The sequence below is a fragment of the Scyliorhinus canicula genome, chromosome 3, assembly GCF_902713615.1.
Source record: "Scyliorhinus canicula chromosome 3, sScyCan1.1, whole genome shotgun sequence".
Classification (NCBI taxonomy): Eukaryota; Metazoa; Chordata; class Chondrichthyes; order Carcharhiniformes; family Scyliorhinidae; genus Scyliorhinus; species Scyliorhinus canicula.
This window is the reverse complement of record NC_052148.1, coordinates 48,303,385-48,800,208: the sequence shown is the minus strand read 5'-3', so window position 1 is coordinate 48,800,208 and position 496,824 is coordinate 48,303,385. Positions and strand designations below refer to the sequence as shown.

Here is a 496,824-nt window from a genome sequence, read left to right as displayed (position 1 = left end):
CTGGTCGCAATCTTACAATAATTCTTACATTCTGGAAAAGTCCCAGTGGATTGGAAAACTGTCAATGTAATACCCTTATTCAAAAATGGAGGGAGACAAAATACAGGTAACTATTGGCCAGTTAGCTTAACATCTGTCATTGGGAAAATGTTATAAAGAATGCAATAGCAGAGCATTTAGAATTACATAATATAATCAAACAGAGTCAGCATGGCTTCATGAAGGGGAAATGACACCTGACAAACTTATTCAAATTCTTTGTGGTGGTAATGAGCAGGATAGATGGAGGGGAATGAGTAGATATAACAGGGGAACATAGGAACAGGAGTAGGCCATTCAGCCCCTTGAGCCTGTCCCGTCATTGAATGAGATCATGGCTGACCTATGACCTAACTCTATGGGCCTTTGGCATATATCCCTTAACACCTTTGCTCAACAAAAATCTATCAATCGCGAAAAAATTAGCAACTGATCTAGCTTCATCTGCTGTTTGTGGCCGAGAGTTCCAAGCCTCTACCACCCTTCGAGTGAAGACATTTTTCCTAATGTCTCTCCTGAACACTTTAGCCCTAATTTTTCGACTATGCCCCCTAGTTTTAGAATCTTCAACCAATGGAAATAGTTCATATACACTGTCTTCCCCTATTAATATATTGAATACTTTGATCAGATCACCCCTTAACCTTCAAAATTCTAGGGAAAACAGGTCTAATTTGAGAAATCTTACTTCGCAACCCAATACCTGTCATCTAGGTTTCATTTTTGAAAACCTACGCTGCACGCCGTCCAATGGCAAAATATCATTCCTAAGGGATGGTGCCTTGAACTCCAAGTGGGGTCTAACCAGGGTTTTTTTTACAGCTGCAGCATAACCTCTCTGTCTTTATATTCTAATCCTCTAGATGCAATGACCAGCATCCCTAGAGGACATGGCACAGTTGTCGCATTGTCTCCTTCTTGAAGCGGAGCCTCCTGCAGCATGCGCTATCTGTCATATGTTCGCATGACCAGCAGCACCTGTATACCCTGGGACATCGTGGGACTCCCCCTCTAGGTCCCCCCCCCGGCCTGATGGGTGGCCGGGTCCTCAAGATGTGGGGCGGGGTCTGGCATGTGGGCCACCGCCACGAGCATTTGCTGACTCTGATGCTGTCGCCGTCTCCAGCGCCTAGCCGCCCGACCTAGCAACAGCACACTGGGCAACTTCTGCGTCCAAAATGCTTGCCATAGCATTCAATATCTGTAAGGCATTGAGGGAGGATGTTATACTGACAAACAGTGGTGGCTCCCACCCTAGGACCCTCTATTCCCCCATTGTTCCCCCCCACTCGGAACGCCCTGCCACACACTCCTGGCCACAAGGGCTCCCCTCACCGGACCCCAGACCCTGTACCCTGGACATCCCCTCATAATTTCACCTAGATCAGGCGCTGGTCCCCTCCCCACAAACAGCAGTGGAACTTACCCACCCTCCGGCCGTGGACATGTCCCTGGAGCTGTGGCCTATCTCCTGGGTATTTGGATCTCCGCTGTTGCGTATATGGCATTGCCTCCCGCTGTGTTCAAGCACAGTGTCCAGGCATAATGGTCTGATTGGGATGCTAAACAATGACTCCCACATGCTATATGGCCCACCCACCCACGGGAATCCACTTGTGTTGTGTGAAGTGCTCACTTAACCACAATTGCCAATTCTCTATTAGAAATAGCCTTCAGCTGCACGACCAGAGGCCTCAGCAGTCGGTGGGGGGTTATGGGTGTTTGGTGTGGTAGACGGGCAGGGACAAAGGTTACCCCATAATGGATACACACATTCTGGAGTTGGCATGGTGGTGCCATGTGCAGTTGCCCCCCGGATGCATCCCCAGCACCTCCCATCTCCCCCACCCTCCGCAGGGTTGGGTTGCCATGGCGGCCCACCCCCAGTCGAGTGTCCTCCATCCTCCGCCGAGCACAGGGGCAGCAAGCCCAGTGGTCTTTGCCTGTGAGCAAAGATGGCTACTCACCTCCTTGGCTCCCCACAGAAGCCCTTCCGCCAGGTTCACGTTTTTCAAAAGGAGTACTAATCTGCGCCAGCTGGGGAGGCCGCTGAATGACAGGAGGCCATTGGATATGGAGTGACTCTTGTTATTTGTATGGAAATAGGGCTTAAGTGGTGATAATTGGTTTCTCTCCACCCTATGGCAAGATCCCAATTTCGCCTATGGGAGCGGGCCGGTTGCTTTTCAAACTGTTTGGCTCACTCAGACATTAGTCAGGGAGTCAGCGTGCTGTGATCAGACAGACAGGTGTCAGGCATAAGCAGTAGCTAAAGAGCTTCACAGACCATTCCTCACCGCGAGTCATCATCACCCGCCTGCATTGACAGGTGAGCAGGCATTCAAGGACTCCCCATTCCTAGCTTTCTGATTAGAGAGTGATCAGCCTCTCCACTCATTGGTTGTAGAGGGCTGACTCCATCCTGGGGGGACACCCAGTTGTTCATCAAATTAGTCATCCTCCATGAATCAGGAGGTGATGAGGACATCTCTAGCCCTTCTGTCCATGTGCATCATGTCCCCCCCTTGGCATCCACACTCGACCTCCTCAACAGGTTTGTCCTCAGCACCGTCCTGCAAGTCCGAAGACATGTGCCATTCCTCCAGAACCATTACAGAACCATAGAATCATTGCAATGCAGAAGGAGGCAATTCGGCCCATTGAGTCTGCACCAACCCTCTGACCCAGTAACCCCACCTAATCTTTTAGACACTAAGGGGCAATTTAGCATTGCCAATCCACCCAAACTGCACGGGCGCGATTCTCCGCTCCACACACCGGGTGGGAGAATCGCAGGAGGGCCCCCCGACAAATTTCACGCCCCCATGGCGCCCCTCGCGATTCTCCCCCCCCCCCCCCCCCCCCCGGCTCCCGAGCGGCCTGCCGTTCGCGACCTTTTCACGACGATGGCAAACACTCCTGGTCGCTGCCATCGTGAAACGGGAGTGAGAAGCCCGTTTGGGGCTTGTAGGTGGCCTAGCAAGGAAAGAGCACCACGACTGTGCTCGGGAGGGGACAGGCCCGCGATCGGTGCCCACCGATCGTCGGGCCGGCGTCCAAATCGACGCACTATTTCCCCTCCGCCGCCCCGCAAGATCAAGCTGCCACGTCTTGCGGGGCAGCTGAGGGGAAAGATGGCCACCGCCCATGCGCGGGTTCGTGCCGTCAGCGTCATGACGTCTGCCGCGCATGCGTGGGTTGGAGCCGGCCAACCTGCGCATGCGCGGCTGACGCCATTAGGCGCGCCGGCCATGTCATTCTTGGCTCGACGCCCCCGCAGCCGAGAGTTACGGAGCGCCGCTCCTAGCCCCGCCAGGAGGGGAGAATAGGGGGCGAGGAGCGGCCTCTGAGGCAGTCGTGAAACTCGGCCGAGTTCACAACGGCCCTCCCGATTTTTCACGGGAGCGGAGAATTCCGCCCCACATCTTTGGACTATGGGAGGAAACTGGAGCACCCAGAGGAAACTTATGCAGACACAGGGAGAACGTACAAACTCCACACAGACAGTGACCCAAGGCTGCAATTGAGCCCGGATCGTTGGTGCTGTGAGGCAACAGTGCTAACCCCTGTGCCACCGTGCTGCTCCCTGGTCATCTGGAAGCTTTCCACCCACTGCAGAGCCAGAATGTGGAGAGCACAGCAAACAACTGCAATGCGGAAGACCCTCTGGGGCTATACTGTAGGGCTCCACTGGCTCTATCAAGGCAGCAGGAACACATCTTTAAATGTCCGATGCATGGCTCGATGACTGAGCGAGTTGCGTTGCAGCCTTGGGTCACTGTCTGTGTAGAGTTCGTACGTTCTCCCTGTGTCTGCATAGGTTTCCTCTGGGTGCTCCAGTTTCCTCCCATAGTCTAAAGATGTGCAGTTATGTGCACACTGGCTTCATCAGCCATGACCTGAGGGGATAACCTTTGTTTCCAAGGAGCCATCCTTGTAGCCTGGGGTGTCCCTCAAAGAGTCACGGGATCTGGAACTGGGCAAGAATGAAGCTATCAAATACATCTGCTGGTTGTAGACATTTAGGGAATGCAACACCTTCCTGTTTATGAAAGGGACTTCCTAGTGCCATGCATGGGGCATGGAGAGCCTCATGGATGCAGTCTATTGCTCCCTGCACCTGTGGCAGACACGGTTTCAGCCCGAACACCATTGATCTCTTGTCCTGTCTTGCCTGGCCTAGGTTGAAGTGAATGTATTCACTGGCCCTTACATATTGTACATCCGTGGACGCCAGGGAAGATCCTGAGGCAAAGATGTTCAAGGCTGCTGTGACCTTGATAGCCACAGGTAGCAGGTGTCCTCCAGCTCTACATGGCACCAAGTCTGCCAGGACATGGCAGAGGTGGTGCACCATCTCCTTTGTGAGCTGGAGACTCCCTCAACAGCTGATATCTGGGAGCTCCATGAAGGAGATTTGATATTGGGTTAAGCTGGGTCACTTTCCCTGTGATATAGGAAGCTAAAATTCTCCCAACCTTTGTGAAAGCTGTGGCTCAGTTGTCAGCATGTTTGCTTCGGAATCCTTCTGACTCACCAGGTCAAAGTCCCAATTCCTGAACTTGAACACCAAAATAAAATCAAAGCTCATGGTCCAGATGAGACATTAAACTGGATCAAAGCAAATTATTGCGGACGCTGGAATCTGAAACAAAAGGAAAAATGCTGGAAAATCTCAGCAGGTCTGGCAGCATCTGTTTTGAGTCCAGGTGACCCTTTGACAAAGTCATCGGAGTCATAGATATAGAATTTACAGTGCAGAAGGAGGCCATTCAGCCCATCGAGTCTGCACCGGCTCCTGGAAAGAGCACCCCACCCAAGGTCAGCACCTCCACCCTATCCCCATAACCCAGTAACCCCACCCAACACTAAGGGCAATTTTGGACACTATCATGGCCAATCCAACTAACCTGCACATCTTTGGACTGTGGGAGGAAACCGGAGCACCCGGAGGAAACCCACGCACACACGGGGAGAACGTGCAGAGTCCGCACAGACAGTGACCCAAGCCGGGAATCGAACCTGGGATCCTGGAGCTGTGAAGCAATTGTGCTTCCCCCAAAACATCAAAACGTTAGCTCTTTTCTCTCCCTACAGGTGCTGCCAGACCTGCTGAGATTTTCCAGCATTTTCTCTTTCGAGACATTAAACTGATTGGGCCCATCAGCCTACACAGATATATGTATACAACATCCCATTGTAGTATTCCCATCCCCATGCCTTGGCCAATATTCATTCCTCAGTGAACATTACAAGATATAGATGATTTGTTCATTAATACATTGCGCTCTGCTATGTGTAAATGAGCTGCCATGTTTCCTTCCATCACTTTGAGATGTCAAGTGCTCAAGAAAAGTGCTATGTAGATGCAAGTTTTGCTTGCTTTAACCAAATGGTCTGAAACAGAGAATCCAAATATATATCTGGAGTAGGAAACCAAAATACATAACATCTAATTTGCCAAGAGATTAGACAAATAAAGAAGGAATGATCTAACAATGTCAAGTTTGGCTTATAAAAGCCTTTTGATTGTAAAAAGAAATGAGGTAAGTAAAGAATTTCAATGTCCGAGGGGATTGGATGGGGAGAAGATTCTCAGAGCAGGTGTGATTCAATAAGCCTAGATTTCAATACAACAAAAGTCATAGAGTCACAGGGTTTTCCAGCATAGAATAAGGCCCTTCAGCCTATCGTGTCTGCATCAGCCATCAAATACCTATCTATTCTTATGCTTGTCTGCTATGACGTTTCAAGTGCTCGTTTGAAGGCTTCTTAAATGTAGCCTCGACCCCCTTTCGGGCAGTGAGTTCCAGATTCCCATCACCTTCTGAGTGAAAAAAACTTGTACTCAAATCCCCTTTAAACCTCCTGCCCCTTACCTTAAATCTATATCCCCTGGTTATTGATCCCTCTACTAAGTGGAAACATTCCTTCCAAGCTACCCTATCTGTGCTCCTGATAATTTAAATCAGAACCTCCCTCAGCCTTCTCCGCACAGAGTGATTTCAAGTCTATTAGCTCAGCTGATCTTGCAGAATGTCATGACTGCTGTAAACTGTTTAAGCTTCATCCTTGTGCTTTATGACTGTCTTATCTTAGAGTCCATTGATCAGATCACTGTCCTTGAATCACTCCTGCAATTCCATTATTCTCCAGATAGATGTCTGATGATGGAGAAGATTAAATTTGTGTTGTATAATAGTGTGGTGAATTATAATACCTCAACAATTTATAGTGTAACATCATCCTCTTCAGTTCCAGTTAGAATTTACAGCATTGTTAATAGACAAATTGTCGCTACTGGAAGAACTGCTATTGAATACGTGTGACTAGTGCAGGAAGAAAAGGTTTTGTTTCACTTGGATATCCTAGCGTGCCCCACAACATCAAATGCCTAAGTTTCTTCAGAGACTTAATTTATGTTCCAGTATATTTATATTATTTATGGCCCTTGTCTCTGAATTCAGTGTTTTTTCAAACTATTGTTTTAACATGTAAATATACACAGTTAATTTCTGAATACAATATTTCATGATACAGCACCACAGCTTTTTATGTATGTAAATGCATTTTATCTGCCCTGATTCAGTGGTGGCACTCTTGTCTCTTAGTCAGAAAGCTGTGGGTTCAAACCCCACTCCAGAAAACGGAATGAATAATCAAGGCTGATGCCACAGTAGGGTACAAACAAAGTGTGGTACTCAGAGTCAAAGAGTCCTATGGTTTGGTTGAAGTGTTGGATTTCCGTTGATGTTTGCATATTTCTGTAATCTGTAACTGTTTACAATGCCAAAAAAACCTCAATAAAATTATTTGTTAGAGTCAAAGAGGTCTATGTAGAATCCAATGGAAGAGACACAGGAACGCACAGTAGGATAGGAAAGAACAAAGGTTAATAACGGTATACACAATAATTAGAAAGCAAACAACTCCTCTCCCCGAAGGGCCATCCTTTCTGACCTGCACCCAGGTGGGGGGCTTTTATACTGAGAGGTTCCCCCTTGTTAAGGGGAAACCCTGCCCCCAATTCCCGAGGGAGTTCATACTTTGTGGTAAAGGTGGGGGAATCTTTTTGAGCATTGTCCCTGGCCCCCGAGGGGGGCGTAACACTCTACATCAGTATTTTTCAAACATTTTTGCCTGGGACCCATTTTTACCAACTGGCCATCCTTAAGGACTCACGCTGGCCAACTTTTGCCACCAACACTGCCTGACCTTCGCGACCCACAGCGCCTGAACTTTGTGACCCACGCCACCCGAACGTGATCATCGGGCACTTCTTTTTTTTTAAATAATTTTTATTGAGAAATTTTGATTTTATACAACAATAACGCACCTTAGTAAAATACCGAAAATAACAATAATATTAACAATCATATACATTCGCCCCATCCCCATGAACAACCCAGCATTTTAACAACAACGCAAATTAACACACTATAAAGTTACAGAATAAACACTACAATAATGCACCCCCCCCGGGTTGCTGCTGCTATTGACCCAGTTACCTATCTCTGAGCCAGGAAGTCCAGAAAAGGCATCCATCGTTTATAGAACCCTTGTATTGATCCTCTCAGGGCAAATTTGACCTTTTCCAATTTTATAAATCCCGCCATGTCACTGATCCAGGTCTCCATGCTTGGGGGCCTTGCATCCTTCCATTGTAACAGAATCCTTCGACGGGCTACTAGGGACGCAAAGGCCAGGACACCGGCCTCTTTCGCCTCCTGCACTCCCGGCTCCACCCCAACCCCAAAAATCGCGAGTCCCCACCCTGGTTTGACCCTGGATCCAACCACCCTCGACACCGTCCCCGCCACCCACTTCCAGAATTCTTCCAGTGCTGGGCATGCCCAGAACATATGGGCGTGGTTCGCAGGACTCCCCGAACATCTGGTGCACCTGTCCTCACCCCCGAAGAACCTACTCATCCTAGTCCCGGACATATGGACCCGGTGCAGCACCTTAAATTGTATGAGACTAAGCCTCGCACATGAGGAGGAGGAGTTGACTCTCTCCAAGGCCTCCGCCCAAGTCCCGTCCTCTATCTGCTCCCCGAGTTCCTCCTCCCATTTAGCCTTCAGCTCCTCCACTGACGACTCCTCCACCTCCTGCATTACCTTATAGATGTCAGACACCTTCCCCTCTCCTACCCACACCCCCGAAAGCGCTCTGTCCATCGTCCCATGTGAGGGCAGCAAAAGGAATCCCTCTACCTGTCGCCTAGCAAACGCCTTTACCTGCAGGTATCTGAACATGTTCCCCTGGGGAAGGCCAAATTTATCTTCCAGTTCCCCCAGGCCCGCAAACCTCCCGCCAATAAACAGGTCCCTCAATTTGCTGATGCCCGCCCTTTGCCATCCCCTGAATCCCCCATCCGTGTTCCCCGGGATGAACCGATGGTTGCCACCCAGTGGAGCCTCCATCGAGCCCCCTGTTTCCCCCCGATGCCATCTCCACTGTCCCCAGATTCTTAGGGTCGCCGCCACCACCGGGCTCGTGGTAACCCTCTTGGGGGAGAGCGGCAACGGTGCCGTTACCATGGCACCCAGGCTTGTACCTCTACATGACACCATCTCCATTCTTTTCCACGCCGCCCCTCCCCCCTCCATCACCCATTTACGCACCATTGACACATTGGCTGCCCAATAGTACCCCAGAAGGTTGGGCAGCGCCAGCCCGCCTCTATCCCTTCCTCGCTCCAGGAATACCCTCCTCACTCTCGGAGTCCCATGTGCCCACACAAAGCTCAGAATACTGCCGGTCACTCTCCTAAAGAAGGCCCTGGGGATAAATATGGGCAGGCACTGAAAAAGGAACAAGAACCTCGGAAGCACTGTCATTTTGACGGACTGCACCCTCCCCGCCAACGACAATGGCAGCATGTCCCACCTCCTGAACTCCTCCTCCATCTGATCTACCAGTCTGGTAAAGTTATGCTTGTGGAGAGTCCCCCAGTCCCTGGCCACTTGCACCCCCAGGTACCTAAAGCTCTCCCCTGCCCGCCTAAGCGGGAGCCTACCAATTCCTTCCTCCTGGTCTCCAGGGTGCACCACAAACACCTCGCTCTTGCCTAAGTTTAATTTATAACCTGAGAAGGTCCCAAACTCGGCTAGTAACTCCATCACTCCCGGCATCCCTCCCACCGGGTCCGGATCATCGGGCACTTCTTCGCGATCAGGAACATTGCGACTGATGGTCTCGTGACCCTCCCGCCACCCGCCTGCGACCCACCGCGGGTTGTGACCCTGACTTTGAAAATGACTGCTCTACAGCATAGAAAAGGCCCTCTTTTCCATTGCACCTGTGCTGGTCAAAAACAACCACCTAACTATTCAAATCCTATTTTCTAGCACTGGGCCCATAGCCTTGTGTGTCGTGGTGTTGCAAGTGCACATTTAAATACTTTGTAAATGTTATGAGGGTCCCTGCCTCCATCCCCTTTTCAGGCAGTGATTTCCAGACTCTCTCCACCCTCTAGATGCAAAGTGTTTTCCTCACATCCCTTCTAAACCTCCTGCCCCTTAACTTAAATCTACACCCCCTGGTCATTGATGCCTCCACCAAGGGGAAAGATTTCTTCCTGTCTACTCTATCATAATTTCATACATCTCAATCATGTCACTCCTTACCCTGTTTCATTTGAGCCATTAAACCAAAACCCCATCTGCCCTCTCAGATGCATGAAAACTAACCCAGGTCACTCTTCTAAAAACTCTTCTTATGCATTTGGCTGCTGCATTTCCCTGTATTTCAAACATACTTCATTTGGCCAAAGTGCATTTAGATTCCTAGAATTCATGTGATACTCACTGTACTGTTTATATTATTTACAAGAAAAAGGGAAATAATTAATTTGGTTGAGTTTACTTCCTGTTTGTCTCACATTTTCAAAGTCATAAATTGGTCAGATCTTGTGGCACAATCGCCAACAATTTTCACGCTAGGGATAATGTTTGCTGAGTAACATTCAGGTCATACAAACGCCAAGCAGTGATCATATCCAAGAGGTGAGAAGCTTACCACCATCTCTCGACATTCAATGGCATCAACATTGCCCAATCCCCATCATGCTGGTGTTCAGCATTGACCAGAGCTGAACTAGACTAGCCATATAAATACTGTGGCCTCAAGAGCAGCTCTAAGGCTGGGAATTCTGCAGTGAGTAACTCACCTCCTGACTCCCCAAGCCTGTCCATCATCTACAAGGCACAAGTCAGGAATGTGGTGGAATATTCTCCATTGCCTGGATGAGCAGCTCCAACAACACTCAAGAAACTGGACACCATCCAGGACAAAGCAACCCTTTTGATTGGTATCACATCCATCATCTTAAACATTCACTCCCTCCGCCGCAAGAGGGCACACTCAATAGCCATGACCTCCCCACTCTCCAGAGCCAGGTTTCCCAATGCACAGCAAACCGATACAATTCGGTAGATCCTTGCTGGGATATATTGAAATGCCCCACCCAAATTTCAATCTTATATCTATGGTGTGCCTGTTGGTGCCTCGGGTTGCTAAGTGGTTTGTGTTTTATAGTTCTTCTGCCAACATTCAATGGTTCATCAGTGGTGTCAGCAGCCATCTTTTATGGGCATCCCTTGTTGGCAAGAATTCAGCCTTGAAGGTGTGAGGGGGAATGAAAGGCTGTGGCACCGTGAAGCATCCAAGGCAGTAGGCATTCTGGCTGCTCCCAGGATACTGTGCACAAACTTACAAGCTTCACAGGCAACAGTCACAGACCAGCTTCACATTTATGGAATGATATCACTTCCTGTTAACGAAGGCCACTGATTGGCCTGTGGCAGCCTCAATGGCCGCATACATGAAATCAGTGAAACTTGCATCAGGGGATTTCAGCACAGAATCCTCTGGCTATTCTCAGTCTGACTCTCTATATCAGTTCAATATTGTATGTATTGGCTAGACGTCTTGTTGAGGGTATTAGTCACCATCTTGACCCAGTGCTCTACAGTGATTGGGAGATACTGTTACATGCAACTGCATATGTGTAGAAAGTTAGGGCCATGGTGACCTTGATGGACACTGGCATCAGGTGATCAGTAATATAATGGAGTTCACCACTGCCAATATGGCACAAATTCCTGTGGCAGCCTCTTGGGCGAGGCGTAGTCTTTGGCGACACTGCCTCTCTGACATTTGCGAGTAGCGAGCACTCGTCTGTCTACCCAGGCCACAGGGCACTTTCTTCTTCTAGCTGGCACATGTTTGTAGTTCCTGTGCCTTCTGCTGCTTCCTCATCCCATGATTGTCCCTGCAGGTAGCAGGAGGTTGTCACTTGGATCTGTGCACCCCCACCTCTCTCCCTCTCATACTAGTCTGAAGGGCCACTCTTCCACATTCTGCCCACCCCTCTTACATCCTTCTCATTGATCTCCATGCCAGGAGTTTGATGGCATGATGGAGGCTGAACTCTAAACTGGCTCCTGGTTTTTGAGCTCCACATCCTTGATGCTAATCACTGTGGTGCATTGCATCAACTTCCTGGAAAGACAAAATGCTTGATCCCATGGCTGCTGAAGCCAGCAATGGCTTCTGTTGCTGCCCCATTTCTGCCCTGAAATACCTGCTGGGGCTCTGATGCCTTATGGCCCCCAAGCACTCCTTGTAAAATTTGAACAGGCTGATAAAATGCCATTCAATTGGTTCTTCAACAATCTTAACAAACTGCTTGTTTTGAGAAAGATCACCTTGTTCCCACTTGATTTCCCGTCTGCTGCGGTAAAATGCAATCCCGACAAGATGATGTCAGAGGTCCAGTCTGATGCCAGGCCACACAATTTTATGCCACCCATCACTTCCAATGCCCTCCATTACAGTCATAAAAAAAGTCCATCTTCTACCCAATTGAAATACTTCAGAATTTTAAAGACCTCTATCAGTTCACCACTCAGTCTTCTCTTGTGAAGAGAGCGCCAGTACATTCAGTCCTTCCTGAAAGTTACAACGTTTTTGGTTCTATATAATTCTTGTAAGTTTTGTTTGTACCCCTCCTGCATCTCTTTATCCCTTTCCGAAATATACCGTGGACGTTGTCCCAGGCTCTTGCAGACAGACTCAGAGGTGAATTGGGTGGGAACGTCCAGTAAAATTGACATTGGTTTGAGATTCCAATAAGATCCCACCCTCTGCCAACTTTCCCTGAGAGGTATTGAAAGAGACTTAGAAATCATATTGAATCCCTCGAGCAAGTAATTTTGAAGTTGTTAAGAAGCCAATTATTAGCTCTTTCAAAACTAAATCTTGAATTTGCAAGGCATGGAATATATTTCCTGACATATCAGCAACAGTACCAACCCTTAAAACAATTATTCATGGTTCTATGTCCCTGCTCTTTCCTCTTGATTTTTTATTTATTTGCCTTTTTCAAATATGCATCCACTTTCTTTTGTAAAATGTATTCGAGATTCAGGTTCTACCCCAGTTCTGAAAGGGAATTCTGTATCCCAAAATCCTTTGAGCTAAGAATTCTCTTCACCTTACTTCTTGTTTCTCTCGTGCTAGCCTTTGAACCACATCCTCTATTTTCTGACTTGCCAACCAGTGCAGATGGCTTCTCCCTATTTATCTTACCAAGCCACAGCCAGAACTGAGGTAACTACATTCATCACAGCTTGGAGACTGAACTTGGGGCATTCCTGGTCTGTACAGATTCCATTATTCATTGGATAAAATCAGTGAGCCATTGGCAGAACCAGTAAATGTAATTTTCAAATGATAACATTTTTGAGATAAATGATATTTAGTGAAAACTCAACCTTTTAGTTAGTGAGTGCCTACCACTGCAAGGGCACGTTAGGAACCTGCCATTGTTAAGGACTTGCACTGACAACAGGCTGCATAAAATGCATTTCAATCTCACATTAATTCACTTCCTTTGTGACACTCTACCAAGGACAAATTTCGCATATATTAATATTAGAATAAATGTATATATATAATTCTTTGCAGATGATTGGCTGCAGTAAAATAAATAACAAATAATGTACCTGGCCAAAGTAGGATATTATTAATTGTCCCTGAAACCACAAAGTCAAACAATCAACATGATTCTGGACATCATAAACCTAAATTGTCAGGAAAAGAAGAAACACTTAGAAACATTTTGAAGGTTGGCTGGGCTTAATCCAGACAATTTATATCAAAGCTAAATAGCAGGAAAGCAGTTAAAAAACATTAGACAATTGTGTGTTAAAGGAAAGTTGAACAAATAATTTTTATACAGAATAAAATGGTTATGTAATAAGTTATGTGGGAAGGCCATTAAAGTGGACAGTATAAACTTTGAGCGAACTGAATGAATCCAGAAAAAAACTGGGTTGAAGGGGGTAGTGAGTGGGGCAGAGGTGCAGCATAGGGTGTCCGTATATGTTGATGACTTGTTGGTTGTCTTTGGTGGGGAGCATAATGGGGTTGCTTCAGAGGTTTGGGACGTTTTCAGGGTACAAATTGAATTTAGGGAAAAGTGAGTATTTTATGGTCTCCGGGAGTGGTGGTGCATGTGTGTGGGGGGGGGGGGGGCCTGACATTTTGTCTGGCAGAGTCTCACAAGTATCTGGGGGTGCAGGTGGCCTGGGATTGGGCAGGTCTCTGGAAGTTTAATTTGACTAGCTTGGTGGGGAGGGTGAAGGCTGACCTGTTGAGGTGGGACAATCTTCCTCTGTCGTTGGCAGGCTGGGTACAGGTAGTAAAGATGAATATTTTGCCGCGATTCTTTTGCCTGCCGGTCTTTTTGCCCAAGGTCTTTTTCAGGAGGGAGGACAGGCTGATCTCCTCTTTTGTTTGGAAGGGGAAGGTGCCTAGGATTAGGAAGGTGATAAAGCAGAGGGGACAGCTGGGGGGGGATGCGGGGAGATTAGGCCTCCCAAATTTAATGTATTACTATTAGGTGGCGAATGCAGACAAGATTCAGGGATGGAATAGGCTTTGTGGGTGAGGATGGAGGTGGTCTCTTGTAGGGGTTGGGGTGGGGTTGCAGGCGCTGGCAACGGCACTGCAACCGATGGTTCCAGGGAAATATTCGGTGAGTCCCCTGGTGGTGGCCATGCTGAAGATCTGGAAGCAGTTTAGGCAGTATTTTAGGTTGGGAGTTGGGTTGGGGGGGGGGGCGTGCCGATTAGGGTGAATCATGGCTTCGAGCCGGAGATGATGCATGCAAAGTGCCAGGGATGAGAAGAGAGGGGAATCAAGGAAATGGAGGATTTGTTTCTGGGAGGACAATTTGTGAGTTTGGAGGAGCTGAGTGAGAAATTTAGGCTTGTGCGAGGCGAACATTTTCAGTATATGCTGGTGTGGAACTTTGCGAGGAAGGTCTTCCCGGCACATTCTCCCTGTGTTTGCGTGGGTTTCACCCCCACAGCCCAAAGATGTGCAGGCTAGGTGGATTGGCCACGCTAAATTGCCCTTATTTGGTAAAAATTAAGATAAGAGTTTATGAATGAAATGGTTATCACCACATTATTATACACACCTGAATATTAGCAATTGAGAAAGGTTGACGAACAAGGATTTAAACATTTTTTTAAAAATAGATTTAGAGTACCCAATTCATTTTTTCCAATTAAGGGGCAATTTAGCGTGGCCAATCCACCTAGCCTGCACATCTTTGGGGAGAATGTGCAAACTCCACATGGACAGTGACCCAGAGCCGGGATCGAACTTGGGACCTTGACGCCGTGAGGCTGCAGGGCTAACCCACTGTGCCGCCGAGCTGCCCATTGAACAAAGAGGTGAATTGGTTTATAGGAACACTGGGAGTGACCTGGATGCAAGAACTATATACCAAGATAATAGCTTGGATAAGAAACGATCTTTATAAAAGATCCAAGAAAAGTGACAGTGATTGTATGGGCCTATTTTGAGAATGGAAACAGCTCACATACTATAGTGCTTTTGTATGCAGTGGTATATGAAACACGAATCCGAGGAAGGCCATGGAAGTGCTGGATAAACAATGTCAAGAGTGACTTGTTATAGAACAGAATACATTGACTCAAGCAAAACTTCAATGTCGCTGGGTCAAAATCCTGGAACACTCTCCTGAACAACACTGTGGATTGGATTGGATTTGTTTATTGTCACGTGTACCGAGGTACAGTGCAAAGTATTGTTCTGCGAGCAGCTCAACAGATCATTAAGTACATGTGAAGAAAAGGGAATAAAAGAAAATACATAATAGGGCAACACAAGGTATACAATGTAACTACATAAGCATTGGCATCGGATGAAGCATACGGGGGTGTACTTACAGGGGTGTACTGTTAATGAGGTCAGTCCGTAAGAGGGTCAATGAATGTGAATGTCAGTGAATAATCTGTGAATGTACCCAACACCATGAATACAGTGATTCAAGAAGGCGGCGCACCATCACCTTCTCAACAATACTTGGGGATGGGCAATAAATGACCGGCTTAGCCAGTGACACCCACATCCCATTGACAAATAAATAAAGAAATAGCAGTCAGGCTAATTCAGAACCAACTAACTGAAGAGCTAATGGATGAGAATTTTGATGCAGCAGTATAACTCCAGAACAGTCTGAAGTATGTTGCTGCCACAAAAATACTTTTCGAAATGGAGTCAATGGTGCAGCCGATTTGCACATGACAAAGTTTGAAAAACATTAAATAATAAGATTAATAGCCAGGTCATAATTTTCAATGATGTTGATTGTGGATAAAAATGACCAAAGGAACTTGATAATTTCTTCAAATAGTAACATGGGACCTCCATGGGCCCCACAATGATACACTGTGTCACAATGTATCAAATGCCTTTTGCAAGTCAATCAACTGCATTTGTCACATTAATCCTCTCTGTTACCGCTTCAAAAATCTCCAGCAAGTTTGTTAAACATGATTTTCCTTTAACCGGTGTTTGTCATCTGACGATTAATTTTGTCCCAAATTATTAGTTCTCGAAGATTCCCCACCACCAAAGTTAAACTAATTGATCTATAGTTGCTGGGCTTATCTTAACACTGGTATTTGAACCAGGATGTAATGTTTATAATTCTCCACTCGTCTGGCACCACTCCCAAGTGGAAGACTGAAAATGTATGGCCAGTTCCTTCACTGTTTCCACTCTCATTTCCGCCAGTTCCTTGGATGCATCTCATCCAGTCATGGTGCCTTATCAACTTTAAGGGACAGTCCATCCAATACCTCCTCCTTCTGATGTTTGAAGTACCTTCTCTCTCACCACAATCTGGGCAGCATCTTCTTCCTTGGTGAAGACTGATGAAAATCTTTCATTTAATACCTCAGCTATGCCTTTAGCCTCCATGTATAAATCCCCTTGTGGGTCCCTAATCGCCCTATTCCTCCTTTTACCAACCTTTCTATTGAAGGCTTTGAGATTCTCGTTTTGTTAGTTGCCGGTCTCTGTTCATTTTCCCTTTTATATGCTGTTTAATTTCCCCTCTGGGCCTTCTGTACTTAGCCTGTTTCTCATGAATTTTCTTTCTTTTTTTTTTATTTTAATTTTTTTAGTGTGGCCAATCCACCTAACCTGCACATCTTTTGGGTTGTGGGGGCGAAACCCACGCAGACACGGGGAGAATGTGCAAACTCCACACAGACAGTGACCCAGGGGTTCTCATGTATTTTCTAACTGACATCTGCCATAAACACATTTTTTCTTCTTTATCTTAATTTCCATCCCTTTTTTTCATCCCGGGTGCTCTGGCATTGTTTGCCCTACCTCAAGTGTGTCCAAAATACTTATTTTTTGAAGTGGAGGTGCCTTTTTGAAGGTAGCCAATTGTTCAATTTGAAGTGGAGATGCCTTTTTGAAGGTAGCCAATTGTTCAATTGTTTCTGCTGTCAACCGTTGATTCCAATTTATTCATCACAGATCTGCTCTTACCCCATTGAAGTTGACTTTCTCAGAGTTAATTATTCTTATTCTAAATTCTTCTTCGTTCATTTCCATAGCCAACCTAAAACCTAATTTTTTTTAAATTAAGGGGCAATGTAGTGTGGCCAATTCACTTACCCTATATGTCTTTTGGGGTAGTGGGGGTGAGATCCACGCAGACATGGGGAGAATGTGCAAACTCCACATGAACAGTGACCCAGGGCCGGGATCGAACCTGGGCCCTCGGCGCTGTGAGGCAGCAGTGCTAACCACTGTGTCACTTCGCCGCCCCAACCTAAACCTTATAATCCAATCATCACTGTCCCCTAAATGTCTACGAACACTTGATCCACTTGGCCCTCCTCACTCCAAAGAAGCCAGCTGACGAGTCCCTCCTTTCTCGTTGGGCTGGAATAATACAGGAAAATTTCCTGAACACACTCGAGGAACACTGGCTCCTCTCTCCCCTTTTATGCTACTATCCTAGTCTAAATTTGGATAATTAATGTCCTCCATTATACCTACTCTAATTTTTGCACCGCTCTCTTAATTGTTTTGCAAATAGGTTCCTCTACATCCTTTCCACGGGTCGGTGGCATAGAGACCAGACTGAACAAAGTATTGGCACATTTTTTATTCCTTAAATCTAGCTAAATAGATTCTGTCCGTGAACCCTCTAGGACATTTTATTTCTTCAGCATTGCAATGCTCGCCTTTACCAATACCACCATCCCTCCCCTTTTCTTCCTTTCCTATATTTTCTGAGCACCTTGTACGTAGGAATATTTAACACCCAGTCCTGCCCTTTATTGAGCCTGGTCTCTGTTTTTTTATTCATTCATGGAGTGAGGGTGTCACTGAGCAGGCCAGAATAGATTGCCCATCACTAATTGGCCTTGAGAAGGTGGTGGTGAGCTGCCTTCTTGAACCGCTGAGGTCCACATGTTGTCGGTCCACCCACAGTGCTGTTAGGAAGAGAGTTCCAGGATTTTGACCCAGCAGCAGTGAAGGAACAGCGATATAGTTCCAAGGCTGAATGGTGTGTGACATGGAGGGGTATTTACAAATGGTGGTGTTCCCATGCATCTGCTGCTCTTGTCCTACTAGGTGTTTGTGGCCACACCATTATATTTCCACATGATAATCTGAGCCTGTAACTCCCCAATCTTATTTACCACACTCTGTGTATTCACATACATGTACAGTAACCTTGTTTAGACAGTACTGCTTTCTCCCTTACTTTGACCCCGTCTATTAACTTACTATCCCTTATTCTAATAATATCCATCTATCACAATATTCTGTGCACCTTGGTATTCCTATTCGATATTATCTCTTGGTTTCCACACATGTTAAGTTAGTTTAAACCTTCCCCAATAGTACCAGCAAATCATTCTGCAAGGAACTCAGTCCCAGTTCTATTTAGATGAAACCCATCTGGCCTGTACAGGTCCCAACTCCCCAAAAGCAGGTCTGAATGCCCCAGGAATCTAAAGCCTCCCCCCCCCTCCTGCACCATCTTTACAGCCACATATTCAGCTGCTTAATATTTATTTTCTACACATGCCTGCGCGTGGTATTGGGGGTGATTTGAGATTACTACTTTCCTTCACGCCGAGAGCTGCTGGCCTCAAATCAAGGAGGGATCCAGGCACATTTGAGTGATAATGGGGAGGAGGTCATGGAGTTGAGGTAGCCACAAGGGCAATAGGGTGGCTCTCAGCCAGCCCAAACCTTCCCAATGTTAGGTTCCTTGCGTGCCTTTCAAGGAGGTGCCCTCCCCAGGGAGCCCGTAAGCAAATACATCGAGGTCAAAATGATGGAAAGAGTGGATTGAGCAAGATGGAAGGATCAAGATGAGACAAGAGGGCAGAGATTTAAGGTAATTTGGCAAAAGAAGGAATGGAGACACGAGGAGAAACCATTTCACTCAATGAATAGTTAGGGTCTGGAATGCACTGCTTGAGAGTTTGGTTATCACCCTATCACAGGTAATTATCACCCTGGTGAGGAATCAATAACAGTAAACAAGTAAACAAAGTTTGAGATTCAAAATACCTACAAAGTGAAGAAAGCTTCAAAATCCAATGCTTTTTGAACAAACAAAACTAAACTTTACCACATAAGGTCAAAAAGATAAAAGTTATTTACAAGATCTATCTTGTATTCTAACATTCAGGGTAGGCATGAGGTATGTGTGAATTAACAGGCAAACTGTGGTCACACTCCCACGTCGACGCTACCACCAAGAAAGCACAACAGCGCCTATACTTCCTCAGGAAACTAAGGAAATTCGGCATGTCCACATTAACCCTTACCAACTTTTACAGATGCACCATAGAAAGCATCCTATCGGGCTGCATCACAGCCTGGTATGGCAACTGCTCGGCCAATGACTGCAAGAAACTTCAGAGTCATGAACACCACCCAGTCCATCACACGAACCTGCCTCCCAACCATTGATTCCATCTACACCTCCTGTTGCCTGGGGAAAGCGGGCAGCATAATCAAAGACTCCTCCCACCCGGTTTACTCACTTTTCCAACTTCTTCCATCGGGCAGGAGATACAGAAGTCTGAGAAAGCGCACGACCAGACTCAAAAACAGCTTCTTCCCCACTGTCACCAGACTCCTAAATGACCCTCTTGTGGAATGACCTCATTAACACTACACCCTGGGGCAGCACGGTGGCCTAGTGGTTAGCACAACCACCTCACGGCGCTGAGGTCCCAGGTTCGATCCCGGCTCTGGGTCACTGTCCGTGTGGAGTTTGCACATTCTCCCCGTGTCTGCGTGGGTTTCGCCCCCACAACCCAAAAATGTGCAGAGTAGGTGGATTGGCCACGCTAAATTGCCCCTTAATAGAAAAAAATAATTGGGTAATCTAAATTTCTAAAAAAAAACAAAAAAAAAACACTACACCCTGTATGCTTCATCCGATGCCGGTGCTTATGTAGTTACATTGTATACCTTGTGTTGCCCTATTATGTATTTTTTTTCATTTCCCTTTTCTTCCCATGTACATAATGATCTGTTGAGCTGCTCACAGAAAAATACTTCTCACAGTACCTCGGTACACGTGACAATAAACAAATCCAATCCAGTCCAATCCAATAAATGACAGATGCAACCAAAACAGATTGCACGGATTTTTCAACAACACAGCCAGATGTTGTCAGCCAATCATTCTCACTGAAACTCCATCTCTCTCACGAGGTTATTCAATCTTCACCTTCGAAGACCTCACCTTGGAATTCACTCCAAAAGTTCTTTGAACGTGGACAGCTTCAACAATGGCCCTCCTCGCAGGGTTTTCAATCTCACTTTCAGAGATTCTGTTTCCCTGGATACCCCAGAACAATCAAAGATCAATTTATAAGCATCATCTGAGTTTTTAGGCTACGCCAAGCAGAATATCACTGCTCCAAAGGGGCCCCATTAGTCCACAAAATGGAATTAGCAACCTTTGACTGTCTTCATGGATCTTCAGGACTGAACTTCACTTAAAGTCTGTAGCATTTTTTTTTAACTTGGAGCCTGTTTCTCTGCTCCTCTCTTTATCTTAACTAAATTAACTCAACTGGGACATTTTTCTGTCCCTTGTCTTTATCCCTCATCTGGGGCTTCCTTTTAGGACCTATCTTTGGATCCACCCCTCCCTTTCTTGTCCCTCTCTCTGACACACTTCTCAGACTCACTGCCTGATTCAAACTGACTGTTCACTAACCATTGAACTTGCTGACCTGTCGAAACACTCCAAGAATGTCCCGTTTTTGTTACTAGACAGGAACAAATGTAACAAGCAGTGGAACACCCTGTACCTTTCATGTTACAATCTCCATAGTGTTGATTTCTTTGTTGTAGCTACAAAGAGAAATAATCCAATGTGGCACACTATGAGGAGAGGTTGAATAAACTTGGGTTGTTTTCATTGGAAAGACGGAGGCTGAGGGGAGACCTGATTGAGGTCTACAAAATTCCAAGAGGTATAGCCAGGGTGACGAGCCAGAAGCTTATTCCCAGGGTGGAAGACTCAATTACAAGGGTGCACAGGTTATGGGTGAGAGGCGGAACGATTAGGGGAGATATGCAGGGAAAGTTGCCAGTGGAGGTGGTGGAGGCAGACACGATAGCAACGTTTAAGTTGTATTTTGATAGAGACATGGATTGGTGGGGAATGAAGGGTTCAGATTGTTTAGGCAATAGGTAGTAGGTCTAAATAAGGAATCTGGATCGGCACAGGCTTGGTGGGCTGAAGGGCCTGTTCCTGTGCTGGAATGTTCTTTGTTGAGTTCATATAACATAGTGCAAGAGGTTTATTTGCAAGATGCTGCTCAAACACGGTACAATGGTGAACTCCACAAACGCCCGTGAAAGGCTCTGGTGACGTCATTGCATAACACATGACATTACACCAGCCAATGGTGTTAGTCTGACACAACACCCCTCCCTCTTTACACCTTGATTGTCCTCGGCATTTTTACTCAATCAAACACTTTAACACAGATCCAACACATTGTGCTATAACTAACCTTGTTATGTTACAGATACATATATACGTTAGTAAGACAGTCTCTTGGGTAGATGTTTGTCTAGTTTTGGAAGAACACGATATTCAGGAATTTGGCTCTATGGGGTACTCGGAGTGTTTTCATGTAAACTGGTCAGTGTTAAATCTGGCAAAACCAACTCAGGAACTGCCCCTGGTTGTGTGAATGATCCTGTTGTATCAGATTTTGTTATTTCGGCAGTGGAAGTCCTCAAACCGGGCATGTCAATGTCCATATTCTCAGTGGTGAAAACATCTGGTACAGAATCTGTACTGTCTCTGCGTGCAGACAACAATTGGTCAGAGTGCCAACGCCAAATTCTTTCATCGTCAGATTGTACAGTATATGAATTCAGACCATTTTTCTAACACAATTGCTGAAGTCCATTTTTCGCCTGAGGTGTAATTTTTCACCAGAACACGTTCCCCACGGTCAAAGACTCTGCTTTTGGAATATTGTTCCCTTCCAGCCACTTACGTCTGATATTGTTGCCTGACTATCTCTGAAATTGAAGAGGGAGTCAAAAGGTCGACCTGTGGTCGCAGTTTCCTTTTGAACATCAGTATAGCCAGTGAGCTTTGTGTTGATGAGTGTGCAGTGCTTTTATATGTACATAGAGTACATAGAACATACAGTGCAGAAGGAGACCATTTGGCCCATCGAGTCTGCACCGACCCACTTAAGCCCTCACTTCCACCCTATCCTTGTAACCCAATAACCTCTCCTAACCTTTGTTTTGGTCACTAAGGGCAATTTATCATGGCCAATCCACCTAACCTGCACGTCTTTGGACTGTAGGAGGAAACCGGAGCACCCGGAGGAAACCCACGCGGACGTGTAGAGAACGTGCAGACTCCGCACAGACAATGACCCAGTGGGGAAGCGAACCTGGGACCCTGGCGCTGTGAAGCCACAGTGCTATCCACTTGTGCTACCGTGCTGCCCTTAAATGTCATTAGAAAACTATTGACACGTTTAGGTAGAGAGCTTTTATCCCTTGAAACCTTCACTGCATGTTTGAACGATTTTAGGAAATGTTCAGCTGAGCTGTTGGTAGCTGGATGGTAGGGTGTTGATTTGATATAGCGGATACCACACCCCTTCAGGTAGTCCTCAAATTCAGCTGATGTGAACTGAGTACCGTTATTGCTCATGAGTTGTTTCGGCCTCCCAAATCTTGTAAATATCTCATCAAGCCTGTCTATGATCTGTTCTGTAGTTGTCGATTTCATGATGGCAGTACCTGGCCACTTCCAATGCGCATCAACCATGACCAGAAATATATGTCCTTCAACTGGTCTCACATAATCGACACGGATTCTTTACCATGGCCTGGCAGGCCATTCCCATGGATGCAAAGGTTGTAATGGAGGTACAATTCTCAACACAGCGCAGGATTGGCATAACCCCACTGTCTCCTCTATTTGGGCATCCAACCCGGGCCACCAGAAGTACCTTCTCTCCAACTTAGTTCTCACTACAGCGGAATGGCCCTCTGCAGCTGTTCCAGGATTCTACTTCATACACACGGCGGAATGATTGCTCAAATACCCCACAACAATACTCTATTTTGTACTGACAACTCAAGATGCCTGGTAAATAATAATCTTTATTGTCACAAGGAGGCTCACGTTAACACTGCAATGAAGTTACTGTTATGGGAGTGGCGTTTTCAGAACCCCAAAATGTATCATGGAGTTCAACCAACCTCTCCCTTTAATATATTGTTGCTTTTGAAGCACACGGCTTGGTCTCCAGGTGTGGTATTACAATTATGGACACGTGGGTTTTTAAACACAAAATAATGTTTGTTCCATGAATTCAACTTAACCTTTTTAAATAAATATTGGATCCCTTAACACCCCTTACTTCAAAGATAACCCCAAAAATAATACAACACTAAATAATCCCTCAAAATGTTCCTTCAAACCTCCAAAAGACTTAACACCTTTAAACAGAAACACGTCAGGTTAAAGACATTACTATTATGAGTTTAAATCACCCAAATGATTCAGAGATAGTCTTTCATGGCAGCGATCACCGCAGATCCAGCTCACTGCAAACACAGACACATCCAAGCTCCTTTTCTTCATGCAGCTCCTTTCAAACAGCTCACAGCAAACCAGCCAGGCACTTTTCAGCTGCTCTCTCAAATTGAAACTAAAAGCAGAAGTGAGCTCAGCTCCCCCCACCCTCTGACATCACTTCAGTAATATGAGCGGCTCCATTTCTTAAAGGTACATTGCTTAAACATCCATTTCTTAAAGGTACTCTCACATGACATTACTGTGAAAAGCCCCTAGTCGCCACACTCCGGCGCCTGTTCGGGTACAAATGGGAGACATCAGAATGTCCAATAGGGCTTAAGAACATAAGAACTAAGAGCAAATGGAGACATTTCAGCCCCTTAAGTCTGCTCCGCCATTCAATACGATCACAGCTGATTTCATCTCCACCTCAACTCCACCTTCCATAACTCATAACTCATAACTCCACAACTCATTCTCCATAACTCTTCAAGCCATTACTAAATCAAAATCCGTCTTTCTCGTCCTTAAATTTAATTAAAGCCTGGATTCTTTCTGTGCTCTTGTGTTAGAGTACCTTTTGAATCATGTTCAACACCTTCCCCATCATCAGTTCAATTCGGGTAAATTTTCACACCTGAGAAGACATTACCGGAACATTTCCTACATGAAACAGATAGAATATGTCGCTGAAGTGTTCATCAGATTCGTGCCTATCTTTTTGCTCTTGTTGCTCTTGAAGCAGCAGTCTAGAAAAGCATCCATGTTTGTGTTCTGTCCATACCTATGCTATTCAATTACAATTGCGTGCCAACAAGATTAACGCCCAATCTAATCGACTAGCAGCAAGTGACGGAATCCCGGTAAGCAGCCCAAAGATTGTTGGTTTTAAAAAAAATTTAGAGTACCCAATTATTTTTTTTCAATTAAGGGGCAATTTAGCATAGCTGATCTACCTACCCTGCACATCTTTGGGGTGTGGGGATGAGACTCCCAGAGACACATGTAGATTGTGCAAACTCTACATGGGCAGTGACCCCTGACTACAATTGAACCCAGGTCTTTGGCGGCATGAGGCAGCAGTGCTAACCACTGCACCACCGTGCCGCCCTCCAAAAGTTGTTATTAAGGGACAATGACCATTCTGCGCACGCGCAGAAGATTGCACATGCACACTTGAAAAAAGAGCGCACTCCGGACAACAATCAATGTTGTGCACTTTGAAAAAGGACGCGATCCGGAAGTTGACCGTTCTGCGTATGCGCACTTGCAAAAAGAGTGCAGTCCGGATGACGATCGATTTGCGCATGCGCAATGGAAGTCTGCACATGACGTCACTGACGTGATGATGTGTACGCGTTGTGGCCATGCCCACCTAAAGAAAAAATGCCCTAAAAATGCCCGGTAATCGGAAAACGATGTTTAAACTGCAGCAGACTGAATCATTTTGCCTCGCAATGCACAACAGGGGTGAAATTTAAACCAACAGCTGAAGAAGAAGTTTGCAGTATAAAACAAGAGGAAAATTTTAACAAATCTGAACATGAAGAGTATAAATTCAACATCGTCAAAGTAGATTTGGAAGATATATTCTATATGGATATAATTGAAAGTGTAGACAAAGGTACACAGGAAATTACAGATGCTGAAAAAACCAACCCAATCACAATTATTCCAAATCTCAATGAATGGACAATTCCAGTGATGCTGAATGCCACATTAATCAAATGCAAGCTTGTCACCGGAACGAGTGACAATTTCCTTAGCCTCCTGGTTTGAACCGCTTGAGAGTTCAACCGACAGTTTTTGATCGACAGAAACGGCTGATCGACTACAGTGGGAATGCGATTGAAACGTTAGGGGTATGTAACCTAGAAGCATAGGTGCACAATCAAAGTCACACCGTGCACACTGTGGACATAAAGCGAGCGTCCATATTGGGAGCGAATGCATGCGTAGCCCTGAACCTCGTTAAACGATCGCATGTTCCAGACAGCGTGAAGACAGACGGTCATTGCAACTGCCCACAAGAAATGATACCGCAATCATCCGATGAGGACAATAATCTAACAAATGAACAACCAGAAAAAGAAGACAACAGTGAAGAAACAGATAATTAGCAATAAAACGACGGTCTACCCATCATCCACTTTATTTGCAACTAATGACGAATGATCACAAGTAGCATACAAGCTGTGCAGGACAAAAGCGAGACTGACAGATCTCAGCTGGACTGTACAAAGGCTGACAATCGGAGTGCAACAGTGAATAGATCAACTGAGAGCACATCAATTGTGAAGAGCCTACAACAAGATGAAGACTTCTTGGACAAGCTGACTCCAGATGGGAAGCACCGAGAGCTCAACGATACATCAGATCATCCAGAAAGGGCTGATGTCACGAAGCTCAACGGTGCATCAGATCATCCACAGGAACCTGAGATCATAAAGCCTGACGAAACATCAGATAATGCAAAGGACACGGATAATATAAAGGTTGAAAATGAATCAAACAAGCAAGAAGTAACGTATCTTGAGCACGCAAAGACCAAGTACGGAACAACAGACTGTACACAAAGGTATGGTTGTGAAACCGAAGGACACTGAACAGCACAGTCCAATGAAATGACAAGAAAGTGTTTGAACTCACAGTCACACTTGACAGACCATACTGTATGGAAAACAATCCACATGGCAACAGAGCAAGAGACTGCAGGACGGTGTGTGCAACACAGCTATCGGTCAAGGTAAAATGGACAAATGCATATGTAGACAATACAAAATTCACGCATAATGGCACCAATGTCAGGAAGAACAGGATATTGTCTGGACAAAACGAAGTCATGCCAACGAAGACTAATAATTCTTCTTGAGAAAGAAAGGGGATTGTGGTATTATCATACATGAAGGCAATGCAAGGGTTAATGAAGTGTATACAGACAGCCACTAGAGGGAGCTAGTCCTATGACTGTATAAGGGATGATGCTGAGTCTTGTGGGGCAAAATGAAGAGGACACAGACAGACAGACGAGGCATGCGAGAGAGAGCAGTTGTGTACTTCAGAGTTCTGCAGGTACAGATAGCATAGTTTAATACAGTAACCTTCTACTTTAGGAATGTGAATGAATCTTAGTTACTGGTGTAAATAAATTTATAGTTTTGTTCATTAACTAAGGTTTGTGTTCTTTATCCAACACTACGCATCCAAGCCATCCAGGTAAAGCAAAGCAGAGAACAACACGGGTTGCTGAGAAATCCATGGCCCTATCTGCTATTTATTATTTTGTGTGTTTAACTACAGTTTGCCTATTAACTCAGTTACACCTCAAACTAATTCTGAACGTTAGAGCACGAGGTAGATATTTTAAATTGTTTCATTTTTCTGACTTTGAGTGGTAAAGTTTATTTTGTTTTCAGAAACCATGGAATTTTGTGGCTTTCTTTATGTAAGTGTCTGGAATTTCAAACTTTGTCCACATTAAACAGAGGTTACTGGCCCCCAACTGGATCATTGCAGGTGTAGTTCACAGCACGATGTGGCCCAATGAAGTTAACGTTTTTCTTGCCTCAGTAAAACGTAATTATTCTGTGTTGGTACAAAGTGACCAAGAATATTACAGGGAGGACATAAAAATAAACACAATGCTATTCATTGACCTTCGAGCGCAGTCAGCCAGATGGATGATAAGCTATTATTGAACAATTGAAATTGAAAGACAGCTCGTTGTTGTTCTTGATAAGTCCCTGTCTAAATACACAGCAGAAAGAAATCAGGAAATGTAGGTGAGATTGAACGTTGAGATTTAAGTTTGCTTAAGATTAAACTTAATTAAAAGTAATTTATAAAATTGATTGTTTTAAATCCATTTGCAGCGTGAGATAAGCAACTGCAAAAATCATTTAGTTTATAAATCAGACCTTTACTTTAACTATACCCATCAGGCAGACTGGGCAAGCAAATAGTTAAAATGGCTACAATGACGTACCCCTCTGATTCTGATGCCATCCCGCAGGGTGTAACTTTTTTTCAAAAAACCATTTTATTAAGGTATTTGTTCCGGCATCACACGACACAGAACACAAGGTGCAGCCTACAAGAGGCAAGAGTGACACTGCAGTCTTCAGTGGAATCATGGCAGTATACCTTCAGTCTCACAATACATCTAGAGGAAATCCAACTGCTGCAACGGAACAGTGTCGAATGCATCACTTCTAGCCTTGGGCCAGGCTAGACTTGCGCCAAGGCATACAAGAATGTTCAATTGGTGCTAATACTTATTTAAAACACTCTGTCCTCAGAATGACCTTAAGCCAATTACATTGAGACCCACTACTTTCAGTTAGGGATGCAGAGCCGGTTAAGTTCCCCTCCAGGCTCACCATCCTGACTTGGAAATATATCACCGCTCCTTCCTGTTGCGGGGTCAAAATCCTGGACAACACTGTTGGTGTACCTACATCATATGTACTGCAATAGTTCAAGAAGGCAACTCACCACCACCTTCTCAAGAGCAATTAGGAACGGACAATAAATGCTGGCCTAACCAGTGACACCCACATCTCATGAATGAATAGAAAAACACTTACCCACAGAGGGAGTGGTCCCAGACAGTGGTGGGATGCCAGAGATCAGGGCCCCACCTACTATGAGGAGCATAGAGTATACCTGGCTAGAGAGGATGGGATTGTGCCTGCAGAAGTGGTGAGGTTGGGGGCGCATACTCAAGTGAGGACCCTGCACTAGCCGATCCTTCAGACAGCGAGACTCATTGTGCAATGTTATGTCTTGGAGGCTGTTATCATGCACTGACTATCTCTACTCGCTTTCAGAGGCATGATGGCCAAGTGCCCCAAGGACACCAGGAGCCAGTCCCACATCTCCAGCGCTCAGATGAGGATTTTGAGGTCACACTTGTGGAAGACCATCATAGTGCTCATCCACACCCTGCTTGGTGCAGAGACATATACCACGATGGGACCTCCAGCCAGAGCAGGATTGGTGTCACAATCGTGTGAGATTCTGGTCCACAGAAGGTGGAGGCAGAGACATCCAAGATCATCAACTGCTGGAGGACTGCTGGAGGCTAGGATTCTGCCCAGTCCCAATCAAGTGATGAGCCTGCGGACTTGTAAATGTTGGAGCTGCAACAACCGCTGCAGGAATATCAGGCAGGGGTTTCAGCTGCATTCCAATGATTGCAACATAGGATGGGGGAATCCATCTGCATTCAGTCTCAGGTAAATGTGCCAGCATGCCACTACACCAAGGTCAGCACTGGTAGAATGGAGGGCGGCACTGTGGCACAGTGGTTAGCACTGCTGCCTCATGGCGCTGAGGACCCGCGTATGATCCCAGCTCCAGGTCACTGTCCGTGTGGAGTTTGCATATTTTCTCCATGTCTGTGTGGGTCTCACCCCCTTAACCCAAAGATGTGCAGGGTAGGAGGATTGGCCATGATTAAATGCCCCTTAATTGGGGAAAAAAAAGAATTGGGCACTTCAAATTTATTTTTAAAATGCTGGTAGAATGGTGACCCTTCAGGAGACTAGGTTCAGGATCCAGCGCCTGTGCTGCTGTAGGAGCTTCAGCCATGGTTCTATTTAATGGCCGAGCAGGTTTGAGGGGCCAAATGGCCTACTCCCATTCCTATTTCTTCTGGTCTTATGGGAGCTGCACTCCATCGCTGCAGACATGGGTGGCATCCACTAGTGGCTTTGTAAGAGGGGGCCAGGACACCTCAACCTCATTTGAGGTGCCCCTTCTCCTCAACAGGTCAGCCATGGGCCTTAGCCACCCACAGGTATGAGGACCAGCAGTTAGACACCCCTGGGCCATTCACCTAGGCGTTATCTGACCCATCCCATTCTCAAGTCAGAAAAGAAAATACTCATGGAGTGTCTAGATGCTTGCTCACAGTGCAAGGGTCCTGGTCCACAGTAGCTGCTCGTTCTTGAGTTTTTTCCATTTGAAAAGTGATGCTGATTCAGGATTCTCTTTAAAGAATTCCCACCATGCAATCTTCTGGTGGATTTTCCAAATCGCAAACAGCTCAGCTTTAATGAGAGAAGTTTCAGAAGAGAGAACGATGGGGGTGAAGGTTATTGCCCCTGTGGCAGTCTCTATATTTTAAATCCAGAATCTATTTTACACCCATAAACTGGATCACACGTCCTCTCTCTAAGGACTCCATCGACTCTTTAACTGGGATTTTCTGCTGCCCCCACGCCTTGCAGCAGGTTTTCCAGTGGTGGAGGGCGGCTCTCCATTGGCCACTGGCAGGGTCTTCCGGTTTCACCGGAGTCAATGGCCATTTGTGTTGCCTGCTGGCCATACTGCTGGGGAACAGCTGTAGGGTGATTGCCTTCGCTGGAACAGATCCCACTGGCAGGAAGGGCAGGAAAATCCAGCCCTGTGTCTTTGCTTAGGAAAAGTGTTATTTTCAAAGAAGTTGAATGTATATGTATGCCCAGCCAATGGCATTATAAAGTAATATTTGTTCAATGATTACATTTTACATTATTATGTATAACACATCTTCACAGAATGTTTACAGTGCAGATGGAGGCCATTTAGGCCCATCGAATCTGCATTAGTTCTCAGAAAGTGCATTCTGCCAAATCCCACAAATCAGGCAGAAGGTACAGAAGTCTGAAGACCCACACATCCAGACATAGGAACAGCTTCCTCACAGCTACAAGACTCCTCAACGACTCCCCCTCAGACTGATCTGTTCCCTGTAAGAACACTATTCATGACGCCCTACGCTGCTCTTGCTCATGTATTTGATTTGTTTGCTTTTGTTTGACCCTTGTTCCGCACTGTAACCAATCACTGTTTGTCGATGTACCATTTGTCAATGTTCTCTGTTGATTATTCTTGTTGTGTCTACTATGTACGTACTGTGTACGTTCCTCGGCCGCAGAAAAATACTTTTCACTGTACTTCGGTACATGTGACAATAAATCAAAACAAATCAAAATCACTCCCCTGTCTTATCCTCGAACCTTGACATTCTTTGTTTTCAGATCGCAATCGAATTCCCTTTTGAATATCTCGATCAAACCTGCTTCCACCACCCTCTCAGGATGTTTGTTCCAGACTCCAACCACTCTCTGGGTGAAAACATTTTCCTCACATCACTTTTACTCCTTTTGCCCATTATTTCGAATCTGTGTCCTCTAGATCTTGATGCTCTCTTGAGTGGCAACAGTTTCTCAGGATCTTGAAAACCTCTATCAAGTCTCCTCTGAACCATCTTTTCTCCAAAAAAAAACAGACCCAACTCACCAATCTATCCTCATAGTTACAGTTCTGTTATAACCCTCCTGAGGGATGCAGACTGTGAGGTTCCTCGTGACCTCAGACGAATAGGAGTTTCCCCGATAGGGGGTGGGGGCTTCCCATTAACAAGGAGAGCCCAGCAGACATAAAAACCCTGACCCGGATGTGGGTGGGGAATGGGAGACCCTTCGGGAAGTGGAATTGTTGATGGTAATATTTGTAATTAAACCTTTTTGTTTTCCCTCCGTCTCTTTTTCAGATCGCAATCAAACTTTCTTTTGAATACTTCGATCAAATCTGCTTCCAGCGTCCTCTCAGGATGTTTGTTCTGGACCTAACCACTGTGAGGGTGACAACACATCACTTCTACTCCTTTTGCCCATTATTTTGAATCTACGTCCTCTAGTTCTTGATGCTCTCTTGAACGGGAACAGTTTCTCACTATTTAACATGTCCATACTGCAGGATGTTGAATACATCTATCAAGTCTCTTTTCCGCCTTCTTGTCTCCAATTAGGGAAAACAGTCCAAATCTTTCCAAGCTATCCTCATAGCTATAGTTCTTTATCTCTGGAACCATTCTTGTGAATTTGGTCTGTACTCTCGCCAATGCCTTCACATCCTTCCTCGAGCCTGGCACCCACAAATGGGCACACTGGTCCAGATGAGTCTTATACAGGTTTAACATCACCTCCTTACTCTATTAATAAAGCCAAAGATTATGGGTGGGATTCACCAGCTGTTCACGCTGGTGGGAAATTCTGATCTCAAGCCGACGCATGGGTTTCCCGTGACGAGGGATGCTGTCACCAGGAACTCCCGTGGACAACGGTGGGATTGGTAGAACCCGCTGAAATTTTAAATCATGTTTTGAACACCAAAGTCTAGGTCAGGGGTTCCTAAACCTTTTGAGTCGTAGAAGCCCTGGTGACCTCCCAAGACCCCAAGCATTCTCATGATGTTGATGCCTTTTTTGCCGTGAACACAGAAATCAAACGTAAACAAGTCTTTTCCAGCAATATCTGCGCAGATATTAGGCATTAGGAAGGTGCACACCATCATAGCTACATTCACCAGCTACTTGGCTCTCTCACATTAACCCTTGGCCAAGCCATCCTCCCCAGGCCCCCTAACATTAACTCCTGGAAGTGGTAAGCACTTCAGGAGTGGGTAATAATTTAAAAGTTATCTTTTTTAAAAATACTTAAGTTTTACCTTTTGCAATATTTAATGGGTGGACCGACGCTGGAAAGTTAATTCTCATATCGGACACATGTGGACTCTCTCGCTGATATACATATACATCCCAGCTCCTCCAGGAAGTTCTGTATCTCCTTTCTGGCAAAATCTCAAACCTGCATGTATGTAAACAATCCCCCCCCCCTGCTCCAGCCCATACTTCGCTTCCAGCTCCTTCAATCCTGCAAACCGATCCCTAAGAAACAAATCTTTCAGTGTCTTAATCCCCTTCTAAAAATTTCCATCCAACCTCCCTGGCTCAAATCTGTGGTTCCCCCAAATCGGCATTTCCCTTCACCCTGCCCCCAAACCCAAAGTGTTGGCGTAACTGCCTCCAAATTCTCAATGAAGCTATTATTACCGGACTCCCTGAGTATTTCCCCGGGGCTATCGGGAGCGGCGCTGTTGCTAGTGCTTTCAATCCCAACCCCCTGCACAAACTCTCCTCCATTCTGACCCACTGGGAATCAACCCCTCTAATCCAGCTCCGCACCTTCTCCACATTCGCCGCCCAATAGTAATACATCAGGTTCAGAAGACCCAAACTCCCTGCCTGCCTTCCCCTCTATAGTAGCACCTTTCTAATTCTGGCCATTGTCCCTCCCATATGAACGAGGTAATCCTTCCCTCAATCTCTCTGAAAAAAGCCTTTGGCAAGAAAATCGGCAGGCATTGAAAAATAAACAAAAATCGTGGCAACACGTTAATTTTAACCGCCTGTACCCGACCCGCAAGAGGGAGACCATCCCACCTGACCAGATCAGCTTTCACTCTCCCCACTAAACTAGAAATGTTGTACCTGTGGAGCCCCCCCACTCCCGGGCAACCTTCACCCCCAGGTACCTAAAGTGAGTCCCTGCCCTACGGAATGGCAGCCCCCCCACCCCTGCCCCCAACCCCGGCCGAGACACAACAAAATACTCACTCTTGTCGAGATTTAGTTTGTATCCCGAAAAATACCCTAACACCCGAAGCAGCTCCAATATTCCCCCTATCGACACACTCGGTTCCGACACGTATAACAGCAAGTCATCGGCATACAAGGACACCCTATGCTCTATCCGCCCCCCCCCCGCACTATTCCTTTCCATACCCCCAAACTTCTTAATGCGACAGCCAACGGCTCATTCACGAGTGCAAACAGAGGGGGGACGTAGGACATCCCTGCCTAGTCCCACGGTGGAGAGAAACGTACCTCGAGCTGATGTTGTTTGTGTGGATACTCGCCCTTGGCTCCTTTTAGAGTAGCTTTACCCAGTTCACAAATCTTGGCCCAATACCAAACCGCTCCAGAACTGCCAATAAGTACCCCCATTCTACCCGGTCAAACGCCTTCTCGGCGTCCAATGCCACAACCACCTCTGTTTCCTTCCCCTCTGCCGGTGCCATAACAATTTCAATACCCTTCTAATGTTTGAAAAGAGCTGGCTCTCTTTCACGAACCCCGTCTGATCTTCATCTATCACCTTCGGGAGGCACTCCTCCAGCCTACCCACCAGTACCTTCGCCAATATTTTTGCGTCCACATTCAGAAGTGATATGGGCCTATACGACCCACACTCCGTCGGATCCTTATTGTTTTTTAGCAACAGGGAAATCAATGCCTGCCCCAAAGTTTGTGGCAACAACCCCTTCCCTATCGCCTCTTCAAATATTCCCACTATCAGGGGTGCCAGCTTATCCTTGAATTTTGTATAATATTCCACAGGAAACCCATCCGGCCCTGCCACCTTCCCCGACTGCATCCTCCCAATCGCATCCTTTATCTCCTGCTCCATTATCACTCCTTCTAATGTAGCCCTGTCCCCCTCCCCTAACCTCAGGTACTCCAACCGATCTAGAAATTCCTGCATCTCACGGTCTCCCTCAGGTGGCTCTGACCTGTACAACTTCTCATAGAATTCCTCAAAAACCTTGTTAATCAGATCCGGAGCCACCACCAACTTCCCTGCCTGCACAATTTCCCTTGCCGCTGCTTCCCTCCGGAGCTGACCTGCTAACATACGCCTTATCTCCATGTTCATAAACTGCACCCCTTGCTCATCTCAGTTGGCGCACCGCCTTCCTGGTGGATAGTCGGTCAAAGCTCGCCTGTAGTTCCTTTCTCTTTTCCAGCTTTGCTGGGTCCCCATCCTCTGCATAACTCCTATCTACCTCCAATATCTCATCTATTACCCTCTGCCGCTCCAACCTCTCCTCTTTGTCCACCCTGGCCTTAAACGAAATCACCTCCCCCCTCACCACCGTCTTTAGAGCCTCCCAGACGGCCGCCTTCGACACCTCACCTGTACAGTTAAAACCTACATATTCCTTCATTACCTTTTCAATTTTGTCACAGAATAGGGGCAGCACGGTAGCATTGTGTATAGCACAATTGCTTTACAGCTCCAGGGTCCCAGGTTCGATTCCGGGTTGGGTCACTGTGCGGAGTCTGCACATCCTCCCCGTGTGTGCGTGGGTTTCCTCCGGGTGCTCCGGTTTCCTCCCACAGTCCAAAGATGTGCAGGTTAGGTGGATTGGCCATGATAAATTGCCCTTAGTGTCCAAAATTGCCCTTAGTGTTGGGTGGGGTTACTGGGTTATGGGGATAGGGTGGAGGTGTTGACCTTGGGTAAGGTGCTCTTTCCAAGAGCCGGTGCAGACTCGATGGGCCGAATGGCCTCCTTCTGCACTGTAAATTCTATGAATACTTGATCCCTCAAAAGTCCCACACCTAATTTCCGCCCTGGTTTCTGTGCTACCCACTTCTCCAGCACCATATCCACCCAATGGGGAGCATGATCTGACACTGCAATTGGCGAGTATTTCGACCCCTTAACCCCAGCCAGCAAAGCCTTCCAAGCCATGAAAAAGTCGATCCGCGAATATACCGTGTGGACTGCTGAGAAAAATGAGTACCCCCACTCCCCCGGGTGCAGAAACCTCCAAGGGTCCACCCTCCCATTTCCCTGATGGGACCAGCGAACGCGGCCATGACCTGTCCAACCGTGGCTCCTGCACCAAGTTCCAGTCCCCCCCCACTATCAATCCGTGTGTGTCCAAGTTGGGGATGGTCCCAAACATCTTCTTTGCGAATCCCACATCATCCCAATTGGGGCCGTATACACTTAACAGCGCCACTAACCTCCCCTCCAGGGCCCCTGTCACAATCACATATATACCCCTCTTATCTGCCACCACCTTCTGTACCTGGAAGCGTACTCTTTTGCTGACCATTACCGCTACCCCTCGAGCCCTTCCGTCAAGTCCAGAGTGAAACACCTGACTAACCCAGCCCTTTTTATGTCTCACCTGGTCTTTCACCCTCAAGTGAGACTCCTGCATCGGCTTTCAAACTTTTTAGATGCGCAAGCACCCTTGACCTCTTGACCGGACCTCCTAACCCCCTCATGTTTCACATGACTATTCTAACCCCCCACCCTTCTTATCCACCACCATCATACCACCGGGCCCTGCCCCATGAGCCTGACCCGCCCCTATCCATTATTAACATTGAACCCCTTCCCCCCCCAAAAAAATCCCCCCCTGCATTTCCTCTCAAAAAAACATTTCCCAGCATCAATCCCTTCCCCCGCCCCTTGCTCACCTCGTAGGCCCATCGAAACCTGCTAACCAGGCTCCAATGTCTGCAGCCCTCCTCTCACCTCACCTCCATTCACTAGCCGACTTTAGTTAGCTAGTGCGGGTAGCCCCCCCACCACGCCCCTCCCACCCAGTCCCAGAGAAAGAAAAAAACAAAAACAACAATCAAACCCAAACAATTCACTAAAATAAGATATAACCATCGCGACATAGAATGCCAATCAACCCAACCAATAACTTAAACTTTAACAATGTGAAGAGAAGTAAATTATAATACACGTCAGTAAAAAGAAAAAGTTACGACATTTATATATTTTCCAGCTCCCCAATCACAGTCCACAGTCTCTCTTTCAGCTCCGCTCCTCACGTCTGTCCCAAGCCTTCTGCCCTCACGAACGCCTCAGCCGCCTCCACTGTCTCGAAATAAAAGTCTTTGGCATTATACGTCACCCTCAGCTTCGCCGGGTGCACCATACCAAATCGCATCCCCTCGTACAGTGCTGCCTTCACTCGCCTAAACGCCATTCGTCTTTTTGCCAACTCAACCGTCAAGTTGAGCACTGTCCCACTGCACCTTGCACTTCTGCTTCGCCCAGCTTAACACCTTCTCCTTCATGCAGTACTTATGGAAGCATATAATTACTGCTCTTGGCGGCTCATTCACTTTGGGCTTCGGCCTTAATGACCTATAAGCTCGGTCCAGCTCGTACTAGGAAGAGTTCTCACCCTCCCCCATCAGCTCCGCCAACTTCTTAGCGAAGTACTCTGTTGGCCTTGGGCCCTCTGTCCCTTCGGGCAAGCCCACAATTCTCAGATTGTGCTGTCTCGAGCGGTTCTCCAAGTCCTCGAGCTTTGCTCGGAGTCCTCTGTTGACCTCCACCACTCTCCGCAGCTCGTCCACCATCGAGGTGATCTGGACGCTGTGCTGCGACACGGCTTCCTCCACTTCCTTCATCTTCTCACCCTGCTCTCTCACCTCGGCCGATGTGTTTGCCACAGCTACCCTCACCGGGGCGATTGCCTCCTCCACCAATGATTTCAATGCGACCGCCATCTCCTTCCTCAAAGCCTCCATGTGCCTCGCAAACTGCTTTTCCAGCTCCACCGCCACCGCCATCACCTCGGTCATCTTCTCCACCGTGAATACTGTGGCCCCACCATGCGGTCCGGCATCCGCCATCTTGTCCACGCTTTTTCAACGGCGAACCCGGGTTTTCTTCCTTCTTCCTAGCTGCTTTTCGCATCCTCTAACAACTTATTATTTCTTCTTTCCTTCTCTAAACCGAAAATAACTAAATAATTATTTTCACAATTTTTTCCCCAGAAATTCCAAAGTCAAGAAATCACTTCCCACGGGGCCCGGACTTCAAACTCCTCAAAGCTCCATTTTCAGTGGGTGCCACCCAGTATGCTCTAGCCCTCCTCTACATCGCGTTCTGGACTCAGGCCTGCCACCTCGATTGCCTCGCCTCGTGTCAAGCTCCGCCCACGCATCCGACCTCTGGGTCGATGCCTCCCGCTCCGGCCGCTGGACACTCCCGTGGGGCTCCTCACCGGCTCCAAACCGGACCGACCCGACACCCGTCCCTCAGGCCTCAAATGCCGAAGAAACGCGGGAAGAGTGAACCACGGGGAAACCCCCGAAAAAGTCCAAAAAAATTGCAGACCGGCGGGAGCCTCTTCTTGACGCAGCCACTCCGCTCGCGAATGCCACTGGAAGTCCTCCCGTTGATATACATAAACACACATTCACATCTCTCTCGACATCCACTCCATCCGCCCCACACACATGAACACTTGTCCCCTCCACACACACCACATACACACACACATACTCATCCCCGCACACACCCACCTCCTTCACTCACATACACACTTGCCTCCTTCTCTCACACACAATCAATCGCCCACCTTCTCTCACACCCTCCCCTCCCTCCCACATGCCACGCTGAGGCCCAAACCCCAACACGCAGTCTCACCATGCAAATCCAAGGCACAAAAAACCCCCCTCCATCTCTCATACATGCCTCTCCATGGTCTGAACCCCCCACCCCATATATCTCTCCATGCCACGTCTGCCCTTCACACACCTCTCTGAGGCCTCTAACCACTTCTTGCTGTCTCTTATTCCCACAGCTCTGTTCTCAGGATCAATCTTTGCTGTTGGCCACTGGCTTTTCTGCCCAGCAACTGTGGGATGGATTAAATCATATAGGCCAATCAGAGAAAAGCCTCTCAAATCACTGGATGCTGATAGGAGCTTATCAGCATCTAAGAGGCTTTGTTCTGATTGGCCTATTTCATTGTTGTAATGATTTTTTAAATGGGTGACTTGCTCCTTTTGAACTTGATTTTGGCAGTCACGCGATGTCCACCATTCCAGGGACCCCTTGAAGACCCTTAGAACATAGAACATAGAACAGTACAGCACAGAACAGGCCCTTCGGCCCTCGATGTTGTGCCGAGCAATGATCACCCTACTTAAACCCACGTAACCCGTATACCCGTAACCCAATAATCCCCCCATTAACCTTACACTACGGGCAATTTATCATGGCCAATCCACCTAACCCGCACATCTTTGGACTGTGGGAGGAAACCGGAGCACCCGGAGGAAACCCACGCACACACAGGGAGGACGTGCAGACTCAACACAGACAGTGACCCAGCCGGGAATCGAACCTGGGACCCTGGAGCTGTGAAGCATTGATGCTAACCACCATGCTACCGTGAGGCCCTTCATGGACCTCCCCCCCCCCCCCCCCCCCCCCCCGGGGACCTGGGTCCCCATTTTAGGAACTCCTGGTGTAGGACATTAATATATATCAAGAACAGCAAGTGTCCCAACACTGAACTCCACTACAATCTTCCTGCAATTTGAAAAACAACTATTTACCACTATCTGTTATAATAATCTATAATAATAATGATAATCTTTATTAGTGTCACAAATAGGCTTACATTAACTGTAATGAATTTACTGTGAAAATCCCCGAGTTGCCACACTCTGGCGCCTGTTTGGGTACACTGAGGGAGAATTCAGGATGTCCAATTCACTAAAAGCACATCTTTCGGAACCTTGTGGGAGGGAACCGGAGCAAACCCACACAGGCATGGGGAGAATGTGCAGACTCGCACAGACAGTGACCCAAGCTCGGAATCGAACCCAGGACCCTGGCGTTGTGAAGCAACAGTGCTAACAGTGCACTGTGCTACCTTGCCTGTCACTCATCCAATTTCTCATCCCTGTGCCTACTTTCGCTTTAATACCACAAGCTAGAATTTTACTCACAGATTTGTTGTTTGGCACTGTATCAAATTATTTTTGAAAACCCTGCGTACTGCGTGCAGTTCTCGTCACCACATTACCAAAAGGATATGGATGCTTTGGAGAAGGTGCAAAGGAGGTTCACCAGGATGTTGCCTGCTATGGAGGGCACGAGCTATGAAGAGAGGTTGAGTAGATTCGGATTATTTTCATTAGAAAGACGGAGGTTGAGGGGGGACCTCATTGAGGTCTACAAAATCATGAGAGGTATAGACAGGGTGGATAGCAACAAGCTTTTTCCCAGAGTGGGGGACTCAATTACTAGGGGTCCCGAGTTCAAGGTGAGAGGGGAAAGGTTTAAGGGAGATGTGCGTGGAAAGTTTTTTACGCAGAGGGTGGTGGCGGAGGTGGTAAAGGCAGGCACGATAGCATCATTTAAGATGTATCTAGACAGATACATGAATGGGCAGGGAGCAGAGGAGTACAGATCCTGAGAAAATAGGTGACAGTTTTAGATACAGGATCTGGATTTGCGCAGGCTTGGAGGGCCGAAGGGCCTGTTCCTGTGCAAGGCTGCATACTTAGCACCCTACTCTACTCCCTGTACACACACGGCTGCGTGGCAAAATTTGGTTCCAACTCCATCTACAGGTTTGCTGATGATATGACCACAGTGGGCCGGATCTCGAATGAAGACGAGTCAGAATACAGGAGGGAGATAGAGAACCTAGTGGAGTGGTGCAGCAACAATAATCTCTCCCTCAATGCCAGCAAAACTAAAGAGCTGGTCATTGACTTCAGGAAGCAAAGTACTGTACACACCCCTGTCAACATCAACGAGGCCGAGGTGGAGATGGTTAGCAGTTTCAAATTCCTAGGGATACACATCACCAAAAATCTGTCCGGGTCCACCCACGTCGACACTACCACCAAGAAAGCACAACGGCGCCTATACTTTCTCAGGAAACTAAGGAAATTCAGCATGTCCACATTAACTCTTACCAACTTTTACAGATGCATCTCAGGAAGCATCCTGTCTGGTTGCATCACAGCCTGGTATGGCAACTGCTTGGCCCAGGACTGCAAAAAACTTCAGAGAGTAGCCGTGAACACACCCAGTCCACCACACGAACCTGCCCCCCATCCATTGACTCAATCTACACCTCCTGCTGCCTGGGGAAAGTGGGCAGCATAATCAAAGACTCCTCCCACCCGGCTTACTCACTCTTCCAACTTCTTCCATCGGGCAGGAGATACAGAAGTCTGAGAACACGCACGAACAGACTCAAAAACATCTTCTGCCCCACTGCTATCAGACTCCTAAATGGACTCTTATGGGCTGACATCATTAAGACTACACCCCTGTATGCTTCACCCGATGCCGGTGCTTACGTAGTTACATTGTGTACCTTGTGTTGCCTTATTATGTATTTTCTTTTATGTATTTTCTTTTATTTCCTTTTCTTTTCATGTACTTAATGGTCTGTTGAGCTGCTCGCAGAAAAATACTTTTCACTGTACCTCGGTAAACGTGACAATAAACAAATCCAATCCAAACTCAATCCCCAGCACCAGGTTCAACAGTACCTGTCCTCTTGTTGGACCAGAAACATATTCTGCAGAAAATTATCTTGAACACACTCCAGGAACTCGCACCACTCTTGTAATTTTGCACTATTCCTATCCAAGTCTATATTTGAATCACTGAAGTCCCCCGTTACAATTACTTTACAATTCTTGTCCCTCTCTGTAATGTTTTGCAAAATTGTTTCTCTACATTCCTTCCATTAGTTGTTTATATGCTACACCAATCAATTCCTCACCTCTGGACAGAGATATTCTGTCCTTGACCCCTCTGGAGCATCCTCTCTCTCCAGTACTATAATGTCATCTTTTGTCAATACTGCCACAACCCCACCTATGGTGTTCTTTGTGTTGCTTAATTCAGGATGGTTGGTGTAGTGTTCACAAAGACCTCAACATAGCTTGAACTTAAATAATGCTATGAATTTATTAACACTACTAATTTGGATTCGACACGTACTCCTAAAGGATACACAGTTGATTATTAACATTTAAACTACACTCATCTGCAGCTAATCTTTGTACTGATATGAACTATGATCTGTGTTCACTCACACTATTTATACTTCTGACTCTCCAGCTAACTAAAGGGGCTGGTTTAGCTCACTCAGCTAAATCGCTGGCTTTTAAAGCAGACCAAGCAGGCTAGCAGCACGGTTCGATTCCCATACCAGCCTCCCTAGACAGGCGCCGGAATGTGGCGACTAGGGGCTTTTCACAGTAACTTCATTGAAGCCTACTCGTGACAATAAGTGATTTTTGTTTCATTTTTTTTCATTTCCTGCACACACTCCCCCCACAAGGCTTAGCATCACTGCCTTATGTACTTGTAACTGTAGCTCCCTCTAGTGGCTACTCTAGACACTTCATTAACCCTTGCAGTTCTTACAGTTATAATACCACACCACTGAGCCCCCTGCCCACCCCCACTCTACCCCCTTCCCTGTTCCTCTTGAACATCAGGTGCCAGGAATATTTAACACCCATCCTGTCCTTCTTTGAGCTAGGTCTCTGTTGTCACAATAATAGTGTAGTTCCATTTGTCAACCTGTGCCTGTAGCTCACTAATCTTATTAACCATACTGCATTCACATGAATGAAAAAATGAAAAATGAAAAATCGCTTATTGTCACGAGTAGGCCTCAATGAAGTTACTGTGAAAAGCCCCTAGTCGCCACATTCCGGCACCTGTCCGGGGAGGCTGGTACGGGAATCGAACCGTGCTGCTGGCCTGCTTTAAAAGCCAGAAATTTAGCCGAGTGAGCTAAACCAGCCCCTACACATTAACCATGATTTAGTTTTTTTTTACTTTCCGCTTTACTCTGACCCTACCTAATGACTTATTAGTAACCTGCTCTAATTCTATCAAATTCTCCAAGCGTTTTATTTACTTTGATACTATTCTCTGATATATCCTCCTTATCAGTTAATACTTCTCAACTTCCCACTTGCAGTTTTTCTCCCCTCAGGTTCCCATCCCCCTGCCAATCTAGTTTAACCCCCCCCCCCCCCCCCCAAAGCAATTTGTACAGCTAATAAATCAAGCAGATGACGGAAAACGTTTTTGTTTTTTTATGTGCCTATGATTCTTCTCCTCAAATTACTCGCAACAGTGACCAGGAGAGTAATCTTTAAATCAGTGAAACTCGATGGGACAATCTCGAACTGGACTTGACACGGACGGACAGTGGTTATGCAGAATCCCATCCTGGGGAAAGGGAAGGCGCGGGGGAGGGGTGGAAGAGAGAGCCTCACAGCAAGACCGTTCAGGTGGAATCGGCAGCAAAGACTGTCGCAGTACTGAACCAATTCCTGGTGCTGAGGCTCAAAACACGGAAGTCGCCAGCAGATGTCTCACCATCAGTTCCCAGCGCCTCTGGGGGGAGGGCAGGAGGAGGAGGAGGCTGGGTTAGGTGACACCAGAGAATCTTGCAAGCAAAGCTTTTTTTCCTCCCAACACACAAATAAACAATCACACAGAGTCAAGCCAGCATTGCACGTTTTGGGAGCAATTTGTTATCCTTTGCTGTTTTAACATTCTGTACGATTTTATTTCAGATTGTTTTTAAAAGAGAGAGAGAAAAAAAAAACCCATCCCATTACTAGGTAAGGGGAGCGGCTTACAACCTGGGCGGAGATCTCGACACCAACTTTACACCTGAGTGAAAGATTGCTGGAGAGAGGGAGGGAGGGAAAGATCGCAGGGAGCTGCTGAAAATGGCGACCAGGGAGACATCGCTTTGCCAATGTCCAGTTTAGATGGCAACTGAGGCTGTCCGAGGCAGCCACATCGACCTCTTCGTTTCTTCTTCTTCGGCGGCGGCGGGCGGAGGAAGGCGGGCAAAGTGCGGAGCGACATGTCAGCCTCGGAACTTTACAGCAAGGTGCGTTCGAGAGTGTAACCATTTTAAATGTGTCCGTCTCCTGGATACCACACTGCCAACCTGTATCAAAATGTAACGTCGAGCCCAATAATAACTAAAAGATCACACGCAATCCCATCAGCATTTTTAAAAAAATGTCTAATTTATATATTTGTCTCTTCAAAAATCGAGGTCTCTTCACCTGGCTAATGCTTTTCGCCCGTGTTGATGTTCGGAAGCTCCTGTAAACATTTGGCTTCCCAGCTCCGCTGTTGAGATTTAAAAGTCAAGGTGGTGCGGGGGTCGCTAAAGTTAATTTAATTTTCATTCTGGCGGCGGTGTTTGTGCTTTAAAAAATTTAATGTTGTGCCCTCGAAGCTTGCAGTGCGGAACAGGTGTTTAGGGCTGTTTGGATTTGGGGAATAGGGAGTTCAGCAACATAGATAACATCTGCAGAACTGAAGCTCGACTCAGTTGAATTTAAACCCACCATCCAGTTCAATCTCCCGCAGTTGTAAAATTCAGCTTTCCGCGGTTGTCCCTTTATTCCGGGAAGGCGAGAGGAAAATAAATGTTGTCGATCCCTTTTTAATTAAACTTTGATTCGATGGAATAGTTCTTCATTAATCGGGTACAGTAGGAATCTGCTCCTTTGCTGACCTTGATTTGTTTATTTTTATGGGTTTCACAAGGTCTTTGCAACTACTGACCTGTCAGAGATCATAGACTGGTGAAACTGCCTGGATTAAAGGAAACATTAAAAAAACTTTTACTTTGCAGTCTGGTTTGGGCTGTTGTTGGGGTATCTCCATGGGGAACAGCAGCACAGTGGTAATATTATTGGAGGAGTAAAACTCTGCAGACATGAGTTAAAGTCCCACCAAGGCTGGGGGAATTTTAAATTGAATTAATAGCATTTGGAATTTTAAAAAGCTGGTCTCTTAATGAGCATGAAACCACCAGATTGATGTAAAGCTCATTTGGTTCATTAATGCCCAAATGGAAGGAAATGTGCCATTCTTACCTAGTCTGACCTACATGTGACTCCAGCCCCACAGTAATATGGCTAACTCTTAACTGCCCTCTGAAATGGCTGAGCAAGACGCTTGTTACGTGAGACTGCTACTGAAAAGTTAAATATGAATAAAACAAGACCGATTCCACACCATTGAACTAAAGCATTGAATATGACAAAGGCACACCCTGCCCAGTTAATCCTGCAAAATCCTATTCATCTGCGAATTGATGCCAAATCTGAGAGCTGTTCTACCCAGCCATTATCCCAGACTCCTCCATTACTATCCCTTGGGTAAGCCCTATCCCACTGTCGCCACATTCTGGTGCCTGTTCGGGTACACCTGAGGGAGAATTCAGAATGTCCAAATTACCTAACAGCACTGGTGGGATTCTGTGATCCTGTGAATAAGTGTTGATGCCGTCAGAAACATGGCCTCAGGATCAGCAATTCTGGACCCTACAGGGGGCCAGCACGGCACTGGAGTGGTTCACGCCGCTCCTGCTGCTGATCCTGGCGTCAACTGGGTGCTGCGGGATCTGCGCATGTGCGCAGTGGCACCAGCGCCAACGCGCACATGCGCAGTGGCTCCCTTCAACGCGCCGGCCCCGACGCAACATGGCACAGGGCTAAAGAGGCCGGTGCGGAAGAAAGGAGGCCCCCAGTCAGAGAGGCGGGCCCGCCAATTGGGGAGCCCCGATCGCGGGCCAGGCCACATCATAATCTGTGACCTCATGGCTTGGTTTATGCTCATTCTTTGTGGTAACACTTTTGCCTACAAGCCAGAAAATTGTGGATTCAGGTCCCACTTCCACTGACTTGAGCACTAAATCATCACGGACACTTTCTCAGTGCTGTACAATTGAGGAATTGCTTTTTGGAGTTAATCTGTTAATCTGCCCTTTCGGGTAGATGTAAAATATATGTTGACGCAGTTTTGAAAAAGGTCAGTGAGTTCTCCCCATTGTTCTAGTCAGTACTTATTGCTGAATCAACATCACTATCTGGTCATTTATTTAATTGGTGTCGTCAGTAAGTGTGCTGATCCCTTTTTCTTAATTGTAATGTATTGAGTGAAATATCAGTAAGTACAATGGTGGGTGTGTGAAATGTCCATTTTTGAGTCTGCATTGCAATGGAAGCAGTTCTCTGGTTGCTAAATATTTCCAGCTAGTGAATGTAATTACTACTGCTACAGAGTTTGCAACTTTGTCATTCAAGCTACAGACCACCAGGTGACAGAAAAATACATTTTGTGCTTTGTGAGTTTACACTTTTGCCAACAAGTCAGAAAATTGTAGATTCCATTATTAATGTATATATTTATACTGGAATTGGTAGACAATGGGCTATTGCTAAACGCAGCATACTTGTCTTGCTAAGAAATATGAATATAGATCAGAGTTGGAGTTACATGTTGCATTTGTAATACACTAGTAGCAGTGTTATATTGACTTATGGACATTTTGGCACATGAGTTGATTTTTGACAAATATATTTTTTCCAGAAAAACTGTGTGAGATTTCGATAGGCATTACAAGCAATTCGGCTCATGTAAGACCAGGGTAGCAAGTGAGTTACATAAAAAGTTTTGATCTTGTACAGCTTATTTTGGATTGTCTAGGTAGATTCTTGGAAACCCACGGGATACAGACACTTCCCTTAATCTCTGGGACCACTAAATATATCCAGCTTAATTCAATAAAAGCATGATTTGGCTATGATGATCCTTTATGAAATTAGTTTGGAACAGTGTCAACTAGTTACATGGCCATGTAGGCATGGAACCATAAACATGATTATTTGGCACTGAATTGACAATTTCATTCGAGTGGCTGGAAAGAAAAATGGAAATGTACAGAAGAGGTGCTCTTCTTCATTGTAGCTGAAGCAAATTATTGGGACAGTGTAGAAGAAGATTTCCTGAGTACTTGAAAGTGTAATCCAAGTGAAACCTGAAGTGACTAACTTGTATTTGGCACTGCCTACCTCAGAAAATGGAGGTGGCCCGGGTTTGGATCCTGGCCCTGGGTCACTGTCCGTGTGGATGTTTTTAAATCAAGAAGCTTGGTAAAGGAACCAAGGCCCACACTATGGAATACCATCAAATTTCAAAATTCAGAAGAGAAGACAAAGTAAAGTGAGAAACAATAGCTAAATTGGGTTTTAAATGTTGAAAAAAGGTACAGAGTTTCACAGTATCAAGGCCTTAGAAAAGAACAAGTTAGTGCGAGTGAGGGTCTGTTGAATTTTAAGATGGTGCGGACACGGTGGAGAGTGAGTGCAAGTGTAGGATGATTTAAAAAAATGTTATTAAAGCAAAACATTGAATTTTTTCGTATTGTGCACCACGAGAAGAACTACTACTTTAGATAAATAAAAGAGTAAAGGATCACCTACTATAGTGACAGGGATGCGTAATGATGGCATGTGTAATAATTCTATAGTTCAACTGAGTCCAACTAGATGTTCCACTCTGTTAGCTTGGACACAATTGTCACATGATGCATAGGAAAACTTCCCTTATCAACATTGTATTACCAGACTGTTTTGAAGGTTTTTAATATATCCTTCAATGTAATAGAACATCCCAATACACTTTGCAGAGGTATTATGAAACAGAATGTGCCTCTCAGCTACCTAAGGATATTTTAGGGCAGATGTCCAAATAGTTGGCCAAAGATTTAGGTTTAAAAGGGCAGGAAAACGGTAATGTGGAGAGGTAAAGAAGCTTAAGGAAGGAATTCCAGAATTCAAGGTCTTTGGAGTTGAATGCATTGTGAGGCTGGAGAAGGTTAAAGATGGGGAAGGATGAGGTCATAGAGAGATTTGAAAATGTTTAAGTTGTGTTGTTTAACTGGGTTGCAGTGTAAGTCAGCAAGCACAAGGATGATGGACGAGTGGGATTTGTTGCGCGTTATGACTGGGAGCATAATTTTGAATGACTCCAAGTTTATGGAGGGTAGAATGTGGGAAGTCTGGCCAACAGTGCTTTGGAATATTCAAATCTACAGACAAAATGGCATGGATGAGGGTTTTGGCAGCAGAAAAGCTGAGGTAGGTACCAGATGGACAAGACTATCAAAATGAAAGCCATTTTAATTTGAAATTGGACCACAATAATTGCTTCTTCTTCACCGTTTACATTTTTGAGTTAATCAAATCACCTCATGAGAATTGCATACAATATTAAACATCAGACAGCATCTTTTGATAATACTAGGAAAGTTACATCATAGTTGTCTTGCTCAATAATTTCATTTATTTATTTTCAACTACTGTTAGCTCCAGGCTCTGGTGGAGGTTTGGATGATCAAAGGATCATCTACTGTGATGCAGTACCAAAGATCAGTCCTGCTTGCTGAAGCTGCTTGCAAATGTTCTGGGCTGTTTAGCACAGGGCTAAATCACTGGCTTTTAAAGCAGGCCAGCAGCACGGTTCGATTCCCGTAACAGCCTCCCCGAACAGGCGCCGGAATGTGGCGACCAGGGCTTTTCACAGTAACTTCATTTGAAGCCTACTCGTGACTATAAGCAATTTTCATTTCATTTTTCATTTCATTTCATTCAACCTCTTCCAGTGGAATATAAAGGGTTAACCGATGGGCTATAATAACGTATGATATAGATGACTAGCAGCATTATTTTGGTTTTGTAAGTAGTTAATGGTTTCCATTCCAAAGAGATTTGGGTGGTGATTTCTGAAAAGCTTATGGACCTCAGCTGAAGCTTGTACATTGTAGCGCTTCAAAGGTGGACACGTTCCACATTTGTTAGGTGATAAATTTTAGGATGTGCAGGGTAGTTATCCAGATGGTTAACACTTTTCAATTCTCACTCGGAATCTTCCGTCCAGAGATTAACTTTTACAATTTAGTACACTGGGCTAAATCGCTGGCTTTTAAAGCAGACCAAGGCAGGCCAGCAGCACGGTTCAATTCCCATACCAGCCTCTCCGAACAGGCACCGGAATGTGGTGACTAGGGGCTTTTCACAGTGACTTAATTGAAGCCTACTTGTGACAATAAGCGATTTTCATTTCATTTAATTTCAATTAATGTACACTCAACGCATTCAGGAATGTCAATTAAAAAGGTAAAAAATGTTACCAGGGTAGTCTGTTGGTGAAAAATGGAGCAAAAAGCAGGTGACTTCTTCTGTTCACAAAAATGGACAGATCTGAGAAGCTTCCTCTTTGAACAGCCAAGATGTTTCAAAACAATATCTTGCAGTGGCTGAAGGCACCAGTTTCCCTCCCTCCCGTACCCCCCAAGCCCCAAAGGCAAAAGCTTACAGAAACGTCCAGTTTTAATGACGTGGAACACTTCACAAGGCTGGCATTTTTGAAGTGATGCAAGCAGATTTGATGAAAGTCACCCCTTTATCATTTCTGGGGTCACTTCATCAGCTTCTCTGCCCATTACCTCACAAGTTGCAGCAAGAAACATTTTCCATCACTTGTTCAATCCCAAGGTGACTTTAAAGAAATCACTAAATGCGCCAACCTGTGTAATTCTGTTGGCTTTTTCCAGTAAAATATATTCTGAAATTTTGGGAGAATTGTGGTCAACCCTTGCAATGAGATATTTAGGAAGTACAGTTTCAATGTTGTTGACCCGGATTTTGGGTAGTAATCACAGTGAAACTCAACATTTGTCACAGTTGTTACTCTGAAACTGACAGCTTCTGGAGTAACATCTGTGCTGTTAAATACTGGGAATTCAGAAGTTGCTATCAGTTATGCTGTGTTCTCCCATACTGTTAAGTGCCTTTGAAAGCTGCAACCAATTGGAAATCACGCGCCCTTTGATGCTATTGTTCTCACTGGTTTAAAAAAAACTTTGAAAAATAGGTAAACTTGTTAGATGAGTTGCAACTCAGTTTTTAAAAATGTATTATGTTCATAACTATTGTTAAACAGCCTCAGTAGTCTCGAAGGATTAATTTTAATGATTACAGTTTTTTATTTGTGGAATGTCATATTTTCCATTCTGATAAATTCACATTGTAATCCCATGCATATGTCCCACTCATTCATTGCACTCTGTGTAACATTTTACTTCAAAGAGAACAAAAACAAAGAACAATACAGCACCGGAACAGGCCCTTCGGCCAATCATGATGCCTGTGTAAACTAAAATCTTCTGCACCTCCGTGATCTGTATCCCTCTGTTCCCAAACTATTCATGTATTTGTCAAGATGCCTCTTAAACATCGCTATTGTATCTGCTTTCACCATTCCCCGGTAGAGCGATCCAGGCACTCACCACCCTCTGTGTAATAATAAAAAAACTTGCCCTCGCACATCTCCTCTAAGCTTTCCCCCTCATAGCTTAAACCTATGTCCCCTTGTAATTTACTTTTCCACCCTGGAAGAAAAAGCATCTGACTATCCACTCTGTTCATGCCACTCGTAATTTTGTAAACCTCTATTGGGTCACCCCTCTGCCTCCATCGTTCCAGTGAAAACAATCCAAGTTTATCCAACCTCTCCTCACAGCTAATACCCTCCATCCTGGTGAACCTGTTTTGTACCCTTTACAAAGCATCTGCATCCTTCTGGTAGTGTCGCGATCAGAATTGTATGTGATATTCCAAATGTGGCCTAACTAAGGCTCTGTGCAGCTACAGCACGACTTGCCAATTTTCATAATCAATGCCCCAACTGATGAAGGCACGCATGCCTTGTGCCTTCTTGATACCTTGTCCACCTGCATTGCCACTTTCCGTGATCTGTGGACCTGTACACCCACAACTCTGCTTGTCAATACTCCTAAGGGTTCTGTATAATTCCCACTTGTATGATATCTTCCAAAATGCATTACCTCACATTTGTCCGGATTGAGCTCCATCTGCTATTTCTCCGCCCAAGTCTCCAGTCGATCTGTATCCTCCTCACTATCCGGGACTCCGCCAATCTTTGTTGTCTGCAAACTTACTAATCAGACCAGCTACATTTCCGTCCAAAACATTTATACATACTATGAACAACAACAAATCCCTGATCCCTGTGGAACACCAGTAGTCACATCCTTCCATTCAAAAAAAGCACCCTTCCACCACTATCCCCTGTCTTCTGATACCGAGCCACTTCTGAATCCATCTTGCCAGCTCACCTCTGATCCCATGTGACTTCACCTTTTGATTTGATTTGTATCAATTGAAAAATTCAGTGCAGTTGGAGTCTGTGAGAATGCTTCAATGTTACTGGCAGGTTACTCTGCCTGATCACATCATTGTTTCTTGATGCCTACCAATGCCCTTGACTTGGTGCCAGATTCAAGCTATGGTCAGGGAGGGAGAAATCCATGCCACAGCGTTGTTGGACCTTTATAGACAGCTTTCTTCAAGGTCAGCAGCGTCACAGTTGACTGTTAAATCTGGCCGTTGCATTTAGAAGTGTGCAACAATTCATGTTAATTCTGCAATCTCCACCTCCTTATCTTTCAAATCGGAATCACATTGCTGGTTGTGAATATTGCTGATGGCTGCTTGAATGATATCATATACATTTGCAACTGGGGCAAAGGCCTGTTTTAGTGCTCTATATTTTAAGTATGTAATTCAAATTTAGTCTCTAATTTTGACATCTTGTTCGGAGCAGAAATAATTTTGTTCCTGTGGCTTAAACACAAATTTATGTGCTTTTAAAAAAAAAAATTAATCAGGAAAATTACTACTGTTACAAATGTTAATATACCGTACTGTAATAATTCTGTTTAAATGAAGGCTGACGCAGGGAGAAAGTGCAAACTCCACACAGGCAGTCAGTCGAGGCCAGAATTGAACCTGGGTCCCTGGCACTGTGAGGCAGCAGTGCTAACCACTGTGCCACCATGTCGTGCCTAAAATCAAAACATTTCAACCTGTTGTTCTTGCTTGTTCTGGTCTACATGTGACTCCAGGTCCATAGCAATGTGGTTGATTCTTAACTGCACCCTGAAATGGCTTGGCAAGCCACTCCGCTGTATCACAATCACTACAAATTTGAGAAAGGATGGAACTGACCAGAAATGACAATGGCAAACTCAACCCTGTCGACCCGGCAAAGTCTTCCTTACTGATATATTTGGGCTAGTGCCAAAATTGGGTGAGCTGTCCTATTGACCAGTCAAGCAGCAGCCTGACATCATCATACTCAAGGAATCATACCTGACAGATAATGTCCCACATACTTTGTCCCACTGGCAGGGCAGAGCCTGCAAAGGTGGTGATGGTGCCACAGTGGTATACGGTTGGATGGGAATCCTCAACATCGACCATGAAGTGTCATGGTATAAGGTCGAACATGGGCAAGGAAAATGCCTGCTAATCACCATGAAGTCTATCTTCACAGTAAGGATAACCTCGATTGTGTTCTGTAGCATGGCCACTGTGCTAAATGGGATAGACTTTGTACAGATCTAGCAACTCTAGATTGGCATCCGTGTGGCACTGTGGGCCATCAGCAGAATTGTAGCCAACCATAATCTGTAACCTCATGGTCCGGCATATCCCACAGTCTACAATTGCCACCAAGACAGGGAATCGATGCAGGTTCAATAAAGAGTGCAGGACAGAGTGCCTGGAGCAAGACCAGGAACACCCAAACATTACACATGAACCTGGTGTCAGTACAATGCAGGATTTGTACCTATGTGCCAAGTAGCATAAGCAGCAAGTAATAGACAGAACTAAGCACTTCCATAACCAATGGCTCAGATTTAAGCTCTAAAATCTAGCCGTGGATGTTGGTGGCCAATTAAGGCTCCATAAATATCCCCATCCTCAAAGATGAGCGAGCTCAGCACGTCGGTGTAAAAGATAACACAACCATCTTCAGCCAGAAGTGATGAGTGGATGATCCATCTTTGCCTCTTCTGTAGGTCCCCAGCATCACAGATGTCAATCTTCAGCCAATTCTATTCACAGCTAAAGGGAATGGTTACTGCAAAAGCTATGTGTTCTGTCAATAGCACTGAAGACTTGTGCTCCAGAACTTGCCGCAGCCCTAGCCAAGCTGCTCCAGTATGGTTACAGCACTGGGATCTACTCAGCAAAGTGGAAAATTGTCCAGTTTTATCTTGTATGCACAAAGCAGGACAAATCCAACCCAGCCAATCATTGCCTCATCAGTTTATGCTCAATCATTGCCGAGCAATAAACTACTCGTTGACCCTTAATTTGGATTCCGTCAAGGTAACAGCTTCTGACGTTACAGCCTTGGTTCAAACATGGACAAAAGTGCTGAGCTCTAGCGGTGAGATGAGAGTGATTGCCCTTGACTGCAAGGCAGCAATTGACCAAATATGACATCAAGGTGCTGGACATCAATGGGAATTCGGGGGAAAAGTCTGCTGGTTGGAGTCCTGCCTCACACAAAGTAAGATAGTTGAGGTTGTTGGAAGTCAATCATCTCAGTCTTAGGACATCATTGCAGGGGCTCCTCAGGGGAGTGTCTTTGGCCCAATCATCTTCAGCTTTTACATCATTGACCTTCCTTCATCATTAGGTCAGATATGGGTTTGCTCGCTGATGGTACAATGTTCAGCACAATTCGCAACTCCTCAGATACAGGAACCTCCAAATGCAGCAAGATCTGAGAAATATCCAGGCTTGGGCTGACCAGTGACAAGTAACATTCATGCCAAACAAGTGTCAGGCAATGACCATCTCCGGCCGAAGAGTATCTAACCATTGCCCCATGACGTTCAATGGCATTACCATCGCTGAATCCCCCCATGACCAACATCCTGGAAGATATCATTGACCAGAAACTGAACTGGACCAGTCATGTAAATACTGTGGCTACTGCAAGAGCAGGTCATGGCTGAGGAATCCTGTGGTGAGTGACTCCCCTCCATGAAATACTCACCACCATTCACAGGGCACAAGTCAGAAGTGTAATGGCATACTTTCCATTTGCCTGGATGAGTGCAGCTCCAGCAACACTCAAGAAGTTCAGTACCATCCCGGACGAAGCTGCCCGCTTGCTTGGCATTCCTGCCACAAAAATATACTCCTTCCACCACTGATGGAGTGGTAGCTGTGTGTACCATCTGCAAGATACACTGCAGGAACTCAGCAAACCCCTTTTTTGTCAGCACCTTCCAAACCCACAACCGCTACGGTAGCATTGTGGATAGCACAATTGCTTCACAGCGGCAGGGTCCCAGGTTCGATTCCGGCTTGGGTCACTGTCTGTGCGGAGACTGCACATCCTCCCCGTGTCTGCGTGGGTTTCCTCCGGGTGCTCCGGTTTCCTCTCACAGTCCAAAGATGTGCAGGTTAGGTGGATTGGCCATGATAAATTGCCCTTGGTGTCCAAAATTGTCCTTAGTGTTGGGTGGGGTTACTGGGGATAGGGTGGAGGTGTGGACCTTGGGTAGGGTGGTCTTTCCAAGAGCCGGTGCAGACTTGATGGGCCAAATGGCCTCCTTCTGCACTGTAAATTCTATGAAACCATCTAGCAGCAAATACATGGGCACACCATCACCTGCAGTTTCCCTTGCAAGTCAGTCACCATCCTGACTTGGGAATATATCGCCGTAACTTCACTGTGGTTGGGTCAAAATCGTGGAACTCCCTCCCGAACAGCACTGTGGATGTACCTGCACCACAGACTGCAGTGGTTCAAGAAGGTAGCTCACCACCATCTTCTGAACGTCAATTAGGGATGGGCAATAAATGCTGTCCGAGCCAGCAATGCCCACATCCCTTGAATGAATTAAAAATACAATTATGTGTAACTATGGGTGACTTAATATTATGCAATAATAACAGCAAAATCTGGAGAACCCAGCCGGTCTGGCAGCCTTTGTGTAGAGATGCTGCCAGACGTGTTTGGGTTTTTCCAACATTTTCTGTTCTTTTAGATTTCCAGCATCTACAGTATTTTGCTTTTATTTTAATGTTCAGCAAATTTGACTGTGGCTTATTGACTGTGGTTTAGACAGTGTATCAAAAATTAAATAAACCTGTGCATGTTTCCGGAAGGCAAATATTAATTAGACTATTGTGATGCTGTGCAGTTTCTTTCTATTGTATCCTGGGGTAAGAGATCCTGGTCAGATGTTTTTGTTTGTTTGTTTCCTTCTCGATGAAAGAGAAATCCACCGAGCATCAATTATGTCCATTAAAAATATTAGTAGCATTGTAGATCAAATCTACAGTCTTTTGTATCATCACTTGCATTGTTTAGTGAGAATGATTGAGATCATTAAAGGTCCCGCCCTCTATTCTAGGTTCTGGTGAGAGCCTTGACTAATTAGTGGAGGGAGCAAGGGTAATTAAAAACCATTCCAATATCTTCACGAAAAGGGAGAAAAACAAAATACTTTCAGATCATAAACATACAAACTTTAAAAAAAAAATAGAGTACCCAATTCATTTTTTCCAATAAAGGGCCGATTTAGCATGGTCAATCCACCTACCTGCACATCTTTGGGGTGGTGGGGACGAAACCCACGCAAACACGGGGAGAATGTGCAAATTCCACACTGTCAGTGACCCAGAGCCGGGATTGAACTTGGGAACTCGGTGCCGTGAGACAGCAGTGCTAACCACAGTGCCACCGTGCTGCCTCTATAAATGTGTAAACTTACCAACAAATTTGTAGTGCAACAGTTTAAAAAAAAATACAACCTTTCTGTAAAAGGACGGCACAGTGGTTAGTATTGCTGCCTCACAGCTCCAGGGACCCTGGTTCAAATCCGGCCTCGGGTGACTGTGTGGAGTTTGCACTTTCTCCCTGTGTCTGTGTGGGTTTCCTCTGGGTGCTTCAGTTTCCTCCCACAGTTCAAAGATGTGCAGGTTAGGTGGATTGGCCCTTGGTGTCCAAAAAAAAGTTAGGTGGGGTTACAGGGATAGGGTGGAGTCGTGGTCTTAAGGTTAGGGTGCTCTTTCCAAGGGCCGGTGCAGACCCGATGGGCCGAATGGCCTCCTTCTGCTCTTTCGGGATTCTGAACAAGCATTTGAGGAAAGGAAAAATGTTATTCTATTGGCTGCTCCACTATATTGTCTTTAACTGAAAGCGGCAGCTTTGATCTTGAAGTACAAATTACTGCATTACATTTGTCAATGTTATATTAATGCAGTTATTCTGAAGTATTCGAGCATTGAAGATCCATCTTGTGAGAAACCCATGAGAAAAACAGGTTTTATAAAACTGTGTTTTTCATATGTATTTTCTTCCAAATTTTGAGGGGTGGGGATGTTGAGGAAGAAGGTATTTTAATTTGAGGTGGGTGCTGGAAATCTGTAGGTAACGTTATGAAAACTTCAATATATGTCCAGCCTACTGGATTTGTTCCTGGGAGGAGAGGGTTGCCTTTTGATGAGAGGTTGGGCAAAATGGTGCTGATTCTCTCTCTGCAGGTTGGGAGAATGAAAGGTAATTTTCATATTGAATGGTGGAGCAGGCTCAGGATGCATATCCTACTTCTTTGGCATCTAACTATAGTTGGCAATCCTATTGGGTATGTCACTTCAGGATTGGCCACACAGTAGTTAAATGGGCTAATTGGCGAGCACTATAATAAATGGGATTTTCCTTAAAAAAAAAAGCAGGGTATAATCAATTGCGTTTCGGTTCTAATTATTGCAATAATGCAATCCAAAATTGTCATTGACTTAATGTTTCAGAACTCTATATTAAAACTGTAAATCTTGGTGTATTTTAGAAAATAGTTACACCCATTTGGGATCAATGTTAGCAAAGGCACGGATGAATGGTTGTGTGACTACTTATATAGGATAACAAATATGTCAAGCTCATACAAGAGGTATAGTATCCAGTTAACCTTGGTAAAGCACTGTTTCTGTAAATCTCATGCTGTCATGTAATGTATTTATCTTTTTTGAAGAGACAGTATGTTAACTATCATTATTTTGCCTCATTTTGTTTCCGTTTCATCTGTCTTAGTCATGCACATACTGTGACAAGCGAGTAAACATAAAATTTGCTCTGGGGCCTTCCATTAAATTTGATACAAACTGACTTTGGAGGGACGAGTCTAATCCGGAATTACGGATTCTTTCTGGAAGAGGGGTGACGAGTGTTCCTTTGGCAACAGAGTTAAGGGTAGTAACTGAGGACAGCACCATGATTATAGAGGGGGACCGTTTAAACCTGCTTTCTACCACTCTGCGCAGTACATTGGAGGTAGAGTGCGCTGCACAGAACTAGGAACCAACAAAAGGAACTAGAAAATTTCCAAGTTAAGAGTCAAATTTCAAGCCCAGTAAGCTGAGGGGAAATTGGATTCTCTTGTACGAGAAAGTGAGTCCTTTTTTAAAAGCATTTGTTTTGCATTGACTCCCCTTCATGCAGCTTTGCTCATGTGTACCAGCCTTTTGAAATTTTATATTCAAATATGGTTACTCATTATGTCACCACCTTGCATATAGAGATCTCCCAGTTAACCTTCACGCAACTTTTGACTCTCGGCATACTAGCCGATCTAAACTTTTCTCTTTTTTTTCCCCTTTCGATGTCAAACTATTACCAATTTGTCAGTTTTTAAAAGAAAATCCACCTGGTTCGTTAATGTCCTTTAGGGAAGGAGATTTGTTGTCCTTGCCTTGTATGGTGTACATCTGACTTCAGACTGACAGCAATGTGGTAATTGCTCTCAGAGGACAATTGGGGATGGGCAACAAATACTGGCCGTGGCAGCAATACCCAAATCCCATGAAAGAATTAAATGAAGTCTATCACAAGAATAGGAATTATGAGTGAAAAACAGCAGGAGGAATAGTCTTTTTATTTCTAAAAAATGTTGTGTTGATTTCTTTTTTTGACAGGCAGCCAAGGTCAGTGGAACAGGGGACAAAGTCTATATTTTTTTTCAAAACTGCTGTACTGTTATCTGAACCCTAGGTTTAGAACTATCTCCGGTTTTATGAGAATATTTACCTGATTGTTCACAAATTATCCCTCGGTCACAAAAATAAAATTAGTTCAATGGAACGTATGCTACTTTAAAAAAAAGAAAAAGTTTTTTAATCAATATTTTGAGATGTGTATTTTTCTTTTTGCAAGTTGCAGCCGATATCTTCATCAGGAACTTACCATGCGTGAATCTCCCCTTTTGCTTCCCCCCCCTCCCCCCTCCACCCCTTCCTGAAAGTGGGTCTATTTATTGCCTCCAACTTAATGTTTCGAATTAGGAACCGGACCAACTGCCAACCATTTCTGCTCCTTACAGTTGTTAAGAATTGGGGCAAATTGAGATTTTTTTAAAAAATGAAATTTGCATAAAAGTAAATTTAAAAAGGGAGTTGATAAGGGCAGCTGTCTGAAGAGATTTAGATATGTGAATTAGCATATCAGTAAGAAAAACAGGTGTTTTCTTATGTGACTAGAGGAATGCAATGGGGTGCAGGAGAGGAAACTTCAAAGTGGAGAGATAAGGAAATTGACAAGTATGTGCTAAAAGCTGGATCCACAGGGTGGGTAATATCAAAGGAAAAGATTAATATATCCATAGCACACTAACTGGAGAGAGAGACATAGTAGCAGCAACTACCATCACAGCCATATCCAGTTGCTGAAACAGTCTCCCGAGTTATTGCTAAACGGGTAGCCGGTTAAAATCTTAAAACACAAACTGAGAAGATTTTGCCTTCGCTGAAACTGAAGATGGATTTCCCAAATGTGGCCAAATAACCTGTGCATGGTAATTATCTGCTGGATTTATCTCAAGAGTTAGATAATATTGGATGTTTTTGGGAACAATGGGGCATCTCAGAGTTCAGGAAATATAGGTAGTTGGGAGCCAAGGGGTAACGTCCGTGTAATACTGTGTGTGCAATAACTATTGTGTTGCAGTGTATTATACTCCTGCATGTCAGGTGTTTTTTCCCTTTTTTAAGTTAATAAATATTCTTTATTAATTGTTCACACCCGATTGGACTATTCACCCTGGTTCACACATCTTTTCTCGCAGTATAGCAAATTGAAAATGTACACCGTGAAGAACCGGGGTTCTAGGTACCCTTCTGGGTTTTGGGATACCTTCGCATTTAACATTAGCAGGGTTCTTAACACACTAATTGTGGGGCAATCGCTCATTTAGTGGCACCAGGCTTCTATGGAATCAAATAATTCTTTAGTGGGGCAGCCTTGCTGTAAGTTGGTGAAATGTGGATATTTAATGTTGAAGAGGTAAATGTGGTTACCAGCTGGAGGCTATTAGGCTGGCGATGTGCCCTGTAATTTCCAGTGATCTCTCTTTGTCTGATTTTGTTTTTGTGTGGTGCTAATCAGACACAATCTCTCCTGACTTTTCCTCATACTTTGCTTCCAATTGTCAATCTTGACTTCAACCACTCGGGGTACATATCTGGAATCCTTTCCCAAAACGTTACCCCCTCCCTTTTCTCCTTTTTTAAAAGATTCCCCTGCCCCACCTCTTTCACCAAGCCCCAAATATTTCCTTATTTTGCTTCCTGCCCATTTTTATCTGATTATACCCTGCATGAAATGCTTTGGAGAATTTTTTTATGTTTTCTATGTTATCAGTGCTTTATAAATAGATTGGACTCACGTAAAATCTGCCCATCTCTGGACAGATGCATTCAAATGAGGTGTCAATGAAGCAATGTCATTCTCTGCTCCTGTTACCACATTTAATCTCATTCTGAATAATGCCATAACTGCCCAGGGTATGGGCAATATCTAAATTTAAAGGCATGAGTTTGCACATTTACAAGTGCTGTTAAAACCTTTATTGCGACTGTATTATTTTTGTAGATCAGTTATTTGAATTTTTGCCATTTGTGGTTCTGCATTCCTCCATTCAAGTAGTCAGCTGTAGTGAGCCTTTTGATACATTCCTCATTTTATTTGTTTTCATCCAGGGAAGTCATTGATAAAGTGGCACCAGGCTCCTATGGAATAGTGGCGGGGAGAGTGATTTTTATAAAGGGGGAAAAAAGGGAGTATAGTGTTCAATTCTGGTCGCCACACTACCAGAAGGATGTGGAGGCTTTAGAGAGGGTGCAGAAGAGATTTACCAGGGTGTTGCCTGGTATGGAGGGCATTAGCTATGAGGAGAGGTTAGATAAACTCGGTCTGTTCTCACTGGAACGACGGAGGTTGAGGGGTGACCTGATAGAGGTCAACAAAATTATGAGGGGCATAGACAGAGTGGATAGTCAGAGGCTTTTCCCCAGGGTAGAGGGAACAATTACTAGGGGGCATAGGTTTGAGGGGCAAGGTTTAGAGGAGATGTACGAGGTAAGTTTTATTACACAGAGTGTGGTGGGTGCCTGGAACCCGCTGCCGGAGGAGGGACGATAGTGAGATTTAAGGGGCATCTTGACAATGCATGAATAGGATGGGAATAGAGGGATACGGACCCAGGAAGTGTAGAAGATTGTAGTTTAGTCGGGCAGCATGGTCGGCACGGGCTTGGAGGGCCTGTTCCTGTGCTGTACTTGTTTTTGTTCTTTGTTCTTTGTTTGAGGTGATTAAGTTTTGTGAAGGGATTGCAGAGTTTGGGCAGCATGGTAGCATTGGATAGCACAATTGCTTCAGAGCTCCATGGTCCCAAGTTCGATTCCGGCTCGGGTCACTATCTGTGCGGAGTCTGCACATCCTCCTCGTGTGTGTGTGGGTTTCCTCCCACAATCCAAAGATGTGCAGGTTAGGTGGATTGGCCATGATAAATTGCCTTTAGTGCCCAAAATGGCCCTTAGTGTTGAGTGGGGTTACTGGGTTATGGGGATAGGTTGGAGGTTTTGACCTTGGGTAGGGTGCCCTTTCCGGGGGCCGGTGCAGACTCGATGGGCCGAATGGCCTCGTTCTGCACTATAAATTCTATGAGTTTGTGCCCCAAGTGGCTGCAGTAAAGTTGACAATTGGAAGCAAAGTATGAGGAAACATTAGGAAAAGTTGTGTGAGGGTTCCCTGCCTGATTAGCACCAGACAAAAAATAATTACTACCCACCCTCAATTGTTCTTCAGAGGTTATATTTAAGATGCTTCAATATCACCTTGAGTGGCTTGTTAAGCCATTTTAGAGGGCAGTTTGAGAATTGCTGTGGGTCACATATTGGGAAAGATCAGTAGATTTCTTTCTCTAATCGATATTTTAATCTTTATTATTGTCACAAGTAGGCTTACATTAACACTGCAATGAAGTTACTGGGAAAGTTCCCAAGTCGCCACATTCTGGCACTTGTTCGGGTACTCTGAGGGAGAATTCAGAATGTCCAATTCACTTAACAGCACATCTTTCGGGACTTGTGGGAGGAAACCAGAGCACCCGGAGGAAACCCACGCAGACACGGGGAGAACATGCAGACTCTGCACAGACAGTGACCCAAGCGGGAATTGAATCCGGGTCCCTGGCGACTTGAAGCAACAGTGCTAATCACTGTGCTACCGTGCTGTCCTGAGGAACAGATGGGTTTTGATGTTCCCATTACTTTTATTCCAGGTTTTACATTTAATTAGTCAAACATAAATTCTCCAACTGCTATGGTAGGATTTGACTGTGTGACTTTGGGTCATTACTCCAGCAACATAACCACTGTGCTATCATAACTAATGTGTGCCCAAGTGCTTCATGCTCCTCTTTTAAACACAAGACCCATCATCAGCAGGAGGCAATCCGACCTTACCATGTGATTAACAGTTCCACAATTTCCATCCCTGGTTGTTCCTGCTTGATCTATAGATCAGACTTGCTGTGTGTGTAGCCCACTCTGCTCTAGCTCGTTCTCTCCGCTCTAACTCTTTTGCTAATTCTTTCTGGGAGGTGTGATGCTTGCACGGTCTTAATGAAATGAAAAAATGAAAATCGCTTATTGTCACAAGTAGGCTTCAATGAAGTTACTGTGAAAAGCCCCTAGTCACCACATTCCGGCGCCTGTCCAGGGAGGCTGGTACAGGAATCAAACCGTGCTGCTGGCCTGCTTGGTCTGCTTTGAAAGCCAGTGATTTAGCTGAGTGAGCTAAACCAGCTCCTAACCAGTCTTAAGTGATGTTACACACCACAAAGTCCTGGCAGAACTGATTGTTGTAGCTGTGACTCTTCCCTCCCTCTTATGCATGATCTAGTATAATTACATTCTAGAGATCTAACCTATTCAATGAAGAAGAATGCGATATTAGAATGGTTGCTGAGGTTCAAAGCAAATGTGATATTTCAATGGTAGAAGTGCCGGGAGAGTTTTTCATATAGTTACTGCATCGAAATTGAAGATGCAAAAGGATAGTAAGGAAGAAACAAAATATATCATGATAAAGCTCCCAATTCCCCACTTTCTTGCCAGCTGGTCTTTAGACCATAAGACGTATGAGCAAAAGTTGGCCATTCGGCCCATCCAGTCTGCTCTGCCATTCGTGACTCACCTGATATAATCCTCAACACCATTTTCCCACTTTATCCTCATAACCCTTGATTCCCTTACTGAGTAAAGAGAAATAGTTTTATATCTTTAATATGCCATTATCCTAATTCTGATCAGACCTGAACATTTATAAATGATCTTTTCATCAATCACTATTGGGTCATAATATCTAAGCCACTCTGCCATGGTAGCCTGCGCAGCCTAATTTAGGTTCTGACGGTGAGCTCTCAGAATGATGATTATCAGTTAGTCATTCAGAATGTGTGAACTGCCATGCTACTGCTAAATTTACAAACATGCATCAAATTGAAAGGGCAGAATAGTTTAATATTCACAATAAAGGTTCTTGCTCCAAGAATGTCACCCAGGTTTGTGATGTCTGCAGGGGGCCCCTTGAGAATGACACTTCATATAGAGTATTGGAAGCCTACACGGAGAACAACCCAGCTGCAATGACATGAGGTGGCCACTGAACACACATTCCATGATTCCACGCACAACATTCAATGTTGTTAAAAGCTTAAAAGATATTTTCAGAGAAAGCACGGCGGGAACATCCAGCTTTACCTCTCTAAGCACACTTCCGACTTGCAATGCTCTCCTCTCGCACAATAAACTAGTGTTTAAACTGTTTACTATCAGTGCCCAAAAGGCAGTACTGGACCTTTTTTACATCGTTTGGAAGAGGTCATTCCATTAATTTTGCAACAATCCCACTAATGTACTTGAGGAACCTTAATTTTCTGGTGCATGCACCCATCACCCAGCATGGTTACTGCCTAATAACCAAAGGTAACTTACTTGTTACCTATGGGTGACCATGCTGTGGAGATACCGGCGTTGGACTGGGGTGAGCACAGTAAGGACTCTTACAACACCAGGTTAAAGTCCAATAGGTTTGTTTCAAACACTAGCTTTCGTAGCACTGCTCCTTCCTCAGGTGAATGAAGAGGTATGTTCCAGAAACATATATATATATATATATAGACAAAGGCAAAGATGCCAGACAAAGTTTAGAATGCGAGCATTTGCAGGTAAGCAAGTCTTTATAGATCCAGAGATAGGGGTAATTCCAGGTTAAAGAGGTGTGAATTGTCTCAAGCCAGGACAGTTGGTAGGATTTCGTAAGCCCAGGCCAGATGGTGGGGGATGAATGTAATGCAACATGAATCCCAGGTCCTGGTTGAGACACTCATGTGTGCGGAACCTGGCTATAAGTTTCTGCTTGGTGATTCTGCGTTGTCGCGCGTCCTGAAGGCCGCCTTGGAGAACGCCTTGGAGGACTTTAACCTGGTGTTGTAAGACTACCTATGGGTGAATCTTCCGGTCTTGCTAGTAGTGGGAAGCTTGGTGGGCAGGGAAACTTAATTTGGTGGGAGGCCAAAGATCGATTTCCTGACGATAGCAGGATGAACTTTTGAACTTTTGGAATTATGTTCTTGGGTCTTTAAAGGCAGGTCAAGCTTCCCTGGGCCAGCTTGCCAGAATTGAAGTTCCCCCTTCAATTTAAGATGTGCCAGCGAGAAATTAGAACATAATTACACATAGGTGACGTGTACCTGGCAAGGTTGACTTCTTCCATGGTTAATGGTGAGTTGCTACCACTTTGTCCCCTTTCTGGCTGGTATTTACAGACATTCTGCAGTGCTTGAGACTGGGTGATGGTAGTGCAAGTTGTGTGGTGGTTGACCAAGAAAGAGAGGAAACGTTAACAGGGGATGAAAGGGATAGTGCAGGCTGTCCGGGTGCTCTTCAAATATGATGCCAGGTCCTTTAAATGCCATGAGGTAATGGCAGGGTTGGTGACTTCCTGCTTGCCCCCACTGGGAAAATCGGCAAGCTTTTTGCGGATCCACATGTAATGAGCTGAATAGTGGTGAGCTGTTCCACTCCACTGGTAGAAATTCTCCCACTTCTGCCCAACCACCAAACGTAGACCCCAGAATGGAAGATTTCTGCCTTTGTAACAGAAAAGGCTGTTTATGCTAGCAGGGAAAGAATATCAACAGATGATGGGCACCACATTTCTATCCTACCACCTCCTAAGAGAAAGGAGCTTTGCAGATCATCGTCACAATATAAATCAGGCTGCCCCAGGAGTTGCGGCAGAGTTAACCTATTTCCTGATGCATAGGTATGAATCACACTCTGCCATTTATCTGTTCAGGGTTTTAAGGAGCTCAGTGGTTAGCACTGTTGCTTCACAGCGCCAGGGAGCTGGGTCCGATTCCTGGCTTGGGCCACTGTCTGTGTGGAGTCTGCATGTTCTCCCCGTGTCTGCGTGGGTTTCCTCCGGGTGCTCAGGTTTTCTCCCACAAATCCCGAAAGACGTGCTTGTTAGGTGAATTGGACATTCTGAATTCTCCCTCTGTGTACCCGAACACGCGCCTGAGTGTGGCAACTAGGGGATTTTCATAGTAACTTCATTACAGTGTTAATGTAAGCTTATTTGTGACAGTATTATTAACAAGCCAGCGAACCAAGATCATTATGCTCCACTGTGAAGATTGTTTATGAATGGTCTGGCCCCATCTGAATTAGGATGATATTATACTACAGACCCTTTGATTGCTGCTATTTGCTTTTATTCTTGCATTCTACAATCATCTTTATGCAATATTTATCGTGTAGCTCCTGTTCAAAGGAACTTAATTGACACAACATCAATCGCAGAAAACACAGTATGCCTACTGCAAGCTTCAGATGCTTACTTGGAATGTGCATGTTTGCCCTCAGAAGCAGTAATCATATAAGGCAAAAGGAGAAACTGGAGACTAAAATAAAATTCTAAAATGTTGGATTGTTAGGTCTGTTGTCATCTTAGAAGGAAAGAGGTGTGCTCATGTAAATTAAGCTTAACTTGTGTTCCTCTAACCAGGCTACTGATGGCTTTGCTGTAAATTTCTAGGATATTTGTCTGAAATGACGTCTGTGCCTTGAAATGCACAGAGGTTAAACAATGGCAATAAGGAAAATGATCGATTTATTCAGGTCCACAATTTTCTGATCATGGATGACTGGGAAATTTGCAGAGAGCTCAATAGACTTGTGCAGCTAGGCGATGTGACATTAACACCTTTATGGATCTTTCTCCCATATTAAACACTAGCGTAATGTACATATTTTGTGCATGTGCTGGGATTTCTAATGATTTCTGAATTTGGCATGGACACAAACTGGATGAACTTAGCATAATGCAGTATCAATAGGTTATGCACGCACAGCAGTAGATGTTAAATAACTGCAGTGCCTGGCTCCTGCATTTGCGATCTACCTATCTTTGTAGGACATTTCAATTTGGCAAGCGCTTGACTACATTGACTGCTGAGAGATTTAAGGACTGTGCTGGGATTTCTAATATTTTCTGAATTTGGCATGGACACAAACTGGATTAACTTAGCATAATGCAGTATCAATGGGTTATGCATGCACAGCAGTAGATGTTAAATAACTGCAGTGCCTGGCTCCTGCATTTGCGATCTACCTAACTTTGCAAGACATTTAAATTTGGCAAGCGCTTGATTACATTGACTGCTGAGAGATTTAAAGGACTATGTCATAAAGAGACATTTTAATTAATGATTCAGTCAGCATACAGGCAGGATCATCTTTCTCCACTAATACAGTCATCAATTAGGTTCATTTACGGTGGCTATAAGGCAGATAAACCATAAGCTTTCTAGAAAGGGACACCAATGTCTGGATTGCATGACGACAAAGATGCACTTAGAGCAAAACATGGGGTAGACATGCTAATGTTCGCTGCATTATTAACCCAATGTTTAAGGTATACTTTGTGGCAACTTAGATGGGATACTGTTTATATTTTGCTATTGAATAAAATTGCAATTCTTTCAGATTAAGCAACAGAAATAAGAGATTTCAATTTATTAACAGTACAAACAGGTTGATTGTCAATACATGTAAAATTAACATTATAAGGAGTGCTATTAATTTTCTAATTCCACCCGTTTGCTGCACATAAACCTTCATGTAAAATCAAGTTACATTCATGCTGCAAAAGTAATGGGCAATGGCCATCTCTAACAAGAGAGAATCTTAACCATGCCCCCTTGACACTCAATGGCATTAACATAGCTGAATTTCCCACTGTCAACATTCTGAGGGATGCCATTGACCAGAACCTAAACTGGAACAATCACTGCAATACTGTGCCTACAAGAGCAGGCCAGAGGCTTGGGATTCTGAGGTGGTTAACTTGCCTCCTAACACCCCAGAACCTGTCCAACATCTACAAAGTGCAAATCTGGTGTGGTGGAATACTCTCCACTTGCCTGGATGTGTGCAGCTCCAATAACTCACAAGAAGCTCGACACCATCCCCGGACAAAGTGGACTGCTAGATTGGGTCGCCATCCACCAATTTAACATTCACTCCCTTCACCACTTATGGACAATAGGTAGCCATGTGTACGATGTACAATATGCACAACAGCAACTCACCAAGGCTCCAATGACAGTACCTTACAAATCTGTGACCTCTACTATCTTGAAGGACCAGGGCAGCAGACGGATGAGAACACTACCACCAAGTTTCCCTCCAAGTCACGGACCATCCTGACTTCATATTATAATCACTGTGGCTGGATCAAAATCCTGGAACTCCCTCCCTAACAGCACTGGGGGTGTACCTACTGGAGCTGTTCAAGAATGCAGCTCACTTTCAGATTCTCCAGGGCAATTAGAAATGGGCAACAAACGCTGGCCTAGCCAGTGTAGCCTGCATCCCATAAAAGATTAACAAACATGCAAGAAATTAAGAAGTAAGAAAGATGTGGAGATAGTTTCCTCTTTTGAGCTCGATAGAGAAAAGCTGGGTTCAATATGGAAACTTTAAATTTGTATTGTTTATGCACATAATGTAAGCTGATGGTGCAATACAGGAAAGAGTGCGGCGCTCAAAGTTTATTTTTATTGGTCCCTCAGCAGGCCATAGCTGATTCTGTGGAACTGTTTGAAGATGAATGGTGGACTTCCTCCAATTTTATGGCCAGATTGGTCCTTGAACAAATTATCTGGTCATTTATCTCATTATTATTTGTGGGATCTTGCTCTGCACAAATTGGCAGTCACATATCCCTGTGCTTTTGTTTAAAGAAGTAGCCACACTTCAAAAGGTATATTATTAGCTGTGAAGAGCTTTGGAACATCCTCCGGTTGTGGTGGAGAGTCAATCATTTGTTCTTTTTTTCTGACTTTTGAATTGGTGAAGCAGAAGGAAGCATGAAACACTAACCTGGGCTCCACACACCCCGTTCGGCAGAAGGTATTCTACCCCCAAATCCTTGGCCAAGTGGAAATAGTGTAGACAGCACCAAATAGTGCTGGAGGTTATAGACTTAGCTCCTGACAAGTGATAATCTTTGTTTTATTTAAGATATAAATTTAATCCAATTTCCATTCAATTCCGCTATGGAAAGTTAATGAGGGAATCTCTGCATTGGCCGGCTGTTTTAAAATGCTTTTTTTGCGGGGGGGGAAATCCTCTTTTTGGAAATAATTATTAGTTTTATCTGTGCCTAGTGGTATGGTGTCAGCCTAACCTGCAGTCAGGATAACCTAGGGTTTGGTAAGAAAAGAAAATTGGGCAGAGTTCTCAATTGAGAGACACCAGGCATCTCTGCTGAAAATTGCCTCAGTGGGACTTTGGGTAAAAGCAGGATTAGGCTTAACTGTGATGGTTTCCATGGTTGAATAGCCAGGTGGTACTCGGCAACATGAAGAATGGTCACTTTGATAGATATCAGGGTGTGCAATTGCACTTCAGGGAGAGTTTTTGACTTCTGGGCCCATGAGGAGAAAATAGAGAAACACTGAACGAAAAGTGTTTATATATCTAAAGCAAGGAGAGGGAGAAAATATTGGACAGAGCGTCCTCTTTTTTTTTTTTCTTTTGAGTAACTCCATGCAATCTCAAATGTTCACTTGAACAGCAGGCGAGGCTTGCATTTAGCGTCTTATCCAAAAGACATACAAAATGCAGGAGTTCTCAGCACTGGGTTGCGTGCTGAACCTCTCGGGTGGAGTTCAGACCTTCTCACTCAAGTGGAAATATGACAAATTGATCCAAGCTGACCATTTTGCTTTTGATTTGCAGCGTGCTAGTTGTTGGCCAGGAGATTGTGCTCGATCACCTCGTGTAGTAACCAGTACCACCCCTCATAGACACAGCTTCGTCCCACAGGAAGCTGTAGCTTCTTGGATTTCCCTTCTTGAGATCAACTCTCCCCTTTTTCTCCATTTCCTCTTGTTTCCTGCTTTTGTAATTTTTCTCTTCATGTTAACATGGAGCTTGCTTAGTGCCATCTAACCACTTCTCATCTTAATACCCTCATGCTGTGTTTGATTTGGCATTTTTCTTAGTATCTCCAGTAATTAAGTAAAAAGGAAAGATGTAAGCAAATAACTGCAAAATTTGAGAGAATGTGCCAATCACTAGCTATGCTTATTTTCTTTTTGTAGCCCAGACTCCTTTATATTAGTAAATCTGCATTGTACATTTCTCTAGGCTATCACGCACATAAAAACATGGAAAGATTTAGAACACAGAAGAGGCCAGAATGCCGTTGTGAGAAGCCGAACTGCATGCCGTACTCCAGATGCGGACTGACCTTTATTTAATACCGAGTATCATGACTTCATTCGTTTTCCATTAAATTGCTGTTGATGGAAGCAGTTGAATTGAATGTCCGGGATCTATATGGATTTCCAAACCTACACTTCTTGATCCATTTCTCTTCAACTGCATCAAGGTTTCCCCCCCACTTTAAGGCATTGTTCTTTTTTATAAGCCCAGTCTTTTCTATTAGGAAACAGCTCAACAATCCATGTACTTCATTTCAATTTAATTTTTATGGCTATCAATGCTTTTCCTTTCAGATTTTCTATGGCCCTCAAACAGCTATTTTAACTGGTTTTGTATAATTCTGTCATTGTTTGACGGTTTATCTTATTTTTTGTTTATTTTATCCTAAAAAAGTGCAACAAACCTTTCCCCTGCCTTCTCCCTATAAGATGTGCACATTCTTCATTTTCGGGTAATAATCCAGTTCCCTTGTCAATGTCTCAAGTGAACCTGTCTCCACACTGCTCTTAGGCACCGCTTCCTGATCCTAACCATTCACTGGAAAGGTTTCTCCTGGACCCTATTGCTTCTTTTGCTAATTATCTTCAACCACTGTCCTCTCATTCTTGACCCTTCGGTCATCGGGACCCCCATTGAGGGGTCTATTCTGTCCAGATCTCTTATCAGAACGTCTCTTAACCCTTGTGTTTCCAGGGAAAACTGTCCCAAATTCTACCCACATTTCCTTCCATTCCGATCAAAGGCTAATTAATTGAAGCGTTGCCTGTTTTTCTCCATTGAATGCTGCCTGACCTACTGAGTATTTCCAGCATTTTTTGTTCTTGTTGTTGATTTCCGGATTCTGCAGTATTTTGCTTTTGTATTATATATAATATAAAAGTGGTAGCTCTTAATATCAAATATACATTTTAGGAGAGGGTGATAAATTTATGTAACTTGGCCTAGAAATTTGGAGATAGCAGTGGACAAGTGCTCAACATGTTTGGATGAAATTCCTTTACTGCCAAAGTGAGCCATCGTCACTGCAAACATATTAATTATGTTACGTATTTACCCACTAATATTGGTAATGCTGATTTATGGGTTATACTGATAACTTTTCTGTTGAATGTTTTCAGTTCCTATTAAATTGCTAAATAAATATGCGTATATGGTTTATTTTTACCTGAGGTTTTTAAGTGTCTGAACTAACTGTAATCTGAAAGAAAGATTCAGCTGCATACTGAGGAGACTATTTCCCTCAATCCACACCCCTACTCAAACTCTGCTCTTGGCTCCTTTCCTGAAGCTGATGTCTCATGCCACAGTACATTCTTTCAGTGTCACTGTCCTCTGGATCGTGTATGAATGACCAGACTTCACTGGTGACTTTGGGCAACGAGTGTCTATTTGACTGTGGACAGCATTGCAGCTCAGTCCGAATCTGTCCGAACATTTGGCACACGAGTCACCAGGGGCGGCACAATGGCTAGCACTGCTGCCTCTCAGTTCCAGCGTCCCGGGTTCAATTCTGGCCTCGGGTGACTGTGTGGAGTCTATATATTCTCCCCGTGTCTGCGTGGGTTTCCTCCGGGTGCTCTGGTTTCCTCCCACAGTCCACAGATGTGCAGGTTAGGTGGATTGGTCATGATAAAATGCCCTTAGTGTCCAAAAGGTTAGGTGGGGTTACTTAGTAATGGAGATAGGGTGGAGGCGTGGGCTTAAGTGGGTTGCAGACTAGATGGACTGAATTACCTCCTTCGGCGCTGTAAATTCTATGATAGTCAGATGGCCAATTGTATTATTGATAGTCCGCCTCAGTTGACGTGAATCAACTCGGGACTAAGGAAGTCTTGTGGTGAGTGGGTAGCATCCCTGCCTCTGAGCAAGAAGCTCCGGCCTTGATTCCCACCCCAAGACTTGATGGCCAAAGAAGGTGCATTCATAATGCAGTCAAACAGTTTAAGTGTCAACCTGCAAATCCTTCCAAACACGCTAATGCTTGGAGCGAGAGAGACTCCTGGTCTGCCACGCGTGACGAGGAGTGGCGGCCCTCAAGCTATAAACCCCTGGCAGCAGATTAACCACCTGTTCCAGGAGTTACTAGCTGTGGAAACAGACAAAAGTCAGCTTCAGTGCACCACTAGCTGCGGGAAGAGAATTGGATTTGCAACTTGGTACTAAATGGGAGAGAAATAAATGGCAGAAGTGATATTATCAGGAGACAAAAGGATGAGAAAATATAAGACTTATGCCAGTCCAGAGTGGCAGAATAGTTAGCAATGGAAGCTCAAATGAAGCAGAACAGACTCCAGGGGCCTGGAATACTTGTGGAAGAATGGTAGGAAATTGACTCCCAAAGGTGGAAATTACCTCCCGTTATGGTGGGTGGTCCCAACCTCCAGTACCAACTTACACCTTCCCCTCATTCTTCCCTCCCACCACCAATACCAGGACTCTTATTGAACATTGTCAGAGAGAAAGTGGGAGCTATATTTGCAGTTTGAAGTGGAAGGCTAAGAGAAGTTGGAATTGTTCCCTTTAGGGCAGCGTGTTGAAATTGAGTGATTCTGATAGAGTAAATAGGAAGAGTTTTTTCAGTTGGCAGTTGGGTCAGTGTCAGAGAGCACAGATTATAATAATCTTTATTAGTGTCACAAATAAGCTTACATTAACACTGCAATGAAGTTACTGTGAAAATCCCCTAGTCACCACATTCCGACGTCTTTTCGGGTACACGGAGGGAGAATTCAGAATGTCCAAATCACCTCACAAACACGTCTTTTCGGGACTTGGTGGGAGGAAGCCGGCGCACCAGGAGGAAACCCACGCAGACACGGGGAGTACGTGCAGACTCCGCACAGCCAGTAACCCAAGCTGGGAATCGAACCCGGGTCCCTGGCGATGTGAAGCAACAGTGTTAACCACTGTGCTACCGTTTGAGGTAAACTTGCGAAAGAACTGGATGGGAGAGAGAAGGATATTTTTAACACTAATTTATTATGCTCTGCAACGCATTGCTCAAAAGAGTTAATGGTAACTCTCAAAATAGAATAGGGTAAAGAGTTAAAAAGTGGTAAAAATGCAAGGCAATTGTGGAAAGAGCAGGGCAGTGCACAGTTCCTTCAATAATAACCGGCATAAGCACACTGGACTCTATAGTCTCCTGTGCTAGATGACTGCAGGTTGTTAAAGTCAATGCTAAGGTTAAAATGCGTCTAGAAAGAGGAAATGCCATTCCTCAGGCCTGCATTAAGCTTTATTGGATCAAAGGGCAAAGAGGTCAGTGTATGAATGGAATGAAGGATGCTTGTGCAAACTAAATTGTTCAATAAGACAACCACCCAATCTGCATTTTGTTTCCTTGATTATCTAGCAGATAGTACCAAAGAATGGTTACCTGACCAAAGGAACTATTTGGTGGCCTAGATGGTGGCATGGCAGGAGCTAAATGAGAAGTTATTACATCTCTTTGCCTGGGATGGAGGGAAGATGGTAGGGGTGGTGGAAGAGTGAACCAGGATGTCATGAAGGAAATGCTAAATAGGAAGGGAAGGGGAAGATGTTTTTGATGTTGGGATTGCGTTTGAGGTGAATTGGTGGAAGATCTGAAAATTTCAAGGCTGGTGGAGTAAAAAGTGAGGATAAGGAGAATCCCAAACTGTAGTAAAAATGGTGAGGTCAGAGACAGAGAAACTGGGACAAACTCATTTGAGGGAGTTTGTTTCACAAATAGCACAACGTACAGATCATTTGACAGTGACTGGTGTTGCAAATATAATGAAAAGTTTATAATTTGGCAAATTAACAACTGCTCTCAATTGTCAGCCCACTCAGCAATGAAAACATCCCTGGAGAGTTCATCCCACCAGTGGTGTTTCTGCATCCATGAGAAGACGTACGTTTTGCAGAAAAACATGCCAAAATTATAGCGTTTTAAATAGACACAGCAAATAAGGAAGGCGAGTGTCAAAAGCTAGCACCATGCCTGCCCATTAACAATTCGTACTGATTTGAAAGCAGAGAAGTTTCAAGTTTGTGTGAAACAGAACCAGCAGGTTCTGTGTTTTCTCCCAGGGATGGAACTCTGCCTCCTCAGGTGATCAATTTGAAACGCATAAATACATAAGAAGACTGTAGTTTAATGAGTCATGTTAGCCCCAACCAGGTAATATATTGCTGATCAGCAGGTTATTGCAAGAATTTCATATTTTCCATTTATCGTGTGTTTCCATTTGTTTGGGAATACAGGGAAATAAAAGGAGTAAGATTGTTTGCAAGAGAAAGTGATCTCTACCTGAAGACACTCCCACATTGTGGAAGTGCTTCTAAGTCAAATTTAGCCCTTCGTCTTTGCAAACTGAAAACTATGCGAGCTAGCCTCCCAGGAAGGATGTGCTGGCCTTGGAAAGGGTCCAGATTGTGGTGATATGCATCACTGTAAATACACAAGGGGTTAATCTAAATACACGTAGACTAGCTAGACACTAGAGGGAGCACCAGAGACATGACATACAGACATTCAACCAATAGGCCAGTAAGATGGGACACGACCAATGGGCATTCACGACACACACACAGGTGACACTACCACAGGGGAGCATTACACCAACCCATATACAAGGACACGGCACACATGATCTTCCTCTTTCCAGTGGAGACACTCAGTGAGTACACAGGGTTGATTTGAAACACATCACACCCACCACCTGGATTGTAGCAGACTGGTTCTTCAGTCTGAGTAGCTGTAGCAGGATTAACAGGAGAGTCGAATCCTGGTAGGTGATGAGGGTGAAGTAAGAGAATCGTTAACAGTTTAATAAATGTGTTAAAGCTATCTCCAAGTCTGAACCTTCCTTTGTCAGAGTGCACATCAAGGAAGCAGCTAATGCTACGTTAAGAGCATAACAAAACACAGATGAGGTTCACAAGAATGATCCCTGGAATGAAGAGCTTGTTGTATGAAGAATGGTTGACGACTCTGGGTCTATGCTCATTGGAGTTTGGAAGGATGAGGGAGGATTTTATTGAAACTTACAGGATACTGCGTGGCCTGGATAGAGTAGATGTGGAGAGGATGTTTCCACTTGTAGGGAAAACTAGAACCAGAGGATGCAATCTCAGACTAAAGGGACGATCCTTTAAAACAGAGATGAGGAGGAATTTCTTGAGCCAGAGGGTGGTGAATCTGTGGAACTCTTTGCCACAGAAGGCTGTGGAGGCCAAATCACTGAGTGTCTTTAAGACAGAGATAGATAGGTTTCTGATCAATAAGGGTATAAGGAATTATGGGGAGAATGGGGATGACAAAAATATCAGTTATGATTGAATGGCGGAGTAGACCCAATGGGCCGAGTGGCCTAATTCTGCTCCCATGTCTCATGGTCTTTTGGAAGTATTCATATGCTGAGGGTATTCCATCATGGCGGAATTAAAATTCAGCTAATAAAATCTGAAATAAAAAAGCTAATTTCAGTGATGGTGAAAGTTGCACCAATTTTGTAAAGACTCATCTGGTTCACTAATTTCCTTTTACGGAAGGAAATCTGCCATTCATACCATGTCTGGCCTACATGTGACTCCAGAACCACAGCAATGTGGCTGACTCTGAACTGCCCTCTGAAATGGCCGAGCAAGCCACAAGGAGAACTAGGGATGGGCAATAAATCCTGGCCTAGCCAGCCACACCCTCATCTTGTGAATGAATAAAGGAAAAATATTATTTTTATTTGCTCTGGTTTCAAATACTTAGTTTCAAATACGAGTTGAATCTCAGATCCACAGAACTCTATAAACATACAAGTGATGGACAGGAAAAATAAGGGCCAGAATCAAGCAGGGCTACAGTGGAAAGTAGTGGCAACAGGATAAGTAATGTTATAAAGACGAGCATTAAGGCTTTGTGCCTTAACGTGCAGAGCATTCACAATAATGTGGATGAATTAATCATACAATTGGATGAATGAGTTTGATATAGTCGGGATTATGGAGACATGGCTGCAGGATAACCAGGATGGGAATTGAACATCCAGGGGAATTCCGTATTTGGGAAGGACAGGCCTAAAGGAAAAGGCAGTGGAGTTGCATTGCTGGTTAAGAGGAAATTAATGTAATAGTGAGGAAAGATATTAACTCCGACGGTGTGGAATTTGTATGGGTAGAATTAAGAAACACAAACGGATGAAACTTTAGTGGGTGTTATATACAGAGCCCCAAGCTGTAGTGTTGATTTTAGGAATGGCATTAAACAGGAATTTAGAGATAAATGCGTTAAAGGAACATCTGTAATTATGGGTGACTTGAATCTGTATATAGGGCAAATCAAATTAGTCACATACTGTAGAGGCAGGGCCGGCTCAAGGCACCGGCAACTCGGGCTGTTGCCCGGGACGCCATGTGCTAGGGGGCGCCAGACTCGGGTCCCGCGCATGCGCAGTTGGGCCGGCGCCAACCAGCGCATGCGCGGTGGCCGCACTTCCCCAGGGCGCCCCCCCCCCCCCCATCCGTCCCCTCGGTCCGCCCCCCCCGCTCGGTCCGCTCGCCCGCTCGGTCCGCTCCCCCCCCCTCGGGTCCTGCCCGCCCCGCCCCCCTCCCCCCCCTCGGGTCTGCCCGCCCCGCCCCCCTCCCCCCCTCGGGTCCGCCCCCCCCCTCGGGTCCGCCCGCCCCGCCCCCCCCCCTCGGGTCCGCCCGCCCCGCCCCCCCCTCGGGTCCCCCCGCCCCCCCCCCCCCCCCCCCTCGGTCCGCCCCCCCCGCCCCCCCCCTCGGGTCCGCCCGCCCCCCCCCCCCCCCCCCCCCCCCAAGGGCGCCGAAGTTCAGCTTGCCCGGGGCGCCAGCAACCCTAGGGCCGGCGCTGTGTAGAGGAGGAATTCCTGGAGTGTAAACAGGGTGGTTTTCTGGACCAAAAGTTGAGGAACCAACTGGAGAACAGGCCATCCTAGACTGGGTATTGTGTAATGAGAATGGAATCATTGGCAATCTAGTTGTGCGAGACCCCTTGGCAATCAACAACCATAATATACATAGTTGAGTCTGAGACTAGGGTCCTGAATCTTAACAAAGGAAAGTACGATGGTATGAGGCAGAAGTTGGCTATGATGGATTGGGAAAAATTATTTAAAGGGATGACAGTGGACAGGCAATGACAAACATTCAAGAGCGCATGGGAGAACTGCACCAATTATTTATTCCAGTCTGGCACAAAAGTAAAACTGGAAAGGTGGCCAAACCATAGCTTACAAGGGAAATTGGAGATAGTATTAGATCCAAGGATAAGGCATTACAAATTGGCCAGAAAAACAACAGACATGAGAATTGGAAGCTGTTTAATATTCAGCAAAGGAGGACCAAGGGGTTGATTTAAGAAGGGGAAAATAGAGTACAAGAGTAAGCTTGCGGGGAACATAAAAACTGACTGTCAAGATTTCTGTAGGTATGTGATGAGATAAGACTGGCAAAAACAAAAATGTAGGTTCGGGGAGCAAAGAAATGGCTGACCAACTAAATACATACTTGGTTCTGTCTTCACAAAGGAAGACACCAATAATGTACCAGAAATGTTGTGGAACACAGGGTTTAGTGAAAGGCAGGCAATGAAGAAAATTAGTATTAGTTGGGAAATGGTGTTGGGGACATTGATGGGATTGAAGGCTGATAAATCCTCATGGTCTGATTTACCAAAATCCCAGAGTACTTAAGGAAGTGGTCCTAGAAATAATGGATGCATTGGTGGTCATCTTCCAGGATTCTATGGACTCTGAAACAGTTCCTACAGATTGGAGAGTAGTAATGTAATGCCACTATTTAAAAAGAGATATAAAGAGAAAACAGTGAATTAAAGACCAGTCAGCCCGGTGTCAATACTGGGGAAACTTCTAGAGTCCATTATCAAAGATTTTATAGCACAGCATTTGGAAAACAGTGGTAGAATCGGACAGAGTCACCATGAATTTCCGAAAGAGAAATCCTGTATGACAAATATACTGAAATTCTTTGACAATGTAATTAGTAGATTTGATATGGGGATGCCATGGATGTGGTTTATTTGGATTTTCAGAAGGCTTTCAACAAATTCCCCCATACACGATTAGCGTGTAAAATTAAAGTGCACGGGATTAGGGATATCTCATCAAGATGATGAGAAAACTCATTGGCAGACAGGAAATAAAGAGTAGGAATAAATGAGTCCATTTAGGACAGCGATGAGGCAACATTTCTTCACCTGGAGAGTGGTGAGCCTATGGAATTTGTTAGCACAGAAAGTAGATGAGGCCAAACCATTGTATAATTACAAGAAGGAGTTAGATATAGCTCCCTGGGCTAAAGGGATCAAAAGATATGTGGGTGGGGGGAGAGGGGGGAGGTGGGGAGCGGGAAACAGGGTCAGGTTGCTGAGGTGGATGATCAGCCATGATCATGTTGAATGAAAGAGCAGGCTCGAAGAGCCAAATGCCCTTCTCTTATTTTCTATGTTTCTATGCGCTTGATTTGTATCTTTTTTTAATCTCTTAAATATTGCTGAGTTTTGTAGTCAATTTTTCCTTCCACTTAATCTGAGCTGTGTACACTATTGACATAGTACAGTGAACAGCTTTTTAAAAAGAAACAAATGCATGGATGGTTTGTTGGGGAAAAACTAATTTCAGCTTTTTGGGGCAGTTGCTTGCATCATGCGAGTTACCTCTGACATTTAAACTATTTGAGTTTCACTCTGTAATTTGAGATAATGCTGATTGATGTGATTTGTGATCAAATTGTTTTTTCCTTCTCCACTTTATTTTCCTTTCCCCATCTCTTCTAGTGCTTTGTTCTTGCTTTCATGGATGTGACTGATAGGTGATATTTGATTACCTTCTTTACAATAAAGCTCAAATAAACACCCAAAGGACCTGTTATCCTGGAATTACCGGTAGTCAATTATTCTGTGCAATGATCTGAACTAGAAAAGCATGTCTTCTACAAAGCTATTTTACAGACTTAATCAACTTTTGAACAGTTGTTACCATTTAATTTGTACGCCTGCCATTGTCTGAAATTAATGCTGTATCAGCATTAAAATACTCACGATTATCTTCAAGGCCATCCTCTCTTCCCCCCCCCCCCCCCCCCCCCCCCCCCAAATCTGCAACCTCTTCCAGCTTGTATCCTCCCATCATATTTGGTCCTCTGATTTTCGCATTTGATGTATTTACTCTTCTCTCTTTCTCCCCCCCCCCCCCCCCCCCCCCCCCCCCCCAAAATCTTGTGGCAGAACCTTCAGATGTTGTGTAGCCGTACAATCTGGTACACCCTGCGGCCTCCAATGTACTTCTCTCTCCGTTTAAAAAAAAAAATTGTAAACATGTTACCAACCAAGCTTTCAGCCAATTTTCTCAAATATCTCTCCAATCCATTTTAAATATATTCCCTTATCAATGGTTTCTACTGCATCATCCCTGGATATGTCCTGTTCCACAGCAGGCCCAGCAGAGATGGTGGCACAGTGGTAGACAGTCTGGAGGGAGTTGCCCTGGGAATCTTCAGCATCAACTCCTGACCCCATGAAGTCTCATGGCACCAGTTCAAATATGACGAGGTTTACCACGTACTGTCCCCCCAGTGGTAAGGGTGCAGAACGTACTCTGGGTGGGTGACGTAATGTGCATCACCAAGAGTGGCTTGGTAGCACCACTACAAATCGATCTAGCTTAGTCCTAAAGGACATAGCTGCTAGATTGGGTCTGCAGCAGGTGGTGAGGGAGCCAACAAGAGGGAAAAACATACTTGATCTCATCATCACCAACCTGCCTGCTACAGATGCATCTGCCTATGTCCTTATGGAGATTAATGATACCCTTCATTGTGTTTCGTGGCACCGCCGTGCTAAATGGGATACATTTCAAACAGATCAAGAAACCCAAGACTGGGCACCCATGAGGCGCTGTGGAACATCAGCAGCAGAATTGTACTTCACTGCAACTTCATGGCCAGGCAAATCCTTCACTCTCCCATTACTACCCAGCCAGGGAGTCGATGCTGGTGCAATGAATGAGTGCAGGAGACGCACAGCGCCAGAGACCCCACTTCGAATCCGGTCTTGTCTGCGTGGAGTTTGCATGCGCTCCCTGTGTCTTTGTGGGGTTCCTCTGGGGTGCTCTGGTTTCTTCTCAGAGTCCAAAAATGTGCAGGTTAGGTGGATTGGCCATGATAAATTGCCCCAGAGTCCAGGATGTGCAGGTTAGGTTATGGGGTTAGGGTAGGGTGGGCAGGGGAGTGGACCTTGGTAGAGTGCTCTTTTGGAGGGTCAGTGCAGACAAAATGGGTTGAATGGCCTCCTTCTTCATTGTAGTGATTCTGTAATTCCTTGATGCCTAAACAATGAGGTGTCAACCTGGTGGGACTGCAACATAGGGCTGCTTTCAGCAATCAAAAACATTCCACAGCCAATTGATCTGATCAAAGCTCTCGAGTCCTGCCACATCCAGCCATGAATGGTGGTGGGCAATTAAGTAACTCGCTGGACAAGGAGGATCTATAAATATCCCCATGTCCCATGATGGAGGTGACCAGCACATCAGTGCAAAAGATAAGGCTGCAACATTTTAACCATATTCAGTCATGAGTGTCGAGTGGATGATACATCTCCGCTTCCTCTGAAGGTCTCCAGCATCGCAGATGTCAGTCTTCAGCCAAATTGTTTAACACTACGAATGTTCAGCACCATTTGCGACTCCTCAGACGCTGAAGCAGTCTGTCACCAAATGCAGTAAGACCTGGACAATATCTAGGCTTGGGCTGAGAAGTGGCAAGTATCACTCATGCCACAGATGTGTCAGGCAATGATCATCTCCAATATGAGGCGATCTAATCATCGCTCCTTGACATTCAATGGCATTATCTTTGCTAAATCCTCCACTACCTGCATCCTGGGGTTACCATTGACCAGAAACTGAACTGGACTAGCCATATAAATACTGTGGCTACCAGAGCAGGTCATAGGCTGGGAATTCTATGGCGAGTAACTCACCATCTGACTCCCTAAAAACTGTTACGAGTGAAATGGAGTACTCTCCACTTGACTTACCTGCATGAGTGCAGCTCCAACAACACTCAAGAAGCTCAACACCATCCAGGACGAAGTAGCCTGCTTGATTGGCACTACTTCCACAAACATTCACTGCCTCCACCACTGATGCACAGTAGCAGCCGTGTGTACCATCTACAAGATGCACTGCATGAATGCTCCAAAAGTGCTTAGACAGCACCTTTCAGACCCATGGTGCTACCATTCAGAAGGACAAGGGCGGAAAGCACTTGGGAACACCACCTGGAAATTCTGCAAGCCACCCGCTATCCTGACTTGGAAATACATCACCTTTCCTTCACTGTCGCTGGGCAGAAAACCTGGAACTCCCTCCCTAACAGCACTGTGGGTGTACCTTCACCACATGGACAGGAGTAGTTCAAGATGGCAGCTCACCACCACCTTCTCATAGGCAATTAGGGGTGCGCAATAAATGTTGGCCTAGCTAGTGACACCGACGTCACATGAATGAATAAAAAAAATAGAAATGATCACTGTGTGCTTTTATGACATTGAAATTTGTATGTTATATGCTTCCATGATTTTGTTGTGTGGATTAGAGTCCAAAGTAAAAAAGGCTTTCACAGTCTCTTGAGTTCCAAGGAAAGACGATTGTAAGAATGAGAAAGTATGCAGTAAGTCCTGTTTCAACGCAGGAAAATGATTTTTTAATTCATTCATGGGATGTGGGCGTCGCTGGCCGGGCCAGCATTTGTTGCCCATCCCTGAGGGCATTTAAAGAGTCAACCACGTTGCTGTGGGTTTGGAGTCACCTGTTGGCCAGACAAGGTAAGGATGACAGCAGCGTTTCACTTGCACCTTTTAAAATCTGATCTATTGCATTCGCTGCTCCCAATGTGGTCTCCTCTGTACCGGAGAGACCAAACTCAGACTGTGTGATCGCTTTGCTGAGCACCTTCAGTCTGTGCGCATTCAGGACCCTGACCTTCCTGTTGCTTGCCATTTTAACATAAGACCCTGTTCCCATGCTCACGTGTCTGCCCTTGGCCTGCTGCAATGTTCCAGTGAAGCTCAACGCAAACTGGAGGAACAACATCTCATCTTCCGGTTACGCAGGCTGCAGCCTTCTGTTCTCAAGATCGAATTCAACAACTTCAGATGATTAGCTCAACCCCACCTCATAAGAACATAAGAACTAGGAGCAGGAGTAGGCCATCTGGCCCCTCGAGCCTGCTCCGCCATTCAATGAGATCATGGCTGATCTTTTGTGGACTCAGCTCCATTTCTCCACTTTCCGGCCCGAACACCATAACCCTTAATCCCTTTATTCTTCAAAAACTATCTATCTTTACCTTAAAAACATTTAATGAAGGAGCCTCAACTGCTTCAGTGGGCAAGGAATTCCATAGATTCACAATCCTTTGGGTGAAGAAGTTCCTCCCAAGATCAGTTCTAAATCTACTTCCCCTTATTTTGAGGCTATGCCCCCTAGTTCTGCTGTCACCCTCCAGTGGAAACAACCTGCCTGCATCTATCCTATCTATTCCTTTCATAATTTTATATGTTTCTATAAGATCCCCCCTCATCCTTCAAAATTCCAATGAGTACAGTCCCAGTCTACTCAACTGCTCCTCGTAATCCAACCCCTTCAGCTCTGGGATTAACCGAGTGAATCTCCTCTGCATACCCTCCAGCGCCAGTATGTCCTTTCTCGGGTAAGGAGACCAAAACTGAACACAATACTCCAGGTGTGGCCTCACTAACACCGTATACAATTGCAGCATAACCTCCCTAGTCTTAAACTCCATCCCTCTGGCAATGAAGGACAAAACTCCACTTGCCTTCTTAATCTCCTGTTGCAACTGTAAACCAACTTTATGCGGCCAATGCACTAGCACATCCAGGTCTCTCTGCACAGCAGCATGCTTTAATATTTTATCATTTAATAATCCCTTTTGCTGTTATTCCTACCAAAATGGATAACCTCACATTTGTCAACATTGTATTGCATCTGCCAGACCCTAGCCCATTCACTTAACCTATCCAAATCCCTCTGCAGACTTCCGGTATCCTCTGCACTTTTTGCTTGCCCACTCATCTAAGCGTCGTCTGCAAACTTGGACACATTGCACTTGATCCCCAACTCCAAATCATCTATGTAAATTGTGAACAATTGTGGGCCCAACACTGATCCCTGAAGGGCACCACTAACTACTAATTGCCAACCAGAGAAACACCCATTAATCCCCACTCTTTGCTTTCTATTAATTAACTAATCCTCTATCCATGCTACTACTTTACCCTTAATGCCATGCATCTTTATCTTATGCAGCAACCTTTTGTGTGGCACCTTGTCAAAAGCTTTCTGGAAATCAAGATATACCACATCCATTGGCTCCCCGTTATCTACTGCACTGGTAATGTCCTCAAAATATTCCATTAAATTAGTTAGGCACGACCTGCCCTTTATGATCTCATGCTACATCTGCCCAATGGGACAATTTCCATCCAGGTGCCTCGCTATTTCTTCCTTGATGATAGATTCCAGCATTTTCCCTACTATCGAAGTTGAGCTCACTGGCCTATAATTACCTGCTTTCTGCCTACCTCCCTTTTTAAACAGTGGTGTCACGTTTGCTAATTTCCAATCCGCCGGGACCACCCCAGAGTCTAGTGAATTTCGGTAAATTATCACTAGTGCATTTGCAATTTCCCTAGCCATCTCTTTTAGCACTCTGGGATGCATTCCATCCGGGCCAGGAGACCTGTCTACCTTTTAGCCCCATTAGCTTGCCCATCACTACCTCCTTATTGATAACAATCCTCTCAAGGTCCTCACCTGTCATAGCCTCATTTCTATCAGTCACTGGCATGTTATTTGTGTCTTCTACTGTGAAGACTGACCCAAAAAATCTGTTCAGCTCCTCAGCCATTTCCTCATCTCCCATTATTAAATTTCCCTTCTCATCTACTAAAGGACCAATATTTACCTTAGCCACTTTTTTTTAATGTTTTATATATTTGTAGAAACTTTTACTATCTGTTTTTATATTCTGAGCAAGTTTACTTTCCTAATCTATCTTACTCTTCTTTATAGCTTTTGCCCCCTCGACCCAGTTGTTTTCATCCCACTTCATTTTAACTGTCTTTTACCATTTCTTTCTTTTTTGCCTTTCTTAATATATATTTAACCCCACCCTATCTTATCCAGCTTTCCTTACCCCTTTTCCCCTTTGCCTCCCCTTCCCCTCCTCCCACATCTCCATCTGCCACAGTTTAGCCTCTGATGCTAGTTTCTCTGCTGTTTGGCATCTCACATGTTTTGTTCTCTCTGGGGACTGCCATTAGCTCTCTTTCCCTTGGTTTCTATGGCTATTAGCACCCCGTTTTGCTGTGTTTCTGTGGCTATGACTCATCTTTCATTCTCACTCCACAGTATAAATATTTCCCACTTTCTCTGTCTGTTAGCTTTGACAAAGAGTCATTGGACTCGGAATGTTAGCTCTTTTCTCTCCCTACAGATGCTGCTGGACCTGCTGAGATTTTCCAGCACTTTTTCTTTGGTTTCAGATTCCAGCAGTAATTTGCTTTTATAAGGATGACATATTTCCTTCCCTCAAGGACATTAATGAACCAGATGGGTTTTTACAACAAATCGACAATGGTTTTATGGTCAACATTAGACTTGTAATTCCAGATTTTTTTATTGAATTCAAATCGCATTGTCTGCCCTGGCGGGATGCAAATGCATGCCTCCAGAGCATTACCCTGCATCTCTGGATTGCTAGTCCAGTGACAATGCCATTACGCCACTGCCTCCCCATCTTCAGACATCTAAGAAGGAGTTGTGATAGATGAAATTCAGGAAGAACAAAGAAGAGTGCAATAGATACACATATTGCAGAGGTCTCAAAACTGCTATTCGCTTCCTGGGGTGGAATTTTCCAGATGTGCCCCACCACCACAGCAGGTGTGTGGCTGGGACAATGCAGCCTGAGTCAAAAAGTCATTTTCTTGTCAGTGTATAATGACATGCGAATGTGCATTCCCACCTGTTATGGGGGTCACTATTCCGTCAAGAGGCTGGCATGTAAACCATTTTGCATCTTGTTAATGGGATGCAGATGAAGGCCTGACTGAAATCATTCCCCTGCCCCACTCAGCTACGCTGTTAGTGAGTTTTCATGCTGATCCAGAACACATCTGGACCAATGTGGTGTGCAAATGTCCAACCCACCTGCAAGAAGGCATGAGGCAGCTCACTGAGATCAGACGGCAAACATGGGGGCCTGTAGTGACCTGACTCTGGAACACCAGTTGCAGCAGTGCAGCATCTATGATGTGGATCTCCTAACTTCAGGACCTTCCAGGAGATGGATCTTCTCCTTCTAAGGTGGGTAGGATGATGATTGTCTGGGCACCTTTTAAATATGGCACCTGAATATGATGCGGGGAGCACACTATCTGTGCAAAACACTGAGAAACCCTCGATTACATAATTACTTAGGCCAGCATCGTGTGATATGGTGCGAATTCCCTCTGGCCTCCGCAGCGGGAAATGCTCCCCGTTCCTACTCCGCCATGGGACTTAAACTCAGAATGTCAAGTTCCGCCCTTAGTTACTAAGTCAAAACCTTCTCAAAAGAAGAAAAGGTTGTCAATTGTATTTAAAGGGAGTGTCCGTACATTAGGGGAGGTCTGGAGTTGTTGCACTGAGCTGGTGACACTGACGCATTATGACCCTTTCAGTGAAGAACCATGTCAGACACATCAATCATTTCTGCTGATCACAGCCAAACAATTATCCTCTTTGTGACCTCAAGGTGTGTCTATTCTAAGAAATTAGATCTTGATTTTAAAAGGACCAGCCCAACTACATTACCACAGTATCTCTGCATCCGTGTATAATGCATTTTTCTGAAACGATGATACTTTTGAAAAGAATGTCAAATCTTAACAAGTCCATTGCTTTTGGAGGTTGCCTAATTGCAGTGAATATAAAGTGAAAAAGTATGAAAGTGGTACATCTGGGTAGGGGAAGAAAGGGTGGTAGGAAACAAAAAAAAAACAATATAAGCTTCCTTAACTTTATTTTAGTATTTCAGCTGGCTGCAGTGAGTTTTGTTTTGCTTTGAGGAAGATGTAACCTCCTCCGAAAATAAAAGGAGCATATTTATAGGTGCAACATTTTCACTTTCTGATCAGTGGACCTCTCCAATTGCTTTTGCAGCAGAATATGTAAGGCCTGCTTAATCAAAAGCTGCAGCATTTAACATACCAATGCTTAATGCTAATTTGCCTTATTTTCTGTATACATTTTTTTCTCAATGACCTACTCAGTTCTGTATTGTTCAGCTTCTGAAACTATGCCCCCAACAGCAAATTAGCAACTTTAGGAGGTGGCTGAGAAAGGAGAATGTGAACAGATAAAGGAATGGGGAAGAATAAAATCTTGGGGATAAAACATTATGAAACTTGGATTATTGAGAAATGAAGAATGCATAGCTTTTCCCACCCTCCATCCACCCCAAAAAGAACTACAGAGAACATGCAGGGAACATTTATTTGAATAAATTATCAAGACTTGGCGATAGCAAAACAATCAAAGCGTTTCCTTCCAGTCCTGTAGTTGTGGCTGTGAATCGGGGTATTTAGAAACTGCAATAAAAATCAAGTTATCTTATTTAATCAACGTAAAATATTAGTATTGTACTAATAGCAGCAGATTTGCAGAATAAGATAATATGCAAAGCTATTGACTGGAGGTTAAGTAATTCATATAAATGAATTAAAAGAACAATTTGGATATCTTCCTAGGTAGAGAGGGGATTGAGAAACATTATCAGAAAATGTGTAGGAGAAGTTAATTGTCAAAATGGGGAACTTGGGTCGGTGGTTCTTGTAAAGTTTATATCCTTATAATGCATGGGTACTTTAAGCAGAACCAAATTTATAGTACACTGTGAATCTATGGAATTCCTTGCACGGTGAAGCACTTGAGGCTCCTTCATTAAATGTTTTTAAGTTAAAGATAGATAGTTTTTTGAAGAATAAAGGGATTAAGGGCTATGGTGTTCGGGCCGGAAAGTGGAGCTGAGTCCACAAAAGATCAGCCATGATCTCATTGAATGGTGGAGCAGGCTCGAGGGGCCAGATGGCCTACTCCTGCTCCTAGTTCTTCTGTTCTCATGTTTGGCCAATGATGATCCATTTATTTATCTTTACTGCAATAAGTGAAAATAGTTCATATTGACCATTACCACATCGACTGATATGGAACAATAAAGATGTAGGATTTTCATGAGTTGGGATTACTTGAAAACCCTTTAAAAATGGTGGGCCAGTCCTGATCTGGAATTCCTGACTCCATTCCCAGGCTGTCTGATTTTCTGAAGTGCCTTTGAAGGATGTGGGCTGGGTCAGGTCAAAACCCTGACCTGACAGGCTGCATTGTGGGGATGGACAGGTGTGACTGCTGTAATTTTCATTGAGTTGGGCAAGGGTTTTAAAGAATTGTGGTTCACGGCCCCTCGGAGAAGTTATGAACCCTGTTCTGCATGACGGGACCTTTTAAAAAGTGAAATCAAACAGTCTTCCTCATTCCTTCTATCAGGTAAGATCCTCATCTACATCCCCCTGCCCTCTCCACAATCCCCTCATGAAACCCATGCCAAGGAATTGCAATTCCCCCATGGCCCCTCATGCCCCATGCCAAGCTATCATTTCCATGACCCACTTTATACTGTGTAAAACTAATGAATGCTATAGTGACAGTATTATAATCTTTATTAATGTCACAAGTAGGCTTACATTAACACTGCAATGAAGTTACTGTGAAAATCACCTAGTCACCACAGGTTGTGTTTTTGAAGGAAAGCTTTAAATAAAAAAAAAAAAATCATGCATGCATTATATTTCACTATGTTTAAAAAAGAAAATTATTTCACTACAGGCAATAAAAGTATCAATCCTCTAGACCCTTTCAGGTATAAATAACTTAAACCTGTGTAAATAAACATTGTGAAATTGTCCACAGCGATCAGAGAGCCAGAGTTGTCAATCAAGCTATGTTTTCTCTGGGGTTCAGGTGTTTTAGTACTCTAATGGATTTCTGGGATCTCTGCCAAGCCTCATTATGTATAATTAAAAACCGAAAATACTGGAAAATCTCAAATCTAGCCCTGAAGAGGAGTTATACTGACTTGAAACATTATCTCCTATCGCATTATGTGTACTTAGCTGAGAACCCAGAAATCTATTGCGCTTGTACATTCAGCTGATACATGCACGATTTATTCTTGTATATAGGTGTATAATAGAATGTAATTGAAGAGGTTGAGTGAAGAACTACGGTAATAAAGCATAAGGTATCCATAATTAATAAGGATGTAGAGTACAAGAGCAAAGAGGTGATGTTGAACTTGTATATGTATAGGGGATTGTATATGTGATCAGCTGGAGTATTGCGTCCAATTCTGGGCGTCACTTTTCAGGAAGGACGTAAAGACAGGAAAGATTCATTTTTTTTTTAAATTTAGATTGTCCAATTATTTTTTCCAATTAAGGGGCAATTTAGTGTGGCCAATCCACCTACTCTGCACATTTTTGGGTTGTGGGGGCGAAACCCACGCAGACACGGGGAGAATGTGCAAACTCCACACGGACAGTGACCCAGGGCCAGGATCGAACCTGGGACCATCAGCGCCGTGAGGCGGTTGTGCTAACCACAAGGCCACCGTGTTGCCCTGACAGGAAAGATTCATGAGAATGATTCCTCCGATGAGGAGTGTCAGATTGTAGTTATGAAGATAGATTGAAAAAGTTAGGACTGTTTTCCTTGGGGGAAAGAAGGCTGGGAGGAGATTTGATAGATGTATTGAAGTATTATAGAGGTCTGGACAGGATAGATGGGGAGAAACTGAAACCACTGCTGAAAGGATTGAGAATGATAAGGCACAGATTTAAAGTAATTAGTAAAAGAAGCAATGGTGATGTGAAGAAAACAATGATTTGGAACATCCTTTAGGGCTCCAACCATTCTCTCTTTATGCAGCCCTACTGGTGCAGATCATTCATTTCCACCTTCACTACGAGATTCTGCCTTTCAAGTCTGGCACGTGAGAAGTGTCAAAACCCTTGCTAACTTATATATTGATAATATTTTCATTTCTTTTGAGTCACTCAGGAATATGATCTTCCCCATAGTCTTTCGCAACTTGCAAACCAGAGGTTTTGCATGCAAACAAGTCGCTCAGCTATCGTTATTATCCCCTAAATCACTGATAGATATTTTATTGGAACTAAATCCATTTGTTGTGGGTTCATTTCCAAACTGGGACAGAGCCCGGATGCCGGGAGTGGTGCCAGGGGCAGTGCCAGGGACATTACTTGCCTGTGATCCTCTGGTGGCTTCCCTTCGTCTGACTCCCGTGTTTGAAAAGCAGCTGTAAACCTTGCCGATGGGGGATTCCAAATATGGCAGGGAAGCCCGTTAATTATATTAACATTTATTGAGATGAGGTTCCCCGCCTTCCTGGGTGGGAACTTTGTTATCCTCCGGTGAGGTGCAGGGAGAATCGGAAAACGAGATCTTTCCGGAGAGGTTCTCATTTTACAAGTCTCTTGAGATTTTACGCCCAAGTTGCCATTTGCGCTCACGGCGAATGCGGGAGCAAAATCACGGCAATTGGCTCGGGCAGTAATTTGTTTCTATGGCGTGTGGGTTAGGTGGATTGGCTTTGCTAAAATTGCCCCTTGGTGTCCACAGTTACGGGGAGTGGGCTTGGTAGGGTGCTCATTCGGAGGGTCAGTGCAGACTCGAACCGCATGGCCTCCTTCTGAACTGGAGAGATTCTATGACTAGAACAACAAATTGTTACATTTTTATGGCGCCTTTTCAAACAAAAGCACTTGATGGACTTCAGACAGCATAATCCTTGGTAGGTGAAAATGAGTTATGGAATTTGGATCTTTCTTGATAAGGAGCTAAATGGAAGGGTACCTTATACTAAGTGGTAAAAAATAGATTAATCCTAGCATTTTCTCAAGTTAACAGACCAGTAAAATGCATGTTCAGGACTGGAAATACTTCACACAAAGAATGATGAATACTTTCAATAGCTCTTCAACTGGGGCTCTGAAGAAAGAAACAAGAATCAATCAAAGGGTACTTTCAAAGGCACTCTGTGCATGGAAGTTTTTTGACATGCTTCTGCCTGAGGAAAAAAACTGTCTTGTGTCTAAATGGAAGTCTATAAATTAGTCCAATGCATTACAAATTGGAGTTCATCAAAGCATATAAAATAAATGGTTGTAGTAATCGAAAGTATGCCAATACAATAAAACTAGAGGACAGGAAGCCTATTCAGAACTGGTACGAGGTAAAACATCTTCACTCTGGTCAATGCTTGGAAAGGAATGGAGACAAAAATATTGGTTAATTAGAATGGAACTAATGCATTAATAAATGGCAGCCTTCCATCTCGTCAGACGATGTGTGGGAGCCAACTCTTATAGCACAGCAGAGGGTTGAGCGACTTAAGGCGGTGGAGCAGGATCACTGAACACTTTTAAGGCAGAAATAGTTTGTTAGATTCTTGTTTGGCAGGGGAAATCAAAGGATATTGAGGGTGGATGGGAAATGTGGAACTCCGCACAAACTGGTCAGCCACAATCTCATTGGAGGGTGGAGCAGGCTCAAGAGGCCGAATGGCCTACTTCTGCTCCTATTCCGTGTGTTTGCATCACCTAGTCTGACTCGAGCCCCACTGTGGCATGGCCCCACAATAATAATAATCTTTATTATTGTCACAAGTAGGCTTGCATTAACATTGCAATGAAGTTACTGTGAATAGCCCCTAGTCGCCACAAATGTTGCAGAGGGAGATGGCGGGCTGAGAAGGTGCAGAATTCTCTGGCTGTGCTCTCTGGGCTTTCTTCTTGGCCAGCTGAGCTTTCCATTTCCGTATCCCTCTCCAATGCCCTTCCAAACAATCAGTCTCCAAAGGTCACGGTCATTGTGACTGTCTCCCAGTTGTCAGTGTGAATGTCTGTCATTGTCATATCTCATTATATTGGGCTTTATTAAAATATAACTATTAACTTGATTCGACAATCACGGCTAATGCAATGCAGATAGTGACAGTTTTAGGCATTTCAAAACAAATGGACTTTGTGTTTTCTCTTCATGGAGGAGAGGAGGTTATACAAAATAAATGTTTTGAAAATGCATCAATTTCACTGTCAGGTTATGAATTATTCCATAAGATAATTGGACAAATGATTCTGAAGTAAAATGCTGAAATGTGCCACCACCATTTACGCATTTTGTGTCTGACCTGTTGGATAGGTTTTTAACATAACTTGCAATAATGCTGACTCAGTTAATTTGTATATTTTATTGCCTTTCATGCGTGCATTAACATTTCATCTTTTCTAATGAAATAATTGTAAGCCCTTCCATGATTGCAGTTGTAATGTTTCAGTAACAGTGGACTTTGAGAACTCCTTTATGATGCTATAATCCCAATACTGCATCAACTGAAATATTTCCGATTTTAAAACCCGTTGTCAGAAAATACCACACTTCTGTATGTGGAGCTTTATATTCCAGCACATAAGACACTAGTTCCATAGTGAATTTATTTTCATTAATCCATGAAATAATCCTGTTCACTCGAAGCACCCAAAAACAAATATGCATAAACATTTGCCGTAGTGCATTTCGGTTTCAGTGCATGTACACATGAGCGTTCTAGGTTAATGTATTTCATTGAGGGACTTTTCCCACTCGTCAGTTACTTAGGCTGTGGCAGCATCTGTGGCAAGAGAAACTGAGTTAATGGTCGCGATTTAACAGAAATGTTTCTGTGTTATTTGTGGTTTTGCTGGGGGTTTCCCACCAGCTCTGCCAGTGAGTTCCCCATCGCTATTCAATGACGCTTGATCACTATTTTGGGCCATGAGGAGTTTCTCACCGGTTTCGCCCACACTCCGAATTCATCACTGGGGAGCTGAACTCGAGTTCGGGCCGCCATATTGAAAGCATGCTCAGATTGCATGGGCAATGTCAACCCCCGCAAACATGGGCACTACCCCCCTGCACCCCAAAATGAGGGTTCTGGGGAGGCCTCTTCAGGCCCTCACCTTCCAGGGCCCCACCTTCCTGGACCCCACCTGTCACCCCCCCAGCCTCCCAGAGGCCCCTTCTTGCCTGCCATGCTTCCTCCTCGCCCTTCATTCCCCCCCCCCCCCCCTTCATGGACATGGGCCTTGAGCATGCTCAAGGTCTTGAGCATTGGCAGTGCCACCCTGACACCTGGGCACTCTTGCACTGCCATCCTGGAACCTTAGCAGTGCTCCTGTGGCGTGGCAATGCCCCCAGGCTGCTTAGTAGCGCCTGGGTGGCAGTGCCAAGATGCCAACCGGGCAGTGCTAAGATGGCCATGTTCCAGGGGGAGGGCCAGGGGACTATCCTCGGCCGCCCAGGGGCCTCTGATGGCCTGGGAGACTCCCCACCCGGATGTCGTTCCGCCTGGTCCACATTTGTATGGACCAGTACTGAACGGAGCCCAGTTGTGGCTTCCCTGGGGAGGCCGGTAGATACCGGTTAAGTAGGTTTAAGGTCTAATTACGCGAGCGTGGCTTGGCCCTACCCATTATGGGCAGGTTCCTGATACTAATGCTAGTCGAACTTGGGAAGATCCTGCGCAGCGTTGTGGCTGTCGGCAAACTTCACCCGGGATCTACCGGCCACTTCGTGCGACCATTGGGGTGCGATGTGGACGGTAGATTACACCCAATGTTTTGAGTCCATCTGACTCTTCAGAATCTTGTTCCTCTCTCTGATAGGTATGCCAGACCTGCTGAGTTTGTCCAGCATTTTCTGTTCTTAATAACAATTTCCAACATCTGCAGTATTTTGCTTTTATTTGATATATTTAATAAGATCTGTTTGTCATTTAGGTGGATTATGCCAAAATAAAGAGCGACTAAAACTTGGGGAAGGAATTCTAACTGTTTAGGACCTTGATGGTTTTATTCTGGATGCCATTGATAGGGTGAAAAGTGAGTGGCGATGTCCAAAGCCACATTTGAGCTTATCCTCAATGTCTTCACTATGAGCTAATAATTAGTATTTGGTCACTTATTTGGGGAGGCAGTGACACAGTGGTATTGCCACTTGGCTAGCAATCCAGAGACCCAAGATAATGGGCGGGATTCTCCGCCCCCCCCGCCGGGTCAGAGAATTGCCGGGGTGGGCGGCGTGAATCCCGCCCCTGCCGGCTGCCAAATTCTCCGACGCCGTGGATTTGGCGGGGGCGGGAATCGCTGTCCTCCTGACAATTCTCCGGCCTGCGATGGGCCGAGTGGCCGCCCATTTTCGGCCGGTCCACGTTGGCTGCTGTGGTTCTCAGTGATGGTCGACACGGAGATGATCCCCCCCCCCCCCCCTGCGCATGCACTGGGATGAGTTGGCATGTGCCAACTCGCGCCGGCCGGCGGAGACTCCCATATTCTCCCCGTCTCTGCGTTTCCTCCCAGTGCTCCGGTTTCCTCCCACTGCCCAAAGACATGCAGGTTAGGTGGATTGGCCATGCTAAATTGCCCTTCGATTAGGTGGGGCTACTGGTTTACGGGGATAGGGTGGAGGTGTGGGCTTAGGTAGGGTGCGCTTTCCAAAAGCCGGTGCAGAGTCGATGGGCCAAATGGCCTCCTTCTGCACTGTAAATTCTATGATTCTATTATGTCATCATAGATTCATAGAAAGAATCATAGAAACCGTATACTAGAATCAATATTAAAAGTGGAGTGGAAGCTTTGTTTAAAAGCATTATTGGAAAACCTAGTCTGGAATTTGGAATGCAAACCACAAAGGGAAAGCATAATTTAAAAGAAAATTTGAAAATATGGCTCTTGAAAGCGGAATTTGAAATCACTCGTGTGGAAGCCATGGTTCAGTGAGACAAGATGGATCATGGTATAAGAATCATCTGGGGGCATTTTGAGGAGAAATCCACAGGTATTCATTTGGGGTCAGAGAGGTGTGTGTCTTGCCACAGTCATCTTGTGTGCTCAAAAGGAGCTATGTGTATTAATGAGACCATTGTAGTTTAAAATGTGCTTTGTAATCCATGTTAATCCTAAAATCTGTTTATAATTGATGAATAAGGAGAGGAAGTAACAAAGTATTGTATCATCATCCAATGTTTAATAATTTTTTTTTCTTGCGAAAATGAATTAGCGGTCCTGTGACTCAGTTCTTCCATTTTTTATAAAAATAGTGAAAGATAATGGGCGGCACAGTGGTTAGCACTGCTGCCTTACAGCATGAGGGACCCGGGTTCAATTCCGGCCTCTGGTGACTGTGCGGCGCTTGCAATTTATCCCAGTGTCTGCGTGAGTTTCCTCCGGGTGCTGGTTTCGACCCACAGTCCAAAGATGTGCAGGTTAGGTGGATTAGCCAATTGTCCCTTGCTGTCCAAAAGATTAGTTGGGTTTACTGAATTGCGGGGTAGGATGGAGGCGTGGGCCCAGTCACGGTGCTCTTTCCAAGCATCGGTGTAGCCTCGATGGGCCGAATGGCCTCCTTCTGCACTGCAGGGATTTTACAGTCTTTTGAGTTAGGGTTCCATTCTGGGATCTTCCCATCCAGTTACAACATCAAATGGAATCGTAACACAAGATGCATTGCAGCAACTTGCCAATCCTCCTTCGACAGCACCTTCCAAACCTGCGACACCATGATCACCTGTAAAGGTTGGGGCGAGAGCTGTAATCTCTGGAGAACAAATAGATCCGAAGAGATGAGGGAAAGGTCTTGAGAAGCAAATAAACTTTGAAAACTGGACGAAGTGGAATTTAAAGGAGTCATAAGAGGTATTGAGACATTGTCTGCTTCATGTAGTAATTTGACCTTTGTTGCTGACACTCGAAAGTCTCTCGCAATCTTTTTGTGCTCTGTTATGATACTAGGGCGTGTGCAGAAACCCGATTGTAATATGATGAGTCTTCACATAACTCTGTGTGCAATTCGTTTCACTTCGTGGTTACCAAGTGTAGGAGCCGCCAGTGAAAGCTGGTGTTAAGAGGAGCGAAGCCAGAAGAAATCAATAAAATTGAAATAAACATATTTTTTGTTGGTTTCTCTTGTGACTTGAAAAGTAGGAATGCTTGGGGCCCTCTTGGGGCCCCAAAAGGAAACAGTGGACCTTCTCTTTCTCTGACGCCCTCCATTTCCCGCAATGGTGATTTCCTTGGGTCTCCACTCTAACCAACTCCAACTATCAACACTTGCCTATTCCAAGGACTTGCCACCAAGTGCAGTAGTTCCTCCCATTGTTAAAATTAGACTTTTTCTACCTGTAGCGTTGCTCTGAAAAAGATAACAGATCATTGGGGCCGCATCTGTACAGCTAATCATCGGAGTCTTTGTAAAAAATTTGAATTATGGTGTGTAAGTGACAGAAAGGAGATGGAAATCTTCAGAATAATTGTTATACAACTGGGAACGGTGAGTAGAGAGAATTTCCAGGTTGTTGCTTGTTCAGCTTTTTAAAGCGAGATGTCTGGAAAGTTTTCAGTTGAAAACTGGACACCGTAAAATCTTAAAAATCTCCAGGTGTATTCTTTTGAGAGCAAGAGAAAGGAGGAGAAAAATGTTTGTTATTCTGATGACCAGTCTGTGGTGAGAGATAGGTAAATACCGCGAAGGGAGTTGGAAAAAGTAAAACCAAGCAAGGGATTAATAGAGACTGAAGCAGGAAGAGAGAAGAACACCCTATGGTCAACAAATACAACCCACTGCTTTTAAACATGTTTGAATCTTTTGCTGGAATTGTTACCCAGGGTGTATGGCTCTCAACTGAAATCTCACATCTAAAATTTGTCCAGTGTTGACAGCTCGACAAGCCACTAAGATTTCGAGATGTAATCAAAATTTCTTGGTTCCCAATGCTTAATTTCTAACACAAGGGCCCTCGGCTGTACTTTACCCAATGAGGAACGAATAACTAGAATTCATAAATCAAGTAGAATTTATTAAGCAAGATTTAAATATACTTTGAAGACCATATAGAAGTTCCTTATCCCCAATCCTGCCCCCCCCCACCCCCCCCCCCCCCACACCCCCCCTCCAGTTCCTAGAATTCCATGAGCACAGGCGATGTCTGTCTTCGAAGTGACGGTGTGTCCAGAAGAGCCATACAGCAGATGTCATGGTAACACTGTCAGCAAAGATTCCAGTTTTTCAATTTATCCCCACTTCTCATTATTCCAGAATCCATGATTTGGAAATGGTCCAAATTCATCTCTTCCATTGGCTTAGGCTGCCAGTAATATTTTGCGTCACCCCATCTCTACAAAGTGGAGCCCTATAAGATTAAAGATAAATGTCCATCCCCTGGTTCCTGGAACCTCCGAGTTTACATTTCTAATAACGCATTTCCTTTACAGAGCAGTAACAATCATATAACTGCTCTTGTTACAGAGCAGTAACAAATCATATAACCCAAGTCCCACAGAACCAAAACCATTAAGAACATATTATAAACACTTCCTACAACAATGTCAAAATAGAATAGTTCCCTCTAATACAAATATTCTACCCGACAAATATATTTAATCAATTTAATCAATGCAAGGTCTTTGATCATCCAATATTCAAACTATTTTCCAGCCATTTCTTCAAAGCTGATTTTTATAAACGCTCTTGGTTACAACAGACTCTCAGAAACTTTGTTTTAAAACAATTAAGTGTAGATTCTCATAAACAGCCTTCTTGTAACGTACCCCAATTACCTTCACTGCCCATTACACCTGTCTCAGTAACAGAAATTCAAACTGAACCATTTAATTTAAAATGTGATTATAGAATACAATCCATAGATGTTAGCGACCAACCACAAACACTTAAAAATTAGTAGCATTATGAAAATCTTACACTGCATAGTGGGGGAATGAAGAGAGGCTGCAGTATCGGTAGTAGTCAGTAGTAATTCAGACAGATCAGAGGAACTAGACCGTGGCACTCGCTGCCGAAATAATTAAACTAAAGCCGGTGGAAACCTTCCTGTTTTTTATTCTGAACAAAATCTTTCATCGGATGTCAGCATCTCCTGGGAAGGTCAGCATTTCTTTTCCCTCCATCCTTAAATTTCCTTGAGAAAGTGGTAGCGAGCCGTGAAGTATTTGAAGCAATATTAATATTTCAAGGACTATACGGGAGGAATTTTCCGGTCTATCCCGCCCCAAAACCAGACATTTCTGCCCGAGGTCAATGGATCTTTAAATGATCTACCAATTTGTCCATCCCGCCCTCGATGATTCCTGTGGCAAGTGGAACCAGAAATTCTACCCTTGCATCATTTTAGATGCCGCAAAAACATTTTCAAATTAGCTTTTACAAAAGTTAAATATATCTCCTCACAGAAGCTTATGGAGTTTGTGTGGTACAAGCTGGCAGTTTTTCAGTAATTCATTGTTTGAGCTATACCAATGAATATAATGACCACAATGTCTGCAATCATTGCAATATTGCAGCATGGTAGTACAGCGGTTAACACAATTGCTTCACAGCTCCAGGGTCCCAGGTTCGATTCCTGGCTTGGTTCACTATCTGTGTGGATTCTGCACGTTCTCCCAGTGTCTGCGTGTGTTTCCTCCGGGTGCTCCGGTTTCCTCCCACAGTCCAAAGATGTGCAGGTTAGGTGGATTGGCTATGCTAAGTTGCCCTTAGCATCCAAAAAAGGTAAAGTGGGGGTTCGGGGATAGGGTGGATGTGTGGGGAGAGGGTGGAGCTATGGGCTTAAGTAGGGTACTCTCTGCAAGGGCCAGTGCAGACTCGATGGGCGGAATGGCCTCCTGCACTGTAAATTGTATGAAATCTAAAACTCCCAGAGTCCTAATTTTTAAATGGTGACATTTGTAACTTCATCACAGAATTGTTAAGCTCAATGTCACAAAGTATAGAATTCCACAATCTTGTCTTTTTTAAATGTTCTTTTCTTCCTCCTCTCCTGGAAGTATTGATTTCTTCTTGGGGCACAGGCCACCTACAGCTGCCTTGTCCAAGTCACCATTGATTGTGTGTGAACATGCGTGATAAATGTGGGCAGTCAGATGGAAAGGGGAAATTCTCATACATGATATGATCAAATCACGCTAATTTGAGTACAAGTTCAAACCAGTAAAAGATTATTTTAGGATTGAAATCAGGTAGTCATCTCCCAGAACGTGGCCAGTAATTGAACTGAACTCCTGGGCAAAGTGCTGGATGCAAAAACCTTAGTATCACTGAAAAAATAATTAAATGCTGAAATGAGCAGCGTTATTTTGGATGGGCTGAATGGCCTTTCTCAATAGTAATTGTCTTGAAAATGAGCACCGAGTCAGCTGCTTCATTTAGAGAACAAAAGTTGCTGTCCATGTTCTCTATTTTGTACAGTTAAATCTGAGTACATAGAACATAGAACAGAACAGGCCCTTCGGCTCTCGATGTTGTGCCGAGCAATGATCACCCTACTTAAACCCACGTAACCCGTATACCAACAATCCCCCCATTAACCTTACACTACGGGCAATTTAGCATGGCCAATCCACCTAACCCGCACATCTTTGGACTGTGGGAGGAAACCGGAGCACCCGGAGGAAACCCACGCACACACAAGGAGGACGTGCAGACTCCACACAGACAGTGACCCAGCCGGGAATCGAACCTGGGACCCTGGAGCTGTGAAGCATTGATGCTAACCACCATGCTACCGTGAGGCCCCAATACAAAACTAAAAATTCCTCTGGCCGTGAAAAGCAAAAACTAAATCCACAAAGTGCAAAACTACTCATGGATTTAAAATCCTTTATATATTGGTTTAAATTAAGAGTCTGCTCTGGAATGAATTTTGCAAAAGACAATTTCTATTTCACACAGTCCATATTTGAAGTCTGAGCAGATTGAATTTTTAATGTTTGTTAATGACCACCGAGATAGTTACAGAGCACTTGCTGCACTCCGGCACTTCAACTAAATGGTCATTATTTATTTGTGAACCTTGATGATTCATGTAAGAGGATTTTGTGTTGAGGGGCATCACTGGTATTCACACTGGCACATTTCTGGCGCACGTCAGTGAATAGTAAGCACCTGCTGAAACCTATCTCGAGTGTATTGGGAAGAATTGTACGTCTGCCAATTTACCACCCTCTCCACCATCACCATTGTTATGATTTAAGATCAGCTCTTTCGCATTCCCTCATTGCCTCCTCCATTGACTTTGGTCCTGGTTCACATCAACTAACTTGGCATGAACCACGAATCAAACCCTAGACTGTCCAAATCTGGGTAAAACATTGAGCTATCAATGGAGCGCAGATTGGCGACTGCTTCATGGCTTTTTAAGCACAGTACCGTGAATCAGCATATCCAACAGCTTAGCACTGTTAGTGAGGTGAAATATTCTAAGAAGCACAATTGGATAAAAACTGAAACTTAAAATAAAGGAAGAAGCTATTATGGCAAGTGTCATGAATGCTAAGCTTTACAAGATATCTATGTTTTAAAATATCCACATTTGAACCTAAAATGAAGCAAAATAATTTGAAAGCTGGAATGGATAGGTCACCTCTTCTGTTTGGGGACAGGCCCACGTGATCTGGTTAACACAGGGGGAAAAACTCAAACAGAAACCGTTGAAATGTCAAGTGACAGTTTTTGTGATTTAAGGGAATATGAAAATGATGTGCAAGTGTCAATAAGGAGCCAGGATGTAAATCAGCATGTGACCAGCTCTTGTGTTGTGCAGCTGAGTGTGTTGCAGTTGGTAGTGTGAATAATGCTAGTCGCTGAATTGTTGGATTAGACCTGTCTATTGACCTGTCTTTTAACATATATATCTGTGTAGGGCAGCACGGTGGCGCAGTGGTTAGAATTGCTGCCTCACAGCGCTGAGGACCTGGGTTAAATCCCCACCCTGGGTTACTGTCTATATGGAGTTTGTACCCATGTTTGTATGGGTCTCGCCCTCACAACCCAAAGATTTGAAGGCTAGGTGCATTGACCATGCTAAATTGCTCCATAATTGGAAAAAGAATTGGGTACTCTAAATTAAAAATGTGTGTATGTATGTTACCTGTAATCTTCAAATAAATTTATACCAATCCTGTACTTGTGATTTGTAAGTTTGCAGAAACGGGCCAGAAATGCAACAAGTCTTTGCAACTTTTCACAGTGCCTTTACAGAAAAAAGGACAGCTCTTTTTGAGAGGTAGAGAATCAAAGAAGACAATCTTTCCAAGAAGCAGAGAAGGATTATTTTGTGTTAACAACAAGCAGGATACTTATGAGAGTTCTGTTCAAAAGGAACAGAACAGTCGGAGCCCATGGAGATTTAAGGAACAGGCAGTTGATGAGATGTTGAAAAAGTGGATCCAGAAAACTCTGGTTGAATGGAACAATTTTTGAAGCACACTCTAAGTTTCCATCTTGCAGGGTGGAGAAGTGAGACCGCTGGAGAGCTGGGAGTTACTGTGGAACTCTTGCTGTAATACTTTTTGATCTGACAGAAGTGCAGCACACAGCAAGACGTACCTCAATTGCATCAGTTAGTTAGTTGGTGTATTAGCTGCCTGTGAAGTAATGTTTGGCATATATTGATAGTTTATTTGTTAGAGTAAATGACTTAAAACATGAAATTCTCTCCTTCGGACCTTTTCTGTCAGCTTCTAGCAAATCCAACTCCTTTTTAAAGGTTATTGGACTCAACAGAGGTTGTAACAAAAACGACTAAAAGCTTGGTAAAAGTAGGAGGTAAGGATGGAGAGGCAGAAAGGTTTGTGGAGGGAAATTCCCAAGTTTAGGGCCTAGTTCTGAGGGAATAGCCAGCAATGGTGGAGCAAAGGTGCACAAGTAGTCAAAGTTGGAGTAATGTGTGAGGGTTGCAAGCTGGAGGTGATTATAGAGATGAGGAAGAATACACATATTTTCTTTGCTCAAGAGTGTGTTAGCGCATTTATATCTGAGTCAGAAGGTTGTGTTTTCGAGCTCACAGTCGTACTTGATATGTTGACACTGGATTATGATGGAGTGCTGTTTTGCAAGCTGTGCCAACCATCAGATATTGTATCTCCCTTTACCAGGGCGCTGAAATCAATTGTAGTATTATTACCACTGACCCAGTTTATGAACAAATGGTCTGAAGATAGAACTCAGAATCATCCTTGTCTGTACGAATCAACAACTCATTAGATGAATTTGCGTAGTTATCGGGTGAGCTTGTTTCAATCTGAGTTCTTGGTTAGCTAGCTGTCTTCTTCCATTTCACAGAAACAAACTGATACGACTGACTTGTCTTTGCTGTGCATCTGTTCAATAGCTCCACCACTAAATAGCGAAGGGAAAAACATTAAATTATATTCTCAAATGGAGCTTGTTAACTCTTATATAGCTGCACGTGCTGACCGTACTTGGAGGCTGAAAGCAAATTTTACATGATGCTTTTTGAAGTTGAATTCTGAAAACTAGCCTTTGGCATTTAAACCACTAATTCATGAGAAATTGTATCTATGGATCTGCCGCTTGATTAAGGAAATTGGATTTGCCAGTCTAAATGCAGGGAGCCAGGTTATTATATATACTGATCTCCAGACATCCAACCTAAACAAATCATTGAGTTGTAAACTCAATTAGTTTGCATCCACTTTCCAAGCGGTGACAGCTTTGAAAATCATGAATCGACTCCTATCAATCATCGAGAATAATTTTTAATTTTAAAACTTGATTTTCCTAATGCTTTAACACATAAAAATATCTCTGTTGCCCGGCAGGATCTACCGACCCTTCGTGCCGGCGGGATCTTCCGGTCCCGCCAATGGCCACCTTGGCAGCAGCTTCCCCAGCGGGGAGAAATGCAGGCCATGCAAAACCTGTAGACGTTGGCGGAACCAGAAGATCCGGGATTTAGATGTTTCTGTAAGAACAGAGAAGATGGTAAAAGAGGGGGGGGTGTGGCATTGTTAATCAAGGAAAGTATTACGGCGGTAGAAAGGACGCTTGAGGACTCGTCTACTGAGGTAGTATGGGCCGAGGTTAGGAACAGGAGAGGAGAGGTCACCCTGTTGGGAGTTGTCTATAGACCTCCGAATAGTTCCAGAGATGTAGAGGAAAGGATTGCAAAGATGATTCTCGACAGGAGCGAGAGTAACGGGGTAGTTGTTATGGGGGACTTTAACTTTCCAAATATTGACTGGTTCGAGTCCTATACATGGGTCAGTTTTTGTGCAGTGTGTGCAGGAGGGTTTTCTGACACAGTATGTAGACAGGCCAACAAGGGGCGATGTCACATTGGATTTGGTACTGGGTAATGAACCCGGCCAGGTGTTAGATTTAGATGTAGGTGAGCACTTTGGTGATAGTGACAATTCGGTTATGTTTACTTTAGCAATGGGCAGGGATAGGTATATACCGCAAGGCAAGAATTATAGCTGGGGGAAAGGCAATTATGATGCTATTCGGCAAGATTTAGGATGTATACGATGGGGAAGGACACTGCAGGGGATGGGTACAATCGAAATGTGGAGCTTTTTCAAGGAACAGCTACTGCGTGTCCTTGATAAGTATGTACCTGTCAGGCAGGGAGGAAGTTGTCGAGCAAGGGAACCGTGGTTTACTAAGGAAGTTGAAGCACTTGTCAAGAGGAAGAAGAAGGCTTATGTTAGGATGAGACATGAAGGCTCAGTTAGGGCACTTGAGAGTTACAAGTTAGCCAGGAAGGACCTAAAGGGAGAGTTAAGAAGAGCGAGGAGAGGACACGGAAAGTCGTTGGCGGATAGGATCAAGGAAAACCCCAAGGCTTTCTATAGGTATATCAGGAACAAAAGAATGACTAGAGTAAGATTAGGGCCAATCAAGGATAGTAGTGGAAAGTTGTGTGTGGAATCAGAGGAGATAGGGGAAGCGTTAGATGGATATTTTTCATCAGTGTTTACACTGGAGAAAGACTATGTTGTCGAGGAGAATCCTCGGGTACAGTCGACCAGGCTAGATGGGATTGAGGTTCACAAGGAGGAGGTGTTAGCAATTTTGGAAAGTGTAAAAATAGATAAGTCCCCTGGGCCAGATGGGATTTATCCTAGGATTCTCTGGGAAGCCAGGGAGGAGATTGCAGAGCCTTTGTCCTTGATCTTTATGTCGTCTCTGTCGACAGCAATAGTGCCGGAAGACTGGAGGATAGCAAATGTTGTCCCCTTGTTCAAGAAGGGGAGTAGAGACAACCCTGGTAATTATAGACCTGTGAGCCTTACTTCGGTTGTGGGTAAAATGTTGGAAAAGGTTATAAGAGATAGGGTTTATAATCATCTTGAAATGAACAAGTTGATTAGCGATAGTCAACACGGTTTTGTGAAGGGTAGGTCATGCCTCACAAACCTTATTGAGTTTTTTGAGAAGGTGACCAAACAGGTGGATCAGGGTAAAGCAGTTGATGTGGTGTATATGGATTTCAGTAAGGCGTTTGATGAGGTTCCCCACGGTAGGCTATTGCAGAAAATAAGGAAGCATGGGATTGAAGGTGATTTAGCGGTTTGGATCAGTAATTGGCTAGCTGAAAGAAGACAGAGGGTGGTGGTTGATGGCAAATGTTCATCCTGGAGTTCAGTAACTAGTGGTGTACCGCAAGGATCTGTTTTGGGGCCACTGCTGTTTGTCATTTTTATAAATGACCTGGAAGAGGGTGTAGAAGGATAGGTTAGTAAATTTGCAGATGACACGAAGGTCGGTGGAGTTGTGGATAGTGCTGAAGGATGTTATAGGATACAGAGGGACATGGATAAGCTGCAGAGCTGGGCTGAGAGGTGGCAGATGGAGTTTAATGCGGAAAAGTGTGAGGTGGTTCACTTTGGAAGGAGTAACAGGAATGCAGAGTACTGGGCTAATGGCAAGATTCTTGGTAGTGTAGATGAACAGAGAGATCTCGGCATCCAGGTATATAAATCCCTGAAAGTTGCCACCCAGGTTAATAGGGCTGTTAAGAAGGCATATGGTGTGCTAGCCTTTATCAGTAGGGGGATTGAGTTTCGGAACCACAAGATCATGCTGCAGCTGTACAAAACTCTGGTGCGGCCGCACCTGGAGTACTGCGTGCAGTTCTGGTCACCACATTATAGGAAGGATGTGGAAGCTTTGGAAAGGGTTCAGAGGAGATTTACTAGGATGTTGCCTGGTATGGAGGGAAGGTCTTACGAGGAAAGGCTCAGGGAATTGAGGTTGTTTTCGTTAGAGAGGAGAAGGCTGAGAGGTGACTTCATAGCGACATACAAGATAGTCAGAGGGTTAGATAGGGTGGACAGTGAGAGTCTTTTTCCTCGGATGGTGATGACCAACACGAGGGGACATAGCTTTAAATTGAGGGGTGATAGATATAGGACAGATGTCAGAGGCAGTTTCTTTACTCAGAGAGTAGTAGGGGTGTGGAACGCCCTGCCTGCAACAGTAGTAGACTCGACAAATTTAAGGGCATTTAAGTGGTCACTGGATAGACATATGGATGAAAATGGAATAGTGTAGGTCAGATAGGCTTCAGATGGTTTCACGGGTCGGCGCAACATCGAGGGCCGAAGGGCCCGTACTGCGCTGTAATGTTCTATGTTCTATGTTCTATCCTGCTGATAGCAGGGACATTTCATACCAGTTTGTTTTTTTTTGTTTCCCATACTAGCATGCGTTATCTACTAACTAATCATCTACTTAGCTTTCCCAGATCCTTTTTGAGTGAAGTAATTCTTCGCTTTGGTGGGGTAGGCTGGGTTATCAGCAAATTGTATATTGTATCCTAAATTACTATCTACGAAGCCTTACCAAAAAGGGAGCTTGGGACTGATTATTGTTCATTTCATCTGTAGATCCGCTTAGGTCTATTGGTGAGCCAATCTTTCTTCCAGTATCAAAATAATACATGTTAAACCAATCTCTTTTAATCTTACTTGAGACTTGCTAACACCATAATGTTCTCTTGTTCTGCAGTCACAATGAAAGTTGATTAATCGTTTGTGATGAGATTAGCTGTGCTGGTTAGTAATTTGTGATGTAAATTATATTCCTTTGGGATCTTATCAAAGGGCGGGATTTAACTAAATGGGAACAAAGTCCCATAGCGAGCGTGTTGAGTCGCATGTTTCCCGACGCTTGCAGTGCTGAGAAACACAACGCTATAAAGCGGCACTTGGGTTAGATAGGGGGCTTCAGCGGGGCACACGTGGCCGAGGCCGCGCATAGCCCCATTTTGTGCATCAGGAGCTCTGCTCGCCCCCTGCTCCCCCCACCCAAACAGCCTCACAGGGCACCCCCGGTCTAATCGCCGCTGTGCAAAACATGGCAGCTTCTACCTTGGCAGTGTCAGGCTGGTAGTACCAGGGTGTCCGTGGGGAACCAGCAGTGCCAGGGTACCACCCTGTCCAAAGGGCATGTGCCTGGGGCCTCTAATGCCCTGGGAGGCCCCCAACAAGTGCCGTTCTGTCTGGTCCCCGTTTGTGGTGACCAGCACTAAATGGTGCTCGCCCGAGGTCTCAACGTTTCGGGTACCGCGGGCATCTGCACATGAGACTGGCTGTCTCACCTTAATAGGCAGATTTGCTAAAAAGTGATCCCGCCCATAATGGGCAGGATTTACTTCACAAATGTCTTGCGAGATCACATTGAACCTTGCAAGGTGTTGTGAGCTGGGTAGATCCTGGGAGCGGGGTCTCCTGACCTCTATTGGCCACGCTATGCTACGGTGAGCTGTTTTTCGGGCGCAGTGTGGCTGTCCGATCACGCCCCAAGTCTTTTAGATATTTATCAAAGGTTACAATGGAAATTTCTTTATCAACCAATCAGTGTGGCATCAATATCTTGTGCTATATTCGACTAGCAGAGTAAATGAGTTATCCAGTTTAAGAAGTTCAGGATCTAGAAAGTTTGCTGAGAAGATACCTATTGGGAACAGTTGGAGACTTTGGGTGGGACTTTGCGGTCCTTCCCATGGCTGGTTCCCCAGCAAATGGCTTTGACATTAGAGGGACCAGAAGATTCTACTCGCAGCCAATGAATAAATCAATCTTATGGACTTTTTCACCAAAAGTTCCTTTACGAGTTTGAAGTTTCATGCCTGATGCCACTATTTGATTCTCTAGGTACTGTATCCAGAAAGTAATGCACTCTTCTGAGCCAAAAAGCTTTGGGTTCAAGTCTCATACCAGGATTTGAGCACATAATCTATACTTTAATTTCAGTTCACGCACAAGGGAATGCCACGCTGTCAGAGGTGAGTCTTTCAGATGAGGTGATAAATTGATTGATCTCATGGTATTGTTTGAAGTAGCAGCTTCCCGACTTCCGTGGCCAGTGTTTCTCCCGCGATCAATGACCAAAACAAATTAATTGTACATTTTAACCTATTTAATATTTGTGTGACTTTGCTGTATTCACAACATTAACTGTACAAAAAAACTTGCTGTGAATCACATTGCAACATCCGAAAGTTGTGAAAGATGTCATACAAATGCATATTCATTTTCAATGTAAACATTTTATTGAATTATCAAATATAAACAGTAATATACAGATAGGCGAAGATATACACATGAATTTCATAAACAAAAAAAAACAACCAAATCAAAAAGTATGAAGGCAATTAATGAAAGCAAAGGAACAAGGGACCCCTATTACCAAATGAACCCCCACTAACTCAACCACCCTAACGTGTCCAGATCTTTAAAGAAGGAAATGAATGGCCACCATCTCTGGTGGGACCTCCCCACCGAGCCTCTGATCTTTTCCACATGCAAGATCAATATCATATCTTCCACCCATGCGGATTCCTCTGGTGGTGAGGGAGATCTTCAGTTGAGTAATATTCGCTTCCTGACTATTAAAGAAACAAAGTCAAAACCGTCCGCCCTCACTCCCGGGTAGAAAGATGGTAGTCCGAAACCCAAATATTGCGACCATCAGGCAAGGTTCTAGGGCTATCTGCAAAATCTTTTTGATATTGTTTCAAAAAAGGAAACTCCGTATCCAGCAAGCATAGGACAAGACCAAAACATATGCAGGTGGTTAGCTGGTGTAAGTGAACAGCGATCACACTTGATCTCCACATCTCAAAAGAATCCACTCATCCTTGCCTTTGTCCAATGCATTCTATGTAGCACTTGGAACTGAACCAACCTCTGATACAGGATGAAGTGTAATTCATCCTGTAGAGGGCTTCTCTCCAAACCTCCTCAATGAGCACAGAGTTCTTTCACCCATTTCTTGTATACTCTATCCAAAGGGGCAGGATCCGAAGATAGAATGAGGTTCTACAGATTAAAAATTGACCCCCTCTCCTGCCGTGCCAAGGCCAATACCTTTTCCAGCAGGGAAGGAGAGGTCAGAGGTCAGGAAGAAAAGAACTTGTGACAAATCCCGAATTTGAAAAAAACGGAAAAGGATAGGACCAGACAGATTGTATGGAGTCCAGGGGGTTTATGCAGCTCGGGTCGTCCCAGTTGGGAGCATAAATATTCACCAGAATGACCGGAGTGTTTTTCAGTGAACCATAGACAATGTTGTAATGCCCATTGGGGTCACCCATAATCCGGGAAGGAGTAAATTGTATTTTTTTTGTGGATTAGTACTGCCGTGCTTCTAGCCCTACCATTAAAGCCAAAATGAAAGACTTGTCCACCCAATTTTTGCAAAGCCTTATCTGGTCCTTCACCTGCAAGCGGGTCTCGGGTCTCCTGTAGGAACGCAATACCTGGGTCTAGACCCTTCAAAAATGCAAAGGCCCTTGCCCACTTCACTGGTCCATTCAAGCCCCTCACTTTCCAGGTTACAAGGCAGAAAGGAGAACCTCTCCCTCCTCTCCCACCAGGGTCAACAAATGCATATTCTTAAAAACAATTTTCCCATGAGAGGTTTTTCCTATTTATGTAAATAGAGATCTTTAATAGAGTGAATCATAGAATTTACAGTGCATAAGGAGGCCATTCGGCCCATCTGTCTACACTGGCATTGAAAGAACACCCTATCCCCGTAACCCAGTAATCTCATCTAACCGTTGGACATTTAGGGGCAATTTAGCACGGCAAATCCACCTATGCTGCACATCTTTGAACTCTGGGAGGAATACCTGGAGCAAACCCATACAGACACGGGCAGAAAGTGCAGACCTCAGTTACCAGAGGCCGGAATTGAACCCAGCTCCCTGGAGCTGTGAGGCAGCAGTGCTAACCACTGTGCCACCGTGCTAAGAGACCATTTTCTTTCTGGTTGGGTGCTGAGAAGGCATAAATTATAAATTGTCCTAAAAATTTAGGAGTGAGATGAGGAGAAATCTCAGATGTTTGTTTGAGCATGCAATACTTTGCCACAGGAAAAACGATAGAAAATATACAAAGCAGATAAATGTACAAGGTTATAGTTATAGAGATGGTGAAGCAGTGGGATTGGTTTTGCATCAGTCTGGCAGTGTTGACACGGATCTGAGAGACCAACTGACCTCTGCCTGCATTTTGTTTTAAACGTCTGTGTTTGTACGTTTCCATGTGAGAGATGCTAATGCATCGTGATTACTATACTTTGCCATTTGGACATGAATGCCAACTTCCAAAGTTATCAAAAGATGACACAGCTTAAGCAAAGCTGACATCTCATGAATTGCTTTGAGCATTTACATTTTAAAAAATGTATTTATTCATTCATAAGGTGTGGGCATTGCTGACGAGGCTGCATTTATTGTGCACCCCCAGACGCCCTCAAAGGTAGTGGTGAGCAGCCTTCTTGAACCACTGCAGTCTGTTATGATCTTTTATAATCTTTTTCTAAAATTTGGAGCACCCAATCATTTTTTTCCAATTAAGGGTAATTTAGTGTGGCCAAACCACCTAACCTAGAACATAGAACAGTACAGCACAGAACAGACCCTTCGGCCCTCGATGTTGTGCCGAGCAATGATCACCCTACTCAAACCCACGTATCCACCCTATACCCGTATCCCAACAACCCCCCCCCCCGAACTTGCACATCTTTGGATTGGATTCATCACTGGGATGAGCAAATTCCACACAGATAGTGACCCAGGGCCGGGATCGAACCCAGGTCCTCCGTGCCGTAGGGTGCCAACCACTGTGCCACCCTAATCTTTTATAATCTTTATTATTATTATTGTTGCAAGTAGGTTTACATTAACACTGCAATGAAGTTGCTGTGAAAAGCCTCTAGTCGCCACACTCCGGCACCTGTTCGGGTACACTGAGGGAGAATTCAGAATGTCCAATTTGCCAACAGCATGTCTTTCGGGACATGTGGGAGGAAACTGGAGCACCTGGAGGAAACCTATGCAGACACAGGGAGAAAGTGCAGACTCCGCACAGGCAGTAACCCACGCTGGGAATCTAGCTTGGAACCCTGGTGTTGTGAAGCAACTGTGCTCCTGTGAGAGGGTGCTCCCAGAGTGCTGTTCAGGAATGAGTTCCAAGGATTTGGACCTAGCAACAATGAAAGGACGAAGAAATATTTCAAATCTGAATAGTGTGAAAACGTGGCATGAGACTTTGTAACTTGAACAGTAAATGTATTCACTAGTAATCGGGAAAGAAAATACACGACAGCGTGAAGGGAAAATCTAATTTTGAAGGGACCAAATTATTGCTGTATTCCTAGCGGCTCCAGGATCTGCTGTGTTTGGAATTTGGGAACTAAAATTGATGAATTTTGGTTTGGTCAATGTAAGATTAAAAATTTGCCTTCATGAAACAAGTAAAATAAGATCATTGATTTTTGGATTGGTAACCGACTAGCCAGAGCATTACTTAGAAATTCGCTCAATAGTCACTGTCCTGCATCTTACTCCAGTTCTCAGAAGCACATTGGATGCTCTGGACCCACTTCACAGAAATGATGCACCCTATCCAATTTCCTACTTATTGCAGAGAAGGTCTTGGCAGAAGTGAATTCAACTCGGCAACAGGTTTGGAGTCGGCACTGTTTAACCTGGTGGAGGGTCTGAGTTGGGGATTCCACTGCCTTCCCATTTCTATCCGATTTTAAGTCAGGAGTGGGAAGGCTCGTGGGTGGTCTTTCTGCCCGGATGCTAATTCTGACTCTCAGGTGAGCAATTAATGACCTAATTCAGGGCCTCTTCCTCCCACCACCACTAATGTTCAACCAGAAGTGGGCTGAAATGTCACTATGCGGGGAGCTGATAAAACAAAACTCCATTGGGTTTGTTTGTGGACTTCCGGGGTGGAAAGTGGTGGGATCTCCACCCTTCCACTAGTTTTTGCAACACCCATGTCATTTTGCACACAAACCAAAGAGGTGGCTTGTTGGAGTAAAGTTGAGACCATTTTATTTTTTGTTTATGATCTCTTGAAACAAAATTGAAACTATCCCATCTGCTTCAGACAAGCAGTGAATATGGAAAAGTGAAATTATCAGGAAATATTTCACAAAGTGATCGTGTTTCATTTGGATAACTTTAGGATGGTCGAATTAGAGTGATTTAGTCCAGGCAGTGCTTTTTCTTTTAGTATGATGCAGAGGCGCAATTTTCAGAATTAGACCGGGAATAAGACAGTGAATTGGGTGGAATTCCTTCCACCTATAGGGCAATACAGTTGTGAAGTAAGTTAACCAGAAAGGCTGTTGAAGCAGATGTCATAATTTGATTCTGGAGACAATTGGGTGTGTTTTGTTTTAAGAGAGGAGATTCTGGGATATGCTGAGAAGGTGGGGTTAATCTCTGGGAGAGAGACACACTCATTTTACCTCCTTTTTTTTTTGAGGCTCTTACTATGATAAAGAGAAAATTTCATCCCATCTGTCTGAGCTGGACTTGAAACCAAGTCTCTCGATATGTTTTTCACTGAAGTGGTCTTCTACTTGACATATCTTTGACCACTATCCTCTTTTTTTTTTAAACAGATGGTATGTTAGTATCCAATTCTTCAGTAGGAGTGGAGATGATTTTGAGGGAGACATTTGCCACAAGGATGATTTGAGTAGGAGTGATGTGCTGATCAGTTAAGGGTGGAATGTATAATGATGCTGAATTGGCATCAACATGAGTCATGCTCCCATGGTGGGTCTGGTTTGTGTTGTTGCTAGTTTCAGCTTATATTTATGGCAAAGCACGAGGTTGGATTTTAGGATGCGCCCCTTTGAATAAAATAATTGAGGGTGGTGAGATGGGGGTGTTAACCTCTGTTTGCCATTGTGAACAGGGCATTATTCATGCATGTCTAATATGGTGCAAAGAGCACAATACTCCTCTCTGTGGCTGTCATGCTGTGAATAAAACCTTAACACAAAATCAGGAGATTAATTAGGAATACCAGCTGGCATTTCACATTAAAATGCTCACTGGGATGCATTTTTGGTAATAAACCGCAGGTAATTACTGCATATTCTGATTAAGCCCATGATCTTGAGCTATGATATCCTTTGAGTTCAGCATGGGTAATGAGGAGATCATGAAGGACAACTTTCTGCGTACAGATGGTGGTTCAGCTTATGTCTGCAAAGTAGCACATTTAAATATGTTTTTGACGTGAGGAGTAAGGGGCTGAAAGACAAGAATGGACCCTGGTGTGCATTTTGTTTTAAGATGGAGGATATTGTTTTTTTTTCTGCTTGTCCTGTTGTCTTTTTCTTACCACCCATCATTGATGACTTAACTATTTGTATACTGCACATTAAAAATCCATTATACATGGATACATTACTTGTTATAGTAATAAGTTTGTAATATTTCCCTCACGTCTACGACCGGCAAACCTTTGAAACCTCACATTTGGCATTACCTCATTTCTGCTTCCTGATTAACATCACTTTCTCTAATACTCATTTCAACATTTTGTGCTGTTGTGCATATGGACATTGACCCTTCACCTAGCTGTGCCACTTGGTTAGTCATTGTTAATGAATACAGAAGGTTTTATTTTGTCCAAATGGTTTAAAAAGTGCATATTTTCACAGCAAAAATAGAGTCTTAAAAGAGTCATGTTTTGAAAGTTAATAAATGAGGTCCCTCCCCCCAGATATTTGAAGAGTTGATTCCATGGGACAGGAATCGTCTGCTGGCTAAATGTCTGGGGGTGGTGGGGGACAGCCCCCTCACGATCCTGACCCCCTGCTCTAAAGCAATTTAATGCAGGGGGCAATGTAAATTGCTTTAAGGTGCTGCTTTCACCCCTTTTCTCGAGAGGAAGTCCCATGTTAAAGTGTTGCTGGTCAACCAAATGACTGGCAGCTCTGTAGTCTTTAGGGGCAGCAGGGTAGCATGGTGGTTAGCATAAATGCTTCACAGCTCCAGGGTCCCAGGTTCGATTCCCGGCTGGGTCACTGTCTGTGTGGAGTCTACACGTCCTCCCCCTGTGTGCGTGGGTTTCCTCCGGGTGCTCCGGTTTCCTCCCACAGTCCAAAGATGTGCGGGTTAGGTGGATTGGCCATGCTAAATTGCCCGTAGTGTCCTAATAAAAGTAAGGTTAAGGGGGGGGGGGGGGGGGTTGGGTTACGGGTATAGGGTGGATACGTGGGTTTGAGTAGGGTGATCATGGCTCGGCACAACATTGAGGGCCGAAGGGCCTGTTCTGTGCTGTACTGTTCTATGTTCTATGTTCTTTGCAGTGGCAGCTGATTGTAGTTGCCCCTGCTGGGATTATAGGAGGTGTTTGGGGTCTCAGCAAGCGAGTGCAAGTTGTGGGTAAAGGATTAAAGGGATTGAGATTGGGGAGGAAGAGGGTGGGTTCCGATATGGCTTCCCGCATGGCATGCGGTTCCCCCTGCTTTGGGTGAAATACAAAGCCATTGGCTGCGGTCCTCATGTGATCATTAATTTGCCATTTTAAAAGCCGCACTAGGTATCCAGGCCACCCGACGTCTCCCGTATATTTCAGAAAGGGCAGGTGGGCAGTGTTAGGAATGTGGGAGGTTAACGAGATTAACAGTGAATTTGAGATGAAAACAAAATCGCAGCATAGTAACAAGATTAGCAGGAGTCTAGAGACAATGAGGTATGAATGGCGATATCAGAAATATTGTTTACCAGAAATCAGTGGGTCTGTACAAATTATAACTTCTAAAGGCAAGGGGCGGGATTCTCCAATCCCGCGGCAGAGTGTCCACACCGTTGTGAACGCCGTTGCGTGAACGGGCCGCTCCCACGACTAATAGGAAGGGAGGCCCCCAGCCACAGAGGCCGGCCCGCCGTTCGGTGGGCCCCGATCGCGGGCCAGGCCACATCGGAGGCCCCCCACTGGGGTCGGACCCGACCCTTATACACCGAGGTCCCGCCGACCCAGAGCAGGTTAGAACGGCGCCGGCGGGACTCGGCTCTTTTCTTGCGGCCGCTCGGCCCATCTGGTCCGGTGAATGGGTGGGTCGGACGCGTAGAGCGGCCCGTGACCAGCGCTGCGCCAACCACTGCGATTCTCCGCTCTGCAGAGAATCGTGTGCCAGCGTCAGGGCAGCGTGGTCCGTTCGTGGGGATTCTCTGTCCGGCCCAGGGCTGGGCGAATCCCACCCAAGGAATTTCAAAGAGGTAGATAGCACAACCCACAGAGGGGAATATTAAAGCAACTCATCAGTATAACTGCGAGCTAGTTCCCCATTGAACAGTCAGGCAGGCCAGTTCTATTTGAGATGTGAGCCGCAGAGGCCTGTTCCATCTAATATTTAGAGCCATGGCAGATATTCTCCTCTAAAAGATGCAGTTTGATGCCTTTTCTGAATCAGGAAGAAATGTGTTCCCGGACTTGGTCACCTTTGTGGTAACTATTAACTGGATTTGACCCATAAAATTGGATGCTGCTTGGGAAAAGGGTGTCTCAATGAGTTCAGGGAACATGGGTATATTTTGGGAATAAGAGGCAACGCCAAATAAAACAAGGTGCTTCATGTACTTACAGGTCACAGTGTATAGTAGTCTTTTGTGTTTTTTTCTTTAATAAATATTGTTCATTCATTGTTTACACAATGACTGGACTGGCTCCTCACCGGGATGTACATGGTTCCTCACGTTATTCCAAACAAAAATAGACCACAAAGAACCAGTGTTTCATCATTCAGGGTTTTGAGACACTCTCGCAGGTAGCGTCAACGAGTTTCTTAACATGAGGTGGTGCCTCGCATTCGTACCCCTTAACAGGCAGCATAAAATCCATCCCAGTGGTTCTATTTATATCCATTGGAATGTATGTATGAAACTAAGTTATTCAGAGACCGAAGTTAGATATTACTTTAGAGTGGGGCTTAAATTCACAACTAGAGACACAAATAACCTGGGCCGACACCAAATGCCGATTTTTCAATTGGGTTTGGAGGTGTGTTACAGCACTGGAAAGGCCATACTTAGTTATTGTTTGGAGGAAATCCAAATTTCCTCTGTTTTGCTGACAGCACCATTTTCCTTTGGTTAGGAATGCCCAGTGTGCAAAAATGCACATCTGTTCACACCTGAGGTTGGGTTTCCCATTTTTCATGCGGGACAAATATGGGATTTCCTTCCGCGCACCATTTTTGTCTGGTGGTGCGAGGTTTTGGAACCCCATTTATAGCACACCGGATTTGACAATTCATGAAAAAGATGGGCAGCCTGCGAACAGTCTGACATGTAAGTGTCAAGTGTTTTCACACCTTCGGATGTCACTACTTGATGTTGCATTCTGATATAGATTTGTCTTTTATGCTGTGGTTCATCATGGGAATCTGATCTTTTAAAAGGTAAGTTGACCCTTGCGTTAACAAGCTTTGTGTATTTGTTCATGTGCGTTACATTGCTTATTCTGTGGAGAAAACACCAGAATGCAGTGAGAAATGTTACAAAATGTTTTGTTAGCCCGTGCTGTCATGTTTTCTCTTGTGATTTATATGGCACTGGCTGATTGTTTTTTTTTAAAAAAAAGGTCCTGGTTTTGATTCTTGAAAAAGTCTAACCACCTGAGATTGATTGATTAACGGGCACTTGCTTTGAAATTGTAATATTCCATTCCATCCTTCCGAGAGAAGTTTTATGGTTTGGACAGCTGGAGGCATTATCAATGCTTGGGTTGAGTTTAAAATGCTAACGGGTTTCAGTACAGTAGGTGCTGCATTCAACTGAGAATGATTGACTGTTTCAAGTATTTGCGATAACAGATTGTCCCTTTGATTTCTGGTTTGTTGACACAAGCTAATATAATTACAAGTATTGCAAGTTTTTTTTAAAATTCAGGTGGCAGAGTGCATTTATTCCTTAGAATCAATGAAGGCTTTTATTAGATGGCAAGATATTTATTTTTTCTCACGATAATGGAAGATATTTTCCAATGATAATGCATGGAATCTAAAGATTGCAAATAGTGCGTACCATGTGAATGGCTATAGAGGGTACATGGGTACATAGAGGTGGTGTAGGTGATCTGAGGGAGCATGGGCTTACATGGGAGGGGGTACGTGGTGGGGTGAGAAAGGTGAGGTTTAAACGGTTGTTGGGAGCTGGGATACTTTGTTGAATAACTGCCTCTCCCCACAACTGCACTCCGCCATGGCGCTCAAACTGCATTGTGAACCTCCCCACTGTGTTAAAAGACAAAAATTTCGTGAGAATTCATCTGTGGGTCAGGTATGTAGTTTGCGAACCGCAAAAGTGAGTAGATAGGACTTTGCCAAGGAAGATTCAACCCACATTCCGGTACTGAGGGTTGCTGCGTTGTCAGTGGTGATAGCGTTCTGATGAAGCATTAAGCAGGAATCCTGTCTACCCTATCAATTTGACTTACGATCCCACTTTTTGAAGAGAAGAGGAATTCTCTTCATGTTCTGACCAGCATTGAACACTCAACGCATATACGTTTTAAAAGCACAGATTATCTGATCATTTTTCATGTTTTGGGACCGTACTGTGTGAAGATTGTAATCCCCATTTCAATCAATGCTCTTTACAATAGAGAACTGCTCATGTGTCCACAGTTACTTTTAATTTTTTGAAATCCAGCTTGGTGTTCAAGAAGGGCAGCACGGTGGCACAGTGGTTTGCATTGCTGCGCCTCCACCCCAGTGACTTGGGTTCGATTCTGGCCTTGTATGACTCTCTGGAGTTTTCACATTTTCCCTGCGTCTATGAAGGGTTTCCTCCAGGTGCTACGGTTTCCATTCACGGTCCAAAGATGTGTAGGTTAGGTGGAATGGCCACAATACATTGCCCCTTCGTGTTCAAAGGTTAGCTGGGGTTACAGGGGCAGGGCGGGGCAGTGGGCCTAGGTAGAGTGCTCTTTTGGAGGGTTAGTGAAGACCTGATGGGCCAAATGGCCTCCTTCTTCTGCACTGTAGGGATTCCATAGTTCTATGAAATATACTCAAGATAAGGCCTTTATACTGAAACACTCCCTTGGTTCAGGAAGGTCTCTAGCTAGGTTCATGGAACATGCTAAGTTAATAAACCTCCTCCATTGTGAATGCTGTAACTGCCTTGATGCCAAGTGAGAGTGTCTCAATATTACAGTATGGGGAAAGGGCCATTCATCTCCACCAGTCTGTGTTGTCATTTACCTTTCGGAGAAGCTAATATTTCTAATCAGATTTTTGGACAATCATTGTAATCCCCATTTCTTCCCACCCTGGGTGAGGACATGGCCAGGCTCCGTGTTGATGGCACCCATAGTGGCATAATTTACCAATGGCCATTATCTAGCCTCGTGTGAACAATTTGGTTATTTGAATGAGGGGAAAGAGGACCGGAAATGCAAATACCAGGGACACAAAGGCCCATGAAGATGCAAATCTATTTTTGAATAGCGTGAATTTACAATGCACACTGCAGATTAAAATCATTATTGAAAATAACTTTACACAGTATCTGCATCTTGGTTCATTTACTGTCTGCATGACATCATAACATGGACACTGTAGGAGGAATCTTTGATCATTTATTGACTAAAACAAGGGTCAGTCAGCCAGTGAAGTCAAAAGACACTACAACCGCAGTAAAGAAGCTGCTGTTGCTTACCTTTTCTCTAATTCGCTCTGACACAATGAGGTTGAATAACTGGTTCAATTAAACCAGCTATTCAAGCACTTCGACCCCACCCTGTGTCGCCATACCAACATAAAACAAACAATTCTATTATCTGCTGATACTTAAATAAGTTCTACCAACCTCAAGTTCTTTAGCCCACATGGAGAAGAAGAGCAAGTGTTCAGATGTGACCAGATTCCCCATTCAAACACTTTCTCTTTTCTGTGCATCAGCTAATGAAGGGATGCAAAGTGAAATACTATGCTGGATTCTTCCGTCTCTCCCGCCGCAAGAACACTGCGGGTGAGATCCCACCAATGGAAAAATCCATTGACCTCGGACGGGATTCTCTGGTCGCTGGGCGAAGGTGGTCGGAGAATCCCGCCCACTGTTTCACCTTGTGTGAGAATCAAGATCCAGTCTAGCATAGGTTAACTCTCTTTTCACTTGTTCTGAACTAATGTGTCAAAGGGCAACATTCCTCTAGTTTCCAATCCATTTGTATCAGTAAAACAAATGAGAGATTCAGACCAGTTGGCTTTGCTTTAACTTCTAATTCCCTGTGTACACATACACCAGCAGCAACTTGCATTTATATAGTGCCTTTAACACAAAGTCTTTTGTGCTCTAGGTTCATCTTTAGGTGCTCCACAGGAGAGTTATCAAAATACATTTGACACTGAGCTACATACGGGGATATTAAGACCGGTGACAAATGCTTGTCTGCAGAGATAGGTTTTAAAGAACATCTTTAGGGAGGAAAGGGAGGGAGACACGTGGAGTGGTTTACTCTCCTCAAATAACTTATTTTCTCATATTCCCTCCTCCATGTCACATTTCTGTTGCGCCATAGCATTTTTATTTGGGGAGTCTCTGGGTAAGATTGCTCAACAATCTTGGAAGGATTCACTTCATGTTCATACTGGCAGATTGCATGAAGTCATCTCATTTAACAAATGTTGAACAGACAACAAACTTTCTGAGTCCATCTCCAGTCTGGGTTTTGGTGAAAGAATAAATACTTTGGGCTGGACACTCCGACCCCCCCCCCCCCCCCCCCCCCGGCCGGGTTGGAGAATCCCGGGGGGGGGGTGAATCCCTCCCCGGCTGGAGGGGGGAGGGGAGCATGAACCCCTCCCCGGGTTGGGGGACTGGGGGTGTGAGAATCCCTTCCCGGCTGCCGTATTCTCTGGCGCCGTTTATCGGGCGGCAGCGGGATTCCCGCCACGCTGGTCGGGGGCCGTTGACAGCCCCCCCCCCACTGGCAATTCTCCGGGCCCTGATGGGTCAAGCGGCTAGCCATTTGGGGGGGGGGGGGTAGAAATCCGACTCCGGGCCCACCTCCCCATCCCCCACGTTGGCCGGGCCCACTGATCTGTGGGCGGGCTTGTTCCGTGGGGGTACTTCTTTCTTCCGTGCTGGGCCCCTGTCGGACTCCGCCATGGCTGGCGCGGAGAAGATAACCCCCTGCGCATGCACCAAAATACGCGGCCGGTCTGCACATGCACGGAATCACGGCGGCCGTTCCGTGCATGCGCGAGATCACTTTGGCCCTTTGGCGCATGCGCGAACTTGTGCCATCCCTTCGGCGCTGGCTGGAGCGGCGCCACCCCCTCCGGTGACCACCTAGGCCCCGAAAATGTGGAGAATTCCGCACTTTAGGGGGCTGTTGACGCCGGAGTGGTTTGCGCTGGTTCTCCCTCCAGCGTGGGGACTTTGTCCCCAGAAGGGAGAATCACGGCCTTTAACTTTGAAAGCCAACCTCCTTTAAGGACTTCAGGGATTGCAGAACAAAGAACACAACACAGGAACAGGCCCTTCGGCCCTCCAAGCCTGAATCGGCGATGATACCAACCTTTGCCAAAACCCTTAGCACTTCCTTGTACCGTATCCCTCTATATCCATCCTATCCATGTGTTTGTTAAGATGCCATTTGAACTTTGTTAATGTATCTGCTTCCGCAACCTCCCCTGGCAAAGTGTTCCAGGCACTCGCCACCATCTGCGTTTATAAAAAAAAACCTGCCTCGCACGCAGTTCAAGCAGGCAGCTGACCACCATCTTCTCAAGGGCAACTCAGAATGGGCAATAAACCCTGGTTTAGCCGGCAATGTTCACATCTTGAAAATGAATTTTAAGAAGGAAATGGGATTATGTTCAGCTGCGATTACATTGGTTTATTTTAACAAGTTTGACCATTGTGCCATTCGCAGCCACTTCCCCTTCACGATTGTTGAATTGAATATTGGCAAATCCTTTAGGAAGACAAATTGTGAAAAAACCGATGGTCACACCAGAGCCATCCTGTACCATTACATTCCCAATATATTGGACAGTTGAGTTGAGTGTAGCACTGGCATCACTGCAAATTGTCTTATGTTGTTTTTCAAGGAATGATGAATTATTGGTGACTATGATGCATCAATTCACCAGTCACATTAAACGCATTGACCCGTATAATTTAAAACTTATTTTCAAAAGGTTTTCTCTCTAATCTTATACACCCCCCCCCCTCCCCCCCCCCCTACTGTATTCCAAGTGAATTGACATATTCCAATGTTGTTCCACCAATACCACAATCACTTAACCATATTTAAGCCTGGGCAGTGAGTGTTGGTGAGGTATGGAATTTTATGGACAACAGAGTTGAGCCCAGGCCATTGATCATCACTTCACCACTATTCTGTTCATTAGGACTTACTACAAATATTAATGAAGACTAGGGTTGTTGTTGTTGGAACATGTCTTTTACTGATATAGAAGCTAAGATGGCCTACCAGTGAAGTGCATCAGAACTACTCCAAGGACTGAGGAACCAAAAGAGAAAATGCTGGAAAATCTCAGCAGGTCTGGCAGCATCTGTAGGTAGAGAAGAGAGCTAACGTTTTGAATCCAGATGACCCTTTGTCAAAGCGCAACAAACATGTGGGCATGGGAGCAGGGACTTGTGTTAAAATAGCAAGCAGCGGGAAGGTCAGGGTCCTGAATGCACACAGACCGAAGGTGCTCAGCAAAGCGATCACCCAGTCTGCGTTTGGTCTCTCCAATATAGAGGAGACCACATTGGGAGCAGCGAATGCAGTAGACCAAATTGGAAGAGGTGCAAGTGAAACGCTGCTTAACCTGGAATGAGTGTTTTGGGCCTGGGATGTTAAGCATGGAAGAGGTAAATGGGCAGGTGTTACACCACCTGCGATTGCATGGGAAGGTGCCAGGGGTGATGGGAGAGGAGTTGGGTATGATGGAGGAGTGGACTAGATTATCTCGGAGGGAACGGTCTCTGCGGAATTCTGACACAGGGAGTGAAGGGAAAATGTGTTTGGTGGTAGCATCACGCTGGAGTTGGCGAAGATGGCAGAGTACATACGGAGACTGGTGGGATGAAATGTGAGAACGAGGGGGACTCTATCCTTGTTCTGGGAGGGAGGGGAAGGGGTGAAGGTAGTGGCATGGGAGATAGACCGCATGTTGTTGACGGCCCTGTCCACAACTGTAGGTGGGAAATCACAGTTGAGGAAGAAGGAACACATTTTCAAAGTACCACTTAGGAAAGTGGCATCATCGGAACAAATGTGACCGAGGTGAGGGAGCTGAGAGAAAGGGATGGAGTCCTTACAGGGTGTAGGAAATCACCACTCATTAGGACTATGAGGATGTTGTCACAAGCAGGCCAACCTGGAGCTCAATGGAAGCAAGAATAGCTGATATGTTCTCACCTGCCCCCCCCCCCCCCCCGAATAAATTGGTGAGGCCATTCTGTTTGAAATCTGTTAACTTAGCATGAACAGGTGATCAGATCTGGGGCCTGAAATGACAGTACCTCACTAGGTGGTGCATTTACTTTCAAAGCCTTCAGGGTCACAAAAATATTTTGCTCAAAACATTAAATGGAGTTTTCTGAAGAATAATTTCTCTAGTGTTCAAAAATGCTCCAGCTCTATTCCTCTCTTTCCCATCCTCCTGCTGCATCCACATTGTGGGTGCTCCAAGTCAGACTTTGCTCCCTCCTCCCACTTGGATGAAGCCCCAAGTAATGCAGCTCTGCAGTTTTGCAGTATTTCCTATTGTCAGACCATGCATCCTGTCCTTATGACTCTGCTCAACCCTACCCAGCTTAATCTCACCTTTCTGCTGTCACACTGTGCTGTTTAATATTTTGTTTCCTTCTTCCGACCTGTGCTGCTTCACAACTGACCTCTGACAGGACGAATGTGATTGCTCGGCTGTGGGTTTCTCCTGAGACTCCAGGAATTAGATTAATTTCTGAGGCACTGCTGCATCAACCCAGGAGAATAATCATAAAGGCATGTTTAATTTATTTTCTTTTGCAAGTGTTAAGAATATAGGATTGGGAAGACAATAGTTTTCTGGGCAGTTGGAGACAAGAGACCAAATGAATATGTGTAACCACCATATTTGAAATCTTCTGCTTGCTATTATTGCCACTAATCAGATGCTAGTATTATCAAGTGCTCCGCCTGTGCTCAGATTCTATATTTAAAGGCCCGGTTGTATTTCGCTAACATTTCGACTCCATTCAACCCTGCTCCCTCTACAAGTCTCAGCTTCTGAATCAGAAGTTTGAGTGTTCGAGGCTTACTGCAGAGATTTGAATGCCTAATGTAAGATGACATCTTGGTACAGTAGTGAGGGAGGTCTTGAGGGTCGTCTTTTAACGAGCAGATACTAATGAGGCTTCATCCTCCTTTAGATGGCTGTGAAAGATCCCATGCTGCTTTTTCAAAGAAGAACGGGGGAGGGGTTTCCCTGTTGTCTTGGCCAATATTGATTTGCTAAACAATGCCACAAACAAATTATTATCTGGGCATTTTTCTGATTGGTATTTTAAGGGCGGGATTTTCTGGGCAATCTGCCGTGTATTTTGCAGTGATGGAGGCAGCCCGTCATTGGCCGGCAGTGGCCCGTCATTGGCCGGTGGTGGGAACTTCAGGTTCTGTTGTTGTTAATGGGGTTTCCCGTTGAAGGTACCCCTGGCTGCAGGGTCGTGCCCTTGGCGGGACCGGAAGATCCCGTTGGCGTGAATGGCCAGAAAATTCCGGTCAGAGGATTGTATTTCTTTGCGTTGCAGCATTTGCAATGATTGCACTCCAAAAGTGTGGTCGTGTGTTGGATATGTTACTAAGGTATTTATACAAATAGACTGAGTTCAAATTCCAGTAACAATTATCTTTGAAATGAATTATCAGTTTTATTAAATTTGGAAATTAAATACTCCTATCCATAAGAAAAATGTGACCATGACGCTGTCACACTGTTGCAAAACCTCAGCTCGTCTTAAAGAGAAACCCAAACTTGCAGTCCTGTCTTGCTCTATATGTCACTCCAGACTCTCTCCAACGCCATTTGAGTCTCTACTGCCCCTGCAGTGGCCAAGCAGGAAACTCTGTTTTATCATTGCCTTGAAAGGGCAGCAAGGTGGCGCAGTGGTTAGCAGTGCAGCCTCACTGAGCTGAGGTCCCAGGTTCGATCCTGGCCCTGGGTCACTGTCCGTGTGGAGTTTGCACATTCTCCCTGTGTTTGTGTGGGTTTCACCACCACAACCCAAAGATGTGCAGGGTAGGTGGATTGAACACGCTAAACTGCCCCTTTATTGGAAATAAATGAATTGGATACTCTAAATTTAGAAAAACAAAATCATTGCCTTGAAAGCGCAATGAGAGATGAGAAACTGGCGCTCACATCCCGATAATGGGGGGAAAAAGCTATATTGGCGGTGAAGTTCTTTAAGATGTTCTGAGGTCATGAAAGGTATAAAGAGCAAGTCTTTCCTATCTTTCATCAAACCATCCATACTTTTTTTAGCCTGAGCTTTTGTTCACGTTTCTTTCATATCTACAGCTGCTTCTGTATCTCCCAGTCAGCCTTTCTCAAACAATGGAACAAAGGCAGGACATATTTGCCAGAAGTGAATCATAGTTTTATTTCTCTGTGATGACACTAGAGATCAGCCAGTCTCTCAAACAATTGATATGTTTTTCAATGAAACACTTACTTTCTGTTGGAGAGCTGAAGCTGACATGAAACTGATCCCGTTCCTTGATTAAGGTTTGCTCAATACCTTGATTTGTATAATATGTTGATACTCTGTTCCACGAACAATTCTTCAGGATTGTGTCTCAATGTGTTAGTTCCTCAGTTAATGAGTATTGGCCGGTACCAGTAATTGAGTAATGTCGAGGGTGTACTTTACTACTAATCATGTTATGCCAAACCTGGTATATAATTGGAACCCACAGGAGTCATCAAGTGTATAATCCATGCAGTTCTACATTCTTTTCTTTATGCAGTGGTATGAGATGTCCATTGAATGAGCAACCTATTTGAACATGGTTTTGACTAACTATGTTCTTTGCTGTAATTGGTGGGCAGAAACCAATTAGGGATTGTAGTGGATTGAAGAGGAACTGTGGGCTGAATGTTGAGCAATGATGGAAATCTGGTTGGGAGAGCTGGAGTTTGGAGGTGGAATCTTGTTGAGGTGTCAGGGGGTCTTGCCTGCCAGTTGCCTCTTTTTTTTGTGAAGACCCCCCCCAACCAGAAATCAATCAGGCAGTGGTGAGGCTACTGGCAGGCCCCAGTGACAGTGGTCCTGGGGTGAAGACTTTTTTTTACCAAGAGCTGCCAACCAATTGAAGGCCACAACTCTTGTGCTCAGCAGTGCCATAGGGGAGCTCATGGCTGCTGCAAGGACAGGTTTCAGTGTCCTGGCATTGGGGAACAACCCAGGTCAGAGCTGAGTGTTGGGGGGTCACATGGAGCGTGTTGGCAGCAAGAGCAGATAGATGGGTGGCTCTTGGGAGGCTCACCTCTCCCAATGTTGAGTCCCTTGATTTAGGGAACCTAAGCCCCTGGAGGCCGCATGGTTTTGGAAGCTGTGCAGACCACATGGTGACAGGTCCACCTGCAGCTGGGTTAATATTGCGGTGGTGGGATGTGACCCTTATGTGGTCACTTGGGAACGTCAGCAAGCAGTAGTGCGACAAGATCAACCATGGGCCTGCCCAGCCAAAACCTAATTCTGGTGGAGGCAGAAAGGTGGCAGGGTTCTGTTATGTTGCTATCACATCTAATTACACGCCTTTCCTGCCTTCAAACTCTCCACCTGTGAGAGAAGTAAACTCCACCCTGGGATGCAGCATGGGTGGGGCTGGTGTCTTTATCGGAAGAGAAGTCTTGAGCTGAAGTTTCTTTCAGCCGTTATATCTGCTATGTTATTCCGGAACCGTATTCATGCCCTCTTCACCTTGAGATTCAAATATCCCAGTGGCGTCCTGATTAATCTCCCATTCACCATCCACGGTAAACCAGCTGATCCAAACCTTGCTGAGTATATACCAGCTCTTGCCGACACCACTCGCCCATCTCTCTTTTCCTCCCTGTTCTACATTGGCTTCTGAACATGTATTTAAAACCTTTCATAGCCTCTGCCCTCCTTTTGTGTAACCTGCACCATTTCTACAATTGCTCAATTCACCACTTTTCCTGCCTAACCCCTGACTCCAAACTCTTGCACAATCCCCCAAACTTAATCCCATGATTAACAACCATTCCTCCAGCCTGTTTGGACTTGCCCTGTGGAAATCCCTCCCTTAAACACCTTCGCCTCTCTTTCAAATTATTTATTATAACAACCTTTCAATCTCCCCACCCCCACTATATCCTTTGGCTTGGTGTACCTTTCTTTGATCATGCCTCTGAATGGTGGAAATATTTTTACAAATTAAATGTGCTGTAAAAATGCAAGGTTGAGGGGATGGGCATGTTGCTGTCCATGCCAGCATTTGTTGCTCATCCCCAATTGCCCTTGAACTGAGTGGCGTGCTCGGCCATTTCACAGGGCAGTTAAAACGTCAACCACATTTTGAATGAGCTGGAGTCACACGTAAACCAGACCAGGTAAGGATGGCAGATTTCCTTCCTCAAAGGACATTAGTGAACCAGCTTGGTGCTTATGACAATCGATGTTAATTTTGGTGTTTCTGGTGATTGAATTTAAACTCCACCGGCTGTCATGGTTGGATTTGAACCCCAGAGGATTAGTATGATTCTTCCAGTGGTATCACATCTGTGCCATCATAGTCACAATTCTACTGCCTCTATTACAACTACATGAAGGGTGCTTTCTACTGTTTCTGTTTTCAGCAATGAGTTCGCCAATATTTAATAAAAGTACTGGCAAGTCATTTTGCAGTCCTCTTCTTGTGGTAATGTTGGGCCAACTTCCTTGAAGGGATTGAATTGAATGAGCATAACACTTTGTTTTACCACAAGTCGTCCAACGGTTTCCATTTAATGTTGTACCCTTGTTCTATTTTAGAATTACTATTGATTGACTTGCAAAATCTGCACAGGCTTGGCTCTGAATATATTGTCAACCTGTCTTTGTATGGCTCGATTGCCTGAATTGGCCGTGTCAACAGCACAGCTCAAAATATTGGTACAGCGCACTTTTAAATAGCTGAGAAGGCTGCACTGACACGTACATGCTTATTAAGGCACTAATACTTTAGACTGGTAGAGCACTTGGAGAGTGAGGAGTTTAAATCATGCAAAGTAGATGAAATTTACACCAATACTCATTGCTGCTTTTTGTTGAGGCATTGCAATTTGTGATTTAAGTGCAAAGCATAATCTTGACTGAATTACTATTCACAGGCAGGAGTTTTCAAATGGTGCTGTTTCTTGCTCTGTCTCCTGAAGAGTCAGTGGGAATCACATCCCCCACCGATACTAGCTGTCCTTCAGCCATTTAATGCTCCAAGGAGTGTTCATTGACTGGAGGTGGGTGGCCTGGAACACCTGTCAGTCTGAAAATTGATGCTGGGTGTGAAATGGCCTTGGGGCCTCAACTGGGGCAAGGCCTAGGCTTTACCCATCCCACTATAAAATTATGGACTGGTTAATGCGGGAGGGAGAGCAGTGGGAAAGTCATCCGGATAATGTTACAGGTAGAAACCAGTAAACCCAGTAGTGGGGAGTGTAAAATCTAGCCCCACCTAATCATGTTCCTGGTTACTATACCTGTCCGCGAATTGGTTTAGTTTCTTTCATTTCCACATTAAACCTCTCTGCTACTGCAATCAAATGGAGCATTTGTGAATATTCTCTCACTCCTGTTGGTCCAGATGTGTACTGAGCAGTTATCCATTAAGTGCCACAGCACATATAAATAAAATAAATAAATCTTTATTGTCAGAAGTAGGCTTACATTTAAAAAAATAATAATTATTTTTTTAAAATAAATTTGGATTACCCAATTATTTTTTCCAATTAAGTGGCAATTTAGTGTGGCCAATCCACCTACTCTGCACGTTTTTGGGTTGTGGGGGCGAAACCCACGCAGACACGGGGAGAATGTGCAAACTCCACATGGACAGTGACCCAGAGCCGGGATCGTACCTGGGACCTCAGCGCCATGAGGCAGCTGCTAATCACTAGGCCACCGTGCTGCCCTGAAGTAGGCTTACATTAACGCTGCAATGAAGTTACTGTGAAAAGTCCCTAGTCGCCACATTCCGGCACCTGTTCAGGTACACAGAGGGACAATTCAGAATTCTCAGCTGGTTCAGGAATTGAACCTACGCTGGTGGCCTTGTTCTGCATCACAAACCAGCTGTCTGAGCCAAACCAGCCCCATATCAGCTGCAGTCTGTGTGGGGTCTTGTAGGTGAAAGGTGTTTTGTGAAACAGGTCAGTTATTCTTTGTTAGATCATTTTAGAGTTTCCAAACTTTCTACCAAGAAAGCATATTGGTCGCCAGAAATGGGAAAATGGCATGTTTTGCCTCTCTCCCTTTTTTTATTGGTTGAATGTTGTAATGGATATGATTTGAGCTACAAGAAAATAAGTGACAGTCTCAACTGTACAAAATGCCTCATAAATCCTCTGGCTAGAGAGGACCATAAGTAAACTGGATCTGAGACTGCTGAGTATATGTGAAGATTCTGAATTGCATATATAAGGCTTTTAAGGAATCGGGCTTGAATAGACATTTCCCATCCCTAGGCTCATCTCTGAAGAATAACAAACAGGGCACAGATTTGAATGGTCGTTCAATTCACAGATTTAGATGGCTGTTTATATCCATTGCACGACATGCCAGCATCAGTAGTTACTTTACTAGCCTCTCCATTCCCATCCACAACAAATGCATTGCTGATTTGAGGAAAAACTACTCTCTGGTCTTTGCTGTTTTGGGCTTTTACTGGAACCAGCACGTGAGAAAACTGAAATTGCTTTTCAGTTCTACAGTGCCAATTCTAATGATGTGGCAGCATGAAGGAAGTCATGAATATAAGCTCAGACTCTGCTGCAAATACCCTATATGTCACAGCTTGCTTTTTCTTGCATAAGTAACTCATATTCTGAATGGGTAGAGAATCTACATTCAGGTATTTGCCAATCACACTGTAATTATTCATTAAACTAATTGAGTGGCTACCTCTCCACCCTTAAAGTTTCCCAGACTCAATTATATCTTGTCGCTCACCATAGTCATTTGTTTAAATGATGAAAAGCATTCAGGCACTTCGGCTTGTTTTCTTTCAAAAGGGCAAAGCTTGCAATATCTCATTTCAAATTTCCAACATTGAGAAAGGGTTTGACCAAAAAAGATTGAGACAAATTGGGTTGGATTTGTTTATTGTCACATGTACCGAGGTACAGTGAAAAGTATTTTTCTGCGAGCAGCTCAACAGATCATTAAGTACATGGGTAGAAAAGGGAATAAAGAAAATACATAATCGGGCAACGCGATATACAATGTAACTACGTAAGCACTGGCGTCGGATGAAGCATACATGGGTGTAGTGTTAATGAGGTCAGTCCATAAGAGGTTCATTTAGGAGTCTGGTATCAGCAGGGAAGAAGCTGTTTTTGAGTCTGTGCGTGCGTGTTCTCAGACTTCTGTATCTCCTGCCCGATGGAAGAAGTTGGAAGAGTGAGTAAGCTGGGTGGGAGGGATCTTTGATTATGCTGCCCGCTTTCCCCAGGCAGCGGGAGGTGTAGCTGGAGTCAATGGATGGGAGGCAGGTTTGTGTGATGGACTGGGCGGTATTCACGACTCTCTGAAGTTTCTTGCGGTCCAGGGCTGAGCAGTTGCCAATTGCTTTTTATGATGAAGCATTCAAACTTTCAGGTAGCCCAATATTGGAAAGCCAGCAGGGAAATTGGGCAGTACCTTACTTTGTAACACATTATATTAATAGTTATTCTTGTAATGGGCCTGTTCTAATCCTAATCCAAGGAGAACAGCATCAACGAGCTGACGCTCAACACATATTCTGCCAAATCCAGCTATGTTTACTGATTGGTGGATTTGTAGAGCTGGAATTTTGTTGCTCTTGGCAGTAGCTCAATAAGGTTAGGAAAGAGCAGAAGATTATTTCCTCCTGCACCACTGCAATCATCACCTTCCCCCAGCCAAACGGCTGAGTGATACAGGTTTATGACCTAAATGGAGAAGCACCTAGATCAAGTGATAGGAGTTGCCTGTAGTATAATGACGTTATAAATTAGTCATTGGGAAAATTTAAGTAGCTGTATGTGAAATAATGGGCTGTGTGGATGGTTAAAGGTTGATCTGTCTTGCAGGGACTTTGTTGGGGGGAGAGGGGGGAGAAGAGGGGTGGACTTTGAATTTAGTTCTGCTTTTTGGGAGACTATTTTTCTAAAGTGATTGTTTCTTCACTTTTTTTTCCTGTTGTTTGTTTACTGGGGAATGTGATGCTTTTAAAATGTTTATTCATGTGGTGGGGGGGGGGGGGGGGGGGAGGAAGAGAGGAGAGTACAATAGGGAGACAGACTGCTTGGTGCCAGGGGCGGGACCTATCGAGTCAGCATGGGTCAGCTGACTCTCGTAAGCGCAGTGGCGGGTGGACAGGTGTTAGGCTGAAGCTTTTCTTGGGGGATTAGGTTCTTAATGTTGTTGCTGGGGGGATGGGGAGCTGCTTTGCTGACAGGGGAGGAACTGTTACTAGGGGACAAATGGGAGGTCGGGAACGGCGACAGCCTGAGTAGGAACTCGAGGAAGCGTACGGCGTGAGCTCAAGGCTGGCCTAAAAAGGGCGATGTCTAGTTGGCAGGGGGCGTGGTTGGAAGCCCCCCCGCCCAGGCTGATCACATGGAACGTGAGAGGACTGAATGGGCTGGTCAAGAGGGCTCGCGTCTTCGCGCTTTTGAGGGAAGGCGGACGTGGCAATGCTACAAAAGACACACCTAAAGGTACTCGGCAATTGTAGTGTTGGATCATGCCCCGCACTGGATGGATCTACGGGTTAGTGTGGAGAGAGGGCAACGCCCGCTGTGGAGACTGGATGTGGGGTTGCTAGGGGACTAGGCAGTCTGTGGGCGGATTAACAAGTCTCTCCAGAACTACCTGGAAACAAATGATACGGGGGAGGTCTCTGAAGCGATGATCTGGGAAGATTTGAAGACGGTAGTCAGAGGGGAATTAATCTCGATATGGGCCCACAGAGAAAAGTTGGAACAGGCTGAGAGGGATAGATTAGTGGAGGGGATACTCCAGGTGGACAGGAGATACCCGGAGGCCCTGGACGTGGGGCTACTGAGGGAGCGGCGGAGGTTACAGGTGGAGTTTGGGCTGTTGACCACAGGGAATGCAGTGGAACAGTTGAGGAAGGGAAGGGGAGGTTGGGCGATCTATGAGGGCAAAAGGCAAGCAGAATGTTGGCTCACCAGCTCCGGAAAAGAGAAGTGGCCAGGGAGATAGGTAAAGTAAAGAGTAGAGATGGTAATACTGTCCTGGTCCCAGCGGGGGTGAACGAGGTGTTTAAGGACTTTTATAGTAAATTATATGAGTCGGAACCCCCGGCTGGGGTGGAGGGGTTGAGGCAATTTCTGGATCAATTGAGGTTCCGGAGGGTGGAGGAAGACCTGGCCGAGGGACTGGGAGCCCCAATTGAGATGGAGGAAATAATCAAGGGGCTGGAGGGCATGCAGTCAGGCAAGGCCCCGGGCCTGACGGCTACGCGGTGGCCTCGATTTAATTGATCTTGAAATGGGAGAAGGATCCGGAGCAATGAGGGTCATACAGGCCGTTTTCTCTACTGAATATGGATGCCAAACTGCTGGCTAAGATACTGGCCACAAGGATAGAGGACTGTGTCCCGGGGGTGAGAGGGGAAGACCAAACAGGATTTGTTAAGGGCAGGTAACTCGAGGCCAATGTTCGAAGGCTTCTATATGTTATTACGATGCCCTCAGAAGCAGAGGAGGCAGAGGTGGTGGTAGTGATGGATGTGGAGAAGGCTTTTGTTCGGGTGGAGTGGAATTACCTGTGGGAGGCGCTGGGAAGGTTTAGGTTTGGTGAGGCTTTATTGACTGGGTACGGTTGCTCTACCAGGCACCGGTAGCGAGTGTTCGTACGAGCCGGCCTAGGTCGGGGTGTTTTGAACTACACCGAGGGACGAGGCAAGCATGCCCCCTCTCTCCGTTGCTGTTTGCTCTGGCCATAGAGCCATTAGCCATGGCATTAAGAGCCTCTAGGAACTGGAAAGGGTAGGTTCGGGGGGGGCGGGGGGGGGGGGGGGGGTGTGTTGCACCGGGTTTCGCTCTACGCAGATGACTTGCTCTTGTACATTTCAGACCCGTTGGAGGGGATGGGGGAGGTTATGCGGATCTTGGGGGAATTTGGCAGATTTTCGGGGTATAAATTGAACATGGGTAAAAGCGAGATGTTTGCGATCCAGGCAAGAGGACAGGAGAGACTGGGAGAGCTGCCACTTAGAATGGTAGGAAAGAGCTTTCGATACTGGGAATCCAGGTGGCCCGGAAATGGGAGGTACTGCATAAGTTAAACCTATCCCAGTTGGTAGAACAAATGGAAAGGGACTTTAAGAGATGGGACATGCTCCCGCTATCACTGGCGGGAGGGTACAGACCGTGAAAATGACGGCCCTCCCCAGATTTCTGTTTGTCTTTCAGTGCCTCCCCATCTTCATCCCAAAGGCCTTTTTCAAGCGGGTGAATAAGGTTATTTTGGGCTTTGTGTGGGCGAGTAAAACCCCGCTAGTGAAGAAAGTGTTGCTGGAGCACAGTCAGGGGGAGGACGGGTTGTCGCTCCCGAACTTCTGCAATTACTGCTGGGCGGCTAATATAGCCATGATCAGGAAGTGGGTAGTGGGGAAGGGGTCGGTATGGGAGCGGATGGAAGCGGCGTCATGCAAAGACACCAGTCTGGGAGCATTGGTAACGGCACCTCTGCTATTCTCGCCGAGTCCAGTGGGACTGGCGGCTCTGAGGATCTGGTGGCAGTGGAGGTGATATGAGAGAGTGGAGGATTTATCACAACCACAGGTTTGTACCGGGTAGGCTCGATGGTGGGTTCTGGAGTTGGCAGAGGGCAGGAATTAGAAGGATGGGGCAATCTATTTATAGATGGAAGATTTCCCAGCATCAAAGCTTTGGAGGATAAATTTAAATTGCCAGCAGGGAATGGTTTTAGGTATTTGCAGGTGCGCGATTTCCTGAGAAAACAGGTGCCGGCCTTTCCGCTGCTGCCGCCACAGGGGATACAGGATAGAGTAGTCTCCAGTACCTGGGTGGGAGAGGGAAAGATATCGGATATTTTCCAGGAGCTTTCGGAGGCAGAGGAAACTCCGGTGGAGGAGCTTAAGGGCAAGTGGGAGGACGAGCTAGGAGGAGAGATAGAGGCGGGGCTATGGGCGGATGCCCTAAGCAGGGCACAGCCTCATCATGTGCCAGGGTTAGCCTGATACAATGTAAGGTAGTCCACCGGGCACACATGACAGTGGCTAAGATGAGCAAGTTTTTCGGGGTAGAGGATAGGTGCGCGGGAAGCCCAGCAAATCATGGCCACATGTTTTGGGCATGACCGAAGCTAAGAGGGTTTTGGCAGGGTTTTGCTAAAACAATGTCCACGGTGCTAAAAACACGGGTGGTGCCGAGTCCGGAGGTAGCGATCTTTGGAGTGTCGGAAGAGCCGGGAGTTCAGGGGGCGAAAGAGGCCGACGTCCTGGCCTTTGCCTCCCTGGTAGCCCGGAGACGGATCTTATTAATGTGGAGGGACTCGAAGCCCCTGAGTGTAGAGACCCGGGTTAGTGACGGCTGGGTTTCTCAAGCTAGGGTTATCTTGGAGCTGGCCGTTCGTCGACTTTCTCACGTAAAATTAAAAATGTCAGTAGATGCCGTATTCCAAGGGGGATGGGGGGGGATTGTTGTTGTATGGTTGAGGTGTGTGAAGATTGGGTTGGGGGGGCAATGTTTATTTTACCATGTTGATGTCATTGCTTTTATTACTATTATAAACATTTTCAAGTACCTTAATAAAATATTATTAAAAGAAAAATTGGGCATTGGGAAAAGAAGACAGTTGACTCTTTGTTCCTATGTAGGAGACATCAAAGCTGCTGCAGATTACTCCTACCTGTGACACACCTACATGTTTCTAAATAAAAGACTTTTGTTTTCTGCCTGATGGCTTGTTTGGTTTCATAACTATATTGCCCAATTTAGTGAGAGGATATAGAATAAGGTGCGCTGTTACAAAATTGAGACTTCTGGAAGAGGAGGGCCAGTGTGCAATTTGTTTTTTTAAAATTGGCTTTTAAGACTGAAATTAGCAAGTCATGATAGATGGTTGATTTTTGAACTGGAGGATAGTAAACAAGCCCAATGATCAATGCTCAGATTAATGCTTTTCTATAAATGACTTGGATCTGGAATACAGAATTAAAATTTCAAAATTTGTTGATGATACCAAACTTGGAGGAGTAACAAACAGGAAGAATGACATACATTGCCTGCGAATGGCAGACAGAATTTAATATAGAGAAGTGTCACAAGAAATGGGATAAAAAGTGTGCAGGAGCACAGGGACATGAGTGTATTTGCGTCGATTTTTAAAGGTGGCAGGGCATATTGAGAGCACAGTTAGTAAAGTACACAAGATCTTGGGCGCAGAGTGGAGATTTTGGGAAGGAGATGCAGGAGGAATGTGAGGAAAAGCATTTTTTATGCTGAGAGTGTTATTGACCTAGAACTCGCTGCCCACTAGGTGGTGAAAGCGGAAACAATCAAAGACTTCAAAAGGAATTGAAGGAAATAAACTTGTTGGGATTGGGCTCCGAGCGCGTGGGTGGGACTTACTGGATTGCTTTGCGGCTAACTGGCATTGACTTTGTGACATGTTGGTTTCATGCGAATTTGAATAGAAATAGTCCTCTCAGAAAACCTAATGGGAGAGGTGCTCCCCAGTGTATTACTAAGCTACACATAGCTGGCAATCTTGGAATGCTTCTGTCTGGTTTTCAGTTAGATTATCTTTGCTTTGACAGCTATTGACTTTGTCACATTTGGTTGCAGGAGAACAGAAAATACTCCATGTTCTCACAAACAGCTGGCACACACAGTTCCAGATCACTGTCTAGTGACAGTGTGCATGGATGGCCAACAGCTGAGATTAGTAATAATTTTCAGGGGCTGGTTTAGCACACTGAGCTAAATAGCTGGCTTGTAATGCAGAACAAGGCAGCGCGGGTTCAATTCCCGTACCAGCCTCCCCGAACAGATGCCGAAATGTGGCGACAAGGGTCTTTTCACAGTAACTTCATTTAAGCCGACTTGTGACAATAAGTTATTATTATCATTATTATTATTATGGTAAAATTGCCTGTCAACACCTGTTTCAGTTCATGTTTGACAAGTGGCCCATTGTGGGGAATATTGAAGAATCATGGAACTGCCTTCGAACATGAGTCAGTAACTCCAAGAGACTCCAAAGTGGAGGAAATTACAACAATAATCAACATTTTGTGTGCCAAAGCAATTAACCTGTGTGTTTATCCATCATATGTTGTCATGTGGCTCACACATGGCTGCATGGCAGGTACTGGAAGCATGGTGGTTCCTTTGGAACTGTATGCCAATTTAGCAGAATTGGCTCTAGCACACTAATAATAATCATAGTGACAGCTGATATTAAATGAACTGGTTGGTAGATGTAATTAAGGTGTACATTAGCCAAAATCTAATGAATTGGCTGGATGGACAGAATGGGCCTTCTCTTGTTGTTATTTCGGCCTTTGGTTCCTTTGTGTTGATAAAGATGTATCGTATGGTTTGTTATCGAATGCAGAATATGAGTTATTTCTTTTCCAGTCCATTATTTGAGAGCCATAGCTATTATTGTTGTATTTGTAGCAATAATTCCATGAGTGGAATTTAGAGGGCACGTTTGTCAGGGGCACCAATCCTGTTATGGCCGCTAAATCTCACGAGCGGGTCATAATGTGATTTGCGCCAGTGAGATCACAGTTTAAGGTCTTCCCCACCCACCGCTGGTGACGTGATCAGCTTCATGCTCAGAAATGGCATGAACCTTATTTCCATGAATTTTAATAACATTAAATGTACTTAAATGGCTTTATGCTGTAGCATCCGCCCACGTTGGATCCCCCCCCCCCCCCCCTTCCCGGAGACGTGCCATCACGCTGGCACAAATCACTACTGGTTCAAAAACAAAAAAAGTCGTGGTGACCATGCCTGGGATGCAGAGATGCCTGGAGGCTCCGAGGGTTGAGGGCCAAGGATGGACATTTTCCTCTGGCACTACCCCCTGGTACTGCCTGGGGCACTGAAGTGGATACTGCCAAGTAAACTTTGGCATGGTGAGAATAAATCTCATCCATTGTGGGTTCGGGGTGGGGGGGGGGGGGGGGGGGGGGGATTTACCCATATATGTGGTAGGGAGGTAGAGGGGAGAGCCATGATGACAGCGTGATGGACTGACTGTTGGTGAGAGGGAAGAGTCCCAATGGCAGTGTGGCGGCAAGGTGGGAGGGAGGGCGACTGTTGTGCACCGATACCTTTTGAGGTGGGGTGGAGGGTCGCCCTAAAGCTTGTGGACAGGTCTTCCGTATCTGTGGAGGGAGGGGAGAAACTTATTTTTAATGCAGATCGGGGCGCCCTTTGAAGATGACGCCCCGATCTCTGTGGAGCCAGCTCTATCAGCCCCTGATCACCAGGGTGACGGTGCAAACCCCGCCCCCAAATGTTCTTTGCACGAGTGCCAGGAAATCTGTTCTGAAAACTCAGCTGTGTTTCTCTGAGAGATACACACTGGTCTTCAGCCAGACCTTGGCACTTTTCCAATTTTTTTGAAAATAGGGTGTGCAATAGGGTGGGGCAGGAGAGAGAATTTACTCCATTGTAGTAACTAAATCATGAGCAGAAATTGTATTTCCAATAAACAAGTGCTGACAAGGTATTTGTATTTGTCACGAAATCCTTCTGCTGCCTGGTGTTTCCTTTTATACATTTCATCAGGGTCACAGCAGTCATGTCTTTTGTCTCCCAGAAAGGAATTTATTAAAAATGTCCTCTGCCTTCATATTGGGCGACAATGACACAACACTTAGTGCCACTCGCATCTCATATCACACTAACCTAAATGGTGCATTGTGGTTCTGATTCCCCAAAGCAAAAATGGTGGTTGATTATAGTTTACTCTATCCGCTGCCTGTCGGACCAAGGAAGCGATGAATTATGACTTTTTCGGGCATTGGGGAAAAGCTGCGTTTACGGTTTAAACATTGGAATGCCAATATCATTTTATTGGGTGATTGCTATTTGAAAAGATTGCACTAAAATTCAGCTGCTGAGTTGACTGATGACAGCCAGGGTCGATGTCAATGCCAACCCTGGCTCGGGTGAAAGGAAATCTCAGGATGGCAGCTTCTGATTGTTACCCATCCACCTGTGCCAGAAATAGTATCAATATTGATGAAGGGGAAGGCAGGATCACCCTGGGGTGAGTGCTCCTGCTTTCCAACACTTGCTGCCTGGATGCAAACATAGTCACTTGCCAAGGTACTGAAAGGTTGCTGAAGCACATGCAGCTGCAGTCCAATTTCACAGATTAAATAAAGGTGTTTTTTCATGCCCCCCCCTCCCCCAAACATACTAATATGCTAAATTAACCTAATGACAACAATTAGAACATAGAACATTGCAGCGCAGTACAGGCCCTTCGGCCCTCGATGTTGCGCCGACCTGTGAAACCACTCTAAAGCCCATCTACACTATTCCTTTATCGTCCATATGTCTATCCAATGACCATTTGAATGCCCTTAGTGCTGGCGAGTCCACTACTGTTGCAGGCAGGGCATTCAACGCCCTTACTACTCTCTGAGTAAAGAACCTACCTCTATATCTATATCTATCTCCCCTCAATTTAAAGCTATGTCCCCTTGTGCTAGACATCACCATCCAAGGAAAAAGGCTCTCACTGTCCATCCTATCTAATCCTCTGATTATCTTGTATGCCTCTATTAAGTCACCTCTTAACCTTCTTCTCTCTAACGAAAACAGCCTCAAGTCCCTCAGCCTTTCCTCATAAGTTCTTCCCTCTATACCAGGCAACATCCTGGTAAATCCCCTCTGCACCCTTTCCAATTGAGGTATAATAATTTTGTTAGTGTCAATTATGAAGTCAAATTGGATGGGATTCGGGGGTTTCCAGGGTGGGGGTTATGTTGGTGTGTGTTATGTAGGGGCAGCAGGGTAGCATGGTGGTTAGCATAAATGCTTCACAGCTCCAGGGTCCCAGGTTCAATTCCCGGCTGGGCCACTGTCTGTGTGGAGTCTGCACGTCCTCCCCCTGTGTGCGTGGGTTTCCTCCGGGTGCTCCGGTTTCCTCCCACAGTCCAAAGATGTGCGGGTTAGGTGGATTGGCCATGCTAAATTGCCCGTAGTGTCCTAATAAAAGTAAGGTTAAGGGGGGGGTTGTTGGGTTACTGGTATTGGGTGGATACGTGGGTTTGTGTAGGGTGATCATGGCTTGGCACAACATTGAGGGCCGAAGGGCCTGTTCTGTGCTGTACTGTTCTATGTGTTGTCCCGAAGTCTGCTGTGCGTGTGTTGTTTAAAAGTGCTTTTAGAGCTGAGTTCGTCTGCTGTCTGTTGCATGGGATGGCTGCAGGCCACATGGGGCCAAGGAGCCGGGCCTAATGGGCTGGGTGGATGAGATCCCAAAAGAGAAGGCAACACCCTGTCCAGGTGGGGGGCACAACCGCTGGAATAACTGTCCAGAAGTCTAAGTGTAGAGCCATGAAAGCAATGAGATCACTAAATGATGCAGCCTGCGTAAGCAGGGTGCCTATTAGTTTTGTCTATCCCTGAAGCATTAAGAAATTGTTCCTTCTAACATTCCTGAGACTCCTCGTCAAATTAATTAGCCATTAAGAGTTAACCCTTAACAATGTCAGCTGGCTGTAGTCTCAAAAGTCAAGGAATGGGATGAATACTTAGGGTTTTGGGCTCAACGCTTGGTTGCAGGGGATGAAGAGATGCTGGCCTCGCTTCTCTCCTGGGACCCCAATGCCTGCCAGTCAGGATCCATTCGGCTCCCAAGGCAAACATCACCGTCCAGTTGACCCTGCCCATCAGAGATGTGCAGGAATATAAACCTCCTATCCTTACCCCCAATTATATGGAGTGAAAGGGAGAGGGAAAACCAGACTGCAGCCCATCAACCTGTATAAGTAGTGTGGGCATAGACCAGAGCCAGTCCTGTAATAGAGATGGGAGGGCATCTGAGCTGTGAGTAAGCAGTCACTATTGGAAAGTCTGGGACTGGCTGCTTCCAGGTCAGGGAGGTCAATGGGTCAGGGAGGTAATGATGGTAACTTGACTCTCATCCCTCGCAGGAAACCTATTGATATCGGTATGGAGCCAGTGGAGTTTATTACAGCACTGAAGGAGTACAGGCTCCCAGCAGCAATGTGCGGCAGTACCCGAGGAAGATCCTGCGGCAAGAGACCAGGGGCTGCAAGGCGAGCTCAGGGGCTGGAGGCAGCACTAACTGTGCAGGGACTCAAAGGCACTAAAGGAGACCAAAGGTGTATAGAACCTGAGTGTCCTACATGGAGCTGTCCGGCAACATGTGTGGTAGAAGACTCTACCTCACCAGTGAGTTTGTGCAGTACCTCTGCAACACCTTTGCTGACTTGGGGCCACGTGGCAGCAGAGGACATCAGATCCTTGTGGCCATAGAGGTCACAGTTGCTCCAGGGTTGTTCCAGGATCCACGGGTGACCTGTACACCCCCTGAGGACTTTGCTGAATACACCAGTGCAGAGGCCTGAGACCACAGCAGAGGCCCAGTCAATGCAGGAGGCTAATAACAACTCTCGGTGAGAAATGTTCCTCAGTTTCTGGTTATGCCTGACTTCTGCTGCCAGCAGGCTGACTCCCTAGCTCATGTCCGAGTGAGGTTCTGCCCTTTGTCCCTTTGCTCTAGAGGAGGATTAGGGACTGGGATCCGGGTTCACTGAGTTATGCCTGAGTCCCATCATTGCGAATGAGAGAGACCAGACATGGAAGGCCAGTGAGAAAACAGTGTCCGGTTGGGGAGAAGCTCGATGCCACTGGGAGGAGGGTTGAAGAACATTAAAGGGAGTGAAGAACAATCACATTTAATTCAGTGACGTGCAGAGTGGAAAAGTGAGAATGCCCCCCCCCCCCCCCCCCCCCCCCAAACTACTGTTGCCTAACATCACCTGTGCCCACGCTGTGCTCTAAATTTCCTTTGCCTTCTGTACCCTCCCACTACGTCTGGCTGTATTCCCAGGATGCACATCAGAGATGGAGGTGGCTTTTTGCCTTCCACGCCCTATTGCCTGAGATGCCCTCGGTGGGTGTCCTCTGGAGGGCCGGGATCTGTAGGGCTCTGCCTACGTTCGGGTGACACTGGTAAATGCTGCGTTACTCTGATCTGCCTGCAGTGCCTGAGTTGCGCCAGTCTCAGGGAGTGAGGATTCCGATTGACTGGTCACTCCCAGGGTCTCCTGGGTGGAAGGCCTCGGGATGCTTCAGCAGATCCTCCTCCCTCCAGGTGCTCTAGGGCCCCTGGGTTACTCCATGGGACGGAGAGGCAGCTGAAGTGAGCTTCAGAAGCCTTAATGTCATCTGGCATTGTCAAAACCAGACAGTTGAAGGGTCTGAGCCATGCTTCGAAGTTCTCCTGTCATGGCTCTGACCTCTTGCCCCAGGCGTTCCACTACAGACCCCACCCTTGCAGTGTTGGCCTTGGTGCCACGCATTGCCGGCACCATCTCCTCTGCCAGAAGGCTTTAGGACTTCTTCGTTTGGCTTTGCAGTCGCAGGACAGTTTTTCATCTATTGCTTTTGAGGCTTGTGCTGTGATCATATCAGTTCCGGTAAATTAGAGAAATACTTTTATTCCCTTTAGAGGATAATTGGCTAGACACTCAGAAGAAGCAGTTCATTGAGTTAATTGACATCTTTAAAATGGACTTGGATCAATATTTGTTGAGTGGGGTGATGGAGGGTTATAGAGATGTTAACGAAAGAGCTTGATTTATTTTCATGCTTTTGTAAAGGAAATTAAATGTATGGTGGGGATCGACTGGCAATGGTAATAGGAAATGTGTACAATCATTATATCATACATCAGTGATCATACATGGGCCGGGATTCTTCGAGCCTCAGCTCCGCAATCGCGCTCTGCGCGGGGGTGGAGAATGGGGCGTCAGACCAGCGATCGAGTCCGATGCTTTCCAATGATTCTCTGGGGGCCACGCGCGCACGCACAGTCGACGTGGTGCCTGTCTGGGGCCATTGAAAGAGGCCCCCGTGGCGATTCTCCACCGGCAACTGGCCGAGTTCCTGCCGGTGTGGTTCACTCATGGTTCCACCTGGCGGGCACTTGGAGTGGAGGCTGCGGACACAGTCCGTGCCCACCCTGGTTGGGGGCGGGAGGATCCATCACAGGGAGGGCCTCCAGGACGGCCAGGTGCGCGATCTGGGGGGGGGCTATACTGTCGGGGCTGGCCCACTGTGTGGGTCTGCCATGTAGCGTGGGGCCCCGCCACGGCCGAAAGTGCAGGGCCCTGTATCGGCAGCCGGAGCTGCATGGAGTACTCCGGGGCTCTGCTAGCCCCCTTCAAAACGGAGAATCACTCTGGACTTTCTAGAAAAAATCGTCCAGAGTGATTGGCGCCCGTTTTCTGGCGGGTGTGGGGACATAGCCCCATTAACAGAGAATACCGCCCTTGGACTCTGGGTTCAGTCAGCTTGACAAGTGAAGTGGTCTTCTTGCTCTACAATGTATGCTTTTACTTCGGTGTCAAAGAGCTATTATTTTTGAGTTACACTAGCTCAGTAATCTACAACGCTAAGGGCAGTAAAACATGCCACAAGCCATCTGAATTGCTTGCGAGGATCTTTCCAGAAACGGTGTGTGCCTGTGTGTCCTGCGCATATATATTTATTTTGAAGGAGATGGTGGCATCGTGATAATGTCATTGGACCAGAAGCCCAGGCTAATGCTGTGGGAACATGGGTTCAAATTCCACCATGGCCAGGGTGTCTGTGTATAAATATAATATATGTAACATAAGAAAGTCAATGACCATCATCAGCTGGATTGAAAATGAAAAGAATGACCATCATCAGCTGGATTGAAAATGGAAAGCGGAGAGTGCTGTTTATTGGAGGGGGATTTGTTTGCTGGGATATTGAGTTGGGAAGCTTGGCATTCTTGGTTTTGCACCACCATTTCTTTTTGCTGACATTTCCTCAAATGAGTTGGAGGAAGGTGTTGGACTGCTTTCTTGTTATTTTAATCATCATTAGAGTCGACACACACAGTCCAGTATCAAATCTTTTATTGAGAAACCATGATTCACAATTCCAGGATTAATGCTGCTACGTAATGGTCCACCAACCTCTCTTCTGCCCTATTTAAATCTCTACACCCCATACATACCATCAACAAATCATTAGACATCAAAGATCCACAAAACAGAACAACTGGAACCAAACAAATGCACCTGTCACTTCTCCAACTCTCCCAGTCATTTTATTACCTCAGTTATATCATCCTTGCAATTGTTTCCATTTCATCGCCATGAATAAATGTGATCAAATTAACGTATTCCAGACCATCACAGGCATGACTTGCACATTCCATGAGCCTCTTTGTACCGAAGACATTTTTGCCTTAAGCCTGTTTACATAATGGATCCTAATAATAATAATCGCTTATTGTCACGAGTAGGCTTCAATGAAGTTACTGTGAAAAGCCCCGAGTCACCACATTCCGGCGCCTGTTCAGGAAGGCCTGTACGGGAATTGAACCTGCGCTGCTGGCATTATTCTGCATTACAAGCCAGCTGTTTAGCCCACTGTGCTAAACCAGGGCCCACCAGATCCTACCATCAGCAGAAAGCTGTTTTAACTAATGAAGTGCTGATCCCACTGGGCATAGAGATACTTGGGTAGTGTGAAATCTCATTCGAACTTCTCCGAATATATTCTTTTAAAAATCTATTGATGAGCAAACTAGGAAAATCACACCAGGTGACTGGTTAGTATTCAGAGGGATATTTTCTGTGTATGCCATGGTCATACTCAGAGGGTGGATCTTCTTCAACGGTGCATGTAGTTACTCTGATTTATGTTCATTCAAGCAACATCTTTGTGTTATATTTCAATCTAAGAGAAAAGACAATACTGGTTACTGTGGTGTACTCCCTGTAACTTGATGCTTTTTGTACACTAATCTGCCTGAATTTTATTTGCAGTACACAAAGGTTTGGATCCCTGATCCAGAGGATGTTTGGAAATCAGCAGAAATCACCAAGGATTACAAAGAAGGCGATGGGGCCCTTCATCTCAAACTGGAAGATGAAATGGTCAGTATGTCTTTGGCTTTGAAGGGAGGTGATGGGAGGAAAAGGGATATTTACTGTCCGTGCCATACGTTGGGGGTTGAACATGTTGCATGTGAGGTGGCTCTAGGTTAGCTTGAAAGGGAGAAAAGCTGAGGCTGCAATGCAACAATGTCATTTTCAAGTGACCTTACTCCTGGACTAAAGCACACATGCTGTACAGAGGACATCCCATATTTGTGTGCAGAGGAAGATAAACAGTCATGATGATCTTTGTTTTGATGTTCATGTTTGCCATTGTACGGGCAGCACGTGGCCTAGTGGTTAGCACAACCGCCTTACGGCGCTGAGGTCCCAGGTTCGATCCCGGCTCTGGGTCACTGTCCGTGTGGAGTTTGCACATTCTCCCCGTGTCTGCGTGGGTTTCGCCCCCACAACCCAAAAATGTTTAGAGTAGGTGGATTGGCCACGCTAAATTGCCCCTTAATAGAAAAAATAATTGGGTAATCTAAATTTATTTTAAAAAAAATGTTTGCCATTGTACAGTCAATTATCACCCATTTAACTTCTAATAAAATGTATCTGAGTATATGAACATGCTGTGAGATTATCTTGGCCTTCAACATAATTTTTGGCTGGTACAACATAGGAAGCAATCTAATGAAGTAATCTTTGATGTGTAGGGCAGCGGATGGGAAGCGAATGGAGAAGGAAGAGTCACATCAGAAATGACTTCCTGATCGGTGCAAGGGTCTGTATTGTGACATCTGTGATGACCAATGGGCAGGCTTGGACATCCACTAACCTGCTTTCAGCTATTTGGCGGAGCTGGTCAGTGTTCTGTGATTCAGTGAGGGGTCAGGTTCCACTCCAGAGAGTGCTGATTTGTGCAAAGTTTACTGTTTCAGATGCATTAAATCAAAGTCTCCCCTTCCTGCTCTGGCAGGTATTATCGATCTTAACTCGCTCTTTGAAGATGAGAAATGAGTTATCAGTGTTCTGGCCAGCAGTACCACCAAAATGGGTTTATGGCACTTTGTGTGCTTATTAGCTGCCCCATTTGCTTTCATAATAACAGTGACGGATTTATTGTCGATGACTAGCTTTCTGAGATCATAAAAGGTGTGACATCAATGCAAATGTTTTTCTTCTCTTCTTGGAGCATTGGTGTGAAGGCCAGATGGAATTGAAAAGGTGAATAATTTTTGACAGCAATAATTGCCTTAAATGAAAGGTTTTTAAACCAAAATCTTTTCATAATAATAGAAAATGAAGGAAATATTTCAAAAGTGCAGACTGATCAACATAAGGAGAAAGGTGGGTAAATTTTTCAGATGTATCCCTTCGGTCTAAAATTCAGGAGGTATTTAGTTGAGAATCTTTAGGGTGATCATAAATCCAGCTAAGCCAGGCAGGTAGATAGACACCATCTAATGAATGACGTGCAGGGTCTGGAGACCAACTTGAAGAATGGATAGAGGTGTGTGGTATTTGAATGTCTATTTATGTTGAAACTGACACAACGGGTGCCAGGAAAATGAAATTCATCAAAACAGAAAATAATAGCTGGGTGGAAGCTGAAAAAGAGGAGAGAGATGGGAGTCTGATAAAAGGTCCCAAACTAAGCATTAATTTACTCTTCTTTACATGGTAACAAACTGCAACTGTTTTCTTTTTTCATGAAAATATTTTTATTGTACATTTTTTATGTATACGAAACAAAGTAACTCCCCAAAAGAAAAAACAATCCTCCCCCTAACATCTGACGGTGACCAGTTCCTTGAAATGCATGACAAATGGCTGCCATCTTGTACAAGAGCCTCTCTGCATACATTTAATTTTCTCAAGGTACAAAAACTCCACGGAATCCTCCAGCCACACCGAGGCACTGGGTGGAGAAGCTGACCTCCACTGGAACAGAACCTGCCTGCGAGAAATCAGCGAGGCAAAGGTTAAGACGTCTGCAGATCTGGCTGACCTGACACGCACCGAAAACGGCCTCTCGGGGACCACGCTCTAATTCCGTTTTGTAAGATCGCCGACATGGTGCTGAAGAAGGATCCCCAGACGTTCGCAAGCTTTGGACATGCCCAGAATCTCTGGTTTAAATGGTGTTACATTAACAGTGTCTGTGATATTCATGATTGGCTGGCCCCCTCTCACGCCACTCACACTTTTCCTCTATCCCTCAACAACCGTCACATCCTAACCCTTGTCAAGTGTGCTCGATGAACCATTTTTAACTGTACGAGCCCGGGCTTTGTGCAGGATGACATGGCATATGTAGGGAGTCACACCGCACCCCCTCCTCCACTGCCCCTCCCAACTCTTCGTCCTATTTGACCTTAATCCCCCCCCCCCCCCCCCCCAGGATGCAACATCCGCCACCAAAATCCTCCTGTAAATTCCTGAAATATTCCTCTCCTCCACCAACGACAGGACTCTTTCCAACAAAGATGATGACGTCATCTCCAGAAAGGTCGGAAAACCCCCTGAGCAAAATCCCTACCCTGCAAGTATCTAGATGTTTCGGACTGTGCAAAACCATACTTCTCCGCTAGCTCCTCCAAACTCGCAAACCGCCCCTCCAGGAATAAATCCCTCACTACCTCCACCCCTTTCATCCCCCCAACCTCTAAACCTGACATCCAATCTTGCAGGTTCGGACAGGTGATTATCCCAAATCGGAGCTATCTTTGACCCTGTTCCAATTTAAAATACTGCCATAATTGCCTCCATATTTTTAACGTGGCCACCATCAACGGATTCCCCGAAAATTGTCCTGGAGAGAACGGAAGCGGGGCGTTCCTGCACGAGTGCCTGTAACCTTATCCCCTTGCATGACCTAGCCTTCACCTTCAACCAGACCTCCCCCTGACCCCACATCAACTCAATACCTTCCTCCACGTTCTCCGCCCAGTAATAATAAATCAGGTTCGGCAGCGCCAAACCCCCTAACTGCTGGTCCCTCTGCAAGACCACCTCCTGAATCCTCGCCATCTTGTCTGCCCAAATGAACAGCAAAATAAACTGTTCCACCCCCACAAAGACGGCCTTGGGCAGAAACATTGGAAGACACTGAAATAAAAACAAAAACCTCGGTCGGATATTCAACTTTACCAACTGCACTTGCCCAGCCATAATCCGAGGGAGAGTGTCCCACCTCTGCAGGTCCGCCTTAACCTTGCTCATCAAACTCGTCAAGTTCAGTTTCTTTATCTGCGCCTGGTCCTGGGCCATTCGTACCCCCAAATATCTAACATGAGAACTCGTCAGGCGGAACGGCGACACCCCCAAATTGGCTCCCTTTCTCACTGGAGTGACCAGAAAACATTCACTTTCTTTCCAAATTCAGTTTGTATCCAGAGAGAACCCCAAACCGCTTTACCAGCCCCATCATGGGAACTTGGTCCGTGATGTACTGCAACAGGTCATTAGCATATAACTATATCCTATGCTCCTTATCCAACCCCCCGACCCCCCCATTATACTCCTCCATTTGTCCGACTTCCTCAAGGCGATGGCTAATGGCTCAATCGCTAATGCAAATTCCTCCTCCTCGCCAAGTCCACAGTGAGATCCTGATATATCCGAATCCCAGCTCTTTCCCACCTCACCCCTCATTTCTGCTTGGTCCACCTCAGCACCTTTTCCTTCGACTGATCACTATGGAAGCAAACAATCACTGCCCTCGCTGGCTCATTCAAGGTTTTGACCAGGGCGAGTGGTAGGCCCTATCCAACAGCTTGGAATGGAGGGGAGGGGAGGGGGGGGGGGGGGGGTGGTCTCAGGCTCTTATTTCTGTCCTCGACCATGGCTGGTTCAGCCTCGAGCGAGGTGAGCTGGTCATTGTGCCTCGACAGTGCCTCCTCCATCCGTTCAGCGCCTCATCCTCCTCCTGCACCACCTCCGCTCTTGTTCCAAACGCCTCCCTTATTGGGGCCCACAAATCCTCCACCGAATGTTTGAGCGATTCCAACATCTCCCTTAACGCTCAAAGTGCTTATTAAACTGATGTTCAGATCCCACTGCCATCACCTCTGTCAGTATATCAACTGGTATAAAGGCACCCCCACCTGGCAACATTTCCCTGCGCTCTACCTTGCTGATGGGCTAGCACTCAAATCTTCCTCCCAGCAGCTTTCTGTTGGCTCCTGGACATTCTTTACCAACTAAGTCTCTCTGGGGATTCACCCCCCCACAAAAGAAAACTGATGGAAAGTACCAACGCGCCAGGACTCTCGCAGGAGCTGCCCAATGTGCAACCTCCTCTCACTTGCCACCACAGGAAGTCCTGCTACCATTTTCTCAGATTTTATGTTCACCACTCGAGTTTTTCTTGTTATTTTTCAGAATAGTTTTGTGCCAGTGAGCTTTAGGAGCTCATTATTCTGAATTATTGCAGAATCTGAGTTTGCCTTTTATATGTTAGACCTTTGTCTCTTTTATTGATATTTAAAAATGTTGAGGTCTGTGATTTAAAAATTAGTTGGTGGCTTTATTGGCTCAGCAACCCAGCACTTGGGAATTATGGTTTGCAAGCTGCGATTTAAATAAGTTTCACATTCAACAGTTGCTTGTTCTGCCATAAAAGTTGCAACGTGGATCTTTTTTGTAGTGGTAAGAAGAAATGAAGAGGTGTGCAGGGCAGCACGGTGGTGCAGTGGTTAGCACTGCTACCTCACGTTGCTGAGGAGCCGGGTTCGATCCCGGCCCGGGTTATACTCTGTGTGGAGTTTGCAATTCTCCACGTGTCTGTGTGGGTTTCACCCCCACAACCCAAAGATGTACAGGTTAGATAGATTGGCCACACTAAATTTGCCCTTAATTGGACAAAAAATAATTGGGTACTCTAAATTAAAAAAAAAACAGAAGACGTGCGTTTACATTCTGCCCTTTCACACCTAGGACCTAGGTTTAAGTCTCATTTCTTTGAGTGTCAAATTCTACATGAGAACGAGCTCTCTGGGCTCAATCCAATTCCTAAAGTGTATCAGTTCACAGTGCAATACTACTCATTAGTTGCCAGTTACAGTCAGGAAAAAAAAATTGATAGCGTGAGATGCAGGATTATTACACAGAAGGCGTACTCTTCAAAGGTTAGAGTTCAGACACATTATTGAGGCAAAGTAAGGAGTCTGTAGGGTTGGCCTCGGAATGCTTGCACTGCTAGAATAGAATAGAAAATCATAGAATTCCTACAGTGCAGGAGGCCATACAGCCCATCGAGTCTACGCCGACCCTCTGAAAGGGAACCCTGTCTTAGTGCACTTCATTGCCCTATCCCCATAACCAAAAACCCCACCTAACCTGCACATCTTTGGAAACTTAAGAGGCAATGGTGTGTGGCTTGGAGCGGAACCTGCAGGTGATGGTGTTCCCATGTATCTGCTGCCCTTGTCCTCCAAGGTGGTCGAGATCACAGGTTTAAAAGCTGCTGTTGAAGGAACCTTGGTGAGTTGCTGCAGTGCATCTTGTAGATGGTACACCAGCTGCCAGTGCACATCAGTCGTGCAGGGAATGGATGTTGAAGGGATGCCGATCGTTATCCTGGATGGTGTCAAACCTCTCGAATGTTGTTGTTGCGCTCTTCCATGCAAGTGGTGAGTATTCCATCACACTCCTGACTTGTGCCTTGTAGGTGGTGGACAGGCTTTGGGGAGTCAGGAAATGAGTTATTGACTGCAGAATTCCCCAGCCTCTGACTTGCTCTTGTAGCCATAGTATTTATATGGCTGGTGGAGTTCAGTTTCTGGTCAGTGGTTGTACATCTCTTGGGCTTGATCCGAGTGATGTGTGCAGTTCTGGTCGCCGCACTAGAGGAGGAATGTGATTGAACTAGAAAAGATGCAGGGGGGATTCACCAGGATTGTCTGGGCTGGAGCATTTCTGCTGTGAAGAGAGGCTGGTTACCCTGGTATTGTTTCCCTTACAGCAGAGAAGGCTGAGGGGGCAGCTGATCAAAGTGCACAAATTATGAGGAACGTTTGTTGGAGTATCAGCTGTGACTGAAAACTGTCCAGAAACATAGCTGAGTTCTCAGACCAGGTTTTCTGGCACTTGGTGTCCCCTTGGCACTGCTCCCATCATGTTCTCCTGGCAGTGCAATGTCGTGGAGAGATTCTACGGTGTAAAGCCGCTTAGTTACATCCAAATTCATGGAATCACGTCACCAGGTTGTGTGGGGGTGGGGGGTGGGGGTGGGGGGGGGGGGGGGGGGGGGGGGGGGGGGGGGGTGGGGGGGGGGGGGATGTTGGTGTGGGTAGATCTAAAATTGAGATCTCGCCAGCGCAAATCTCCTGCGTTTTAGTGGCCATAATGGGAATCAATAATGAGATCTCATCCTTTGCCCAAGGGTGAATAGCCAGGGAGGGTGAATAGAAAGCGTCCAGGATTTGAAGTATTTGGATCACCCAAGAGTTGTAGTGATGTGTTACTAGGATATTTAGATTTATTGTCACATGTACCGAGGTGAAAAGTATTGTTCTGCTTTCATATTGTATTCGATGGATATTATTCTGCTGGCTGTAAAGACTCTTTGATTTAGTGTCACATGTACCGAAGTACAGTGAAAAGTATTTTTATGCGGCCGAGGAACGTACACCATGCGTATACAGTAGACACAAGAATAATCAACAGAGACCATTGATAAATGGTACATCGACAAAACTGTGATTGGTTATAGTGCAGAACAAGGGGCCAAATAAAGCAAATGCAAGAGCAGCATAGGGCGTCGTGAATAGTGTTCTTGTAGTGAACAGATCAATCTGAGGGGGAGTTGTTGAGGAGTCCTGTAGAGGAAGAAGCTGTTCCTATGTCTGAATGTGCCAGTCTTCAGACTTCTGTACCTTCTGCCTGATGGAAGGGTCTGGAAGAAGGCAATGCCTGGGTGGGAGGGGTCTCTGATAATGCTGTCTACCTTCCCGAGGCAACGAGAGTGTATGCCGAATAAATGTGGAGGTGGCAAGCTTGTGTGATGCGTTAGGCTGAGTTCACCACAGTCTGCAGTTTCTTGCGATCTTGGACTGAGCAGTTGCCATACCAGGCTGTGATGCAGCCGGATAGGATGCTCTCTGTAGAAGTTTGAGTCGATGCAGACATGCCAAATTTCTTTAGCTTCCGTAGGAAGTAGAGACGTTGTTGGGCTTTCTTGACTCTTGCATCAACGTGAGTGGACCAGAACAGACTGTTGGTGATGGTGACCCCCAGGAACTATCGACCATCTCCACTTCGGAGCCATTGATGCAGATGGAAGTGTGTGTCGTGCTGCGCTTCCTGAAGTCGATGATCAGTTCCTTAGTCTTTCCAACATTTAGACAGAGGTTGTTTTCGGTACACCATGCAACCAAGTGATTTATCTCCCTCCTGTAGTCTGATTCGTCATTGTCTGAGATGTGGCCCACCATGGTCGTATCATCCGCAAACTTATAATTCTGGTTACTTTTCAATCCTGGTTACTTTTTGGAGGAGATCTCAATAATGCAAAGTCTATGCCACAATTTCATGGTCCTTGGTTAACAAAACAGTGTTTGTACAGCCTTTAAACCACTGATGTTGCTTTGCCATGTACATTGCATCACATAAGGTGAAGGCACAGTGGTATTGTCGCTTGACTAGTAATCCAGAGACATGGGGTAATGCTCTGGGGGACCCTGGTTCGAATGCCACCACGGACGTAGAATGAATTCTGGGTGGGGGGCTTCAATGTCCATCACCAAGAGTGGCTCGGTAATGCCATCACAGACCGAGCTGACCGGGTCTTAAAGGACATAGCTGCTTGACTGGGTCTGTGGAAAATGTGAAGGAACCAACAAGAGGGAAAAACATACTTGACCTGATCCTTATCTGCCTGTCGCAGAGGCATCTGTCCATGATATTATCAATAGGAATGTTCACCGCACAGTCTTTGTGGAGACAAAATTGTTGAATTGTATTCAACCATGAACTGCAACCTCCTGGCCTGGCATATCCCCCACTTTACTGTTACCATCGACCTTAGTTCAATTAAGAGTGTAGGAGGGCATGCCATGAGCAACACGAGGCATCCCAAAAATGTGGTGTCAACCTGCTGAAGCTGCAAAACAGGACAGTTGTGTGCAAAACAGCATGAACAGAAAGTCACAGACAGTGCTAAGTGGGCAGCACGGTAGCACAGTGGTTAGCACAGTTGCTTCACAGCTCCAGGGTCCCAGGTTCGATTCCTGGCTTGGGTCACTGTCTGTGGAGAGCATGCACGCTCTCCCCGTGCCTGCGTGGGTTTCTTCCGGGTGCTCCGGTTTCCTCCCACAGTCCAAAGATGTGCAGGTTAGGTGGATAGGCTATGCTAAATTGTCCTTGGTGTCCAAAAAGGTTAGGTGGGGTTACGCGGATAAGGTTAGGTGGGATTACGGGGATAGGGTGGAGGTGTGGGCTTAAGTGGGTGAAGGGCCAGCGCAGACTTGATGGGCCGAATGGCCTCCTTCTGCATTGTGAATTATATGAGCCCACGACCAACAAATCAAATCTAAGCTCTGCAGTTCTGCCACATCCAGCTGTGAATGGTGGCGGGCAATTTCGAGGAGGAGGCTCCGTAAAAATCTCCGTCCTGAAATAATGGAGGAGCCCAGCACATCTGTGCAAAAAATAAAGCTGAAATATTCGCAACAGTCTTCAGCCAGATGTGCCAAGCGAATGATTCATCTCAGCCTCCTCTGCAAGTTCCCAGCCTAACAGTTGTCAGTCTTCAAGCATTTGATTCATTCCCATGTGATATCAAGAAATGGCTAAAGGCATTGTATACTGAAAAGTCTATGGGCCCTGATAATATTCCAGCAACAATACTGAAGACACGTGCTCCAGAACTTACTGCACTCCTAGCCAAGATGTTCCAGTACAGCTACAACACTGGTATCTACCTGGCAATGTGGAACATTGGCCAGATGTGAAACAGGACCAATACACCACGGCCAATTCTTGCCCCATAAATCTACTTTCTATAATGTGACAGAAGGAGTCATCAGCAGTGCTTTCAGGCGGCACTTACTCAGCAATAACCTACTCATGGACACTCAGTTTGGATTTCACCAGCGTTACTCAGCTCCTGACCCCTCTTTTCTATTCATTTACGTGGGCATCACTTGCTGGGACTGCATTTATTGTCCATCCATAATTGCCCTGGAGGGCATTTATTAAGAGTCAACTACATTGCTTTGTATTTGGAGTCACATGTCGGCTGGACTGCTGGATTGCTACCCCTTCCACAAACATTCAATCCCTGCACCACTGATGAATGTGGCAGCCATGTATACATCGATAAGATGCAGGAACTCACCAAAGTTCCTTAGGCAGCACCTATCAAACCCAAGATTACTACTATCTAGAAGGACAAGAGCTGGGAACACCAATACTTGGAGGTTTCTGTCCAAGTCATTCACTGTCCTGACTTGGAAATATATCGCCTTTCCTTTTTAGTATCACTGGGTCAAAATCCTGGAACTCCCTTCCTAACCGAATTGTGGGTGTATCTACACCCCAAGGACTGCAGCGGTTTAAGAAGGCAGCTCACTACTACCTTCTCTTTTTAAAAAATATATTTGTTTTAAATTTAGAGTACCCAATTCATTTTTTCCAATTAAGGGGCAATTTAGCGTGGCCAATCCACCTACCCTGCGCATCTTTGGGTTGTGGGGGCGAAACCCACACAAACACGGGGAGAATGTGCAAACTCCACACGGACAGTGACCCAGAGCTGGGATCGAACCTGGGACCTCGGACCACTGCAGCACCATGCTGCCCGACCACCACCTTCTCCAGGGCAACGAGGGATGGGCAACAAATATCGGTCTAGCCTTCGACACCCACATCCCGTAAATGAAGTTTAAAGAATGAATGAGCGGGAGGGACACTTGGTGCTGCAGATGTTCCCAGTTATTTCCGCATTTGGCCTCCGGAAGTTTGTTTCTTGAGCCTAATGACTCCCTGTCTGTTTCCTTGTCTCCTTAACTCCTTAATAATAATAATAATAATAATAATAATAATAATCTCACAAGAATGAAGTTACTGTGAAAAGCGCCTAGTCACCACATTCCGCCACCTGTTTGGGTAAGCTGGTACGGGAATTGAACCTGCGCTGCTGGCCTTGTTCTGCATCACAAACCAGCCGTCTATTAAGTTTTATGGCTTGTGGTTTCCAGTTGGTTCCCACAGTGCTGACTACATATGCCTGCAGTGTTGGTATATTTCCCATCATTTCTAGAAAGAGCTCTCATCAGTACATTTGTCCATAGTAAAGATTTTCTTGTGCGTCTTGATGTCAATCTTAGTATGAAATGTTACCCCACTTCAACTGAATGTGTTTTTTGTTCCTGCTTTGTTTCCTGATTTTTCTGTAGCCACTTGAGTATCCCATCAACTCAAAGGCAGAGCAGTTACCCTTCCTGCGCAACCCTGATATTCTGGTTGGCGAGAATGATCTGACTGCTCTCAGTTATCTTCATGAACCTGCCGTGCTCCACAACTTGAAGGTCCGCTTTCTGGAGTCCAATGCCATATACACTTATTGTGGTGAGTAAAATAAAAACAATCCCAGCAAGAGTGACTGGCACAAGTAAGATGATGGGCTGTGCCAGGGACAGGAATAGTGACATGTTTGTTCACAATGTCGCGCTGCAGATGTGTGAATTTAGCTGGCACTGTCTGAGGGGAGGCAGAGAAGTCACGTAGAAACAAATAATTTTTCACCCCCTCAAATGACTCGTGAGTTTGTATAGTAATTATGTGAGCCATTGTTTACCAAAAAGATTATAATCTGCTGTCTGGTAAATCAGCTCTACTCCGCACGCATCGTATTCCAGCTCATCCTAATTTGTTTTGGGTTAGGAAAGAAATAATTGAGCAGCATTTCAGCTTGTAATGGCAATCAAGTGACTCAGGTTTTAAAGTGGGCTGGTATCGATTTTGGGTGCGGGCACAACTGACATTGCTAGTAGTCACATAGCTTACTGCTTTCCACCATTGGGGCTAATAATGTTTATGTTCCTGTACTAGTAATCCGTACATTTGGATTAATAATCTAGAGAATATCAAATCCTGCAATGGGGGTCTGAGAATAAATCCGGAGGTTTAAAAAGAAAGCTGCGAACTGTAGAACTGACCATGAAACAATTGACTTTTCACAAAAGCCCAACTATTTCACTGATGCCCTTTATGGGAAGGAAACATTCAGTCCTTGCATGCTTATATTATTAAGATTTCCAATGCATTTGGGTATTAAAAAAGCAAAAGTGAAGAGCCACAATTCCTGCACCTGATTGGTATTGTATTTGGGCAAAGGGGATGTGCAGTCTTGTCTTACATCTGTTTTAGACAACTCCGGCCCAGGAAGCTCCCTACAAATGACAGCGCAGTTTGGTGGAACAAGAGGCACTGTTCTATTACACTCTTGGCATTGTTCTATTACACTCTCAGCATCGTAATCTATTACTAACCAGGATGGATTTAGCAGATCTTGGTGGTCATTCAGAGATTTGCACGTATCCTTTCTTCCACTTGTGTCGATGTCAGATGACTGTCCATTTAAAGTTGTTTTCACACCGGTAAACTAGAATGTAATTGATGACATCTATAATTCACGCATTAACAAAATGAAAATGTATCTAAGAAAATTACATTGCATTGGATCTTGCCAATGCTGCACAAAAGAGTTTAACAACAAATTGAGTTTCTCTAAAGCAACACTAACAGTGACTTCTTTGAAACAAATTAAGACATTTTCAGCCAATGTTATTTTCTTCTATTAGAAAAAATACTTTAAACCATTACGATACCATCACTGGAACTGATATACTTATCCATTCTTATACCTAGTATTACCAATCTCTGTCTCTTTCGATCCAACGAGCCAGCAGCCTGAGACTATTTTGGCTAATTGGGTTGAATGAGATTTGCATGCAGACTGTGGAGGTGAAACTGACAGTGGATGTGTTGTTTGGATGTGTTATAGTGACCTTCTATGTTTCTAGGTATTGTCCTAGTTGCTATCAATCCCTATGAACAGTTGCCAATTTATGGAGAAGATGTCATTCATGCTTATAGTGGACAGAACATGGGGGACATGGACCCCCATATCTTTGCAGTGGCCGAAGAAGCATACAAACAAATGGCCAGGTGAGTGGTTTCATGCAAATTGTCATTGACTTTCTTACCTTTTAATGTTGTGAGAAAAATAAAATTCCAGTGTTAAGCATTTTTAATACATGTGCTGATTGGATACATGAGGTGTGTAATCAAACTGCTGTTCTATTGATGTGATGTTGGCGAGGGAATTGTGAGAAGTGAAAAGAAATGGAAGAAAATTATGCCTCGTGTTATAAAAGAATACCAGGGGCAATTTGGGTCCAATAAAGGCTACCAACCGGATAGCCCTTTTGATCGAGGATGAATTGCATCCATTCTGGGATGGTTGATCAGATAAATCCTGATGAGCGATATGCAGATTCTACTGTACGTGGGGCAGGTGGTGCTAAAAGGGTTAGATAGATATTTTGGTCAGAGGTTTGTGTACTCTCTCCGATGCCTCAGCTTTGCCCCTCCGGGTTCCTACCAGAGTGTCTCCATGTATTTGGTGTCTTCCTGAATAAACCTGCTCCATTTCGGTTGATCACAAGCCAGAGACTCCCACAAGTCAGTGGAGATGTTTAATCTCTTTGGGAATGTTTTGAAGATATCCCTAAAGTGTTTCCATTATTTTCCTGGGAGAATCCTGTTGTGACCGAGTTCCATGTCAAGCAGTTACATTGCGAGTCGGGTGTACAACATGTCCCACCCAGTGGAGCAGGTTTTGGTGTGATACCGCACATGTTGGCTTGGGAGAGGATGCTGCTGTTGGCTGTCTTTCATGCCAATTAATTTCTGGGTTTTGCGAAGGCACCATTGCTGGGCTGGTTTAGCACAGTGGACTAAATAGCTGTCTTGTAATGCAGAACGATGGCAGCAGCGCGGGTTCAATTTCCATACCAGCCTCCCCGAACAGGCGCCGGAATGTGGCGACTAGGGGCTTTTCATAGTAGCTTCAATGAAGCCTACTTGTGACAATAAGTGATTATTATTATTACTTCTCTAGTGCTCTGAGGTACAGGCTGTAGAGGAACGGGGCCACTGCTCCTTGCAAACCATGATCTTAGTCCCGGGTTTGAGATTCTGATCCTCAAATACACTTTTCCTCAGTCGGCCTAAGGCTGAGTCATTGGCACATTGGGGGTGATAATAAATATTGGCACCAATGTCTGCCTTTGTTGAATGGAGACTCCTAAGCTATGGAAAATGTTCTGTAGGAGGACCAAAACATTAACACTGTTTCTCTGCACAGATGCTGCCAGATCTACGTTAATGCAGCATTTTCTGTTTTTATTTCCGATTTCCAGCATCCTCAGTATTTTGCTTTTATTATTATGGGAAATGGTCCACCTTTACTTTTTATCGATGTGGTGGGAGTGTGTTGGGGGGTGTGGGTGGGTAGTCTAATGTTGTGCCACAGGAGTTGGCTACCACTCAGGTGTGCACAGTGATAGCATCTGTACTCTGGTAACAGTTGGAATTTCATTTAGGGGGGTATGCTTTGATGGAAGAGGCTGTGCTCCTTGCTGTAGTTCTTTTTTCTGCATCACCTGCTGACAGCACGTCCTAATGTTGTATGAGCAGAATTTGGTGCATGTGGAAAGTTCAAGAATATTTTCTTATATGAATTGTAGATTGGTTAATGTTGTTTGATTATAGTATGGGGGAGATATACTAATTTCCATTTATTTGAGAGTTTATTAGTTCGTTCTCGCATTTCCATTTTAGTTTTGATAAAAATCTTTTGAGTTTCTTTGCAATCGTTCTTTCTCCTCCTCCCCCTCTGCTGCCACCTCTGCCTCCCACCACTCTAAAGAATGTTAATTTGGCTGACATCCAGAGGGGCTTTGAATTGGACACTAGGACAAGACCGGATGTTTAGGGAAGATGCAGAAAATTGGATCCGTTTTAGGAGAAGATCGGGAAAGAAAAAAAAAGAGGATTGTTGCAGCATTGAATCTCTTGGTGATTTCTGCTTCTCTCTTCCACTTTGCATTCTGTTTTGACAAGGTTTCCGACCTGATTAGAAATCAAATTGAAACCTGCCCTCAGCTACTAATTTTTCAAACGCTTTCCCACCTTTGCTACAATTCATCAAACCTTGGGTGCCAAAAAAGTAATCGTTTACATTGTGTTAGATGTATATCTAGTAGGACTGATTATACTTTTTACAGGGAGAACTCAGAAAGCTTAAATCTTCAGTGCAGCCTGTCCAATAGAACCACATAGTGAATTCATTTGAAGATACCAGCTGAAAAGAGATAAAATGCAACAAACTGCCCCAGTTATTAGTTCAGAGCTTTCATTCTGCGGTAATTTTCACACAGATCTTCCATTTCATTGGAGGCAGATAATAAATGCCTAGATTCACACATGCATTTTGAAAAGAATAAAAACCAGCAGAATAATATCGGATTCAATTAAGTTCTAGCGGTTGTAATTAGCACTGGCTTGAATTTGTTCCACACAGATGGAGATATGATTTATGCCTGGTAACATCAATCATCAGAGGACTGGAAGAGACTCTAATTATTTTTAACAGAGCAGCACCTTTTCTTTCATCCTCCTAGTTTATTTTCTTCAACGGAAACATTGCTGTGTTAAGGGTCCATGGCCAATGGCTTGTCCTCAGAAGTCTCCCCTACCCGCCGTCATCAGGGATGTTGCTCCATATGTGAGCTTGGAAGTGAATGTTTGCAGGCTGTTTATTCTGGGAGAGGCAAGGGCTGCTTCACAGGCAAGCCTAATGTTGTTCTCATCAGTCAACAAAGACATGTACCTGCTTGTAATTGAGCGCTGGCTGATACTTTCGAGCCCTGGAATGCTAGTGCCATTTCTGGTACCCCTATCCCAATCCTGACTATCATCAGCTCATTCCGCACAGACCAAAGAATGGATTTGGGATCTAGTTTGTGGTTCCCGATTGGTCAATGTATTTGCCAGGCATTCAAAAAGGAATACCTTTTTGGCAGTAGCTCAGGGCAGCACGGTAGCACAGTGGTTAGCACTGTTGCTTCACAGCTCCAGGGTCCAAGGTTCGATTTGCGGCTTGGGTCACTGTCTGTGTGGAGTTTGCACGTTCTCCCAGTGTCTGCGTGGGTTTCCTCCCGCAAGTCCCGAAAGATATGCTGTCAGGTAATTTGGACGTTCTGTATTCTCCCTCCGTGTAAATTCTCCCTCCGTGTACATGAACAGCCGCTGGAGTGTGACGACCATGGGCTTTTCACAGTAACGTCATTGCAGTGTTAATGTAAGCCTACTTGTGACAATGAAGATTATTATATTACAAAGTATTCTTTCAAAAAAAATGAAACCATAAGAGCCAAAATGGTTGGTAAGAGATTAAAAGAGGAGGATTATCAGCCATAGTGTATTATGCTGCATCTCTTGTTTGCCACATTCTGCCTTGATTAATAAATAGAAAATGGTGCAATTTTTTAAAATGGTGACACTTTCTATACAATAGAATAGCATACTATAGAATTCCAACAGACTGATTATTACTTTCTTCGCACATCATTTGAGTGTTTAAGACCAATCTGAATGCAGAGGGGATGCCTTATCACAAGACTGTCTCCAGCAAGTCATGCACAACAAGGAACAGAAGGAGGATAAGACTGTAAAGCAGTCCCCATGGAGAAATTAAGTTATTAACATATGAACCATTCAACAATCTGCCTTTTCTGTTTTGGGATGTATTTTTAGAGATTTAGATTTATTATCATGTGTACTGAAACAGTGAAAAGTATTGATCTGCATACAGTCCTGGCAGATCATCTCATACATGAAAAAAACATAGGACATACAATAAATACACAATGTAAACACATAGACACAGACATTGGATGAAGCTTACGGAGTATAGTGAATTAAGTTTTAAAAGATTAGTACGGTTCTAAAAGGTGTGGGAAGAGAATCTGTGGGGGAGAACTCGCAGAGAGTCGCCGCGCTCCGGCACCATCTTGCTGCAAGTCATTTGTCTGACATTGACTGAATGATCGAAAGCTATGAGGACAAGATGCTCTTGATAGTGTTTAATATGAGATATTTTGGGGTCAGACGAGCAGAAAAGCCTTTACCAACAAAGGCAAAAGGTGCTGCCTAAGAACACCTCTTAATGTAGGCAGAGGCAAAGAGTCAATTCTCCTTCCACTTAAAATTATGTAGAAATGACTGGCTGGGTGGCACGACAACACAATGGTTAGCACTGCTGCCTCACAGTTCGATTCCAGCCTTGGGTGATTGTGTGGAGGTTGTACGTTCTCCCTTTGTCTGCGTGGGTTTCCACGGGTGCTCTGATTCCCTCTCTCAGTGCAAAGATGTGCAGGTTAGGTGGGGCTGAAGCTCAGTGGACCATAGCAAAGTGCTCTTTTGGAGGGTCAGTGTGGACTCGATGGGCCGAATGGCCTCTATCTGCACTGCAGGTTTCTATGGATATCCCAATGTAGCTCATGGCAGATTGTAATTAAATGTAATGTATATCATCTCTTTTAAATTAACAATTTTCACCATCATTCTTTCTCCCAGACACAATTTTCTATCGATTTATCTTGAAGGCATTGATCCACCTTGTTTAGTTCATCAGGAACTGATGGTCCTTTCAGTACAGACGCATGCCGTGGAATTTTGCAGGATGCCATGGCTGATGTAACACTTTCTCCTCAGTACCTTTATTTTATTAAGCAATTCATATGGCCCATCCTCAAAACGCAGCAGCTGGTTACCACTAAATAGATAATGAGCAAGCAGCAGCACAAGGAAAATGTGTGAAATAAATCAAATTAGTCTTTAATTAGCCTCTGAGTGGCACCCCATTATTAGACTCTGTCCACCAGCACACTGTGGCTGTACTATCTACAGGGCGCACTGCAATAGCCCAGCACATTTATTCCAGAGTATTTCCCAATCCCAGGACATTTTGCCAGGTGTGGCATTGCAATAGCACAGCGCCAGGGACCCAGGTTCAATTCCGACTTTTTGTGACTGTGTGGACTTTGTACGTTCTCCCCGTATCTGAGTGGAATTCCTCCGGGTGCTCCGGTTTCCTCCCACAGTCCAAAGATGTGCAGGTTAGGTGGATTGGCCATGATAAATTGCCCCTCAGTGTCCAGGAATGTGCAGGTTAGGTTATGGTGTAACGGGAATAGGGCAGAGTGATGCTCGTTCGAAGGGTCGGTGCAGACCCGATAAGCCGAATGAATGGCTTCCTTCTGCACTGCACGGATTCTATGATTTTACCACTGAGAGGGACAAGAGCAGCGCCACCATGGGAACAACTTTGTTACAAGTTCCTTTCTGAGTATCACACATCCAACTTTCATTGTTCTTCCTTGAATAGTCATGGGATGAAAATCCTGACAATTCATGGGAGTACCATCAGCACGGTTCAAGGGGACAGCCCACTACAGCTGCTTTGACTTTTCATCCAGGGGTGATCAATAATTGGAGCCAAGCCTTTGTTGTCCACATCCTGAGAATAATTTCCCCCCACCAATTATAATGTGCCTCAAAACGAGCTTCTTGCCAATCTTGAGATGTAGTCATTCTCATTAGTTAAACTCTGTTGTTAAAGGGACAAGTAAAATTAAACACAGCCCCACCTCGGTTGCAGAGTGAGCAGAATAGATACCAACCTACAAAATATGGAAACACTAATGAACAGCTTCAAAGAAACTTATGAAACTCCAAAGGAAGCTGAGAGTTCTCAAACCAATATACAACTTAAAAATAGTGCTGAATAAAGGCCTTTGACCATAGCCACTGCTTCAAAGCAAGTTAAAATATCCTTTTTATATACAGATTTATGTCAGTATTTTCCAATCACATTCCACAATTCAGTTTGATTTTCTGTGAAAATTGAAACTCTTAATTGAAGTCTCATTTGTTCTGGGGCTTTAAACCTCCTGAAGGCAGAACAAAAGGCTTTTTATGTGAATGCATCGCCATTGAGCTGTAAGAACTATGCACAATAAAAAGCTAGTTCAAAGTTACCCTTCAGAAGTAGGTCACTCATGAAGCAAAAATAAACTGTACAAGCTGCAGCACCAGCACCTAATATAACTTCTATCCCATTGATAGGAGTGGCATGGTGGCACAGTGGTTAGCACTGTTGCTTCACAGCGCCAGGGTCACAGGTTTGATTCCTACTTGCGTCTATGCGGAGTCTGCACGTTCTCCCCGTGTCTGCGTGGGTTTCCTCCGGGCGCTCCGTTTTCCTCCCCCGAAAGATGTGCTTGTTAGGTGAATTGGACATTCTGAATTCCCCCTCAGCCCTGTACCCGAACAGGTGCCGTCGTGTGGTGACTAGGGGATTTTCATAGTAACGTCGTTGCAGTGTTAATGTAAGCCTACTTGTGACACTAATAAAGATTATTATTGTAAGACTATTACTCTAATTGACCAAACCTATACACAAACATCATCACTACTATAAAATTACGAAAAGTTCTGTAATAAATATTCACAAGGGGAGATAAGAGAAACGAGTCTTTCACAAACTGACTGAACCTAAGTAAAGTTAATAATCTGATATAATGGAATGGGAGCCACTTGAGGTTGAAATGACTACCTTCCAACAGCCTGAGCTATCTTCCTTTGCAGCAGTACCATCTATTCACTGGGGTTTTTTTTCTTTGTCTCCCATTGGCTTCAATTTTGCTGGGGCTCTTGGCTGCCGTATTTTGTTGAGCGTAATTTTGATGTCTCGATCATCTGCTCTCACCTCTTCTCTGACATTCATCTCCTGTGCCCATGTCAGTATCAGATTTACAATGTAGTCATGATGTCAAAGTGCTGCTGAGCATCAGTGAGCAGATCATTCATGAATATGTGTTGCTTGATGGCACTATTGATTCCTATTGCTTTGAATTTACTGGTAATTATCTGGAGGCAATTGGGAGGAGAGTTGGGTGGGTTAGATGTGTGTGGGTAAGACATTGAGGCAAACTTTGCAGCTCTGATGCACACGTCATCCATTGTGACAGAGTACTGCTGTCGAAGTCTACCACAATCAATCAGTTTAACTGTAGTAAATTAGTGGAAGTTACTTCAAGCTCGGAAATTACTGACATGATAGTATTATGGTCAGGTCCATATGTTAACAGTAACTCATTCATGGATACTGCAGTACGTACAACAGCTAGGATCAGTTTCTTTCTAGCATTCGGTATGATTCCACAGGTCATTGTACAGTTTGCAATAAAGAACTTGCATTTTTTATATAGTCGTTTCCAAGGTCTCCTACAGCCAATGATTATGTTACTTTTTACACCACACATCCATTAACTAAATGACTCCAGTCAACATAAGTTGCTGTTTAATTATGGTCTGTTTTAGCCTCCGTGCATCTTTTGCTTCATTGACATTCTAAGCGAGCCAAAGTGGAATTTTGAATTTTATTGATTAGATCAGTTGACTTCCAATATGAGACACCCAGGGAAAAGATAACATCTTTGGCTACTTAGAAGATCTTAACATCCCACGTTAAATTACTGTTTGGGCACTTTGAAAGTGGTGATATTAAAAGATTATAAAAAACATGCTTATGCTCTGCTATCATGTGTGGATTGTATTCAGTAAATGCAATGCAGTGAAACTATGAATTTTTACAAAATATATTTTATTAGAGCCGTATTAATAAATAATCTGCATTTATTTACTACAAAGGTTCCATTGGCAGAGTAGTGGTTAGTGGTCCTTGTGGTTAGTCAAAAAACAATGTTGTTGACGGGCAGCATTTAGATAACAAATGCGAGGGACCAAGGATGGATCATTGGGGACACCAGTGATCATTGTGCCTAAATGGGAAGAGAATCCATTGCAAGTGGCTGCAATTAGATAATTAAGAATGACACAAGTGAGAGTAGCCCCACCCAGCTGGACAACCATGCAGGTGTAATGGAGGAGGTCGGTGTGGTCAGCCATGTCAAAGGCCGCAGGCTGGCCTATAGCCCATTATGTTGCTGAATCTTTGCTAGGACACATTGATATTATGAAAGGCATTATATATAAGCCAATGAAGTACTTTTGAGTGTCATAACGTGTAATGTAGGAAAAGCAACAATCAAATTTTACAGAGCAAATACTCTGAACCAATGAGAAAACCAAATAATGTGTTCTTATGATAATACTTAAGTGACATATTGGCCAGGAAACTGGCGTGGACTCTATATGCTCTGCGTTAGCACAGTGGGTAGCACTGTTGCTTCACAGCTCCAAGGTCCCAGGTTTGATTCCCGGCTTGGGTTACTGTCTGTGTGGAGTCTGCACATTCTCCCCGTTTCTGTGTGGGTTTCCTCCGGGTGCTCCAGTTTCCTCCCACAAGTCCCGAAAGACGTGCTTGTTAGGTCATTTGGGACATTCTGAATTCTCCCTCTCCCTCCCGAACAGGTGCCGGAATATGGCGACTAGGGACTAGGACTAAGATTATTATTATTCAAAATAATACTGGGGTATCTTTTGTGTCACCTAACAGGTGCCTTGGTTTAATCTCCCAAAAAACAAAAGTGGCAGCTATGTAAGTATAGTATCCCACAGTTCTACATTGGGGTGTCAATCTGGATTATGAGCTTCAGTCTCTGGAGTGGAACTTGAACCCACAATCTTCTAAATCAGAAGTGAAAATTTTAACACTGAGCTTTGGCTGACACCAAATCACCATACAGCCGATTGTAGTGTTGCTAGAACAGTCCAAAACTAAAATCTCAATAAAAATGTTAAGTGAGTTATAAATTCCATTACATGCTTTTTAGCAATTGAGACTAGGCATTGTGGAAAAGTGCATTGGGATCATTTTTGAGGTTGCGCTGCCGACAATGTTAACTCTGGAAAGCAGCCCTTTAGTTTCTTTTGCAGATACTATTGACGCAGAGAAAGTTTTCAATTTGCATACTCCACTGAAATGGTTAAAAAGTAACTAAGCTGTAATGCGAGCCTCGACTTTGGAAACAAATGCAAATAATGAATATTCTCGCCATTCATGTTTTATGTTTCTGAAGGAAATGGGGTTCCAGTTTTAAATTATTTCCTGTGCTCCATCAAAGATTCAGACATATTCCCGAGTACAGCTCTTGGAGCATCAAAACAATCTTAGTTATTTTATAATACTGAAGCCTAAAAGCATTTCACTAACCTTTAGCAAAGAGTGAACTCAAACAAGACTGAGCCTTTTTCAAGAGTTTGGTGACATAATTTTAGTGCAGGGTTGACAACCCTTCAGGATTATCCTGGATTCTCCACAAATTCATAGAATCATAGAATTTACAGTGCAGAAGGAGGCCATGCGGCCCATGAGGTCTGCACTGGCCCTTGGAAAGAGCACCCTACTTATGCCCATGCCTCCATCTTATCCCCATAACCCAGTAACCCCACCGGACTTTTAGACACAAAGGGGCAATTTAGCATGGTTAATCCACCTATCCTGCACATCTTTGGTTTATGGGAGGAAGCCAGAGCACCCGGAGGAACCCCACACAGTCACAGGGAGAAAGTGCAACCTCCACAGAGACAGTCACCTGAGAATTGAACCTGGGTCCCTGGTGCTCTGAGGCAGTAATGCTAACCACTGTGCCTCACAGCTCCGGGGCAGTTAAGAGTCAACCACGTTGTTGTGGGTCTGGAGTTGCATGTAGGCTAGGCCAGGTAAAGATGACAGATTTTCTCCTCTAATGGACATTAGTGAACCAATGGGCTTTTACAACAATCAATGGTAGTTGATCTATTCCTGTGGCCCAACACATTTATTTCTCTCCAGTGCCCATCCAACTTTCTTTTGAAATCATTGATCATCTCCCCTTTCACCATCTTTGCAGGCATTAAAGGTTAATCTCCTAGGAAGTGCTGAACAACAAACCTGGAGAAAAATTATTCAGGGCATTCAAATGTTTTTCTTCATTCTCTTCAAACACTCTTTTTTTTGTTTTTCAGTTTTTAACTATTTTGAAGGGAGGGAGGAAAAAGGGTACATGCATCTTTGGACTATTAATCACTCATTTCACGGGAAGTCTGTTCGCTTTTCAATTGGCATGGGAAGGCAAAGCCTCTTGAGAAGGAATGTGCCCTGCATCCGCTGCTGAATGTGTGCCTGTTGCAGACAGGACTGGCATGTACCTGTGAGACTTTACGCAGCCATAGTTGGGACCCTTGTATTTAGTGGGTCATTTCTAATTCCAAATGGCGCTGAGACCAGTGCGGCAGCTGAAAATGTTTCTGAGCTGGGACTCTGACGTTGGTGTACTGCCACCTATTCCATGCTGACTGATGGGAATTGCCAGGAAAAGCCATGGAATTTTATTCCATATGTTCTTAACATTTTTTTAATAGCAGATTTAAACTTTGTCCTTTGCACTGCGAGGGGATTCTTCTTGGAACCAATTGCAATAAAGAAATTGTATGTTAGAATTAATTATGTTTATGACGTTACTTTTTGAAACTGACCTGACCTTTGAGCCTTAATTTGTTTTGTAACCATGGCTGGCGCCGCTCCGAGTTTCTGTGCAGCATGTGCTGTTCAGGGCCATAAAAATCAACATCACACGTGCAGATTTTGCTTAGTAACAGCACTCTTGCCTCTAGGTCAGACGCATACGGGTTCAAACAGAGTTTGGGCACATAATCTCTGACTCCCCTATTCAATACTGAGCACAGCACTGTCGGTGGTGGCTTCTTTTGAATGTCCCCTTTGGGCCTAAAAGATCATGTTAATCATTGATAAGTAGCAGGGAAATGTCCATTTGTCTTGGCCACTATTCATGTCTTAACCAACACTTGACTCGAATCTGGAATGAGAATGAACCTGAGAGTGTGGTTCATGGGGGCTGAGGAGTGGGGGAGGGGATTATGGGCATCTTCAAGTTGGCTGATGTGCTTCAAGTCCCATGGCAAAATGCAAGTGCTGGATCATTACCCCAAACTCCCTGGAATGTTAGTAGCCACTGCCTCCAAGGCAGCAGCAGCCAGGTTCATGGCACCGTGGCTGGCTCTGCTGCACAGCAGGGCAGGAAGAAAAATGGCAGGGCTATAGTGATAGGGGACTCGATCGTAAGGGGAATAGACAGGCGGTTCTGTGGACGTAATCGAGACTCCAGGATGGTATGTTGCCTCCCTGGTGCAAGGGTCAAGGATGTCTCGGAGCGGCTGCAGGACATTCTAGGGGGGGAGGGTGAACAGCCAGCTGTCGTGGTGCACATAGGCACCAACGATATAGGTAAAAAACGGGATGAGGTCCTACAAGCGGAATTCAGGGAGTTAGGAGTTAAACTAAAAAGTAGGACCTCAAAGGTAATAATCTCAGGATTGCTACCAGTGCCACGAGCTAGTCAGAGTAGGAATGTCAGGATAGATAGGATGAATGCGTGGCTCGAGAGATGGTGCAAGAGGGAGGGATTCAAATTCCTGGGGCATTGGGACCGGTTCTGGGGGAGGTGGGACCAGTACAAACCGGATGGTCTGCACTTGGGCAGGACTGGAACCGATGTCCTAGGGGGGGTGTTTTCTAGAGCTGTTGGGGAGGGTTTAAACTAATGTGGCAGGGGGATGGGAACCAATGCTGGAAGTTGGAAGGTAGTAAAACAGGGACAGAAACAAAAGGAAGTAAGGGGAAAAGGGCAAGGCAGAGAAGACATAGTCAGAAATCCATAAGGGCGACAGTACAAGGTACAGTGACTGAGGGGAGCACAGTGAATAGGCCCAGTAATAACAAAAGGAATAAAACTGGAGATGTTAAGATTCAAAACAGAGGTAAAAAAACCAACATAAGTGTACTTTACCTGAATGCTCGTAGTATTCGGAATAAAGTAAATGAGTTGGTGGCACAAATCATCGTGAAGGACTATGATTTAGTGGCCATTACTGAAACATGGTTAAAGGATGGTCACGACTGGGAGTTAAATATCCGAGGGTATCAAACTATTCGGAAGGACAGAGTGGATGGTAAGGGAGGTGGTGTTGCTCTGTTATTTAAGGATGACATCCGGGCAATAGTAAGGGATGACATCGGTGCTATGGAGGATAAGGTTGAATCCATTTGGGTGGAAATCAGGAATAGTAAGGCGAAAAAGTCACTGATAGGAGTAGTCTATCGGCCACCAAATAGTAACGAGATGGTGGGGCAGGCAATAAACAAAGAAATAACTGATGCATGTAGAAATGGTACAGCAGTTATCATGGGGGATTTTAATCTACATGTCGATTGGTTTAACCAGGTCGGTCAGGGCAACCGTGAGGAGGAGTTTATAGAATGTATCCGCGATAGTTTCCTAGAACAGTATGTGATGGAACCTACGAGGGAACAAGCGGTCCTGGATCTTGTCCTGTGTAATGAGACAGGATTGATTCATGATCTCATAGTTAGGGATCCTCTCGGAAGGAGCGATCACAATATGGTGGAATTTAAAATACAGATGGAGGGTGAGAAAGTAAAATCAAATACTAGTGTTTTGTGTTTAAACAAGGGAGATTACAAGGGGATGAGAGAAGAACTAGCTAAGGTAGACTGGGAGCTAAGACTTTATGGTGGAACAGTTGAGGAACAGTGGAGAACCTTCCAAGCGATTTTTCACAGTGCTCAGCAAAGGTTTATACCAACAAAAAGGAAGGACGGAAGAAAGAGGGAAAATCGACCGTGGATATCTAAGGAAATAAGGGAGAGTATCAAATTGAAGGAAAAAGCATATAAAGTGGCAAAGATTGCTGGGAGATTAGAGGACTGGGAAATCTTTAGGGGGCAACAGAAAGCTACTAAAAAAGCTATAAAGAAGAGTAAGATAGAGTATGAGAGTAAACTTGCTCAGAATATAAAAACAGACAGTAAAAGGTTTTACAAATATATAAGACAAAAAAGAGTGGCTAAGGTAAATATTGGTCCTTTAGAGGATGAGAAGGGAGTTTTAATAATGGGAAATGAGGAAATGGCTGAGGAACTGAACAGGTTTTTTGGGTCGGTCTTCACAGTGGAAGACACAAATAACATGCCAGTGACTGATAGAAATGAGGCTATGACAGGTGAGGACCTTGAGACGATTGTTATCACTAAGGAGGGAGTGATGGGCAAGCTAATGGGGCTAAAGGTAGACAAGTCTCCTGGCCCTGATGGAATGCATCCCAGAGTGCTAAAAGAGATGGCTAGGGAAATTGCAGATGCACTAGTGATAATTTACCGAAATTCACTAGACTCTGGGGTGGTCCCGGTGGATTGGAAATTAGCAAACGTGACGCCACTGTTTAAAAAAGGAGGTAGGCAGAAAGCAGGAAATTATAGGCCAGTGAGTTTAACTTCGGTAATAGGGAAGATGCTGGAATCTATCATCAAGGAAGAAATTGCGAGGCATCTGGATAGAAATTGTCCCATTGGGCAGACGCAGCATGGGTTCGTAAAAGGCAGGTCGTGCCTAACTAATTTAGTGGAATTTTTTTAGGACATTACCAGTGCAGTAGATAACGGGGAGCCGATGGATGTGGTATATCTGGATTTCCAGAAAGCCTTTGACAAGGTGCCACACAAAAGGTTGCTGCATAAGATAAAGATGCATGGCATTAAGGGTAAAGTAGTAGCATGGATAGAGGATTGGTTAATTAATAGAAAGCAAAGAGTTGGGATAAATGGGTGTTTCTCTGGTTGGCAATCAGTAGCTAGTGGTGTCCCTCAGGGATCCGTGTTGGGCCCACAATTGTTCACAATTTACATAGATGATTTGGAGTTGGGGACCAAGGGCAATGTGTCCAAGTTTGCAGATGACACTAAGATGAGTGGTAAAGCGAAAAGTGCAGAGGATACTGGAAGTCTGCAGAGGGATTTGGATAGGTTAAGTGAATGGGCTAGGGTCTGGCAGATGGAATACAATGTTGACAAATGTGAGGTTATCCATTTTGGTAGGAATAACAGCAAACGGGATTATTATTTAAACGATAAAATATTAAAGCATGCCGCTGTTCAGAGAGACTTGGGTGTGCTAGTGCATGAGTCACAGAAGGTTGGTTTACAAGTGCAACAGGTGATTAAGAAGGCAAATGGAATTTTGTCCTTCATTGCTAGAGGGATGGAGTTTAAGACTAGGGAGGTTATGTTGCAATTGTATAAGGTGTTAGTGCGGCCACACCTGGAGTATTGTGTTCAGTTTTGGTCTCCTTACTTGAGAAAGGACGTACTGGCGCTGGAGGGTGTGCAGAGGAGATTCACTAGGTTAATCCCAGAGCTGAAGGGGTTGGATTATGAGGAGAGGTTGAGTAGACTGGGACTGTACTCGTTGGAATTTAGAAGGATGAGGGGGGATCTTATAGAAACATTTAAAATTATGAAGGGAATAGATAGGATAGATGCGGGCAGGTTGTTTCCACTGGCGGGTGACAGCAGAACTAGGGGGCATAGCCTCAAAATAAGGGGAAGTAGATTTAGAACTGAGTTTAGGAGGAACTTCTTCACCCAAAGGGTTGTGAATCTATGGAATTCCTTGCCCAGTGAAGCAGTTGAGGCTCCTTCATTACATGTTTTTAAGGTAAAGATAGATAGTTTTTTGAAGAATAAAGGGATTAAGGGTTATGGTGTTCGGGCCGGAAAGTGGAGCTGAGTCCACAAAAGATCAGCCATGATCTCATTGAATGGCGGAGCAGGCTCGAGGGGCCAGATGGCCTACTCCTGCTCCTATTTCTTATGTTCTTATGTTCTTATGTCATATCCATTCTTGATATTCAAGCCCAATCAATGAATATTGGCCACTATTTGATTATAGCCATGTCTGATCCTTGTTGTGCATAATGTTCAAACGTAAACAGTTACCACAGATGGCCACTGATAAAGATCAGGAGAAGGTAATCTGTTTCTTGCCCTCATCACCTTGCTTATGCACCCACTGAGCTATCAAAGTTAATTGTATTGTTGCCATTCATTCGTTCATTCGTGTGTGCTCTGCTGGAAGGAAGGTACTTGACTAATGGTCTGCTGATGATTCTGGAGCCATTTACTTGGCAGTTTTTTAAAATGGTGATTTTGACATTGCCTATTGTTCGCAGGGGCAAGTTCCAAATCTACCTTGGCCAAAATGGGAACCAAACCCACATTATTCTGAACCACACGCTTCTCTTGTGCTGAGATGTTTCTGGCTGCTGGGTGAATTCAGCCCATGGAACGAAAGGGTCAGTAGCAGCTTGGCCACAACAGGATATAGCGTGGAATGGCTGTTTTTTCAGACTAGAGGAATGTATATAGTGGGGTTCCCTGGTGGTTGGCGTGGAACCCTGCTTTCTTGATCTATGTTGCTGACCTAAACCTTGTGTCCAGTTCACCAATTTCAAAATTTGTGGATGATACAAAATTTGGAAGTATTATGGACTGTGAGGAGGATAGAGAAGGTCTTCAAAAGGACATAGACAAACTGGTGGACGAGGTGGACATGTGGCAGATGAAATTTAATTCAGAGAAGTTGTAAGTGATGCATTTTGGTGGGCGAGGCAATAAAAAGAATGTAGGAGCAGAGGGACCTGTGGTAGATGCCCATAAATCACTGACGATGGAGTGGCATGTTCAGAGCACGGTAAATAAAGAGAATGGAGGGGTCTTGTTCTTCTTAAATAGAGGAATAGAGTACAATATCAAGGGAGTTATGATGAGCCTCTTTAAAACACTTATTCAGCCTCAACTAGTGTGTTGTGTCCAACTCTTAGCAAGACATTAAAGAGAGCGCAGAAAAGATTAGCAAGAATTATTCCAGGGATGAGAAATTTCAGTTATGTGATTAGATTGGAGAAGCTGGGGCCTGTTCTCAGACAGAGGGGAAAATTGATAGCAGTGTTCAAAAACATGAGGGATTTGGACAGAGTGGATAGGGATAAAGTTAGCATTGTTGGAAGGATTTAGAATGAGAGGACACAGATTTAAGGTAATTGACAAATTACTTTTTATTTTACTTTGCAAGTGGTTAGGATCTGTGTGTGGTGGAGGCAGATTGAAATGTAGATTTTCGGAGGAGATAATTATCTGAAGCAAAATGATTTTGAGGGCTGCAAGGAAAAGGTGGGGGATTGGGACGAGGTAAATTGCTCTCAAAGACACAAAGGGCTGAATGGCCTCTTTCTGTGCTGTAATCATTCTGTAACTCTATGATTAATTATCCTTGCTCTTTTTACATGTGGTTGGTTACAGACAGGTGCGTTTCTGTGGATATGGTTCTGCTTCTCTTTATTCAAGTGGAAAACTCCCCAGCAGCCTGAATCAGAATGAAGGAAGAAATTATATTTTCTTTGCAATTTTGAGAAGAACTTCCAAGATTCAATCAAAGATCTGTTCAATATTGTGAAACGTAGAAACATATAGTGGTTCACATAGAACCTGAACGAAAACTACTATAGCAATACATGAGGACCTGTTATCCAAATAAATATCATCATTGTTGTGAAAATTCCCTTCAGCTGGACCATACGCTGCTACAGATGTGCAGCTTAGGGTAGGGGAGTAGACCTGGGTGTAGTGCTCTTGAAGAGTCAGTGTGGATTCGATAGGTCGAATAGTCTTCTGTTGCACTGTGGGATTCAATGATTCTACGATATGTCCTGTAATCATGTAAAGTAATATAGCGCCTGAAAGTTCTCAAAATATTACTGTGAGGCATAAAGAAATTGAGAAAGCTTCACCTAAGCAATATTCTTTTTAAACCATAACTCCTGTAATGCAGCTTATTCATATTCAGCTGCCCAGTGCTGTAAGAGTGTTGAAGAGTTGATGATGAATCAGGGATGTCCTGTGATTTGTCTGAGCATATGTAAATGTAATAGTTTAGTAATCAGCATGTCAATTCTTTTTGCTTTTTTCTCTTGTGTTTCTGACCAAGCCAATTAGTTATGTGATAGAGACAAAGAAACCCCAAACCAGTCAGATACATGCACAGGGCTGCGGAAGGTAGTGTAATCAACAGGAAGCATGCAATATTTAAACTTGTTTTAAAAATAAATGAATGTATTGATATGTTATGTACTCTGAGATAACACAGGCTGCAACCCGATGCAGCTTTGACCAAAAGATACTCCAAACTTTGAAGTAAGTTCAATGTGATTTATTGAACAATCAGCACAGTTCTCTGAGTTTGACTCTCCTGCTAATCTTGCTACAGTAACTCAGTCTAACTAACCAGTCTGTTCTAAGCCATGCGGTGGGTGTGATGCTTCTGATCTGCCCCTGTCCTTCTCTCTAAATGTCGCCTGTGGAAAGAGACAGAGCATGTGCGCCCTGCCCTTGCAAATGGGATGCCCCCTTGTAGTGTTACCTCTGGGTGTCCTGACCGCCCACCGGCCGTGCCCTACTCTGTGTGCTCATCAGCTGTATGTCTGCATGTCATGACATCTCCGGTGCTCCCTCTAGTGTTTGCTTAGTTGTAGTGCATTTATATTAACCCCTGTGTATATACAGTAATGCATATCACCACATGTATGAATTAGGAGCAGGGGTAGGCCATGCAGCCCCTCGAGCCTGCTCTGCCATTCAGAAATGATGATGTGGAGATGCCGCCGTTGGACTGGGGTGAGCACAGTAAGACAGTAAACAATCCAATTGATCTCTTGTGGGGCTTATGGAGTATGAGCCCCCGCTGTGGGAGAGGGGGGGGGGGGGGGGGGGGGGGGGGGGGGGGGGGGGAAGAGGGCAACAGCGGGCTTGTTAATTCCCCGAAATAAAAGCCGGCTCAGGAAGGAGCCGGTATCTCAGGATGGTCCCGGCTGGGACTTGGACTGTTGCTTAGTTGCTGTATTTCCTCGCTGTAAGTAAGAAATTAACTACTTTTGACTCATCTTTTCGGGACTCCTCATTGATTGCAATAGACTCGCTTGATGGTGATGAATTTTTCTTACCTCTGCCTTAAAGATATTCATAGTTCCTTCCTCCAGTGCTCTCTGAGGAAGAGTTCCAAATATTCACGTCCCTTGCTGAGGAAAACAAAATCTTCAGCAGCCACTTCTTTTAAGATCCTTGGATGGAGTCCATCAGAACCTGGCGGCTTGTTAGCTTTTGGATCTAATAATTTTCTCATTCTACTTTCCCTTGTGATTCTAACTGTTTTTAAAAAATAAATTTAGAGTACCCAATTCTTCTTTTTGTTTTCCAATTAAGGGATGATTTAGCGTGGCCAATTCACCTACCCTGCACATCTTTTGGATTGTGGGGAGACCCACGCAAACACGGGGAGGATGTGCATACTAGTGATTGTAACTGTTTTGAGTTCCACCCTCCCTTTCACCTCCTCATTCACAAGTATATAGAACCATAGAAACCTTAGTGTAGAAGGAGACCATTCAGGCCATTGAGTCTGTACTGACCCTCTGAAAGAGCACCCCACCTAGGCCTAATTCCCCACCCTATCCCCGTAACCCCACCTAACCTGCAAATCCCTGGACACTCTGGGCGAATTTTATCATAGGCAATCTACCTAGCCTGCATCTCTTTGGACAGTCGAAGGAAACCGGAGGACCCAGAGGAAACATGTGGGATATCATTTGTATTCTCTGCGGTGAAGACAGATACAAAATATTAATTCATCCACCATTTTCTTATTTTCAATTATTAATTCCCCATTCTTGCTCTGTAGAGGACCAACGCTCAATTTACTCTTTTCTTTTTAAATATCTGTCGAAACTCTTACAATCTACTTTTATAGTTCTAGCTAGCTTTCTCTCTCATTTCTCCCTCCTTATTAATTGTTTAGTTAATTTTTGCTGTTCTTTATATTCTCTCCAATCTTTTGCACTATCATTCATCTTTGTGGAATTATATACTTTTTCTTTATCTATCTTTTTATCATCTTTAACTTCTTTAGTTAGCCATGGACAGTAATGTCTGCCACCTCATCTCGACTGACTTAATCCTTAACCTAATTTTTCAGTGCACTTTAGCTAACTCTGTCTTATTGCCCTTAATTAAGTTTGAAACACTGGTTTTAGGTCCACTCTCTACCTCAAACTGAATGTGAAATTCAATTAAATTATGATCACTGAGGGGTGCTCTTTTTAAAAAACAAAACTGTCCAAAAAACATTTCAACTCATCATCCAGGCTGCCTTTGCCAATCTGATTCATCCAATCCATATGTAGATTAAAAGTACCCAACATTATCACTATAGCTTTCTCAAAAGCCTCCATTATTTATTTGCGTATGCACCATCCTACAATGTGGCTACTGTTAAGTGGGCTTATAAACTACTCTCACTAATGACTTCCTAACCTCCCTAGTTCCCATCTCTTTCCAAATGTATTGTACGTCTTGACCTTCAGAACTAAGTCATCTCTCTGTTATACCAATGTCATCCTCAATTAACAGAGCGACCCCTCCACAATTACCTGGCTTCCTATTCTCCCTAAATGCCATGTACCTGTGGAACCCGAAAGGGAGAGACAAGAGGAACGCACGGTTTATTATGGTGTGCACAAAATAACAAGATTACGACTCCTCTCCCCGAAGGCCCACCCTCCCTGACCTGCACCCAGGTCAGGGTTTTTGTATTGAGTAGTTTCCCCTTGTTGAGAGGAAACCCCACCCCAATTACCAGGGGAGTTCATACTCCACTCTGTAAGGGGGGGATTCATATGGAGTACAGTCTCTGGCCCCCATAGGGATCGTACCAGTACCCTGTAATATTCAGGTCCTGTTTTTACTGTGCTTCAGCCATGTCATTGTAATGGTTATTGTAATGGTTATTAAATTCTACCGCATATTTATTTCTATTTGTGCTATCAATTCATCTGTTTTGTTGCAAATGCAGCCTGTATTCGGATACAGAACATTTTAGTTCTGTCTTTATTTGTAACCTCTGGACTTATCTGCTGGTGAACTCTTTGGTTTGTACACTGTCCCTTCCTGTTATGTTCTGATTTATTCCTAACCTGATCTTTTGCCTTGTCAATGTTTTAATTTATCACACCTTCCCGAACTTGATCCCTTGTCCCCACTATTTAGTCTTAAGTTATCTTTATTACCCTAATTACACAAATTGTCAGAAAATACCATAGAATCCCTACAGTGCAGATAGAGGCCATTCAGCCGATCAAGTCTGCACCGACCCTCTGAAAGAGCACCCCACCCAGGCCCATCCTATCCTTGTAACCCCACCTAACGTGCAAATCCGTAGACATTAAGGGGCAATTTTATCATGGCCAATCCATCTAACCTGCACTTCTTTGGACCGTGGGAGGAAAGTGGAACACTCGGAGGAAACTCGAGCAGACATGGGGGAGGCATGGGGAGAAAGTGCAAACTCCAAGGCTGGACAGACATGGGGAGAAAGTGCAAACTCCAAGGCTGGAATCGAACCCGGGTCCCTGGCGCTGTGAGGCACTGTACCCCCAAGCCCCCCAGAATGATTAGATGAAGACCATCCCAATGGAACAGCTCCTGCTTTCTCCAGCATTTGTGTCAGTGCCCCAAGAAGCAAAACCAATTTCTCCCATACCACTGGATCCTCTCCCTGCAAGTTCCTTTCCAGCCAAGAGCAGATGTCCCAGACCTTGGCACTGGGCTAGAAATATAGCTTCTTGGGTTCGGGCTTTTGACAGAGAAATGTGTCTATGTCACTTGATTTACTACCAATGCATTCCTATTCCCTGGCCCACTTGAATGGCTTCCTGTACCATGATCAGTTTGTTCATCTACTGTGCAGCCACCACTTTCATCCATATAGGCCATAAAACCTAGAGCCCTATGGATAATTGTTAAGGCTTCCCCACTTCTACCTTGTGGGTGTCATACGTGTCTCACTCACAGTTACACCCTCCTGTCCCTACCGCTGACCAAATCAGAAGACCACAACCTAAGGGGTGTGACCATCTCCTGATGCAAAGTGTCCTGGTAGTTTCCCCTCACCCTGATGCATCTCAGTGTCTACAGGTTGGTGTCTAGCTCAATGACTCTGTGTCAAAGCTTCTCAAACTGTAGATGATTGCTGTAGATGTGTTGTCCCTGGATTACTTCAGGTGTCCAGGAGCTCCCATATCCTGCAGTCGCAACACATCACCTGCCCTGCCCTCTTTATTATGTGTTAATTCATTTATTCCTAAATAATTTATAATTAATAAATGCTGCTCTGAAAGAAAGTCTTGTGGCGAAGTGGGTAGCATTCCTGCCCCGGAGCTAGTTTGGAGTTCTACCCCAGGACTTTATGGCCAAGGTATGTGTGTTCATAATGCAGCCAACAGATTGACTATCAGTGGAATGCAGTAAGAGTGGGAAAACTCCTGGTCAGCCATGATTGATGTGGAGTGGCGCTCCTTAATCTATAGCCTTTCACGATAGGCTAGTGACCTGTTCCAGGAAACACCTTGGAACAGATGAAAATATGCCTTGTGCTCTATTAGGTGCAGGAAGAGAAACAAAAGCTCCCCAAAGACCTTTACTATTGCCAGTAAACCTTACTACAACTAATAAAACATTGCAATTCTAATAAATTTCAGGCATTTTGAAGATTAGCGAGTAAAATATTCACTAACGAATCACTTACCTGTTTTCCTGTGATTTTGCACTTAATTAATTTCTTTCAGAGCCCCAGCCGTTCTGCCCTGAAGCCACAGACTAGACTTAATTGGATCGCTCTTCTCAGTGGTGGCTGCTGCCTCCAGGTCCTCTTTCCACCTGCTCTTTAAAAACTGTCTCCTTAAGTCTTGTTTAAGCAAATTTGATGATCTGTATGTTGACTTGATATTTAAAACTGACTGGATGAGTACATCAGCTAAAGAGAAGGATGGTATATTCTGAGCCACTGACCGATGCAGGCGAATGATTTCTTTTTTGGAGCTCTACTCGCACATTTCTTGTGTTTTGAGAGTCACCCCTGTAATTGGTTGCTCATGCCTTATGAGCTGGTGTTTGTTTATGTGAACGTTTATGTGTACAATGTTGTGTTTTCCAGGAGGAAATAACTTGCGTTTATATAATAAAGTGATTTTGACAACTTCAGAGTATTCCAAAGTGTGTCACAACCAATGGTCTACTTTAGAAGTCTAATTACTTTTGCAATACAGGGAAATCCAGCAATGCAGGTTGCTACACAGTCAGGTCCAACAAAGAGCAATGTGATAAGTGACTAATTCTCCCTATGTTTGCGTGGGTTTCACACTCACAACCCAAAAATGTGCCGGGTAGATGGATTGGCCACACTAAATTGCTCCTTAATTGGAAAAAAAGAATTGGGTACTCTAAATATATTTTTTAAAGAAATAAAATCCTAGAAGTATTATCAGTTGTTCTGGGACCCAACCTTTGAGATCCATTCAACAAAAACCACCTCCTCAGTGCAGTGACATATGCACCAGCCACAGGGAAAATTCACCCTTCCAACTGAATCCTCGCCACTACCCCAAATGCTAACAAACACCAGAATTCAGGCCCAAAAAAAGCGACATTGTTCCCAGAGCAACTGGTCTAATATGGCATGATTTATAGGCAAGGTCAGCATTTATTGCCCATCCCTAATTGCCCTTGAGAAGGTGGTGGTGAGTTGCCATCTTGAACTGCTGCAGTCCATGTGGTGTAGGTATACCCACAGTATGTTAGGGAGGGAGTTTCAGGACTTTTTCTCCATGACAGTGAAGGAATAACGGTATATTTCCAACTCCGGATGTTGAGTGGCTTGGAGGGGAACTTCCAGGTGGTGATGTTCCCATGTATCTGCTACTCTTGTCCTTCCAGATGGTAGTGGTTGTAGGTTTGGAATGTGCTGCCTAAGGAGCATTGGTGAGTTCCTGCAGTGCATATTTTAGATGGTGCACACTGCTGCCACTGTGTGTCAATGATGGGGGGAGTGACGGTTTGTGGAAGGGGTGCCAATCAAGTGGGCATCTTTGTCCTGGATGGTGTCAACTTCTGGAATGTTGTTGGAGCTGCATTCATCTAGGCAAGTGGAGAGTATTCCATCTCGCTCCTGTCATTTTGCCTTGTAGATCGCAGACAGGTTTTGGGGGGTGAGTTGGGGGAGGGGGGGGGGGGGGTCAGGTGATGGAATACTGCCACAGGATTCTAGCCTCTGACCCTCTCTTCTAGGCATAGAAATACTGTGCCTTTTCCTGTTCAGTTTCTGGTAAATGGTATGCCCCAGGATGCTGAATTGGGGGATTCGATGATGGCAATGCACTTGTGTGGCACAAATGTCACTTGCCACTTGTCAGCCAAAGCCTTGATATTGTCCAAGTTTGACTGCATTTGGAGGTGTACTGATGCAGTGCATGAGGAGTCGTGAATGGTGCTGAACATTGTGCAGTAATCAGTGAACATCCCCACCTCTGACCTTATCATGGAAGGAAGGTCATTGGTGAAACAGTTGAAGATGGATGAGCTGAGGACAGTGGTATAGTCAGCATTCAGTTCAGGTGAACTTCTTGAAGAAATGGTGAAAGAAGACATTTGCATAGAACCATCTTTCACCATGTCTCAAAGCACTTTGCATCCAATGAATTATTTGAAATATAGTCACTATTTATCTGCAGGTAATTATGCCAACCAATTTTTACGCAGCAATGAGCTACTTTTTGACCAATTAGCCTACTTTTTCAAGGTGTTGCTTAAGCAACAAATGTTAGACAGAGACTAGGTGAACAGAGAGATCTGCTCCACTCAGAATTGTGCCGTGGAATCTTTTGCACCTAGTATTACAATGACATTTCAACCTAGGTTAGAAGTGCCTTGGCCCAAAGTACAAATGACTCTTCTGTATGAGAAATTGCACTCTTGTGAAACAACTGTGAATATTCACCTAGTTTATACAATTACCTCCGATATCTTTACAAGTGAATCCTTAATATAAAACAGGATTGGGAAGGGGAGCTTGGGTGGGGGCTGGATTTCTACTTGCAAAGTTTTAGGAATATGTGACAATTTAGTAGAATGTACTAAAGAAAAGCATTGACCCCTCTACCCTGGGAAAAAGTAACTTTGGCTAATGTTTAGTGGACACATGCAAATGTACAAATCAGAAGCAGGAGTCAGCTAGTTGGCCCTCAAACCTGCTCTGCCATTTGATAAGATCATGTCTGATCTGGTTATGGCATCAACTGCACTTTCCTGTCTACCCCCCTGTACCCTTCGACTCCTGTGTCAGTCAAGAATCTATCTGACTCAGCCTTAAAAATGTTCAATGACCCTGCTCCACTGCTCTTGGGGAAGGAATTCCACAGACCAACATCCTCTGAGAGAAAGTATTTCTCCTCATCTCTGTCTTAGATGGGAGTTTGTCCCCTAGTCTTTCATAAGGGGAAACATCCACTTTGTTAAATTCACTCAAGAGTTCTTATGCTTCAATAAGAAGCGCTTCTTCTAAGCTCTCAAGGACACAGGCCAACCTTTCCTCATGAGATCCCCTTCATCCCAGGAATTAGTCAAGTGGACCTTCTCGCACTACTTCTGATGCAATTATATCCTTTCTTCACTAAGGAGACCAAAACTGTACACAGTATCCTGGATGTGGTCTCAGCAATGCCTTGCGCAACTGGAACAAAACTTCCCTGCTTTTATATTCCATTCCCCTTGCAATAAGCAACACCATTTCACTTGTTGTACCTGCAAACCAACTTTTTGTGAAACATGCACCCAGGACACCCAGGTCCCTCTGTACCACATTCCTCCATTTCAATAATATGTTATATCTCTGATTTAGAATTAATAACTGACCTAGCTCAAACTGCTGTTTGTGGGAGGGAGTACCAAACCTCTATATTAACTATTCTTTCTGGTGGGTATCTGCTGAATTCCAACCAAATTTACAGCTCGAGGTCAGGAGAGATCTGTGGAAATTGAATGCCCGTTTAATTCTGATGTTGGGCAAATGAGACAAAACTGACCTGTGTGCCATTGCCTTACATTTACACTTGGTTCCAAGCTCTGTGAAGCGTTTGTACTTATTAATGGTGAGAGCATTGTGATAGATGTAGGACTTGGCATGTACGAGCACCATGATGCAATATACTGAATTTACATTTAACAGGCTCACTGACCTACATAGACCCCTGGTCTAGCAAGGCCATGATTACACAGTGCCAGTGACCGGGGCTGTTTAGCACAGGGCTAAATCGCTGGCTTTGAAAGCAGACCAAGGCAGGCAAGCAGCACGGTTCAATTCCCGTACCAGCCTCCCCAGACAGGCACCGGAATGTGGCGACTAGGGACTTTTCACAGTAACTTCATTGAAGTCTACTCGTGACAATAAGCGATTTTCATTTCATTTCATTTTCAATGCAAGACTTTTATTCTAATGCACATCACAGGATGCACAAGGATTTAGGTTTCCACTGATAGAAATGGCTTTGACTATGCACTTGCAACTCATCAGTAGGAAAGTAGAGGCATCAAGGGGATGATTGAATGCTTTGTGAATGATTGATTCTGGTTTTCTAAATGCAGTGAGGGGGGCAAAAATAAGAGTACCTCGGTGGCAAAGCTAGAGCTTACCAGGAACAGGAGAGGAAAGTTAAAAGGAATAATGACTCCAGCTGTGATAAAATAGGGGTAGAGAAGGTCATAAGAACAGGAGTTGGCCATTCAGCCCCTCAAACCTGTCCTGCCATTCAATGAGATCATGACAGATCGATGATCTAACTCCATATGGCTGCCTTTGGCCCATATCCCTTAATATCTTTGCTGAACAAAAATCTATCTCCGATCAACTGTTCTAGTTTGTGGGAGAGTGTTCCAAACCTCTATCAAACTTTATGTGAAGAAATTCTTCCTAACATCTCTCTTGAACGGCCTGGCCCTAACTTTTAGACTATACCCCTAGTTTTAAAATCTCCAACCTGGGAGTTTATCTTCCCTGTCTTTTCCTCTTATGATGGCGAGGGACCAATTAAGTTGTGTGTGATTTTTTTTTTCCCTACTTGTCAGAGATGAGAAGAACCAATCCATTATTGTAAGTGGGGAGTCTGGAGCTGGAAAGACCGTGTCTGCTAAGTATGCCATGCGTTATTTCGCTACAGTCGGTGGGTCAGCCAGTGAAGCAAATGTTGAAGAAAAAGTACTGGCCTCCAGTCCAATTATGGAGGTAAGTGAGCTATTTTCTCAACAGCAATATTAGGAAAGCTAACTCCCTCTTGATCCAACTACTATCATAGTTATTCAAAATTAATTTATTTACTTTCCTACAAACCAGCCTTCTTGTATTATCCATAGTCACAAAAGAAGATCGACTGCTTGCTCTTGGGTCTCTCCCAGTTCCAATTGGAGACAGAACCAGGAGGTGTGAAAGGGAGGTTCCTGGGTTATTTGCCATTTTGGTTTGTTCCTTTTTCCTGTTGATGAACTGCCTTGGTGCCTCTTTCAAATAGATGGCATGGGAATGGTCATTGTTCACTCCGAAAGAGTTGCATGGTCATATTCTGCTACGCTCGCACAACAGCCAAGTTTCTGATCCCACATATTCCCCATCGCAAGCAGCACCTACTTCCACTTCTGTAACATCAACTCTCAGCTTAGCCTATCTACAAAAATTTCCACTCTTTACAAACAGCCCCCTGCTATCTGCCACTGAAATTCTCAATCATGTTTTGCCACCCTCAGGCACGCCAAATCCAATGTTCCATCCCCTCTCACCTCTGTAAATTTCAGTTTAGCTTAAACTCTGCTGCCTCTGTACTATCGAGCACCAAGTCCCACTCACATATTCCCATAGCTCGTCCTGACTTGCATATCCCAGGCACCCACAACTCAAGATTCAAAATTCTTGTTCATGTTTAAATTCCTGACTGTGACCTACTTTTTTCCTGTAACTTGGTGCTCACTCTGAGGAAAAGTTGTCAACCTCATCGCCTTAAATTTGTGCCCTCTGGTTCTCACTCCTTCTGTCATAGAGAAGAGTTTCTTTCTCCTCCTACTCTGTCCAAACCGGTCATGATTTTGAAGACCCCCATCAAATCATCTTTTCTCCAAGAAAAATATCCTCAGTATCTGTCCATGTGACTGAAGTTTCTCATCCCTAAAACCATTCTCGTGAATCTTTCCTGCACACTCTCTCTAATGCAGAGGCGGAACCAGTGTTTTGTACGGGTTCATCATAACTTATTTGCTTTTGTGCACTATGCCTCAATTTATTAAACCTAGGATTCCATGTGCTTTTTTAATAGCGTTCTCAATCTACCCTGCCACCTTCAATGATTTCTGCACATATACCCATGTGCCTCCTCCTGAACTCCCAATCAGGGGACTGGCAGTTTATCATAGAACACCTACAGTGCAAAAGGAGGCCATTCGAGCCATCGAGTCTGCACCAGCCCTTGCTCCGATAGCGCGTCATACCTAAATGCAATCCCCCGCTCCTATCCCTATAATCCCACCTAACTTTTGGGCAATATTAGTATGGCAAATCCACCTAACCTGCACATCTTTGGACTGTGGGAGGAAACTGGAGCACCTAGAGAAAACCCATGTGGACACCGGGAGAATGTGCAAACCCCACACAGACAGTCACCCAAGGTCAGAATCGAACCTGTGTCCCTGCCGCTGTGAGGCAGCAGTGCTAACCACCGTGCCAGCGTGCCGCCTGCTTCGGTTCTGAAGCCTCAGCAGCCCCAGCAGCAGTGGTGGACGTTGCTGAGGCAGGTCTGGGATTGTGAGGACACCACGATATGGAGGTGCTCTGAGGAATAAAATAAAATATATTAATCAAAGCAGGAAAGTTGCAAGGCTACTCAAATTGGAAGGGAAACCCCTGTGAATCACACAATGGAGCCACAGAGGTTGCCTTTTCTGCCCATGGCCCGGGAACCATGTCTACGAACAGCTCCCAGGCTGCTCCAGGAAGTCAGTTTCCCCATCCTGCGTGTAGCCACTCCAGTACTGGAAAAATGGCCTCTAAACGTGGCCTTAATTATGCAAATTGCCCCCCCCCCGGCCTCAAGTGCTGGGAAAATCCAGCCCCTCGTCACCTTTTTGTCTGTCTCTGTTTTGTTTGCCAACTTGGAAAAAAGCTCAAATTAAAATAATCAATGCCCACCTTCCCAGATATCTGTTCAAGTTAATCTATAGTTATACACACTGAATAAATACACTTTCACAGGAAAAATTAAAGACGTGCATTATTGTTGTTGGTCTGTTGGTGAAATGGAAAAGGACAGAAATTAGGTCATTGATTATTCCGAAGAAGTATCAGCCAGTTAACCTGCTGTTAAATGTAATCTGAGATTTATTTTAAAGCCATCTTATTAGAATCAAAAGAACCCAATTGCGATCAAATCTTAAATACGTGATCAGGAATGTAATTGAGGTCTGCAGGGAAACTTACAGAGATACTCGAAGACCGTACAGAAGATGCCATATGCTGAGGCACTGAAACTGCCAAGGGAGACAAACAACCAAAGAGTGATTTGAGTTTATATTACACCATTCATGATCACCAGATGCCACACAATGAGTTGCTGCTAATGAAGTACTTTTAATATTTAGTACTGTTATAATGTAGGGATCAAAGATAAATATGTAAGCATCCTGATGCTTGATCTGACCCTTGACTCCTCTGTAAATTACCATGCAATCCCCAACCTCCCTTTCCTCTCCAAAGCCCTTGAATGTATTGTCGCTTCCCAAATCCATTTTCATCTATCCTAGAGCTCCATGATTGAAGCCCTCCAATTAGGTTTCCACCCTGTGTTATTGGGCCAGGGTTTAGAGAATCCCAAAGTGTATCATGGAGTTCACCTGACCCACAACTTTTAATAGATTGTGGAGCACACGGCTCACACTACAGGTGTGGTACAGTTGTGTTTGGAGCTGTGGTTTTTAAAATATAACAATGTTCATTCTATGAACTCAAGTTAACCTTTTTAAAACAAACAGTGAATATCTTAGCAACCAGTAAACCAAATGCACCCCCCAAAGAATTCAACACTAAGTAACCTGGATGCTGTCCTTTTACACCCAAAACACTTAACAAAACTTCAAACAGGAGCACATTAGGCACAGTTGCAGAAATCAACAGCAGTGCAGCTCACTGAAAAACACAGACACATCCAAGCATTTCTCAAACTGAAACTAAAAAGCAGAAGTAGAGCTCAGCTCCACCCACATTCTGACATCACACCAGTAACAAGAGCAGCTCCATTTCTTAAACACCCATTTCTTAAAGGGTACTCTCACATGGCACCTGCCACTGTACTGAAGCAGCTCTTACTGTAGCAAGGTGTGACTGTATCAAGGTGAGCTTTTGCTCCTCAACCTGTCTGCAGCCTTTGGCACTGGTGACCATACCATTCTCCTCCGATGTCTCTCCACTGTCATCCAGGGGGTGGGACTGCTGTCACATGGTTCCATTCCAATCTATCTAATCATAGCCAGAAAATCACTTGCAATGGCTTCTCTTCTTGTTCCAGTAATGTTACCTCTGGTGTCCCCAAAGATCAATGATGAATTCTTGGCTCTTTCCTAATTCTGATCTGTTGCCTCTTGGCAACAGTGATATCACCTGAAGGCATGGTGTTAGTTTTCACACAAGCTCTGACAACACCCAACTCTACATCATAACCACCTTCCTCAATTCCCCCACTATTCCTAAATTATCAGATTTCTTATCTGGCATCTGGTACTGGATGACCAGAAATTCCCCCCAATTAAATATTAGAAAGCCTGAAGCTAATGTTTTCAATCTGCGTTCCAAACTCTATTCCCTAACTATCAACTTGATCCCACTCCCTGGCAACAGTCTGAGATTGTCAGTTGTTCGCAGATGGTGAAGGAGGAAACTAGACACCAATTTTTTTCATAATACTAAATGTGTTTACAGATGCAGCATTAAAAATATTTGCCTCCTCCCTATCAATCTCCAGTCTCCCAGAAGTCTTTTTTGAAGTCTTTTTTAAAAATATGTGACCATAATACATAAGCGATCAATAATGAAAATAATAATCCTCTCTACCTGTTTATCCTCCTGTATATCCTTGACCTTATTATACATTTAAAGCACCATTAACAGTTTGTGTCACATTTTATCCTGGGATGATCTTCTGGACTCTTGGTTGTGCCAAATCTAAGACCACCTGTTTCTACCTCTGTAACATTGCTTGACTTTGCCTCTGTCTCCACTCATCTGCTGTTGAAATCTTCATCCATGCCTTTGTTATCTCTAGCCTTGGTTATTCCAATGCACTCCTGGCAGGATTCCGATATTCTACCCTCCATAAATGTGTGGTCATTAAAATTGTGCTGCACTTGTCTTAACTCATACAAAGTCCCATTCCTCTATCATCTGTGTTCGCTGACCTACGTTGGCTCCCACTCATTCACTGAATTTTAATTTTACGATTCTCAGCTTGATTTTCAAATCCTTCCTTGGCCCGGCCTCTCCCTATCCCTGTAATCACTTCCAACCCTCTTGAGACATTAGCTCTCCTTTAATTCTGGCTCTTGTGCATTCCTAATTATAATTGCTCCGCCATTGGTGGCTCGGCCCTAAGCTCTGGAATTCCCTCTTTCTTCCTCTTTACCTCACTTTCTTCTTTTAAAAAAGACTACCTCCTTTGATGAAGCTTTGGGTCAGCAGATCTAATATCTTCCTATGTGTCATACTTTGTTTTTATAATGCTCCTGTGAAGGACCTTGGGATATCACATTCAAAGTGCTATGGATATAAGTTGTTGTTGCTCCTCCAATGTGATCTTGGGCAATAAAGTGGGTTGGTCTGCAGAACGGACATGCAGCTCTACTGCACCTCTGGGAACATGGTTGATTCTGCAGAATGCTGAGCTTATTACCGTGGCTAGTTTCAGACATCCTGACCAGGTTATAATAATTATGTGTTTTCTTTGTTTCTAAACAGGCCATTGGTAATGCTAAAACAACAAGGAATGATAACAGCAGCCGCTTTGGGAAATACATCCAAATTGGTTTTGACCGGCAATATTATATAATTGGTGCCAATATGCGGACTTATCTACTGGAAAAGTCCAGAGTGGTGTTCCAGGTTAGTACAGATGTTTGCAGTAGAATTTACTGGGTCAACCACATCATAACGGATCAACTTTTGATTATTCTCTTTAAAACAAGAGAGAATGGAACAACTGTTGGCCCTCCCTTTCCTCTAACTTTTATAACCAGCCAGGAAGCTGGAAACCCAACTGCTTAGCCTTCCCTAGCTCTAGATTAAGGATTGATCAGCTGATCTCCAAATCAACTGGCTGCCGCCTTTCAGAAAGTGGGCTTTGCTGACGTAATTGAAACTACTCAAATTTATTGCATGCATATACGAGAATGCACAAATCATAACGTGTTGAATTATAATCCACATTCCCAAAAACTCAATTTAGCTTAACATATTTATGTATAAACTACTTGAAATTCTCCCTTGGTTAAATGATCTAAAATCCCAAGGCTTCATATTTAATAAAGTATGCCAGTAACACTCGGATTAGGTTCCCTCCCCTACTTTTTTCCTTTTTTTTCTGTCCTGCATCTTTGTCTGCTTTATCTTGCTTCTGTGTATTGAGGAAGAGCCAAACAGAAACATGTTTTAGCCACACTGATAGTGAGAGTGCAATTACCCAACAAAGTAGAGGTAATAGTCATTTCGCTCTTGCTGCCTGTCATATGGGATTTATTTCCGATGTATGAAACTGACACATTTTCACCGTGTAGCAAAGCAGGCTATTACCCTTCTATTAGTGCATTGGGCCATTTGGAATGATGACTATAATTATTAATCTGTCTCATGACAACTTTGGTAAGCATTCATCATCTCGACCACCAATTAGTGTACCATTATTATTCCATGTAGCTTGCCTGGTATATTTTAACCAGTGTAATTATTGGTCTGAAATGATTGCAATCCTTTTTACAAAAAAACACTGATTAATGGGTGACTCTGCTTGTATGATTGAGAATTGCTGGTACCAATTAATTTCTATTGATATTGGAACAACGTATTTCTTTTCAAGCTGCCTAACTACAGTGGGATGATGCTGCGGCACAAAGCGGTAAAGTGTGGGTACATGTCTAGAATCACTCATGAGTAAATTTTCAGATTCAATTAGAATTTGGGTTGAAATGGAAATTGGCGTACTTTGTGCAGTTTTGGTCTCCGTATTTAAGGAACGATACACATGCTCTGGAGGTGGTGCAGCGAAGGTTCGTTAGATTGATTTTTATGATTAGATTGATGAAAGGGTTGTCCTATAATGTGAGGCTGAGTAAATTGGACCTATACTCTCTGGAGTTTAGAAGAATTAAAACTGATCTCATTGTTACTTCTAAGATTCGGAAGGGACTTTGTAAAGTAGACACTGAGGGGTTGTTTTCCCCTGGTTGGGGTATCTTGAACACAGCCTGATTCAGTAGCATTTTAATTAATCTTCTAAACACTCAAAAGCACTTGATATCTAATGAATTAAATTTTACAATCACTTTACAGTCTTATTTTACTTTTACCATCACCAATATTAGTCAATTGAATAGGATCTACTGTAACCAATTTTATGATTTTAAAACTGCTTTGTTATGCCCTTCGAGAGGACAGCATTCCAGCAAATACTGGAAAATAGTTTTGAGTTTTAACAATCCTCAAATTGATGCCTTCATAAAAAGAAAAGCGAACCCATTGCAGCCTAGTTATGAAGCGCCTTGAAACCCCAACATCACTCAGAGAGTGAAGGGCAGAGCTCAACTGAGTTTTGATCACAGGTATGGCTTTGTGGGGAATAGTTCAAATACTTCCAGATAAACAAGAAGAAAACCCATTGGAGGGAAATGCTGCCCTGGGTAATTCTGATCTTATCTTCCCTGTGAAGCATGGGAATGGGAGAAAAGAAACATTTTAAGAAGGGAGATTCTAACCAACAAAAACCATTTGTGTTTTTGTCTTCATCAGGCAGAAGATGAACGCAACTACCACATTTTCTACCAGCTGTGCGCCTCGGCCAATCGACCTGATTTCAAAGAACTGAACCTAAGTAAGTTTGCTTGTCCAACTCGTGTTATACTAATGCAAAAAGATGCAAACTCACGGTGCACTTGCCATTTGAATTTAATCTCAGCAAAGCCACTGTCCAGCGAACTTTCCCGCCATCATACTGGTTATTAGAAATCAAAATGTTAGTCTGGGAAGATGTTTATTGGCTGCTGATGATTCATGATGTCTTGCCAACGTATTTTGTCTTGGTTGTTTTTCCTCTATTTTTTTTTAATTTAGAGGACCCAATTCTCTTTTTTTCCCCAATTAAGGGGTAATTTAGCGTGGCCGATCCACCTAGCCTGCACATCTTTGGGTTGTGGGGGCGAGACCCACGCAGACACTGGGAGAATGTGCAAACTCCACACGGACAGTGACCCGGGGCCGGGATCAAACCTGGATCCTTGGCGGCGTGAAGCAGCAGTGCTAACCACAGTGCCACCCTTTCCTGAATAAAATAAAGAAACATCACATTGTAGCATGATCTGGGAATTATCCCAAGTGCTTTGCAGCTAATTCATGGAGTGCTGTCATTGTTCTTGTGCAATACACCGGACGGTTTGTATACAACAAGGTCCCATAAACACCAGTTAAACATTTTTCTTGGTGTCGTTGGTTGAGGGGTTAACAACGAATAGGGCATCCACAGGATCCCCTGCATTTATTCAAATAGTGCTGTAAAATCTTTTACGTGTTCACTTTACAGGTACCTTAAACTATCTTATTTAGTTTAAAAATAGAGAAACCCGGAGGTGTTTATGCACAAGTTTTGAACTGGCAGGATGGGGTTAATAAAATTATTAATAAAACATGGGATCCAGGACTTTATAAATAGAGGTATAGAGTATAAAAGCCAAGAAGTCCTTCCACAGTTGGAAGATGTGTATGTGAGGTGATTGACCATGTAAAATTTTCCCTTAATGTCTAAAAATGTGCAGGTTGAATGAGGTTATGTGGATAGGGCAGGGGGTGCTCTTTCAGAGGGTTGGTGGCGACTCGATGGGCCGAATGGTTTCCTTCTGCATTTCTATGTTTCAATAATTCTAAGTCATGCCAGATCTGTATAAAACACTAGTTTGATCCCAGCTGGAGCATTAGGTCCAATTCTGGGCACCACATATTAAGATAGGCATGAAGACTTCAAAAACATTACAGAAGAGATTTGCTAGAACAGTTCCGGGAATGATGGATTACAGTTACATAGATAGTCTGGAGAAGCTGGGATTGTTTTCGTCAGAGGACAATAAGGGGAAATTTAATAGCAGTGTTTAAAATCATGAAGGTTTTGAGGTCTAAAAAAGGAGCCGTTTCCAGTGGCTGAAGGGCCAACAACAGAGGGCACCAATTTAAGATGATTGACAGAAAAAAAGAGAGGCAAAATAAACAAAAATCTTTATTGCACAGCCAGTGTTTAGGATTTGGAATGCAGTGGCTGATTGTGTAGTGGATACAAATTCAATAGTAGCCTTTAGAGGAGAATTGAATAAGTACTTGAAAATAAATTGCAGTGATATGTGGAATGATTGAAGGGTTGCGAGTAACTGGATTGCTTTTTGAAAGAACCAAAGCTGATTTGATCTGTTCAATTCTCTGATTCTATAATAGGAATGAAATTTGACTTTGGTAGCACAAAATGAGCTCTAGTGAATTGGCAGCTATTCTGAGAATAGAAGATACAATTGATGTGATGTTCCACATGTTGATAAAATCGTACATAGATACAGACGCAAGTGTGATTATTTTGAATTGATTTTGTTTACCCAGTGGACAGATGAAACTAGATTGAAGGAAGTACAGTGTCAGCTGTGTCTCTTCTGGGTGCCATTCTCTCCTCTGAGTTGCAAAGTTGTAGGTTCAATTCCCACTTGAGCACAAGTCTAAACTGACAGTCCAGACTGACTGAGGGAGTGTTGCATGGTCAGAGGTACCAGCTTTGGTATTAGACGTTACACCAACACTCGGGTAAACATACAAGGTGGTGCCATTTCTAAGCAAGTTATTTATCCCCAGTATTCTGGACAATATTTATCCCTCTTCACTCTAAACAGATTATTTGGTCATTTTTGCAATATTGTTTGTGGAACCTTCCTGTGAGCAATTTGGCAACTGCACTTCCTGTGCTATAGCAGTGACTGGACTAAGATATTTCGGTGGCCACCTGATGCTGTGCAAGGCACAATATGGAGGTCAATAACCTGTTCAACAATGCTTGGTTTGGGTTCTGCCACTCAGAACCAGACCCCATTACAGCTGCTTCAACAATGATCCATCATAAGCCAGGAGTGGGAATGTTTGTTAATGAGTGCACAGTGTTTAGTACCATACACAGTTCCACAGATACTGAAGGAGTCTGTATCTGAATGCAGCAAAATATGGACAACATTTAGGTTTGGGCCGATAAGTAGAAGGAAAAGTGCACTCAATGGAAGTGCTAGGAAATGGCCATCTCCTACAAGAGAGTGTCTAACAACCTCCATTTGACATTTAGAGGCATTGCTAGCATTGACGTCCAACGCCGCCATCTCTATATCATTAAAGTCCCTATCATCAACATCCTGAGGATTACTATTGACCAGGGACATAATTGAACCAGCCATTTTGACACACAACAGCAGTTCAGAGGTGGGGGGGGGGGGGGGGTGGATTAAATTTTTTTTTTTGAGTACCCAATTCATTTTTTCCAATTAAGGGGCAGTTTAGCGTGGCCAATCCACCTACCCTGCACATCTTTGGGTTGTGGGGGCGAAACCCACATAGACACTGGGAGAATGAGCAAACTTCACACGGACAGTGACCCAGAGCCAGGATCGAACATGGGACCTCGGTGCCGTGAGGCAGCAATGCTGGCCACCATGCTGCCCCAGGGGGTGGAATTTAATGAAGCCCACTGAGTAGGAGATGTGGTTCGCAAGTTGGCATAATTAGGTGGGAAGCTATGTTTCAATTTTCTGATGGGGAGTTGAGATACAGCAGTAAAGACAGCAGTGTCTTTGTGGGGAGGTGGCGAAAATTATCCTGGCCTGTTTTGGCTTCCTACTTGTAATACGTTTGCATGCAATGAATACGTATTCACATGAAACAGTTTTGTGATTTAGTGATACCTTCACGATAAAGTCAGTGGCGCATGCGGATTGCGTGGCACCTGCTTCACAATCATTTCAAGGTGGCATGCACCAATTGGCTTTGTGCAATTGTGATTAAGGCAAGTGGTTGACCATGTCTAATCCTGTGGCAAAAGGGTAGGGTGGAGAGAGGGTGGTGTTCAGGTGCAGGAGTGTGAGGGAGGGTGGACAGAGTGGGGTGTTCGGGTGAAGGGATGTGTGGAGGAGGTGCCTAGCATCTTGGGTGTGTTGGGAATAGGGGTAGACATGGATGAGTCGAGCAGGGACCTTAAGAGGGGGTGGCGCTGTCAATGATAGGGTCCTGAGGGTTTGATTCTGGATACTGGAGGGAATGGCTTTGGGTGACCGTGATGGACATTCTCTGGAGCGGTGGGGTCCTGAGGACACAAGTCTACTGGGGGTCTCTTGCAGTCATGCAGGGAAATGCCCACGGCCTTGCCTACTGGAACTATTGGGGTCAGAGTTGATGGGAAAGCGAAAAACGCTGCCAACCCTTGGGGTGTTGTATGAGTCCTTCCTGTTTATTTCCTTTGTTCCCATTCATTATTGATCTGTGGGGCTATTATTGGGATGTGCCTTTAAGCAAAAGACTCAAAGGTGTAACAGTCTTCTTGCCTGTGTTCCCAAGTTTTGTATTTTGGAGAGAGGAAGCCAGACTCCTTGGCACCGAGTGGATCTTAGGAACCTGATTTGGAGGAAGTCGGTTTGAATGATTAACTGGAAACTGGTGGGTTGGCCAGGACAGGCCTGACGATGGTTACTGATTTTGGTCATGGTCATGTCTTGCTGTACTCTTGTGTAGAGATTTCTTGGAAAGACTGTTTGGAGAGCGAGAAAGAGAGCGACCCTTTCAGAAATAGGCTGCAGATCCTTCTGTCTTGATCAGACTGCAAAGTACTACAGCCAAAATTGCTTGCTACTGACCTGGCTCCTCCCGTTAATTACATTATCTCTATCCCAACCATGTCCCATGACAGACTTACCCAAGTTCAAACACAAATGGGAATGATCGAACGAGAAAAGAGTCCATTCTGGGCAGGAATAGTGGGGTCATTCCCAGTGCTCCAAGCACCCGGTACGACCCTGCTATCTAACGGCACTCTTTCTATGTGTCCCAGAAGGGAACGCCCGCCCTTGATCACGTTCAGGATCTCTTCCTGCACTGAGGGGCTCTGTTCACCGGCGATCTGCAGTGCAGGAAGAGATCCAATCTCTCTATCCTCCCCAGTGTACTAAATCACCTAAAGGGAGTCCTCGATGTGGGGAGAGGGCTGCACCACACCTTGCATGGGGAAGGCTTGATCCTCGGTGTGGGAAAAATGCTAGCCTGACACCTTGACACCCTGGCTATACACCTGTCAACCTGAAGTGCCCGGTGGGCACCCTAGCAGTGCCCAGGTGCCGTCTTGCCCTAAGGCCGACCACCAGGGGGCATCTGATTGTCTGGGAGACCCCCACCAGGTACCATTCTGCCTGATCCCCATTTGTGCGGCCCAGTAGAGAACGGCACCCGGCTGAGGTCTCTTCAGCGAGGTTGGTAGATCCCGGGTGGAAGTTCGATCCGACAGCAGCACGGCTAAGTGGGTTCCTAAACTCACTTAGCCCTGCAATGGGAGGAACCAGATCGCCATGCCTCGCAAGGTCTGGTTAGATCTTGTGAGGCGTAACCGCTCTTAGGAATCCTGGGGGAGGCCTCTCCTGGAATCTACCAAATGCGCCTGGCCCTGGCTCCGGTGGCAGACGGCCAGTAGGTCGCGCCCAATGTTTCAAATTATGTTCTCTCCAGGGAATCTCCAGCAATCATAACAAAGTTCCAATAGATATCTCTTTGTAAACAAATAAATGGTTAAAATGAATCATGACCTCACCTTTTATGCCCTCTTAATTGCAGCTTTAGCAGTCATGGAATCTGAAGACATTAATCTAGGTTCTTTAATAATACTACAACGGATATATAATAATACAATCTATATTTAAAAATTCCTTTTTTATGGCATTTATGGTGTGCCATGGACTCCTTCATACACCATGGGCAAGATTCTCCGCCCCCCACGCCGGGTGGGAGAACAGTGGGAGGGCCTCCCGATATTTTTCACGCGCTCCCGGTATTCTCTCCTCCCCCCCCCCCACTCCACGAATCGCTGCTCACCGTTTTTTACGGCGAGTGGCCGGACCTTTGCGTCCGTTTCAACACGGCAGCAAACGCACCTGCTTGCTGCCGTCGTGAAACGGGCGCAAGATGCCCGTTTGGGGCATCTGGGGGCCCGATTGGCATGGCAGTACCACGGCCGTGCCAAGGGGGGCATAGGCCCGCGATCGGTGCCCACCGATCACGGGCCACGCGTCCGTAATGGACGCACTCTTTTCCCTCCGCCGCCCCGCAAGATCAAGCCACCACGTCTTGCGGCCCCGTGCTGACGTCATCGGCCGCGTCAGCCGGCGTGACGCTTGGCGTGCGGCCTTGACGACTGTTGTCAAGGCCGTGACGCACGGGGCCGCGCTCCTAGCCCCGCCCGGGGGGGGAGAATCGGCCCCGGAAGTGGGCGTGAAGGCTGCTGTGGGTCACGGCCTGTTCCACGGCAGCCTTTACGATTCTCCGCATTTGCAGAGAATCTTTCCCCATGTAAAGCTGTGCAGAATCCCTGGCATTGCCAATGTATTTACCCCCTCTGCTGCATATCCATCTGGCTTCTTGTAGCTGCCACCTTTCATCAACTTGGGGCTCAACTTGGGGTCAATCAAGGTGTCATTCAAGCTGTTCACAACAGTTACACAAATAGATCATAAATTTGAACTCCGTACTTTATTTTTTAAAAGTATGTACACATGTTTGTTTATAAGCTGCAGTACAAGTGAGAAATATATATAACTAATTGCTCCAGTGTGAGTGGTTTGTATGACTTATGTACTTGATGCCTGACAATTATAGGAAAAAAAATACTTTAAAGGATATTCATGAAACTGCGGTCCACATTTGCGGATTAAAAAGGTTTGCCAAAACGATTAGGTAAACCTTATCCAACACAATAGATCTTCACTACACAAACATGTGCTGCCATTAATGATGTTTGTCCCTTCTCAAATTAACTCTCTCTTTGATGAACTTGGTTGCGTTTTAGTGTCTTGTAATGTAATTATGAAGGTTATTTGAGGGAAGATCTGAGAACAATTACAAGGAAAGTCTCCGTTACATATTGGAGTATTAACATATATCAGTGTAGTGAATACAAACATTAAACTCTTGGAAAGCTATCTGGTTATTAAAATGGTGCAATTTCATTGCAGGACAGTGGCATAGTACTGATGTTACTGACCTGTAATCCAGAGGCCTGTCGCGTTTAGGTCCAATTAATTTTTAAATCTGGAATAAAAAGCTTGCCTCAGTCATGGTGACCACGGAGTTACTGGATTGCTGGAAAAAACCATTTGGTTCACTAAGGTCCTTTTGGGAAGGAAATGTGCCGAAGGGCAGGGGTTTCTGTGCAACCCACCTCATGTTTCGTGGCGGCAGAGTCAGTGCAACATTGGCTGGCGGTGGGATCTTCTGCCTAGAATACACCCCTTACCGTTGGGAAACCTCCGGTAGGGGTATGCTGTCGCCTTGGCTGGAAGGTGCCACTGGTGTACAGGTTGGCATTGCTAGGGGGTGGTACCGAGGCAGTGCCGGGGATGAGGCAATGCCAGGGGTGAGGCCAGGGGCAGGGCCTCTAGGGCACCTCATTTGGTGGGGGGAGGGCGGGGAGGTTTTCACTGAGAATAGGGGGATTCCCTGATGCCATCGAAGATGGAGGGGGGGGGTCGTCGGGTCGGTTCGGATCACCTTGATGCCTGCCTGGTGTGGGGTGGGGTGACCAGACCGTTGAGTGGTGGTGGTGGTGGTTGGGGGGGGGGGGGGGGGGGGGGGGACCTTCGCTCTCTGCATTCGAGGGTTGGTGCCTTCCCCTTGTCTGTCAAGGATCCCGATGTCTCGAGAGCCTTTAACTGCACTTGCCGATTGGGTCACCCTTTACAAAGGATGCCCAGATCTCTGTGTAGCCAGGCTTGCTGGCTCTATCAGGCTCTGCCCAGCCACTGTTATGGCACAAACAATCCAGATGTATATTGCTTGCAGTTGATCAGACATTTCTGATCGATCCAGTGAGAATGCCAGACAGATTCTTTGCGTTCCTGGGATTTAATTGTACATTGTCCTCATTGTTTAATTATATGAATCCTAGGATTTATATATAAATGCTTTTTCATTCTCCTTTTTTATCACCTGGTGTTGAAATCAGTACCTATAGTGAATCATCTCTTTGGAACACCTTTGTTGGCCTCCTTCCTAATCTGCAAAAATCTATATATTAATCTCCTGCTTTACAAAGAAAATGCACCCCTTTCCTCTCGATTTAAATTGCCGGCAGCCCCTCAGTGCCTCACCTTTGCCACTTTTGTACCATCCCAAAGGCAATGTTTGATTATCCAGGTTTATTTTTCTTGCCAAGTTGCGTGGGAGAACTGGATGCTTTGTAAAGGGGAGAACCATTTTTGACCAGCTGCTCAGTGCTAGAGGGGGGAAGGATGACAACTAACAATGAGAACAACGTAATTCACTTTAGTGTAGCATATAAGTTATATTAGAAATGCCTGAATTGTGCAATTTGACCAAAGCCCAAGTGATAAGACTGTATCATGAATCTCTCAAAAAACGGAAGCGTATGAATCCAAGGAAGTGATTGTAACAATGATGTTTTGGAATGCTGACTGACTATTTAAGTATGATGGTCAGTGCTCAATGTAAAAAAAACAAGAGGTATTTTGAAAAGGGAAACAAAAATGGGTAGTAGGTTTTTGCAACTGAATTACAATGGGAAGCTAAAGGAATATAATTTATTCTCATTAGAAAAAAAGCTTAAAGAGAAAGCATAATTGTGATTTGTAAAATATGAAGAATTGGGCAAAGGGTGAGAGTGGGCCAGATGCATGGACGGTTCCTTCCACAGTGTTATTTTCCTGTTGAGGCCTGCCCATGTAATGCACCAGTTTTTTGGTTAGAAGTACTAACGGGTTTATCGTATCACTTTGAGGCATATGACAGTAGCCAATGTCCACTTTCCCTCTAATTTTCTTTGATTCCTGTGACATTTGGAAAAGGTGCAAAGGAGATTTACCAGGATGTTGCCTGGAATGGAGAGTAGATCTTACAACGAAAGGTTGAGGGTGCTAGGCCTTTCTCATTAGAACGGAGAAGGATGAGGGGCGACTTCATAGAGGTTTATAAGATGATCAGGGGAATAGATAAAGTAGACAGTCAGAGACTTTTTCCCTGGGTGGAACAAACCATTACAAGGGGACATAAATTTAAGGTAAATGGTGGAAGATACGGGGGGGATGTCAGAGGTAAGTTCTTTACCCAGAGAGTAGTGGGGGCACGGAATGCACTGCCTGTCGAAGTAGTTGAGTCGGAAACTTTAGGGACCTTCAAGTGGCTATTGGATACGTACATGGATTATGGTAGAATAATGGAGTGTAGATTAATTTCTTCTTAAGGGCAGCACGGTAGCATTGTGGATAGCACAATTGCTTCACAGCTCCAGGGTCCCAGGTTTGATTTTGGCTTGGGTCACTGTCTGTGCGGAGTCTGCACATCCTCCCTGTGTGTGCGCGTGGGTTTCCTCCGGGTGCTCCGGTTTCCTCCCACAGTCCAAAGATGTGCAGGTTGGGTGGATTGGCCATGATAAATTGCCCTTAGTGCCCAAAATTCTATGATCTATGATTAATCTAGGACAAAGGTTCGGTGCAACATCGTGAACCGAAGGGCCTGTTCTGTGCTGTATTTCTCTATGTTCTATGTTCTAATTTTCCACTGGGCCTCTTTTTCTGTATCTTCCTCGACGGCGTGGCTGTGATTTGAAGCCCTGCCAACATCGATCATTCTTACTTCGGTCAAATTCGTTGGAACTAATATACTAAGTGATTCCGTCTTTCTGTAAGTGCACTAATTTGTGACATTTATGGATTTCAGCCAAGTGATGTGTGGGCTCCAGAGATTGATCTATCACATGAGGCAAATCTCAAATAATACCATGGACAGATGTCTGCATTCTCTGATTGGCAATGAAAACTACATTGACTATATTCTCATTAGCACTGCACACTAAATTATTAATGTGATTATATGTAGTTATATTATGGTTTGAATCTTTGATGTTCTGAGCACTGAAAGCTCTCCAGTTCACTCATTTGTTGGGAAATTTAATTCCCAGCCCTGCACTTCAAAGAATCACTCACAGGATTGCAGATCTGTGATCAAGTTTGTTTATTCTTTCATGGGATGTGGGCGTCGTAGGCAAGGCCAGCATTTGTTGCCCATCCCTAATTACCCTTTAGCTGAGTGGCATTTTAAGAGTCAACTACATTGCTGGAGTCACGTGTAGGCCAGACCAGGTAAGCACGGCAGATTTCGTTTTGGGAAGGACGTTAGTGAATCAGATGAGTTTATATGGCATCGGCAATGGTTTTGTGGCTATCGTTAGACTTTCAATTCCAGATTGTTTTTTAATTATTGAATTCAAATTTCGCCATCTGCCGCGTCAGGATTCGAACCTGTATCTCCAGAGCATTACTCTGGGTCTCTGGATTACTAGTCCAGTGACAATACCACTACACCACCGCCTAGAAACCTAGAGGATTCATCTGATGTATGTAATCAAATAAGATCTGATTCAAAAACATAGAACTTGGGACATGAATGAGCCAATCAGATCATCAAATCCTCTCTTTAATTTGATCATATTACGTGGAATTTAATGCTCACCCACAAAGTGAGTTTGGAGGCAAGTGGCATTTTATTGGGTGGGAGATTGGAAGGAGGCAGCCCTATCACCTTCCTGCCTCTACCCCAACTAGGTCCATGGTGGAAAGTCGTATGGACGGCCTTGCTCCCTGGCTACCAACTAAGGCCCTTAAGTGGGCTGCTCATCTCCATTTAAGGGCCTTATTCCACTGCCGATATCATCCTGTTGAGGGTGTAGGTGGACTTCCAACAAGGATGGGGCAGGTCCCTTATTCCAGAGCTAACTCCGTGCCTGTTGGAGGAGACTGTGATTGGGAAGGGGGAAGAGTCAGCTGAGAGCCAGCCATCTACCCATGCTGCCAACCTGCCACCACTCACCTGAGCCTGAGTCCCTCAGCAATCCTAGGTCTGGGGTGGATATAATACCAGCAACAGCCACTACCTCTTCAGTGGCAATGCTAATCTGTTGGCTGCAAGGGCAGGGGGTGGCTCTCAGCAACCCCCACCCCCACCCTTCCTGATGTGAGGTGCCTAGATGAGGCACTGAATATCTTCAAATGATTTGATCCCTGCCCCCCAGGAACCCCCAAGCAAAGGGTTTGCTTTTTTGGGCTTCCCACATTAATTGCCCACTTAAATTGGCTGCAGGGCAGGGCCTTCCTGCCATGGCCTTAATCAGGGCACTGATCAATCCCTGGTTAATTTCTGTAATGTACTACTTTAATATGGGGACAGGTTTCAGCCAAATGATATGTGGGCTCCTGAGATTCATCTCACACATGAGACAAATCTCAAATAATGAAGATCCTGCCTTCTCAACCTTGTCCCTCGCCTGAGGTGTGGTGATCCTCAGGTTAAATCGCCACCAGTCAGCTCTCCCCCTTCAAAGGGGAAAGCAACCTTTGGTCATCTGGGACTATGGCAACTTTCATTTTCTACTCCAGTTGTCCCAGATACACTCTAGTAACTCATTTTTCAGGCTAGCTTTGTTGATTTCATTTGTCCAATATACATGTAGATCGATCATTTTTGAATCAATGATCTGATGAAGGGTCATCGACCTGAATCATTAATTCTGTTTCTCTTCACAAATGCTCCCTGACTTACCTACAGAGCATTTGCAACATTTTCTGAGTCCGTTCAAAACATTCTAAGAAGTTTTAATTAAATTCTTTGCAATAATGTTTCTAGTGCATTGCAAAAATGTGATTGCTTAATACTTCAAACACATCGTGAAAAAATATGCTGATGTACTTGTAAAAAGGGCATGCTGGTAAACATATCATATTTCATTGTAAATCACATGTTGCTGTCTATCACATAGTCTGCCACCACTTATTTGAAAGGATACTTTTGACCTTCGATACTCTTTGTAAGACAAGTAAAAAGATAACAATGGGAATAAATTTTGACCACGATTTAACATGCAAAATACGGTGTACCATTTGGGTGCGTATAGTGGGCGCCTGCAGCGCCGAGAATGACCCTGCCATCAATGGAACTTTTTTCTGGCCTTGGTTGGGAATGTCCCGCCGAGGCCGCACTTGTGTCATTTTGCCAGTGCAGGAAGAGATCGGAACGCCACTTTTACACGCTGGTCCGATCTCTCGCCACCCCATGGACACACACCCTGGCCTCGGGCTCCACCCCCCCCCCCCCACTAGTGCCCCAACCTCCCTCTTAGGGGGTACGTGAACTCCCCCCTCACCCAACCTCTTAAGGGTAGGGCACCCCTAGGCAAGGCACCCCCGGGCTTGATCCCTGGCACCCTAGCACCGACGATCTGACAGTGCCTGGGTGGCAGTGTCAGGGTGCCGGGGGGGGGGGGCAGCGAGTGCCAGGGTCCCACCCTGTGGAGAGCCCGACCTCCCGGGGTCTCCAATGGCCTGGGAGACCATTCCCAGGTGCCATTATGCCTGGTCCATGTTTGTGTGCACTAGTGCTAAATGGCACCATGTTGTCTGTCAGCAGGAGACTCACTTGCGGGGAAGGGACCAGACTAGGTTGTGGAAGGGGTTGGTGAGTCAAGTATTTTGTTTTTTGATGGTAGGCCTGGGGGGTAGCGATTCTGATTAATAAAAGGGTTCAATTTTCGCCTGCTAAGATCTTCGTGCATTCTCATGATAGACATGTGATTGCGAGTGGGTCCTTGGTGGGCACGTTGGTGCTCCTGGTTAATGTCTATGCACCAAATTGGGATGATACAGGTTTTGTTAACAAGTTGTTCACCTCCACTTCTGACTTAGACTCGCATCAACTAATCGTGGGGGGAGGGGTGGAGATTATAGGTCCAAGTCGGTGGCTCAATTTAAGGATGACAAAGGTGTTGTGGGCTTTTATGGTGGGGAGGGTTGATCCGAGATGTTTGTTTCCCCCCCCCCCCCCCCCCCCCCCCCACCCCACCGAGTGAGGCAGGGTATTCTGCCAATGTGATTTTGGACCATTTAATGGATTTAGCCCTAGAATCAGGTCCGTCTCAATGCTGCACGCCATAGAGGTGGCTACGGCACTGTTGGAAGGCAAGGGATTTTGCGCGTATGTCCGCCGCCATTGGGGAGCATTTCAAATTTATTAAAAGTGAGTTTATCTCACCTACGCTGTGGGGAAGCCCTTAAGGTGGTCAATAGTAGGAGATAGTTTCCTACAAAGCACACGTGGAAAGGACTGAAGGGGTGCTGCAGCAGAGGCTGGTGGACTCCATCCTTGAGGTGGACCGTCAGTACTCATTTGCCCCTACCCTGGAGTTATGCAAGTCGGAAAAAGCTACAGACACTGTTTGATTTAAGATGGACCATTTAACCACCATAGGTGGTTAAGGGCCTTCACATACTGGCCAACATCTTGACAAAGAATCTCATCGGAAATGCTTAGCATGATGTAGGGATCTTACTTCATATTGTTTGCTTTTTGGAACAGAAAATCTAGGCTGACACTCCAGTAGTACTGAGGGAGTGCTGCAATGGTCGAGGTGTCGTTTTGTGGGTAAAACATTCAACTAAGACCCCATCTGCTCTTTCAGGTAGATGTGAAAGATCCCATGACATATTTCAATGGAAGGGTAGCGGAGCTATCCCCAATGACCTGGTAAATGTTTGTCCCTCAATCGACATCACTAAAACTGCTGATCTGGTTATTATTACATTGCTATTTGACAGAATGGGCGGTGCACAAACGGTCTGTCACATTTTCTACTTTACAGCAGTGACTGTACTTCAGAAGTACTTCATTTGATGTAAAGCCAGGAATTTAGGGATGTCCTGTGGTCATGGAATGTGCTGAATAATGCTAGTTTTTCTTTATTTCTTCTTTCTTTAAAACTGACAAGTTTTATCTGACATCTGTGACTGTAAATTTAAACAGTGTTGACACATCAATCTTGACAGCAGTGTCGTTTTTGTAATCCTTCTGACATTATTGTTGATTGACCAGGCTAAATTGCCCTTAGTGTCCTAAAAAAAATAATGTTAATGGGGGTTGTTGGGTTACTGGTATAGGGTGGATACGTGGGCTTGAGTAGGGTGATCATTGCTCGGCACAACATTGAGGGCCGAAGGGCCTGTTCTGTGCTGTACTGTTCTAAAATTATGAATGAACTGCCGGATACAGACTGCTCTTTATTTCACAATGCTAGTAGTTATAGAATCCATTGTATTATCGCCTTTTACTCAATCTCTTTGTCACAGGGTCGGATACCCTATTTGATCCACATTGACGCTTGATCCATTGGCACCTTCTCCCTCTTGTGTTTAAATTAGTTCACTGATATGCTCCTCTCAAACTCTCTATGATCTTCTCCAATCTTCCAGCTTTCCAAAAACTCTGAACCCCCACCCCAAGCACTACTGATATCTGAGCCTTCAGCCATCTGGACCCTAAGTTTTTAAATTCCCTCCGTAGACTTCCCGACACACCTTTCCTTCTTTAAGATGTTCCTTTAAAACTTAACTCTATTACCAATATTTTGGTCACCTGTCTTAACGTTTGCTTCATTCTCTCGTGTCACAATTTGTTTGATAACGCTCCAGTCTCAGGAAGTCTTACTGGTGTAAATGCAAGTTGTTGCTGCTTTGGTTAATAATTCAATGAACATTGATCATTAACAGATGTCTCAAGTTGCACTTGAATTTCAAAATCTGATCAGTTTCATAATCTGGGCTTCTTTTGTAGGCTTCAGTTTCCTATTTGCTGCTGCATTACTATACATGTCGTGGGAAACAGGAAATCTGTGAGAAATCAAACTTTTTGACATCATAGACTGGGTTCATAAGGATTTATGAAAAGGAACTATTCAATCTATTTAAACATTCAACCCTGTTTGTGTTGGTCTGTTTTTGATATTTGTACTGCAGTGTACCTTCCTGATTTTGCGTGTTGTATGTAATTTTTCTCAGGACATTCGGGAAGCCCTTACAGCATCCCTGAATTGCATCAGTTCCTCACTGCCCTTTCCATCAGTTCATCCACTAATATTTTACTGCCAGACTTAAAATTCAGGCCGTATGGGTGGAGGTTATGCTAAACTAGAAGCGGGGGTTGTTCTCCTTGTGCAGGAAAGGTTATGGGATTTAAGAGGGATATTCAAAATTGTGAAATGTTTTGATTGAGTACGTAAGTGAAACTGTTTCCAGTGGGAGAAAATTCGGTGGCCGTAACGTAGATTTAAGGAGTGTTGACGAAAGAATTAGAGACGCCATGTAAGAAAGCATTTTTGCACAACTTTGTTGATATGAATGGCAGACTGCCTCAAAGCCATGTGGAAGTAGATGGAATATTAAATTTCAAAAGGAGCTTAGATTAAATACCTGAAGGGGAACAATTTGCAGGGCTTTTGGAAAGAGTAGGAATGGGACTAAGTTATCGGTCTTTCAAAGAACTGCAAAACACTCTGTTGTATCACTCTTACGTGGTGTTGTGGTATTTTTCTCATGATTGCATTGAGGAGAGGATGTGGTGGGCACTGAACATGCTCTACTACAAGTGACTTGACTTGATTTAAGGTTCATTCTTTCACTTTAACTCTTTTATCCCCTGTCAGCAGGAATAACAAAGGAATGTACAAAGGAAGAACCTTGGTGGTGATTAGGATATGTGGGGTGATGGGGTGGGGAAGATCCAAATTTTAACATTTCAATCAGATGTGGGCTGACTCATGGACTCCCTGTCCTTTCTCCGATCTTCCTGTTTTAACTTGAATTTTCAGCATTTATGCTGAGTGTTTTAATCTGGAATCTCATTCTCTGTGGCAATTAATCAGAAATCACCAAGGGAAGGGTATCTAAATAATTGCACAATCTTGATTACAGTGAAACCATACATAATATGGGTGGGCTGTAACTAATTTGAACAAATTGACTGAGGTGGGTGTTGTAATTTTATGTAAAATATATCAGAATACTAATTGTAATCTAGAATCATTGTAAAATTGCAATAAAAATTCCATCCTCTTAGACTTTAAATTCTGTCTTAAACATGCAAATTAACTCAGTTGCCGTGACCTTTTTATTTTCCAGCAGTAAAATGTTATCTTGATGAACTTGCAATGATGCAGCACAACAACATTATCTTCCAGAATAGAACAACAATGTACACTCCTGAGCTGCTGTAAATCTGTAATTATAAATAACTGGAATTTTGCTGTCTTTCAGGCAGTGCAGAAGACTATTTTTATACCACGCATGGTGGTGACACTCTGATAGAGGGAGTTAATGATGCTGAAGATTTTGAGAAGACATGGAATGCCTTCACACTTCTTGGTAAGGGCAAAGGTCTGGGATTTCAAATGATGAATTCAATTCCATTATGTCTCTAAAGGGCTTGTTCTTGATGTAACTTTAAAGTGGTGATGCTTTCATGAAAGTGTGTGTTGATGGTTGGTGCGTGAGAATTGATCTTGGTATTCTTAGGTCAAGGAGGGCAAAATATCAGGTAGAATGTCCACTTGCAGTCGCCGTCCAGGCAAGGACATGATCAGGCTTAAATGCAATTTATATCATGGCTGAAAGGCTTGGCTGCATTTGCTTGTTTGCAAGTGAGGAATGGTTACTTGAGTGAGGATTGCAAGCATCTGGGGGACCAAAACTCTATAAACCAAAGTTAATGCCATGGCAGGAGAAATAATGAATGAAAGTGTATTTATTAAAAGTTGGAAGATTTAATTCATGAGAGTAGTTGGGTTTAACATCTTTGTGTTTGGAATTTCATGTGGAAAATGTTAGTTGAGGAAACAGTCGTCACCAGATATTGTTTTGACTTCAGAACACAGTTTAAAGGAATTGTGTTTGGAGTTGCTATCTAAAGACTTTTGTACACTTGCGACTGAAGCTGGTAAAAATTCTTTTTTTTTTCTTCAGGTGTAAAGGATGCACATCAGATGAACATTTACAAAGTAATAGCTTCAATTCTCCACCTGGGAAATGTGGAAATCGTATCTGAACGAGATGCAGACACTTGCTGCATTGCTGTAAGTCAGACACAGAGCATTTGCTCCAATTAAAACTTACTCAAAAGGGTTTGGTTAGTGGCTGCACCACAGACATTAATGCTTCATCAGTGTAAAACTAATAATGAACAGTAGGGCAATGTACAAAATGGATGTAATCTAATCTCATGAGCACGTGATATGCTGCCAAACCAAACTTGACCAATTTCTATCCATTGCATGAACTTTGACATTATATTATGAGCTTTGAATTAGCCCCTCGCTGTGTGCATTTTCCTTCTACATTGTGAGGTAGATTAACCAAAAAGCAGGTGTGCAATGGGGAATCGCAAGGTTGATAGACCAGGTCCTGCATCCATTTCATACATGGCTGCAACAGCGTTCCTCTTCGTTTAGTGATGTGAAGGAAATTCGTACCTTAGCCCCATTTCAGGCAACACGTGGTTGAGAAGTATTCAGCTATGATATGGCTCATTAGTTGTCATTTCTCTCAATCTGAAGCCCTTCCTGGGTGCAAGGATGTGATCGTGTTTGATGCTCAAATAATTTAATGTGTAAAGCCCTTGCTTGATATTGGAAGTTGCAGCTTGACTGTACGGGTATGCATAAGGTGTTGTGGAAGAGTTCCAGGCCGCCCAAGGGATTGGCATGAAGTAGCATTAAATATGGAATGACATCAACATTTTGGGATTATCATTTATCAACGTTTAATTGCACAGGTGATATCAATATTGTAACTCGAGGTGCAGGGCAGTGTCGGGGATGCAGTGAAATACTTATTCATAGATCGCCCCCTCCCCCTTGCCTTCCTCAACTGTTCCACTGCTTTCCCTGTGGTCAACAGCCCAAACTCTACCTGTAACCTCTGACTACTGCCTTCAAAGCTTCCCAGACCGTCGCTGCAGAGAACTCCCCCTCCCCCATATCATTTGTTTCCAGGTAGTTCTGGATGGACTTGTTAACCTGCCCACAGACCACCTAGTCCGCTAGCAACCCCACATCCAGTCTCCACCCCAGGCGTTGCCCTCTCTCCACACTAACCCGTAGATCCACCCAATGTGGGCCATGATCCGACACTGCGATTGCCGAGTACCCAGTATCCACCACCTTCCGTATGAGCGCCCTGCTCAGAACAAAAAAGTCGATGCGAGAGTATACCTTGTGGACATGTGAAAAAAAGGAAAACTTCTTCGTCCTCAGCCGTGCAAACCTCCATGGGTCTACTCATCCCATCTGTTCCATAAACCCCTTCAATTCCTGTGCCGCAGCCGGCCTCCTCCCTGTCCTGGATTTTGACCGGTCCAATTCCGGATCAATGACCGTGTTGAAGTCCCCTCCCATGATCAGGTTATGTGACTGTATGTCTGGGATCTTACCTAACACCCGCCTCATAAATTCCATGTCGTCCCAATTCGGAGCATATATGTTGCACAAGTACCACTCTCATCTTCTCCAGCTTCCCACTCACCATTATGTACCTACCCCTCTTGTCTGACACGATTCTCCCTGCCTCGAATGCCACTCGTTTGCTGATCAAGATCGCTACACCCCTGGTCTTTGAGTCCAGTGATGAGTTTTCATTTACCAACTCAAATAGGTTTGTATTTGTTTGCATGGCACTGACGATCTGAATTTTTTTGAGGTTGTATTAGGAAACCAAGATAGTTTAAAGGATTTATATTTGTATTAGTAAACATTAGAAAAAAGAACAAAGAAAAAAAGAAAAATTACAGCACAGGAATAGGCCCTTCGGTCCTCCAAGCCTGTGCCGATCCAGATCCTCTAACTAAAACTGTTGCCTATTTTCTAAGGATCTGTATCCCTCTGCTCGCTGCCCATTCATGTATCGAGATACATCTTAAATGATGCTATCGTGCCCGCCTTTACCACCTCCGCCGGCAATGCGTTCCAGGCACCCACCACCCTCTGCGTAAAGAACTTTCCACGCATATCTCCCTTAAACCTTTCCCCTCTCACCTTGAACTCGTGACCCTTAGTAATTGAGTCCCCCACTTTGGCGAAAAAGCTTCTTGCTATCCACCCTGTCTATACGTCTCATGATTTTGTAGACGTCAATGAGGTCCCCTTCAACCTCCATCTTTCTAATGAAAATAATCCTAATCTACTCAACCTCTCTTCATAGCTAGTGCCCTCCAAAGATGTGCAGGTTAGGTGGATTGGCCATGATAAATTGCCCTTAGTGTCCAAAATTGCCCTTAGTGTTGGGTGGGGTTACTGGGTTATGGGGATAAGGTGGAGGTGTTGACCTTGGGTAGGGTGCTCTTTCCAAGAGCCGGTGCAAACTCGATGGGCCGAATGGCCTCCTTCTGCACTGCAAATTCTATGATGTCTATGAAATTCTATACCAGGCAACATCCTGGTGAACCTCCTCTGCACTTTTCTCCAAAGCATCCACATCTTTTTGGTAATGTGGCGACCAGAACTGTACGCAGTATTCCAAATGTGTCCGAACCAAAATATTATACAACTGTAACATGACCTGCCAACTCTTGTACTCAGTACCCCTTCCGATGAAGGAAAGCATGCTGTATGCCTTCTTGACCACTCTATCGACCTGCGCAGCCATCTTCAGGGTGCAGTGGACCTGAACACCCAGATATCTCTGTACATCAATTTTCCCCAGGGCTTTTTCATTTACCGTATAGTTCGCTCTTGAATTAGATCTTCCAAAATGCATCACCTCGCATTTGCCCGGATAGAACTCCATCTGCCATTTCTCCACCCAACTCTCCAAACTATCTATATTTTGCTTTTATTAGAAATAAGGTATAGTTTTAAGTGGGTTTAATTTAATGTTTCTGTGCCTGGAAAGGTAAAACTTATAGCATAGTGGACAAAGAGGCCATTGGAGGTGGGGGGCATGAGTTGCCATGGAGGATAAGAGAGACCAATGGGGGTGCGGGAGTTAATGAGGGGATGAATTGGCATGGAGACTATCGGGTGCAATGTGGGGATAGGTGGGACTATGAGTTAGCATGGAGTTTCTGAGGGGTCATGGGATTAGGTGGGGATCTGTGTCGGGGTATGAAGGATGAGGACTAGAGGGCCTAATATATAACCAAACAACTGGGATAACGTTGAACAGACAACCGAGGCAGGCCTTTTAAACAAACCGCTTTGGTACTCAGCAGCCCCTTTGGTCACTTTCGATCTGTGTCTGAGATCGGTGGGCCTGACTCCATCCGCAATGGCTCACCCGGAGCAGAAAATCTGCCATTCGGGATACTTGCTGGTCAAGAAAGCTCCAAGCTTAGAGGTTTATCCCTCATTGTGGCAATGTGACATTTCTCCATTTGACACTGCAGCAACCCTGTGGCTTCCCTGGGCCATTTTATGATGATGCCAGAAGCTTACTGATTTCAGAGTGGCCGCCCCTCCCCATCCAACTCTGGAGAACCGGCCTCCTGATGGGGTGTCCTTTTAAATTCAGCTTCCAAATGTAGTTTGAATTAGGGCACCTGGAACTGGACTAAAGCTACCCAAGCTAGTTTCCTGCAGACAGAAGGAATAAGTATTTTGTGAATATTTTCAGGAAACTCCTGTATAAAATTGACCACTGTTTCTGTCTGGTAACCATGCTGGATGTGCATGTGTGGGGACAGACAAGACATTATTTTTATTCATTCATGGGATGCGGGTGCCAATGACTAGACCAGCATTTATTGCCCATCCCTAGTGGCCCTTGAGAAGGTGACGGTGATCTGTCTTCTTGAACCTTTGTAGTCCCTGAGGTGTAGGTCCACCCAGAATGCTGTTAGAGAGGGAGTTGCAGGATTTTGCCCCAGCGATAGTGAAAGATCAGCAATATATTTCCAAGTCAGGGTGGTGAGTGACTTGGAGGGGAACCTCCAGGTGGTGGGGTTCCCATGTATCTGCTACTATTGTCCTTCTAGATGGTTGTAGTCTTAGGTTTGGAAGATGCTGCCTAAGGAACCTTGATGGGTTCCTGCTGTGCATTTTGTAGATGGTACGCACAGCTGTCACTGTTATCTTCTCTAACTGCAGGAAGTCGTACAGGTCACCCAACCATGCTGATACCCCCGGTGGCGATTCTGACCGCGACTCCAGTAAAATTTGTCGCTGTGCAATCAGAGAGGCGAAGGCCAAGACATGGTCTTGATCTTCACCACCCGCTTGCCTTTCTGCTCCCCCAGCCACTTATATATATCCCCAATTCTCCCCTCCTCTTCCACATCCGGAAGCAGCGGTTGCTCCAGCAGGGTGTTCCAGCAGGAACCCCTTCCAGACCTTTCGTGTAAAGTCCCTGACCTGTAGATACCTGAACTCACTCCCCCTCGGCAGCTCTACCCTCTCCCTTAGTGGAGAGCATTCCAGTACATTCCTGACTTGTGCCTTGTCGATGGTGGACTGGATTTGGAGAATCAGGAGGTGAGTTGCTTGCCACAGGATTCCGGGTTTTTGACCTGCTCTGCTGGCCACTGTATTACTATGGCCAGTCCAGTTCACTTTCTGGTCAATGGTATCCCCCAGGATGTTGATAAGGGGGATTCAGCGATGGTAACGCCATTGCATGTCAAGGGGTGATGGTTAGATCCTCTCTTGTAGGAGATGGTCATTGCATGGGACATGGGTGGCACGATTGTTGCTTGTCACTTAACAGCTGAAGCCTGGATATTGTCCAGGTCTTGCTGCATTTGGACATGAACTGCTTCAGTATCTGAGGAATCGTGAATGATACTGAATATTGTGCAGTCATCCGCAAACATCTACACTTTTGACCTTATCTTGCAACATGCTTGGCTTGATGCTCCACTGTGTTTGAAGGGTTCACCAGTGCTCACTCCTGATGCATTATATTCATAATAACCATGTAGACAAGACTAGTCCCAGAAGTGTACAGCTACTGTTTACTCAATTGCAGTGCCCAATACTCTTGACCTTTTTTTCTCCCCGCCTACTGATGTATCAGGCAGGTTGGTTCAATGTGGACTGCACTCGACGCAGGGAAGTTAGAAACAGACGTCTAACACTGGAGAAGATCCAATACTGTTTTATTCAGCTATAGAACTGCTCTACATATTCAGCTGTGGGTCGACACTATACTGATCTGACTGGTGACCTTGTAGTAGCCTGACCAGACTTACTAGCTTACCGCATGGTGTTTGCAGTTGCTAGCTCGTGGACTCTGTCTGTCTCAGTAGCTGTGTCCCGAGAGAGCGGGAAACCGAGTGCCCTCTGGCTTTATAGTGGTAGTGTCCTGTCTGGTAATTGGCTGCACTGTGTTGTATGCTTACTGGTCATCCTATGTGTCAATCACTCCCTGTCTGCATCTCATTATATACATGAGTGGATATTATGACACCTACTTCCTTCTGAAGCTGTTGACTGCTTGATTGAAATAAGGTACCATTGGCACTGGGTAAGTACTTTGCCCAAATGACTATTCAAATGTAAGCCTTGATAGTAAGTAACTGGGGAGATTTTGTGTATTAATATAGCCCCACAGCTATTGTTCCAACCACTGGGCCTTCTTTTCAACGTTGGTGTGGAAAGGAAAACCAGGTGAGGTGTAAGCTGGGCAGCCAATCCACTAAAGACCATTCTACAGATTAGTTGAAGTATTCAACTTTAATAGAAACACCCAACTTCAGCCTATCATCCCATTTTAATTTAGTAGCCTCTTGATATGCAAGTGACTGTTGTAGTGAGTAGAAGGGTTTTGACAAATTGATTGGACAGAAAGCAATTGTTAATGCGCTACTTGTTAATTTTTGTGCTTTCAGGGAAAAGATCAGCACTTGAACTACTTCTGCGATTTACTGGGAGTAGAGCACGATCAGATGCAACACTGGCTGTGTCACCGGAAGCTTGTCACAACGTCTGAAACCTATGTCAAGACTATGTCCAAACAGCATGGCATCAATGCCAGAAATGCACTGGCCAAGCACATTTATGCTCAGCTTTTCAACTGGATTGTGGATCACATCAATAAAGCACTGCACACGACCAGCAAACAGCACTCATTCATTGGAGTGCTGGATATTTACGGGTACAGAATGGAATGGGGTTACCACAAGATTGAGCAATGTATAGCTATAGCTGCATTTTCAAACTCTGACTCTTTTGTGCTGTTTCATTTACTATTTATTTGTCTTTTTCTCTCCCAAATCCAATCTTTCTTTCCATCTTCCACTTCCGGTGCCTTTTTTGGCATTGATTTCCCCCACTGTATCTTCCTTCTCCATCTCTGTTTATTTCTCATGAATTAAGGGGATACAGTATTGTTCCCATCGTTATCCAAAGATGCAACGTTGCGTTTGTATTGTTATCAGCTTGTACTGTCAATTTGCTTGATGCCTTGCTCCAGAAAATTCTGGATTACTGTTCTAGTTACTACCTTGTCCCACTAAGACCAAATTGATGTATTCACAGAAGTGATGGTGTCTTTCTTCCCTGTCTATTGCAGGTTTGAAACATTTGAAATCAACAGTTTTGAACAGTTCTGCATCAACTATGCCAATGAAAAACTGCAGCAGCAATTTAACCTGGTGAGACCACTGAACTATATACACATGTATGTGCTAAAACCTTTCTTTTGCTACTGGTACATTCAATTCTAAAGGCAGCAGGTTAACTTGGTCTTTGAATTTGCCTTGACTCAAATGTTACTCTTATAATGGTGGATGAATAAAATGGAGGTTGCCAGTAATAGATGTCTTTTTAACAAAACTACTGTTTGTTGAGTGCTTTCAATGTTTTTCAGCATGTCTTCAAACTGGAACAGGAGGAATACATGAAGGAACAAATACCATGGACACTCATTGACTTCTCTGACAATCAACCTTGCATTGACCTTATTGAGGCTAAATTGGGCATTTTAGACTTGTTGGATGAAGAATGCAAGGTAAATGCGTTATTGCAGTTTTTTTAAATTACTTTATCAGAGTTACAAAGCCAGAGCTCAGAGTGTGGACAGGGGCAAACCCCTTAATCCAGCTCCTTACCTGCTCCAAAAAAGAATTCAAATTGAAATTGAATCCAGTTCATGGTCGCCACAAGAGTGACATGCCAAATCCAGGAATTATACCTGACATCACGCTCATCTGAGCCAAAAGGCCGAGTAACGATCATTATTACAGATTTTAACTCTTGCCCGACTTAGTTTTCTTTTAATTGAGGAATAATTGTCGTCCTCCGATTTCATTGTAAGGTTGATCAATTTCTTAACATGGGTGACTGTGATAGCCCTGCTGCTCAGTGGAGGGGGAAATCCAACATGTATTTAGGCTGGAGAGGAGGCAGACAGGTTGGATTGTAAGATTGAAAAGGCGAGCAACTGCTTGGGATTTTGCTAAAATGGTTTGGCAAATTTATATATTTTTTGAAGTCTTAAAACCTGGAGTGACCCACACAGTTTATTGGAACATCCAAGGAAATATTACGGCAGTGAACATCCTTGAAAGGGAATAAGCCACCAGGGTTGGATGAAATGATCCCAGGCTGGAAATATTGGATGTTCTGACCATCATTTTCTAATTCTCACTGAATGCATGTGTGGTATCGCAGGATTGGAGAAATGCTAATAATGTACCTGCATGTAAAAATGGAGCAAGGAAATTACGCCAGTCTGTCTAACCTCAGTAGTAGATAAAGCATTGGAATCAATCCTAAGAGACTGGATAAACTGCAACCAAATAAAGTTACCAGGGTTTGTTATCCGCAGATTGCGCCTGACTAAATTGATTCAGGGGGCGATTCTCCAATATGGAGCCCAAGCATTCACGCCATTGTGAACGACGTCGCGTTTCACGACGGCACGAACCGGGCCCTGGTATGACCGATTCTGGCCCCCACAGGGGGCCAGCACGGCGCTGGAGTGGTTCATGCCATTCCAGCCTCCTGTTGTGGTGCCAAATGGGCACCGCGCCAACCAGCGCATGCGCAGTTGGGCCGCGCCAACCCCGACTCAACATGGCGTTGGTGTTCAGGGGCCGGTGCGCCAGAAAGTAGGCCGGGGGGGGGGGAAGAGAGGCCAGCCCGCCAATCGGTGGGCCCCGATCGCGGGCCAGACCCCATCGGAAGGCCGCCCCCCGACCGTTCCCCAGAGTTCCCGCTGACAGTGACCAGGGGTGAATGGCACCGGCGGGACTCTGTCGTATCGGCGTGGCCGCTCGGCCCATCCGGGCCGGAGAATCAGCGGCCGGCGCCGTGCCAAATGCGCCGGTGCAAATGGTGGCGATTCTCTCCACTTTGGAGAATTGCGCGCTGTCGTCGTGGCGCGGTTGCGGCGATTCTCTGGCCCGGCGCGGGGCTCTGAGAATCGCCCCCAAAATGTTTTGACAATGTAGCTAGGAGAATTGGGGAGACCAAACACAGATTGGGTGACTGCTTTGTGGAACATCTTCGCTCAGTGCCCAGGTATGACCCCCAACGTTCCTGTCACTTTCCATTTAAACGCAACATCTTGGCCTGATGCCCACATGTCTGTCCTTGGCCTGCTGCAATGTACCAGCGAAGCCCAATGCAAAATGGAAGAACAATACCTCATCTTGCCACGAGGCACATTGCAGCCTTCTGGACTCAACATTTGAGTTCAACAACTTTAGGCTGGAAACTTCCTCTGCCATCTCGTCCCTGGGAGCGATTTTGAGCCCTCTCTCACCGCCTGTGAGAAACTTGGAGCGGGCTTATAATCCAGAGAGAACCGAAACACGTAATTCTTTCTGGCCCCGTTGGCTATTGGAATCTCCACCCCTGTGCCATTGGAGTAGTCTGAATCAGCGCCGCCCAAGACTGGGAACCTCATTTTAATACATTAGCATGCCATTAGTGAGCACTCTCCAGACTTACACCCCTCAGTGACTATGGTTTTCATGCTGCCATCCCCTCTCATGTATCTGAATCAAGTGCTGGGGAAACGTTCAGATGGAGTTCCCAGTGATTGCAGTGATTACATTTCTCCAGGTCGCAGAGTGATTCGTGTGGGGAGAAAAACTTGTTTTTAAGAGGCTTAAGATTCTGTGAGAAATCCCACTGACTCAGGACAGACAATTAAGTTTTTTTGGAGGATTTCACCCCTGACAGCACTGACTTTTGTTTTCCTATTAACACGTTCTGCTATCTTAACTTTATGCCGCCATTAAGGGTAGCTCGGTAGCATGGTGGTTAGCACAAGTTGCTTCACAGCTCCAGGGTCCCAGGTTCGATTCCCGGCTTGGGTCACTGTGCAGAGTCTACACGTTCTCCCCGTGTCTGCGTGGGTTTCCTCCGGGTGCTCCGGTTTCCTCCCACAGTCCAAAGACGCGCGGGTTAGGTGGATTGGCCATGATAAATCTCCCTTCGTGACCAAAAAGATTGAGTCTGGGTTGTGGGGATGTGTGGAAACGTGAGTTGAGTGGGGTGCTCTTTGTAAGGGCTGGTGTAGACTCGATGGGCCGAATTTTTGCACTGTAAATTCCCGTACCAGCCTCCCCGAACAGGCGCCGGAATGTGGCGACTAGGGGCTTTTCACAGTAACTTCATTTGAAGCCTACTTGTGACAATAAGCGATTTTCATTTCATTTTCATTTCATTTCATGATCTATGATCAGGAACTTCACTGTCACTCTGGTGCGGCAGGGCCTAACACAGCGGCCAGTGCCAGCTCCACAGAGGTCGGGGCACCATCTTTAAAGGGCTGGAATTAAATTCCCCCCACCTCCTCTACGGACATGGAGGAACCCCATCAGGGTGACCCCCCCCCAAATAGGTGCTGGGGGCTCTCTCTCTCTCTCTCTCCCCCCCCCCCCCCCCCCCCCCCCACCCCACAACCACAGCCATATCACGGGCACTCTTTCCGCCACCATCCTTCACAGTCATTGTCACCCCACCACGCCACACATAAGAGGAACCGCCAAATGGGGCTTCCCGGAGGACCTGTCGCTGGCACTTCACCCGGCACAGGTAGGCAGGTGGAAGCGCCAGGGTCCTGTCCGGGCACGTCACTGTCCCTCCGGGCTATTCTTGTCTTAACGCATCGACTGATTCCTGTATAGCTGTTGTAACCCCACCAATGTGACGTCACTTCGGTGAGGTATGAATAATGAGGGGGATCATCTGGCTGGGAAGTCTGTTAGTCTTGTATCGATGTGTTAAAATATATGGAAATGAGTTTCCTGCCCTCTGTTTGCCAAGGATGGCAAGTGATGCTCGGGGATGAGAGGCCAGTTTTGGAGAAGAAGATATTTATTTGCCCTTGAAAGTGGGGACTGTTGCCCTTAGCTGCTCCAGTGGTGCCTATTTATTAAAAAAACAAGATGATTTTAAAATCTGTTCTGCTGATGCTTGCTCTTATTATCGAGGGAATTTATTTATTCTAATTGACAACCAAGTTCAGTTGTGAAAGCCTTGATAGGGTTTCTCTGAGTGTGTTCAAGATAGAGACCAATAGATTTCTAGATGTAATAAGCCAGCAAGGGATGGGGGGTAAACTGGGAAAATTATATTGAGGTGAAAGATCAGCCCTGATCTAATTGAACAGGGGAGCAGGCGCAAGGGGCTGAAGTGCCTACTACTGCTCCTATTTCCTTTGTTCCTATTGCAAAGAAGCAGCATTGCCACTGCTACTCCAGCTAATGTCCTGTGTGCACCAATGTCTGCAGTAAGTAGACAATAATGAGTTACAGACCTGATGCATTAGGTCTTCAGTGGTGTTGCATTTCCTGGGGAAGCCCTACGATACTCTCAAAGCTCCCACCTGAAACAGGATCGGGGTATTTAAATTTCATGTTTATGTTGCAGGAGACATTCTGTAATGTCTTGCGCATCATTTTCCAGCAATTTTGGCAGGCAGCCACATGGAAAGGAGATCACCCTTGTAAAATCGCTGACTGCCTCTCTAAATAGCAGGGAAAATGTGATTTTATATGGTGTGGTGACAGGCCTTCACTTGTGTGTGAGTTTGCAGGAAACAGCAACCAGAGTGCAAAATGGATTTATTTATTTCTGTAGGCATTCAAAACTTGACTATCCTTGCCCCTCGGTTTAAAGCAAGTGCCGTGTCCTAGCATTCACCCTATATACTTAAAATTGCCAAACCAAGACGAACAATGCGGTTCACTTAAGGTCAAGGCAGGCACTTGTCTAACGCTCAATTTTCGAGTTGCACTGGGTCAAGGGACAAAAATGAAAACGGCTGCATTGGTGGAACAATGATGGGTGAATTATACTGGAGCCAAGGTCCCTGCACCCTCATCCAGTTAAAAAAAAATTGGAGGTGGGGGGGGAGGGGTCATGGCGGGATAGCCACCCAAGGGGAAGAACCATAGAGTCAGAGTTTTTAACAGCACAGAAAGTGGCCCTTCGACCCATCATGACCATGCCGGCCATCAAGCAACGATAATCCCATTTTCCAGCACTTGGCCCATAGCCTTTTATGCTATGGCATTTCAAGTGCTTATCTAAATACTACTTAAATGTTCTGAGGATTTCCACTGCTACCATCCTTTCAGGCAGTGAGTTTCAGATTCCCAATACCCTCTGGGTAAAAACGTTTCCCCTCTAAACTTCCTGCCCATTACCTTAAATCTATGACCTCTCCACCAAGAGGAAATGTTCCTTCCTATCCACTCTATCTATGCCCCTCATAATCTTATGCACCTCAATTAAGTAACCCCATCCCAGCTTTATCTGCACCAAGGAAACAACCCCAGATTAACTAGTCTCTCTTGCTAGCTGAAATAGAGCTGCAGCCACTTAAAGGCCAAATAGTCATTAATAGGCTGGAGATAGGATTCCTACTCCTCGGGGACAGAGGCCAGGAGCTCTCCGGCGATTTGGGCCAGGAGAACGTGTGCGGTGATGGATTGGAATTGATGAGTGTTTGGATGCCTCGTTGGGTGACAAGCTGGCATGACTCGGGCTAGTTAAGAAGAGATTCCCTGACACTCACCCCGCCCCTAATCACCACTAGCCATGGTGTGGGCCTCTCCCATCCTTGGTTAAGTGCCAACAGAATGGGGATGAGGCAATTAAATGGTTAAGGGCCTCTCTTGGCCCAATGGAGGCCAGGCCACCCACTGAATTTAACATGCCTTCCTGCCTTCAAACCCATTTGCAATAGTGTGTTAAATCCAGCCTGATTGTGTCCACAGACTTCTTATAATTTGGAAAAGAGAGGACCATCTGTGTTACAGTCATCGGTTCTCAAAGATACTAAAAGGGTTTTTCTGCCTGCTGTTTCACAAATGCCACATTCAAAAGCTTTCTTACTGGTGAGATATAATTAGTTTCTAAGTCAAGTTGGTTTTGTGCCTCCTTTCAGATGCCAAAAGGAACAGACCAGAGCTGGGCCCAGAAGCTCTATGACCTCCATTCAAACAGCCAGTACTTTCAGAAACCACGAATGTCCAACATTGCTTTTGTTATTATACATTTTGCTGATAAGGTAGGTAACAAAGTGGCGATTATTCCACACATTGGGGTTTATATCCACACATGCTCAGCAAACTTGCTCATTTTGCTGTCAGTGTCTTTAGTTTCAGAGTTAAGAGGGTGAACCAGAGGGTGGCATGGTGGCACAGTGGTTAGCACTGCTGCCTCACAGCGCTGAGGACCCGGGTTTAATCCCGGCCCGGGTCACTGTCCGTATGGAGTTTGCACGTTCTCCCCGTGTCTGCGTGGGTCTCATCCCCACAACTGAAAGATGTGCAGGGTAGGTGGATTAGCCACGCTAAATTGCCCCTTAATTGGGATAAAGCATTAAAAAAAAATATGGCGAACCAGAAATAAAACAGAGGAACTTAAATTTACATTCAGTAATGATTGGAAAATAAAATGGACCCAGACTCTCACAAACCATGTTTTTGTCACCTCCAGACTCAACTATTCTGGTGCTCTCCTGTCCAGTTTCTCAACCACTGTAACTTTCAGATCTTTTAAAACTCTGCTGTCCGTGTCCTAACTTATTCGAAGCCCCGCTGACCTATTACCCATGTGCTGAGTGATGTACACTGACTCCTGATTTTAAAATAATCATCCACACCGTCTGATTCTTCCACAGCCACCCCCTCTTGGTCTCCGTAATTCCTCCAGACCTACAAACTTCTGGGAATTCTACATCTTCTGAATCTGCCCTCTATGGATCGTCCTATTCACTTCATCTTGACATTGGCAGCTTCTCTCTCCGAGACCCTAAGCTTTGCAATTCCTTCCCTGGACGTGACTGGACATTTCGTAATAACTGACCCCCACCATCACACCAGTCTTGTTGTTTAGAAACAAGGAGATAGACCAACTGAAAGGCTAACAAAGGCTGACCAACGGCATAAACAAATTGGCCCACCTCCCCAAAAATTGACAATTCAAGAAGGTGATTTTAAGTCATATAATAATAATCTTTATTGTCACAAGTAGGCTTACATTAACACTGTAATGAAGTTATTGTGAAAAGCCCCTAGTCGCCACATTCTGGTGCCTGTTCGGGTACACGGAGGGAGAATTCAGAATGACCAAATTACCTAACAGCACATCTTTCGGGACTTGTGGGAGGAAACCGGAGCACCCGGAGGAAACCCACACAGTCACAAGCAGAATGTGCAGACTCTGCACAGACAGTGACCCAAACCGGGAATTGAACATGGGACCCCTGGCGCTGTGAAGCAACAGTGCTAACCATTGTGCTACCATGCCGCCTGTGATATCAAATATCATGTCAAATCCAACAAGTATATTTACAGCAGGTTTCCCTGATATAATGCATTCAAACATGAAGGGGTAATCTAAATTTTTCGGGCACAAAATTGGTGGTACTTATTAAAATTATCTCCGGACCTGCTCCCCCAAGAAAATTTTGGACATTCATATTAATCTTTATAAAAAAAACGAACAAATCACATTGGGGTTTTCAAAAAAATTAACCTGATCTTAAAAGATACCGATCCCTGTGAAACACCACTGTTTATCATCAGCTATTCTAAAAGCACCGTCCACCGTGACTGGCTGCTTTCTGTCCTTAAGGCAATTTTTAAAAATCCAATTGGATGGTGACCCTCCCATTCCTGAAGCCTTCATTTTGTTAATCGACCTCGACGTCAAATGCTTTAAGTTCCACATGACCAATATCTGCCACAGTCTACATCGACCTTCTCTGTTACTAGTGTATTTTTCTTCTCCTGCTCCCCTTGCCTTCTACAATACTACCTTGCCACTCGTCTTTCACTTTATGTTCTCCAATTCAATTGTTCAACTGAATGTGGTGACATCACTACCTCTAATCTTCCATCTCTTGCATTCAAGTTGGCATGAACCACCACCTCCTGCATTGAATTGGCATTTTCTGCCCAGTTCAAGTGGGTACTTTTATTTTCCCCGGTTACTGCTGAGGGCTCACCTTGCTACAACACCACAAAACATCACATCCATTGTTGGCAACACGGTAGCACAATGGTTAGCACAGTGTCAAGGTCCCAGGTTTCAATGCCAGCTGGGTCACTGTCTGTGCGGAGTCTGCACATTCTCCGTGTCTGTGTGGGTTTCCACCGGGTGCTCTGGTTTCCTCCCACTAGTCCTGAAAGACGTGCTATTGGGCAATTTGGACATTTCTGAATTCTCCCTCTGTGTACCCGAACAGGCGCCAGAATATCACGACTAGGGGCTTTTCACAGTAACTTCATTGCAATGTAAGCCTACTTGTGACAATAAATATTATTAGTATAACTTCTGTCTCGTTCACTCTCTTTATTTCCTTCACCCCTTCGTTGTCTGTTGCTTCCTCTCCTTCATTGCTCTGCATTTTTCCCTTTTCCCTTTCCTTTGTTTCCATCTATTCCTTTCCCTCTCACCCTCCCCACACCCAACCTTGCTCTTTCCCCACAACACCGGTCCAACATGAGTTCCTGAAGTGATTGTGGGTGGCTACATACTGTAAACAAGAATATCTGCCCATATTATGTAACTGCTGGGAAAACTTTCAACATCGGCAAGACTTGGGTATGTTTGGCGAAGCAAAGATTGGCCTGGTCCATGTTGATTTTTCGTCAAAAAATGCTGACATGGATTGCTGCACCAAAATGTTGACAGTTGACATTTAAAACTGAAAGTTGACGGTTTTCAAACCATAAATGCCTAACAGCCTGGATATATTCAAGCTGCAAAATGATTGAACATGCCAAGACAACTTGCTCTGCAGTGAGAGTGCCACCTTGCTATGGCAGGTGGAAATGCAGTAGACATTTGCTTATGAGAGAAATATATAATTCAAGTCCACATTGAAAGAAATCTGATTCTGCACTGGAATGTTATAAAGCAGAGTTTACAAAGTACTTACAATTTCAAGTTATGTACACATACATACGTACACACCACATGTGGCCCCAGGTATTGGATGCAAAGCACTCCACGTACAATTTGGAAAACAGGTTGCTTTATGCCACTCTAGTCCTAACTATATTACATGATGAATATCCTGGTGATGAGGAATGTTTTTCATTTTCCTGAAAGTATTTTTTGCAAAGGTGGACACCCTCCAAATTCAGAAGTTCAGCAAATGAAACCAACCCGGCTGAACTCAACTTGGTTAAATGACTCAGAATTTCTGTTTGTCCTTAATCGTCAGTAAGAGGATTCAAACTCTGTTTCCCATCGGAGAGGTTTTGCAGAAGTTTCAGACTTCCCACAATTTTCAGACAATTACCTCAATGACTAAACAAAGAGTGATGAGCTTGCTAGTCCAATTTTTTTGGAAAAATGTTGACGAGTGTATGGAATAACTACTGTTTTGAAAAGTACTTCTGCTACTTCCCAAGGACCTAGTTGGTAAATGCACTGTTAGCCATGTGGAGCTAAGCTTTATTGATCAAGAAAGCGTTAGGTTCCCAGGTCATTGTACATTGTGAATTGCATGGTGAAGGTCATATATAGTTCTCTACATGTAAGTGGGTCTAGCTTCAGTCTCAATCGATTATATTGAGATAGATGGAAGTGTACTTCTATTAGTCTCATGGTGTCTTGGGAGAAACAAAATCAATTTTGTCACCTGATGTCAAGTACATGTGGCACCATATTCCAGCTCGGTTCAGTATTAATGATGGATGATGGGAGAATATTTGAGAGGCTTGTGTGTGGAAAGAAAATTAGCCTTCTGGTTTGGAGAAACCCAATTTACATCAGCACATTATGGCTGATTATGACTTATTTCCACTGTTCAGTGATTCTGTGTACATGTTATAAATGCGCACAATGCATCATGTGCTTTTTCCATCTTTCTCTGCGGTTTATATTTCTCAAGCAGTAGGTCATGCTTGATGCAATTCAATGGGCATTGGCAGGTCGCTTGACTGAGGCTTTACTGAGGCAGACTATTTGACTGTGAAAAGCATCATTGCTGTTTGCATTCCTGCCTTTGCACTTGCAATAGGAATCAGAAGTGTTAATCTTCCTGCTGTGTACAAAGCATTTACTAACCAAACTATTGTACCTTTTTAAAGATTCTGCTCAGTGATATCTTGCATATATTTGTGACAAATTAACTCTTGCATAGACTTGCAAAAGTAGCTTTATAGAAGTGTGTTTTTGTAGGTTAGTTATCCAGTGAATGTTGCCGCCTAACAGAATATGGTTGTTATCCTCTTCTGTAGGTGGAGTATCAGTGTGATGGGTTCCTGGAAAAAAACCGAGACACAGTGCATGAAGAGCAGATCAACATACTGAAGGCCAGCAAGGTATGATGGTGCAGCTTAGAATGCATTTACTTTATATCTGCACTGTAATCCAAGGCTGATGTAGCTTGCTCCACATTAGGCATGTTCTCAAGCAATGCCAGTGTTCAATCAACTTAATTCATGCCATGTATATCTTCCCACGTGGAATGCCACTTGGAAATTTGCAATCTGGGAAAATCCTGCGAGCTGGTGGACTCCCGTAAACAGCTCTGCTTGTTTGAGTGTGTGATTTGGATGGTTTCTGACACTAGGCATTTACTGAAGTTGCTAACTCAGATTGTCATGTGTAGATATATTGTCCACAATATAATTATGGCGTATTGAGCACCAACTGTTCACAAAGTCAGTCCCACTCCTTCAGTAAGATTTCTCCATGATTTCTTCTCTGAAAGCACTGAGTCATATGGCAGCGAACTGTGAGAAGAGCATGGAGAAGTGAGGAGAGATGACAGAAAATTTCTGATTTTGTTCTCGCCTGCATATTTACAAGCGCAGTTTCCGAGGAAAGTCAGCTGGAACACAAACATGAGTGGGAACCCGAGTGGCTGATTTTGGGCCCACACCACCCAACCCATCGGTTGCTGCCCCATCTGATACCAATCTTGGCAGGGGCCCACTCGTTTAATTTTGGATGTTCCAAATCCATAAATCCCGCTGCCTGATCACTAAGGCACTGGCAGACTTGTGTGTTAGTTGTATTCTCTTCAATTTATTGTTGAAATCTAACTACTTCAGGTCGTGAAGGGCCAGCTATAAATAACTTGAGATAGCCCTGTGGAGAAAAGAAAACAGGTACTCAACACATGAGGCTTTAATAACATAGCTGTGAGAAGAGTCGCTTTTGGCAAAATAATAGTTTTACGGGTGAATTCCTTTCAGGCTCAATTGTTGAAAACCATTTTGTTCTTAACTGAAGAAAAGATCTCATGAAGTTTAGTCATAAAGTTTATTAGTTTCCCAATAAAGTAAAATTAATTCATCATATTTTTCCCCAAGGTTTTTATCAAACGCTGGCAGCTGGTTCAATAACCTATTCTGTCAATTGACCACTCCGCACCAGTGAGTTGATTTCCCACGAGCCACTTTCCTTCCGTATCGGTAGACACCGGTCACACATAATGACTGCTTTTAAAAGATATAAAAAATGAAGAGTTGGCATTTGAACAGAGAGCTTGTTTATCCCTTGCGGTCTCGACGGGAAGGTAGTATAACACTTTCACCTTTTTACTTCAGCAGAGACAAAGCATTATTCATTCAACACTACATTAAACATGACTGGACTGCTGCATATACGGGGCAGCAGGTGAAGTGAATTGCAGAATTCTGGAACTGCTGTCGCACCATTCCAGCTGAGTTCAACTACTAGAAGTGTGTCCCTCTCCTAAAAGTAGCATGTTCTGCTTTATTATCCGGGCTTAATTGAAGTGAAGAAGAAAAATTCTTCCCTGCTTTCTCAAACCATTTAGAGAAAAAAAATCCATTGTGTGGTGTGGTACTAATCATGATGCTCTCTGTTTTAACCCATGGACCATTTGAAAATGAAATGAAATGAAAATCGCTTGTTGTCACGAGTAGGCTTCAATGAAGTTACTGTGAAAACCCCCTAGTCGCCACATTCCGGCACCTGTTCGGGGAGGCTGGTACGGGAATTGAACCGTGCTGCTGGCTTGCCTTGGTCTGCTTTCAAAGCCAGTGATTTAGCCCAGTGTGCTAAACCATTTCAACCCATAGATCATTTCAAGCAGTAATAAAATTAGGCCTGGTGACCCTCATGAGAAAAAACAATCAGCCAGGTTTCCTGTGCCTAGAATCGTAGAATGCTGTGGACAGAAGGGAACCATTCAGTCCACCAAAAGTGCTCGCTCTTTCAAAGGGTAACCCAACTAGACCTAACATCCCGGTCTTTCCTCACATCCACGCAATTTTATACTCCAGTTACTTATCCAATTCCCTATTGAAGGCTGCTATTGAATCAATATCCACCACTCTTATCAGGTTGTGCATTCTAAATCCTAATCACTTGTTGCCTAAATTCATTTTTTCTTAAATTTTAATGTTCTTGAATGGGGTGTAAACATTGTTGGCTCGGCTGGCATTTGTTGCCCATCCCTAATTTCCCTTGAGAAGGTGATGGTGAGCTGCTTTCTCTTCGTGCTGCAGACCATGGGGCCTGAGTGCATCCAAAGTGATGTTCAGAAGTTGGCTTCACGTTTTTGACTAAGTGGCCGTGCAAGAATGGTGATATAGTTCCAATTCAGGGTGATGTGTGGCTTGGAGGGGAACTTGTAGGCCGTGGTGGGGACTCCCATGGGTCTGCTGCCCTTGTCCTCCTAGGTGGTAGAGGTCACGCGTTTGAAAGGTGCTCTTAAAAGAATCTACTAAGAAGGGTAGATGAAGTGAGAGATCTTGGCGTACAAGTACACAGGTCCCTAGAGGCAGCAGTTCAAGTAGGCAAGGTTGAAAAGAAGGCATATGGAATGCTCTCCTTCATTGGCAGAAGTATAGAATACAAAAGTAAGGATATAATGTATAAAACACTGGTGAGGCCACAACTGGAGCATCGTGTGCAGTTCTGGTCACCACATTACAGGAAGGACTTAATTGCTCTGGAAAGAGTGCAGAAGAGATTTACAAAAAATGTTTCCAGGGCTAGAAAAGTGTAGCTACAAAGAGATTTTATAGTTTGGGGCTATTTTCGTTGGAACATAAAAGGCTGAGGAGTAACTCGATTGAGGTGTACAAAACTTTGAGGGGTAAAGATAGAATGGACCGGATAAAAAATTTTCCATTGGCAGAAAATTCTAGCACCAGGGTTCAAAGATTCAGGCTGTCGAGGAGACATGAAAAAGAATGTTTTTACAGAGTGTAGTGGGTACCTAGGATTTACTGCCCGAGTTGGTGGTGGAGGCAGAGAAGCCTACTTGTGACAATTAAAGATTATTATTATCGACTGAATTAGCCACCATCAATATCCCCTTGTCCTCCTAGGTGGTAGAGGTTACGAGCTGGTTTAGCTCACTGCGCTAAATCGCTGGCTTTTAAAGCAGACCAAGCAGGCCAACAGCACGGTCCGATTCCCGTACCAGCCTCCCCGGACAGGCGCCGGAATGTGGCGACAAGGGGCTTTTCACAGTGACGTCATTGAAGCCTACTCGTGACAATAAGCGATTTTCATTTTTTTCATTTCATTTTTTTCATCAATATCTTGGGGTTAACAGCCACCAGAAACTTAACTAGACCAGCCTCCTAAATATAATGGCAACAGGAGCAGGTCAGAGGGTGGGGATTCTGCACAAACTATAATTTGTGTGTGGAGCCGGAGGATATAGGTAGGGCTCTAAATTAATACTTTATGTTGGTCTTCATTTGTGAGAAGGATGGCATAGGTATAGAAATCAGAGATAAAATTAACGAGATTAACATATACAGAGAGGAGGTCTGAGTGGCCTGGCAGGCTTAAAAGTAGAAAAATATCCATGGCCAAATGAACTCTTTTTTTAAAAAAAAAGTACCTGGATCTGCACCTTAAGTGCTGTAAAGGACATTGTTATGGGCCGGATGCAGGAAGGTAGGTTTAGAATGAGTACCTGGGTGCCCTCAGGCTGGTAGGGACAAGATGGGTCAAATGGATTCCTTCCATGCTGTAACTTTTCTGTGGTTTTAAGGGCCCTTGGTGAGTTGTTTCAACGGATGGTACACATTGCTGCTCCTATGTGCAGGCGATGGAGGTAGTGAATGTTTAAGGTGGTAGATGAGGTGCTGATCAAACGGGCTGCTTTGTCGTAGATGACGTTGAGCTTCTTGAGTGTTGTTGAACTTGCATTCAGCCAGGCAGTGGAGAGTATTTGATCACACTCCTGACTTGTGCCTTGCAGATGATGGATTAGTTTTTCGCATGCTTGGAATGCGAGCATTTGCAGGTAATTAAGTCTTTATAGATCCAGAGAGAGGGGTAATCCCAGGTTAAAGAGGTGTGAATTGTCTCAAGCCAGGACAGTTGGTAGGATTTCGCAAGCCCAGGCCAGATGGTGGGGGGTGAATGTAATGCAACATGAATCCAAGGTCCCGGTTGAGGCCGTACTTATGTGCGGAACTTGGCTATAGGTTTCTGTTCGGCGATTCTGCGTTGTCGCGCATTCTGAAGGCCGCCTTGGAGAACGCTTACCCAGAGATCAGAGGCTGAATGCTCTTGACTGCTGAAGTGTTCTTCGACTGGAAGGGAACATTCCTGCCTGCTGATTGTCGCGGATGAACGGACATCAAGCACCACCCATCCTGCATATGTTTCTGGAACCTACCTCTTCATTCACCTGAGGAAGGAGCAGTGCTCCGAAAGCTAGCGATTTGAAACAAACCTGTTGGACTCTAACCTGGTGTTGTAAGACTTCTTATTGTGCTCACCCCAGTCCAATGCTGGCATCTCCACATCAATGCCAAGGTATACAAGGCTATGGGCCAAGAACTGCAAAATGGGATGACAATAGTTAGGCGGTTGTTTTTGACCGGTGCTGTAGACCTCTATGATTCTATGAATGATGTTCAGGTCTTGCTGCTTGTGGGCACAGACTGCTTTAGTGTCTGAGGAGTCACATACGGTATTGAACACATAGGCAAGCTTTCCATTTCTTACCTTGCGTTGGAAGGAAGGTCTTGGATAAAGCAGCTGAAGATGCTGGTGTCGAGGACAGGACCTTGAAGAATCCCAGCAGCAATGGCCTGGAGATTGAGATGCTTGACTTCCAGCAACCATAGCCGTCTTTTTTTGTGCCAGGTATGACTCAAACTAGTGAGAGTTTAACCTTGAAACCCATTGACTTAAATTTTGCTAGCGCTACTTGCTTGGTGATATTCTGTCTTGATAGTGGGGGCAGTCATTCTCACTTCACCTGTGAAATGCAGCTGATTTATCCATGTTTGGACCAAGGCTATAACGAGGCTGCCGCTGGTTCTTTTGTCTGATCTAGTTGGTTTTTCTACCTGATTGCTGCTGGACAGTGTACATATGGATGTTAAGACGAGTATAGAATTAAATTTGACTGTGGCACCAGCAGCAAGCACCACCCATCACCCACATCCTTGGTGAGCATTTATTGCCCAGACTTTAACACAAATAACATTGATTTGTCTGAGAGGCTTGAAGGGTTGTCAACAATTGTGGAATTTCTTAACATCTCCAGGAGACAAAGTGGAGCAAAAGGGATCTTTTTACTTGGGGATGGGAGTGGGGGTTCAAATCTCTTCAACTGTTAGTTATGTATATATTGAGTTTTTTTTCAAATCGTCTCCTTTTATTTTGCTTTCAGTATCAACTGGTGGCCGATCTGTTCCAAGATGAGAAGGAACCTGCTACTTCCAACGTAAGGGTGAAAGGTTCAAAAATAACCATTCGACCACTCAAACCTGCCATGAAAGCCCCCAATAAAGAGCACAAGAAAACCGTCGGACATCAGGTACATGTTTTATTTTGTCCCCTTTCCCACCACTGATTTTCTTTATCAACAATCCTGAGGTACAATAGAAGTAAAGTCAGCTTCTTTTTTGCTAATTTTCCGTGTCTATTTTTCCCCTCCTGAAGAGCTGATTTTCATTCTTTGCTACAAGATATGCTACTGTTTTTCCCCATTGCAAGTGTTTCTTGTGGCATGCAGAGCTTTTGCTTTAGTGTTCAAATTCATAGGTACCCACTGGAAAGGGCTTTCTCTGGCATAAACATGCAAACCAGGATCCAAATTGTTTGGTAGATTTGTGGAAAATAAAGGGAAGCAGTTATAGGGAGGGAGGGACTCGGTCTGTCACTGATCTGGAAGTCCGCTGAAACCTGTCAAATGAACATCTAGATTAAACCAATTGTGATTAGTAAGTACTAGACTTGGATGTCTGGAGTAGCAAGTGGCTAGTACAATGTGTAGGTCATCCCATTATACTGGGGATAGATGCTCATTGTATACCTGATGTGGGGACCTTGAGACCGTTGTTAGCTGCTGAGAGTATTACATGCAAACTTAAGCTGAGAAACCATACTTCTATGTCCAAAGTTCAGAGTCCATCACAGGCACAAGCATGTATACATATGGATGTGTACATGCACGAGAAAGTTATGTACAGAGCTTAAGTGGAAAACAAGAAATGGTTAGATGGCTGAAGTGATATAGTCATGAGACAATAGAAAGCATAATGAGAGACACGTATGGCATAGTGAATATATAGCTAAAGAAATGGAAGATGAGACATGTGGAATTAGAAGCTCACTGATCTCCAAAGCCGCCTGGATTATTGTCCACGCTATGCTTCCATTTGATTCTCCCAGGAGCTCCATCAAATATGTTCTGCTCTGATGATGCTATGTTCCATACCAGAGGGTTCACCATCAAATACATTGCACTGTAGTGGACAAAACCCTTACCCAGGTCCATTCTGTTGCCATAAAAGAAAAATAGTGTGGATTTCGGAGGTCTGAAGTACAGAAAATGCGAGAAAAGCTCAGTAGATCTGGCAGCATCTGTGGAAAGAGAAAGGGAGTTAACATTTTGAGCCCAATATGACTCTTCCCAAATCCTGAAGAAGTCATATTGGACTCAAAACATTAACTCTCTTTCTCTTTCCAGATGCAGCCAGACCTGCTGAGTTTCTTCAGCACATTCTGTTTTTATTCCATCTTATTGTCCATGGTTGTGTACTCATCCCCTCCCTCTCTCGCAATCTTTACAGAATTCCCCTGTCCTCACCTTCTCTTTCCCCTTTAGCCTGACCTCTTCCTGCCCCATCTTCTGAATTTGACAGATAAATTATGCCACCTCTAATTGATTCATCGCCATTTGCATTTTGCCAATCTTTCAGCATTCTGGTTTGAACGGAACCATTTATCAGACCTTATTCTTCTATCACTCCTCCTGCTTGCTCTTCAGCTGATACTTGTCCGTGGCAGGAAATGTGACAGCTGCCTATTCGCCTCCTCCCACTCCACTGTTCAGGCCTCCAGACACTCATTCCAGATGAGAAATCAGTTTACATGTACTTCCTCTAACCCAGGCCATTGTATTCACTGCTTATGCTGTAGATTCCTCTACACTGAGGAAACCAAGAAGGGAGTAAATGAACCTTTTGCTGATGCCTCCTTTCTGTCTACAAACGTGACCTGTTGGGTACCACCTTAATTCTGCAGCGTATTCCTAATCACATCTGTCTATCTGTGGCCCTCTGCACTGCTCCAAAGCAAGCTTTAGGAGTTCTGCAACCTCCTGGATTTCCCAATCTTGAATAACTTCAGAGCTTTACTGTAGCTCCCAGTTTCTATATTCAACAGAAACTGCTGATAATCCCAAGCAGAGCCGTAGTGCTGTTTGTCCTTTATGCTGGTCTGATTTGGTGCTAACTTGCATTTGTCGTCAGTGGAAATGAAAAGCAGATGTGTGTGTGCCTGCTGTGAAAAATCTCTTTCTTTCTCTCCAGTTTCGTAACTCGCTGCATCTACTCATGGAAACCCTGAATGCTACGACACCACATTATGTACGCTGCATCAAGCCAAACGATGAGAAATCTGCATTCTTGTAAGTATGGTATAGATTGACCAGGGTGGTAATATTCCGCAAAACACCATGCCAGGGCTTCGGACATCTGATCGGGGCTGGAGAGGAACTTGCAGTGGAAGGGGAAGGATCCAATGGTCGTGGTCCATGTAGGTACCAACGACATAGGCAGGACGAGGAAGGAGATTCTGCGTAGTCATAGCATAGCTAAGCAATAAATTAGAAGCAGAATCTCATGGGTAATAGTTTCGGAATTATAACTTGAGCTATGCGCAAATTGGAATCAGAAAAATAAGATTAAATAAATTAATGTGTGGCTCATGGACTGGTGTTGGAGAAGTGAGTTCTGTTTGTGGGGCACTAGCAACAGTACGAGGGAAACTGGAATCTGTACCATTGTGACAGCCTACACATGAACTGGGCCAGGGCTGCTGGGGTTCTAGTGAGCTGCATAACAAAGGAAGTAGAGAGAGAGCTTTAAACTGAATAGTAGGGACAAGGGATCTGAATTGGGAAGATGTGGAGAATGGAGACCAGACAAGAGAAAAATATGCTAATATGGGAAATGATAAACGGACCCCGAGTGGAAGGGGTAAAGAGTAAGTCAGCAGATAAGGCTAGATATACAAAAAATAATAAAAGGGCAAAATAAAAGCTCTGTATCAAAATCCATGGAACATTTGAAACGAAACCGATGAACTGATAGAAATAGAAATTAATAAGTACGATCTGATGGCCATTACAGAGTTATGGCTACAGGATGACATAGATTGGGGGGGGGGGGGGGGGATTTACCAGCCAGCAGGAAATTCCAGTCCCAAGCCGGCACACGCATTCCATGGCGACGAGGGATACAGTCAACAGGAAATCCCGTTGACAACGGCGAGGTTGGTAGACCCCGCTGGCGGGCAGCCTCTGCCGCTGAAAAACAGGCGGCGGGGTGACCGGTAAATCCCACCCCAGGTGTGACATTTAGGAAGGACAGGAAGTTAAGAAAAGGTGGAGGGGTGGCTCTGTTAATTATGATAGTCTGTGAACAATAGAGATGGGTGACCTAGGTTCAGGAAGCCAGGACGTTGGGTTGAGATAGGAAATGATAAAGGCAAGAAGTCACTTTGGGAGTGGTGTACAGACCCGCTAATTGTAACTACATGGTAGGACAAAGTATAAAAGAGGAAATGGTGGGAGTTTGTCAGAAAGGTATGGTGATAATCATGGGGATTTTGATCTACGTAGAGATTGGAAAAATCAGATGGACAATGGTAGCGTAGATGAGGCGTTCATACAAAGTTTTTGGGATAGTTTCTTCGAACAGCACATTCTGAAACCAACCAGAGGGCAGGGTATACTAACCCTGGTATTGTGCAATGAGATAGGATTAATTAATGACCTCAAAGTGAAGGCACCCAAGGCAGCAACCATCATAATATGATTGAATTTAATATTTAGTTTGAGAGAAGGAAGAGTGCATCCAAGATTAGTATACTGAACTAAAATAAGGGCAATTATGAGGGAATGAAAGTAGAGCGTGCTGAAGTGAGCTAGAAAATGAAGGTTCAGTGGCAGACATTTGAAGGGATACTACAGAATAGATACATTCCAATGATAAAGAGAAACCCCAAGGGGAGGGCCGATCATCCATAATTAACTACAGAAGGTGAAGATAGTATTAAACATAAAGAAAACATACATACTCGTGCAAAGGTGAGTTGCAGGTCAGAAGATTGGAAAGAATACAAAAAACTGAGAAGAATGATAAAAGTATTGATAAGGAGAGCAAGAACTAGAATACATGAGAAAGCTAGCTAGTATCATAAAGACGGACAGTTTCTATAGATATTTAAGTAAGGAAATAATTAATGGTCTTAATGCTGGTCCAATCAAAAGTACATTTGGGGAATTGATAACGGAAAGTCGGGCTATGGCAGATGAATTATATAGGTGTTTTGCATTGGTCTTCACAATAGAGGACATAAGCAACGTCTCAGAAATAGCTGTAAACCAGGAAATACAAGGGAGGGAGGAACTCAGGAAAATTACAATTACCAGGGAAGTGGTAATTAGCAAATCGTTCAGACTGCAAGCTGATAAATCCTCCGATCTGGATGGACTTCACCCTAAGTTTTTGAAAGAAGAGGCTAATGAGATAGTTGATGCATTGGTTTTAATTTTCCCAAATTGCCTAGGTTCAGGAGATGTTCCATTAGATTGGAAGATATTAAACTCCTTTTTTCAAAAAGGGAGGGAAGCAGAAAGGGAGAACTACAGGCCAGTTAGACTAACATCTGTCATTGGGAAAATGTGGTAAGATATAATTAAAGATGTTATGGCAGGGCACTTAGAAAAATTCAAGGCCAGCCAGCAGAGTCGATAGGGTTTTGTGAACGGGAAATCTTGTTTAATCAATTTATTGGAGTCATTTGAAAGAGACACATGTGCTGTGGATAGAGGGGAACTGGTGGGTGTACTGCACTTAGATTTGCAAAAGTTATTTGTCAAAGTGCGACTTCAAAGGTTAGTGTAAAAAGTAAAAGCTCATGGTGTACAAGGTAACATATTGGTATAGATTAAAGATTGGCTAGTTAACAAGTTGGCATAAATGGGTCATTATCTGGTTGGCCGGATGTTGCGAATGGTGTGCCACAAGGATTAGTGCTGGCACCTCAGCTTTTGTGCAATTTGTATGAATGACTTGGATCAAGGGATAGTTGCTAAATTCGCTGACGGCACAAAGATAAGTAGGGAAGTAAATTGTGAAGGTGACGTAAGAAGGCTACAAAGGGATGTGTAGATAGGTTATTGAGTAGACACAAATTTGTCAAATGGAGGCAAATGTGCAATTGAACATTTTGGCGGGAGGAATAAAAAAGCTTATTATCTAAATGGTGATAGATTATAGAGCTGTGAGGTGCAGACGAATCTGGGTGTCCTAGTGCACGAATCAAAAAAGGCTAATATGCATGTACAGCAAGCAGTTAGGAAAGTTAATAGAATGTTATCATAATATAAAAGCAAATTACTGTGGACGCTGGAATCTGAAACAAAAATAGAAAACACAGGGCAATTGCAGCAGGTTTGACAGCCTCTGTGAAGAGAGAAGGGAGCTAATTTTTCGAGTCTGGATGACTCTTTGTCAAAGCAATAGAATGTTATTATTTATTGTGAGGGGAATCGAATACACAAGTAGAGAGGTTATGCTTTGATTGTACAGGGCTTTGACAAGCCCACACCAGGAGTACTATGTACAGTATTGGTCTCCTTATTTAAAAAAAGACGTAAATTATCAAGGGTCAGCAGGAATGTAAAGTTGAAGTTACAACCTGATCAGATCGGGGAGGCAGTGGCATGGTGGTATTGTCACTGGACACTAGTATTCCTGGGACCCAGGATAATGCTCTGGGATCCCGGATTTGAATCCCACCACTGCAGATGGTGAAATTTGAATTCAGTAAAAAATCTGGAATGAAAAGTCTAATGACCATGAAACCATTGTTGTAAAAACCCATCTGGTTCACTATTGTCCTTTTAGGGAAGGAAATTTGCCATCCTTAATCCGGTCTGGCCTACATGTGACTCCAGACTCACAGCAATGTCGTTGACTATTAACTATGACCCACTGAAATGGCCAAGCAAGCCGTTCAGTGTCAGGGGCAATTAGGGATTGGCAATAAATGCTGGCCCAGCCAATGACACCTACATCCTAAGAATGAATTTAAAAAGCCACAATCGTATTGAGTGGCAGAGCAGGCTGGAGGGGCCTAGTGACCTACTGTGGCTTGGGGGGGATTGGAAAGAGAGCTGAGTGCCATGTTCTGAATACGTGAGGCGGGAAGCCAATTAACTTTATTTAGGAAGCAATTAACAGCAATTTCCCAGGAAAATTGAATTTTACTGGTGGGCTACAGTGAGCTTAGCAGGAAGCAATTGCCGCCCGAAACTAACAGGCACTCGGGGCTGAAATTGGCAAGACTGATATCCGCCATAGGAAGAGGTTTGTCATTAAAGGGGAAGCTCCGTAAGACTGTTGCTACGAAAGTTATTCCCAATAGAAAGTTTCTAAAGTCACTACAGAGTACCTTGCCAAGTCAACAGGGGTAAAGACAGGGTTCTTTTGAGGCTTACAGCGACATGAGTGCCACCTGTTCTGAGACTGGTTCCACAGAAGGGGAAGCTTGAGAGGTGGGGGGATAAGAGGAATACCAGAAGAGGAGCAACAGTTGCAGTAAGCTATGCGGCTGAATGACGCAGCGGGAATAGCCGAGGGCCAGGTGATAGAAGGCTGTAACATCTGCACAGGATGTACAGGCAAAGGGCAGCTTCTCGAACCTTTTGGAACATCCAGTGCCTCCAAAGGTTGCAGCTGTCTCACCATGTGGTCGCAGACTCTTGAAGGATAACTTGAGATCACAAGGAGTGGGTGGTCACCTATTGCCTGTGGCAGTGAAAGTTACTGTGGTATTGAATTTGTTTGCATCTGGATCATTCTGGGGAAGGCTGCAGGATCTCCCAACATCGACCATGATTCCATCACTCATGATGGAATGCCTTGTATGTGAGGACAGCGGACCACATCAGCCTTCAAATGGATGCTGCTAGACGGGACTAGAGGGCAGTCAGCTTCATTTCCATGGCAGGGGCCATCGGTTGCAGGCTGTGATCGACTGTACCCATGTGGTCATCAAGGCCCTGTCGGACCAGCCAAGTGTATTTGTGAACATATGGGACTTGCATTCCATTAGCATGCAGTTGGTGTGCGAACACTGCCAAAGGATCCTGCAAATGTATGCGATGTTTCCAGGCAGCTACCATGACTCCTTCAAACTGAGGCACGTGCCTAAATTGTTCGGGCACCAGACAGACTTCGTGAGTAACTGCTGAGTGACGAGGGCTATACTCAAGACATGGTTTATAACGAGGATTCCCAACATGGAGGCCCTCACGAGAAGCCAGCCAGCACACCATGCCCAATTAGAGGTTCCACTGAGGCCCGTACTCATTGGTCTACATGCCAGGGAAGTTTGGGGTGCCCTCCCCCGAATATGAGGCTTCATACCCTTTACTCTTGGTACCCGAACCCTTGCAGCAGAAGTTGCACCCACAAGTGGAAAATACCATAAGAGTCTCTGATCGAGCAAATCAACACACTGTCCCTCCCAGTTGATCACTGTGTCCTATGACATTCACTGATATCATATTCGCTCTACACCAAATAGTGATTGTGCAATAGAGCAATAAAAAACACATGAGACTTGTCTCTTAGGCAAGGTAAACAGTTTCATTCCAGTAAACCAAATCAAGTTGACAGTGGTACAAAATAAAGCACCCAGTGAATCCCATTTTGCTGCTAAATCTGTTTCTGCGTCGTCTTCCGTGAACTTCTATATGGTGCTAGCCCTGTGACTGAAGCAAATGTGGAGGCACAGGCAAATGAGATGCCCGTGGCACGTATCCTCTGGGTTCCGGTGCCGGTGAGTGGCAGTGTAATGGACAAAGTCTGTCCACACATGCAATTGTGATTGATGGGTCCATTAAGACTCGTAGGTGTGACTGATGAGGCTGTTAACATGCAACTGCGAAAAACTTTAAACAATACACATTTTTAATTGATGGAACCGATTGACCTCGACACTGTAATTGAAAGAAATGGTTAGCATCCGCAGTTGCATTATCAGAAGGCTATGATCAACAGTACTGAAACAAAATGATTAGTGACATGGTATTGAGACATGTATACTGTATATGGCATATTATGCAAATCGCCTGAATAGTTGGAGGTGCCATTTTCCATGAAACATTAGACCAAGAATCAATCTGCCCCCTCAGATGTACATAAAAAATCTGAAGACATCTTTCATTATCTTGACCAACATTCCGCAGTCAACACCACCAAAACTAATTATTTTGTCATTGTTGTTTGTTGGAGCTTGCTGTATGTAAATTAGCTGCAATATTTCTCTATATTTAAAATATCAAAGCTTCATTGGTAATGAAGCACTTTGTGGCACACTGAAGCATCATTAAGTGTAAGTTCTTTCTTTCATTAGAGGCAGGAGTCCATGACAAATGGAATGAATGGTTTGTTAAAATTTTAATTTTGCCTCTATTCCCTAAACCTCATCTTAATCCTCCCATAATGACATAATAATTCACTCTGTGAAAAATTATTACTGTAAACCTACACTGATTCAGTCCATGGCACAGCTTGGAGTCAGTCCAGTGTTGGCTTCAATAACAATGTGCATTTATTTAGCATAGACAATTGCCTCAACGTGCTTCAAAGAGGTGTGGTCAAAAAAGAGGATTGATCGGAAAAGGAAATGTTATGAAGAGTGGAAAGGTCAAGGAGTTGAGTGAGGGACCTCCTTGGAGGATTGTCGAGCATTGCACCCTACGTATCCTATTATACGTAGTGTCCCGCACTAGGATAAAATGTACTTTCAAAAATATGGTAGCTAAAATATAAAATCCTGAATTTGAACCTTGTATTAGGGCAAAAAGTAGTTTGTTGCAATGAGTGCATTCATTTTGTTTCCTGGGATTTTGAGGAGGGTATTTGTAACACCTTCTGTCTCTTTCAAGAAGCAAAGAAGGGTTAAACATAATTCTGAACTATCCCAGAAACTTGCAAGGGTCTATGATTCTCCTGTAAAATTTCATAACATTGCAAATCAATAAAACAGTGCATCACTTGAAGTTTTACAGCTTGTTTTTCTTGTAAAGTGTGCCAGAAATTACTGCTAACACAAAGGTTTGGGAACGGTGATCCATGCAATGTTATTTTTTTAAACTTGATTTTTGGAAGTTGATTTCATTTTGAAAATATAAAAAATCAATATTTCTTCTGCGCTGTAGACTTGTACAAGTTTTATTGTGGTTGAAGCAGGTAGCTATTCTATAACTGTCAGTATTATCACCAGCAATAAAAGTGTAATTGGTTCTATTAGGATTGATCCCAGTTGGTGTTCTCGCTGCAGTGTATGCAGCAATTTCTGCTTTAACTCTTTTGACTGTATTATTGCATAATGGATGCATAGAGGTTAGACACCGAGCATGCCTCCCCTCTTTAAATCTCTTGAGGTACTCTTTCAGCACCAGTTTGACTTTTCTATTTCGTGCACTCGAATAAGTATTTTCAGCTTGCTTTATTATCCATGGAATATTCAGCCCTACAAATTCCATTTGAGCATAATAGCCTATTTTGTGACATCGATTGGGGCCCCATCTACCACCTTAAATCACTGGTGCATTGTGGCTGCTGTGTGTATATCATCTACAAATTACACTGCAGTAACTCCACCAAGGCTCCTTCGACAGCACTTTCCAAACTTGCAACCTTCCCTACCTAGAAGTACAAGGGCAGCAGATGTATGGGGACAACATCACCTGCAAGTTCTCCTCCAACTCGTACATCCCGCAACCTGCCCACCCACCCTGAGCTCACTCCCATAATCTGTGAGGGCAGCCGGATCCAAGGCCTTGGGATTCATTCTTTTCCAGCCATCCTGGCAGCAGCCCACCAACGCTTTTTCAGATTGGCCGGCAGCTCCCATCGAGTCAGAAGTCCCACCTGCACCTCAGTGGTCTGCCCTGCAATGCTTTATGGCTGCAAAGCAGGTCAGCCTGGAGCATGCTGGTTCCACAACGATACGGTTTTGAGGGGGGAGGGGAAGGGGCAATGCATGTGTGAGTGAGCCATGCCATGCCCCCTCCTTACCACCCCAGCGGACCTGCTGTATTGTTTTCACCTGTATCCCTGCATTTATTTAAACACCTTTTGAACAATTTCTACTGCAACGAGCAGTGTCTTACTAAAAATAATTATTTTATTTGAAGCTAATCTTGTCAGCTGATTTTATGTTGAAAAGCTCAATGAGATGGATTCCTGTGGCAAAGCAAATTTCCCAACCTTTATGCAATCCATCGCGTTTTCATTGCTGGAGGGAAGTGTACAGTGCCCAGGGATCAATATTGGGATCGCTGCTTTCCTTGAACTTTATTAGTGACCTTGCGTGGGTAGGGTACAATTTCAGGATTTGAGGATAACCCAAAACTTTGAAGTATTGTGAACAATGCGAAGGATACTGATAGACTCCCAGAAGTTGATGAAATGGGTGGACATGTGGCAGATTAAATGTAATACAGTAAAATGTGAAGTGATATACTCTGGTAGGCAATATAAAATAAAGGGTACAATTCCAAAGGGGCTGCAGGAACAGAGGGACCAGGGGTATATGGATACAAATCATTGAAGGTGTTGGAGCAAGTTGATGAAATAATTAATACGACAGGAGGAATCTTGATTTTTATAGATAGAGTACAAAAGGGAGGAGGTTGTTGTGAACCTTTCTAGGACACTGGTTTGGCCTCAACGAGAGTGTCCGATTCTGAACACCACACCCCAGAAGGACTTAAAGAAATTGTAGAGGGTGCAGAAATGATTTGCAAGCATGGTTCCAGAAATGAGGGGCTGGATTCTCCGCCGGGGCAAGCTCGGCTTTGCCGGCAGCCCGGGGGTTTACCGAAGGCGTGGGGCTGTCCCACAATGGGAAAACCCATTGACCAGCCAGCGTAACGGAACATCCTGCCGGCGTGCTGAAACAGAAGTGTGGCGGGACGGAGAATCCAGCCCGAGTGACTTGAAGCTACGTTGGGAGATTTGATGGAGATGCTCCAAGTCATCAGAAATCTGGAAAGATTTAATGGCGAGAAACTGTTCCCATTGATGGTATAATATAATATATAAGTTGATAATTTACTCCTTTGGCAGCGCCTTCCAAGCAGATGCATGGGAACACCACCACCTGCAAATTCCCCTCCAAGCCACCCACTATCCTGACTTGGAAATATAACGCCATTTCTTCACTGTCCCGATGTCAAAATCCTGGAACTCCCTCCCTAACAGCACTGTGGATGTACCTGCACCACAAGGACTGCAACAGTCCCAGAAGCCGGCTCAACACCACCTTCTCAATTAGGGATCGGCAATAAATGTTGGTCTCGCGGGAGTTGTTGGGGGGGGGGGGGGGGGGAGTTTCCCCCCCTTATCAGGACGCCATTTTTATGTCTCCCTGCTCTGAGGAGCTCCGCTCGCATTCCCCGCTGAGGCCTCCGATCTACCCGGATGTACATTAGATAACATGCTGTTTCTCGGTGCTCTGAGCACCGGGAAACACCCGGCTATTTGTGTGTTATGGGACTTTGTTTCCCCATTTAGGTCAATCATGCCCATCGTCAACCATTTCTACCGCAAATTTGCAGTTCGAAGAAACATTCTTGCATCAATTTAATTTTCATTTTTGCAGAACAATTCATGTCTTATTGTCCTTCTTTGTCATGTTATTAGATGAGTAGCTGCAAAGGGCAGCACGGTAGCATGGTGGTTAGCATAAATGCTTCACAGCTCCAGGGTCCCAGGTTCGGTTCCCGGCTGGGTCACTGTCTGTGCGGAGTCTGCACGTCCTCCCAGTGGGTTTCCTCCGGGTGCTCTGGTTTCCTCCCACAGTCCAAAGATGTGCGGGTTAGGTGGATTGGCCATGCTAAATTGCCCGTAGTGTCCTAAAAAGTAAGGTTAAGGGGCGGGGGGAGTTGTTGGGTTACGGGTATAGGGTGGATACGTGGGTTTGAGTAGGGTGATCATTGCTCGGCACAACATCGAGGGCTGAAGGGCCTGTTCTGTGCTGTACTGTTCTATGTTCTAAGGGTGTCAATGCATGATCACCTAATCCTGATGCGTTGGTAGGAAAAGGAATTAAAAAGGCTAAAGGATGTTGGTCTTCATTAAATATCAAAGTGAGGAATGAGCCCTGATCAGATTGCAGGCTCGGATTTTCATCAATGAGGCAGGTTGCGGTGCTTGTGAAAATCCCCAGCTTCACCTGCCTGCCTTAAGAGAAAGTACCACTAAATGTGGGATCTTCCTCGCCAGGAGAGAGGGGATGGGTTATGTGTGGCCTGCAGGTGGGCCAGCCAATCCGGGAAGAAGGTCAGAGAGAACCACGGGCTGCCAAGGCAGACTATTTAAAAGGTTTGTCCCAATTAAAATAAGACTCTCCAGTCCTCGTAAGGGGCTGATTTAGCTCACTCAGCTAAATCGCTGGCTTTTAAAGCAGGCCAGCAGCGCGGTTCGATTCCCGTACCAGCCTCCCCGGACAGGCGCCGGAATGTGGTGACTAGGGGCTTTTCACAGTAACTTCATTGAAGCCTACTCGTGACAATAAGCGATTTTCATTTCATTTCATTTTCATCTCTCACTGTCCTTCACCCCATCCAATCCCCCATGCCAAAGTGTGCACCCCACCCACTTCTGATGGTCCCTCATGGCCCCCAAGCTGAAGAAAGCCACCCTCGACAGCCCTTATGGCCCCTTGACCCCATATCCCAAGCTATGCAACTTCCATGTCCGTTTAATCACTATACACCGTATAGAAGCAATAATGGGCTATTATGTTTAAATAAATAAACATTGTGAAATTGACAGCAGAGATCACAGAGCCAGAGCTGTCAATCAAGCAATGTTTTCTCTGGAACTCAGGGGCGGGATTCTCCGAAGCTGCGTCGGGTCAGAGAATCGCCGGGGGGGGGGGGGTGCCCGAATACCGCCACACCGTTCCGTCAGCAAGCCGCCAGCGTGGTCTCCACAGCGCCGGTCTGGGGGTTGTTTCAAGCGGCCCTCGTGGCGATTCTCCTTGCTCGATGGCCCGAGTCCCGCTGTCTTCGTTCGCATGTGGTCCTACCCAATGGGACCTCGGCTTTCTGGCTGAGGGGGCCGTCCTGGTTGGGGGGGGGCGGGTGGGAGCCTCCACGGCGGCCAGTCCCACGGTCGGCGGCTACCGTTTGGCAGCACGCTCATTCCGGGTGGGGGGGGCTGGCTGGCTATGTTCCTCCGCGCCTGTAGGGCTCCTCCATATTGCCCGGGTGCCGGAGTGGAGACGGCCGTGGCACGCATGCACGGAACAGCGTACAGCCATCTGAAGCCGTTCTAGCCCCCAAGGAAGGGGAGAATGACTGGGCCTGGAGGCCCATTGACGCCGGTGTCAACACTTATAGAATTTTATAGAATCATAGAATTTACAGTGCAGAAGGAGGCCATTCAGCCCATCAAGTCTGCACCGGCTCTTGGAAAGAGCACTCTACCCAAGGTCAACAACTCCACCCTATCCCCATAACCCAGTAACCCCACCCAACACTAAGGGCAATTTATCATGGCCAATCCACCTAACCTGCACATCTTTGGACTGTGGGAGGAAACTGGAGCACCGGGAGGAAACCCACGTACACACGGGGAGGATGTGCAGACACCGCACAGACAGTGCCAAGCCGGAATCGAACCTGGGACCCTGGAGCTGTGAAGCCATTCTGCTATCCACAATGCTACCGTGCTTCCCCATTGGCCGGGACTTCGGAGAATCCCAGCACCGGTGTTTTCATACTCTAATGGATTTCTAGGCTCTCAGCCAAGCAGTGTGTGCAATGGGCCTGGAAGTGTTATAGACGGGCAGGGGGGAGCGTCAGGACCCATAAGAGGGGACCCTTACACGATCACAGAATTGTTATTGGCACGGGCACACGAGACACCATAGGGGTTGTTTGGGGGGGGGGCCATACCTTGGCATGTGGGCATAAGGGGCCATGCAAGGTGGTCAGGGAGGATATACCTTTGCATGGAAGGGGCATGAAGAGGACCATTTGAATTTCCCTGCTCAAAGATCCCCTCACACTGACTATCATTTACTGAGGGGCTGTGACTCACGAGTCCTTTAAAATCTGAAGTGACTCCATGAAAATTGTAGAGGGCCAGGACATCCCTAACCCCACAATGGAGCTGGCCAGGAGTGGGGGTGGGGGGATTGTGATCTGAACAGCCCGCACCCTGACAGGGCATTTCTGAAAATCTTTCAGCCCGGGAATAGGTTTGGGAATCCTGCAATAGGGCCTCATCAGCCATTTTTGAAGTGCTCCTAAGACATCCTGAGAGGTGAAAATCCAAACCATTATGTTCAGTTTTGGGTTGAAATTTTCAGGAAAGGTATATTTGCCTTGCAAAGCAGGTTCACCGGAATGATAACAGAGCTTAATGGGTTAAGTTAAGAGAGCTGATTGCATAAACCTGGTTTGCAATCCCTAGAGTGTAGAAGATTGAGTGGTGTTTAATCGAGGTGTTGAAAGTAATTAAGAGATTCACTCAGGTAGATACAGCGGACCTATTTCCTCTGGTGGGCAAATTTAAAATGAGAACCCGTAATATTAGATTCAGAAAGCATCTCACACAAAACCGTATGTACTGTGTATATTTTATTTTTACTGTGTAATGGTATAAATTAAATTAATGAATGTTGTTCGACTGCTTTGCACATCCTGATTTTTATTCCAATGGAATTAAAATTCAAGAGAGATCTAAATTGGACTGTCAACTCGCTATCACCCTTGTTTATGTTATCATACGCAATCAAAATTTGAAGCTCCCTTTGAGAAGGCCATGGCTGTGGATCAACTGAAAACTGCAAGGCTCAGTGATATATTTTCATTAGATAAAGTGTGCCAAGGGCTCTGGTTTTAAAGACGGTAAAAGGAGATGGAATAAAAATTGGAAGTGATCAAGTTGTTGAGCCTGCGGGCTGATAAATCCCCCAGTCCAGATGGAGCTCCTCGTGGATAATGAAATAGTTGATGCATTGGTTTTAATTTTCCAAAACGCGTTGGATTCAAGGAAGATTCCATTTGATTGGAAGATAGCAAATTTACTCAAAAAGGGAGGTGGAGAGAAAGCATGGGTACAGGCCAGTTAACCTAACATCTGTTGCAGGGAAAATGTCAGAAACCATTCTTAAAGACGTTATAGCAGGGCACTTGGGAAAACTCAAGGCAATCAGGCAGAGTTAACCTGGTTTTGTGAAAGGGAAATCGTGTTTAACCAACTTAATGCAGTTCTTTGAAGGCATCACGTGTGCTGATGATAAAGGGGAATCAGTGGATGTGCTGTACTTAGATTTTCAGAAGGCATTTCACAAGGTGCCACGTCAACGATTATTGTGTAAAATAAAAGCTCGTGGTGTAGGGAGAACATTTTGGCACGACCTGAAGATTGGCCAGTGAACAAGAAACAAGTTGGGGTATAAATGGGTTTTTTTCTGGTTGGTAGAATGTGACAAGTGATGTACCACAAGGATCAGTGCTGGGGCCTCAACCTTTTACAATAAATGACTTGGCTGAAAGGACTGAAGTATGATTGATGAATTTGCTGATGATACAAAGCTAGGTAGGCAAGTAAATTGTGAAGATGACATAAGGAGGCTGCATAGGGATATAGGTAGATTATCTGAGTGGACAAAAATCTGGCATAATGTGGGTAAATGTGCAATTGTCCGTTTTGGCAGAAGAATAAAAACGAAACTCGATTTCTAAATGGTGAGAGGTTGCAGAACACTGAAGTGCAAAAGGATCTGAGTGTTCTAGTTCATGAATCATAAATGTTCAGCACAGAAAGTATTTAGAACGTTATTGTGTATTGTGAGGTGGATTGAAGCTTATGGGTGGGGTTTACGAGTCGCGTTGCTCCCGAATAGCAGTGTGCGTGGCACAAAGTGACCGGTAGATGCCGGGAGATCCCACTTCTGGGATCTACTCGGCTTGCCACTTGCGTGGGATCTAACGCAAATGTCGCAGGATCACTTCCTGGCCAATGTGCATATTAGTGTGAGACAGCTAGACTCATTCTAATATGCGTTCCTGAGATCTAACCAAGGCATGGAATCTATCTCCCTGGCAGTGGAGACCTCGGGCGAGCGCCGTTCAGTCTCTATAAACGGGGACCAGACAGAATGGCACGCGTGTGGGTCTCCCAGAGGATTGGAGACTTCCAGGTGCATACCCTCCAGGCAGGGTGGCACCCTGGCAACTGGCAGTACCTTCTGGGTGAAAGCCTGGCACTGTCAAAGCACCCAGGTGGCACTGCCAGCTGTTGGGGGCTCTGCCTGGGTGCTAAGCTGGCCTTTGTTTGCGTGATGGTGATCAGGCACGTGTATTCTGTTCATGGGTTTTGGGGAGGGGAGGGGGGGGGGTGTTAGGGGACTCCTTATAATGAGTTCAGGCTTTGGGGGGGTTGCTTCAGAGGCCCCGATCTTTCGCTGCACTGAGGAGTTCCGCCAAGCAGAGCTCCTCAGTGTAGAAAAGGAGGCTAAGTGCGGCCTCATCGTGGAGTTCCCTGCTGAGGCCCCTGATCTATTGGATGGGTGTTGGTTTGCGGGGTGTTTCTCGGCACTTTGAGAGGCAGGAAATACCCAGCTAATCTCGTGCCAAGGGACTCTGTCCCCATTCAGGTAGATCGTGCCCTGTAGTTCAGTTGCACAGGGCATTGGTGAGACCACATCTGGAGTATTGTCCACAGTATTGGGTGGCATAGTAGCACAGTGGGTAGCACTGTTGCTTCACAGCTCTAGGGTCACAGGTTTGATTCCTGGCTTGGGTCACTGTCTGTGTGGAGTCTGCACATTCTCCCCGTGTCTGCGTGGGTTTCCTCCGGGTACTCCGGTTTCCTCCTACAAGTCCCGAAAGACGTGCTGTTCGATGAATTGGACATTCTGACTTCTTCCTCTGTGTAACTGAACTGGCGCTGGAATGTGGCGACTAGGGGATTTTCACAGTAACTTCATGGCAATGTTAATGAAAACCTACTTGTGACAATAAAGATTATTAAAAATTAAGTATTGGTCTCCTTATTTAAGGAAAGATGTATATGCGTTGGAAGCAGTTCAGATAAGATTTACTAGACTAATACCAGAAGTGGGCAGGTTGTCCTACGAGGAAAGGTTGGAGAGGTTAGGTTTGTATCCACATGGACGGTGCAGTGGTTTGCACTGCTGTTTCACGACGCCGAGATCCCAGGTTCGATCACGGCTCTGGGTCACTGTCCGTGTGGAGTTTGCACATTCTCCCCATATTTGCGTGGGTTTCGCTGCCACAACTCAAAAGATGAGCAGGCTTGGTGGATTGGTCACACTAAAAAAATGAAGTTGGTACTCTAAATTTATTTTTAAAAAAGGTTTGTATCCACTAGAATTCAGAAGAGTAAGAAGTGACTTGATTGAAAACCTTTAAGACACTGCAGGGTCTTGACTGGGTGGATGTAGGGAAGATGTTTCCTCTTGTCGGAGAACCTAGAACTAGGGGTAACTGTTTAAAAATAAGATGCCACTCGCTTAAGACCAAGATGGGAAGAAATGTTTTTCTTTCAAACCGTTGTGACTCTCTGGAACTCTTTTCCTCAAAAAGCAATGCAGGCAGTGTCTTTGAGTATTTTTACAGCAGAGCTATCTAGATTTGTTTTATAAATTTGGAGTACCCAATTTTTTTTTTTCCCAATTAAGAGGCAATTTAGCGTGGCCAATCCACCTAACCTGCACATCTTTGGGTTGTCGGGGTGAAACCCACGCAGACACGGGGAGAATGCAAACTCCACACAGACAGTGACCCGGGGCCGGGATTCGAACCCGGGTCCTCAGTGCCGCAGTCCCAGTGCTAACCACTGTGCCACTCGGGGCTGGTTTAGCACAGTGGGCTTAACAGCTGGCTTGTAATGCAGAACCAGGCCAGCAGCGCGGGCACAATTCCCATACCAGCCTCCCTGAACAGGCGCCAGAATGTGGCGAGTAGGGGCTTTTCACAGTAATTTCATTGAAGCCTACTTGGGACAATAAGCGATTATTATTATTACATGCCGCCCTAGCAACTAGATTTTTGATAAGGGGGTGATGGGGTAGGCAGGAATGTGAGGTTGAAGTTGCAATCAGATCAGCCACGATCTTATTGAATGGCGGGGAAGCTCGAGGGGCCGAATGGCCTCGTCCTACTCCTAATTTGTTTGTAAGTTCTTTTTCCTATCTCTGACATTACTTTCTCTTCACTTTCAATGACTTTCATAACTATGTATTGGTTCAGCTACTTTTTAAAAAAGAGTTTTGTTACCATGTCAAAGGAAGTTTATGCTCTTTCAATTCATAATCGGTTTGATGGGTGTTCGTAAACAGATGATTTAATCATATATTTGACACTAGCTCAATATTTAAACAGCTCTGTGAAAACCGTATGGCAGCAATTCGTTTGTTTCCCACACACCACCTGACACCATAATACCAGCCATAAGAATGTTGTCAACACCAGATGCTTGTAGTTGAATTTACTTCATGAAACTGTCGGAAAACTACGGCCATTTGTAATTTCAAAATTGTTTGCTTTACTGACACACCTTAATGTTCCAGACCAAAGGCTGAGCCTGGGATCACCTTGTTCAGCGTGAGGAGACGGTCGCGTAGTGGGAATGTCACAGTCCAGTAATCCAGGCAGGATGTCCCAAAGCTTTGGAGCCGTGGAACCCCCTCGTGACCTCACGAGCATCGGGAAACCCCAAACATTGTCGTAACGTCGATGCCTCTTTTTTTTTTACCGCAAAATAGGTGCAAACAAGCCTGAGCTAGCTATATCTAGCCACATATTACCAATAAAACATAATTATTTTATTCAACAAAGAACTGAAGGCTGACCTTCCTGTCATCCACAGTGAGAGGAGTGGTGGTGCCTCATTTGCTTCCACAACTGCTTGATGTCAGGGGTGATGTTAGAGAGCTGGATTCTCATTTTGGGTGTGGAATTCAGTCTGCTCCTGTGTTTAACTTTTGTGGCTGTGTATCAGGAGAAACCACTTTCACACATACATGCTGAGGCAAAAGGAAGGAGTTCACAGACTGCTCTCTTTGCCACATTCGGGGACTCGTGCATTAGGAGGCTTCAGTGAAAGTGTGCTGAAGTGGTGCCGTTTTAGAGTGGAGTCAGAAGTGGAGTCAATCAGGCTCTCTCAATCTTGCACTGGCCTGGCTGTTAGTGCAAATGGGTCTCTGATGGAGGGAGGTATCCCAGCAAAGAGGGCTGCAAGCCACCCCGGTGCTGTGTAACCTCTGTGAAAATATCTTCCTCAGGGTTGGAATTAACTTCAGTGAGAAAGTCACTCACCGTGGGAAAGCAGTGGGGGGGGGGGGGGGGGGGGGTCTTATTTTCAATGCACTCAGTCCAGAAACACAATTTCCTCATTAGTGATGAAATCTTGTCTCTTGCAGTGAAGATGGTAATTTCTTTGCCCTGTGACAGGTTCACTTCATTGAAAATTGACATTTCTGATCCATACGAAACACCCAACCCAAGATTTCATGACAAAGCTCAGAAAGTCTTACAAGCACTTTTGCCTCACAATAGCCACCCCACCTCTGCCTGCAGGAGCAGCAATATGTGCTCACTGCCCATTTTGTCGCACTGCATTTTAAACAGTCTCGATTTCAGCGAACGAGCTTTAATGCTATTGATAACTTGAACTTTTAAAACATTTATTCATTTTTACGGGATGTAGATTTTGCTGGTTAGGCCAGCATTTGTTGCCCATCCCTAATTGCCCTCGAGAAGGTGGTGGTGAGCTACTTTCTTGAACCTCTGCAGTCTATGTGGTATAGGTACACCCATAGTGCTGTTAGGGAGGGAGTTCCAGGAGTTTAACCCAGCAACAGTGAAGGAACGGCGATATATTTCCAAGTCATAATGGTCATAGAATCCCTCCGGTGCGGAAGGAGGCCATTCAGCCCATCGAGTCTGAAACGACCCTCCAAACGAGCACCCCACCCAGGCCCAAGCCCCCACCCTATCTCTGCAACCCCAACTAACCTTTTGGACACGAAGGGGCAATTTAGCATGGCAACCTAACCTGCATGTCTTTAGACTGTGGGAGGAAACCGGAGGATGCGGAGGAAACCCACGCAGACAAGGAGAGAACGTACAAAGTCCAAACAGTCAGTCACCCAAGGTCAGAATTGAACCCGGGTCCCTGGCGCTGAGAGGCAGCAGTGTGCTGTGACTTGGAGGGGAACGTCTAGGTGGTGGTTCCCATGGATCTGCTGCCTTTGTCCTTCTAGAAGGTACTGGTCGTGGGTTTGGAAGATGCTGCCTAAGGAGATTTGGTGAATTCCTGCAGTGCATCTTGCAGTTGGTACACACTGCTGCTACTGCTCCATCCAGCACATTTTATTTTAGAGGTGCTGGCATCATCTTAACAGCGAGTGTATGTCTGCGGAGGACACAATGACTATTCGTGCGGTGTGGTGCTGCTGCTTTGATCTGGGCGACAACACTTGCTGCCTTCCCAACCATTGCCCTGGCACCATCAGTGCACACATCAACACACTTCTCCCAACTAATTCCATGTCTTTCCATGATGTTGTTGATGCAGTGGAATATGTCTTCCCTAGTGGCATTGCTCTGCAGAGGATCACATAGCAGCAGGCCATAAAATCATCATAGAATCCCTAAGGTGCAGAATGAGACCATTCATCCCATCAGGTTTGCACTGGCCCTCCAAAAGAACACCCTACAAGGAGGCATTTTATTTATGCCGGCAGATAGTGAAAACGCAAGTGAATACTTGCCCCTCCTCTGATGCCGCCACTGTTCCTCCCACTCTTCGGATGCCACTGCCGCTCTTCATACTCCTCGGCCACCACCACTTGTCCTTGTGATCTGAATCACCGCTTTTACGCCCAGCAACAAGGGTGTCTCACAGAACCCCGGGGTTCTTCGGATCCCAGTTTGGGAAGCCCTGCTCGAGAGACGTGGATTCAAATCCCAGCCCTTAAACTGATGGAATTGGAATTTGCAATTTGAGTTAAATTAATACATTGAAAAATAGTCTCAGGAATGGTGGCCACGACAGTTATATCATCAATGGTTGTAAAACCCCATCTGGATCACTCATGTATTTTAGGGAAGGAAATCTTCTATCCTTGCCTTGTCTGGCCTGCATGTGACTGCAGATTCACAGCCCTCTTAGCTGACCTCAGCAATGGCCTAGCAAACCGCTTTGTTCAAGGACAGTTAAGGGTGCTGCCCTTCCCAGTGACACCTACATCCCAAGAAAGAATAGAGGAAAATAGAGGATCCAATGCCTTGTGGTTATGACTAAAATATCAAGAAATTAAAAGTTCTCCTTTAAGAAAAGAAAATCAAAAGTTCAAGAAATCAGAATTTCCTCAGCTGCAATATTTGCTGATGCTGAGGAAATTCTATTGGTTCCTGCAGGTATTCTTTTCAGAAACATCTGGTGCAATGAAGTAGAAGAGTTGTGCATTTCTTAAAGTCAAGAAACTTTTAGATCAACATTAGGTTTTGTGAGAGTGTAGCATAATGGAAATCGATATCCGCTCAATTTGATTTATGAAAAATAACCTCGTTATGTTCCAGTCGTTTGTGCTGAAAGTCACTTGTTATATTAATCATTCTTTTAATAAATGTTCTTTGCACTACAGGTCTGAAGTTAAGGGAATAAAATATGGATCAATATCCTTTAAATATTCATGGTATCTGCTTTTCTTCATGCTTTGTAATCTGTAGCACACACAGTTCCCAAGCCAACTGCTTGGAATTTTTTCTTGAGCCAGTCATTATTGCGGGGTTGAAGTACTAATGCTGCTATTCTACCCTTTTCACCTTTTTCACCCGGAGAATGATTAGAATATGCAACTCACTGCCAAGGTGAAAATCATGAATGAAGAAACCAGACAGCATATAAAGAAGAAAGGGCGAGAAGCATACGTTGATAGGGTTAGATGAAGGAGGGATAGGAGGAGATTTTATGTGAAGCAGAAACATTTGCATGGGCCTGGTGCATAAAAACAAAAAGTATTTCAGGCTCAGTATTACTACTTTTCAAACATGAAGAGTATTTGGTGGTTAGATTAGGATGCCCACTACAAGCAGGGATACAGTGATGAACCTCTTGAGATCCGTTCATGCCAGATACTTTCTCGTGTCCTGTCTTGTGATGTCTGCGAAAATCCGTGAGAATAATAAAAAAAAACAATTCTGTGCTCGACGCACTACTTCAAGAAACTGGTTTTACAACTGCAAGATTGTACTTCCAAAACACAATGAAAGCTCTTCTTGAAAGGCTGCTACATACATTTAATGCAGTGGCGTATCAGTGTAAAAACCTGGACATGGATAATTAATTGTTTAACAATTATCCATTGTTTTCTACCTTACTAAGTGTCAGCATAAATAGCATGGGAACTGCTTTATGAATCGCTACTCGGTTTACTTTGAATTAATGTCAGATTCCGAGGTTCTGTGCAAAATGAACGCATAGTTTGGGGTTGGTCTTGACTCCATTTCTAGTGGGCATGAATCTGTAGCACAAAATGGTTAATAAATTGACACTCTCATGGAGCAGGACTGTTAAAGTCCCATTGTGTTAAAAACAAAATATAATAATTTATTCATTCAAAGGATGTGGGCTTCGCTGGGCTAAGCCAGCATTTATTACCCATCCCTCACTGCTCTTGGGAAGGTGTACCTTCTCCCTTTGTCCTTCTAGATGGTAGCGGTCATGGGTTAAGAAGGTGCTTTCTAAGGAGCTTTGGTATGTCCCTGTATGTTCTTGCAATGCATCTTGTAGATGGTACACACTGCTGCCACTGTGCGCCAGTGATGGAGGGAGTGAATGTTTCTGGATGAAGTGCCAGCCAAGCGGGCTGCTTTATCCTGGATAGCGTAGAGCGTCTCGAGTGTTGTTGGAGTTGCACTCATCCAAGCAAGGGGGCAGTATTTCATCACACTCCTGACTCTGCCTTGTAGATTGTGGATAGGCTTTGGGGAGCAAGGAGGTGGGTTACTCGCTGCTGGATTCCTCAGAAAAATGGGTAACAAAGTTTTAATTGGAATATGTTTTAACTACTTATTTCTCTCTTGCAGATTTGATCCAAAACGAGCTGTACAGCAGTTGCGGGCCTGTGGAGTGTTGGAGACCATCCGGATCAGTGCTGCAGGATATCCATCTAGGTAGGTGTATGGTTTATGCTACTGTACATCCTTAATCTAAAACATTTTTTCAAAGAAATAGATAGGAAGTGCAATCAGGATTCTATCATAACTGAATGCAAAATATAAATAAAACAATTTCAGGATCAAATAACCATATTTCCAACCTGAAAAGTATCTGCGTCAGTTCGGAGGGGGCACGAGAATTTCCATTACAGACATCGATGCAATGAAGAACTTCTGAGATCCATTCTACTGATCTCTGAAAAAGTCCACGAGGATAATAAAATACTGAACCAAAGTGTGAACTAGAGTAGATGCAACATCTGCAGCAATAATTCATCTCATTTATAAAACATACTGTGTCTTGAAAACTACCTCAATGCAGCAAAAAGTAGACCACTTTGTACAGATCAATCCCCTCTACCTGTCTTGTAATTATTTCCCTTCATTCCTTCTCTCGAGAATTACATCCACTAGTTTCTCGATAAAAATAAACAAATATTATCTGGTTATCTATTCCTATTAATTGCTTTACTAAGAAGTCTAGCTCATAGGATGGGCTGGTTTAGCAAAGTGGGCTAAATAGCTGGCTTGTCATGCAAAACAAGGCCAGCAGCGCGGATTCAATTCCCGTACCAGCCTTCCCGAACAGACGCTGGAATGTGGCGACTAGGGGCTTTTCACAGTAACTTCATTGAAGCCTACTTGTGACAATAAGCAATTTTTAAATATATAATTGCACTTGAGTGAAAATGTTTCTTCTGACTTCTCATAATCCCAATTTATTTTTATTTTTTCCCTTTATCATTGTTAATTGTACTTGCCTACAAACTGAAATTTTGTTGGGATCAGCAGCACACTGTGTATAGATATGGTTTTATGTGTGAATTTTTATTGATTTTGTTTTTAAAAAAACATTATTTATTCTTGTGTCTATCTGCATCTAATGTGCTTCCACTGCAGCTTTCTGAACATGTGACCTTAGGAAGCAATTAAATATTAGGAAGCCAAGTTGTCATAATACCTGCCACCAATTTTTTGATAGGTGGACGTACCATGAATTCTTCAACCGATATCGTGTCCTAATGACAAAGAAGAACGTAATGTTAAATGATAAGAAAGAAACTTGTAAGAGGCTTCTCGAGGTCGTTGTCAAGGTAATAATTTGATGTTCTTCATAACTGATGTGATTGAGGGAGATTGTCAGTAGGGGGAGAGAAAGTACTACTTGTCGATTTTGCATGATGGTAGGGCCTGCCAACAACTTTGTGGGTGTTTCTTTTTTGTGCCAATGTATGTATACACTGTTCTTGTAGTGATGGTAAACTATACCATTCAATCACTCATTAAAACACTATGTTCTGTTTTGTCAGGATCCTGATAAATTCCAGTTTGGCCGATCCAAAATCTTCTTCCGTGCTGGTCAGGTGGCGTACCTGGAGAAGCTCCGAGCTGATAAATTCCGAGCTGCATGTATGATGATACAGAAGACCGTCCGTGGATGGTTACAGAGAACCAAGTACAGACGGATGAGGAAGGCTGCCATCACTATACAGAAACATATCCGGGGCCACCAAGCTCGCAGGTAGGCACAGTTCTCAGGACTTAATTATATTATTCGGGGCTGAAGTGATCACATCATACATGCATACTTGGAAAGTTTTTTTTTCTTTTTCTGCTTTTTTAAAATTTTAGGGTACCCAATTCATTTTTCCAATTAAGGGGCAATTTAGCATGAGCCTGCACATCTTTGGGTTGTGGGGCGAAACCCACGCAAACACGGGGAGAATGTGCAAACTCCACACAGACAGTGACCCAGAGCCGGGATCGAACCTGGCGCCTTGAGGCAGCAGTGCTAACCACTGTGCCACCGTGCTGCCCCTTTGGAAAGTTAACATATTATGACTAGCCTATCCCACGACTAAAGCTTTTATTAACCGCGCTCTCTACCTGTCCTACCACCTTTTGTGATTTATGCACATATATACCCAGGTCCCTCTGCTCCTCCGCCCCTTAAAAATTGTACCATTATTCTCTATTGTTTCTCCATGCTCTTCCTACCAAAATGCATCATCTTACACTTCTCCACATTGAACTTCAACTGCCACCTATCTGCCCACTCACCAACTTGTCCAAGTTCTCTTGAAGTTCTACATGGTCCTCTTCACAGTTTCCAATACTTCCAAGCTTTGTATCATCTGCAAACTTTGCAATTGCATCCTGCACATATGATCTAGATCAGGAAAAAATAGGGGGTCTTCTTACAGTCAAGGAATATCCATTAACCATAGAATCACTACAATAAAGGAGACCATTCAGCCAATTGAATCTACACCAACCCTCTGGAAGAAGTCTCTACCTGGGCCCCCACCCCAGCCCGTAACCCCATGAATTGATCATGGCCAACCCACCTGATCTGTACATCTTTGGACTGTGGGAGGAAAATGGAGTACACAGAGAAAATCCATGCAGACACTGGGAGAATATACAAACTCCACACAGACAGACTCCCAAGGCCATAATCAAACCCCCATTCCTGGCACTGAGAGGTAACAGTGCTAACCACTGGCATCATGCCGCCTATTGGTCAGCCAATTTTGTACCCGCATTGCAACTGTTCCTTTCCTTCTATGAGCTATAACTTTGCTCACATGTCTTTTTTGAGGCACTAAATTCAATGTTCTTTGGAAGTCCACGTACACCACACCAACAGCATAAGACATAGGAACAGAAGTAGGCCATTTGGCCCATCAAGTCTGCTCTATCATTCAATGAGATCATGACTGATCTGAAATGATAATTCTCAACTTTCCCACCTTATCCCCATAATTCTTGATTGCTTTACTGATTTAAAATCTGTCTATTTAAGCATTTTACATACTTAATTCCGCATCTACTGCCCTCTTAGATAAAGAATTCCACAGATTCGCTAACCTCTCAGAGAAAAATGCCTCCTCATTTTTGCCTTAAATGGGAACCCCTTACTCTGAAATTGACTTTTGGTCCGAGATGCACCCACAAGGGGGAACAACCTCTCAACATCTACCCTGGAAAGCCACCTAGAATTCTGTATGTCTCAATGAGGCTGTCTCTTGTTCTTCTAAACTCCAATGAGTACAGGCCCAACATACTCAACTTCTCCTCGTAAGAAAATCCCTCCATACCCAGGATAAACCAGGTGAACCTTCTCTGGACTGTCTCTAATGCCAGTATATCTTTCCTTAGGTAAGGGACCAAAACTGTTCACAGTATTCCAGGTGTGGTCCAACCAGCACTTTGTATAGTTTCAGCAAGATGTCTGTATTTTTATACTCCATTTCCTTTGAAATGAATGCCTACATTCCATTTGCCTTCCCTATTACCTGCTAAACTTGCATGTTAGCCTTTTGTGATTTCATGCACAAATTTCTGCAAATCCCTCGGAGCTGTAGTTTTGTGCAGACTTTCTCCATTTAAATAATATCCAGCTTCTTTATTTACCCTACCTGCCAAAGTGCATTTCACATTTTCCGACATTATATTCCATCTGCCAAGTTTTTGCCCACTCGTTTAACCTGTCAATATCTCTTGGTCAGACTCTTTGGTTGTAATCTTACCAGATTTTGGCAAAGTGTCAGGCTCACAGAACCCCCCCCACAATTTCTGGTATAGCCCACCACACATTGACGCAACCCCCCACCACAAGTACGCAGTGCCCAGGCATGTGCCTCTACCCTTTGGGGTCGGGGGGGGGAGGTTTACATAACTTTGCCCCCACTTGGGATCCCTTCAACTGCCTCATGCCTGGCCAAACTTGTTGTACACATTGGCAAGGTTTCAATATTCTGTGATGGGGGATCATTTGGATTGGATTGGATTTGTTTATCGTCACTTCTACGAGGTGCAGTGAAAATTATTTTTCTGCGTGCAGCTCAAATAGATCATTTAGTAGAAGAAAAGAAAATGCGTAATAGGGCAACACAAGGTACACAATGAAAATACATAGAGACCAGCATCGGGTGAAGCACACAAGAGTGTAGTATTAATCAGGTCAGTCCATAAGAGGGTCATTTAGGAGTCTGGTAACAGCGGGGAAGAAGCTGTTTTTTAATCTGTGCGTGTTCTCAGAATTTTGTATCACCTGCCCGTGTAGATAAAGTCAATGGATGGGAGGCAGGTTTGTGTGATGGACTGGGTAGTGTTCACGACTCTCTGAAATTTCTTGTGGCCTTGGGCCGAGCAGTTGCCATACCAGGCTGTGATACACTTGATCATCAGTAAATTGATGGAACGGGTTCACAACAGTGCTTTCAAGCAGCACTTGCTTAGCAATAATCTGCTCACTGCTGCTCAGTGTGTGTTCTGGCAGGGCAATCAGCTCCTCACCTCATTATAACCTTGGTTCAAAAATGGACAAAAGGGTTGAACTCCAGAGGTGAGGTGGGAGTGACTGCCCTTGACATCAAGGCAGCATTTGACTTGAGTGTGGCATCAAGGAGCCCTCAGGAAAACTGGGTTCAATGGGAATCAGGAGGAAAACTCCTTGTTCAAGTCATACCTAGCACAAAGGAAGGTGATTGTGCTTATTGGAGGTCAGTCATCTCAGTCCCGGGATATCACTGCAGAAGTTCCTCAGGGTAGTGGCCTAGGCCCAACCATCTTCAGCTGCTTCATCAATCACCTTCCTTCTATCATAAGCTCAGATGTGAGGATATTCGGTGATGATTGCACAATCATCCAAGACCATTCGAAACTCCTCAGATACTGAATCAGTCCATGGTCAAATGGAGCAAGACTTTGTATAGTATGGTACACTACTATTATCTATGTTATACTTGCCTTTATTAGCCGAGATATAATGTTTGAGAGCAGGGAGGTTATGCTGGAACGTTATGAAATGTTGTTTAGACCACAGCTAGAGTATTGTGTTCATTTCTGGAATCCACAGTACAGGAGGGATGTGATAGCACTTGAAAGGGTGCAGAGGAGATTTGCCAGGATGTACCCTGGGCTGGTGATTTCTAGTTATGAAGAGAGATTAGATAGACTGGGGTAATTTTCCTTGGAGCAGAGTAAACTGAGGAGATTGAGATCTATAAAATTATGAGGGGCATAGATAGAGTAGACAGGAACCAACCTTTCCCCTTGGCTGGAGCGGTCAATGACCAGGGGCCCTAGATTAAAGGTAAGGGGCAGGAGGTTTAGAGGGGATGGGAGGAAAAATCTTTTTACTCGAGGGTGGTGGGAGTTTAGAATTCGCTGCCTGAAAGGGTGGTGGAGGCAGAGACCCTCATAATATTTAAGAACGAGATGTGCGCTTGCGATCCCAGTGCATGCAAGGCTATGGGCCAAGTGCTGGGAAATTGGATTAGAATGGTTAAGTGGTTGTTTTTGACCTGCACAGACGTGATGGGCTGAAGGGTCTTTTCTGTGCTGCATGATTCTACGACTCTATGGACAAAATCCAGGCCTGGGTGAAAAGTGGCAAGTAGCATTCGCATCACACACAGATGGCAGGCACTGACCATCCCCAATAAGGGAGAATTTAACCATCGCCCCATGACATTCAATGGCATTTCCATCACTGAATCCCCCACTTCAACATCCTGGGAGATTATCATTACCAGAAGCTATATTAGCTATATAGAAACTGTGGTTAAAAGAGCCAGTTAGAGGCTAGGAATTCTGCAGCAAGTAACGCATCTCCTGATTCCCCAAAACCTGTCCACAATCCACAAGGCACAGCAGTGTGATGAAATACTCTCCCCTTGCCCGGATGTGTGTAGTTCCACCAACACACAAGGAACTATGACAGGGGCCATGGAACTCTCTCCTTGACATCATCGTGGATGTATCTACACCACATGGACTGCAGCAGTTCCAGAAGGTAGCTCAGCACCATCTTCTCAAGGGCAATTAGGGGTGGGTAATGAATGCTGGCTTAGCCAGTGAAGCCCACATCCCTTGAATATGGGAGTACCTGATGTTTATACTGGGTTTGACATGTTTTCAGTGTCCCTCTCCTTAAGTATAAAAGTTACTTTGCAGAAACTTAATAAATAGAATTGCATTTTCATGCAACTATTTTGCTCCTCTCCTGGAGTGGCTGCCTCATGCCGAGGTTCAGTTCTCCAAATACCAACAGTTCCTTGTTACTTCTCCAAATGATTGTTTGTTATCCTTGGAACTAGATAGCAATTATTTGCAAGCTGTTTGACTGTAGGAGTATCAGAGCTGAGCCTGGTCTGATTTTACCACATCTGTCCTAATAGTTTTATGGGGGGAGAAATGGGTTCCAGCTTCAGGATGATCATCAGAATCAATAGAATACACGATTTATATAATATAGACTTGTTTCTTCCATCTTCATATTTGATACACTTTATTAATAGAAAACTCCCTCACCTGGTCTCCTGAAGGTGTTGGTGTCCCAGGTATTGGGACCTTAATGGAATTTTGTCCTTTATTTCCTTGTTTCTGAACAGTAAGCATTAGAAGCCTATTCTACACACTGTTGCAGACACCATTATTCAACCACCTCCTCTCACTTTGAGTCCCAATCCTCTGACCCAGTGCTCTACTTTCTTTCCCCATGTCCTTCCTCTTCCCTCTGCACCATCTCCCAGTGTCAATGTCTCCCTCTCTTTCCTCACCAAACCGTTGAGCCTGACTTGATTTCAGAGTCCCCTTGATTGCAGATATTAAAAGACACATTTTCAGGTGTATTGGATCGCTTGCATCCAGTTTTAAAGGCAGGCTTGTCCTCGTGCTTTGTTGTTTTCACTCACTGTTTATCTTTGTTCATTCTTTTCCCATCCTCAGGCTGGTGGATTTCATACGGAAAACAAGAGCCACGATAATTTTCCAGAAGCAGTACAGGATGCTTGCTGTGCGGCGTGAGTACCTGCAGGTTCGCAATGCAGCCATCACGATTCAGGCTTACGCTCGTGGAAGGTTTGTCAGGCAAGTGTACCATGAGGTAAGTGTTTCACACTCCTGGGCCGAGAATCTCATGAAAAATTAGGATTTAATTGTCAAACTTTTCAAAAGCGGGGAAGAGAGCAGCCACAGAACCATGTGTTTTCAGGCCAATGCACTTCTCTTTGCTCTAGTCCCGAAAGACGTGCTGTTGGGTGAATTGGACATTCTGAATTCTCCCTCATTGTACCCGAACAGGCGCCGGAGTGTGGCGATTTTCACAGTAACTTCATTGCAGTGTTAATGTAAGCCTGCTTGTGACAACTAAGAAAGATTGTTATTATTCAAAAAATGATATTCCATCATTGAAGGTGGAGGTGATTGGTTTTTCAACATTATCACAACACCAGACTACCTGGGGAATTGTGTATGTAGGTACCCCCGAGCTGGTTATTTTATTTAAGCTTCTCATTTGGCACAATGTGGGGCAGAAATTTGTCTGGGGTTACCACCAAGAACAGAATCAATGCTGGAAGCGTCTGTCCTGCCAGGGGGGCCTAGAGTCAGCCCAAAAAGAAATAACTGAGGCATTACAGCCTCCACAGGCAGCTTACCATTTCAGAAGATGAGTTTTAGGCCACTGGTCGCACCGAAAGTGACCCTAGGGTAAGTGGTGGAAAAAGCGAAGGTGCTGACTGTGGCCAGCAGCAGCCAACGGGAATGCTGCAAACTGGGAGAAACACTGCTCATTCTGTCTCTTCTTTGAATTTAATAATAAAGTATGAACTTGGGTAAGATACACCATTGGGAGACTAAGGCTGCGATTCTCCACCACGATGCGCTCTCGCTTAAGTAGAACGAGGCCCGTGAATAGTGGGAACCGTGCCAGGTATCAAACAGTTTGTGATGCAACTGGACCACTCCCGAAGGAGAAATCAGGATCTCGCCGTAGCGTAGCGAGAATCCAATATTCACCACTTAAGTCCTAGTTCCATACAATTAATGGGAGCGACCCCAATGCAATGGCCTCCCGTGATTCAGCGGCCTCCCCAGCAAGTGCTCACGCTGGCGCCGATTAGTGCTCCTTTGTGAACCTGATGGAAGGGCTTCTGTGGGGGGTCAAGGAGGTGAGTAGCCATCTTTGCTCACAGGCAAAGAGTCCGGGGCGCTGGGCATGCTGCCCTTCAGCTCAGGGAAGGGTGGGGACCGTCGGCTGGGGGTGGGCTGCCATGGGAGGGTGGGGGGCAGGTGCTGGGGGGTCAACCGGGGCGCAACCGCTTGCGGCACCACCATGCCAACTCCTGGATCATGTCTACACATTCCAGGGGCAATTCTTGTCTCTGGCTGTCTGCCCCAACGATCATCCATAACCCCCGCTGATTGCCGAGGCCTCTGGCTGTGAGCTGAAGGCTATTGCAAATAGGGAATTGGTAATCGTGGTTAAGTGAGCAATTCATGCAACCCATTGGATCCCCGTGGATGGGTCGGCCATGCCACATGTGGGACTTATTGACTAGCATCCCAATCAGACCACAATGCCTGGTCACTGCAGGAGGCAACACCACACACGCAGCAACCAACATCCAAACACCCAGGGAATGGGACACAGCTCTGGGGACATGTCCACGGTCAGAGGATAGGCGAGTGCCACGGAGAGGAGTCCATCACCAGCTCCAGGCGGGCGTCCGGGGTACAGGGTCTGGAGTCCGGTGAGGGGGGGCCCTCTGCGGCAGGGTGTGCATGGGCAGGGGGTTCTGGGTGAAGGGTGGGGGAGGAAAGAGGGGATCAAGGGAGGAATGGAGGGTCCTGGGGTGGGAGCCACCGCTGTTTGTCAGTCTCCCATTCTCTCCCAATTCCTTACAGATATTGAACGCTATGGTAGGGGGTTTGGATGCAGACGTTGCCCTAGTGGTGCTACTGCTACGCTGGGCGGCCAGAGGCCGGAGACGGCAGCAGCAGTCTGCAGCTGCTCAAGGCAGCGTCCCATGTACTGGACCCCGTCCCTCACCCTGAGGACCTAGCCGCCCATCAGGCTAAGGAGGGACCCGGGGGGGAACAATGTGGCATCTGTGCCATATCCTCGCGCAGATGCCACCTCCCGGTGGCCGTCAAGATCACCGTAGCCCTGAACGTTTACACCTCTGGATCATTCCAGTGTGCGAGCAAGGACCTGTGTGGCATCTCTCAGTCCACAGCCCAAAAGGTGCATCCGACAGGTATGCCCTGTATGTCCGGGCAGAACACTACATCGTCTTCCACATGGACCAAACCCAAAAAGATGCCCGGGCTGCAGGTTCCCCAGCCATCGCTGGGATGCCCCAGGTCCAGGGGGTCATAGAAGCCGTGCATGTTTCCCTGCGCTTAACTGGCCAAATGGGGGTGCCCTATGTTAACAGAATGGGTTCCACTCCTTCAACACATAGCTCATGTGCGACCATCAGATGAAGATAATGCACGTGTGTGCATGCTGCCCAGCGAGTGTCCATGGCAATTACGTCCTGGGGCAGTCAGTCATCACGGCCTTTTCGACGAGCTGGACGGCTGGCTCTTGGGTGATAAGGGGTATCCACTGAGGACCTGGCTAATGACGGCAGTACAAACTGAAGAGGAGACCCGGTACAATGAGGCCCCTGTGGCTACTCAGGCTGTGATCGAGTGGTGCATTGGACTCCTCAAGATACGGTTCCAATGCCTTGACCATTCTGGTGGTGCACTGCAGTTCACCACCCGGAGGGTCAGCCGCTTTGTGGTGAACTGCTGTGCCCTCCACAACCTGGCACAGCAGCATGGTTTCATGCTGGAGGTTGGTGATGAGGAACATGTGGCCATCTCTGAGGAGGATAAGGATGATGAGGCGGCATAGGGGCTGTTTAGCTCACAGGGCTAATCGCTGGCTTTGAAATCAGACCAAGCAGGCCAGCAGCACGGTTCGATTCCCGTACCAGCCTACCCAAACAGGCGCCGGAATGTGGCGACTAGGGGCTTTTCACAGTAACTTCATTGAAGCCTACTCGTGACAATAAGCGATTTTCATTTCATTTCATTGGACCAGCAGAGGCTGGAGGGCGAGGCCGTGAAGGAACATGAGGACCAGCCGGAGGCTGCAGGACAGGCAGCAGCGGAGAGGGTCCGGCAAGCCCGGAGGGCCAGCGAGGCCCTCATACTCACCTGATTTACTTAGGACCTGGCCTAATCCGTGACCCCCCACTCCCATTTCCCACCCTCCCATGGTATGTGTCACATCACTCCAGGGTGCTGGGACTGTCGGCTCTGTCAGCGGGTCACTGTTGAGGGCAGGGGTTGTGATGATAACCCGCAGAGTACTGAGCACCAGTGTTCCTCTATCTATGCCATAGTGTGACCCCCGCCTGTCTGGTGAGTTCTCACTCACACCCATCACCTGCACGCAGTGTGCCTGGGAACGGGGGCGGGGCGGTGCCTGGAGAGATGGGCCAAGGGATCAGAGGCCGGCCCACATTACGGTGGAAAGTGACAGGCACCATATTGGTTGTGGAGAAGGGTGTTTAATGTGTAATACAACTCCCCACTCTCGCAATGTTGCTGCCCCTTAACCCCCCCCCCCCCTCACCTTGAGGTTCCTGCCTCCACCAGATGTATATCAGCAACACTGTGATGCTCACCAGATTGTGCTCCCCAAGCCTGACCACTAACATGTCCCACTGAGGTTTGTGTATCTGCATTGGTGGAGGATGGGGTGACAGCTGTGCTGCGACTATTATGGTGGGATCCTCGGAACTTTCCTCCGAGGTCCTCTCCTGGGAGGCTGGAAAGGGTTCTGCCCAGGATGGGCCGGCGGCGTTGGCCGGGGAATTTGCGGGGGAATGGACATGTGGTCAGTGGGAACGATGGTCAATAACAACTCGCGTTTGACACATCCCCCTGGTGGAACCCGGTGGTTCCTCACCTCTGCAGCATCCGCCAGCCTCTGTGTCTGTGTGTGTGTGTATGTGTGCGTGTGACTGCCCTGTCCTCAGCCACCCCAGTCACCTCCAAGGCACGGTCCTCGAAGGAGGTGAGGATTCTTAAGTCTTGCACACCACCGCCAGTCTGGGCCCTCTCCCGGCGCTAATGGGAGAGCTTCTCCTGAGGAGACACAGCGAGGGCATCGTTAGCCACAAGCATGGTTCACAGAAGCTGGAAGCTAGAAAGCAGTCCAAAAGTGGAAGTGAAAAGAAATTACTGCTTTACCACCCATCTGAGCATTACCGCTGCTGGCTCAGACACTGGAAGCAGCACCTGTCAATTCCTGGAAAGAGAAAACCAGTCACTTGCGTTTAAACCCCCTCAGGTCTTTGATCTGCCAGCCATTCATTCATTTCTCTTTGATATTGATTTAACTCGGCTGTGATTGACAGCTTCCGTGCACCCCAGTTGTCAGCATTGCTCTATCATCTTCCTTCACAGTTGAGTAACTTTGAAGTGCCTAACCACATTGTTTATAAACATCAAGCATTGATTGACTGTTCCTGGACCATTTTAAACAGAGTTAAGTGCTGTCATTTTCTAGCTGATCATTTCAAAGTCACTCAACCATGAATCATAGAATCGCTACAGTGCAAAAGGAGGCCATTCGGCCCATCGAATCTGCAGCGACCCTCCCAAAGAACACCCCACCAGGCCCACAACCCATCCAATCCCCATAACTCAATAACTGCACCTAACCTTTTGAATACTAAGGGGTAATTTAGCATAGTCAATACACCTAACATACACATCTTTGGACTGTGGGAGGAAACCCATGTAGGCCCGAGGAGAACGTACAAACTCCACACAGACAGTCACCCGAGGTGGGAATTGAACCCGGGTCTCTGGCGCTGTGAGGCAGCAGTGCTAGCCACTGTGCCACCGTGCCAGACATGATTGGAAAGGACCTAATTCTGTTTGAAATCTCCCAGGCCTTGTTGAGCGTATCACCGACTCTAGCCTGCCAGTGTAGCAGACAGCTTTATATCTGCAGAATAAGGAGGGCTGGGGGAGGTAGATCTGAAATCACGGCAACGCACTTGTTCCCTGTGTGTGCACAACTCTCGCTGATCTTGTCATGCGAACACTGGAGGATAAATAGATCATCCATCTTCCTTCCCGAGCTAACTCTGCATCCAGATCACCGGAGAGGAAAATTATGAACCATTTTGTTATTAATCGAGAGCGGGAACTGAGAACATAAATGAAAAAATCATAAACCGGTCAACCACCATTTCAATAATTTGACCTTTTAAAAAAAATGCTTCCAACTAAGCAGCAATTTAGCGAGGCCAATCCACCTACCCTGCGCATCTTTGGGTTGTGGAGGTGAGACCCACGCAGACACTGGGAGAATGTGCAAACTCCACACGGACAGTGACCCGGGGCCGGGAACAATAATCTGATCTTTGACTGCCTCATATATCTAGTTTCAGTTTGTACAACAATTCTAATGAGTAAATCTGATTCACTTAATGTCATTTTGCGTAAAGTTGCATTTTCCAAGAATGCAACAACGCCATTGAGTGAGGAATTGCTGTAGTTCTATTTGTGATTGATTTACTCCTTGAAGCTTTGTGTTAATTGAATTTTGTGAGCCTAGACGTTGAAAATTGTGTTTTTTAGGCCTGTTACCCAAAGGACAAATTCTAAATAGAACTCCAGGATTGGTTAGTATTGGCAGGGTTAGATATTTGCAAATGACATGGAATGTGGATTTGTATCTGATCCTTGAGGCTTTGTAGTTGCATACATCAGCAGTCAACAAAGTCAAGAGCTTTGACACTCTGCCATCTACCTTTTATATTCTCTACATCTTCCATTACTCTCTCTTGTTAATCATGTAATTTTTATGTTTAATCTTTCCGCCTATTTTTATTGAAAACCCAATCTGCCTTGAGTGCCTCAGGTCTTTCTCATTAAAATTCAATATATTTTTTGAACTCACTCTGAAGACTCATGTTCATGTTACGCGAGTGTTGGATAGCACCTTTTCAATAACATTTTCGTGGCACACAGTAGAATGCAGGAAGAGTTGAACCATTCACATTTGTAAGTGAATGTGCCAAAATGATGCATCTTATTGCAGTGCACAGTGTTAGTGGGGTGGTTAAATTTTAATTGAAAATGAAAGTCATTGCAATAAATGTGGTCTGTAGTACAACAAACCCATTACACAACTGATCCCCTGACAATGGAATGGTGAAAAAAATCAACGGGGTTGTAAGTACCCTCATCTGGACGGATTGTTCTAAATCTTGAGGAGGATGTTGAAATTCATTCAGTGCTTTATATAATGGCTTTATTTTTAACAATGCCCATTTCCTTCTCGGGTAAATGAACATTGGGGGCCGGTTTAGCTCAGTTGGTTGGACAGCTGGTTTGTTAAGCAGAGCGAGTGCCAACAGCACTGGTTCAATTCCCGTACTGGCTGAGGTTATTTATGAAGGCCCCGCCTTCTCGACCTTGCCCCTCACCTGAGGTGTGGCAATCTTCCGATTAAATCACCACCAGTCAGCTCTCCCCCTCAAAGCAGCCTATGGTCACCTGGGACAATGGCGACTTTACTTTTAAATGTTTGTGCTTTTCATAGAATCATAGAAATCATAGAATTTACAGTGCCATTTGGCCCATCAAGTCTGCACCGGCTCTTGGAAAGAGCACCCTACTTAAACCCACACCTGCACCCTACCCCTATAACCCAGCAACCCCATGTAACCTAAGGGCAATTTAGCACGGCCAATCCACCTAACCTGCATACCTTTGGACTGGGTGGAAACCGGAGCACCCGGAAGAAACCCACGCAGACACGGGAAGAACGTGCAGACTCTGCACAGTGACCCAAGCAGGAGTCGCACATGGGAGACTTGCTGTCTTGGGAATTGTAGCTATGAATCCAAAACCTGTCATTTTGTGGTCTTGGGGCTGTATTTCGATGTCCTCTCTTCTGCGTAGGTGATTGAGTGGTGCCGGGTTTTTCCTGATCTTTCTGTGTCATCTAATTCCCACAGTTGCTCCGGCAGCACAAAGCCAGTATTATTCAGAAGTGTGTAAGGGGCTGGATGGCTCGAAAGAGGTTCTGCCGGATACGCAATGCGGTCATCTATCTCCAGTGCTGCTACCGGCGCATGAAGGCACGCCGTGAGTTAAAGACGCTGAAGATTGAAGCAAAGTCAGTCGAACACTACAAGAAACTCACCAGCGGAATGGAAAACAAAGTGGTTCAGCTTCAAAGAAAAGTGGATGATCAAGTAAGAATGGCCTTGGTTTAATTTCCAAGTTCAATGTAAATTTAGGAAGTGCTATTAAATAAAAATGGGAACGGGTGAATAATGCTCCCATTTGTATATTTGCTTTACTGTGTCTAAGTAAATGAAATTCGAAGTGCGGAATTTTTGGCAATCGTGTCTAATTTTGAGTGTAAATACTGATTCATTTGAATAATGAAAGCAATTTTTCATCCTGATTTTCCTCCCCTTTCTTACCTTTTCTTTAAACTGTGCTTCCCAAATGTTTTCCTGATGTGACCCCGTTTTAATGCCTTAAACTTTGTATAACCCCAAAGTGAAAATTGGGGAGTGGGGGGGGAAAGAGTGGAGGAAACTTGAGGGGAATAGGTGGGGGCGGGGGGGAGGAGAGAAAGAATTGCTGAGCAGGGGTTGACTTGTAGTGGGGTTTATGTGATGACACCAGTTTTCATCTCTGCACAATATTGCATTACTAAACAATAATCATTATGTATTTTCCAAACTTTGCAGTTTCATCCCAACAATACATAGAATATAGCCCGGGAGTGAGCTTTTGCCATCATTTGTGCCCATCAACAAAGCTTCTGTTCCGTTTTAGTTCAGTCTCCAATTCATGGCCTCCATTCACCTGAATCTCTTGATGGATATTAGTAGCACTGTCTTTTCCTTTTCCTATGTTGGGAGAAGAAGGCATTCTACTCACCTTCCCCAAGCCCCACCTAAATGAAAGGCTTTATAATAGAACATTTGTCACTCTCCTTGTCGGGAAACGCTCGGCATCCACTTAAAGATCTCCAGCTGTGAGATGTTTTTAATTCTCTGGGTATGGGCCTTGCTACCAAATCTGACATCTACTGCTAATCCCTGGTGCCTCTTGATGTGGTGGCACTGGTGGGCATTCTCAATCCAATATAGAGACAACCCAGCACTCCCAGAGCATCACATTGAAGCATTCCTGAAAATTGCCTTTGAGAAAAACTCTGTTTAGGATAGTAGCCTTCAGTACAAAGTTCATGAAAACCGTGTTCCAGATTGAGTAGTGGATAGAAACCTCCCAGGTTTTTAGTAATATTTGAAAATGTTCTCAGTTGGGAATCACCCACTTGGGTTCATCTTTATAAGAGAGAACTTTCTGTTATGTGTTTTGTGAAGTCCAGAGCAGTGCATGTGATTTCATCCATACAGTTGATCCATGCTTATGATCTTTTCCTCAGAACAAGGAGCACAAGACGTTGGCCGAGCAGCTAATGGCAGTGACCACGGCACAAGCTACCGAAATCAATAAGCTTAGCAAGGAGTTGGACCGATGTCGGGAACACCAGGGAGATGAGAACCGAACAACTAGTTTACAGGAGGAGATTGAGAAACTCCGCAAGGAACTTGAGAAATCCCAGGCAGAACGCAACATCCTGGTTGACACCCACACCAGAGAGAAAACGGAACTTCAGCAGGTAATTGAAACCTGGAAGTAATGTTAAGCCAGTTAATAACTGAAAAACACTTGACCAACTCCAGATAATTCCGTTCAAAAAATAATATTGACCTAGCTTATCTTCCCACTTGGATAATAAATTAAAAGGGCATATTGTGATTGATTGTTTATTCCACCAACGTTGGACATCTCGGAGAATGACTTTTATACGTATTCAGTGCTCATACTTGGTGTATGAACCAGCTCCTGCTGCCTTCAGCCCTCAGGCGTTGATGGAAACGCGTTGAAAATGATTACTGTGAGCTTTTCATGAAGATTTCTTTAAGAGTCTCTGTGCTCTTGTGTTTGTGATTAATTGTTACCTGGATACTGTGGGCATTCAGATGTCTATTTTGCTTGGGGTTTCTGAATTCACACGCACCAAACTATCCATATGAAAAACGTAAATAACACCATAGGAACAGGTCATGCAACTTGTCTCACCTCTAATGGTGCTTGTTCCTCAACCAGATTTATCTACATTCACTGTTCCTTTCCATATTCATATTTATAATTTTTCCTTCAGAATTCAGTGAACATTTAGTTTGAAGTGCATTTCTAATCTTTGCCTCAGTAGCTACTCGGTTGTCTCTGAAGAGCTTATTGGAGCTAACCTAACCTCCCTCTCCCTATTTCCCCAGTGTTATCTGCGAATTTTCTATTGATTCGGCAACTGCTGGAATCAATTTTTCTCAATTTAGTTTTTTTAAACCTTTCATTACACACAAGAATAACTTTCAGTCTGTTCTTTTATTTTTTAAAAACTGGGACGAAATTCTCCCAAAAGATTTCTGACTGTGGTCTCCGGCAGGAAATGAGGTGTGATTCCCGCCAGGTGGTTGGGTGCGATCCGGATCGTAATCCACCCACTTTTAGAATTTTTTTTGGATGAGGACAAATTTTGAACCAGGACTGTGAGGGGCGGGGCCTAAACATGTCAGCAAGCATGCTTCATAGAGATGAATGGCGGCCCAATCTCAAAATAACTATGATGTGGAGATGCTGGTCAGTCTCACTCACCTGAGGAAGGAGCTGTGCTCTGAAAGCTAGTGATTCTAAATAAACCTGTTGGTCTTTAACCTGGTGTTGTAAGACTTCTTACAATCTCAAAATGACAGTAAAGCCATGCAATGGGGTCACCAAATGTCCTCTGACTTCATGCCCCCCTTTCAGCCCCCCCAATTCATATGCATGTTTCAGACACCCCCTCCCTCCCATTTCAGTACCCCCTTCCAGCCCTGCATCCTTTCAGTGCCAGGTTGCCACTGTCGGGGTGCCAGGGCCGTCCCGGACCACCTGGGGTCTCCAATGTCCTCGTAGCCCACAGTGCAGTCAACACTTCTGGGGCTAGATTTTCCATTGAGAGCTCCCCCCCCCAGAGAATTTTGCTGCACTGTTTGTTGGCTGCGGGATTCTCTACTCCCACCATTTGGCAATGGGATTTCCCATTGAAACCACCCCACGCTGCCGGGAAACCAACGAATGGGGGTGCACCGCCAGTGAGACCAGAGAATCCCCCCGCCAGCAAACAGCCGGAGAATTCCAGCCCTGCTGTCCAGTGGTGGGGACCAGTTGTGATTCCCCCTGGCTTCTCACTGCGCTGGTGGGAGGGGGGGGGGGGGGGGGGGGGGGAATACCAGGAGCCGGGAGAATCTGGCTTCAAGCTGTCCCGGCATATTTAAATAGGAATTCGAATGTGCAAATCTGAGCGTGAACCAGATTATGCCAGCTGCAGCAAGCTGGGAGCATCGCACATTGTTTCGTGCCTGACGTAAACCCCGTTGAGGGGCACTTCCGCTACTCTCCTGACACAGTGAGATGTGCACCGGGCGCGATGCAGCCAGAGAATCTCATCCCCCCCACCCCCCAAATGTTTCTTCACAACTATAATCTTTCATTCTTATGAATCTTTGCTATATGGCTGCAATACAGTTCCCAAAAAGGGAAGCTGAAGTTAACACAATACTAATGCATGACCTATTTCCTTTCTTTATATTCAATGCCCACTACATAAACGAATAGCCCTGTTTGTCACTTTATTGTCTTTCCGTACTGCAAGGTCACCTGGAGTGAAATTCTTAATGAAAGGATCTGGCCCTTTATAAAGTTCTACTGAAATCCTTTAACTATTTTTATGTTCATATTTAAAACATCTGTTCGTCTACCGGGAGAAATTATTTTTGGCTTGGAAGGCAAATTTGTTTTTGGCTGTAAAATGTGCCGAATGATGTATAAAATCATTTTCCCCCTTTGGAATATAAATCCCATGCCTTCAGCGTTTAATTCCACTTGAGTAAGTTCTAAATCCACCGTCACTACAAACTGCACTTCTGTGTATTTGAGTTTATTAACGTGTAATGAAAGTGTTGAGTACAGAGCGAGGTCAGCATTTGTGAAGTCGTTGGTCAGTTTTTGCCAATTTTCCACATTAGCGTGTGTGAGGACGCTTTTTAAAATTAAGATTATGACACTATTTGGGCAGTGTGGATGGGATACAATGCGATATCTTACTGGAATTATTCGTGACCTGAAAGTGGTTGAAACTGATAGTGGAAAGAAGTGGTAAAATGTTATAACCTCCAACAGTTGCGTACACGAGTGATGAAAAAAGCTATCAGAGAAGAGCGGCCTCCAATGCAGAAAATTGTGCTGCAAATATACTGATATTTTGCAGCATAATTTGCACACCATGGTGCTGTTTGCCTCAGTAGTTGATTCAGATCATCCGCATTACTGCTGCCTGTGTAAACAGAACCAAAGGGTCATGCCTTTGCTTTGCATACATATTACCTGAGAGCGAGAAATCAATCACTGCATCAAGTCCATGGACAAAGTCTGATGTTTCTGTGAACCACTGATAAACTCCATGGAATTCAATTAATCTGTGTCTGCTTAGTTTGATTATATCTGTAAATTATAGCAACTGAGTAATCGGGCTGGATTTTATGCTCCACCATCGGTGGATTTGAAGGCGGGTTCACATAAAATCTAGCGGCTGGCTTTTGCACCACCCTCCCGCCAGGGGAAGGGAGGGATCAGGTAGCCTGCCCATAATTTTCCTGAGGGGGGTGGGCAGCTTACACCTTGTGGGATGCCCAGCAACTTTGTTTGTGCAGCTGGTGTTGGGGGTATGGAGATTCACTTCCCTTATGAGTCCCCCTAGCCCATCAGAGGTGCTCTTCCCTGCTGGGGAAGTCACGGTTTTCGCCGTGTCTGCCAACAGTGAGAGCGGTGATGTGGGCACAAACTCTCGCCAGAATCGGGAAACTAGAATCTTGCCATTTTCCACCCCTGTGACGTAATCAGATTCACGCTCACAATGGGCGAGAACCTCATTTTAATGTTTTTACATACATTTTAATATCATCAACCACCGCGTCACATGATTCCCCCTCACTGAATATTCATATCTTGCCAATGTTCCAACAGCTATTGAAAATGTGAATAAGTCGAGGGATCCCCAGGGGCGAAAAGATAAGTATAGCCATTCCGGGCAATGCCCTGGCACCGCTCCTTGGCACAGGTTGGCACTGTCCGTCGCCACAGTGATGGCGTAAACCATGCCCCCTGATTTTTTTCTTTTGGAGTGGCTCAGGATCTGGGCTAAAAACTTGGCTGTGCAGCTGGAGAGCTACAGGGCAGGTTTCAAACTCCTCAGCTGTATGAACACGCGCGACTGTTTAACCGGTCCATTCAACACCCTCACATTCCATGTGACCAGCCTGGTCGAGGGGCTCCCTCCCCCTTCCCCTTTTTGAGCCAGCTCCCGGCCCACGTCATGTGACCCTCCAGGCACACCCTCGAATATCCACCGTCATTCCCAACTGCGCCACACCAATCACAACCATGTAAGCAACCTTGCTCCTCCACCCTCCAACACAAAACCAACCTCCCCACAATGCCTTCCTCCTGCCAAGCCCTCCAATCGTCCTTCCTCCCTCTAATTGCCCCAGCCCCAACCAACTCAACCATCCATCCCTAAAGAGTAACAAAAGGCACACTCCGCATCATGCTCCCCATGAAAACTGGCCTCCAAAAACCCACCACCAAACACTTTAAAGAGCACACAAAACTCCTCCAAAGTTCAATGTCCTCCCAGTCCATTTTCCGATGCCTCCTCTTGCATGTCGAAATAAAGCTCTCCCTTCTGGAAAGTCACCCACAAGCGGGCATGGTACAATACCCCAAATTTCACCCACTTTTTAAAGAAGGCAGCCTTAATCTGGTTAAACCCGGCCCCCCTCCTCGTCAGCTCCGCTAAACATGCTGGACACAGGACTCTTGCAATTCGGTTAGACCGCGCTCTACGTGTTTATGTCCACATCTTGAGGTGCCAAGTTACTGACCTGAACGGAGAAACCCAAATTATGAAGTTTGCATTATTTCACAGGCAGGGGGCCGCCTTCATGATATACCCTGAAGCCAAACATTGTTAGTGCCATTCAATTAGTGATGTGATGTTCCATATAAAGCAAAAGCTTCACCCATTAACTTTGCACACCCTGAGGAATGAACTCTGTGACTTCTCAATCAGACTGCAGTCAATTATGTTGATGCCAACCTGGCAATATTTTGTTGAAGGGTTTCACACCAATGGTCATTATTCAGCCAAAGGCAATTACTCGGGCTGTTTCAAAGAATATTGCAATGTTTTATTGCTGAATACCTAATAAAGTGAAGGGAGTCAATTTTCAGAGCTTTTTGTTTCTCCAAATTAGTGTCAGAGTGAAAAATCTCTACAATAAAAGTATGTTTAGAAATTGAAACTCCGAATACCTTCTGATGGAATTGCACTGAATAAATCAGCCACAATTTCTTCTGAATTGCAAGAAAGATCCTATGTAACCCTTTACTTTCAAAACAGGAATTGCCATTGTTACCATCTGGTTTTAGTGATTCTAACTTCATCTAAGCACCTTCTTGGCTCAATCACTTCTCCATTCCAAAATCACCTCATAGTGTCTGTTCCAATGGCATCAGTGATAACTTAATCAACGCACTCTCATTTTAATTTCACTTTTCTCCTAAATATTATGACCGATTCTAGAATTTATATTTGTGGGAATGACCAAAACTAAAGGTCATACATAGTTGCTAATAAATCTAGTAATTAATTCAGGAGAAACTTCTAGAGATTTGAGACTATGGAAATCGCTGCCACATGGAGTGGGTGAGGCAAAATAGCATAGGTGTATTTAACGAGAATCATAGAATCCTGATGGAATCCTATTCGGCCCATCGAGTCTGCACCGACTCTCTGAAGTGAGTCCACTCCCCTATTCATTCCACCCTAACCTCGTAATGTAACCACATCCCTGGACACTAAGGGGTAATTTAGCATGGTCAGTCCACCTAACCAGCATATCTTTGGACTGTGGGAGGAAACCGGAACACCCTGAGGAAACCCACTCAAATGTGGGGGCATTGTGTAAACTCCACACAGATATTCACCCAAAGCTAGAATCGAACCCAGGACCCTGGTGCTGCGAGGCAGCAATGATAACTGCTGTGCCACCCTGCTATTAAAGAAGTACTGAGGACAAAAGGAATAGAAGGATATAGGGTGGGATCAAGTGGACTGGTAAGAGGAACATGTGGAGCATAGACTCGTTTGGACAAAGTGAATGCAGCACCATTCAGAGTTTAATAATTTACTCATGCTGATTGCCAAGCATGACATACAAATCACAGGGGTATGGCAGACTGTTGTTAAAATATATAACAGCACAAGGCAACACTCCTGGGCGTTTAATATTTTATGTTATATTACCCAAAGCAAGTGTCATTTTAATCAGTAACTATGTGGTCAAGTGGTTGTTTTTGATTTTCTCTTGCTAGAATGTGCTGAATCTGGAGAAGGAGAATGCAATGCTGAAAAATGAGAAAGAGGAGCTGAACCAGAGCATCAAGAATGAGTCCAAGAATCTAGCAGGTCCGATTAATTATAATAATAGTAATTGCTTATTGTCACAAGTAGCGAAGTTACTGTGAAAAGCCCCTAGTTGCCACATTCCGACACCTGTTCAGGGAGGCCGGTACGGGAAATGAACCTGTGCTGCTGCCTTGCTCTGCATTGCAAGCCAGCTGTTTAGCCCACTGTGTTAAACCAGCCCCTAATTATTGTGATGGTAAAAAATTCCCCTAGTTTTGCCTGTGCCCCTCTTAAACGCCTGTGATTTAGAGATATAAGAATGAGATCTGCCTGTGCTTATGGTATTCCCAAACATAGGAGGAATCTGTTTGGATTCACCAGTACTGCTGTGGGCAATCTATTCGGAAGTGTTCGTGAAAGTTGTACCTTATGAGACATGTGAAATTGTCTAATTTGTTTTTTGTTTTTTTTAAAAATAATTTTTATTGAAATTTTTACAAATATAAACATCTTAACTCTATTAACAAACAACCGCGGTAACACCCCAAGAACAATACCCACCCAACTTCAAGAGCAACTTCAAACAAAAGGAAAAAAGAAAAAAAACAAAAGATCACCCAAACAACAAAAGGGAAAGAGATAGCACCCGCCACATCACATTGCTGCTGCTGTCGGCCTATTTCCCTACCGTTCCGCCAGGAAGTCCAGGAAAGGCTGCCACCACCTGAAAAACCCTTGTACTGATCCCCTCAGGGCAAATTTCACCCTCTCCAATTTAATGAACCCCGCCATATCATTGATCCAGGCCTCCACGCTTGGGGGCCTCACATCCTTCCATTGGAGCAAGATCCTCCGCCGGGCTACTAGGGACGCAAAGGTCAGAACACTGGCCTCTATCGCCTCCTGCACTCCCGGCTCCACTGCAACCCCAAAAATTGCGAGTCCCCAGCCTGGCCTGACCCTGGATCCCACCACCCTTGACACCGTCCTTGCTACCCCCTTCCAAAACTCCCCCAGCGCTGGGCACGCCCAAAACATATGGGCGTGGTTCGCTGGGCTCCCCGAGCACCTAGCACACCTGTCCGCGCCCCCGAAAAACCTACTCATCCTCAACCCAGTCATGTGGGCCCTATGCAGCACCTTGAACTGTATGAGGCTAAGCCTCGCACAGGAAGAGGAGGAATTCACTCTCTCCAGGGCATCCGCCCACGTCCCCTCCTCAATCTCCTCACCCAGCTCCTCTTCCCATTTACCCTTCAGTTCCTCCACCGAGGCCTCGTCTACCTCCTGCATTACCCGGTATATGTCCGAAATCTTCCCTCCTCCAACCCACAACCCCAAGAGCACCCTGTCCCGTACCCCACGTGGGGGCAACAAGGGGAACCCCTCCATCTGCCTCCTGGCAAACGCCCTAACCTGCATGTACCGAAACATGTTCCCCGGGGGAGCCCAAACTTCCCCTCTAACTCCCCCAAGCTCGCGAACCTCCCCTCCACAAACAGGTCCCTCAACCTCCTAACCCCTGCCCTGTGCCAGCCCAGAAATCCGCCATCAATGCTCCCTGGGACAAACCGATGGTTCCCCCGTATCGGGGCCTCCATCGAGCCCCCCATTTCTCCCCTGTGCCGTCTCCATTGCCCCCAAATTTTGAGGGTAGCCGCCACCACCGGGCTCATGGTATACCTCGTTGGAGGGAGCGGCAACGGTGCCGTTACTAGCGCCTCCAAGCTCGTGCCCACACAAGACGCCGACTCCATCCTCTTCCATGCTGCCCCCTCCTCGTCCATTACCCACTTACGCACCATCGCTGCGTTGGCAGCCCAATAGTACCCACAGAGGTTGGGCAACGCCAGCCCCCCCCTATCTCTGCCTCGTTCCAGGAACACACTTCTAACCCTCGGAGTCCCATGCGCCCACACAAATCCCGTGATACTCCTGTTGACCCTCCTAAAAAAGGCCTTCGGGATAAGGATGGGAAGGCACTGGAACAGGAACAAAACCTCGGGAGCACCGTCATCTTAACGGACTGCACCCTCCCCGCCAGTGACAGCGGTAACATATCCCACCTCTTAAACTCCTCCTCCATCTGCTCCACCAAACTTGTGATGTTGAGCTTGTGCAGGGCCCCCCAGCTCCCCGCCACCTGGACTCCTAGGTACCTGAAGCTCTTCCCTGCCTGCTTCAGTGGGAGCCTACCAATCCCCTCCTCTTGATCCCCCGGATGTACCACAAACACCTCACTCTTGCTCAAGTTCAACTTATACCCCGAGAAACCCCCGAATTCACTAAAAATCCTCATCACCTCTGGCATCCCCCCCCACCGGGTCCGCCACATACACCAACAGGTCGTCCGCGTACAGCGACACTCGATGCTCCTCCCCACCCCGCACCAGGCCCCTCCAGTTCCCTGACTCCCTCAATGCCATGGCCAGGGGCTCAATTGCCAACGCGAAGAGCAAGGGGGACAGGGGGCATCCCTGTCTCGTCCCCGGTACAGCCGAAAGTACTCCGACCTCCTCCTATTTGTGGCTACACTCGCCATCGGGGCCTCGTAGAGCAGCCTCACCCACCGGATAAACCCCTCCCCAAACCTCTCCAACACCTCCCACAAATACTCCCACTCAACCCTATCGAAGGCCTTATCCGCATCTAATGCCACCACTATCTCCGCCTCCCCTTCCACAGCCGGCATCATCATAACGTTGAGGAGCCTTCGTACGTTTGTATTCAGCTGCCTTCCCTTCACAAACCCCGTCTGGTCCTCATGAATGACCCCGGGCACGCAATCCTCTTCTAGTGGCCAGGATCTTTGCCAGCAGCTTAGCATCGGCGTTCAGCAGCGAAATCGGCCTATATGATCCGCACTGCAGAGGGTCCTTGTCCCGCTTCAGGATCAAGGAAATTAGCGCCCATGACATAGTTGGGGGCAAAGCCCCCCCCCCCCCCCCCCCCCCCCCCCCCCCCTTGCCTCGTTAAAGGACTGAACCAACAGGGGGCCCAACAGGTCCAAATACCTTTTATAAAATTCCGCCGGAAACCCATCCGGCCCCGGTGCCTTCCCCGACTGCATGCTCCCTATCCCTTTGACCACCTCCTCCAGCTCGATCGGCGCCCCTAGTCCCTCCACCTGCTCCTCCTCCACCCTCGGGAATCGCAGCTTGTCCAAGAAGCGCCCCATTCCACCCCGCTCCACCGGGGGCTCCGACCGGTACGTTCCCCATAGAAGTCTCTGAAGACCCCATTAACATCTACTCCCCTCCGCACCACCTTCCCAGCCTTATCCGTCACTCCCCCAATCTCCCTGGCCGCGTCCCGCTTTCGGAACTGGTGTGCCAGCATCCTGCTCGCCTTCTCCCCGTATTCATACACCGCCCCCTGTGCTTTCCTCCACTGAGCTTCCGCCTTTCTGGTAGTCAATAGGTCAAATCTGGCCTGAAGGCTACGCCTCTCCCCCAGCAATCCCTCCTCTGGGGCCTCCGCATATCTCCTATCCACCTGCACCATCTCCCCTATCAGTCTCTCCCTCTCCCTCTGCTCCCCCCTCTCCCTATGGGTTCGGATGGAGATCAATTCCCCCCTCATCACCGCCTTCAATGCCTCCCAGACCGGTCCCACTCGGACCTCTCCTTTGTCATTGGCCTCAAGGTACACCTCGATACACCCCCGAACCCTCTCGGGCACCTCCTCATCTGCCAACAGCCCCGCCTCCATGTGCCAGAGCGAACGTTGGTCCCTCTCTTCCCCCAGCCCGAGGTCCATCCAGTGCGGGGCATGATCTGAAATGGCAATGGGTCTAATTTGTTTTTAAAGACTACCTTTCCATTCCTTAATACTTCTATTCTCACCTCAGTGTGCATTAAATAATCCTATTCTATTCTATGGTTCTTTCCTGGTGCTATAAACAATGAACGGCTCCTTGTTTTGTTCAATTGTAGGCTATTTTCCCCCATTGTTCCTTGTATGTTTGTAATATACCCAAAATTCATGCATGCTGGAACTCCCATTGAGTTGCAAAACAAACCAGAGGGGCTATCTGGCCTACTCCTGTTTCTATGTTCCTAAATAATGCCAAGTGTGAATAAACACCGCAAACCAAGTTTACAGGGAGCATGTGAACCTGATTAGCAACATTTATTTTCCACCTCAACCCATTGCCTATAACAGGATTGCACTGTTTCTACAGAAAAACATACACAGAAGACAGCAAAGGAAAATGAGCTGGCAAAGAAAGAGCTGGATGAAGAACGCTCTCGTTATCAAAACCTCCTTAAAGAGTATTCCCGTCTGGAGCAGCGCTACGACAATCTGCGTGATGAAATGACCCTAATTAAGGTGATGTTTCTAAACCCATTTGTGCTAATTAGTTTTTTTAATGTATACTGTGAAAATGCACAATACTTAAGACTGAGCAGGACGTATGTGTATTTCTGAATTTGGGTGCAATTTGTACCAGGAAACACCCAGAATTAGGGCCAATTTCCATCTCAGTCGCATCATAAAAAGTGGCCACGGATAGGGTGCACATCTTGGGTAAATGTTAGAAGCTCACAGACAAAGCAGATGAAAAGAGGGCATGAAAGTCATTTATGTCATTTCACAGCTAACAAGGGTGCTGGATAGGGTGAGCTTACATCTGGAATGGATCTGAGGTGCAGGGCTGTACTCAAACACAAATGAGTTTTGGATACCCAGTGCTAATCTCTCCGTTTCATGTTTCTAAAGCGCCACATATAATTCTCGTCACCGCGTGATTTGTGTTTCAATAGCCCACCAATGAGGAGTGTTAAGAGTAGTGTTTAAGGCCCACAAATTAAGCCAGTCATATCTTCCAGGTTGGTGGAAAGATAGGAATCCCGCCTACAACAATAGGACAACAGTGTGATACATAAATATGGTTACCCCCTCGGTTCATATTTTCCCCTGAATCTGTCAATAAACTGGGTGTTTGGCAATCCAGTAATCATGCTATCGAATGCCCATTCTTCTTATGTGATAAGCAATTTGAATTTAGACAGGATTTGGGGCCTCACGGTAGCATGGTGGTTAGCATCAATGCTTCACAGCTCCAGGGTCCCAGGTTCGATTCCCGGCTGGGTCACTGTCTGTGTGGAGTCTGCACGTCCTCCCCGTGTGTGCGTGGGTTTCCTCCGGGTGCTCCGGTTTCCTCCCACAGTCCAAAGATGTGCGGGTTAGGTGGATTGGCCATACTAAAATTGCCCGTAGTGTAAGGTTAATGGGGGGATTGTTGGGTTACGGGTATACGGGTTACGTGGGTTTAAGTAGGGTGATCATTGCTCGGCACAACATCGAGGGCCGAAGGGCCTGTTCTGTGCTGTACTGTTCTATGTTCTATGTTCTATATCTTTGGAAAGCACGACAGCCAAGTTTGTTTCTTATTTCTGGCCTCATCCTAAGATTATGCACCTTCAGTCAGGACTGGGCGGAATAAGCTACAGTCAATATCCTCCACCATCGAGCAAAGACACAAGTCAGTTGCACTGGCAACTCTATAGCTCTAAATGAAATTAACTAAATATCCAGATGATGGAATTAATGTGGGATCCACTGGTTTGCGTGTCTCAGTTCTCTTTGGAAAATACCTTTATCCAGTATGTCATTTGGGGAGCTCTCATAGAAAACACTTCCCTTGGGGAGGCAATGGTATCGTCACTGGACTAGTAATCCAGAGAACCATGGTAATGATCTGGGGACCCGGATTCGAATCCCACCAGGGCAGATGGTGGAGTTTGAATTCAATCTAAGAAAAAAAATCTGTAATTGGAAGTCTAATGATGACCAGGAAACCATTGTCGTAAAAATCCATCTGGTCCACTTATTATTAATATTAATGTCCTTTAGGGAAAGAAATCTGTAATCCTTACATGTGACTCAAGATCCACAGCAATGTTGTTGGCTCTTGGATACCCTCCAGCATAGACAATAAATGCCTAGCCAGCAACACCCACATCCCATGAACAAATAAAAAAACAAAGTGGCAGCACAGTGGTTAGCACTGTTCCATTCTGGCCTTGGTGGCTGTCTGTGCAAAATTTGCACTTTCTCCCTATACCTGCGTGCGTTTCCTCCGGGTGCTCCAGTTTCCTGCCACAGTCAAAAGATGTTACAGGTAAGGTGGATTGGTCATGCTTAAATTGCTCTTTGGTGTCCACAGATGTGTAGGCTCGGTGGGGTTACGGGAAAAGGGTGAGGGAGTGGGTCTGGGGACGGTGAGTCGGTGCAAACTCAATGGGCCGAATGGGCCTCCTTCTGTAAGAGTTACTGGGTTACGGGAATAGGTTGGAAGTGTAGGCTTAAGTGGGGTGCTCTTTCCAAGGGCCGGTGTAGACTCGATGGGCCGAATGGCCTCCTTCTCCACTGTAAATTCCATGATTCTATGTAGAAGTTCTGTGGTTCTAAGTCATGTTCACTTCAGGTAAGGATATCGACATTGCATGACATGGCGGCAATATAATGTTATGAAGTTCAAAAGGTTCTAATTTCTAAAATTATTCCAGCACACTCCAGGCCACCGGAGAAACCCCTCCAATCAAAGCAGTCTCGGATCAGATTCCAACTACCCTTCCATCTCTACATCTGAGGTTGGGGATACAGAGGATGTAGTACAGCTGGTGGAGGTGAGATGCATGACAGATTTGGAATTCTGTAACATCACGGCACAAATACTTACAATTCAGCAAGAAGCAATGATAAAAGGGCTAGCAGTGCATCTAAAAATAGTCAGATGTATGCCATTTTTCTCATCATAGAATCATATAGTGCAGAAGGAGACCATTTAGCTCATCAGACTCTTTGGAAGACACCTCTAATTAACGTCACTTCCCTGCTCTTTTCCAATATTCCTGCAAGTCTTTCCTTTTTTAAAAGAATATGTAGCCAACTCCCGTTTGAAAGTTATTCTCTTTCTACCGCCCTCCCAGACATGCATTCCAAATCATAACTCACTGTTGTTCTAACTGTCCTAACATCATGCTAAGCATGATGAAAGAATAACACTGGCTATCTGGGTGGCTAACTGTCTCCGTCTCCCATTGTTTTCATAGTTAGCAGAGAGTCTATTCTGTAGGTTTGATCTGACCCTCCACCAAACTTTTGTGAACTATGATTGCGGGAATGGTTGTCTGTGATGTCCCTGATTTAAAATCTCAGAAACAAGAAAGGTGTGTTAGCTTAGCCCATTAGCACAAGTGGCTAGCATTGAGGCTTCACAGCTCCAGGGTCCCAGTTTCGATTCTCCGCTGGGTCACTGTCTGTGCGGAGTCTGCATGTTCTCCCCGTGTCTGCGTGAGATTCCTCCGGGTGCTCCGGTTTCCTCCCACAGCCCAAAGACGTGCAGGTTAGGTGGATTGGCCATGATAAGTTGCCCTTCGTGACCAAAAAGGTTAGAAAGGGTTATTGGGTTACGGGGATAGGGTGGAAGTGAGAGCTTAAGTGGGTCAGTGCAGACTCGATGGGCCGAATGGCCTCCTTCTGCGCTGTATGTTCTATGTCCACAGAGCATGTGTCATCCACTCCCATTTTCAATCTCTTCCCATCCCAATTGATTTCCCGAGGGAGAGCTCTGCAGATGTGTTTCCTTGCTTCCCCAATTCCCATGGTGAAACAAGCAAAACCTATAATAACTCTCAACTCTAGACCCTACGTCAAACCAGTTGGACCTCCTTTACATGGTCTCTGCAGCCATCATAGCATCTCTCTCGTATCCTGAAACCCACCTTGCGAACAGTATATCCTTTTGCTTCAGAGGATTTTTTTGTTAAAGGAAAATAAATTAACGAACCAGCACACAAAGCTTGCTGACTACACCTGATAATGATGAATAGCTACACATGAGCTTTGTGATGCCCTGAGCAGAAATGCCTGTGTATTGTGCAGTCACCCTGGTGTAATGCATAGCTATTTTTGTCATTGTATCAATACATTTGATGACAAATCCCCGTGAGACAATTGAGGAAGCGGGCTTTCATGGAAAGTTCCCTGGTTTGGTCTATTTCAGATTCTTTTTTTCTTCACAGGAAGCTGGCTTGGAGAATGCTGCCATGGACATGACTATATTCCTGAAACTGCAGAAACGAGTGCGGGAACTGGAACAAGAAAGAAAGTCTCTGCGTGCCGAGGTTGAACGAAAAGGAGCTCCAGAAACAAACAAGGTGGTACAGTAATAAATGAATTCTGAAACCATTTGTGCATGATCTCGCTTGAAAATATTAAATTCACCAAGCTCCACGCCTCAATGCCAACTGTATTTACGATATCACAGGCAACATTTTTGTTATTGAATGATAATGGAGGTTTTCCTGTCGAAACAATCCCTCCTCCGTAGCTCATGGGTCAAATGTACCCTATGATGTGTTACAGAGCCATACAAACCAGGAAGCTTTTGGATTCAGTTCCTGCTCTGGTTTTAGCTGCAGCAGCCAGAGAGGTCCTATACTTGGCCTCCTCACCTATTAACTGGTGAAGGGAAAAGTTGCTGCAGGTTCCATTCCTTATTTCGGGTGTGGATTTTGGCTGAGGCCCAGATGATGTTAAATGGCTGAAAACGATCACTGTCCAACAACAGCATCAGTGGCTTGAGCAGGGTGGCAACAATATTTATGGAGCCACAGCATCCTTCCTTCATGAGAGACAGGGTAGAGAATGAGAAGGAAAATTAGTCCTCAAACAAACCCACAGCAAGAAGAAATGTGTCCCATGCTTAAAGAACATCTTATAAAAGCAACATGCTGAAGAGGGAGAAAATGCCCTTAAAATATCATCAAATTATGCTGTCAGAAACATTTGCCACGACATTGTCTACGTGAACGTAAATGGTGACCTGGACGCAAAATATCACAATAGTCAGAGAACAAGAGTCTTGCTGGTGAAATCTCATTCGCTGGCTTTTCCCCACCCCTCGCCAATAACGTAACAAGGTTCCCACCCAGAAAGGCCGGGAACCTTTTTTCAATAAATTAACATCGCATTAAAGGTCTTCCCCATCGTATCGTCCCCCCCACATTAGAAATGTTCTCTTGTGAATGCGTCTCTAATTCACTTGTCTCTCAGTCCGGAAGAAACGGTCTCGAACACGTCCGTACTTCAGAATATTCTTTATTGCGATCGCGGCCGCTCTCTAGGTATTCCGGAGAACCACCTCGGAGAGTGCCAAAGTATTGCTCAAAACATCCTTTTTTTATATGTATTATTAGGGGGCTGTCCCTTACATTCACTTGAGCTTGCCCCCATTACAAAGCATAAATTTGTTTTTGCCATAGTTCCAATACATGTTTTTACAGACTTTGAGGTTATCTATTGGCACATGAGTATATAGCAATCTTAGCTTAAACACCAGGTGTTTAGCCATAGTTGCAAGCGGCTCCCACATTTCATATTCCGTCATCCGGCCATCTTCCTTGTTTCTCAAGGCTATTCGGCTTACAGTCATGAGTCGGCTCACGAATTCAGATGTCAACTCCCTTATCTCAACAAGCTCATCCTCCTTCAGTGGCTTCAATAACAAACTCCTCTACTGGTGATTTTCCACCAATGTATCCCATTCATTCTGGCTCATTCTAGATCTTAACCCTTGCTTCACATCCTCACTCTTGCCGACATGAAGTCATGTTGGTGAGGTTTATAACTGGTTTTGTAAAAGGTGAACCAGGTGAAGGGTGCCCGCCAGAATTCACAGGTAACTACGGTCCTCGGGGGAGAGGACATGCCAAGGCAGTAACCTGGCACTGACCCTTGGACCATGCTGGGGGCACAGCTAAGGGTGCCCTTCTGGGAGATCCATTTGTAAGGTGCGGGGGCTCAGGTTAAATCACCACCAGTCAGCTCTCCCCCTCAAAGCAGCCTATGGTCATCTGGGACCAAGGCGACTTTACTTACTAGAATTATAAAGGCACAGAAGGAGGTAATTCAGCTCATCATGCCTACGCCAACTCAATGAAGAACTTTCCAATTAGTCCTATTTCCTTGCTCTTTTCCCATGGACCTGCAGTTTTTTCTTTTCAAGTATATGTCCAATATTCTTTTGAAACTTACTATTGAATTTGCTGTCACCACCCTTTCTGGAGTGCATTCCAGATAACAGTTTGCGCAAAAAATAATTTCTCCTTATTTTCCTTTGCTTCTTTGGTTATTAATTCTTTGTCCTTGGTTACTGATCAGTGGAAGCCATGATGTGGAGATGCCGGTGTTGGACTGGGGTGAGCACAGTAAGAAGTCTTACAACACCAGTTGGTAAAACTTCTTACTGATCAGTGGAGACACTTTCTTCCTGTCTACTCTATCAAAGTCCTTTAATAGTTTCGAACACAGTTATTAAATTAGCCCCTAACTTTCTCTGCTCCAAGGAGAACAATTCCAGCTTCTCCACATAACTGCATATAACTCCTCATCCCTGAAATAAATACAAAATAACGCTGGAAATACTCAGCAAGTCAGGCAGATTTGGCGGAGAGAAACGGAGTTAACGGGTGGGTTTTAACTAAATGGGAACAAAGTCCCATAGCGGGCGCATTTAGCCACACGTTTCCCGGCACTCGAAGCACCATGAAACACATGCTATAAAACTGCACGGGTTAGAGAGGGGGTCTCAGTGGGGAACACGTGGCCGAGGCTGCACATAGCCCTGTTTTGTGCACTGAGGAGCTCCTCTAGCCGGAAGTCCTCAGTGCAACAAGTGATTGGGATATTATTTTTAAATGTCGTCCCACGCCCCCCCAAACACCCGAGCAGGACACCCCGGCCCGATCGGCACTTCACAAAAAAATGCCAACTTGGCATCGCCAGCCTGCAGTGCCACCTGGACACCTTGGCGGGGCCAGGCTGGAACCCAGGTGGCACTGCCAGAGTGCCTGGGTACCATCCTGCCCAGAGGGCTTGTACTTGGGGGCCTCCAAATGCCTGGGAGACCCCCACAAATGCCTTTCCGTCTGGTCCCCGTTTGTGGAAACTAGTACTGAACGGCACTTGCCCGAGGTTTCGAGGCGAAGGGGATAGATCCCTACGCCTTGGGTACCTTGGGATTCTGCACATTCAAGTGAGACTAGCTGTCTCGCTTTAATATGCAGATTTGCCAAAAACTAATCCCATGGCGAAGTATTTTTCGGGCATAGCTAGGCCGTTCAGTCGTGCTCAACATTTCAGGTTGGGATGGCCTTTAATCGGAACCTGAACCTGTAACATTGGGCAGGATTCTCCGTTTCCCGGCAATTTCATAATCAGCGATCGGGCGGAGAATCCCTTTTTACGACCGAATCGGGTGCAAAAACAGGCACCGTCCCCTCCAAAACGGCTTAATCGGGGAGTTTGCCTCATTACCTGAAGGCCCCCCCCCCCGGCTCTTCCCCCGATGGGCCGAGTTCCCGACGGTGTGGGATATGGGTGCTCTCAGTTTTCGTGAACCCAGTGTGGTGGCTGCAGACTGTGTCCAGCGGCGCCCCAGCGGTGGGGAGAGTCGTGCTGCTGTCGGGGGGCTTCGGCGAGTGCACGGGGGACTGGTGGGGGGTGGCCCAGGGGTGGCGAGTGGAGGTCCAGGGGGATACTATCTGGCCCCTCACCGGGTGGAGGATCGGTGCTGGGGCCTCGACGATTTTTTCATCATGAATTAGACACTTCTTCCGGAAATAGGGCTGGATTCTCCGTCCCGCCAGGTTTCTGGTTCAGCACGCCGGCAGGATGCTCTGTTTCGCCGGCTGGTCAATGGGGTTTCCCATTGTGGGGCAGCCTCACTCCGTCGGGAAGCCCTCTGGCTGCCAGGAAAATGGAGCATCCCGACGGCGGAGAATCCAGCCCGCTGCCTCAAAATCGGAGAAACCAGCCCATTAACTCTGTTTCTCTTCACAGTTGTTGCCTGGCCAGCTGAGTATTTTCAACAGTTTCTGTCTGTATTTCAGATTTCCCGCGTCCACAGTATTTTGCCTTTCCCTCATCCTTTGTATCGCTCCAGTAAATCTTCCCTGCTCCCTCTCCAAGGCCCTAAAATCATTTATTTGTAAAAAACCTTAATTTTATATTCTCTGAAATACCATGGAGTGTTATTCTGTGTCTTGAGATGGCTTTAATTCCCAAATGTGTGCTGAAGGTCACTTCTCATACTAAAAATTAAGAGAGAGTTGTATTGTGCAGGTAGTGTCCCCATACCATGGATAATCGAGTATTTTTCCTCTCACTGAGGAATATGGAAATCTGAGTACCCATTGGAATGAAACTGCTGTTCAGAAAGAATTGCAAGCTCTACTTGGCAAATTATTGAAAATTATTTTGTTCTCCCCTGGAACACTTTCCACAAGTGATGTTTTTATCTGCACAGAGAACTGCAATGTCATTGTGGAACTGTGCACAACAGAGAATCCTACATTTAATCCCTTATCTCTATTGCGTCCCTTATATCACTTGAACAGCAGATGGGGGCTGCAATTAACTTTGACGTCCTTGGGCTATGTGTGTCACTCAGTGTCAATCAACATTAATTAATGTGGGTGGACAAAGAAAATGTTAGCTATGTTGAGCCCTTGTCCTCAAATACTTGTCAACACTGACGAGGGCCACATATAAAGAATTTCCACTTGGATTTGATGACGTACAGGAAGGCTGCCTCGGTCTGTGTATTTATACCCAAAAACAAAGTCAATATTTTTAAGAACAAAATTGAGTAAATGCTGAGTATTGCTTTTCTCGAGCTATTATTTTTCCTGGTATGTAAAAATAACTTTGTCTTCCTTCTGGGCAGGTGAATGAGTACAACAGCATCCCAGACAATGAGCAAGCAGCGGAGTTGGCCTATGACAGTTTAAAGGTACGAGTTGAGCCAATTGGGATATTACTTACAAAGTAAGGTCAATGAATGCATGTTTCCCAATAGTAAGAATCAAGTTCCAAGATGCCCTAAGCCCTTTCTCTGTGATGACCCAATGAAATTTAAAAAAAATAATCAATTAATGGAATGTGGGTGTCACTGGCTCGGCCAGCAATTTTAGCCCATCCATAAATGCCTTTGAGAAGGTGGTGGTGAGTTGCCTTCCTGAACTTCAGCAGTCCATGTAGTGTAGGTCCACCCACAGTGCTGTTAGGGAGGAAGTTCCAGGTTTTTGACCTCGCAACAGTGAAGGAACAGTGATATAGTTCCAAGTCCGGATGGCGAGTGACTTGGAAGGGAACTTCCATGGGATGATGTTCCCATGTGGGATGGCATGGTGGCACAGTGGTTAGCACTGCTACCTCACAGCGCCAGGTACCCGGATTTGCTTCCGACCTCGGGTGGCCGTCTGTGTGGTTTTTTCACATTCTTCCTGTGTCTATGTGGGTTTCCTTCGGCTGCTCCGGTTTCTTCCCACAGTCCAAAGATGTGCTGGTTAGGTGGATTGGCCATGCTAAATTTCCCTTAGGTAGGGTTATGGGTATAGGATGGGGGATTGGGCCTATGTGGAGTGCTCTTTCAGAGGATCAGTGCAGACTTGATGGGCCGAATGGCCTCCTTCTGCACTGTAGGGAATCTATGGGCGCGATTCTCCGCTGCCCACGACGGGTCGGAGAATAGCGGGCGGGCCTTCCCGACAATTTTCACGGCCTCCCGCTATTCTACCCGCCCCCCGACATGAATCGCTGCTCGCCGTTTTTTACGGCGAACAGCGATTCTCCGCAGGCCGATAGGCCGAATACCGCGGAGTTTACGGCCGTTTTCACGGCCGCGATCACACCTGCTTTCAGCGTTCGTGAAAACGGCCGCAAAGTGCCCGTCCCGGACAACCATGGCACCGATTGGCATGGCCGCACCACGGCTGTGCCAAGGGTGGCATGGGCCTGCGATCGGTGAGCACCGATCGCGGGCAGCGCGTCCGATACCCGCGCACTATTTGTTCTTCCGCCGCCCCGCAGGATCAGTCCGCAGGACGGCTGAGGGGCATGACGGCCCGCGCAGCGCGGGTTTGACGTGTCTGCGTGATGACGTCATCCGCGCATGCACGATGAATCGGGTCCCGGGAGGGGGCGCGGAGGCTGCCGTGAAACACGGCCAGTTTCACGGCAGCCTTTACGACTCGCCGCATTTGCGGAGAATCGCGCCCCATGTGTCTGTTCTCCTTGTCCTTTTAGATGGTAGTGGTTGTGGGTTTGGAAGATCCTGTCTAAGGAACCTTGACGAGTTCTTGCAGTGCATCTTGTAAATGGAACTCATGGCTGCCACTGTGTGTCAGGGGTGGAAGGAATAAATGTTTGTGGTTGGGATGCTAATTAAGTGGACTGCTTTGTCCTGGATGGTGTCAAGCTTCTTGAATGTTGTTGGAGCTGTAGTGATCCAGGCAAGTGGAAAGTATTCCTTCACATTCCTGACCAGTGCTTTGTAGGTGGTGGACATGCTTTGAGGAGTAAGGAGGTGAGTTACACAATGCAGGATGCCACGGTATTTATATGGCTAGTCCAGTTCAGTTTCAGGTCAATGGTAACCCCCAGGATGTTGATAGTGGGGGATTCAGTGATGGTAATGCCATTGAATATCAAGGGGCAATGATTTGATTCTCTTATTGGACATGGTCATTGCTTGGCACTTGTGTGTCACAAATATTACATCCACTTGTCAGCCCAAGCCTGGATATTGTCCAGGCCTTGTTGCATTTGGGCAGGCACTGCTTCAGTATCTGAGGCGTTGCAAATGGTGCTGAGAATTGTGTAATTATCTGTAAATATCCCCACTTCTGACCTTATGATGGAAGGAAGGCCATTGATAAAGGTGCTGAAGATTCTTAAGTCTAAGACCTGAGGAACTCCTGCAGTGATGACCTGGAGCTGAGATGATTGACCTCCAACAATCACAACCATCTTACTCTGTGCTAGCTACAACTCCAACCAGGGAAGGTTTCCCCCCCTCTGATTCCCATTAACCATTGTTAATATAGTTTGCAATTTATCCTCTAAATCCTTAAACCTTACTCTTTAGTAATATTCCACCTGGAACTTTGTCAAAAAGTTTTTCTACAATCCATGTACTCTACATCTACTGCAATTTGCCCATCTCCGATGCCTGCTAGCTCCTCAAAAAGGGAGCAGCCATATGGCATTTGATGACCATGACACACGTCCTGTCAGTGCTGCAGGCCAGAATGGTCCAGAGCAAGTGGGGGCTTCCACTGTGGGCGCTGCTAATTGAGGAGTTTGTGTCACTGGCAGAGTTGCCAGGAGAACTTGGGCTCTACTTGTAGAGGGGGTTTTTCAGCTAGTGCTCTTCACCTCTCTCTGCCTGATGTGGTGCCCCCCTGCTTTCTGCAGGTGGAACTGATCTAGGAAGGATGTCCAAGGGCACTGTCCACCTCTCACTGACCCAATGCTCTTGTCATGGTGCTAACAATGGTATGAGGTTGGTACTATCACCAGGCATTCTGGTGTAGTTTCCTGGCAATGCCTATCCATGATGGTTGCCAAACTCTCCATGGAGGAAGTGTGATGACATCCTGGACTAGTGCGCAGTCAATTCCAGCCCCACTTGACCCAGAGTCGCAACACAATTGAATTATTTTCTTAGAAAAATACCCAAAGTCACCAGGTTTATAAGTTTAAACACAATCACTTTATTTATAACAAAACTATACTGAAATACGCAGCAAACCAGCTGGCTAACTATTATCTAATTCCCCACCCTCTACACACACCCACATAAGACAGATAAACACAGGGGGGTAGAAGGGGGGGTTATAAAAAGAAAAAGAGATAAAAAGTCTTTGCTCCAAATGGGTGTGTCCAGCACCTTACTCCCCTTCAGACTTGCTTTCCGTTTGAGGTTTTTACTGTAGATTCATTCAGGCCTCTACTTTCAGGAATACGGCACTCACAGCCTTTCTGGGGGACTGAGAGAGTGAGTCCTGGGCACGATTCTCCGTCCTCGTTTCGCTCTCGCTCGAGCGAAATTAGGCTGGTGAATAATGGGAGAGGCCGAAAACAAGAACCGTGCCAAGTGCCAAACAGTTTGCGATACAACCGGTCTGATCTCGACATAGCGCGGCAAGAAACCAATTATCACCACTTAATCACCACCTATTTCCATACAATTAACGAGAGCAACCAGGCCTCCTGTCATTTAGCAGCCTCCACAGCAAGTGGTCACGCTGGCGCCAATTAGTATTTCTTTTGAAAAACGCGAACCTGGCGGAAGGTCTTGTGTGGGGAGCCGGGGAGGTGAGTAGCCATCTTTGCTCACATGCAAAGAGCCCTCTGCCGCACCGACTACCCATAACCCCCACCAACTGCCGAGGCCTCTGGCCGTGCAAATGAAGGCTATTTGCTAATAGGGAATTGGCTTTCGTGGTTAAGCGAGTACTTCACACAACCCAAGTGGATTCCCGTGGATAGGTGGGCCATGTAACAAGTGGGAGTCATTGCCTAGCATCACAATGTGATGCATGGACAATATGTCTGATTACAGCAAGAGGCAACACCGCAAACGCAACAGCCAACATCCGAACACCCAGGGGATGGGACATAGCACCGGGGACATGTCCACAGCTAGAGGGTGGGTGAGAGCCACAGGGAGGGGGACATGACTGAAGATATGGTCCAAGGTTTCGGAGGTCGTCAGGAAAGTGACTCTCCCAATGATTCTCCTGTCCATCTCTGCAACTCCAGCAGCCTGAGTGTGCCCTTCAGGAGCCTGACATGTGGCATGAACGTGACCTCCAGCAGCCCTCAGACTGTCAGTGGTCTCAGCTGTCATAGCCTCCATTGTCTGCACCTGCTCGACAGTGATATGCATATCAGATGTGAGTCCGAGACGATTCACGTGCGTCCACCCACCAGGGTGTGTCATTGTGTTGGTGTTTGGTACAGGAGAATGATGTCATACTGCACCTTGAAACTGAACTACGCTCGATATCAAAATGAAGAAGGCTCCCTTACATGTTCACGTGGCACAAAATACCTGCCATTGATTCTGTCAAGGAAAGAGGAATACAGTTGGGCCCTCATATTATACACTTTGAAAGATCAACCCTGGGAGTAGTGTTTTCCCATTCAGGTGCAAGCTGATTGCAATGTGGTCTCGGCTCTCACTCTCAACACCATACACTCCAAACTCTGCTGGACTTGCCTCTACTGCTATGATGGATGCACAAGGACACACAACTCCCTCCTTTGCCCGCAATCTGTGTGATGCATTAGATTGAGAAGGGACTGGGCTCTTGTGAAAAAACATACTTCCAGTGATTATTTGGATTGGATTGGATTGGATTTGTTTATTGTCACGTGTACCGAGATACAGTGAAAAGTATTTTTCTGCAAGCAGCTCAACAGATCATTCAGTACATGGGAAGAAAAGGGAATTAAACAGAATTCAAGAAAATACATGAGAATACATAATAGGGCAATACAATATATACAATGTACTACACAAGCATTGGCATCGGATGAAGCATACATGGGTGCAGTGTTAATGAGGTCAGTCCATAAGAGGGTCATTTAGGAGTCTGGTGACAGTGGGGAAGAAGCTGTTTTTGAGTCTGTTCGTCCGTGTTCTCAGACTTCTGAATCTCCTGCCCGATGGAAGAAGTTGGAAGAGTGAGTAAGCCGGGTGGGAGGGATCCTTGATTATGCTGCCTGCTTTCCCCCGGCAGCGGGAGGTGTAGATGGAATCAATGGATGGGAGGCAGGTTTGTGTGATGGACCAGCTCTTTAGTTTTGCTGGCATTGAGGGAGAGATTGTTGTCGCTGCAGCACTCCACTAGGTTCTCTATCTCCCTCCTGTATTCGGACTCGTCGTTATTCGAGATCCGGCAGTTGCTGAGGGTTCACAAGGCAAGTTTGAAGGCATGACCAATCACTCAGAACCTGAGTGATCATAATGTCTGCACCCGCCTTGCAGTCACTGTTTGTATTACATTCACTCAGACTCAGCCTTGTGGTTAGGAAAAGGCCATTCATCCTTTCACGGCATTGCTCCCAATCTCACTGCTGACCTATGACCTTGCCTTTCACCATTCGAGATGACCTCTTGTGGCCATCTGATCAAAAGAGTACTCTCACTACCTGTAGGAGGTCTCTCACTTACTCCCAACTTGTAATGCAGACTTATCTTATGGATGGTTACCTAAATTGTAATTTAAACTTTCTCACAATTAGACAATCAGATCTGCTCAGCAGTCAAAATCCTGGAACTCCCCCACTCATAGCACTTTGGGTGTACCTACACCACAGGGACTGTAGTGGTCCAAGAAGGCAACTTCCCACCACCTTCTCAAGTGTAGTTAGGGATGGACAGTAAATGCTGGCCCACTCTGCAATGCCCACATTCCATAAATGAATAAAAAACATATTTTTAAGTCACTTTAACTTTGCTGGCGTGGCAGCCTCCAAAATGGCTCCAGTGCCTGGGTCAATTGCTCAGAAGGTTGCATGTTCCCCGGCATGAGATCATGTCACCTCTGTTAATTGGACAGCCAACGCATGATTGTCTTCAGCCAGCTGCAGGGGATGCCACAGTACCACTGTCCTTCCAACCCTATGTCGCCATGAGTAAATTGGTCCATAGAATCGCTACAGTGCAGAAGGAGGCCATTCGGTCCATCGAGTCTGCACTGGCCTTGTGAAAGAGAAGCTTACCTAGGTCTACTCCCCCACCCTATCTCCGTAACCCCATAATTCCACCTAACCTGCACACCTTTGGAAACTAAGGGGACATTTCAAGCATGGTCAATCCACCTCACCTGCCCATCTTTGGACTGTGGGAGAAATCCAGGGTGGAGTTGGTGCTAACTGGAGTCCACCCAACCACTACCCGCCCCCAAAGGGTGCCCAAGTCCCAAAGCAGGCTGATTGAAAGGCCCGTTTGGTATTCTGCGGTTAAAATTAAACAAACAAGAAAACAAAAATTAGCCCTCTAGCCTTCACGCCTCATGCCAAATGCCCCTTCTGTGCTATCCCATACCCAACACCCAAACCCATGGCCCTTCCTACCCTCCATGCCAACACATGCCACCCATTCAAACCCATATCATTGTCTGTGCGGAGTCTGTACGTTCTCCCCATGTCTGCATGGGTTTCCTCCGGGTGCTCCGGTTACCTCCCACAGTCCAAAGATGTGCACGTGAGGAGGATTGGCCATGATAAATTGCCCTTCGTAACCAAAAAGTTTAGGAGGGGTTATTGGTTTATGGGGATAAGGTGGAAGTGAGGGCTTAAGTGGGTCGGTGCAGACTCGATGGGCCGAATGGCCTCCTTCTGCACAGTATGTTCATGTCCCTCACCCCACTACCAGTTGCCTCTAAACCCTCTCATTCATAACATTTAAATCCCTTCAAGTATGCAATCCCCCATAAAACATTTACTTCAAGTATTTATGAGAATAAACATTTGTATTGATAGTCCCACATGTAAGACCAGTAATCTCTTTATAAACCATTGGAGCTGCCATCAAGGCATTAAAGGCCCCCTTACTATGATAATGATAGGTTGCTGAAGCAGTCAAGCAGCACTAATCCGATAATTATGACCTTCTGACTTGCGTCAACATACCATGAAATAGCAAGCACTGATTCTTTTTCAACTGCAAGCTGGACTTTTTCTCCTCCAAAATCTAAAAGGACCAGGGGATATAAATTTCACAGAGCCCATACACTGTTTGTTTTGCATGTCTACTGTTAACGATCTGAAAGGGACACCTCACCTCCTACTCCCCCCCCCCCCCCACCCTTTGTAGTGCCTGGCCTCTTTATCCCCCACCCAAAATGACACCTGGCCTTGAATCCCCACTACATGTGCACCTGACCATGTCTCCCCCTCCCAAAGGGGCCTCTGGTCCCATCCACACACCCCCCCCCCCCCACCCCACCCCAACAAAAGGGGCACCTGGCCTCATCCTTCCCTCCTTCTCCCAACCCCCCCTCCCTACCTGCCAAAGGGGCATCTGTCTGGCTTCCCCAAATAAGTCCCTTAGCTGTAGAACTTTCCTTAAAACTCTAAAGCCCACCAGTCAAGTTTTGGACATCCTAGTAATAAAAATTGCTTCTGTTTGAAGGATGCTGTATTTTAAGTTTCCCGATGCCTCTGCGAAGTGCAGGTGTGTAAAATACAACCTGCCCCCCCCCCCCCCCCCCCTTACTCCTGTGAAAAAGGTGGGTGGCAGGTGCGGGGCCAAGACTTCCAGAAACTGGGCACCTACACTTTTGGCTGAGGCATGGGAGCCCTTCCAGCTCTGTGACACTTCAGGCAAGATATATAAGGCCATAATTGGAGGAACACAAAGTTCTCTTGAAGATAGAAAAAAAAAGTTGGAGACGGAGAAATACAGTGTCATTTCTGCAGGAATTGATCAATTAGTAATCACAAGGGTTGTGGCATAGTGGTAATGTCACTGGTCTAGTAATGCAGAGGCCCAGGCTAATGCTCGGGTACTTGGGTTCATGGAATTTAAATCTAGTTAGTAAAATATGGAATTGACATCTAGTCTCCGTAATAGTGACCATGCTCATAAAAACCCATCTGGTCCACTAATCTCCCTTCGGGAAGGAAATCCACCATCCTTATCTGGTTTGGCCTACATGTGACTCCAGACCCATGGCAGCGAGGTGGACTCTTAACTGGCCTCTGAAATGGTCTGGCAAGCCACTCTGGTCAAGGGCAAGCAGAGGTGGGAAACAAATTCTGGCCTTGCCAGCGATGCCCACATCCCATGAAGGAATAAAGAAAACGTATGCCCACTCATGTTGATAACTTGGACAAAATCCTTGCCAATCTTTTTCCAACAATAATGCCCCGCTTAAGTCTTTTTTAAAAAAATACTTCCTCTTCTGAAGATAGTGGGTCACTTTTAGTAAATGACTTCAAAGGTGCTGGCATCCTTTGCTTTCTTGCCCAAGTGTCAGTTCTTTCATGTCTGAGCCCAGTTAGCCTGTTATCATGGAAGGCACCAGAGCTAATCTTGCCCATGAACAAGCAGGAGAAGGGCGATTGCTACTTTTGCCCCTTTCAAGTCTCGAGGATCCTGGAAGAAGTATACGAGAAACAGACCATGGAAAATACTACAAGAGTCGACATTTCAGCCCCTTGAGTTGGCACGGTAGCACAGTGGTTAGCACTGTTGCTTCACAGCGCCAGAGACCTGGGTTTGATTCCCAGGTTGGGGTGCTGTCTGTGCGGAATCTGCATGTTCTCTCTGTGTCTACGTGGGTTTCCTCCAGGTGCTCCGGTTTCTTCCCACGGGTCCTGAAAGCCATGCTGTCAGGTGAATTGAACATTCTGAATTCTCCCTCTGTGTACCCGAACAGGCGCCGGAGTGGGGCGACTCGGGACTTTTCACAGGAACTTCATTGCAGTGTTGATGTAAGCCTACTTGTGACACGAATAAAGATTATTATTGAGTCTGTTCTGTCACAATCAAAAATTATCTTGATTGATCCAAGTCTGAACTCCATCAACCTTAATGCCCTTGCTTAATTAAAAAATTGATCAACCTTAGTTTTGAAATTTTCAATATGTAAAAGACTAATTGAATTAATTTATTGCATAATGTATAATGACACTCCCCAATTCTTTACACAGCGGCAAGAGTTGGAATCTGAAAACAAGAAACTGAAGAATGAACTCAACGAGCTGAGGAAATCTGTCGCCGAGAAGGCAATCGGGGAAAATCCAACTGACGACTTGGAAAATGCTTACACTGTATTGCTGAATCAGCTGAGGGTGACCAGTGAGGAGTTAGAGGTGCGCAAGGAGGAGGTTCTCCGGCTGAGAACTCAAATAGTTGATGCTGCTCACCAGAAGGAGGTGACAGGAAGAGTGGTAATGTACTTTGTATTGCTACAACTTGTCTTTCCTTTATTCCACCCATCTTCCCCATTTTCCAGGCTCCTTGTTCTCCTCCGCCATTTGCTTTTTCGTATTCTCAGCCTTTTTTTCTTGACCTGTATTACATGGAATCTCTCTTCAATATGCCTCGCCTGCAAAGACAGGTTATGGGCACAGACATGAGCAGTGACTGGTTTGAATTTAACTATTGGATTTGATTGGAAGAAACTGCGGTGAGATTTTGCTTTCGATATTTTTGTCAACATGAAAATATTGCTGGGATCCTTCCCCTCGTTTGCTGGTTGTCTTCATTTCACTGGTTGGGGGGGGGGGGGGGGGTGAAATCCAGTTTCCCCCCTTGAGTTTCAATTACTGAGGAAGGGTGGGTCGGCTTGTTTCCCCAATTCAGCCCGTGTGGAAGAGGTTTGCGTTTCCTTCCGTGGGTGGCCCTCCTCCACGTTCCTTCTCTGTTCTTTGCGAGCTTCCAGTCAACATTCACCCATTTCCCCCCCCCCCCCCCCTTTTCTAACCCCCTTCCTACCTTCCCTCCATTCCCTAGCTATCCCCCCCCCCCCCCCCCCGGCATCCCCGCACCCCTGGGTTGGCTGCTGGTTGTGAACAGGTCTGTGGAGAGGCTTGTGAATTTATTCCACATACCGTGGAATGTCTCCTCGGTCCCTCTTACCTCAATTTTTTTTTTCCCACCCTCAGGAATTCGGTCAGATCTGAGAGCCATTCTGAGGCCCTGGGTGATGCTGCCGACTTCCAGCCTACCTGAAGTCTCTGCCTGGCAATCAGTGAGGCAAAGGCCAGGGCGCCTGCCCCCTTCCCTGTCCAGAGTTCTAGTTGCTCTGACACCCCGAAGATCGCCATGGATGAGCACGGCTCTATCTTGACCACCACCCTGGACATAGCCTCGAAGAAGGCCGTCCAGAGCTCACAGAGTTTGCCAGGCCCCCCTGATAGTGCCTGCACTTGTCCTCTTCCTCCGGGAAGAACCCGCTCATGCGTGCTTTGGTAAGGTGCACTCTGTGCACTACCTTGAGCTGCATCAGGCTTAGCCCGGCATAGGAGGAGGTGGAGTTGACTGTGCAGCGCCTTGATCCAGTGTCCTCCCCCTATCCCCATGCCCATTTCCTCACCCCATCTCTATCTGATCTCGTTTACTGGGGTCCTGACCTTTTCTATACGTCATATAGATTTTGCAACACTTGTTGTCTCCTAACCAGTCCAGCCCTATCATTATGTCCAGAAATGTGTGTCCAGGTCTCTGGGGGAACAGTTTTGTCCTCTTGCAGAGAAAGTCATGCAGCTGCAGGTACCTAAGCTAATTTCCTTTCGGGAGTTGGACCCTCTCTGTAAGTTCCCCCAGGGTCGTCAGGCTGTCGTCCACGTATATGTCCTTCACTCTCAGTGTCTCTCTGTCCTCACTCCATGTCCGAAATGTGGCATCTATCCTCACCGGTGCGAACCTATGGTTGTTGCAGATGGGGGCCCCTATGGAAATCTCGCCAAGTTTGACATGGTGACTTATCTGGTTCCTTGTCCTTAGGTTGGCTACTACCACTGGGCTCCTGCAGTGTCTGTGTGTGGGGGGCTGGGAGTGGCGCGGTGGCCATCGCTTGGAGAGACGTCCCCTTGCAGGAGGCCTCCTCCATTCAGACCCAGTCTGCCTCTGGTTCCCTCAGCCACCCCCTCACCCTCTCTGAATTTTTGTCTTTCCCCTCCCTCCTGCCAGGCACTCCCTCCCTCCCGGGAGAAACGCTGTCACTTCCTCCTCCGCTGCACTCCTGTACAGCAGCTTACTCGCTAGTGTGGTGGCTCCAACATTGATCAGGTTCCCCTATTTAACCCTGGTCTGCCTCTTCCCCTGCCTCTGCTTTCTCCGCACCTTTGCCTGTGTTCGTTCCTGCCCCTCTCGACTTTCGCAGTCTGTGTTCTGGTCATTGCATTCTATCCCTGTTTTCCCAGACCATTCTTTTGGACAGACGTGTTGGCTTCCTCTGAGGCGTCAAAGTAGTATTACTTCCCCATAGCTTGGCATGCTAGAGCATGCCAAACTGCACTTTACTTTTGCACAGGGCGGATTTGGCACTGTTGAATTCAGCCCAACACTTGGCCAGGTCTGGATGAAATGTCCTTCCCACTTGCACTCCCTTGCGCATTTTGTCCACCTCAGGATCTTCTCTTTGTCCTGGTGTGGTGAATCACATGCCGCATAATTCACACTGTTGTTATATGATGTGCTGTATTCATGTTAGTTCGGTATACGAGCAGTTGCGTGGCTCTGCCCATAGGGGGAGATGAGGAGTTTGTACTGGGCTCCACCCTTGGCCCCGCCCTTGGCTCCTCCCACTAACCGGAAGTATAATGCTTTGCAGTCGTGAGCCTGCCTGCCAGTTCATCACGTCGCAGGCAGGCTCTGTTGTAAGGCTATTAAAACCACTGTTCACTTCCAACCACGTGTCTTGTGAATTGATGGTCACATCAATTTAATAGTCTTAGGAAACTAGAAGAAAACGACTATGGAATCAGCCCTCAAACCCGACCGACTAGAACTCGACCCGCAGGCTTCTCAAGGTATCTTACCATTGCCTTCTAAGACTCGAGCCTCTGCTCCATCTTGACCATTGCTTCCGTCATGGAGGCTGTCGCAGCTACCACTGCTGCCTTGGCGGCTGCCGGGAGGTCTCTTTTCAGCTCCTCCCTGTGTCTTTAGAGCTCGGAGGTGATGGAGCCCATGAGTCTGTCCATCAGCGTCTGGGTCTGCGCTGGGAGCTCTGTGGAGTCGGCCTTTCCTGGTTCCGTGCCACCTTGTGTGGCTGCCGGCTCCGAGTCTGAGGTTTCCCTCCCCTCATTTCTGCTGGCTTTTCAACTGGGTGCCTGAAGTTTTCTCGTCGGTGCAGTTAACGGGAGGGGGGGGTGGTTAGGCTGGGGGGTTGTATATATTTTTGGTGCCCGTTTGCTGGAGTTAAAAGGTCGTAACTGAGGATTTCATGTGGGGGCCACCTTTAGTGCGACCGCTAAGCTCATGGCTGTCACCGGAAGTCTCGTCATGGCACTTCCATAGAATCAAAGAATTTTACAGCTCAAAAGGAGGTAATTGAAACCATCAAGCCTGTGCCAACTCTTTGCTGGAGCTATCTCATTAACCCCACTCCCCCTCTTTCCCCAGACCCCTGTCAATCTTGTTCTTTCAAGTATTTATTGAATTACATTTTGGAAAGTTATGACTAAATATTCTTCCACCAGCCTTTCAGGCACGTTTCGCCGACCACATCAACTCGCCACAGAACCTTTCCCCATTTCACCTTTGGTTTCTTTTCCAAAGCGCACTGCAATTCTTCTGCCACTGACAGCTTTCCCCATTGAAAGCATCCATGACTGTGAACACGTCTTTCAAATCTCGTGTGCGAACCTGCTCCTCCAGTTTCTCCACATTACTGGAGTCCCTCACCTCTGCATATTTCAGTAAATTTCCTCTGCACCATCTACAAGGTTTTGCCATTCTTCCTAAAAATTGAACAGAATACCCCAGCTGAGGCCCTAACCAATGTTGTAATTAATAAAGATTAGCATAACTATCCTGCTTTTGTACTCAATTCCTCCATTAGTAAATCCAAGATATCTCATCCGCCTTTGACAAACGTTTCAACATGTTCTAGTACCTTCAAGGATTTGTGTGCAAACCCCTCTAGGTCTTTTTGTGCCCTAAAAACTGTGTAATTTAGTTAATATTCCGGCTCTTCGTTCTGCCCATCTCGATGCATCAGTTTCTACTTCTCTGCGTTAAATTTCATTTGACATGTGCCCATTTTACCAGTCTGTCCACGCCCTCCTAAAATCTGTTACAGCCCTTATTGTTAATCACATTTCCAGTTTTGTAACATGAGCAAATTTTGAAATTATATGCAAGTACAGCTCATTAGCATAACGAAAAGAGTAGAGATTTGAATATCTGCCCCTGGGGACTATATGTTTTCCTCCACTCCGAAAACAACCAATAATCACTACTCTGTACTTTCTGCCTCTTAGCCAAAAGTTAAATCCAAGGTGGCACTCTTCCCTTTGTCCCACAGATTTTAACTTTGCTCAGAAATCTATTGTGTGGTACTTTGCAAAACACCTTTTGAAATTCCATTGATGCAACAGTTTTTAAATTCATTTACGGGATGTGGGCGTCGCTGGTTAGGCCAGCATTTATTGCCCATTCCTAGTTGCCCTTCAGAAGCTGGTAGTGAGTTGCCTTCTTGAACCGCTGCAGTCCTAGAGGTATAGGTACACCCGCAGTTCCAGGGAGGGAGTTCCAGATTGCTGCGCCAGCGACAGTGAAGGAGCGGCGATATATTTCCAAGTTGGATCCCCGCCGTCTATGGCAAGGTCTGCAAGACATAACAGGCTACAAGATGAAGGCATGTAAAATCGTCGGCTCCAACGCACCCCTCCCTGATGAGCTCAACGCATTCTATGCCCGCTTTGAGCAAGAGGTCAGCGAGAACGAGCCCTCCATCCCATGAGCCGCGGATGAACTTGTATCTGAGATCACTACTGCAGATGTCAGAGCAGCCTTCTTGAAGGTCAATCCACGGAAAGCCACTGGCGCAGATGGGGTACCCGGACGAGCACTCAGGTCTTGCATGGATCAGCTGGCGGGGTATTCGCAGACATCTTCAGCCTCTCTTTACAACAATCTGAGGTCCCTATCTGCTTCAAGAAGACGACCATCATCACTGTACCAAAAAGCGGTCAAGCAGCGTGCTTTAATGACTATTGTGCAGTGGCTCTGACATCCATCATCATGAAGTGCTTCGAAAGGTTAGTCATGGCACGAAGCAACTCCAGCCTCACGGATTGCCTTGATCCACCACAGTTCCACCACAGTTGATGGTTAGATCCTCTCTTGTAGGAGATGATCATTGCTTGGCATTTGTGATACGCAAATGTAACTTGCCACTTATCAGCCCAAGCCTGGATACTGTCCAGGCCTTGCTGCATTTGGACATGGACTGCTTCATTATCTGAGGAGTCACAAAACCACAATACTTTCAGCCTCTTTGTGACTTCACCAAAAGGACTTGATCAAGTTATCAAGCATGATTTGACTTTAACAGGTTTATGTTAGCAGTTAATCTTTTCTCTCTGCTTTCAATGTTCTGCTTCATTCTGTAAAGCATTCCCTCTACAATTATCATAAGCCTCCTTTTTCCATATAATAACTTTAGTATCTTCAGTCAACCAGGATGTTGTAACTTTGGATACCCTCCCCTCGAAGAAATGTGTCAGTGACCTCATTAAAGTAGATATTTTGGGATAATTAGTTTCGCTGGATTTTATTGTCCAGTTGCAGTTTTGCTGACCAGCTTTTGATTCCAATCCACTTGGGACCAATCCCCTTCAACTCATTGACTTTAGCCAACCTCAAGTTAAGTATTTTTGATTGCATTTTGACCTGGTACAATTGGTAGTCCCTCATCTCCATCTACCCTAATCAAACCAGGACATCATTATAAAGAGCCCTTTTCTTTTCCCGGCCCCAGTCTTAACTTTCAGGTTAATCCTTGTAAATGTGTTTGCAACATTCCTAATGCCTCTGCATTCTTTTACTAATGTACCAATACTCTTTTTACATTCCATGCTTTCTTGTATTCCAAATAGATCCCACATTTCTGCTTGTGTAATTGGACTGAATACAATATGACAGTAGCTAAAACTTGAAGTGGCTGTCATTTTGACATGGTTAGAATTGGAACTAAAACTTGCTAATTGTTCCCATGTGAGCACAGAACTCAAGCGAGACAGACTTAAATTTAACCAATTTCCAAATGAAGCTAGGGTTGAGAAATTTCCCCAATTCCATTCTGTCTTTCTCCAACTGAGCTGCAGTAGAATATGTATAGAATCTGTCAGCTAAGGCTGGGTCAATTCATTCTTGGAAGGAAGATCTGATTGTGAACAGGATTGGAGATTCTATGGATATGTGTGGACTGAGATGAACAAATTCTGCACAGGGCAGGATTATTCCCGCTTTGGGGGGGGGGTGCAAACCGATATTCACCGTTAGAAAATGGGATTGGGTGAACATTCTGGAGTTTTATTTCATTGCCTTTCATTGCATTAAAGGTCGATATGACCTTGTCAGTCCTGGGTGGAGATGGTGATTGGCAGGGAAGGGGGGGGGTTCATGCTGGAAAGGGAGCCTGTTCAGAATATCCACGTCTACGATCTGCATGCCCAGGCAACGGACATAAGAGCTCAGAGCAGGTGTAGGCCATCTGGCCCCTCGAGCCTGCTCTGCCATTTAATGAGATCATGGCTGATCTTTTGTGGACTCAGCTCCACTTTCCGGCCCGAACACCATAACCCTTAATCCCTTTATTCTTTAAAAAACTATCTATCTTTATCTTTAAAACATTTAATGAAGGAGCCTCAACTGCTTCACTGGGCAAGGAATTCCATAGATTCACAACCCTTTGGGTGAAGAAGTTCCTCCTAAACTCAGTCCTAAATCTACTTTCCCTTATTTTGAGGCTATGTCCCCTAGTTCTGCTTTCACCCGCCAGTAGAAACAACCTGCCCGCATCTATCCTATCTATTCCCTTCATAATTTTATATGTTTCTATAAGATTCCCCCCTCATCCTTCTAAATTCCAATGAGTACAGTTCCAGTCTACTCAACCTCTCCTCATAATCCAACCCCTTCAGCTCTGGGATTAACCTGGTGAATCTCCTCTGCATACCCTCCAGTGCCAGTACGTCCTTTCTCAAGTAAGGAGACCAAAACTGAACACAATACTCCAGGTGTGGCCTCACTAACACCTTATACAATTGCAACATAACCTCCCTAGTCTTAAACTCCATCCCTCTAGCAATGAAGGACAAAATTCCATTTGCCTTCTTAATCACCTGTTGCACTTGTAAACCAACTTTTTGCGACTCATGCACTAGCACGTCCAGGTCCGTCTGCACAGCAGCATGTTTCAATATTTTATCATTTAAATAATAATCCCTTTTGCTGTTATTCCTACCAAAATGGATAACCTCACATTTGTCAACATTGTATTCCATCTGCCAGACCCGAGCCCATTCACTTAACCTATCCAAATCCCTCTGCAGACTTCCAGTATCCTCTGCACTTTTCGCTTTACCACTCATCTTAGTGTCGTCTGCAAACTTGGACACATTGCCCTTGGTCCCCAACTCCAAATCATCAATGTAAATTGTGAACAATTGTGGGCCCAACACTGATCCCTGAAGGACACCACTAGCTACTGATTGCCAACCAGAGAAACACCCATTAAACACCCATGCTCAAAGACTTAATCATATGCCGGTTACAATAGGGCCCAGTGCTGCTTCTGGGCAGGTGGCATAATCGCCTTGTCCTCTTCTTAAAATTATGAGCAATGGCTTGTGGTCCGTTATGACGGTGAAACGAAACCCATATACATACTAGTGGAATTCCTTCATCCCAAAAACGATGTCCAGCCCTTGATTCTCAATCTGAGCATAGTTGCGCTCCGCTGCGGCCAAAGTCCGTGCTGCGTAGGCTCTCAGTCTCTTTGTTCCTTCGTCCATGCAGTGGGATAACACCGCCAAGATTCTGTATGGGCGGGCATCACAAGAGGAGCTTTCGGGGGTTATAGTGGGTCAACACCCTGATGACAACAGTCGCTCATTCACCTTGGCGAAGACTACTTCTTGCAGCGCTCTCCATGCCCACTCCCGGTGTTTTATCAATAGCGCAAGCAGTAGTGTGAGGATAGTCACCAAGTTAGGGATGCATTTCCCATCATAATTCAGGAGTCCTAAGAACGACTGCAATTCGGTTGCAGTCTCAGGTCTGGGAGCTTGTTCGATTGCTCGATTGACACGGTATCTGAGGTATGGTGTCACTTTTGCATAAAAATTAATTTTCGGCTCTTAAGGCAGAAAACCGACTAAGGACTTCTTCCAAGTTCCTCAGGTACTCCTGTTCGGTGGCTCCTGTGACCAAGATGTTAGCCAAGTAAACTGTCACTCACATTAGTCCTTTGAGGATGTTCTTCATGACTCTCTAATAATCGCATATTGTCACAAGTAGGCTTCAATGAAGATACTGTGAAAAGCCCCAAGTTGCCACATTCCGCCACCTGTACATCTGCGATCCTATCACTGAGACAACAGCCCTCACATCCAGTTTCATTGAGTGGTTGGCCATTCACTTGAATGATGACTTTGATGGGCTAATGCACAGCGATGCAATTCAGCTGCATGCCCTCATCTTCGTTGGGTTGCTCCAGATGGGGGGTCCTGCCTCTAGGTGGGGCCTCTCTCAACCAGGACGTCGCGCTTGTTGGCTGACCTGGCATTGCTGGTCCCTGCAGTTTCTCCGGCTACAGGTGCCGCACATCTCTAAGTCCTCCTCCAGTGGTGCAGGGGAGAAGTCCCATCTTGCTGCAATGGCCCTCGGCTAATGGACCCGACCCCGATGGTGTTCAGGCGAGGGGTGGGTCTCCGAGGTTCTGTTCCTAAGGGCGCCACTCGTCCTATGCTATTCATCTCCATTTCTGATGTACGCTGAAACTCGTGGACTCCTCCGTGCTCTGTCATGCGAGGGAGAACTCAGTGGCCTTTTTTAGGTCCAAAGATGGTTCGGCCAGCAATTTCCACTGGGTCACCAATTTGTTAACTCGGCACAGAAGATGGTGTCACAGCACCTCTGGTAGGGATGGCCCGTAGTCACAGTGTTCTGGCAGTTTGTGAAAGTACCACAGAAACTCAGCATGACTCCGCTGTGGTTCTCTTGGCCATATTGAATCTTTGGGCAGTGACCGATAACTTGGGGGTCATAGTGGTTTCTTACGAGCACCATCACTTCATCAAACGTCTCGGAGTCTGGGGCTACAGGGTAGGTTAAGCTCTTTATGACATTGAAAGTGGGGGCCCCACAGGCGGTCAGACACCCAGACTATGACTGCATCTCAACACAGAGGAGCAAGTTGCACAAATGCCGCTCTTCAGTAGACTCGATGCTTTAGGCACGAGTGTGGAAGACTGGGCTCGGTATGTGGAGCACATGTGCTGTTTTCTCAGGGCGAACGCTATTACTGGGGAGGACTGTTGAGATGCAGTCGTAGTCTGGGATCTAGCAGCGCCACCTGTAGTTCGGTTTTATCCACCGCGAATATTGTAATCGACGAGGAACCCCGAAAATGTGAGTCAAAAGTAGTCTATTTCCTATTCACAGCGAGGAAATGCAGCAAATAAGCAACAGTCCAAGTCCCCTCAGCAGGGGAGCTCGTACACAACGAGCCCCAAGGGGAGATCGATCGGGTGGTCCTTGTGGGGTTTATGACAGGGGAGAAAGAGTAACGTGTCTAACTGGAGGGGGGGAAAGGGGTTGGTCGTGGAGGGTCGGTATCAGATCAGGAATGTTGGTGGGGGGCGGTGGTGTCCGACAGGAAGGGGGGGTGCTCTGGTGAGGAAGCACCATAGAGGTGGGGGATCAGACTAGAGGACGTATCTGGTTGAGTCGCACCAGAAAGGGTCAAGTCAAACCAGGAAGCAGGATCAGGTCAGACTGGGGGGTTGGAGATCAGCTGGGGGGTTGTGTGTGGGGAGTGTCCCATGCGAGGCTGGGTCTGGATGATTAGATCATAATACCATAAGACATAGGAGCATAAATAAGTCACTTGGCCCATCGAGTCTGCCATTCAGTCATGGCTGATATTTTTCTCATCCGCATTCTCCTGCCATCTCCCCATAACCCCTAGTCCCCTCATCAATCAAGAACCTATCTATCTTTGGCTTAAAGACACTCTGGAATTAGAACTGATTTTCTTCTAACTCTTTCAGAGTAACTATCAGGGTAAAACTGGCAGGGCCATCTGAAGTTAGCGGTTTAAATCGCTCCTGTCAGACAGTTCCCAGCCCAGCACAATTGTCCAGGGAAGTTAGCACTTCAGGGCTGTTGCCAGGTTAAACCCTTACGTGGGAACCTCTGAGGTGTGGCACTGGGGAACCAGGAAGCTATGGGCCTGTGTCAGTTTAGTTGAACATCTGGAATTGCTTCTTTAAATATCTCTCACTTTATTTATAGCCATACCTTTCAAATGTCTATTTGCACATTCAGCCTGAACCAGTTCTCCTCTCATACCTATGTAATTGGCTTTGTTTAATTTTAAGTTCCTTGTTTGTGATTAGACTGGGTCGCTTTCAAGATTATTAGTTACTAATAAAGGGCGGCACAGTAGCACAGTGGTTAGCACTGTTGCCTCACAGCGCCAGGGCCCCGGGTTCAATTCCCGGCTTGGGTCACTGTCTGTGTGGAGTCAGCACGTTCTCCGTGTCTGCGTGAGTTTCCACCCACAAGTCCCGAAAGAAGTGCTGTTAGGTGAATTGGACATCCTAAATTCTCCCTCTGTGTACCCGAACAGGCGCCGGAGTGTGGCGACTAGGGAATTTTCACAGTAATTTCATTGCAGTGTTGACGTAAGCCTACTTGTGAGGCTATTAATGATTATAATTAATCCAGCCTCATTATGCAATACTAAGCCTAAAATAGCTTTGTCCCCAATTGGTTCCACAACGTATTGCTCCACAAAATCTCATAAACATATTCGACAAAAGGGCGGCACAGTGGTTAGCATTGTCACCTACGACGCTGAGAACCCGGGTTCGAATCCCGGCCCTGGGTCACTGTCCGTGTAGAGTTTGCACATTCTCCCCGTGTCTGCGTGGGTTTCTCCCCCACAACCCAAAAGATGTGCAGGGTAGGTGGATTGGCCACTCTAAATTGACCCTTAATTGGAAAAAATAATTGGGTCTTTGGATAAAGACTCTTTAATTTCATGTTTTTTGCTACAATTCCTTGCATGTATTTTAATTGAATTTAAACTCCGCCAGCCAGGTCTAGTGACGTACTGGTAGACCACACCCTCCCCAGATGCGGCTGATGCTTTCAAGCTCGAAGGCCAGCTCTTGGCACTTTAGCTTTGAGAGCTTGCTCACCTTCCTTCATTGGACGGTGAGCTCCCTCTCTGGCTTTTAGGAGAAAATCACAGGCAAGTGCCTGTTTCCCACTTGGTGCCGGCTTCTGACCCCCGTTTCAGCCTGTCAGTGGGATCTTAAAGCTCGGAACTAAATCTTGCCCATGGTCTGCTAACTGTGGCCTTGTTTTGTCTATAGACTTTGTGTTTTTTTCCTGTGTGCCAAACTGAGACCACGTTTCTGCGTATTTGGATCATTTCAGTGAGTTTGGTCACATCAGATAAGTCATTTATTTCTCCCATTGCAGGACAACGTGACTGAGGAATACAAGTGGATAAATAGTAATGAAAATACTGAGAAAGATGATGTCATTGAGGCTTACAATGGTATATGTGAGACCAACAGGTAGGTTGGTGTTTCTTTGATCTATACACCATCGCCCTGTCTCTACTCTATTGATTTCCCATTTTAAATCACATCTCCAGAAGTTTTCTACTTTATCACGACAGGAACCAGGTGAAGTAATTTGATCTGGGCCTGGTGTCTCACAGAAGGCTGAGCAGTATAATATACTGGTGTTTGCACAATACATGTTGTACTCCAGTGTGAACAGAGCTCGGGCTGATGGGACGCTGTTAGTTCTCTTTACTGCTGTGAGAATTCTTAAGTGAATTGGATTTCAGGAATTGGAAGCAATTCCTAGATTATAGGTGGAATCTTGAGCCTCGTCACCCATGGGATTGAGGATGAGAATTGGGAAACATGGTTCTCACCCGGAGAGATTGGGTTTCCGATTTTCCTCGTCCCTTGCCAGCAATGTTCCGAGATTTGTGCCCAAAAGAGTGTGAACCTCATTTAAAATTTTAATTTTAAATATTATTAGCAGACCCCACCCCCCTCCCCGCCAATCCCGTTGTGGTGCTCGGGTCTCCTGCTGGGGGCGGCATCAAGGTTCCTACCCCAGCCGGCGATGGGTTGTCAATGGGTCATTTGAACCCATTTGCATCCTGTTAATGGGCTGGACTCCGGATTATCCATGCATCCGTGATGCTCTGGCCCTCTCGGCCTGGATGAATAGAGGATTGGTTAACTAACAGAAAGAAAAGAGTGGGGATCAATGGGTGTATTTCTGGTTGGCGATCAGTGGCTAGTGGTGTGCCTCAGGGATTAGTGTTGGGACCGCAATTTTTTACAATTTACATCGATGATCGGAAGTTGGCGACCAAGTGTAATGTTCGCAGATGATACTAAGATGAGTGGTACTGTAAAGTATGCAGAGGACACTGAAAGTTTGCAGAGGGATGCAGGTAGTTTAACTGAGTAGGAAAGGGTCTAGCAGATGGAGTACAATGTTAGTAAATGTGAGGTCATCCATTTTGGGAGGATTAACAGCAAAATGGACTATTATTTAAAGGGTAAAAAATTGCAGCATGTTGCTGTGCAGAGGGACGTGGGTGTCCTTGTGCACGAATCGCAAAAAGTTGGTTTGCAGGCGCAGCAGGTAATTAAGAAGGCAAATGGAATGAAAATGAAAATTGCTTATTGTCACAAGTAGGCTTCAAATGAAGTTACTGTGAAAAGCCCCATTTGCCGCATCCACAGTCGCCACATATTGGCGCCTGTTCGGAGAGGCTGGTACGGGAATTGAACCGTGCTGCTGGCCTGCCTTGGTCTGCTTTCAAAGGCAGTGATTTAGCCCTGTGCTAAACCAGCCCCTATTTTGTACTTCATTGCTAGAGGGATGGAGTTTAAAAACAGAGATGTTATGTTGCAGCTGTATAGGGCGCTGGTGAGGCCACACCTGGTGTACTATGTACAGTTTTGATCTCCTTACTTGAGAAACAATCTACTGGCACTGGAGGGGGCGCAGAGGAGATGCACTAGGTTGATTCCGGAGTTGAGAGGATTGGCTTATGAGGAGAGACTGAGTAGACTGGGTCCATACTCATTGGAATTCGGAAGAATGAGGGGGGGGATTTGATAGAAACGTATACAATTATGAAGGGAATAGTTAAGATAGAAGCAGGGAGGTGGTTTCCACTGGTGGGTGAAACTAGATCTAGGGGGCATAAATAAGGGGGAGTAAATTTAGGACGGAGTTGAGGAGGAACTTCTTCACCCAAAGCGAATCATCATCATCATCATGGTTGTAATACTGTGGAATTCCCTGCCCAGTGAAACAGTTGAGGCTACCTCGTTTAAGGCAAAGGTAGATAGATTTTTGAACAGCAAAGAAATAAAAGGCTATGGTGAGCAGGTGGATAGGTGGAGCTGAGTCAATAAAATATCAGCCATGATCTTATTGAATGGCGGAGCAGTTCGAGGAGCTGGAAGGCCTACTCCTGCTCCTAGTTCTTATGTTCTTATTCACACGGCGTAGATTGGTGCAAGTGTTTGCCCGCATGGCTCTGATGCAGTGGACCTTGCAGTGGACCAAGTGGATTAGTATTTAACGTAAGTGTCCCCAAAGTCCATCGGAGGGGGTCCCCCGACAATACACATCCTGCCCACCCCACTACCCCATCAGACTATGTCTATCAGACTTCCCACCCACCCACCACAAATCAGACAGCTCCGTCAGAGATCCCCTCCATATCAGAAACCCCCTCATCTCAGAACCATCAAGGAGTTAAGTGGTAGTAATCTCAGGATTGCTACCAGTGCCACGAGCTAGTCAGAGTAGGAATGTCAGGATAGATAGGATGAATGCATGGCTCGAGATGGTGCAAGAGGGAGGGAATTCAAATTCCTGGGACATTGGAACCGGTTCTGGGGGAGGTAGGACCAGTACAAACCGGACGGTCTGCACCTGCGCAGGACTGGAACTGATGTCCTGGGGGGGTGTTTGCTATAGCTGTTGGGGATGGTTTAAACTAATGTGGCAGGCGGATGGGATCCAATGTAGGAAGTCGGAGGGAAGTAAAACGGGGCCAGAAACAAAAAGCAGTAAGGGGGAAAATGTAAGGCAGAGAAGCCATAGTCAAAAATCAAAAAGGGCCGCAGTACAGGTAGAGTGACTGAGGAGAGTGTGAAAATGGAGGTGGCCAATGGAGGATTGAGGGTGTTGTACCTAAATGCACGCAGTACACGGAACAAGGTAAATGAGCTTGTTGCGCACATGGAAATTGGCTGGTACAATGTTGTGGGCATCATAGAGACGTGGCTGCAAGGGGATCAGGGCTGGGATCTAAATATCCAAGGATACATATCCTGTTTAAAGGACAGGCAGATGGGCAAAGGGGGCGGGGTTGCATTGTTGGTAAGGAATGAAGTGAAATCGATAGCAAGGAGCGATATAGGATCAGAAGGCACAGAATCTCTGTGGGTAGAGTTGAGGAATCCCTAAGGTAAAAAGACCCTGATGGGAGTTATGTACAGGCCCCCTAGCAGTAGTCAGGTTGTGGGGCAGAAAATAAATCAGGAGATAGAAAAGGCACAAAAAAAAGGCAATATTATAATAATGGGGAACTTCAATATGCAGGTGGACTGGGAAAATCAGATTGGTAGTGGATCCCAAGAAATAGAATTTGTGGAATGTCGAAGAGATGGTTTATTGGAGCAGCTCGTCACAGAGCCTACTAGGGAACAGGCAATTCTGGATTTGGTGATGTGTAATGAGGCAGACTTGATTAGGGAACTTAAGGTGAAGGAACCCTTAGGGAGCAGTGACCACAATATGATAAAATTTACCCTGCAGTTTGAGAGGGAGAAGCTGCAATGAGATGTAACAGTATTACAATTAAATAAGGGGAACTGCAAAGACATGAGGGAGGAGCTGGCCAGAGTTGATTGGAGAAGGAGCCTAGCTGAGAAGACAGTGGAACAGCAATGGCAGGAGTTTTTGTGGGTTATTAGGGAGACACAACAGAAATTCAACCCAAGGAGGAGGAAACATGCTAAGGGGAGGACAAGGCATCCATGGCTGATGTGGGATGTCAAGGACAGCATAAATGCTAAAGAAAGGCAAACAACGTGGCGAGGATTAGTGGGAAACCAGAGGATTGGGAAGCCTTTAAACACGAGGAGAGGACAACTAAAAAAGCAATAGGGGTGGGAGAAGATGAAGTACGAGTGCAAGCTGGCTAGTAATATAAAGGAAGATAGGAAGAGATTTTTTCAATATATAAAAGGTAAGAGGGAGGCAAATATAGACATTGGACCACTAGAAAATGTGGCTGGAGAAGTAATAATGGGAAACAAAGAAATGGCAGATTAACTGAATAGTTACTTTGCATCAGTCTTCATGGTGGAAGATACCAGTGGGATGCCAGAGCTCCAGGAGAACCAGGGGGCAGAGATGAGTGCAGTGACCATTACTAAGGAGAAGGTTCTGGGGAAACTGAAAGGTCTGAAGGTGGATAAGTCACCTGGACCGGATGGCCTACACCCCAGGGTCCTAAAAGAGATAGCTGAGGAAATTGTGGAGGCATTGGTGGTGATCTTTCAGGGACCACTGGAGGCAGGAAGGGTCCCAGAGGACTGGTAGGTGGCTAATGTAACACCGCTATTTAAGAAGGGAGGGAGGCAGAAGAGGGAAATTATAGGTCGGTTAGCCTGACTTCGGTCATTGGTAAGATTTTAGAGTCCATTATTAAAGATGAGATTGCGAAGCACTTGGAAGTGCATGGTTAAATAGGACTGAATCAGCACGGCTTTGTCAAAGGGAGGTCGTGTCTGACAAATCTGTTTGAGTTCTTTGAGGCGGTAACAAGGAAGTTAGACAAAGGAGAATCAGTGGGCGTGATTTATTTAGATTTCCAGAAGGCCTTTGACAAGGTGCCGCATAGGAGACTGTTAAATAAGTTAAAAGCCCATGGTGTTAAGGGTAAGATCCTGGCATGGATAGAGGATTGGCTGACTGGCAGAAGGCAAAGAGTGGGGATAAAGGGGTCTTTTTCAGGATGGCAGCCGGTGACTAGTGGTGTGCCTCAGGGGTCTGTGCTGGGACCACAACTTTTTACAATGTACATTAATGATCTGGAAGAAGGTACTGAAGGCACTGTTGCTAAGTTTGCAGATGATACAAAGATTTGTAGAGGGACAGGTAGTATTGAGGAAGCAGGAGGGCTGCAGATGGACTTGGACAAGTTAGGAGAATAGGTAATGAAGTGGCAAATGAAATGCAATGTGGAAAAGTGTGAGATTATGCACTTTGGGAGGAGGAATCTAGGCATATTTTCTAAGTGGGGAAATGCTTCGGAACGCAGAAGCACAAAGGGACTTGGGAGTCCTTGTTCACGATTCTCTTAAGGTTAATGTGCAGGTTCAGTCAGCAGTTAAGAAGGCAAATGAAATGTTAGCATTCATGTCAAGAGGACTAGAATACAAGACCAGGGATATACTTCTGAGGCTGTATACGGCTCTGGTCAGACCCAATTTGGAATATTGTGAGCAGTTTTGGGCCCCATAGCTAAGGAAGGATGTGCTGGCCTGGGAAAGGGTCCAAAGGAGGTTCACAAGAATGATCTCTGGAATGAAAAACTTGTCGTATGAGGAACGTTTGAGGTCTGGGTCTGTACTCGTTGGAGTTTAGAAAGATGAGAGGGGATCTTATTGAAACGTACAAGATACTGAGAGGCCTGGATAGAGTGGACGTGGAGAGGATGTTTCCACGTGTAGGAAAAATAGAACCAAGGACACCATCTCTGATTAAAGGGACGATCCTTTAAAACAGAGATGAGGAGGAATTGTTTCACCCAGAGGGTGGTGACTCTGTGGAACTCTTTGCCGCAGAAGGCTGTGGAGGCCAATTCAATGAGTGTCTTTAAGACAGAGATAGATAGGTTCTTGATTATTCAGGGGATGAGGGATTATGGGGAGAAGGCAGGAGAATGGGTATGAGGAAATATCAGCCATGATTGAATGGCAGAGCACACTCGATGGGCCAAGTGGCCTAATTCTGCTCCCATGCCTTATGGACTTACGGGTCTAAGTGCTTTCATGTCCTCTTTCTCTCAGCAGAAAGCACTTAACTGCTTTTGACATGGTCAGGAGGCCATGGGGCAGTAAGGTGGCACAATGGTTAGCATTGCTGCCTTATCGTATCAGGGACCCAGTTTCAATTCCGGCCTTGGGTGACTATGTGGAATTTGCACATTCTCCCCCTGTCAGTGTGGGTTTCTTCCGGGGGCTCCGGTTTCCCCCCACAGTCCAAATATGTGCTGATTTGGTGGATTGGCCTTGCTAAATTGCTGCTTACTGTTCAAAAAATGTGTGGCCACAGACTCGGCAATTCTCCGGGGCGTATCCGCAGCTAGAGCCCGGTGCTCTACGCTGTCGTCCTACGCTAGCCCCCAGCAAAACGGGGAATCAGTGGCTGTTCTGCACCAGTTTTCCTGACTTCTCACGCCACCGTTCCCACGCCGGCATGAGGACATAGTCCCAGAATCCGAGAATCCAGCCCATAGTCTCCCAAACTGAGAATCCTGTGCGTGGTGTTCTGTCTTAGAGATGCAGAATGCTGAATTTATCATTTGTAATTTAATTCTATAAATATTGGCAAGCAATGTTGCCTTTAATCAGCATGACCAGGCAGTAACCTGTAAATTTGCATGCAGGCCATGCACAAGTCAACCCCTTTGTACACTCAAACCACCTGTACACTCCATGAAAAGAATTGGAGGGAATGTTATTGGCAAGTACTGTTTGGCAGAAAGGAAATGGAAAGGAAGATATCCCCAAAGCTGGAATCTTACCCATAGATCATGTTGAAAACAAGTAAAGTTATTATACTTCCCTTGGAGAGAAAGGAAAAAAAACGAGAATGTTGCCACTTATTCCTGTTTTCTATTTAACTCTTGCTTCCTATGTTATTACTGTCTTTGTTCTTTCTGAATTACCCTTTTGCTTTTTTCTCTCTTCTATTCCCGCTTCCTTTCTTCTGTCATTCATTTCCAGCCAGGCTGAGGACTGGCGATACCTCAATGAAGATGGCGAGCTCGGCCTGGCTTATCAAGGCCTGAAGGAAGTTGCCAGGTCAAATCTTTGTTTGCCTTTTGTATTAAATATCTGCAAGATGTGAGGGTGTTGGGAAGAATTTGATTTCTGCTTGATTGTATGAAAATAAATGGTTATTATATTTTTGAAAGCATTTGGGATGTCTGGAAAACTTTGCACCACACCTTTGCTATTCAGCTTTGGCACTGCTAAACAAAAGGGATAATGTTCATGTGGTTATTTACTATGCAGTAATTCAGGGTGTTCCTAATCCCACAGGAGTTTAGAGGTATATTGAAATATTTTTAAAGATCATAATACTTACATTTGCTGTAGGTATTTTCACAGTGTGGAACTGAGCAAACGGGTCTGAATTGAATAACAGTGGTACTTGGTTATTCTCTAAGCGTTAGTGGATAGATTGCAATGTAGCAATTGTGGTGAATGTATTATATGAATGTATATAATAATTCACAGTTATTGTAAGCGCAGGAGCACCATCCTACCACTAGGGGGAGTAGCGCTGGGAGCACTGAGGAACTTGTACTGGGCTCCACCTTTGGTTCCGCCCATGACTCCTCCCCCTAGTGCAGCTGTATAAGTATCCGTGTCCAGAGTCAGCCTGGGTCACTTCGAGTTCATCAACAGGTAACAGGCTGGCTCCGAAGTAAGTCGATTAAAGCCTAGATTCACTTCGGAAACACGTGTCTGATGAATTGATGGTTCCATCAGCAATATTGGTGAAGAGCAGGATTGGTTTCACTTGCAGTGCCTATCACAGTAGAATAACCTGTTGATGAAAAATATCGAGGGTCATGCATGAAGACTGACCACTTGGACATTGTACTGTAGTGTGGACACAACTGTGGAACTGAGGGGCTGGTTGAGCACAGTGAGCTAAACAGCTGGCTTGTAAAGCAGAACAATGCCAGCAGCGCAGGTTCAATTCTCGTACCAGCCTCCCCGAACAGGCGCCGGAATGTGGCGACTCGGGGCTTTTCACAGTAACTTCATTGAAGCCTACTTGTGACAATAAGCAATTATTAATTAATTATATTAATTATTATTTAACTAGAGGGTTTAGCTTTTTTAAAAAAAATAATGGCTGGAAAACAGCCATTTGTAAGATTTGAATGCCTTCTGTAATGAAGGAATAGAATCATAGGATTCTAGATTTTGAGAACAGAAGGAGTTTTTTGGCTTATCAAAAGCATGCCAGTTCTCTACAAGAGGAATCCAGCTAATCCCACTCCCCGCCCTTTCCACAAAGCCCTGAAATTATTTTCTTTTCAGTACTTTTCTAATTCCCTTTTGAAAACCACAATTGAATCCGCCTCTGTCAAGCTGGCAGTGCATTCTAGATTCTAACCACTTGCTGTGGAAAAGATTTTCTGCATGTTGCTCTGGTTCCTTTGTTAGTCATCATGTGCTCTCTGGTTCTCTCTGCCAATGGGAACAGTTTTAGCCCCTTCTCTGAGGCTTTTTTGAACACCTCTGGCAAATCTCCGCTCAACCTTCTCTGCTCTAATGATGCCTATGTTGTTTCTAAGCGCTGTCTATAACCTGTTGTAGAACCAGATTTAATAAGACCACTGCTAATACTTGGTTGATTTCAACCAGGATATCACTAACATGTTCTACAATTTGCTTCAGTGCCTATGACTTAAAAAGAAGAGTATTGTTAATGGTTTCTGATGGCTGAAAGCCACTTTCCTGTCATCTTGTCAGATAGTAAAGGGAGAAAGAAAGGAAGAAATACATGTGAATTTTAGTTGTATTTTATGTCGCAGAAGCACATCAAAATGGTCATCAACTTATCTGTGGTTGAAAAATGTCCTATTTGTCCAGCTGTTCTGCTCCTTGAGAAGATCATGAGAAGATGGTGGTGTAGTGGTAACGCCACTGAACTAGTACTCCAGAGGCCCAGAGTAATGTTCTGGCGATACGAGTTCAAATCCCACCACAGCAGCTGGTGGAATATAAATTCCGTTAACAAAATCTGGAATATGGAACTAGTAATGGTGACCGTGGGGCAGCACGGTGGTTAGCATTGATGCCCCTCCGCTCCAGGGACCCCGGCCTCGGGCACTTTCCCCATATGTCTGTGTGGGTTTCCACCAGGTGCTCCAGTTTCCTCCCACAGTTCAAAGATGTGCAGGTTAGGTGGATTGGCCATGCTAAATTGCCCCATTAGTGTCCAAATGTTAGATGGGGTTACTGTGTTCCAGGGATAGGGTGGAGGTATGGACTTAAGTAGTGTGCTCTTTCAAGGACTGGTGTAGACTTGATGGGCTGCATGGTCTCTTTCTGCACTGTAAATTCTAGGATTCAATGACTCTGAATATTGATTGTTCCAGAAACCCATCTAGTTCACTAATGTCCTTGGGGGGGAGGAAATATGTCATTCCTACCTGATCTGACCAACATGAGACTCCAGATCCACAGCAATATGGTTGCCACTTAACTGCCCTCTGAAATGGCCCAGCCTGAGGCCTCTCCGTTCAAGGGTAGTCAGGGAAGGACAATAAATGCTGGTTACATCCCATGAAAGAAAGAACAAAACAAAAACGAATCAATCACTGTAGATCACCCAACCTTTCACATTGTAGTGGCATTTCAGAGGGCATTTAAGAGACAGCCACTTGGCTGTGGATCTGGATGACAAATTTTCCTTTCCTAAAGGAAATTTGTTGTTTTTTAAAAAAACTATTGACAATGGTTTTATGGTTATCATTACACTTCTAATTCCAGATTTTTACTGAATTCAAATTTTCCCATTTGCCATGGCGGGATTCAAGCCCACCTCCGTGGAGCATTACACTGGGTGCCTGGATTACAAGTTCAGTGATAATACCACTACGCCATGTGTTCGTTGTAATACAGTAAATTATTAGTGGACTTCGATGTGAAGTTAGAACTGGTTACTTGGTTAAGTAACACAAACTCACAATAATGAATCAAAAGCTTTATCTATTTTGATAAAGGAAAAAAGGTAGTGTATTAAGAAAGAAACCTTTGGGACCAGTGTTTCCAGGTGGCGTTTTCTAATTTGATGCTATTGTGTCACAGGCTTCTGGAGACACAGTTGCAGACTCAAATCAGACAGCACGAGGAGGAGGTGGAAAGAATGCAGGCTCAGATCGAGGGTCTGAAGGAGGAAATGGAAAAGCAGCAGCAAATCCTCACACAGACCCTACAGATGTCTCCAGAAGCACGCATTGAATATAATGTGCAACAGGAGATCACGCGCCTCACCAATGAGAATCTGGTAAGAATGCCAGTCCTGGTGCCTGCAGTGGCATTCAGACTTATACTTAGATTTAAGTAGACCATAATACACTCTGGAGTATAGTATATTTCTGTAGCTTTGTGTTAATTTAAACAATCACTTATTTACCACAGCTTTTTGTTAATTTAAACAACCTCTTCACATAGTCCATTTCCAACATTTCACTTTCCCTCCTTAACCTCTTTATCTCCATTTCTGGTGATAGACTGACCACCAATATTCATTACAAATACACCGATTCCCACTGCTACCTCAACTACAGCTCCTCACTCCCTGCTTCCTGTAAGTTCTCCATCCCATTCTCCCAGTTCCTCCCCCTCTATTGCATCTGTTCTGATGATGCCACCTTCAAAAATGGTGCTTCTGACATGGATGCTTTTTTTATTAAACGAGGTTCCCCCCCAGCAGTGGTTAACAGGGCACTCGACTGGGTTTGGCCCATCTCCCATAGATCTGCCCTCACCCCTTCCCCCTCCCTCCCGGAACCCTGATACGGTCCCCCTTGTCCTGACTCCTCACCCCACTAGTCTCCGCATTCAAAGCATCATCCTCTGTCAATCCTGCCAGCTCAATCACAATGCTGCCATGAAACATATAATTCTGTATTCTAGGACCTTAAAGAGCTGGTAGAGAAACAGGAGAAGAATGAGAAGAAGCTGAAGAAGCAACTCAAGATCCACATGAAGAAAGTTCAAGATCTTGAAGGTATAACTGCGTTTAAAACATTATTGTCTGTGATCAGATCTGGGGGATTCCTGAACTGCGTGGTTCCATTCTGTTGATTTAACGCTCCCCTGCCAATGGGTTTAAAGACCGGGGGGTGGTGGGTAACATTAAACCTATTGGGTAGCCTGCTCACCACAATTTTACTGGTGGCAGTGTGGGTCTGGGTAGCTTGCACCTCACTGCACCAATTGAGGCTCTTGGGTGGTATGCCTATCTATGGGCCTCATCCTGCTGCTGCCGGGATTATTGACCATTAAATTCTAAAAGGCAACCATCCTTTCCCCACAGACCTTTTAGCCTTGGTGGGGGTCGTACAACAGGGACCACGTTGTCTCATATAGTTCAGCTCATGGTTACCAGCTGAGCTAGTTGGGGAGACCTTTAGGTCCAGCTGTAGACTCCAAATCAAACATTTAACGTTACTGGTCCTCAATCCTTTATGGGTGAGTCGTGACTATTAGAAGCAAAGATGGGTGTAAGCTTATGTGTATTCAAGACAGTGCATGTAGACGTACAAATGGATATTTTACTCTGACATGCGCAAAGCTTTAATTGAGAAAAACAAAGTAATATTTTATCTTGGATAAATATCCAGTCTAGTGCCTTGTGCACTCTATTCCAAATTCAACTTTAGCCAAGAGATAATATTAATCAGGTCTGGCACAACTTGAATTGTTCCTTTCAATAAGATTGTTTTAAAATTGAATGTTTGGAATGTTGGGGAGATCTACAGGCTCTCCTGAACTCTCCTTGGGAAAAGCGGGCCTCGGTTGTTGAGTCTTAAAACATGAAGGTTCCAGATTTCATCCCTAGTCTGTTCCCAATTATCTTCCCCGAGTTGAAGTAATAGTGGGAACAGCCTTAGAGTCAACCACCAGACAGGGAAAATTCAGGCAGGATACTCTTGTTCACTAAGTTACTCCTGCCAAAGGAAAAGGGAAAGTATGGGCACGTTGGGCGCAATTTTGACAGGGCTGTACTCAACATTAATAAGGAAGAGGATGTGAGAAATGTGGGAGGAAATATTAACTACAGGGATAAGTCTAAAGTTGGAAAGGAGAGACATGATCATATTTAACATTGGTGCGAAATAGGACTGATGCCAAAAGTTCAGGGTGGTTTCCCTACATTTTGACTTATGGAATATTGCAACTTTACATATATTCTCACTCTTGCAGCAGAAGAAAAGAGCTACATAGTTGATTGCATCATTTTGTAAGGCGTATGCACATTTAATGCTTATTTATTAACTCATTTTAATTGCTTTCAAGTTCCTTCTATTAATTAAATGTGGTGTTTAATGTGTTATTAGCAAGAAACTCCGTGCAGAAGGAGCCAAGGCCCGAACTAACCAGGCAGGTCACTGTGCAACGGAAAGAGAAGGAATTCCAGGGAATGTTGGAATATCACAAGGAGGATGAATCCCTGCTTATTCGCAACCTCATCACAGGTACTCAGCACTGGGATTTCAGACTGACTGCAGCTGTACAAGAAGGCAGCTCAGCATCACCTTCTCAAGGGCAATTGTTCTCTCCTTAATTGGCTCTGTTTATGGCGGTTAATATGGTCACCGTCCTTAATTCTAATTATACTTGCTCAAGAGTCGCCAGGTATCTTTCCGATACCGCCACAAGGTACAAAACCGAATACTGATCAAAGACTCGATACACCAGTTAGTAAGTTCAAAACCAATACTCATTTATTTACACACAGTCAATGATACTCATGCACAATTTCTACTCACTAAACTATCACTACTACTAAAAGCCTATACTTAGCTTCGGGTGCCCACTCAGTCAGAGGAACAATGGCCGTTGTCCGGTTCTGAGGCTGCAGGCATCGAACTTGTATAGAATAGTAGCTAGGAGCGTCTATCTCGTAGCGTGCGTTGACTTTGGACTTACTTGTCTGGTGCAGCTGCTAGGCAGGTCTCTTGCTGCTGAGAGCCAAGGCCAAGAAGAGCGATTCTGTCTTAGGGGCTTCCTCTTATACCCCAAAGGGGCTTCGCGTGCTTTTGGGCGGGCCTTGAACTTGGCCCCAATTAATTGGACCATATTCTAATTGATTTTCTCCAATAAAGGGGTGGCTGCCTGATCGCTGGGCAGGCCCTAGGTGACCATTGGCCTGCTTTGTTTTAGTCTCCTCTGGCGCTGGGGTGTCTGCTTTGGTATCGTTTGCTTAAATGTTTCTCTTTTGTCCCCGGAGATGGCTTATTAGTATGCTAATGGCTTTGCAGTATCGGTCTTGTCTGGGAGCTGCAAACTCCAATCCACAGATAAACCCTGCGTTGGCTTGCTTTCTCAGCATTGTCCAATTTTCCCTTCATTCTCTGCAAGTGTCCATTTTGTAATCGGGACGTGGCCACCCCAGGTGGCTACACAATTAAGGGTGAACAATATTTGCTGGTGTTGCAGTGATGCCCACTGAAGTGTTGGCTAGTGTAGACTTGAGAGATGAACGGACACTTCCAACACTGATGAAGGTTCAACTCAATTTTATTAACTACTTCTAACTAACTAACACACGATGACTGTGGGTCTAAATGATGCTAACTTAAACTAGAGACCTAAGCCTTGCCCAAACCAGTTGATTCTCTCAGCACATGGTGTGAGTCGTGCTGGGCTGAATAAGTTCCTGTTACACTGAGAGGCAGCACCCAGAATGAGCAGGAACCGTGGTGCCCTCTGCCTTTATAGTGTGTGTATTCTAACTGGTGATTGGCTGCGGTGTTTGTACATGTTGATTGGTCCCTGTGTGTGTCCATCAGTGTGTGTCTGCACCATGATATACTGGTATATATTATGACACCCACATCCCAGTGTTCAAAGTAGATGGAGATGGTGGGCAAATTTTCTCTCAAAATCCCCCAAAAAGTTTTCCGAGGTCTTGTGGTACAGTGGGTAGCATCCCGACCTCTGGGCCAAAAGCTCCAATTCAAGTCCCACTTAAGGACGTGATGACCACGGAGGTTGCGTTCATAACGTGGCCAAACGGGTTGAATATCAGCCTGAAAATCCTTGCAAACTGCCTGATGGCAGGCAGTGAGAGCAAGAGCGTTACCTGGTGAACCGTACTGCAGCAGGCAAAGGCAAATCACTGCAGTACTTGGCCAAGCATATTCATAGACCAATGCAATGGAAGTCCATGGTCACCGACACCCACTTAGTGCATGGCCCCTGAAGTACGAGAAGGATACAAGGCCATAGACCTGAAACGTTAACTCTGTTTCAACTCCACAGCTAATGGCTGACCTGTTGAGTATTTCCAGCATTTCTTGTTTTTTCTATTCCATTAAATACAGCCCTGGTTTGTGTAATCTCTGCTCGTTATTTAATCCTTGGAATCTATGTAACATTTTGCAAAATCTATGTGTTTCCCTTTTATTTGATGATTATTTGAATGGTGATTTTCAGTCCAATTCCCCCCCCTCCAACCCCCCACCGTGTTAACTGGCTCATCAACAAGTGAAAATAATTTTTTACTGTTCGCCGATTCATAACCTTTCAGAATTTTGAAAATCTGTTACATCCTCTTTAATGTTCCCTGTTATAGTAAAAAAGTGTTCCTGATAATCCTTTCCATCACAGCAGTTTCCTTCATATAATCAGATGATTAGAACTGTATGTAATGATCCGATCGCGTTTCCTGATTTCAGCATCAGCCAACGGAGAATCCAACCCCATATCTATCTGCATTTTTACCTTTAAAGATCTATGCATTGACATCCTTCACTATGTCGCTTCTTTCATTCTTAAGAATCTTACCTTTGCAGATGGATTTTCCATTAGTGTAAATCTTTGCAAACTTTTACTGCTTCAACTCTGCATTGAGCTACATGTGTCCACTTCAGTAAGCTGTCAGTTTTGACTGGTATCACCATGGTGCAGCATGCATCCCTTTTTGAAATAAGCTGTATCATATGAAAAAATATACCAAGAAATAAATTATATCTCACTCTCTACTTTTTCCTCAATTAAATACCAGCAGCAATTTTTAAACTGTGAGGATGGTGTGGACAGAAGCTGGATTGAATAACTAATTATTCCAGTCTTCTTCCCAATAGGCCATGTGCCAATACTGTCAGCAGGATTGTTGTTTGATTCTGTCATGGGATGTGGACATCGCCAGCATCATAGAATCCCTACAGTAAAGAAGGAGGCCACTCGACTCATCGAGTCTGCACCAACCTTCAAAAGACCACTCCACCTAGTCCAAACCCCAATCCCCCGCCCTATTGCTGCAACCCCACCCTCGGGGGCAATTTAGTATGACCAATCCACCTAACCTGCACATCTTTGGACTATGGAAGGAACCCCCCCCAGACACGAGGAGAATGTGCAAACTCCACAGTCACCCGAGGTCAGAATCGAATCAGTGTCCTTGGCGCTGTGAGGCAGCAGTGCCAACCACTCTGCCACACCAACCCAGAGCACACTACCTAAGCCAACTCCCCCACCCTATCCACGTAACCCAACCTAACCTGTACATCTTTCGACACTAAGGGGCAATTTAACATGACCAATACACCTAACCTGCACATCTTTGGGCTGTGGGAGGAAACCTTAGCATCTGGAGGAAACCCACGCAGACACGGGGAGAACGAGCAGAATGGGCATGTGTTGCCAATCCCTAAATTGTCCATCAGCTGAGCGACTTGTTGGACCATTTCAGAAGGCAACTAAGAGTCGACCACATTGCTATGGATCTGTAGTCACATGTAGGCCAGAGCTGACCAAGGATGTCCTTCCCAAAAAGGATATTAGTGAACCAGGTTAGAGTTTTTATAACAATTGATGATGACTGTCATCGTCACCATTACTGATGGCCAACTTTATATTCCAGATTTAAATAATTGAATTTACATTCCACCAGCCTCTGTCGTGAGAATTGAACCCATGTTCCCAGAACATTAGCCTGGGGACCTCTGGATGACCACAAACAATTGTCTTCTCATTGTGATTGAACTGTACTGTGTTTGCTTCTTCTCACCCATTTCTAGACCTAAAGCCTCAAACGGTCTCTGCCACGGTGCCAGGCCTACCTGCATACATCCTCTTTATGTGCCTTAGACATGCAGATTACGTTAATGACGACCAGAAGGTCCATTCGCTCCTCACTAGTACCATCAATGGCATCAAGAAAGTATTAAAGGTGAGGGATTCATTTCTTCAATCCAGCCAGTGAATGTTTCCAGAGTAAGTTTGGAGTTAAATGAGATTCTGTTGATTTAGACATTACTTAGAATTTAGTACGCTGTTGCACATTTCCATAAAGTAATAGGATTCAATAATAGGAACCAGGGGCTGATTTAGCACAGTGGGCTAAACAGCTGGCTTGTAATGCAGAACAATGCCAGCAGCGCGGGTTCAATTCCTGTACCAGCCTCCCCGAACAGGCGCTGGAATGTGGCGACTAGGGGCTTTTCACAGTAACTTCATTGAAGCCTACTTGTGACAATAAACAATTATTATTATTATTATTTAACCCCTCCATCCCTGAAGGCCAGTTTACAGTTTCATGGAAATAGCCATTCACCCATGCAACCTTCCTTGCCTTTTGCGGATAAAAATGCAGTAAGTGTCAACTGGATACATAAGAGCATTACAGTTGAGGTTGTTCCCAACTACATAGAGATTATTTTTATCAGGAATCATTGGATACCATGGGCAGGGCCTCTTGTATATTTTTGTTTTCTCTTCCTGGTCATTACACTGAGCCCAATTAGAGTATCTCAGCTAATTCAGTGCACACTAGAAATTACAATCTATTACCTTCCTGGTCTCACCTAGTTTCACAATTGACCATGAAGGAAACCACAAAGATTTTATTAAAATGTCAAGTATACCAGAGTTTATTGCTATATTTCAGCTGTTCTGTTGTTAACCGTAGATTTTGTTACTTGTTTTTCAGAAACACAATGCTGATTTTGATGTAACATCATTTTGGTTGTCCAACAGTTGCCGCCTGCTACACTGTTTAAAACAATACAGTGGCGATGAAGTAAGTCTGATTTATCATTTGTACTCAGCAGCGAACCATGTTTTGTGTATTCTTTCTGAAAACAAAATAGAATATTCTTCAGCAAAGTAGGAAGTCCTTGCTGGAGAAAGTGAGACTTTGTCTGGCCATCAAGCACTCCCAGATCAAGAATAGCAGAGACAGCTGGAGCAAAGGTTCCCTCTAATCATTCCCAATGACGTGCCTCATCCCAGCCTCAGAATAACACCACCTTCAACGCAATGCAATGCAATTGGGGATTTTTAGGTTGCTATATCAGCAACCTCTGAGTGAGATTACCACTTTGGGAGAATCATTAAAGGCAGCTTTGTGTTTTGGAAGCAAGGCCACAAGGATTAGTACATCATTTCATAGGCAAAGATTGATGAACCCACAGTACAAAATGATGAGCCCCAATTGGATATCTTACTGAGCTCAACTGGTGAAAATTGCCAAGCTTCAGGAAAGGTGCGAGACAAAGGGAAACATGCTTCTTCCATATTGCTGGTGATTTGCTAAAAACCTTGTTTATTTCATAGAAAAGAATGATAGAGCAGAGAAGGAGTCCATTCAGCCCATTGTGGTAGAGCTGTCCAATTAGTTATTTAGGTATAATGTTCTTGTAAATATGAAATATCTGCTACATTTGCAGCATAATTCCACTCTAATTTTTATAGTTAATAATGTGATTTTTAAGTCACTTACAAAGCTAATCGCCATAAATATTGTGGGACTTATAAAGGAAATTTTCAAAATATTAATACAATGCTGAAAAACAAAAAACTGGAAATACTCGGCAGGTAAGGCAGCATTTGTGGAGAGAGAGGAATAGAGTAAATGAGTGGAATTATAGTTAAAATGAAGGAAGATTCACCAGACTGAATTTGATGCATTCCCCTACCCCCAGAAAATAGTTTGAAGACGAGGAGATTTAATTGATCGAGAACTGAGGTGTTGGAACCCTTCCAACTTCCCACTTCTGTGCAGTTAAGTCTGATTAAAGTTTGTGGATGTCCTTCCAGCATGGATACAGATAGAGACCCACATAAGGGCCTCATCCCACCACTGCTAGTGGGAAAGTTGCCACATGGGAAGCCCGAAAAGCAAATCCTCCCTCCCCTGAAATCCTCCCACGACAACTTTCAATCTTGCCCTTACGCACATTTTTCCTGTGGTACTTCTTTGATCTTTGGCCTCTGGTGGGTGAATTGCCGGCAGATTCCTCCACTTTGATGGATGAAGAGCTGGAGGAGCAGAATTCCTATCCCTGGGGTCCTAATACCGAGAAGGCATGTCACTGGCCAGTGAAATGCCTAATGGGCCTTTCTGGATTGAAGCACTGCAAGGTCCTGTTGGTCCCCTGATCAACAGGTGGAACTCTGGTTGTAAACATTAGATTTTGCCCACTGTGTCCTATTTTTTCAATGCCTTGAACCTCAATTTGAATCAAATAAAACGTTTAATGCTTATAATCATACAAAAGTACAACACAAAGGAGGATATTCAGCCTACTGCATCTGTGCTGACTCTTTGAAAGAACTATCTAATTTGTCCCACTCCCGACCTCTGTCATCGTAGCCCTATAACAGTTTCCTATAAGGTTTATATCATTCAAGATATGTGGGCTTTTCTGGCTAGGCCAGTACTTATTGCCCTTGAGAAGATGGTGATGACCTGCCTCCTTAAAGCACTGCAGTCCATGTGGCGTAGGTACATCCATAGTGATGTTTGGGTAGGAGTTCCAGATATTTAACCCAGCAACAAGTCAGGATGGTGAGTGCCTTGGAGGGGGGCTTCCAGGTGGTGGTGTTCCCTAATACCTCTGTGGGAGGGTGGGCTAGGAGCCATTGAGTTTCAGTGCTGATCAGGGCACCCTTTGTAGATAGTGCCCTGGTCTCTGGGGAGCCAGGTGCCATCTCCATCAGGCCCTGCCCCACGAAAGTGACGCCATAAATCACGGCCACTCATTTTTTTTCCTTTAAAGACACTCCAGATCTATAGAGAAAACTGGCCTGTGCAACTGGGGAGTTACACGTCAGTTTTCAGTCTGAGCCTGACAATTTGCCAATTTTCAAACAACAGATTCTGCCTGTTGTTCCCAGTTCTGTGAACCCTCATCGTGTGTCACCAATCCTTTGTGTCAACCTATCTGTGCACCTGCAGCATGTCATCCTTGATACCATGATAGTAAATCTCTTCTACCCCTGCGTTAAGGCCTTGACATTTTCCTAAAATGTGGTCATAAATTGAACATGATACTCCACCTAACTCCGTCTAACTGGTGTAAGTTTAACAACCTTCTTGCTTTTTTACTGTTAAGACCTCCGTAATTAAAACTTTTTTAATAGTTTGCTCAACATTTCCTACTGCCTTAAATGATTTGCACACATCTATCTCTCGGGTCTGTCTGTTCCTGAACCCCCTTTAAATTTTACTAATTAGTTTATGTTGGTTCTCCTTATTCCTCCTACCAAAAGTGAATTACTTCACACCGTTAAATGTCATCTGCCATGTGTCTGACCACTTCAACTATCTATTTCCCCGTGACATCTGTTACTTTCCTCCTCTTGTTTAACATTTTTCTGAATTTTGTATAATCAGGGCAAGCTTTGAAATTCAACCAAGTTCAGGTCATTAGTGCAGTGATCTTAATAACATCCCCTTGGGAACTGCACTGTTTGCTTCACTACAGTCTTGGGGGGGGGGGGGGGGGAGTTCACCACTCCCTGCTTACTGTACCTTAGCCAATTTCGTCCCTTTTATCCCTGGTCTTTAATTTTGTTGACAAATCTATAATGTGTTACTTTGTCAAATACCTTTTGCAAGTTCATACATGCATCGATCACACAAGCCTCATTAATCATCTCCATTAGTGCACCCAAGAACTCAATCAAGTCGGTTAAACTCAATTTGTTTTCTTTAATTACCCCATACTTTTCACTGTGGGGGGAAAAAAAGCTGGGTTTTTTTCTCTGACACTGATGTGTATTATTCGGCATGTTTCATTTTGACATTTATTTGGGAAATTAGAAACCATGCACGACAGCGTCCTTGCAGGAAGAGATGAAATGGGGAAAACCAGTTCCCCTTTTTTGGATATGCTGAAGGCATGATAAACACGTTAGTTTTTTCTTCCTAATGCTTTTAAGAAATATATAAAGATGTGACTATTTTATTGAGTCTTTTTATTAGGCTTTTGTGGAACTGTTCATTACTGGTTTGGTTGCTTGTGAAAATAAGCCAAATGCAAGGACAGAATCTTATTTTCTCACATCCCTTCTCAATTCCTTCAGGATTTTATGAAGCAAAATAATACACGACAGAATGAGCACAGCCTCAAGAACTTTGACCTCACGGAGTATCGTCAGGTTCTAAGTGACCTTTCTATTCAGATCTATCAGCAGATGATTAAAGTTGCAGAAGGTCTCCTTCAGTCCATGATAGGTAAGCTTCTTATTGCAAAATGCTTTTGTTTAAATGAGAGGGAAGTACAGCTCCACACGCATTAATAACCTTTGTTATTCTAATGGCCACTCTTCATATATGAGCTTGGACAGTGAGGGTTGGCGGTTTATTTGGAATGTTCAGCATTGTACATAGTGTCATGGTTGAACTTGATATGGACCTCGCCTGTTATCCACATCTTCCACTCAAAGGTGATTAAATATTAATCAAATGTATTCCAGCTGATTTCTCTTCTCCATCCCCATCCCAACCCCACTTTAGCGTCTGGGCATAATTGTGCTGAAGCTATTCTTAGCAAACCGACTTACAACCCACATGAGATCAACTAATTGCACATTGATTTGAGATTTGAGGTTTTGTAGTCAGCAGCAGGAAACTGAAGTTGGTACGGTTTCTGGGTTCCAAACCTACTTCGGGGAAGCGGTGATCAATTAGATTTTCATGGGGGCAAACATTCAATTGGCATGGAAATAAGTTCTCAGTCCAATTAAGGATGATCAACAGGATCTTGAAGCTGGAGGGCCAATTGGAGGTCTGACAGTTGACAGGAGCAGCAAGCAACCTGCAGTGGATAATAAGTAACTGAGACGGCATAAAAACACAATGGGTGCGGTCAGCTATGATGGAGCAACATCGGAATCCTTTGGTATGCTCAGTGGGTTTAAACAAGGTTGTGTTGTGTCACCGACACGCTTTGGCATATTGCTGCTGTCATATGCCTTCAAGTCATCTGATTTACCTTGGGTATCTGGTTCCTCACTTGATTCTTGGAGCTGTCTCTTTAACTCAAAGCAATTTTCTCTGTCTTTTACTTGAATTCCAGTCAACAGTTCCTTGTTCAAAATCCAGTTCCGTTTGTCCCTCTGACTTCAGCCTTTCTAGGACCTCTCTATTCTGGAATTATCTGTTCTTTAGTTTCTGGGACTTATTCCCAGGGTAGAGCGGTCAATTACTAGGGAGCATAGGTTTAAGGTGCGAGGGGCAAGGTTTAGAGGAGATGTACGAGGCAAGTTTTTTACACAGAGGGTAGTGGGTGCCTGGAACTGACTGCCAGAGGAGGTGGTGGAAACAGGGACGATAGTGATGCTTAAGGGGCATCTTGATAAATACATGAATAGGATGGGAATAGAGAGATATGGAACCCGGAAGTGTAGAAGATTTTAGTTTAGACGGGCAGCATGGTCGACATAGACTTGGAGGGCCGAAGGGCCTATTCCTGTGCTGTACTTTTCTTTGTTCTTATTTTCTTCCCATTACTTAATTATTCTATGTCGGGCAGAGCTGTGAGGGTTGTTTCCTAGAACAAAGAGAACAAAGAAAAGTACAGAACAGGAACAGGCTCTTCGACCCTCCAAGCCTGTGCCGATCATACCGGTCCTTGGAAAGAGGACCCGACTTAACCCCACACCTCCACCCTCTCCCTGTAACCCAGTAACAGATGCCCTAACTTAAAAAACAACCTTTTGCCCTTACTCAGTCTGTATTCCTCTATTTTCTCCCTATTCATGTACCCATCCAGATGCCTCTTAAATGTTCCGGATGTGCCTGCTTCCACCACATCCTCTGGCAGTGCACCCAGGCACCCATCACTCTCTGTGAAAAACTTACTCTGCACATTTCCCTTAAACTTTCCCCCTCTCACCTTGAACCTGTGCCCCGTGTAATTTACACCTCCACACTTGGAAAAAGCCACTGATTGTCCACCCTGTCTACGCCTCTCATAATTTTGTAGACCTCTATCAGGTCTCCCCACAGCCTCCATCTTTTCAGTGAAAATAATCCTAATCTATTCAACCTCTCCTCATAGCCAACACCCTCGATACCAGGTAACATCCTGGTGAACATTCTTTACACTCTCTCCAAAGCTTCCATGTCCTTCTGATAATGTGGTGAGCAGAACTGCACGTACTACTACAAATGCTGCTAACAAAGATTTTATATTGTTGCAACATGGGGCGAAATTCTCCGACCTCCTACAAGGTCGGAGAATCGCCCGGGACTGGCGAAAATCCCGCCCTCACCGTGGCCGGAATTCTCTGGCACCCGGGAATTGGCAGGGGCGGGAATCGCGCCGCGCCGATCGGCGTGCCCCCTGCGGCGATTCTCCGGCCCGCAATGGGCCGAAGTCCCGCCGCTGAGAAGCCTCTCCCGCCGCCGTGGTTTCAACCACCTCTGGTGGCGGCGGGATCAGCGGCGCAAGCGGGGTCCTGGGGGGGGGCGGGGCGGGGCGATCGGACCCCGGGGGGTGCCCCCATGGTGGCCAGGCCCGCGATCGGGGCCCACCAATCGGCGGGCGGGCTAGTGCCATGGGGGCACTCTTTTTCTTCCGCCACGGCCTCCACCATGGCGGAGGCGGAAGAGAATCCTCTAGCGTGCATGCGCCGGTGGTGACGCCGGCGGCAGCCGACGCACCGGCACATGCACGAACCGGCGAAGGTCTTTCGGCCGGCGCCGGGTGTCAAAGGCCGCTGGCGCCGGTTTTGCCGCCAGTCGGCGTGGCGCCAACCACTCCGGCGCGGGCCTAGCTGGAGTGGTTGGCGCCACTCCGCTACGCCAGGACCCCCCGCCCCGCCGGGTAGGTGAGAATCCTGGCCATGATTTCCCAACTCCTGTATTCAATGCTCCGGCTGATGAAGGCAAGCATGCCAAAGGCCTTCTTAATCACCTTGGCCATCTGTGTTGCCACTTTTAGGGAACTGTGGACCTGCACACCCAGATCCCTCTGTATGTTAAAGTTCCCAAGTGTTCTGCCATTTACAGTATAATTTATAGCTGGACTTGATTCATTACCTGAAATTTGTCCGGATTAAACTCCATCTGCCATTTCTGTGCTCAAGTCTACAATCTATCTATCTTGTTGCATCCTCTGACAATCCTTAGACTATCAGCAACTCTGTCAATCTTTGTGTCATCCGCAAACTTACTAATCAGACCACCCACATTTTACTCCAGATCATTCATGTATACTACAAATAACAGAGTTCGAGCTCTGATCCCTGCGGAACAACACTATCTACAGTTCTCCATTCTGAAACATGCCCTTCCACCGCTCGTCTCTGTCTTCTATAACTAAGGCAGTTCTGTATCCATCCAGCAAGCCCAAACCGAATCCCATGTGATTTTAGTTTTTGTACTAGTCTGCCATGTTGGACCTTGTCAAATGCCTTTCTAAAGTCCATATAAACTATATCTACATCCCTTCCCTCATCAATTTCCTTTGTCACCTCTTCAAAAAATTCAAATCAAGTTGGTGAGACATGAACTTCCCCATACAAAACCATGCTGCCTGTCACTAACTCGTCCCTTTTCCTCCAAATGTGCATATATCCTGTCCTTCAGTGTCTTTTCCAAAAGCTTCCCCACCACTGATGTCAGGCTCACCAGCCTATAGTTTTGCTGGATTGTCCTTGCTTCCTTTCTTAAATAAGAAAACAACATTGGTTATTCTCCAGTCCTCTTGAACCTTACCTGTGGTCAAAGAGGATGTGAAGCTATCTGTTAAGGCCCCAGCTATTTCTCCCCTTTGCACTCGCAGTAACCTGGGATGGATCCCATCTGGCTGCAAGGATTTATCTACCTTAATGCAAATTAGGATACTCAACACTTCCTCCCTGTCTGGCAAGTAAACTCGAACTGCCTTGGATCCAGTTAAAACTAAACTCAAATAGATCTTTCTAACTTCAAGGTTGCCCTGGTTGCTAAACAACAACTCAGTCCTTCTCTAAGCTTTGTTTGCTTTTCACATCGTAAACTCTCAAATCACAACGTAGACACAGTCGCTGGAGGGGAAGTTTGGGCTGGCGAGAGGGAACGACTTTAGATACTTGCAGGTGAGGGATTTTGTACGCAGATTGGTGCCGTCCTTCCCACGTCTCCTGGTGAAGGGGAGGCAGGACAGGGCAGTTTCTAGGGGAGAGGTTGGAGAGGGTAAAGTTTCAGACGTCTACAAGGAGCCAATGAGAGCTGAGGATACGCAGTCCGAGGACCTGAAGCTTAAGTGGGAGGAGGAGCTCGGGGGGGGGGGGGGCTGGAGGCTGGAGGACAGTATTTGGACAGAAGCCCTGAGTAGAGTAAACACGACCGCAACATGCGCCAGGCTCAGCCTGATCCAGTTTAAGGTCATGCACCGGGCTCACATGATGATGGCTCGGATGAGCAGATTCTTCAGGCTGGAGGACAAGTGTGCTCGATGCGCCGGAGGGCCGGCAAACCATGTACACATGTTCTGATCGTGCCCTAAACTCGGTGGGTATTGGCAGGGATTCGCAGATGTCATGTCCCGGGTATTGAAAACTGGGGTGGTAATGAGCCCGGAGGTGGCAATCTTTGGGGTTTCGGAGGACCCGGGAGTCCAGGAAGAGAGAGAGGCCGACATTCTGGCCTTTGCTGCCCTGGTAGCCCGGCGACGAATACTGTTAGCATGGAGGGACTCAAAGCCCCCGAGGGCTGGGGTATGGCTATCGGACATGGCGAGCTTTCTTGGCCTAGAGAAAGTCAAGTTCGCCTTGAGAGGTTCGCTACTTGGGTTCGTCTGAAGGTGGCAGCCATTTATTGACTTCTTCGCAGAGGAGTAAGTGTCAGCGGGTGAGGGAGGGGTGCAAGGGTAGAGTAGAGTAGGGGGATATTGAGGCAGGTCTGTGCATGAACAGAGCCGTGGTTTGCATTATGTTTATTTTGTAATTTGTGTCTTGACTTTTTTTTTGTACTGTACAATGCCCAAAATACCTCAATAAAATTGTTTGTGAAAAAAAAAAGAAATTAAACCAAACCTCATGGATGCAAACATCATGAATCTAACTAGAGCTTAAACCCTTTCTTATACAGAAACACAAACAAGTTTAAATCTAAACCTTATTTACGATATCCAACAATACAAACATAGGTTAATTAAAACTAGCTCTGCTTCCTGACACCTTTAAATTAAATACAAGATGATTCATTTGTATTTCATTGTGAATTGATTTAGGACATTTTATCCAGAGCTATTTGTATCTTGTATGATGTATGTCTTGTTTAGTTTGTATTAATGCTGGCTTTTCTTTTAAAGTTTCTGCTATGTTGGAAAATGAGACCATTCAGGGTCTGTCCAGTGTGAAACCCATGGGCTACAGGAAACGTTCTTCCAGCCGAGTAGACGGAGACAACAGCTACACACTCGAGGCCATGCTACGCCAGCTTAACCAGCTATACAACACCGTGTGCGAGCATGGACTAGATCCTGAGATTATCCAACAGGTCTTTCGGCAGCTTTTCTACATCATCAATGCGGTCACACTTAACAACCTGCTACTGAGGAAGGACGTGTGCTCATGGAGTACTGGGATGCAGCTGAGGTATGATTGCTGGAAAATGACTGTCTCTCATACCCCAGGGTATTCCTGTATCTTGGAATCCCCAAATGGCACACCACCCACAATGCCTAAATATCAAGATGCAGTGAGTTAAATGTGATACAAATGTACAAATTAGGAGCAAGCCACTCGGTCCCTCGAGCCTGTTCCACCATTCAATAAGATCATGGCTGATCTGATTCCAACCTCAATTCCAGATTTTTGCTTACCCTCAATAACCTTTCACCCCCTTATTTATCAAAAATCTATCTAGTTTTACCTTTAAAATATTCAAAGACCCTGCTTCCACTGCCTTGAGAAAGAGAGTTCCAAAGACTCATGACCCTCAAAGAAAACATTTCTACATGTCTCTGCCTTACATGAGTGACCGCTTATTTTTAAACCATGACCTAGTTCTAGATTTTCCCACAAGAGGAAACATCCTCTCCACGTGTCAAGACCCCTCAGGATAAAAAGGTTTTAATCAGTAGTCACAGAGTTTTATAGCACAGAAAGATGCCCTTCAGCCCAGCGTCTGTGCTGGCCATCAAACTCGTATCTATTATAATCCCATTTTTCAGCACTTCTGGTGCATTATATGCTATGGCATTTCAATTGATCATCTTATTCCTTCTTCGATGTTGTTAGGGTTCCTGCCTCTACCACCCTTTCAGGCAATGAGTTCCAGATTCTCACTACCCTCTGGGTGTAATACCTTAAATCCCCTCTAAATCCCCTGCCCCTTATCTTAAATCTATGTCCCCTTGTTATTGACCCCTCTACTAAGGAGAAATGTGTATTCCTATCTACCCCATCTATATCCCTCATAGTTTTGTACACCTCTGGATGAGGTTCCCCCTCAGCCTTCTCTGCTCCAAGGAAAACAGCCTCAGCCTATCTAACCTCTCGTCATAGATGAAATGCTCCAGCCCAGGCAACATAATGGTGAATCTCCTGCACCCTTTCTAGTGCAACCACATCCTTCCTATAGTGTGGCGACCAGAACTGCACACAATGCTCCAGCTCATGTTACCTCTTACTCTTCTGAACTCCAGTGGATACAAGCTAAGCCTGTCCAACCTTTCCTCATAAGAAAACCTGTCCATTCCCAGTATTCGTCTCATAAACCTTATCTGAACTGTTTCTAATGCATTATTCCTTCATTAAACAAGGAGACAAATACTGTACACAGTACTCCAGATGTGGTCTCACCACATCCCTAAAAAACTAAAGCATAACCTCGATGTACTCAATTCCCCTCACAATAAACAATAACATTCTATTATTAACTTTGCTAATTACTTGCTGTACCTGCATACTAACCTTTTGTGATTCATGTGCTACGACACCTAGATCCCTCTGTAATCTCTCACCATTTAGATAATAAGCTTTTTATTCATTCTACCAAAATGGACAATTTCACATTTACCCTGATTATACTCCATTGCCAGATCTTTGCCTACTCAATTAACCTATCTATTCCACATTGTAGCCTCCTTCTGTCTTCTTCACAAATTACTTTCCTACTTATTATTGTGTCATCGGCACCTTTAGCAACCATACCTTTGTCCCTTCAATTAAATAATTTATATAAATTGTAAAAAGTTGAGGTCCAGCACTGATCCCTGTGTCACACCACTTGTTACATCTTGCCAAGCAGGAAAAGAAACATTTATGGCTATCCTCTGCTTCCTATTAGCTAGCCAATCTTTTGCCTATGCCTGTATCTTACTCCTTACACTATAAGCTTTTATTTTCTGTAATAACCTTTGATGTAGCACTGTAGCAAATGCCTCTGGAATTCATAAGTACAGCACATCCATCGGTTCCCCTTTATCCACAGCACATGTGACTCCATTGAGAAACTCCAAAAATTGGTTAAACATGATTTGCCTATCACAAAACCCTGCTGACTCTGCCTGATGGTCTTGAATTTTTCTAATTTCCCTTCTATAACATCTTTAATGATAGCTTCTAACATTTCCCCAATGACCGATGTTTAACTAACTGCTCTGTAGTTTCTGCTTTCTGTCTCCCTCCCTTTTTGAATTAAGTTACATTCACTCTTTTTCAATCTAATGGAACCTTCCGTGAATGGTGGGGGTTTTGGAAAATTAAAACCAGTGCATCAACTACCCATGAGACATTTCTTTCGGGACCTGGGGAGACTGCAGCTCTAACAATTTGCTCAATAGCAGTACCCTAGTGATTGTAATTTTCCTGAGTTCCATCCTCCCTCCGGTTTCCTGATTTCCAGCTATTTCTGAGGCATTACCTACATCCTCCATAAAGTGAAGATCTGTACAGAATACCTGTCAATTCATCTGCCATCTCCTTTTTTCCTTATTAGTTCCCCAGATTTACTTTCTACAGGGCCAACGCTCACTTCTTTAACTCTTCTTTAAATATCTATAGAAACTCTTACTTATGTTGATTACTGAAGGTTCATGGCTTCATTAGCAACCTGAAGGCAATTTTAGAGTCATTCAGTCGTCTACATTCATTGAAAAACAACTCCAATTTGATCAAAAGTGTAGGTGGTCTCAAATCATCACAACAAAATTATACAGGAGACTGTACAAGGGAGCTTTGATATATTCATCAAATGACAATGGATAGTGAGTAAATTAGATGTAGGGAGTCAAGATTACCTTTGTTTTTGACATCAGTTCAATGGTCCATAAACTCAGACCAAAGACTGAGGCTCATGTATCCATCCAAATTCCAAAGGCACGCAAAATCATGTTTGTATGGATTAGATGGAATTCTACTTCAGAGCCCTGAGAAAATATTAATGTTTTTTTTCATCTGCACGTGTAATAATGTTCCATTAGCAAGCAAACCTAGAAGGCAAATCTCACCCTTGTCTACAGACGAGAGGGAGATAATGTTCATTCAGATGGACTGCAGCATAGAATTAATGACTGGTTAAAAGCAGCTCAGTAGCCCCTATAAAAGAACCCTCTTTCCACATGCTTTATTGCAAGATACTAAATTAGATCCCCCTGCCTTCACTGTGATTCTCATATTTTCTCCCGATGGTCACGATTCTGCTGAACAGAAAGCAAATATTCCTATTTATTTCTCTGTTTCAAAAGTACATCCATATTTCTTTCCTCAGGATTCACCTTTGATGGTGTAGAGGCTATTATTTACTTTCTAATATCCTGCTCTAAGTGTCACTTCACTGGGAGGAGAAAATGTTGTAATATGCCAGTACTCCTCATTGGAGATTTGCTGACTAATCTATGAAGACGTCTGCTTCTGTTGTGTCATGAGCTGCCCTTTCCCGACTGCTAACCTATTGTCATCTCTGCATGTTGACAACTGATGTTCCTTTTATCAGCCTCTTTTGCAGTTCTCTGAGTGGGCTGGCTGAGAAACGTTTTCTCACCCTGAGAGGTGAATTTATTCTTCTCTCATACCATTGTGTCTGACTGCCCCTGACTGATGAACAGATATTGGGTGGATTTTTAAAAAATTTAAAGTACCCAATTCATTTTTTTTTTCCAATTAAGGGGCAATTTAGCATGACCAATCCACCTACCCTGCATATCTTTGGGTTGTAAGGGGCGAGACCCACGCAGGCACGGGGAAAATGTGCAGACTCCACACAGAAAGTGACCCGGGCTTGGATGGAACCCGGGTCCTCGGCACCATGAGGCAGCAGTGTGACATTGGGTGGAATCTTACCATACCTGTTTTTAAAAGTGTCAGGCTCAGAATGAAAACTGATGTGTATCTCTACCCGAGCATGTCCCTCTGCCCTCAGGGGCATCCCGGGATCCCAGTGACTGATTCACATCTTCAAATATCTATTGTAAACTTTGCCGATGCGACATTGCATCAGCAAGGTTAGAATACGTGAGGGTGGGTCATGTGGCTGGGGTACTGGGACTGGGTAATTACATTGAAATGTATTCAAAAACATTAAAATAAGGTTCTTGCCCTTTGTGGCTGTGAACCTCATGACATCACCGGCGAAGGGCGTGGAAAATTGGGAAACAGGTTTCTCTCCGGATTTCATGCCTGCCTCGGCGATCCCCCATTGTGTGGCAACAGTTTGCTATCACCAGAAAGTGAAGCTTACTATGAGATGTCTCAAACTAATTTTCTCACTCTTGTTTGGTGCAAATAGATTGCATCAGGATTTGGGGAATATAAGCAATTGTGTTAGCCAAATCAGTGGAATAGGGTAGGGTTGGGCATCCATGCAAATAATATTGGTACACCCAGGAGCACGGACCATTTTCTCGTCCTACCATGGAATTGGCCGTATAGCCTGTGGTCTTATTGAACAACTTCATGACCAGGATATTACGGCCCTGCCATGGCGGGCTATTTATATTGCCATTTACTTCGCTGGTTCCGCAATGAATAAAGGTCATTGTAGAATTAAAACTGCACCCAAGTCACCTCTGCGTATTCTCAGGTACATGTGCTGTTGGCAGAGACCTGGGAACATGCATGCTGACCGTGTCTGGGAATTGATGAGATTTTTGTAGTGAGGGGAGAATTGATCAGAAAGAAGGGACAAGAGCTAATGTAAGATTGGATGTTGCAAAAATTAATCTACAGCTCTTATTTCTGACTTGTTTGTTTGTGCAGATACAACATTAGTCAGTTGGAAGAGTGGCTTCGAGGAAAAAATTTAAATCGGAGCGGAGCTGTGAAGACTATGGAGCCTCTAATCCAGGCTGCACAGCTCCTTCAAGTGAAGAAGAAAACGAGTGACGATGCTGCAGCTATCTGTTCTATGTGTACAGCTCTAAACCCACAGCAGGTAAATGATCTTTGGCTATCTTACAGTTATGGCATAGAACACCACCTTTGGACACATTCTAGATGTGAGGTTTTCAGTAACTCATTACGGGGGGGCGGTGGCATGGGGCACAGTGGTTAGCACTGCTGCCTCACAGCTTCAGGGACCGGGTTCAACTCCGGCCTAGTGTGACTGTGTAAAGTTTGCACTTTCTTCCCATGTCTGCGTGGGTTTCCACCAGGTGCTCCGGTTTCCTCCCACAGTCCAAAGATGTGCAGTTTAGGTGGATTGGGCAATGATCAATTGCCCCATCATGTCCAAAAGATTAGGGGCTAGGTTAGGTTGGGTTACTGGGTTAAGGGGATAGGGTGAGGGTGTGACCCTAGGTAGGATACCCTTTCAGAGAGTCGGTGCAGACTCGATGGGCTGAATGGCCTCCTTCTGCACTGTAGTGATTCTATGATTCTATTCTATGATGTATCAGAGCCCTGGCCTTACCCCAAATATTTCCCCTATCTCCCAACAGTCATGTTGGAACTTCTGATAGCAGTGAATTGATAATGTGAATGAGGTTGATTACAAACTCTAGTCACAGTCATAGCCACTAAATACATTGAGCTTATTTTTCCAAGTATGTTCAATCAAAATTAAATTTGTATCCAAATGAAATGGACACAAAAGCAAAATACTGCAGTTGCTGGAAATCGGGAATAAAAACAGAAAATGCTGGGGAAATTCAGCAGGTCTGGAGCTTATGTTTCAGGTCTGTGACTTTTCATCAGAACAGTAGAACTGAAAGGTCACAGGCTTGAATATCCAAGTGACTAGTGAAGACACCAGAAAAATAAATCCACCTGTCACATTCCTTTTTGTACACATTATTCTTGTATCCCATCCATTTTTCTTTTTAAAAAGTGTCCCTGGGAACTTCCGGTTGCGGCTATGACCAGCTAAGTCGCACATTTGGCAGCTCCTGCGACAAAGGTGTTTAAGGGCCGATTGGAGGGCCCCGACGGTACTGTAAAGACGAATCCCGGTGGGGGAAGGCTCCCTGAGGAGAGTGAGACCAACTTTATGGTCGGTACTCGGAGTGGGGCGACAAAAAAAGCGGCAGCAGCTCCCCGAAAAAAGCGGGGGAAGAGGACCAAAATGGCGGCCGGTGGCGCACTAGAAGATTGGAGAAAATGGGCGGAGGAGCAGCAGGCCGCTCTCCTCCGGTGTTTTACGGAGCTGAAAGTGGAACTCTTAGAGTCTATGAACGCGACGACCACAAGGCTGATGGGGGCCCAGGCGACCCAAGAGGCGTCGATAAGAGAGCTGCAGCAGGAGATGACTGCAAGGGAGGAGGAGGCCACGGTCCTCGTGGGAAAGGTGGAGGTGCACGAGGCACTCCACCTGAAATGGCAGAGCCGCTTTGAGGAGCTGGACACTCGAATGAGGCGGAAGAACTTGAGGATCCTGGGCCTAGCAGAAGGCCTGGAGGGGCCTGATCTCCCGAAATATGTAGCGGAGATGCTGAGCTCCCTGATGGGAGAGGGGGCCGGTCCATCGCCTCTGGAGCTGGAAGAAGCATATCGGGTCATGGCTAGGCGGCCTAGGGCGAACGAGCCCCCGAGGGCGGTGCTGGTGCGATTCCAGCGTTTCTGTGATCGGGAGAAAGTGCTGAGGTGGGCCAAGAGGGAGAAAAGCAGCAAATGGGAGAATTCGACGGTGCGGATATATCAGGACTGGAGTGCGGAGGTGGCAAAGCGGCGGGCCCGGTTTAACCGGACGAAGGCGGTGCTGCACGCAAAGAGGATCAAGTTTGGAATGCTGCAGCCAGCGCGCTTGTGGGTCACCTACAAGGACCAGCACCATTACTTTGAGACCCCAGAGGAGGCATGGACTTTTGTTCGGGAGGAAAAGCTGGACCTGAACTAGAACTTGGGAACGCCGGCGGTCGAGGCCGCCCGAGTACCCTTGACTGATCAAGTGGCCCATGTCTTTCTTAGGCCAGGTCGGAACTTGGTTAAAATTGATGGATCGTTTGGTTTCTTTGAAACTTGTGTTATGGGGGGTTTCTTTGTTCCTTTTTGTGTGTCTCTTCCCGTTGCCAACTTCCCTTAATTATTGTTATTGTAGGGGGGGCTTTTTTACTGTTTTTTGATCTGTTCTTTAAGGGTTATGGTTACTGTTCTGTTCGATGGAGGGTGATGGTTAAATACGTTATTAGTGGGTAGTTATTTAGTTATGCAGGCATAGTTATGTATTTATGTATTTATTTGAGATTTGTTATTTATATTGTTATATTGTTAAGTTGGGGAGTCGAGACGGGGGGGGGGTGCAAGTTGGTTATGCGTGTTTTCTTTTTCTCTTTCTCTTCCTCTCGTTTTAAGGGGGCTTTTTTATGGGCTTGGATGGGGACGGGGGTGGAATTGAAGATGGCGGGGTAGGGTGTGGCCGGGCGAAAGCGCGGGCTTTCCCCTGTTTCCCGCGCGCGGGACGGAGGAAGGGGGAGGAGAGAAGAGTGGGGTGTGGCCAGCAATGGCGGTTTTTCCCGCGCTGAAGCGGGGTCAGAGAGGGATGGCAAGGGGGGGGGAGGCCCCTCCCCCCCCACATCGGGAGGAGTCGGAGTGTGGCAGGGGCAGCCGGGTCAGCGAAAATCAGCTGACTCTCGGGAGTACGATGGTGGATACACCGCGGCTAGGAGGGGTCCTAGCCAGGGGGGGGGGGGGAAGGGGGGTTAGGGGGGGATACCGGGTTGCTGCTGGAAAGGCCGAGGACGGGAAGGGAAGAACGGGAGGAGAGAGGGGGGGGGGGGGCCATCGCCATGGGGAACGGGTCAGAAGGGGAGGGTCGACCCGGGGCGAACAGGGGACAGGACATGGCTAATAGACAGGGGAAAGGGACAGGTCGCTCCGCGACCCGGTTGATTACTTGGAACGTGAGGGGGCTGAATGGGCCGGTCAAGAGAGCAAGGGTTTTTTCACACCTAAAGGGACTGCAGGCGGATGTGGCAATGTTGCAGGAGACTCACTTAAAAAGTGTCCCTGGATGAATCCAAATTCAATGAAATATTTGGTGTGGTTGTAAAGCCCTGGTTGTGGTAAATGGTAATTTCCTGTTCTAGTCTCTTCCTGTTTTCTCTACAATGCCACTGCTTAAACCAGACTGAGGGAACCTTCACACTGCACTTTGCAACTGTGCTAACTTTGGTAATTTGCTCATAACTCTCTTCCCCTACTGGATGTGGAATAATTTTTAATCTCTGTGGTAAAACTGCTGTTACTCAATAGACTTGTCAGTACAAGGTGCACAAGGCTAAACAACATTACAACCTTCCACTCCTGAGGCCTGCCAGGATTCAGTGATACATACCCTCTGTTAACTCTTTGAAATGACCATTCTTGTGTGAGCTTAAACACTGAATATTAAACATGCTGTTTAGCTGTGTGGTACATATACACCTGTACTTTCTAGGAGGGATGACTGAATAGCAATTAATTTAAGAAGTCTGGCAGATAGTTTGTGTTTACCCTTCCTGAGGCTCCAATTGTATCAATCTTGATGATCATTAGCTAACTCAGAACATGCTCTTTTGAACACTCGAACCTTTGATTTTGTCAAGTTTTTGAAATAATTGGACGTTAATTGAATATTAAATTCTCTATCATTGTTATTATTTTCCACAACAGATTGTCAAAATTCTAAACCTCTACACACCAGTGAATGAGTTTGAAGAACGTGTGACAGTAGCCTTCATTAGAAATATTCAGGTATACGCTTCAAAGCTAAAACACCAAATTGCTTTTTTTTTCGAAGATACCTATCCCATTTACTCCCATTTAGGCTGATGGCCGATGGTTCCCAATTACATAGTCAATATTCTGTAAATAAGGGGCGTGATCTAACAAAAAAGATCAGAGTCCGTTCTGGGTGGAATTAACGGTTCCGTTCCTAGCACTTGTAGCGCCGAGAACAACCCCATTATCTAGCAGTACTCTGTTGCTATTGTGGGCCCTGACGGGGAATGCCCCCCACCCTCCAAGGGCACACTTAGCATCATTTCCTTGCAGGGAATTTTTAAATGTCGCCCTGATCCCCCCAATGTGACCTCCGGACCAATGCTCCAACTTGAGGGGGTCCTCGGGGCTCCTTGTACCCCACCTTCCACGGGCAGGGTACCCTTGGTGTGGGCAAAATGCCATCTGGGCACCCTGGCAGTGCCAGGCCAGCACCTGGGTGGCACTGCCAGGGTGTAGGCTAGCAGTGCCACGGTGCCTGGGTGGCACCAGCAGTGCCAGTGTGCCTGAAGGCCGACCACCCGGTGACCTCCAATCACCTGGGAGACTCCCCAAATGCCCTTCTGCCTGGTACCCATTTGTGGGGACTAGTGCTAAACGGTATCCAGCTGGGATCTCCTTGGTGAGGCCGATAGATGCCAGGTGGCCATTCAATCAGCGTCAGCAGAGTTAAGTGGGCTTTTAAACTCACTTAACTATGTGAGGCTGGTTCCGCCCACAATGGTTGGGACCCAGATCATGAGATCTGGTTAGGTCTCACGAGGCATAACGAACATTGGGAATCTACCAGCCTCGTTCCGCTCCAATTCTGCCAGGATGCAGCCAGTAAATCGCGCCTAAGAAATCAAGTATTGCTGAAAAAATATTTTTCATTGTCTTTTTTTTCTGTCTTACATTCATCATGATAATCACAAGAATGCCAAATTCGGGGCAGCACGGTGGCACAGTGGTTAGCATTGCTGCCTACGGCGCTGAGGACCTGGGTTCGAATCCCGGCCCTGGGTCACTGTCCATGTGGAGTTTGCACATTCTCCCCGTGTCTGCGTGGGTTTCACCCCCACAACCCAAAGATGTGCAGGATAGGTAGATTGGCCACACTAAATTGCCCCTTAATTGGAAAAAATAATTGGATACTCTAAATTTAAAAAAAAAGAATGCCAAATTCAGGGGAAACACAACTTAATGCTGCTTGAAAAGGTCCCATTAAACCCTACTCTTTGTTTCCTCTCTGCCAACCATTTTGCTATCCACCTCAATACATTCCCCCCAATCCCATGCACTATAATTTTGTACAATAATCTCTTATGCGGGGCTTTGTCAAACGCCTTCTGAAAGTCCAAATATACCATCGACTGGCTCCCCCTTGTCGACTGTACTGGTTACCTCTTCAAAGAATTCCAACAGATTTGTCAAGCATGATTTTCCCTTCATAAATACATGCTGACTCTGACTGATCCTGCCACTGCTTTCTAAATGTTCCGCTATAAAGTCCTTGATGATGACTTTTTTCAGCAATACTCAAGTTCTGCACTAACAAATAAGAAATCCACAAATCTCTTCTTTTGCCCCTGTTCAATAATTAATAATCTTTATTGTCACAAGTAGGCTTACATTAACACTACAATGAAGTTACTGTGAAAAGCGCCTCGTCGCCACATTCCGGCGCCTCTTCGGGTACACAGAGGGAGAATTCAGAATGTCCAAATTACCGAATTTCCTTCCATAATATATATTATCAAACAAGTTGGGATTTTACAACAGTCCACTATCTTCATGAGAGTGGATGTTACGCCCCCCTGGAGGTGGATTGGCAGGCAAAGGTGCTTGTAAAATTCCTTGGATGCAATGCCCGTAGCCTACCTGCCCACCTTGTCTCCTACCATTGGAAGGAGAGGCTTTGGGAGGCCCACCTGCCCATTGGTCGGTTGGCTATTTAAAGGCCTCATTGCAACACCACTAGGATTTAACCATTGGCAGGAGAGATCCCATGGCAAGGGTTCAGCATGGCAGCATTTACTGAAAGGTTTGTGGCAGTAAAGGGATGGGAGTCCTCCTTAACTGGTTTTCCTGTCTCAATCTGTGACTGTAGAATTTGAATTTGCATTCTCTGGATTATCTTTCCAGCAGCATAATCACAACACACAAAACAAATCAGAACACTTCTGTACTGTAGGAATTACTATACTGATTCATATCAAAATGTATAAATGGGTATGTCTTTCAGCTGTATTTATCATTGTTTTTTCTTCATTTAGTCCTGTTTACAAGACCGCAATGAACCTCCTCAACTATTAATGGACTTCAAGCATACATTTCCTGTTATCTTTCCATTCAACCCTTCTGCACTCAACCTGGACACTATTCATATCCCAGCAAATTTGAACTTAACTTTCCTCAGCAGAGTATAGAACAAAATTGTGTGACTGTGGAAAGACAGATGGGGAGAGAAGAGAGCTGAATCTTGGATAATTGCTGCCTTTCAATAAAAAATCTACCATGGAAAGAAATGATTGCTCAAGATGAATTCAAAATCTGACTGAAAGCATAAATAACCTATTACCACCATTTAACAATACATGTCTACTCAAGGTCATTTGAGAAGTATGCAGAGGGGAACAGCTGGCATTAAGTGACAGGCCATGGTTTATTCTTTAAAATTTTTAAAATGCAATGTCTATTTATTGGTTAGAATGTAAAAAATTCAAAGCAGCTGTGTTATGAATTTTGTAACCAAAAGAAAACACTGGGATTCATATGTGCTCTCTCTGCATGTTTAGTAGCTCAAACCTACATTATTTTGGCTCCCTTGCAAAGTTCACACATGAAGTGAAATCCTACTTTTGTATTCATAGTTGGTGTGGGCTCTTTATTTAGATACATAATGAACTGTGTAGATAAAAGGAAATGACTGAAAATGCAAGTAGAGATGAGCTTGGGTTCTGCTCAGTGTGCAACCAATTTGGAGCAGACATCACCTTTCTGCTAGACACACAAATAATACATTATTCCTGCTCTGACTTGAGCTGAGAACTTGTTGAACACTTGTGTAATTTATTACTTCAGCTATTAATTGCAGTGTCTTTATCACTGCTTATTTGACTCTTGGACACAGGAATTTTGAGCTGGTTGCTGCACACTTGCATTGTGGGCATGACTCTTAAATGCAGAGCATCTTAGCTTTGAAATTCTATTTGACTCTGAAGGGATATTGAGTTCATAGCTGTGGTGTACCCAGTTTGAGTTCTGTGGTGCACCCAACTTTTAAGATAGTGACAGCACAAAATTCCTGGTGTTCCTTCTGCTTCTTGTGGCTAACAAAGAAATTAGCTTTATACTTATTGGGAAATTTTAATTTGCACCCATCTTAAAAAGCAAGATGATGATTTGCATTCATTGTAAAATCATGTAATGTTTGACACATCCCAGCACTACTTTCAGAAATAGTCTTTCAGCGCTGAGACAGCAAAGACTGGCAAAGTCAGTGCCTTGTTGACTATTTAAATCTGCCAACCATTTTGGTTTTGTTTGGATATAAGTTGCTTGTTAATGGTCAGTTACCTTTGGATTTATCACTCCCCCCTCCCACCGCCTTCAATATCTAGACTGTTGGTGCCAATGTTGACTGAAATTTAAATTCAGGGCTCCAAAAGTGAATGTTAGATCACTCCAACACTTTGAATTGATATGTAGCCTTTCCAATCACACATTCCTAGTTAGCAGTCGGATTAACAACTCCTCTTATCAAGACTATTGATTTTTCTTACCCGCATGTACAGTTGTAAAGTGTTGAACACATTGAACATATCAGCCTGCAGTATGAACTACAGATCAAAACTTTTCATGATCTAGAACCAAATTCTAACATGACTTTTTCCCTTTAACCACTGGTCCCCATTGCATGAATCCAATTGCACCATTTCAGCACAAATCCTAGTGTACCCACACACTTGCCGAGCTGCAAACAAGATATCTCATCTTTAGATGCATCATCTTCTCTTCCTGTTCCTCTTTCTCAGCTAGTTTTCCCATCTTTACCCTGAAGCAATAAAGTGGTAAAGCATTAAACCAGTGCTTTCAGGCTACCCAATAATACACTTAATGCTTGCTAATGGAAATTGGTGAAATAATTAAAGTAATTTGGTTATGAAAGATGACGTACATTAAAATGCAGTGATTAGAAGCTACAACATTGCATATTGTGGCTGGGTTGGTGTAATTTTTCTTAATTCAGCTGGTCTTTGTATGGTTAAAAACAATCATTTGTTTTTGATTGAGTTCATGGAAACAAGATGATAGGGCAGAAATGGATAAATATAAGGTCTGGTTAAGATACAGGAAAAATTGATACAGTTTCAGCATTATGATCTGATATGGTCAGGAGAGAGGAATCAAGCACAAAGGATGCAATTAAAGGCAGTTCTGTCCAAGGACAGTAATTATACTGTATGAAATGTGACTACATGCCTTACCAACAACATGACTCATTCATCACAGTGGGATCATTGTAGAATAAATCAGAGTTCTCTTGATGACTGGGTGGTTAAATGTACCACATGCTGCACTAAATCATAAAGACCACATCCAATCAATGATCTACTGAGTTTGCAATATCAACCAGATGACAGTGGAGGTACTACATCCAATCCCAGAAAAGGGTTAAACTCAGCTTGGGTCCTATTGGTAATAGGCAATGACCCCCAATCAGAACATAATTGTGAGCGATGTCATTCATTGTCAAGTAGGCGTTTACTTTCATTCTCTAGACTGACACGTGGTGAAAGGCCACGCAGTAAAGGGCTGCAAGTTACCTGTGGATTCCCATCACAACAAGAGCTGGTACTTTCAAGAGGAGGTTTTTTTCACACACTTGAGTTAAGATCTGAAATGTACTATCGGAAAGAGTACTGGGAGAAGATTCAATAGCAACTTTCAAAAGGAAATTGGACATATACTACAGAAAGTACAGGGCCAAGGAAAAGAGCAAGGGAGTAGGGCTAATCAGATAGCTCGTTCAAATAGCCAGCACAGTCCCAATGTGCTGAATGGCTACCTCCTTTGCGAGGAGATTTCAGAATATATTTTGTTAAATTAAAGAAGGAAAGGTAAATTGGCACATCCTTTTTGGCATGATTCAATCTCATTTACCTGTATCACACCATATGATTCACTCACTTACTCGTATCTCACCATATAATTCACCCATTTACCCGTATCACACCATATGATTCACCCATTTACCCGTATCACACCATATAATTCACCCATTTACCCGTATCACACCATATGATTCACTCATTTACCCGTATCACACCATATAATTTACCCGTATCTCACCATATAATTCACCCAATTACCCATATCACACCATATAATTCACCCATTTACCCGTATCACACCATATAATTTACCCGTATCTCACCATATAATTCACTCTCATTTACCCGTATCTCACCATATAATTCACTCATTTACCCGTATCTCACCATATAATTCACTCATTTACCCGTATCTCACCATATAATTCACTCATTTACCCGTATCTCACCATATAATTCACTCATTTACCCGTATCTCACCATATAATTCACCCATTTACCCGTATCTCACCATATGATTCAATCTCATTTACCTATATCTCAGAATATTTCTAAGTCTCTTTTATGTCTAGGAATGCATTTAATTGAATTCGTGATGTCACCCAGTCAGACCTGATAGAAATACAAATGATGTTGCGGGCTTGCATGTTTCATTGAGATGAGCAAATTTGCCAGATTGTGATAAAACTTAAAATCTGACTGCTCATAGTGGCGTGATTCCGCTTGAGGATCTGTCAGATGCACTAACACAGGATCATAGCACTTTCATTGAAAACTCTCCCCTCCTAAGTTCAGCCATTGATTATTTAATATAACGTGCCTTTATTACTTCTGAATTATGAATTTTTGAGTTGATTGAACATTGTGTATGATGGTAAACATTGACCAGGACATTCTATTCAGTTGGTGTTTGATGACATATACGCTGATCAACTGAATTTGCGAATTAATCACTGAAAGCTTATTTGATTTTAATCTGGATGTATTTGTTTCCAAATATATTTGAAGCCAGCATTATTCCATCAAATGGTCTATAGAAATGGTAAACCACAGAACCCATCTAGTGCATAATGAACATGACAAAATTAATTAACTCTTTTAAATTGTCAGAATGTAATATTTTCATTAGGCGGCATGGTGGTGCAGTGGTTAGCACTGCTGCCTCACAGCACCGAGGACCCTGGTTCCATCCTGGCCCCGGGTCATTGTCCGTGTGGAGTTTGCACATTCTCCTTGTGTCTGCGCAGGTCTCATCCCCACAACCCAAAGATGTGCAGGATAGCTGGATTAGCCACGCTAAATTGCCCCTTAATTAAAAAAAATAACAATAATGTATGTTCATATGCAGTTGGAATGACTGAACAATGGTGGATCAGATTAATGGAAGGTTCTGGTTGTTTTCAATAAGATATTCTTTTAAAGGAGCAACGCCCTTGTGAAAACGTAACATTTTTGTACTTGAGGAACAACCAGGTGACATCATGGTAATGATGACCTATTTAATCAGTATTTATATCATTGCACTGTATCTACAACTAGCTAGGGCTAGATCTCCGATGGTGACCCTAACACCCGTGAAGGGCAAAACATAGTTAATTTTATTCATAGTTTTTCTGTAGTTCCACAAAGACAACATACACAAGGTTTGTCAGCTCCAAGTAGTTATCTGATGTCATTCTAGATCTGAATTTTGGACATTAGAGTTCTTGGAGTCAACAGCTGTGTTGAAATTTCAGAATTAAATGACTATTTTGAGATTGGCATCCATTTTGTGTAATTAAAAATCAAGAATTCATGAAAATGAGAGATTCACGGTAATTTTCAATAAGTGATGCCCTGTAAATGACCACAAGGCATCTTCATGGTTCAGCCTTCCATGAAGGAAGCTGAAAGAGAACTTGGTGTAACTGTACAGTAATTTATCAAAGTTATTTTACACTTGGTCAATATTTAAGTCGATCAAACATACTGGTCACCATAGGGTTGGTTTGGGTGGCTGGAGGATATTAGAATATCTGTATAGTGAGGATTGAAAAGAATCGGAATTGCTTCTCCCTTCCTTGATGATTCAACAACAATAGAAAAATAATGTATCCATAAGAAAATTATAGGGTGAACTTTATAGCCCTTTCTGATACTTTTGTCTTTTTTTTGCACTAGTTTGATTTTTCAAAAACTTTTTGTTAAACAAAAAACATGTACTAATCTTGGAAGGGAGAGGTGACTATCACCAGTATTGGTAACCGTTGGCACACTTGGCTAATTATTAGTCAATAATAAAGGAACAGCAGTAAAATAATTTTAAGTGAATAATAAATACTTGTTATGACGGTTAAGACTCTAACAAACTACTTATGATGTATAACTAATGAATAGTAAAATGTAAAAACGATCAATAATGAATATTCTGGTCAAAGTCATTTTTACATTTTGAATAAAAACTGTAAACTACACACTTTATTATAACTGAAATACTTTTAAATAGAGAAAGAAGCTATGTCAAATAAAGAATTTTGAATATTAAAAACTCATTGTACTTATCTTGACCTCCGATCCAATTTCAGACACTTCCATATGCAATGGCCAGGATTTGGCGGCTGCGTTAGCTGTGGGCATAGATCCTGCAATGACCGCTAAATCTCACGAGGGGCCAGTAAGATCTCTGAATAATAATAATCTTTATTATTGTCACAAGTAGGCTTACATTAACACTGCAATGAAGTTACTGTGAAAAGCCCTCATCGCCACACTCCGGCGCTTGTTCGGGTACACTGAGGGAGAATTCAGAATGTCCAATTCACCTAACAATCACGTCTTTCAGGTCTTGTGGGAGGAAACTGGAGCACCCGGAGGAAATCCACGCAGACAGTGGGAGAACGTGCAGACTCCGCACAGATAGTGACCCGAGCAGGAATCGACCCTGGCACTGTGAAGCAACAGTGTTAACTACTGTGCCGCCCTTCGTGGAACGTGGTCTTCCCAGCCCCCCTCCAATTACACAATCAGGTTCATGCCCAGGAAGGTCGTGGAGCTGATTAGTATGCATTAGTGTTTGATTATCAAGCGTCAGAACACAACCTATGGGCCCAAAGTATCTTCCCACCCATCAGCATTCTTCCGAGGAGATGTGTCACGTCTGTGTCCTCCGCCGACATTTCCTTGAAAGAATGTTTGTGAGTTGGTACTGGATCCCTGCTGGTGGATGGGCCAGGCTGCCATGGTGATTTTCCTGGAAGGGACTTGGCAAGGGCAAAGTCTGGGACACAACAACTCACTTGGATTTGGTCAGATGGATGAGGTTTCCTCAAGAAAGATTGATCAAAGTTTACTTTCAGAGTAAAGCACTTCATTGCCGAAGTAATATAAGAATTCACAACAAGAGGAAATCATGTTTGACAAAATTGTTGGAGTTTTTTGAAGAGATCACAGAAAATGTCGATGAAGGTGATGCTGTTGATACGGTGTACATGGACTTTCAAAAGGATTTCTATACGGTGCCACAAACTAGGGGCTGGTTTAGCACAGGGCTAAATAGCTGGCTTGCAATGTAGAACAATGCCAGCAGCACTGGTTCAATTCCCATACCGGCCTCCCCAAACAGGTGCCGGAATGTGGCGACTAGGGGCTGTTCACAATAACTTCATTGAAGCCTACTTGTGACAATGTGATTATTATTATTATAAAACAGATTTGTGAGAAAAGATGTCGCTCATTGAATAAAAGGGACAGTAGCAACATTGATACAAAAATGGTTGAATAATAGGAAACTGAGTGTAATGGCTAATGGATTATTTTCGGGTGAGAGGAAGGTCTGTAGTGATGTCCACTGGGGATCTGTATTGGGACCCATGCTTTTCCTGATATATATTAATGATCTCAATCTTGGTGTGCAGGGGGAAATTTCAATGTTTGTGGGTGATTCAAAACTTGGAAGTATTTAAACTGTGAGGAGGACAGTGTAGCATGTCAAGTTGGTGGAGTGGGCAGATCGGTGGCAGATCGGTGGCAGATGTCGTTCAATGCAGAGAAGCGTGATGTCTTTTGGGAGGAAGAACATGTGCAGACAATATCAAACAAGAGGCAAAATGGTTAAGGGAGTGCAAGAGCAGATGGAACTGGGTGTATATGTGCATAGATAATTGTGGCTGCAGGACAAGTAGAGAGCAGTTAATTAATCATTCAGTATCCTGAGTTTTATTAATAGGGGTACAAGTGCAAGGATGTTATTCTGAACATATACAACCCTTAGTGTTGGGTGGGGTTACTGAGTTATGGGGATAGGGTGGAGGTGTTGGTCTTGGGTAGGGGGTAGGGTGCTCTTTCCAAGAGCCGGTGCAGACTCGATGGGCCGAATGGCCTCCTGCACTGTAAATTCTATGTAATCTATAAGCTCGACCTCAGCTGTAGTATTGTGCACAGTTCTGGGTGCCATACTTCAGGAAGGATATGAACACATTGAAGAGAATGCAGAAGACGTTTATAGGAATGATTCCGGCAAAGAGAAACTTCAGTTATGAGGATAGATTGGAGAGGTTGGGATTGTATTCCTTGGAGAAAAGAAGGCTCAGAGGATATTTGATAGAGGTGATCAAAATCATGAGGAAGCTGTCAGAGTATATAGGAAGAAACTTCTGCTGCTCACAAGGATCAAGAATGAGAGGGCCCAGATTTAAAGTGATTTGCAAAATAAGCAAATGTGATGTGAGAAAAAGCGTTTTCACACAATAAGTGGTTTAGGTCTGGAAGTGTGGTGGAGGCAACTTCAGGCAAGCCATCCAGGAGGATCTCCAGGACTATGTGCAGGGGTATGGGGGAATGGCACGAAGTCATAATGCTAATTTGGGGAGTCGCTGCAGACACAATGGGCCGAATGGCCTCCTTCTGCACCATAAGAATTCTGTGATTCTGAACTATGTTGCCCTATCAACAGTAATGTTACAACACCCTGACAGCAAGTTCACTCCGCTACTATTGTATTCAGATTGTCTCACACACTTTTGCCGCCTCCAGGGTGAGTTTCCACTGATTGATTGTCTCCCAGGCAAGTATCATCATGGAAGGGAGGCAGTTGTTGCAGTATTTGAGCAGATTATGCCATGTTACAAGAATTTCTTTATGCCTCATAAGAAAACTGGTAAGCCATTTATGATATGGAACTGTTCAATGAAAGCGCATCCACAAGTATTTGAAAGGCTGATGGTGCTCTGAATTTGCCCAGTTTACATTGTGGGGCAGATTCAGCATATGGGCAGCAACACAAGCGAACATCCATGTCCAAGGTGAAAAGTAAACAGTTACAAAGTACTATTCCCGAAATTATGTTTCTGCCTCCAGATCTGCCACATTAATAATCAAAGGAAAGAAGGAAGGGAAGAAAGCAAAAACTATACTACTGTGGCGGTGCACTAAAAGGTTAATCATTCATTGCCTAACAAAATAGCAACTGCTTACATCCGGTGGAGCTCCTTATGTAACTTACATTTGTACTGTTGAAACTCTGCCTGCAAAGGGCTCCAGAAAATTCACCTCCAAGAATATTGGGCAGGCGAGAGTACAAGGCAAAATATTGAAGTGTATCAGGGTTTAGAACCACAAATTATTCAGTCTGATTTTAAACCTCACAACATCCAGTGCTCCTCCTTCATTCTAGTCAACAAAGTACAGCCTGGCTGCTCCTTGCCTATCCATAGTACTGCTATCTCACTCTCTTACTCTATGATGTTGTGCACGAGTTTCTGAAAACAAAATGGCGGCACAGTAGCACAGTGGTTAGCACTGTTGCTTCATAGCGCTAGGGTCCCGGGTTCGATTCCCAGCTTGGATCAGAGGCTGCACGTTCTCTTTGTGTGGGTTTCCTCCCGGCTGCTCTGGTTTCCTCCCACAAGTCCCGAAAGACATGCTGTTAGGTAATTTGGACATTCTGAATTCTCCCTCGGTGTCCCCGAACAGGTGCCGGAGTGTGGCGACTAGTGGCTTTTCACAGTAACTTCATGTTAATGTGGGGCAGCACGGTAGCATGGTGGTTAGCATAAATGCTTCACAGCTCCAGGGTCCCAGGTTCGATTCCGGCTTGGGTCACTGTCTGTGCGGAGTCTGCACGTCCTCCCCGTGTGTGCGTGGGTTTCCTCCCGGGTGCTCCGGTTTCCTCCCACAGTCCAAAGATGTGCGGGTTAGGTGGATTGGCCATGCTAAATTGCCCGTAGGGCAATTGCCTGTAAGGTTAAGGGGGGGGGGGGGTGTTGTTGGGTTACGGGTATAGGGTGGATACGTGGGTTTGAGTGGGGTGATCATTGCTCGGCACAACATCGAGGGCCGAAGGGCCTGTTCTGTGCTGTACTGTTCTATGTTCTAATGTAAGCCTACTTGTGACAATAAAGATTATTAAAATTAGGGGCGGCACGTGGTGCAGTGGTTAGCACTGGGGCTGTGGCGCTGAGGATCCGGGTTTGAATCCCGGCCCTGGGTCACTGTCCGTGTGGAGTTTGCACATTCTCCCCATGTCTGCGTGGGTTTAACCCCCACACCCCAAAGATGTGCAGGTTAGGTGGATTGGCCACATGAAATTGCCCCTTAATTGGAAAAAAAATTTATTGGGTACTCTAAATTAATTTTTTTTAATTATTAAAATTAAAAACCATTTGCTGCCTCATCATCATTTTTATGGCCTGTATCTCAGCACATGGCAAATGTCTCACTGGAGTAAACATAAATAGAAAATAGAAGCAGAAGGACGCCATTTGGCCCTTCGAGCTTGCTCGCCATTCATTATCATAACTGATCATCAAGTTCAATACCCTCATTCCGCCTTCTCCCTAGTACCTGAAGTGTTAATCTATTTTTCTCTATCAAATGCCAATCAACATAATATGCATTTCCAGCGCTTTCTCTTTTAATTATCCATTTTATATAGGTGTGATCTTTGTCAAATTCACTGTGGTAGCTATTACATTTTCCAATTCTGAACACATTTTTTCTCCACAATATCATCAGCGCCTGACTGCACTGAAGACAATTAATGCGATATATTTATTCAATCTCTTACTCATCAATCGTCATGGTTGCGCTTACTGCTCTTATACTAACTTTTAACCTGTTCAAATATCCCATTAAATTTTGGCATGTTCCGCTGTAAATCCAGTCAACCATAAGACAAATTAAGAGTTGCTTGACATTACAAGAGTAAAAAGATCACTGAAAGATGACATCTGGAACATAAATTGTCAGTAATCTGGCAGTTTGATCAGGAGTTGAAAAGCTACCGAAGTCTCTTCCAGAAGGCACATTGGAGGCCAACAGTAAGAAGGGTTGACCCAGGTAATGATGGATGTCACAGAATAGTTTGAGGCAAGCTACAGAGGATAGTACTAGACAGGCATTGTGTGACATACATTAACAGCAGATCTTCTGGGAGGAGTAGCTCCAAGCAGCAGTAGTTCTAATCAGTGATCATGATATTCAAAGATTTGCAAACATTTCCTGATAAGATTTCGCAAAAAAATGTAATGTGAAATTAATAATGCAGTAAATCATGAACATATCAAGTCTTATGTTCTATAGATTCACTGTTAGCTTGGCTCATTTTTAGCATTTTCACCTCGACAGTTATAAATTCAAGTTTCATTCATAATCTAGACTAATGCTTTGATGCACTGAGGAAAGGCTGCATTGTCAGAGGTGCTATCTTTCAGATGAAATGTCAAACCTAGGTGGATGTAAAAGATTCTATGGCTCCAAGTAGAGAGAAGTGGTGATTTCAATAGCTAGTCAATATTTATTTCTCAGCCAAACCCACCAAAACATATTATTGAGGCATTTGTCTCAGTGTTTGTGTGACATTGTGTACATACTGGATGCTATGTTTTCCTACATCGTAACAGTGGATATACTTTAAGAACAACTCTTTAGTTTGGAAGGCCTTTCAGACATCCCGGGAAGAGAGGTAGAGCTTTGATAGTACAAGAGAAGGAAATTTTAGCTAGGAGCAGACTAAGAACACACGGACAGGTTTAGAACGCATATGCATAAACACACAAAGTGTGGTGAATAAAGTCGGTGAGTTACAAGCACAAATAGCTTGTAATATGATATAGTGCCAACAACAGAAGCATGGTTTAAAAATCTTAATGACACACAATGTAATATTCAATGATACAAAGTGTTCAGAAAATATAGAGAAGATAAAAAGGGAGGTGGGATGGCAATACTGATTAGAGTAAGAAGTCTTACAACACCAGGTTAAAGTCCAACATGTTTGTTTCAAACACTAGCTTTCGGAGCACTGCTCCTTCCTCAGGTGAATGAAGAGGTATGTTCCAGAAACATATATAGACAAATTCAAAGGTGCCAGACAATGCATCTTTGAATTTGTCTATATATATGTTTCTGGAATATACCTCTTCATTCACCTGAGGAAGGAGCAGTGCTCCGAAAGCTAGTGTTTGAAACAAACATGTTGGACTTTAACCTGGTGTTGTAAGACTTCTTACTGTGCTCACCCCAGTCCAACGCTGGCATCTCCACATCAATACTGATTAAGGAAGACATTGTGGGTTGGATTCTTTCGCCCCGCTCGTTTCAAGATCGCCACGGGTGGCACGCGGACCATGTAAAGGTTCATTGACCTCCGGCTGGAATTTCCAGTCGCCGTGCAAGCGCGGCCGGAGAATCCCGCCCTGTATTGTTGGAAAAGGAGGATGTCCTTAAGAAAGCAAAGACAGAATCCATTTGGTTAGGATTGAAAACAAAAAGTGGTATGATCATAATACAGGGGATATTGTGTAATGAGAGAAAGATAGAGAAATAAGTCTGCAGGGAAATCAGAGTGATGTACAAAAACTACAATGTAGTGATATTGGGGGAGAGTAGTTACCTAAATATCAATTGGGATGATGCCAAAGTAAAAAGGTAAGAAGGGAGAAGAATTTCTGAAATGTGTTGAGAAAACTTCCTTGAGCAGTATGTTCTTGATCCAACTATGAAGGAGACACTGCTGGATATGGTGCTGGGAAATGAGGTGGGCAAATGAATCAAGTGTCTATGGGAATACACTCGATGAAACAATTTTATCGTACCATGAGGTTTAAACGAATGCTGCGAATCAAGGAACAATTTAAAGTGGACGTAGCGAGGATGTTTCCACTAATCCACAGCCTCAGACTAAATGGACAATCCTTTAAAACTGAGATGAGGAGGAATTTCTTCAGCCAGAGGGTGGTGAATCTGTGGAACTCTTTGCCGCTGAAGGCTGTGGAGGCCAAATCACTGAGTGTCTTTAAGACAGAGATAGATAGGTTCTTGATTAATAAGGGGATCAGGGGTTATGGGGAGAAGGCAGTAGAATGCGGATGAGAAAAATATCAGCCATAATTGAATGGCAGAGCAGATTCAATTGACCGAATGGCCTAATTCTGCTCCTCTGTCTTATGATCTTCTGATTGAGATGTATAAAATTATGAGGGGCATTGATAGAGTAGATAGCAAGAAACCTTTCCCCTTGGTGGAGGGATCATTGACCAGGGGGCATAGATTTAAGGTAAAGGGTAGAAGGTTTAGGGGGGATGTGAGGAAAATCTTTTTCACCCAGAGGGTGGTGGAAGTCTGGAACTCACGGCCTGAAAGGGCTGTTTAGCACAGGGCTAAATTGCTGGCTTTGAAAGCAGACCGAGGTATAGAACATAGAACATAGAACGATACAGCGCAGTACAGGCCCTTCGGCCCTCAATGTTGCACTGACATGGAAAAAAAACGAAAGGCCATCTAACCTACACTATGCCCTTATCATCCATATGCTTATCCAATAAACTTTTAAATGCCCTCAATGTTGGCGAGTTCACTACTGTTGCAGGTAGGGCATTCCATGGCCTCACCACTCTTTGCGTAAAAAACCCACCTCTGACCTCTGTCCTATATCTATTACCCCTCAGTTTAAGGCTATGTCCCCTCGTGCTAGCCACCTTCATCCGCGGGAGAAGGCTCTCGCTGTCCACCCTATCTAACCCTCTGATCATTTTGTATGCCTCTATTAGGTCACCTCTTAACCTTCTTCTCTCTAACGAAAACAACCTCAAGTCCATCAGCCTTTCCTCATAAGATTTTCCCTCCATACCAGGCAACATCCTGGTAAATCTCCTCTGTACCCGTTCCAAAGCATCCACGTCCTTCCTATAATGAGGCGACCAGAACTGTACGCAATACTCCAAATGCGGCCGTACTAGAGTTTTGTACAACTGCAACATGACCTCATGGCTCCGGAACTCAATCCCTCTACCAATAAAGGCCATCACACCATAGGCCTTCTTCACAACCCTATCAACCTGGGTGGCAACTTTCAGGGATCTATGTACATGGACACCGAGATCCCTCTGCTCATCCACACTACCAAGAATTTTACCATTAGCCAAATATTCCGCATTCCTGTTATTCTTTCCAAAGTGAATCACCTCACACTTCTCCACATTAAACTCCATTTGCCACCTCTCAGCCCAGCTTTGCAGCTTATCTATGTCCCTCTGTAACCTGCAACATCCTTCCGCACTGTCTACAACTCCACCAACTTTAGTGTCGTCTGCAAATTTACTTACCCATCCTTCTGCGCCCTCCTCTAGGTCATTTATAAAAATGACAAACAGCAACGGCCCCAGAACAGATCCTTGTGGTACGCCACTCGTAACTGAACTCCATTCTGAACATTTCCCATCAACCACCACTCTCTGTCTTCTTTCAACTAGCCAATTTCTGATCCACATCTCTAAATCACCCTCAATCCCCAGCCTCCGTATTTTCTGCAATAGCCGACCGTGGGGAACCTTATCAAACGCTTTACTGAAATCCATATACAACACATCAACTGCTTTACCCTCGTCCACCTGTTCAGTCACCTTCTCAAAGAACTCGATAAGGTTTGTGAGGCATGACCTACCCTTCACAAAACCATGCTGACTATCCCTAATCATATTATTCCTATCTAGATGATTATAAATCGTATCTTTTATAATCCTCTCCAAGGCTTTACCCACCACAGACGTTAGGCTCACCGGCCTATAGTTACCGGGGTTATCTCTACTCCCCTTCTTGAACAAAGGGACCACATTTGCTATCCTCCAGTCCTCTGGCACTATTCCTGTAGCCAATGATGACCTAAAAATCAAAGCCAAAGGCTCAGCAATCTCTTCCCTGGCTTCCCAGAGAATCCTAGGATAAATCCCATCAGGCCCCGGGGACTTATCTATTTTCACCTTGTCCAGAATTGCCAACACTTCTTCCCTACGCACCTCAATGCCATCTATTCTAATAGCCTGGGTCTCAGCATTCTCCTCCACAATATTATCTTTTTCCTGAGTGAATACTGACAAAAAGTATTCATTTAGTATCTTGCTTATCTCCTCAGCCTCCACACACAACTTCCCACCACTGTCCTTGACTGGCCCTACTCTTACCCTAGACCCTACTCTTACCCTATGCCAGCAGCACGGTTCGATTCCCGTAACAGCCTCCCCGAACAGGCGCCGGAATGTGACAACTAGGGGCTTTTCACAGTAACTTCATTTGAAGCCTACTCGTGACAATAAGCGATTTTCATTTCATTTCATTTGGAGGCAGAGACCCTCATAACATTTAAGAAGTACTGAAATGTGCACTTGCAATGCCAAGGCATACAAGGCCAAGTGCTGGAAAATGGGATTAGAATACTTTGATGGTTGTTTTTGACCAGCGCAGATACGATGGGCCAAAGGGCATTTTCTGTGCTGTTGACCTCTATGACCTCCCGAGTCCTGAGGTCAGAGGCTGCAGCAGGTGGTGATAGAACCAAAAAGAGAAAAAAAATGATTTCACCTTTTCCTTACAATCTGTCTTTTGCAGGTGCATCTATCTGTGATCTTATAGTCACTTTGATGGAGGTGTCACTTTGCCTCCATAAGGATGGCCATAGGAGTGACCATCTTTATTGAGGCAAAGTGATGCCTTCGCACTGAGGACACCCTCCATCATTTATAGTACTGCCACCCTACTAAATGGCATAGATTCAGAACAGATTTTGCTGTTCATGAGGTTCTGTGTACCGTCAGCAGCAGCAAAATTGGATATAACCACTATCTAGAATGGCATAACTCACTCTATCATTACATAAAGCAAGGGGCCAATCCTGGTTAAGCCAGGTGTGTAGGAGAGCATGCCAGGAGCAACACCAGGCATTTCTAAAAAGTGAGGTGCCAAACAGGTGAAGATACCAGGCTACATGCATGCTATAAACAGAGTGAAGTGATCCCACAACGAATGGATCAGATCAAAGCTCTGCAGCCCTGTCACATCCAGTACCATTCATTATGGACAATTAAACAATTAATTGGAGAAGGAGGCTCTATAATTACCTCCATCCTCTGTGAGGGTAGAGCCCAGGTCAGAGCAACAGAAATGTCATAGAGGTCGACAGCACTGAAAATGCCCTTTGGCCCATCGTATCTGCGCTGGTCAAAAACAACCAACTTCAGCCAGAGGTGCAAGTAGATGGTCCACCTTTGCTCCCTCCTGAGGTCTCCACCAGCAGGGATGTCAGTCTTCAATTCACTCCCTGTGATGAGAAGAAATCACTGAAGGTGCTGGATGCAGCAAAGGCTCTGGCCCCTGTCAATACCCAAGACTTGCGTTCAGAACTTGCTGCACCCTTGGCTAAATTGTTCCAATATAGCTACAAAATAGCATCTACCCAACAATATGGGAAATTCCCCAGGTATGTCCTATATACAAAAATCAGGACAAATCCAATCACACAAACATATGAATTAAGAGCAGAAGTAGGCCACTCGGCCCCTCGAGCCTGCTGCACCGTTCAATAAGATCACAGCTGGTCTGGATTGTAACCTGAGCTCTCCATTCTTGTTTACCCCCAATAACGTTTCACCCCCATGTTAATGAAGAATCGATCTACCTTTGCCTTAAAAATCTTCAAAGACTCTGTATTCTCTGTCTTTTCAGGAAGAGTTCCAAAGACTCGCACCTCTGAGAAATCTTTTTTTCCTTGTCTTTGTTTGAATGGCCGATCCCTTATTTTTAAATAACATCCCCATAGGTCTAGATTTTCCCCCCAAATGGAAGCAGCCTCTCCACTCTGTCAAGACCACTCAGCATCTTAAAGATTTTAATCTAGTGCCCTCTTACTCTTTTAGACTCCAGGGGATACAAGCCAAACCTGTCCAGTCTTTCCACGTAGGACAACACAATCATTCCTGGAATAGCTCCCCAACTGTGTTCCACAGGACCCATGCAGAGGTTCTGTGGCTGGTTGGCCACAGGTCCCGAGAAGAGCCAAGGGGCCCAATAATAGCCAAGGCTGAGAGGCCCAAGAAAAGGCAAGGTCAAGGGTGCCAGAAAGGAGCTGAGGCCAAGGTAGCCCGAGAGAAGGGTGAATGGGTGAGACTAGAGGTGGGGGAGGTTGTGGGTATGGGTGGGGCAGTTGTTGAAGGTGCGTGTGGGTGAGAGTGGGTTAGAGGGTGAAGATGGGTGAGGATGAGTAGATTAGTGGGTGAATAGTGGATTCTAAGCTTTTATTAATGTTTCAGTGGGCATTAAAAAATCTCATGCCACTACATCACAGAATTGCTACGCTGCAGGAGACCTTTTGGCCCATTGTCTCTGCACTGGCTCTCCAAATGAGGATCATGGATTAGTGCCATTCACCTGCTTTTTTTATAATAATCTTTATTGTCACAAGTAGGCTTACATTAACACTGCGATGAGGTTACTGTAAAAATTAACAAGTCGCCACATTCTGACACTTGTTCGGTTACACAGAGGGAGAATTCAGAAGGTCCAAATTACCTAACAGCACGTCTTTCGGGACTTGTGGGAGGAAACCGGAGCACCTGGAGGAAACCCACGCAGACATGGGGAGAAGGTGCAGACGCCAAATAGACAGTGACCCCCAAGCTGGGAATCGGACCCGGGTCCCTGGGGCTGTGATGCAACTGTGCTACCCTTGTGACTCACCTGATGAAGGAGCAGTGCTCCGAAAGCTAGTGATCCCAAACAAGCCTGTTGGACTTTAACTTGATGCTATAAAACTTCTTACTGTGCCCACCCCAGTCCAACGCCAGCATCTCCACGTCATATCTTTTTCATAAATGAGTACTGTATAAAAATATGTAACAAACTCTTATCAAAATTCACTAAAGAAAAACAGATTCTAAGCAATAGAATTTATGTTGATAAATGTGGACGAAGATGATAAAATACGCCTTGGAAACCATCGTTTCTGTGGGAACATGAGATATCAAGCGCGAGATTCTCCGACCCACCCCCCCGGCCGGGTCAGAGAATCGCCCGGGGCTGGCATCAATCCCGCCTCCACCGTGTCCTGAATTCTCTGCCACCAGAGATTCGGCGGGGGCGGGAAACGCACCGCGCCAGTCGGCGGCCCCCCCGCGGCGATTCTCCGGCCTGTGAAGGGCCGAAGTCCTGCCGCTGTCAACCCTCTCCCGCCGGCGTGGATTAAACCACATACCTTACTGGCGGGAGGAGGCGGCGCCGGCGGGCGCCGGGGTCCTGGGGGGGGGGAGCATGGGGCGATCTGACCCATGGTCTTCACCATGGCAAAGGCGGAAGAGACCCTCTCCCCTGCGCATGTGCCGGGATGACATCAGCAGCCCCTGACGCTCCGGCGCATGCGCGGACTTACGCCGGCCGGAGAATTCCTTTTGGCTTTGGCTGGTGTGGCGCCAAATGCCATTCACACCAGCCGGCGGAGCGGGAACCACTCCGGCGCAAGTCTAGCCCCTCAATGTGAGGGCTTGTCCCCTAAATGTGCGGAGACTTCCGCACCTTTGGGGCGGCCCGACGCCGGAGTGGTTCACGCCACTCCAACACGCCGGGAACCCCCCACCCCGCCGGGTAGGGGAGAATCCCGGCCCAGATGTGGAATGCAAATATCCATTGACTGAAATAGGTTTAATTTTGGAATTTTTACATGACATCTGGAAATAATTCCAATTTTCTGTAATTCAGTTCCCGATCTGGAGGAAATTAGATAAACTGAGCTTCTGGGGGGTGGGGGGTGGGGGGGTGGGGGGGAATGCTAGGAAGAAGCATTCACGCTCCTCCAGGCCCACAGGCAGTGCTAGAAAGTAATTTACCTTCTCCGTGCAGCAGACCTCACCTCCCTTCAGCTGCCCAGTCAACTTTAAAATGGAAATAAAATGGAGTTGTACAACCTCATTAAAACATAGAAATGGCCTATCCTCCTTCCGGAAGCAGGTGGATTGCCCAACTCTTGTCCTGCCTCTGTAAAACTGAAAGTGGGCAGATTCAACATGGGTTGAACTCAGATTTTTAAAACATTTCTACATTCCACCTGACCCAAACCAAGCCATTTTTTAAAGATAACATTGCTCTTATTGTTTTTACAATAAGTTACAATGAGGAAAGTAGAGGTTACTACGGTGAAATCGTGCCTTCCTGGGTCATTGGCGCATGCTTTCATTTAATAATTTCAAGGCTCAAACAGATCTGTTTTTGTCAGCACATAAAATAAAAAGAGCATTAGCTTTTAACTACATTTGGGAACAACACAGCAAGCGCCATGGCTGTTTGGTGACATGGTCCAATTACATCTCTAACTGCACAGAAACTTGTGAGTGAACACGGTTCACCATTTTGAACTTTGCAGGTCAAAAGATGTGAATGCATCTGGGAGACCATTGCTTCAGGTTCATGACAGCCCACAGCATGTACATTTGAAGATTTAAGCAGAGATTAAATGATAATTTATAAAAGAAACCTGCTATGATAGAAAGAAGAAATTAACTATGGGAATAAACCTGTTATTTACTGAGCACCCTAATTATAAGGTAGGTGAAGCAAATTGAACTGCAAAGTCGCTTTCAGGAAAATTAAAGTTAATTACATACTTGTCAAGCTTTACAAAAGAAGAATAAAAGGCCATCGCCACTGAAAGTGAAAATGATCCAGAGGGAGATTGGAGAAACCCTCCCATACATACAACCAGCCCTAAATGACGGATTTTAGCAGAATTCGGTTTATGTAATGGCTTGGAGAAAAGATAAGAATGGAAATAATACTCACAGTGTGTTCCTAATCCTGATCACCAGTAAACAAAACCTCGATCTCAGTCATCTCTGTGTGGACATTAGATAAGAACAGGGTGATACGGCAGTTAACACTGCTGCCTCACAGAGCCTAGGACCTGGGTTCAATTCTAGCCTTGCGTGACTGTGTGGAGTTTGCACTTTTTCCCCGTGTCTGCGTGGGTTTCCTCCGGGTGCTCTGCTTTCCTCCCACAGTCCAAAGATGTGCAGGTTAGGTGGGGTTATGGGGGTTAAGGGGATAGGGCGGGGAAAGTGGACCAGGGTAGGGTGCTCATTCAGATGGTCAGTGCAGACTTGATGGGCTGAATGGTCTCCTTCTGCACCGCAGCAATTCTATGTTACTATTCTAGGATTGGACATGGCTGCAATAGCCATCACATTTGACCAAGTCAATGACATTGACCCTGAAATGCCATTGGAAAAGGTGCCAGTGCCATTGTTTCTGTCAGTGTCCTCCAACAATGGCTCTAAAAGGACTTTACAAGGATAGTGTGGGGGTACCTCTTTAGCACTGGGCCATTCTTGCGACCATTCTGAAGTTTTTATCTGCCTTGTAGATGCCCAGTGATGGGTGGGGATGTAGCTGGACAGAGCAATCCTTGGACTCTACCATTGCACTATTCAGCTCCTGAATGAAGAGGCAAATCTAAACATTTAAATATAAAGATCCTTTTCTGGGATTCAAACTAATTATCAGTCACAGGACCAGTGTTCCTTTAAGCTGTGTGGGAGAGCAGCCGTGCTACATTTGAGAGAGCGCCATGCAGAGGTAAAACATAGTTCCATGAAAGTGGCAATGCAGGTGGATAGGGTGGCCAAGAAAACATACGGCATTCTTGCCTTCATAGGCCGGGACATTGAATGCAAGAGTGGGCAGGTCATGTTACAGTTGTATAAAACTTTAGTTACGCCACATTTGGAATATTGTGTGCAGTTCTGGTCACCACATTACCAGAAGGACGTGGATGCTTTGGGTTTACCAGGATGTCACCTGGTCTGGAAGGTTTTAGCTATGAGGTTATGCTCCTGGGTGGCGTCCTCTGGGGGCTCTGGGCCAGAGCATCCCAACTCGCTTGTCGGTGGCACATGCACAGCTATTCCACCCTGTCCAGTGTGCTGGCATGCTCTGCAGCACCTCAACCATGCCGACCTGCAACTGGGACAAGTTCTGCAGCGCTTCGGCCATTCCCATTTGAGAGCAGGACATGTCGCGCAGAACGTCATAGCGAGGCAGACATTCTCTGAGACCCTCGGCCACGGCCGTCACCGACTGTGCGACTCCTTTGATATCTTCCCTCATGGTGCCAACAGGATGGGACCCAGCTGGGTCCTGGGATCCAGCAGCCCTCTGACTGCTGTCACGCCTGGGGGTTCCTGTCTCCACCAGATGTGCATCATCAGCAGTGTGGTGCTCACCATATTCTGTCCCCAAAGCCTGTCCACTAACATTTCCCTTTGAGGTGTGTGTATCTGCACTGGTGGAGGGTGGGGATGACAGCTGTGTGGCGACTATAACATTTGCAGTCTCGGAGCTCTCCTCCGAGTTGTTTACCTCTGAGTCAGCAGAGGGGCCCGCCCGAGATGGGCTGGCACCATCAGCTGGGGGACCTGCAGAGAATGGACATGTGGTCAGTGGGAGGGATGGATCAGTCAGGAAGGCAATCATTACTCTCATGTGTCTGACTCTCTGGGATCCTCGGGGGAACAGGACATCCTTCCTGGCCTCCACGGCTTCTTGCAGCCTCAGCATCTCCAAATCTTGGGGCCAGTCTTCTCGGGGTCATTGTTGCGAGCTGGCTGGGATTGGCTGAGCAGGTGTAGCTTATGTGCTGCTCGACCTTGTTAGCTAGGGGCTGGAGAACACAGTGCCGGTGAATCGGCTGGCAAGCCTTCATTTGTGAGGAGGAGCCCGTGAGGCCTCGTTAAGTGAACCAATTAGCGTTGAATTGCGTTGCCGGCCTTGCTGGGCCGAGTGGCGGGAAGCTCGCGGCATTTCCTGCTCACAACCTCACTTAGAAATCTTTCCGGAGAGTTGCCACCTAAGGATCTCAGCCACTTCCTCTGACTCCACTCCCTCCTTTGTCCTTGTGTGGGCCTACTCTTTCCCTAGCTACCCTCCTTACGTATGTCCTTATATAGCTGTCTATCAATGATATGCAAAGTCCCCAAGCGTGGAGACCTAGACCAATGACATGGCGGGCTTCATTAAGCTTGAGAAGGTTAAATTCGCCCTGAGAGGATCGGTGCAAGGGTTCTTTAAACGGTGGCAACCTTTCCTCGACTTTCTGGCTCAACGATAGGGTACTGGGACAGTAGCAGCAGCAACCCGGGGGGGTGGGGGGGGGGGGGGGGGATGTTGATTATGTTGGCTTATTTTATTTAAATTTGATTTATTTAATTTTAATTTATGGTTAAGTTCTCTTGTTGGGGGGTGGGTGGGGGGAGTGTGATACATGTGATGTTACGGTATGGGGGGAATTGTGGGTGTTATGGGGCTGTTAGTTGCATATTACTGCTTGTTGCTATACTTGTTGTTATATTTTTATATTGTCTGTAAAAAATTCCAATAAAAATTATTTAAAAAAAAAAAAATGATATGCAAAGTCCTTATCCAGGCTAGATTTCCTGGTTTAGGCCCACCTTCAGCCCTGCCATCTTCCTTTGCTTTGCAAGGCAGTGCAGCAGTTGTCAGAAGTAGAGCAGTCCTGATGTAATCAGGTCTACCCGTTTCCTTGACCTTTCAGTTTCCAGTTTCCTCCTGAGCTGAGAGCAGCATAGTGATAATGTGGGGTACAAAAGTGTTATTTTTTGTGTAAGTGAACAAAGGTTTGAGACAGGATCTTGATCCTTTGGGTTTTGCCCTATGTATATTGAATCCCAAATTGGCTGTAATTTGAAAGCAGGAAGAAGTGTATACTCAATAGATTATCCAAGTTCAAGTAATAGGTTTCGAACATTGTTTGTTCTATATTACATGATGTCTGCCACAAACTCCACCTTTCTCATATAATGCTTGCATATCTTTATGATCCCCAGGGTTTTGGTCTGAGCAATTAAAGGGATGGAGTTGACAAATTTCTAATGGCAGCTCCCAGGTGTGAAAGGACCTGGAATTTCTTCCCTCCACTGTTTCACTTGCTGCTTCTTTGCCTGGTGTTTCTGAGAAGATAAAAGATTATGGCCGGAAATCTGCGTTTTCCCTCATGCTGGGAGCACAAATCCGAGGCGGTTCATCACCCTTGCCATGCAAATTTATGCATCGCAGGGGATGCAAGGGAGTCCGTCACAAATCCTGCGACATGTTACAGAGATCCCCACCAAAGAACCCCCTCACTGTTATAACCTGCTTGCTTACTATTGGCTGGGGACTAATGGCAATCCCACAATCCTTTGGGAGTATGAGCTTCCCCAATGAGGGGGGGCGGAGAAATCATTAGCAGGTCCCTAAATAAATAAAGCTGGCCAGTATAGAACCAGCTAGAGAAGAGTGAGTAGCAAGGTAGTTACTGCTACTGTTGTATATGTTATTGTAAATAAATGTTATTTCTTTCGATTCTACTGGATTCTTCATGGCCCTCACAAAACTGGCGACGAGGGTTGAAGTGGATAGCAATCTACGCTGCTGAAGCCACCTCCATGGATTTTTGTTGGATACAGGTTGGAAGTTTTTTTTCAGTTGCACCATGCCTCTGTATGAACGTTTGGATGTTTTTGATGCTGCGCTGGAAAGCTGGAACCGTAAGCATAACGGATGCGTTACTATTTCCGGGCAAACAACATCACCGAAAATGAGCGCCAGGTGGTCATTTTGCTCACCGCCTGCGGCCTGCATACGTTTGGGGTGATTAGGAGCCTTACAAACCCAGCTGTGCCGGACACCAAGACGTTTGATGAACTTGGACCTTAGTGGGGCAACATTTTAACCCAACCCCGTCCACGATAGTCCAGCGTTACTGTTTTAATACCGCTGAGAGGACCCCAGGAGAATCCCTTGCCGAGTTTCTATCCAGGCTACACAGGATTGTGAAGTACTGTGACTATGGTGAGACCTTGTCAGAAATGTTACGCGATTGTTTGGTTTGCGGTATTAACAATGCAGCCACCCAGACAAAGTTGTTAGCTGAGCCAACATTGACTTTTCAACAGGCCATTCAAATACTATTGTCCCAAGAGAGCGCAGAACGAGGAGTGCAGGAGCTACAGGGAATGGAGGTGTATGCTTGGGGCGCTACCATCCAAAAGCATCTCCCCGCACCCCTGCGGTACCTGGGGTGGGACGGCGTCTGGATTGACACCAGCAGACGCTGGACGTTCCTCCCCGAAGTGAGCCCTCTCCAGAACCGATAGATGAGGAGCCATGTCTTATGGTCTTATGTCTTATGGTCTTATGTCAGTGTCAGACTTGTGGGCGCCGACCCTGTCGCGGACACCAGTCCTGGGTGTGCCAGAGGCGCCGTCATTCCGACAGAAACTGGGGCCAGCCCATTTGGATGAACCTGCGGCGACTACTCCCGAGGATGTGGAGACAGAGGACGACTGCCTGCAGCTGAATTGTGTGGCAGCTCCCCGTGTGGCCCCCATTAAAGTGACAGTACGGGTCAATGGTCACCCGCTTGAGATGGAGTTGGACACTGGCGCTGCGGTGTCCGTGATCACCCAGAGGACATTCGACCGTATCAAACAAGGTATACAAACTCTTACATTAACCGACACACAGGCCAGGTTGGCCACCTACACGGGGGAACCATTGGACATTGCAGGAACTACGATGACCCCTGTTGTTTATGGACGCCAGGAGGGGCATTTCCCACTTATCGTGGTGCGCGGCCATGGGCCCAGCCTGTTGGGTCGGGACTGGTTGCGCTATTTGCGGCTGCAGTAGCAGCACATCCTCCAAACAGTTTCTGGAGGGTTGACTGAGGTGCTAGGACGGTACCCCGGTTTGGGGAAAATAAAAGTGGCCATAGCCCGTATACAAGTCGAACCCGGAGCCACGCCGCGCTATTTCCGGGTGCGCCCGGTGCCTTACGCCTTGCTCGAGAAGGTTGAAGGGGAGCTCACTCGTTTGGAGTGTTTGGGTATTATCAGGCCCATCCGTTTCGCTGACTGGGCAGCACCAATTGTTCCTGTAATGAAGCCAGATGCCACAGTTCACTTGTGCAGCGACTATAAACTTACAGTGAATACGGCTTCCCGGCTTGACCGATATCCAATGCCTCGCATAGAGGATCTCTACGCGAAGCTTGCAGGCGGACTCTCGTTCACAAAATTAGATATGAGTCACGCCTCCCTACAGTTGGAACTGGACCCTGCCTCCCTGCCATATGTAACGATTAATACACACCGGGGCCTGTATGAATATACACAGTTGCCCTTTGAGGTATCTTCTGCCTGCGCTATCTTTCAACGCGTCATGGAGGGCATCTTGAGAGGTTTACCGTGTGTCGCTGTCTACTTAGACAACGCTTTGATTGCAAGGATGTCGGAGGAGGAAAATTTGGAGGCTGTCCTTAGACGCTTTTCAGAGGCCGTAGTCCATTTACGTCGTACAAAGTGCGTTTTTCAGGCGAAGGAAGTAGTCTACCTGGGTTATCAGGTGGACCGCGAAGGTTTGCACCCCATCGCAGAGAAGGTGCGCGCAATTCAACAGGCCCCCGCCCCGACTGACACTTCGCATCTTCATTCGTTTCTTGGCCTCGTACACTATTACGGAAAGTTCCTCCCCAATCTGGCAACCACGCTGGCCCCATTGTACCTTCTGCTAAAGAAGATTCACACCTGGGTTTGGGGTCAGCCGCAAGAAACCGCTTTCTGGCGGGTAAAACAATAGTTGTCGTCGTCTGGGTTACTAACCCACTGTGATCCTGGAAAGCCTTTGCTCATCACGTGTGATGCATCCCCGTATGGTATTGGGGTCGTCCTGTCCCACAAGATGGAGAACGAGGCCGAGCAACCATAGCTTTTGCCTCCCGCACATTGACTGCAGCGGAAAAGAAGTACGCGCAGATCGAGAAGGAGGGCCTGGCGGTGGTCTTTGCGGTGAAACGATTCCACCAGTATGTGTATGGCCGCCACTTCACTAACCTAACTGATAATAAGCCTCTGCTGGGACTTTTCCAAGAGGATAAGCCAATACCGCCCATTGCTTTGTAGCCATCTGGGATGGCCACTTCCAGATTACAAAATGGATGTTTGCAAAGACTATAGGGAAACATGGACAATGCTAAGAAAGCAGACAGGCACAGAGCCTGGATGCGTATTGAGAAGGCAACTCCCAGACAAGACTGAAACTGTAGGTCAATTAGCATAATGATGGCCCATCTCCGGGAACAAAGGGATAACATTCAAGTAACTGATGCTAAGGCAGACACCCTGGCAACAGAAAGACATAAACAAAGCAAGGCCAACGGCTACCTAAGACACGCCCCGCCATCAGGGCACCCACCTCTTTATTGGTCGAGATCGATACCAGTGATCAAGATGTGGTCCAATTAAGTGGGGCCAAGTTCAAGGCCCGCCCAAAAGCGCGCGAAGCCCCCTTCAGGTATAAGAAGAAGCCCCGGCTGGTGGACTCGGCTCTCAAAGCAGAGAGACCCGCCCACTGGCTGCACCAGAAGCAAGTAAGTCCAAGGTCAACGCTCGCCATCAGACGGACGACCTTAGCTGTTCTCCTGTTACACTTTCGCACCCAACAGCCTCAGATCCGAACAACGGCCATTGTTCCTCTGACTGAGTGGGAACCCAAAGTTAAGTATAGGCCTCAGCGTGAGAGATAGTTTAGTTTCTGGTATTTGTGCATAAGTAGAGATTATTGTGTGTAAATAAATAGTATTGACTTTGAACTAACTAACTGGTACATTGGTTCTTTGATCCGTATTCGGGTTTGAACCTTGTGGCGACTCTAGAGCAAAACATAATTAGGATTAAGGAAGGCGACCATATTTAGAGCCAGATAAACAGAGCAACAGCTTCTACACGGATCCAGGGCTGGGCTTTGTTGCTCGCTGCCTACGAGTATTCTCTGGAGCATAAACCAGGAACCCAGATAACGAATGACGACGCACTGAGCCGATTGCCTCTGTCGACCGGCCCCATGTCGACCCCCACAACCGGTGAGGTAGTTGCAACCCTAAATTTTAGGAACTCCTTGCCTGTCACGGCATCACAGATCCGTGAGTGGACCCAGATGGAGCCAGTCCTGTCAAAGGTTCGGCACATAGTCCTTTATGGAGGGCAGCATAGACAGCTCCCAGGCGAGTTGCGGGCATTTTCCTCCAAGCTGTCTGAATTCAGCGTGGAAGATGGTAACCTCTTGTGGGGAACGCGTGTAATTGTTCCGGAAAAAGGACAGGAGCTGATACTGAGAGACTTGCACAATGGGCATCCAGGTGTGACCAAAATGAAAATGTTCACCCGGAGTTATGTCTGCTGGCCAGGCCTCGACACTGACATTGAGAAGGTGGCCCAAAACTGCTCCATTTGCCAGGAACGTCAGAAGCTTCCGCCAGCCATGCCCCTACTTCACTGGGAATGGCCAGGGCGGCCTGGGGCACGCTTGCATGCGGATTTCGCCGGCCCCTTTCAAGGATCCATGTTCCTTCTATTAATTGATGCCCAATCTAAATGGTTAGAGGTGCATAAGATGATAGGCAGAACGTCCTGCTCAACAATCGAGATGATTTGTTTGTCTTTCAGTACGCATGGCCTCCCCGAGGTGCTGGTCACGGACAACGGCACTCCGTTCACAAGTGAGGAGTTTGTGAGGAATGTGAGTTGAAGATGAATGGCATATGCCATATCCGCACCACTCCCTATCACATGGCTTCCAATGGGTTGGTGGAGCACGCAGTGCAGACATTCAAACAGGGCCCAAAGAAGCAGTCTTCCGGGTCTGTGGACACGAGAATGGCTCGTTTTTTGTTTTCATACAGGACCACTCCACAGGCGGTGACTGGGATAGCTCCTGCGGAACTCCTAATGGGCCGGAGATTTTGCACCCGCCTTAGCATGGTTTTCCCGGACATTGGCGCAAAAGTACGTCTCACTCAAGAACGGCAGGGCCATGGCCTTTCTCAGCATCGGCCGGTTCGGCAGTTTGCACCCGGTGACCCAGTGTTCGTTCGAAATTTTGCTGGTGGTGCCCAGTGGGTCCTTGGAGTTATCTTTCGCTGAACGGGCCCTATCTCTTACCAGGTGCAAGCCCAGGATCGTCTCCTGCGCAAGCATCTAGACCACATTCGGTCCAGAAGACCACTTCTTCCAAAGATTCCCCGCGCCCGGAGCTCACTTCTACAGCCACAGTGACCAAACACAGAGTATTCCTCACAATCTTCCTCTGGTGCTGCACTCAAAGCCTGCACAGGTCATTGCCGAACCACATGGAGATAGGGATGCCGTCGGAACTGCTCGCTAGCTCCCAGACAGGGGTCTCTGTAATGCGGGGCATCCAGGTGGTAGGCTCTGTAATGGGGGGCTTTCTGGTTGGGGTCCCTCTTATTGGGGGGGAGGGTTCTCTTGTAGGGGGTCTGTGTTGAGGGTCTCTGGTTGGGAACTCTCTTAAGGGGGTCTGGTGTGGGCTAAGCAGGATTTACATTGTGGGTGGTGACCCTCCGATGGACTTTGGGGGCAACTCCCAAAAAGAGTTACTTCCTTGGTCCACCGTTAGGTCCGCTCGCCAGGGCGTTGCTGGGAAATACCTGCACCAATTCCCATGCATGTGAATCCTGGCCCAGAGGACCAGAGAATCATGAAGGCATGGAGAATCCAGTCCCCGGCCTGGTAATAGGATGCAAATGGGCCAATTTGCCAGTGTCATCGTCATCGCTGCTTGCCACCTGGGGATGTGATTGGGGTCGGGAGACACCAGAAGGGCCCGCTTCAGCACCAGCACCTCCTACAAGACACAAGACAAGACGCATGATTGCATCGCGGGGGGGTGGGGATCAGGGATGGGGGGTGAATGGTGGGTGTGTGTAGGGAAGAGGATGGTGGAGGAGGGGGCGGGTGACACACATGCCATGCAGAACCACAACTCAGCGGGATCTCTCTTCCTCGTCTGATGCCATCCTCCACCTCAGCAACTTCCCTTTCTTTGGGCCTTCCAACCATGCCCAGTGGTCTCTGTTCTGCTGCAGTGAGGGGGTGGGTAGTTGGTGGCTTCAGTGGCCAGGGCACCCGGCCATGGCGGCCGATTATGGATACCGGCATGTGGTACCCAGTGTGGGGGTTTGGCTGCCCTCCGAGTTGGGGGTGGGGGGCTGGTGGTGGTTATGGAGTGTGGGACGTGGTTTGGTGCCAGGGGCACAGTGCCTACAGGTGGCAGAGGTCATCAGGGCTGTAGGCAGCACCAGCGCCGGCCCTAGGGTTCCTGGCGCCCCGGGCAAGCTGAACTTCGGCGCCCTTGGGGGGGGCGGGGCGGGGCCGAGGGCGGGGGAGGGCCGAGGTGGGGGGGGGGGGGGGGGGGCGGGGGGCCGAGGGGGTGAGGTGGTGGGCCGAGGGACGAGGGGGGGGGGGCGGGGGGCCGAGTGGGGGGGCGGGGCCGAGAGGGCCGAGGGGCGTGGGGGGCCGAGGGGGGGCGGGGGGCCGAGGGGGGCCGAGGGGGGGCGGGGGGCACGGACCCGAGGGGGGGGGGCGGACCCGAGCGGGGGGCGGGGGGGACCGAGGGGGCGGGGGGAGCGGACCCGAGGGGGGGGGCGGACCCGAGGCGGGGGGGGCGGACCCGAGGCGGGGGGGGGCGGACCCGAGGCGGGGGGGGCGGACCCGAGGCGGGGTGGGCGGACCCGAGGGGAGGGGGCGGACCCGAGCGGGGGGAGCGGACCGGGGCGGACTGAGCCGGGGGGCCGCCCTGGGGGAGGGCGGCCACCGCGCATGCGCTGGTTGGCACCGGCCCAACTGCGCATGCGCGGGACCCGAGTCTCTGGCGCCCCCGAGCACATGGCGCCCCGGGCGACTGCCCGAGTTGCCGGTGCCTTGAGCCGGCCCTGGGCAGCACCACAAGGAACGGGCAACAATGCCGTAAGAAACTGCATGATCTCCTCAGGACAGCCAGGGTGAGTAGGCAGCACCACAATCCCGAACCCAGTGAATCAGGCACCATTTCTCATTGGAATCGATCGTGTACCACATGGCCCCGGTGCTAGCCCCTGAAATGTCATTGAACTGGTTCAGATGCGACGCCAGTTTTGCTGTCGTAGAACTCCAATAATCCTGCTCCGGCATCAACACGTAGGGCGGGATTCTCCGTTCCTCAACGGCAATTCCGTAATCAGCGACCGGGCGGGGAAACCCTTTTTACAATGCAATCCTGGGCGGCAGCTGTTTTTGAATGCTCCGCCCCTCCAAAACGGTGTCATTGAGGAGCGGGCCATACAGCATTGGGACAGCCTAAGAACATCTCCTGAATGCCCTCCCATGATGCTCCGCACCCGATAGGCTGAGTTCCTGACCGCGGGGTTGATTCACGGTCTCAGCGGTCGGGAACCCGGCCTGGTAGCTGAGGACTGAGCCATCAACAGTCGAGCAGGAGCCGTGTTGCTGGCTGGGGGGGGGGGGGGGGGGGGGGGGGCTTCGGCGAGGGCTGGGAGGACTGGTCGGGGGTGGCCAGGGGATGGCGAGGGGATGTTCAGGGGGGAAGTATTTGGCAGGTCGGGTCCGTGCACAGCCGGCACCATGTTGTATGACGGAACCGCTGTAGGTCATCGCCATGCGCATGCACGGCCACAGACCCAACAATTTTCCATGAGTTTATATCAGGAAGGCTGTGTGTTTTACATGGCACAGCTGCTAGCCCCTCATCGGTCGGAGGATCGGTGCTGGGCTGCGCCTATTTTCCGACGTAAAACGCTACTGATCCTCCGGACATACCCCAAAATCAGAGAATCCTGCCCTGAGTCTCAGGAATGGAGAATCAGGTCCCTATCTTTTCAATGGGTCTTGTTGCAATGACGGTAATGCTGTCTGCCTCTGCCACGTTTCCTACATTGCACAAGTTATTGTATTAACTGGTCTGTTAAAGCAGAATTTCCACCATCTCGCGCACTTTCACATTGTTACTTCTATGGTGGGTGCCATAGCCCTGTCTCCTCCAGTGGCCTGGTCCTGCTCACCAGATGCTAATCTTTAAATCCTGCTCTGGGCCTGCTCCTCCGCATTCCCAACTCCGTTTTCCTGGCCACCCTGGTTGAAACTACCGTATTGCTGGAGTGAGGGATAGTTTGTCCTGTCCAGCATTATTCAACTGAACTGACACCAGGATTTCCAATGTGGTCGGGGCTCTATATTTCTGGCAACATTACACTTCAATCAAGCGGAACAAAGGCAGCCAAATTTGCTGGTGTCTTTCTTCTCATCCACCACCCTTATAATTATCTGTTTGTTGTATTTATTTCCGAGTCCCAGGCTGGAATCAGAAAAAAATGGGGTCGTAAGTACTGCGGAACTGTCCGAAGTCTCAGTCGCTATATCGGAAAACGGGATTTCCCCATGTTTAAACTTCCTAGGCAATTCACATTGCGGTCAATGCGTCAGGACTTTAAGATCCAGAGACCAGAAGATTTGGCCCATATTTCATTTAACTCTAGTTTGTAAAATTCTAATTGATTTTTTTTTTTGTTATTCACACACTCCTCATCTTGTCACCCTCAATACTGTGTATTTTTGTCACCATTGTTTACGATTGTTGTCCTACACTGACACTCCTGGTTAGTCGGGGAACTGCAGCAAAAATTCTGTGGTAGAATTTTCATGGGGAGTCTCCTAATTTCACACTGTAACTTAGGTGGATGATCAACTGAAGTGCTGGAAAAGCATCTTTACCGCTGTTCCTCCATGGATCCAACCATGTGACATGTGGTAACTTTGGAAAACTCTGAACTTTCTACATCTCTGTAGAATTACATTCTCTGTATATTAGCTGTACAAAACGTTGGCGAGGCCACAATTAGAGTATTATGTGCAGTTCTTTCTGGAATCCACACTGGGAAAGGGAGCAGAGGAGATTTGCCAGGATGTTGCCTGGGCTGGAGACATTTAGTTATTGTAAGGAGATTAGACTTGGATTGTTTTCCTTGGAGCAGCGGAGACTGAACGGGAACATGGAAACTTGGTAATTTGGTGCAGTGAGGTAAATCAGCAAAGGTAAGTGGAAAATCTAATTCTGCTGTTTTTCAGTTAAAAGTGCAGTGTGGAGCTTAGTGTCTGATTGGTTGAAGCTGTCCCCACCCTAATTGCTGAGAGGCAGTTATCTGTCAATCACCTGAGGCCTGTTGAGGGGCACATTGTATTCTTCTCTTTGAAGTTAAGGTATTTTTTGAGTCATCGGTTAGCTGAGGTCTGTATAAAAGACAGACAGCGCACACAGTAAGCTAGCACTTTTCCAGGAGACACATCCGGAGTGATACTCATCCAGAGTGGGGATTGAAACTTGGTAATTTGGTGCAGTGAGGTATTTCAGTGCAGAGTGTGAGAAGGTGCTTTTTTAACCCTGGTAAGTGACTGGTAAGTAGTCTCTCTTTTTCTTTTCATTGTCTAATTTATTTATTTTTATTTTGAAATTCTACTTGTTTAAGTTTACCAAGGGTTTAAGACATGGCAGGAGATCCCAGACCCGTGTCATGCGCCTCGTGTGCGATGTGGGAGCTCAGGGACACGTCCACTGTCCCTGGCTCCTTCAAGTGCAAGAAGTGTGTTCAGTTGCAGCTCTTGTTAGACCGCTTGACGGCTCTGGAGCTGCGGATGGACTCACTTTGGAGCATCCGCGATGCTGAGGAGGTCGTGGATAGCACGTTTAGCGAGTTGGTCACACCGCAGGTGAAAATTAATGAGGGAGATAGAAAATGGGTGACCAAAAGAAAGAGCAAGAGTAGGAAGGCAGTGCAGGTGTCCCCTGCGGTCATCTCCCTGCAAAACAGATATACCGCTTTGGATACTGTTGAGGGAGATGGCTCACCAGGGGAAGGCAGCAGCAGCCAGGTTCATGGCACCGTGGCTGGCTCTGCTGCACAGCAGGGCAGGAAGAAAAATGGCAGGGCTATAGTGATAGGGGACTCGATCGTAAGGGGAATAGACAGGCGGTTCTGTGGACGCAATCAAGACTCCAGGATGGTATGTTGTCATGGATGTCTCGGAGCGGCTGCAGGACATTCTGGGGGGGGGGGGAGGGTGAACAGCCAGCTGTCGTGGTGCACATAGGCACCAACGATATAGGTAAAAAACAGGATGAGGTCCTACAAGCGGAATTCAGGGAGTTAGGAGTTAAACTAAAAAATAGGACCTCAAAGGTAGTAATCTCAGGATTGCTACCAGTGCCACGAGCTAGTCAGAGTAGGAATGTCAGGATAGATAGGATAAATGCGTGGCTCGAGAGATGGTGCAAGAGGGAGGGATTCAAATTCCTGGGGCATTGGGACCAGTTCTGGGGAAGGTGGGACCAGTACAAACCAGACGGTCTGCACCTGGGCAGGACTGGAACCGATGTCCTAGGGGGGGTGTTTTCTAGAGCTGTTGGGGAGGGTTTAAAGTAATGTGGCAGGGGGATGGGAACCGATGCAGGAAGTTGGAAGGTAGTAAAACAGGGACAGAAGCAAAAGGAAGTAAGGGGAAAAGTGCAAGGCAGAGAAGACATAGTCAAAAATCTAAAAGGGCGACAGTACAAGGTACAGTGACTGAGGGGAGCTCAGTGAATAGGCCCAGTAATAACAAAAGGAATAAAACTGGAGATGTTAAGATTCAAAACAGAGGTAAAAAAACCAACATAAGTGTACTTTACCTGAATGCTCGTAGTATTCGGAATAAAGTAAATGAGTTGATGGCACAAATTATCGTAAATGACTATGATTTAGTGGCCATTACTGAAACATGGTTAAAGGATGGTCACGACTGGGAGTTAAATATCCAAGGGTATCAAACTATTCGGAAGGACAGAGTGGATGGTAAGGGAGGTGGTGTTGCTCTGTTATTTAAGGATGACATCCGGGCAATAGTAAGGGATGACATCGGTGCTATGGAGGATAAGGTTGAATCCATTTGGGTGGAAATCAGGAATAGTAAGGCGAAAAAGTCACTGATAGGAGTAGTCTATCGGCCACCAAATAGTAACGTTATGGTGGGGCAGGCAATAAACAAAGAAATAACTTATGCATGTAGAAATGGTACAGCAGTTATCATGGGGGATTTTAATCTACATGTCGATTGGTTTAACCAGGTCGGTCAAGGCAACCTTGAGGAGGAGTTTATAGAATGTATCCGCGATAGTTTCCTAGAACAGTATGTAATGGAACCTACGAGGGAACAAGCGGTCCTAGATCTTGTCCTGTGTAATGAGACAGGATTGATTCATGATCTCATAGTTAGGGATCCTCTCGGAAGGAGATATCACAATGTGGTGGAATTTAAAATACAGATGGAGGGTGAGAAAGTAAAATCAAATACTAGTGTTTTGTGTTTAAACAAAGGAGATTACAAGGCGAGGAGAGAAGAACTAGCTAAGGTAGACTGGGAGCTAAGACTTTATGGTGGAACAGTTGAGGAACAGTGGAGAACCTTCCAAGCGATTTTTCACAGTGCTCAGCAAAGGTTTATACCAACAAAAAGGAAGGACGGAAGAAAGAGGGAAAATCGACCGTGGATATCTAAGGAAATAAGGGAGAGTATCAAATTGAAGGAAAAAGCATATAAAGTGGCATAGATTGCTGGGAGATTAGAGGACTGGGAAATCTTTAGGGGGCAACAGAAAGCTACTAAAAAAGCTATAAAGAAGAGGAAGATAGAGTATGAGAGTAAACTTGCTCAGAATATAAAAACAGACAGTAAAAGTTTTTACAAATATATAAGACAAAAAAGAGTAGCTAAGGTAAATATTGGTCCTTTAGAGGATGAGAAGGGAGTTTTAATAATGGGAAATGAGGAAATGGCTGAGGAACTGAACAGGTTTTTTGGGTCGGTCTTCACAGTGGAAGACACAAATAACATGCCAGTGACTGATAGAAATGAGGCTATGACAGGTGAGGACCTTGAGAGGATTGTTATCACTAAGGAGGGAGTGATGGGCAAGCTAATGGGGCTAAAGGTAGACAAGTCTCCTGGCCCTGATGGAATGCATCCCAGAGTGCTAAAAGAGATGGCTAGGGAAATTGCAGATGCACTAGTGATAATTTACCGAAATTCACTAGACTCTGGGGTGGTCCCGGTGGATTGGAAATTAGCAAACGTGACGCCACTGTTTAAAAAAGGAGGTAGGCAGAAAGCAGGAAATTATAGGCCAGTGAGCTTAACTTTGGTAGTAGGGAAGATGCTGGAATCTATCATCAAGGAAGAAATTGCGAGGCATCTGGATAGAAATTGTCCCATTGGGCAGACGCAGCATGGGTTCGTAAAGGGCAGGTCATGCCTAACTAATTTAGTGGAATTTTTTGAGGACATTACCAGTGCAGTAGATAACGGGGAGCCAATGGATGTGGTATATCTGGATTTCCAGAAAGCCTTTGACAAGGTGCCACACAAAAGGTTGCTGCATAAGATAAAGATGCATGGCATTAAGGGTAAAGTAGTAGCATGGATAGAGGATTGGTTAATTAATAGAAAGCAAAGAGTTGGGTAAATGGGTGTTTCTCTGGTTGGCAATCAGTAGCTAGTGGTGTCCCTCAGGGATCCGTGTTGGTACCACAATTGTTCACAATTTACATAGATGATTTGGAGTTGGGGACCAAGGGCAATGTGTCCAAGTTTGCAGATGACACTAAGATGAGTGGTAAAGCGAAAAGTGCAGAGGATACTGGAAGTCTGCAGAGGGATTTGGATAGGTTAAGTGAATGGGCTAGGGTCTGGCAGATGGAATACAATGTTGACAAATGTGAGGTTATCCATTTTGGTAGGAATAACAGCAAACGGGATTATTATTTAAACGATAAAATATTGAAGCATGCCGCTGTTCAGAGAGACTTGGGTGTGCTAGTGCATGAGTCACAGAAGGTTGGTTTACAAGTGCAACAGATGATTAAGAAGGCAAATGGAATTTTGTCCTTCATTGCTAGAGAGATGGAGTTTAAGACTAGGGAGGTTATGTTGCAATTGTATAAGGTGTTAGTGCGGCCACACCTGGAGTATTGTGTTCAGTTTTGGTCTCCTTACTTGAGAAAGGACGTACTGGCGCTGGAGGGTGTGCAGAGGAGATTCACTAGGTTAATCCCAGAGCTGAAGGGGTTGGATTATGAGGAGAGGTTGAGTAGACTGGGACTGTACTCGTTGGAATTTAGAAGGATGAGGGGGGATCTTATAGAAACATTTAAAATTATGAAGGGAATAGATAGGATAGATGCGGGCAGGTTGTTTCCACTGGCGGGTGACAGCAGAACTAGGGGACATAGCCTCAAAATAAGGGGAAGTAGATTTAGGACTGAGTTTAGGAGGAACTTCTTCACCCAAAGGGTTGTGAATCTATGGAATTCCTTGCCCAGTGAAGCAGTTGAGGCTCCTTCATTAAATGTTTTTAAGGTAAAGATAGATAGTTTTTTGAAGAATAAAGGGATTAAGGGTTATGGTGTTTGGGCCGTAAAGTGGAGCTGAGTCCACAAAAGATCAGCCATGATCTAATTGAATGGCGGAGCAGGCTCGAGGGGCCAGATGGCCTACTCCTGCTCCTAGTTCTTATGTTCTTATGATTGAGATGTATAAAAATATGAGGGGCATAGATAGAGTAGACAGGAACAAACGTTTTCCCCTGGTGGGCAGGGGCATGGATTTAAGTTAAGGGTCAGGAGGTTTAGAGGGGATGGGAGGAAAACCTTTTTACCCAGAGGATGGTTGGAGTTTGGAACTCACTGCCTGAAAGGGTGGTGGAGACAGAGACCCTCATCACACTTAAGAAGTATTTAGCTGTGCACTTGCAATGCCAAGTATACGAGGCTATGGGGCAAGTGCTGGAAAATGGGATTAGAATAGTTATGCGGATGTTTCTGACCGGCACACACACACGATGGGCTGAAGGGCCTTTTCTGTGCTTTATGACTCTCTGACTCTCCCTCAAACTGCTTTAATTTTGTTCCTGGACTTTGGATGGAGCTGTTCAAAAATATACAAGCTACTGAATTTTTTTTTACATCTATATATGAGACGTTCTCTGCAGATGTAAATATAAATGGGGCGCAAACTAACGGAAAAGTTTCTAAGTGTGGTAGTGGGTGGGAACAGTCAGGTGTTTCCCGATGACCGACACGGCAAGTCAGTCACCGGTATATGACGGTAATTATGGCACTTTATGATGTCCCATGGGTTTCACGCCAGAAAAGACTGTCCCATCATCTGATTCGCTGGGACCGCGCCCATCAGCACCCACTAACGAGGGGGAGCAGGTCTTAAACTGATCCTGCAGAGCGAACCCCAGACAGCACACAGCCATGCCACCGCGCAGACCAGCCCCACGATTCGGAGATGCCAACTTGGCCAGACTGTTGGACACTGTAGAGTCCAGATTTGATGCGCTCCGGAGAATTTTCCAGTCACCGGGAGCCGTGTCCCTGTCACAAGTGGACATCACGGGAGCATTCAGGGGCATGTCACAGACTCAGATGGACATTCCGAGACACTGGCCGTTCACAGAAGCACATCACTGAGGGCATCAACATCATGATGCAGACAATGGGGAACCACCAGGGCTGGCAGAATCGGATGGCACACAGGCCACTGGAGCTCAATCCAGTTCCCAAGGTGACCCACAGGACCCTATGGGCACCGACCGGGAGGAGGGAGCGCTGGGTAATAAACCGGAGATGCCCTACGGGGAGACGATGATGGTCAGCAGCTCTCTTACAACGGCACGTCTTAGGGTCAGCAGCCAGAACAGGGTGGCACTGCGAGACATGTGCCACTGGCCCCTGGTCCTCCAGAGGATGCCCGCCAGGGGCATCAAAGGCCACAGAGTGCGGTAAGCAGCAGGATGCCTCCACCTCTGATGTGCATCCTGGAGATGCACCTAGACGTAGTGGCAGAGCGCGGAGGACTAAGAAGATTTAGGATCACTGAAAGGGCACGGGGGGCGGGGGGTGTGGCACCATTGGCAGTCAGATACAGTTAGGTCACGATTGAACACCATTAAAACATTTTACACGGGGGTGGGGAGTGGGGGGGTAGGGTTACTGATGTGTGGGACAGGGGTTGGTGCCAGGGGCACAGTGCTGCCTACTCACCCTTGCCGCCCTGAGGAGGTCATGCAGTTGTTTTCGGCACTGCGGGCTGGTCCAGACAGTGTTACCCACAGCATGGCGAAAGGTGGCGGCTGGCAGCCTCAATCCCGGGCCGAAGTCCTGCCGCTGTCAAGCCTCTCCCGCCGGCGTGGATCAAACCACCTACCTTACCGGTACAGGGTACAGGGTCATCCTCCTCTCCTCCACGGCGTCCAAGAGGGTCTCCAGCTCGGCAGCAGTAAATCTCTGGGCCTCTCTCCTCGCTGCCATCGCATTGGCTGGGTTGGTGTGTGTGGGGAGTGCAGTGTGTCTATGCGGCTGCAGCTTGTCAGCCTCCTGAGTGTCAATCGCAAATTTGGCGAATCCGGCACTGTTTCTCATTGGAATCAATTGTGTTCCGCATGGCTCTCGTGCTAGTCCATTAACAGTTGCAGAATCGGTCCATGGGAAGCACCAGTTTGCTGTCGCGAAAGTCCATGAATTCTGCACTTAGTCTCAGAAATGGAGAATCCCATCCCAGTTCTTTTTGTGATTTTCTTTTAGCCACAGTTAGCTACTGCATATAGATAGCCAGGTAATTATGTTCAAATTATACATTGTACGGACATGAATCTTATGACAGATACTATCACAGGTTAAGAACATGAAGGAATTCCCAGGTTGCCATCCACTGTACCAAAAACAGAGAAGAACCAAAATTTGGGGCGGGATTCTCTGACCCCCTGTCGGGTCGGAGAATCGCCGGGGGCCGGTGTCAATCCTGCCCCCGCTGCGTCCCGAAGTCTCCACCACCAGAGATTCGGCGGGGGCGGGAATCGCGCCGCGCCGGTCGGCGGGCCCCAGCCCCTGGTGATTCTCCGGCCCGCGATGGGCCGAAGTTCCGCCGCTATCAAGCCTCTCCCGCCGGTGTGGATAAAACCACCTACCTTACTGGCGGGAGTAGGCGGTGCCAGCGGCTCCAGGGTCCTGGGGGTGGGTGCGGGGCGATCTGGCCCAGGGGGGTGCCCCCACGGTGGCCTGGCCCGCGATCGGGGCCCACCGATTGGCGGGCGGGCCTGTGCCATGGGGGCACTCTTTTCCTTCCGCCTTCGCCATAGTCTTCACCATGGCAGAAGCGGAAGTGACCCCCCTCCCACTCCTGGTACCATGTTATGTTCCTTAAATGAATGCTAGAAGTCATTCAGCAGTTGAAGGATGGTTTATTGTGCTCCACACTAAATGACTTCGTTAGCTTTTACTGACAGAATGGCACTTGTAAAGATACTGCTTTTCTATGCTCTGCAACTAGGCCTGACCACACTTGCAGCCCTGAGGTCAACTTCCGTCCCTGTCCTGCCCCCCTGTCTCTCCAGCCAAAGTGAGTGAGGGCGGGCCTTCGGCGTCACTCTTATATGTTCCCGTGCTGCCCGCTGGTGGTACTTCCGTTTCCCATCAGCCCCTTCTGTACACACTCAGGCGAGGATCACTACAACCCCCTCCCCTGCGCATGCCTGAGATCTTCCCGGCAGGATTCAGGTTCCTGGTTTTCGGGGGATTTTGGACCTGCGTCACCGTTTTGCTGACGGCTAACATGGGAACAAAATTCTGCTCACTATCACCATTGTTGGCATCGCACTGTTGTGTTGAAGCTTTGAGGGATCATTTGATGATTCCTCCTTCTCAAATACGTTTAAGCTAGCTTTGTTCATTTTTGTTTTAGAAGTCTGAAATCCTTTCAATTCAGCTATGATTTTTCCGCTATTAAAATGGAGCCAGTCATTTCAGCCTAAGGATATCACTGTATGAGTTCCTCAGGGTCCAACCATCTTCAGCTGATTCATCAATGATCTTCACTCCATCATAAGATTAAGTGAGGATGCTGGCACAGTATTTATAACTCCAAAGATAATGAAGCAGTCCTTACCTGCAGCAAGACCTTGACAACATTCAGGCCTGGGCGGATAAGTGACAAATAACTTATGTGTCATGCAAGTGCCAGGCAAAAACCATCACCAACAAAAGAGAATCTAGCCACCACCCCTTCGCACTCAATAGCATCCCCAATGTCAAAGGCCTGGAGAGCAACCTTGATTCAAAACTGACCTGGACCACGGTAGCACAGTCATTAGCACTGTTGCTTCACAGCGCCAGGAGCCTCCGGTTCGATTATTGTTCGGGTCACTGTCTGCGGAGTCTGCACATTCTCCCCGTGTCTGTGTGGGTTTCCTCCGGGTGCTCCGGTTTCCTCCCACAGTCCCGAAAGACGTTCTTGTTAAGTGATTTGGACATTCTGAATTCTCCCTCAGTGTACTCGAACAGGCGCCAGAGTATGACGACTAGGGGATTTTCACAGTAACTTCATTGCAGTGTTAATGTACGTCTACTTGTAACACTAATAAAGATTATTATTATTATTATTATTATTATTACTTTGTGAAAACAAGAGCAGGACAGAAGCTGGGATTTATTATGTGGCAATTAACGCACCTCCTGACTTCCCAAAGCCTGACCACCATCTGGAAGATACAAGTCAGGAGTGTGCTGGAATATTCTGTTCTTGCTAGGATGAGCATAATTTGCTCTCCCGTTGTCCTGGCTAACTCGCACAAGTTTCTTCCTTACGTTCGCTTTGTTCTTCTAATACCTTTTCAGTCAAGACTGTTTCTTGTACTTTCTTCTGTGTGAAGGACTATTATTCCATTTTTTATTCTTCTGTTCTCACCCTGAAGACAGGTTTTATACTCGGTCTACACTCTTCACCATGGGTAGGGCAAGAGGGCACATTCTAAATCCATTCCAGGATCAAACCTCCTGCTGTTGGCACCAATCTGATCCTCACCGCCGATCCAACCAACTAGGCCAGCCTTGTAGCTATGACAACATGCACTTTTACATGTGTTTTGTAACCTGGAGCTATAGATGTCAAAAAAGACAGATTCCATAGAGAAAGAAAGATTCTAGAATGAAGAGGCACCATTCCTGGCTAACTAATCATAACAGGTATAAAATTGAAAGAAAAGACATACAGCACTGCGACCAATGTGGTAGGTCAGAAAATTGAGAGAAGTTTAGAAACTAGCAAAGGATGACAAAAAAATAATGAAGAGAGAGAGAGAGACACTGCAGTACAGAGGGATCTGGGTGTCCATGAATCACTGAAGGTTAGCATGCAGTACAGCAAATAATTATGAAGGCAATCGAATGTTAGCCTTTCTGCAAGGAGATTGGAATATAAGATGGAGTGTTAAAGTGATTTATGAGGTACAACCCGTTTGAACTATTCAATAAATCCCCAACTGAATTAGATCATCTGGTTTTATAAGACTCAACCTCCGGCAAGAATGAACACTTTAAATGGTAAATAAAAAGATTTATTAACCATTAAAAGGTAGAAAGGTAGCAAGTTAAAAAGATAAAAAGCAACGTTTCAATTATCAAGTAAGAGGAGAAAACTCAACTTAACAATTGAACAGACTTCTCACAACTTTTGTGCGGTTAATCAGACCAAAAATGTGGAATGATGATAACTGTCTGCTCACTCAATACATGGATAACATGTTAATAAAAACTTCATTCTATAATAATTATAATAATCTTTATTATTAGCTCACATTTTCTTATCTCGAGTTAGCCTAACTGCCAAACAATAATTGGTTAACTTAGTTGCTTGCCGATTTATGATTCGCTTTTGACCCCTGGGAGCATCTCCTGATGTTACTACTCATAATGTTTCATACTTGGATAATATCCAATTCATTACCCATCTTAATGTAGCTTGCCATGGTCATGAGAGTTTCAGTTCAACGTCTGGTCTGGGAGACACATCTTATAATTTACAGACTTCTCCTAAGTTTCAATTAAGGTATTTAAAATCAAGGGCCAATTATTTGTAATTATATAACATAGAAATTGCAGTTTGTTGCAGATTATATTACCAACTCTATCAATACATGTATTGATTAATTACTTAATCTCCAACTGTCCAACAGTGAAGTACACTGTACTGGCTGGTTTCCAGTAATGTAATAATTGGGTTAGTTTTTAACATGTCTTTGAGATATACAGATACATAGAAGATAGGAGCAGGGGCCTTTTTGTCCTTCGAGCCTGCTCCACCATTTATCACGATCATGGCTGATCATCCAACTCAATAGCCTGTCATAATATACACACAAGTATATGATGGTGTACAGACAGGCATTGATTGACACACAGGATGACCAATGAACACACAGAACACAGCAGCCAATCACCAGACAGCACACAACCACTATACAGCCAGAGGGCACTAGTTTTCCCGCTCTCTCGGGATCCAGCCTCTGAGACAGTCAGAGCTCGTGAACAGCAACTAGAACAAACACCACGTGGTAGTAAGATAGTCTGGTCAGGTTAGCCTCAGGTCTCCAGTCAACTCAGCATAGTGTCAACCCACAGTTAAAGTATGTATGATAATTAAGAGTTCAATAAAATAGAGTTGCATTTCTTCAAGTGTTGGAAGCCTGTCTCTCTCATTGCTACAGTAAACACAGTCCTCGCAGACCCAGCTTACACAACTCATCATGGTACCAGTGAGTAATGCTGAAGTTTGACGGACCTACCTTGAGATAATCTGCCTTTGACCAGCGATCAGTCATCCGGTAACATGAACAGCGTCCGCCCTCCCCCGCAGCTCCGCATCGCCGGCAACCTCGGTGCCAACTGGAAGATTTTCAAGCAGAAGTTTCAGCTGTTTCTTGAAGCCACCGACCTCGAAGCCGCATCGGATGCCAGGAAGATTGCTCTCTTCCTCTCTACAGCCGGGGACCACGCTATCCACATCTTTAACTCCCTCACCTTTGCTGAAGGTGAGGACAAGACAAAGTTTAAAACAGTCCTGCTGAAGTTTGACAGCCACTGTGACATCGAAGTCAACAAGAGCTTTGAACGCTATGTGTTCCAGCAGAGGCTTCAGGGTAAGGATGAACCTATTCAGTCCTTCTTAACCCATCTCCGTATCCTCACGCAGTCCTGCAACTACGGCTCCACTTCCGACTCCATGATCCACGGCCAGATTGTTATCGGGGTCCACTCCGATCTCCTTCGCCAGCAGCTCCTTAAAGATAAGCAGCTCACGCTTACCATCTCCATCGAGACCTGTGTCCTACATGAGCACGCTAATAACTAGTACTCCCATATCAAGGTGGCAGAGACGGCACAGCAAGGCCCCCACAATGCGGAGCGGCTGCAGGCCGTAAAACAGCTCCAGGGCCTGAGTCTGGATGAGGGCGGCCATTTTGCGTGCTTTTCCTGGGCTCCTGCGCATGCGCGCAACGACCGAGGGGACGGCGAGGCCGACAACCGAACTATGCAATTGTGCACATCGTTCGACCGCACTGCGCATACGCGGTGGCGCACAGAGCACCCTAACGTCGGTGCCATGATGTGCAACAACTGTGGCTCCTCCCACTTAAAGCGGCAATGTCCCGCGAAATCTCGACACTGTCTCCAGTGTGGCAAGTTTGGCCACTACGCAGCCCTGTGCAGATCTGCTCAACTGCCCAACACACAGTGATCCCAGCCACAGCGCAGGAGCGTCCGGTCAGTGCAGCAACCCGTTGCAGACTCCGACTCCGACATGGTTCCAGATCCCGACAACGAGGATCTCACATCCCCATTCCGGGTGGGCATCATCACCGAGCCTACGATGCTTTCCGCAAAAAACGTTAAACAACTCCCAGTGATGAGCATTGATCCGGACAACGAGTGGTGTGCCACCCTTACGGTCAACAAGGCTCACATACGCTTCAGGCTGGACACCGGCGCTTCAGCGAACCTCATCTCAAAGTCTGATCTTGATACCATCCACATCAAGCCGAGCATTCTTCCACCGGCCAGCCAGCATCTCGACTACAATGGCAATGCCATTGCTGCCAGTGGCTCATGCCAGCTTGCGGTATCCCATCGTTCTTCAAAAGCCACCATGCGTTTTGAAATTGTAGGATCAAACAGAGCTTCCTTGCTCGGTGCTCAGGCCTGCAAAATCTTGAATCTTGTGCAACGGGTTCACACCATGTCGCCCGCTGAGGCAACGGCCTCGCCAGATGCCAACTTCCAAACCCAATTAGATGACATCATAGCACAATACCACAGCGTCTTCGAAGGTATGGGCACACTCCCCTACAGATACAAGATACTTCTGAAACCGAATGCCACACCTGTGGTCCATGCACCGCGTTGGGTGCCGGCACCCCTTAAGGACCGCCTCAAGCAGCAGCTGCAAGACCTCCAGGACCAGGGCATCATTTCTAAGGTCACGGAACCCACGGACTGGGTTAGCTCCATGGTTTGTGTCAACAAACCATCAGGGAAACTTCGCATTTGTATCGACCCCAAAGATTTGAACCGTAACATCATGAGGGAACACTACCCAATATCTAAACGAGAAGAGCTCACCAGCAAAATGGCTCACGCCAAGTTTTTCACGAAGCTGGACGCCTCCAAGGGACAGCTGGACGTGTCCAGACGAAAGCTCTGCACATTTAATACCCCGTTTGGGCGTTACTGTTACAACCGAATGCCCTTTGGCATCATCTCCGCCTCAGAGGTGTCCCACCGAATAATGCAGCAAATGATGGAGGGCATCGAGGGGATGCGAGTGTACGTCGATGATATCATTGTCTGGTCCACAACTCCTCAGGAGCACATCGATCGCCTCAAACGAGTGTTCCATAGGATCCACGAGCATGGCCTCTGACTCAACAGAGCCAAATGCTCATTTGGTCAACCAGAAATAAAGTTCCTTGGCGACCATATTTCGCAGTTCGGTGTGCAGCCAGATGCAGACAAGGTGTCGGCGATCAACGCCATGAAGACCCTGAAGGACAAGAAGGCGGTCCTCCGCTTCCTAGGGATGGTCAACTTCCTTGGGAAGTTTATCCCCAACCTTGCATCTCACACCACAGCTCTCCGCAATCTTGTTAAAAAAAACACCGACTTCCAGTGGCTCCCCGCTCATCAGCGAGAGTGGCGTGAGCTCAGGGCGAAACTCACCAAGGCCCCGGTGCTGCCGTTTTCCGACCATGCCAAGGAGAGAAAGATCTCCATCGCGCGAGCCAGTCTGGCATTGGGGCAGTACTCCTCCAGTGGGACAAATCCTCCTGGGCCCCAGTCGCATATGCATCCAGAGCCATGACACCTACTGAGCAACGATATGCTCAGATTCAAAAAGAATGCCTGGGCCTCCTCACGGAGATGGACAAATTCCATGATTACGTGTATGGACTCCCCAAATTCATGGTCGAGATGGACCACAGGCTATTGGTTCACATCATCCAGAAAGACCTCAATGATATGACGCCACGCCTACAATGTATCCACCTCAAACTCCGTCGCTACAATTTCGACCTGGTCTACACCCCGGGCAAGGAGCTCATTATGGCCGACGCACTCTCTCGATCCATCACCACACCGTGTGAGCAGTCGGACTTCGTCTGTGAAGTTCTGTGCATCCAACTTTCCGGCCACTGATGAAAGGGTCGTGCAGATACGTCAGGAAATGGCCAGGGATCCTTTACTCCAGCCGGCCATGCGCCATCTCACGGATGGTTGGCAAAAGGGGCAGTGCCCACAGTTCTATAATATAAAAGACGATCTGGCAGTAGTTGATGGCATACTAATGAAACTGGACAGGATAGTAATCCCACAGAGCATGCGAGAGCTGGTCCTTGGCCAACTTCACGAGGGTCACCTGGGGGTCGCAAAGTGTCGCCGTCGAGCCCGAGAGGCAGTACGTTGGTCTGGCATCAGTCAGGATATCGCCAGTGCTGTCATCAATTGCCCAACGTGCCAACAGTTCCAGCTGGCTCAGCCGAAGGAGACTTTGCAGCCACATGAACTGGTGTCCTCCCCATGGACCAAGGTTGGCATTGATCTCTATCATGCAAAGGGCCGAGACTATGTCCTCCTCGTGGACTATTTTTCTAACTACCCCGAGGTGGTCAGACTTACTGACCTCACATCAGCAACAGTCATCAGGGCATGCAAAGAGACCGTTGCCCATTCCACTTACAGTCATGACTGATAAGGGCCTGTGCTTCTTCAGTCAGGAGTGGATGGGTTTTGCCCAGTAGTACAATTTTAGGCACGTCACTTCAAGCCCCCTCTACCCCCAATCGAATGGGAAAGCTGAAAAGGGGATCCACATTGTTAAAAGACTGTTGTGCAAAGCTGCTGACTCGGGTTCAGACTTTAACCTGGCGCTGTTAGCCTACAGGGCGACTCCTTTGTCCGCTGGCCTGTCCCCAGCACAGCTGCTAATGAACCGCACACTACAGACGATGGTGCCTGCTATCCACATCCCGGACCTTGACAATTTTCCGGTCCTGCAAAGAATGCAACAGTCTCGGGCCCAATGCAAGTCAGCGTATGACGCCCACGCCACAGATCTCCCTGCTCTGGTCCCTGCTGACCGAGTTCGTGTTCAGCTACCTGATGGTGGCTGGTCTGCCACAGCTGTGGTGGTCAAGCAAGTGTCCCCGACCCGTTCGAATGCATGATGGCTCCTTTCTTCGGCGTAATAGGTGGGCACTGCGGCTGCTTCCACGCTCGCCACCTGGACGCCACCTCGCCTGCTGGTTCCTCAGGACGCACCCTTCCACGAGGCCACCGATCTGACAGTTCGTTTACCGCCCTCTACATTGGAGGCAGCTCCGCCCGTTCCAGTGCAGGTGGCCCCTGACCCACCCTTGAGGCGGTCAACCAGAATTTGTCGCCCGCCACAGAGACTGAATTTATAGACTGAATGTTGCATTACCTTGTGATCCGTTTACATATCTGTACATATTGTTTCTTCCTAATTTGTTGTATGCCCTCTATCTGCACTAGACACCTTCCCATGTAAATATGTTCACGTGCTTTGTATATAGTCAGGCTCCTACTCACGTAAATACGCTCACATACTTTGTACATAGTCAGACTCCTACACACACTCACTATTTATTGACCTATACACATTTTTAAAAAAAAATAAAAGGGGGGAGATGTCATAATATACACACAAGTATATGATGGTGCACAGACAGGCAGTGATTGACACACAGGCTGACCAATGAACACCCAGAACACAGCAGCCAATCACCAGACAGCACACAACCACTATACAGCCAGAGGGCACTAGTTTTCCCGCTCTCTCGGGATCCAGCCTCTGAGACAGTCAGAGCTTGTGAGCAGCAACGAGAACATCCACCATGTGGTAGTAAGATAGTCTGGTCAGGTTAGCCTCAGGTCTCCAGTCAACTCAGCATAGTGTCAACCCACAGTTAAAGTATGTATGATAGTTAAGAGTTCAATAAAATAGAGTTGCATTTCTTCAAGTGTTGGAAGCCTGTCTCTCTCATTGCTACAGTAAACACAGTCCACGCAGAGCCAGCTTACCCAACACATCATACCCTAATCCTGCTTTCTCCCCAGAGCCTTTGATCCCATTCTCCCCAAGTGCTATACCTAGCCGCCTCTTGGATATATTCAATGTTTTAGCATCAACTACTCCTGTGGTAATGAATTCAACAGGCTCACCACCCTTTGAAGAAATGTCTCCTCATCTCTGTACGAAATTGTTTACCTTGAATCCTCAGATTGTGACCCCTGGTTCTGGACACACCCATCATTGGTAACATCTTCCCTGAATCTACCCTGTTTAGTCCTGTTAGGATTTTATAAGTCTCTATGAGATCTCGCTCATTCTTCTGAACTCCAGCGAGAACAATTCTAACTCAGTCAAACTCTCCTCATGTGACAGTCCCGCCATCCCTGGAATCAGTCTGGTAAACCTCCGCTGCACTCCCTCGAGAGCAAGAACATCCTTCCTCAGAGAAGGAGATCAAACTGCACACAATACTCCAAGTGTGGCCTCACCAAGGCCCTGCATAATTGCAGCAACACATCCCTGCTTCTGTACTCAAGATTAATACAAAGTGACTAAATATCTCAAGGTTAGCACAAAAGGTTATTTTAACCTTGTTAGCTTGCTGTACTAAAAACTCGTGTTGAATCAGACTACAAAATGCTCAATTCACTTTAAAATTATTGATTTTAAAACTCTAGCCCTAGGAACATCTTGTTACAAATGTACACGGTGTCGGTCAGACCACACATGAAGTACTGCACACAGTTCTGATCTCCTTACATAAACTGGCATCGGAGACAGTTCAGAGAAAGTTCCCGTATGAGGAAAGATTGAGCAGGATGGACTTATACTCATTCGAGTTGAGAAAATTGAGAGACAATCTTATTGAAACATAAAAGACTCTGAAGGGGGTTTAATAGGGTGGATGCTGAGATAATGTTTCCTCACATGGAACAATCTAGAACTAGGCACATCACTAGGGGGAATCATTTCAAGGAATTTCTTCTCTAAGAGGGTTGTTAATCATTGAAATTCTTTACCCCAGACAGTTGGGAAAGTTGGTTCATTGAATTAGTTCAAGGCTGAGTTAGACAGGTTTTTGATCTACAAGGTGTCAAAGGTTTTGAGGTCAGGCAGAAAAATGGTCTTTGATCTTATTAAATGGCAGAGCAGACTCACGGGGCTAAATGGCCTAGTTCTGCTCCTATTTCTAATGTTCGAACCATAGAACCTCTGCAGTGCAGAAGGAGGTCATTCGGCCCAATGAGTCTGCACCAACCCTCCAAAAAAAAAACCCCACCTAGGCCCACTCACCCACCTATTCCCGTAACTCCAACTAATCCTTTGGACATTAAGGAGCAATTTAGCATGGCCAATCCACCTAACAGCACATCTTTGGACTATGGGAGGAAACCACAGCACCCGGAGGAAACCCACCCGGACCGGGAATAACATGCAAACTCCACACACTCACCTAAGGCAGGAATCGAACTGGGGTCTGTTTTTCTAAATTCACCTCTCTGTTTTAGAATTCCCCCTATACCAAAGAACAAAAGGGCCAATATTCTAAAACGGTGAACAGGGATTCTCCCTCCCTGACTCCAGTACAGGCTTCTGTGAGTGCTATTCGGGTCAAACTCTCCTTTCAAGTTATCCCCCGGTATAACTCATACCTTCACTGAAGAATTTTACTTACTTACCCCCTAATAGCATCGATGTCCCGGGTCCTGCGTTCTTAAGGAAGTGAAGCAAGCTAATAACCACTTTTTCAGGTTAAATTATTTTATTATTAACATACTCTTTTCTCTTTCATTAAATTATAAACATTATTTACTTTTGGATGTTGTCTGGTTGGTTGTTGAGGCCTTCAGACTCTCTCTCTCTCTCTTTCAATTCTCCTGGTCATCTCTCCTGGTGCTGTTTTCTCTTTTTCTCTGTCTTCTGTCTTCATTGGCTGCTGCTCCCTCGCATTCTTCTCCTGGGCCGTCTGCTCTTGGGTCTCTCCTGCCGCTGGGCCGCTCCGCTCCTGGGCCGTCTCGCTCCTGGGCCTCTCCTGCCGCTGGGCCGTCTCGCTGCTGTTCCTGCTGCTGCCTCTTCCTTCTGGTGCTGTGCCGTTCTGCCGCTGGTTCCTTTGTCTCTGTGTGCTGCCTCGTGGGGAGAGAGAGAGGAGGAGCCCTGGAAGCCCGCGCTGGCTGATCTCTGGCGCGAGATCGGGACCTCCGATAAGGATCGGACTTCGGGTCTTAAAGGGGCAGTCCATTACAATTTTTCAACAGCACAAAGAAATTTTTTAAAACTTTTTTCTTTTCCCTTTCTCCTGCTGCAGGTTGTAATAACCATTCTGACAGACTGAAATTGCTGCCCACAGTTTCTGTGCTCTTCAGCTGCCACCAACCTCTTGTGGGATCTTTCCCTGCACTCTCCCCGATCAGATATTGGCAGACCTCTATGTTTCAAATGACACATTCTGTATTTTCCAGAACACCCCGTCTTGACATTTGAAACATTACTATAATTTGGTTTATTGTCCCCCCATCCAATTGTACTAACATACATCCCTGATCATTGTCATTTGTATGCATATCACAGACCAGTGTCAATACGAGTCTTGTTTTCCGTTCCAGTCCAACTTGTTTTCCATTTCTGATTGGAATGTGGTAATTGTGATATCTTGTACCCCCCACTGATCCCCTTGTCTTATTAATTTAAAATGTTCAATTGATCCTGCTTGTATTCCTAACTTCCCCATTAATGTCTAACATTGTCGTGAATCATGTAAGTCTGCCAACCCCTGGTTTACATGAGAGAACATCTTTCTGACAACGTGTGTATTTTTCATTTCAGCATTTACAAAACCACATTGAACCGTCTCTTTTTTTTTTCTTCCCAAACAAATTCTCCCTATTGTTCTGTACATAGTAAAATTTTTATCTTATCTTAACACCTTATTCATTACCTAACCAATAGACTGTGTGTTACACTTTACGTATTTTCAACTGTTAACAATTTAATATCAATATCGAAACATCGCTTCTTGGCTTTTTGGAACAATAATTATTACATACTAAACTAACCCTCTATTAAAACATTCACAGTTTAGAAATGCGGATCAAGTTATTTAACGACACACATACCCCCCTTATCAAATATATACAACAGTCCCTATCAATTTACATGAAAATAAAAATTTTTTCTTATCAACGATTATAGCTCTTCAATGCAATATTGTTTTGTTGCATTGGTAACAATTTTCCCGCCGTAGTATCAAGCTACTAAAATTCTTAACCTATTATCATTTATCATATTGGGGTTCCTCGTCAGTCGCTGCTATCTGCTGCCGAGACCTTAATGATTCCACCGCGTAGTACATACCCCATGGAGACCACAGATCATCCATCAACTAATGTCCAGTTAGAGATGTCTGACCGGGGGTTTCACTGTCCAGTTATAATTTGATATTCTAATTTGTTTCTAACCCGTAAAGTTTTCCTCCGGGTTCTGTCATTTAATTCCCTCAAATTTGTAGCCAATTATATCATTAGTTTCCCCCCAATCCTGTCGAACAGATTCTTCTCTGGAGTGTAGTTCTCTTCCTTCTTGCGAACTGGTTTGTTATTAATTTTTTCCACCTGAAAAAGCAAATGAACAGATCAAGGGTGGAGAGGGCCCTATTCTTTAATTTGTACCTTCTATTTTCATTCGGATTATCCCAGAAGTGCCCTCTCCAGGACTTCCGGATTCCTTTTGCCATCATTTCTTTTTGAACTGGTTTATATTCCATATCCTTGATGTACATCATACCATTAAGGCCTGTCAAGCCTCCTTCTGTCATTGCACCCCTGAGTGAGATTCGAAGAATCTCAAACTCCTCTGATGCTCACTGGGTCGTGTGTTTCAAGCGTGACACAATTTCTTTTGCTCCAGACACCATGCTTCTCTAATTCAATTGTATGTGTACCCAGAATCTGAACAATCTTGTCTTTACATTTTACAGTCTCACGAATGATTTTCCCCGCAGTCTTAGTTGGTAACTTCACCCAAACTTCGTCTCCTACTTGATAATTCCCAGATTCACTTGGGTCTCCTTGTCCCTGGGGGACAGAGGTTCCAAGGTTGCTATTAAGATCAAATACTATTCTTTCAATGTCTTTATCCCAGCCTTTATTATTCTGATTCTTTATGATCCAATCCTTTACTTTTCTTACAGACCTCTCAGCCATTCCATTACTCTCAGGTGCATATTTCACGGCCCAATTGATTGTTATTCCTCTGTCAGCACAAAAGTTAATAACAGTATTGTTTCTAAAGTGTGGCGCGTTGTCCATTCGGATCGATTCTGGTCTACCTCTGGAGGTCATCATTTCTGCCAATACCCTTTTGGTTGTGGCTCCATTTGCTTTGCTGGTTGCTCTAAGGTCAATTTCTCCCGTGCAGCTATCAGCTTTGACTAAAAAATACAAATTACCTTTGCTGCTTCTGGGAAAAAGTGGTCCTGCATAATCTAATGACCATTCCTGCATCGGTTTCTCAGTTTTTATGCTCCCATATGTTCTATTTCCTCTCTGTCCTCCACAGGCCATACATCTCTCACATTTTCTCCTTACTGCAGTTAAATGTTGTCTCCAATAGGCTATTTTAATTCCCAACTTCTTCAACTCCCTTGCGACTACAACATGACCCCCATGTCCTGTGGCTTCATGTACTTGCTTAATTATCATTTGATGGTCGGCTGCTGAGTTCCCAAGAGTCCCCAAGATTATTGTCCTAAGTCTGGCTAATTCATCCACTTCCTGATTCCCCTTACACAGTTCCCCAATTCCTTTTGTGTGTGCTTTTTGATGAATTGTCTGGATCTCCATATCGGCTAAAATTTTATCTATCTCTTCCCACTGTTCTTTCTGTTCCAGTAGTTTATTTCTACCGTTCGTCCAACCGTTTAGTTTCCAAAACTCCAAATCTTTCTCCAATCCTTGCTGCACGAAAAAGCTGTCGGTTACAACGGTAACTTCCTGCAGCTTTCGCTGGTGACACTCCTTTAACCCTTGCAATACTCCCTCTACCTCAGCTGTCTGAGCTGATCCAATGATTATTCCCTGTTCCTCCACTACTATGTTTCCTGAATTTTTTAAAATGAATGCCCATCTGGCTTGTTCTTCGTCCTTCTTGACTTTACTACCATCAGTATATAATACCCAAGCATTCACCAACTCCGTTTTACTAACTGGCTCATCAAGTTTCTGTCCCTTTTGAATGTTATGAACAAACATTAAGTCAGAGTTTAGAAGAATGGTTTCCCATCTTTCCCATCGAGCTGTATTCGCGCCTTGCTGGCAAATCTGTCTCTTGGCTAGCTCCTTTAACTCCAAAAACTCAGTTGTGACATAAATTTTCTTACCACCCGACAAGTTTTCTATCTCTGCTATTCTCTTTGTTATAGCTGCTAGACATTTCTCGATGTTTGAAAACTTTTGTTCAGCTCTCGACCAGTTTCCTGTCAGATGTTTGATAGGTGTCTGATTGCTAAGATTAGCAAGTACCATACCATATCCATTTTTATATATGTCTAATTTAATGCTTAAATCATCCTCTTCTTGTCTCCCAACTAATGACCCCGATATCGCAATTGCTGTCTTTAACTGATCTAACCCTCTCTGGGCCTCGCTGGTCCAAATAAAATCCCCTTTCAAGGTTTGATAAATGGCTTTAGCATAGAGACTGAAGTCCTTCACTACTGGCCTTAGATATCCCAACATTCCCATTATTTTTTGAACCCCTTTTTTCGAAACAGGCGCAGTAATTTCAGCTATCTTCTTCCTCATTTCAATACTGGCCTCTCTACCTTCCTTCGATACTGAATAACCCAAATAGTTGACTTCGCTTCTCCCAATTTGACATTTCTTTAGCCCTATTTTAAAGCCTGCTTCACTAAGTGTCTTAATGATCCTGGCCACTCTTTCCACATGTTTGTCCTGATCGTCATCTCCAATTAATATATCATCGATATATACTAAAGCCAAATCATCTTTAATCAGCTCCCTGATTATTGCCTGAAAGTGATTTGGAGAATTAACATATCCCTGTGGAAGTCTACAATATACATAATGCTTAGTTCCAAAGGTGAATGCTGTTTTCTCCCTGCTGTCTGGGTCTAATGGAACACTCCAGAATCCATTCGCCAAATCTATACTAGTTAAGTAAGTTTTTCCCGCGACTTGCTCTAAGGTAGCTTGTGGATTTATTAAATATCTCTTGTCCTTCTTTGTGACTTTATTTAAAGCTTTGTAATTTGTTACCATTCTAAATGTACCATCTGGTTTTCTTACTACCTGAAGTGGACTATTTGTTGAGGCATATGTGACCCCTTGAATAATCCCCTGCTGCTCCAATTCCTTGATTATTATCTCCAGCTCGCTCTTAGCTCCTCTAGGCAAAGGATACTGTTTTTGAGGTCTGTGTTGTCCCCCGTGAATTGTGTGTTGAAATTGCTGGCTAATCAAACCTGTGTCATTCTTACCTATCGCTAGGTTTGCTCCCATCAGTACTTCTTCCATCTTCTTCCAAGCTTCGTCATTTAAAATACTTTTCTCTTTCTGTTTCCTTATTTCCTCCATGTTATCAATTGGTTTTAATATCCTTATTTTTCCAGTATCTATTTTTATTAAATCTTTCCCTGCCATCAGATTATCAGTTCCTGATATTGCCAGTAATTCTCCCAATCTAACTTCTGGTCTAATATCCTTATTCCCTAATGCTCCTTCTACTATGTATTTCTTTCCTGTCGGATTTCCAGCTTCTTCCCTTATCATTGATATCTCAGCCCCTGTGTCCACTATACATCTTTCCCCCTTGTATACTACTACTAATTCTCCTTTGTCTGTTTCTGTTGTTAGATTTTGTATAGCCTGTTTAAGGGGAGAAGCCGAATCCTGTCAATATATACCGGGGCCTCCTCTGCCTCCTCCTCGGAATCCCCCTCGCGAGCGTCCCGGATACCCTTCTGGTGGTTGATATCTACCTTGCTCAATCCTCCCCTGACCAGCTGCTCTTCTTCTCCTATCCTCAATGAATCTGTCTCTTTCCTCCCGACTGAGGGCTAGGAATTGTTCCCTTGGTAAATAATCTAGATTTTGTGGTGGAGGTGGCCCTTGTGACCGCAAATTATACCCATGCTGTGGCATTGCTGGTTGTGCTGGATTTTGTTCCGATTTGTCAGGTATCTGTCGGTTTGGTGGTCTAATCTGAGCATTTTGTGTTGAAACATTATTTTGGGCAGCTGCTCTTTTTTGTTCCCCTTTTGTGTGTTTATCCTTAAATGCTTTGCCTGCCAAATCAAATTTAACCAGTTCTCTTCCTATTTCTCTTCTAGAGGTCGTTAACAGTATTGTTGAGAGGCTTTTTCCTCCTGGAATCTTGGGTCCTAATTCCCTCAGGAATCTGACTACATCGACCCCCTCTTCCTTATTAACCTCATATATTCGGTCGATATATGGTGTGAGGTGTTCCCCTGCATATGCTGCCTCTGTCATCTCTTTCATTAAATTAGCTCTCTCATTTCCCAAATCTAACTCATTTATTAAATCTGAGACTTCGCCTGTAACTATTTCTCCCACTGTATGTAAATCAATCAATTTGGTGGATTCTCCTGATGCCCCCATTTTCTTCGCTAACTGTTTTAACCTCTGTGAATACTCAATTCTACTCTCCCCATGTTTCTTTGGGCCTGCTGTCTTCATTACGGCTGCTACTATTTTATACGGTACCATGCCTCCCTGTCCTTCCTCTGGACCTGGTGTAAATGACTGAACTATTTTCTCACTTCTGGGGCATGGTGTTCTTAAAGGGGCACCTCTATCTGGGTCCCTATATTCGGAGAAATGTATCCGTCGTCGTACCGGTTCTTCCTCAAAATAGGGGGTACTATGTTGTACAAACTCTTCCACCGATTCTATATATTCTTCAAACCTTGCACTTGGTACTTGGCTATCTCGTGGAGCATAACTTGCCCTATCCATTGGAGTAGGAGCAGTTTTTTGGGGTCTTGGACGATTCTGTATCCTTTCCTGTGGTCTTAATGCTGCTATTATCTGGCCTTGTGTTTCTGTGCTGTTCCTTACCCTACTCATGGCTCTTCCGAAACTGTCATACCCTTTGCTCATTTGCCAAATTTTAGCTTTGGGGGTAACGTTTGGTAATTCTAGTAATTTCGTAGAATCAATTTGTTGACTTCCTCCTAATATTTCTCCTATTTTAAGTCCCCTAGCTGTAACCTCTCTTTCCCATCCTTCCTGATCTCTATGGTGTACCATTTCTGCTTCTGGATTATAAATATAATACGGTACATCCTTATTTACTGGTTGATAAGTGGAAGGTTGTTGTTGTTTCCAGTGATCGCTATAATCCCCTATTTCTAATGGTTTAGAATTTTTTCTATTCCCTATTCCTCTCTTTTGTTTGACTATTTCCTCATTCTCGGATGAGGATGATAATTCTTCCTGTCCCATCACAGGAGGCGCCATAATCCCAACTATGCCTTGTTCCTCTTCACTTTCTTGTGGTTCAAAGAAATGATCGATAAACGCTTCTTTCTTATGTGTGGCAGATTGCTGAGGCCAATTTTCTTCCTGAAACAGACTTGGATCTGGGTATTGAAAATTGTATCCCGTTGGGAAATTTTCACAGGGGTCCGAATTCTCTCGGCTATCTGATTCTAGGCCTGATTCCTCATCACTTTCCATTTCTAATGGTTCATTTTTCTGCAGTTGTTTTATATATTTGCCTACCACTTCAGAGTTACTTTTGTGTTTACTAGGGATCTGTATTATTTCTGTCATGTTTACTCCGTCAATGATTTTAATCAGTTTGGAACACACTTTGCCCACTTGAGCAGCTGCATGCTTCTGTCTGTGTCCAAACACGATTAGTGATTCAGCTCGCTTTTCAAATGCAAACTTACAAAGTGCTTTAAGGACCCTGACTGAATCTGTATATTGCAGGGCTTTTGGCACTCTAACAAAGAGGGAGATATCTCCGTCTGGATACATATCTCTTGTCCAGGATTTCTTTTGCTCTTTTAATTTCTTCCATTCCCTTTTCATTTCTACATTTCTCTTGACCGTATCCCAGGGCATGAGAATTACCCTAATTGCCATTTTCGGATTTTTAGTTCTGTTCCTGGTTGTCCCTTTCAGGTGCACTCTGAAATTAAGGATAAGTACCCTTTCTGGGCCCTATCCAAGGCTGACTAAGGCACTATCTTCCTGTTTTAGTTAAGGGTCGATTGGTTATTGGTTTCTGAAGATTCTAGGCGTCCCTATTTTCCAGAAAATGTCCGCACAATCTGCCTTACTCTGAGGATGATTTATTCTTTGGCCTCTTTTACCAGTAACGGATGCAAGATTTTAGTGCTATCACCAAAATGTCTTGCAGACTTTTTCTCAGGGTCAGTATCTTCTAGTCTACTGATTTTCACACCCAACCTGAGCTTCAGTCCCCTCGATCCACAGAATATCCTTACAAAAGCCAATCACACATGACTTTCCAGACTAAACTCGGCAGGTAAAGTCTGACTCACACATAGACTAGAAACTTCTAATATTCTAGCCTTTGTGCCGGTTAGAAACTTCTAATATTCCAACCGTTTCTTGGGAACTAGAAACTTCTAATATTCTAGCCCCTACTCTGCTTAACTAGAAACTTCTAATATTCTAGCCTCGCTTTACCTAGAAACTTCTAATATTCTAGGCTTACTTTACCTAGAAACTTCTAATATTCTAGGCCTCCACGCTGGGCGCCATGTTTTTCTAAATTCACCTCTCTGTTTTAGAATTCCCCCTATACCAAAGAACAAAAGGGCCAATATTCTAAAACGGTGAACAGGGATTCTCCCTCCCTGACTCCAGTACAGGCTTCTGTGAGTGCTATTCGGGTCAAACTCTCCTTTCAAGTTATCCCCCGGTATAACTCATACCTTCACTGAAGAATTTTACTTACTTACCCCTTAATAGCATCGATGTCCCGGGTCCTGCGTTCTTAAGGAAGTGAAGCAAGCTAATAACCACTTTTTCAGGTTAAATTATTTTATTATTAACATACTCTTTTCTCTTTCATTAAATTATAAACATTATTTACTTTTGGATGTTGTCTGGTTGGTTGTTGAGGCCTTCAGACTCTCTCTCTCTCTCTTTCAATTCTCCTGGTCATCTCTCCTGGTGCTGTTTTCTCTTTTTCTCTGTCTTCTGTCTTCATTGGCTGCTGCTCCCTCGCATTCTTCTCCTGGGCCGTCTGCTCTTGGGTCTCTCCTGCCGCTGGGCCGCTCCGCTCCTGGGCCGTCTCGCTCCTGGGCCTCTCCTGCCGCTGGGCCGTCTCGCTGCTGTTCCTGCTGCTGCCTCTTCCTTCTGGTGCCGTGCCGTTCTGCCGCTGGTTCCTTTGTCTCTGTGTGCTGCCTCGTGGGGAGAGAGAGAGGAGGAGCCCTGGAAGCCCGCACTGGCTGATCTCTGGCGCGAGATCGGGACCTCCGATAAGGATCGGACTTCGGGTCTTAAAGGGGCAGTCCATTACAATTTTTCAACAGCACAAAGAAATTTTTTAAAACTTTTTTCTTTTCCCTTTCTCCTGCTGCAGGTTGTAATAACCATTCTGACAGACTGAAATTGCTGCCCACAGTTTCTGTGCTCTTCAGCTGCCACCAACCTCTTGTGGGATCTTTCCCTGCACTCTCCCCGATCAGATATTGGCAGACCTCTATGTTTCAAATGACACATTCTGTATTTTCCAGAACAGGTCCCTGGCGCTGTGAGACAGCAGTGCTAACCACTGTGCCACCGTGCCGCCCTGTTGCAATTGTAGATCTCCTCAGTAAACTAATTGCATTATAATTCGAACATAAAAGGCTCCTTGTATGTTGCAGACAGCTAAACCAGGTTCCCTCTCACACAACTGTTGCTGCTTATTTCTACAATTTAAGCCCAAAATTTAATTTTTCCACCAGTTTCAAAGGAACAACCTCATGTGGAGATGATGTTTCTGATTGCATTCCCCAAGGGCATTGCCGTTCCTTCCTTCCACTGGGAACTCATGACCTAAAACTTATTTCAGGAATCCAGTCCAACTATTGTTCACATCTGCTGCTCTACCATTAGCTAGGCAATACACTGGGGAATTCACTTCATCTCATTAAACAGGTTCATTAAAGCCTCCTGTCAATGCAGCACACTCCAGTGGCTTTTCCAATCTCCATTCGAATGCACAGTCACTGCTGCTTAAGGATTAGATACTAGTCAGAATTGTGTCCTAAACAAGCCCTGATGTTGGCTCTTGCTCAACATTGGACTCATCAGACTTTGGCACTCGCACAGATTAAATCTTTTCAGCATGATTGACAGGGAACAAGACAATTCCAGCTCTTTTTATTTGAAAGAATATTTTATTCCAAACATAAACACTGGCATGAAGACCACATTCCAATAAAACAGAGTTAACAGTTTGTACACTTTTCTCCCTTTAATTCCTCCCCCCTCATTTCCGCCCACACCCACACCCCCCTCCACTGCGACGAACAGCTCATCAAATATCGTCATGAACGCCTTCCACAAAGAGGCCGATGTCTTGGCCTTTGCCTCCCTAGTAGCCCGGAGACGGATTTTATTAATGGGGAGGGACTCAAAGCTCTCCCCGAGTGTAGAGACTTGGGTTACCTACATGGCTGGGTTTCTCAGCCTTGAGAAAATAAAGTTTGCCTTAAGAGGGTCTACGCTAGGGTTCTCTCGGAGGTGGCAGCCGTTCGTCAACTTTCTTGGGGAAACTGAAAATGTCAGCAGCAGCAGCAATCCGTAGGGGGGGTGGGGGGGTGGGGGGTGGGGGGGACACGTTGAGTCCTTCATTGGGATGGTGTGGGAAGACTGGGTCGCATGGGGTAATGTCTATTTAATTGTTACATAGAACGGTACAGCACAGAACAGGCCCTTCGGCCCTCGATGTTATGCCGAGCCTTGTTCAAAACCAAGATCAAGCTATCCCACTCCCTGTCATTCTGGTGTGCTCCATGTGTCTATCCAATAACCGCTTGAAATTTCCTAAAGTGTCCGACTCCACTATCTCAGCAGGCAGTCCTTTCCACACCCTAACCACTCTCTGTGTAAAGAACCTACCTCGGATATCCCTCCTATATCTCACACCCTGAACCTTATAGTTATGCCCCCTTGTAACAGCTACATCCACCTGAGGAAATAGTCTCTGAACGTCCACTCTATCTATCCCCCTCATCATCTTATAAACCTCTATTAAGTCACCTCTCATCCTTCTCCGCTCCAAAGAGAAAAGCCCTAGCTCCCTCAACCTTTCCTCATAAGACCTATCCTCCAAACCAGGCAGCATCTTGGTAAATCTCCTTTGCACCCTTTCCAATGCTTCCACATTTTTCCTACAGTGAGGTGACCAGAACTGCACACAATACTCCAAATGTGATCTCACCAGGGTCATGTACAGCTGCAGCATAACCCCACGGCTCTTAAACTCAAGACCCCTATTAATAAACGCTAACACACTATAGGCCTTCTTCATGGCTCTGTGCACTTGAGTGGCAACCTTCAGAGATCCATGGACATGAACCCCAAGATCTCTCTGTTCCTCCACATTCCTCAGAACCCTGCCGCTGACCCTGTAATCTGCATTCAAATTTTTCCTACCAAAATGAATCACCTCGCACTTATCAGGGTTAAACTCCATCTGCCATTTTTCGGCCCAGCTCTGCATCCTATCAATGTCTTTTTGCAGCCTACGACAGCCCTCCACCTCATCCATTACTCCACCAATCTTGGTGTCATCAGCAAATTTACTGACCCACCCTTCAGCCCCCTCCTCCAAGTCATTGATAAAAATCACAAATAGCAGAGGACCCAGCACTGATCCCTGTGGTACACCGCTGGTAACTGGTCTCCAGCCTGAAAATTTTCCATCCACCACCACTCTCTGTCTTAAATGTGATAGCCAGTTACTTATCCAATTGGCCAAATTTCCCTCTATCCCACACCTCCTTACTTTCTTCATGAGCCGACCATGGGGAACCTTATCAAACGCCTTACTAAAATCCATGTAAAAGACATCAACTGCACTACCTTCATCTACACACGCCGAGTAACCTCCTCAAAGAATTCAATCAAATTTGTGAGGCAAGACTTACCCTTCATGAATCCGTGTTGACTATCCTGGATTATGCTGCATCTTTCCAAATGGTCATAAATCCTATCCTTCAGGATCTTTTCCATTAACTTACCGACCACCGAAGTAAGACTAACCGGCCTATAATTACCAGGGTCATTCCTATTCCCTTTGTTGAACAGAGGAACAACATTCGCCACTCTCCAGTCCTCTGGCACTATCCCCGTGGACAATGAGGGCCCAAAGATCAAAGCCAAAGGCTCTGCAATCTCATCCCTTGCCTCCCAAAGAATCCTAGGATATATCCCATCTGGCCCAGGGGACTTGTAGACCCTCAGGTTTTTCAAAATTGCTAATACATCCTTCTTCAGAACATCTACCTCCTCCAGCCTACCCGCCTGTATCACGCTCTCATCCTCAAAAACATGGCCCCTCTCCTTGGTGAACACTGAAGAAAAGTATTCATTCAACGCCTCTCCTATCTCTTCTGGCTCCATGCACAAGTTCCCACTACTGTCCTTGACCGGCCCTAACCTCACCCTGGTCATTCTTTTATTTCTCACAAAAGAGTAAAAAGCCTTTTGTTTTCGATGATCCGACTGGCCAAGGACTTCTCATGCCCCCTCCTAGCTCTCCTAAGCTCTTTTTTTTTAAGCTCATTCCTTGCTACCTTGTAACCCTCAAGCGACCCAACTGAACCTTGTTTTCTCATCCTTACATATTCTTCCTTTTACCTCTTGACAAGACCTCAACCTCTTTTGTGAACCATGGTTCCCTCACACGGCCATTTCCTCCCTGTCTGACAGGGACATACCTATCAAGGACACGCAGTATTTGTTCCTTGAACAAGCTCCACTTTTCATTTGTGCCTTTCCTTGACAGTTTCTGTTCCCATCTTATGCTCCCTAATTCTTGCCTAATCGCAACATAATTACCCCTCCCCCAATTATAAATCTTGCCCTGCCATATGGCCCTCTCCCTCTCCATTGCAATAGTGAAAGACACCGAATTGTGATCACTAGCTCCAAAGTGCTCTCCCAACAAACAAATCTAACACTTGGCCCGGCTCATTACTCAGTACCAAATCCAATGTGGCCCCACCTCTTGTTGGCCTATCCACATATTGTGTTAGGAAACTCTCCTGCACACACTGTACAAAAACTGCCCCATCCGAACTGTTCGACCTATAGAGGTTCCAATCAATATTTGGAAAGTTAAAGTCACCCATGACAACTACCCTGAGACTTCCACACCTGTCCATAATCTGTTTTGCAATTTCTTCCTCCACATCTCTATTACTATTTGGGGGCCTATAGAAAACTCCTAACAACGTGACCGCTCCTTTCCTATTTCTAACTTCAGCCCATATTACCTCAGTAGGTAGATCCTCCTCGAACTGCCTTTCTGCAGCCGTTAAACTATCTTTGATTAACAATGCTACTCCTCCACCTCTTTTGCCACCTTCCCTGCTCTTACTGAAACATCTATACCCCGGAACTTCCAACAACCATTCTTGTCCCTGTTCTAACCATGTCTCCGTAATGCCCACAACATCGTAGTCCCAAGTACCAATCCATGCTCCAAGTTCACCTACCTTATTCCGGATGCTCCTTGCATTGAAGTAGACACACTTCAACCCACCTTCCTGTCTAACGGTACACGTCTGTGACCTAGATACCCTTCTCAGTACCTCACTACTCTCATCACTGGCTTCTGGACTACAGCTCGTTTTCCCATCCCCCTGACAAATTAGTTTAAACCCCCCCCCGAAGAGCCGTAGCAAATTTCCCTCCCAGGATATTGGTGCCCCTGATATTGTTATTGTATATTCTCATTCTAATGTTCACTCTAGTTTGTTTTGTTATTATTGTTACTACTGTTTTATTATGAAAAATTCGGCAAAACCTTAATAAAAATACTTTTTAAAAAATGAACAGCTTCCACTGTAGCTCAAAGCCCTTCTCTGACACCCTGAAGGCAAACTTCATCTTTTCCGACCGGAGAAAACTTGTATAGGTCACCTAGTCAATCTGCAACCCCCGGAGGCGTATCCGACCTCCAATTCAACAGAATAGGTTGCCGGCCAATCAGCAGCTCCGGCACCTCCGAAACCTTTACAGGCAATTTAGCAAAGCCAATCCACCTAACCTGCACATCTTTGGACTGTGGGAGGAAACCGGAGCACCCGGAAGAAACCCACGCAGACATGGGGAGAAAGTGCAGACTCTGCACAGTCACCTGAGGCTGGAATCAAATCTCTGGCGTTGTGAGGCATCGCCAGATCAACCACTGTGCCACCGTGCCTCCTCAGCTAATTCCAAATCTTACTAGACGACTTCATCACCAGACTCCCCGTAAATTTCCTCGGGGCTAATGACGACGGGGCCGTTACCAGGGCCCTCAAACGTGAGCCCCTACAGGACTCCTCCTCTAACCTGATCCACTCTGTCCCCCCACCAACACCTCACCTTCTCCACACTTGCTGTGCATCAGATTCGGGAGCGCCAACACCCTCTATGCCTCTCCCTTTGTAGCAGAGCCCTTTTCACCCTTGGTACCACCCCTGCCCACACGTAGACCAGTGCCTCCACCTTTTGGATAAAGGCCTCAGGGAGGTACTGAAAAACAAACAGGAACTTTGGCAGCACATTCACCTTTGTCACCTGCATCCTCCCTGCCAATATCAACGTTTTAAAGTCCCCCTTAACCTCTTCCATTAACCTGGTCACATTCAGCTATGCATTGTGGTCCACTCATGCATTATCTGAATCAGCTCCCTTGCCACCTAAAATGGTAATGCCCCCAGGTTTGTCCCTTGTCCAGCCAAGTTCACCGGGAACATCGCACTCTTCCCCCGATGTTCAACTCAGAGCTGGAAAAAGCCCCAAGTCTCTCCAAAAAGGCCATAATTCTGCCATACTTTCCAACAGCACAAACAACAACAGGTTGTCTGAATACAGTGATACCCGGTGCTCCTTACCGCCCCTCCCAACAACTTCTCGCCTCTCAGCCGACCCTCGAAGGACCATCGCCAAGGGCTTGGTCGGCAAGAAAATAACAACGGTGACAGCGGGCACCCCTGCCTTGTTCCCCCTATCCAATCCAAAATATCCCAAAGTTGCCTTGTTTGTTCGAACACTAGTCATAGGGGACACATACAACAGTCGAACCCATGCCATAAATTTTGGTCCAAACCCAAACCTTCTGAAACTTCAAACAGGTACCTCCACTCAAATGCCTTCTCAACATCTATGGACACAATCACCTCTGGCTCTCACCCCCCTGATGGAGTCATAATTACCTTCAGCGACCTCCTAATGTTACACGAGAGCGGGCCGCCCTTTACGAAACCCCATTGGTTCTCAGAGACCTTCTCCGGGACACACCCTTCCAACCTACACGTCAGCAACAAAATGGGCACTCCAGTGGGTCCTTCCTCTTTTTCGGAATCATCAAAAGTGACACCTGCACTAATGTAGCCAGCAACTCCCCCTTTTTCACCGCCTCACTAAATATACCCAACTAGAGTTGGGGGGGGCCAACTCCATCGCAAACTGCTTGTAAAACCCCGCTGGGAAGCCGTCCGACACTGGGGCTTTCCCCCACTGTATCCTACTGATACACTACATCACCTCCCTTAACCCCAATGGCTCCTCCGATGTCTGCCTCTTCCCCACCTCCAACCTGGGAGCTGTCAGCAGGGGCGGGGGTTGTCTCTGCAACTTCTGGGAGGATTCTGGAGGAGGATAAGGTATCCATGGAGTGGGTTTAGGCAAAGTGGGAGGAGGAAGTTGGGTGTGGCGTTGGAGGAAGGAGTGTCGTGTGAGGTCCTACGGAGGGTGAATGCCTCGGCTGCGAGGCAGGGCCTGATACAGCTGAAGGTGGTGCACAGGTCGCAAACCTCACAAAGTCAAGGATGAGCTGGCTGTTTGAGGGGGTGGAGGATATCTGTGAGCGATGTGGGAGGGGTTCTGTAAATCATGTGCATATGTTCTGCTCTTGCCCGAAGCTGGAAAAGTTTTGGAGAGAAGCTTTCAGCACCATTTTGGGGGATTTGCACGTCGATGTGGAGCCCTGTCCCCTGGAGGCCACATTCGGGTGTCTGACTAGCCAGAGTTGCTGGCAGGTGCGGGGGCAGATGTCCTAGCCTTCACCTCGCTGATTGGTTGCAGGTGTGTCTTGTTGGGGTGGGGGTCAGCTTCTCCACCTTGTGCCTCGGCTTGGCGGGGGACCTGCTGGAGTTCTTAGCCCTGGATAAGGTGAAATTTGCTCTAAGTGGGGGCAAGTGGTGGGTTCCACAAAAGCTGGGGGCTGTTCACTTTGCATTTTGGAGAGTTGGTTACAGTTGACTGTTGTGGGGGGGGGGGGGGGGGGGGGGGGGGAGGGGGGGCGAGGTTAGGGTAGGGGGGTGTCTAACGTGTTGGGTGGGTTAATTGTTGTTGTAAAATGTAAAAAGTTGAAAATTTGGAATAAAAATACTTTTTTTAAAAAGTCTGCCATCTCCTGCCTCTCAATGTCTCCCATCCACCCATTGCCAAGATGATCTCTCACCCAGTCACCTCGCGGGTTTCCCACCTGTCATGAGGCCCTCATCCCCGCTTCCCAACTCAACCCTGCTCCTCACGCCCCTGCTCCAACTCCAGTCCCACACGTGCCACTCATTAACTATCTGAACTGATCGGGTTCCCATCTCCACTCTGTATCTCGGCAGGTCAAAAATCAAGCACAACCGGTGAGAGAGGAATCAGCCACCTGGAGTCACGCGGGAGGTCCACACCCTCATCCCCCATGAGGAATGAGCCCTTGAGCTGGCCAGGGAAGAGCAGGTCCACACCAGTGCTGATGGCGAAGGGGGGGGCAGTGAGCAAAAGTGAGAACCCTAAGGACAAACAATCATTCCTCAATACTCACGTGACTAAACGTCTCGCATCATTTATCACCCATGATGTACTATCGCTATCTCCCTTCCCTTGCAAGCCAATCAGAAGAGCAGCCCGGACCATCCTCATGCCCCCTGGAAAACACAGACTCGAGCAGCTCAGAGGGGGAATTCTCGGACATTACCATCGAAGAGGCATCACAGCTGTATCCCGCATCCTCCACCAACGCAGATACTCGCACCTCGGTGGGATTGAGTAGTTGGCAGGCTTCTGGGTCACTGATTGGTGAGCACCTCACAGCTGAAGATCCACAGCAGATGAAGGCAAGGTGTCCCAGCGATACAACACTCAGGGGGATGCCAGAACCCTTGGCTGTGCTGAGCCCCTGGCTGATGATGTGCTCCTGGGTCCGGTTTTCCCTGAGCTGATGGAATTGCTAGGGCAGAGCCGCAAGCATCAGAAACGGATGACAGCATCCATCCTCGGACTGCAGAGCCGAACGGAGAAGTCCTGCTGACCAAGGAGATGGTGCCATCAATGCAACGCAACAAGGCCAACACTGTGGAGCCCTTGGTGCATGATGTGCACTCCATGGCGGGGGATGTGCACTCATGGCTCAACGCATGACCTTCATGGCTGACGGAATGAGTTCCATGTTGCAGGCACTGGCGGGAATCTACGATGCCTGTGCCAGAGGACGGCGGGGTTTCTAGATCACGCCAGCTGCCCCTCTATCCCATAGAGGAGCAGAGGCGCCCAGGGTACCCGAAGAGGAGAGGATTGGCTGGACCCCCCACCCTCCTCCCTCCTCCTCCCCACAAGCATTAATGCTCAGGTCTCTCTTTGCAGCCACTCTTCTCCAGTGAGGAGGATGCAATGCGCTCAACCACTCTGGAGATGAGTTGGAACACAACAGAATCCCTGACCTCAAAAGGGGGCTGTTGCAGATGAGAGTTCATTCTGCTTCTCTTTATTTTTGGTCTCCTTATCTGAGTAAGGATGCTCTTGCTCGAGAGGGAGTGCAGCGAATGTTTACCAGATTGATTCCTGGGATGGCAGGATGGACGTATGAGGAGAGATTGAGTCGGTTAGGAATGTATTCGCTGGAGTTCAGAAGAATGAGGGGGGATCTCCTAGGAACCTATAATATTTTAACAGGACTGGTCAGGGTGGATGCCTGAGAGTGGTGAATCTGTGGAATTCATTACCACAGGAAATAATGAGGCCTAAACATTGTATGATTTCAAGAAGCAATTTGATATAGCACTCAGGGCAAAGGGGATCAAAGGATATGGGGGGGAAGGCGGAATTAGGTTATTGAGTTGGATGACCAGACATGATCATAATGAATGGTGGAACAGACTCGAAGGGTTGAATGGTCTCCTCCTGCTCCTATTTTCTATGTTCTATGTCTCTGAACCCCATGATAAGCCCGTTTCTTGGCAGGACGCGTTCAGCTCTCTGTCGGGTAGGAGTTAGACATATCATTGAAAATTAGAGGAGCATCGCTAGCCCGATGGGCCAAATGGGCCCTGGGCATGGCCCGAGGTCCATTCTCCTCTGCTGCAGGTGGCTCCTTGCCAAACTCCTCAATCTACTCCTCAACCAAGGAGATATGGCGCTCCTCCAGCCCCTCCTGTGCCAGGTGGTCTCAGCTCTGGAGAGCGCAGCAGACAACAATTATATGGGACACCCTGTGGGGCCTGTAATGGAGTACACCCTCGGCCAGTCCAGGCACTGGAACCACATATTGACCACTCCAATCGCCTGCTCAACCAGCAAGCGTATTTAAGCATGATGTCCCAGGGCAGCACGGTGGCACAAGAGGGCAGCACCGTAGCACAAGAGGGCAGCACAATAGCACAAGAGGGCAGCATGGCAGCACAAGTGGATAGCACTGTGGCTTCACAGCACCAGGGTCCCAGGTTTGATTCCCCGCTGGGTCACTGTCGGTTCGAAGTCTGCACATCTCCCCGTGCGTGCGTGGGTTTCCTGCAGGTGCTCCGGTTTCCTCCCACAGTCCAAAAACCTGCAGGTTAGGTGGATTGGCCATGATAAAATTGCCCTTAGTGACCAAAAAGATTAGGAGGGGTTATTAGGTTACGAGGATAGGGTGGAAATGAGGGTTTAAGTGGGTTGGTGCTGACTCAATGGGCCGAATGGCCTCCTTCTGCACTGTGTGTTCTATGTTCTATGGGCCTCATTGTAGCAATTCTCTGTCTCAGTTTGTGACCTCCACGCTACAACCATTACCACTCCCTTCGCCTTTTCTCCCATGATACCTTTGTCATTTAATCTCCCCATCCTCTAACCTATCTCTGACCTTCTCTTTCATTCCCCCTGACTCCCCTCCCTCTTTTTCAACAACATAAAGCACATCACATTTTTGCCTCTGTTCATTTGAAAATAAGTCATATTTGACTCAAAATTTTCTCTCTCCACATATGCTGCCAGATCTGAGTTTTTCTAGCAAATTGTTTTAATTTCATAATCCAAATGCCACTATTTTGAGCAATGTAAGAGTAGAGAAACCTATCGGTGCATCTTTGAAGATTGATAAGGATAAGGATTGATAAGGTCACGTTGATAAGGAAGCTACGAAAGCAGATGAGATACTTGGTTGTGTAGATGTGTTACTGAATAGAAACAAGGGAATATTGCTAAACGTATAATTCTGGCATCGCACTTTAAGAAGGATGTCAAGGTCTGGGAGAGGGTACAAGTTGGTTTCCCAGGATGATGCATACAGGGAAGGTGGAGAACCACAGAACCATAGAATTCCTACAGTGCTGGTTTAGCATAGTGGGCTAAACAGCTGGTCTGTAATGCAGAAGAAGGCCAGCAGCGTGGGTTCAATTTCCATACCAGCCTCCCCGAACAGGCGCCGGAATGTGGCGACTAGGGGCTTTTCACAGTAACTTCATTGAAGCCTACTTGTGACATAAGCGATTATTATAATATTATTAATTCAATTGTGTTGCGACTCCGGGTCAAGGAGGCTGAAATTGACCGTGCCCCAGCCCAGGGTGTCATAGAGTAATAGAGTCAAAGATGTTTACAGCATGGAAACAGGCCCTTCGGCCCAGCTTGTCCATGCCGTCAGTTTCTATCAGTAAACTAATCCCACTTGCCCGCATTTGGTCCATATCCTTCCAAACCCATCGTAACACTATTTTTTTATGGTCTTATTAAAAGACCTTTTTAAAAATTATTTAATCATCAACAAAGATCCTAATTTTTGAAAGTTAGATTAACTAAAATAGACCAGGTTACAGGTTATGTAAATACATACGTGCTGCGTGTGGTTTTTTACTTGTTTGTGTTCAAACTGCAAAGGTTAAATTAATAAAGTCAGCTGGACTGTGAGTCCACGTAATCACTGGAATTCAGACAAAAGTTCAGAGTCTCCCATTCCCAATAGAGAGGGTAGTTTTATTAGTTGACTATGAAGAGAGGGAATAACAAGTTTCTGAAAAAGTATAACGAATATAAAATATGGATTGTGAGAAGAATAATTTAGTCCATCCAACACTTCTTCAACATATCATGTGCTTCACCCTACTTAATGCCCAGAAGAAAGTTCTGCATAAATACGCCATGATCTCCAAAGACAATTGTGTAAAGGATCAGAATCAGCCACTTCCCCACTTTTGGCATCAATCGAGCACAACAGCAGAAGTATTGATTCCCATGCAACATTTATCATTCCTATCCAGCAACTCTTAAAACTTGCAATCTCATTCCCAATCTGTATTTTTACAAAGATTGTCAACTAGACAGCATTGATTGGGAGTCCTAGAATCTCACAGCACAGAAAGAATCCATTCAGCCCATTGGCCCTGTGCTCTTTCTCCAAATTACATAGAATTTACAGCGCAGAAGGAGGCCATTCGGCCCATCGAGTCTGCACCGGCTCTTGGAAAGAGCACCCTACCCAAGCCCACACCTCCACCCTATCCCCATAACCCAGTAACCCCGCCCAATACTAAGGGCAATATTGGATACTAAGGGCAATTTAGCACGGCCAATCTACCTAACCTGCACATCTTTGGACTGTGGGAGGAAACAGGAGCACCCGGAGGAAACCCACGCACACATGGGGAGAACGTGCAGACTCCGCACAGACAGTGACCCAAGCCGGGAATCGAACCTGGGACCCTGGAGCTGTGAAGCAATTGTGCTAACCACTATACCACCGTGCTGCCCCAGGTTAGTCCCACACTCCAGCTAGTTCTCCATAATTAGTCCTTTTCAAGTATATGTCCAATTATCTTTTCAAAGTTCCAACAGAATCTGATTCACCAACCTTTCGGGTTGTGCATTCCAGATCTTAACACCTTCCAAAAATCATCTTTTTACTTCTTGTTCTTTTGACAATTATTTCTATCTATGACCCCTTGTCACTGACACACATCCCAGTTTCTCCTCACTTGCAAAACCACCCCTAAAAATTTTGAACACCTCTATTAGTTTTGCTGCATTTATCAGTAATTACTCTTCAAATGTACTTTATTATCTGTAAAACACATTGGGACATCCTGTGGCCATGAAAAGTGCTATATAAGTAGTTTATTCCCCTCCGCTCCCATGGCAACAATTCGACCTATATTCAAAACCTCCACGGGTGGGAGAGAGGGGCCATAATGGCCACTCAAGCAATGCCGCTGACTGCAGCGGAGAAACAAATGTTCATGGACAAACTCGGTCTATTGCGCCAAAACCGTACTAATTCAGCCTTTTGGGAAACCATGGATGAATTAAGGGAAACCCACGATCTAACCCTGGATGATGTGAGACTGTTAACAAAGGGGAAATCTATATACAGGGAACAAGACTATTTACAGAGGAAGGTACCTGGTACAGATGACTACCATGAACTGGAACAACCAACGAATCTATTTACAAATCACTGGATAACGAATGCAACAATGAAGGATATAGAAAAAAAAACATTTCACAAAGTCCACGTGTACAGAGTTAATTCAGTCTCTGAGGTGGGCGACGAACTCTGGTTGACCGCCTCAAGGGTGAGGCAATGGCTGGCGCATCAGGAGCCAGGAGGGCTGCAGCACCATGAGGAGCAGGCAGAGTGACCGGAAGCGCAACACAGTCCACGGCGGGATCAGTGGAAGAGCTGGTCGGAGGATCCCATGACGACCCTGGAACCAGGCGAAGAGCACGCCTGTTGCAGCGCTGAATGGATCCATCCGGTAAGCAGATCAGGAAGGAGCGGGGGGCCACCTCCCTTAGAACGGCAGCAGGCGCAGACCAGCCACCATCCGGGAGGTGGATGCGAACCTTGTCGTGTGGATGGATGTCGGGAAGGTCAGCAGCCCGTGAGTCGTACGAAGATTTCTGCTGCAGTTGAGACATGTGCATGCGGTGGAGCACGGGGACATAATCGAGGTTGGGAGCGAGAATTGATGGCACCGTCGTTCTGAGGGTGCGGTTCATTAGTAGCTGAGCAGGCGACAGGCCAGTGGAGAGCGGAGCGGAGCGATAGGCTAGCAGAGCAAGATGGAAATCTGAGCCAGCGTCGGCGGCCTTGCTGAGGAGCCGCTTGACGATGTGGACCCCCTTTTCCGCCTTCCCATTGCATTGGGGTATAGGGGACTGGATGTAACATGCTCGAAGTTATAGTGTCGGGCGAAGCCGGCCCATTCCTGGCTCGCAAAACAGGGGCCATTGTCTGACCTGACCGTCAGAGGAATGCCATGTCGGGCAAATGTCTCCTTACAAGCCCTGATCACAGCCGAGGATTTGAGATCGTGCAGACTGATGACCTCCGGGTAACTGAAGAAGGAGTCGATGGTGATGATGTAGTCCCTGCCCAATGCATGGAACAAGTCGATGCCCACTTTGGTCCAAGGCGACGTGACGAGCTCATGGGGCATCAGGGTCTCCCGTGGTTGGGCGGGCCGAAAACATTGGCAGGTAGAGCAGTTGAGCACCACATTGGCGATGTCATCGTTGATGCCCGGCCAGTAGACGGCTTCCCTGGCCCTGCGGCGGCATTTCTTGATTCCTAAATGGCCTTCATGGAGTTGCTCCAACACTAGCAGGCGCATGCTTTGTGGAATGACGATGCGATCCAATTTCAGGAGCACCCCATCGACAACTGCTAGGTCATCGCAGACGTTGTAAAATTGCGGGCTTGGCCCTTGAGCCACCCGTCTGACATTAGACGCTGATGCGCTATCAATTGCACTTAAAGACTCGAATCGGTACAAGAGAGGCTTTATTACAGTGAGATGTTTATCCTCCGACTGCAGCTGGTAGAATGGCAGCTCAGGAGAACTCATACATATTTATACGGCTCCCTGTGGGCGGAGCTAGCCGGCAGGGGCTACCGGAGAACCTGTAATACAGGCACTGCTGTACATCCCCTAATACAGGCACACACACAATTACACAGTGGTGGATCACCACAGACGCATCACCCACTGCAGAAGTGGATCAGCCACTGTCTCGCGGCGAATTTGCATCAGTCGTGCATCCGAAGCTGGCAAATGGAAGGCTGCAAGCTGAACTTGAGCATCTATTTGGCGAATGAAGCCGTCGTGATCACACGGAGTTGTGATCGACCTTGAGAGGGCATCGGCAACGGCAAGGTCCTTGCCAGGGGTATAGATCAGTTGAAAGTCGTACCTGCGCAGCTTGAGTAGGATACGCTGGAGGCGAGGCATCATGTCATTCAAGTCCTTTTTGATAATATTTACAAGCAGGCGGTGGTCGGTTTCAACCGTGAACTGCGGAAGTCCATAGACGTAGTCGTGGAACTTCACGACTCCAGTGAGAAGGCCGAGAAACTCTCTTTCTCAATTTGCGCATAGCACTGTTCTGTGGGGGACATCGTCCGCGACGCATACGCAATGGGGGCCCATGACGAGGCCTCGTCTCGTTGCAGGAGCACGGCACCAATCCACGACTGACTGGCATCAGTAGAGATTTTGGTCTCTTTGGTCAGGTCGAAAAAGGCCAACACTGGGGCCGTGGAAAGCTTGGCCTTCAGCTCCTGCCATTCACGCTTGTGAGCGGGGAGCCATCAGAAATCTGTGGTTTTGCGAATCAGGTCTATGAGGGCCGCGCGGTGTGTGCGGCGAGATTCGGGATGAACTTCCCGAGGAAATTCACCATACCCAGAATCCGGAGGACCACTTTCTTGTCCTTGGGCATCCTCACGGACGTGATTGCTGCAATCTTGTCCTCATCCGGGCGCACCCCCTGGTGGGAGATGTGATCCCCCAGAAACTTTTTTACTCGACTGTCCGAAGGAGCATTTGGCCCTATTGAGGCGGAGGCCGTGTTCGTGGATGCGCCTGAAAACACGCTTAAGGCGGGCAATGTGTTCCTGCGGGGTGGTTGACGAGATGATAACGTCGTCGACATATACCCGGACGCCGTCGATCCCCTCCATCATCTGCTCCATGATCCGAAGGAAAACTTTGGACGCAGACATGATGCCGAATGGCATCCGGTTGTAGCAGAACCTGCCAAAGGATGTGTTGAATGTACACAGCTTCCTGCTTGATTCATCTAGTTGGATCTGTCAGAAACCCTTCGAGGCATCCAGTTTTGAGAACAGTTTGGCATGGGCCATCTCGGACGTGAGCTCCTCACGTTTCAGAATCGGGTAGTGCTCCCGCATGATATTCTGATTCAGATCTTTAGGATCAATACAGATCCGCAGCTCGCCGGACAGCTTCTTGACGCAGACCATGGAGCTTACCCAGTCTGTGGGTTCCGTGACCCTGGAGATGACTCCATGGTCCTGGAGGTCCTGGAGCTGTTGCTTGAGGCGGTCCTTGAGGGGTGCTGGGACTCTGCGAGGTGCTTGAACGACAGGCGTGGCGTTGGGCTTGAGTAAGATTTTGTACGTGTACGGGAGCATGCCCATGCATTCGAAAACATCATGGTATTGCTGGATGATGGAGTCGAGTTGCGCCCTGAAGTCTGTGTCAGAGGATGCAGACACATCGCTTGAAGAGAGAGAGTGTACTCTCTGCACTAAGTGGAGCAGCTTGCATGCCTGCGCATCAAGCAAGGAGGCTTTTGAGGCAGCAACAATCTCAAATGGGAGAATGACTGTGTGAGCACCGATGTGTCACCTGAAGGTGGCAGGAGCCGCTGGCGGCAATGGCATTGCCATTGTAGTCCAGCAATTTCCACGCAGATGGCAGGACAGCAGGCTGTACGCAGAGCTTGCGAAAATCAGACGACGCCATGAGATTGGCAGAAGTGCCAGTGTCCAGGCGGAACATGACAGGGGACCGGTTGACCGTAAGGGTGGCACACCACCCATCATCCTGGTCGACGCTGTGGACGTGGACGGGTTCAGTGCCACGCTTGGGGGACATCCTGTTCGTAGTAACGACGCCGATTTGGAACAGGACCTGTGGGTCATCGCAGGCACAGTCGGAAGCACAGTCAATCCAGCATGGCGCGCACCTGCGCGAAGCGGTCCGTGACGTCAGCACACTCGCTGCGTGTAAGCGTGGGACTCCGTGAAATGCGCGCAAAATGGCCGCCATCGTTCAGATCCGGAGCCTGAAAAGATTTAATAATTTGGACCCGTTCTGCCTCGTAAGGGGCTTGCCACGCCGTTTCAGCGGCCTGGATGCAGGAGTAGTGCGTGGAGGCATGTTCATGAAGTACACAGGTCTCAATGGCCGTGGAGAGAGTGAGCTGCTTTACTTTTAGTAGCTGCTGGCGCAGGGGCTCAGATTGAACACCAAAAACAATCTGGTCACGGAGCATGGAATCAGAGGTGAACCCATAGTTCCAGGACTGCGCAAGGACGCGGAGGTGGGTAATAAAGGACTGGAAAGGGTCTTCCTTACCCTGGATTCGCTGCTGAAACATGTATCTCTCGAAGCTCTCGTTGACCTCGACCGCGCAGTGGCTGTCGAACTTTAGAATTACGGTCTTGAACTTCAATTTTTCCTCCCCCTCATCGAAGATGAGCGAGTTGAAAATGTGCAGAGTGTGGTCCCCGGCTGTGACGAGGAAGAGAGCAATCTTCCGTGCGTCTGAGGCAGCTTCCAGGTCCCTGGCCTCGAGGTACAGCTGGAAGCGCTGTTTGAAAAGTTTCCAGTTCGAGCTCAGATTCCCTGCAATGCAGAGAGGCGGCGGCGGGCGAATGGAGTCCAGTCTGTAGGATGGCGCGAGACTGGTGGAAGGCAGGTCACTGAAAGGTAGGTCTCAGAAGTGCGTGCATCCCTCAACTTCTGGTACCATGAAGTGTTGGCTAGTGTAGACTTGAGAGATGAGCGGACACTTCCAACACTGATGAAGGTTCAACTCAATTTTATTAACTACTTCTAACTAACTAACACATGATGACTGTGGGTCTAAATGATGCTAACTTAAACTAGAGACCTAAGCCTTGTCCGAACCAGTTGATTCTCTCAGCACGTGTTGTGAGTCTTTGCTGGGCTGGATGAGTTCTTGTTACACTGAGAGGCAGCACCCAGAATGAGCGGGAACCGTGGTGCCCTCTGCCTTTATAGTGTGTTTATTCTAACTGGTGATTGGCTGCGGTGTTTGTACATGTTGATTGGTCCCTGTGTGTGTCCATCAGTGTGTGTCTGCGCCATGATGTACTGGTGTATATTATGACACAAGCCATCGCTAGGCTGCAGGGTCTGAACATTGAAGAGAGTGGCCGTTTCGTGGGCTTTCCACGGGGTCCCGCGCAGGCGCACCGCGTCTGGGAGAACAATGCGGCCGAAAACCCAACGGACCCAAATGATGACTGCCTCGAGTCTCCATATCAGGTGGGCATTATCACCATACGTGAGAATGTCTCCTCCACTGATGCAAAGCACCTCTCAATCCTAAGTGTGGATTCTGGTGACGGATGGCGCGCTGTCGTTAAAGTGAATCAGTGCAGAATCCAATTCAAACCGGACACCGGTATGTCTGCAAACTTCATATCCAGGGCAGACCTCGACAGCATCCGAGACCAACCCAAAATTCTTCCACCAGCCTGCCAGCTCCTTGATTACAATGGCTATGCCATAGCTGCTAGTGGATCATGTCATCTAGTTGTATCCCACAAGGCAACCACGGCAACGTTAGGATTCGAGATTGTCAGGCCTGACAAGGCATCCCTTCTCGGTGCCCGTGCATGTAAACTCCTTAATCTGGTACAGTGAATCCATGCCATGTCCTCTGCACCTCCGACTGCCTCATCTCATGTGAATCTACAGGCTGACATAGACAACATCCTCACGCAATATCCCGATGTGTTCGATGGGATGGGAATGCTCCCGTATCACTCCAAAATACTACTCAAGCCGGATGCCACCCCAGTCATTCATGCACCACGCCGGGTGCCAGCTCCTCTAAAGGATCGCTTAGAAACACAGCTGCAAGAGCTCCAAAGCCAGGGCATCATCTCAAGGGTCACGGAACCAACAGACTGGGTCAGGTCCATGGTCTGCGTGAAGAAGCCCTCAGGCGAAATGCGAATCTGTATCAATCCCAAAGACCTCAATCGCAACATCATGCCCATCACGGGGCACTACCCGATCCCAAAGCGGGAAGAATTAACCTCTGAGATGGCACACACCAAATTCTTTCCCAAGCTGGGCGCCTCACGTGGATTCTGGCAAATACAACTGGATGACTCCAGCAGGAAGCTTTGCACGTTTAACACTCCGTTCGGCATGTACTGTTACAACCGCATGCCTTTTGATATCATTTCAGCCTCCGAGGTCTTTCACCGCATAATGGAGCAAATGATGGAGGACATCGAGGGTGTGCGAGTCTTTGTGGATGACGTAATAATCTGGTCCACGACCCCTGAGGAGCACATAGATCGGCTCAAACAGGTCTTTGAAAGGGTCCACAAGAATGGCCTCAAGGTAAATAGGGCCAAATGCCCATTTGGTCTGTCTTGAATCAAATTCTTGGGCGACCAAATATCCCAGCAGGGTGTGCAACCTGATTCCGACAAAGTAACGGCAATCAATGCAATGAAGACCCCAGAGGACAAAAAGGCGGTACTACGCTTCCTGGGGATGGTGGATTTTCTGGGAAAATTCATTCCTAACATGTCATCCCACACCACAACCCTCTGGTATCTAGTAAAATAGACCACAGTATTCCAGTGGACACCAACACATCAAGTGGAGTGGATGGAGCCCAAGGCAAACCTCACCATGGCCCCAGTCCTGGTGTTCTTTGACCCAACCAAGGAAACGAAAATGTCCACGGACGCAAGCCAGGACGGCATTGGGGCGGTGCTCCTCCAGAAAGATGACTCCTCGTCCTGGGCTCCAGTGGCATACGCATCCAGGGCCATGACTCCAACCGAGCAAAGGTAGGCACAGATTGAGAAGGAGTGCCTAGGTCTCCTAACAGGAATCATTAAATTCCACGATTACGTATACGGTCTGCCAAAGTTCACGGTGGAAACAGACCACAGACCCTTAGTCCACATCATCCAGAAGGACTTAAACGACATGACGCCCCGGCTACAGCGCATTCTTCTGCGACTCCACTGATATGATTTTGACCTCATCTACACACTGGGCAAGGAGCTGATAATCGCGGATGCCTTATCCAGATCCATCACCACGCCCTGCAAACATGTAGACTTCATTCGCCAAATTGAGGCACAGGTGCAAATGTGCGCCAGCAACTTCCCGGCCACTGATGAACGTGTCGTCCAGATACGAGCAGTAACTGCCAAAGGCCCTCTGCTGCAAAGGGTAATGCACCACCTCGCAAATGGGTGGCGCAAGGGGCAATGCCCCCAGTTTTTTAATGTCAAGGATGATTTGACGGTAGTTGAAGGGATCATTCTGAAACTGGATCGAATCGAATTGTTATCCCCCACAGCATGCAGGCCACGGTGCTCAAGCAGATCCGTGAGGGTCACCTTGGAGTCGAGAAATGCCGGCGCAGAGCTCGACAGGCAGTTTACTGGCCTGGGATCAGCCAGGACATCTCCAACATGGTCCTCAATTGTACCGCATGCCAGAGATTCCAACCATCTCAGCCCAAGGAGAAGCTCCAACAACATGAGCTTGTGACCTCTCCATGGTCCAAGGTGGGAATAGACCTCTTTCACGCAAATGGCCGTGACTATGTACTTCTGATCGATTACTTTTTGAACTACCCAGAAGTTGAGAAGCTGTCGGACCTCATGTCAAAATCAGTCATCAAGGCCTGCAAGGAGATGTTTGCCAGGCACGGTATACCACTCACAGTGATGAGCGACAATGGTCCATGTTTCCACAGCCAAGAGTGGTCCAACTTTGCACAATCCTACCACTTCAAACATGTCACATCCAGTTCCCACTACCCGCAGTCAAACGGGAAGGTGGAAAAAGGGGTCCACATTGTCAAGTAGCTGCTCCGCAAGGCTGCAGACTCTGTATCTGATTTCAACCTTGCACTGTTGGCAGACAGGGCAACCCCTCTGTCAACTGGTCTGTCTCCGGTTCAACTACTCATGAATCGCAACCTGCGGACAACTATTCCAGCCATCCACATTCCAGACCTTGATCACCTCCCGGTGCCAAGAAAAGTGCAGCGACTCAGGGACCAACAGAAGATCATGTATGATGCTCATGCCACTGATTTGCCTGTGCTGGCTCCAGAAGATGTTGTTCGCATCAAGCTGCCTGAGGGAGGTTGGTCAGCCCCAGCTGTTGTTCTACGACAGGCTGCCCCCATGGCTTGGCTGATGGCTCCATTCTCAGGCGCAACAGAAGGGCACTGCGCAAAGTTGCCTGCCCACCACCACCTGACCACACCCCTCCGTATGTCGAGGCGCCTCCTCCGGACATTTCAAACTACGAGCCCACCAATCTGGCAGCAATCCCGCCTGTCATGATGCCGGCGTTCCCCCTACCACCTCTGAGGTGGTCAACACAAATCGGCTGCCCACCATAAAGAACAAAAGAACAACAAACAAAGAAAAGTACAGCACAGGAACAGGCCCTTCGATCCTCCAAGCCCGTGCTGACCATGCTGCCCGTCTAAACAAAAATCTTCTACACTTCCTGGGTCCGCATCCCTCTATTCCCATCCTATTCATGAATTTGTCAAGATGCGTCTCAAATGTCACTATTGTCCCTGCTTCCACCACCTCCTCCGGCAGCGAGTTCCAAGCACCCACTACCCTCTGTGTAAAAAACTTGCATCGTACATTTCCTCCAAACTTTGCTCCTCGCACCTTAAACTTATGCCCCCTAGTAATTGACCCCTCTACCCTGGGGAAAAGCCTCTGACTATCCACTCTGTCTATGCCCCTCATAATTGTGTAGACCTCTATCAGGTCGCACCTCAACCTCCGTCGTTCCAGTGAGAACAAACCAAGTTTATTCAACTGCTCCTCATAGCTAATGCCCTCCAGACCAGGAAACATCCTGGTAAATCTCTTCTGCACCCTCTTTATAGCCTCCACATCCTTCTGGTAGTGTGGCGACCAGAATTGAACACCATACTCCAAGTGTGGCCTAACTAAGGTTCTATAAAGCTGCAACATGACTTGCCAATTCTTATACTCAATGCCCTGGCCAATGAAGGCAAGCATGCCGTATGCCTTCTTGACTACCTTTTCCACCTGTGTTGCCCCTTTCAGTGACCTGTGGACCTGTACACCTAAATCTCTCTAACTTTCAATACTCTTGAGGGTTCTACCATTCACTGTATATTCCCTATCTGCATTAGACCTTCCAAAATGTATTACCTCACATTTGTCCGGATTAAACTCCATCTGCCATCTCTCCGCCCAAGTCTCCAAACGATCTAAATCCTGCTGTATCCTCTGACAGTCCTCATCGCTATCCGCAATTCCACCTACCTTTGTGTCATCTGCAAACTTACTAATCAGACCAGTTACATTTTCCTCCAAATCATTTATATACACTATGAACAGCAAAGGTCCCAGCACTGATCCCTGCGGAACACCACTAGTCACAGCCCTCCAATTAGAAAAGCACCCTTCCATTGCTACTCTCTGCCTTCTATGACCTAGCCAGTTCTGTATCCACCTTGCCAGCTCACCCCTGATCCTGTGTGACTTCACTTTTTGTACCAGTCTACCATGTGGGACCTTGTAAAAGGCCTTACTGAACTCCATATAGACAACACCCACTGCCCTACTGCATAAATCATCTTTGTGACCTCTTCGAAAAACTCTATCAAGTTAGTGAGACACGACCTCCCCTTCACAAAACCATGCTGCCTCTCACTAATACGTCCATTTGCTTCCAAATGGGAGTAGATCCTGTCTTGAAGAATTCTCTCCAGTAATTTCCTTACAACTGAGGTAAGGCTCACCGGCCTGTAGTTCCCTGGATTATCCTTGCTACCCTTCTTAAACAAAGGAACAACATTGGCTATTCTCCAGTCCTCTGGGACATCACCTGAAGACAGTGAGGATACAAAGATTTCAGTCAAGGCCTCAGCAATTTCCTCTCTAGCCTCCTTCAGTATTCTGGACTCTCTACATATTGTTTTAAGAAGCCCTCCTGGATGCTCCTTACAAACTCGGCCCCATCCAGGTCAATATTGGGGAAGTTGAAGTCTCCCATCACAACAGCCCTTTTGTTTTTACTCGTTTCCAAAATCTGTCTACCTATCTGCTCCTCTATCTCCCGCTGGCTGTTGGGAGGCCTGTAGTAAACCCCGAACATTGTGACTGCACCCTTCTTATTCCTGATCTCTACCCATATAGCCTCGCTGCCCTCTGAGGTGTCCTCCCGTAGTACAGCTGTGATATTCTCCCTAACCAGTAGCACAACTCCGCCACCCCTTTTACATCCCCCTCTATCCCACCTGAAACATCTAAATCCTGGAATGTTTAGCTGCCAATCCAGTCCTTCCCTCAACTAGGTCTCTGCAATGGCAACAACGTCATAGTTCCAAGCACTAATCCAAGCTCTAAGTTCATCTGCCTTACCCGTAATACTTCTTGCATTAAAACATATGCACTTCAGGCCACCAGACCCGCTGTTTTCAACAACACCTCCCTGTCTGCTCTTCCTCAGAGCCATACTGGCCCTATTCCCTAGATCTCCCTCAATGCTTTCACCTTCTGACCTACTGCTCCGGTACACACCTCTCTGCCGTACTAGTTTAAACCCTCCCGTGTGACACTAGCAAGTTTTCACGTGATACTGCATCGAGTTGCAGTCTGTGTCAATCCAACACAGATAACATATCAGAAAGGATACTTTGCGAGGGAATGTCAGAACAGGGCCGCCGGGAGGGTAATTCGATGTACTAACTGTTGGAGGAATGGCCACGAGAAACAGGACTGCTGGCCAAAAGGGGGAGGAAAGGAAGACAGCGACCCAAACAATCAAGACTGGCACAGAGCTCCTCCCTAGCAGCCTCATCTCAGCGCAGCCTCAGCCTCAGATTCAAATCACAGCGTCCGAATTACAGAAGTTGTTGGGACAGAAATGACAATTAGTAGCCCTGGGAACCCACGGCAGGGACCCCCGAATGTATGTGGACGCGGTGTTGGGGGGTCAGCATTGTACAATGCTGATTGACACTGGGGCAGCCGTGTCCATCAAAGATCACAGAACTAATCATAGTATGCAACTACAGGGAATGACTGGAGGAACACGAACAGCAATCTTAAGTGAACTGACAGTTTTAGAAATAGGGGGTCAAGCAGAACAGGTTCAAATTAGGAAATGCTCGTCTGGGGAAGGCAGCATTCTGGGGATAGATTCATTAGAACAGCTGAGAACTGTAATTGACACAAAGGCAGCCTTCATAACGTGGAACAAACCCTACAGATGGGACCAGTGGGGGCAACGGAAAGGATGTACAATCTCCTAGGTAGCGACTATTCAGCCCAGTTGGGAGAAGGGAAGGTGTGGCGCTAACAATTGCACTCAAAGATGAGAGACAAGTTAAATCGAGGCTTTATTGCTGTGTGATGCTATTCCTCCGGCGGCGGCTGTAGAATAGGATCTCAGTGACTCACACGCATATTTATACACAAGCTCCCTGTGGGCGGAGCTAGCCGGCAGGGGCTTACCGGAGGAACCTGTATTACAGGTACAGCCATACATCCCCTTACTGCAAGTACACATATCTACAGTGGTTATATCACCACATTCACCCCCTGTAAAAATGAGTCCGGCGGGGGTGACGTGTAACTATGATACAAAGGATGATATATTTACAAAAGGGTCCAAGAGTCCATCCGGTCAGCAAGTTACAGGTTGAGCCGAACCGGCGGTCGAACGTTCCGCTGTGATCGGCGTAGCTGTGGTGGCGATGTTGGTGGAGGTGCTGGCGGTGTTGGTGCTGGCTGCTGGCAGGATGACTCCAAGAGTGAACTGCAATCTTCCGTGTCCTCCAGTGTGGGCAGGGGGATGAGGGATGGACCTGGTGGGGACGAATAGGGGGGCGCCGGAGAAAAGGAGGGTGGCGCGGGCGGAAAAGGGGCATGGGCATGGGATCGGCATCTGAGGGAGCCAGGTCCCGGAGCGAGACTGTGTCCTGGCGGCCGTCGGGGAACTCCACATAGGCATACTGAGGGTTGGCGTGGAGAAGGCGTACTTTGTCCACCAGGGGTTCCGCCTTGTGGTGCCGGACATGCCTATGGAGAAGGACTGGGCCCGGAGTTGTGAGCCACGTCGGGAGTGACACCCCGGATGTAGACTTCCTAGGGAAGGCAAAAACACGTTCATGGGGTGTACTGTTAGTTGCGGATCACAGTAGTGACCGAATGGAATGGAACGCGTCAGGGAGGACCTGCTGCCAGCGAGCGGCTAGGAGGTTCCTAGACCGTAGGGCCAGCCGGACGGCCCTCCATACCGTCCCTTCTCCCTCTCTACCTGCCGGTTTCCTCGGGGGTTGTAGCTTGTCGTCCTGCTGGAGGCGATACCCCTGCTGAGCAGGAACTGACGCAGCTCATCACTCATGAACGAGGATCCCCTGTCACTATGGATGTAGTCGGGGAAACTGAACAGGGTGAAAATGGAATCCAGGGCCTTGATGACGGTGGCAGACGTCATATCCGGGCATGGGATGGCGAAGGGGAACCTAGAAAATTCATCGACCACACTAAGGATGTAGGTGTTGCTGTCGGTGGAGGGGAGGAGCCCTTTGAAGTCCACGCTGAGGCGTTCAAAGGGGCGGGACGCTTTCACCAGGCGCGCGCGATCTGGCCGGTAGAAGTGCGGCTTGCACTCCGCACAGACCTGGCAGTCTCTGGTGACTGTCCGTACTTTCTCGACGGAGTAAGGCAGATTGCGGGCTTTGATCAGATGGTACAAGCGAGTGACCCCCGGATGGCAAAGGCTCTCGTGCAAGGCACGGAGCTGGTCCACTTGTGCGCCGGCACATGTACCTCGGGAGAGGGCGTCTGGGGGCTCGTTGAGCTTGCCGGGGCGATACAAGATCTCACAGTTAAAGGTGGAGCTCGATTCTCCACTGCAAGATTTTGTCATTCTTGATCTTGCCCCGCTGTGTGTTGTTGAACATGAAGGCTACCGACCGTTGGTCAGTGAGGAGAGTGAATCTCCTGCCGGCCAGGTAATGCCTCCAGTGACACACCACTTCAACAATTGCACGGGCCTCCTTTTCAACAGAGGAATGTCGAATTTCGGAGGCGTGGAGGGTGCGTGAAAAGAATGCCACGGGTCTGCCTGCCTGATTCAGCGTGGCGGCAAATGCGACATCTGAAGCGTCGCTTTCTATTTGGAAAGGCAGTGTCTCGTCTATTGCGTGCATCCCGGCCTTGGCTATGCCAGATCGAATGCGGGCGAAGGCCTGCTGTGCCTCGGCCGAGAGGGGAAAATGTGTGGACTGGATAAGTGGGCGGGCCTTGTCCGTGTATTGTGGGACCCACTGGGCGTAATAAGAAAAGAACCCAAGGCAGAGTTTGAGGGCCTTGGGGCCGTGGGGGAGTGGAAGCTCCATGAGGGGGCGCATGCGGTGGGGGTCGGGCCCCAGTAGTCCGTTTTGGACTACGTAGCCGAGGATGGCTAAGCGGTCTGTGCGGAACACACACTTCTCCTTGTTGTACGTGAGATTAAGGAGAGATGCGGTGTGGAGGAATTTAGAAAGGTTGGCATCATGGTCCTGCTGGTCATGGCCGCAGATGGTGACATTGTCGAGGTACGGGAAGGTGGCCTGCAGTCTGTACCGGTCAACCATTCAGTCCATTTCTCGTTGAAATACCGAGACTCCATTCGTGACGCCAAAGGGAACCCTAAGAAATTGGTACTGACGACTGTCTGCCTCGAAGGCAGTGTAGGGGCGGTCCGATTTACGGATGGGGAGCTGGTGGTAGGCGGATTTCAGGTCAATGGTAGAGAAGACCCGGTACTGTGCAATCTGATTGACCATATCAGAAATGCGGGGGAGGGGATACGCGTCGAGCTGCGTGTACCGGTTGATGGTCTGGCTGTAGTCCACGACCATCCTGTGCTTCTCCCCGATCTTAACCACTACCACCTGGACTCTCCAAGGGCTGTTGCTGGCCTCGATGATACCCTCCCGAAGCAGCCGCTGGACTTTGGACCTGGTGAAGGCCTTGTCCTGGGTGCTGTACCGCTGCTCCTGGTGGCGACGGGCTTGCAATCTGCGGTCAGATTGGCAAAGAGTGAGGGAGGCTCGACCTTGAGGGTTGCGAGGCCGCAAACAGTGAGGGGAAGTAGGGGTCCGCCGAATTTGAGGGTGAGGCTCTGGAAATTGCACTGGAAATCCAGGCCTAATAAGAGTGACGCGCAGAGGTTGGGGAGAATGTACAGACAGAAACGGTCGAATTCCACGCCCTGTACAGTAAGTTTAACCAGGCAGAAACCCCGGATCGGGACAGAGTGGGACCCGGAGGCGAGAGAGACCTGCCAGTTGGCGGGATGGACCGCAAGTGAATAGCGCCTTACCGTGTCCGGGTGGATGAAGCTCTCGGTGCTCCCGGAGTCGGTGAGGCAGGAGGTCACGTGGCCGTTGACCAGCACCGATGTGGAAGAGGGTGCCAGGTTGCGAGGACGCAACTGGTCGAGCGCAACGGAGGCGAGTAGCGGGCGATCAGCAGTCGAGTCAGATGAGTCAGACGAGGAGCGGCAGCGACCCATGTCCCGTGGCCCCATCCCGGGGAGGACAAATTGGCGGCATCTGGAGTACCTGTGTGGGAGAAGATGGCGGCGGACAAAATGGCGGCGCCCATGGAGCGCACGTTGTGGGGTCGGGACAAAATGGCGGCACCCAAGGAACGCACATGGCGGTGGGGGATGAAGATGGCGGCGCCCATGGAGCGCACGTGGCGGGGGCGGCGAAAGATGGCGGTGCCCACTGATCGCACGTGGGGTCAGGGGAAGTGGACGGCGGGGCCCATTGAGCGAGCGGCTGAGGCGAGGGGACCGGGGGCGCGATAGCGGCAACCATCCGGGACTGACACACCGCTGCAAAGTGGCCTTTCTTGCCACAAGCTTTGCAGGTCACGGTGCGGGCCGGGCAGCGCTGGCGGGCGTGCTTCTGCTGACCACAGAAGTAACATTGGGGACCCCCGTGTGGCGAGCAGCGCAGGCGTAGTGCGCGGGGTGGCTGCTGGGGGGGCCGGTTGCGGGGTCCACGAGGGGTAGGACGGGTGGGCCTGGGGGGCCGTTTGCGGGGTCCACGAGGAGTAGGACGGGTGGGCCGAGCGGCCAGCAGAGTAGATCGCGTACTACGGATGGCGGCCGTCATGGAATGCGCCAGAGCCTTTGTGGCCGCGAGGTCGAGGGCGGCCCCTTCCAGCAGTCGTTGCCGGATGGGGTCCGATGCAATGCCTGTAACAAAGGCATCGCGCATGAGTAAATCAGAGTGTTCTGTGGCTGTGAGGGCCCGGCAGTCGCAGTCTCGTACCAGAGGTATAAGGGCCCTCCAGAAGTCCTCAATCGACTCACCCGGCTGCTGGACGGGAGTAGAAAGTTGATGCCTCGCAAACAGGGTGTTCGCCGACGATGCATAGTTCTCCTTGAGCAGTTCCATAGCTGTGGTGTAGTCAGTCGCATCTCGAATTAGCGGAAAGACACTGGAGCTAAGTCTGGAGTACAGGAGTTGCTTTTTCTGAGCCTCCGTCGGGGGAGGGTCCGCTGAAGAGATGTAGGCCTCGAATACTGCAAGCCAGTGAACAAAGTCTTTCCTGGCGTGAGGCGACTGCGGATGCAGCTGCAGACGGTCCGGCTTGATTCTGATGTCCATGGTGTACAGAAAATCACACAGCAATAAATTGTGGCGCGAACAATTGCACTCAAAGACGAGAGGCAAGTTCAATAGAGGCTTTATTGCTGTGTGATGCTATTCCTTCGGCTGCAACTGAAGACAAGGGTCTGAGTGACTCACACGCATATTTATACACAAGCTCCCTGTGGGCGGAGCTAGCTGGCAGGGGCTTACCAGAGGAACCTGTATTACAGGTACAGGCATACATCCTCCTACTGCAAGTATGCATATCTACAGTGGTTATCACCACAGAACGGTCTGGGGAAACCTAGCCTCCCAATACCCCCAGGTCTGGGCCACACACAAGCAGGATTGCGGTTACCTTGCTGTCACCCCCATAGCAATCCCTGGAGGAGTTCACCCTTCACACAAGTAGTATCCTGTTAAACCGGAAGCATTGGAATCCGTCAAAGGCATCATTGCTGATCTGGAGCAGCAATGGATTGTAAAACTTCCTCCTGTACTAATTCACCTGTATGGCCCGTTAAAAAAACGGATGGCAGCTACCGACTGACCATCGACTACACTGCCCTAAATAGTCATACAACCAGGGAATACCCCATAGTAGCAAACCCAGCGAGTATTCTTAATACTATAGGGCCGGAACACTTGATATTTACAGTTCTAGACATAGTTAACAGGTTTTGGTCAATCCCCGTGGCTGAGAAGCATCAGTACAAGTTTGTTTTTACATTGGGGAACCAGCAGTACACCTGGACCCGCTTACCACAGGGATACCGCAATAGCCACACTATATTTCAGAAGAATATGGCCCAGATAATCGAACCCCTACATTGTGTCGGGACCATTATTTTACAATACATGGATAATATTTTAATAGCCTCAAACAGTTCAGCATCACACTGCCTGGCCCTCCACCAGGTGGTGCAGGCGATCCAAGACGCTGGACTTAAACTAAATCCGAACAAAGCACAGCTTGGACAGAGTCAGGTGAGATACTTAGGACATATCATTGCTCAAGGAAAGAAAAAAATCCTGGAAGACAGAAAGAAAGCCATGCTCTGCATGCAGAGACCCCTCACGGTGAAAGGAGTCAGACAAGTGCTGGGATTATTTAACTATTGCAGCAACTTTGTGGAGGGAGATGCAGCCATTGTGGAGGATTTAACCAAGGGAGGAAGCGTTGGCAAAGACAAGATTGAGTGGGGAGAGGAGGAGACGCAGGCTTTTTCCAATCTAAAACAAGCAACGGTCAAGGGGCCTGCCGGACCTCAGTAAGCCATTCCACATCTTCTGCCAAGTGGATAGTGGAATGCAGGCAGCTGTCGTAGCCCAGAGACATGGGGATAAATTAAGCATCCATTTCTTAAAGGTACTCTCATGTGACACCTTTTGAAAAAGGATGTCACATTGGCAGTTTTCCAATCCTCCAGTACTTCTCCAGAATCCAAGATTTTTTGGAAAATTACAAGCAATACATCCACTACCTCTGTAGCTACTTCTTTTAAGACTCTAGCATGCAAGCCAACTGGGCCAGGGGAGTCATTTGCCTTTAACCACATTATTTTATCTAATACTACTTCTCTAGTGATGGTGATGGTATTTAATTCCTCCCCCATATTTTTCAGTATTAATGGGATGTTTGAAGTGTCTTCCACCATAAAGGCTGATGCAAAACATCTGTTTAATCCCTCTGCCATTTCGTTGTTCAGCATAACTAGCTCCTCAGATTCATTTTCCAAGGGGCCTATGTTCACTTTGACCTCTCACTTCCTTTATCAATATTTAAAGAAGCTCTTGTTGCAAGTGTTTATATTCATTGATAATTTCCCTCATAGTTTATTTTCTCTCTCTTTATCTTTCTAGTTCTCCTTTCCTGAATTTTGAATTTATCCCAGTCTTCGGGGATATCCCGGTGATATCACAGCCTGGTATGGCAACTGCTCGGCCCTGGACCGCAAGAAACTTCAGAGTCGTGAACACCACCCAGTCCATCACACGAATCTGCCTCCCATCCATTGACTCCATCTACACCTCCCGCTGTCTGGGGAAAGCGGGCAGCATAATCAAAGATCCCTCCCACCCGGCTTACTCACTCTTCCAACTTCTTCCATCGGGCAGGCGATACAGAAGTTTGAGAACACGCACGAACAGACTCAAAAACAGCTTCTTCCCCACCGTCACCAGACTCCTAAATGACCCTCTTATTAACTGACCTCATTAACACTACACCCTGTATGCTTCATCCGATGCCAGTGCTTATGCAGTTACATTGTATATCTTGTGTTGCCCTATTATGTATTTTCTTTTATTCCCTTTTCTTCCCATGTACTGAATGATCTGTTGAGCTGCATGCAGAAAAATACTTTTCACTGTACCTCGGTACACGTGACAATAAACAAATCCAATCCAATATCACTGACTTTTGCTTCCTTATATGTGTGTCAACTGGAAGACTTTAGGAATATTGGATTCTAAGTATTGGGCAATTTAAGGACTGAAGGCCTGGGGTTGGAGTGTGTTTGACTGCAGTGGTCATGTTTTTAAAAAAGTAATCCTGTTTTTCAGGGCCTGGGGCTTTAGCAAATGAAATTGATAAAGGAATGTATTTTGCAGTCTGGACTAATGGAATGTGGTTTGACTGGGAAAGTCCCTGGGGAGTTAATGTGTTTTGCAGCCTGCAGAGATCATTTGTCTTTCAGCTTGTGGAGATTAAGTCATTGCTGGGTGGAACCGAGGAATGCAGAGATATATTTCAAAAAGTTTTAGAGAGGTAGCTTTTGGAGACCTTGCTATGTGCACATTGTAGCTGAGTTCCCTTCATTATAATGGATGCATTTCAAAAGTGGCTGGTGATGTCTTGAGATTGTAAAAAGCACTGTGGAAGCCAATTTTTAGAAAAAAACTTGAGTCATCACTGTTGAGGCCTATATAGATCCAAAAGCATAAAACAGATCCACACTAAATTCGATCGTCTCTAAAAACAAGCAACAGGATTGTGACATATGATTATCACATGCTCGCTGACTGCAACTTAGTGCTGTCTTTCAGTGATCAGTATTAACTCTCTTGTTGATAGGATGGACACTTTTAAAAAAAATGATTGGATGTGGGCATCGCTGGCTGGGCCAGCATTTATTACCCATCCCTTATGCCTTGCTAAACCATTTCAGAGGGCATTTTTTAAGAGTCTGGAGTCACATGCAGACCTGATCAGACAAGAACTGCATATTTCTTTCCCTTAATGGCATTAGTGAACCAGCTGGGTTTATATGACAATCGCAGGCGGCACGGCATCGCAATGGTTAGCACTGCTGCCTATGGCGCTGAGGACCTGGGTTCGATCCCGGCCCCGGGTCACTGTCTATTTTGAGTTTGCAGATTCTTTCCGTGTCTGCGTGAGTTTTAGCCCCGACACCCAAAGATGTGTAGGTTAGGTGGATTGGCCACACTAAATTGCCCCTTAATTGGAAAATATAATTGGGTACTCTAAATTTATAAAAACAAAGATATGACAATCATTTCATCGTTTTCAATAATAATCACTCTAACCCTTCTAACTTCCACAGAATACAATCCTAGTTTGTGTGATCACTCAATCTAATTTAACCCTTGGCATCCAGGTATTATTCAGGTAAATCAGTGAGATGTGTTGGTGGAGTGGTATTGTCACTGGACTAGTAATCCAGAGACCCAGGGTGATGCTTTGGGCACCCGAGTTTAAATCCCACCACGGCAGATGGTGAAATTTAAATCCAGTAAGAAATCTAACCATAGAATTTACAGTGCAGAAGGAGGCCATTCAACCCATTGAGTCTGTACTAGCCCTTAGAAAGCACACCCTAATCAAGCCCACGCCTCCACCCTACCCCAGTAACTCCACCTAACCTTTTGGACACTAAGGGTCAATTTATCACGGCCAATCCACCTAACCTGCACATCTTTGGACCATGAAACCACTGTTGTAAAAATCCATCTGGTTCACTCATGCCCTTACCTCACCTGCATCTCCTGTCCATCTGTAACCAATTGAGGGAGAGAGCTGACTGGTGGTGATTTAACTTGAGGATCACCACGCTTCAGGCGAGTGGCAAGGTTGAGAAGGTGGGGCCTTCAGGAATGGACTGAATCTGAATCAATCTCACTATGTGAAGTTAGCACCACTGGAAGAGTAAATGAAACAGCATTGGTTTTCAACCCACTGATCTCCATACAGGAATACCTAATTGGACTTTGATTCTGGACTTGCTTTAGTGAACCAATATTTAATTTCTCTGTGGTCTCTGTCCTGTAAATCCTTCTTTTCCTCTGTTCCTCGCTTTGATGTGAGTGAATAAGCAATATTCTGACCCCCTCCCACTTTTTGTTTGAGTAGGTGACAATAAACTAACCCTCTGAGTTAATCTTATTTTGAGTTTGCAGTGGAAATTGAATCGCAGCTAAATCAAGGGGTTGGGAAATACACCTCCACCTATAAAGAGGGAAACAAATCAAAATCATCTTTACTTATGGATGGTGGTGAGAGGGGAAATTAATAAGACCATAAGACATAGAGCAGAATTAGGCCATTTGGCCCATTGAGTCTGCTCCACCATTCAATCATGGCTGATATGGCTGTCATCCCCATTCTCCTGCCTTCTACCCATAATCCCTGATCCCCTTTTCAACCAAAAACCTATCTATCTCTATCTTAAAGACATTTAGTGATTTGGCCTCCACAACCCACTGCGGCAGAGTTCCACAAATTCACCACACTCTGGCTGAAGAAATTCCTCTTCATCTGTGTTTTAAAGGATCGCCCCTTCAGTCTGAGGCTGTGGCCTTGGGTTCTAGTTTTGCTTCTTACTGTGCTCACCCCAGTCCAACGCCGGCATCTCCACAACATAGTTTTTCCTAATATTGGAAACATCCTCTCCGCGTTCGCTCGATCTAGGCCTCTCATTATCCTGTAATTTTAATAAGATCCCCCCTCATCGTTCTAAACGCCAACGCGTATCATAGAATTTACAGTGCAGAAGGAGACCATTCAGCCCATTGAGTCTGCACTGGCCCTTGGAAAGAGCATTCCACTTAAGCCCATCTCTCCAATCCATCCCCGCAACCCCACCCAACCCTTTTGGACACTAAAGGCAATTTAGCATGACCAATCCACCTAACCTGCACATCTTTGGACTGTGGGAGGAAACCGGAGCACCCGGAGTAAACCCGGGGAGAACGTGCAGACTCCACACAGACAGTGACCCAAGCCGGGAATCGAATCCCGGTCCCTGGAGCTGTGAAGCAACAGTGTTAACCACTATGCTATTGTGCCGCCCAGGAGTACAGACCCAGAGTCCTCAACCGCTCTTCATATGACAAGCTCCTCATTCCAGGGATTGTTCTTGTTATCCCCCTATGGATCTTTTCCAAGGCCCGCACATCCTTCCTTAGATATGGGGCCCCAAACTGCTCACAATAGACTAAATGGGGTCGGATTGGAGCCTTACACAGCCTCAGAGGAATATCCCTGCTCTGGTATTCTAGCCCTCTCAATATGAACGCTAACATTGCATTTGCATTCCTAACTGCCAACTGAAGCTGCACGTTAACCATAAGAGAATCGTGAACTAGGACTCCTAAGTTCCTTTGTGCTTCTGATTTCCGAATGTTGTTCAAATTTACCCCCGCTCCTGTCCATAACACTTGTCATCAATGGGAAGCTCTTGCCTCTTGCTTTGCTGAGGTGGCTGAAATGCAGCTGGCACTATGGACTGCCACACACCAAACACATCATGATTCCTGCCAGAATATCAGCATGATTCTCTGCCTAAGATCACACACTAGCAAGTGGAAACACTTTTTAGTTCTAGTACAGTATAAGACAAAATTGACATGCAGCACCTGCCATCCGAAGTTCATGTATCATTCACATCAGGAATCCTGCAATCCTAGCAATGATGTAGGTTTCCTCCATCTGTTTCTTCTCTCCAATAAGAACCAACAAGCCACTCAGTTCAAGGGCAATAAATGCTGTCCTAGCCTGCAATGCACACATCCCGTGAACAATTTTTAACAAGTGCTGTGACTACACATGGTCACATCTGGGAATTCTGCAGCGAGTAACTCATTTCCTAACTCCTCAAAGACATAAGTCAGGAGTATGGTGAAATACTCTATACTAGTCTAATGAGGGCAGCTGCAACAACACAAGCTCCACACCATCCAAGACAAAGCAATGTTTGATCTGCAGCCCTATCCACCACCTTCAATATTCACTCCCTCCAACGCTGGTAGCGTACCATCTCCAAGATGCACAGCAGCAACTCACCAATGCTCCTTCAATGGCACCTTTTATACTTGCAACCTCTACCACCTAGAAGGACAAGGGCAGCAAGCACATGGGAACACCACTACTTCAAAGCCACAGACCATTCTGACTTGGAATTATAGTCCTGTTTTACCATCACTGGATCAAATCCCCAGGACTTCCTTCCGAACAGCACCGTGGTTGTATGTACACCAATCAGATTGCAGTAATTCAGGGCGGCGACTCACCATCACCGTCTCAAGGTCAATTTTGGATGGATAACGTTCAGGCATTGGTCTGGCAGTCTTGAAAGTAGATAAATCTCCAAAGCCGGATTCAATATATACCAGATTATTGAGTGAGGCAAGAGAAGAAATAGGGTGGGGCAGAAAGGGGGGGCTGTCAATAACTTTCAATCCCTCGCTGGTCACTGGAGAGGTGCCAGAAGACTGGAAGATAACCAATGTGCTACCATTATTCAAGAAGAGAGACAGGAATAAACCAGAAAACTAGACAAGTCAGTCTAACGTCAGTGGTGGGAAAACTATTAGAAGCAATTCTGAGACAGAATTGATCTGCATTTGGAGAGGCGCGCGTTGATCAAGAACATGAGGATGGTTTTGTTAACGGGAGGTCATGTCTGATCGACCTGATAGATTTTTTTCCAATAGATGATCAGGTGTGTAGATACAGACAATGTATTTAGTTACTTGGACTTCAGCAAGGCTTTTGATAAGGTCCCACATGGGAGACTGATAGTGAAGAGCCCATGGGATCCAAGGGAATTGGTAAATTGGATCCTGAATTGGCCAATTGGCTGGAAGCACAGGGTGATCATCAAGGGGTGTTGTTCTGACTGGAAGCTTGTGTCCAGTGGGGTCCCACATGGATTCAGTGTTGGGGCCCTTGCTATGTGGGTTATATAAACGATTAAGACTTGAATGTAGGAGGGTTGCTCAGTTCACAGATGATACCAAAATTGGGGAAGTGGGAAAATGAGGATAGCCTTAACTTATAGGAGGGTATACACTGGCTGCTCAGTGGCAAATGGAATTCAATCCGGATAAGTGCGAGGCGCACTTGGGCAGGACCGACAAGGGAAAGAATAAATGATGGAACAGCAGAACCCTGGGAAGCACTGCCGATCAGAGGGACCATTGGTGTGCAGATACATAGTTCCTTAAGGTAGCAGAGCAGGTAGATAAATTGGTTAAGAAGCCACATGGTATACTTGCCTTTATTAGGCAAGTTTAAGAGCAGGGAGGTTTATGCTGGAACCGTATAAAATATTGATTCTATTTGCTTTGTTTGGCACCTTATTCCATACTGTAACCAATCAGTTTTGTCGATGTACCATTTGTCAATGTTCTCTGTTGATTATTCTTGCGTTTATGTACATACTGTGTACGTTCCTCGGCCGCAGAAAAATACTTTTCACTCTACTTCAGTACGTGACAATAAATCAAATCAAAGATGGAATATTATGTGCAGATCTGAAATTCATATTATAAGAGGGATGTGATTGCACTGGAATGGGTGCAGATTTACCAGGATAAGCATGGCAAGATGGAGCGTGTCGACTCTTTGAGCTCTCTCACACAGATCTGCTTCTTACATCTCCTATATTCGTTTCATGTGCGGAACGATGTTTGAGCTGCACGCAGAACAATACTTTTCACTGTACCTCGGTACATGTGACAATAAACCAATCCAATGTTGCCTAGGCTGGAGTTTTAGTTATGAAGAGAGATTGGACAGATGTGGAGCAGAGGAGACTGGGGGCAGGGTAAAGAGGGGACATGACGGAGATGTATAAAATTCTGAGAGGCATGATAGAGGACAGGAAAATTATTTTCCCCTTGGTGGAGGGATCAATGACCAGGGAGCATAGATTTATGGTAAGTAAAATTTGGATAAGTATTAGGTATTCATTTTGGAAGCCAAAACTGGAAGGCGATTAATTGCCTGAATGGTTGCAAATTGGGAGGGAAGTATGCAGCAGGACCTGGGTGTCCTTGTACACCATTCGCTGAAGGTAAGCATACAGGTGCAGCAGGCGGTAAAGAAGGCTAATGGTATGTTGGCCTTCATTGCAAGAGGTTTTGAGTATAGAAGCAGGGCTGTGTTGCTGCAATTGTACAGTGCCTTGGTGAGGCTACACTTGGGAGTATTGTGTGCAGTTTTGGTCTTCTTCTGTGAGGATGTTCTTGCTCTCGAGGGAGTGCAGCGAAGGTTTACCAGACTGATTCCAGGGATAGCGGGACTGTCATAGGAGGAGAGATTGACTAGGTTGGGATTGTTCTCGCTGGAGTTCAGAAGAATGAGATGGGATTTCATAGAGACTTATAAAATTCTAAGAGGTCTAGACAGGGTAGATGCAGGGAAGATGTTACCAATGATGCGCGTGTCCAGAACCAGGGATCACAGCCTGAGGATTCAGGGTAAACCATTTCAGCCAGAGATAAGGAGACACTTCTTCACACAGAGCAGTGAGCCTGTGGAATTCATTACCACAGGAAATAGTTGAAGCTAAAACTTTGAATATATTCAAAAGACAGCTGGAAAGTGCACTTGGGGAGAATGGGATCAAAGGCTATGGGGAGAAAGCAGGATTAGGCTATTGAGTTGGATGATCAGCTATGATCGTGATGAATGGCAGAGCAGGCTCGAAGGGCCAAAAGGCCTCCTCCTTTTATTTTCTATGCATCTATGTAAGGGGCAGGAGGTTTCAAGGGGGTGAGGAAAAAGTTTTCACCCAGAAGGTGGCTAAAGTCTGGAACTCACTGCCTGAAAGGGTGGTGGATGCAGAGACCCTCATAACATTAAAGTATTTGGATGTGCTCTTGTGATGCCAAGACATACAAGGGCAAGTGCTGGAAAATAGGAATAGAATAATTAGGTGGTTGTTTTTGACAGGTGCATGCGCGATGGGCTGAAGGGCCTTTGCTGTGCACCTCTATGACTTTATGACATTTAAACAGGGAAAACATCCAACGATGACAGTTGCTGCAAAATACATTTGATTCCAAGCAGAAAAGGAAACACACTTGTCATTTATAAAATGAACTTTATTGAGATCTTTTGACATCTCAGTTGGAAAGTGCAGCACGTTAATAATAATAATCTTTATTTGTGTCACAAGTAGGCTTACATTAACATTGCAATTAACTTACTGTGAAATTCCTCTAGTCGCCACACTCCAGCGCCTGTTCGGGTACACTGAGGGAGAATTCAGAATGTCCAGTCCACCTGACAAGCACATCTGTCGGGACTTAGGGGAGGAAACTGGAGCACCCGGAGGAAACCCACAGACATGGGGAGAACGTGCAGACTCCACACAGACAGTGACCCAAGGGGAATCGAACCCGGGTCCCTGGCGCTGTGAAGCAACAATGCTAACCACTGTGCTACCTTGCCACATTATGGAAATCTGCCAGCGACCAGGTTTAACTACATCAAGTGATCAATTACCCAGGGTTATCATATAGCAACACTACAATTGCTCTTAGGATCCCTATACTGGGGGTAGAAAAAAAATCACACTGCTTTCTCTTATTGGGCAGCACGGTAATACAGTGGTTAGCACTATCGCTTCACAGCTCTAGAGTCCCAGGTTTGATTCCCAGCTTGGGTCATTGCATATGTGGAGTCTGCACGTTCTCTCCGTTTATGCGTGGATTACCTCCGGGTGGTCCGGTTTCCTCCCACAGTCCAAAGATGTGCAGGTTAGGTGGATTGGTCATGCTAAATTGTCCTTAGTATCCCCCCCCCCAAAAGATAGGTGGAGTTGCAGGGTTATGGGGTGGAGGCATGGGTTTATGTAGGGTGCTCTTTCTGAGGGCCGGTGCAGACCCAATGGGCCAAAATGGCCTTCTTCTGCACTGTAAATTCTGTGATTCTTAAGCTTCATCTGCGGCAAAGCACATGTAATAGAACAGTACAGGCCCTTCGGCCCTCGATGTTGTGCCAAGCATTGTCCGAAACCAAGATCAAGCTATCCCACCCCATGTCATTCTGGTGTGCTCCAAGTGCCTATCTAATAACCGCTTGAAAGTTCCTAAAGTGTCCGACTCCACTATCACAGCAGGCAGTCCATTCCACACTCTAACCACTCTCTGAGTAAAGAACCTACCTCGGACATCCCTCATATATCTCCCACCCTGAACCTTATAGTTATGCCCCCCTGTAACAGCTACATCCATCATGGAGATCAAATTGTGATGACACTTAAAGTCAAACAGACCACCTGCTTTCACTGCTTAGAATCATAGAATTTACAGTGCAGGAGGCCATTCAGCCCAACAAGTCTCCACTGGCCCCTGAAAAGAGCACCTTATCCAAGCCCACACCTCCATCCTATCCCCGTAACCCAACCCAACCTTTTTGGTCACGAAGGGCAATTTAGCATGGCCACTCCACCCAACCTGGACTGTGGGCGGAAACCCTCGCTGACACGGAGAGGACATGGAAACTCCGCAGTGACCCTTGCCGGAAATCGAACCTGGGACCCTAGAGCTGTGAGGCAGCTGTGCCACCATGCCGTTATATTCATACATTAAGGATCAACAATTGACTGAGGATCCAAAAGGCAGGTAGCACATGGTGAACATGAATCTGGCACCACTTAAAATGAGGTTTAATTCCAAATGCCAGTGACTGCCACAGTTTACTGATGATCCCGTTCTTTGTATTTCAGGCAATTTGACCCAAGAAAGGTATCAAAACCAAACACCTACCCTCATCCAATATCCTTACAAATTGGAAATATTTTGAAGACACAAAAAACATCTGAATAATAAAATATGCAGGATTTGGGGGTGGGGAGGGGGTTGCAGTCCAACTAGCCCCCAGTGTGTAAAAAATTACAACCAATATCGGCCCTCTTTTTGTTATTTTCCTTTTTCCATTTGTGCAGAAGTCTGGAGAGGTTTTCTCAAAAATACTTGGGCTGTGCACTGCCGTTTTCCTTGAAGAATATCTCCCAACGGCCTCCGTACGAGATCCACAATATCCTTCAGAAAGGGGTTAAACAAACATTTAAATACACTAAACAGAATTTGTAAATGGCAAAAGGAGGGACAGGTGAAACAAAATAGAAAAGCAAATTCCTACGGATGCTGACCTGCTGAGATTGTCAAGTATTTTCTGCAGATGAAACAAAATCCCAAAGAGGCCTAATTTGGGCCTAGTTTCTCTTTCATCTTTTAGCCCCGATTATGTTTGTTTATCTGCGGGTCTCAGACTTTTTGCAGCACCAGTTCCATCATGAAGGTTCACTGTGGAACTCAGATTGCGCAGTGGGCTAGTCATCATGGACCCGCTCTTAAAATTAAAAAAAAGGTTCAATCAAGCACCAACCCTAATCTAACCTGATCCATGTCTGCTAAATATATAGTTTTAAAAAAGGTACCCAAAGTAAAGCTGGATTAATCCCCTCCGCCGACCGACTACCAAACTCAAGATTAAATTAAAGATTATGCACACAGACAGACACATACATGCAGCCCCATCGCCATTCTGGTTGAATCATCTCGGGCTCCTCAAACACAAGGGCTCCGATCATATAAGGAAAATATTCAAGTTCACCTGGGGAAGAATTTCACACACACTCAATCAATCAGACCAAAGAGACCGGGACTAACCCGTTCGCTTTTAAATCCATCTCCCCGTTTATATAAAAAGACGGACTTAACTCCTCTCAGACTAACCGCCATTCCGCCCACGCCTCAACCTGGCACTGCTGCCGCGCATGCGCCACACTGCAGACCAACTGTCCCAATCGAAGCACCGCCATCCGGCCCAACCCACCCCCACTGGGGGCGGCACCCACCGACGTCCATTGGTTCACCCGAACGTCAGTCAGCGAGCCCGCCCGCTGTACTGGACGGGCCGCCCTGTCAATCATAAGGAGGCGGGAATGAATTTTACAATTCAGTTCGGAACTTTCGTCAACCACCCCCTTCCCCCCCCTCACTGGGAAATTGTTTGAATTATTCAATTCATATTTTATTTTGTGCGGCGACGAGGTGTTTAATAAATGTTTTTGGAAAAGGGAGGGGAATTGAGGTGAAGTGAGGTGAATGTTGTCCACTGGGTGGAAGGCTGACTGGGACAGCCCAGCACAGTCCAGAGGTTGTGCAAATCTGTTTGACAGGCGGAGGCAGTCAGCAAGAGGATGGCCCTGCTCAGAGGTTAGTCAGTCTCTCACCATCAATCTTCATGTACTCACTCAGTCAAATAAATAAGGAAAACCTATTTTCCTTTGGCTGGCAGCGGGAAGTGGCACTTTTCAGCAGTATGAGTTGGTAATTCGAAAATGAATAAGTTACCCCCCGGGAGTAATCCAATTCACTCCTTGTACTTTGACCTGCTACAACTTCCACCCATGCTTTTATGGCGAGCCTCCGCCAAGTTTAAAGGAACTGCAGTGGGAACGGGTAACTTTTACGAGGTGGTTGGACTACGCATTTGAAACTTTTTGAAGTTTCAGGCGTGCTGGGTGGAGCGGCGCTGAAGGAAGGCTGGGCTGTTTGTGTAATACTGTTAAAGGCGCTCAGATAATAACAGTAAGAAGTCTTACAACACCAGGTTAAAGTCCAACAGGTTTGTTTCAAACACGAGCTTTCGGAGCACTGCTCCTTCCTCAGGTGAATCCTCGCCATTCACCTGAGGAAGGAGCTGCGCTCCGAAAGCTCGTGTTTGAAACAAACCTGTTGGACTTTAACCTGGTGTTGTAAGACTTCTTACTGTGCTCACCCCAGTCCAACGCCGGCATCTCCACATCTCAAATAATAAGTTCAGAAGATATAGGAGCAGAATTTGGCCATTTGCCAGTTGAGTCTGCCCCGCCATTCGATCATGGCTGATCTCATCCTGGCCTTAACTCCACCGCCCTACCAGTTCTCCATAACCCTTCAATCCATTACCAATTAAAAATCTGGCCAACTTCTCCTTACATTTACTCACTGTCCCAGCATCCATCCGCTTTGGGGTAGCGAATTCCACAGATACACAATCCTTTGGGAGAAGTAGTTTCTCCTCAACTCTGTTCTAAATATGCAGGGTGAACAACGTTAAGAAAGTGTTAAGTTTGTAATCGGAAAACACATTACAATGCTATGTAAGTGGGCGAGTTGTACTCTATTTTGTGGATGCCTTTCAATGAGCAAGCCAAGTGTGAGCATACTGAAGATCAGAGGTTTTGGACGTTGAGATGTTTTCTTGCTGGATGGTGAATTATTGAGACTATGCAAGAAGTGCAGCTTTAGTTTTGGACTTTTAGAGTGGAGAAGTCTTGCAAAATCAATGTCTGGTTTGGGAAGGGTGCAAACAGAAGCATTGTGAAATAGAATTTGACACTGAATCACATAAGGAGCTCGTCATGATATGCACTCATGCTCATAATGAGATACAGAAAGGCAGTGACAGACACCCAGTACAGCCAATCAATACACAGGACAGACAGGGGGCCGCACGGTAGCATGGTGGTTAGCATAAATGCTTCACAGCTCCAGGGTCCCAGGTTCGATTCCCGGCTGGGTCACTGTCTGTGTGGAGTCTGCACGTCCTCCCCGTGTGTACGTGGGTTTCCTCCGGGTGCTCCGGTTTCCTCCCACAGTCCAAAGATGTGCGGGTTAGGTGGATTGGCCATGCTAAATTGCCCGTAGTGTCCTAATAGTAAGGTTAAGGGGGGGGAGTTGTTGGGTTACGGGTATTGGGTGGATACGTGGGTTTGGGTGGGCTGATCATTGCTCGGCACAACATCGAGGGCCGAAGGGCCTGTTCTGTGCTGTACTGTTCTAATCTAAACACAACCAATCACCAGGCAGAAGACTAGAAGGTGGTCTCGCACTATAAAACACACGAGGCATCAACACTCTGCCTCTTTCCGCTGGTGACAACTGTAGTGACAGTCAGGGTGTATATATCAGTTATCAATTTCTACACGTGGCTCAGAGCTAGTCTGGTCTAGTTAGCTATAGTAAGCACGCTTAGATTAGTAGAGTGTCAAACCCACAGTGAACTGTGTGCACTGCTTAACAAGTTCAATAAAGCGTATTGAACTAACATCAAAGTTTGGAGTCTACTTTCAAGTACAACTGCATCCAGTTGCAGTCCGTGTTACCCCAGGGTGATTAACACGACAGAGCTATAGGGCAGGTGACCAAGACCTTGGGCAAAGAGAAAGGTTTTAAGCAGCATTCTTAAAGGAGAAAAGAAAACTGGAGACATTTGGGGAGGGAATTAGATTAGAGTTGTTGTTGAAGGCATAACTGCCATTCAGTGATGTCAAAACCCAGAAATGGAAGAGTGCAGACATCTCGGTGGGTTGAAAGAGGCTACAGAGGCAGGGAGGGGCAAAAGGAACCTGAAACAAAAGGTGAAAATTTAAAAATTGAAGTATTGTTCTTAGGAGGCAATATGTCAGGAGCAATAGATAAATGGGACTTGGTGCGACTTAGGATACAGGTAGCAGGGTCTTGAATGACCTTAAGTATATGAGGGTGTAGAAGATAAAAGTCTGGTCAAGTCGAGGGGTAACAAAGACACAGATGTGGGTTTCAGCAGCAAGTGAGCTGAAATGGAGCAGGGCGGAGTCAGGCAATGCTACAAGATGGAACTTTAGAGCAGCACGGTAGCATTGTGGATAGCGCAATTGCTTCACAGCTCCAAGGTCCCAGGTTTGATGCCGGCTTGGGTCATTGTCTGTGCGGAGTCTGCACATCCTCCCCGTGTGTGCGAGGGTTTCCTCCAGGTGCTCCGGTTTCCTCCCACAGTCCAAAGATGTGCGGGTTAGGTGGATTGGCCATGATAAATTGCCCTTAGTGTCCAGAATTGTCCTTAGTGTTGGGTGGGGTTACTGGATTATGGGGATAGGGTGGAGATGTTGACCTTGGGTAGGGTGCTCTTTCCAAGAGCCGGTGCAGACTCTGTGGGCCGAATGGCCTCCTTCTGCACTGTAAATTCTATGATAATTGGGGCACATGTGGTTGCGGGATCAGGTACCAATGAATGATCTAGTTCAGTATCAGACAGTCGCCGAGTCAGCGGCGAAAGGAGTTTTTGATGGTGGTTTCAGTCTATCCAATATTTAGTTGAAGGAAATTTCTGCTCGTCCAGTACTGAATGTCGGACCAGGTCTGACAATTTGTAGACAATGGCTGGGGTGGGGGGGTGGGGGGGGGGGGGGGGGGTAAATAGAAGTGGTTGTGTGGTAGAGGTGGGTGCCATCAGACTTCATATATGCCGTTAATCAGAAAGAGGAAAGGTTGACTTGTGCAGAAAAAAGTTGATAGTCATTTGGCAAAGGTGCATTGAGTGGGTAATTGATCCAGACAGGTCCAGCTGATAATGGTACATATTGTGGAACAAACGTATTTCCCAATATGTAACAACATAACTGAGATAACAGTGGCCATTATAAGTATTTCATTTTGTTATCTAGCTTCTGAGCACAAATGTTAGCATAGCATGGAACTTCACTTTACATTGGTGGTTACCATTTTAAGTCATTTGCCTCTTATCAAAAAGCATAATGTTTATCACTGATTATTGAAAATGCTGAATGTATGAATAAAATTGTTGCAATTCCCTCTCAAGATATTGCAGTTAACATTTGGTCTACTTTTTAACTGAAGTTGATGAGGTAATTTCTTTGCTAAACCAAAGTTCAACTGTTTGTTTATTCTACTCCCTCATCTTCCCCAGTTCCAAAAAAATGAACCAGTCAACAACTTCTGGTAGCTATCAAATTGAGTACTAAACTCCTGAGGTTAGATCTTTTTCTATGCTTGCAGTTTTTTAATAGTATAATGCTGGAGAGTCATTGCATCATAGACTGGTAGGACATTTCAGGAGTTGCATGGGTAAGGAAAAGAAGAAATCACAGCCTACGCAATTTAAATTTATTATCATGTGTACCGAGGTACAGTGAAAGTATTGTTCTGCGTATAGTCCAGGCAGATCGTTCCATACATGAAAAGCATAGGACATACGATAATTGCACAATGTTAATACATATATGTCGGGTGAAGCATACGGAGTATAGTGCTACACCAATAAAGCTGGTGTTGAGAGATCAGTTCAGTCCATAAGAGGGCCATTCAGGAATCTGGTAACAGCGGGGAAGAAACTGTTTTTCAATCTGTTAGCGCATGTGTGTTCTCAGACTTTTGTATCTTCTGCCCAATGGAAGAGGTTGGAAGAGATAATAACCTGTGTGGGAGGGGTATTTGATTATGCTGCCCACTTTCCCTCAGGCAGCGGGACGTGTAGACAGCGTCAATGAATGGGAGGAAGGTTTGTGTGATGGACTGGGCGGTGTTCACGACTCTCTGTAGTTTCCTACAGTCTTGAGTCGAACAGTTGCCGTACCAGGCTGTGTTGCGACCAGGTAGGATGCTTTCCATGGTGCATCTGTAAAAAGTGGTCAGAGTCAATGTGGACATGCTGACCTAGACATTTATTTTGAAAACCCCAATAGCTATCTAGTGAGCAATGTTTGAAGAGACCATCAGGAGTGAAGTAGGGAAAAATGAGAGTACAATTTTAGTTGGTTTTCCTTTTGTAGTGTAATCAACTATCAAATACAACCTGGAAAGAGTTAGCATATGGTGTTATAAGTAGGATTCCAAATACACTGTTAGGCTTTAACTTAGTCCTTGTGTTGACCTCTTGATCACTTCACTTGCTTCAACTCCTAATTTTACAAACATTACTGCCGCTTTTCCGGCACTAGAGAGTAGTTAGTCAGTCACTCATAAATGTTAAAGAAAGTACAGAAGCCAGAGATAGGAGTTGTTGCTGCACATTACAATTCTATGCTATCCTGAACATTTATATACACAGTACAAAATAATGATTTTTAATCTAAACGGGGAGCTCCCGACCTCAACCAAACCTCTAAAAATATTATTTCTTTGTAAACATTGATATAATAATAATCGCTTATTGTCACAAGTAGGCTTCAATGAAGTTACTGTGAAACGCCCCAAGTCGCCACATTCCAGCGCCTGTTCGGGGAGGCCGTTACGGAAATTGAAGCCGTGCTGCTGGCATTGTTCTGCATTACAAGCCAGCTGTTTAGCCCACTGTGCTAAACCAGCAAAATATAACAAGACTGTGAAATGCTTTAAATTTGTATTGGATCCTGAGAGTTGAACTTCTTGCCATGGTTATTTTAGACCCAGAAACAATCACATCAGATCACATTGTCTTGCAGAGCATCATTTGTTTGTTAATCACAGCTCAGTGACGTAGTTAGCCTGACCATCGCTGATACATAATCAACACTCTCAATCAGTCATCTAATTCATTTCCAAATAATGGTCTGGATTCTCCATTTCAGCGGCTACGTGCTGACACTGGAGTGGACCAAACTCATCTTGGAATAACGTGCCTCCGGATTTCTTGATTGGCACCCCATCCACCACCTTCAATATCCACTCCTTCGACCACCAAACCCACAGTGCCAGCAGTGTGTACCATCCACAAGATGCACTGCAGGAACTCACCAAGGCTCAGACAGCACCTTCCACACCCACAACATCAACCACCTAGAAGGAGAAGGGCAGCAGATACATGGGAACACCGTCACCTGCAAGCTCACCTCCAAGCCACACATCCTCCTGACTTGGAAATATATTGCTGTTCCTTCACTGTTGTTGGGTTAAAACACTGGCACTCTCTCTCTAATAACACTGCGGGTGTACCTCCACTTTCTCAAGGTCACTTAAGGATGGGCAATAAAAATGCTAGCCTAGCCATCAGTGCCTATGTCCCATGATTAAAGCGTTAAAAAAATGCTGGAAAATATCTATTTTCCAGTGCACTGCCCAGCTACAAGTGACTGCCTGGCTGATTAGGCTGCGAGTCACCCCTTTTATTTCATTTTTTCTTTAATTTACAGGGAACTGAAGGTTTTACTGCCCTTGAGTCCCATTCATTGCCCAATTTTTAACTTGGAAAGAAAGACTTGAATTTATATAGTGCCTTTCACAGCATCAAGACATCTTTGAGTGCCTTTACAACCAACAAAGTACTTGTTGATGCATAAGCATTGTCGTGTATGAAACTCTGTAGCCACTTTTCATGCAGCAAGGTGCCACAAACAGCAATGTGGCAATGGCCAAATAATCTGTTTAATTTCGATGTGTGTTGCTGCTTGTTTCCCTTTGGGATGATTCCTATCTTCCAATTTCCACATCTCCACATTCTCAATAATGGAATAGATTTCCAAACCGATTTCTGTGGACACTTCTCCCGTTATCTGCTTTGAGGTATCTTTGATTAAGTTTGAAGTGCTTCACTGTTAATTTTTTATTTCCTTCAAGGTTGTTAGAAGAACTTTCTAATTAGGGCATCAATGGGCCTTGTGTAATAGATCAAAAGGTGTTTTTAAGTAATCCTTTTACAAATGATAAGCACAGAGCAAAATAATTTGTCCTCGCCATTCACCTGTTGTCATATTTACGTTTGCTGCCTGTATTTACCGTATATACTCGCGTAACATGCGACTTTTGAGCACCTAATTTGAAGCCTAAATTTCGGGGGTCGCATGATACGCGAGGTACAAAAATCACGGGTCTAAAATGCTGGCCTAAATTTCGGGGGTCACATGATACGCGAGATACAAAAATTGCGGGTGTGAAGTGCTGGCCAAGATAAGTCAAATAGCATCCATTAGTCAATGAAACTGTTATACAGGTATTTATTTTTGAACATAATGATATATGAAACAGGAAAACATTGGTTATTTAACATTTATTGAAATGTAAAAACATCATTAAAACAAACTAATGCAGGTAAACTAAAATCCTTCGAATTCGCTTTCATTGTCATCGTCATCGTCAAATAAAGCTTTGAATTCTTCTTCATCGAGGCAGTCGTCATACTGACCATCTTCCAGGTCTTCCATATTTTCATCCTCTTCTCCTGCATCTTCGAATAAAGCATCATCTTCACTTCCATCCAAAGCATTTGCTATTCCACATTTTTAAAATGTTTTAACGATCAAATCGCCATCTATCCCAGCCCATGCCTCTTTTACCCACAAACACAATAGAGCCAAATCCGGAGCCTTCATATTCCCTCCCTTCGTAAATGATTTATCTCCTTCCATCATCCAGTTATTCCACTTCTTCCTTAGATTGTCTTTAAATGGCTTATTGATGGATACGTCAAGTGGCTGAACGACGCTAGTCAAGCCAGCTGGAACAATCGCTATATTGGTGTTCGCTTCGCGAACAGCTTTCACAACGGCATCCACTCGATGTGACCTAAACATATCCCAAACAAGTAAACTTTTTTGGCGTAGTAAACCACCTGCTCTTGATTCCCAAACTCTCTTCAGCCAAATTATGCAGCCATTATCGTTCATCCAACCTTTTTCATGGACATGGACAATTATACCACTTGGAAATTTTACCTTGGGCATTGATTTCCGTTTGAAGATGACCATTGGAAGAAGTTTCGTCCCATCTGCCATACACGTTAGTACAACCGTAAAATGTGTCTTTTCATGCCCTGTAGTTTTGATAAAGATACTTTTTTCGCCGACTTTATTAACGGTTGAGTTTGATGGCATATCAAAATTCACGGGTATCTCATCCATGTTTCCAATGCACGATAAATTATATCTGTTAGCTTTGCGATGTTTGATAACAAATCTATGAAAACTTATCACTTTTTCTTCTAATTCTTTGGGGAGTCTCTGTGCAATTTTTGTTTTTCTTCTTATCACAAAGTCATGTCTTTTCATGAACCGCGTACACCATCCGGGACTTGCAGTAAACTCACGAATGGCCATGTTTCTAGCTTCTCGTAAAGCATAAAGTCTTATTTTAGATCGTGTTATTATGTAACCATTTTCCCGATTTTCGGACACCCACTTTGAGACTTCACCTTCTAACTACGGCCAATGACATTTCGACCCGCGATTTGCGCATTTATAGGAAGGACTTGCCATCAATTGTTCTTTTTGCTTTCTCCAGTTTCGGACACAGCTTTCTCCGACACCAAACAAGGATGATAAGAGTGCAGGACAGAGATAGTGTAGAAGAGTATTTTTGCAAGTTGATTTAAATGATTTTTGCATGACTGAAGTCTATTTTGGACTATGTTGCATTCTCCACAACTTCCTAATAAAGTAAAAAAGAACATAGGTGTTCTAGCTACAGCACATTGTAACATTCTCCAGCCGGGAATTCCTGCCATTCCACAGGCGGCTGGCATCGGCACAGGCAGGATGGGAAAAGTCAATGACTTCTGGTCCCTCTCCAAATTTTCCCATCCTGCGAGCCAGTCATGAGAATATTTGTTTAGGAAATTGAGCCTGGAGACGATAAAAATGATCTTCCTGTGAGTTAGAGGGAGAAAGGGCAGCACGGTAGCATGGTGGTTAGCATAAATGCTTCATAGCTCCAGGGTCCCAGGTTCGATTCCCGGCTGGGTCACTGTCTGTGCGGAGTCTGCACGTCCTCCCCGTGTGTGCGTGGGTTTCCTCCGGGTGCTCCGGTTTCCTCCCACAGTCCAACGATGTGCGGGTTAGGTGGATCGGCCAGGCTAAATTGCCCTTAGTGTCCTAAAAAAAAAAGTTAATGGAGGTTGTTGGGTTACTGCTATAGGGTGGGCTTGAGTAGGGTGATCATTGCTCGGCACAACATCGAGGGCCGAAGGGCCTGTTCTGTGCTGTACTGTTCTAATTCTAATTCTAAAGGGAATGTTGCAAATATGGAAATAAAGAGCCTTGTGGTTTCTGCTCCAGGTCATACGGGACACTTGAGGCTGTATGTACACCATCGGTTTGACCTGCCTGAGCAATCAGGGCGAAAGAATAAGTAACAGAATGGTTTATTTTAGCAGCTGAGACGTGGAGCAGTGAATTGAATATGTTTAATGTTTTGTGAATATGTACAATGTTTTAAAAACAAGAATTGAAATGGTAAGTGTCAACAAAGCATCATGTGAGACTCAGCGTCAAATTGCTTAATTTTAAGTCGACAGGACCATTCTACTGAAAAAATTATAGTGTGCCAATTCATCGCCGGGCAGCTGTCTGTATGTGTACCACCTGTTGCAGGATATTAACATACCCCATGTTAATATAGCAACTGTCAGCCGAGTTTGGTTTGCAGTGGAATGGAGAAATGGAGCACACCTTGGATGAACTGATGCATATAGACCATATCTATTTTCACATGAAATATTTTTTCTATTACACTCATTGCAAACTGAATCGCAGGTCAATATTACGTACAACATGTATTTATATAACATAGTAAAATTTCCCATGGCACTTCATGTGTGATATTAAAATTTGACATCAAGCCACATAAGGAGATATCAGGAAAGGTGACCAAAAACATAGTCAAAGTAGTCGGTTTTAAGGAACAACCACAGGAGGAGAGAGAGGTTTAGGAAGGGAATGTCAGAGTTCAAGCCGAGATAGTAGAGCAGTGAAGAAACCTGGGCATGTGTGAGGCCAGAATTGAAGGATAATAATATAATAATAATTGCTTATTGTCACAAGGAGAGATCTGGAGCTGTTTGCAGGGATGGCAGCACGGCTATTGAGGGCGGGGTTTGGAAACAAAGATGAGAATTTTAAAATTGAGCTTTTGCCACACCAGAAGCTAATGTAGGGCAGCAGGCAATTGAGAGAGTTGTGAAATTGACGCTAGTAAACTGACAATTGGTCGAACTGGATTTTAATCTCAAATCAGGAATCTACACTTCAATCCAAATTAACTCCCCACTGCAGTTTTAAGGAACTACTGCATTAACGAAGGTGCTTTCTTACAGATGAATCATTGGCTCATGCTGCCTACATGCTGCTCCAAAATGACCCATTGTGAGACATTTATTAGGACATGATACTGTCAGTTAGATATGGATCAGTTCCTCCAAGGTGTGCCCCATTTCTGCATTCCATTGCAAACCAAACTCGGCTGATAGTTGCTATGTTGACTGTATGTTCAGAATCATACTTTACTGAAATGCTGATTTATGCTTTATTAATAAGGGCATAGAGTACAAGAGCAAGGTTGTGTTCGACTTGTATAACACACTGGTTTGGTCTCAGATAGAATGCTGCATCCAGTCTGGGTCCCATACTTTAGGAAAGATGTGAAAGCATCAGGCAGAGTGCACAAAAGATTCATGAGAATAAGAACTAGGAGCAGGAGTAGGCAATTCAGCCACTTGAGCCCACTTTGCCATTCAATACGATCATGGCTGATCTCTTGGCCTCGACTCCACTTTCCTGCCCATTCTCCATCACCCTTCAACCCATTACTGATTAAAAATCTGTCTATTTCCCCAAATTTACTCAATGTCCGGGCATCCACTGCACACTGGGCTAGTGAATTCCACAGATTCACGACTCTTTGAGAGAAGTAATTACATTCATAGAATTAACAGTGCAGGAGGAGGCCATTCAGCCCATCGAGTCTACACCGGCTCTTGGAAAGAGCACCCTACCGAAGCCCACACCTCCACCCTATCCCCATAACACAGTAACCCCACACAACACTAAGGGCAATTTTGGACACTAAGGGCAATTTAGCATGGCAAATCCACCTAACCTGCACATCTTTGGACTGTGGGAGGAAGCCGGAGCACCAGGTGGAAACCCACGCACACACAGGGGAGAATGTGCAGACTCCGCACAGACAGTGACCCAAGCCGGGAATCGAACCTGGGACCCTGGAGCTGTGAAACAATTGTGCTAACCACAATGCTACCGTGCTACATCTCTCCTCAAATAAGGAGGCCAAAACTGTGCTCAATACTCCAGGTGCAGAATGGTTCCAAGGATGAGGGGTGTGATTCTCCACTTCCCCACGCCGGGTGGGAGAATCGCAGGAGGGCCCCCCGACAAATTTCACGCCCTCATGGCGCCCCCCGCGATTCTTCTCCCCCCCCCCCCCCCCCCCCCCCCCCCGCTCGGAAGAATCGCCGCTCGCCGTTTTTCACGGCGAACGGCGATTCTCCGACCCGGATGGGCCAAGCAGCCTGCTGTTTCGCGGCCGTTTCACGACGGCGGCAAACACACCTGGTCGCTGCCGTCGTGAAACGGGAGTGAGAAGCCCGTTTGGGGTTTGTAGGTGGCCTAGCAAGGAAAGAGCACCGCAACTGTGCTCGGGAGGGGACAGGCCCGCGATCGGTTCCCACCGATCATCGGGCCAGCGTCCAAATCGACGCACTATTTCCCCTCCGCCGCCCTTCAAGATCCAGCCGCCACGTCTTGCGGGGCGGCTGAGGGGAAAGACAGCCACCGCGCATGCGTGGGTTCATGTCGTCAGCGTCATGACGTCAGCCGCGCATGCGCGGGTTGGAGCCGGCCAACCTGCGCATGCGCGGCACGCCATTAGGCACGCCGGCCGCGTCATTCTTGGCGCGACGCCCCCGCGGCCGAGAGTTACGGAGCGCCGCTCCTAGCCCCGCTGGGAGGGGAGAATAGGGGGCGAGGAGCGGCCTCCGAGGCCGTCATGAAATGCGGCCGAGTTCACGACGGCCCTCCCGATTTTACCCGGGAACGGAGAATTCCGCCCGAGGAATTTCCATTACATAGATTGGCGAAGTAGCATGTGTTTTCCTTTAAGAAGAGAAGATTGAGAGGAGATTTAATAGCGGTATTCAAAATCATGAGGGGGCTCGGCAGAATAAATAGGGGGAAAACTGTTCCCACTGGTGGATGAATCAAGATTAAGAGTTATCTATTACCTGTAAAAGAAGAATATGCAGGATTATGGAGAGAGAAGGGAGGAAATGATGCTGGGTGTCATTGCTCATTCGGAGAGCCTGCGCAGACATGACTGGCCAAATGGCCTTCTGTGCTGTAACAATTCTGTAATCTAATAATAGTCCAGTTATTTGTGAATGCTCCTTCAAAGGTGATGAATTATTATTCTTGTGAGTTTGTCCAGTATGTATTAAAGTGCTGTAAGTTTTTATGCATTTTTTTAATCAAGGTGTATTCATTGTTGCTGCCAAACGTACCCCTTTTGGTACTTATGGAGGAGTACTGAAGGACCACACTGCCACAGATTTAGCCACACATGCTGCAAAGGCTGCACTAGCTGCTGGGAAGGTTAACCACGAACTTGTGGACAGCGTCATTGTTGGAATGTAATGCAGGTCAGTATGAGGTGGATCACAGTTCTCGAGTTTGAGAAAGTTACCGCTGCTGTTGTGTGCTAAGCTTTCTTCAAACCTTTCTACATCAGGGCAGGACTTCACAATATGGACAAATGCCCAGAACTTCCCCCAACTCGCACGTCGGGCGCGATTCTCCCAAAGAATTTCCGAGTTAATCTGTGGTGGGTTTTCAGGGAGTTCCTTCCCCATCGCTATTCGATGACACTTAGTCACTTTTTGGGCCCTGGGGAGTTTCTCACCGGTTTAGCCCACACTTTGAATTTTTTTTTGCACTGGGGAGCTGAACTTAGAGATCGGCTGCCATTTTCAGAGTGGCCTGATCTCTAGGTAAATTTGTGGGTCCCCCCCACCATGGGCAATGTCACACCTCCCCCGCACACATGGACACTATCCCACACGCCCCAACTGAGCAAACCCTGCTATGGTGTCCCTGGGGGTCCTCCCTCTTCAGGACCCCCCAAGCTCTCACACAGCACCCATTTCCTTCTAGGACCCCTCACCCATCACCCCTCTGCTGGGACTCTTGTTTACCTTCTAGTGAGAATCGATGGTCTGGTTGATTGGAGGTGTCAAGAATACAACTTTATTGCTAATTATTCACTTGAGTACACTTGAAAAAGAACCAAATCAAAACTTAGAAACAGAATATCAAACAATACATAAAAGGGTCGAACACATGGCAAAAAGCATAAACACAAACAGATAGATGATTCAAGAATTCAGGAACAAAGGCTGCAACCATGAAGGTCCTACTTTTAAAAGAGTTCTTATCTCTGGTTTAATCCCTCATTTACTATCATTGGTTTCTAATTCTCAGTTGAGGCCTCCGGATGTCTGTTACTCAGGGGATGATTTATTAATCAAACATTGGCCATTTCTTAAGATTGACTGGTGCCTATCAAAGCCAGCTCAGCGTCTGCGTGCGCAGTCCCAGGAAAATGACGGTATAGTTTTCTCACGCCACAGCTCGGCCGGAGAACTTGCTGTAACTGATTATTTGATACATTCTTATTACTGAATACACTGAAATACAATAGTCAGTTCATTTTGTGAAACATTGACTGAAACAATGTCTGGATTCCCACAGTCAAGACACTTTTAATAATTTCACCTCTCAGCTATGCATTCAATTAGCACCTAAAACTATGAATAAATCAATAAATCAAAACTCTATCACCCTCCAACCTCCCAGACTTACCTGCCATGCACTCCCCCACCCTTCAAACACCCCCTCCACCCTCATTTCATGGGCATGGTCACCATCACCCCTGGCCCTTGGCAAAGCCGCGCTGGCACTCGGACACCATTGCACTGACACGGGGATAATGTGTAAACTCCACACAGTCACTCTAGGCCGGAATTGAACACGGGTCCCTGGCGCTGTGAGGCAACAGTGCTAACCACTATGCTACTGTGCTGTCCCATAAGCTGCTTTATTTCACAGTGATGATCATATTTCATTTGTTTAATCAATACTGGTTTTAACATAATACCAAACTGATGAACACTATACTTCCTTGCATCAATGTATTTTTTAATTGATTAGTATCAAGCTAGGTTATGGACTTGAGTGGGGTTTGAACCCACAATCGTCTAACTTGGGCAAGAGTGCTACCACTGATATATATTTAGGAGATTTTAAAGATGAGTAAGCAGAGAGTTACTGCAGGAATTTGGGGAAGGCCACACCTATGATGGGATGAAAAGAAGTGTAATGTTCAGAAGGACTGAAGGTGATCGCAAAGATAGTGTCGGGCACTGGGTATGAAGGAGCCTGTTGCAGCAAGACGCAAATAATAATAATAATTGCTTATTGTCACAAGTAGGCTTCAATGAAGTTCCGGTGAAAAGCCCCGAGTCGCCACATTCCGGCGCCTGTTCGGGGAGGCCGGTACGGGAATTGAACCTGCGCTACTGCCTTGTTCTGCATGACAAGCCAGCAAATGTGGGAGACTGGATTCCTCACGTCAAACAGTGGTACAGGATGTGTGGAGAACTTTATGGAAGATGAAGGACAGCTGATAGGAGAGGCGAGGAGGATTTGAATCAAGAAGTGATGATGGTGATCAGCTTTTCAGTGGCAAGGAAATTAAAGATGGTATATATACATACTAGTTTAATGTGAACGCATGACTGGACAAAGGGGTGGAGTCAATGGCAACCAAATGGAGTAGCTTCAGTCTTCCCAATGTTGAGCTAGAGCAGGGGTTACCAACAGATGTATGCAAAGCTGGCGGCTGCCACGTGACCGATAAATACCGGTTCGAGCATGCAAAACTTAAAAAGGATTAGAGAAATGAAAGGGGCCAATTAGAGCAAGACCTCTTGGAGCACTGAATACTGATAGGCTTATCAGTTTGGGGGTGGGGGGAGGTGGGTTCTGGTTTCAGGAAAGGCGTTTGCGGGGAGGGGGAGCTACGTTCTGGCCTCAGGAAAGGAATTTGCAGGAGGTGGGTTCTAGCCTCGGGAAAGTAAGGGGTGCACCCTGGCCTTGGGAAAGGAGTTGGGAGGGTGAGGTTTGGCCTCGGGAAAGGAGTGGAGTGGGGTTAGGGCCTTGGAGAGAGGTAAGTGAGGCCGCTGATGTGCAGGCGAAGGCATTGGCATGCACGAGAGAGCGTGCGAAAAGGGCATGCACCTGAGGATGAGCGATGGGTGTGTGTGTTTTTTAAATGTATTTTATTACAAACATATTCAAAGGCGCAAAAACATAAATAAATTGGAGAACATTCTCCACACCTCACAGTTCACAGTTTGTGCAAGTTTTGCCCTTTTCACCCCCCCTACCCATGGTCATGAACAGTCTCAAAACCCTCCGCTGATCCCCTCAATTCGAACTTGATCTTTTCCAGCCAGAGAAAGTTGTACAGGTCCCCCAGCCAGGCTGCCATCCCTGGTGGCGTTGTCGACTGCCAATCCCAGCAGAATCCTTCGCCGTCAGCTAGAGAGGCGAAGACCACAACATCAGCCCCCTCCCCCATCACCTCCAGCATTACTGATACCCCAAAAATTGCCACCATGGGGTCCGGCCTCGCCTCTACTGCCACAATATTCAACAATGCATCTCCAACTTCTCACAGCCCCAGATCATATGCACGTGATTTGCTGGTCCTCGCCCAAACTTCTTGCACTTGTCCGCCACCCCCTGGAAGAACCCACTCCACCTTGACGAGTCAAACGCACCCTATAATAATAATCTTTATTATTGTCACAAGTAGGCTCACATTAACACTGCAATGAAGTTACTGTGAAAAGCCCTTAGTCGCCACATTCCGGCACCTGTTCGGGTACATGGAGGGAGAATTCCACCAACAAGCACGTCTTTCAGCACTTGTGGAAGGAAACCGGAGCACCCGGAGGAAACTCGCGCAGACAGAGGGAGAACGTGCAGTCTCTGCACCGACAATGACCCAAGCCGGGTATCAAACATGGGACCCTAGCGCTCTGAAACAACAGTGCGAACCACGCTACTACTGTGCCATGCATCACCTTAAGCTGAATCAAAATCATCCTCGTACATGAGGTCAACCCCCCCCCCCCCCCCCCCCCCCCGTCCCGTCCCGGCAACCCTAAATGGTAAGCATTTATTTATTTAGGTAACCCTAAAATGGGGCAGCAGGGTAGCATGGGGGGCAGCAGGGTAGCATGGTGGTTAGCATAAATGCTTCACAGCTCCAGGATCCCAGGCTCGATTCCCGGCTGGGTCACTGTCTGTGTGGAGTCTGCACGTCCTCCCCCTGTGTGCGTGGGTTTCCTCCGGGTGCTCCGGTTTCCCCCCACAGTCCAAAGATGTGCGGGTTAGGTGGATTGGCCATGCTAAATTGCCCGTAGTGTCCTAATAAAAGTAAGGTTAAGGGGGGGTTGTTGGGTTACGGGTATAGGGTGGATACGTGGGTTTGAGTAGGGTGATCATGGCTCGGCACAACATTGAGGCCCGAAGGGCCTGTTCTGTGCTGTACTGTTCTATGTTCTATGTAACACCCCTAGATTGGCTCCCCGACCTGCCACATTCACTGGAGACTCCTCACTCTTTCCGACATCCGAAAAGGCCCCGAACTTCTCTCGCATGTCCATAATTCTTCCCATATTCTCCAATTGTTCCGTTACGAACGGCAGCAGGTCGTCTGCATACAACGACACCCAGTGTTCCCTACTCCCTCTCTCAATCCCCTGCCACTCTACTGACCGACCCCCTAAGGGCCTTCGCCAAGGGCTCTTTCGCCAGCGTGAACAGCAGTGATGACAGTGGCACCCCTGCCTTGTTCTCCCATGTAACCCAAAGCTCCGTGAACTCCTCTCATTTGTCTGTACACTCGTCACTGGGGTCACGTGCAGCAGATGCACCCACGCCACAAACTTCGGCCCAAACCCAAACCTTCCCAACCCTTGAACAGGTACCGTCACTCCACCCGGTCGAAAGCCTTCTCTACATTCATAGAGACCACTAGCTTTGGTACCCGTCCTTTTGACGGGGTAATGATCACATTCAATAATCACCTAATGTGACTGGAAAGTTTCCTGCCCTTCACGAAACCCGTTTGGTCCTCTGCCACATCCTTCCATCCTCCCCGCCAGAAACTTTTCACATCCATATTTAACAATGATATGGGCCTGTATGACTCACACTCCAACGGGTCCTTCCCCTTCTTCAGGATTAGCGTGGTCGATGCCTGGGTCAGTGTCTCCGGCAGCTCCCCCTTCTCCAGTGCCTCGCTAAACATCCCCAATATATGTTGTGCAAGCTCCGTCACAAACTCCTTATAGAACTCTGCCGGGTAACTGTCCGGTCCCGGGGCCTTCCCCGACTTCATCCCTTTTATGCTATCCATCACCTCTCTCAGCCCTAGTGACTCCTCCAGCACCTGCCTCCTCTCCTCATGCAGCCTTGGGAATTCCAGCTTTTCCAAAAGTCACCCCATATCTCCTTCCTCACTGCTCGGATCAGCCCCATATAACTTCTCATAGCACTCCCTGAATGCCTTGTTAATCTTCCCCGGCTCGGACACTACCTCCCCTTCCCTGTCCGTTCCCTTGGAATTTTGCTGGACGCAGCCTGCCTCCATAGCTGATGGACTAACATGCGGCTCGCCTTCTCTCCATATTCATACTGCATCCCCATTGCCGTCCGTAGCTGCCCCACTGCCTTCCCTATTGTCAGCCTATGGAACTGCCCCTGTAACTTCTTTCTCTTAGTCAACCCCTCCTTGGTGGGGGCACTTGAATATTTCCTGTCCGGCTTGACTATCCTGTCCAACAACCGTCCATACTCCTCCTTCTATCTGTCTGTGCCTTAAACGAGATAACCTCCCCCTCCAAACCACCACCTTCAACGTCTCCCAACATGTGGCCCCAATATCTCCCCATTCTGATTCAACAGTCTCTGATCACCAACAGCATCTCACAGAACCCCTTGTCCGCCAAAAGCCCCGGGTCTAACCTCCATCCCGGCCTCTGCTCCTGCCTCAAGCTAAGTCTAACCTCCAGCCAGTGCAGCGCATGGTCGGAGATCACCATTCCCGCATTCTCAGCCCCCACCAACACCGCTTGGCTCACATAAAAGTCAATTCTGGAGTATACCTTGTATACGTGGGGGAAGAAGGATGGAACTCCCTCTCTCATGGGTTCCTAACCCTCCATGGATTCACCATTCCCATCCTTTTCATACAACATCCAAGCTCCTTCACCATCCTCAACCGTCGACCTATCCACCCTCGGTTCCAGCACGCAATTAAAATCCCCCGTGCATGTCCAGGTCTGGAATTGCTCACAGCAACCCCATCACAAACACCTCGTTGTCCCAATTGGGTGCATAAATGTTCACTAGCACCACTGGCGTGCCCTCCCAACACCCCTCTCACAATCACATATCTCCCACCACCCTGGTCCCTCACTTCTTTGGCACCTACAAACCCCGTTCTTTTGTTCAGCAGGATGGCCCCTCCCCACCACTTTGAATCAAACCCCGAGTGAAATAACTGCACCACCCATCCCTTTCTCAACCTATGCGTCTCCTGCAGAAAGACCATCCCCGCCTTCAAGCTCCTCAAGTGCGCGAAGACCTGAGACCTCTTCACCGGCCCGTTCAGCCCTCGTACATTCCATGTTACAAACCGTACTGGAGGCTTGCGCCTCCATTCCCCTCTACCATCGTCATCCTCTCCTTCCAAATCTGCCCCCTTTAATTTTGCCCTACACTGGGCCCATCCACGATGACACCCTTTTCCATCTATGACCACGCTCCTACTTCAGCTCAGTCCCGTCGCGTCCCCTCCACCTCAGCCACCTCTTCCACCTCAAGGCTCCTCCTGTCTACCGCGCCCACCCTCACCTTTCCCTCCTTGGTCTGTGCAAACAGCTCCCTGTGGACCCCACTCGCCGACACAAACAAAAACACATCCAAAACCACAGGTCACCTCCTCCACAAAATACCACAAGTGGCGGGGTGGGTGGGGGCAGTTGCCCCTTACAAACATTTTTGGCACTTAGCAAGCAATCGCAACAAAGTCACCCTACCTGAGAAAAAGCCCCCCCCACCCTCTGGCCCCCACAATACCTGCATCTTCTGATGGAGAGTTCTCCGGTTGTTTCAGCTCCTTTGTCTCCCATCAGCTTTCAGTTCTCCTCCAGTTAATGGTCTCTGAGGAAGTCATTGGTCTCCTTTGGGGTTTCAAAATAATACTCCCAGCCTTCAAAAGTCACCCACAATTTCACCGGGTACAATACCCCAAACCGATATAGAACCACTTTGGCCCCGTTGAACCCGGTGTGCCTTTTCACTAGCTCTGCTCCAATGTCCTGATAAGATTCGGTCTCTATTCCCCTCCCATTCGCAGTTCTGCTTCTTCCTGGCCCACTGCAGGATCTTCTCCTTCTCCACAAACTTATGGAGCCTCACGATCACCTCCCCTGGCGGCTCCCCCCCCCTTCTCGGCTTCCGCCTTGAGGACTTGTGTGACCTATACACCTCCAGCACCCCCTCTGTCTCCAACTCCGTCAGCATCCTTAAGACAGCACTCATGCCTTCCACATCCTCAGGCCGGCCGACGATGCACAGGTTCTGCCTTCTGGATCTGTTCTCCTGCTCCTCTACCATTGCCCTTAGTGACTTGCAAAGGTCCCCCAAGAGCCCCACCTCCGTCTCCACTGCTACTACCCGATCACAATGGTTGGACATCACATTCTCCATCTCATGGATCTATGACCCCGTGCCTCCAAACACTTCTCGACTCTTTCCATCAATCTTTTCGAGGGTGTTGCCACTCCATCGATGGCCTTCGACCGATCTTCCTGTATCTCCTTTCGCTGCTGCCTGAACTCCTCTTTAATAAAGATCAACTGCAACCATTTTCCTAATTGCTACTGTACCACAGGTCTCCTCCAGTTCCTTGGCCAGGTCTTTAACCTTTTTCTGATAACCAGCAGACATGCCACTCCCGGGGGAACTTCTGCACACCTTCAGCTACACTTTCCTGTCGAAATTCCACCGATTTCAGGTGAAAAGAGCTCAGATCAATACCTTCGAGCCTGAGCTGCCCTACATGCGACCACTCACTCCATGGCCACACCGGATTTACAGTCTACCTTTCCAGTGTCTTGTTTAAAGGAGTGGTATTTGACAGTGGGTAAAATAAATATACCTTTGTTCTTTTTTAAAGAGTTCTCCAGATGCTGCTTATATTGCAAGGCATGTTGGATTGCAAATTGGAATTCCTATTCCAGTACCTGCTTTAACAGTGAACAGACTCTGTGGATCTGGTTTCCAATCAATCGTCTCTGGAGCACAGGTACTGAACAACTGCAGTACAATCTGCATAGTGGATTAAGCACAATATGCTACATGTGACAATATTACTAGATCTATGTTTTTTATTGGAAGCTTTTGTAAAACTATTACACTATATGACTATATGTATATCTATAAATGTATATCTACCATTACCACCAAGCCAGGGGATCAACTCTGGTTCAATGAGAGTGCAGGACAGCATGCCAGGAACAACATCAGGCATACTGAAAAATGAGGTGTTGACCTGGTAAAGCTACAACACAGGACTACTTGTGTGCTGAACAACATAAGCAGCAAGTAATAGAGAGAGCTTTTAAAAAAATAAATTTAGAGTACCCAATTCATTTTTTTCCAATCAACGGACAATTTGCGTGGCCAATCCACCTACCCTGCTCATCTTTGGGTTCAGGGGGCGAAACCCACGCAAACATGGGGAGAGTGTGCAAACTCCACACACACACACTGACCCAGAGCCGGGATCGAACATGGGACCTTGGCGCCGTGCGGCAGCTGTGCTAACCACTCCGCCACTGCGCTGCCCGTAGTAGTAGACAGAGCTAAGCGATTCCACAACAAACGCATCAGATCTCAGCTCTGTAGTCCTTCCACATTCAGCCGTGAATGGTGGTGGACAATTAAACAACTCACTGGAGGAGGAGGCTCCACATATATCCATATCCTCAATGATGGAGGCGCCTAGCATATACATGCAAGAGACAAGGCTGAGGCATTTGCAACAGTCTTCAGCCAAAAGTAGAGTGGATGATCCATCTTGGTCTCCTCTGGAGGACCCCAGCATCTCAGATGTCAGTGTTCAGCCAATACGAATCACTCCATGTGATATCAAGAAACATCTGAATCGTATTGGCTGAAAACTGCAAAGGCTACGGGCCTTGACAATATCCTGACAATAGTACTGAAAACGTGTGCTCCAGAACTTGCTGCACCCCTAACCAAGCTGTTCCAGTACAGCTACAATACTGGCATCTACCCGGCAATGTGGAAAATCGCTCAGGTGTGTCCTGTACACAAGAAACAGGAAAAATCCAACCCAGCCTATTGCTGTCCATCAGTCTACTCTCTATCATCAGCAAAGTGGTGGAAGGAGTCATCAACAGTGCTATCAAGTGGTACTTACTCAGCAATAACCTGCTTATGGACACTCAGTTTGGGTTCCACCAGGGTCACGCAGTTCCAACTCTCTGCAGTTTGGAGTCATACCTGGCACAAAGGAAGATGGTTGTGGTGGTTGGAGGTCAATCTTCTCAGGTCCAGGACATCACTGCAGGAGTTCCTCAGGGTCCTAGGCCCAATCATCTTCAGCTGCTTCATCAATGTCCTCCCTTTCAATGTAAGGTCAGAAGTGGGGATGTTTGTGGATGACTGCCCAATGTTCAACACCATTTGCAACTCCTCAGATAATGAAGCCGTCCATGTCCAAATGCAGCAAGACCTGGACAATATCCAGGCTTTGGTTGCCAAGTGACAAGTTACATTCGCGCATCACAAGTGCCAGGCAATGACCATCTCCTCCAAGGGAGGATGTAACCACCACCCCTTAACATTCAATGTCATTACCATCGCTGAATCCCCCACAATTAACATCCGGGGGGGGGGGGTTACTATTGTCCAGAAATTGAACTGGACTAGGCACATTAATGCTGTGGCTACCAGGGCAGGTCAAAGGCTAAGAATCCTACGGTGAGTAATTCACCTCCTGACCCCCACAAAGCCTGTTCACCATCTACAAGGCACCAGTCAGGAGCGTAATGGAATACTCTCCACTTGCCTGGACGAGTGCGACTCCAACAACAATCAAGAAGCTCAACACCATCCAGGATAAAGCAGACCTCTTGATTGTTCCTCCTTCCAGAAACATTCAAATTCTCCACCACCGACAAACAGTGGCAGCTATGTGTACCATCTACAAGATGCACTGCTGGAACTCACCAAGGTCCCTGAGACAAGATCTTTCAAACCCATGGCACTAGAAGGACAAGAGCAGCAGATACCTGGGAACTCCACCACCTGGCGGTTCGCCTCCAAGTCACCCAGCACTGTGGGTGTACCTACACCTCAAGGACTGCAGCGGTTCAAGAAGGCAGCTCACCACCGCCTTGTGATGGGCAATAAATGCCGGCCTAACCAACGATGCCCACATCCTGTAAATTATTTTTTTTTAAATGGGTTGCTCTTCCATTACTTCTTTTCCTGACTACTTCATTTATTTTTCATGGGGATCTGGCCATTTCTCTAGGCCAGCATTTTTTGCTCTAATTGTCCTTGAGAAGGTGATGGTGAGCCACCTCCTTGACCTGCTGCAGTTATGATTCCAAGTCAGGATGATGAGTAGCTGGGAGGGCTACTCACAGGTAGTGGTGTTCCCATACATCTGGCTTGTGTCATTCTAGGTAATAAGAGGTTGCAGGTTTGGAAGGTACTGTTGAAGGAGGTTTGGTGAGTTGCTGATATGCATCTTGTAGATGGTACACACTGCTGCCACTAAAATGAAATGAAATGAAAATTGCTTATTGTCACAAGTAGGCTTCAAATGAAGTTACTGTGAAAAGCCCCTAGTCGCTGCATTCCGGCGCCTGTTTGGGGAGGCTGGTACGGGAATTGAACCGTGCTGCTGGCCTGCTTGGTCTGCTTTCAAAGCCAGCGATTTAGCCCTGTCACTGTGTGTCAGTAGTGGAGGGTGTGAATGTTGAGGGTAGTGGACAGGGTGCCGATCAAGTAAGCTGTTTTGTCCTGAATGGCCTCGAGCTTCTTGAGGGTTGTTGGAGTAATTGGAGTTTCAGAAGTTCCGCATATTTCTTTGCAATCTAATCATGGCAAATATGGAACCCCCAACTCAGCCACTAGATGGCACTCTCGAGAAGCAGTTGTCAAGCTGTAGAATTTCCTCAGTAGTTCTGTGCCTTCAGTGTGATGTGAGGAACTAACCAGAAACTGCAATCTGTCAGTCATTTTCTGGTGTCCTTGATATTCAAATATTGTGCTTTGAAAGATAAACTCAAAATCAAATGCTTAATTCAGAATCTCATGAGGAACTTTGAAAACATGTATATGCGCTGTAAGACCATAAAGGGACCATATGTCAAAGGAGCAGAATTAGGCCACTCGGCCCATCGAGTCTGCTCCACCATTCGATCATGGCTGATATTCCTCTCATCCCCATTATGCCTTCTCCCCATAACCTCTGATCCCCTTATTAACCAAGAACTAATCTATCTCTGTCTCAAAAACACACGGTGATTTGGCCTTCATAGCCTTCTGTGGTAAAGAGTTCCACAGATTCACCACCCTCTGGCTGAAGAAATTGTTCCTCATCTCTGTTTTAAAGGATCGTCCCTTTAGTCTGAGATTGTGTCCTCTGTTTCTAGTTTTTCCTCCAAGTGGAAACATCCTCTCCACGTCCACTCTATCCAGGCCACGCAGCATCCTGTAAGTTTCAATAAGATCCCCTTTCATCCTTCTAAACTCCAACGAGTACAGACCCAGACTCCTCAACCATTCTCATATGACAAGCACTTCATTCCAGGGATCATTCTTGTGAACCTCTGGACCCTTTCCAAGGCTAGCGCATCCTTCCTTAGATACTGTGCTGTGGTTCACTACTCCTCTGGTGTTGAGCAATAAGTCAGCATAGGTTGGAGAGAGTCCTCTTTGTAACCATTATACCTTTCTTCCACATATTGCTTCATAACTGGACTACTTAAATAAACAATAGGGTTTGATATTTCAAGCATGAAGAACTGTTTAGGCCCATATTGTTTCTGAGAAGTTCAACTGTAGTTTGCTGTCACTGAAAAAAGAATAATTGAAACAGACATTCCTTGTGTTTTCCAAACCAGGTGCTCTCTTCAGCCTATCAAAGACATATTTTCATACTTGGAGGTAATCCACAATAATCTGCTGTTGGACTTTTGTCCGATACCTTTCATCATGTCACAGTCAAAAACAGGCCATTCTCCCTCTGAACTAAAATGTGACTTTATAAAGTATGCCCAGAGTAAACAGTGAACCATTTATGTTGCTGAGGAGCTGACTGAAAATAGTACATGACACCTCGGGCTGAATTCTCCGCACCCTGACGGCCGAAATTGTAGCTGGCGCCGGGGCGGAGAATCCATTTCCGCGTATGGAATCGGGACCAACACCTGTTCCCCGATTCTCCGGGCCCTGAAAAGTACGCCGCGCCGCATATCCCCTACCTGCGCCCATTGCTGGAGGCCCACCCTGCCATTCTGCGCCCCGATCGGCCGAAGCCCCGACGGCATGGACCACTCATGGTCCTGCCGGTCGGGATACTAGCGTGGCGGCTGCGGACTCAGTCCACAGCCGCCCTGGCCGGGGGCGGGCCGATCGGAGGGCAGGGGGGCACCGGGCTAATTTTGGGAAAGTGGTCCTGGTCGGGCGAGTGGCCAATCGGGGGCACTATTTGACAGGTCCAGATCCATGGCCTGAGTCCGCCATGGAGCACGGCGCGGCTGCTGGAGGCCGCCGGCGTGCGCATGCGTGACTTCTGACCCGGAAGTGCGGGGGCCTGTATCTGCAGCAAAAGCTGCGAGCTTCCTGACGGGTCACCGCTAGCTCCCTGCAAGGCTATGAATATGTGGCCCTTTCACAACAGTTTTTCTGTCGTGAAAGGCCACAGTTTTTATGACGGCATGGGGACATAGTCCCAAAAACAAAGAAATAGCCCCAGATCTTCTACCATCATCCTTTTTGACAATCAATCTTTTCTGTCTTCTACTATATCATAGATTTCCCTTTGGTTCTCTTGTCCCTTTCCTTCACTTTCCCAGTTTCTATACTTACTTGAAACATGTTGCATCGCTAACTTTTTAAAATTCTAATCAAAGGTCAACAGCCTGGTTTAATAAAGGCGAGGGGAGTCCGATGAGTAAACAAAAGAAGAAGTTTATTTAAAAGAACAATTATTTACATGAGGCTCGGTTATATCCCATCGGGTCCTCCCTCTGTGTTGGCCGGTTCCTGACGACTGGCCGACGTTTTATACAACATGGTGAGCAGCCCCGAAGTTAGCGGGAGGAGCTCATACACCTCGAGCCACCTGGGGGAAAACAATCGATCCCGCCCCATGTGTCCTGTACAGGTTATTACACCTGGAATGTTAACTTTGCTTCTCACTCCACAAGTGCTGCCTAACTTGCTCAGCATTTCTAGTATTTTATGTTTTTATTTTGTATAAATCATTAATAGCCAGATGTAAAAGATTGGCAGCATAGATAGCAGGAAGTGTAACATCACATAGTACTTTGCTGTATTTGGGTTGTTCAACCCAATCAGTCCACATAAGTGCTTGTGCTCCACCCGAACTTCCTCCCATCATTTTTGGCCTAATCCTTTCTCCCTCATTTGTTTATCTAGCACCATCTTGTATACATTGAGGCTATCAGCCTCAACTACACCTTGTGATAGTCCCATGTTCTAACTACTTTCTGTGTAAGCAAATTTCTCCTGAATTCTCTGTTGGTTTTGACAGTGACTATCTCATATTTATGGCCCCCAGTTCTGGTCTTGCACACAAGTGGAAACCTGTTCTTTATTTCTACCCTATCAAAATCTTTCATAATCTTCAAGACCTCTTTCAGGTCATCCTTTAGTCTAGATAAAAGAGCCCGAGCCTCTTCAATCTTTCCTGGTCTTGGTTCTGGTATCATTCTGATTTTAAAAAATGCACCTCTATAACTTTTTAGCTTTTCTTTTCTGTCCTTCAAATGAAGCCTGGTCCTTGACATTTATTTAAGTAGCTTTATATCCCTTTTCTTCTACCCCATTTAGACATAACGCTATAATTAAAGTATGAAAATGTTTAGAGATTAATTAAACTGAAATAATGACATTTGAACTGCTGCATGTAGTTTTAAGATTTTCTTTTAATTTGCAGTATGAGTAGTTTTTTTAACCTCCATTCTTGCTGATGTGTTTTGTCTCAATTCTTTGTATGTGTTTCCTTGAGTCATAGGAAATAGGACTTTGGACCAGCATATGCCAGCCAAATACACTGGCCCTTTTAAATAAATACACATTATACTTTTTAAGGGTATATTTTTAAAATATGTTTTAAAATATGAATGTCCCAGAAGTATAATGAACTAAGTTCTTGGGAATGTATCAACATGCAGTATCATCAATGAATGGATACATTCATTCAGATTTTGAAATGTTATGTGTGTTTTTAATATAAAATATTCTCTTTGTTGCAGGAAATCTGCCTTAGAGAATCTGAGATTGTATTGTGTGCAGGATCAGAAAGCATGAGTCAGGCTCCATATGCTGTTCGAAATGTACGATTTGGCACAAAACTTGGGGTTGACATCCAGGTAAAATGTCCTTTAAAAAATGTAATTCATGGAAATGAGTGCGTCATTGGCTAGGGAAGCATTTATTACCCAACTGTAATTGTCCTTAAGAAGGTGGTGTTCAGCCACCACCTTGAACCACTGCAGTCCATGCGTTGCCTGTAAACTCTCAGTGCTGTTAGGAAGGGAGTTGCAGGATTTTGACTCTGTGACCATGAAGGAACGATGATAAAGTTCCAAGTCGGAATGGTGTGTGTATGACTCTGGGCGTGATCGTTTGACCTCGTTGCGCCGGACTCTGGGCGCGATGAGGCCCTGAGATTGCATGAGAGGCCAGGGCGGTATGCTGGCACAGTGGTTAGCACTGCTGCTTCACGGCACCGAGGTCCCGGGTTCAATTCCGGCCCTGGGTCACTGTCTTTTTGGAGTTTGCACATTCTCCCCATGTTTTCATGGGTTTTGCCCCCACAACCCAAAGATTATCAAAGAATTTACAGTGCAGAAGGAGGCCACTCGGTCCATCGAGTCTGCACAGGCTCTTGGAAAGAGCACCCTACCCGAGGTCAACACCTCCACCCTATCCCCATAGCCCAGTAACCCCACCGAACACTAAGAGCAATTTTGGATACTAAGGGCAATTTATCATGGCCAATCCACCTAACCTGCACATCTTTGGACTGTGGGAGGAAACCGGAGCATCCGGAGGAAAACCACGCACACACTGGGAGGATGTGCAGACTCCACACAGACAGTGACCCAAGCCGGAATCGAACCTGGGACCCTGGAGCTGTGAAGCCATTGTGCTATCCACAATGCAGCTCACCTAGTACCATTCTCCTTTCTCTCCGCACCCCCCATCCCCTCAACCCTGTAACCCTACACATTCCTTCTATTCAAATTACAGTCTAATTCCCGATTAAATACTTCAATTGAACCTGCCTCTACCTCTCTCTCGGACAGAGCATTCCAGACCCCAACTGCTCGTTTTGTGAGAAGGTTTTTTCTCAAGCTATTGCTTCTTTTACTTAAATCTGTGCCCTCTTGTTCTCGATATCTTGCCTGAGTGGAAACATCTGCTCTGTCTAGACCTCACATGATTTTGAATATCTCTATCAAATCTCCTCTTACAATCCTAACTTCTTGACCCCACTGCTAAGGGGAAAAGTTCCTCCCTAACCACCCTGTCTATGCCCCTCAGAATTTTATATACCTCAATCAGGTCCCCCCTCAGCTTTCTCTGGTCCTAGGGTAACAATCCCAGCCTATCCAGTCACTCTTGATAGCTGAAACGCTCCAGCACAGGCAGCATCCTGATGAATGTTCTCTGCACCCTCTCTAGTGCAATCATTTCCTTCCTTTCGTGTGGCGACCAGAACTGTACACAGTACTCCAGCTGTGGCCTAACCACTTTATACAGCTCCATCATAACCTCCCTGCTTTTCTATTCTGTACTTTGGTTAGTAAAGGCAAGTAGCCCACGTCTTCTTAACCATCTTATCTATCTGTCCTGTTGTCTTCAGAGACCTATGGATATGCACACCACTGATCCTCTGTACTTCCTAGCGAACTGCCATTTATTGTACACTCCCTTAACTTGTTAGTCCTCCCAAAATGCATTATCTCACACTTTTGTCTTCACAAGAACTGTGTGGTGGCCGCTCCTACCAATGCTATCATGGATAGATGTGTCTGTGAAAGGTAGATTGGTGAGGACGAGGTCAAATAGTTTATTTCACCACCTGCCGCCTGGCAGATATATCCTTCAGGGTTCAGCCAGATGGATCAGCAGTGGTGTTAACATGCTACTCTTTCTGTGCCCTTGCAACCCTCACTGCTCCAACTTGGAGGAGTACTGATTCACACCAGCTGAGGGAGGATGACAGCTTGTTATCAGCAGGAGAATTTCTTACCCTTAGTTTCTGCAGTTAATGCTGAGGACTCCGACGGCCACCCCCTCCTAGCTGTTTATCACTGTGCCACCACCTCTGGTAGGTCTGTCTGCAAACTCTGGGATGGTGGTGGAGAATTGCCAACTCTTTTATTCCTTTTTAATTTTTACAATTGAGTGGTTTGCTAAGCTATCAGAAGGAACTTAAGGGTCAATCCATACTGATTTGATTCTGCGCTTGTGTGTAAGCCAGACTAGGTGTAAGGATGGCAGACGTCCTTCCCTGAAGGACATTAGTAATCAGGGTTTTATAACAGTCTGTTAGCTTCAATGATCATCATTGCATTAGTGAGCTTTTAATTCCAAATTATTGGAATAATTCTCCCAGTTGCCATGCTGGAAGTTGAACTGTCTCTGGAGTATTAGTCCAGACCTCTGGATCAGTAGTCCAGTCATATTACCATTATGCTACCATTTCCATTGCTTTGGACAATAACGGTGACGAGACAAATGATCAATTGTTCAAACATTTTCTGTTCTTGATGTTGCCTGTGCTATTTATTTCCTGTCGAGTAGGTAGAGTGGATGGGCCTTCTCAACTGGAGTATTTGTAATAATTCGGCATCAAGGGGTATGGAGAGAGCGTGCGAGTGTGGTGTTGCGGTGGAGGATGAACCATGATCGTATTGAATGGCCGACTCTTCCTATTTTCTATGTTTGTATAGAATCTAAAGTGCTCCCATGATGGTGTTAAGTAGGGCATTAGATTTTGACCACCAATGATAACGGTATTATTGTTGGGGAAAAATACTGTGTTTTCTGGCTGCTGACACTGGGAAATGAAACTGTCAGTGTTTTAACTTCACCTCCGTAAACATGCAGAAAGCTTTCTAAATTTAAAAATTAAAGTATTTTTTGTTAATAGTTATGAAACTAATTTCTGTACAGATGGAAGACACCTTATGGGCAGGACTGACTGACCTCCACATTAAAACTCCTATGGGTCTTACAGCAGAAAACCTTGCTGACCAATATGAAATAAGCAGGGAGGAATGTGACGCATACGCATTGAAGAGTCAGAAGAGATGGAAAACTGGTGAGTGCTCAGTGCTGCTGTGTCATGTGGAAAAAACTGCATGTGAGGACACTTTTGTTTTAAAATGAATTGTAGGAAGGATTATTAGATTAGTTAGAAATAAAAAGGTAGCCACAAATACTAAATATATAACACTAAAACAAAAAATGCAGAAATGCATCACAAAGACAATTGACTTTTAACCTTAGAATCATAAAAATTCATAGTAAAATGTAGCTGGCCTGATTAGTAAGTTTGCGGATGACACCAAGGTTGGTGGAGTGGCAGATAGTGTTGAGGACTGTCGGAGGATACAGCAGGACATAGATAGTGCAAGGTGGCACGGTAGTACAGTGGTTAGCGCTGTTGCTTCACAGCTCCAGTGTCACAGGTTCTATTCCTGGCTTGGGACATTGTCTATGCGGAGTCTGCACGTTCCTTTCCTCCGGGTGCTCCGGTTTCCTTCCACGGTCCAAGGATGTGCAAGTTAGGTGGATTGGCCATGCTAAATTGCCCTTAGTGTCCAAACAAAAAGGTTAAGTGGGGTTGCTGGGTTATGGGGATAAGTAGGGTGCTCTTTCTGAGGACCAGTGCAAACCTGATGGGCTGAATGGCCTCCTTTTGCACTGTAAATTCTATGATACTTGGGCAGAGAAATGGCAAATGGAATTTAATCTGGACAAATGTGAGGTAATGCATTTTGGTAGGCCTAACATAGAGGGGAAATATACAGTAAATGGCAAAACCCTTTGCAAAGTCAGAGAGATCTGGGCGTACATGTCCACAGATCTTTGAAAATGGCAATACAAGTGGACAAGGTAGTCAAGAAAGCACACGGAATGCTTGCCTTTATTGGATGGGGCATTGAATATAAAAACTGGCAAGTCATGCTACAGGTAAGGCCGCACTTGTAATATTGCCTACAGTTCTGGTCGCCACACTACCAGAAGGATGTGGAAACTTTGGAGAGGTTGCAAAGGGGGTTTACCAGGATGTTTCCTGGTCTGGAGGGTGTTAGCTATGCGGAAAGGCTGAATATACACGGACTGTTTTCTTTCGAACAACGGAGGTTGAGGGGTGACCTGATAAAGCTACAAGATTATGAGGGGCATGGATAGAGTGGATGGCAGGCACTCTTTCCCAGGCTGGAGGGGTCAGTCACTAGGGAGCATAGGTTTAAGGTGCATGGGGCAAAGTTTTGAGGAGATTTGCGAGGCAGGTTTTTTACACAGAGGGTGGTGCATGCCTGGAACACACTGCCAGGGGAGGTTGTGGAAGCAGATACATTAATGGCGCACAAAAGGCATCTCGACATATAAATGGATAGGATGGGTAAAGAGGAATATGGCAGTAGGAAATGCTGAAGGTTTTGGCCAAGGGTGATATGACGAGTACAGGCTTGGAGGGCCGAAGGACCTGTTCCTGTGCTTTATTGTTCTTTGTTCTTTATCAAGTCAGTCATTAAAAACATCTTTCAACAGTTTTGTACTCTAGCTCATGAGGTAGAATCCGTACATCATAATTGTTTGTCCGTTAATATATTGATTGCATGTGTTGTCTATAACTGTGAATCCAGATTGTCAGGATAATTTATTTCAATGACCGAGCCTCCATAAATATTTGCATTTTTCTTTTAGTGGTGAAATTTATTAATCGGGTAGGAAATTTAAAATGAGGTGTTTTTAATTTTGTTAAAATCCTCATTTTAAACTTCCTGTCCCAATTATTACATTTAATAAAATTAAAAGCCTGAGAATGGAAAACATTGTTGATGACTTAAATGGTTCATCAGAACGTGAGAAGAGGTTTGAGAAGTAGCTTATCTTTCAAAAGGAATATAGTAATATTATGTAATTTTAAAGTTCTACCTTTGATAGGGTCTTCAATCATTGATGGGTGCGATCCAAAAGCCATGCTGCACCCGAAAAGCAGCTCGCCATGGCGCAGCGTGGCCGATAAAAGCCGGAAATCCTCGCTCTCGGGATCTACCCAGCTCGCAACACCTCGCACGATCTAACGCGATCTCGTGAGACGTTGCGAACTAAATCCTGCCTATTGTGGGTGGGATCACTTTTTAGCGAATCTGCATTTTAAAGCGAGACAGCTAGTCTGACTTCAATGTGCAGATTCCCAAGGCACCTGAGGCGTTGGGATCTATCCCCATAGCCTCAGAGACCTCGGGCGAGCGTCGTTCAGCACTGGTCCCCACAAACGGGGACCAAACGGAATGGCACACATGGCCTCCCAGGGGATCGGAGGCCCCCAGGTGCATGCCCTTTGGGCAGCTAGCACCCTGGCACTGCTGGTGCCACCCTGGAGTGCCACCTGGGTGCCAGCCTGACACTGCCAAGGTGCCCAGATGGCGCTGCCAGAGTTCCATGTTAGCACTGCCAAGGTGCCAAGCTGGAATTTTTTATGTTCTTGCGATTGGGCTAGGGGCGGTGTGGGAGAGGGAGGACCCTCCTATAGTGCGTTGGTAGGCGGGGGGTTAAGGTTGCATCGGGAGCTTTGGAGTTTTAAAAGTGGCTTCTCGATCACACGCTACAATGAGTTCTGGCAAGTAGAGCTCCTCGGTACAGAAAACGACTGCGTGTTCCCCACTGAGGGCCTTTATTTAATGCGAGAGCCCTTGTATAGCCATGTGTTTCCCGGCGCTGTGACCCGGGAAACACGGCTAAATGCGCTAAGCGCACTCTCTATGGGACTTTGTTCCCATTTAGTTGAATTGTGCCCGTTAGTGTGAGAGGAAAATAACAAACTCTGTATCACTGTTTCACAACGGAGTGGAGGAATATCCTTTACGTTTCAAAATAAAATCCCAATAACCATCTTAAAATTTCTCCCCGGCAATTTGTTACTTCAGACTTGATTAGTATTAATATTATTGGTACTTTGGTCGAGCAGAACAAGAGGCAAGTCATAATATGCATGTGTGCACTTACTGTGATGCATCATATCTTTCAGCCCATGATGCCGGTTACTTCCATGAGGAGATGGCTCCAATTGAGGTGAAAATCAAGAAAGAAATGCAGCCTCTAAAGCAGGATGAGCACCCCAGACCACAGACAACTGCAGAGCAAATGGCCAAGCTACCAACAGTATTCAAGGAAAACGGCACCGTCACTGCAGGAAATGCTTCAGTATGTTCCAACACCTCCTTCTTGTGAAATGTTATTGAGTGTACTTAATCTACATTCTCTAGCTACTGAATCTGTCCCTCACCATGGGCACTGTCTGAGGAAGCCGACTGTGCGCAAACGTGGCATCCTATCAGACCCCGAGATGAGTTTCCAACCACATAAATGTCCATTGCTGAAGCTAACTATTCCCATCCATAACATCACCTATTTTTGTCCCTGCCTTTGTCTCAGCTCATCTGCTGCTGAAACTCTGATCTTTGCCTTTGTTACCTGCAGATTTGGCTCTCATGGCCTTTCAGCCTTCATAAAATTAAGATCGTTGACAAAACTATTATCTGTATCCTAATTCGTAGAATTCTGTTCCCCTATCACCCAGTAGTGTTCTAATTTTAAAATTCACATCCTTGTTTTCAAAACCTCCATGGCCTCGCCCCACCCTATCTCTGTTACCCCCTCCAGCCCGTACACCTCCAATGCTGGCCTTTTGCGCATCCCAGTGTTAATTGCTCTAGCATTGGAGGCTGTGCCTTCAGCTCTGGTATTCCTTCCCTGACATTCTCTACCTTTATCATAGAATCATAGAATTTACAGTGTGGAAGGAGGCTATTCGGCCCATCGAATCTGCACCGGCCCTTGGAAAGAACACCCTACTTAAGCCCACACCTCCACCCTATCCCCATAACCCAGTAACCCCACTTAACCTTTTTAGACACAAAGGGCAATTTATCACGGCCAATCGACCTAATCTTTGGAATGTGGGAGGAAACCTGAGCACCTGGAGGAAACCCACGCAGTGGGTGAGAATGTGCAGACTCCGAACCTGGGACCCTGGAGCTGTGAAGCAACTGTGCTAACCACTGTGCTACCATGCTGCCTTTTATACTTTCCTTTCCTGCTTTAAAGGCACATCTCAAAATCTACCTCTTCAACTAAGGGTTTGGTCATTAGACATCTTTCTTTGTGGATTAGTGTCAGATTTCTTTTCTGATAAGCCTTCTGTGAAATAACTTGGAAATTGTACCACATTAAAAGCATGATATAGATGCAAATTGTAGTTATTTGGTGAAGTGATTATTCTTCATCTGTGAGCCTAGATAGTGAATGTTCAGAGGCTACTGACCATGGGGCCATCACAACCAAGTTTGATCTTATTTTTTTCCTGATGTCATTGCATGATTATTTTGCAGCAGGAATTACGGGGTATAAATCAAGAACAAAAATGTTCGATTTTTTTTTCCTGTGACGTCTCCCTGATCAGGAATGCCCAAGCAAGTTGGAATGCTCCAACTGCTGCGACAGTCAGAAAATTGAGACCCAAATGGAACCTTCCTGGTCTAAATGGCTTAGTTCTTTATTACTGAGTCATCAGACATTACTAGCCTGTTCTTTTAGATTCATAAATCAGGTGACACAATTAAAGTATAGAAGTGTAAACAGACAGTTACTATTCCAGAGTCTAGGTTGCCTGAGATTATTGAAGAAATAGAATCAGATTTTGTCTTAAGAACAATGGTACAATTTACAGCTCTCAAAAGCTGTTTTTAATGTATTTTCCTTAGGGAGTGTGTGATGGAGCTGCCGCAGTGATTATAGCCAGTGAAGATGCTGTTAAGAAACATAAGCTGACGCCGCTGGTCAGAATAGTGGCACATCAAGTGTGTGGATGTGACCCAAGCATTATGGGAATCGGTAAGTATCTTTAGTAAAAGTAATTTTCCCAGGCTGGTGAATCGATGGGAAGCACAATAACTGACGCGATGATTGTGACTAAATATAAAGCTTTGATAATTGTTTACTTAACTCTAAATTCTTGTTCACTTCCAGTGTTTGAAATCACCCTTGAGTTGGGGGTGGTGGATGGTGATACTATGCGATTATGTTGGTATTCTGTGCAGATAAATAAATCTATGTGAAATGAAAAAAATGAAAATCGCTTATTGTCACGAGTAGGCTTCAATGAAGTTACTGTGAAAAGCCCCTAGTCGCCACATTCCGGTGCCTGTCCGGGGAGGCTGGTATGGGAATCGAACCATGCTGCTGGCCTGCTTGGTCTGCTTTAAAAGCCAGCGATTTAGCCTGGTGAGCTAAACCAGCCCCTATGTGTGTGTATGTCCAGGGTTAATTAAGCAGGGGGAGATTAATCGAGACAGGTTGTGTGAAAAAGAGATAAAGTTAAGGGTGTTATGTTGATGCATTTGTAATGAGAGATCATGGTGAGTTTGAGTTACAAGTAAATAGGTTGGATCTAAAATGTGCATTATGAGATAAGTAGGAAACTTGGTTTCTCAGCTGCTGAATTTCAAATTGAGTTCAGAGGTGACAAGGGACATTTGCATCTTGCAAAATTTTCATGAGTTAACAGGGGACGTTGTATTCAATTTTACTGACCCAAAAGTAGAGGTGAAGTAGAAAACATTAAAGATTTTTATATATGGAGAAGTTTAAGTTCAAGGAGGTGTTTGAGGACAATGGAACCGGAGATGAAAGGGAAAACGGTATTTAAGGAGGGATGTTTAACTCAGTGGTGTGGCTGTGGGGGAAAGCCCACAAGATCATCTCCTTTGTGTGTGAGCTACAGTGCAAAGTTTTGAACTGGAGGAAACCATCCAGTGTTAAGTCTTTGCTTTCGAGACACTGTTTTGTACTTCCTTTTGGAATTCCACATCAGATTGGAAGCATTTGAGAAGTTGTGCAGTACACTCTTATTGAAGTGACAATTCCTTGACTTAAGACCATAAGGCATAGCTTAATTAAGCCATTCGGCCCATCGGGTCTGTTCTGCCATTCAATCATGGCTGATATGTTTCTCATCCCCATTTCCCTGCCTTCTCGCCATAACCCCTGATCCCTCCTATTTATCAAGAACCTATCTATCTCTGTCTTAGAGACCTCAGTGATTTGACCTCCAGTCTTCTGCGGCAAAGAGTTCCACAGATTCACCACCCTCTGGCTGAAGAAATTCATCCTCATTTCAGTTTTAAAGGATCGTCCCTTCAGTCTGACACTGTGCCCTTGGGTTCTAGTTTTTCCTACTCGTGGAAACATCCTCTCCACGCCCACTCTATCTAGGCCTCTCAGTATCCTGTAAATTTCAATAAGATCCCCCCTCCTCCTTCTAAACTCCAACAAGTAGAGGCCCAGAGTCCTCAACTTCTCCTGATATGGCAAATTCTTCATTCCAGGGATCACTCTTGTGAACCTCCTCTGAAACCTCTCCAAGGCCAGCACATCCTTCCTTAGATACGGGGCCCAAAACTGTTCACAATACTCCAAATGGCTTCTGATTAGAGTCTTATACAACCTCAGAAGTACATCCCTACTCTTGTATTCTAGTCCTCTCAATATGAATGCTAACATTGCATTTGCCTTCCTAACTGCCGACTGAACCTGCACGTTAACCTTAAGAGAATCTTGATCTGGGACTCCTACGTCACTTTGCGCAGCCTTTTCCCATTTAGAAAATTGTCTAAACCTTCATTCATCCTTCCAAGGTTCATAACCTCACACCTTTCCACATTGTATTCCATCTGCCACTTATTTACCCACTCTCCTGGCCTGTCCAAGTCCTTCTGCAGCCCCCCTGCTCCCTCAATACTTCCTGTCCCTCTGCATATCTTTGTATCATCTGAAAACCCAGCAACAATGCCCTCAGTTCCTTCTTCCATATAATTAATATATATTTTGAGCATTTGCAGTCCCAACACTGAGGCATACCACTGGTCACCAGCTGCCATCCTACAAAAGACTCCTTTATCCGCTCTCTGCCTTGGATGAAAATGTGTAAATTGCCAAGAAGATAGTTTCCTTGAGTGCTTTTGACCAAGTAGGTATTTTGAGGAGTTGTTTTGTAAGACTGCTTTAACTATTATTAATTCTTAAAAATATTTTAATTTAAAATTCTAAAGGTGTTACTGGAATTCTATGTTTTTGGGGTCAGACCCTCTTCCTGATTGTTTACAAAAAAAGTCTATAATTATTGAGGCAGACCTCAGGGGCAGCACGGTAGCACAGTGGTTAGCAATGTTGCTTCGCAGCTCCAGGGTCCCAGGTTCGATTCCCAGCTTGGGTCACTGTCTGTGCGGAGTCTGCACATTGTCCCCATGTCTGCGTGGGTTTCTTCCGGGCGCTCCGGTTTCCTCCCACGGTCCAAAGATGTGCAGGTTAGGTGGATTGGCCATGCTAAATTGCCCCTTAGTGTCCAAAAAAGATTAGGTGGGATTACTGGGTTACGGGGATAGGGTGGAGGTGTGGGCTTGGGTGGGGTGCTCTTTCCAAGGGCTGGTGCAGACTCGATGGGCCAAACGGCCTCCTGCACTGTAAATTCTATGATTCTATGACCTCACTCGTGAGTCTGGCTTGTTTAGTTGCTGTTGTTGTAACATAAATTAATCTCGGTCAGAGCAGCAGTTTGTGGCTGCATGTGGTCTCACCATCACCACATTGGAAAGTAACTGGTTGCTGACTGATGTGCTGCAATGAAAGGAAGAAGTTAAGAATGATTGATTATGGTGCTCTGTCAACATTCACTTCAAAGGTTTGTCAGTGATGATGAGTTGCCCAGTATCAGTCGTTGATCTGATGAGACCAAAGATTGTGAGGAAAGTTAATCGTGAAGCTTGCCAATAACTGATCTAAACAATAAACTCTCTTCCAGATTATGCTGGAACCAACACATTTTAAGTAGTCCAGTATCAGTCTATATGCTGTTTAAATCATCATTTATTGGGTTAAGTAAGTTTGCCCAGTTTAGCATTTGTAGTCAAGATATTTAATTAATTCATCTGAAAATCCTCTCTCCCGAGGGAATTTAAGATGAATTTGTTAACCTGGTATATAATTCTATAATTTCAACATCATAATGACTATTGTTTCATTTTTGTTTGGAAAAAATGTGTGCTCTGTGAGCCTAATTTAAATTTGAAGTGGGATCCACTGGTGCAGTGAAGTGGGATCCACTGGTGCAGTGAAGTGGGATCCACTGGTGCAGTGAAGTGGGATCCACTGGTGCAGTGAAGTGGGATCCGGTGCTGCAGTGAAGTGGGATCCAGTGCTGCAGTGAAGTGGGATCCAGTGCTGCAGTGAAGTGGGATCCAGTGCTGCAGTGAAATGGGATCCAGTGCTGCAGTGAAGTGGGATCAGTGCTGCAGTGAAGTGGGATCCAGTGCTGCAGTGAAGTGGGATCCAGTGCTGCAGTGAAGTGGGATCCAGTGCTGCAGTGAAGTGGGATCCAGTGCTGCAGTGAAGTGGGATCCAGTGCTGCAGTGCACTACCTTATGGAGCATCTGAGTGCCCATTCAGACAAACTTTCCCAACTAGATGAGGACGCACCTCCACCTTGGTTCCAAATTTCTTGCTTGTTTTGCAGAAGATGCCTAGGTTGTAGTTACCTGGACTCTGACAGCCTCTAAAACAAAATGTCTTGCATGAGTCGATAGTGAGTTAACAGGCTATTCGCCAATGAAGTGCATCACAAACTTCATCCTGCAGTTGCCTGTCAACTACAAATACATTTGGTAGGAGTTGTCAGACAGCAATCGGGAACAAAAATCCCAGCATTCTTTTTTCCCCCTCCTCACCCCCTACTTTACTTGGAATTCTGATGCCCAATTGTGAGACTTCCTTGCCACCAACATTGTTAAGGTGAGAGGTCAAACTTGGGAATATCCTGGCTTGTATGGCTCAATCTAAATTCAGCACCATTTTGAAGGGTCTAAGTACTGTCTGATTCAACAAGTCTGCAGATTTGCATTTGGCTTCAGCAAGTTGTGCAACACCAAAGTGGTGTCTTGTGACATGAAAACAGTTTTAAAGTAGCTTTGCTACCTAACAGCACCAGTTTCAATGAGCGCTCACATCCAGAACATTAATCTGTTCTTCTCTGTCAGATACTGATCAATATATTTTATAAATTGGTAGAAACATGAGAGATCAAATGCATAGGGGGAGAGGTGGGGTTAGTTCTTCTGGTAGGGAGAAAGGGTAGCATTTAAATGTTCCAATTGTAACTTTTTCATTCTTCCTTGCCCCTCACCAGCCAAGCATGAAATTTGCATCCAGCCACTGCTTCTCCAGTATCAGCCATGAGCAAGCAAACCAACGTAATTATTTTGAAACAAAAACAGAAAATCCTGGACAATCTCAGCAAGTCTGATGGCATCTGTGGAGAGAGAAGGGAGCTTTGACAAGAGACATCCAGACTCAAAACGTTAGCTCCCTTCTCTCTCCACAGACACTGTCAGACTTGCTGAGATTGTCCAGTATTTTCTGTTTTTGTTTCAGATTCCAGCATCTGCAGTAATTTGCTTTTATTTGATTATTTGGGAAGATGAATTTTACTAAGGGAGTGATCTCTCAAACTTCAGAGTGGATCTCTTTACCAACCTCTCCCCCTGAGAAATCACCTGGCCTTAGTTTTAGCCATGCTGGCACAGAAGGCCCTGAGTAGTGTTTGCATTGCTAGCCTATGGCACTTGGTGCCTCAATATTCTAACTTGCTGCGTAGTTGGTGTTTTTAATCTGGAGAATTTAATGGCAAAGCTTATTTACTTGTTTCCTGATTTACTAATGATTTTATTCTGTCCCTGGTAGGCCCAGTGCCAGCAATCACAGGGGCCCTGAAGAAAGCAGGATTATCCTTGAAGGACATGGATCTGATAGAGGTCTGTGAAAACCAATGAATTTGTTTGTGATAGCCATAATTAAGTAGAGCTAAACTGTAAGAAATTCCTCATGCCCCTCTTCATTTAACCCTATCAGCTTAACTTTCCAGCTCTTTCTCCCTCATGTGTTCATCTAGTTCCCTTCTTTCAAGCTTGGGCTGTGTGTATATATCAGCCATTATTCTAATTGAATGGCAGAGCAAGTACAATGAGCTGAAGGGACCTGCTGTTGTTCCTATCTTTGTTTTTTCCTGTCATTTTTCTTCCCTCCCTTGATATCCTAAAGCCTTCTTCCTGTACCTCACACAGATTCAACAGTGACTTTGTAAAACAAACAATTGTACCACTCATAAGCTGATTTGGAAACTTCTTCAGCTTAACGATTCATTATCCAGTTGCTTCACATATTAATTCAACATAAGTAAACTTCAAGAATAATTCCAGACATGCCGACTTTTTTTTATATTGAATAAACAAGAGATTTATTTACCTACAGACACATGAGTGGAAATATCTTGGTTCCACATTAATATGCTCTACGATATTAGCTTCATACAGTTGCATCCATGAATCCAAATATCAGTTAGCTCACATAGGCTTCTATATTGCTTCACAAAACTAAGGTTAACTGGTTTATATAGTCAATATATGAACAGCCGGAAGGTTCTGGTCATAGTGTCAGGGATGGCAGCATGGCACAAGGTCTTCAAACTATTGACCCATTAATCTTGGACGAAGTAAGAAGTAACAACACCAGGTTAAAGTCCAACAGGTTTGTTTCAAACACGAGCTTTCGGAGCACTGCTCCTTCCTCAGGTGAATGGAGAGGTATGTTCCAGAAACATTTATATAGACGTATGTAATGTATATAAATATATTCTTGGACGTAAACATGGCAGACAACTGGGAGAAGTTTAAACAGGAGTGGCTCATATTCTGCGGTGCAATGCTTTACGACAAACCAAAAATGTTATTGGTGTACACTTTGTTGAATTTAGCGGGCCCCGAAGTGGAAGCAATATTTTGATGATTCACCTTCCAATCCATCAATGGGAACGAAGACCCTGAGGTTTTGAACAAATTGAAAGCCATATGCTTTGCGGTTGAGGACATCATTCTTTATAGCTAGATTTTTCATTCCACCAACCAAAAAACACATAAGTCTCATAAATCTGTGTTGCCATTTTGAAAATTTTAGTGACAAAATAAGCGTATGGAAATTTTACAGATGCGTTTGATAGAGATTAGTTGGTTTGTGGAATAGTCAGTGATGCAGTCTGAAAACAATTATGGTGAAAAAAAGATTTAATGTGACAGCAGCCCCCCCCCCCCCCCCACCAACCCAAAAGAATGAAGTTGATGTGTAATCACATAGGAACTAGGAGCAGAAGTAGGCAATTCAACCCTTTGAGCCTGCTCCAGCATTCAATCGGATCCTGGATGATCTCGTCCTGTCTCAAATCCACCTCCTACCTGTTGCCCTTTAACCTGTTTTTTTAATCAAAAATATATCTATCTCTTTCTTGAAACCATTCAATGACTCAGATTCCACCGCACTATGGGGCAGCAAGTTCCACACATTCACCACCCTCTGTGAGAAGTAGTTCTCCTCATCTCAGTTCTAAATCTAATGCCTCTCAACCTACATCCGTGACCTCTCATTTTTAAAATTTTATTATGTTGCCCTTTCACCCCAGAATCAATCTGGTGAACCTCCTCTGAACTGCCTCTAATGCCACCACATCTTCCTCAAATAAGGAGACCAAAACTGGGCACAATACTCCAGATGTGGTCTCACCAACACCCTATACAATTGCAACAACACTTCTCTACTTTTGTACTCCAGTCCTTTTGCAATAAACGGTAACGTTCCATTTGCCTTTTTAATTACATGCTGTACCTGCATACCGACTTTCTGTGATTCATGAACCAAGTCATCCAGATTCCTCTGCTCAGACGCATCTTGAATCTGATTTCCATTTAGATAGTAATTTGACTTTTTATTTTTTCGGCCAAAAAGGATAACCTCCCACTTATCTACATTAAACTCCATCTGCCAAATTTTGGCCCAATTTCCTAGCATATCTATAGCCGTCTGTAAAATCTTTATCTCCTCTTCACTGCCTGCTTTCCCACCTATTTTAGTGTCATTCGCAAATTTTGCTACATTAGACTCTGTCCCTGTTTGCAGATCATTTATATAGATTGTAAACAGTTGAGGTCCGAGGACTGACCCCTGCGGCACACGGTTAGTTACAGTTCATCAGCCAGAGATGGACCCATTTATCCCGACCCTCTGCTTTCTGTCAGTCAGCCAACTCTCAATCCAATCTAGTACTCTACCCTCAATCCCCTGTCATCTTACCTTCTGAATCAGTCTTTTATGTGGCACCTTATTAAACACCTTCTGGAAGTCTAGATATACCACATCCACAGGTTCCCCATTATCCACCTTGCTAGTTAGTCTTCAAAGAACTCAAGCAAGTTTGTCAAGCATGACTTATCCCTCATAAAACCATGCTGACAATGGTGGATTGAACTTTGTCTCTCCAATTGTTCAATCATCGCCTCCTTAATGATTGATAATAATAGTAATAATAATCGCTTATTGTCAAATGTAGGCTTCAATGAAGTTACTGTGAAAAGCCCCGAGTCGCCACATTCCGGCGCCTGTTCGGGGAGGCCGGTACGGGAATTGAACCCGCGCTGCTGCCTTGTTCTGCATTACAAGCCAGCTATTTAGCCCAGTGTGCTAAACCAGCCCCATGATTGCAGACAACAGACATCAAACTAACTGGTCTATAGTTTCCACTTTTTGCCTCACTCCCTTTTTGAATAGCGGCGTCACATTAGCGTGTTTCCAATCCACCGGAACCCTTCCAGAATCCAGGGAATTCTGAAATATCATAACCTTGCATCCACTATCTCCACTGCCACCTCCCTTAATACACTAGGATGCAGGCCATCAGGTCCCATAGATTTATCTGCCTTTAATCCCATCCCTTTATTCAATACCGTCTCCCTTGTGATGGTTATTGCAGCAAGTTCCTCTGCATTAACTGTAGTTTTTGGGAAATTTTTATTATCTTCTATCATGAAGACAGGGGCAAAATATTGGTTCGGTGCTTCCACCATCTCTGTGGTCCCCATTATTACCTCACCAGTATCGTCCTCTCAAGGGCCAACATTTACTTTAGCTATTTTCTTCTTCTTTATATACTTAGAAGCTTTTGCTATTCGTACTTATGTTTTCTGCTATTTTCCTTTCATAGTTCATCAAAGATCTTTTGATTTTATATTTAGCAGCAGGTCCAAGCAACCAAAAGGCTAGGTGCATTAGTAAGATCAATGTATTACATTTCAACCCAAGTAGTAGGCAAAGAACCAGCAGCAACAACATCAACGCCAACATTATATTGCGAAAGTGTGGAATCGGTCACAGAAAAGGCGAGTTCTCCTCTACCGTACATGTACTCCCTAGTATTGCTAGGCTTAGATTTAAGATTGATATCAGGTTCAAATGTAATGTATTATCTATGAAAAAGCTGCAGGAAATAGACCCAGATGCGATACCAGATCTCAACAGCAGTCTGACCTAGTGGCTTATGGTGGACAATAACTACCCTACTTTGTTGCCAAGGAAACTTTGACTATTGTTAATCAGAATGTAAAGCCACTGTTTGGACTTTGAGATAGCTTCATGCTAAGGTTCATTCAACTTGGTCCAGATGTGCGTGCCCTACAACTTGAAGCCACAGAGATGACATTGTACAGTGACATTTTCAACCAGGTTATCAGAAAACTACCAGTCATATGAAATGAAAATCGCTTATTGTCACGAGTAAGCTTCAATGAAGTTACTGTGAAAAGCCCCTAGTTGCCACATTCCAGCGCCTGTCCGGGGAGGCTGGTACATATTTCACATTGGATTAAATGACTGTTCCACCAACAGTTTGTGCTCCAAGAAGAGTACCAGTAGCCATGAGACAAAAAGTCATCGATATGGTGGATTACATGACAGAATTGTGCGTAATTACCCCAGTCGAGGTAGCCAGGGAACGGGTCTCAGCAATGGTAGCTGCAGTAAAAAAGGATGGCACGGTCAGGATATCTATCGACCCAGTACATCTGAACAAAGCATTGCTCAAACCACATCACCCCATGAAGACAGTGGAGCAGGTGCTATCAGACATGTCACAAGCAAAGGTATTCGGCGTCCTTAATGCAAAGTGTGGTATTTGAAAGATCCCATTAGATTTGGCATCTTCAAAACTGACTATATTCATGTACCCGGAAGGCAGGTACTGCATATGGTGTACCGTGTCTCCACCAGCAGTCAGGTCTTTCAGTGATGCATGGCATAACTTTGTGAATCAGCTGTGCGAGATCAGTGATATCCTGGTTTGCGGTCATACCGTGCAAGACCATGATGAGCATTTTCACTGTGTCCTGGACAAAGTCAAGAGATCTCCAATTGAAGTTCAGCCCTGCGAAATGCAAATCCAGTGTAAATCAGGTTTCATATGTAGGCCGTTTACGGCTGATGGTGTGAAACCGTATCCAGCCATATGACAAATGGCTATTCCTGTGGACAAGTATGCTCTACAGCGTTTTCTGGGTATGACAAACTATCTCATTCCGTGTTATAGTGAGGTCACGGGATCGCTTGGTCAGGACGTTCAATGGTGTTGGCAACAACACTACATAGCATCTTTCAACAGGCTCAATGAGCATTAGCAACCCCACTGAAATGAAATGAAAATTGCTTATTGTCACAAGTAGGCTTCAAATTAAGTTACTGTGAAAAGCCCCTAGTCGCCACATTCAGGCACCTGTTCGGGGAGGCTGGTATGGGAATTGAACCATGCTGCTGGCCTCCCTTGGTCTGCTTTCAAAGCCAGCGATTTAGCCTTGTGCTAAACCAGCCCTTGTTACTACAATACTTTGATGTTATAATCTCAACAGATGCCTCAGAATATGGACTTGGTGCAGCATGTTCAAAATGGCAGACCCATAGTCTTTGCCTCCATGGCACTCACTGATAAAAGGAACCACTTTAACTTCTAAAATTATATCTTTATCTCCAAACAAGCAAAATCCATCACAGATCAAAACCAACTTTGAAGTAGAGTTAGAAAACACAAGGTTACTTGCTGTACACTTCAGTAGCTTGGAGAGAGAAAGTTTCTGTTACGAAACAGCTTGTCGATTCTTGTCTGTGTCAGACCACTGCTTAATCTGACAGCCTTTTGCAGAAGCTGTTGTCCAGCTCACAGCCAAAAAACTAAACAAACTCAAAACTCACTGCCGCAGACTGGCTCCTCCCATTAATTGCATCATCTTTATCCCATTAACTTAGTTATGACCATCTTACTAAGGCTAACCACAACCCTTCAATTATCTAAACCCCTTCCTGCACCCTTCTGGCCAGGCTGATTGAGAGGCAAACGTGGACAATGTGGAAGTAGAGGTGTTGTCCTCTCGTCACGTCTAGGAAATTAAGCGGGCTATACAAGCGGACATCACATGCACACAACTGTATAACCTCATAATGAAAGGTTGGCCAGAGTCCTCTAGGGAGCTTCCTCCCAAACTCACTGTATTCTTTGCCTTTAGAGAAGAAGTAACCATACAAGATGGCCTAAACCTGAGTGGGTAACAATTTGTTATTCCGCATACCCTCCAGAAGTACTACACCCAACCGCTCCAGCAAGGGCACCCTGAGTTAGAAGCAACTTAAAGACAGGACCAAAGAATCGCTGTACTGGCCCACTATGTACGTTATTATAGACAGGGATGTCTCAAGAAGCTCATCTTATAATGCAGTAAAGCTGCACCAAGCAGAGGAACCGTTACATCTGCATGAGGTCACAGCCCTCCCATGGATGTACACAGTGGCTGATGTTTTTCAGTGGAATGATGACCAGCACTTAGTCCTCGTTGACTCATATTCCAGGTGTTTTGAACTCTAATGCCTTCTGAATGCAAGCAGTAGTTCCGTGATCACCCAAGCTTAAAAAACACATGGCATCCTGCAGCAAATCATAACAGACAATGCTCGCCAATTTGTCACTGCCGAGTTTTGAAATTTTACACCCGCCTAGGACTTGGAGAACATCACAAGCAGCCCCCTCCACCCACAGTCACACAGGCTCGCAGAGAGAACGATACGCTCAGCCAAACACCTCTTGATAAAATGTACAATGCCATGGCAGCATTGTACCCATACCTGTTGCCATTCTCCTCTAGCATCCACAGAGCATGATTTCCAGGAGAAATTATTGGATTGGGAGCAAGAAACCTGACTGAAATCCTCCTCCTCAAATTCTTAGTTGTGCACATCACCAACAATCTGTCCTGGTCCACCCACATCGACGCTATGACCCAGAAAGCACAGCACGCCTATACTTCCTCAGGAAACTAAGGAAATTTGCATGTCCACATTGTCTCTTACCAATTTTTACAGATGCACCATAGAAAGCATCCTGTCTGGCTGCATCACAGCCTGGTATGGTAACTGCTCGGCCCAAGACCGTAAGAAACTACAGAGAGACATAAATGCAGTCTTGTCCATCACGCGAACCCACCTTCCATCCATTGACTCTGTCTACACCTCTGCTGCCTTGGGAAAGCAAGATCCCTCCCACCCGGGTTATTCTTTCTTCAAACCTTTTCCATCGGGCAGAAGATACAAAAGTCTGAAAACGTGCACTAACAGATTCAAAATCAGCTTCTGCCCTGTTATTAACAGCGTCCTGAATGACCCTCTATAGATTGAACTGATCTCTCGACGCACCTTCTCTATTGAGTAGCACTACACTCTGTATGCTTTACCCATGTCTATGCATTTACATTGTGTATTTATCGTATGTCCTATGTTTTCATGTATGGAACTGTTATGGGCCAGGGTTTAGAAAATTCAAAAGTATGTCATGGAGTTCACCTGACCTACAACTGTTTATTCATTTTGGTTACGATGAGCACAAGAGCCTGCCCTTCAGGTGTTATTCAACAAAGTTCTTCGGCGCTTTTAATTTAAAAAAAAAGCTTTATTCTACGAATTTAGTTAACATTTATATAAACACACACAGTAAGAATTTTATCAACTACAAACATAAAGACCCCACACAGCTACAGTAATCTATGTATAATCCTTAATGAATTCCCCCTTAACTGTTCCAATTCAATAATGAAATCCAAGTAAAAGCAGAAATCCGTTTTGAAAGGCGTGGTCCAGCACACAAAATCCTTACTGGTTAGTATTAGTGATAATCTGAACCCCTTTTCAAACAGCAGGTTTGAATTCCTTCCCGAAAGCAATTATCTCTTTTAAGTTATCAAGTAGTCTGGAAACAACTTTTAAAATGAAGATAGAGAAACACTTCTTTCAACCTGTGCAGTTCAAAACAGTCCAAACTCAAAGCAAAAGCAAAACCCACAGAGCCACAGCCCACCTCCACCCACACAATGACATCACTGAAGCCATGTGATAAGACTAGAACATTTTTAAAGGGACACTCCCATGACAGGAACAATCTGCCTGGACTGTATGCAGAACAATACTTCTCACTGTATCTCGGCACATGTGACAAATCTAAATCAAATCAGGAACCCTCGGGCAAATTAGAACTACTGTTGCCCTAGTTTTTTTTTTTAAATAAATTTAGAGTACCCAATTATTTTTTCCAATTAAGGGGGAGTTTAGCGTGGCCAATTCACCTAACCTGCACATCTTTGGGTTGTGGGGGCGAAACCCACGCAGACACGGGGAGAATGTGCAAACTCCACACGGACAGTGACCCAGGGCCGGGATTCGAACCCGGGTCCTCAGCGCCGTAGGCAGCAATGCTAACCACTGTGCCACCGTGCTGCCCCCTGTTGCCCTAGTTAAGATAGCTAACTCCATCCATATTGAGGATGGAAACCGATCTTGCCCAGCATTTCACTGCCTTGGCCAAATGAACAAATGCAAAAAGAAAAACACCACTGTATTTCAAACTAATGCTTACACTGTTATTGATAATGACATATCTTTTTCTTCAAAAGGTAAATGAAGCCTTTGCTCCTCAGTATTTGGCTGTACAGAAGGCTCTGAAATTGGACCCTGAAAACACTAATGTAAACGGAGGGGCTATAGCATTGGGACACCCACTGGGAGCATCAGGAACCAGGATAACAGCACATCTAGTTCATGAGCTGAGGTATGATAACTAGTTTAATTTCTCTGTCAGTTTCCTGGCTAAATGGTGTGGATTTGTATGTATATATCCTGAGATTTGTTTAAAAAAAACAACTGGCAAGATCATACAGGAGCTTTAGTGCATTGCGCAGTGGACTGTAGGATCTGTCACTTGTCTCTACAAGCTGAATTCCTGATCAAGAACCAATAGATAGATAGATAAAGAAATACAGCACAGAACAGGCCCTTCGGCCCACGATGTTGTGCCGAACCTTTGTCCTAGATTAATCATAGAATTTTGGACACTAAGGGCAATTTATCATGGCCAATCCACCCAACCGGCACATCTTTGGACTGTGGGAGGAAACCGGAGTACCCGGAGGAAACCCACACACATACTGGGAGGATGTGCAGACTCCACACAGACAGTGACCCAAGTCGAAATCGAACCTGGGACCCTGGAGCTGTGAAGCAATTGTGCTATCCACAATGCTACCGTGCTGCCCTTAAGAAGAAATTAATCTACACTCCATTATTCTACCCTAATCCATGTACCTATCCAATAGCTGCTTGAAGGTCCCTAACTTTTCTGACTCAACTACTTCCACAGGCAGTGCATTCCATGCCCCCACTACTCTCTGGGTAAAGAACCTACCTCTGACATCCCCCCTATATCTTCCACCATTTACCTTAAATCTATGTCCCCTTGTAATGGTTTGTTCCACCCGGGGAAAAAGTCTCTGACTGTCTACTGTATCTATTCCCCTGATCATCTTATAAACCTCTATCAAGTCCCCCTCATCCTTCTCCGTTCTAATGAGAAAAGGCCTAGCACCCTCAACCTTTCTTCGTATGGAAATCGTAGGGCAAGGAGGAACTGTTTCACGTTGTGTCACTTGTATTGGGTGCATTTTCTATAATCCAGAATAAATGCACATAGAACCACAGAAAATAGGTCATTCAACCCTTTGAGCACGTGTGTCAGTATAAGCTGTACAATTATCCATGACCTAGAAAAAGAGAAGTGTATGAGTGTATTCAAAGCATATATTCAAAAGCCTCAATAACATTTTGTGGTATAGTGGCGATATTTTTCTTTCATATGGACCAGCACTTTATGTACGTTGAATTCCACTCCACTGCACAGTTCAATGTGTATGACAATACCTCTCCAGATCCAATAATAATCCACAATTTAAAATCATGCCATATTGTAGCAGTTAACCATGGTAGTATCGGGATGTGTAGTGTTTTCACAAATGACGTTGGATTAATAGTTTGCATAAGTTAAATACAATGGCCCCGATTTTGTGGTTGTAATGACGGTGAAGATGTCGGCATTCACCATCATTACATTGTGAAACTGACAGCAACTCCTGGTATCTGCACATACACAATTCAGTGCACAAGTTCTGAAGCTATAAGGAATGCAGTTTTTATGGTAGTATAGGGTAATGTTTTCACAAATGACATTGAATTAATAGTTTGCATAAATCAAATACTATGTCCCTGATTTTGTGGTTGTAATGAAGATTCTGCAAATCTTCCAGAGTCGCTAGGCGGGATTCTCCGACCCCCCGCCGGGTCATAGAATCCCGGTGGGTGGGGGGGGCACGAATCCCGCCCCGAAGCCAGCTGCCGTATTCTCTGGTGCCGTTTTTCGGGTGGGGGCGGGATTCCCGCCACGCCGGTCGGGGGCTGCGGTCCCCCCAGCGATTCTCCGAGCCCCGATGGCCCGAGCGGCCATCCAATTTTGGCCAGTCCCGCCGGCGTGAATCACTCAACTCACGCATCGGCAGGGCATGGCAGGTGAGTATGCGGGGCGCGGGGGGTTCCGACCCCCCCACGGTGGCCTGGCCCATGATCGGGGCCCACCGATCTGCGGGCAGGCTTGTTCCGTGGGGGCTCTTCTTCCATGGCCGGCGCGGAAGAAGTGCCCCCATGCCCGCAGTTGGTGGGCCCCGATCGCGGGTCAGGCCCCCCCGCGCGTGCGCCAAAATACGGCGGCTGGTCTGCGCATGCATGGAATCACGCCAGCCGTTCCACGCATGCGCGAGTTCACGCCGGCCCTTTGCCACCGGCTGGAGTGGCGCCAACCCCTCTGGGGTCAACCTAGCCCCTGAAAATGCAGACAATTCCGCACTTTCGGGGGCTGTTGACGCCGTAGTGGTTGGCGCCGGTTTTCCCGCTGCCATGGGGACTTAGTCCCCAGAAGGGAGAATCTCGGACGTTAAATCTATATTGGTCCTGTCTCTTCGACCAGAGAACAAGGTTCCACCGCTAGCCTGTCTTAATATTTAACAGACAACGGCCTTATTACCCTTCTGTTCACTGAAGGTACTATTTTTGTAATGCTCTTGTTTTTGCACGTGCTCGTTCTGTCCAGGGTCTCAAAGAGTATTTGACCTGCATTTTCACTCCTGAGGTAGGTGCACAGAGTCAGGAAATTTCCCTGCTCACCACAAATGCCTCAGCAGGTAGGGTGGGTGCTGGGGTCTGCTGTGTACTGAGACAGGTTGTTTAAAAGGTCCGCCCTGCCTCAGTGCTCTGGTATGTCCGAATATTTAGGTCCTTCACCCCTCATCCCACACTCCATACTCAATGCCCCTCATACCCTCCATGCCAACCCATAACCCACTTCCTACCCACCCATCAACTTTTGCTCTTACACCCAACTTACCCAGTAGCCATCATGGACAGTCCTCACAAGCGATGCTAAGATGAAATAAAATAATAAGTATTACAAACATCATGATATAATAAATATACACTAACTGATAAAGCTATCCAATACAATTAAATCCCCTCAAGTACTTAATCCTCTCGAAAACAAGCATGTGTATTTATAGCCGCATGCCAAAGACTACTAATCCCTTAATAACCTCTTGGAGCTGTCAATCAAACAATGAACCTGCAGTGCTCTTCCCCCCTGTAGTTAAGGTTTTAGAGTGTGAGGAAATGTTTAAGTAAAGTTAGGGATAATTGTGATAGGTAGAGGTTCCCAGTTTATGGTAATGCATGTCCCCTTTGACATAGCGCCAAGTAGAGATGTTAGGTAAAAATTTTTCTTCCCATAGTTCAAGATAGAGTAGCCCAGGAACTGGCAAGAGGTCAGGGGACACAAAGAAGGCAACCCAGATGCACTCAAGGCGACGTACATAGGTGATCCTTCACAATATTTTGATCGTGAGGATCACAAGGAGGGAATGTAGCCACCTAAAATGGACGCTGAGCTACAAAATAAGCCAAGCGCTAAGACTGCTGGGAAACAGACAGTTTAGCCAGACCAGCAGTCTGCAAAGAGAGCATTTTGCATTCTGCAGCAGCAGAAACCAGTTTGGGCTCAGGTGAGAAGACCGTAGCTAGGTGCAAATGGCAAAACGCTTTGCATGCTAATGAAGCAATCAGACCTGAACACCCACACAATAGATACATTTGATTCTGAATGGACACATTTGAATCAAGGCCCAGACATCGAGGCACCAGAAACCTCCAAACAAAAGGGCATAAGAAACGCCCCCCCCCCATCACGGAGACCCCCTCGCATTGGGGAATTAAAACAGTATCGATGAGGAATTGACCCAATAGGTAAAGCCCGCCCAAGAAGAGGGAAGGACAATGGAACCCCTATAAAAGACAGGGACCTCGTGTTGTCCGGTCTGCTTTCCGTGCTCCGGCTCTGACCAAGACCTTGAAGATCCAAGCTGACTCCAGCCGTCGAGCACCAGCCGCCGAACCGTTAAGTGCCAGTACGACGCTCGCTACGCGAACTAAGCCCGCTAGAACCCCCAGTGACCAGAACGCTTGCTGAAGGTTGCAGCCCAAGACCAGGACGAAGGCTTCGCTCCCTGACCTTGCCTGTTCCTGTTAGATAAATATTCTGATTACTTTAGTTTAGTCATAGCTTAGTCTCTTAGTGTGTGCATGAGTATTTATTATAACTGTATAATAAATATTATCGTTTGGACCTTACTAATCGGTGTATCGTCTTTGTTACTTTGAACTTAACCTTGGAATACTCGTGACGGTGTCTATACGGCACCTGGCGACTCCTAAAGCTGAATAAATACATAGAACAGAGCCTAGTGGTGTTAAGCACTTGGAAGTTAATACACCCCAATAAACGCGTTTTGCGCTCATAGCAAAACGTGCAACACCCCCATCCCCATGGGATAATGGTAGGTTGTGGAAGCAGTCAAACAATAATAGTGTGATAATGATAGTCCTTAGGGTTGTATCAACAAACAGCTATTGAAATTGCAAGCTCGGATTCTTTTTCAACTGAGACACTGCAGACTGTTTTTTTTTAATTTTAAGAGCAGGAAATTTAAATGGCTTGCCAATTCCACAGTTTCTTTTTGCATTTATACCTACTCTAAAAATCACAAGTTGCACGCTGTGGGATATGGACCTCACTCCAGTGAGAATGGCGTCTGTTTGAACTCCGCATTGAGTTCAAATAGAGCTGCTGGATTCAGGATTTATTCATGTATGAATCATATCCTGCCCCCTATCCCTTATTGGCAAAAAATAGGATCTGTCAGAAATGGGGTTGGACGTTTGGATCTGGGATCCTGACACCATTTTGGATGAGGTACAGTGTCCCCAAATCTGAGCGTTTATACGTCTGGCCATAGGAAAATCAGCTGCTCCTTTCATTGGGTCCAGGTACAAAAGTTGGCACTTGGGCTTCAATAGGACATGACCTGGGCCCCCAGTCCCCATTGTACTCAGGTCTCATAAGATTATCGTCAGGCGAACAAGTACAACATCACCCCCCCTCCTCAATACTCCATTTTGTCTTGAATTAAAGAGACAGTTTAATTACTCTGTGCCTGATCAAGGGACCTAATATCAGGAAGGGGAGGGGCCCAATGAAAGCTGCTTCTTTCCCCTTTGCAGCTGCCACCCTGTGACCCCTATCCTGCTATCACCTCCTTGTACCTTTGAGTCACATCAATTACCCCTGTATCAGTGATGCTAGGCACCTGCCGGGGTACATTGGCAACAGATGACACCACTCCTACTGATGCTGCCTGCAATGGACAGTTACCGTCCTCTGGCTGACGGCTCTTGGTGGGACTTACGCTCCCAGCCTGGGGTCCTTGATCCCAAAAGACAGCCTTCCACAACGAGGCAGAGTTCCGACGGACAAGACCCATTATCACCTGTGTTAAATACTGCCCAATGGCTATTTTGAAAATAAGGATGCCTACACAAAAAACGACAGCTCTGCCAGTCTCTAAAATGTTCCTGAGTTTACTGCTTTTACTGTATACAAATGGATCTGGCGACCTAAAAATTGATAAATGTATTTTTGTAGTTCTTTTGAAACAGAAACATAATACATATTTGGATCAGTACATTGAATTTTTTTAAAAGTAAAAACAGAAAATGTTGAACTTGGGCAGCCTCCAAAGGGGAAAAATAGTTCAGTATTGGGAATTTTGATGAAAATATCCTGCCGAAAAGGCTCAGATAATGATTTCTTGTATTTCCCCATTTGGATATTTGCAGATGAGTGTGTCGGACAGTAGGTGGTGCTCTTGTACTCTTTGTATATAAACTAAAGTATTCACTTTGTTATTGATTCCTGTCCTGTTCCGTAACATTATGCACGCATAGTTTGTGCGACATGATTATAACACAGCAACCTTGTTTATACTGTGCTTGTTTATGTAGAAAATAATTAGTTTCATGGCATGTCAAAGAGGCGTAAGAAAAATATGGTCACTGATCCGAAGGAGATGTTAGAAAAGTGGTGGCTCATAGCTTGGTCAATGACATAGGTTAGCAGGAGGGTCTTGGAAAGGAGAAGAGGAAGAGGGAGATGTGAAGGATTTAGAGAGGCTACAGCGCCGATTTTCTGGAATTGTGTCCAATATGAGGAGCTTTAATCAGAGAAACACCTTGAACAATCATTTGTTCCATTGGGACAATGCAGATTATGGTCTCGAATTTCAGTTGTTCCAACATCCACGGTTTTTATAAAATCTTTGGATTACAACTACTCTTTGCACGGAAAGAAAATGCCTCATGAATTCGCTCTTTGTTGGCCCAAATCTAGTTTTAAGACTGTACCTACTTGTACTGGGTCGTCCTACTTAAGTTAATTGCTTTTCAGTATCTGCCCGATCAGATCCCGTTGTTATTTTGTTTGACCACCTCAATTAGACCATCCATTTTTACAGAACTAAGTCTGCCTTCTTTCCATGATGAGAGTAGAAAAATAGTGATCAAGGAAACAATTGTGATAAATCACTTTGAACAGATGCCTTACCTTTATTCCTGTCTATCTTAAAATTGTCCAATGTTATTGCCCTGTTGCTCTTGTATATCCCTGAACTGGCAAAAGGTGGCCAATTCTGTCTTGTGTTTGCTATTTGGTGAGTTGTAATGCAAAAAAAAACATTTTCTCCTCTTATTTCTTAACTCTATCTGTATGGATTTTCTGTCAATGCAACCACATCATACCTTACATTGCTATTAACTCTCATTTTGTGTTAATGCCTTGTGCATTTCTTAATACTGACTTCAGTTTTCAGGAATGTTAACCCTGGAAGTCTCATTTCATTTCTTGATATTGTTTGCACTTATCCAACAGTCCCACCCTCCCCCGCGCCCTGACCTTTATAGCCTGTTTCTTTTCATTCTCTCTGATAGCTGAAATTATTAGAAAATACTAAGCTCCTGTGCCTCTATCACAAATTTTATTCATCACTTTTTTCATTCCTACGTCAATCTAACTTAAATCCTCCATTTCTTCTCCCTTTTACCCTCTCTGCAAAGATATTGGTCCGATTTAGGTTCAAGTAAAGGCCATCCCTATATTATTGCCCAACACTTGAACCACGTCATTATAACACTCCATGAATATGAACTCATCCCTCATCCCATCAGTCCTGCAACCTCGCGTTGATAGTCCCTGAATCAAAACCACTTGGATAAAATCCTAGAACTCCTTAGCTAACCATCACATGGGAGTACCTTCACCACATGGATTGCCATGGTTGAAAAGACTCGCCACCATCTTCTAGAGGGGAATTATAAAGTGGCCTTGCTCAAATACCAAGAATGAATTATTCGATTTACAGGCTTTCCCTCTGTAAGTCCTCGAACATACCTCTGTCTATGTCACTGGGTTCAACAAGCCTCTGGGCGGAATTCTCCGCAACGGCCGATGCCGTCATGAAACCTGGAGTGGTTCACGACGGCGTCAGAGGCCGCTCCTCACCCTTTATTCCCTCCTTCCCCCCCCCCCCCCCCCTCCTCGCCCTCTATTCTCTTCCCCCCCCCCACCCCGGGGGGTAGGAGCGCCGTTTCGTGAAACTCAGCCGCCGGGCTTTGACGCTGGCGTCAAGGCGGCGCGCCAATAATGACGCGACGGCGGCGCCTTAGTGAGGTCAGCCACGCCTGCGCAGGTTGGCTGGCTCCAACCCGCGCATGCGCGGTTGCCGTCTTCCCCTCCACTGCCCCGCAAGACGTGGCGGTTTGATCTTGCGGGGTGGCGGAGGGGAAAGAGTGCATCTCTTAGAGATGCCGGCCCGACGATCGGTGGGCATCGATCGCGGGCCAGTCCCCTCCCGAGCATGGCCGTGGTGCTCGATCCCCTCTCCGCCCCCCACAGGCCCCAAACTTACCTTTTGCGCTATGTTCACACCGGCAGCGACCAGGTGTGGTTGCCGCCGGCGTGAACAGGTCGGGAACGGCAGGCCGCTCGGCCCATTCGGGCCGGAGAATCGCGGGTCACCGTGAAAAACGGCGACCCACGATTCTCCGAGCGGCGTGTCGCGTTTTGGTGGGGGGGGGGGGGGGGGGGTGGGAGAATCGGGGGGGGGGGGGGGTACCAGAGCGGCCCTCCCACGATTCTCCCACCCGGCCTGGGGAGCGGAGAATCGTGCCCACCCTCTCTCCCTTCCTTAGTTTTTTCCACTTAACAAAATAGCATTTATAGTGCACAAGGAGGCCATTCGGCCCATCGAGTCTGCACCGGCTCATGGAAAGAGCACCCCACCCAATTCCATACCTCCACCCCATCTCCATAACCCAGTAACCCCACCCAACACTGAGGGCAATTTTGGACACGAAGGGCAATTTAGCATGGCCAATCCACCTAACTTGCACATCTTTGGACTGTGGGAGGAAACCGGAGCATCCGGAGGAAACCCACGCACACACGGGGAGAACATGCAGACTCCGCACAGACAGTGACCCGAGCCGGGAATCGAATCTGGGACTCTGGAGCTGTGAAGCAATTGTGCTAACCACTATGCTACCGTGCTGCCCCGTGGGTCTGTAATGTCCTATAGGTGGCAAAATACTGCATAAAAGGCAGTCTGGAACCCTGGCAATAGAATACGCTCTACCCTGTTACCATTTCCTATTCTGCAGACTACGGGTCCCTGATCGCTTGACGATATCCTTTGCTCCAGTAAACTACTCAGATCATGCTCTTGAGTCACTGCCACTGTCTGTCTCATACTTGTCCACATCATTTTGGACAATTCCAAACGCACGGATTTATCAATACAGTCTGGTATTGCCTAATGGGTGATTCCGGACCCCACTCCTTTATGATGCAGTAAAATGCGGTGGGTTACTTCCTGAGCTCAAAGTTCCTTTTGCTTCAGAGACTGACTCACTTATATGATACTCTACATTCACATCATGAGTGTTCTCTGCATTGCCATTTCTGAAGGAATTTTCAACATGGAGATAGTGTTATCTTGAGCTGCCCACCAGTATCAAACTCTCCCAATAACCACACTCCTCTTGCCCCATAATTATTAAAATTGGAAAAAGAGTCCTGACTCGTGACACCAAAGTTTGAACTCCTGCTCAGATGAAATGTCATATTTCCATAGAATCCCTACAGTGTAGAAGGAGGCCATTCAGCCATCGAGTCTGTACCAACCCTCTGAAAGAGCACCCTACCCTAGGCCCACTCCCCCACTCTAGCCCTGTAACCTAACCTGCACATTTTTGGACTGCAGGAAAAAAACAAAATCCACAGATGAAGCCCACGCAGAAACGGGGAGAAAGTGCCTACTCCAAACGGTCACCTAATGCCAAATTGAACCCGGGTCCCTGGTACTGTGAAGCAGCAGTGCTAAACATTGTGCCACTGTGCCATCCTAATTTTTCTGTCCTGTCGAAGCTCAGGAAAGCAATGTGGCACACGAAAGCACTCAGGAAAGCATGGTGGCACAGTGGTTAGCACTGCTGCCTCACAGCGCCAAGAACTTGTGTTCAATTCAGGCCATAGGTGGCTGTCTGTGTGGAGTTTGCACTTTCTTCCCACGTCTATGTGGGTTTCCTCCCATAGTTCAAAGCTGTGCAAGTTAGGTGGATTGGCCATGCCAAATTGTCCCTCAGTGTCCAAGGATGTGTAGGTTGGTTAAAGGGTTAGAGGAATAGGGTGGAGAAGTGGGCTTGGGTGGGGTACTCTTTCAGGGGGGGTTGGTGCAGTGCCGATGGGCCAAATGGCCTCCTCCTGCACTGTAGGGATTCTATGTCAATAAGAAAATCTCCAAGTGATTTAATATTGTTACATAAGAATATAGAATCCAGACTGGGAATAGGTCATTCGTTTCATTAGCTTGCGTCCATCAAGGGCTTGGTTTTATGGATTTCCTTCTCATGGCACTTGTTTTGCTTATCTTTCTCAGCTTCCCCAAAGGAATGCAATGCTATAAGTACCTCTCCAATCTTGAATACCCCTACTCAGTCTTCCTTTATAATTAATTCCGCTGGTTTGTCAATTGCCTTAAAGGATAATGCTTTCCATGTACTGTGGTGTTGAGCTGTAGAGACCAAGAAAGTGCCAACTGTAAACTTGTGTCTGAAAGGTTGAATGTTATCACAACTTCCTGGGCAGTGCAAGGAAAATAAATTAACCATGGCTCCAACTCCTGGCAGAATAAATAGTAAAATGCACCCAGCTTTTTAGCCATGAAGAACATTATTAATGATCCCATTCCTGTTTGGTCCGATGCCCTATCATTGGTGCTTGCCTGCAGGAACCATTAAGGACAGCCACTCGGGGGTTGAAGCCATGGTTAACGTTTCAGGTCAATGAGCTTCTGTCAAAATTTTGTCATAAATCTTTGTTTCTAAAATGGCTAATATGCTGGCACATTTGGTGGAGTTTGGGTTAGCAAATATACTGTTGCGGCTTTCAAAACACGTATCTCTTAACCGTTTCCTTTTTTGTCAGGAAGCCATTCTTCTGAAAGAGCGGCACGGTAGCCCTGTGGCTAGCACAGTTGCTTCACCACTCCAGGGTCCCAGGTTTGTTTCCCAGCTTGGGTCACTGTCTGTGCAGAGTCTGCACGTTCTCCCTGTGTCTGCTTGGGTTTCCTCCGGGTGCTCCGGTTTCCTCGTGCTCCGGTTTCCTCCCGCAGTCCAAAGATATGCAGGTTAGGTGGATTGGCCATGCTAAATTGCCCTTCATATCCGAACAAATGGTTCGGTTGGGTTACGGGGATAGGGTGGAGGTGCGGGCTTAGGTAGGGTGCTCTTTCCAAGGGTCGGTGCAGACACGATGGGCCAAATGGCTTCCTTCTTACACTGTAAATTCTATGATTCACATCAAGGATGAAAGCTTTTTGTGGTTCAGTTAAATGAAAGTTTCAAAATTTGAGATTTTTTTGTTAGGCAAGGGTATTGAAGGTTTTGTTCCCTAGGTGGGTACGTACAGACTGGTTTCAACCTAACTGAATGGTGCAACAGGCTCGGGCACGGAATGGCCTACTCCTGTTCCTATGTCAAAGAACTGTTGATGAAAAGCCATATTCATGTGTTCATTCCTTTCAGACGCCGGGGAGGTAAATATGCAGTGGGTTCGGCCTGCATTGGAGGTGGGCAAGGAATTGCCATCATCATTGAGAACATGAAGTAAAGAAAAGAAAACACACAGAGAATGTTGTACTTCAAGAACTAAACTACAATATTCAGTGTTTGTTGCTGGCTTTGTTTTGTGAGAGCTGCTGCAGTGTCCTACACTAAAGACCTAATCGACTCCTTCCAGAAACCTTAACCTGGTGATCTTAATTGGTATTCCCCTTTTGCGGAGGGAAATTGGCAAAAGATCAGTGCAAATGATGCAGATTATCACTGTTTAAGTATACCAAAGAACTTCTAATCTTATAGAAATGCTGTTGGCTAGAATTTTTGTTTTTGTTTCTAAACAAAATATATATTTTCCTAAGTCCTTTAATGTTCAGAAAATCTTCTCCAGCTGATGTGCACCGTAGTTCATATCATGGATGGGTGAGCAACAGAAGTTAACGATCAAAATAAATCACTCACTATAGATGTCCTTGAGAATATGAGCATAATAAATAGGAGCAGCAGGGGACCATTTGTCCCCTCATTCAATGAGATTATGGTTGATTTGATCGTGGTCTTAACTCCACTTTCCTGCTTGTTCCCCTTGACTCCCCCATAGTTCAGAAATCTGCCTATCTCCTTCGTGAATATATTGAATGACAGCCTTGAAACCCCTCTGAAGTAAACTATTCCAATCCGCAAAGAGTAAATTCTTCTTCCTTGTCTGAAATGGGTGACCCCTTATTTTGAAACCATGCCCTCAGTTCTAGATTTCCCTCTAGGGGAAATATCCTCCCAATAGCTATCTTAGTCAAGCCACCTCGCTAATATATTTTAACAAGCTCATTCTTCTAAAAGCAAAATGAGAATAGGCCCAACCTGCTGAGCCTTTCCTCATGACAACTCTTTCAACCCAGGAATCAATCTTGTGTACCTTCTCTAAACTGCTTCCAATGCCAGTATATCCGTCCTTTAAATGAGGAGACCAAACTGTGTGCCGTGCTCAAGTTGCAGTCTCACCAATGCCCTGTAAGAAGATTTCCCTACTTTTTATACTCCATTCCCCTTGCAATACCGGCCCAACATCCTAATTACTTTCCTAATTACTTGCTGCACCTGCATGCTAACATTTTGCAATCCCTGTACTTGGACACCTGGATTCCTCTGTACTAAAGCATTCTGCAGACTTTCGCCATTTAAATAACATTTTGCCTTTCTATTTTCCTACCGAAGTGGATAACCTCGTATTTCCCAACATTTTACACTCCATCTGCCTTTCACTTAACCTTTTACTTAACCTATCTGCAAATTTACGCAGACTATTTATATCCTCCTCACAACTTGCTTTCCTACTATCTTTGTATCATCAAATTTGGCCACGCTACACTCGGTCCCTTCATCCAAGTTATCAATGTAAATTGTAAATAGTTGAGACTCCAGTACTGCTCCCCATGTCATACCTCCAGTTACAATATTCCAACCTTGAAAATAATGTCTATCCTGATTTTCTGCTTTCTATTCATTAGCCAATTCTTAATCCATGCCGTCATTATTACCCCCAGCACCATGAGCTTTTACTTTTATATGGCACCTCATCAAATACTTTTTGTAAACCAAATTACACTATATCTACTGATTACCTTTTAATCACCGTACTTGTTACATCTTGAAAGAACTTTTAATAAATTTGTCAAACATTATTTCCCTTCCATGAAACCGCATTGACTCTACTTAATTGTATTATGACTTTTTTAATGTTCTACTACTACTTCCTGACAGTGGAGTCCAGCACTTTCCCAATGGCAGATGTTAGACTGACTGGCCTATAGTTTCCGAAACAACTAAGGACAGAAAACTAAAATGAGGAAGTCTGGGAGTAAGAGGGGAATTTGAGGGAAATGTTTTTGTTTTTAGTCAAAAGGTTAATGGAATAGGTTTTCAGGAAAATTATTTGCCGCAAGTATTAAATAGGTTAAAAATAAATGCAAATTTTTATGCCTGGAAAAACAAGTGACAGATATGCTTGCCTTCCAAGTATAAAAAAGGGTTACATATTTTGGATACAAGTCTTTTCCTGATCTTAAAAATGATGGTATGATCAATGTTTTCATTTCCTGTTTCCTTTCGTTAACCAGAAGCTGCTTCAATGAGCTGAAAATTGAGTAATTTAATTACACTGTCGTAGGCAGTCCTGAGACTCTGATACATAATCAGCTGCTTGGGGATGCCAACACTGTGGTCACTAAACCACTGGGATTTTCCTTCAAGCATCAATGGATTTATTGAAATATAAGGTTTTTTTCTCTCTCTCCCTTCTTCTTTGGTGTTATTAATTTTTTTGTTTCTTTTAAGTTTTGTAAATTTGCCAAGTCAAATCAATGCTGCTTGTCTTGATTTTAAATTAACTTCTTCCAATTTCTGTTTTCTTGAAGCAGCAGCTTGTGCTAAGATTCTATTCATGTAGGTTCGGGAAGCCCTTAATATGTGTATTCTTAAGATATAAACCCAACCCCAAAGTGATGTCCATTGGCTATTTGACCACAGAAAGAATCACAATTGAGTCCAATCCTATGTTCATCTGGAATCGTATCTTTATAGTTGTGCCATATGAAAAATGAAATGAAAATCGCTTATTGTCACGAGTAGGCTTCAATGAAGTTACTGTGAAAAGCCCCTAGTCGCCACATTCCAGCGCCTGTCCGGGGAGGCTGGTACGGGAATTGAACCGTGCTGCTGGCCTGCTTGGTCTGCTTTAAAAGCCAGCGATTTAGCCTGGAAAGGTTTAATAGTTTTTTTAAATCTGTCAGTATAGTGACGCCTGATATGTCCAGACACATACTTCCCAGCAGATAACACCAGATGATGATCAAAGATGGGAATCCCATGTTTTTTTTTTGACACGTTCTCTGACCCTGACTGAAATCAGGTATTTTGCCTCAAACCAAGGCTGGAGACTGAGACTTGGCGAATATCACTGATCACTACTCAGGATGTGGCATTTTAATGACAGAAGCATTAGGAGAGCTGCTGCCATATCTGTAGAGTCTCTGAATTTTCCAGAAGTTCCATTCTGCTGCCACAAGTTTGGCGGAGCAGTGACTTCTGTCTTCAAGCCAGAGACCACTGCGTCCCAAATACTGGGCACTGGGTCATTTTCACTGCTGTATTTCACCTCTTTTTCTTCTCAATAAAGCAAGCAGCTCTTTGGTTTGGGGAATCTTTTCAAAGCTCCAGCTGGCAGAAGGGCATGAGTGGAATTCCTTGGATTTAGGAGGCATGAATGGAGGCATTTATGGACAACCCTTCTATCTGCCAACCCACCTTTCCTAGAATTTAAAGGGTTACAGTAAATGGGGGAAATCCCATCATCATTACGTTACTCCCCTCATTGCTGGTGACCTTTAGTTGAAGTTGTTCTCAGGAATTTCAGGGTGGAAGTATTCTTTAAAAACTTCATTCTGGGGATGGAATTGTAATTTTGGAGTGCGTTGATTTTTTCTTTTGTGCTCTGCTCCATGTAAATCATTAAACAGTTAAGGAGGATACTTACTGAAAATGCATTTTCCAAATAAAAATTCTGCAACCTTCATCATCAACTTAATTTCCCTCTACAACATAGACCACAATGTAAAAGCCCTGAAGTATCAAGTGCTCAACTGTTTGGAGAAAGGAGATAGGCAAATTGACCATGGAAATTTCCTGTAATCAATCAATTGCAATTTGTTTTGGTGTGTTATCATCATATCACAATCTCGTTATCTTTTCTGGTTGCTGGTAAGTGAAGTAGCACAGCTTGCCTGTGCAGGTCGGTGATATGATTTCTCTAGGCGTCGTATATGGTCAGAAACTACTTTACAATGTCAAACAATTGTACATGTTAAATTGCACTGATTTTGCAGATTCCATACTACAATATAAATGGTCACTTTCCTGTTGCAGCACCAGTAACATTGAACAATATTGTAAACAGTTCTACAATTACAGCCAAGCAAAAGATTATTGTTCTTCATAGTCGCAATTGGGTACTCATCATTCTGTGTACGGTCATGAGAGACATTCGTTGTGATATTTGAAACGGTGATGATTACGGATTATATTGTAGTGACACAAAGAAAATGAATCCCAGCATTTTTTCTGAAAACCAAATTTAAAATCTAACTAATGCAACGGCTGCGCACTTAATAGTGCTGTGTCTCACGTACAGCAGTGTCTGATTTAATGTGTTGTCGCATCCCTCACTAATTAGAGCACCAGCCGTTCCTTAAAATCTTGTGGCTCCTAAAGGTTGCTCCTAAGAGAGTGCGCTTGTTTCAGCTGGTCACTCTGTACAGGTATGCACAGGAGGATAGTCCTTTTATTGGGCTGGCCAATGCAAAGTAATGGAAGACAGTAAAAAAGACACATTAATGCTAACTAATACATTGTGAATTTTCTTGACATTTCTAACATTAATTACCTTGGGAGAAAACTTAAGGTTAAATCTGAATTTTCTTTTAATATGAATGCATACGCAATCTTGATCTGTTATGCATATTGTCTCGAACATTTTTGTTCCATAAGCAAATGTAAAACTGCCTTACATAAAATGATCTTTTGTTACTTTGTGGAGCAGTGATAGAAAATACATTACCAATGATTTTGTTTAATTTGTGCCTTGTAATTGGTGGCAATAATTTTATTGTATTGCATTGTAATATACACAATTGGAATAAAATGTTATTTTTATTATATATTTTCCTTTTGCTACCCATCTTTGCCCTGGCTTGCTCCTTGCATTGCCCTTCTAAAAAGAGCAGAGAAGCATAATATCCTTGGATCCCTGCTACTGCTGTCAAGCAGCGACCAGTAAGTGCACGAGAATAGCCTGAATGTTGTTTCCGTTTTCTTCCCCAAAGAGCAATGTCTCCAACAGTGTAACCAATATCAAAACTTGGGTTCATTGAAACTTATGTCCAATCTGTGTGCCATAAAATCCAAACAATAAACTGCAGATCCTGAGTGGATTTATTTTGTAAGCATTGATGCACTCTGTAACGTTGAATCAGATTTAACCATAAGGAACAGCCTCCTTGAACCCGCTTCACTATTTAATTACTGATATTTACTTCAATGCCATTTGCCCACCTTAGTTTCACATCCCTTGACAGTGTTACCTGAGAAAACATCGACAATCTTACTCTTGTACGCTCCATAGCTTTAAATTGAGGGGAGATAGATATAGGACAGATGTCAGAGGTAGATTC

At 45.6% G+C, this 496,824-nt stretch overlaps 2 protein-coding genes and 1 non-coding gene across 6 annotated transcripts; 2 read left to right on the top strand and 1 right to left on the bottom strand.

Annotated features, from left to right (window-relative positions):
* The first annotated feature begins 42,357 nt into the window (after positions 1-42,357).
* Positions 42,358-341,955, top strand: myo5b (myosin VB). Of its 4 annotated transcripts, none has more exons than XM_038790508.1 (40): positions 42,358-42,835; positions 139,387-139,497; positions 149,844-150,015; positions 151,473-151,617; positions 177,401-177,557; positions 182,319-182,462; positions 184,362-184,443; positions 199,985-200,092; positions 200,690-200,799; positions 206,544-206,809; positions 207,227-207,308; positions 207,524-207,664; positions 213,062-213,184; positions 217,374-217,457; positions 222,761-222,907; positions 224,907-225,004; positions 245,762-245,848; positions 246,876-246,987; positions 247,204-247,415; positions 252,632-252,788; positions 259,723-259,962; positions 261,174-261,410; positions 267,269-267,362; positions 271,486-271,634; positions 273,818-273,937; positions 275,336-275,470; positions 280,042-280,107; positions 288,828-289,052; positions 300,349-300,446; positions 306,939-307,016; positions 310,047-310,245; positions 310,878-310,971; positions 312,305-312,442; positions 315,992-316,143; positions 316,903-316,992; positions 320,283-320,433; positions 325,502-325,787; positions 330,393-330,567; positions 334,221-334,301; positions 336,584-341,955. In XM_038790508.1, the coding sequence occupies exons 1-40, from the start codon at positions 42,809-42,811 to the stop codon at positions 336,734-336,736; spliced, it is 5,526 nt and encodes a 1,841-aa protein (XP_038646436.1). In that variant the 5' UTR covers positions 42,358-42,808; the 3' UTR covers positions 336,737-341,955. The 4 variants fall into 4 exon arrangements, with proteins under 4 accessions (XP_038646436.1, XP_038646435.1, XP_038646438.1 ...); XM_038790507.1 differs by having other exon boundaries at positions 42,359-42,835; positions 288,828-289,067; XM_038790510.1 differs by lacking the exon at positions 306,939-307,016 and having other exon boundaries at positions 42,359-42,835.
* Positions 341,956-432,768: 90,813 nt separating this feature from the next.
* On the bottom strand, positions 432,769-432,855 carry LOC119963956. The gene has a single exon (XR_005460213.1).
* Positions 432,856-433,586: 731 nt separating this feature from the next.
* acaa2 (acetyl-CoA acyltransferase 2) lies at positions 433,587-496,571 on the top strand. The gene is made up of 10 exons (XM_038790506.1): positions 433,587-433,727; positions 445,509-445,674; positions 453,348-453,476; positions 459,715-459,831; positions 462,647-462,794; positions 465,738-465,913; positions 467,473-467,602; positions 472,502-472,572; positions 480,619-480,773; positions 491,567-496,571. Exons 2-10 carry the CDS (start codon positions 445,669-445,671, stop codon positions 491,649-491,651), a joined length of 1,017 nt encoding a protein of 338 aa, XP_038646434.1. The 5' UTR covers positions 433,587-433,727; positions 445,509-445,668; the 3' UTR covers positions 491,652-496,571.
* The last annotated feature ends 253 nt before the right edge of the window (positions 496,572-496,824 follow it).

What these genes read in the sequence shown, in the direction of transcription:
- myo5b (XM_038790507.1), top strand. Translation starts at nt 42,809, where the DNA reads ATGTCAGCCTCGGAACTTTACAGCAAG. An exon ending in TGCAGCAGCAATTTAACCTG is followed by an intron (nt 207,309 to 207,523) that starts GTGAGACCACTG and finishes AATGTTTTTCAG; the next exon opens with CATGTCTTCAAACTGGAACA. An exon ending in TTCTCGAGGTCGTTGTCAAG is followed by an intron (nt 246,988 to 247,203) that starts GTAATAATTTGA and finishes CTGTTTTGTCAG; the next exon opens with GATCCTGATAAATTCCAGTT.
- acaa2 (XM_038790506.1), top strand. An exon ending in TCAGAAGAGATGGAAAACTG is followed by an intron (nt 462,795 to 465,737) that starts GTGAGTGCTCAG and finishes CATATCTTTCAG; the next exon opens with CCCATGATGCCGGTTACTTC. An exon ending in CATCTAGTTCATGAGCTGAG is followed by an intron (nt 480,774 to 491,566) that starts GTATGATAACTA and finishes CATTCCTTTCAG; the next exon opens with ACGCCGGGGAGGTAAATATG.